This window comes from Tamandua tetradactyla, chromosome 4 (assembly GCF_023851605.1).
Source record: "Tamandua tetradactyla isolate mTamTet1 chromosome 4, mTamTet1.pri, whole genome shotgun sequence".
Taxonomy (NCBI): Eukaryota; Metazoa; Chordata; class Mammalia; order Pilosa; family Myrmecophagidae; genus Tamandua; species Tamandua tetradactyla.
The window spans coordinates 115,389,881-115,923,392 of record NC_135330.1 but is presented as its reverse complement, the minus strand read 5'-3'; the positions used below and the strand labels follow the sequence as shown (position 1 = coordinate 115,923,392).

The following is a 533,512-nucleotide window of genomic DNA, read 5'->3' as shown; positions in this document are numbered from 1 at the left end:
AAATAGAATTCAGATACAGCATACCTGTATCACTTCCAATTATAAATCCTGGGTTCATTCCAGTAAAACTGACCCATTGCATTTCATCTAAAAATACATCTTTAAATATTCTTGATGTGTCTTTCAACTTACAGCATCCTGCAGTTCAGGTGTTCTCCACCGTGACACTGTTGACATGTTGGCCTGAGTCATTCTCTGTGGGGGCCACACTGTGCACTGAAGGATGATGAGCATCATCCTGGCCAGTATCACCTCTGTGATAGCTAAACATATTCCCAGACATTGACAGATGGCCGCATAATCACCTCCATTCGAGAACCACTACTATAAAGGTTTAATGTTTTTTCTTTTGACACATAAAAATAATGGTCTTACTTAAAAGTGATCCAATCTTAAAGTCAATCAAATGCAGTTCTCACTTTAAAGTCTTCATGCATGTCCCCATTTTCTCCTACTTCAATGTTTTTCATTTTTCTACTCACAATTATCCCTCTCCCTAGACTATTCTCCTAGTCCCCATATCTAAGCATAGTTCAAGCCAAGCCAAAATGTGCTGCTCCTTTTCTGGTGGTTCCAGCAAAAGAAATATTAATAAGTGGTCAGCAGCGACCAAATATGTCTTATTCACTTCTCTGTGGTCATCCAATGAAATATTTATTAAATGAATGAAGAAGCTCTCCTAGCACTTTATTCCTTGTACAACTTATTACCTGGTTCCTTGGGAAACAGCTCTTTGCACATTCTCATTCTCCCACCAAAAGTTAAGAACCTTTAGGGCGAGGATCCTGTCACTGATTGTAACCTCCTTAGCATGGAGCAGTTGCGCTTAGTAGGCATCATAAAAAGTACTACGAAGATGTCCCAATTTTCTAAATACTGTGCTTCAAGAAATGTTATCACTAATTTGGAAAGTTTGTTAAGCAATATGACAGACTCTCAGAACACAACTTTTAATTGATAGCATATTTTCCTAATCCGTATCATTTTAGTATTTTGAGACACCCCAGCCTTAGCTTGGTATTTCTTTATTAGATAAAGCGTTCATTTCCAATTTCCTGTTAAGAATGCGCCTGAGACTTAGATCTGCCTTTTTCTTTACTATTTTTTATTTTGAAATCTATATACAGAAAAGCAATAAATTTCCAAGTGCATTTTAACAGGTAGTCATGGAACAGATTTTAAAATTTTGTATGGGTTACAGTTCCATGATTTTTCGTCTTTTCTTCTAGCTCCTCCAAGACACTGGATACCAAAAGAAATATCATTATAATGATTCAGCATTCATATTCATTTCTCAAATCCTACCTTCTCTGTTATATTTCACCTTTGTTTCTGTGACTGATATATAGCATATACAAAAAAAAGTAAATTTCAAAGAGCATCACAACAATTAGTTGTAGAACATATTTCAGAGTTTGGTATGGGTCACAATTCCCTTAGCTGCTTGGAGGTACTGAAGACTAAAAGAAATAACAATATAATGCACTCATTTGTTAAACCCTACCTTCTCTGTATAACTCCACCATCACCTTTGATCTTTCTCCCACTCTTTAAGGGGAATTTCGGCTATACCCATTCTAACGTTTTCATGGTTGAAGGGTATGTTAATAATATGGCATAAGGGGATGGAACTAGTTGAGGTTCTGGAGAGGCTGGCTCCTCTGCATTTCAGGACTTATCTGGTCCAGTGACCCATCTGGAGGTTGTAGGTTTCTGGAAAGTTGCCCTAGTGCATGAAACATTTGTAGAATCTTATGCCCTAGGTGTTCTTTAGGATTGGCAGGAATGGTCCTGGTTGGGTTTGGGCGAGTTATGATGGATAGCAATGTCCAACTGAAGCTTGTGTAAGCGTGAATTCCAGTGTAGTCCCTCACCTGTATTTGAAATTCTTACCCACTGATACCTTATCTGTTACACTTCTTTTCCCCCTTTTGGTCAGGATGGCATTACTGATCCCCTCATACCAGGACCAGACTGATTCTGGGCCCCATTCTGGAGGCGTTCACCCCTGGATATCACGACCCACATAGAGGGGAGGGTAGTGATTTCACTTGCAGAGGTGGTTTAGAGAGAGGGAGGCCACATGTGAGCAACAAAAGAGGTCCTTCAGAGGTGACTCTTTGGTACACCTATAGGCAAGCTAAGCTCCTCTGCTACACACATAAGCTTTACAAGAGCAAGCCTCAAGATCAAGAGCTTGGCCTGTTGATTTGGGTGCCCCTAATGTTTGGCACAGCATCTGGGGTTTCCCAGGTGGTAACATCATAATAGTTCCATACTTTGCCAATACTTTTTGATTGTCTACTTAATATACTCTGGGATGTATTGAGGCATTACATTAAGCCTGAATAAATTCAGGATTAAAGGCTTTCATTCTTATTCTGGACTTCCCGTGTTTGGGTTGTTTAAATAACCTGGTCAGACAGTTTGAGATAGATTATGTGCTACAGAAAATTTAGGTTCTAGACAAAATAAGCCTTTCTTCCTTTGGTCTCAAAGAGTAGGTAAAGTTGTAAACAGATAATGTCTTCCTTATTCCTGTATTCTAAATTACCTTAATCCCGAACCGATTGGCTTCATTCTTATCGCTGAGGACCAGGTTATAAATATATAAAACAGCCTCTCAAAATAAATAACAATTACCCCTCTGGACTAAATGTGACTTCTATAAGAGCTTACAATCTAGGCCCCAGTTTTCTTATCAGTATTTTCTAAATGAGATCTACAATATTTGCTCCTTCGTTTCTGGTTTCTTTTGCCTCACCAAATGTTCCACAGGTTCATTCACATCATTGCATGCCTCACTACTCATTCCTTTTTGTAGCAGCACAATCTTCAACCATATGTATACACCATCATTCATCAATCTACTCAGGGTATCCTTCAGCTACCTCCATCATTAGGCATCATGTATAATGTCTAAAGTCAACAGTCCATCAACACTCTTGATTTTAGATAATTTTATTGTTCCCAAGAGAAAGATAACTAATAAACACTCACCAAATAGGAAATCTAAACCTCCCCTTAACTCTCGTCCTTTCCCCTACTATTTACCCTTGTGTTGCTGTGGTACTGTTGATGTTTTTCTGTTAAACATAGTACAAAGCATGCAATAGCAGTTTCCCCCACACCCCGAACTTAAACACTCTTTGTACAAGATTCATACCTTTGCAGTAGTTCATGCAAGAACTTATTTATATTTGTAATGTTAATCGGTGAGACACATAAGTCTATACAACCCTTTCAATTGTGTTCACCTTCAATATGGCAATATTATGGACCCACCAGTGAATCGCCTTCACTTCTCTCGATTCCCTTACAATTAAATTCAACCTCCTTAGCTAACCATTCACCCATCCCAAGCTTCCATGTATCTCTAGGTCCCCTATATTCTGTATTATAAGCCTCTGATTTTACCTTTACCATGGTCACAGAAGTGGAATTATAAAGTATCTATCCTTTTGTTGTCTGGCTGATTTCACTCAGCATTATGTTCTCAAGGCTCATACATCTCATCATGTGCTTCAGGATGTCATTTCATCTTACTGCTGCATAATATTCCATCATATGAATAGACCACATTTTGTTAATCCACTCATCTATCGATGGGTACTTGGTTTGTTTCCATCTTTTGGTGATTGTGGATAATGCTGCTTTGAATAACAGTATGCAAATCTCTGTTTGTGTCACTGCTTTCCACTCTTCTGTGTATATACTGAGTAGTGATATTGCTGGGTCATAGGTTAAAATGATATTTAGTCTTCTGAGGAACCATCAGACAGTCTTCCATAGCAGCTGCCCCATTATAGATTCCCACCAGCACTGCACAAGTGTCCCAATTTCTCCACATCCTCTCCAACATTTTTAGCACCCTGTTTGTTTAATAACAGCCATTTTCATACATGTGAGGTGGTATCTCATTGTAGTCTTGATCTGTACTTCCCTTATAAGTAATAACAATAAGTCTCTCTTCATGTGCTTTTTAGCCGTCCGTATTTGCTCTTCAGAAAAATGTCTATTCATATCTTTAGCCCATTTTATAATTGGTGTTTGTTCTTTTGTTGTTGAGTTGGATGATTTCTTTATGTATGCAAGATATCAAACCTATTTCCAATGTTTGATTTCCAAATATTTTCTCCCATTGAGTTGGTTGCGTCTTCACCTTTTTGGCAGTCTTTTTTGACAAAGTCTTGAGGCACAAAAGCGTTTGATTTTGAGGAGTTTCTATTCATCTATTTTTTCTTTTGTTGTTTGTGCACTGGGTATAAAGTTTAGGACTCTACTTCCTATTACTGTGTCTAGAAGAGGTTTCCCTACATTTTCTTCCAGGGGCTTTATGGTACTGGTTCTTATATTTAGGTGTTTGATCCACTTTGAGTTAATTTTTGTATAGAGCCCCCTACTGATATCCAATTCTCCTATGTCCATTTATTGAAAAAGGCTGTTTTGTCCCAGTTCAGCGGATTTGGGGGACTTGTCAAAGATCAGTTTACCATAGATTTGGTGGTCTATTTCTGCACTCTTGATCGACTCCATTGGTCAACACTCTACCTTTGTGCCAGTACCATGCTATTTGACCACTGTGGCTTTATAATAAGTTTAAAAATCTGGGAATGTTAATCCTCCCATGTCATTCCTCCCGTAGATGCTTTTAGCTATTCAGGATCTCTTTCCCTTCCAGATGAATTTGGTAACTAGCTTTTCCAAGTTTTCAAAGTAGGTTATTGGATCCTTGATTGGTACTGCCTTAAATCTGTAGATCAATTTGGGTAGAATTGACTTCTTAACTACATTTAACCTTCTGTATTAGTTAGGGTTCTCTAGAGAAACAGAACCAACAGGGAACACTTGCAAATATAAAATTTATGAAAGTGTCTCACGTGACCGTAGGAACGCAGAGTCCAAAATCCACAGGGCAGGCTGCGAAGCCGATGACTCCAATGGATGGCCTGGACGAACTCCACAGGAGAGGCTCACCAGCCAAAGCAGGAATGCAACCTGTCTCCTCTGAGTCCTCCTTAAAAGGCTTCCCATGATTGGATTTAGCATCACTAATTGCAGAAGACACTCCCCTTTGGCTGATTACAAATGGAATCAGCTGTGGATGTAGCTGATGTGATCATGACCTAATCCTATGAAATGTCCTCATTGCAACAGACAGGCCAGTGCTTGCCCAATCAGATGAACAGGTACCACAACTTGGCCAAGTTGACACCTGTCCCTAACCATGACACCTTCCTATCCATGAGCATGGAATGTCTTTCCACTTATTTAGATCTTCTTTGATTTGTTTTAGCAATGTTATGTAGTTTTCTGTGTACAAGTTCTTTATATACCTAGTTAAGTTCATTCCTAGATACTTGACTATTTTCATTGCTATCTTGAATGGAATTTTCTCCTTAACAACTCCTCAGTTAGGTCACTACTTGTGTATGGAAACATTACTGAATTTTGCACATTAATATTATAACCTGCCACCTTGCTGAACTTGCTTATTAGCTGTAGTAACTCAGGATTTTCCAAGTATAGTATCATGTCATCTGCATATAATGAAAGTTTTACATGTTCCTTTCCAATTTGGATGCCTTCTATTTCTTTGCCCTGCCTGATTGCTCTAGCTAGAATTTCTAGTGCAATGTTCAATAATAGTAGTGACAGCAGGCATCCTTGTCTTGTTACTGATCTTAGAGGGAAAGCTTTCAGTTTCTCACAATTGAGTATGATGCTGGCTATTGGTTTTTCATATATGCCCTTTATCATATTGAGGAAGTTATCTTTGATTCCTACCTTTTAAAGTGTTTTTATCAGAAAAGGATGCTGAATTTTGCCAAATGCTTTTCAGCATCAACTGAAATGCTCATATGATTTTTCACTCTCGATCTGTTAATGTGCTATATTACATTAACTGATTTTCTTGTGTTGAATCATCCTTGCATTCCTACTGTAAACCCCACTTGATTGTGGTGTATAATTTTTATAATGTCCTGTTGGTTTCAGTTTGCTAATATTTTGTTAAGAATTTTTGCATCAATGTTCATTAGGGAGATTGATTTGTAGTTTTCCTTTCTTGTAGCATTTTTTACTCAATTTTGGAATTAAAGTGATGTTAGCTTCATAAAATGATTAGGTAGTGTTCCTTTTATCTCAATGTTTTGGAGAAGTTTGAGCAGGATTGCTGTTGGTTCTTTTTGGAATGTTTGATAACATTCCCCTGTGAAGCCATTTGGCACTGGGCTTTTTTTTGTAGAAAGATTTTTGATGACTGATTGAATTTCTCTACTAGTGATAGGTTTGTTGAGATCTTTTCTTTCTTTATGAATCAGTGTAGCTTGTTTGTGTGTTTCCAAGAATTTGTCCGTTTCATCTAAGTTGTCTAGTTTGTTGGCACAGAGTTGTTCATAGTATCCTCTTATGATTTTTTAAAAAATTTCTTCAGGGTCTGTGGTAATGTTCCCCCCCCCCCCCATTTTGGATTTTATGTATTTGCATCCTCTCTCTTTTTTTCTTTGTCAGCCTTACTAGCGGCCCATTGATTTTATTGATTTTCTCAAAGAACCAAATTTTGGTTTTATTGATGCTTTCTGTTCTTTTGTTCTCCCATTAATTTAACTCTGCTTTAATCTTTGTTGTTTCTCTTCTTCTATTTGATTTGCTATTGGTTTGCTGTTCTTTCTCAAGTTCCTCCAGGTGGGCAGTTACGCCCTCAGTTTTTGCTCTTTCTTCTTTTTTAATACAGGCATTTAGGGCAATTGCCTCTCAGTACAGTCTTTGCTGCATCCCACAAGTTCTGATATGTGTATTCTCATTTTCATTTGTCTCCAGATAGCTACTGATTTCTCTAGCAATTTCTTCTTTAACCCACTCATTGTTTAAGAGTGTGTTATTTAATCTCCATATATTCATGAAAGTTCTCGTTCTTTGGCGGTTCTTGATTTCCAGCTTCATTCCATTGTGATCAGAGCAATGCTTTGAATAATCTCAATGTTTTTATATTTATAAACACCAGTTTTGTGCCCCAGCGTATGATCTATCCTGGAGAATGTTACATGAGCTAGAAAAGAATATATATCTGGTATTTTGTGGTGTAACGACCTATATATGTCTGTTAGGCCTAATTAATTAATCAAGTTGTTTAAACTCTCTATTTCCTTATTAATCCTCTCTCAGGTTGTTTTGTCTATAGAGGAGAGTGATGTTGTTCTAGTTTGCTAGAGACAGAATGCAACATACCAGAGATGGATTGGCTTTTAATTAAAGGGGGGTTATTTCATTAGTTCTTCAGAGGAAAGGCAGCTAACTTTCACTGAGGTTCTTTCTTACGTGGGAAGGCACAGGGTGATCTCTACTGGCCTTCTTTCCAGGCCTCTGGGTTCCAACAACTTTCCCTGGGGTGATTTCTTTCTGCATCTCCAAAGGCCTAGGCTGAGCTGTAAGTGCTGAGATGAGGTATGCTGAGCTGCTTGGGCTGTGTTACATTGAGCTCTCTCATTTAAGTACCAGCCGATTAAATCAAACATCATTCATTGCAGCAGGCATGCCTCCTAGCTGACTGCAGAGGTAATGAGCAACAGATGAGGTTCATGTACTATTGGCTCATGTCTACAGCAATAGAACTAAGCAACTTCACCTGACCAAGTTGACAACTGAATCTAACTACTACAGGTATATTGAAGTCTCCTACTATTATTGTTGAAACACCTATCATTCCCTTCAGTTTTGCCACGTCTGTCTCATGTACTTTGGAGCTCCTTGTTTGGAAGCATAGACATTTATGATTGTTATTTCTTCTTGGTTAAATGTATCTTTTACTACTATATAGTGTCCTTCTTTGTCTATTATGATGTCATTACATTTAAAGTCTATTTTGTCTGATATTAGCATAGTTATTCCTGCTTCTTTTGGTTATAGCTTGTGCCAAACATCTTTTTCCATCCTTTCTCTTTCAATCTATTTGTATCCATGTGTCTAAGATGAGTCTCTTATGAGCATCATATAGCTTGATTATATTTCTTAATCCATTCTGCCAATCTGTATCTTTATTTGGTAAGTTTCGTCCATTAACATTTAAAGTTATTACTGTAAAGGCATTTCTTGAATCCACCATCTTATCCATTGGATTTTATTTGTCACATCTATATATTCTGTACCTCTTTCTCTTTTTATCCTCTAAGTTACCCTTCCTGGTACTCTTAAATTCCATGCCCTCCTCCAGACCTCCCTCTCTTCCCTTTTTTTTCTTTTAATCTGACAGAACTCCCTTTAGTGTTTCTTGTACTGCAAGTCTTTTGTTGACAGATTCTCTTATCCTTTGTTTGTGAAATTTTTAATTTCTCCATCATTTTGAAGGACAATTTGACTGGGTACAGAATTCTTGACCAGAAGTCTTTCTCTTTCAGGATCTGAAATATGCCATACCACTGCCTTCTCACTTCCATAGTGCTAATTGAGTAGTCTGAACTCAGTCTTATGTGGTTTCCCATGAATTTAGCAGATTGTTTTTCTCTTCTGCTTTCAGGATTTTCTGCTTCTCTTCAACATTTGACAGACTGATTAGTACATATCTTGGGGAAGGCCTTTCTGGATTTATTCTGTTTGGAGGTCATTGGGCTTTTTTGATTTGCATATTTGCATCTTTTATAAAGGTTGGTAAGTCATTCCCATTGTATCCTCCACTAATCTTCCTAGCCCTTTATTCCTTTCTTCTTCTGGGACAACAATAATTCTTATGTTTGTGTGCTTTGTTTTGTCCATCATTTCCCCAAGATCAAGATCCAGTTCAAATTTTTCCAGCTTTTTTGTCATTTGCACTTTTGTGTGTTTGAAATATGTTTCCTGTCCTTTACTTAGCTTATTCTTTCTTCCACCTCTTCAAATCTGCTGTTGTGTGTCTCTAGTATATTCTTGATTTGGTCTATAGCATTTTTAATCTCTGTGATAGCTGCTATTTTTTTATTTATTCTTTCAAATTCCTCTTTATGCTCTTATAATGTCTTCTTGGTCTCCTTTAGGTCATTAGCCATCCCACTGATTTTATTTCATAGAGTTATTTAATCTCCTTATATTTGTGAGCATTCTAGTTCTTTGATTAGTTGTTCCAAAGTCTGTGTCACCTCCAGTGTTTTAATTTGGTCAATAGATTGGGCTATATCTGTCTGCATTTGCATATAGTTAGTGATTTTCTATTGTCTTTATGGCATGTAAATATCTTGATAGGGTTATTTTGAAAGTTGGTTTACTTCAGTAATCAAATGCTTTGTATTTTCACGATGGCTTTGGAGCAGGATGTGGGGCACAATAGTGTGGTGACAGGTTGCAGCACAGGCATATGCACAGATCGGAGATGCTTTGCTGGTACCTCTGAGCCTGGGGTGCAGGTCACATGGTTGTGGAGGTGTTGTGCAGGGAAGATGGGAGTGAGGTGCAGCTCAGTCAGGCCTTGGAGTGCAGGAGCAGGGTGCATTATGGGTGACTCAGAGGTAGAGCATGGTGGGAGGTGGATGGGGATGCTGTGCAGTTGTGCTGGGGCCGGTACTAGGCAGCATGATGGTAGGCATTTGAACCATAGGGGTCATGGATGCCAGGGTGTGGGATACAGGGCACAGAAGCTGGGGTATAGGAAGGGCAGGGCATGGGTGTCTCCTTGTACAGGAGGAGGGGTCCAGGGTGGCCGGGATGCAGATGTGCCAGTGTGTAGGGGCAGGGCACAGGGCATGAAGGTTGCAGAATGTGGGTCTAGAGTGGGTGATGCCAGGTGGGCAGGGTCTTGGCACAGGTATGGGGCAGGGGTGCATGCCTATGTAGGGCAGAGGTTATGTGGAACGGATGCTCATGAGAGCACCTGCCAGGTGTGGGAGAACGACACTTGGGCCAGGGAGTGGGACAATGTGTGCACGTGTGCGGGGCAGGGGAGGTGGGGCACAGGGGTCAAGAGGTTCATGCACAGATATATGGTACCCAGTGGGGAGGATGTGGCCGTACATGTGCATGGGTCTAAGGGGGCAGGACCCTGGTGTGCTTGGGTGCAGTGCTCAGGGGCAGCAGGACAGGGTTGCATCTGCAGGAGCTGGGGGAAGGTGAGCACCTGCAGCCCAGGGGCAGGGAGTGGGAGGTGGGTGTCAAGGAACCGCATCCAGATGGTCAGGGCAGGACTGTGCTTGTGTGGTAGAGGTCAGTTGGGCTGGACAGGCTTGCACACATTCACGGGGTGGGAGTGTGGAGTGGGGATGCGTGGGAAAGCGGGTGAAGCAGGGGTGCTTGGAGTGCGGTGGGGTGGGCGGGTGAAGGGGTTCGGGTGCGTGGGGTGGGGGTGGGGGTGGAGAGATGGGTCTCAGGGTGAGGAGGACGCGCATGAGGGTAGCACTTTCAAGGAACGTGGCTTGGCTTACTTTCTTGTCCTTGTCCTCATTTCCCTGTCCGTGAGCTCCTGAGGGCTCTGGACCTTTGTTTTGGAAAGGGCACATTAGGTTGTTTGCACTAGCTGGACGGCCTCTGATTCTCTGCATCTCAATTCTTCTCCTTTTTCAACCAGGGCTTCCCTATGTGGTGTAGAAGACACCCCCAGGTAACTGTTCCAGTCATTTTTCTGTCCCTTCTCCAGCTGTTCCTTGGAGCAGGGGTGAACTCAACCTATCCTATTCAGCCATCTTACCCTAGATCCGGTTTTGCGTACTACCTTCCTAGTTACATGATCTATGACAATTCATCTGCAAGTCTATAATCACCTCATCTATAAAATAAGGGAAATAATAATCCTATCTGATACAGTTACTGCAATGAATAAAGTTATATGAAACATTTAGTCAATAGCAAATGCTCAAAAATACTTATTACTTCTTTCATTGCTCTACTTAATTTTAAATCTTTTAAGGTACACTGAGTTGATGTTTGAGGTATGTTCCAGTAATTTATTTTGCTCTTGAATCTGCAATTTTGGCTGGACATGGCAGAAATAGCTCATCTCCATTCCATGCAGTATCTGCCAGGGCCGCTCGGCTGGGGCTGGAGGATCTACTTCATGGGACAGGCAAGTTAGTGTTGGAGGCCAAGAGCCTCCATTCCTTTCTACCTGGCTTCTCCGTGCAGTTGCTAGAGCTTCCTTACACCATGGCAGCTATGTTCCAAGACATAATCATCTAAGCAACAGAAAGTGGAAGCTGCCAGCCCCAACCTGGGCCTGAAAACTGGCACAGCAGCACTTCTGCCATCTTCAGTTGATTTAGCAGTTACAGAGCCTGCCACCGTGCAAAAGGAAGAGATACTCAGGATTGGGAAAGAATCAGTGGGCAGCGTCAATATGTATAGCAGGGCGGGATTGGGAATTTTTTTTCCATTAAATCAATTAAAGCATCCCTCAAAATAAACATTCCAGAATTTGGAATTTAAGCATTGTTTGTTGGAGTACGAGCTCAAGAAATTTTAGAGCACACAACTGCCATCTTAGGTAGATACAAATTCAGCAGCCATTCTGCAAACGGTAGTGTACTTGAAGACTGGGTTTTAACCAGCTACCTACCATCAACTCATTTGTGAAAAGTTTGTTTACCTGTATGTAGTAAAGATTGCTTTTATATACTTCCTGTCATTGCATGATTTGCTTAATTACGTTCTTTGTTGATATTGCAGTTTTTTTTTATTCTTATATCTTTTAAATGCAATCTGGGGGAACAGCAAAGACCTTTTTTTTTTTTTGTATGCTGTGTGGCGGGGTCACATTCCATGATTTTTCTATGTGAGGATACTGTTATTGCAGCACCATTTATTGGATTTTGTTTGTTTGTTTTTTGCTTGTTTGTTTGTTGGAAAGTACATAGACCAGGAATCGAACCCAGACTCCCGCATGGCAGGTGACAATTCTACCACTGAATTATCCTTGCACCCCATGCAAAGAACTTTTAAAAGCAAAACAATTACTTCCCAGATTCCAGGGAAAGTGTGAGTCATGTGGACAGTTAATTAAAGGGGACGAAGGAACGTCATGTTGATTATAGCAATGATGCCTGTCCCTAGCATAAAGTCAAAAGTAGAAGTTTAGGGAGGGAAAAAGAATGGTGATTGTGGAAAACATTTTTCATTGTGTCTTCAAAGCATTTCCTTTATTTAGTTTGAAGCACTTTTTATTCATTCATTCAGCAAATATTGAACAGTTAATATGCCAGGCAATAAAGATACAAATAAGTATATTCTTAAAATATCCAATAGATTCAAATTAAATAGGAAAAAAATTCTTAAATACAGATACGTTTTTATTTTTGCTGTTTGTATTTTTGGGGCCTGGCTGTTTTGCGTTAAGAAATACTGAGTTGTATCATTGGGCATATTCATGATTACCCAGCAAAGTCAATTGAAATAGCATATTTTATCCCTGTGCTGAACATTTTTGGTTGTCATACAGAATCTTGCATACAGAAAAGAGCTTTTAATGACTTCCTTTCAACACATTTGGCAATTACATAAGGTAGTTTAATGACATTCGTGGGAGAAGATGAATCAACTGGGCCCTTAATGTCAAAAATGCAAAGTTTCTCTGACACTTCCAAATTAGCATGTGCAATAAAAGCTTTGCTGGGAAGCAAAATGCCCATTCCACACTGTGCGAACCAGGCTGTCCACAGGCTGTCCATTTCACCCAGCAGTTATCTCATAGCCTTTGGCTTCCAGGAGGGTTTGCTGTGTCCATGTGTCAGCACCATTCCTCCCTTCTAGTGGAAAACCAGCCCAGAGTGCATATTCTGTTCACACCAGATGAGCATCATCTACTTGTCAAAAGCATTCCATAAATTACGAGCCAAAATCTTAGTTATGGTAGTGATCATATCTATCTATCTATCTATCTATCTATCTATCTATCTATCTATCTATCTAGATACATAGCTGGAAAAGTTGAGAAGGTTCTCTGGACTCATTTTTATAGGTGAAGTCTAAATGACAGGATCATTGCCCACCAGCAAAATTTCTCGGCGTGGCAGACAAGGTAAATGTTCCTTCTAATGATTTTTTTTTAAGCTGAGTAGCTACTGTTCCCAGCTGAGTGCTCTGTTCCTTTTTTTGTGGCTGAGCAAAAGAATTTATGAAAGTGCACTTTTTAATTTAAAAACCCTGCTTAATTGAAATGCAAGTTTTAATTTGTCTTCCTGCCATATAACCCTTTCCCCTATGTTCATTGCTCTATTCAGCAATGCCTAGCAGCAGCCCTGCTCAACATTTAATTCTGAACAGGCTATTGTATAGATATTGATATGTAGGCATGCAATCTCCAATATTGAGAGGCAGTTTGATTTCAATTGAGCAGAATATGATCATTCAGGCTACATTTTGGTCAGAACTTTGAAATTAGTTACTCACCTTGAGGAAAGAATCTCCTGGAAAAATTAAATCAACAGTGGCAAACTACTTAGATTTTAATGAGATGAAAATCATGTTAAGACACTGGTTCAATATTGACATCTATTAAGTTATAGTAAAAGACCAAATACACTACCAAGTAATTGAAGTCAGCTTATTTTCATAAATCCAATAGTATTTTAATAACAGTTAATATTTGTAAAGCACCATGTACCAAACATCTACTTATATTATTTCATTTCTCATAACAACCTTAAGAGATAGGTATTAGCTTTGTTTTGCACAGGAAAAAACTGTGACTCAGAGGAGTTTAGGAATTTTTCCAAAGTTGCACAGCTATTAAGTAGGAGGATCAGGATCTAAATCCAAGTTTGGTTTGACTCTGAAGCACATGCTCTTTACCTCTCCATCACATTGAACTAGTTCTAAACATGTGGGAATCATATTTAGTAAAATAAAGAGGGTCTGCATGACTCGACTCATTCCTTGGTGGCTGTAAAGAGGTTTATAATAGGATTCAGTATCTTTGTGCATTATAAGCAAGCAGTACCTAATGTCTATAATTCTGCCTGGGAAACTGTGCCTCACAAAGGTCCAGTTGTAAACATTAGCACGTATGGATAAAAAGCATGTTTCTCTGACTCAGAGTTGGGTTGGAGGAATTTATGTGGTCAAGAGCATTCAAGGAGAGCCTCCAGGGTGAGGTTCAGGAGACAACTCATGCATGTGAAGGAGCAGACCTTGGGAAAGCAACGATGAGAGAGCTCAGGACATTGAAGATGAAAACAAGAAGGCTGAATTTATTGGAAGGGGCAGACGGGCAATGGAAAAAATAAACCCTGAAGATTAAACATGTGAGATGACCAAAGTAAGAATAACTTACAGCATTTGAAAGGGAATTGCAGTGCCTTAAATTTTTGAAGATTGTTTTCCATTGTTTATTCCCACTTGTGGACTGGGTTATTCGTCCCTGACATGCTTTCACTCTGAATTCCAAAATTTTATTTTACACAGTATAGTGTGGTCTAGGAGAAGCAATAAACTTTAGTCATGAATCCAAGATTGTGTCTTTGAGATTATTACTTAACTCTCTATCCTTTAAGCTGCTCTAATCAAATAGTAATGACAGGCTACCATATGTGACAGGGCAATTTGCTTACTGAAGTTGCAGATTCTTTTTTCTTTCATTTTTATTTTATTAGAGCAGTTGTAGGTTTATGGAAAAATCATGGAGAAAGTACAGAATTCCCTTATACCCCTCTGTCACACACACACTTTTCCCTATTGTAAACATTTTGCATTAGGGTTATGTACAAGTATATTGAAAGAGTATTATAATTAAGCTATTAACTTCAGCCCACAGTTTACATTAAGGTTCACTGTCGGTGTTATACAGGTTTTTGTTTTCTGTGTGTGTGTGCGTGTGTGTGGTGCTTACATATGACCTAAAACTTCCCTGTTTATTTCTTTTATCAAATATGCATATTCTTTTTAAGAATGTGCTACGCGGGTTCAGGGAATTAATTTTGAGGACTCCTGGCATATTAAGGTTTATCTGGGCAAATTTTGCCCTCATACCTGTTGAAATTGTCTGCTCTGTTGGCCTAACATCTCCTCCTTATCTATTTTGTTTTCCCACTCCTGACAATCAATGCCAAGCAGCAAGTGTAAAGAGAGGCCAGGTCCGTGTAACCTGACAACTGATTTTAGGAGGAGCTCATGTGAGGAGACCAACTGGAGTTTTCTAACTCCTCATTAGAATGACCTTCACAATAAAACTTGGGAGTTCTTTGAACGTTAGCTGGACCTGCATTCTGAGAGAAGAGCATCCTAAAGCCAACTCGATGACCTTTCCATTTACTGACTGTTTTAGATTATCAATGCTTTCTGTGCTCTTACCTTCTATGAGTGTGGATAACTGAGAGGCATCTTTAACCTTTTGGCTTCTGTGCCTCTGGAGTAGCCCTGAAATTATGTAATATTATTTTCCCTCTGGTGGTGAAGTGCAAGACTATATTTGCACCATCTGCATCTCCCAGGCTGTTGTGGAATGCTGTCCAGCTCAGTGTCACAGAAAATGCAGCATGTCCAGGCACAAATGCAACCTTCCCTAATTAACCCTACTGGGGTCTGATTTATATTTTGTCTCTCTGCTTCTCGGTACCCAGGTATTTTATCACCACCATATAGTTTTTTGCACTTTTTGCAAAAACCTTGTTAACAGATAGATTATAGAAAAAAGAAATCCAACATGTGAAAATTTGTAGATAATAAAAGAAACAAAAGCTGTTTTGTTTGTTCTGCTTTAAAATCATCCAGGATGAACTGTAAGATACTTTTATCTATCTAGTTTTCCCAATACAGTTCAAATAAAATCTGATTAGCCAAAATCGAACCTCTACCCAATTTTTCAGTTGTACAGCTCTTGAAGAAAAGATGCTACCTTTCTGTGCTCTGTCACTTCATGTGCTGGTTTGAAAGTATTATGTACCCCAGAAAAGCCAAGTTTTAATCCTGATGCAATCTTGTGGAGGCAGCCATTTCTTTTAATCCTAATTCAATACCACGGGGTGGGAAGTTTCGATTAGATTATCTCCATATCCAATTGTGGGTGTAATCTTTTGATTAGATGGAGATGTGACTTCACCCATTCCAGGTGGGTCTTGATTAGTCCATAGGAATCCTTTACAAGAGGAAACATTTGAGAGAGAGCCAGAGACAAGAGAAACTACAGAAGCCTCAGAGCCGACAGAAACTTCACAGCAGAGCTGACACAGATGCAGACACACAGAGAACCGAGACACAGATGTTTGGAGATGCTTGGAGCCCAACAGACGTCACCATGAGATGTTAAGCAAGCTGGAACCTGGAGAGAGCCAAGGGAAGCCAAGGGATGAAAGCCAGCTCCAGAGAAGCAAAGTGAGGAACCCTCATAGGAACAGAAGCTAGAAGCAATGGAGCCCAGGAGCAAGGGACCAGCAGATGCCAGCCATGTGACTACCCAGCTGACAAAGGGGTTCCTGACCCATCGGCCTTTCTTGAGTGAAGGTAACCTGTTCTTGGTGCCTTAATTTGGACTTTCACTTCCTTAGAACTGTAACCTTGTGACTTATTAAATTCCCCTTTTCAAAAGCTGTTCCAGTTCTGGTATATCTCATCCTGGCAGCTTGCAAACAAATACACCCCATCTGCATTGGACAGAGCTCTTGTACAGGCACGGATTTTATTTATTTCATGCCCCTCTCCCTCCGGTTCTTTGGGATGCTCGGGATACTGCATTGATTCATTCACATCCAAAGGTAGCCATCAGAAGCCAAAACCGTAGACCTGTAGATTTTCTCAGACAGAAGCCACTAATAAAACTTAGATTTTAACTTCTCTTATCCTAAAATCAGCACAGGGGGGAAAAACCAGAAATCAGCCCAACAATACTTTGAAATTGATTTTTGTATTTATCTTGTAATGCAAATACCAGAGAAAAGTGCCTGGCTCCTCTGTCTGCTAACTTATTTCTTGCCGCAAGCATCATCATATCAGTTTTGGCCCACGGCACTTTTAACTGTGTGAAGAGCTCTAAACACAGGCACTGGTAATAGAAATGCTGACACGACTGAGCTGTCACCGTCAGAACGGATTATTGAATATGTCTGGCCAGATGCCTGCATCCCGTATAGTGTGAGTGAAGGATAGGGCCACTCACTGCTCAGCTTTCAGTTTCATGCAGTAAAAGTACAAAGATACGTGACGTCTCCTTCTCCTCTCTCATCCTTTCATCGTCCTCCCCCATTTCGCACGCACACACACCACCCCGTGCAATAGTCCCATTTTAATAATCTCATCTGCCAAGGTGGGTTAGACAGTTCGTGGCGACCATGCATGTGACAGTCCCTTCGGTGGCTTTGAAGAGTCTCATGTCATTAGACACCATTCTGTGATGTGTTTGCAAATCAGCAGTGGAAGGAGGCCAGGGGGCTTCAGGCTCACATAAAAGGTCTGCCTACTGTCAAACGGGAGCTTGAATTTTGTCCTAAGGGGCAGGGGTGGGTGCTGGGAGAGGCGCGTTTTTCCTGGCAGGCTGGTGAATTAAGAACAATATACAGCACCACATAGTAAGCACCTTATATTTCGACTCTTGATGGGATTTATGTATGCCACATCAGTTTTCTGTACAGACGTAATTGAGTGCACATTTAGCATGATATGAAAACTGCAAGGCTGCCTTTGGTGTATGGGATGCTGGACGTGGAGAAAGTTAATGAGGGAGAAAATCAGAGAAAACCTGAAAACAGATGCAACTGATGAAATTAATAATTTGAATTGGTTTTTACTCAGAATATGTTCAGAGCAGCTATTCCCTACAAACACTCTAAATCGAAATGCAAAGGCAAATATTTGGATTTGATTGTGCTACCATCTTCCTTTTAGGATGGAAGTCTGCCTAAAGGGCAGGTCCTAGGGCCTAGGGTAAGGCTGACAGTTGTTCCTGGAAAGAAGAACAATCTGGCTGACAAATGTGTCAGTGGTCGAACCTGGCCAGAAATATCTGAAGCCCGGGACAGCTAGTTAGTGGAGGTGAACAGTAGGGCAGGGGGTAATTATAGTGGTACAAATTGGCTTGAGGGGACAAATTGATCAACCAAAAGAGGTTTACAGATTTTTAGTGTTCAGGTTACCGACAAGGGTTCTGACTTTCTGGATTAACTGAAGAAATTCACGACTTTCTTCAAGTTTTGTGCTCCCCTCTCTAACCCCCAAACAGCAATCGTTGCTGGTTCTCAAGGCTCCTCGGTGGAAGACAGGGCTTTTGATCTTTGCTGCTGTCAGTTCCAAATCCACAATGGCAGTGGAGACTTTTCTTCCTCTTGATATGACCCCTGCCTTTCTCCTCTCCTACTCTTGCCCTGATTTCTCACTTTTACCCCAGTTTGATCTGCAGCAGCCTTCTAGACACCACAGCCCGGGAACCCTGGGGGGGACTCCTGCTGTGTCCTCAATGAGCTTCCAGCCTGCCTTGCCTTGTTCTCTCCCACTGGAATACCACCCGCCTACATACCCGTGGAGCGAGATGCTGAGACTAATGAGAAGGAAACTGGAAGTGAGGAGGAGAAATCACTTGAAGAGATGTGTTTGTTCAAGGCGCTATTAATATTTTTGCAAGGCAGAGTAGCATCGATTTTTCACCCGAGAACTGTCCTGCATTTGCATGGCATCATTAGAGGACTGAACCTTTCTCTTTTGCAAATGGGTTGGGTCTCACCCACTGCCCTGAAACACAGATTAGAAGCTGGTACTTTTTATTTCCAGCTCCAGGCATGAATCTTTGCTTCCTTTTGCAGGTAGTTGAGAAATCTCCTGTTTGTTAAGATCTATCTGGGGTGAGACTGCGCCATTTTTTAAGTTTTCATCTGAGTCTCAGTGTAGGAGCTAGCCAACCGAGCACACAGTCCATTGTGCATAGTGTACCCTGTGTGTAGGAGCTAGCCAACCGAGCACACAGTCCATTGTGCATAGTGTACCCCGTGTAGACTCCATGCTGCAAACCTACCACGCCCCATTTATGGATTTAAATCTCTCTCTTACAAACCGGGCCAATCAATCAGTTGTCCGCCTCTGCCTTGAAGCCAATTAACATTTTTTGCAGACCTAGGTACAAGGCTGCCAGGTAACATTTGCATGTGACTTGCCCTAATGGAATCTGTGTCTGTTCCGCTCTAGGTGAAGGTGTGTTTCACTTGACAGCAAGTCATTCCTGGTCTTGTTGTCTACCTACTCCATTAAGCATATACCCGCCTACATGTGTTGCCAATTTGATTTGCTTTCATAGGAGGAGGGAACCTAGCACTTCTCTTCATGGTGATAATATTCATTTGTGGTAGTGTTTATGCTGATGCCCCTGGGAAGTGTTTGTTTAGGGGGAGAGGGGGCAACAAGTCTTTATATACATATTTTTTAAGTCTTTTTATTTTTATCAAGGTATTTTCTGATAATACTGCATTTCTAACCCAAATCAGCCAATAAAGATTTATTTGGGGATTTCGTGTTTTCTTTTGTAAAAATATATTTGAAGACTGAACTTCTTCCCCAAAAAAGAACACACCTGAGTTCCCTGATCCTGAGGACTGAAGGCTTGGGTTCAAATCTCCTAGCTCGGCAGCTAATTAGCTCTGTGATTGTGGACAGGACACAGCCCTCTCACTCTCTTTGGGACAGGACACTCCCTGATGGCAAAACAATTTATAGAGGGGACTTAGGTCTCAGAGGCCCACACACCTAAGTTTAAATCCTTGGTCACTTTCTATCAGCAGAGTGATCCTGTAAAGTTCTGAAACTTCTCTTTTGGTTTCCTGATCCACAAAAATGGATATTACAATACCTACCCCAGAGGATTATTTGAGGAGATGTGAAGGTGCTTGGACATAGCAGCTTTTCCAAACATGTTCATTTTTGCTGCTTATCTCTTTGGTTCTACTGTTGTCGTTTTGTTTTGTTTTGTTTTTAATTTTCAACTACTGTGCAAATATTATAACAATATAGGGATTTTTTTTTTAAAGAATGAATAATAAATTACCAATAATTCCTACATCTTATCATCAACCATTTCCTTTCTTCTGGGACCCCTTCCAGTACATATGCATCTAGACCCTAGGGAACCTGTCTTAGAGAAATGTAGAAATTATTTCTAGAATTGCAGAAAACGCAACTGGACAAATATACATTATCTGTTGAGTAGGAACTTGACTATGGATATCAGATAATCACATTGCAAAGAAATTCAAACCCTTTTTTCTAAAATAAATAATCGGCTATCAATACTTGCAACCAAGTAAGAATTCAGTTTAACACCTAAAAAGTTCATCCCAGGGCAATTAGAGAAAAAAAAACATGGTCATCCGGTCAGATCTATGGCAAAGCTGTCAATTACTGAATGCCTGATTTTTGTGTCAAACACTACGTACATTATCTAATTAATCCTTACAACCCACTTAGCTGGTTATTTTTTACCCCCATTGTATCCATAAAGAGGGGGCTCCTTTTCTCCGGGCTCCCAGCATCACACCATCAGGACCCGAGAGTCAGACCCCCTGGTGCCTACCCTCTGACACTGTTGCCTCCCCGGGACGATCCCTGGGGCCAAGTAAGAAACTTGGGCTCTTAAGATTCTTCGTCTCATTTCCTGAAAATGACGCTCCTGACTCAAAGAGGATGCCAGGTGACTGAGGATGTCTCCCAGGAGTCCTTCATTCCTACAGGGACGCAGTCCAAGGACCTTCCTCTCTTGAGGGGCATCCCTCACGTGTCCCGTGAAAGAATAGGAGGCGCTTTTTAAACACATTGTCTCAGAAGCTGGAGCCGGAACTGGAAAAGACTTTAGGCGAGGCCTGATGGATTTCCAGACCTGTGACATTTTTTCAATGCTGGATCGCAGTGAAGATGATGAACACTGAGCTAAAAAGGGACAGCAATCGGGTCTGGAGGGTAAGAGAGAATGTTACCAATTTACATCTCGTTGGGAAACAACAGGATTTTAAGAACTAAGGCTTTGGAGAGAAACCAATGTGGATTTATATTCTGGCTCATATACTGACTTGCTGGGTGACTTTAAAGAACTTACTTCTGTGAACCCCAGTTCCCTTAGCTGTAAAATGGGTACAGTGTCACTAATTTCACAGGATATTGCGTGCAAAGCATGGGACATTATGCCTGGCTCTTTAGTCCGCACTCCAGGATTCTGTGCATATGGATTTCCTTTCACGAAACCAGTGGTTCTCTACATTGGCTCTTCCTTAGGATCACTGGAGGAGATTTATAAATCCTGATGCTTGCGCAGCACCCCAGGTCATTTATTTTTTTAAAGTTGCTCCAGTAATACCAATATTCAGCCAAGGTTGAGCTTCATGGGGCTAGATACGGGCTGGGTCTCATGGCACGTGCATGGAGCAGTGTAGGCAGCATGGCTCTGTGGGAGCACTTTCTAGAAGGCAGTGGGGATTGGGAGCCCTGGGGTAGAGAGGGAAGGACCTCTCAGCTCTCCTGGAATATGAGCAGGTCCATCCCCAGATCTCTGACTAGCTGAGGCCAATCATCTGGGGGTCTTTCCTTCCCTCCTGCCTGGCAGTATTTGAATGCAAGTGAAACAAGCTTAAAATAGTATTAGAGGGCAGCTTGAAGAGAGTGTAGCAAAGGGAGGTGATTAGAGAAGCTTAGACTTGTAAGCTTCAACTTCAAGGGCACTCTGTCTTTTTGGGAAAAGATGCCCAGATGTATTTTCCCTTCTTCCTCTAAGAGTCAAGGGCAAACTCATTACTCTGAGTGGGGTCTCCCCACATCATTATTAGGAAGCACAATGCAGCCAAGGACCGGCAGTGTCAACGTCTCTAGGGAGCTTCCTAGAAATGCCAGTTCCCAGACCCCACCCCAGACCTAACTGAATCCACATCTCCAGGGTTAGAGCCTGGGAATACACATTTTAACAAGATTCCCAAGTGATGTGTGTGTTCATTAAAGACAAAAGAGCATTGATATGGTGCAAGTAGAACAAGCTTTAGAGGCACACATTGCCTCTGAATTTGAACCCTGGCTCTGTCACATACTGTGTGATCTTCAGAAGATGACTTAACTTTTCTGAAATTCTGTTTGCTCATCTGTAAATTGGGGATGAAAACATTTCCCTTAATAATTACCTCCAAGGGAATTGTAGATGGAATTCAGGGGGTATAGGGATCTGGAGAAGGGAAAAAATGTACAATTTTATTTTCATGAATCTCTACCTAAATTTGGAATTTTCTTCAGTTCTTAATGTAGGCAAAAAAGAAAAAAAAGAGTTGTATTAGCAACCTATAGAAATCACAGATAGTTTCCAGTCATGTTACAGGCATTGCATGGATCTCTAAATATCATTTGTATTCATCACTTCAAAATTATGGTAGTTTTTAGGCTTGCTACCAGATCATGGTATTTGATGCATTAATAATGAGGCACATAAAATTACTACATCACAAATGACTTTTAATTTTATGAAAACTGAGTTTTAATCTGATTGGTTTCCCTTGTAATTCTACTTCCTTATCATATACCTTTGAAAACATTATTCTGAGAAAAGGCCCTATGGCTTCGTGGTACAAACACATTTAAGAAACTCTTCCTTACCTTACAGATTGTTGTATTGATTAAATGATGAATCAAATGCAGCCAACACTTAGCATGCTCTTACAACGGCGACCTGATAGTTCTCCTCAACACCTCCACATCATCATGCCTTACCTTGTTCTAAACCTGAGCCAAAGGAACCCCTTAGGGTTTTCTGGGGGTGCATGAGGATGCATATTGCCTTGCCAACTTTCCCTGCAGGTATCTTTCTGGCTAAACTCAACTGTATCCAATGAGAGTCATCATTTATTGAGTGTCTGCTCTGAGCCCAGAGACAAAGTTAGTGGTCTGGGGTCACACAGCCTGCATGTAGATGGGAAGGCTGCTGTCCAAGCTCCCAGCCATGCTTCGTCCCCAGCAGGCTGTGCCTGCTCCTGGGCAGGGCAAAGAAATCTCCAGACAGGGTCCAGATTAAGGACTCCTGGAGCCTGCTGGCTTGAGAAGGCCCCAGAGGGCATGGGAGAAGAAGCACCATGCTCCTACAGTCTCCTTTGTAGAGTAAAACCAGCATTTTATTAAGCACCTACTATGGCCCTGACCCTGTGCCAGTCACTGAGGACTCCCCTCTGGGTAAGTCATGAGCCCTAGCCCAGGGATACAGAAGGGAAACCCCTAACCCTGCCGGGGCAGAAGCTAGAGACGGTCCCCAGCACTTTGTGCAGTATGAAGTCAGCTAGCTCTATTTGGGATTTTGCTCCTGTGTGCTTTACTTTGTGTTTGACCACATCCTATATTACCCGGCCTCCTGGCTTGGTGCTCTGGGCCCCCAAGGGATATGTGTTTCTTATGGACCCCTTGCCAGGGTGACATGTCTAGGCTAATGTAACCAGCACAGGTTCACTGGGCACGGCCCATTTGGGGAGCACTGGGGAGCCTGGGGTTAGGAGGAAAGGAAATAATGTGTATTGCATGCCTACTGAGTGTATTCCACATTCATTTTCACATCTGAATCTTAGTGCACACCAGCGTACATAGAACTATACCCATTTCACAGACAAGGAAAAAGAGGTTGTGGAAAATCAGGGCTCAGGCTGTCCCTTAATACTGAGAGTAAGTTGCTGCACATAGCTGCCTATGGGACCAGGGCAGAAGTTAAAGGTAAACTGACCTCCTCAGGGACCAAAGAATGTACAGATGGTATCATAAACCACTTACTTTGTAATGCATTAAACTTTCTTTCCACTGATCACTGTTGATAAATCTCCAAACCCCTGCGTCATGAGACCCAGCTGAAATTCTGGTCTCACACCCTATAGAATGTCTTTGTCCTAAACCCATATAAGCTGCCCCTTCCACTTCCACCTTCATTTTCTGGACAGCCACCACTGGAGACCCTGTCCTGTTTGAAACTCATGTCTGACTCTGTGCTTAGCATGTTCTTTGGTCCTGGGGCTGCATCAACCCAAGCCCTGCAAGAGTTGGGGTGGAACAGAGGTGTGAGATCACCCAATCAGTAAGAAGGACTGGAGTTGGCATCCGAACCTAGGTCTGTGTGCCTGACAGCCGAGGCTGTGCCACCTCCCAAAGAAGGCTCTAGGCCCAGGAAGAAGACCAGGGCTCTCCAGAGCCAACGCCCCCTCACTCAGGAGCGCTTCCCACCTTCACTGGGCCCCACAGTCCCACTGCCTCTCATGTGCAAGGTTTCTTTGCTCGAATCGTGCGGTCCTTCAGGAAGGTTCCAAATCATCACATAAAGGAGCCGTCCAGCCTCAAGAAGCGCTTCAGAACATGCCACCTCCATCCTTGGCTCCAATGCCTGGGTTTCACCCACAGCTCTTAGGCCACTTCACCCCCTCTGTCCTACACTTCACTCTGACACTGCCATTTCACTCAGCTGATGAGAACATCACGTGGCGCAAAATCAAAAGCTTTCCTGCAACCCCAAGAGATTGCATCTATTGCTTTTTTCTTTATCGGCAAGGTGTTTCATTCTATCAGACAAGGAAATTAAATTGGTCTGGCACCATTTGCTCTCCAGAAAGCTACTTTGGCTGCTAAACCCACCAAAAAGGGTGGATTTATTTGGGTATTTCTTTCCAAATTGAGTGAACAGTCCTTTTCAGAACCACCCACGGTTAACGGAAAGACCTGGACGGCAGAGCCAGGTCCACCTGTCCAGGAATGGGAGCCAAATGTGCAGATGGGAAATAGCGGAACGAACAGATAGCCTCTTAATTTAGCCCCAGAGTCCTCTCCCACTCTGCTCCAGGGCTCTCTGGAAACAGGAAAATATGAAAGGCAAAAACATGAGTTGGAGAAAACCATCCAGGAGGCTTGTGCATTAAAAACTTACCTCCAGACTGCAGAAGGCAAGGTTTTGAAAACAAGCTGAAAACCAAAATCAAATATCAGTTTTGCTCCTGCTGCTTGGAAGGTTCTTCCTTGCCTTGTCCTTTGTGTAAATGAACATCTTCCTCTTCATTCATAAGTGACCCCTCTGCTTAGGAGCTTACCCCACCCCCAGCTCATCACCTTCCCGGGGCAGAGGCCAATGGCCTGTCTTTGTGCCCCTCAGTTGTTTGAAAATATCTCTTGGCACAGTTACAGGCTGATGGTTGTATGCATTTTCATGTTGCTTTGCTCTAAAGAAAGGAGTTAAGGTGGAAGGCAAATATGCACCTATAATGCAAAATAAACCATTTTAAAGATGGTGACAAAATCAGGGCAAAGGGAAATAAGGACTAGAAAGGCAAGGAAAAAAAGAGAAAAGGTTTATACATAAAATAATACTATGGAGTTTTTCACTAGGTCTCAGATTGGTCACTGAACTGTCGGGTTGCCAGCCCTAAGACACAGGCTTTTGGTTCCATGATTTGCACTATTCCAACTGGCCTGGAGAGGTGCAGCTTTTTCAGTTCCTGAGGCCAATGATGCATTTTTCTCATGGTTTCTCATAAAAAGGACGCTTTGAGGGGTCATGAGCAAGGTCTTCAACAATGTCCCATGTATCATGGGTCTGCGCCATGTGACATCCTCTATTGCCAATGGCATCAAACCAAGGTACAGTAGCTCAGGGGAAGTAGTTTTTCTCGGGGCAGCCAATACAATGGGATTTGGCTGGTCAATTTTCTCCCGGTAGAAATTCAAGAATAGGTTTTACTGAATCTAGAGGAAATCGAGAGGGAAAGCACAGCTCCCTTGCTGCAGTGCAGATTTGGTAAGTGTTGCACGGTAGTCATGAATGAATATCCCTTCTTTTCATCAGCCGGCATCCTAACCCATGCCTAGATTTGTGAGATTCCCATTGTAGAAGCCTCTTTTGCAGCTAGCAGATGACCTTGCCACCCCAAGTCAGATAGATTGGTCTGGATTTATGACGACGACAAGAGTCAGTGGCTGCAGAGGGAGGGCGTTTCTAGGACTACCCTAAAGCCTACACCAAGCTGACAGGTGGTGTCCAGTGACCCGTGTTAGGAATGGAGTCTGTGACATCCCAACTTGACCCAAGCCTCTATTCTCAGTGCCGGAGCCCTGAACCTCGTTCTTCTGCTCTCCTGGACGTCTGTGTGCCTCTCAACATCTTTGTAATGAATTCCTTTTCTGCTTAAGTCTGCCCGAGCTGGATTCAATTGCTTGCAAGAAAAAAACCTGCCTGCTGCATGTAGCTCTTCCACTCTGCTTCCTGCCCACCCACATGCAGACCTTAAGGAAAATCAAGCTGATGTGAAAGTCAGGGATGCGTAAACAGGAGCCAGGTCTGCCCACAGAGAGTCCCTGAGGGGGGCAGGAAGAGAAAACCCAGGGCTTGCTCAACTAGAATCCCAAAGCCTAAAATTGTGCCATCCAGAGGTGGCCAGTGGCCCACATATGGCTGTTTAAATTTGAATTTAAATTAACTAAAATTAAATAGAGGGTGGGCCATGGTGGTTTAGCAGGCAGAATTCTCACCTGCCATGCCGGAGAACCCCAGTTCAATTCCTGTTGCCTGCCAATGCAAAAAAAAAAAAAAATTAAATACAATTGAAAATGCATTTCTTCAGTTGCACAGCCACATTTAAAGCTCCAAAAGCCACATGGGCCCGGTAGCTACCATTTTGAACAGCGCAGTCACAAAATGTTGCTATCAACCAGAAAGTTCCACTTGACAGCGCTAAGCCGAGTAGGATTACCCCTTTTGTATGGTGGTGTCCTTTGTTTCTGGTGGCTGACAAGGCCAGGCTTAAAAGGACAGGGAGGTAGCAATTCAATGCTTCTCCATCCTGGTGAACATCAAATGCCCACCAGCTCTCAGGATCCCTAGACCGTGGGTGGCACCCGTGGGACCCAGTGGAGGCGGGGGGGGGGGAGCCCCAGGTACCTTCCTACATCTCAGTCTTGTTTATGTCCTTCGCACTGTGTGCCATCGACTGCTTTAGGGGCAACAAAAGTAGAGGCAGCCATGAGTCAAGTCCTTGCCATCATGCTCAACATCCTTGGAGCTGGACCAGCCTCTGCAGCCCAGCCTAAGGCAGAGCTGTTTCAGGAGCCTCGCGAGTGTGTAAAGCTCTCAGCCTCTCGCTCCAAGAACAGCAGAAGCACTAAGCAATTATTTATGGGGCTGACCTGTGACTAACACTGACCCTGAGGGACAGTCAGTCAAGCATCTTCCTTATGGTCCAAAGGAAAGAGGGAGATGGTAAATAATAATGATAATGAGGATAATAGTTATCCTCATCCTCGGTGGAAAATGGGGCTGTGCTCATCAGAATTGGAATGATGCAAGAAAATAGGTGAACATGTATGAATATGTGTGGCGTGATATGGATATTTTTTCTTTAGAAATTCTTTAAAGAGTGTTGTTATCAGAGTGGTTAAGTATATATTCAGACTGCTATGGTAGTTTGAAGTTGTATGTACCCCAGAAAAGGCCATGTTCTTTTAATCCATTCTGTAGGTAGGACCTTTTGACTAGCCTCTTTGAATTGAGATATGATCCACCCACTTCAAGGTGTGTCTTAATTTTCTTACTGGAGTCCTTTCCAAGAGGATAAAAGAGAGAGAGAGTGACCCCCCCAGGAGAAGCTGAGAGAACCAGAGAAGCTGAGAGACAAGGACATACACAGAGGCTCAAAGAAGAAACTACTGAAGCCAGAAGCTGAAGGCAACAAAACCCAAGAGAGAAGGACCAGCATACATCACCCTTTGTCTGCCATGTGACAGGCCAGGCCATCTGAGGCTCTCTGGTCGCTGGTCTTCAGGCAGAAGATATCTTCCTATGGATATCTTAATTTGGACATTTTTCACAGCCTCAAAACTGTAAATTGCAAGTTAATGAGTCCCCATTGTAAAAGCCTAACCATTTCTGGTGTATTGCATTCAGCAGCTTTGCCAAACCAAAACACCCAGTGTAGCCCCTGTTTATAAAACAGGAATGATGACAGTGCCTATGTCACTGATTGTGTGAAGGTGAAATGAGATAACACATGAAAACCTTAGCCATGTTCCTTCCATGGTACATAATAAATGCTAAGTATGCATGGCAATTCTTATTACTTTCGCAATAAAAATTGGAGTGATTAAAGAGCAAGAACTCTGTACACCTGTCATGTTGTGGGTTTTGGACCCATGGGGGCTTGGTTATAAGGTTCTGGGTCCTGGTGGGTAGTTTCCGGTACCTGACTGCTGCAGCCCCTCTGCCCACAGGCCCTGTGCTCAGGCCCCACTGCCCACTCTCACCCCCTTCTCATACTTTTTTAACCTTCTTGGTTTAGACCATGGGGGCTGGAGGGATTTTTTTTAATTCCAGATCTGCTATCTTTGCAAATTATTTTGGGCTTTTGCTGAAAATCCACACAAAACAGTGACACTCTCCAATTTTCTTTTTGTTGCCCTTGTTTCTCCCTTCTCTTCAAGTCTTTCAGCTACTAATGAGGTGCGTTCCCAGGGGGATTGGAGTAACTGACTCTTCTCCCCTCTCCCACAAGCTCCGAGACCCATGGGGTCTATTCTTCTCATCAGTCCTGCTTCACCTTCTTTCCCCCTTCCCAGTGCCTTCTACCTGGCTATTTTCCCACCTTATCCTCTGTGTTGGTTTGAAACTGTCATGTACCCCAGAAAAGTCATGTTCTTTAATCTTAATTCAATATTGAGGGTGGGATCTTTTTTATTGTGTCCATGGAGATGTGACCCACCCAATGGTGGATGGTAACTTTTGATTAGATGATTTCCATGCAGATGTATCTCCGCCTATTCAAGGAGGGTCTGAATCCATCTACTGGAGTCCTTTAAGAGGAACCATTTTTGAAAAAGGTTCAGAGCCAACAGAGCCAACATGAGATTCAGGCTTTTGGAGATACAGAAAGAAAATGCCCCCAGGAAACTGTCTGAAACAAGAAGCCAAAGGACCAGCAGATGCCATCCATGTACCTTCCCAGCTGAGATGTGTTCCAGACCCATCAATCGGCCTTTCTTGAGTCAAGGCATTTTCTCTAGATGTCTTAGGTTGGACATTTTTATGATCTTAGAACTGTAAACTTGTAACTTAATAAATCCCCTTTATAAAAGCCGTTCCATTATTGGTATATTGTATTCTGGCAGCTTTAGCAAACCAAAACAGCCTCAATTTCTCTCTGTAATCCTCTTCTCTGAATCTCACCATCTCAAGGTTCCTCTTTCACATCAGAAGTGCTACATATGCATTTACTATTATGATGATGTCTCTCTTTCTCTCACATCCCACTCCATACCCACTTCTCTCTTTCTTTCTGAGTCTCATTCTCTGTGGTCTTACCGTTTCCCTTGCTAACTATTTCTCATTCTCTCTCTCTGAATTTTTGCTCCAAAGTCCTCTTTTTTTATAGTGTTTCTTGCTTGCCCCCCTCTGGCTGTTTGCTTCTCCTATGCCTTCTCAGCACTGGGGCTGTGGTTTGGAGGGTGGTAAGTATTATCAGGACCACTCCATGCCTAACTTCTGCCACACTCTCGAGAGACATGTGTTAGTGGAGCCGGGAAGGAGCTGCATGTTTAAAATTGGATCCTCCTTCCCTAGGCCCGATGGAAAAAAATGAATTTCCCTTTTTATTCAGGCATTTTTCCTAAAAGAGAAAAATACTATCATGAGGTCCTGTCTGGAGAAACTTCTTGAAAGCCCAATTCTTGCAAACCAAATGTTCAAAAACCAAATGTCTCGAAATAAACTCTCTGTGGTTGTTTAATTAATTTATTATACTTATCGACATGAGTAAGAAAACCATGAATAAGACATCTGTAATTAAAGTACTGCTCTCTATCTTAACCCTTTCACAATCTACTTAATTTTTGTTTTTTACCCCATTCTTTTCATTTCTCAGGAGAACTCTTTCAGAGTAAGGGAACCAGCATTGTTACTATTCTATTTTTTAAAATGGGAACTTGAAAACACGAAATGGCTTGTCCACTGTCACAGAGCTCCTTGAGTTACTCCAGGGCCCACCATACTCATCTGCTCTGGACACAAAACCTCCCACAGCCCCCTCCACGCCCCATCAGCTCTAGGAGGACATGATTCCCACAGACCAAACTCAAACCATACTTGCCCAAGAGAATCTGCATGGCTTTGATACAGGCCGTGTCCTTTATAAATCACCCTACACAGCCCCATGCTGTCTGCAGGCTTCAACAGCCATTCAGAGATCTAATCACGTTCTCAGTTCTTAGTCCAAACCAGTGAATCTTACGGCAGAAGAAGCAACGTGCTAAAACAGAAACCCTGGCGACAGAGTGCCGGCGGAATCAATTACTCAAGCGCTTGGATTTCTTTCTACACAAGCAGCAAAACTTAATTCCTGGTATGATACTGGGATAAACAAAATGTAATCTACAGCATTGTTCCAGCTCATCCAAATTTTATCTGCTTTTTCCATGTAAGTAATTGAAAAAAGAGCTGCAGAGACCTTCTGGAGCGTGATCTTATTTGGATCCGATTTTAACCAGAACGCAGAATATTTCACGCTGAAAGCAAGAGCGGAGTTGCTGTAAGTGTGGGCGAACCGCAAGGTGAAGTTGTCCCCCTGTACAATCGCAAATGCAAATGTTGGAAGCGACTCGACAATTTTCCCCACGCAGCTGCCCATTTTATCTCTTGCAAAACTAGTAATGATACAAGCAGTTGATTATGGTTTACAATAGCAATAAACCTCTCAGAATTGGTTGTTTCCCAAATAAATAGCCATTCTGTTAAATGTTAAATAACAAGTCATAAACCGCTGAAAACAACCAATTTCTTACAGATTATTGCCTGAATAAATTTCAGCGGAAGCTGCAGATCATTAAGCTGTGAACGCCACGGATCAAGACCATTGAAATTAAAAAGGAAAAATCAATCAATCAACTAATCCATCACAAGGAATTCTCACTTGACAAACCAAGTCACATAGTATATTTTAACGTAGTCTTTGGGGCTTTCCCGTTGCTGGTCGTGCTTAGCTCTGTTCTTGCCAAACTCCCACCTTCCTTTTTCCGAGATGAAAAGAAAACCTAGCCTTGTGATTAAATGACCCCATTCTGAGGTGGTTGCAGTTTCGTTGAGTTGCCTTATATAAGCACCACATTTAAAGCCTCCAATATTTCAGTTGATGAAACACAGACCTGCCCACCAACCTACACAGTTGAGTCAAAGCTCAGTGGCAAGTTTATTCAAACTGCAGCTCTAGTGGAGGATCATCTTGCAGAAGGAGCCAACTTCATCAGAAGGACTGACAGACGATTCCTCGCCAGAGCAACCAGGGAGATCTCTCTGGAATAACATTAACCTCCTTTGTGACCAGTTTTTCATCCTTAAGTATAAAAGGCAGTTGCATACCTCTTGTCTGAACCCCTGTTTTTATTTTTAAATGAACATTTAGTACTTGTATGAGAATCAGGCAAGAGACAGGAAAACCAAATTACTTTTGTATTCCTCCTGAACAAAGAATCTCACAGTGGATCTTGTAGTCAGAACAGTTAAAGGGCAGGAAGGGTCTCTGTCTCTTAAGTGCATGGAATGATGGAAGAGAGATTTCTGTGCACCTGCTGCCTTTGAAATGCCCTCCTGCATTGATTTGCTCTGTGCTGCCAGGACAAAGCATGATGCTCAAGCTACAGCACTGAAGTCCATGGCGGGAAGGGCAGCCTTTCTAGGCTGGATGGATCACTGCCAAGTCAGGTTCTCCCCATCCCTTAGCCAATCTCAGGTCTGTTCCCCATTGGAGCCAGTGTAATTGCAACTGCCACCTTGAAAAGTGGAGCAACCTTTCTTGAGGTTCCTGTGTTATCAAGGTCATAACCTGGGGACCAAAGGCTCCAGCTGTAACCTCAGAGAACTCCAGTGTCCTGCTGAGCAAGGAGGCAGAGAGGAAAAGGAAAAATGTGCCACTCTGTGGCCTAGTACAAAGAATCTGGGGAAATGGTCTTAACGAGACCGAATCAGCATGTGGCCCTGGAGGGGAAGGCAGTCATTCAGCAGAGCCGCTCCAGATGCATCTCTGACCTGATTTCGGTTTAAGCAAACAAACCAAAACAAAGTCATGACCAATGGCTGTCAAAAGATGGTCTGTGAAGCAAGTCAACACTAAGCCAGGAAGCGCTCTTGGAGATCTGCAGTACATCGGATACAGTCTTTGCATGATTCTTTAAACTCTGAAGGTTTCCACCTTTTTTTCTGAAGGTGCTTGCCACTCCTTCCCCTCCCCTGACGGCACTGCCACCTTTCCCATGTGGATCCACGTGGAGGCTGTGAGCTTGCGTGAGCCACGGCCCCATCTGCCAAACATATTCATTCCATGATGCCCCTCCATCCCAAGATTTGGTTAAAATGTCACTACCAGCAAAATATGCTCTGTATCTGCCTTCCAGAGCAGCAGGGACCAGTGAGCCCAAAAGGGCTGGGTGCTGCTTCCTTGGGGAGTGAACCCAGCCTCAGGTGGCTGGAGATGAACAGGCCCTTCTCACTTCACTCAGAGGCATGGATCCCCCTTGCACAGCTTCTGGAGGAGTCGCATGTAGTAGTTTGAAGCTGTTATGTACCACAGAAAAGGCCATGCCCCTTTAATCCATTCCCAGGGATGCAGACCTATTGTGGGTGGGAACTTTTGATGAGGTTATTTCAATTAAGATGGGACCTACCCCATTTAAGGTGGGGCATAATCCTCTCAATGGCATCCTTTATAAGAAGACAGAAGATACGCACACAAAACCCAGAGAAGCTCACAGAAAGAAACCTCAGAGAAGTTTAGAGACAAGGATGCACCCACAGAAGCTGAGAGAGGAAGCCACTGGAGCCAGAATCTGGAAGCAACACAACCTGGGAGAGAAGAACCAGCAGTGCAGGCTATGTGCTTGGCTATGTGACGGAGGAACCCAAGCTCGCTGGTAACCCATCTTCAGAGAAGGTTGATGCCTTAATTTGGACATTTTCATGGCCTTAGAATTGTAAACTTGTAAGTTAGTACCCCCCTTTAAAAAGTCAATCTGTTTCTGGTATACTGCATTCTGTCGGCTTTAGCAAACCGAAACATCTCACGTGCCAAGTGCATGGCATGGAGCGGCAGCCTCTGTCTCCCGACTGCTCCCCCGGAAGCAGCACACCTCGTACATCATGTCACTTCTCCTTCTTCCTCGCCTTTCTTCCCCTTTTTTCCTGTCTAGAGTTTCATGTATCAAATAAAGTACTTTAATCTTTGCTTCAGGCTCTAGAAAGAAAGTTGGACCTGTGGAAATTACCTAGATGAGCCACACTTAGGGCTTCCCCTGTTACTATCTGTGACAGTATTTTCTCATCAGCTTTTTAAAGCAAAGGAGTGGGTGGTGAAAAGCATGGCCTCTCTGCAAAGATTCTCCCCTTGGTTTGTTAAACATTCCTTGACTTTGCAGCCACATCTGGAAGCTGCAAATTTCCTGATGACTGAGGTACGAGGAAGGGCTGGTAGATTGCTTTTAAGATGTGATACAACGGGCTGTTTTTCCTTCTCCAAGAAGGGCTTGGGCTGGTAAAAAATTAGGCCTTCTAATGTCCACGATGTTAGCAATTAATTTCCTTTAAAACAAAGAAAAGAAACTACTTTTCATAGTTTAAAAAAAAAAAAAACACTACCATAAAACTATGCTGTATAATTCTGTGTTGGTGGATGGATGAAAATACGCATTTGTCAAAACCCATTGATCTTTACAGCACAAAGAGTGACCCCAATAGTAAACTATGGATCTTGTTTAATAATAATGTATCAGTGTTGGTTCATCAGCTGTATCAAATGTACCAGGCTAATATAAGAGACTAATAGAGACTGTGTGTATGTTGGGGTGGAGGAGGTATGGGAAGGCTCTATACTTCCTGCACAATTATTCCACAAACTAAAACTACTCAAATAAAGCTGATTAAGAAGCACACAGAGCAATCCCAACCACAGGCCAACCCCAGGTCATAGGTTACCCATGCTCTCAGATTGAGGGCACCCAGTACCTGCCTTCCAAACACATAAGAGAGTCGGCATTCTCTTTCCTGGCTGAGAGGACGGCAGGCGGGTGCTTCTCCTTGCCCATTAATGCCCTCCTCACGAAGTCTTGCTACACCCTCTATCTCATGTCAATATTCCATTATTTATGGGCGCTTTGGTTTATTCATGGGCTCTGTTCCCAGCCGTCCCATCATCCCGGTGTTCCTGAGGAGTCCGGGTGTGGCTGGCTGGCTGCAGCCAGTGCTAATGAGGCTGAAGTCTGGGTTCAGTCCCCAAGGGGGCCAGTTAATTCACTCTGCTCCATGGCCAGGGGCTGCCCCCAGCCTGCTTGGGCTGTGACTGTGTGTGTGACTCGGGGTGGAGGGCAGGGAAGAGAGAGAAGATGGCAAACGATGCAACACAAAGCACAAAGTGCTGCCCGGGACTAGAGAAATTGCAGCTCCCGTTAGCAGCTTCTTCCTCTGCAAAGATTGTCATTTTTTTTTTCCCCATGATTATCTATGGTGTATGTGGGTATGTGTGTTCAGATTGTTCGGTTTCATTCAATCACCAACATTGGCCAAGCGCCTGCTATGTGTTGAGGACTATGACCTACTTTTTGTCCTCCCAGTCCCCTTATGTATTCATTCTTTCACTAGAACACACTGTCTCCTGGGAAGGCAGATAGGTGAATATCAGAATGTCAACTATGTGGAATTATAGACTTTGCATAATGTTTTGTGGACATATATGAGCAGCAGTCATTTAGTTAACCACTCAACAAATATTTATGGCATGCCAATTATGTCTTAGGAACTGGGGCGACCTAACAATGAAGCATTTACTGCCCTCATGGAGCTCATATTCCACTAGGGGAGGGGATAGATAATAAATAAGAAAAGTTAGTATAAACAAAACATGGTATGTGTGCTGGCTAGAAGTTGTTATGTGCCCCAGAAAAGGCCATGTTCTTTTCATCCATTCCCGTGGGGGCAGACCTACTTGGGTGGGATCTTCGGTTAGGCTATTTCATTTGACATGTGACCCAGGTCATTCAAGATGGGTCTTCATCCTTTACTGGAGTCCTTTATGAAGAAGATAAAAGACAGTGAAAGTCCAGAGAGCTTAGAGAGACATGACCTGGGAGAAACAACTCACAGGAGTTGAGAGAGGAAGCTGTTGAAACCAGACCCCAGGAGAGAAAAGTCAGCAGAAGTCACCATGTGCCTTTCCATGTGACAGAGGAACCCCAGATGCCAGCAGTCTTTCCTTAATTTTGACTTTCTCATGGTGTTAGAACAGTAAATTTGTAAAGTAATACATCCCAATCAGAAAATCCAACCCATTTTGGGTATAATGCATTCCAGCAGCTTTAGCAAACCAAAACAGTACGTTACAGTGGTGTAACCAGTTTGAAAATATTATGGACCCCAGAAAAGCCATGTTTTAATCCTGATTCAATATTGTAGGTGGTAACTTTTGATTTTGATTAGATGGAGATGTGACTTCACCCATTCCAGGTGGGTCTTGGTTAGCTTTCTGGAACCCACTAAAAGAGTAAACATCTTGAAGAGAAACTTCAGAGCTGACGGAAATGACAGAAGCCTCAGAGCCAACAGAGAGCAGATGAAGATGCCTAGAGAGCAGTTGCCTCAGAGAAGAAAGACATGGATGTTTGAAGATGCTTGGAGTCCAACAGACATCACCATGAGATGTTAAGCAAGCCAGAACCTGGAGAGAGCCAAAGGCAGCCAAGAGATGAAAGCCAGCTCCAGAGAAGCAAAGTAAGGAACCCCCACAGGAACAGAGGCTGAACGCCACAGAGCCCAGGAGCAAAGGACCAGCAGATGTCAGCCACATGACTACCCAACCGACAGAGGGGTTCCTGACCCATTGGCCTTCCTTGAATTAAGGCGTCTTTCCCTGGATGCCTTAGTTTGGACATTTTTATGGGCTTAGAACTTTAAACTTGTAACTTATTAAATTCCCCTTTTTAAACACCATTCCTATTCTGGTGTATTACATTCTGGCAGCTTGAAAACTAGCACACATGGTGATAAGTGCTAAGGAGAAAAAATAAAGCAGGAAAAAGACTGAGTTTGCTGGGAAGGACCCTCCAACTATAAATTGGGTGATTTGGGGAGACCTCACCCACAAGTGACATGATGGCAAGGACATAAATGGGAGAGATGTTGAGCTGTGTGGAGAGCAGAAGGACGAACTTTCCAGACATAGGTCAGAGCAAGGATAAAATGCACCTGGTATGTTTGAGGGACATCATGGAGACCAGTGTGACTGGGACACAGTGAGTGAAGGTGAAGCCTGGAAGATTCAGCATAGAAAAAAGAGAGGACAGCATATCAGGAAGGGCCTGCCAGCCGTGGGAAAGGACTTGGCTTCTCTGAAGGAATCAGAAAAGACTTCATAAAAGACGTATTGATCTTAAAGGCTGAGAAGCATTAATATATTCATCTGCCTTCCCACTGACCCAGGCATAGCCATGCTCACCAGGCAATTTGGGAAATGAAATGTACATGTGCCAGGGAGAGTTTTGGGGCCCACTTACTGCCCGCACCCCTCGCCCCACCCCAACCCCTGCCATGCTCCAAGCCTGGAGTCATGTAGGGGCCTATGGTGGGTGGTGGGAGAATCCACATAAACAAGAGGGATTACTTTGCCCACTGGCCAGGCAGCTGGGGCTGAGAATGGACACAGAAAAATAAAGAACTGTGTTATTTCTTGCACCGTAGAAATGTAGACATCAGTTGGAAGCTGCCAAAGGATCACATGGAAATTACTTCGCAAAACAGCCCAAAGCCAAATGAGTGATGGAGAAAGCGGGCACTCCCCAGTTCCAAGCAGGAAGAGATTGCTTTGGGGTGGTAAGGGGCATGCAGAAGGGGTGCTTAGGGAATACTTTGAGGAGGAGGTGAGATTTGAGCTGGTCTTGCAGCATCGCTGGGATTTGTGTCTGTGGTTAAGGAGGAGAAGGAGGGCTCTGGGGACAGTAGAAATTTCTAGACATGCTCAGGAGTCAAGAAAGTGGACTGTCCAGACTCGAATGGACTGGTTGTGTTGGCAAAGATGAGGAAAAGGACAGATTGTGGAAGTCTTGGAATGCCAGACAGAGAAGTTTGGACTTCTCCTGAGGACAATTTTCTGCTTTTGCTGGCAGAGTTGTAGTATGCAAAACAATGTCTGTTTCCTCATACTTCTATGTGATAGGGTTGCCAGGTAAGATACAGGAGACCCAATTAAATTTGAATTTCAGCTAAACGATGGATAGTTCTTTTAGTGTCAGTGCATCCTAAGAAATATTTGGGACATAAATTCAGGTCTACCAGTTAAATTTTAATTTCAGGTAAATAATTGATAACTTTTTTAGTGTAAATATGTCCCGTGCAATATTTGGGATATACCTACACATACAAAAATTACTGTTTAACTGAAATTAAATTTAACTGGGCATCTTATGTTTTATCTGCTAAATCTGGCATCCCTCCTATGGGATCTTCAATAATTGCTATCTGTCAATGCTGCTGAGTCCAAGGTAGGCACGCACTCTGGACAGATCTGCCATCAGGAAAGTAATTTTGTGGCCACTGGTGGGTGCTGACCCAATTCTTTTATGGTTCCAGTATATGGATTACTTGTGAGATCTGCCCCGGCTCTGAGCGATGTCCCTAAGAATCAGCTCCCAGCTCTCCAAATCTTCAGAGCATTACAAGGGAATACTAACATGCTTGCAGAGCAGTGGCAGAGTAAAGAATTGCTATCCAGTGCTGATGTACCGGGTGGGCTGGGATGCAACCTGCTACTAGAGTCCGTATCGATTGCGTGAGTGGACTGTCCGTGAACCAAGCAGCCATGCTGAGATAGATGGGCATTCAGGGAAAACCAACAAGTTCTTTCTCTTTACTTAGGTAATGCCTTAGGAAGTTGCATACTATATAATTTCCCCCCTTTTTTTAGCTTTTTATTTTGAAATATTGTAAACTGTATGAAAGAGTTACAAAAATAATACAAATCCCATACAGAGAACACCAACATGCTCCTATCCCCCCAGATATTGAGAATCACTCATTTTAACATTTTGCCACATCTACTTGTATCATGCTATCGACTCATCAGTCTATCAATCCATCTAGCCACCTATCTGTCTATTTATCAATCCATTTTCTGAACACTTGACTGTAGGTTGTATGCTTCATACTTCTTGATACTGCCATGTTCATTCCTAAGACAAGGATATTCACTTACGGATTCACCTAAAGTGTGGTCATCAAGTTTAAGAAATTTAACATTCTCACATTGACATAAAGCTTACAGTCTCTATTTCGACTTTGTCAGGTGTCTCCAAAATGTCCTTTTGGGCATTTTCTCCCATACTATTAGATGCTATCGAGAGGCACGTATTGCACTTAATTATCACTACCTCTTTAGTTGCTCGTTCTTTTTCCTTTAAATTGTGGAACCATATGTACAATATAGATTTACCCATCTCAACCACTCCCAAGCATACCATTCGGTGGGATTAATCATATTCACAATATTGTGGCACCTTCACCACCTTCCATTACTAAAACTTTCCCCTCTCCTTAACAGAAACCCTACACCCATAGGAATTAGCAACTCATTCTCTCTGACCCCTGATCCCTGGCAACCTGTACTTTAATTTCTGTCTCCATGAGCTTTCATATTCTCTGATATTTTCTTTGTCATTACCATGGGGTTTAAATTTAGCAGACTAAGTTTACTAACCTTTGCATGTGCTTAGGTAACAACTTAACTTCAGTGGTACACACAAGCTATGTTCCTCTACTCCTACCCCCCCCCCACCCCCAGCTTTATGCAGGCCTTGCTCAGATTGTATGCTTATCCATTATAAGTCCCACAGTGATTTAACAATACGTTTTTTTCCATTTGCCTTTCAGATCTGTAGGAAGTAAAAAGTGGAGTTACTAACCCAAAATACAATTGTACTGGTATTTATATTACCCCTCATCATTACCCTTAATGGACAGCTTTATTTCTTCATGTGCCTTCAATCGTATCACCTAGTGTTCTTTCCTTTCAACCTGGAGAACCACTTTAGAATTTCTTGGAGGGCCTGTCTAATGGTGATGAACTCCCTCAGTTTTGTTTACCTAAGAATGTCTTAATTGTTCCCTCATTTTTTTTGGGGGGGGGAGCGGGGTGCATGGTCTGGGAATCGAACATTCCCTCACTTTTGAAAGACAGCTTTACCAGATATAGAATTTTTTTAAAATTATTATTATGTTTTTTAATTGACAAACCAAAACAACATACAAACACAAACATTCTTAACATACAAACATTCCATATATAGTACATGGTGTACAATCAATGGCTCATAATATCATCACATAGTAGTACATTCATCGCCATGATCATTTTTACAACATTTGCACCACTCCAGAAAAAGAAATAAAAAGAAAAAAGGAAAAACTCATATGTACCATACCCCTTACCCCTCCCTCTCACTGACTACTAGCATTTCCATTTACTCAATATATTTTAACCTTTGTCCCCCCTATTTTTTCCTATATCCCTTACCACTCCTTTTCGTTGATCACTAGTATTTCAATCTACTCAATTTGTTTTAACATTTGTTCTCCCTATTATTTATTTATTTTTAATCCATATTTTTTACTCATCTGTCCATACCACCGATAAAAGGAGCATCAGACATAAGGTTTTCACAATCACACAGTCACATTGTGAAAGCCCTATCATTATACACATATACAAAATTCTTGATTGCCACTTTTATTTTTGCTTTCAGATCTTTAAATATGTCATCCCACTGCCTTCTTGCTTTCATAGTTTCCAATGAGAAATCAACATTTAATCTTACTGAAATTCCCTGGTATGTGACTCACTGCTTCTCTCCTGTGGCTTTCAGAATTATCTTTATCTTTGTAATTCAACAGTTTGATTATGTCATGGTGTCAGTCTATTTGTGTTTATCCTCCTTGAGTTTGTTGAGCATCTTGGATGTGTATGTTCATGTCTTTTGTTAAATTTGGGAGTTTTCAGTCATTATTCCTTTGAATATTCCCTCTACTCCTTTTTCCTTTTCTTTTCCTTCTGAGGTTATCAGACTGTGTATATTGCCACATTGATAACTATCCCACAGTTTCCTCAGGTTCTGCTCACTTCTCTTCATTCTTTCTACTTTCTTCTCAGAGTGGATGATTTCAATTGTTTAATCTTCAAGTTCACTGATTCCTTCTTCTTCAAATTCACAGATTCCCCAATATGCTGTTGAAGCCCTCTAAGGAATTTAAAATTTCTGTTACTGTGGACATCAGCTCTGTTTGTTTTCTTTCCATAATTTCCATCTCTATATTGATGTTCTCTTTGTGTTCATTTATCATTTTCCTGGCTTCTTTTAGTTTTTTTGTTTATGTTTTCCTTTAATTTTTCTAAGCAGATTTATGACCATTTTTCAAAGAAGTCTTTGCATGATATGTCCTAGCTCTGATCCTTCTGATTGATTGTTTCTAATGCTTTAATTTTCTTCTTTGCTTAAGCTATCACTGTCTGTCTCTTTGAATGCTCTATAATATTATGTTGAAATCTGAATATTTTGATATTTAATGTGCTATCACTGGAATTTGGACTCTGAGGCATCGGTTTCTTAACTGTTATACAGATAGTGTTATGGCAGAGTTTTCCTTGTTAGCTCCTGGCAAGAAGGAAAGATAACACCTTTCCCAGTCTTTGCAGATTGATATAAGTATGTGCTGTCTTTCAGAGAGTATCCGTACAATGAGTTTAGAGAATAGCTCAAGGCCAAAGCCATCCTGATCCTTTCTGCATATGCCTCTTGTCTTGGGCATAAGCATGTGGTCCTGGGAATTCCCCCATTTAAATGAAATGACTTTCTCCTCTTCCCTAGAAAACGATTTTCTCATGGTCCTGGGCACTGCACCCTCTATCCTACAGCCAGCAATCCCTTGCCCCAGGTAGCCACTTGACTATTCCCCCACCACCAGATGATTGGGTCTGACATACTTGCCCCAGTATGTGCACAAGGGCTACTCTGCTCCCTCTGTAACTGGGAATAAGGGTTTGCACTGGGATTTTGGGTCAGCTCCATGCTGAGCTAGTGAGGAGTAGGGTAGGGGCCAGCCAGAAAACCTTGAGATACTACTTTCTCTTGATTCAATGCTTGCCCCATTACTGTGATCTATTAACTGTTTTCTGGAGCTTTGAGAAAGATGTTTCTGCCAGTTTTTGCTGATTGTTTAAAATTTCTGTGCGGGAACAGAGCCCTAAAGTGTCTCATTTCCCATACATATGTTTTGTTTTGTTTTGTTTTGTTTTTTTACATGGGCAGGCATTGGGAACTGAACCTGGGTCTCCAGCATGGCAGGTGAGAACTCTGCCACTGAGCCACCAGTGCCCACAGCCTGTTTCAATGTGAAGTCTGAAGAAAAAAAAAAACACCAGTCTTCTTTCCTGTGGGCTTCTGTCTTAAATGTGGCCCATCATTTTGTTTAAAAACCAAGTCACAAAATATAAAAAAAAATAATAGGCATTGCTTTGTATTGAAATTCTAAAATGTTCTGGGCATTGTAGAGAGCATTTTGTATGTGTTTTATCTTTATAACAATTCTATTAGATAGATGCTTATGTTAGTTAGAAGCTGTTATGTGCCCCAGAAAAAGTTATATTCTTTTAATCCATTCCTGTGGGTGCAGACCTGTTATAAGTGGGACCTTTTGGTTACATTATTTCAATTGAGATGTGGCCCAGCCCTTTCAATGTAGGCCTTAATCCTTTTGCTGGAGTCCTTTATGAGAGAATAAAATATATACAGAAGTATACAAAAAAGCCCCAGAGAATCTAAGAGAGGACCCACAGAAGCTGAGAGAGGAAGCCACTGGACCTAGAAGTTGAAAGCAATGAAATTTGGCAGACACAAGGCATGTGCCTTTTCATAGTGTCCTGGAATCCAGCAATCTGTCTTCAGAGTCCAGATATCATCCTGTTGATGCCTTGAGTTGGACATTTTCACAAACTTTGAACTGTAAATTTGTAAGCTAATAAATCCCCATTGTAAAAACCAACCCATTTCTGGTATATTGTATTCTGCCAGGTTTAGCAAACCAAAATGATATTTATGTCCCCACTTTACAGAGTCAGAAATGAAGGCTCACAGAAGCAAAGCAATTTACTCAGAATCATGCATCCTGCTACTGGGTCAGAACCTTGGTTTAAACTCAGGTCAGTTTGACTTTTAACACTTGACTGCCTGCTCATTGAACCAAATATATTATATACAGTGCACAGTGCTTGGCTGTCATCCTAGCTTTACCTTCTAAATTCCCAGGTGGTAAGCATCCTCTGAGAAATTGTCCCTAGTGGTGCTGGGAAAATTGGGCACCCGTCTGTGCTGTCAGATTATTTCCTTTCTTCTTGTCTGTGTTGTGGCACCTCCCACACTGTGCTGCAAAACAGGTTCACCTTTCTGGGTCCCCATTAGTCTGCAGAGCCTCTAGAGAAGGGCAACGCCTTTTTCTAGCAAGTGTGTCCCTCTCTACCTGCAGGGTCTAGAATATTGATTGGCACATAACAGAGTCTCAATAATTATCTGCCATCGAATACTATTGTTTCTAATTCTCTTTTTCCATTTGTTTAGGAATTTCCCAAGATGTTTGCATATTAGCATCTTTCATTATCACTGCTGGACTTCTAAATTCTTATCTATTTTTTACACTGAGTTGTATATTTGTTTCTTCACTGGGGACTCATTGGGCCAGTCAATATTGTCAGTTAATATTGATACAAGATTCTTCCATAGTTGAATGACAGGACAAGCATGATCATTACCACGGCTGTACTTGGAGAAATCCAGGCTGGTTTTCTCAACTGTTCTTCCCTGGGATTTAGTGGAAGGGTCTTGAGGGAACCCAATGGGAGACCTAACTTCCTGGACTTGACATCATAAAGTCAATGTCATTTACAGCCATGGTGATATAGGGCTGGATTCTCTAGAGTAAGAGAAAGAAGAAGGCAACCAAGGAAAGTGAGAGGTGACAGATTGCTGTGGTCCTACCTTCTCCTCATAGCTTCTTAGAACAGTGAACCTATTTTTTGAAAAGAGCACATATTCCCACAAATCTGCTCCAAGAAATACATAAGTAAATGTTCCCAGAATTTTGCTTCCAGGAGGAAATGTGGTTATGGAGGGAATATGTGGTCCCCATGTATAATCTGGCTTTTCAGAGATGAATGGACAGTGAAGCTGATTGCCGATGCTCAGGAATGGGCTTTGGCCAAGATGACTAAATGACTTTGAGCCCACCCACCTGTACTTATTGCCTAGGGATGCCAGAACAAATTACCACAAGACAGGAGGCTTAAAACAACAGAAATTGATTCCCTCACAGTCAAGAGTATAGCAGGACCATGCTCCTTCTGAAGGCTTGAGGGAAGAATCCTTCTTTGCCTCTTCCATCTTCTGCTGGCTCCTGGTGATCCTTTGCATTCCTACAAGCTGCATCACTCCAATTTATGCCTCAGCTATCACATGGCCTCCTTCCCTCTGTGTGTGTGTGTCTGTGTGTCTTTCCAAACTTCTCCCACCTTGTAAGAGCTCCAGTAATTCGATTTCTTACCCACCCTAATCCAGTATGACTTCATTTTAATTCACTCCATCTGCAAAGACTGTATTTCCATATTAGATCACATTCCCAGGTACCAGAACTTAGGGTCTGGACATACATCTCGGGAGGACATAATTCAAACCACAACAGCATCCAAAGCACAAGCACTAAGGAAGTCTAGTGAAGATCACAGCATTTAAGCAGTTTTGGTTCTTGGGTTCTTTGGCAAATTTGAGCCCATCTAAGGGGTTTTACAGCTAACGTGTTTACCCTGTCACTTTAATTCCTCTCCCTTGAACTGTTTTCCTTATCGGCCTTATCTGGAATTGTGGCAGAAACTTGGGCTTGTTCTTGTTGGACAGAGTTAAATTTGGTCTGTGTATTCTCTGCACAAGAAGGAAACCTGAACTCACTGTACAACTGTCTGGAGGGCATATCCAGAGCAGAGTTTGTCTCTCTGATGTTCATTCTTTTGTTGCTTTTGATACTGTACATATTTCAGTGATGTCAAGATTGTTTTAAGACTCCACCTTAGGGGAAGCTTCAGAAATGGTCTGTGTTAACTCTGGTGAGGCCATGACAGTTTTATGCACATGAGGCAGGCTCTTTATTGATCCCTTGGAATGAGAAAGCAACTGGAAGATACTGGCTGGAAGAAATACAACCCTTGACCATCTGAAGCCATTTGTCTGCTTTCCCTGTCTAAAGCAGCACACTTACATTTTCTCACCTGGGAGTAATTTCTAGGAAAGAATATTTCATGCAAACTAATATACTTTTTGGATTTGAGTTGCAATTCGAGTTAGAAAAAATGAGCTCATTACCTCTGGGCATATATTTTGTTAGAACCCATTTTGAGAATGAGGGTTATTCAAGAGATTCTTGAATAGCTTGGGTGTGATCTAAATCCTGGAGTAGATTTTGGACATATTTTGCTCCACATCCTGCATGAGGGATTTGAGGCTTGAACTGCTGATACTGTTGATTTAATGCGTTATGTTGCTAAGAAGCAGGCCCCAGCAAAGATCAGAATTTTAAAATAAAGTGTTAAGATATGCTGGGAAGAAATACAGAACAGTTCACATTTCCCATCCTGAGAGCCTTAAGGTTAGTGACTGAGGAAGAAAATAACTACCAAAAATTAAAGTCAGAGCTTTCAATTTTGTACCCATTTTGAATTTGGGGAGAGTGTTAAATTTTCCTCCAGGGGTCTGTTTTTTTTTTTTTTTTTACTGACCAGGTTCTTTGAAATACATTGCCTAAGACATGATGAAGAGGCTCCCCAAGCAAACTTTCAGTTTCTACCGTTAGTGTCACCCAACTGTGTCTAGAACTTTCTCTCTTACAAGCACCGACTTGTGGAAGGACCGGGGGTGGAAGGCAGCTGACCGAGTGCCTCGCTGGAGAATGGATTCCAGGACTTCCGTTTGAGGAAATAAAGCCTGTGGGTGCTGCCAGGAACTTGGTATGTATCTGTCTCAGACACTTTGCCAAAGATGGATGCTGAAGGATCATGACCCCAGAAACCTGAGTTGTTTTTTTTTTTTCTAATGGTCATCAAATAGAGTTTGAGAAATTGCCATTCAGAGAATGACCAAGAGAGAGACTATTTTAATCCAGGGGCTCACACTCAGCCTACGGGCCATAGGAAGCTGTGGCTGGCCTGGTGCTGCCTTCTGACGTCATCAATACCAACAAAGGAGGTGCTAAACCCAGATGTCAGCCAGCCCCTGATTTCTACCTAGTGAGTTAGTGCAGCGGTGCTCAAATGCGGATGTGCGTGCGAATAACCCAAGCGCCCTGTGGCAGGTGCTGGCTTAGTAGGTATGGAGTGGGGCCTGCGAATCTTCTTCTCTAACAAGCTCCCAAGAGATGTCCACGTGGCAGGTCTGGGATCCCCCTTCTCCCTCTTTCTGGAGTCGGTAAGGACGGAGCTGAAGGTCACTGTGAGGGACTGGGGACACCTGTCCTCCCAGGTGTGCCACACAAGGAAGGCGTGGGGGCGTGGAGCCACCCTCGGGGAGGGGAGGGTTTCTCTAAGGCTAGGGAACAATTCTAGGATCAAAACAGGGTCTTGGCAAGAAAGAAGGAGGAAGGCAGGAGGGAGTGTCTCTGAGGAAGCCCCCTTTACACTACCACCTTTCAAAGATTCGAGTCTGTAAGTCCTTCCTTCTGTGATACAATTCAATGGCTAAATGAGATAGACTGAGGGCTTCTCTTTCTCCCTTGTGGTATTGCTCTTTTGTAAAACTCCAACACTTCCATAAAGAACTTTTTGCTCCTCCATCCGCAGCCTCTGTCTGGTCTAAGATGGGCAGGTATAAGCAGCTCAGTAAACAAGCTGGACACACAGGTACCAATAGAGAGCCACTTTATTTTCCTTTACCATTGGCTTTCAATTCCAGTCTTCCCTGCCCCTGGGCAAAATCTAGGGCAGAGTGCACAGCTTTTCTGCTTACTTCCAGGTAACCATGTGCCTTATCGCTTTCAGATGTTGCAAACTCCAAAGCAGTCTAATCATCTTATTTTGAGCTCTCTCCTCCCACTAACTCAGGCCAGACTCAAGTTCAGACACCAGCAGGGAAAGAAGATGCGCACAGTTCCTTCCCTCTGCTCTTCACCACCCCCCTCCCCCATTGGCTCTGGGTGGAGATGGGATAGGAATGGGGAGGGTGCCGTGGTCAGCTGGCGCCTGGCATGAGGGCCCTCTGGGTGGGGGCAGAGTCCTAACTTAGCTGTCTGCTACTTCCCTGAGGGTGAGCTTAACTGGGGCATTTCCTAAGCAATGCTTCTAGCACTGTTCTAGAGACTACTAGAAACGGAAATAATGAAAATGCTCCCCGCCCCCTTAGCTCTTCAGTTTGCAAAGTGCTTTTCTCTTTCTCCATCCCATCGACTGCCCTTCCTCAGGGAAAGCTCCGTGCTCTTCTAAAAGTGGGTCTTTCACGCAAGACCAGTGTGTGGACTGGAGGCGTTTTCCCTGGAAGCCGCCTTCCCGACAGCCCTTTAGTTCACCCAGGGACCTCTTTGTCCTGCAGTCCCCAGTCCAAGCTCTCTGCTCAGGAACTGTTTCCCGCACTCTTTTGCTCAAAAGTTAGAGGCAAGTGGGCAGCTGCTGGGACTGAAACTGCTGAGATGACCAAGCTACAGAAACCACTAAAAATGCTAAGACCTCTTGGTAAGAATTGACTGGATAATGTCTAACAAGTGCATTCCCAGCTTCAGAATAATGGGGCGAAGAAAGAAGGAAAAGAGGGGAGAGGGGTCCACGGTCCCCACTTGTTACTCCCCAGATGCCCTCTGTGGTTCTGGTAAGGCCAGACCTGAATACGTAGGATGAACAAATTTAAGGGCTTTCCACTTCAATGGTGCATTAAATACCAACAAAATACAAGAATTAGCAATTCTTGTATTGCTAATGCCTGCCCAGAAGGGTATGTGTATTTTATTTATAACGACATTACATAATCTCACTTATAATTTGTGGAAATGACTATTATGCCATAAATTGGCACCCAAATCAGCGGCTCCCCTCTCCAACGTGAATGAAACAAAACACAAGTTCTCCTCTCCTCTCCTCTCTGGATGCTCGAGGAGTGTTAAGTGATGCACTCGGGCCTTCACCGCCTCATAACTTCTCCGCGGCTTTTCTGGTTTCTCACTGGAGCAGGAATGGCTGCTGTGGGACTCTTCCTGCCTGTGAAATTTACATTATTTGAGATTTAAAGCAAACATCATTTTTCAAAACTAGCAGTTACTTCAATAATTGACTGAAGTTAATGCCCCACGGTGGAATCTCAGGTCGTCAATTTAACCTACCTGGTTCTGAATTGCTGGGAAAGATCTGGAATGTTGCTGCTGTCAGACATCCGAGGCCACGTTGGGAGGTCTGGGTGAAGATTTTTGACGTTAGTCTCATTGGGTCTTGGCTTCTTCAAGGATTCCTTTTTGAATCACAACCTAGCAGATACTCAGTTGAGAGGAATAACTGCCCATGTTGTGTGTGTGTGTATGTGTGTGTGTGCGCATGCTTTGTGTTTATGTGTGACCCAGGACAAGCAGAAGTAAAGAATTAGGGAGGCCCCCAAAGGATGTGTGTAAGGCAATATAAGGAATTTAAGAGAAAGAAAACCCTGCTTCCCTAGAGAGCCTGCTGACGCCTTCAGTCATTTTGTCTCACTTTCCATAATCCTTTATTCTCTGTGTTTAATGATTCTGCTTCAATTTAGTGGTCTCACTTTCTTCTTATTCAAGTGAGATGAACATTGGCATTTGGGGGACTTCCTTTTGACCCTGACTGAGCCCATACCCTCTGACTTCATCTTTTGATCCATGAGAGTGCCTTTAATTCAATGCAGCTTTAACTCAGTCCGATAAATAGGGGATAATTTCCTACGTTTTGCCTGACCCAGTGCTTGATAGTTGAGTACAAAGGTGAGTATAGCCAACTCCAAACAATGAGGAATTAAAAGTCTGACAGGTGGATGGATTAGATGTATTACTCATGTGTGGCAGGCTCCTCCATCTTCTGTTCTTAAGGACAGATCTTGGCCAGCCCTTGGAGGGCATGCAGGAGGTTAAGTTACATTTGCCTTCCAAACCTGGAGTCTTCTCTGGCATCTCCTGGGCCATGAATCTCTCATCTGCAGTTGATTTTATAGGTGATCTCGGAAATAACACGTGCAAAGAGTTGGACCAGACCCATTCAGCCCCTGCCAAATCCAATACTTTGGACTACGATGCAGACACGTGAACTCCTTTACTGAATGGTTATTGGTTTGGAGGGTCCATTTGTGTTCCAAGCAATCCAGATAAAGACCTGTCTATCACCCTGGGGAAGAAGGGTGAGATTCACTTTACTGCGAGCCCAGCAACTGCTCAGTGACATTGAGTGTACAGGGCTCCTGGGAAATTCTGACCTGGAGCATTGTGGGGCACCCGGAGCCAAATCATGCCTTCTTACTCCCTCTCCCAGAATTGAAGTTGTGCAGACCCCAGCAAAGGGCCAGCTTGGCCTGCCCATGGTGTCACAGATGGGGAATCAGGAACCAAGAGCAGAGACCTGGCTGGGCCTTCCCAAAGCAGGCTGTTTGGATTGGTCTAGCACAGAGCCTGGCAACACAAAGGACCCAGCGTGCCTGAACATGGGTGGTCCCAAAGAGCAAGAGAGAGAGAGGCTGAGCCTCCTCTCCACTTTTATGGCCAAGCGGCCCCCAACCCACTGGTATGTTGGAAATGATCCCCCCAATTCCTGCCTCTCTCTAGGCAATTAGACCAATTATCCCTCTTCTTTTGGGAGGAGGGAGGAGAGGGTGAGAAACAGAACCAAAGTGGGCTGCAATCCAACATTTCTTTCTGACTTTTGGGGTGGAAATCCCCTCTCCTTCAAGAAAATGCATGTGTGCATCGTGTAGGCAAAGTGGGGGCGGGGGGGTGTTCCTGACATGGAGACAAGACAAACAACCATTAGACAAAATCTTCAAAGGGAATTCCCGGGTACATAGGGAAGCTCAGAACTGAAATTCCTTTGCCTCCACCCTTGTGCAGACTTGGTCCTGCCCAAGGAGGTCTGTTCCCTGAGATTTAACTCCCCACTTCTGAACTGGATTTCGTCCCTCTGCTTGTCTACCCTGCAGCTACCACCTCCTGTCTCTCACTGCAGGGACCCCCTTGGGAAAATGCCATGCATTTCTAAGGGTTTTATTAAGAATCCTGTAACCTGGACCTTAAGCTATATGGACAGTGATGTTCTCTGCTCTATCATCAGAACTACCAAACAGGGATGGGACAAGTGTACCTGAACGTGGCCCAGAGAAAGCTCTGGGCAACCCAGTGGCCTCACTTGATCATCTATGAAATTGCACACCAAGCACCACCCTTCCCCAGAGACAGCACAGTCTAGTCCTACATGGATAAGAGGCATTATTCCAGCTTGCCTGGGGAAACAGTTAGGATTGGGGGAGCTCTCATTGCAAAGCTGAGAATCAGTGGATTCTTTCCTACCACTCCTAGGCTGGGCTGCCTCGGGAGGCCCCTAGGAGGTGTCCTCCTGTCACAGACACAGAAACGACGCCAGAGCTGCTACTGCCTTTGATTAAATTGTTTTGATCCAGGTCTCCATCTGATAAAAGCAGGCAGGAAGGAGGCCCTCAAGTTCATCCTGCCACAGATGGCATAGATAAAAATAAGCTTATTCAGGAGAGAGAAGGGTAAGTGCCCTCGTGGAAGTGCAGAGAGACTTCTGAAGGGTTTCTAAGACTTGTGGAAAAGCTCAAATCTAACCAGGCAGGAGAAGATTGCCCGGGAGGTGGGACACGGAGGAAACTGCATAGCAGAGGCTGGAGGCAAAGCAGCAAACCCAGCACATGCTCCGGAAAACTCGGGGTCATAGATTGGTTGTGATTAGGAATTAAGTAGGGAAATGGGGCAGGAGGAGGAGGATAGGACTGGAAATGCAAGAGAGGCTGAATGCCAGGGTGGGAACAGATATTTAATTCGTGAGGCCTCATTTGGTATTGAAGGCATCTTAGCATGCTGGAGCTAGTCTGACAAATACGTGGCAATGTGTTGGTTTAAACAGCAAGAATTTATTGCCTCGCAGGTTTACAGGTCAAAAGTCCCAAATCAAGGTGTTGGCAAGGTCGCACTTTCTCTCGGAGGCTGGAGCGTTCTGGGGGTTTGCTGCAGTCCCTGAGGTTCACCGACTCCTTGCTCTGCTTTTGTCACGTGGTCTCTTCCTGTGCCTTTCTCTGATTTCTGGTTCCTAGGCAATTTTTGGCTTCTATGTCTGCATTCAAATTTCCTCTCTTTATAAGGCCTCCGGTAATACCAGTTAAGATGCTCCTGATTCCGGGCGGGCCGCGGTGGCTCAGCGGGCAAAGTGCTTGCCTGCTATGCCGGAGGACCTCGGTTCGATTCCCGGCCCCAGCCCATGTAACAAAAAAAAACGGAGAAACAGAATACAATAAAACAAGAAAATGTTTAAAAATGTTTCCCTTTCTTTCTTCCTTCTATCCTTCCTTCCTTCTCTCTGTCTTTAAAAAAAAAAAAAAAAAAGATGCTCCTGATTCCATTTGGCCACCCTTATTACAGTAACGTCTTCCAAAGGTCCTATGTACAAATGGGTTCACACACACAGAAATGCGAATTCAGATTAAGAATATGTCTTTTGGGTGTACATGATTCAATCCCCAAAAGAAGGTGTCTGGCAAGAGCCATGTGGTTAAAGCAGCACTTTAGGATTAATCCCCTAATGGGTGTAGAAGGGATTAAAGGAGAGGGAGTGGAAGAAGGGGGTCCTGTTATGATGAGGAAGAGGAAGGAGAGGATGGCAGCTAATATTTACTGTTTGTTAACAATAAATTCATGTTCTAACCAGTGTGCCTCTAGCATCTCTATATAAGCCCCACAACTCTACTTGTCTGTTTCCCCAATGTCACAGATAAAGGAAGCTGAGGAACAGAGAAGTTAATTAACTTGCCCAGAGTCACCCAGCTAATAAGTGGGAGTGCTGAAGTACATGACAGCTATTGTATCCTATTCTAATCTATTACTCCAGGCAAAATGCACTGGGGCTGAGCAGAATGGGGCAACAGTAACACAAAGGAGCGATGGGTTGTGATATGGCATCGGAAGCCACAGGACTGTGACAGGTGGTCTGAAATGGGAGACAGGAAAGTCAAAAAGGTCACCAAAGCTATTGGTATAGGTCACAAGGGAAATGGCGTGATTATCAATTAAAATAGGTGGTGCTGGTTTCAGAAACAAGGTGGCAAGTTGGAGTCAGAAGCCAGCATCTTTCCTCGGTGCTGCTGCCACCTGGCAACGGCTCCTCACAGCTTTCCCTGCTTTCCCCTTGTCCCTTACAATCCATTCTTTACACAGCACCCTCAGTGACGTCGAAGTCATCTAAAGCAGTTCGTATTACTCTCGGACAAAATCCTTCAATGTCTTTGCAGCTGACAAATATAAAATCAGCTTCCTTACCCAGGCTCACACAAACCCTACTATACAAGTCGGCACTTCACCCAGGTCTGCCTCGCTCCCGTCTCCCTGGCTTTCTGTTGATTTCCCACGCCCCTTGAGCCCTTCCCGCCTGCCAGCTATCCTCTCTCTGCGTTGCTCCTGCTGCCCGCTCCAGGCTCGTGGGCCTGGCTGAGATACCTGTCTTCCGAGAGACCTGCCGGAGTGAGCCCTGAAGTGGCCCCTCCACCCCCGGTACCTCACGTCACCCCGTCTTGTCAGTCGCCACCGATGTCATGCTGTGTAAGTCTGTATCTGTTTGCTGGGGCTGCTGTAACCAAAAACTCAGTGGCTTCAAACAACAGAAATTTAATCTCTCACTGTTCTGGATGTCAGACATCTGAAATCAGTATCAAGGTATTGGAATTGAAATCAAGGCACTGGCTTCCTCTGGAGGCTCTAGAGGAACATCCTTTCTTTGCTTCTTCTGGCTTCTGAGGGTGGTCAGCATTTCTTGGCTTGTGGCTGCATCAGTGCAATCTCTAAGGCCAGGAGCTTAAAATCTCTCTCTGCTCCATCTTTATATTGCCTTCTCCTGTGTGTATGCGTGTGTGTGTGTGTGTGTGTGTGTGTGTGTGTGTGTGTGTGTGTGGTGTGTGTGAGAAACCTCCCTCTTATAAGGACACTTATGGTTACATTTAGGATGATTCAAGCCCATTTCCCCATTCAAGAACCTTAATTTATTCTCATCTGCAAAATCCCACTGCAGAGCCACTCAATTTGTGGTCTTTTGTGACAGCTGCTGTAGGACTCTAAGACAGTGACATACACAGGTTCTAGGTACTAAGGTCTGATATATTTTGGGGACAATTATCCAACTACTACAATGTCCGTCTCTCTCTATTTGCTGTGTGGAGGAAATCTTCTTGCTCTCGTGCCTAGAACAGAGCCTGGCACACAGCAGATGCTCAGTTGTACTTTATTAAAAGAATAAATAAATTAACATAGCCAAGTGTTTTTTATCCTAGAAAGTATTTCTCATGAAATGTTCGTAATTTAGTGACAATGAACCATACTGTTCTAACTTTTATAACCATAAAATAGCTTTGATATGACAGTCGTCTTACATAAATGAAAACATAATTTAGTGAAATGATATTTTATGAGCTTTAGGAAAAGCAAACGTTTGAATTATCTTGTTTAAATTAAATGGCTCTTTTGTGTTCAGGGGTAAGCATCACTGTGCGTCTATCTTGCTAATACAGAGGCATCATTATATTCTAAATTATGCAATTTAATTACACATAACTTGAAATTTCAGCTGAAATATTGTTGAGGTACAAGCATGACCTTCATATCCACTCATTTTTTTTTCAAATAATGTGATACACAGACGTTTTAACCAAATATTAAGTTTTCAATTGGCAACCTTGAGAAATGGACTCCCCTGTAATAATCCTTGCTTTGCCACTTATGGGCTGTGTGACCCTGGGAAAGCTATTTGGGTGCTCTAAGAGTCACTGTCCCCACTCTATAAAATGGGGTTCCTGAGAAGAGTGAGTCAAACAAGCATGTAAAATGTGCCTCTAGGCTGTCAGCCAGCAATAGCACCCCAGCCTGTTTTCCTTCTCACAAACACGTCAGGAAAAAATTCATATTTTAGATCTGATAAATAAGCTCTCAAACAAATACATACCATATATAACATATTGACCTCAAATATACAGGTAGAAGAGCACCAAGTACTGACCTTCCCAGCATGAGGTGGTTTGCTTTCTTACCCACTGCAGTGTGCACTGAGAAATCGCACTCAGACGTGTTCTGGGTTTTGCGTATCTGCCAAAGGGATTAGGGTAGAGGACAGAGAAGGAGTTGAGTGGAGCCCCTCCTCAAAGAGACATTTCCCTTTGGGCACCTGGTGGTTAAGAAGGGGCTTTGCTTCACGTCTAGGTATATATTTGCAAAAGAATTGAAAGCAGGGCCTCCAAAAGGTATTTGCACACTGATGTTCATAGCGGCATGATTCACCATAGCCAAAAGGTCACAGCAAACCAACTGCCCATCAACAGATGAAGGGACAAACAAAATGTGGTATATACAAACGATGGAATATTATTAAGCCGTAAGAAGGAATGAAGTTCTGATATATACGACAACATGGATGAAACTTGAAGACATCATGTTGAGTGAATCAGCGAGACCCAAAAGATAGGTATTGTCTGATTCATTTATATGATCATTAGAATAATGATTTCTACAATTTATAGAGATGATAAGTAGAGCATAGCTTACCAGGGCTCAACGGATGCGAAAGGGAGTTATTTCCAAATAAGTACAGGGTTTCTGTTTGGGGTGATGAAAAAGTTTGGGTAACAGATGGTGGTGGTGGCAGCACAATATTGCAAATATAATTCACACCACTCAGGCGTATGCTTAAATTTGGCTAAAGTGGGATATTCAGTGTTATATGTATGCTACCACAATTATAAAAAAAAGACGGAGGTTTGCATGACTACACAGCCTGTGTGACTGTCAGTGGCAAAGGAAAGACTATCATCAGAACTTCCACACAGAGAAGGTGGCTGAAGAACGGTGACAAGGAGGAATGGGCCAAGTATGGGGTGAGCCTTTTAGAACATGACAAAAGGGCCAGTTTTCCCATGGGGCCCTGGGCGGGCAGTGGTGTCGGGAGTTGAAGAACATGTGTCTGTGCAGAGTGGAGAGTTTCCTCATTTTTTCTTTATTATGGCTCACTATTTCCTAGACTCTGAGATTTGGAGGAGTATAAAGAGATAACTTAGCTGGACCACCTTCCCCACACAATATCTCCTTTACCGCATTCACAACAGATAGCCGTCCTGTGAGGTGTGACCTTCTGTGTGATTTATTTGCTTTGGTAATCTGTTTTTATAGAGCAGCCCTGAGCTCAAGAGTCTATGTTTTAAGTCCCCATGGGTCTGTCAGTGGGTACGTCCATGGTCCATGTCAGATCAGATCTCACAATTTCTGCCAATTGTGATGGGGCAGAGGAGAGGAAAATTGTCTTTTGTCAACGCTCCTGAGCAGAAGCCACTGCCAGGGATTGAGGAGAGAAGTGTGGGAATAATTAAAAATAAATCTACTAGCTGAGAAAGGTCTTTCTGACCTTTAGTAATTAAAAAAAAATAAAACTAATCAAGGAGAGTGTGAGGGTAGTTCAGTGGTAGAATTCTCACCTGCCTTGCGGGAGACCCACATTTGATTCCCAGTCCGTGCACTTCCCCAAACACAAACAAACAAACAAAACCAACCAACAAACAAAAATTCAAGAAATGGAGCTGCAATAACAGGAGACTTGCGTGGAAAAATAATTAAATATGACCCAACAGACAGCAAAAACAAACAAGCAAACAAACAAACAAAAAATATATATATATACTATTTGAGATTCTTTGTTAATAAAAGTAACCCAGTTCAAAGAAAAAATTTAGAAATACAAAAATACCCACAAAAAATTATCCACAATTCTATTAGAGATGAACATATTGCATATATATTTGGGGGTCCTGGAATTATACTGTTTATTCAGTTGTATAGTCTGCTGTTTTCACTTTATTTTGGGAGCGTGTTTCCACGTCATTATACATTCTTCCACAATATGATTCTCGAGTATGCATCACATTCGATTGCATAGATGTGAAAGTATTTACTTAACTGGTCCCATCTCGTTTCCTCTCACCTCTTGCTTCCTCATGCTGGTCAGGAAAGCTGCCTCTGGCATAAGCTCTTCTTAATCTGCCTTGACTTTCATCCAGACACATAAATGCTGGTCCCAGTGCATTTGGATGGGATGATACAATTACACTGTGTTTCCTGGGAGTAATCACGGTGATGCTGCCGAGTCTGTCTTTGGGCTTTGTGTGGATGATGTGTTAATTACACTTGTCAAGCCACAAACTTCTATTCCCCGAGCATCTCTCGGTCAGCACATTCATTTGCGTGCGGCACTGCCAGTGAGGATAAATCTAAATAGTGCCTTTAAATCAGCCCTGGCTGCCAACTGTCTCCATTGACTCGTTGATGCATTCTCAGCCTGTCTGGGACCTGGAAGGGCTGCACAGAATCACCAGCTTGTGAGCCGTGACAACTGACCCAGGCCCTCTGGGGTACAAGGGATCCCTTTCCAGAAGCAGGTAATGCTACTCATACACCTCCACTTCTGTCCCCATCTGGATCTCTGCTGTCTCAGATCCAAATGGAACATATTGTGCTGCCCTGGGCTGCCCATGAGAAAGGGCAGCTGGGAGTTTGGCTGCCAGGACCTAGAAGCAGAAGGCAAGCACTTGCAATGGGATTCCAAGGGAAGCTCCATGACTTGATACTTTGGGGAGCACAAAAAGAGTCAGGTATTCTAAAGTTATAGAATCTTGAAGTTGTCCAAAGCTGACTGGCTTATTGGCTTGGGTCACGCATTAGTTGGGGTTCGCCAGAAAAACAGAACCAACAGGATGTATGTTTGTATATAAAGAGATTTATTGTTAAGAACTGGCTTCTATGACTGTGGAGGCTGGCAAGATGTTGAAGTCCTTAGTCCAAATACCCCCCAGAGAAGTTGGCTGGCTGGAAATTCCACCAAGGACCAATGTTGAAGTTGAGGCAGAAATCCTTCTGACCTCTGAAACCACAGTTTTGGCTTTTAAGATCTCCTACTAATGGGATGAGGTGACTCCCCAATTGTTGGGGGCAATCTCATTTGTTGATTGTAGATGCAATCAACTGATCATAGATACAAATCCCCTCCATGAAATACTTCACAGTAACAATCATGCCAGTGCTTGACCAAGACTATCACATGTTGTTTGGCCTTGTAAGTGTGCATACCCCACATCAACTTTTTCTACGAAGTTCTGGGACAATAAGTTTCCACCTGCTGGTTTGGTCTTTGATTCTCATCTCTCTATCTCATTTGGTCTGTGAGGCTGTCCTTGACCTTCTTGATTCAAATAAACTTAACCGCTTTTTAACCTAGATCCATACCTTGGAATTTGTCATTCTCTTAGCTCCTCTTGCTTGTTTCTCAATCCTCTGCTAGATAGAACTGCTAATTTCAGTGGGAGTTCATGGGTATTGGACTATGAGTTTTCACATGTGTCCCTTTTCTCTTCTCTAAGGTGCACCTTGTCACTTGGGCCTTATCATGCTGCTGTGTCCTGGGTCTCATGATGGCAGGGGTAGTGGCGAGGCTGTACCATGTGCCTTTGGAGACAGTGGACATGGACAAGCAGGAACCAGAGCAGGGAAGGAGGAAAGAGGAGGAACCATGGTAGGTGGACTGGGGTGGCTCTTGATTTTGGCTGTCCACTCTGTTTCTCCTAGTAATAGATTTTTTGTCCTAGCTGTAGCGATGCATGCCTGATCCAGGCCTGGCTAATCACAATGTTCCTTTCCCTGAACACAAGGATGAGCCCAGAAATGGGCAGGGGACCCCTACAGTGGTCATTAGAGTCTTTCTAAGGGATTGATTCACAGATGTTGGGGGAAAGAAATCTTTCTTCCCATTGGGTTTTCTGAGCAAGGACTTTTAAAAGTCAGGTTCTCCGTCAAATGGATGAAGAGAGAAAAATACATAAAGAAGAGCAGAAACCAGCAGAAGAGGGTGTGGGGGGGAAAAAAGCAGCATTGTGGAGGAACAAAACATTTGTTCTGATCCTTGAGGTCCTGGTCCCCTCCCCTGGGACTTCAATTATGTGAAAATCCTCTGTGGTTTTCTCAGCGACATGAGCTAGATTTCCCCTGTCTTGCTTAAGCAAGTTTGTGTTGGGCTGTGACATGTGTGGCTGGAAGTACTTTCTGACGGATGTACTTTCTGATGCCAGCAAGTGCCAGAGCAATTTGCGAATACAGATGAGATGTCCCTCTGGGAACTGCTGGAAATAACTTGAGGACACTTTGAGGAAGACCAGTTTCCTGCAGCAAGCAGAATGAGATCACCTGCCAGAATAATTTGGGATCATAACAAGGAAATATGATCTTGTTTTGTAATCATAGGCTAATGAAGCCAGGAATATATAGGTTATAGCCTCACAGACATCAGGCAAATATCTTCCCCAAATTGACTCCTGGCTGGACCTCTGCCCCAAGTTCCAGTCCACCTGACATGTTCAAGGATGAGCCTGAAATCCAGTGGTGGGGGTCAGCTGGGGTCCTGCTAACACGCGGATTTCTGTACGGACACTCTACAGAGAGAAGTTTCTGAGAGGGAGTTGTGAGGCTGTGGCAGCCACATGAACGTAGGGGTTGAGAGAGAAGAAAGAAATCAAGGGTACTGTCAAGACATAAGGTTGGGAAAGTGAGTGTTTGGTGATGCCATCAACCTACATAAACACTTTTGAAGGGGAGAGCAGGTGTGTGCAGGAGATAAATTCAGAGTTGGATACATTACATAGACAGTTCAGCAGATCTTGGCTACAGCTGTAGAATACAGGAGAGAACTACAGGCCAGTACTTAAGATTTGGATGTCATAGGCTTGTCCATGGACTTGAAAGCAGTGGGGGATGGGGGTGGTAAATAAAATCACTTTACAAGGTGGCCAAGAGGCAAAATACAAGGCCAAGGACAGACTCATATGAAACATCAGCATTCTAGTGATGAGATGGTAAGTGTCAGCAGAGAAGTAAAAAGAGAGATGGAAGAAGAAAAAACTAGAGAGGGGGTGGCAGGCAAAGATGTCAAGGCAGTGGGAGGTCTGAAAGAAGTGCAGGGGTGACCCCCATCCCTAGCTTCTAAGAATTCAAGTGGAAAGATGGTATCTGTCCATGGAGGACACTGGAATCTCAGCAGGGTGACCAACTCTCTCGGTCAGCTGGGACTCAGGGGCTCCCCAGGGTGCAGGGCTTTCAGGATAGTATCAGGAAAACCAGAAGGGCTGGTCACTCTACCTCAGCCCCAGAAGCTACATTTGAAGACTCACGGGCAGGTCTGCTGGTTCAAAACTTTTGTGTACCCCAGAAAAGCATGTTCTTTAATCCTCATTCAATATTATTGGGTGGGATCTTTTTTACTAAGCTGTTCCATGGGAGATGTGGTCCACCCAATTGCGGGTGGGACCTTTTGATTAGGTGGTTTCCATGGAAATGTGTCTCCACCCATTCAAGGTAGGTCACTTACTAGAGTACTTTAAGAGGGAACCAATTTGGAAAAAGCTTCAGAGCCCACACAGCCAGAGACCTCTGGAGATGCAAAAAGAAAACGCCCCCAGGGAAGCCATTTTGAAATGAGAAGCCAAAGACCCCAGCAGACACCAGCCATGTGCCTTACCAGCCGACAGGTGTCCCAGGCCCATCTGCCTTTTTTGATTCAAGGTATCTTTCCCTGGAGGCCTTCGTTTAGACATTCCTATAACTCTACAACTGTAAACTGCAATGTAATAAATTCCTCTTTTAAGAGCTGCTCCATTTCTGCTATATTGCATTCCAGCAGCTTTAACAAACCAAACAACAGGGGTAAGGATCAAGGAATAGGGGAGTGAGTGGGAGTTCTGAAATATACCTTCCCCTGGTGTGATTATACTCCTGACTGCAACTGTGGTGTGTCTTTCTGACAGGTCCACTAGAGCCTGGTTAGGGTGGATGCTTGGGTTTTTGCCCACAGTAAAGCCCTCAGGTGAGGTCAGCTCAACTGACGTCATGGAACAACAGAGTTGCTGAAGAGTAACGTGTCCCCCAGATGCACCGAAGGCCACTCTGACCTTCCTTGTCTGGCTGGACACTCCAGGGCGTGCTATTTAAATGAACCTTTCTCTACGTAGCATCAGAGCTCTCTTGCTCTGCCTTCAGAGTACCTATTTTTGAAGCATTCTGCACTGGGCAAAAGCCTTGATTTTTTTTTTTTCTTAAAAAGAAGTCATCAGGATATCTGGCTCCATGCAGACCCTTTGATGTGTGATTTCATTATTCATGATTGAAGCTTTTGATCTGTAATTTACAGAATAAGTGAATAAGGAGGCTCTCCTTTCCATAAACTGATCTCTTTACCCTTTCAGCCCAGAATAACTTTCCATTTATCCCTATGATAAAGTGTCAATGTTGTGAGCTAGCATATGTAATCTCTCATTATGCAAACACAGCACTAGACTCGCAGCCAGCCAAGAAAACCACTGGAGCTCCTTACATGTGTCTGAAGATGAATACCAAAGGGGACTTGTGGCATTTCCACCACCATCAAACCTGGAGAGGGAATCTCTACGTTCATGAAGCCTATCGGCAGTCTCCCGGCTCCATTACTAGCCTGACACGTAGATAAATAATCTCAGCCTTAACTCACTCATAAGCACTTTTTAAAAAGAACCCCCAAAGCCCCACTTGATTAAAAGTTTTCAATGGCTCGCCACTCTCCATGGTCAAAGGCCAAAGTCATAAATACGGCTTCTAAGGACCCCTGCCTGCCCAGCTTTGCCTTGTCCCAAACTCCCTTTCTCCTTCTGCTTCTCAATCCTGCTGGTTGTCTTGTTCCTTTTAAATTAATGCAATTTTATTGAGATATAGTCATATACAATATCATCGTCCAAAGTATACCATCAATGGCTCACAGCAGCATCATATAGTTGTACATGCATCGCCACAATCAATTTTAGAACATTTTCATTACTCCAAAAAATAAATGAGTAAAAATACAAGAAACAAAGAACACCCATAGCCCTTATCTCCCTCTATTATTTATTTATCTTTTGTCTTTATTTTCTTACTTATCTGCCCATACACTGGATAAAGGGAGTGTCAGTCACAAGTTTTTCGCAATCACATGGTTACACCATAAAAGCTATAAAGCTATACAATCATCTTCAAAAATCAAGTCTACTGGACTATAGTACAACAGTTTCAGGTACTTCCTTCTAGTTATTCTAATACACTGGAAATTAAAATAGAGTATCTATATAATGCATAAGAATAACCTCCAGAATGACCTCTTGACTCTTTTTGAAATCTCTCAGCCACTGAAACTTTATTTTGTTTCATTTTTCTTCCACCATTTGGTCAAGAAGTTTTTCTCAATCCTATGATACCAGGGTCAGGCTCATCCCTAGGAATTATGTCCCACGTTGATGCTAGCTGTCTTTGAATTCCTTAAATGGGATGCCCTCCCTTCTGCAACTTCCTCTGCTTCTTCATTCCCTCTTCACCTGGTTATCTCCAAGGCATCCTTCTCTTTTCATCTCGGTTATTATTCTCTCAGGGAGGCTTTTCCCGAGCCATCCCATGGCTTGGTCAGGATCCTTTATTTGCTTTCACAAGACCTCTACCAAATCAAGATAGGCTAGACATGGGATCACTGCAAGCAACTCCAGTATCTCAAGGATAGACGAATGAGGATCCCTGGAGCTTGTGATACCCTACAAGGTTCAGTTCAGGAACTGTGAATTTGCCCTCCCCTTAGATCTCACAGGTGCAAATATGCATCTCTTTTATGGTTCCTTACACTGCTTGTGATATAGTTATCTGCATCCTTGTCTTATCCTTATTTTTAGACTCTAAGCACCTTGTAGGAAGGCAGATTTATGTCTATTTCACCTTTGAGTTAATCAGGTACTCAAATAATAAATAAATAAATACATTTTAAAAGTTAATCATGTCTATTTATAGATAATAGATGCTCAATGGTTTAGTGAATTAACTAGTTAAAATAAAAATGGTTATTGAAAGCATTTTCTTTTTTAATGAATTTGTGGAAAAGCAAGAATCATTATCCCATTATAATGTTTTATGAAATTTCATTTGCAATGGCTCTGTTGACACAGTAAATGAAAAGCAAAGAAGGGTAATAAAATATGTATGTCTCTGATAACTTTTGATCCCATAAAGAGTCCATTCCATTCAGTTCAACTAAATTCAGCAAGTGTTAAATTGAGTGCCTAGGATGGGTAAAGGCTTTACTGTGGCAATGGAATGCCTGGTTTTGATGGGACAGTTTGGGATGGAAACTCCCTAATCCAGTTTGACTTTCCAAGTCAGACCTCAGCAGTCACAAAGCCATTCTCCCATGCTTGTACCATAGCCATTCATTCATTCACTTATTCTCCATTCAATGGAACTTTATTGGATACCCATCGGAAAAGGTCAAGACAGCTCTGGTGTAGTTACTTTGGAAGGAATGATACAAAAGAAGAGATTGTAATTGTCCTTGCCCATTTAGAGAGAAAGTTTCAGTAGCTCAGGCCCTTCAGAGAGAGCGACAGACCTGGTTCAATTTCCTACCACTGCTCCATCGTTATGCAGAGTGAGCCTAACAAGTCACCCCGCTCCTCTGACCTACGTTACTTAGTTGAAAATGAGATTATCAGACTGGATGAACCTAAAGAATACTAGGGATTGGAAGTCATTATTCTGGGAGGCTCTTAAAGCCACTAGAGCTGCTTGTAGGAGATGTGATCCTACTTTGCACCCATAGAGCCCTGCCCCCCTTTCCTTAGACAAATGATAGAGGAATCCATCAGCAAAATTAGGTTAAGCAGGAGGTAGTTTCCCAATACCAGGGGCCTAGCTCTGCTGTGGTGTTTTGGTGATGCCCATCCCCTACATGGCTAGAAAAACATGAGTCCCGGCAGATTCTTGACTCTAGTGCAGAGGTCTGGATATTTTATTAACATTTTCAGCTGAACCAATGATTTGGAGTTTGATGACTGAGTGCATATCTGATATGCTTTCTGACTAGTCATTATTCAACTGATGATATGGTATAGATTACAGAACCGAAGAAATGAAACTCATAGTGTTATCACTTTAATTTCCTTTCTAATATTTTATGCAATATATATGAAGGTATATTTTTATTTTCCATTTTATTTTTATTTATTTAATTAATTTTTTTTTCATGGAATAAATAGGTAACTGAAATAACTGGAGACAATGTGGCTGTTTTCAGAGAAGTCTGAAATCAGACCAGTTAGCGCACACACAGTTTCAGATAACAAGAAAACCCAGCTATCATGACTGAAATCATAAGAACAATTGTTTTTGACTTAACAAGATGTCTAGAGATGGGTGGCTCCAGGTGTCAGGATCTGGGCTGGTGTCTCTGCCATTTTCTTATTTTCTCATAGTCACAAGATGGCTGCTAGTGCTCCAGCTATCAAATCCTCACATGGATGCAACTATTGAAAGGAAGCAGGGGATTCACTAGGGGAACAGAATAGACTTCTCCTTGTGTAACTCTTCTTTTACTAGAAAGATAAATCCTCAGGTGCCTCTCCAATAGACTTCCCCTTTGTCTCATGTGCAAAGGACATTGACAAAACAAATATCTGCCGTCATTGGGTCCTTTATTTTTTTCTGCAACCTCTACTGTGGAAGCAGTATAATGGCTGGAAAGGTTGAGTATGTCTAGGGTGCCTGACAAAGTGTTTTCCAAAGTCCATCCCTTTGACTATGTACTCTGTATGCATTGCTCCTCCCAAATAGCCATTGCAAGTGGGACACTTTCACCCACTGCCCAGCTTAGAACAAATCCACACCATTATGCAGTTACTGCATCTAGCATCAAATCTTGGATCTCTGGGTGATGCATCATCTTTTCCATCATGTCTCAATGTAGATTCTTATGGCCCATCAGCCTGTAACTAATAGAAAGCTTATCTGATTCAAAACACAGTGATAAAGAATGAAGAGAATACCATGAATTAAAAACTTACATTTGGAAAACAGGATAAGGGGAAATGCTCAGTGGTCACTGGTTTTTAGTCCTGTTGTGTCCTACTGGTCTTGCATGATAAGAGTGTCCTGATCTGATGTAAAACTAAATTCCACGCTCAGTCCATGGCAGCTTCTGGTCATATTCTTTGAGAAAATCTTCCTTATTCATTGTGCTCTGTGGCCCACATGAGACATTATGGAAGTGCACTACTTCGAAATTGCATAGCCTTTCTGGTCACTTCACTGTGGATTAAGTTTTGAGATCCTGACACTATCTTAGGAATTAAATAGAGTTAAACAGTCATTGCCTATTGCTGCTTAGCCTCAGGATTTACCTGACAATACAGTTCCCTCAAAATCTTAGTGGATTTTCTGATCTCTTTACTTAAATGCAATGCCACAGAATTAGTGTGTCAACAAGTCCTTTGGGCAGCAGATACTGAGACAGAATTGGAGGTACAAGAGATTTGAGAAAAATAAAAGGGCGAGGAGTTAGCATGGGCAGGAAAAAGCTTTCAGACAGTGATGCAGATGTGGTGAAGCCTTTACTAACTCATCAGGGAGATTTAGAGCAAAGATTGCTCATTAGAAGGTGTAAGAGTAGAATAGTGTCCCCCAAATTCGTGTGCACCTAGAACCTTGGCATGTGACCTTATTTGGAAATAGGGTCTTTGCAGATGGAATTAAGGTAAGGATCAAGATGAGATCATTCTGGATTAGGGTGGGCTTAAATCCAATGCTAGTGTCCTCTTATAAGAGAAAGAAAAGGACACACAGAGACACAGAGAAGAAGGTGAAGATGTGAAGAGGCGGCAGAGAATGGAGCGATGCATCTATATGCCAAGGAACACCAAGGATTGCTGGCAAACACCAGAAGCCAGGAAGGAGTCATGGGATGGTGTTTTTCTCCAAGCATCCAGAAGGAATCAACTCTGCTGACACCTTGATTTTGGGCCTCTGGTCTCCTGAATTGGGAGAAAATAAAGTTCTTTCATTTTATGTTACCTAGTTTGTGGTCAACGGTCATGACAGTCTCAGGACAATAATGCACTAGGCATGTTCTTTGAATCTCAAGGCACAACAGGTTAGAATCTGAAATGAATGTTTTGCCACCACCTGACAAGCATTACCAACATCCAGCCTGTAATAATTAGGTCCTCTCTGCCTTCCCAGTTCTTCTTAACAATTCTGTATTTTCAGATACAATCTTTGTGTTGCTCTATTTACTATAGATTTAAAAAGGATGTATTTAGCTTCAAGGAATGGAAAACCTACATAACAGGGGCTAAAACAATAAAGATGTTTTTACTTGCTTAACAAGAAGTCTAGAGGCAGGTGGTTCTAGGATACATTTAGCATTTCTATGATGTCAAGGCTCCTCATGTCACAAGAGGGCTGCCACAGCACCAGGTACTATATACTTATCTAACCATGGCCAAAGGCAGAAAGGGTGCTCACATAAGAATGTTGGTCCTTGTGTGCCCTCTTCCTCCCACAGGCTGTGCAACAGAGTTCTGCTCATACTCCTATCCATTGCAAAGGAAGCCAGGAAAGTGAGTCTCTATCATTTTCAATCTTTATAGTGGGAGAAGGGAGCGAGAGAAAAGGATTTTGAGCACAGCCAAACAGCAGTGTTTGCCCAAGGATCATGCCTATTGATCTTAGTCCTTCAACCTCCAGCTTGTCAATAGATCAACCATCTGTTTTTCCTTCCTGGGGAGTAGCTGTTTATGAATAAATTATGCTCTCAGAGTCCAGAGAGTCCTTAAAACAAAGTACTGTCAATCCAAGGCCTCCTTTTCATTAAATCCACTTTAGTGTCTATTGCTCATTTGATGTTGTCTGATTGTTCCCTATGATGGGAAGTATTGACAGGATAGGAAAAAGGGAGAAAAATACTTCAAATCTACCCTAACTTCCCTTGTTTCCCCAGAGCTGAATAATCAGGCTCTTTTGGGTAACCAGTGAGTTGGCACAAATCTAGGCCAGAGTTCCAGAGAAGCTCCACGAACCTCCTGGGAGATGGGATATGGTCTGGTTAGAAGCCCCCAGAATCAGGGAGGTTATCTACTCTTCAGAAACGTTAATTCCCTTTTTTTCCTTCACAGTGGGTGTTTTAGTTTCTTAAGGCTGGGATAAAAAAAATTGCACAAACCAAGTGGCTTAAAATGACAGAAATTTATTCTCTCACAGTTCTGGAGGCCAGAAGTTCAAAGTCAAGGTGTGGGCGGGGCCAGCCTCCCACTGAAGCCCCTAGGGAAGAAAGCTTCCTTGGCTCTTTCAACTTCTGGTGGCCCCACGCGTTCCTTGGCTCACACTGACCCCCTCCCATAGTTGTCTTTTCCCTGAGTCTCTCTGTCCAAATTTCCTTTTTCCACGTTGGATTTAGGGCTCAGTCTACAGCAGTATGACCTCATCTTAATGTAACTAATTAATACGGGCAAAGACCCTATCTCCAAATAAGGTCACTTTCCGAGGTTCTGGGTGGAGGAACGTCGGGGAGAAACTGTTCAATGCAGCACAGGGGGTTTTGGAATATTCCCCAAATTTGCTGTCCAGCATCTGTTCCCATTAAAGCCAGCATGAGCACTACCGGCTCCATCCCTGTGGACTGGCCAACCAGCTGGAATTTATGGCCAAGTCACGGTGAAGTGGAGACAATCTGTTTTCAGTCTGTCTCCCTTCTATTAATAAGAAGTAGTATTTACCAGTTATGCCAAGTTTTATGTTATGTGTTTTACATACATTATTTCATTTAGTACTCACACCCAAATGAAGAAGGCATTATTAGCTTTATTTATCCAGATAGGAGAAAGCGTCTCAGACACATTAAGGAACAAGCCCCTAGTCACAGGCCTTGGAAGTTGCAAAGCTGAGATGCAAACCTGAGCTTCAAAGTCTGTTTTTAACAGCTCTGTGGGTCACCCTTTTCCCTGCTTTTAGGTCCCAGTGCCCTTGCCCGTCTCTCTGCTCTCCTCTCCACCAAAATGTGACTCAACCCTCATCCAAGACTGGTTCTGAGATCAGCTGTGATTACACACACTGCCTCTTACAGGAGTGCTTTAGCTACAGCTATTATTGATGGACTGAACTTAGCCACGAGCTAGGAAGTTGGCCAAGTATTTAGGAGCACCCTGAAACCACACCTTCGTAAAGGTGTTAATCCACCTTTCTGCCTGTAGCACCATTCTCATTTCACTGTCATTTCATCTTCCCAGTCTTCTTACCTTCAGGATTCTTGGAAGGGTTTTAAGATTTCCTTTCATTTCTAGAAGACACTTCCTTTGAAAATAGTCCTGGCTGGTGGTTGATTGTGGGTCCAGAGGTGCAAACCAGAAAATGTGAACACACAAGAAGCCGGGCAAGGCAGGGTTCCTTGAAGAATCAAATGCAGCCTTGTAACAGTTATTGCTCTTTCTGGCCTGAGCCCTTTAAATTGGCCCATCCTTCCAATGCCAGAGGGCTCAGGAGACAAGCACAGAGGACAGTCTGTATCTCTGTATCCTGCTGAAATATTTTTTCTCATACATCCTTCCCACAGTTCTTGTTTTCTTCCTCTCTGTCCTGATCTCATTACTTTGCTGACTTGGTTCCACCAGGTCTCTCTGACGGCTTGGTGCTTGATCTTGGGGGCACACACAGGGGACTCCATGGAGCACCCCAGTCCCTTAGGGAGTCACCCTCTCCTGGTTGGCCTGCTTGGGGTTCCCCAGAGGCCCATCATTCCAAGCCAAGAGAAGGAGTCTTAATTGGGGATATTTCCTGGATCTTAGTTTACTCGAAACTTGAACTGGCTTCCATGGGAATTTACTGGGTCTGGCTTATCATCATCATAACTCCTGTACCTTTCCTGGATTATGGCCATCTGCTGTTTCTGCCCTCGTACTCCCAGGGTCTGACCAGTGCTGTACTGGCTCCCAGAGACGGTAATGATGGACGCACTTTACTCTAGGATCATCATCATGAGCTTTCGCCTCCACAGGCTGACGTAACCTGACATCTGGTTTTCGAGCTTGCCAACAGAGTCGCAATGTCATCAAAACTTGGCTTGCCCCTGAAGCTATCTTTTTGAAAACTGTTCGTTGCGAAGGATTTGTAATCTAGGTGTCAGCCAGATCCTTTTGACTTGTGAGACGCAAATGAAATGAGCTTAGAGTTCAGTGACCAAAAACACAGGCCCTAGAATCCAGCTGTCCAGAACCCACATCTGGATATGCTTCTTACTCACTGTGTGATGTTGTACAGGTTGCCTAACATCTCTGTTTCTTTGTCTGTAAAATGGGCATAAGCATATCTTATAAATCTGGGGTGATGAGTCAATGAACTGCTTATTGCAAGTAAAGCTTTAAGGACAGTACGCAGTGTTCCCATTAGCTCTTCCCATGAGGAGGAAAGAATTTACATTTCTTCTTGTAAAGACTGACTCTGAATTTCTACTGCAGCTAAAAGCAGCCAGTTCCAGGGACTTTGTTGCCATCTCATGCTCTCCAGTTCTTTTTGCCATGCCAACCTATGCTCTGTGCCACCCTGAGACCTCTACTCCCCCAAATTCCTCTGACCTATAAGGTTGGGTGTGCAGAAGACTTCCCAAAGCTTTAGGGTAATGGGGTGGGGGGTGAGGGTTATAATGAATGCATCACTGCCTGACTTAAATTGAAAGACACCCAGTTCTTAAAAGGCCTTTGGTCTCCATGGTCCCCAGTGTCCAGCCCTCTCTTCATTTCTTTTTTCCCTACCTTTGTTTATTACTCCGACTCCTTCAATTAAAATTCTCCAGGCTTTACTTTCCCACCAAAAATTCAGAGTAAGGTAGTTCCTTGAAGGTAGTTCTCGATTTTCCCAAACAGAGATGGTCCTCCTCCAAAGAGGAACTCCAGTGGCAGCTTTATAAATAACAAAAACCTTGCTTCCCTCCTAGTTGATGATGATAACTAATTGAGGCAGGTGAGATATGGGCCATTTAAATGGGCGCTAATACTAAAATGGTAACTGAGGGCAACCATAAGCATGTGCTATATAATTTACAGAGCACTTTCAAATCCCTCATTGTCTCATTTGAACGTACTTCTTTTTCTTTGGGCCTGGAGGGGTTGCACATAAGGGCTCTGCACCAGAAGGGACGCCTACTTCCTGCTTTGGAAGGCTCTTCCATGCTCATGTAAAGCTCGCTGAGGAATAAGTTCCCAGATGAGTTCATAGACAAAGCCACTGGTGCAGTGCCCCGTGACTCCGAACCCTGAGCTGCAAAACCCTGCCACAAAGAGCCATCCATGAAAAGATACTCCAGCTTTGCTGTCTTAGTGGATACACATATGGGGTTTGGGAAAATTCAGAGGACAGATGAGCTCATCTTCCTTGGGGGAATTATTGGGTCATTTCTCAGCATGTCTGAAGCCTGAATGAGAGTGACACCCTGATGAATCACACACGGCAGCCACAGTTCAAGCAGGAAACTGAAATTTGAACAAAGATTTAAGTGCTTCCTAGCCCACAGCCTTTCATCTTTAAGGACTAATTCACAGCATGCATTTTATGCATCTTTATAGGGTCGTGTTGCCATTTCTGGACCCTTATTTCTTAGCAAATGGGGGCTGGAATGACACTGCTAAGTGGCTGTCTTCAGTGGGAGAGCTTGCCCTGACATATATCTTACTGGGAGGGGTCATAAATATTTTCTGCCCTCTTGTCGGAAGATCTGCATGATGCTTCATTTTGGAAAGCAACATAATAACTGCATCATTAAGCAAAAGAGAGGCTAATGTATCTGCCGGCCTGGTGGGGAAGACAAACAGGGATTATTTTATCAAGCCATAAAATAGATTCTGTTTTTGGCACCAGTTGCCTGCTTGCTTCTGGTGCCCACACATTCCAACCTGTGGCTGTAACTTGTGGCATCTACCACCTTGGTCAATTCACCAGCATCCCTCTGCCCTCTCAGTCCCCTGCCACAACCGTAACAGGCAGTTATGTCCCTGTTGGAAGCTCATAGCTTGGAACAGTCATTGCATAGACTTTTCAAAGTGACTCTGAAAGAGCTGCTGAGATGGCCCAGTTGGGTTTGTCCCCCATATGCTTTGCCACTCATGCTGGTTTTTAATATACTGCCTGATAATTGCCCAACCACTTCTTGGTCTCCATTATTAGATCAAAACCTCTGTGAACTAGGTTTAACATTCCAGAAACCTACAACCTTCAGACGGGTCCCTGAAACAGATAAGTCTAACGCAAAGAGGCCAGCCTCTGCAGAACATCAATTAGTTTCATCCCCTTGTCCCATATTAGTGACAACCCTTTCCAACATGAAATAGTTAGAATGGGCATAGCTCAAATACTGTTAAAGAGTCGGGGAAAGATCAAAGGTGATGGTGGACTTATACAGAGAAGGTAGGATTTAACAAATGATTATGAGTGCTGAATCATTATATTGATATTTCTTTTAGTCTCCAGTATCTTAGAGCAGCTTAGAAGTAAAAACCTAAAACGGTGGAATTGTAACCCATACCAACTCTGAAATCTGTTCTACAACTAATTGTTGTGATGTGCTTTGTAATCTATCGCCTTTTTGAAATTTATTTTTCACAAAAAAGAAAACAATATATATTTCTTCTAGCCTCCCGTGTTTGGGAGCAGTTATAAGGAAAAATCTGAATAGTGAAATGGTAATCCACAAGAAACTCTGAAATCTGTTCTGTATCTACTTGTTGACATATACTTTGAAAATTATTGCTCTTTCTTTCCTTTCTTTATATATATATATATATATATATATATATATATATATATATTTAACAATTAAAAAAATGTTTAAAAAAAGAAAAAACCTCTGCGAAGATGTGAAGACGGGACAGTGCTCTATTTAGCACGATGCTGGCATGAAGCCGTTCAATAGGTTTGTTGGTTGAAGAAATGAATGGCCTGTCCCAACAAGACAAAGGAATTAGCTTTTTGGGTAGAATGATCCTGCCAAGCCTCTCTACCCTTCGTTTCCTTTGGATTATGTCATGTCTCTTGCACTGCATGTAGGTGATGAATATTGAGAACATTTTCACTTTATTTACTTGGTCTCTCCCTCAGAAGATATGGTGATGAATAATTATATCATAAACTCAAATAAAAGGCCAAAGGGAAATATAAGGGATTGAAGGCATGGGAACAGGAATGTCTGAGCTTGACCTGAGGCCACACTGGTGGGCTGAGAGCCTTCAGCCAACATGGGTCTCACATGGGTCTCACCCACCTCCTAGGGGGAGACTGAAATATAGGTGGTAGTGTTTGTCATGACGAAGGACAATGGTCAGGGAGGTTAAGCATCCTGTGACACAGGGCTTGGTCCTCTCTGATGAGCAATTTTCTCCCTCAAATGTCGTTGATTTCCAGGATGGGAGTTACCTTTTATATTCTGTCAGTTTAGTGTCATATTTCTTTCCTCCCTCCACCTTCCTCCTTCTACCCTTCCTTCCTTCATCTTTCCTTCCATCCTTCTATCATCCTGCTGTTGTTCTTCCATCTTTCTGTCCATCTTTCCATCCTCTCTCGCTGTTTCCTTCCCTTCCCCTCCTTCCTTCCAGTACATACTGACCGGCTCCCACTGGAAGTGCATGGTGAGAGTTAGGAAGATACATGCGACCTAGGCTTGGCCTCAGGGATCCCAGGCCTGCTGAGGGTGGGGTGTGGGTGGGGTGGAGGGATGGAAAGGTGAGGAAGGTGGGATATGTGCTTAGCAACAATAGAACTGGCAGGAAGTAGTTAATGGCATGGAAGTAAAGGTCAAGTATCGTAGGAGGCCAGGGAATGGAGAGATGCACCTGATGTTTTCAATGAAATGTATCTTATAAATCAGCACTTGATCACATTTTATTGAGCTCTGCATTTTGTATGGGCCATTCATATTTATAAATCCTCCGAATAGCACTATCAAGGTATTTTGTTTGCCCTCAAATTTATGCTTCACTGTTTCCATGCTCCCCTCTGTATTGCTAGAAGTACTGCAGAGCCCTGCAGTCTATTCTCCTCCCTCGCTGGCTGGCTTCAGGCTGGGTTTGGCTGGTGGGAGAAGGCAGTTTCTCCATGAAGCAGCAAGTGTCAGTATCTTCTCTGGGGCTCCATCTCCCACTCTGAAACTCTGCCTTCCTCCCCTTTTCTCTTCTGCAGAGGGATGGCAGGGGCTTGACTTCCGCTGTAGCTCCTCTCTGGCTTATCTCACCACCTTCTTTTTTTTCTGCACCCTCTATCACTGGCAGTAAGTAATCCCTTGCATTGAATTCCCTTGGCTGTAAAGATTTGAAGGGGATTTTGCTTTCCTAATTAGACCCTAATTAGAAGGAAAGCACCATTCTTAACATTTTAGAAATAAGGAGGGAGTTAAATGACTTGCTCGAGGTCAACCAGGGATATCAGGCAGAGCTCAGGTTTATCCTGGCCTCCTTTATCCTGACCTCTTCCTGCCTGCCAGAGAGAGCAAGGCAATGAAAAGAGCTGTAGAAAGACTTTCCAAGAAAGTAGGAAAGCCACATAGAGTTGTTTTATTTTATTTTTTCCTGCTTGCTTTTAAATTTGAAAGCATTTAAATTTGAAATTTAAATTTGAAAACATTTGTGGCATGGCTTTTGTTTTGATTTTTTCTTGGAAAGCTAATGTGTTAGCTAGATTAAGGAAATGCCACAGAAGTGCATATGGATATCAGGCTGACATTTGACAAAGTCACTCATGACAGTCTGGTGAGACAATCTATGCTGGTACATCACATGGGTTGGTAAATGATTGATGTAGGGTTAAAAAAAAAAACCTAAGTCCTCATAGTACTTTATACTGTAATATTTTATAATATTGTTACGATCAATTCATTTTGGAAAGAGAAAAGGAAAAGTCATGTTTGAAAATGATTTGGGCTTAGAAAGCTTTCTTTAAGCATAGCTTTCTTTAAGAATTGGAGATAAATTTGTTCTGGTAACCACACCCTGGTTTGCAAGAGTGTCTTAACTCTTGAACGTTAGGAAATCATTTACTAAATGTTCTTAATCATTAAATGGATTTATTTCATTATGTTGAAGATCTATTGTCTGAAAAGACCTGAAGAGAATGAGCCAGTTTCTAAAGTCAGTGAGGAGATGGGGCAGTGGGCGCTCTATAAGAAGGCTCATTTTGGGGGACTGTTTGTTCAGATGCAGCCATGACTTGACTTCTTTTATTTCTTCTCTAGAACAAGTAATTGAAAATAGGAGTCAGAAGCATCAAGCCATCGCCCCACAGCAGTCCCTTCAGCCATATTCGTTACCAACCAAATCTATTCTGCCATGAAAACAGAGGGGGTTGGGGAGAGGGGAATATGGATGGTAGGGTGGGGGATAGAGATGAAAGGCAGTTGGTGCTATTTCTTCCCTAATAGGTGATGCCCAATAAATAGCCTCATTTCCTGTTGCAAGTGTGTGGTCTTGAATGGTAAAGTATCCAAATCTCTGAAGGGGTACGGTTGGATGAGTTTATATATAATTCCCAGTGATTCCTTAACTGTGGATCATCCCGCATTTGGGGACATTTGGGAAAATGTGAGGGTATTTCTGTGAAGATACAAGGAGTAGGGATTATTTGGGGCATGTTAACTTTTGGGACATTTTCATACAAAAAAGACTCATCCTCGTCAAGAACCCCTGCCCTTATGCGGAACATGCAGTGCTCTGTTGGGATTGTCCCTCTAGACCACACAGGGGCCTGGTGCTGAGGGCTGCACTGAAAGAGAAGGGTTTTCCTATATTCTGGAGCAGCCAGAAGGAAAAATCTGAGCAGGTCATGTGGTGGCCCATGACAAACTCTGGGATCTGTCCTGTAATTTCTCATTGAGGTATGCTTTGAAAACTATTGCTTTTTTATTGCTTTGCTTTGTTTATATGTTATACCATACAATAAGAAAAGTTTTGGGAAAAAAAAAAGAGGAAAGGGCTTTCCAGGTGTCAATTATCTGTAGAAGAGGTGATTCAGTAGACAAAAACTCCGAGTTCCTTGCAATAAAACATCCATGGGTGCTTCTGTTGGAACAGAAGTAGGACCACCCACAACAGAGTGAGGCATGGGGATTGTGTTAGGTTTTGTTGCCCAGACAGATCACCAGTCCTCAACTGAGAGAAGCTGAAGCTATCAGTAGATTCCTCTGGCTGTGGAAGGGTCAAGCTAACTTATGCCATCCAACTACACGGATGAGTAGCATCTTCTCCACACTGTTCAATTGGTAAAAGCTGTGAGTCTGCCTTTGGTGGGTGCACTTAAGGGCTGCGGGAACTCCTGGGGTCTGGATGGTGATGGCAGTGATGTAAGTGAAAAAGCTCCAACAGAAGGTGAATTCTGAAGGGAAAAGAGCAGTGCTGCAAGGTCCATCTAGCCCTTCCCCGGTCAGGGGAGTGTCCCATCATGCCACTCATGGAAGACCACAGTGTCCTTGTGTTAAGGAAGTTCTAGCTAGATGTTCTTCAAGACTGTTGTTCTTCTCTTATGGGGCCCAAAGAAGGGCTACATTTCCCAGCAGCTAGTTTGGGGCCATGTCACTGACTATGGCCAATGGGATGTCGTAGAAGTAATCTGAGCCACCCTCAGTACTAAAATCTCCTATGCAGTACTTAGCTCTCTGTTCTCCCATCCAGGTGACCAGTGGAGCTACCTTATGGGAGCTGCCCAGTTCCTAAGTACTGTTTAGAGGAAAACTGCCCAGGAGAGGCACTTGACCTATAATGAGTGAGACATGAATGAGCATTAATCTTCTGTTGTGTTAAGCTGCTGAGAATTGAAGGTATATATATGCTACCACAGTCCAGCATAGTTGCGTAAAAAACTTCGAAAGGGCACTAATCAATGAAGTGCCAGAGTAACCTGAGGAAAGGTTTACAGTGGTGACACAGCTTTGCTTTTCTGTCTGCCTCTGATGTGGATGAAAACATGGAAGGTATACTGATCAAATCGGCAACTAATAAGAATCAGTAAGGCAGACCTCATGCATCTGATGATAAAAGGAATCCTAAAATATGGATATTTGGAAAAATTGGCCAGCTCAAAGATAAAATTCTATAGGGCTAAATGGAAACTCGTACACTTATATCCAAAAAGTCTATCTTGCAAGTATAGAATGGCTGATAAGTGAAAAATGCCTTCAAGGTTTAGCTTAAATTTTAGGAATATATTCATAGGAAAAATAGCCACTAAAAGGCAAAGGGCTAAATTATAGTATGAGGAAATATTGAAGGGCTTAGATGTGGGCACTGGAGAAAACTTACAAGGGCCTCGATAACCATCTTCAAATATATTTTTTTAATTGAAATGTAATTCACATACCATAAAATTCACCCTTTTAAATTGCACAGGTCAGTGTCTTTTAGTATAGTCGCAAGATTTTGCTACAATCAGCACTAACTGATTGTAGAATATTTGTATCTGTATCCTGATATCCTTTGAACTCTTAGAGTACATATTTGTTTAATATGAATTTTCACCTATAAAACTGGAACTTTTAAGGAAAGCTTTTGATTGACATATAATATACATGAAGAAAAATGCAAGAATCATAAGTGCATTGCCTGGGTGCATTATTTAAAAATGAACCCACCTGTGGAAATTTAACCCAGGTCAAGAAAAATCTAACCATTACCTGATTTCTAATATGATGGGCTAGTTTTGCCTCTTTGTAAATTTTTTGTAAACAGAACCATATGATATGTACCCTTTTGTATCTGGCTTCTTTAGTTGACATTATATATGTAGGGGTCATCCAAATTATGTATAGCAATAATTTGTTCTTTTTCATTATTATATGGAGTTCTACTGTATGGATATGCCACAATTTATTTAGCTCTTCCACTGCTGATGGGCATTTGAATTGTTTCCAGTTTGGAGCTATTACAAATGGAGCGGCTAAGAACCTGTAATACTAAATCCACCAGGGCATGCTGCCCGATGCACAAGAAGGAGCTAATTCTGTGACACTGGGGTTTCAAAGAGAGGAAGAGTCTTTAATACAAACCTCAAGGTAGGAGAACAGGAGGCTTGTGAGCCTCAGATCTGCCTTCCTGAACTGGAGTAGAGTGACTCTGAAAGTTTTATAGTATTCTAACAAAGGCAGGCAGGCTTAGGATAATGAGTATAATGGTGCCAGATGATGAAGTTAGAGTCTAATTATTGAGCATGTGTGGATTGATTACATGCGTAGCCACAGGACCAACTAAGAAAATGGCAGCCTTAACATGATGATGGGTGTGATTTTTGGTTCTCTAATAAGGTAGAAGTCCTCTGTAGCTTAAGGTTTAAGCTACTGTGCATCTCAGGCAGGCCTATACTGGATAGAACTGGTTTTATCTAGCAAAAGAACTTAGGAATTGGGGTGAGTTAGCTCTGGACCAACTCAAATCCCTTCATTAATAAACATTAAGGACTGCCCATGATATCACAAGACTTTAAAGTTAAAAAGCAAGATAAGGGGATACAAGGGGAGCCAGTCATGAGTTATCACTATATAGTTACAAAGCAAAGATGATATAGTTACACCATAAAGCATCATCATCAAAGCATCAAGGCATCTGAGTTATAGTCCAATGATTTAAAGAAGTTATAGATACTTGCTTCTGGCTACAGCATAAGGTTAGCATACATCAAGGTATATTGAGTTCAGTGAATTCCAGTAGTTACAAGTATTCACTTTGGGCTATCTTACAATATATTAGAAAGTTAGAAAGCATCAAGATAATGATACAGTAATTATAATTATTTGTTAACTCTTAACTCTCAGTTATACTTGTAGATGTATTTTTATAAAACATATGCATAGTTTTCTGTCGAGTATATTCCTAGGAGTAGAAAGGCTGAGTCATAAGCTATCTATATATATATGACTTTAGTAGATACTGCCAAACAGTTTTCCAAAGTGATTGTCCTAAGTTATATTCCCGCCAACATGTATAATGAGTATAATGGTGCCAGATGATGAAGTTAGAGTCTAATTATTGAGCATGCGTGGATTGATTACATGCATAGCCACAAGACCAACTAAGAAAACGGCAGCCTTAATGAGATGATGGGTATGATTTTTGGTTCTCTAATAAGGTAAAAGTCCTCTGTAGCTTAAGGTTTAAGCTACTGCACATCTCAGGCAGAAGCAAGTATCTATAACTTTTTAAAATCATTGGACTATAACTCAGATACCTTGATGCTTTGATGATGATGCTTTATGGTGTAACTACATAATCTTTGCTTTGTAACTATATAGTGATAACTCATGACTGGCTCCCCTTGTATCCCTTTATCTTGCTTTTTAACTTTGAAGTCTTGTGATATCATGGGCAGTCCTTAATGTTTATTAATGAAGATTACTGAGCATCTCCAGCTGCTTTATATCTTCACCAACTCTTGCTAGTTTTAGTTCTCTTTATTTTAGCTATTCTGGCATATGTGCAGTCATGTTCTCTGTGGATTTAAATTGCTTCTGTCTGACAGCTAATGAGGATGAGCATCTTTCCATAGGTTTACTGCCAGTTGGCTATTCTGTGTTGTGAAGTTCCTGCTCAACTTCTTTGGCCATTTAACTGATTGTTGTTTTTTCTTCTCATTGATTTGTTAAATTCACTTTTACAATCTGGTAATGAGCCTTTTGTTGGTTATGTGTGTTGCAAATCAATTTTTATATACGTAGTACTTTTGAGTACTGTTTAAGGATATGTGTCTACCCCAAGATTTTGTAGATATTCTCCAATGTTCTAGAAACTTTATCTTATTATCTTTAGCATTTAGATCTAATATACGCAGTGAATTGATTTTTTGTGAGTGGTCAGTGAGTAGCTATCAAGTGTTATTATTTTCTATATGTATATACTATTGGTGCAATGACTTTTAACGGAAAGACCATTCTTTCTCCATGTTCTACAGTTTCACCTTTGTACAAAATCAAAAGTCTCTAGAAATGTGGGTCTTATATATTTTTTGCTAATATTTTCCACAGTGTTTTGATGCTCTTGGGTATTATTTTAAGAGAAATTTCTTTAAAAATTTTATTTTCTAACTGTTTTTGCTGATATAAATAAATATGATTGGTGTTTCTTCACCATGAATCCAGTGACCTTATAAAAACACTGATCCATTTTAATAGTTTCTAGATCACTTTGGAGTTTCCACATACATAATCATGCCTGCTTCAGAGAAAAAAAGAAAGGAAAAAAATGAAAGAAAGAGGAATAAGGTTGTTTTATTTCTTCCTCTCCGATCTTTATGCATTTATTTATTGTTTTCTGGACTTATTGTATAGACCAAAACCTCTAATACAATATGAACAAAGTGGTGACAGCAAGGATTTCAATTCATTCCAAATCTCAGAATAAAAGCTTTTTACATTTATTTTACCATTAACTGTGATGAATGCCGCAGATTTTTTTTTCTTCTCGAAGCTTTGGTTTTTTTCTTTTTAACTTTTTTTATTGTAGAGTATAAATATATACAAAGCAAAGAAATTAAAAAACAATAGTTTCAAAGCACTTTTCAACAAGTTGTTACAGGACAGATCCCAGAGCTTGTCATGGGCTACCATTTGATCCTCCTTCTAACTGCTCCAGAATATAGGAGGCTAGAGGGCTTAAATATTTTTTTGTCATCACAATTGATATTTTCCTTCTTTTTTTTTTGTGAAAATACTGCTGATTTTGATAGGTGCTTTTTATTTGATAAAATATTTGCCAACTCTGTGTTAGCAGAGAGTTTTATTTTCATGAAGGGATGTTGACTTTCTGTGTGTGATGAGATTAAATTTTTTCTTTTATTCTATTAATATGGTGAAATACATTGATTTTTAAATGTTACACCAAACTCATTTTTATATTAAACTCAAATCAATCGTGATATCCTATCACTTTAAATATTACTGAATTTGGTTTGTAAAATTTTTGAAAGATTTATGCATCTATGTAAATGAAATAGATGTACCTCTAGTTTTTCTTTCTTGTAATATACTTGCAAGTTTAGTTTTCAGCGTTCTGCTATCTTCACAAAATAAGCTGGGCACCATTTCCTCTTCTAATACTCTAAAAAAATTGTCAGTTTGATGCAATTTATGTCTTAAATATTTGATGAAAGTCACTGTTGAACTCATCTGGAGCTGGGGTTTTCATTGAGGGAAGGCTTTTGATTATGGATTCAATTCTTAACTACATAGAGAATTATTTAGAGTTTCCATTTCGTTTTGGTAAATTGAGCCTTCTTGGGTCCAAAAGATTTAAGATTTTTAATTCATTTGCTTAAAGTGGTTCAGAATTTTTTTTTATAAACTTTTAAATGTCTGTAGGACTGGTAGTAATGTTCTCTTTTCATTCCCAATTTTAATTGTTTATGTCCTGTTTTGCTCTCTCCTTATCCCTCTCTCAGGGATGGAGATCCCACTCCATCTCTCATCTTGCCAGTGATTAGCTAATCAGGGGTTGGCAAACTATGAAGGACCAAATCTAGCCATTTACCTGTTTTTGTGAATAGAGGTTTATTGTAGTACAGACACACCCATTCATTCACTGTCTATGGCTGCTTTCACACTATCATGGCAGAAATAAGAAGTTGTAGCAGAGACCACGTTGTCCACAAAGCCTTTCTGACCCTGCTCTGTCCTTAGTTTCCTAAAAGGAACAATCTTTGTCTTCATTTCTCTTCTCTGTATATATATTTCAAAAATTTCTTATTGCTTTTTTATTTTCTCCTTTCCTATTTAAATTTAACGTGCTATTCTTTTTTTTCAGATTCTGAAATGGTTGATCTGATACCTGATTTTCTATCTTTCTCCCATACTAACAAATTTATTAAGCTATAAATTTCCTCTAAACAGGCTTTAGCTGCAATCTAGAACTCTGTTACATTTTCATTATTATTTGGTTCAAAATAGTTTCTAATTCCTCTTATAATTTCTTATTTGATCCTTGAATTATTTAGAATTGAGTTTCTTGATCTCCAAATGCTATTTAAAAATTTTTTTTATTAATTTCTAGATTAATTTGACAGTGGTCTGGGAATATAGTCTGTATGATTTTATTTCTTTGAAACATTTTGAGACCTGCTTGATGGCCCAGTATAGAGTCAATTCTGTAACTATTGCATTTGTACTTGGAATAAATGTACTTTCCTTGAGATTATTATGTACAGTGTTCCAAATATGTTGATTAGGCTGAGTTTTGTAATCCTGTTGCTCAAATCTGTATCTTTAGTGATTTGTTGTTTACTTGTTTTGTCAGTCACATAGAGTGGTATGTTATAATCTCCTATTATGATATGAATTTTTATATATCCTTTTCCTTCTTTTGTTTTTGCTTTATATATTTGCATACAAATCTAGAATATTATGTGATCCCTGTAGCTCAGTCATTTTATCATTAGGAAATTCTGGTAATGCCTCTTGCCTTGATGCATATTTGTCTAATATTCAAAAAGCTATATAGCAATCTCCTTTTGGGTACCATTCACATGGTAAATATTTTTTCTTTCTTTCTTTCAATATATGAATGGTCTTTTAGTTAATAAATGTTTCTTGCAAGCAGCATATAGGTGATTTTTGTTTTTTATTCAGTCTACAAGTCTGTATATTTCAACTGGAGTTTTTAGTATAGATGTCATGTATTTACTGAAATATTTGGAAAAAATCTATTTCCCCTGCCCTTTATGTTTTCTTTCTATTCTTTATTGATTCCTGTGAATAATTATTTCCTTGTTAATAATTACATATATTTTCCTATTGCTTTGGAATACTTTAAATTCTTAAAAATGTATAATAAACTAATGCCTTTCACCCTCCCAATTAACCTTAACATACTTTAACTCCATTTACCCTCCTCACCAGCATATATGCCAATGCTTCCCTAAAAGTTATTAATATTTTTGCTTTATTGAATCAACATTATTTTATGTTTATTCTTACATTCACCAGTTCTCTTGATTGTTGTTATTTTCTGCATCTCTTTGCTTTAATCAGGGATACTCATCTTTCAATCTGAAGAATGGTATGTAGAATTTCCTCTCGTGTGAATATGCTGGTGATGAATTCTCTTAATCTTTTCTAATATTCTTTCTTTATAAGGAAAATCTCTCTTCCTGCCTTTAAAATTCTCCCTTTGGTTTTGTTTTCCAAGTACAAGTGTAGTATTTCCAGGAGTGGTTTTCTTATCTACAGCTTTCCTTGGGCTAATGGAGTTTCTTGAATCTGTGGCATAATATCCTTTGTGCGTTTTATAATACTCACAGTCAGTGTTCTTTCAACTATGGCTTTTGCTCTATTTTCTCTCCCTGGAAGTCCAGTTAGAGTTCTGTTGGGTTTTCTCTGGGTCCCATATAATTCTTAAATTTTTTCTGTATTTTTCCATCTTTTTGTCCATTGTGCTATTTTGAACTGTATCTAATCTGCTCTTAAACCTATCTTCTGAGTTTTATAAAACAGCTTTATAAATATATATATTTCAGCTACCATGGAATTCATCCACTTAAAGTTAGGAGAGTCACATAGTGGTGCATCCATCATCACAATTAATTTTAGAATTTTTCATTGCCCCAAAAAGAATCACGTGGGCAGGCCATGGTGGCTCAGCAGGCAGAGTTCTCGCCTGCCATGCCGGAGACCCGGGTTCAATTCCCGGTGCCTGTCCATGCAAAAAAAAAAAAAAATAGAATCACACACCTCTTATCCGTCATTCCCAATTCTCCCATATACCAGCCCCTGCCAATCACTAATCTACCTCTAAACCCTCTAGGGGTTTGCCTGCTATGGACATTTCATATAATTGGAATCATATAGTATGTGCCCTTTTGTGTCCAGTTTCTTTCATTTAGTGTAATGTTTTCAAGATTCATCCATGTTGCAGCATATACAAGTACTTCATTTCTCTTCATGGTCAAATACTATTACATTGGAGTATTATACCACATTTTATTTATCCATTCATCAGTTGATGCTCCTTTGGATTGTTTCCATCTGTTTTTTTTTTTCAATCTCGCTTCTATATTTTTCAGTTGTAGAGTGTTAATTTCATTCCTTTTTATATTTTCTGGTTTTAACTTGTCATGTTTAATTCCTTGAACATATCCATCTGACATCTACAATATCTACATCTGTTTTTGTTGCTCTGTTTCTTTCCTATTTTTTTCTCTTGAATCTTCATGTATACCTAAATACTTTTTGATTGTACAAAAAGTGGTAGAGAAAATTTATGGCTCTGGATTATGCTATCTTCCTCTGGAGATGATTTATTTTGCTGTTGGGAGGCAATTAGGCTAGGGAGCGGATCACCTATTCCAATCAGCGTGGAGTAAGAGCGTCAAGTCTTCCTGAAACGTGGTCTATTTCTGATTTATCTTTAAACCATGGGTCCTTTAGGCTCCTAACCTTGAAATCTCAGGGTGCTAAGCAGGGCCCCTCTTCAGTGGTAAGTGCTGATCTTCAAGTTTTGACCCCTCAGCCTGAGCCCAGTGAAAGCTGGGTTCCTCTTCTTAGTCTCATCACTGCTACTCTCACTTTCAACATCGGTGTGGTGGTTTGAAGCTGTATGAACCCCCGTACAACATGTTCTTAAGTCTAATCCATTCCTGTGGGTGTAAATTCATTATAAGAAGGTTCTTTTGATGAGGTTACTTCAGTTAAGGTATGAGCTACCTCATTCAGGATGGAACTTAATTCTATTACTGGAATCCTTTATAAATGGAATGGAGAGAGAGAGAAAGAGAGAGAGAAAAGAAATAAGAAGCTGAAAGCAATGAAACTCAGAAGAGAAAGGAGAGGCCACCAGATGCTGCCACGTGCCTTGCCTTGTGGCCGAGGAGCTAATGACCAATGGCAGCTGGTCTTTATGAAGAAAACATCACCTTGATGATGCCTTGATTTGGACATTTTCTCAGCCTCAACATGTAAGCTAATGCATTCCCATTGTTTAACCCATCCATTTGATGGTTTCTGCTTCAAGCAGCCTGGTAAACTAAAACGATTGATAATCACCTCAAGTTTAAAAGTAGCCCTAAATACTAGGTTCACAAAGGTGAACTTTGCCTCACAATATCTCATTCTCTGGGGGGAACTTGCGTCTTCAAAAACATGTTTTTTATCCTTTCTGATTTTTTTCAGTTGGAAGGTTTTTTTGAAATCATCTGGTCGGTCATTGCTAGAAACAGAAGTTAACACACAAATCTGTTAAGATTCAATTCTTTCAAGTATTTGTAAAGCAAGCCATCTTACACATGGCTGATTGGAGTGTAATTTAGTACACATCTCTTAGAAGTAGAGTGTCAATTAGGCCATAACCTTCAGCCAATTATATCCTTTGACCCAGCAATTCCAATTCTGTGAGCAAATCAGAAAGAAATTACTAGAGATGCGGAAAGTAGATTTACATATAAGGACACACTTTAATAGAGAAAATTGGTTGCAAATGAAACATTCAATGACTGGGGAAATAATTAAGTCATTGTGCATTTATAAGATAAAATAATATGTGGTGGTTCAAAATCATGTTTTGAAGAACTTTTACTGATACAGGAAAATAGAAAATATAAATCAGGGGGAAAACAGAACCTAACACTTTTCATATAGCATAATTCCAATTTTTTTTTTAAAGTTGATCCACTGAGAGATAAAATACTAGAATGTTACAAAGGAAATTTTCACGTATTTTAATTCTGGATAGTGAGATTAAGGGTTTTTAAATTTTTTTTCTTTATGGATTTTTGTGAAGATTTACAATAATGATTTTTTTATAGATTTTTATATTTTCAAAATTTGTAATATTGAAAATGTACTAATTTTGTAATCAAGGAAAAGGTTGCAAAAAAGGTAATCCTGGAGTACCCCTGGAAACCAATGGATTATTTAAGGAATTTCTTTAACATATGAAAAGAAATAAAACAAAATAGAATTTCTATGGCTGAGAGATTTAAAATGGAGTCAGAAGGTCATTCTGGGGCTTAATCTTAGGCACATTTTAGCCGGATATCACCAACTGAGAAAAAATGCAAAATTCAAGCAACAATATTCCTCAACACCCTAAGGACATCTGGATACCAGAAACAAACCACAAAATAAGCAACTCAGTAAACGATCTCACCTATTTGAAGTATCACAAAGACCCACCAATCACAAACAACTTATGTAATCTTTTCCTTTTCCTTTAGGAATGCTTGTCCAGAAGCGCCAACACGGGACAGGATTTGGGTTGCTACCTCTATCTGTGCTCCCTGAATCTGCAATTCTAAGACCCCAAATAAACACCTTTGTTGCCCTGCAGCCTAATTTCTATTAGTTTATTGCTGACAAATACAAAGTCTTTAGCAAATCAGAGATTCTTTACATTTTCAAAGATTTATCTCCCGTATTTCAGACTAGGAAGTTGACAAAGACACTTGCAGGAGACAGTAAACAGGTTTCTATGGAGTCATGACACCTAGCGTCTTCATGATGTCTCAGGGCATAGACTTGCTCTGTAACTGTCTTTTCAATAGTTGGCTAAGGTTTCAGCTCTTAACCTTTGCAGGAGCGATAATCTTCAAAGTTTCACTGATTGAATCAATACTTCTTTATCTATAGAAGTAGATTTAAAAGGTCCTTTTTCATGGTGAGGGGAATGTATCCAACCAGATTTTATTAACTCCAAATTTGGGATGGGGAGAAAATGGAACATTTTGTTTTAATAGTGTCCAGGTCATAGTAGTGGAAATTTTTACATGAAATTTCAAACTGGCTTTCAGAAGAACCTATTTATTTCCTTGCTGGCTAGAGAGCAGGTCATTTAAAGTGTGGGGGTGGGGTGGGGGTGGGGGTACAAAAAGAGATAATTCAATCAGTTGAATGATTTCATAAGAACTCCCTTTGGGATGTTTCATTGCTTGTTCTGATAGGTTTCTCGACTGGGAGGGGTGAGAAGAGACCAAAACTCGACCAAAGTAGCTTTACTGAGAAGCCATGAGCAGGCAGGCTGAAGCTTAAGATGGTAACAGTCCTGAGCGGGAAAAGGGGCACAGCTTACATGGGATGGTTGCAGGGGTAGGAAAAGAGAAGTGTTGGATTTTCATTGTCCAGCTTGGGAGTGAGAAATTGGCAGGCTAAGTGGGGAATTACTGCAAGCTGGTAGCTGCCAGGGCTGCAACTACCTGGAGACCAATGTTGGAAAAGAAGAACGATTGCAGGAATGCAGCTGCTGGAGGGCGGATGCAAGGACGATCACAGCGCCGCCATGTGAGCTGGGGCAGGTTCGGTTTTGCAAGGAGCCTCCTGGAAGTTAGAGGTGGGGGGGAGTTTCTTGGAATGTTTGCTAAAGGCTGGTTACTTCCTGGTTGGCGAGGGCAGAGAGTAGCCTAACACGTTCTTGAATTAATCTTTAGCCAGTTACTTTTATCTGACTTCTGTTTTCTTTGAAAGGTTTGATTAACTAATCTTCCCCCAGCCCCTACTCCACTTCCTCCCCCAGCTTGCTTGTAGAAAATCCCAACCTTCTTTTGTTTATTGTTTCAAGACGGATGGTTGGGTTCTTCTTTGCTCATTTTGGCTAACAGTTTTCTTGATGTCCCAAGGACCCTGAATTCTGCCCCCTATTCCGTGAAGTGGTCTGTTTTCTATTTAAACTCTGGCTTGCAAGAGTAAGGCCTCCTTGATACAGCTCGGGGGTCCGCTATCCTGAATCGTTACTCAAAAGCATATTTCAATTTTACTTGAAAGCTTTTTTTATGTGAAGTCCCCCAAAGCACCTTAGCTGAAAATCAAATCTCATTCTAGGACTTTATCCAGACCAATGTCTCTTTCTTGCTTCCTGTATGCCAATAAAATCGTGTATTTCATTTTAACCTCAATCTGCCTGCATTTAAAATATAAAGCTCTGGTTAAGGGCTTTCGCCACCAGCAACCCCACCTGGACATCTCAACTTCTCCATAAAACCTTTTACCGAGGACATTTTATTGGCCCTATGGCACAGCTATGCCATATATGGCAGCTTATCCAATTAATCCTTAGCTGCCTAAATAGCAAAATCCTTTACGAGCTAAAGTTCTTTGCAGTTTTTTAATCTGCAGAGCTATTGCAGTGTTGGCTTGGTCCTTGGCTGCCAGGCTACCACTGGTCCTGTCTGAGGGGACAGAAGGTGTTTCCTCAGACACCAGGAGGGGGACGCCAGGGCCAAGAGACTTAGGGTTTGGTCACTGCCAAAGCCTGTTCTCTCTCTGCAGAAAAGGTGAGTGTCAGGTCTGTGGGGAAGGAGAGTGTCTCTTCTGGCTGCTTATTTCTGGCATTGCTCCTGTTTGAACCCCGGAAGGTGGTATGGACTCCCCAGTGTAGTTGGAGGGGCTCCTGTCTTGTTGGGGGAGGAAGGCACCTACTGGGTGACCTTCCTGGGAAACATCGGTTCTGACGCCCACCACTGTGTGCTCCTGGGGTCCTGGGGTCCCAAACTACCTGCCTTCTTACCACCTTCGGTTCTCCTTTGGTGTCCACTGTGTCACTGCCAGGACTTACAGTGGTGCCGAGCAGGGAGGACCGGGGAGACCTGGGTCTATGCCATCTTGCCTGGACTGGCTGTGCTGACCATATGAAAGGCTTTTACAATTCAGACTTCTGTCCTTTTATTTAAAGGCACCCGACATCCAGAGAGCATATGTAATTTTCATACTGGGAGAATTCCAGGACTTCTCTGTCAGAGTCAAAATCAATGATTGGATTGAGATGCTGCAGTATCTATGAAATTCTGTCTGCACCAATTCTCCAACTGGGACCCAGTATCTCTTAGGACTGGTTCCAGGCTTAAACCTCGTATTCAGATGAGCGGGGCGCAAACTCCTGTGTCCTTCTGGAATTACGGGGCTGGAGGCAATGTCATGATTATTTCTGTCCTTTCTGGGAAACAAGTGAGTCAGGGATCTTTATTAGTTGGAAGATTTTGCCTCACCTGGGTCTTTGCCTTCCAGGAACTTCCCTTGCCTGGGATTTTATTATTCATTGCCTGGAATTTTTTTTTAATGTAAAATGAAGTTTAATAACAATCTGGAACTAAAACTCTAGAGGACTTTAACCAAATGTAGAAAAGGGTCAGGAAAGAGAAACAAAATCATGTTTAAAGGACTGGTCTTTTGTTTGTGTGGCTATAATTATTGATTCTTTCACTTTGTTGATGGAAAAATATGATTGAATATAAATGTTAGAAATGAAAGACTAACAAATAGAAATTTAATGAAAATTTCCAAACTACTAGAGAAGAAAAAGAAAATGTGAAAAGTTGATCAATTCAACAAAAGTCAGTAATGGAGATACAATCACATGCAAAAAAGAGCATTAGAAATAAAAAACATAAAATAAGATAGCAGGAACATAGCTAGACATAATAACAACCATTATACTTGTGAATGGGCTAAACATCTCTATTAAAAGACAGAGACTCTCGTATTGGGTAAAGAGAGACAATCAAAATAATAAGAGGTTTGTACAAAACCTACTTAAATCACATGAAATTTGGTGCATGGGTAGTTCAGTGGTAGAAGTTTTGCCTGCATGAGGGAGACCCAGGTTCGATTATGGACCCATACAGTAATCCCACTGGAAAAAAAAATTACTCACATGACATAAAGGATTAAATAAAGATAAATTAGGCAAATATACAATGAAGACCAGAGTAGCAAATTAATATGAGATAGAAGAGAAGTCGAGGTTAAAAGGTTAAGTGGGACAGAGGAATATTTTACGTTGGTAGACTAGTTGACTAAGAAGACATAAAAACCACTTTGTGTCTGAACAAGATACAGAGCAAAATCTATGAAAATATCTAGTGGCATTGGCCACCATTAATTTTATTTTTGTTTTCCTTTTTTTGTGAAAAATGACATATATACAAAAAAGCAATAAATTTCAAAGCTCAGTACAATAGTGGTAGAACAGATTTCAGTGTTTGGTATGGGTTACAATTCTACCATTTTAGGTTTTTACTTCTAGCTGCTTTAAAGTACTGGAGGCTAAAAAAACATATCAATATGATTCAGCACCCATACTCATTTGCTCAACCTGATCTTCTCTGTATAACTCCACGGTCACCTTTGATCTTTCTCCCACTCTTTAGGGGTGTTTGGGCTATGCCCATTCTAACTTCTTCATGTTGGAAAGAGCTTTCAATAATATGAGATGAGGGGATGGAACTAGCTGATGTTCTGAAGAGGCTGGCCCCTCTGCATTTCGGGACTTATCTGGTTCAGGAACCCATCTGAAGGTTATAGATTTCTGGAAAGTTATCCTAGTGCATGAAACCTTTGTAGTATCTTATATAATGCCCTAGGTGTACTTTAGGATTGGCAGGAGTGATTTTGGTTGGGGTTCGGCAAGTTATGGTAGGTAGCAATGTCTAACTGAAGCTTGCGTCAGAGTGACCTCCAGAGTAGCTTCTCAACTCCATTTGAACTCTCTCAGCCACTGATATCTTATTTGTCAGGATGGCATTGTTGATCCCACAGTGTCAAGGCCAGACTCACCCCAGTGAGTCATCTCCATCCAGGGAGACTTTCACCCCTGGATATCATGTCCCACATAGGGGAGAGGGCAATGATTTCACTTGCAGAGTTGGGCTTAGAGAGAGAGGCCACATTTGAGGAACGAAAGAGTCTTCTGGAAATAACTCTTAGGCATACCTATAGGTAGGCTAAGTTTCTATGCTACCTACATAAACTTCACAAGAGTAAGCCTCAAGATTAAGGGCTTGGCCTATTGACTTGGGTGTCCCTAACATTTGACACAGTATCAGGGGTTTCCCTGGTCATTGCCTGGAATTTTATTTACCAAAGCCAGGATCTCAGGTTAAGCCTTAGGATTTCCACCATTGCACTTCAGGGGTGTCTGCTGGCCCCTGGAGAGCTGGTGGAACAGAATAGGCAGCCTAAGGTGTCTCCTGGGAAAGAACTTAAGGCATGTCCACTGCAGGTTCAGATGTAGGTATGTGCTATCCTTGAATCATCTCTTTCTTTTATGTTATACATAGAACTCATTCCAAAGCCGTTTCAGCATCACCTTCTAATGTCTCCAGAATCTAACAGCTTCTCCCCATCTCTGTGCCCAGGCAAAATCCTCTCAGTGGATGATTACACTGTGCCATTAACTCTTCTCACTCCACTACCAGCAAAATGCAAGTCTGACTATGAAACCTCTCTGATTAAAATACTCCAATATTTTCCTTCTTCTTCAGAGTAAAGTTCAGAGTTCTTCAGTGATCACAGGAGCCTAAAGGATCTAGCTGTAGTGCATGACCAACCTGATTTCCTTCCACTCTCTTCCTTGCTTGCTCCTCTCCAGTGATTTCAGTCCTCAAACACACCAAGCCTTCTCCCACCTTGGCACTCTCTGCCTGAATTGCTGTCCCCACTCCCCTCTGCTAGGCTCATCTTGAACTGCTCCCATGGCTCCTTAATGGCAAGGTCGTGTCTAGTTGTTCTCTACCACATGGACTTCTCCACTCCTGGATGCTCTATTCTCCTACTCTGCTTGATTTTTCTTCATAGCATTGAGCATCACCTAACAAAGTTATGTATTTATTTGTCTATTCTCCGATCATAAAAATGTAAGCTCTTTGAAAGATAGGACTTTGATGCATTTACTTCTGTGTGGTCAGAACTTAGAACAGAGCTTGGCACTTGACAGGCATTCACTGTTGAATGAATGCATTTATGAATGAATGAGCCAGTGGATGCATAGAGAACCTCACACATTTCTTAGAGGTAGAATTGTGAAACCTCCTTAAAGAATTCATCATAAGGAAATAAGACCAGCAAAGCATTGTCACGAAATAGATGAGAAGAGTAATTCTGAAGACCAAGAATTGACTGTTTTTTAGGTCCAGTGCCCATTGGACTTGTGTCTGATCTTTGGAAAGCAGTGAGGTTGTAAATAAATCCAGAAAGATCTTTTGGGTGCAGGAACACCACCACCCTGGGACCACTGAACATAGGAGAGAGCATCCCACCCATTCCACACACACCCCCATATTAGCTTCCTGTTTCTGTTACCAAATTACCACAAACTTAGTGACTTAAATGACACCCAGTTATTATTTCATGGTTTGTGGTTCAGAAGTGGAGGCTGGCTTGGCTGGGTTCTCCCAAAGAACCCTGGAGTTTGTTTGGGCTGGGCTTGATCAGGAAGGTCTGGGGAAGAATCAATTCCAAGATTTTTCTGGTTGTTGGTAGAATTCAGTTCCTTGTGGCTGTAGGACTGAGGTCTCTGCTTTCTTTCTGGCTGTCAGGCAGGGGCCATACTCAGTTTCCAGAGACCACCTGCCTTTCACCTCATACAATCACACCATCTTCAAGTGAACAGGGGCATGTCAGATCCTTCTTGTGCTTTAAGTCTCTCTGAGAAAATTCTCTGCTTTTAAAGTGCTCACTAGGTATAGGCTAAGCCCACCCAGATAATCACCCTTTTGCCCGAAGGCAACATAATCATGGGAGTAGTCACTTATTATTGCCACACATGTCAGCCACATGCAAAAGGGATGGGATTTCACAAAGGCTAGGGTCATGGCAGATAGTTTGTAGAATTCTGCTTAACACCCTCCCTTTACTGCATGTCTCAGGGCAGCTTGGCACTGCGAGTGTCAGGAGCACTACCTGGTGGATTGGCTGTGGTACCAACTGCACCTGGGAGACCAGCAGAGGGACTGGTGAGAACTCTTCTGCCCTGGGCAGGACCCTTTTAGCTTGGCAGGCCTACACCTCTAGCAGAAACATAGCTACCCTGTAGAGACCTATAGAAAGATTGGGAAGAAATGAGGAATTTCCAGTGGGCAGGTGATCTTGCAGCAGTAGATGGGACCCTCCAATTAATTAAGTCTGCAGGAGGCTGTGAAAACTTTCCCCTGGTCAGAGGAGATGTTAGTAACCAAATCTGATGAGGTCTGAAGATCCAATGTATGACCCAGCTAGGGCTGTCCAAGTTCAATTTCAAGATCAGAAACCTGGTGAACATCTAAGTGAGAAGTCAAGGGCAGGCTGTCAAGCTCAAAAGCCCTGTGGATTCTCTTCAGGATTCTGCTAGGGATGGGGAAGCATGGCACACTTGCTTGGGTGCCCCCCCCCCCCACCCTACCACCGGCTGAGGACATACCTCCTCCCCACTGAACCTGAACTCAGAGTTATTAATACTCTGCTTCCGAACTAGGGCAGAACTCACTTCCCATCCCAGGACTATGTAGTGCCTCAAATGCCTGCAATTCCAGAAACAGAAAGATTTCTGCCTATTTCTTATTCTGGCTGCAAAATTGCACACAGTGGCCAGTGGAAGAATGCCTCAGCTCCCCCAGTTTTGTACCTTTAGTTGCATCTAACAAAGGGGAGGGAAGTGGAGAGAATCGAATTATTTTATACATTATTTTAGGGCTATTACTCATACTTATGTGGATTCTGGGATTCTCCTATCCTAGCATTCCCTTTTTCTAAGTGTTTCACTGCTTGGAATGAATGGTAAAGGCATTAACATGATTAAATGGCAGAGATATAGGCCAGAAAGAATATACTGAAGCCATCTGTGCTATTTAACCTTCCTAGAGGAAGAGTTTGTGCTCTGTTCCCAAGGAAAGGCAGGGCAGGCTTAGGTGAGTGCTCAGCAAACTCAAGCTGATGGAAGATACCAGAAGCTCTGTAATACATTGCCAACAGGGGCAGATGGTTCTTTTGAACAATCCTGCAGCTCTGTTTGGAGCTGGGAAGGTAGACAAGGGGCTACTGGAAACTTGTTCAGTCCTGTGGTTTGAAACTTGCAGGTTACCTTTTGTATACTGGTGTCCCTATAATGGATGCAGATGTCACAGCCGGCTCACATCACTAGAGGTTGGTTCTTTCTTTCCAGGTGTTTCTAGGAGAGCAATCTGTGACATAGAGAAAAAAAATGCCAATCTACAGAAGTCAATGGCGGTAACCTTTAACTTGACCTTCAAGAGTCCTGCAGTCTAACCCCACTCACTCTGCCCTTGCTTCTCTGGATCTGAGTGGAAGCTACACTGGCCTCAGGCTTTCTGTGTGGCTGTTTTCCTTTCCTGACCTGCTCTTTGGGGTCTTTGGTTGACTAACACCTTCATTTATTAGGTCTCAATTTAAATGCCCTGCCCCACAGACCTGATCGCATGGTCCTGTTTGTATCTGCCTCGAATGCTGTCCTTCAGCTCAGTAATGCTTGTTGTTACTACCTAATAATGATTAGTAGGTAATGGATTAATTGTGCAGTTATTCGTTTAATGGGATGGTAAATTCCTTGAGGACAGGGACTAAATCTTGCTTCTCTACTGCTCTATCTGCAAAACCTGCCTCAGTATTTAACACACTGGCAGGGGCTCAGAAAATAAGCAGTGAACAAAGGATTGAATGAAACAAAAAAACAGGACATGACCTTGGAGCAGTGGCTACGATAGAAGCATGAAGAGGGCGGGTTTTATTTTTAGTATGCCTCCTTCCTCTTTTAGCAATTCTCTCCTTGCAAACAGCCATGCTTTCCTGACTCACATGTGTAGGATTTAGCTCTCAGTTGGCTGTTAGGTATTTCCCAGACTAAAGAAATGAGCTGACAATGACCAGGGTTCCTTTCAGCTATTTTCGGAGGCTATTAAAAATAACAAGATGTTGCTGAAGTCCAGCTGTGTGGCAGATTTGAAATGGTAAGTAGGGTGCTGACCACGGATGTGTCATGTGCTCTAAGGCAGCTCATCCAGTACTGCTAAAGGCACCTCCCCAATCGGGCCACCTGGCCAGTGGTGAACCAGAACTGTTGTTTTTGTTTTTAACCAGAAACTGTGATGGTTAAAAATGCCATACAAGACACTGGGCATTTTTATTAAGCCTGCAGCAAACTAGACACCTCTATATTGTGCGTCTTACAGGAAAGGGTTCTGCTCCTTTATTAGTTGCTCCCTTGCTTTGTTCTGGCTCATGCTTGAATTTCTAATTGCTTAACAAAGTCATAAGCCCTCCAGGACCTTGCCTGAAATAGGCCTTTCTGCTCAGAGTGACTATTTCATTCTCTGCTCTCCCCAAGGGACAGCAGGCCACTGAGGACAGAAGCCCATCACCAGGCTCTGTGTTGACAGCTTCAGCAACAGAAAATGGCAAAAGTCACTCCTCAAGACAGGTGCATTGAGTTAAATCTAATCCAATGTATTAAAGCTTCTACCTGGCCTGGCCTCTCCATCACTAGCAGGCCCGGATTGGCAATGGAGAAGCGAGTCTTAAGCATCTGACCCCCTCTTCTTTTATTGTGAGTTTCCTTCCCTCCCCTTCCCATAGCTTCCTCCTCACTTTCCTTCTCTTCCCTTCTTTCTTCCTCCTTCCCTCTCTGTCTCATTCTCTGTCCCTATCTCAGTTTCTATTTCCATCAGAACGATTCTTTTTCTTCTTCTTTCTTTGTTTCTCTCTTCTCTTTCTCCCCTGTGTGTGCCACATAAGGGTTTGCAGGTTACTAACTGCGCAAGGGCACCTTGGAAGAGGGTGGAAATGAAACCTACGCTCACTGCTGCCAGAGGCATCAGCCTGGGGTTTTGTCTGCTCATCTTTTTCTGATTTATGCAGAAGTGTGTTTTGGCCTAACGTCAACCTTTCCTCCTTCCCTGGCTCCCTCATTCCCACCTTCTCTTCCCTGGGATATTCCCAGGGGAAGCAGTCATCTGCATTTGACTCTTGACATGGGCTTTCTCTGAACCTTAAGAATCTGCCTGCATCAATCTCTTCCTCGCACCTGCTGTTCAAACCTGGGCAGGGTGGAATTGCATTTGCGTCAGAAACATACCATTAAAAAAGATGTTTTGTTTTGTTTTTTGTAACATCCTAGTGCTTTCATCTTTTTTCCTTCCGATCCTTTATTCTTGTTGGGGTCATTTTGAGTAGACTAGCTAACCTTTCAATGATTTGCTTTAGGCATTTAAATCTCATTTTCTCTTCTGAGCCGTCTCTCTATATAAACCCTGCAAAGCACTTGTTGACCCTTGGCAGAGAAGAGGGTGTCTATTTAACAGGGGTGGCTGCTCCAGAACCTCTGACCAGCAAGGTTGAAGATGGAATGCCTTTGCTTCTGCAAACTGCCAGGGAACCCGAGGGCTGCGGGCTGGGAAGTTCCCATTACAGACTGCTCTGGAGATGAAGGTCCATTTCTAGTTGTCCTTTGAACCTGGAGGGCCTAGCATGTGGCTGTTGAATGCCTGGGGGAGTCGAGGTCAGAGGGAAATCTGTCGCTAACCGCAGGCTCTCCAGGAGGCTCCTGTGCCCCGTTGCTAAAAGCAGCCACTTCAGCTCAAGCCGGGCACTCTCCGTCACCTTCAGCCATCCTGTCCAACAGCTGTGTCATGCCTGGGCCAGGATCTTATGAGATGCAGGAAACAGGATGGTGCAAAAGTTAACCTGGTTCAAAAGCAGAAGGTCCGTGGGGGAAGTAGGGAGACTGGAAACCAGTGGCGCGGCCATTTAGTAAGATCTCCCGCAGGCACAGGACAGGGTGAGGCAGGACAGACAGCTTCTCTGCCTCCTGCTCCACTGGTGTGCCTCGGGCTTCTTGCTCTCCTTTCACCTCACAGCTTCTACTTGCCTCTTGGGCTGGGAGTGGCTCTGGGCTTCTGGGTGCCTCTCCTTTCTGATGGCTCTCCCCCGTAGGTGCCGCGGCCCGGCTTTGGAGGGAGCTCTGACACAGTGGCCAGCCGCGTCCAGCAAAGGCCTTGCTGTGGCCTGCAGGTGGCTCAGGGGATGGCGGCTGGAATATGGGGAGCCTCTCAGACTGGGGGGGACTGTGGAGAGCAGGTGCTGAGGTTTCCCAGAAGTGGCTGGATTTCCTGGCCTGCGTGTCTCAGGGTGGCTGCTGAGTAAAAGTGGCTTAAACCAAAGAACGCCTCTGCCTGGGAGAGCCCCTTGGCTGAGCACCTTGGAGCTGCTCCCTCTACTGGCCAGTGTCCGTTCAATACCCCAACGGATTTCTATGTGTGTCACAAAAATATTCCCAGACAAGGCACTCAATGGGTCCCGGCCTCATTAGGTACGACTGTAACCTTCAAAATGATTCCAATTTGGCTCTGAGGAGACCCAGCACCAGCCCTCGTGAGAATATGTTTTTCTGGGGTACGCAAAGCTTCAAACAACCACAGAGGACATCAGGAAACCTACTGCAGCTGCGGCAAGGGACCGATGCGAGTATGAACTTGGAAGAAATGATGGTCGGAGCTTGTCAAACTTCAGGGGCTTTGAATAGCACAATCGCCATCTTAAGGAGTGTGTACCCATGACCGTGTGTACCCCCAGGGGAGTGGGTGCTCTTATTCTGGGGAAGGCCTTCTCCCCACCCCCAAGGCCATCTCAGGAAATGCGCAAAAGCCAGCAACCAGGAGGAAAACCCGATCTCTCCCCAGTCCTCACACAACTGGCCCTCACTGCTATTTTCTCTGCCCGCTCGGGGAATAAATGGACTGAATCATCCTCTTCCTCCAGTGAGAGTCTCAATGGGTCCACGTACCGTTTCCCTTTCGGGGACTTGGCAGCCAGCCTGAGACTCCCGCCTGGTTAGGATCTGCTCTCAGCCAGGCCGAGTGATGATGCCCTGTTGTGTGATCAGGTAAGCACTGGCCTGCCTGTTGCTGCAAGGATATTTCCTGGCTGGTGGATAAGCCGGAAGGCTGGTGTATTAAATCATCAGTCAGTTGATTGCATCTGTGGGTGATCACATGTGTGATCCGCTAAGGCGCGTCTCCCACAGCAAGATAATGCAGCGAGTTGGAGACTTACTTTAAGGAAGAAGAGAGACTCTTTCGCTGCTTCTTTAGTTCGTCCAGACCCTTCATCGGAGCCACCAGCCTCACAGCCTGCTCTACAGATTTTGGACTTTTCCATTTCCACAGCTGCATGAGACACCTTTATAAATCTCCTATTTATGATCTCTCCTGTTGGTTCTGTTTCTCTAAAGAACCCTGGCTAGCACAAGTGGGTAGTGGGGGATGGAAGAGAGGCCACCTGGGTCACTGTCCTTCCCCTTGATTCCTCCCTTGAAGCAGGAGGCTCAGTCACTGGCGCCATCAATCTAGCACATTCCATAAACAGTAAATTCATTTTAAAAACCCGCTGCTGAGCAGCCATCTGTCTCCATTTTTGTCAATCTGCTATTACAACAATGTTACAGTAATGTGAGGTAGTCTTTCGCTGACAACTCCTTGATCTGAAGACGAACGTGCTAAATGTGGCGACAAGAGCCAGCTGACAGCCTTTCCACCCACTAGCCTTTCATCACCGAAGCCTGGAATTTAAATCTTATTTTTGACCCAAGGTGATGATATTGATTGTTTCTATGTTTTGCTCTGCTTGATTTATATCTTTTAAGATTACGGAGTGTTCCAACATGCTGATTTATTATTCGTTAGGTAGGAAGAAGGCAGACAGTTGTTAATACCATTTAAGTATTGCCAGTGGGTAAACTGAGGCACAGAGTAGCTAAGTGCCCAAGGTCAGATAGCAAAGGGCAAGGACTGGGAATATGTGCTTGAGCTATGGTCTCTCCTAAACTACTGAATCATATCCCTTTATCTATTCTCTGTACCACTTAAGTATTTCATGAAAACGCTGCACATGGATATCTTGTTCTCCATGGGCCCATCTGAGCATAGCAAAGAGTACTGGAGTCAGCACTGAGCTGAGTTATAAAAAACAGCTGACACCTGGATCCCACGCTAGTTTTTAATACATAACACCCTACGATGTGTTCTTCCAGCACGGAAGACCTTTCTCCGCTAATCATTTTTATTAAGAGAGAAACATATTAGACCAAACCCAAAAACCTCAACAATGTAACACCCATGAAAGTAAGCCAAGGATGTATCAGAAGCAATTGCAGGCAGTGAAAAGGGCCTTTTGCACAGGAAGCCTCAGGAGCTTCTGCTCAATCCCAACATACTTGCGTCTAGATGGAATGATCTGCGAGGGTTCAGAGCACATTTTGCAGTGCTTAGCACCAATGAACATCCTTAAGAACAATTTTGGATGGAAGAGGAGACTGGGTGGGGAGCTCTTCAAAATTCCATCATGTCCCTGTCTGGGACACATTTATCTGCTAGTCCAAAGGCTTATCTATCAAAAAAGGTCAGGTCTAATCCATCAGCATGGATTTCAAGGAAAGCAGCCACCCTGATGTGTTCAGTCCTGCAGTGGTCCCCCTCCAGCTTCCTTTACGAGCGTAAATTTGGACACGTTTCCTCTAGTCTCTGGACTAATCCTTTTTGTGACTTTTCCACTGTTGTGCTCCCCGCTAGAACTGAAGGGGCCAATCTCTCTTTGAGCAGTGAGTGGATGCCACAAATATTATTTCTGCCTTATTCTTGTTCCTTGTTAACACCAAATTCTTGCTATCCCTATTAACACCAAACTTCCTCGTTCCCTTCTCTCCAAAGGACCCGCAGGTAATTAAAGCCTGCTAGTCCTGTCCCAGCTCTGCCTCTTACTAACTGTGGAAATGTGGGCAAGTTACAGACATTTCTATGCCCCTGTCTCCTCAATCGTGAAACAGGAATGAAAAGAGTTTACTCCTAGGTTGTTAAGAGGATTAAATGAAGATACACCTGCCCCACAGTAAACACTATGTGTTTATTAGATGAAATCGATATCACAGAATATTGATTAGGTATTGTAGGCATATAAAGATGTTCCTGTGCATTACTGCTGTGTGAAGGGGGTTGGGAGGAATTGTGGGATGTATTTCCTGGTGTCCTCAAATCATTGTTCCGAGTTTATCTGAAGGAATGTGGTTGGCGTGGTGGAAAAGGGAAGAGAGCTGGTATTAGAGCTACCTAAACCACCTTCAAATTCTAGTTCTCTGAGATATCTGCTAACTTTGCAATTTAAAGCACATGATGTTAATTTTTTTGAGCCTGATAACTTTTTAAGACCCTCAGTTTGACCCGAGCCCAATGAGGGAGACGTGGAGGTCTTGAGATGTGTGCTTTACGTGGCTCTACCTAGAATTCACCTTGAGGAGGGAAGGAACTTGTTTTGGCTTGCTAAAGCTGCCAGAATGCAATATTCCAGAAATGGAATGGCTTATACAATGGGGATTTATCAGTTGTAAGTTTACAGTTCTAAGGCTATAAAAAAATGTGCCAACTAAGGCATCCAGAGAAAGATATCTCAACACAAGAAAGGCCAATGCATCTGGAACACCTCTGTCAGCCAGGAGGGCACATGGCTAGCATCTGCTGGTCTTTTGACTTCTCATTTCAAACACCTTCCCCGGGGAGGGGACGGGGAAAAGTTTCCGTCTGCATCTCCAAACGTATCTCTCTGTGTGGGCTCTGAAGCTTTTTCCAAAAATGGTTCCCTCTTAAAGCACTGCAGTGAGCAACATACCTTAAATGGGTGGAGGCACATCTCCATGGAAACCGCCTAATCAAAACATCCCATCGACAATTAGGTGGCTCACATCTCCGTGGGAACAACTTAGTCAAAAAGATCCTACCTAACAATATTGAATGAAGATTGCAGAACATGGCTTTGCTGGGGTACAGGGCAGTTTCAAACCAGCACAGAACGGAAGCCGTTTGGCACAACCCTGGGTGATCACCCTTGGGAAGCCAGGCTTCCAAATGCGACACCATGTCATGCCACTGGCAATATTGTCATTAAATTTGTCCCAAATTGCACAAGAGTGATGGAGAAGCACTCCCTATGGGAAACTTAATAAAGAGCATCAAAGGGTGGTACGCAGAGCAGCAAACCTGTGTGTGTGTGTGTGTGTGTGTGTGTGTGGCAGGGGTAGGTGGTGGAGCGCAAATGGAATAGAAAACACAAAGAGCTGCTCAACAAGAGTTTCAAATGCTGTTGAGAAATCCCAACTGCACCCAAGGGTGGGGGCATGGGGGGAAATTTGGCATCCCAGGGATGTCACTTGGTGATGGGGGACCAATTTTTAAGGAAAAAAAAAACAGGATTTTTTTTCCTCATGTTTTAGAGCAGTGGTTCTTAGCCAAGGGTGAATTTGACCCCATCCCCACCCTCTGTCCAGCATTGTCTGCAGATGTTCTTGATTGTCACAACTGGGATGAGGAGAGGGAAATGGGGGTGCTCCTGTCATCTGGAATCATGGGCATCTAGTGCTACTAAACATCCCACAAGGCACAGGACAGCTCCCCACAACAGAGAACTGTCCTGCCCCAAATGTCAGTAATGCCCTGGTTGGGACACCCTGTTTTAAAGTCCCTTCGAAAGGCCAGTGTCCCCAGGAGGCGATTCTAGTATGCGCCATTGTACAGGTGGCAATTAAAACACAGGAGTTACATTGACTCTTCTTTTTCATTATTTAGAGAAGACTTAATTAGTTTCTGTAATCACACATATTTAATACAGTGTGTTACCCCTGTACAAATGGAAAAAAATTGTCTCATATTTCTAGACCAATATGGCTATTAATTTCTGTACAATGCTAACTCAACACGGTACAACTTGGATGCTTTTTTCCCAAAGTTTGGCAGTACAGCTAAAGTTTCCAAAAATTCAAATTTTATAACTATATATATATATATAGTTATATAAAAAGACCAATAACAACATGCTTTGCATCAAAAGCAGCAACAGCTTTTCCAGGTTCTGCAGTCATCTGGACAAAATTATAGAGACATCCAGCACACTCCATTAAAAGAAGGGTAAGAAACAATCCCAGAAAACAGCAAGTTCTATTACTGTGATGGTAGCTGGCATCAGTTTTTATTACCTTCTCAATCATCATCTGGAAAGAAAAAGTTCTAGAATAACATCATTAAAAACGAGTCTGATACAGCACAGTCACTACTATGTATCATAAAGCAGTTACAAGATATTTTACATCCACACATTTCTTCTTGTAGGAGACCTAGAGACTCAAATGCCTTTTGGATGCTTCCTCCAGCACAATTCCTCGTATTAAACACTGTCACAACATTGTGTCACCGGCACCACCATCCATATAGCAACTGACGTAGCCCCTATTGTTTCATGTTTTGTTTTCCCAGTTAGAGTGCAAACTCCGAGAGCCCAAGGGTGAGGAGTCTCCCTTTCCTGGACCTCTCACCATTCCCCACAAAGGGCAAGCTCTCAAAAAAGAAATATTTAATAAAGGCAGGTCACCACTGAGCTTAATGTAGTTCAACAGGCTGACAGCCTAAAAAAAAAAAAAAAAGACCCGAAGAAGAAAACCATTCTCGTTGATGAGTGCTCTAAAATTAGAGTCCACAGCACAAGCTCTGCATTTCCTCAGAATATTAACACACTCTCGCTGGGATGCAGCATTGAGATTTCACCGGAAAATTAGAAAGGGCCAGGGAACCGTTTTAGGCTGGAAGGGTATGTTGAATATCTTAACTGATTGAAATAAACACATTTAAAATAAATGTGTTGTGTTCAGGACGAGCTTTATGACTAGGTCGTTTGAAGTCATTTTTTATTGTGGCAGGTTGGGGACACCTCAGAGGGTTTCCATGACCCAAAGAGTCTTTCACCAAAATATTTCCCTTGAGCTGCAAGGGGGCAGAGAGTGATGTTTCCAGTCTGCTATGTTTTTTTCTTTCAATGTGATTTTATTGAGATATAGTCACACACTACAGTCCATCCAAAGTATTCGATCAATGGTTCACAGTATCAACACATCGTTGTGCATCCATCAACGTGAACATTTTTAGAACATTTCCTTTACTCCAGAAAAAGACATGAGAAAAAAGAAAACCCCAAATATCCCATACCTCTTACCCTTTCCCTATCCTCTTATCAACTACTAGAATTGGACTCTACCCAATTTTAAGACTTACGACAGAGGTAGGTTAACTAAGACAGTGTAGTATTATCAGTATTGCATATATATGACATACGTATATGGAACAGAACAATACATCCAGAAGTAACAACAGACTTGTTTTTTTTGCTATATAATTTTACAGTCATTATCAAAGTGCTACTGTGCCACCAGTGCTACTGGATTACAGTCCAACACTTCAGGCATTTCCTTCTGGCAAAAACATTAGACACTAAAAAGAAATATCTATATAACAAGTCAGAGGTCATAGTCATTTGTTACATCCTAATTTCTCAGTTATGCCTCCTCCCTCTCATTTGATCTTTTAATCTTCAGGAAAAAATAAACTTACTATGAAACCATTTTTTGTAGACTTAGCGCTTAGAACACTCTCTAGGATTTTCAGCAATACTTCTAGTTGGGGCTTGACATATTGTGGTAGTTTGCAATATCTGGCTGAAGCTTCCATAAGAGTAACCTGAAGAATGACCTCTCAACTCTATTCAAAATGTCTTAGCCACTGTAATTTTATTTTATTTTTAAAATTTCTTTTATTTATTAAACATACCAACATACAACCACAAACATTCTTACTGTATGATCATTCCATTCTACATATATAATCAATAACTCACAATATCATCACATAGTTGTATATTCATCATCATGATCATTTCGTAGAACATTTGCATCAATTCAGGAAGAGAAATAAAAAGACAAGAGAAAAAATTCATACATACCATACCCCTTACCCCTCCCTTTCATTGATCACTAGCATTTCAATCTACTAAATTTATTTTAACATCTGTTCCCCCATTATTTATTTATTTTTAATCCATATGCTTTACTCATCTGTTGATAAGGTAGATAAAAGGAGTATCAGACACAAGGCTTTCACAATCACACAGTCACATTGTGATACAATCATCTTCAAGAAACATGGCTAGTGGAACACAGCTATACATTTTCAGGCAGTTCCCTCCAGCCTCTTCATTACATCTTAACTAAAAAGGTGATATCTATATTATGCATAAGAGTAACCTTCCAGATAATCTCTTGAATCTGTTTGGAATCTCTCAGCCATTGACACTTTATTTTGTCCCATTTCTCTCTTCCCCCTTTTGGTCAAGAAGGTTTTCTCAATCCCTCGATGCTAAGTCCTAGCTCATTCTGGGATTTCTGTCCCATGTTCCCAGGAAGGTCCACACCCCTGGGAGTCATGTCCCATGTAGAGAGGGGGAGGGCAGTGAGTTTGCTTGTCATATTGGCTGAGAGAGAGAGGCCACATCTGAGCAACAAAAGAGGTTCTCTTGGGGTGACTCTTAAGCCTAATTTTAAGTAGGCTTAGCCTATCCTTTGCGGGGTTAAGTTTCATATAACCCCAAGACTGGGGGCTCCGCCTATTGCTTTGGTTGTCCCTATTACTTGTGAGAATATCAATAATTCTCCACTTGGGGAAGTTGAATTTTCCCCCTTTCTCACTATTCCCCCAAGGGGACTTTGCAAACACCTTTATTCACTGTTCAAATCACTCTACAATTTTATTTTGATCCATTTCTTTTTCCCCTTTTGGTCAAGAAGGCATTCTCCATCCCATGGTGCCAGGGCCAGGCTCATGTCTGGGAGTCATGTCCCACGTAGGGGGAAGAGCAGTGAGTTCACCTGCCAAGTTAGCTTAGAGAGAAAGGCTGCACCTGAGCAAGAAAAGAGGTTCTCTGTGGGTGCCACTCTCCTATGTTTAAGAGAGTTTGTGACCTGTTCAGGAGCTTGGTCAGTAGCAAAGCCAGGACTAGAACTGTTTTCTCAACCACCAGTCCATCTCCCTGTACTGCTTCACCTGCCATTTCTCATGGTGTCTGACCTCCCACCAGGGACAGATAGCAAGAAAAAGAGATTATGGTTGCTTGAAGTCTGGCAGATCTGGGTATGCATCACAGATTGACTACTCCCTTTTTTGAGGCTTGCTTAATTTTTCTGACTTAATTTTCTCATCTTAGAGGACAGTTTATTTGTGCCATGAAAGCCTCTAGGTCTCCTAAAGCTCTTTATTGTAATTCAACTATCATGAGGCATTTTCATTACTAAGACTAGTATCTCTCAGTGTGCTTCAGGGAACACTTGTTCTGCAAGATGTGTTAATATGTTTTTTTGTGATTAATATGTTTCATGTTGACAATACATGTGGAAGAAAACAACTAAGCCAAAATAAACTGGCACAGACTTCTCAGAGTCTTTAACAGGTTAATGTGTATTGGGACTCCCCAAGAGGATGTAATCAGCAGCATATTTTCACAAATTTGTATGATGCCAGAACCCGTTTTTGGTGAACAGATGATAACATCTTATAGGATGCTCGTTTCCTTGTAACACAATTTGGGGAGTCTGGTAGGTTGATTGTATTGTTGGTCCCAGACTTTGCTTCTGGGCTCAGTCATGTGACTTATTTTGGTCAAGCAGTTGTTAGCAAGTGGATGCAGGCAGAGGCTTGGAAAGCCCTGGAACATTGAGGCTTGCTCTCTTGCTACTCTTGTGCCTTCATCATGATCATGAGAAAACGCTGCTAGTAGCCTGCTGGAAGGATGGGAGGGGCATGTGGAAGAGAGTAGAGTTGTCACAGCTGGGGTCATTCAAGCCCACTAGCACCCACCAGCCAATCACCCCTAGAGTCACGAGCCCCAGCACACAGCCAGCTGATACCAAACCAAGATCAGGAGCAACTCCTAGTTTAAATTACAAGCCTGCAGATCTGGGAGTTCGAGAAATGCTTGTCATTTTAAGCTGGTGGTTTTGGGGTAGTTATTATGCAAAAGCCATATGTGTAATTGGAATAGAAACTGATGCACACATTGGAATAGAAACTGATTCAGATATGGCATGTCTACACTTTGATTCCATTTATTCACTTATTTCTCACAAGCAAAATATATTCACTCCCTGTGTAAGTCAGGGTTCTCTAGGGACACAGAACCAACAGGAGAGATCTGTAAATATTATGAGATTTTATAGAATTGTCTCCTGCAACTATGGAGATGCATGAGTCCAAATTCCACAGGGTAGGCTGCAAGCTGGGGACTCCGATGAAGTTTTTCAACGAATTCCCCAGGAGAAGTTGGCTGGCTAAAGCAGAGATGGAAATTTTTCTTCCAACTGCTGAAATCATCATGTCTCCTTTTAAAAGCTTCAACTGATTGGATGAAATGTCTTTCATTGCTGAAGGCCATCTCTTCAGTTGATTATAGATGTAATCAGCCACAGATGCAATCAAATTACTGATGGTTTAAATTCATAAAATGATCCTCACAATAGCAATCAGGCCAACGTTTGCTTAGCCAAACAACTGGACACCATTACTTGGCCAAGTTGACACGCTAACCTAACCATCACATTTCCCTTTCTAGTGCCTGAAAGCCCCCTAAAGTTCTCTTCTAAGCACAGCATCAGGTTCAAGGTCCAGCACTTGAACTCAAAAGTTGTATCAGGTCCAGATGTGGCACCTTGGATGCAGTTCCTTTGAATTGAAGACTAATGAATGAGAAAGACAAACTATTGGGCCCCTAATGTCCAATGTACTGGGGTAAGAAAAAACAGTATAATCATAGTAGGCAACCCCACTCAAAAGGAGAAGAACGGAAGGCACATAAAAGTCACTGATTCATAGCAGTTCTGAAATCTAGCTCTGCCAATGTTCCCTGACTTCCTACTCCAGAGAGGGGAAGACTTCCTGTTTAGATGGCAGTCCTGCTTGCTGGGCACAGCTCCTCAGCACGTCCTTCTCCATGACTCTTGTTCCACCCTCCATGATGTCTTTGCTTTTCTACTCTTCTTGACCGCTTCCGTGTCCTTTGGTCAACACTCTCAAAGTCCTTTGGGCTTCCTGTGGTTGAAATTGGTGACCGAGAGATCTTCTCACATTTCAAGCAATCTCTAATTCTTTTAGTATAAGATGATGGATCTTTTGCCAACATTGGACCCTCAAAATTTTTGTGAGTTTCTTATAAATCTGGCCTACCTAAAGCAGCACCCATAATTCTTTTAGAGTTCTATCTCCTTCTAGACTTAATAACTGTTATGGGGCAATTCAGGCTGCCGTGGGATAATGCTCTTAAGAGTCCTAGTAGCCTGATTGTCTAGAGGGATTTTTAGGTTCTGCTTTACTTTTTTCAGATGACTTAAAGTTCTAAAAGACAAATTTTTTATTGGATCCTTGCCCCACCCTGTATGTTACTTTGAGAACTTTTTGCTGGCTGGAGAGAGTGGACATGAGAAATAACTTTATTTTCCCACCAAGAAATCCTAGTCCCTCTATAATCCCTCTAGCTTTGCTTACAACTGCCAGTTATTTCTTTAATCCTTCTCTTCCTTGTATAACTTTATCAATATGCAGATACTATCTCAGAACCCTAAAAGATCTTCTGAATTACCACAGCTGATAGTTTTATCTCTCTTTTTTTGCCACTACAGAATCCACAGTGCCATTTTTTCAACTTCTATAGAAGTTTCCTGACCTACTTTCCAGCCCCTGCCCACTGCCTGGTCTCAAAGTCAATGCCACATTTTCAAAGTTTTTTTTTCTTACAGCAGCACCCTTGTGCTGGTTTGGAAGGATTTATGTACCCTAGAAAAGCCATGTTTTAATCCTAATTAATCTTTTGGGAGCAACCATTTCTTCTAATCCCTGTTCAACACTATAGGTTGGAAACTTGATTAGGTTATCTCCACAGATATGTGACTTGATCAATTGTGGGCATTAAGCTTGATTAGTGGGGAGATGTGTCTCCATCCATTCTACACGGGTCTTTATTAGTTTACTGGAATCCTATAAAAGAGGAGATATTTTGGAAAAAGTTCCTTTTGAGAATAAAGAGAGAGACACAGAACCATGAAAGAATGACAAGAGAACCACAGAGTCCACCAGCCAGAGACCTTTGGAGATGAAGTAGGAGAATGCCACCCGGGAGCTTCATGAAGCAAGAGACCCGGAGAGGAAGCTAGTAGATGTCACTTTGTTTATCACATGACTTTTCAGCAGAGAGAGAAACCCTGAAACTCATTGGCCTTCTTGAACCGAGGTATCTTTCCCTGGATGCCTTAGATTGGACATTTCTATGTTCTTGCTTTACTTTGGACATTTTCTCAGCCTTAGAACTGTAAACTAGCAACTTATTAAATTTCTATGTTTCAAAGCCATTCCTTGTCTGGTTTAGTGCTTTCTGGAGCTAACAAACTAGAATAACACCATAATAGCTTTTGCATCAGTTGTCTATTGCCACAAATAATGCTGTGTAGCAAGCTACCCCAAAACTCAGTGCTTTAAAGCAGCTATTTATTTAGCTTACAAGTTTGCAGACCAACAATTGATGCTGAGTTGTTCTTGACTCTGACGTGTTCTCTTGAGGGTCAACTGGCTGTTGGCTGATCTACAATGGCCTCCCCAGAGGAGTTAGTGCAATGTGTTCTCATAGGTGTCAGAGTGCAAGAGTTATGCAAGAGGGCAAGCAGTAAGATGTGTGTTTCAAGCTTCTGCCTTGAGGCCAACATCTTAGCAGGGAGAGAATTACCAAGCTAAAACGCAAGGGGTATGGATATAGATAGGCCATCAGATGCAGCTGTTAATAACATCCTTTTACCATGGGAACTGTTACCAAGGAAATATAAGGATTACTGAGTAAGAATCTTGCTCTGATGGCTCCCTGGAGCAGGACTCACTGATGCCCTCATGGGGTGGCTGTCTACATTTCATTGCCCTTTCTAACTCTTTCATAAATTTGCTTTGAATATTTACACAGCCACCTGCATTTCCTGCCATTATCCTTTCTTCAAGTAAGTCCTATCTGTTGATTACCCTTAAGGTTGAACAGTATCATCTCTATTTGCCATAGGCTTTTTATCTTACTGGAAAGAGTAATGGCTGTTCCAGATAGAGGGAGGAGAGGGAATTACCAGAGGGAGCAAAGAAGATTACAGTAAACAGAATAGTTTGTATGTCAATGAAATGGTGAATGTGGTTACGTGTGTGTACCTTTTTTGCATGTCATATGTGCATGAGTGTGTAAACATGCATTTTTATTAGCATTGGTAAGTGTGAATGAGTGTTAGTATAGGTGTGTATTTGTATATGTTTCATTTGCTAAAGCTGCTGGAATGCAATATATCAGAAATAGATTGGCTTTTACAAAGGGGATTTATTAAGTTACAAGTTATGATTCTAAGGTCATGGGAATGCCCAAATTAAGGCATCATCAGGAGATTACTCAAGAAAGGCTTATGGTGTCTGGGCTCCTCTGTCACATGGGAAGGCATGTGTGATATCTGCTGGCCTTTCTCTCCTGGGTTGGTTTTACATGGCTCTCTCAGCTCCTGTGGGTCCTTCTGGCTTCTGCTGGAGAGTTTTCTTTCTTCAAGTATCTGTGCTTTCTTCAAAAGGTCTCCCTCTTAAACAACCCCAGTAAGTGGATTAAGACCCACCTTGAATGGATGAGGTAATATCTCCATGGAAACAACCTCATCAAAAGGTCCCACCCAACAATAGGTCTGCCCCCACAAGATTGGATTAAAAGAACATGGCTTTTCTGGGTACATAAAAGTTTCAGACCACCATATGTATGTATTTATGAATGGTGATGGATGTTTCTTCCTCATTTGATAAAAAATAACACTACAATTGATCTGATCAATCAATGAGCCAGTTAGATGCATATTCATAGGGCAAAGCAAAGCCCTACGGAAACAGAAGGAAATAAGAAAGAGAACACTTGAAAGGGTTATAAAAACAATGCAGGAGTTGGGGTCTCTCATCACTCTCCTGCACCCCATCCTACATGTCCAAGTTTGAGAAAATCCAAACAGCATTTCCTATTCCTTTTCCTCCCACCCCCTGTCTCAGAACTGGATGTTGGGAAACATGGGGCAAAATATTCATTTTGCTTTTCCATAAACTGATAAGAACCAAAGAAGACACAGGACAGTTTTTATCCCTTTGATTCTCACGTGCCAATGTCCCATCCCTACTGGCAAGAGAGGACCGGGGGAAGAGATCTAACCTTTTCTCTGTCCCAAGAGTGGGACGTGGTTTTATTTCCTCTCAAATAGTTTATGTTTGAGAAAACATACCCAGTTTTGTTTTTGCCAAGACTGTTTTCCAAGAGGCCTGGTTTGAGTTAGGAACTTGACAGGTTATTAATTGACTTCATGAGACTGGAGGAATCTGGGGTTCTTATGAAGTCCTCTAGTTTCCCACTCTCCACAATGCTCTTGGGACTGGTGAGGGTAGGAAATTTCCTGTTAATATTGCATAGAAGCATTTGTTGTTCCAGCAAGGAATCAGGCAGCTGATTTCATTTGATAGGTTATGGTGACCTCTGAGGGGAAATACTTGGCCACTGTCAAGGACCTGTGAATTCTTTCACTTAAGGAGTTTCATAACTTTAGACAACCTCATAGGACCCAATCACTGGATAAAGTTACAACATGGCTCTCTGAGATAGATGTGAATGTTAACTCCATTTCAGAGTTTAATCTCAGAGATCAAATAACTTGTAAGGAGATATACCTGGAACTATTAAGTTGTAAAGGAGCATGATGTCTGCAATCTACTCTCTAATGTTTAGAAAATAGATAGATAGATAGAATGAGATAACAAACATGGCTAAATGTCAAAAGTTAGTAAATCCAGGTATCTGGGTGGGAGTAGATTGGAGTTCTCTGTATTGTTTTGCATTATTTTTGCAATTTTCCTGTAAATTTTAAATTATTTCAAAAGAAAAAGTTTAAAAAAAAACTTGCCTACTATCACTCATTTGGGATGATTCCAGAGCTATGCTCCTACATACCCTACTAAATTGCCTCTATGACCAGGTGATCTACTGTTGGGGATTGAATCATGTCCCGCACATACTCAGGTTCCAAAACCTGGTCCTATGGGTGAAGAGTCATTGTAAATAGGATCTCTGGCACATGTTTCAGTCAAGGTGTGGCCTAACCGAATCAGATTGTGTTTTAATCTGGTTTACTGGAGTCCTTTATAAGGAGAATGAAATTCAGATACAGAGAGAAGTAGCCGAAAGCAGTCAGAGACTGGGAGTCAGCAGAATATGGAAGAGAAAGGAAAGGATGTCGCCATATGTATTGTCATATGATGGAAAAGGCAAGGAACCCCAAAGATGGTGGGCCAGCCAGAAGATATTGACCCTGGGAGGAATTAAGGCTTCTAGCCTCTGAAACCAATGTGTACCAATAAATTCCTGTTGTTTAAGCCAACCCATCACATGGTATTTGTTTTAGTAGCCAGGAAACTAAAACATCCGCCACCGTCTAGGACCAAAAGACTGGAAATATCACTTACTGGTCCCCAGAAGTAGTACAGCAGCAATATTGAGGACTTGACTGTGGGTTGACCCTGTCTAGATATTTTTTTTTTCTGTCTGCTGTATGGTGGGGGTCACATTTCATTCTTTTTCCATGTGATTAGCCTGTTGAAACTGGGGGGGTGGAGGGGAAAGTGCATGGGCCCAGAATCAAACCCAGGTCTCCCACATGGCAGATGAGAATTCTACCACTGAACTACCCTTGTACCCTCCTGGCCCTGTCCAGATTTTAATGCCCATTCTCTACTCACCAGGTTTGATTGCACACAGGCCCAGTTCCACAAAACAGAGCCTTTCCTTCAGTATGAATCAAACTAGTGTGCTCAAGGAACAGATAATGAGGCACGTGCAAAATCCTACTGAGTTGTTGCTCAGCCTAGGAAGTGACAATTATCCTTACTAAGAATTCATAGCACTTAATGTTTCCAACTTGATTTACTGTGATTTTAAGACATAAAAATGATGTAAGAGATGCTGGTTTGATGTAACAATCAATGTCTGTTTAATAAATGCTTTTCAGCTTTTTTGTACACTATCTCCCACTTGATGACAATGTTTGACTTTCTAGCCCATACTTCACATCCTGTCTCAAAAAATACTAGAGAAACAAATCTTTACTTGTAGATAAACATATTCAAAAGCAAAAGAGTTATTTATTGATGAGGGCCTCAAATTGACCATTTTTTACCTCTTTCTTTTGAAAAGAAAAATGCTTTCCAAAATGAGATTGCTACCAGATGTAGTGGGTTGCATAGCATTTGCTCAGTTACGAAAAGCAGATGAAATGGAATATTCTGGTTTCTGATTCAGTCCTATTCTTATCTACACACAGCTCTTCTTAAGTGAACTTGACAATATTGTGGGCTGATATTAAGATAGACTATTTTGGTAAACAAGAAAAGAGGTTTCACTCCCCACAAGAGCAAATGAGCTTTATAATAGAAAATTCTTTGTGCAGGGGAAGATATTACAATTTTCAACACACAATAAATATATTTCCTAGACAAAAATATGCATTTCATTACATGCAATGCATTTTCTATTGTACGTTAACCAGTTTTTTGCTTTGTGTAGAGAAGTACCATTTTCTACTGTAAAATGTCTGCAATTTATTTTTATGAGTCTCTATTTCCCATGAAGCAAGAATATTCCATTATGTAGTCCTGTACCGATAAATGTACATTATGTAAGAGGTGAAATGTGCAGTGCAAACATCTGAGCTTTATTGCTTGGGTATCTGTTTCATTTGGAGAGCAGGCCAACAGAGTTAGAGTTAAAATTTTGGACCAGAATATCTAATTTTATTAACACATCCAGTCTGTAATTACTAGATTTACTGTATCCTTTACTCTGGTACTCTCAGCAGCTACAATAGATGTGTATGTTCTCAAAATAATAGTATCACATGCTCTGACTGCAACTATAATTTTCTCCAGCAATGTCTCCACTGGGTTAAAAAACAACATAATTAATACTTGGTTTAATCCTGGCGTACTTTATCCCTAGTTGACCATCATTCAATATGGCAGTTGTCTGAACCATATAGTTTCTTCACAGTTGACTGTATTTGACCCTAATTACTATTTATTGGAACTGTAACAAACAAGTGAAAAGGAGCCGTGAGAAAGAATTCAGGTTCAACATTTTCTGAGGATGATCGTGACAGTCATTGCTCATTTGCCCACTGGAGTTGCACAGGGATTGGCAGGTTATGTCAGTCTTACACAAGACCATGTTTAATTGACTATTAGTGGGTTGATGCTGGTCTTATATTTATTTTATTCTTATATTTAGAAATATAGTATTGACACGTTTATCCCTAAAGACAGGGAAAGGGTTTATTAAAGTGTTTAGATCGATGACTCTTCTTTGCTGTGGTAAAAGCTAAGCCAGCAAGAATTAAGAGTTCTGCCAAGATCTTACAACCGAGGGTCTAGAAGTTCTGGCTTGTATGACTGGACCTGATACCTCAAGCATGTTCTGATTCAACAATTTTAGAAAGTCCCTGTGTAGGTCCTTTTATTCATTCATTTATTTAAAAGTCATGATCTATCATGTCAGGCCTTAAGGAACTAAAAAAAAGAGCAAGAGATGTCACCTGCCTCCAGGCCTGGAAGACAGAGCCGCATACACAAATGATCAAACCAGGAGAAAAGCTATAGTAGAAAAATAATGGGCAGCAGTGGGAACCCAAGAGAAGGGATCTCCTAAAGGAATCAGGGGTCCACAGAAGAGCTGACATTTGAGTTGGGTTTGAAGTTTGAATAGGCATTGCCTTGTTTATTAGATATTTCAATAATATGCCATACACTATCACTTACATTTTCTGCATTGGAATCCTGGATCTAACATATTTGTGGTCTTTTAAAAAATTTTGTAATTTTTTTCCCTGTTATTAAAGCAAACCAGATGCTGGAAGCAAAACAATATCTTGCTTCATTCTGTCTTGCTTTCTAAACATTTAGAAGTGCAAGCACTGGAGAATATTTCAAAGTAATGGAGACATGTTCAGTCCCTTTATTTGATGTAATGAGGGAAATAAGTCCAGGATAGCTGAGTAGGAAGTACCTTAAGAAGCTGGCAAGGTGGGATGGCTGTGCAGAGGTGGGAGAACAGACTTCCGCTGGAGAATAGACCGAGTATTTCAGCTTTCCTCCTAAGGCTGTGCACAATTGTGATAACTAGACCTAGGTAAGGCACTGTATTTGGCTATCAAGATTGAGCAAAGTCAGCAAAGCAAAAAAAAAAAAAACTAGTCTTGTTCCAGGAGGCAGTGAAAATGCAAACTAGAGAAGCCGATTGGGGCCAGGTTGCAAGGTTCTCCAATACTTCAATGTTCAGCTTCTTCATATTCAGGATCCGAGAAACAGGAAGATTTGGTACTGGGTAGATTTGGGAGAGAAAAACCTCAGGAATATTCTCACCTCTTACCATGTACATAAAAAGGATGTTGGGGAATGTGGTAGTTAGATTCATTTGTCAACTTGGCCAGGTGAAGGCACCTAGTTCTGTTGCTGTGGACATGAGCCAATGGTACGTGAAGCTCATCTGCGGCTGATTACATCTGCAATCGGCTAGGAGGAGTGCCTGCTGCAATGAATGACGTTTGACTTAATTGTCTGGTGCTTAAATGAGAGAGAGCAACGTAGTACAGCCCAAGCAGCTCAGTGTACCTCATCTCAGCACTCGCAGCTCAGCCCAGGCCTTTGGAGATACAGAAAGGAACCACTCCGGGGAAAGTTGTTGGAACCCAGAGGCCTGGAGAGATCACTCTGTGCCTTCCTATGTAAGAAAGAACCTCAGTTGAAAGTTAGCTGCCTCTCCTCTGAAGAACTAACAAAAGAAATCCCCTTTTATTAAAAGCCAATCCATCTCTGGTGTGTCACATTCTGGCAGTTAGCAAACGAGAACAGGGAATAAAGGAGAATAAAAACAGAAACCCAAATGCCCTGGATGACACTGTGAGCTCAGTAGATTGAACTAGAAGCGTGACACAGAGAAAAGAAGTACATCACGTTTTGCAGTCAGCCAAACTGGGGTTCAAGTCCTGGATTGAAAATTTATCAACTGTGCAAATTTGGCCAAATTATTTAAATCATTTTCCTTGTGTGACAAATGAGAATGATAACTGTATCTTTGTATAATGTGATGGTTTGGTTCTGGGGTCAGTTTGGCCCAGTGATGATGCCCAGGTGTCTGGTCAGGCAAGCACCAGTGTGACCACTGCTGCAAGGATGCTTTGTGGCTCATTGATGAACCAGAAGGCTGGTGTATTAAATCATCAGCCAGTTGATTGCATCTGTGGCTGATTGCATCTGCAATCAACTAAGGAGTGCCTCCTATAAAGTGATTATCCAATCAGTTAAAGGCTTTTAAAGAAGAAGAGAGATTCTTTCACCACTTCTTCATCCAGTGAGTCTCTCCTATGGAGTTCATCAGACTCTTCATCGAAGTTGCCAGCTTCACAGCCTGCCCTGTGAATTTTGAACTCGTCCATTCCATTGCATGAGACAGCTTTACAAATCTTATGTTTACAGATCTCTCTCTTTGGTTCTGTTTCTCTAGAGAATCCAGATTATTAACAAATATAGGGTGTTCACTAAAGAGAATGGTGAAGTAGATGCACATAGATTCCAGATGACTCTATGGCCACTAGTGTTGGTTCTGGAACCTTCCCTGGGTGAGTGTTTAAGTCCCAACTGCACCTGAGAGTCTGTGGATTAATTTAGGAATATTTTTGTCCAAAAATTAGGTATTCACCTAACTAAAGAAGACATGAGCATAATTATTATTTAATTAGCTAGACAATTCATTTTAGATATAAGTAAAAATATCATTGCCAAATAGGCTCTCCTACTGTAGAAGCTTATCTCTGGAAATTACTGAAATCTTTCTGGAAACAGCATTAACCATTTCAGTCTCCAAGTTGCCATTTAGGGCCCAGAATCATGTGTTTAGGAAATGATAGCTTCCTGTCCTATCTAATATGAGGTCCCTCCAAGTTCTCTTCCTAACCAGAGAATGGCATTGTGTGTGTGTAGAGCTCCAAGTTAGGGTTCTAGCCTGGCTAGTGTATCTTTGGGCTAAAGTGATTACCAGGCAATATTTGCAAGTATGAATGCACATTTCAAAACAGGAACCATGTTTTCAGTGAGAAATATTCTAAGTCTGAGCACCTTCCCTTGCCTCCCTGTTAGCTTTCACCTATCTATGACTAGCAACTTGATTGTATTTCTTTTTTTTCTGAATTTTTTCAGGTGATCATCTTAGGTTCTCTATATTATAAGGACACTATCTGCAAATGGTGCCTTCTTTCCAACTGTTGAATCTCTTATTTGTGTCTCCCGACTTGGAGACAAGCCCTTTGGATGGTTGTGGTGGGCAACTATGGATGAGCATGGAAAGATCCCTAGTGTGTCTCCATTTAATACAGTTTAGTTTGAATGCCAGGACATTTTTGCCGTATCTTTCTTGAAGCCCAGCTCACGGCATACAGAAACTTTTGGAAAAACGTCTCTTTCTCACTGAACTCGGAACTCATTAGGGAAGTGTCTTTTCTTACTCATTTCCATACCCTTACCATCAGACCTAAACAGAACATGTGGGTGGGTACTTAGGGAAGGCATGAGTAAGTATACCTTAATATATCAGCGGTCAATAAAAATAACCTAAGGACAAAAATCCCTAGTAGGAAATGGTGATATCTTTGTGGAATTTCAAAGAACACTTACTGCTCAGCTGTTTTCCTGAAAAAATGACTCATTTAAAATTCACAGATACCTTGAAGAGTAGTTCTTTTTCAATTCTCAAGTAGGAAAGTAGAAGGAGACACGATTTTAAGCTGCATTTTACTTGTCATCAAAAGAAAGAGGGGAAACCCAAATTCTTTTTAAACTCTTGGTCCAAGTGTGAATTCTTTAATTCCTTTTCTAACTTGTGTGTTTGCCAAGAAACACACAAATAAATAAATCCGGGACTTAATAGAATTAACTAATTGGCTACACTGTAACTTCCTTTGAGGATACAAAATGAAAGTAAAATGTATGCTAATTATATTTGGATTTCATGTCTTGGTATTTTAAAACAATATCTACTCTAATGCTGTATAAACTCCTTTCTTGGTACTTTCTACTAAAAAATTCTTATATATTCCCGTCTGAGATAATGGTTTATCTCTTAATGTTAATCTCATGCATTTAATCATTGCTAAGTGATAGGATATGGGCGGGACTAAAGAATGAGAATTCTCAAGAAAGGAATAAAAGTAAGGAACAATTTGCAAAATCAGTATGGTAGAAGTCATATTTATTGAAAAAAATTAACATCTTTGCTATAAAATTTGTAACAGGGGTATTTGCTGAATGTTTATTTTTATGCATGAACCTGAACGTGACATATTGAGTACAAGCCAGTAGCACTAGTTTTTCCTTTATTTACATTTTATGAAAACTGTTATGCAGTTTATGTTAAAAGAACTTATGATGGAGAATTGTTACATTAGAAAAATAATATTCTTGATAAAGCATTCTCAAGGAGTCCAATCACATTTCCTGCCTCTTCAATAAGGCAAAAGTCCCTGGAACAGCATATTATAACTTAATTTACAAAATACCATAACTCCAGACACATATTCAAGTTTTCTTTTGGTATGATTTTTTTCCTTACTGTAAAATCACTTTTTTTCTGTTTTGCTTTGTTACTAGAACAAGAAGATAGACTTTCAGGAAAATGCCATTTAATGATTTCAGCTATACGTTACATACACAACTCTGTAGCCTAGTGAGAACCCTTGCTACACCAAACTTGAAATATTTCGCTTGGTGAGCTATTCTCAAATGTAGCGTAGTTTAAGATTTTGCCACCATTATGACTGTGCAATCAATCGTTCGGTGTTCATAGGAAACGGATCTGTCACAGTATGAACGTTTTTTGTTTGTTTGTTCAAAGAACTGGTACACAATTACATTTCCACTCACAAGAGAACGCCACAGATGTAACTAAAGTCAGGTTTGGGTGGCTCTGCACAGGTGCTGCCGCTGGACCAGCCCCAGACCTCCTGCGAGAGCCTTCCTGCAAGACGGCGCGGCCCCCGCCGGCCTTGGACGGTTTCATTTCCAGAGGTTCTTGGCTCTTCACAGTTAGGTAGTTTTAATTCCTTCAAAGGCACACAGCTTCCACCTTTTTTCCAGTGTTGCCCCTACGCCGGTGAATTCCTGCTTAAACATGCGTGGCAGCCTCATCAGAAGCATTTCGATTTCATTTGCAGATATCTGTTAGAGAGAAGGAAAGTGACTTTTGGAAAAGAAACTCGTCTTGCCCACAGAAGGGAGGGGAGGCACTGGGTGAGGACAAACCACACTGAGTTTACTACTTGACTGTTATGTACTGTGCATTTCAAAAGGGTTAATAGCTGAGAGGAATTGTCAGGGGGCAATGCCTGTGAGCAGCTGGCGGGGTGGGGCATGAGAGGGACTTGGGGAAAGGAAAGTAGGAGGTTCATTCCACGTCCAGCTGGCTGGCTAGTTTGCCGGCAGTGTAGTGTGTCCCCTCATCTCACAATGGGGGATGGGAGGGGGGCTAAAGAGGGCTCACAGCAAATTTATCACCACCCCTGGAAAGCTCCCTGCACCTCCATCTTATCCCGGAGGGGCAGAGGTTTTACTCTAACTCAGCCAAGAGTAGAGGGCATATGGGTGGGTTTCCTGTCACCCTGACTTACTCTTTAACTTTCACAGGTACTAGAAGACCTCTGAGGTCTAGAAATGGAAACTAAACCCCAAAGACCTACAATAATAGAAGGCTGGACTTGCAGTCATAAAATCACAGTAGATTTTTTTTTAAACGCAACTATTTTCTTCTTCCAATGTTTCCTTCTTACGTGGTTTGGATACTAATATTTCATTTTAGTTTAAATGAAGAACCAGACAACCACAATCCCTCTCTAACACAGTCACTGCTCTTGTTTTCCTGTGTTTCCCTCCAAATCCAGGTGCATGCATGGGGAATGCGTGAAACAAAGTGGCTAAGATTCTGAAATTTGGGGACTGACATTTCCATTTGAATCCTGGATCTACTATTATTATAAGTGAAATGGCTCCTAGCAGTAAGTTGATCATTCTCTCTAAGCCCCAGCAAATGGCAATAACGTTTCCTAAGGATGTTGTGAAGGCTTCTGGTTTAGCGCAGAGCTGGGCACATAGAAATGTTCAGTGATTCAGAGCTATAAACATTTTCCAGGGTATCCTCACTCTATAGATGCCATTTTAGAGTTTAGAATTTCCATTTAACACCATTAAGATGGATTTTAAAAAGAGGCCAGATAGAATAAATCGTCAAATCAACTGTTCATTTAATGGTCACATGCAAAAAAAAATTCATGTGAGACATTCAATAGTCCATGATATAAAACTTTTAATTTAAACAGAGGCAATCCTGAAAGTTGAAATAAACGATGTCTTAAATTTTTCAGGTGAATTATTTTGAAATCTGAATGCAATTTTCCAATAGGCCAGGTTAGAAGGATTATTAGCTTCCCAGGTCAACCCCCAAAAGCCTATTTAACAGCTTATTAAAAGGCACATAGCGATTTTGAAAAGTAGGTTTTGTTCATTTCCCAGACTATGCACCAAAAAAAAGAGAATGCTGGAAAAGCTCCTTTCACCAGCATTCTCATTTCACTCTCTCAGTACTCCATGGGCCACACAGGACAGATGCCATGCTCTGGCTTCATTTTGCAGCCAAGAAAATTTGTGGGAGCTTCAGGAGGGCTCAGTGTTTTGCCATTTCCAGAGAAACAGAAATGCCCTACTACATCCGGGGAGGGGACTGGCACGGATGTGTTGCTAGGTGCTCTGGTGTCCCTCACCTGCTGTGGCGGGGGGACCACAGGTGTGGTACTTGCTTTCTAAATGCCACCATGAGGGCACTGGCTTAAAAAACTGATTTCCCAGCCTCCTCTCTGGAGACTCTGATCCCAAGGTACTGAAGCATGGTCCAGATAATACATTTTTGCCAGCTGCCCCAGGTTGTTATTATGATCAGGCAGCTTTGGGTTGAGAATGGGAATTTAAATCACACAGGCTTGGATTTTAATCTGGGTGAGGTCTCTTACTCTTACTTACCATGGTATGCTTTCTGTCTGCCTGCCTGCCTGTCTGTCTGTCTATCTATCTATTCATCCATCCATCCATCTATCTAATCCATCAATCATCTATATTAGGCAACACTGAAAGAACATGACAATCTAGTGTCAACTCCTTGTGGTCCCTTAGGAAGCTCTGTACTCAGAAGTGACGGGAGAAAAGCCCTGAGAGGAATGTGGCCAAACCAGGCTTTTCCTTGGCCTAGGGGGCAGTTTTCCTGAAACTTTATGAGGCCAAGTTAACATGCTTCCATCTCTCCTTAAGAGGAAGCAGAGCTGCATGGGTGGTCCAGGGAGAGCTCTGGGCCCAGCCTACTTCAAGCAGCTCTCCCAGGAAGCGCTGCCTTCCCGGGGTCAAGCAGAGGCCACGGAGAAGCAGGGAGGTCCTGGGGACAACCAGCCCACCACCTACTTGCTTCCACTGTCACCTCCGCTGGAAACATGGGGAAGAATCTCGTGCTACCAGTTAGGTCCTAGAGCAGAAGCTGAATTCTTGAGGGTAAAATAAATAGCAGATGTAAGGATAACAGCGATGTGGGAGTCTGGCTGGGGCCACTCAGGCCACGGCGTCCAGCAGCCCTGTAGCTGCAGGTAAGAGTTCTGGCAGCTCTCAACTCCCAGCACCTTTTCCTTGCCAGATCCTTTGAAAACGCTTTTGTTTAATTCTCACAACCATCTCATAAATATGGAGTAGTTTACACATGAAGAAAGGGAGGCCCTGAGGGAACTTGCATGGGGTATCTGAGATTGAGACCCAGGCCCTGGCATCAGCCCCTATGCCACTGGCACTGCCGGCCCTGTCCAGAGGCGACGCGCGACTGTGGAGTGAGAGCTGGACATGTCTTGGTGCTGCCTCTCTGCTCACAGGTGGGTGTTGCTGGGGAGAGGTCCCAAGCAAGGGACCAGGGCTTTTTGGTGATGAATAATTTTTTAGAGGGATAACACCATCAGTGTTTTAAAACTGAACACTCCTAGCTCGACTGGGAGTCAGTACATACGCTGTGTATCAGTATATATGCTGACGCTAGAGCACCCCAAGACCCATTTGCAGAGAAGGCCTGCAAATCACGGTGAATCCTGGCTGGCACGTACTGAGGACTAAAAACACCTTCTTTTCCATGGAGTCTTTTGTCCTGAGCTTTGACTTCAACCACAAAGCAAGCAGAAGGAGGCCCACAGGGGGAGGAGGTGGGTTGCCTCATGCACCAGGGAGTGTAAGTCCTCCCCTACATTGAAAAGCATTGAAGAAGCAAACAGATCCCATACTAGCTGGAAGAGAGAAAGGTAGATGCCAAAGATTTGGATCCTAGTCATGGAATGAGCACTAGCCAGCACTGCCATCTTGTCTAAGTCTCTTAACCTCCTGAAACCTGCTGTAGGCTTCTCGGACTTGGGCTGACTGTGGATCTGTGGGCAAACCATTTTCAGTTCTTTGTCTGTCCTTGGGGCAAAGATCTCAAAACTAGAGAGTGGGATGGGGCTTCTGTGCACTCTAAAGCATGAAACAAATGGCAACCAACACGTAGTAGCACTTGCTGTAAGTTACATACCGTTCTTATGGTTTTTCATTTAATTAACTCATTTAATTCCTATGATAACCCACTATACAGATGGGGAATTGGAGGCACGGAGAAGTTGCCCAAGGTCACACAGCTCTGAAGGAGTAAAACTGGGATTTGAAAGTCCTGATGATTAGGTTGTTTGAATGGCCAGTTAGCCTCAGCTCTTCACAGAGCCAGAAATTAGGATAATGGGAAATAATCTCCTCCAGTTAACTCAGGATTGTTGCTGGTGGTGAAAGGTAACTGCCTGATTTGCCATACAGATGCAGATATCATGGACAGATGTGTCATAATTATGGAACAACTGACTTCAAGAGAAAGTTGGTTGTTGAGCTTTTGAGCCTTTTCCCCTTCCTTGACAAAACAGCTCTTATAGCATACCACATTTTGGTATCTCTGGGCAGAGCACAGTGCCAGCTCATAGATGCCTTGAGAGAGAAATACAGAATGTAGGTGGGGAGGTAGGGAGAGAAGGGAATGGAGGGAGTACAAAAGGAAGCAAAGGAGGAAAAGGCAAAAGAGAAGGAAGGACGGAGGTAAATGGAAGTAAGGCATTAGAAAGAGACAGGGAAAGAGGTAGAAGGAGGAAGAAGGAGAGAGAGTGGGAGAGAGGAGGACAAGAAAAGAGGAGGACGATAAATAGAAGGAAAGAACTGGAAGAAGGAAAGGACAGAACTGGAAGGAAAATGAGGGGTAGAAAGGAAAGCAAAAAGAAAGGAGTTGGAGAAAGAAAAGAAAAGGAAGGAACCTGGCAGTGCTGGCTAAAGCATCCCAGAGGGCAGCCACCACAACATGCATGGACTCGACTCTCTCACAGACCTCACTCTCTTTCTCCAACTCCTACTTCACTAAACATCTGCACGGCCCAACTTTGACTTTATCTGACTTTCTAGTTATTTCCTAAATATTGTACCCTTTCCCCAACCAGGCTACAGGCATTTTGGGGGCAGGGTTGTTTCTCAGATGGCCTTCATGCCCTGACCATCCTCTGTGCTTCCCTGAGGCCATGGAGAGCGTTGGGCATAAAAGGCCTGAAGCAGAGCATCTGTTGGTCTGTGCTAATTTTGTAAACTATTACACTGGATGAGCAACTTCCTTTTTATTGGTTATGTAGCCGAATGGAGAGTACCATTACCTCCACCATCATCATACCCGCCATCGAGAGGTGCTGAGATATCTAAAAAATGCATAGCCATTTTAGCCTGTCTAAACCCTGGTGAACTCACCCACACTGTCGGGGTGGCTCTTCAAGAGAGCTGCACAATATACGGAACATGAAAGATTATTCAGGTAGGCAGTTTCATAAATACTCCTCAGGGCATTTCACCCTTCTTCACCACCCAGCTATAATCTGGGAAAGAGTTAGAGGGTGCTACCCCGTGAAGGTGGGGATTGACTCTCCTTGGAATGCACAGGATGTTTCAATGTTGTGTTTCCAAAGGCATGCATTTAGCACAGAAAGGCAAATGCTTTGGCCATCTTCTGGGAAATTTACTCATGCCCATGAGCACCTAAGCCGGTCACCAAACCTGGTGGCCTGCCAAAGTGGGTCTTTCTAGACCCTCCAGTCTCAGGGGCCACAGCACATGGAGTCTAGTTTTCAGAGCAAACCTTCTACTCTACAGGCTTTAGGAAGAGGCTGTAATTATATAGAGGGGGGAAGCTAAACATACTTGGAGAACTTGGGCCTCAGTTGCTTAAAGAAGACAGAAATTGGGGGGAAGAGCAGGGAACCCCACCTCTTGACTAAATGTACTATAGGAAATGCTCATCTGCTAGTTCTCAACTCAAATGTGGCCTCTGTGCTGCTTAGGTCAGCAGACAGGTGGGTTCTGGGCTGACACAGGCAGTTTTACATATTGATCAGAAACCATTTTCAAGATAATATTGCTTATCTTGAAGAGCTTCACTGCCTGAGCCCAGAGTATGATTTTTGGTTCAGCAGAGGCTTCAGAAAGCCATCTTCCCCACCTCCCCCTTGCCCTGTCTTCCTCTGAATCAATTGCATTGACTTTATACGCTTCTAATACAAAAGAGCTGGACAAATGAGAGTGGGCAGTTTAGAAGAGGCTGATTAGAGAAAAATATGCAAATGATCATTCTCCAGAGCTGGAATAATATTTAACTAGAAAATGGCCCTTTATTGGGCTACATGATTTTACAGAGCCATGTACAATTTATACGCACAGAGTATATTAATTCCTGGGTCTCCTTCCTATCCTAATAATTGTTTTAGCCATACATGGCCTCTGAGGAAATCCAAATAAAACAGCTATAGCACAGGGTGGAGCCTGCTTTCCTTGCTTTCCTCAGCACTGAGGTGGGCAAAGTCTAAGTAGTATTTTACAGCAACATGGTAAGGGTGATGTTGTCTAGTCTCAAAGAAATTGTGCTGTTCTAAATGGAATTTTACAAAATCCATCCTACTAGCGACAGAAAGACCCCAATGTTATGGAAGCAGTGCAGGATCCAGGCCTCCATGTTAAACTGGCCACAACTCTGGGGGGACCCACACATCACAGCTCACCTGATTAGACAGCTGTACCCGAGACCCTCAGTCTCGATGGGCTGCCTGCAGCCCGAGGATTAGGGCCTTTTGGCAGCTGGTGCAGGGACAAGGCCCTGGTGGATACTTAAGAGGGCAGACCCTCTCATTATTTTGTTTTCTGCTTAAAGCCCCGAGGATCTGGAATTCTAGTATAATGCCATAATTTTCTCTCAAGATTAAAAAGTCAAAATATCCTCATAGTCTGACTGGGGTAGAATAAACGATAACAGTACATGGTCCAGTCCCCGGCACTCACGTGTTTGAGTGAGAACACTTTTCAGATTTATTTTTGCCCCAGGCACAAGGAAAATTTGACAGCTCTCGAGGGCATCGCATTCCGGAGAGAGGACTTTTGGGGGCGTGTGTAGGTGGGGAGACCTTGTGCATTTCCTCTACAAGGGCAATGCTTTCTTCATCCTCTAAAATAAAAGTATCAATATGAGATGGGATGGAGTCCTTCCTTATGGAATCCCTTTAAGAGAGGCACAGCCCCTCATGGGCAGAGACCAGGTGTGCGGCTTCTCTATTCCCACAAATCTCTTCTGAGCACATGGTGAGGTACGCTCCATCCTGAGGATAAGGATAGGACAAGAGCGTCCACCCACCAGCACAGAGCAATCCCTTCTTTAGTCAACCACCCCCAGCCTCGCCCTGGGGCGGTGGAGGGCATCAGTGAAGGTGATTTCTCTCTTTCTCTCTCTCTCTCATACACATACACACATCCCTCAGACATCCACGAACCCACATTTCACATTTACAACCCGCACAGATGGAGCCGAGGAGACACAGTCCTGAAATTCTTAGATAAATAACACATGAATTCTTTGGGCATTTCAGCTCACCAGCTGCTTCTCAACAAAGGCTTTGCACTTGGGATTTCCAGAGAGGGGAGGAGAGAAATGTCAGCTACACAAGACAAGGATAATAGCAACAATAGGGACCATTTCTCGAGGGCTTCCTCTATGCCGAACACATTGGGGCAAGCAAGCAGTATTTCATTTAATCCTCCGGCAAAGGTAGCCGGGATGCTAAGGGAAAAAAAAAAAAAAAAACTAAAGAAACCCTTCAAAGCTTTAGTACGACAAAGTGACATCGAATAGCACACCCTTCTCCTTTGATTTGGGTAACCGTGAGCATTTTCTGTGACCTCCCTCTGCACTGAGAGAAGGCAATAATATGATCAGAACTCTTACAGTCTTACTCCTTTCCCCGTGCCTTGCTATTTCCTATCAGTGGCTGGAAGGGAATCAAAGGGCATAAATCTTTATGATGGAAAAATACTTTTTGTTCCAGATGATTTGCCTCAAAGGGGGGCATCAGACCCATTTAAAAAGGTCAGGCAGTGCTGGGATCCTGCACTGGTAAGACGGCTTGAATTGAAATAAGAACATGGCATGGTAATGGTGTCAATACGAAACCATATGACGTTTTAGAATGACTTATATGTGCATTCCGGGTCATAGAACTGCTGGCTGAGGGCTGGTCCCCGCCAACTCCATGCACTTTGTTGTGCCCTATGCGGGAGGGTCTTTCTTATTTCCGTTTCCCTGCCTGGCGGGGAATGTGCCAAGCTGCCCGGAAATAGTGTGGGCTATCCAGTTTTGCTTTCATCCTGGGTGTCCTCGGGAAGCCCCAGTTAATGCCCTCACTTTACCTTGTTCACTCACATCTGATGCACACATTGAGCTCTTTCTGTCCCTTCTCTCTTTTTTTTTTTGTTCTGTTTTTCTCGGTGTGAAGCCAGAACGTTTACTACGGGTGACTAAAAAGCCATCTAAACAGTGTAAGAAAAGAAAGAAGTGACTGAATATGTGCGTTTCTAACAACAAATTTGTCAGATTTTAGTGATGTTATTTTATCCACACCTGTAGTAAATGCAAAAGTTGTAAATTTTCCTACAGCAAAGGCAGCTGGGGTAAAGCGTTGCACGGACTAGGTTGCTATCTGATTTGTTCCTTCTCTTTTGACACCCAGATACTGTGAGGGGCTGGGAGCACAGCTCATTTGCAGATGAGAAAAACCAAAAATCGAGGAGCTGCATCCTTCTAGCAGGTGCACCCCCGGAGAGGCACAGCTGAGACTAACTTTGCAGCTCTTATTTTTCGCATTTAGAGAAGAATACTGAACCACCATCACTGACACAGTTTCCTTGAGAGCCATGTCAGATCCTTAAGTTATTTGATGTGACTTTTCCTCTCTCATGTGAAGTCCCTAACACAGACCCCTGCAAGAATCTGGCTTGGTCACCCTGAGCTGATTTCTCCCTTGTTTCAGGAACTTTCTGACCAACCCGCCATTTTAAATCCCTTGTAAGCTTTTTTCATGCTTAAACTAGCATGGACTGAAAGACACTGCCACTTTAGAAGACTACTCTTCTTTCTACAAAGAAAAAGCCAGCGGAAAAAGGACGATGATCTTTCAAAACCTGAGGAGCTTGTGAAGGAGAGGTGCCCATAAACCTCCTTTCCCTTCTATCTCCCCGACACAGTTCGCAGGGAGCCCTCCTGCAGCCAGCCAAAACAGCATGCTAAATTGCAGTGACAAAAGCCCGCTAGAGAAAAAGAATTTACCTTGGAGTCCAGCTGCTGCATGTACGACCAAAGGTACTCTATGTTGGCTCCAAACGGATGGACGTGGAGAAACGTGGATATGATGCCTGAATTAAAAAGACAATCGTAAATTACTTGGAGGCAATGAGCCTCAGTCACGTGATGTCATCTCAGCCCAGTGACACTGTTTGCCAGGGTGAGTTAGTTTCCGCTACTTCCAACAGCACTCAGCAAACATCAGAGAAGCGCACATTCGGTGGCCGTGATGGTAACACGGCAAACAGAACACTTTATCTCCTGGAATGATAGCAGTTAGCAAAGCCAGACTCCAATATGAGCTATAGATGAATAAAGGTATTTCCACACAGAGACTCTGGGAAGCATTTCAACCACCAATTTTATGCTTGATTTACCAATACAAAATTGCAGTTATCGGAGGGATAAAATTATGTCGTTTCTTTCCCTCGGTGGACTTTGCAGCGTGAAAACAGCTCACACTGCTGTGTCAGAAATCATACCACGTCAGAGTTTCCTGATAATTACAGTTGCTGCTTATGAAAAATGTCTAATCCATATTTCCCTAACTGCCAATGAAGGAAGCCCAAATCCATCCGGAAATGTTTGCTGTGTGCCCCCCAGTTGTGGCTGACATTTAAGAGGAGCCAGCACGCGCGCTCCTTTTGCTTGTTGTAATGTCGAAAGGTCTGGGAGCGGATGGTTTGGCTGAAGTCTGATCATAAATCAGGCTTTTCCACGGTGCAAATCCACTGTCAAAGTGTCCTGGCACGTGAGCAGCTGGGGGTGGGTATCAGGACGGAAATAAAATGCATCGCCTTCCTAGCGTCCCTGCTCCTCTTTACCCACAAAGTAGTGAAAAAGAGGAAACTGACTCTGTGAACTGTGTGTTATTGGTTGAAATGTGCTGGATTCTCTTTTAAACTGGTTCTGAAATGAATTAGAGCTGAGGGCAGACCTCCATGCTCCCTTTATTGTGAACTGGCTCCTGAGAGCTGAGAGACGGAGGGGAAGCCCTGGGCTTGGGATGGTGTGTCATCAGGACGGGGCCCGCCACCCAGGGAAGCACGGGGAGATGTGGGGGTCCACTCGGGAGAGGGATCCAAGGCTCCCCGCTCCCTGGCCCCATGGTCGGGACATGCCAGGCCTGGTGGCGGTTTAAAGAAAATGTCCCCATTTATCCTCGGGCCAAGACAGTAGCTCTCAGAGGCCTGTCCTCAGACAATTGCTTTTACCAGGGTTTTTATTGGTTCACAGTGAAATGAGGAAGAGAGAAGCAATTTATGGCATTTTCCCATAAAGCTAAAACCTCAGTTTTTAGAGACTGATCTATATATTTTTTCCTGAGATATAAAGGACTACCATTTTATTCTGCGATTATGCCCTTCTTATCCTTTTGATATTGCTAGAATGTCCTTTCTTTTATGAAATAATGGTGGTGGTGGGAGGTAACTTTAATATCTTTAAGTGGCTAAACAGACACTTTTAATCTACTTAAGTGGCACTGTGATGTTCCCCGCACCCTTTCTACTTTATTTTTAAGTTTTATAGGTCAGACGGCTATTGCCCTGTGTCTGCACAGGCGTGTTTAAAATTTCTGTTTTTCTATTACTGATGAATGGGGATTAATAAGAACCTTAGTAATTCCTTCCAGTACTAACTGATGGCGTGATAATACTCAACCAAAAGTTAACTCTGTGGGCATTGTTTCCTGGTGATGCCTGCCCCTTCCCCAACCTGTTGTGGATTCAGAAAGGAGAGTACCTTGGATGCTTGGAGTGTGTGGGAAACTTTTATTGAAACCATTTTGCTTATAAAACTATGGGAAAATACTGCCAAGCACCCAGAGTGATTTCTGTGTACCTTTCTAAAATCAGATTAGAAATCCTCATGCAGACTTGAGCATTTTTCCCTTATGAGGGTGTTCAGAACCCCACAGTAGAAAGCTGAAATTAGTAGGCCATGAACTCTTCCTTATAAAAGTTTGGCAACTTGTCCCTACATAAATGTGGGTCCAGGCTAGACAGTTAAATCAAAGCTTCCCAAGATTTTCCTATAGACGACAGCCAAATTATTCAGTATGGCTGGAGACACTGTAGACATGGGAAGCGTGGTCACTGGGCTGACAGGTGCCTTGCCTTCCTTTTCTCCCTGTCTCGTACCTGCCCCTGCCCATCCTGGTGGCACCTCAGAAGCATCAGTCATGCCACCTGAGGAAATGGAGTTTCAAGGCCCGGGTCTTGGATCAGATTCCTTTTGGGAGAACTTCCTAAATAAATAAGTAGAGCCTCTTTGTGGCTCCTTTCAAGGAATTGGGATATTCCCTGGGAATGGTAAAAGGACAGCTGCAACTCAAAATCTAAAAGTGTTACAAACCCCAGAAAATGGAGACTCCTTGAGGTCCTCGGGAGGGAACTAAAGACTCAGTAAAAGGCAAGTTAGGAATTAATTGATGGGAGAGGATTTAGCCATCACTGAATGGATGGATCCTTAGAAGGGATGGGCTCAGTGATTGGTCTTGGCCATTTCCATGGTGAAGTAGGTTGGCATATTTAAGAATGTGTTTCGCCTCGCTGGAAATTATGACTGGAAGATGGCAAACTTAAGAAAATTAAAAAAAGGAGTGAAGGAGATCATCAGTACCATTATGCATTTTTTCCCCCACATTTCAGAGCCTTAAAATCTACCATAGAAAGATTTAAAAAAAAACAGCTTCATGGGGCGGGCCGCGGTGGCTCAGCGGGCAAAGTGCTTGCCTGCTATGCCGGAGGACCTCGGTTCGATTCCCGGCCCCAGCCCATGTAACAAAAACGGAGAAACAGAATACAATAAAACAAGAAAATGTTTAAAAATGTTTCCCTTTCTTCCTTCCTTCCTTCCTTCTATCCTTCCTTCCTTCTCTCTGTCTTTCCTTTAAAAAAAAAAAAAAAAAAAAAAAAAAAAAAACAGCTTCATACAACCTGTGGCAAATCCCCTATTAGGGAGACCCATTTAAACAGGCTAAATAAAGGCAATCTGAACTTTTCCCATCCAAATTATATAATTTGTTCTCATTGTTGGGCAGGATTAAATTAGCCAAATCATACTAGATTTTTACTGCTTTAGTCAGTCTTGTCTACCAGATAAGGAATCAGCCACAGAAAGCGCATGGGAAGACGGTTTCAGATTCAGGCAATGGGTAGTGCAAAGGCCCTGAGGTAGAAATGAGCTTGGCAGGAACAAACTCGGCTAGAGAGTGGCACAAAACGAGTTTAGAGGTGGGGAGTGGAGATCAAGTAGGGCATTGTACGCCTGAGTAAGGGGCTTGCATTAAATTCTAATTGCATATCATGCCTCACTCATATGCATTAACTATAATATACAAATGTAGTGAACTGAAGTCGAGAGCATGGGTTATCAGGTTGGGGCCTATTGTAAAGGGTCATAGATTGTAAGCTCTTATAGTAGTCACATATATCCAGGAGTTATAACTGTTAATTCTAAATTCTGAGATACTGAGCTGTTTGTATATAACCTGGTTGGTCCTAGAAACTCAGGTATTTATGTGGCATCTGAGACTCAAGTTAGAACACTGAAGCTGTGAAAGTCAGCAGTACCCCATACAGAAGCTGTTTAAAAAGTTGAAAAAGGGATTAGACTTTGACTAGAGAATGAATGGAGCTGATCTGGATAGGACTAAGGTAAATCAGAATACAGGGTAAAGGATGATATAGCTCATATTTTAAAACTTTAACTTCTGTGTGAGACCAGAGGGAGAGATGCATATCTGGTGCAAAATCTATATTCTGGGCAGCACATTATCTAATTTAACTTGTACAGTCAGTTTAGTTGAATATCATAAGTACATGGAATCAATGAATAGGGCATGAGATTTTGTTGGTTTGTCCAGGTTAGTGTGATGCCCTAATATATCCCAGAGTAATCTGGGCAGTGAATAAGAAAGCATTTGCAAAGTCCCCTTGGGAGACTGGGGAGATAGGGGGGAAATATTCAACCTCCTCATTTATAAATTCTTGATATTCTCACAAGCTGTGTGGACAACCAAATCAATAGGCTGAGCCCTTGATCTCGGTGTTTACCCCTATGAAACTAATTCCTACAAAGGACAGATGAAGTCTACTCATAATTATGCCTAAAAGTCACCCCCAGAGAACCTCTTTTGTGGATCATATGTGGCCTCTCTCTCTAAACCAACTTGGCAGGTGAACTCACTGTCCATCCCCCTACATGGGACATGATTCCCAGGGGTGTAAATCTCCCTGGCATGTGGGACAGAACTCCTGGGATGAGCTGGAATCTGGCATCATGGGATTGAAAAAGCCTTCTTGACCAAAAGGGGAAAGAGAAATGAGACAAAATAAAGTCTCAGTGGCTGAAAGATTTCAAACAGAGTTGAGAGGTTATCCTGGAGGTTATGCTTATGCATTGAATAGATTATCCCTTTTTAGTTTATGGTGCATTGGAGTGGCTGGAGGGAAACTGCTAAGCTGTGTTCCCGTGGCTTTGATTCTTGAAGATGATTGTATAACGATATGGCTTTTACAATGTGACTGTGTGATTATGAAAACCTTGTGGCTGATGCTCCTTATATCCAGGGAATGGACAGATGAGTAAAAAAATAAGGGAAAAAATAAATAAGTAATAGGGGGGATAAGGGGTAAAATAAATTGGGTTGATTGAAATACTAGTGGTCAACGAGAGGGAGGGGTAAGGGGTATGGGATATATGAGTTTTTTTCTTTTTTCTTTTTATTTCTTTTTCTGGAGTGATGCAATATTCTAAAAATGATCATGGTGACAAATATACAATTATGTGATGATATTGTGAGCCACTGATTGTACACCATGTATGGACTGTATGTGTGTGAAAGTTTCTCAATAAAAATATTAAAACAAACAAACAATGCTGTGGACACCATGTGACCCTGTGCAGGGCTTTACATGGTGATCTGTACTCTAGTATTCAAACAAAATTTCTAAAGGTAGTGGGATTCCAAAAAAAGGGTTCTAAGCAGGGGCATGATTTGATCTGAATTATGACTTAAAAATCTCACTCAAGCTGCTGTGTGAATAGACTGAAACAGGGAGAAATGGAATCCTACCAGAATATATACTCCCCTACCTCAGGCTGCCTGAAGTTTTCATCCCAAACTCTCGGCAGCAATTTGCAGAGGCCCTACTGAGATGAGCTTTCCCTGAGTCTACAGGGGTTGACAACCTCCTGGGAAATTTCATAAAAACCCCTGGGGCCTGTCATTTCATTGCAGCATTCCAGCAATCTCCAGGAACCTCAACTCTGCAAACAAACAGCTGTCCCCCTGGACAGTCATATCTTTCTGGGGACCGGCAGAGCCTGATCCCAAACCAGCCTGAAATAGCCTTGCTTCATTCGCAGCCCACACAAAGTTTCCTTAGGTACTGAACTGCAGAGCCAGCAGGGAGAATGCTATGGGAATTCTGGATCTTACACCAAACCACAAGGGGATGGTTGCTTGCAGGCAGTTATAGAATGAGGAAGCATTCATGCGAAGTGGAGAAAGGCAAGACTGAGTGGTGGGTAGAAGACTGATCAAATATTTGTAACTTGGGCTGACGCTTCTGCACACCTTAGGATTTTAAAGAGCTCTGACTTTCTCAAGAGCAGTATGCTCCATTTATTTGGTGAGTATAATATCTGACAGTGTACGGTTTGGATTTTCTTTTTGTTTTAAAATCTGACTCTCTACATGTTTAGGACTTTCAATGAATTGTTCCTTGTAACTGAAATGCCCTTGATAACTCCCTTATTTATCCAGAAAACCCTATTCATCCTTTAGGCCCAACTCAACTGTGTTTCCTTTTGCTAAGGCACCTTTAGCATAAGAAGAGATCAAAATGACAATCAGCTAACACAGGTCTTGGCACATGGCAGGCTGGTATTTCTCAAAACGTGCTTCCTGAAAAGCTGCTCCAGGATCGCCTGGGATGTTAGTTTTAAAATGAAGAATAATTGTTCTGCCTTTTAAACAGGCTTTCCAGATGATTTTTTTTTTTGCAAACTGAAGGATGGTAATTCTTATAGTGGGCTCCTGATAAATGTTTGTTGGTTTATTGACATGGACATTTGTGCCTTGGAAACAAGATTTAGGTCAATGATTCATTCTTCATGTTCCTTAGTTTTCAGAGAGGAACACACTTCTCACATCACTCTTCTCAGGTACCACCTAAATAGAGCCTCAATTCTATTCACTGAAAACACCACTCAACTTTCTTTAAATGCTTTTCTTTACATTCCATTGAGCTTCTTCCTAATATTCATGCATTTGAGGGAAGAATTAAATTCTGATATAGATTGGTCATGTGCCTGCATGGGAGAAGGTGACAGTGATGGAAATGATGGGGGTGGAGGGAGGGTTGGAAGTAAACAAGCATCTCGGTGGCCTGTAATACATATGTCCTGATTTGCAGAGATGTCAGGATGATAGGTCAGAAGTTCGCTTGGTCATTAAGAATTTGAAAACACTTCTCAGGGAACCAGGGAGGTTTTGAAGTAGAGCTACTTAAAACAGTTCTAATTGTTGTGGCAGCTGTCTGTATCTCCAGGGGATTTACACCATGACAGGCATTGCCAGGATGCCAATCACAGATGCTGAGATGGAAAGCCATTGTGTTAGTATTAAAAAGCAAGAGAAGATGGAGGGATATGAACCCAGAATTATATTGTCAAACATCTTCTCAGAGCTATTAACCTAGCAACAAAATTTTTTTAGCCATTTCCTTTCATAATAACATCCAGTGGTTTCTGGCCAAACCCCGCTCTGAGGCTTTGGTCCTAAATCAAAAGTCTTGAGTCTATATATCCTACACAACTTTAATGTATGCCAAAACAACATGAAGGACCATATGTAAAATGACACAGGAATTCTGGCATCGACCCTGGGCGATGTCAAGCTGACCTGATATGTGAATATCATAGAGCTGTGAGAAAAAATGGTACCCTGCAATTCCCCATAAAAACCTAATTCTTTTAGTCCAATTACACGTCAACCTGTCTTCACAAGGATTGATAGCAAAATAAATAATCACCAAATCACACTAATAAAATCCTTTCTAAGGCTTTATCTTCTTGACTTGTTCTAAGGCTTTATCTTCTTGAGTTGGAAGACAGCACTCACTTCCCATTGATTACCAAGAAGAAATTCAGCCAAATTGTTGAACTCTCAAAGGATTCCAAGTATATAAGTCTCAAATAATGTTATCAACGAAATCACTCTGACCTTGTATAACAGATACCTAACTTAAATGCCTTGAAGCAAGGTCGAGTGGGGCTTTGATAAAATGGTCATGAAAATATCTGGAAGAATACATAGTTTCCCCAGATAAATTGATAGCACAAAAACCACGATTGTTTAGGAAGGTGTAGCATCAATTTTATGTTCCCTGTAGTTGGAATCCATTTGAATAGCTTATTTCTCTTTCTCCCCTCTTCTCTTCCAGGCAATCAAAATTTGTGCCAATGTGAATTTCTTATATAGCATTTATGTGTCCCAAGATGGTGTTGGGTCATCTGAATGGATTGGCATATGGCATATATCATGAGCACTGAGATGTGATGAAGATTTTGCCAATGAGTATTTTTAAGTAGAGGGAGATGTGTTGCTGTATTCCTGGCCTTTTAGGCTGGATTTGAGCCTACTTTTGTCCTCTGCATAGGTTTAATTTTTCCAAGGGAACATTTCAGGGAAATTGCCAAGTATATTTCTGACCCTTTCAAATGTATCCGAAGCCCAGAGAACTCTCTGCATCATTCTACAGAATGATACAGAACAGAAGTAGCCCTGCTTCCAGGAACCCTTTACTCTTTCTAGTCTGGTCCAGAGCAGTTTCAGACCGATAATCCATGCCATCTCAGTTCTTATCTAGATTCCAGAAATTATAGTCCCAACATTCATGTATTGACAAAGTATGAATAATTCCATCTACTCTTATTAACCTATAGTATGTAAAGCATATCATTCATTAAATTACGAGGGAGTTGACTGAAAAAATAAATAAATACACCATATATATATATATAAATGTATATAACTGAATAACTATTTAGAAGATGTTGTTGATGAACTGTGTTCTCCAAGTCGAACACAAAAGGGGATTCAATCTGTACTGAAAGGTAGGAAAAAATATACAGAATCTCCTTTTCCTACTTTTGTAACCTTTAAGTGGTCTGTATTGTTTAGACTAAAACAAAGAGGGAAAGTTTACTGCAGACCATCATGTGCTTTGTTCATACCCTGAAAGCATTAATGGCTGAAATCACACCTTTGTCATACTGAGTGGAAATAAAAGAGTTGTTGGTGCTTGACACGTTTTCCAATAGAAGAATAATCCAGTTACCAACTTCTTATGGGTTCATTTTGGGTTCCTGGAACTGATAGCAGATCAGCATGTCTTATGAGACTTGTGGACTTGTGCCTGGCATGTTATTACAGCTGTATATCATCAGAGAGGAAAAAAAAATAATTGGTTTTCCTTGGAGTATCTCTAAGTTGATGTCGTATTCAATAATTCTGTTGTTGAAAAATCTATATATGATGGAAGCAGTTTGCACTATCTTTTGAATTTAATTTCTTCTGTGCCAGCTTCAAAAGGCCCTGGTGGACCTGTCATTTTGAGGTGTGCATATGCAGTATTTAGAATGTGCATCCAGGTACTATTCCTGCCAGATAACTAACTATGGAAAAACATTTTGTCTTACATGTACAGTGGACTCATTCTCACTCAGCCATGCCATGGAGGAACTAGTCCAAACTTAGAACCCCACACTGGGGTCCATGCCAAAGCATAGCTGGGAGCAAGGCTGTGCATCACAGGGTGAGGAGAGGGGCTTCCCTTTCTCTGGATTTGGGGGCTTCGGAGAAAGCCCTAAATAAACATGCTTCTAAGGTGGGGGTCCAAGGCCTGTTACTAGTATATCCTCAACAAGAACTCTTCCTTGTGAGAACAAGTCCTACTTCTGGATCTTCTGATGACCGCCAAAAAAGAGAACATTTAGAGCTTTGTCTTTGATCCAGACAAAGAAAAGGGCAACCACGAGGTATTTTGGTAAGGAGCTGGAGGTTTTTAGGTGAATAGCAATTGCTCCCCTCATCTCTCCCCTTCCTTGGTGGCCAGTATGTTTTATTTATCTGGGATAAATGGATGTGAATGTGGGAGTGGTGGCCTGGAGTAGACTAGACCCAGTAACCTGGATGCCCTTTGAAATCAGCCTTGCAGGTCTGGCCTTGGGGTGCACTTCAGTGTTTGGTCTTTTAGAAGTTAATCTTTGGGTTCAAAGCTGCTCTTAGCTTGGTTTGGATCTACTGGGCTGTACCCTACCTGGCCTCAGGCTGGAAGTGTGCACCCAGGCTTTAAAATTTTAGATTTGTAACATGAGATAAAATTAATCGGTCTTCTTGAACTCAGTTTTATGTCAGACAACCAGCTAGTACATAGTTAAAGAAGAACAAAACCCCCGGTAGTTTGCACTCCACTGATTTGTAATGTACATAATATAATCTTAAAACCAATCACACCTCTGATTTGCTTTCAAATTAACAAGTTGGAATTGAATTACTTAAATATCTTTTTAGTGCATTGCCTAAGAATTATTTAAGAGAACAGATGAGGAAAACAGAATTTACTTACCTATTAGCAGAGCTTCTTTCTCTGATTTTAAGCCTTGGCTTCTTTTCTCACTATTGTTCTCTCGGTCTTGGTTGACTAATGCAACTGTCAACACATTGATTTCCTACAAGATTAAAAAAAAATTAAAACTACATACGTGCCTATGTATATTCTGTGCATTTCATTGAAACCCACCAGGTCTCTTAAACTCTGTAAAAGAAGCCATCACTTCCATTTATAACCCAGGACCAACACTTTTAAGTAATTGATGTATTTGCCCAACAGTAGAAAAGTAATTCTAAAACTTGGATTCCTAGCTACTCATCCCAGCAAACCAAATAACTCTCTGCATAAGTGGCAAATTTGGCACAAATTATCTTATATTTTTGCCCATGTTTTGACTAAACTCTGTTAGCAAAACTATATTTAACTGTAGTTGGTGCTACTTTAACATGTTTTATTTCAACTATAAATGGTGAATTTTCCAGAAAAGCACACAGCAGACTGACATAACCCTATGCTAGTAACTTCTGTGAGTGTGTGGGGGAAACAGCCCTATTGGGCAGGTGAGATAGAATTGCTGTCAGGAGTGTTTAAGTTAAGTGAATATGGATTCTTAGGCACAATTGCAAAAGGTAGATATAGCAAAGGTTGGGAAATTCTTTTCTTCAGAAACTAAAAATGAAGACTTGTACAACAAGCCAATAACACTTGGCATGTTAAAGCTGGATTATTTTTTAGTTCTTTCTATGATCTTTTTAATTTAAAAGCAGAGACAAAGACTTAACTCATAGCCTCCCAGACTTGATATTGGGACTAAAATTGGAGAGTGATTTTAGTAGAAAGTCAAATTTAATGATCAGAGAACTGTATACATAAGATAGCAGGATCATTAGAGTAGTTGGGTCTTGTTGGAAGCAAGTTGCTCATTGAAAGACAGATTTGAAAGAAAAACTAATATAGTGAGCAAAGAGTTAAGGATACTATTTCCTTTAGATGGAAGTGGGCAGTGGTATCTGTGGGAGAACAGAGGGTAAGTGGTGAAGGCCTAATGCAAAGGAGAATTTAGAAGGCCTGGGCAAATGGTTTGGCAGGTGTTATCAGTGCTGAATCTGGTTATAGGATAGATACTTGGTTAGTCAATGTGAATTAGCAAAACTGACCAGACATAAGAATATAGGAAATTGTTAGGGCCATGTTGAGCACATAAAGAGCACGAACCCCATCTGAAGGCATTCAAATAAAAATAAACTCAGCACATGCCAATCAAAATTGATCTATGGGCTAAAGTTGATCTATGTAAATCACATATAATTAGAAATTGCTAGGGAAAATGACTCATGATAAATTGTAGTTAGTAATATTTGGTGAGCATTTTCAAAGCTACTCTAAAGGTCAGATTTATCATCTGAAGAAGAGTGATCAGGATGGAGTGAGAGGTGAAGTCAGATAAGGTAAAGAATGACAGTGATGGTTGATGAGTTATCAACTGCAGCCTGAGGTTGATGACAGGAATGTACTCAGGGAACAAGGATCAGAATGCATTGAGGGGATGGTCTGTGGCAAGTTGGGAGCTGACTGGATGTAAAGGTCAGTAGAGATAAAGATGGTGTTATACTTCACAAAAAGGATCTTAGGAAGCAGCCCCAATGGAAACACAATGAAGAACTACAGAAGAGAACAAACTCAAAGGTTGGTGTAGAGAAGATTAGGATATTTTACAGAGAGAAATTACAGGGAAGGGAACATGGTGTTTTCTGACCAGGTTGTTTCAGTTAGAGGAGAGAAGTGCTGTGTGTACAACTCTTCTGTACAAGTGGGGTCAAGCAGCCTGCTAAATTCCAGTAGGTCCTGCAGGGACATGGTGCGGGACTTCCATGCCTGGGAGGGTAGAAGTACTGAGCAGAATGCAGGTGGAAGCTCTGTAAAGTTCTCCCAAAAGAGGTTTAGAATGAAAGAGGATGGAAGAACAGTAACTAGGAGGGTGACTGCATCATTTAAGAAAAGTAGGAACAATGAACCCAAGGGCCAAGTGGAAAAAGTATCTTCAAGACAGGGTGATCCCTGTTCACAGCTGGATGATACCTGGGACCAAACGAAATTACTCAGAAGAGTTTAGCTGAGAACAGGCCCAAATAAATTACCAAGACCGAGTAGTGTCTTGCAGCCATAGAACAGTTGAGGGTGACAGGGTTAGTAAGGGAGACGGACCTGAAAGGGCACATAGCACTGCAGGGAATGGCAATAGCAAAAATATACCAAGACTGCCCAAGAGTGCTGCCAGGCATCTGTCCCCACGTCCATAGCTGGAGTTGTAAAAAAAAAGGGGAACTCTGAGCAGAACCCTAACAGATGCTATGGAATCAACATTATCTATGAGAACCAGATCTGGTCTGCCTACATCTGTTGTTTTGAAGATGTTTTAGGATTGGGCAAACAAATATAAGAAAGAGTCCTAAGGGGCGGGCCATGGTGGCTCAGCAGGCAAGAATGCTTGCCTGTGATGCCAGAGGATCTGAGTTTGATTCCCAGTGCCTGCCCATGTGAAAAAAGAAGAGTCCTAAAACCACCTTTCTGTTGAAACACTTCTTGGGATTGACTATCATGGCCTGTGCCCCACTAATCATAAATGTTGTGTACTTATATAGTCATCACAGTGACCCTCAAGTGGGAGTCACCTCTCTGCAAGACTCCTGCAACAATCCAGTAGTCCCAGGCCTGACAGACACCCAAGGCTTGGAGAGATTTCTGCTTCTGGTTATTTCTGTGAGTTCTGTCCAGGGTGGAAATAGACATGATTTTCTGACTCTTCCAGGAGAGAGAAGGGGAACTAACCTGGGAAGTGTCATAGAACCTAATGTAGTTGATTGGGCAAGCTCTAAGGAGTGCTTGCATACTGCCATTAAATAACCTCAAGAATCTCCCAAAGGAGGGAGTGCATGAATTCACACCTGCCATGCATGAGACCTGGGTTCAATTTCTGGCCCATGCCCTCCAAAAATTTTTTTTAAAAAATTCAACAAATAGAGCTGCTATAATGGGATATTCATATGGAAAAGAATGAAATGTGACCCCTGCCACAGCAAACAAACAAACAAACAAAAATCTCCCAAAGGTGAACTACTATTTCCATAATAGTCCAAGGAGTGTCCCCAGATATTAAATAGAGGCTGAGTCTATAATTTCATTAAGTGGAGTGGACCAATTTGTGACTACTCTAAATAGTTACTTCTAAGATCCCATGAGCCAAAACTTACCTGCCTTGGGCATGATGTGAGCTCAGTCTCTTGTTAACAGTGTCAGAGAGTTAATGAGATGGGTGAACCCTCATATAATACAGTTGCTTCCAAAGACAAATAAAATTTAAAGTTAATATGGAAGTGTTTTAAGGGTTAGAAGACAGGATGGTGATTTTAGAGGCCACTTTATATGCTGTGCTTTTATCTTTTCCTGCTATCAAAATGAGTGAAGTGTTTGAATGACCCATGAATCATGTGTTCCTTAGAAAAACAAGGTTAATTTGTTTTGGCTGTATCTGTTGTTCAACCAAACAAGAGAATTACAACTGTTGGTAGTCTGCAAGTTTTGGGTAGTCTAGAAATAACAAACTAGATATAAAAAACACCCATTCCTCTTTCCATATTTTTCCTTAGTACCTACAAATCTAAATTATTACCCAATGTTTGTCAAAAGAGCTCCATCATCATTTCTAGGTAGATGAAAGAAATACACATATGGAACTCAATAATTCCCCAAACCAAGCCCTTGTTGCATTTAAGCTAAATTTGTTTTTACTTTCATCCACTTAATAAATGTTTGCGCCACATACATATATCATGTGCCTACTATATGCCAAGGAATTATAAGTTTTTACACAGAATTCAAAGTGTGTGTGCCTTTATCCAGAGGCAGAAAACAATTCATATAAAAGGTCTGCAAGAAAGCTTAAAGGAAATGTCAGATGATAAGGATGGATAAGTAAGTAGACCATGAAAAGAGTTTGAATTTTATCTGGAAATCTTAATTAGGGAAGAGCATTCAGCAGAGGGATTACGTGAACAAATCTGCATTGTAGGAAACTGATTTGGAGGCAAGTAAAACTGGAGGCAGGTATAACAGTAGAGCCTACTGCAGCAGTCTTCGTTTATAATCTTTGGATGATGAGGATCAAACCAAGGTAATCGTAGAGAGAAGGCAAGCTTAAGAGATATTTAAGAGGTGGAACTGAGAAAAAATTTGGTGACCTGGTATAAGAGGAAAATGTTGAAGATGAGTAAGTGCTTTGGAAAACAGGAAAAAAGGGAAAGAAGCAAGTATGGGAGAAGATGATGTGTTCAGTCTTGGAAATGTTGAACTTAAAGTTTCTATGACATAAACTCATCACAATATGTGGGAGGAAATAGGATGTACAGGGTTTAGCCTTAAAAGCAAGGCCCTATCAACTCTTGATATGGGCCATTTCACAGGATTGTGTTTGCAGCAGACAACCTTGAAATCTTCTTAAGGAAAAAGAGAGGGTTGGATTACTGCTTGCTATAAAAGAGGTGGAATCTCCCATGTAAGGTAACTGTGATGGTTGGGTTCTGGTGTCAACTTGACTAAGTGATGATGCTCAGTTGTCTGGTCAGGCAAGCACCAGCCTGACCACTGCAAGGATATTTCATGGCTGCTTGATAAGCCAGAAGGCTGGTGTATTAAATCATCAGCCAGTTGATAACATCTGTGGCTGATTGCATCTGCAATCAACCAAGGCATGCCTCCCACAAACAAGATAATCCAATCTGTTGAAGACTTTTAAGGAAGAAGAGAGACTTTTCACTGCTTCTTCAGCTAGAGAGCCTCTCCTGTGGAGTTCATCCAGACCCTTCACTGGAATTGTCAGCTTCACAGCCTGCCCAGTGGATTTTGGAATCTTCCATTCATACGGTTGCAGAAGACACCTTTATAAATTTCATATTTACAGATGTCTCCTGTTGGTTCTGTTTCTCTAGAGACCCCTGACTAATATAGTAACCCACTGCATATGTGAGTTTCCATCAAGACCCCTCATTGTGGTCCCCTGTGGGAACCAACACAGATACTGTACTCCTGTTGTTTCTTGTGGGTCCTTTGTCTCTGACCGTGAAGTCTTATGACTCCTGTCAGCATCATAAAAGAGTGACAGGTTAATTTATTAGCTTGCAAGTAGAATAAAAACATATTCCAGATTCTTACAACTTCTAACTTTCATGAGTCCTGAAAACCTGATACAACATCAGCATTCTCCTTCCTCTCCTCCACTCAGAGAAACTTTCCCTGATCTACTGCCAGTTCTCACCATAGGAAGGAAGCAATAAAAATTCACCTTTGTGTTCTTTATTTCAGGTATTGAATGAATATACTTTGACAATTATGGGATTTCACCAATGTTGTCTTGGGGACCCTTCTTTGGCAGCATTTCCATAAATTCTCAGAGTAACAGATACATTTATTGGACCCCTTTTCCTACATTCAGTTTGTCCTGATTTGCTGCCATTTATGCCAGCCTCAAAAGCAATTCAGTTTCTGGCTATTTTTATTAAACTCTTGTTGCTGAACTTATTTTGTTTTCTTAGAATTTGTAATCAAATATATGTTTTGAGAGAGTTATTATGGTAATTAGATCCTGCGATTTCTAGGCATAACATTTGGCAAATATTTTTGCTATTAATAAGCTTATTCTCCTGCTGCTTGTTTTGATTTTGCTTTTTATTAGCATATAGAAAAATTCTTATCTCATGCATTTTTTTTTTTTTTTTTTGCATGTGCAGGTACCAGGAATTGAACCTATTATCTCCAGCATGGCAGGTGAGAACTCTGCCACTGAGCCACCGTGGCCTGCCCTATCTCATGCATTTTACTTCTCTCCTGGATTGTATTGTTTCTAATGAAACACTGAGTGCTCCACAGAGAATAAATGGGGGCATAGCCCTTTTAAGCCTCTAACCCAATTAGAGCTGGGGATGACTAATGGTTAGGTTTGATAGACTGGTGACTGATTCCTATGAAGGTAAAATTGCTAAACTCTGCCCTGGGTTCCCATCAAAACCTCCATGAAGTTAAGCCCTGTGTTGTTAATTTCTGAAAGGTCATTTTATTTGGTCCGAATTTCAGGGTCAATCATTGTTGAATCATTGATCACACATGGCCTCTGATTAGCCTCTGTCTGCTTGGGGAACTCAAGTGACTATATGTGAGCCCACATTTTTGACCAGTCATGGGAGCACCTTTGTTTATTTTTATGGGTTTGTTTAGGTCAAAGTTGAAAATTTCTCCTGACAAAAATCTGATCCTTCTATAATGTTGTACTATAATCCTTAACTCTTGCACTTAGTTTGGTAAATGATAAAAAAAAAAACAAAAACAAAACTTAGAAATAACCTTGGCCATTTGGGGGAAATTTTTGGAATAGCAAGTTTAATTAAATTAACACATTTCAGAGGAACTCTAGAAAGACAGGAGAGAACTATCAAAATAATCAGACTTTGTAATTGGTATGTCAAGGCTTCAAAACAAATTTCAAACCAAAATCAGTCTCTCTTAAAGCCTCTCTAATCTTCTGAAACCTACCTCTCTTGTAATTCTATCTCTCCTCAGCTTTATCTGCATAACCCACTTTAAACTCCTTCTAGTCTTTCTCATGACTTACTAAATGAGTTGCAGTTTGAGGCTTTTCCTTTTTCAGGAAAAGAACTAAGTCGCATTTAAAATTGCTAGACCAGAAGTCATTTAAATCCTGATCTGAAGGTGAGACCTATAATTAAGGATTTCCCTAAACCTCAGGAAGCTAGGCAGAAAATTTCTGCCGAATTCCTGATTTTCTTAGACATACACAATCTCAGTTACCAGATACCCACTAATTTATTTATTTGTTAGCCCTCCCCTCCCATTAAAAATGTGGTTAAAAACATCAAGGTAGCAAAGAGGGAATTGAAGTAATTTAACCCAGCTGTGTAAGAATTTTAAAAATTGCCCTGAAAAAGGCATGAAAATGAGGAAATGTACTACATAAGCTGCTTTAGAAGACTTTCCCTTAAAGGTAACACTAGACAAAGATTCAAAATTGAAACCAATGTAAAAGGAAAAGACAGACTTTAGGAAACTTTTAAACGTTATTCTTGGGGAGACCCAACAGTTAACGTAAAGGGAGTCTGTTTCTTTTTATAAATGGGTTTAGACCTGAATAAAGAGACTCAGTTAGAAAAAATAAATAGAAATAATAAGCCGTCAATTTAGAGAATAGCCAATATGTGGCTGGCCATTTCCAGAGAGCCTTAAAAAGTAAACAAGCCAGAATCAAAACAAACATGTGGTTCTTTAAATAAAGCAATCTGTCTCTGAGATAAAAATGAGACCAAATGTCTTTTGTTCTCTTTAATTGAGAGCCCATGTGTAAGAACACCTATAGATGCTGTAAGCAGAGGGCACTGGAGAATTAGTGCCATGTACTGACTAAGAAAAGAAGGAAGTGGTCCTTCTTTGAGAAGGAGTGCCTCAAAATCTATCCAATGATGCAACTCTGAGAGAGACACATATTAGTCCCCACAAATTCCTTGCTTCTCAAGTTCCAAGGGGAATTATAAACAAACAGCTCTCATGGTGATATGGTGTGGTAGTTTGAAGCTTAATGCACCCCAGAAAAGCCATGTTCTTTGAATCCCATTTTGAACCTACTGTTGGGTGGGACCTCTCCATTAAGTTGTATCCATGGAAACGTGGTTGGGACCCTTTCGATTAGGTTGTTTCCATGGAGATGTGAACCCACCCATTCAAGGGTCACAATCCTTTCCTGGAGCTATTTATGAGAAAGAGCTCAGAGCCAACACAGAGAGCAGAAAGATAAAACCAAGACACAGATATTTGGAGATGCTAAGCTAAGAGATGAAATCCAGAGTTTGCCCCAGAGAAGCTAAGTGAGGACCCAGAGATGCTTAGAGAAAAAGCCACTGGAATCAGAAGCTGAAAGCAATGAACCAGGGGCAAGGACTAGCAGATTGCAGCCATGTGCCTTCCCAGCTCACAGAGGTGTTCCAGATGCTGGCGACCTTTCTTTGAGTCAAGGTATCTTCCTCTTAATGCCTTACTTTGGACATTTTCATGGCCTTAGAACTATAAATTTGTGACTTAATAAATTCCCTTAGTAAAAGCCAATTCACTTCTGGTATACTTCATTCTGGCAGCTTTAGCAAACCAAAACATATGGGGATTATTATATCTGCCATTATTACCAGTAATATTGAACATCAAATCCTTCTAAGAAAATTTTTTTAAAAATTGACAAAATAAAAAGGAAGGTAACTTGACTGGTTTGAAATACAAAAGAGATAAATGAAAAAGCAATTCTCTTCCAAAGTAAAAAAAAAAGTCTATTTCCCAAAATAGTAGAAAAAAGACAAACTTGAGAATATTCAATAGACTGTAGAAAGTCAAAGGAGAAAGGAATTTTATTTGCCTTGGTTTACTAGAATCATTCAAATAGTGTTGAGGAGGTCGGATCTTAACTATCTTAAGTCTCTTTCCCAGTTTCAGCATGTAACTTATTTTAAGACTATTATCAGAAGAGTTCTCCTTTCTTTTCTGTGACACAACTATAATTTAACAGGTCAGAACTATTTGCAAATAAAACTTCCACATAAAGTGTACAGTAAAAGGACTAGTTTCAGAATCCTTTAAAATTCTCTTGCACCTGGTTAGATTACAGCTGATTTGGATATTGTCTATAGCTGTTGTTGATTAAGAAAATAACCCCCCAAACTAGTTAATTGCCTTAGAATATCCAAGGGCAAAACACTTCATACATTTAGGCAAAATTAATGGAGCACAGCACATACAAGTGTAGATTGGTTCTTTTTAAATTATCATAACCCTACTGAAAAATATAGCACACCCCACAGGCCTTTATAGCCTATTCCTGGATCCAATAGCCAAGGCTTATCCTTCTTGCCTAAGAGCAATGGCAACCTCAAGTAAATTAAGATAATCAGATCTCTTACTAGAATGATCTTTAACGTTACTACATACATTACAGTCCACATTGCTAAGAGATCATCTAACACTTTTCTGCTATCAGTAATTAATATCAGTAAAGTAAAATTGTACTTTCTCTTTATATTCCCTTCTATTGATGAAATTCTCTCAATCCAGAAACTCTGTTTACCCTTACCCAGTCAAAGAGAACCTCATAATTGTGTTTCTGTAGTTCAGGAGTACTTGATGCTCAGAAGAGACACACCAAATTCTGACTTAATACTATTGTTCTACTTAGTGGATTTTACCTTGAAAGATGAAAAGAAATAAGAGCAGACTAGATGTACAATAGCTTCTTTAAAAATCCGATCCTTCACCCAGAAGCCAAATTGACTCAAGTGGCCAAACTTGTAGACTTGCTAAAAATCAAAGAGTAAATATATACAGCAATAGCTGATGTGCTTTTCAAATAATTGGTACTTATGTCCTCATAACTGCCCAAATAAATTGCTATCTTAAAGGCAGAGGCCTATAGACAAGAAGTTACTAGAGAAATTAGAGAAAACACTTTAGCAGATCATCATATTTAAAAGTCTACATAGTCTGATGTTCTTATGCAAGATGTGCCTACAGAAGAGAAAGACAAATCCACAAAGAAAGTTCAAGGATTCCATGATAGACACACAGAATTTTGATCCAATTCCTAAAAACTGAGGGGTATGGGAGGAGATGCTCAGGCTGTAAGAGCCACAGGATAAGTCTGGCAAAGCCAGGAGGGCTGTCTGGGAGCACATGATCAAACCTCAAATGGATACCTGCTAAAACCCTTGAGGAGAATAGCATATCATAGAAGGGATAAACTGACCATGCTATAAATACTTAGGGAGAACATTTTCAAGGCTATCAGAGGACATACTGAGTTTATGTTTCATCTCTAACTCTCAAAAAAAATATTAAGGTAGGATATAGACTGGAATCATGCCATAAAGGGCTCATGGTTTATTTTCTGGATGGGTTAAATAATTTCTTTGTTAAAAAGCTTCAGTACTCACAGAGGCTAAAAATCAATTAGATCTCATATCCTTTACCTAGGATGTTTCAACTTATCTACTTAGCAATTAGGGATTATGTTTTGCTGGGATATTGAATCATAACTTATGTATGGCTTTGTCCCTTGCTTAAGAACTTTCCTGTCATTTTTACTTCCTCTCTCCCAAATCTCTGGAAAATGGAAGGGATCTGATGAGGATAGGAAAGTTCTACCATTAGAAACATGAAAATGAGGTTCTACAGAGAACGTCCAGAAGTATATTGATTGCCCATGACGTTGTCTGCTGACCCAAATCCTTGGAATACGCTCTCTCTGAAGACCACCAGAGCAGTTTCCCCTAAGTGCCCAAATTTACTGATTGTACTTCTCTTCTTTGTATATTTTGACCGTATCTTTCATATTTAGAGTTTAAATCTATACATACTTCTGATTTAGCCATTGTTTTCTCATACTAAAAAATAATAAGTTGTTTAATGTCAACTTATACTAGGGATTCCCCTACCCCATTTCTTAGTTCAGCATCCCCAGTCATTGTTTGTATAACCAATTCTAAAGACTTACCGAATTTATTAAATGGGGATATTAGTTAGAAACTAATACACACAGCTGAATTCCAAACACCCCCCAGTGGACTATATCCAAAGGGATAAAATGTTTCTTGGGAAAATAAAAAATAATAACCAGTAGAACCAATGCCTGAGTATGGTAATCCATCTACAGTAACAGGGCAAGTGGCAGAAGTCATACCAAATGTGTCCAAAAAGGGGGTAATTGCCTAAAACAAAGACTCAACGGATGGGTAAAGATGTGGCAGCAACCACAGTTTACATAACAACGGATATGAGGTGGGAGAGACTTGGGCTCTGGTTTTTGTTTTATATTCTTTGTGAAGGTGGCCAGGTTGAGTAGGAAAAAGCATCATTTGGTAGGCAGGGTACTCCTTTTTTGTAAGGAGGAGAGGAGGTAAATGAATGTTGGATATGGATCAATATAAAATGCATCTGACCAAGGGACATGGAGTTAAAAATGTTTCTGCTGGGTAATTTTAGTTTGTGAGGCAGAATGCAAAGTCATTCATTGAGACTAAAGAGGCTTGTAGAAACAAGGGAAGCCTTAGAATTTCTGAAGAAATAAGTGGTAAGTAACTGAGGAAAAACTCAGTTCTTTCATTTTCACGGGTTCAACCACTAACAGATTTAACTAGTTACATCTTCTGTTCCTTATCATCAACTGACTACTAGGCTTGCCTGCTTGAATTTGATTGTCCCAATGCAAATTCAAAGTGACAGGTTCCTATGAGGTGGTTGAAGAGATACTACATGTTTGGGTTTTCTCCCGCCAACAACTGGTTGACGTTGGTCAAGTTATTCAGTATTTTCAAGCCTCAGATTATTGGCCTAAAATTGAAGGTGCTGAGGGTAAACTGTGATGTGTACATGATGGCATATTGAGTGGCTGCAGGAAGGAATGAAGTTGTGTGGCATGAAACTAGGTAAATGAATTTTGAGGACATTATGTTGAGTAAAATAAACCAGAAACAAAAGGACAAATAATGTATGGTCTCACTTATATGAACTAACTACACTGAGTAAATCTGAGAATTGAATGAAAGCACATAGGCTATCAGGGGATAGAAAGTGGGTAGAGATTGGACAATTGATTAAGGACTACAGAATGTTCAAATAAGGCTCACTGTAAAGCTTCCTAAAAAGGTCCAAGGGGTCAAATCTATTCCTGAGTTTTAACTGTTATTTCTAAATTCTGAGATGCTATGCTCCTTGAATATAACCTGGTAGTTCCCTGGAACATTGGGTATCTGTGTGACACTTGAGGCTCAGAGTTAGAGTTCTACAGTTCTGAAAGTCAGTGTTACTTCACACAGCAACTGTTAACGAAGCTGAAAAAGATCAGGCTTTAATTAGAGATATGAATAAAATGGTCCTGGTTAGACTAAGAGAAAGCAGAATGCAGGGTAAAGGATAATATTGTCTGTATTTTAAAACTTCAACTTCTGTGTAAGACCAAAGGAAGACATGTTTATTTGGCCTGAAATTTAATTTTTCTGCAGCATCCTATAAAATTTAACCTACCTAGTCAGTTTATTTAAACAACCTAACTGCACAGAACCTAAACTATGGAATGAGATATTATTCTTTACAGGCTAATGTAATACCCAGATACATTCCAGAGTATCTGTGGGCAGAAAAAAACGTATTTGCAAAGTCCTCTTGAGGGACTGGGGAAAAATGTGAAACTATTAAAATTTTCCACCTGGGGAATTCCTGATATTTTTTTTAAGCATTAGAGACTCCTAATTTAACAAGCTAAGCCCTCAATCTTGAGGCTTATCCTTATGAAACTTATTTCTGCAATGGCAAAGATAGGCCTGCTAGTAGTTATGCCTAAGAGGCTCCCCAGAGAACCTCTTCTGTTGCTCAGATGTGGCCTCTCTTTTTAAGTCAACTCTACAAATAAACTCACTGCCTTCCCCACTTTGTGGGACATGACTCCCAGGTGTATAAGTCTCCCTGACAACATGGGGCATGACTCCCAGGGATAAGCCTGGCCCTAGCATCATGGGATTTAGAATGACCAAAGTTGGGTGGTGGTGGTGGTAAAGAAATGAAACAAAATAAAGTTTCAATGTCTAAGAGATTTCAAATAGAGTTGAGAGGTCATTCTGGAGGTTACTCTCATACACGCCATAGCCAGATATTGCAAACTACACAGTAAGCCATGTCCCAACCAACAGTATTCCTGAAAACCCTAGGGAGTCTCCTGGCCTCTAACTAGGTCCTATAAAACTTTTTCTTATTAAGTTTATTTTATCGAAATCTAAAGCCTCCAGATGGTTCCTATGCCAGATAAGCCCTGAAATCCAGAGGTACCAGTCTCTCCCAGAACATCAACCAGTTTCATTCCTGTACCCCATAAGAACCACACTCCTTTCCAGCATGAAGAAGTTAAAATGTTCATTGCTCACATATCCCTGAATATTGAGAGAAACATCAAATGACAGGAAGGAGGTATGACAGAAGAATTTGAATTTCACAAATGTTTGTGACTACTGACTCACTATATAGATACTTCTTTTTAGTATCTGGTGTTTTAGAATAGGCAGAAGGAAATACCTGAACTTGTTAAAATGTAATCCAGTAGCTTTGATCTTTGATAATGACTGTATAACTAAATAGCAAAAAAAAAGTTGGTTGCCTGTGTTTATATGGCTCTATTTTGGGATGTTTTGTCCTGTTCCACTCATATATATCTGTCTCTGACAATACTACACTGTCTTAGTTAATCTACCTCTACTGTAAGTCTTAAAATTGGGTACAGCAATAAGAGGTCGGGGCGGGGGCGGGGGTGGTAAGGGGTATGGGATGTGGTTTTTTCTTCTTTTTATTGCCTTTTCTGGAGTAATGCAAATGTTCTAAAAAATGATCATGATGATGAATGTACAAATATGTGATGACACTGAAACCATGATTGTATATTTTGGATGGATTTTATGTTGTATGAATATGTCCCAATAAAATTACATAAAAATTAATTGAAGGTGCTGGTAGGGTCACACACCTCTGAATAATGCTCCACGGAGCCCCACCAACTCTAAAGAAGTGACGTGGGAGTTCTAAGGGGTTCTCTGAAATTCCCGCACATTCATTTTTATCTGTTTTATAATACTGAGCTTCCATCTTCATTTAAAGAATTCATTTTACATGTATTGTTTTATTGTACACAAAACCAAGAATACAATAATTATAACAGCAAATAACATGCTGAATATTTTCAGGCCATTTTGTAGGGAACCCTGTACATGCACAAAAATAAATGCTCTTTCCTTACCTTGAAATAGAGTATTTCTAAGAGTACAAATAAACAGCTGAATCCAGGCCTTTCTGATATGGTTTGTCCTAAGATTCTATAAGTCTATGTCTGAAACCCAATCCATCTCATCTGTCAAACCATATCCTCTTCTAACTCCTCTCTTTTATTAGCGGCATCATCATTCTTCCACTCGTAGGGGCATGAAACCTCCACCTTATCTTTGATTCATTCTGTCCTATCCCTTAAGTGCCTTTAAGACCTCTATAAAATCCGAATTTTATCGAGTCTCTGTGAAATGTCACTTATGTCCCTTCCTATCTGTACATTTCCACTGCCAGGGCTTTAGCATCAGTTCTCCTGGTTTCATACTTGGACTACTGAGAGAACCTCCTACTTTGTCTCTGCCTCTTCCAACACAATAGCACCAGCTCAATTTTCTAAAATGCCACTCTCCCTTTGTTAATCTGATTTAAAATTTCAGATGCTTTCTTACAACCCAAAGGAAAAAGTCAGATGCTGCTGCCTGACATTTCATGTCCAAAACTACCAAAACAGCTTCTCCCCTTTGCAGGCTAAGTTCAGATAAGTTCTTAGAAAGTCTTCTCTGCCCTTTCCTTGCCATATCTTACTTGCATTTTTATGCATTGCACAAGTCCCATGCCACCACAGAGGCCTTTATTCCAGGCCATTTGCATGTCTTCCTTATCTGGTAAAACCAATTTTCATCTGTGCTTGTTTCCTTGACAAAACCATCAACTCCCTTAGGACAGTCACCATATCCAAGAAAGAGAGGCATGTGGCTGAGTGGAACCTGGGTCCTAAATCTGTCACCATTATTTATGGACTGGAGAACTTTAGGTAAGGCATCTCTTTAAGCCTTAACTTGCTCTTCTGAAAACCATGGATAATGCCCTTTGTCTATCTTCCAGGGTTGTTGTATTAACACATGTGAGAAGGTGTTTTAGGAAACTAAATTTCTAGGAATATATTGTGGTATTATTATCATCATCGATATTTATTTTTATTATTCATAGGAATGAATGGGTGCAGAACAGGTGCTTAATACATATTTGGGGAATTGAATCCATAAAACATGTATGCAAACATGTTAACTGTGGCTGTATTTGAATAGCTTTTATTACCTACCTTTTCTGTGGCAATGTTGTTATACTGTTATCATTATAATTGAAAAAGGATGTAAAGAAATCAGTGGCATATGGGAGTCATTTTTAAAACACATTTATTTAGGAGTCATTTTACAGAGCGACTTGTAAGCACAGCCAGCAGCAGGATACTTCATTGAATGATGTATTGAGTACGCTATCCCCATCATGTGATCTCCCCTATGGCCTTCTGTGATGTTCATATGTCAACTTAGCCAGGTGATGGTGCCCAGTTGTCTGGTCAGGCAAGCACTGGCCAAACTGTTACTGGGAGGACATTTTGTGGACTTAAATCATCAGTCAGTTGATTACATCTATGACTGGTTACATCCACTCAATCAAATAAGGAGAGTGGCTTCCATAATGAGAGACTTTTAATCCAATCAGTTGAAGTCTTTTAAAGGAGAAGTAATGACTTCAGCAGTCAGAAAAGAGAACTTTCATCTCTATGTTCATTGAAAACTTTCATCAGATTTTCAGTCTACCCTATGGAATCTGTATTCATGCATCCCCATGGTTGTGTGACACTTTCATAAAATCTCATTCTAATTACAGATAACTCCTGTTGTTTCTGTTTCCCTAGAGAACCCTGATTAACACACCCTCCATGGGCTGGCACCTCTACACTACTAGTTCAAGGTGAGGGGGACAAGTGACAAGATCTACATTGTAAAGAATGACATGTGCCCAGCCACTCTGCCAGCACCCAACCACAAGACTGTCACTCCTCTGCTCTCCTTGTGCCATGGTCTGGTTTTCCTGTTTGCTCCTAAGCCCTAATCTTTTTTTTTTAAATATTTTTATTGACAAATCTTCACACACATACAATCCATACATGGTGTATAATCAATGGCTCACAATAACATCACATAGCTATGTGTTTATCACCATGATTGTTTTTAGAACATCTGCATTGCTCGAAAAAAAGTAACAAATAGAAAAAAGAAGAAACTCATTCATCTGTTACCCCTTACTCCTCCCTGTCATTGATCACTAGTCTTTCAATCTACCTATTTTTTCCCCTTATTCCCCCTATTGTTTATTTATTATTATTCTTTTTTTTCCCTCATCTGTCCATTCCCTGGATAAAAGGAGCATCAGACACAATCACACAGTCACACAGTAAAGGCTATATAATCATACAGTTATCTTCAAGAATCAAGGCTACTGGAACACAGATCAACGGTCTCAGGAACTTCCCTCCAGCCACTTCAATACACCATAAACTAAAAAGGGAAATCTATGTAATGCATAAGAATAAGTTGCAGGATAACCCCTCAACTCTGTTTGAAATCTCTCAGCCACTGACACTTTATTTTGTCTCATTTCTCTCTCCCACCTTTTGATCAAGAAGGCTTTCTCAGCTCCATGCTGCCCAGGGCTAATCTTAAACATCCTTCTTCATGAATTCAAGGGCCCCGCAGACCACAGGCGTGATGCCAATCAGCTACTTTCTTATCCTGCACTCACGGTCTTTCAAAGCACCAAAACAAACTGTCAAACAATGTCTCAGTTTCAGATTAGGAGATTCCTCATAAGATTAGAACTTTGGATGGGGGGAGGAGGAGGAGCAAACACTTTTCAAGCTTTCCTTTAGGACCCAGTGTCTAGCACAGAGCAGGTGCCCAATGGCCAGTAAAGCAAGGAATGCCCCACAAGCAATGGCTGGGGCAGTGGGACAAGGCTGGATTAGGACACAGAAGATTTTGATGCTAATGGACACTGACTTCTGTGTGCCCTTGTTTCATTGTTTTCTATTGGTAAGAGGATGGATTTGAAGCAGATCTCAATGATGTCTTCCTGCTGCAAAATTCTGTTTTCTCTGTGCCCTTTGCCCTGACTTGGAGATTTTCAGCAGATAAAAATAGTCCACTTAGTACAGACAACATGCCCTTATCCTGGATTTCTGGTGCCAACAAGAATCAGAGAGAAAGAGGAAGCGGAGGGAGAAAAACAGTAAAAAAGCAAACGGATGAGAGAGGGACTAATGAGAACAAATGGCTGAGTAAGCTTCAGAATTTCTAGTGGTTCAAGTGAAAGCAAGCAAGTGGCAGTCCCCCTCAGGATTTCTGGCTAATCTAATCAGTTGCTGAAGCTGGGTGCTGCTGGTGCTGAAGGTCGAGGGCTGCCACCCACCTGTACCCTTTTTCTGGCAGCCCTAGATGTTCAGGGTCTATGTGAGGAAGCTGTCCAGGGCTCACTAGGCTGCAGCTGCAGAGAAACAGCTTGAAAGCAGACATGTGGGGCTCCTGCCCTTGGCTAAGATGCAGAGATTCATCACAATGTGCCCACGTTGTACATGCTGAGGTGTTCCACCTCATTGGTGTTCAATTGCTGGACACAGAGCACATGCATTATGTCCTTCGCCATCACTTAAGAACTGAGTTTTGTAAGATTTCAAATAGCAAAGATTTAAATGGGTAAGAACTGGTTATAAGTCACATAGGGATGCTTAAAGAAATATAGGCAAAAACTCAGTGTGGTTTAGGCGCTTGAGATATAGAGATACAGCAATTCACCTACTAGCCTTCTTCTAAGGCCATCTTTGGTTATCATATGGATTTTACAAACACGTATATGGTGCTTACTATTGGAGGTAATGTTATTAGTCTTCTACAAATATGAACTCATTTAATCCTCCTAACAGCCTGTGAGGTCAGGCCTATGACATTCCCATTTTACAGATGAGGAAAATGAGGCATAGAGAGGCAAATGACCTCTCTATTTTAGAGAGGTCATATAACTAGTTATATGACCTTAACAAGGTCATATAACTAGGAAGAAGCAGATGCTGGATTTGAACCAATGTTGTCTTGCTCCAGTCTCACCCGCTATGCAAGATTGTCTCTCTCAAAGGCTTTCTGGCATCTGTTACCATCCTTGTTGACCGAAAAATGCCTGTGGAACGAAGGTGGAGTGACTGTGGACGCTGGGACTGAATCCCGCTCTCGGGGCTGCCTGGAACCCTAGCTCATTCGGGAGCCAGCAGGGTCTCCAGGCAGGCCTGATGGTCAGTGGTTCTTGCGTAGTCATGAAAGACAGGGAGAGCGAGGCAGAGGCAGCCCCTTGGGGGCAGCGCTAGCAGGGTGGCACCTGGCTGTCTGCTGTGGTTAGGCAGCGACGGACCTCCCTCAGACCAGCAGGACTGGTAACCGTGTGGAACAGGGAGGGGTTTCAGAGCTGGGCAGGACTAGAAAGACACTGTGGCACACCTACTCTCCTGGTTTGGAAGAAGAGGTCACATAGACAGAGGAAAGCAGAGGCCAATGCAGTGCTCCAGAATGACCAAGTGTGGGTCATGTGCAGGATGGGCTGGGTGGGCAGAGAGGCTCAGGCAACGAGATCCACGTGGGATCTTCAGTCCCCACCAAGGAGGTGATATTAAAGAATAACTGCCGTGTTGACAGGGAAAAGATGGGTGTGATGGTTGAGTTCGATTGTCATCTTGGCTAGGTGATGGTGCCCAGTTGTCTGGCCAGGCAAACACTGGCCTGATTGTTACTGCAAGGACATTTCACGGACTTAAATCATCAGCAAGCTGATTGTATCCATGGCTGATTACCTCTACAATCAACTAGGGGGATTGCCTTCTACAATGAGAGATGTTTAATCCAATTAGTTGAAGGCTTTTAAGGGAGAGATGATGACTTCAGCAGCGAGAAGAGAGAACCTCTGTCTGTACTTCAGCCAGCCAGCCTCTCCTGGGGAATTAATCTCAGATCTTCATCGGCATTGCTAGCCCACAGCCTGCCCTATGGAATTTGGACTTGCGCATCCCCACAGTTACATGAGATGCTCTTATAAAATCTCTAAAATTTATAGATATTACCTGTTGGTTCTGTTTCCCTAGAGAACCTGTGCTGGTTTGAAAGGATGTATGTACCCTAGAAAAGCCATGATTTAATCTAAATCCCATTTCATAAAGGCAGAATAATCCCTATTCAATACTATATGTTTGAAACTGTAATCAGATCATCTCCCTGGAGATGTGATTTAATCAAGAGTTGTTATTTAATTGGATTAGGTGACGACATGTCTCCACCCATTTGGGTGGGTCTTGATAAGTTTCTGAAGTCCTATGAAAGAGGAAACATTTTGGAGAATGATGGAGATGCGGAGAGAGCAGAGAATGCTGCAGCACCATGAAGCGGAGTTCATAAGCCAGTGACCTTTGGAGATGAAGAAGGAAAATGCCTCCCAGGGAGCTGCATGAAACTGGAAGCCAGGAGAAGAAGCTAGCAGATGAGCTGTGTCCACCATGTGCCCTTCCAGATGAGAGAGGAACCTGTGTTCAACATGTGCCTTTCCAGATGAGAGAGAAACACTGACTGAATTCACTACGTGCCTTCTCACTTGAGAGAGAAACCTTGTACTTCATCAGCCTTCTTGAACCAAGGTATCTTTCCCTGGATGCCTCTGATTGGACATTTCTATAGACTTGTTGTAATTGGGACATTTTCTCGGCCTTAGAACTGTAAACTAGCAATTTATTAAATTCCCGTTTTTAAAAGCCATTCTGTTTCTGGTATATTGCGTTCCAGTAGCTAGCAAACTAGAACAAACCCTGACTAAAACAAGGGGAAAGGGGGGATGGGAAACCACTATGGAGGAAGAATGGCCAGATTCCATGTGTGAATCAGAGGAAAGAGAAGCGAGTTGAAAGAATGTAAACAAGTCAAGTCTGGATGACTAGCAGAACGATGATACTAGAATCAGAGATGGCAAAAACCTGGAAGCACTGGCCTGTGAGGAAGTCTCCTGTTTCAGAAAGACTGGCTCTGAGGTCTTGAGAAGGCAGTCAGAATATGGGACACAGGCTCAGGAGAGTGTTGGGGTTGGGAGTGCCCCTTGCCCAGCCCTCCTCTCACTTCTCCCTCTTTCTGCATGGCCCAGGTGTACACCTGTTGTTCCAGAAGAAGTAGCAACAGTGCTCCTCAAAAGTGTCCCCGCTTCTGAAATTTATTGCTTTTCTGTATATATGTTACTTTCCACAAAAAAGAAAAAAAACAGTCGATTGTGATAAAAAAATAATTGTAATAAAAGAGAGAAGATAGGATTTAACAAATGAGCATGTCAAGTAATCATCAAATTGATATTTCTTTTGAGTCTCCAGTGTCTTAGAGCAGCTAGAAGGAAATACTTAAAATTGTGGAACCGTAACCCTACAATATATGTTGAGATTTATTCTATAACTACTTTTTAAAATACACTTTGAAATTTATTGTTCTTTTGTATATATGTTATATTTCACAATAAAAATGTTTAAAAAGTGTCCCCATTTTAGACTTTAAATTATGCAATTGCTCAACCATCATTTCATCATTTCTCTACCAGCAATAGTGCCCTTGGTACAGGGGATGGGGAACTGCTCTTTTTTTGAAAGAATGAATAGGAGACCCCAGGTTATGTTTTCTGCGTTGAGTGGATCTGTTCCTGTGGATAGGTGGATATGTTTCATGGGTGAAACTGACTGGCAATTGTAAGATTTTGCCAGTTCCCAGAGGCTGGAGTGATTTATAAGAAGTCTGTGAGAAACAGTAGAGTATATAGGGGAAAAAATCAATTCGGTAGCTTCAGGTATTTGAAACACTTTTTTCCCTAAGTGCATTTGTGGTGGACTCATTTTGAAGTAAGTTTATTTCTTAACTGTCTTAGATTGAAGAAAGTAAAAAGCTAATTTCAGTTTGTATCCTTATTAGTATTTTATATTTTCAATATGTGTATGATTTAAACACTAACTAATTTTCTTCTGGAGACCAAAATATGAGCCTTTCCCCTTTTATAGAATACAGATATTTCTCTACTTCACTTTAATTCTTAATAATATCCTTTATTGGTTTTCTCATTAAAAAAACTATATATATGTATTATTTCACTATAGGAAATTTACAAAGCACACACAAGCCAAAAGAAAGTAAAAATTATCTGAATAACACTACCTATATATAAGCTCTTTAACATTTGTATGTTTCCTTTACATGCTTTATATAACCCTCTTCCCAAATTTATATACCTAATATACATAATAGTATATGTGAATATATATGCGTGTATGTATATGATTGCTCTTTAGTGCTTCTTTGAACAATAGGGTTATGTCATGTACACTTTTAATAAAAAAGCAAAGACTTTGGTGGCAAAGGGAAATGTCAATTTCTTAAATGTTTCCCATTAAGTGCTGAAAACATCGCTGGTGCCTGTGTCACAATTTAATTATAACCATCATCACTCATGCCATGCTTACACTGTGGTCTCAAGCTGGCAGTTCAATGACTTTCTTTTGGCATATTTCTATGATAGCGTTTATATAAAATAATAATGATCTGAAAATGGGAAAAAATTCCTTTGTATTCCCAAAGGAATGATTTAGTTCATTATTTAAACTCTAAGTTGTAGTGTTTTTCTTTCAGTTTCATCACGTGCCATTGCAGACTTTACCAGGTGAAAAAATGCTCTTGGTCTCAAAAATAGCTGTGTGCATCTTTTCAATATGTAAAAAAAATCGCAACCCATATTTACACAGGCCCATACCCGTTTGTGCCTAAATAAGTACTGACATGAAAAATCTTGACTGATAAAAAATAAAAAAGGAGCAGTGAACAGAAGAAACTGAAGTGAAATATTTTTAAATGTATCTGTGTGTATCCAAAATTAATCTGTTTGATTTATCTTGTATGATACTGACTCTATTGCTGGTAAAGATTAATTGTATTATGGTGTTCTTGGCATGTTATTTTCCCAGTCCATTTCTCAGTATGACATCTCTTATTTTTCTCGACTACACAGCACCCACTATCGTAATTTTCACCTGCTGAGTTTGCGTCACTAATGACAATATAAAAATTTAGTTTCTTTGACCTTCATAGTGGTAAATTAGGTCATGAAAATAGGATACAAATTGATAAATGGGAAAGAGGGACATCTGATTATTATTCAAGTAAAATCAAATTTCACAAGATTTGCCTGGCATAATTAGACAACATTAAATAGGCTCTCCCCACCGTCCCCAACAAAATCCAATTCTTGCTCTGCAATATCTTCCAGCGCCATCCTTAGAAGACAGTGCTCTGGGCTCTGATGCATGCACATGGCAGGTGCAGAGTCTGAAGTCCTCTGAATAAAAAGTAAGTAACGTGAAGGATGCTGATGATGGGAATGGTGATAATAACTAACAGTATTTACTGAATGCTTACTAGGACCCGGACACCGAGGTTATTATCATTCCCATTTTACAGATGCAAAAACTGAGGCACAAATAGGTAAGTTAGCTTCCTTAAGTTCACATATGGGGAAAGGGAAAGTAGAGGAGCCAAGCCTGGAACCACGTGGTTGGGCCCCAGAGCCTGTGCCCAGCCACCACTTTTACTGCCATCTTCCGCCCGAGTCACCTACTGGGGAATCCCAGCTCTTCCACTCTATTCTAGCCCCTAATCCCATCCAAATCCCTCTTCCTGTCTGAGAAGTCTGAAGCTAGTCTTCCATGATTTACCTTTTCAGGTACAGGCTGTCTCCTCACCAGGCAGCGTCCGCCTTGAAGGCAGTGGCGGCGCTGTAGTCCATGTCGGACCCTGCAGAGACCACTATGCCCGCCATGCTGCCTAGCCCCCCATGTGGATTGAATGGAGATGGGGAGGGATGGCTCCTTTTGGGTCCACTCATCTTTGGTGTGGTCTCCAAATCCATGTGATTTCTTATGGTAATTCTCAGACTCTGAGAACTATTAAGTGAAGATGCTCTCTTTTTAGGGGGAAGAAAACTCAACATTTAGACTAAATAAAGTATCTGAACACCTCAGTTCAGTTTAATTTGACTGGAGTTTATTGACCTGCATTACTCTTCCATTCATCAAATATTTATTGATGATAACAGACTTTGTGCTAGACAATAGGATTCAGAGAGGCATCCTAATGGTTTCTGTTCTCAAAGAACTTACAGACCTAGAGGAAGGACAACCATGTAAAATATATTAGGTCCCAGCATTTTAGACACTGTGACAGGGAAGGCTGTGGCTGCCATGGAAGCCAGAGCAGCTCCCAATGTGGCCTGGGGTGAGGAGTGGGTTGTGTTACTCAAGGTAGAGTCCACAGACCCTCAGCTCCAGCATCATCTGGGAACTTAAGAAAAATTCAAATTCCCTATAGAATTTATACTGAATCAAAAACTCTAGGGTGGGGCCCAGTAGTCTGTTTTAATAAGCTCTCCATGTTGTCCACTGTTGGTCACTAGAGTTTGAGAAGAATTACCTTCAAGAACGATGACAGGCATATGATCATTAGAAAAGAAAGCATGCTTAATTGAAACTCTGTAAAATAAGAAAGTTGGATAAGGGGATCCCTAACACCTCAATTTCCCTTAGCTTCAATAGTCTACAAGTCTTCTGCACACATCTTGCAGTTACCTGGAATGAAATGTGTTTACCTTCAAGATCATCTGCAGATAACATGCAGAAGGAAGCCTTTTCCTCTCTCATCTAACCAGGCTGAACAGATTCACAGAGTTCTCTGAGGCTGTTGGAATGTCTATATAAATACCAGTCATCAGTCAATAAGTATTATAAATGTACTTCAGATATACCTCACATGCATAGGCTTATTGGTGTGGTAGGCCCTATAAGGGACACATAAAAATTCCTTGACCTTAGGGAACTTAGGCTTGAATTGGGGAGATAAGTCCATCATAATTGGGCTGTTCCAAAGGTTTGGAAGGATAATAAATACTGTAGGAACTGGGGGAAGATGGTATTGGTTTTGAGCAGAGTAAGGCCCCAAGAAATAGGAATTGAGCTGCACTTGAGATTTGTACTGAAGGCAAGAAAGGATGCCATGACAGATGGAGGAAAGCTGAATTATCAATAAAACTAATTATTTAGAATTTTGATGAACAGTGTACCTCACTGAATGAGACCTGTTAATGAATGCCACATACTCAGGATACCAGGCTGTATTAGTTTTTTAAACTGCTGCAATGCAATATACCAGAAATGGAGCAGCTTTTAAAAAGGGAATGTATTATATTACTAGTTTACAGTCCTAAGGCCACAAATACATTCTAACTAAGGCATCTAGAGAAAGATCCCTTGGCTCAAGGAAGGGTGATCTGGGAGGGCACATGGTTGGCATCTGCTGTACCTTGTTCCCAATTCTGTTGCCAGCTTCTGATGCCAGTGGTTTCCTCTCTAAGCATCTGTGGGCTTCACTTAGCTGCTCTGGGACAAAACTATGGATTGCATCTCGGCTTAGCATCTGCCAGGGCCGGAGATTTCCTCTCTTCTGGTTCTGGCTATTTTTGTGTGTCCTTGCTTAGAATCCAGGCTATTTCTGTCTCGATCTTCAAACATCTACATCAGCTATCTCTGTCAGCTCTCAACTTTCTCCAAAATATTTCCTCTTTTAAAGGATTCCAGAAACTAATAAAGACCCATGTTGAATGGGTAGAGTTACATCTCATCGAATTAAAAGGCCACACCCACAACTGGGCATGTCACATCTCTGTGGGGATAATCTAATCAAAAGTTTCTGTCCTACAATGTTGAATCAGGATTAGAAGAAATGTTTATCCCCAAAAGACTGGATCATGATTAAAACATGGCTTTTCTGGGGTACATAATAGATTCAAGTGGGCAGAAAACCAACTCTGTTCTTACCAGAGGGACTTGAATATTTTTCTATAAAGTGTCCAGCAGCAATACATAAGCTTAAAGTTGTATTGGCACACGTGGTGTGTGCATGTGTGTGCATGGGTAATAAGTGGGACAGAGAATTACACCTCTGTGGGTACTTGGATTTTATATAGTTTGTACTTGCAGAACTTTCTCACACTTTCAAGTCATCTTTCTCAAAGTAGGCAAGGAAAACATTGCCTGTGCAAATTAGATTCTGAACATCTCATAAACATAAGCAGCTCATCAGCATACACTGAACAGTCTGGAAACTGTCCAGAGAAAGTCACTCTGAAATCTAATGTGCAAGCTAACATCATAAAAAAGACGGTGAAACTACGTATCACAGCCACAAAGCTCCCCTACATGGGCAATTTTTTTCTGGAAAAAATGAAATGAAAAAATGATTGTGTTCTAAGGCTGTTGGAGATTTTTCTGGGAAAACTGCAGGGTTTGTGGAGAATGGCGACGGGCTGCTTGCAAGTCTCCATGTGACTTCTCACATGGTTACAAGCAGGCTGGTCCATTGAAGGGGACAGGTCAAGCCTTCCTTTCTCTGATATCTGCACAGCCAAGATCTGCAGCCTCATTTTTTTTTTTTCCAGGAAAGTTGTTCTATTTTTAAAAAAGCAATAAAAAATAGAACAAAACATGTGAATACCTTCTCCTTTAGGCAACTGTTTTCACTTCAAGTTCAACTTTTACCCTGCCTGAATTAGGACGTCTTGGAGGGTTTCAAATTGAGGTGCAATTTGCTGAAATTTTGCAATACCCTAAGTTAGATTTAAAGCCACAAGTGTGAGGTTTGTGACCTTCTTGGAGGTTTGAGTGTCATGCCCAGTGACAGGAGGTTTCCGACCAGATGCAGGACACCTGGGCAAGCAGCTTGGCTGGGGGTCACTCTGCACACAGGAGAGGGGGGCAGGTCAGGAAGAAAGGTGGGTGCAGCTGCAGACGATGAATTCGCAGCCAAGGATGATCCCCAAATATTAGGTCCCAAAGAGGGAAGAGAGGAAGTGAGAGAGAGAAGTCTCCAGCAGAGTGGGGAAGAGTTTGAGGCTGTCAGGATCAGTGTACACTTTGTCTGGTTGGGGGTAGTTTCAACATATTTATTTCCAAGTCCAGTCTTTGTAACTTTCCCAGGGAGCCCACCCATATTTTGACACCTGAGATTCCAGCTTCAACTGAAAGTGCCTTATTTGGGGGTAAACTTTTCCATAAGTGAGTATATTCATGTTGATCACAAACATACCTTTTGTGGAGGCAAATTTCATTACTAGAGGGTGAGAGGCAACGTGGGCTGTGTGATCATGGAAGCCAGTGCCCCACCACCTGCCAGGGTTGACTTAGAAGTGTGGACTGGTGGCAGAGAGGGATGAACAGAAAAATTCTTTTTGTCTCTGTTGTTCGAGCTTTTCTCCCCCTTTCTTCTTTTTTCCTCCTTTGGACCTACTTTTTCTTCTTGTTGTCTGTGCTGGTTTGAAACTGTCATTACCCTGGAAAAGCAATGTTCTTTAATCCTGTTTCAATATTGTTGGGTGGGATCCTTTTGATTAAGTTGTTTCCATGGAGATGTGATCCACCCAATTGTGGGTGGGACATTTTGATTAGATGGTTTCCATGGAAATGTGTCTCCACTCAAGGTGGGGTTGCTTAGTGGACTCCTTTAAGAGGGAACCATTTTTGAAAAAGTGTCAGCTGACAGTGAAACCCTGAACATCATGGGCCCTTTCTTGAGTCAAGATTTCTTTCTCTGGATGCCATAGTTTGCACGTTTTTTACAGCCTTAGAATTATAAACTTGTAACAATTCTTTTTTTAAAAGATTCCTTTTTAAAAAGCTGTTCCATTTCTGATATGTTGCATTCCAGCAGCTTTAGCAAACCAAAATAGTGATCTTCTTACATATTTCCTCAAAGAAATGCAACAGTCCAGTATTATTGGAGTATTAAATGGAATGTGGTCCAGAAATGAACAGTGGGTGTAGAAGTAGAGAATGGCTGCCCTTTGTAGCACGTCAGAACTAGGGAAAGCTGGGGAGAACAGAACAGGGAATCTGCGGGGAAGACCGTGTCACTAGCTCCTGATCTGACTGATGCAGCCACACCTTTCCTTTCTGGCCTCTGCTATGGTTAGCAGACACTAAGATGCATGCAAATCACTGAGGACATTTCATATTCTTTATCATAAAAGACAAAAGTATAGGAAGTACATAAAACAAAGGGAGGAATTTCACCTGCTGGTGATTCCTTGTCCTCAAGACAGCTAATCCTGGTGCTGTCTGGGCAAATGCTGGAGGGGCCTGGGTCAAAGAGGCACCTGACTCTCCCCTACTGCCTTTTGTGAGGCAGGAGTGCAAACTTCTGCTTCTGTCTGCCTTTTGGGCTGCTGGACCCTCCCCTTTAACATGTGTGAGCATTCAATACAGGGGAGAGGAAATGGTCATCTCATGAGAAGTCCAACTTCTGCTGAGCATTCTTCCTGTTCGCTTGTGCTCAGAATACCAGGTAGTGCTGAGCTTTATCGCACATGAGGCAGGGATACCAGGGCTAAGCAGGCTACATCTGACTCAGAGATTTAGCTTTCATGTCTCTCTTTGATTATGCATCTCTCTCTGATGAAATCATAAGATAGTTTTGAGCCTACATGCATCTTCTTGACCATGATTAAAAATAAAAGCTAAACTTTCTATTTTGGGCTGGAATGCATTTTGTTCTTTTAATTGCTCATTCTTCTCCATAACCTGACATTCTCTGGGAGGATGGACAAGCCTCACTGGGATAGCAGCTACCTGATTCCATTAACCTTGGTCTGGGAACCACACAGACGGCAGGCTCTACAGTCCCCTGGGCCACAGAGATGACTCTGGCTTGTTGTTCACAGCTGAAGACCCCAAATAACTTCTCTAAAGTCTGTTATGCTAATTTATTTTATGAAATAGATACAATTTTGTTTTTGTCTTCAGGATGCAAATATGGTTGGGGTTATTTTCCTCTCCTGGTGAGGAACTCAGAATCCTCCACCAGATATTATCATTGGCTGTTTATTTTGCGACTTGCCATGTGTCAACCAGGTTTTAATCTTTTTAAAGAATCAGCAGATCCCCCTCTATCTCCCAATCCTGATCAAGCCCAAAGTCTCCCATTTTAAAAGTGCTTAAATGGTGAATGAATTAACCAATATGTGGTTAAAGAACACTCATTGCTTACTCCCCATAATAGGAAAAACAGATAATATTTTAAAGTCTCACAGTAGGGACCGATTAGAGCTACACCAGCAGCATGAAATAATAGGCAGCCATTAAAAATCACACTAAAAATACCCTATTTAATGACATGGGAAAATGTTCATGCTTTATAAAGAAAAATTGTAGGCTGTAACACTGCTGATATGATATACTGCAAGTTGGATAAACAAGCATATATGATCACATAGAAAAGATGAAGGAAATACAAAGAAATGAGAATGTTGCTTTTCCAGTAATGAGATTGCATACGGTTATTTTTTCCTTTGTTTTTCTGCATTTTCCAAAATTTCTACAATAAGAAAATGGCATTTTTATCATGAGTGTTTATGTATATTTATATGCATGTATATTGAATCTACCACCGCTATCAATCTTCCTTTCTAAACAGTTGCATTTGCTGTTATACTGGGTAGGATTATCATACTTAGCTTTTGTGGGGAAGCGCATTCACTTAGTCTCCAAAATTGATACATTTTGTTTGAGATCTTGATTTTAGTTACACAGATATCTGCACCCATGTAAGACCATTTTCACACAGGGCTGAAAGTTATGTTTCCTCTGTCCGTTTTTCTCTATTCTGACCTGGGGGAAGAAAGTATTTCCCTTGTTTAAATCCAACCGTTTAGTTTTATTAAATGTGTACTAATCCTGCTACATGCAGCAAACTCCACTAATGGCCAACTCCTGTCCTTACAAAGCCAGACAAACTCCGGCTACAAGCTCCAGCTGTGAAACATGTGGTTACTTAGCATTGAGACACTTACTAAGGAAATGACCCTTGAGAGTTGACTGAAAACAAGGTGTAACAGCACTAAACATGGAGCCAGCTCCTGCCTCTTTTTGACAGCAGTCCCCAAATCCTACCTTAGAGCTCTGCATGTGCTGGACTTGGGGTGTATGGAACTGAGTCTCTTTCAGCCATCGATCCTTTCCAAGGGTGCTGGGATGGGATGCGTGGGGTTATTTTAGATGGAAGTATAGATTTCACAGCAAAATGTAAGGGATGTGGTTAATTCACAGGGGGGAAATTGGTAAACCAGTTGGAAGAAAGTAGTGCATGGGGGAGAGGGTCAGAGGGCAGGGAATGAATGACCACAGGAGAAGAGCAAGAATTGACAGGAGCTGTAGACTGAGGACAAGGCTAAGTTCTGGGTGGGAGCGTTTAACATGTGTGGGCATTTAATACAAGGGAGAGGAAATGGTGGTCTCATGAGAAGTCCATCTTCTTCAAGATGCACCTCAGGCAGCTCCAGATGTCAGTGGATCTTCTTTAAAAGGATACTTAAGTGGCAACTCATTTCCTGGTTGAACTTTTCAGGATCTTAAAGTCTTATCTGTGCCCACACATGGTACCTACTCCCACTAGACTCTCCTTCTCATGGGGTCAGTTCTTCCAGGAAAGGTCATGTCTCTGCTGGAAACATGCAGCTAAAACACCTGATGCCCATTATTCCCCACTGTAATATTGACCTGAAGGTAGAGCGTGCTTCCTGATGGAATGTAGCACAGGACAAGCAAGTTTTGATAAGAGCAGGGCACGACAGGGAGCTAGTGCTGCGTGGGATGGAACCAGGTCTATATTCTCGCTGATGAATCTCCAGAACCTGACACAGTGCCCAGCACAGAGAAGGCTGGACTAATAATACTACCTAACCTGCGCTGATCATGCAGTGGCACTGAGTAATGCTCACAAAAACCTTCTGTGGCAGTTATTACCCTCATCTTACAGGTGAAGAAAACGAAAGCACAGAGCTTTAGTATATTGCTCAGGGTTGCCTGGTCAGAAAGTGCAGGGCTGGGGTTGGAAACAGGCCATCTGGCTCTGGGCTCTTTTTAACCACTACACCCTGCTGCTTCCCTCAATGAGTATTTGTTGATTTACTGCATTAAAATAGGGAGGGCAGGCTGGGCAAGATGGTGAGACCCGAAAAGAAAGGCTATCAGAGAACGTTCCAGTGAGAGCTGAACGAGCTGTGATGTCTTTGGCACAACACTAGGCCCCATGAGGCTCAGCCCTCACTGGGTGCTGCTAATTTTCCCTATGATTGAGTTGCTGGGATGGGGTGGGGAGATGGAATTCTCATCGTCCTGCCTATCCCTCTCCCAGCTCTGGACTGAGGGTCCTAAGACCAGGCAGCAAGCTGTCATGGGAGGCAAGGAAAGAGCCTGAGTTTTGTTTTCCTTTTCAGATGATGGTACCATTTTCCTGTGGGATTTTTCTTTTTCTTTCTTACTTTCTTCAGTATGGTGGTATGTACACTTATCTCTAATGCTTACCTTCTGAAAGATGGGAAGCCACATTCTGAAACTGGGCAGGGGATTTGGCACTTGCCAAAGTGACCTCATATACATCATGAAAACACGTGGTTAACAACCGCTTTCTGCAGGGGTGTATTCAACTTGAAGAATGTTCCCAGAGTATCTCTTCCATGCACTCCTAACATCTCTGCTCTGACAGATTTAAAGACAACTCTGAAGATTTATTTTCTGTCAGAGGCAACATGAAAAACCGAAAGTCTTTCCTTTTTTGTTTTGTTTTATTGTTGGGTGGGAAAGGTGTTCTATTGGACAGCGGTAACCTTCGGTATCATAAATTAAACCCCATTATAGATTGTAAATGATTTTTTTTTTAACCACGCTGTGTGAGCCTTAATTGTGCAAACAGAGGAAATGGGGTGGCAGCTTTGCTATAGCAGAAACAAGGATGAGACGAGAGAAAAATTCATGGAAAACTCTGAGACAAATTTGTTCTTCAATACACTGCAGGCTTAAGCAGTCACTTCATTTGATTCCTCTTGCTTGTTCACCCAGCCTCTCCCTTTCCCTCCACCTTCTCACCAAGTATACACACACTGGTGATCCTTCTGGGAGAACGGACATTAAGAAACATGGAAGATGAGGAAAGGTAATCTTTTTTTTAATTTAAGATTTAATATCTGTTACACATAATTACCAGGAATTGGGCTAGTGGTTCAACAGGTCTAGGGATTAGAAGACAGTTCAGTGACAGAGAACAAACAGAAATTCATAGCTCTGCTTTTTTTGAAACAAAATTGGGTTTGGAATAACTGAAATCTCTAAAGGATCTGGGATAAAGGCTAGTTTCAAACTTGAGTACACTTAAAAGCTTGGACTGCTGAACTGTCTTTAATATAGGCACTTCCAAGGACAAATTAAAATCTATTTTAAAAATCAATCTGTGTGGTCCTCTCAGGGAGCAGACCCTTGCAGTTGGCCTCAGTTTCTGGTCAGAATGAATTTAAATTCACTTTCAGTAAACCTCTTTCCTGGTTTACTGGGTTTACTCAAGCTACTGGGTATGAGCTTGCAGAAGACCTTGTGGCCTAGGCACAAGAGTGGGGCTTTTTACAGGTACATCTGTTTGGGGATCCCAGGAATATTGGACAAAGCATTAGTCAGATATTGCTGTTGCTCAATAAAATGTAAAACACAGTGAAAAAGTCATAGTAACAGACCAAACTGAGGTGTGGCCAGCATCCGCTAAGTTAGGAGACTCTTGAGACCAAGGCAAGAGGGCTAATGAACGACATGACTTGACATATCTAAAATTGTACGTCTGTAGGTTGACTAATGGATACCACATGCACATCTGCACTAACATTCTAGATGTCAAGCAATTCCAGAAGTCTAAGCTCCATGCCAGTCTTCTTGACACAACTGTTAATACACTGAATCCCCCAGAAACAAATATGAGAGGGCAGACCAAGATTTGTGGGTATTGTAATTACGGTATTATTTATAACAGTAAAAAAAGGGGGGGGGGAGTTAAATGCCTAACACACAGGTGCATGGTTCAATTATTTCATATCTACATTATGCAGCCCTTAGGAATCTTGTCTTTGGGTACTATTTGGTGACAAGAAAAATACTTGTGATAGAGTGAGAAATCAAAAAGGTATAAAACTGAAACATTTATACACTTATTATGGGGCTTTCCCTCTGGTCACACGAGTGTACATGACTGGGGAAAGAACTCAATGCAAGATTCATAGAGGTTTTCTCTGAGTAATGGGTTATGTTAAACATAAATTAGGTTATGTTTCTCAACCTCTGTATTCTTTTCTGTATTTTTTTTTAAGTTTCAAATGAACTTTTTCTTTTCACTTTTATAATCAGACATTTGGCCTTTAAAAAGCCATTGTCAACCCAGCTGAGCCAATACCTGCTCACAGTTTAATTGCTATTAATAAGTGATAATACACAAAATTCCTACTGCCACCTAAAAAGCATCGTGAAAATAAATCTATATGTCTCAGTCGGTAACTTCTAGGCCGGAGGCTTTACACCTGGTGCTCTTGCATTAAAATTCATCCTGCCAGAGCGCTGAGGACTATATTAAATACTACTGATGCAGAAAGAGGGAATCAGTTCTTGTTGCGCATGTACCCTGGGCCAGGAGCATATGGTTTCGCTCAACAGACTTACAGATGCGGAGAGGGAAGGTGACGGGGTCAGAGAACGCACCCTGGACGCAGAGCTAAGCAGTGATGGAAATGGGCGCAGGCCCTTTCAGTCTGGTTGAAATGCCTCGCCTCTTTCGATCACCACGGGGCTGTGTGGAAGTTTCAGATGATGCTCAGACTCCACTGTAGAGATTTAAAAATGTCTTTGTGAAATTTTTGGCTAGAGCTCCTAACATGTGGCCCAGAACGTTGATTTCTCTTTTCTCTCACGTGGCCTTAGTGGAGGTCCTACAGAAACTGCCAAAGGGGCCACATTACAGACAGAAAAGGGAAGGGTGAGTGAATGATCTATCTATTAGGAAGACCCTGAAAAAAACAGGCAGCAATGAGAATAACTGGTCTAGCCCCCTGCCCAGCGAGGGAGGGGGTCACCCATGTGCCTAGCTGGGACTGTCTGGCTCCAGCCTTCTGCAAACATCTCACCCACCTTTAGTCAGAGTGCTGCCACTTCTCCTACTTGGACTGAACCTCATCTCTTAACAGTCATTTCTATAAGTTTAGTCAATGCCCACATCATGGCCTCTGGAGAGGTTCCTTCAAAAAAGTTAGACTCTACTCCAGAAGGGACAAAGACCTCCAAGATTGGTCCTTCGCTTTTTCCATTTAGTAGTAAATACTTTTCAATATTTACCAAACAAGGGTTTTAAGCTTTCTAGTGTGTCAGACCTTTCTCTCTATGCGCTATCCAAATTTAATTCAATCAGCAGATGAATTTGGAATCCTAATAACTTTTTACTCAAACAGAACCTCACAATTTTACAGTCAGTCCACACCTGTGATCTCATTTGCCTCTCACCACAAGCCTTAAGGAAGGAAGGCATCCCCCCAGACCAGGAAACAAAAGCACACCGGTGCTCTGCCCGAATCACTGGATTAGACAACAGCCTCTGTGGAAGGTACAGAGGGACTGAGAGTGAGTACAGTCAAAGGACTTGCCTGAGAAAATGGCAGCAATGTATTCCTCCAAGAAAGGACACAGTGAAGGGAGCTAGGGTAAGGACAGAACAATGAAATACTGGAGTGGGAAGACCAATGACTTATGTTCTAGTATTGCCACTGGAGAGCTGTGGGTGAATGGCTTCTTCCTCAAGTCTTCTACTTTCTGTATCCCACCCATCCTTCAAAGCCAAAGCCAAAGCCAAACCCCACAGACCCAAGAAACCTTTCTTGATTATCCAAGGTACAGAAACCATAATAAAAACACCTCAGGGTTTTCACATGCCTTATCTCATAACAATACTATGGTAAGTTCTTATGGTGTCCATCTTACAAACAAGGAAAATGAAGCTCAGAGAAATTTCACAAGCTGACAGCCAATAAAGAGTGAAGTCCGAATTTCAAACTACATCACATCGCAGCTGCCTACTGATCCCATCAGCTTGTATGGTGCCCACGTGTTCCTTAATTCCTCAACTCTGTCATAAGTTCCTTGAGGGTACACAGTATGTCCCCTCTCCACCAGGTACACAGTAGAGTTTCAATAAATAGCATCTGTTAAAGACCTATGTGATAGGAACAGTAATTATTAGGAGGGATTTTTTTCTTCTTTTTGCAGGTATGCACTCTGAATGTCAGGCTCTTTACTGTTTATAATTAAAACAAGAGTAAACATGAAATGTATTATTTCTCCTCACTCTAGTGTAATGAGGCATCCATTACCATGTGTGTTCTGTGTTATGTGAGAAGAGCTGCTTAGTAAGTATTTTCAGTGATGAGGATAATTAAATGTGTATACATCTCAGAGAGATTAAAAAAACCTCAAACGTATGGAAAGACAATGATCTTTAGGATATATAATATTCCATCTGAGATCAAAGAACATCCAAGGTTAAAAGAAAACTTGGCCAAGTCCTGGCAGTTGGATCTTCAAGGAACACTAAGAGGGTAAGGCAGGTTGCTAGCTAGGACCTATCGAGAAGCTGGAAGAGTCACGCTTCTGGGTTTGAAGCAGAAGAGATATGGGTTGTCAAGGGCTATCCTGGGAGGTAGTTGCTCTGAGAACCCCTTCAACATGACAACCATTTCCTCACCATCTTTACCGGCAGGAAAACAATATATACACGTGAAATATACAACCAGTTACCCTGTCAGCCTTGTTCCATTTATCCTCCCAACACACGGTTAGTTTACAGCTTTTGAAGAGCTCGACCAAATTCACTGAGATCAGAAGTTTTGACAGTAGGGATTGCTCAAGTACTTCTAAATTGTCACTGGCCACATAAGCTAACAATAGCAGTGTCTATCCACCATATTTTATTGCCAAACCATGCATAGTAAACATAATAAGCCACCGAGAGGCAGGGCTTCTGATTATCTTTATGTTACAAATAAAATCCTGACCCCCGATGGACATTCTACCAACACCAAGTAAGACGACAAATACCTGGCTTGTGTACCTACATTTGAATCCTCGTGGCTATGGCCATTGGTCTCGACCAATTCCTTGGTGCCTTTTAACTGCAAATTTTAAGGAAAAACAACAGAAAAACACACAGATGAATAACCAAGGAAATCTGTTACATGTACATCATCTTGTTAACACAGATTTATCTGAGGTTGCACTTTTTTTTATATAAAACTTCCAATGAGGAAGAACAGATGGAGCACATAATTCTAATGAGTCTTACTGAAACCAGTTTGGGACCCATATTTTATGAAGCTTGATGGCTGGCAAAAAATAAATGGGTCTTGGTCATTATTTTTTAAATAATAAGATTAGAAAGCAGTTCCATAGGCATAAAATGTATAAAATTGGTTCTTAAGAATAATAAATGATTCAATTTCCTAGTCGTATTGCTATTAATTTAAACTCTGCAGTGTTTGCAAGTTGCCACTAGCTAAATGATGTTATAGTAACCATTATTCATGAACGATGTATTTTGGGCTGTTTAATATGCTGCAGTGCTACTGTACATGTCCTCCGTGAGAATGAATTTGAATGACTGACATCATTTGGGGAGGCCCTAAAAGGAGATTATTTTCTTCTTTTCTTGAGGGCAGAATTGGGAAGACATCTCTTTGGCCACTGAAGCATAAGAAGAAAAGCTACTTCTCAAATGAGATTTCTAACAGTGAACATTTGGAAAGATAACCCTCTCTCAAAGGGCTTAGAAGTAATCAGTTATTGGGAAATTTCAGGAAATCTTTAATTGGCGTTTTAGCCTAGTACAACTCAAAGCAGACATTCGAGGCAGAGAGCAAGGGAAAAGCGGGAACAGGCCTTCCAGCTGTTTGCCAGTATTTCTTTCTGGCTTTTGATGCTTAAGGAAGCAGCATCTCCTCCATCGTCCTCTTAAATGTCAAATAAAAAGTATTTACAGTGGAAAATTGATACTTAAACTATGAAAGAAAATAAATGCATTATAGATCACCAATGTCTTTGATTCAGGACACTGGTTCTTTCTGCTTATTTGTACATATTAAGATGAAAACTTCTTTAGTTTTTTTAAAGCAACCTCAAACTCACAGCAAGAAAGCCAGCCCCTCTCTGTGCCAAGAGAGGGACTTTGCCAAAGAAATGGTGACGTGATGAAACTGAGCAGGGGACCGAAGACTCTGGCTCATTTCCATATCACCATTGCTGAAGAAAAGCAAATTGCCCACTGTTCTTTGGGGCTCCACCACTGAGTTCCACATGTAACACATACAGGGGGACAAGGCCACATGTGATATATATGAAAATTAAAAAGCCCACCACAGGGCAATGGTGGTTCGGTGGCTCAGTGACAGAATTCTCACCTGCCATTTTGGAGAATCGGGTTCAATTCCCGTAGCCTGTCCATGCCAAAAAAAGGCCACCACCGTGATAGGAATGCAAAAGGACTTAACTAAAGCCTTTTAAGGTTTAGAAAACCTATCTTAAGGGTTTCTTTTCTATAGGCATTCTCATCTTCTTCCCTTAGGTGCATAGCCTGAAATAGCATGTTTTTCTCTGTGTTGGACTGAGGTTGGTTCAGAAGGAGGTTTTGTTACCATTCAGCAGTAAAGAACTATTGTGTGAAAACCTGATCCCCCTTGACCAGCATTAAAGACCTGACTGTTGCTTTCCCTCGTTCTAAATAAGCGCCATTCTTTCAGCCCACACATCATCCTCTCCCTCTACCCTCTCTTCCCAGGCTGCTCATCTGCTCTCACCCTGCTCCCAGCTACAGGCACTGCTACTCCTCTCTCTCCTGCCAGAAGGGCCACGGGCAACTGTCTTCCAGCAGAAGCTTCTTCTTCCCTTCTCCAGCTCACCCCTCTCCTCACAGTGGAAGCTTCAAGCCAGCCCCTGCTTTGCCCCTAGCCCACTTGCTCCCCATTTCCCTCTCGTCTCATTGTTCTGTGGAGCCCGGGGGACTGCATCTCTCTCACAGATAGAAGAGGTGGGCATCTCAGCTGATGAAAGCCGAGCCTGTGAATAAGCTCTGGATATAGGAAGCTAACACTATTGTGAAGGAGATGGAAGTCAGGAGCTCGTGGGGCCTGGGGGTACCTAGAGAAGCTGCATCGTGGCCAACTGTGCTGGCTGGGAACCTGGCAGAAAGTGGAGGAGTAAGCCTGCCCTCCCTGGAGGCGAGGGGCCAATGCTGTCATGGGTCTGTCCTCACCATCTGTCACATCCAATCAGGGCTCCCACCAAGGGCAGTTGCTTTGAATAGCGAAATTCCAAGTCTTCAAGTGAAGGGCATCTTTTCCTGAGTGTGCGTGTGTCTGTGTGTGTATGTGTGTGTAACACCAAGACTCTCAGCCCATACAGTGATCATTTAAGTCAGTGCTTCCCATGTCTGGTCAAATCAGAATTTCCAGGGCTGAAGCCATTTGTTTAGGCCATATCTATGCAGACACTGAAAAGTGTTTACACATATGTCTCTTAGAAATCCAAAGAAAGCCTCATGAAGCGATGTTCTTGGAGGTGAGAGGTGTGATTTTAATTCTGTATGTAGGTGGGTGGCTGCAGGGAGGAGGAAAGAACATGCACCATACCTGGTCCCAGGACAAAGCACTGCCAGGGGCATGGGCAAGGGGCTCCAGCCAACTGAGCCTGGTGGTGGCAAGAACACCCACTTGCATTTGCCTGCCGCCTATCACTGATCCTCTTAGGCTTATGTATTCTCAGTGTCTTTGCTTGCATAGAGCCAGTTTTAAAATTGCTTCCTTCTCAGTTGTATTCCCCAGTCTTTAATGATTTTAGCTTGGTTTGAATCCTGTTCACGTTCTCCTATTTTTTTTTTTATGTGGAGTGTGATGTTTTATCAATGTCTGTGCGTGCTTTGCTCTTTAAGAATGCATGCCATAACAAGAATATAGCAATATTTTCTGCAAAACTCAGGATCTGTTTTGATGACTGGGGTTTGGTGTTCAAATCAAAATAAAATATTTGGTTCATTTATAGAGAAAAAAAGAAATCTAGCCCATCCCCACCCCAATTAAAGTTATCTAAGTGAAGAAAATCATACAGAAAGAGGACATAAAACAGTAAGAACTCAGAACTATGTCTGTTTGATCATGAATGAGCAAACCAGTTTGCTGAGCCAACCAGTTCCACCTTCCTGGGAGCCTTTTATTGAGGTAGAGGAGGAGGGACAGTAATTTCACGTCTTCTAGACAGTGGGTTGCTGTGAATTGAGTCAATTATACTTTTCAGTTCAATTTTTCAAAAATCATACAGACTCAGCCTCAGTTTAAGTTAATGAGTCTACATTAGTCACATGAGGATAGTGATTAGTTTCATACAGCATTTTCTTCCAAAGCTCTAACTTATTTATAAACTAACATCCTCAGTTTTCCTTCACAAATTGTATGCACTTATAATTTGTTTTTCACATGGGCAGGTACCGGGAATGGAACCCACGTCTCCAGCATAGCAGGTGAGAACTCAGCCACTGAGCCATGGTGGTCCACCCTATGCACTTTTAATTTAAGGAGAAAGTAACTAAAAATATATTTTCTTTATCCCAAACCCTTAAAAGATAAAAATCATTTGTGCCATGACTGCTTCACAGTGACCTCTTGGGTTACCTCTCTCTACTTCAGATATACTTTTTAAAAATGTCTCCATTATATTCGCATAAATAACGTTTACATGAACCATTGTGTGTGACTTAAAAAATTTTTAAACGACTGCAATTTGAATACTGTCAAAGGGCTGGGGTTACTGTGTGACTTTTTTCTTTTCCAAAGTACCATTCATTCCATCATGGTAGTGAGGGAGGACCTGAGCTAGGAAGGCATTTCCAGAGCCTTCCCAGGTCCTTGCTGTGCAATGCAAGGCTTAGATTGAACCCTGCTGCTGAACCATTCATCTTACCCTGCTGTAAGACAATACTTTCAGACCCACTTATCAATGTCAGCTGCACTTTAGTATCAAAGAAAGCCAGAACGAAGCGATCAGATTTACAAACTTCACATAAAAGGCTTGTGGTTCACCCTGGTTAGATAAGCGCCCTGATGCATGGGGAAGATACTTTTTTTAATGTTGCTATGAAGCAGTCCTTCTTATGCGTGTGTCTGCAGGATGCCATGGGTTATGCTAAACTCATTTTCCTTACTATTAGACTGAAGAGGAAACGAGCAGCTTACTTCGAAATGTATCTGCATTGCCAATATTTTTAAATTTTATTAAAATTCATTTCTCTTCTGGAAGAAATTCTCGCATGAGGCAGAGAGGCTTGTCTTGTCTAAATAGGTGCAGGCAGGGGTGAGGACAGAGATGCTAGGGAACGAGATGGCAAATTCCACCTGACAAAGCCGCTAGGAGGTTTGACAGGGCACAGGCTAATTATCCTGTAGATGAACTTCACAGCGTTTGCATATATGAAGTGTGAGGGAGGTGCATGCCGGGGTGTTTAAATTGACTCACCAACCAAAGGTGTTTGGTTCACTTACTTGTTCTTGTAGAACTTTAACTAATGCCTGTGTGTGGGACTGCTCTTCTTTCGCTTGTTCCAATTCAGATTTTTTGTTGTTTAGCTCCTCCTGGATGGTCAGCAATTGCTGTAGAAATAAAGGATATTTAGAGTAGTAGGATAGAGGCCAGGTGACCACAAAATATTCAAAACATCTCCTCACAGTTAAGAGGAGAAGATTTTTACATGCCTTAAAGCTTAGTCCAGATTTCAGTTGGAAAATACTTCCATGTGTCTAACCCCCCACTTAACAGTGCAAAGTACTGCAGTTTATGATGTGTTATGTTATTTGTGATACTGATGTGGGTGCTTGCTGAAAGTGTCATTAGAAAAGCCATGTTCTTCTAATCTAATCTTGTGGGGTCAGACCTATTGCTAGGTGGGACATTTTGAATAGGTTATTTCCATGGAGCTGTGACCCACTCACTCAAGATGGGTCTTAATCTGCTTACTGGAGTCCTTTAAGAGAGCTGAGTTTAGAAAAGCTAAGAAAAAAAATGCCCCCAAGGAAACAAAGAGAGGACACACAGACCCTTGGAGACAGAAACACTCCAGGAGAGGTTAAGCTAAGAGATGAAATCCAGTTTACCCTTGAGAAGCTACCAGAGCACCCACAGTCACTTGAAGAAAGAAAATGCCCCCAACAGAAGCCAGAAGGACCAATAGGAGCTGAGAGAGTCATTTTGGAAACCGACCCAAGAGAGAACGGCCAGCAGATGTCACCATGTGCCTTTCCATGTGACAGAGAATTCCCAGATGGAATGGGCCTTTCTTGAGTGAAGGTATCCTCTTGTTGATGCCTTAATTTGGACATTTTCATAGCCTTAGAACTTACATTGTAACCTAATAAATCCCCTTTGTAAAAGCCAATCCATTTCTGGTACATTGCATTCTGGCAGCTTTAGCAAACTCAAACAATGCACAAAACCTGTTACAGTATTTGTGAAGGCATCATTCTGGTCCTTTGAACAAGTGTGTAGTTGTAAAAAACACGCAGGGTAGTGTTAATAAACTACAGATTGACTGATGAAGAAATTACATAATAAAAAAATAAATGCTTAATTAACTTGCCCAAGGTTAATCCATTTTATGACAGTAAAGTTGGCTTTACAGAAGCTCGGTAAAACTACTTCACCAAGTGGCTGGGACCACAAAAAGATTCTTGAACTCTCTCTGTTATGACAGTGATGTTTTATTATATTAGATCAGCAAGACAGAAGTCCAAACTGCAATCAATGTATCAGTAGTGAAAACTGCTGATATAAGCTGTCAAAACACTAAACTATGGCCTGCCCTGCTATTTTTAAGCAGGGACACTAAATGGATGTGGGTAAGCCTTGAGCTTTCCTTGCCCTGTCAACTATAACTCACGTGGAGGCCAAAAGCACAGAGCTGCCCAGCACTAATTCATTTGGAACCGGGCTATATGTTAATATATACATAGGCTATGGAACATACTCATGAGTTCTGCGCGACAGCCCTGGAAACAGCTTTGTTATTCTTGACAACAAAGGGCTATTTTGAAAAGGCAGAAGTGCATTTCTTCTACTGCTCACTAATGATATGAAAATGCTAGTGCCTTCCTGCTCTCTCTCCAGATGCGAGGATACCGCTCCAGGACTTCGACAATTTTGCCTGCAGAGCTGCCCAGCAAGTTCTGAACCAGAAAGACTTACACAAACACAGCCACCGGATTTTGGATGCTTAAACCCACCAACTGGAAAGATTAAATTAAATCTCCAAAACCGCCCATTTGGAGTAGGCATGGGGGTAAGGAGTAGTCAGACAACCGCACCGTCCTTTCCCGTGGGCTTGCTTACTCTGGTCCTTGGTCTGGCACTGGGGATAAATTTAAGAACCTATTTCATCTCCCTAGCATAAATAGTGATTTTCTTGCAATTTCCTAAAAACTCAGTGCCTCCTATTTCACCACCTGCCACATCATAATCACATGTGAGGTAATACACGCCTCCCACGCTGGCTCCTGTGATAGTTTATGTGATATAATCGTACATCAATTGATTAAAAGGCTGAAACCAGGGAGCTGATATTGTATTTTGGCCCAATGACAAGTACCTAAAACAGTGTGCAAACAATGCACAATGGCCCTGCTCCTTCATTCTCATTCATGACTGGCCCCAGAAGAGTTCCGGGGGGGGATCTGGTGCTGTGCCTTAGATGAAGGAGGATGAATTTTTAATTCATTAGACAATTTCAAATCCAATCTTTAAATCTCTTTTTGAAATGAGTCACATGAAGGACAGAAAATCGTCTTCAAAAGTAGGTATTGTATGTTTGTTCACTGCAGTGTGAGAGGCAGCAGAATTTAGAAACAACTCATGTCCAACAGAAGAGGGCTGGTTAGATCAGTGACAGTGCATGTATATAATGGAAAACTATGCAGCCATTAAAAAATGGGGAAAAAAATCCAGGTTGCTGAATAACACAGTGAACCTTAAGTTAAACCATGGATTATCATTAATAGTGCAATTATAAAAATACAGTTGCTTCCATTAACTGTAACAAATGTACCCCACCAATGTGACGTGTTTACAATGGGGGGCCAGTAATATAGTACTTCCTGTATGTTTTTTTTTTCTTTTTTTTGGCATGGGCAGGCATGGGCAGGCACTGGGAATCGAATATGGGTCTCTGGCATGGCAGGCGAGAACTCTGCCACTGAGCTACTGTCACACCACCCTCAATGCATGGTTTATGCATGATTTTTCTATAAATCCACAACTTCTCTCATTAATATATATTATTAATATATGCATACATATACAAAAAGAATGCTTCTGAATTAATAACAGAAACACCAAAGAGGGAAAAAATGAGCAAAGTAGTAAAAACAAGTACAGTTGATTCTCATTGTTAACAGTAGTTATAATCTACCAAGTGTACAAACACTGAATTAGCAAATATGGAACCACCGCTTCCAGGGGAAATGCAAGTAAGGGTCCTGGGTGCCTCTAGTCACACTGTCACCAACTGATCAATACATAACTCTATTTTGTGTGTGCTTCTGTTCAAAGACATTTATTTAATACATCTTGTTGATTCATTAACATTCAGCTCATGGCCCACTGAACTGTAACTCATCTCTGAATGAAGTTTATCTAACATATTTTTTCTGTAAGGCATATCACAGCCTTCTTGTGCTTTTGTAAGCATTTCAGCTTTACACTTGTGGGTCATTTTAAGGAGTGAAATTGTCAACAGAAAGTACAAAAATGTGAAAACTGTAGTACAAAAAACATGAAATGGCAGAACTGTCTTTGGACATAAATGTTTACAATATACTGTTCAGTGGGTGAAAAAGTTCAGGTTTCAAAGAGGCATCATTTAATTTTGTAACACATTCATAGAGAAAAATATGAATTCTGAATCTGGGTGGGTGGGTTTATGGATGCTGTGCTGGCTTGAAGCTGTTATGTACCCCAGAAAAGGCAATGTTCTTTTAATGCATTCCTGTGGGTGCAGACCTATTGTGGATGGGGTCTTTTGATTAAGTTGGTTCAACTGAGATGTGACCCCATCTCATTCAAATTGGGTCTTAATCCTCATTTTACTCGAGTCCTTTTTGAGAGGATAAAGGACAGAAAAAGCCTACAGAGCTTACAGAGAGAAAAGCCCCGGAGATGCTAAGTGATGACCCACAGAAGCTCAGAGAGGAGGAAATTGAACCAGAAGTGGAAAGCAATGAAACTCAGAAGTGAAGGACCAACATACACCAGCCACGTGCCTTGCTATCTGACAGAGGAACCCCAGATGCCAGCAGCCTGTCTTCAGGGAAGGTATCATCCTGTTGATGCTTTAATTGGGACATTTTCATGGTCTTAGAATTGTATATTTGTAAACTAATAAATCCCCATTGTAAAAGCCAACTCATATCCAGCAGCTTTGGTAAACTGTAACAGATGCCTTTCCGTTAATTTTGCATATCAATTTTCTGGTCTATATGTAAGGCGCTTGTATCACTTTAGTAATGAGAAAAAATGAATTTAAGTTTGAGGAAAGGACAAAGAAAGGAACACTACTTGGACATAGCTCTCAGCTGTTATTACCAACATTGAATAAAGAAGTGGAAAAATGAGACCTTAATTGGAGTCTTCCATTTCATCTACACATGTACTTGTGTTCTTCATTCTATTAAAAACATACAACACCTTCTCTTGACCCTACTTACAACTTAAACTTCCATCCTATCTCATTCTTCCTTGGAGTCACACTTTGTAAATAAAATGCCTTCTCCTTCCTCACCATATTCCACTCCCTTCTCTTTTTATGCACTGGCAATCATTTTAATGGTTTAGGACACATCCTTTTTATTTGAATATGTGTTTGATAAATATATATTGTATTTATATATTTTTCCATATTATATTTTCATGTTGTTTTCCTCATTTGTACTAAGCACTATATTCTTAAGGTCCATCTATGTTAGATGTATATAACTGACCTATTGCTTCTGATGGCTGTCTGATATCCTATGAGGTATATAACCCAATTTTACCTAATACACTCTCCAAGTGAAAGCCTCCCTCGTTATCTCCAATTCTCCTGATATTCTAGGAGGCCGCAATGGAATATGCTAGTGCATCTTCCCTTATGGCCCTATGGGACTATTTCTCAGGGATGCATAACCAGTGGGGGGGGTGGGGGGCATCTGAGTCATAATGTATGTCTAAGGAATTAATTTGCTAAAATTTCTCAACAACATGCTCTACCAGGTTACCCACCCACACATGGTATATGAGTTTCTATGTTCTACATCGATACTAACACTTGGCATTATCCAGTTTTCTAATTTCTCCAGTCTTATAGTAATATTAGGTTTCTCACCTTTAAACATTTTTCTAGTTCTCTGATTCCCTATGATTTTAAACATTGCATCATATGCTTGCTAGCTACTGAGGTTTATTAACACTTCTTGAAAGAACAGACAGGAGCTGTATTTCTAAATTCTGGCTACTCATTAATATTATTTGAGGAACTTTTCAGAAATACTGATTCCTGGGCCCCACATGAGATTAATTGTCATGGTTTGGAGTCATATACCTCAGAAAGACATGTTCTTAAACTTAATTCATCCTGTGGGTATGAATCCATTGGAAGTAAGTAGGTCCTTTTGATAAGGTTGCCTCAGATAAATTGCAGCCCAACTCAATCAGCATGGATCTTAATCCTACTACTGGAATCCATTATATGTGGAATGAAATTCAGACAGAAAGAAAGCCACAGGAAGCAAGAAGCTGAAGGTCAATGGAACCCATAAGAGAAGGGAGAGGCCAGGAGAGGCCGCCATGTGCATTGCCATGTGACAGAGAATCCAAGCATCAAGGATAACCAGCAGCCAGCCCCAGAGGCTAGTCTTTGCATTACCTTGACGAGGCCTTGATGTAGACTTCTCTTATCCTTAAAGATATAAACTAAATAAACTCCCATTGTTTAAGTCAACCCATTACAGGGCATTTGATTGAGCAGTCCAGGATACTAAAATACCAGTTAGTACACAATATCTAGATATGGGACCCAGGCATTGACAATTAAAAAACAAAAACAACAACAACAAAACAAACAGAAGCCACCGTCACAAGTAATTTTAATGTGCATCTGGGAATGAAAACTATCTTCTTTAATGCTTATTTAATCCTCACTCTACTACAAGTGACTTCTATCCCCAGTATTCTACCCAAACTAATCTTCCTAAAGTCTCCAATACTTTTCTAGTTGCTAACCAGCGTGCCAATTTGGTTCTCTTTTTCCTTCCTACATGCTCTGTTTAGTTGATCATACCTCCACCATGGCTTCACCTATATAACTCATGAGTTTATGCTTTACAAAGCTGATTTAACCTCTGCCTAGCTTCTAATATCCACCAGATCCTTAACTTATCACGTTTCAAACTGTGCTTTTTATCATCTCCCTGCCCCATAGACAAAATGATGTTCCTTCCTCTGTGGTTGCTGGTTGTGATATTCACCTGGTATCCAAAGTTAAAACTTGATACCAGTTCTCTCACCCTATCATCACCCTCACACCTCCCTGCCTATGCCTCCACCTTCTCTGCACCCCATCCTCACTGTCATAATTGACAGCACCATCTCCTCTCCTCTAGGGTTTGCCAATTCTTCTTGCCATTCATCCTACACTCCTGACAGAGCTGACCACCTAGAACTAAAGTGCTCCATGCTTAAAAAATTCCATTAGTTCTCCAACTCCAAATGAATAAAATTCAAACCACTGAACTTCCTATCTTTTCCAGGAAATACCAGGTTCTTCCCTGACTGCATGCCAAGCTCACCACCAAGAATTCTGCCAGGCAGACTCCTGCTCATTATTTAAGTCCCAACTCAATATAGGCTTTGGGAGCCAAGAGCAAACCTATGGTATCTTCATTCAAATAGAAAAGATCCCCATCCTCTAGGCAGACACAACCCTGTGCCGGAGCACATGGCTGGAGAATACAGTATGTGCTTGATTTCAATCCCACTTCCCACTTTGGACCAATGCCCTTGTCTAGGGCAGAACCAGCACAATTTGATACAGTAGCCTTCGGTACTTTCTAATGAAGACAGCCTTCAGTCACACAGCAAAGTGGGTTCTTAAACTTACTATGCTCCCAAAGCACTTAATATGGCATATTACATGTCATATCTATCTCCCCAACTAGACTACATCAGCCAATGGTGGGTAGGGCTGATGATTAACTTCTCTGTAGTTCAGCATACAGTAGGTACTCTACAAAAGAACTGATGAATGAATGTCTGTTCTGGTCTCCCCAGTTTTATGGGATTAAAACATGATCTAGCAAAACAAACAAACAAAAAACACATCATAACCCAACCCTACTTGAAGATCTTATCTCTAGGTAATTTATTGTTCTGGATATATGGATATACAAAAACTTCAAAGGAAACAGCAGCTCCATTTAGGACATTTTGATTCATTACCCTGGCAGTTTGGCTCTGGCAATCTCATCAATGAATTTATAATTATGTAATTTTTTCCCCCAATTATGAGGTCAAAAAAGAATAAAATCTACCAAGATTTTATTTTGTAGAATAAAATCTATAAAACTAATGTCTCCTTCTGTTCATAAAGTATAAACGAAGGAATCTGAAGTCCATGTGTTCCAAATAATGATAATTCAAAATTTCTATTCTTTATGTGACTAGATGCCTTACAAAAACAATGAGATAGTCTGCAGTTACATAATTTAAGTCAATCTTTCTGGTCTTTTTTACTTGAAATTTATGAGAATGTATAATATTCTTTCTAGTTTGAATTTTTAAGTACCAAAGTGCTTCAATTACAGAGGTTTACAGGCAGCTAGTACTTAATCAGAAGAGTCTTTTGGTTGAATTGGCTGACTTTAGCACAGTTTTAATTTAATATTTGAGAGCATGGCATTAAAGAGATGTGCTCATTTTTTGGTGGTTACAATTAGGTGTGTTCTGATTAAAATTAGCCATAGGCCAATCAAGTGGGAACACTTGGGTGGATAATAAGCAGATAAATAAATGCCATACCTGGCATATCTTGATATTTCCGGGCCACTGATTTAATAGGAACATTTGTAATGCTCTTTAGGGATGTAGACTTCAGTGTGTAATGGGTCTTTCTTTCCGACAAATTCAAAGAAGATTACAAATGTTATTTGGAGTCCCAGAAGAAGTGAGGTCACATTTCTGTTTTCACGGATGGGAAAATCACAGGTGCACAGAGGTGAGGTCATGTATCCAAGGTCACGTTGTCTGGGAGAGCCCCATCACTTGCACATGTCAATTTTCCTGCCTCCAATGGTGGTTTCGACCCTGACAAAGACACTGCACTGTTGATTTGGAATGGAAATCAGGACATGCCAAAGTTAAAATCCTCATAGCCACAACTTCTATCGAGGCTCTCGCCATCCCCACTTATGAGCCCGACTATTGGAAGCATGCTTTTGAGGATATGTTAGTGAATGGCATGATGGATTTAAAATTCCTATAAAAACTATAATCCCTTCCTTGTCTTTTTTCTTCTTAAGCTTTATGATTTTGTTACCAAGGTGAAGTTTTTATTTAGCTAGCAGGTTATATAAGGTAAGATTTCATGTAAGTCACAGATCACAGTGCAACCTTGAACGAAGTGTGCCGACAACATCTCATTATAAGCTGAGGCGCAGGGATTGTGGTAACGCAGGCCGATGGGAGGCTGGGGGGTGGGGTAGAGGCAGTGGTTATGTCTCACACACACACACACACACTGATGTACTCTCACACACACACACACTCTACACATGCACTCATATAGGTTCTTTCTTTACTCCTCTCTGTCTTTTCAGAACTTCTCCTAGAGCTTGGCTCCATGTTAAGTTCTTTAAGACAATTTACTAGTTTTCACTCATTCATTCCTTCAATCAATGATTCATTCATCCCTTCAATCAACAGTGGGCTCTGACTGCATGCACACTGCTGGCCTAGATCAGTATGAAGGAGACGGAGGAACAGGATACTAACCAAGATGCTGGGTCACTGTGACACCACTATATATATCACAATTAATTCAGGGCAGCACAAAATACTCTAAAACCAATACAGTTTCTGTAGGAAGCCAGGAATTAGGGATCCTTTTAGCAGTTAGAATGGGCTCAGGGAATCCTCTTGAATCAGAACTTGTTTCACTAATTGGAAATCAAATGCAGCACACTAATGCATAAAAGACTGGAAATATTTGACGGAGTGTCATGAATTGAAATTTAAAGTGTATTTGCTCTTTTGATTTAGTTTTCATAAATATTATTCAATCTCCATAACTTTGCTATAAACTAGATGTTCTCCTCAGTGGTCTTGAAGGCCAGTTAGACTCTCACCTGAGAGGTGGAGCTGGGGCCCAGGGACTTCCAAAGAGAACTTTCCTTCAAAAGTGATGGCAGATGTGGCCGATCTGGGTGGCCCAATCCCAGCAGTCGCTTTCATAATCGGATCTCCATGGTAACACTGACCAGAAACCAGCCTCACTTTGTCCAACCTGATTTTTGAATATTTCAACCCCACCTGTGACGAATTCTGACAGATCCTTGTCACTCTGGTCCTGCGCGCAGAGGATGATCCTGCTAAGCAAACACCCCATTTACTGCTTCTTTCTCCTCTGTCCCCTACGTCCTGTTCTGCTTCTCACGGACTGCAGAATGTCAGCCTCAGGTCCTGCTGGGAAAGTCTCCAGTCTTGAGCCCATCCCCAGTCATTAGGGAAAGCTGGAGATACGGCAAACCAAGCACATATCATCACCACCCGAGGGCAAGGTTTTGCCTGAAGGCAAACACATCTAACCTCAGTCCTGACCACAGTGAGGAAGCAGGTTCCGGGGAAGGACAATCACTTATCACCTGGTACCTACAACTTCCACTTTTCTCCTTGGGAAAAGGAGGACCGAATCGAACTGGTTTGAATTTTCTTGCCGCCCGGGGTGGTAAGACTTCTCCAGATCTTAACGACATTTAAAATGTCATCTGCTCCCACCTGGGGGTGAAACTGCACTTCAATTTACACCGAGCTACGAGGGTCACCAAGCACGTGGGTGCAGTCTGCCCCCTCTGCTTCCTCCCCGGGGAGGGCCCTGGGGAGAAACCTCTCTCCGGGAGAACTTCACCATTCACATGACTAATAACAGGAATGCCGGATCACAGAAATGAAATTGTGTTCAGAGCCTAATATCCTATTACACCAGGCTATACATATTTAATTCTTTGGGTCTTTCCTCATAAATCAGTTCCTCCAGGCCCTTAATCTCGTCAATAGCTTTTCTGATATTGAATTTTAAATGCCATTCTCATTGCTAGGCAGAAAGGCAATTTCTTGTCCGTGATGGGATCAGCCTTCGTTTATAGCCTTATTCATGGACTCCCTGTGAAGGTCCTAATGTCAGTCAGAAACCGCCCCACCCAAGTGTGGGCCTGACCCCTAGGAGAGGTCAAGCCCGTGAACCCTGGGGTCATGCTTCTCGGTGCCCCCGGAGCCTGGGACAGCTTGGGAGGCTGGCTGTGATAGCAGAAATGAGTGTTTCTGATCAAGGACCCGAGACATGGTGTACCCACCCACCCCTGAGGTCGGTGTGCCCTGGCCAGGATCTTTTTTCTGCAGGTGTGATGAAGGGCCTGGACCAAACTTGAGCAAGATTTCCGAGGGCGTGAAGTGCAATGCAAGAACATTTCCATCTGCATTTCTTTCCGGGCCACTAGCATTATTTGCTTCATCCAGTGATTACTACTGAAAATAAATTTGTCACTGACAGCAGGGGGATGCTAAAATGAGGATGCATTCCCAGTGCCACATTATGCAAGGTGGCAAGCTGTCCAGCCCTGAGAGGGAGAAAAAACCCCACACCATTAGCCCCCCACCATTGGGAGGGAGTGGTGGGGGGGACTTGTTTCATCAGACATGGTTTTAGAGACCCATTTCCTTACACTTGAATATGCTCCTGGTAGGGACTCGTGTGAAAGGCAAAAATTTTTTTTGGCATTATACTCCATTTGAGTTACTAATGATGATCCACTATGTCCTGATAAGGCAACACTATTATGAAAAGAAATAAAGCCAAGTACTGGCCAAAAGGCAGAAAATAAGCCACAGGCCAGCATTTCGAAGGTTAACATGGTCAGCTCTGCTGTGGACTTGCTGTGCAACCTTGAACAAGCCACTTTGTTGCCCTGGTCTCTTCTTTTCCCCAAACTTTCTACCCTTACAACTATGTCATGAGGAATAATCCAGAATGTGTAAAGCAACACACTGATTAATTTCTTAAATACTGAACAACAGGAAAGCAACTGCAAAAGTGGTTTCAAAGACTCCAAAACCTATTTTCTTCTTCAGATAGTTTTATATCCTGTGATTTATAGGGTCATCTCGACTTCCTGGTTTTCATTCTCTTTGCATGTTAAACAAAAGAACAATACCTACCAGTGGGATATTGTGAGGCTAAAGAACATCCCTTAAGTGTATGAGGCACCTTGACTAGCAAGGGGTACCAAGCTAGATGAAAGTGCTATCATTATCCTCTTTGCAGAAAATGGAGAAAATAAGACTCAGCAAGGTCAAGTGACTTTCAACTTACATGAGCTGCCAGTGCTGGAGATTAATATTCAGAGGGAAAAGTCTGTTTTTCAGCCCCATTCTAGCCATGCTGGGCTGTCCTCCATCAGCCAGTGTCCAAAATACAGAGCCAGCTAGTCTGAATTAACACCATTCATGCAATTCACAAGAGAAGGTGGCAAATGCATTGTGGAAGTACAAATATATATCACTGACATGCTCTCTATTGCCTTCGCTGGCAATTCTGCTACAAATGATAATCCAATTTGTTGAGATTTATTTATCCTTATCAATTTTTGTTTACAATTATATGAGGTAGTCATCACCCCAGCCTCTGGGCACATGTACAGCTGTTAATGTAGAAATTTAAAATATTAACATGTTTTGCAGTCAGGCTGGCCCATTCACTTCAATCAAATAGGAGTCTGATTGAACAGATGGGTCTTGCACTGGGCCCTGAAGGCCATCAGAGATTTGTTCTTTCTTTGCAGTTTATAACCCGACCATGATCAGAGCTTATCGCTACAAAATGCTTTATGAATGACTTTTGACAAAACTCCAGTGACCATCTTTAGAGGAGGCTGTAGCAAAGCGACCTGGGCCTCATTCTATTTAGCCACAGAAGAGCCAACCTACAATTTGTCCTAGTAGCATTAACAACAGAAATTATCACCATCACTGACCTCCTTGGTTGCTACTTCAGGAAAGCAGCTTTTGACTTAATGGTTATGGAAAGAGAACACGTGCTGGGATCTTGAGAACTTTTAGTTGCATCCTGTGACGGGTAGGTTCTGGTGTCAACTTTGCCAAGTGATGAGGCCCAGTTTGTCTGGTCAGGCAAACACTGGTCTGACTGTCGCTCCAAGGATATTTCATGGCTGGTTGAAAAACTGGAAGGCTGCTGTATTAAATCACCAGTCAGACGACTGTATCTGTGGCTGATCATATCCGTGATCAACTAAAGTATTTTAATGCAATCAGTCAAAGGCTTCTAAGGAAGAAGAGAGACTTTTTCACTATTTCTTCAGCCAGTGAGTCTCTCCTGCGGAGTTCATCCAGACCCTTCATCAGAGCTGCCAGCTTCACAGCCGGCCCTACAGATTTTGAACTCTTCCATTCCCACGGTTGCATGAGACACCTTGATAAATCTCATATCTCCAAATCTCTATCGTGGTGAGAAAGTTGTAATAATCTTACATAATTTGCAGATACATGAAGAACAACAGCTGAAGATTTCATCTGTACATCAGTTGGATATCTAAGGATGGAAAACTTTGTCTGTCTGTTCCAGGCTACTTAACTCCTGATAGGCTACGATGCTAATTCAATAATTACAATGTTCTCGATTTTTCTTTTAACTCAAATCAGCATTCTTGAGATTGGGAGAATTAGGCATCTAGCCCCTGAACTCAGCACTTTTAACTTTTAAGAACAGTCTTTGGAGATGAATTCTCTCTCACAGGTAAAGTGTTAGGCAAAGAAAGTCCACGTATTTCCCTAAAGTTTCCAAATTACTGTAATACATTTCAGCTGGCCTGGAACCCCACATTTTGAAGGGTCTCAGAGTAATTAGTACCTCCTGTAGAGCTCCCACTTCCACCTGTTCCCTGAGCCAGGGCCAAGACCTGGGTGGATAAGCAAGACCCACAGCACACAAGAACGGTGTCCCCAAGGGGCTTTCAGCTGTCTGCAGGTGGCCTGGGTGGCAGCTGCCTGGTCTCTGGACTAGCTCAAGTCTTCCCTGTCTTTGCCTTGCAGACTGTCTTTAAGGAACCCTAATGGCAGCAGAAGCAATGGCAGCAAACCTCAGCAAATACTGCCATTGTGAAAGAACACCTTGCACAGTCTTCCTATTTGGGGCCAAGTATCCAGTAAAGTAAAGCACAGCACCACCCATCATGCATAGATCTCCAAAGTGCAGACAGTAACCCACCATGTTAAACCAATCCTCTCTGCTTCAGACACAGTAAAAACCGGGAGCATTAAAGGAGTGAGCTGAATTACTCAGGTCCTTTACGATAAATGGTATTGGCACCACCAAGAAGGCTAACAGCAGAAAAAGGCTCCCAAGGTATAAAAATTAAGAGCAATGAGAGCTGTAGCATCACACTTAACATCAGTGTGATAACTTGGCCAGCCCTCCCCTCGTGAGCACTGACCGCATGCATTTTAATATTACATGTGTGAAGTCTACCCATGTCCTTTTAAGGAAAATTTCCATTGTCAATTTGCTGAAATCAGCTGAAAGTCCAGCTCCTAGCAAAGATGATCCAGATAGCACCATCGTTATGAAGTATGCCTACTTGTTGGCATTCTAGAAATTGGTGATAAACCAAGGTTAGTACTGATGACTTTCAATTTTTCAAAAGTAAAGACTAAGAGAAACCACACATTTCTGGTCTCCTGGTAGACTTTGTACAGCAATCTTCTTTTTTTTTTTTTGGCTTTTAGATGGTAATTTGAAAATGTAAATCATGAAACAAAGCACTTACATTCTAGTTCAGGAGGATTCTCTTGGGATTAATCTGGGGGATTCTTTTTTTTAAACCACATTATTTTTCCAGTGAGAAACTTTATCAGGTTAAAAAGTTTTCTTCTGCTCAGGTTTTAAAAGTTGTATTTTTAATTTGGTTGCTTTTAGTTTTAAAACATGAATGGATGCTCTGTACCTATTAAAATGATTGTATTAATCTGGTTTATCCTGCTGTTAATGGAGTATATTACATTAGCAGACTTTTCTAATTGAACTAACCTTACATTTCTGGAATAAATCCAACTTGGTGGTTTATCAAAAGCTGGATTAAGCTTCTTTTTTTTTTTAAGTTGTTTTATAAGTGAGACTGGCCATGAACGTCTCCCTTTTTTGATACTGTTCTTTTCTTGTTTCGGTATCAAGTATACTAGACTATTGAAAGAGTTGGGAAGTGTTTTCTCCTTTCCTACTCTCTGAATGAATATGTAAAACACTGCCATAATTTTCCTTGAATGTTTGGTAGAACTTGCTGATAAAACCATGTTCGGGTCTGTTTGCTTTGATGTACGATATTTAAAAACTCATTTTTAAAATGACATCATTAAATTTTTCAGTTTCTTCCTGATTCAGTTTTTGGGGGCACTGCTTTTTAAAGCAGTTTTATTCACACACCATACAATCCATCCAAAGCGTACAATCGACGGCTCTCACTATAAATACAGAGTCGTGCATTCATCACCACAATCAATTTTAGAACATTGTCACTGCTTCAGAAAGAAAAACCTCATACTCCTTATACCTCCCCATTACTGACACTTAGCATTGGTGTGGTACCATTGTGACAACCAATGAAGGGATATTCCAATATTATTGTTAACTATAGTTCATAGTTTGCAGCAGGTGTATTTTCTCCCAGACACCACCCTATTATTAGCTCCTTGTAGTGCTGATGTACATTTGTTTTAGTTTATGGAAGAACAGTTTTATATTTCTACTATTAACCCCAGTCATCTTCCACAAGAGGGTTCACCATGTTATAAAGTCCCATGTTTTATCCTCTAACTTTCCTTCTAGTGACATACACGAGCCTAAACTTCCCCTTTCAACCACAATCACTTACATGATTCAGCACTTGTACACTCACAGAAATATGCCATGACCTCTATCCATTTCCAAACATTTACAATTGATCTTATTAAAAATTTTGTATAAATTAACCTATTCAGTTTTGATATGGTATAGTTTTTCTTTTTGATGAGGAATTTGTCTACACCAACTAAGTTAAAAAATGTCATAAAGTTACTCCTGATATTCTTTTGTTCTCTCTTCTGCCTCTGTTGCCTCTACACCTGGTTCTCATAATTTTTTTTTAACTTTTTTATTGTATAGTATAGCATATATACAAAGCAAAGAAAGAAAAAAGCAATAGTTTTCAAAGCACTCTTCAACAAGTAGTTTCAGGAGAGAAACCAGAGTTTGTTATGGGCTATGATGTGATTCTCTCAGATTTTTCCTTCTAGCTGCTCCAGAATATAGGAGACCAGAAGGTTTAAATATTTTTTTATCACCACAATCGACTTTTTTTCTTTCTTTTTTGTGAAGATAACATATATACAAAAAAAGTAATAAATTTCAAAGCACAACACCACAGTTGTAGAATATATTTCAGAGTTTGGTATAGGTTATGATTCCACAATTTTAGGTTTTTCTTCTGGCTGCTCTAAGATACTGGAGACTAAAAGAGATACTTGTTTTCATTTTGAATACTATTTATTAAGGTCCCTATCTTTTTTCTTTGCTCAATAGTGCCGAAAGCTTTCTATTACATTAATCTTATCCAAGACAAAATATTTGGCATTATTGATTCTCTCTATTGTGTCTGGTTCTTTGCTATTTTAGTCATTTCTATCCTTTATGTATTCTTCCTTCTTTTTGCTTATTCTTTTTTTTAAAGGCATAGATGCTTAGCTCATTGTTTCTAGTTTTCTTTTTTCATAAGTATTTAAAATATTTAATTTTTCCTCTAATGCATCCCATAAGTTTAGATATATTGCATTTTAATTATCAATCAGTTTGATGTATTTAAAATTATAATTCTGATTTCTTTTTGGACATGTGGGTTTAGACATTTTTTTCCTTCAATTTCCAAATACATGGATTTGTTTTCGCTCCTTCGGCACTGATTTCTAACAATTGTGTTGTGATCAGAAAATATGACACCACTCTTTTGAAACTGGTTGAGACTTGCTTTTGAGGTCTAGTATAGAATTAATTTTTGCAGTAGTTCACGTATATTTGAAAAGTACAGTTTTTTCAATATATGTCCTAAGATCGAGTTGTGGTAGCTAAGTTCTATGGAAAAGCTTTGCTGCCTGCAAGCACAGGACTAGCAGAGGAACTTGGAACCGCACAGATGCTTCGACAAACGTCCTGACCCCCTGACACTTTTTAGGGTCTTCCACCAAAAGGGTGAGGTTGGCGTGTCGTTTCAGCCTCAATTTGGGATATAACCTCGCTTTCAATCCTAGGAAGAACAATTTGGAAGAAATGGGACTCGTCTGGGGGCTCCTCAGCTCCCCTTCCTAAACCTTGGTTCCTACTGGGTGTAGGACACATGAAAATTTCACCTGCCAGGACTCATTAAGGCTCATGAAGCATTTGGATAGTAGGAAGTTATAGCCTGAATGGAAACATCAGTGAATACACATATACACTCAGCATAAATGAAAATACTATGGCCTACTTTCTGGGGTGCAGTCATTGTGCAGGGCAGGAGAACCCCCAGGAAAACAGGTTGCACTGGATGCGGTCAGTGGCTAATAGGTCCCTGCAGATCTGTAACATCAGCAGTGTGCCTTCATTGTCCTCTAACGACAGAATGACTCTGTCAATCTTCACACATTCGCAAAGACTTCTCAGAATGCCAGTGTGCTGGTTTGAAACTGTCCTGTACACCAGGAAAGCCACGTTCTTTGATCCTGATTCAATATTGTTGGTGGGATATTTTTCTTTCTTTTTGGGGGGTGGGTGGGTGGGATAGTTTTTTTTTAACATGGGCAGGCACTGGGAATCGAACCTTGGTCCTCGGGCATGGCAGGCAAGCACTCTTACCTGCTGAGCCACCGTGGCCCGCCCGGGTGGGATAGTTTTGATTAAGTTGTTTCCATGGAGATGTGGCCTACCCAGTTGTGGGTGGGACCTTCTGATTTGGTGGTTTCCATGGAGATGGATCTCCACCCATTCAAGGTGGGGTTGCTTACTGGAGTCCTTTAAAAGGGAACCATTTTGGTAAAAATGTCAGAGCTGACACAGACAGAGATGTTTGGAGATGCAGAAAGAAAATACCCTGGGGAAGCTGTTTGAAACCAGAAGCCAAAGGACCACCAGACACCATTCAGATGCCTTCCCAGCTGACACGGGTGTTCTGGACCTATTGGCCTTTCTTGAGTCAAGGTATCTTTCCCTGGATGCCTTAGTTTGGACATTTCTATGGCCTTAGAATGTAATAAATTCCCTTTATAAAAGTCAACCCATTTCTGGTATACCGCATTCTGGCAGCATTAACAAACCAAGATGGCCAGTTTCATCAATGAGATGAAATTATTATTTATTTGGGCATGACTGGGTAAAGCAGCAGAGATTAAGAGTACGGAAAATTTGTTTGGAGTTTCAGCCACTGACAGCAAAATGTGTGGCTGTGACTCGATTTCTTTCCTTTATTCATTTATTCAATATGCATTATAAATGAATTACTAAATTAGTTATAAAAGACTGGCATTAGGTAGCAAAATTAATTTCAATTCTATTCAATATTAGAAGAAAAAAGAAACCAACACTATCCACCGTGTGGGAAAAGTCATGGTTTCTCTCTGTGCTGTTTAAAAGGATTATGTATCCCAGAAAAGCCATGCTTTAATCCTGATCCATTTTGTGGAGGTAGCCATTTCTTTTAATCCGCATTCAGAGCTGTGGGTCAGAAACTTGATTAGATTATCTCTATGGAGATGTGACATACCCAATTGTGGATATTAACCTTCGATTAGAGGGAGATGTGACTCCATCCATTCCAGGTGGGCCTTAATTAGTTTACTGGAATCCTTTAAAAGAGGAAACATTTTGGAAAGAGCCACAGAGTTCATGCAGCCAGACACCTTTGGAAATGAAGAAGGAAAATGGCCCCAGGGGAGATTTATGAAACAAGAAGCTTGGAGAAAAAGCTAGCAGATATCACCATGTTCATCATGTGCTTTTCCAGTTGAGAGAGAAAACCTTCATCTGCCTTTCTTGAGTGAAGGTAACCTCTTGTTGGAGCTTTAATTTAGACATTTTTATAGGCTTGCTTTAATTTGGACATTTTCATGGCCTTAGAATTGTAACTTGCAATTTAATAAATTTCCCCTTACAAAAGCCATTCTGTTTCTGGTATATCACATTTCAGCAGCTTGCAAACTAGAACACTGTCTCAAGTCATTTTTTTTCATAGGCTAGAAAACAGATATAAATAAATGTAAATGGGAACAAGAATTACTGATTGCATATGTAGAATGGAATGATTTCTAAATGTTGTGTTAGTTAATTTTTTTTTAATTAATAAAAAAAAAAATCAACATGTTCTGCCCCTTCCCTCAGCCAGTTCTCCCTAATTTCACTGGCTATTATTTAGAATAAGTGGCCAGTCCTGATATTCTCAGAAGATTCAGAATAAACCTCTATTAGTGCATTTATATAAAAAAAAATGTAAATGGGAAAAATTCTCAGGGTGCAAACAAGTGTGAGGAGGCAGAATATGGAACTGAGGACTAGGAATCAGAAGCTCCAGGTTGTGAGAGTTGGGACTCAGGGTGGGGGAGAAGCGCTGGGCTTAGTTCAGTGACTCAACCTCCCTATTTAATTACAACTATGAAATTAAGTGAGCTGAATTAGGGATCCCCCTAGTTTTAACTTGGTATACTTTGTAGTATAGAAATTTATAGATTCATATCCAGCCCAAGTTTTATATCTAAAGCAAAATCTCCATTATGTCCATATTATACCTAGTTTTTAAACTGTGGATGGACCATGTAGCCAAAGGGTAGCATGGGTTTCACATCAGAAGCGGCCAGTAAATTGTGGGCTTACAAATCAAGCAAGGCAAGCACCTACTGGGCAGGAAAGAAAGCTGAAAGAAACCAGCCTAATCAACCAAGACCCAAGGAGCCAGGAGGGAAAGATGAGACCTGGGAGTTCTTCTTAAATGATCTGGAGTTCTCTGAAATCAATCTGAGCTCCTCTTAACAAGATGTAGAATGACAAAACTACTTCTTGGCATGACAGCTTACTTATGGACTTTATAGTTAGGCCTTTACTAAAACCTTCCTAAAATAAATTGTAAGCAGCACTGAATATATACAAATCACCAGGAAAGAAATAAAAACCCAGAAGAAAAGAAGACAGAGAATTAGTGAAGAACAAAATGGTGGTTTCCCTCTCTTTGTTTAAATGATTGGAAAAAAGTGAAATGCAATGACTTATTCAAGATAAAATGTAAACCATGGGTGAAAATATACATCACCAACACTGCGTACCAAGGAAACCCAGATCCATGGCGGGGCAGCAGAATAAATTTAGAGAACTAAAGGAAGAAGAAAAAACATTAAAGCTTTGAAAAGCCATTGTGTTGGTCATTCATTTATGAGGACTATTTATAACTCCCCTTCCTTAGAAACCTACAGTCAAAGTTCAAATATGCTTTCTTCTTTTCTATCTTCCCCAGCACTTCTAGAAGGTATGGTGGGTGTGGCTAGTGTGTATGTGTGTGTGTGCGCGTGCGCGTGCACATGTGAGAGAGACAGAGAGAGAAGGAGGAGGAGAAGGAGAAGAAAACACAAAAACTGGAGAGGTAATTAACAAATGAGGAAGTTGCACCCAGAGTGGAACCTCATGATTCAGGGCCTTTTCACTGATGATCGAATGAGATGGGTGGTCTCTAAAGTGAGCACCAGAATGGGCACTAACTCTGTTTAAGTTTCCCTCGATGACTATCAGGGCACTTTGTTAAACAGAGGAGAAAACACAGTCTTTAAGCAACCATTTAACATCTCGGAACTGAATTCCCAATTCCGCACTTTGGTTACAATTCCAGAACTTTAACTAGGTTTGGCCATTCAATTGGTCAATATTTAGAAAACACACCACGTGTGTGTGTACATAGGAACAAACAAACAAAAAAGACTGGAAGAATATTTTAAAATGTTAACAAGTGACAATGTGAATGATTTTTTGCTTCCTTTTTTAAGCTCCTTTCACGTTTCCAAGTCTGAGCATATATTCTTTTGTAAAATGGAAAAAATAAAACAAAACTTAAAATGACAAACCCAGATCCTGGGAAAATGCAACTTCAACCCGTGTTTCTATTTACATCCTTAATCAGATTAAGAGGCTCTTCCTTGCTCTTATCCATTCTTCTCCTTCTTTCTTTGTTCCTATGTTGTATTCCTTTGCCCCCACTGCATGTTTTCCTGCTCTCTCTTCACAGCCTGCATTTCTAATAAGAAGGAAATTGGCTGGTCTTCCTTACGCTCATGTTTCCTCTCCTAACTAGCTGCATGGAGAAAGCTCTGAAGCATGATTGCCTCCCAACTGCAGCCCAATTTGAGAGATGGGTAATTACACCAGTCTGGCTGGGAGCGTGACACCTGCTCTACACAGGCAGGGGTATGTGTGCAGCCAGGGTGCAGAGCTGCAGCGAGGATGAGGCTGCCTCTTTGCTTTGCCAGACTATAAAGAAGTGAAGTCAAGACCATGCAACAAGGATTCATTTCAGCATCCATGGCTGGAGGGAGAGGCAGAAGTGCTCAGAGTAGGTGGCCAGTAAATGTCTGCAGCAAAAAGTCTGTTTTGATTTACAACATTTAAGAAAAGATCCCTTTCATTTTAAATCTGTTACTCATGATGTGATATGGCCCATAAGTCAGGAGGCAATTTCCAAAACAGCTGATAAAGGGGAAGGTCATTCAAAGGTCATTCAATGACTGCCCCTGACCAAGTGTTGCGGAAAGCAGAATTCCTGTTTTCCCTGGGAATGGTTGCAAGTCTACTGGAGATTCTGTATTTCCCATTTTAGCCACTGGGGAAAGAAGTAAAAGGAAGAAGCCAAATGACTCCAGTGACCTGCAGGGCTATGTCATTATTTCTATCCCTGTCTCCTATGTTGATTCATTTGCTAGCCTCCTTATTTTAGAAGGAATGATTACTAATGAGGGTGCATTTGATGATCAAATTAATTAATGGCAGAGCAGGATAACTAATGATGGGATGAAGCCTTCCCTAGTTAAATTTTCTCACAGCTTTTCTTTCCCTTCCCAGAAGTGTAGAGAATTATTTTCACAATTTGAGTTCAATAATTAAGAGCCATGTGTGTGCTATTTTCTTTTTGTGAGATCTTTCTCTTTTAATGCAAAGACTCAAGGAAGATCTATGGCACAGAGAGTCAGCAAAAAGGTAATAAGATTTTTAGCAATCAGAAAGCACCCCAAGGGTAGAGAGTCCCAGGCTTGTGCTTTCAGATCACTGCAGTTCTGAAACACCACTTCAGGTGCTCAGAACTCAGGTAGTACACGTGAGAAAGTGATGGGATGTCAGAGAGAACCCCAGGGCTGCGGACGGACAGACCAGAATTGGAGTTCTGATGCTACCAGGGACAGGCTGGGCCTTGGGAAAGTCACTGGACATCTCGAGGACTCAATTTCTTATTTGAGGAGCTGGAGTAGAAGAGTGATCTGGAGTTGTCATGAGGGCAAAGTGAGATGAACAAAGTGAAGAAGCTTTTGTGAGTTAACGGTAGAGACAGGGCCCTCCTGTTTCAGGGGTGTGGGGGCCCACAGGTCACACCAGGAACAGAAATCTGAATCTGGATTTGCCAGACTTACTCTGCAAACCCAGAGGCTTTTGTTAAAAATCTACATTCCTTTCTATCTTCATCTGTAATACTGTCATCACAGACATTTACTATATAGGAATCACATTAATGATAGTTGGCATTTGCATGATAGCTTTCAAAATGTGCTCACATACATGATCGCTTTTTTTTTCTTCTTTGTATGCTGTATGGTGGGGGTCACATTTCATTCTTTTTCCATGTGAGGATCCTGTTATTGCAGCACCACTGCTGAATTTTTATTTGGTTTTTCGTTTGTTTGTTTGTTTACTTGGGAATGCATGGGCCAGGAATTGAACCGAGGTTTCCTGCAAGGCAGGTGATACTTCTACCATTGAACTACGCTTGCAGCCCCCACAATCACATTTTATTATAACAAACCCTTACTGAGGGTGGCAGGCAAGCCTCATTCTCCAGATAAAGAACCTGAGGTTCAGAAAGACTGACTTCCACAAAGTTGTACAGTAAACAGACAGTCAAGCTGGAGTCACGTCTTCCTTCTACTAGTTCAGTGTTTCCATTTTATTGTGCAAAAGCTTGGCATCCCTTGGGTCTAGGAAAAGAGCAAGATACCCAGCAGACCACTGTCTTTTGAAACTGCTCAAAAACCAAGGGAGGTTTCCTTGCCATAATCTTTACTTTTGGTCTTTGTATCCTAAGTCTAGGGTCAAACGGGAAACTTCTTTGAAAAGGCCCAAACTCTTTAACGGGTGTCAGTGTGATCATTTCAAACACAGAGGGCTTTGCAATATAGAAGTCTGGGTCAGGAACTGGAGAATTGGCTTCTAGTTCTGGTTCCAAGCATGCCCAACAATTCATTCAAGAGTTTCACACTTAAGTGGTATACGTACTTTCTTCAGATGTGCCAGGGAATACAACCTGCAAATGTTAGAAGATGCACATGCTGCCAGCAGGAACTCCACAAATGACTTAAGGCAATCACTGAAGGATGACCTTGAATTATCAGTGAGCTGCTACTATAATGCGCCATCCCAGGGCTGGTGACTGGAGAATGGGTTGATAAAATTACAAACTCTGGGGTAGTTAAATGAAAAGAAAAGAGGGCCCCAAACTAAGCAGCTCTTGTGAACTTTGATGTTCAGTCAATGAACCTTTGTAAAGTATCTGAGAGATGCATGTGTTTTTAAATTTTTTTCTGATTTTATTAAAATGTCAGTGCCTTTAGTATGAATGTGGGAATTGTGCTCACTGTTTCCTACTGAGAAAGAAAACTTCATCTGGGTAGATGAAATAGAATCAAATAAGCATGATGTTTATCTCTGCAGCCATTCCTAGCACAGACTACAGATTTTTATGTGCATGCACAGTTTTGAACTTTCTAAAACTAAAGGTTTTACTACTTGTACATTAAAGTTTAAAAAGTCCCTTTCTTTCACTGTAATAATGTCATTTTCTTGCTCTATCTAGTAATGCTGAACTATTTTTTGCACTTATGTATAATGATTTTATACACTAAAGATATACCATTAAAAGCTTCTTCCTGAGATGAGTCTACAGATTATCACTTATATGCTATTTCTTCCTTCCAACTGAACATTTTTGAGGTTCATGCACCCTACTTGGAAGGAAGATCCTCTTATTAAGTTATATTGCAACTTAAATTTCAAGCAAATCATTATTGATTCTTTCAAATTTCACATCTGGTCCATTTATCAAAATATTTCATAAGAGCTCTTAGAATATAATTCATTGTTATGAAAGTGAATTTCTTTTTCTAGAGAGATTTCAATTTTCTCTTTTTCTTATTCTTCTATGCTTGTATCATTTTCTCTTTTATCTTACTTTTTGCACATGATAGAGTGAGAACTGTTTGTTCTCCCCACTGCACCTTCTATTATCTCTGCATATCCTTCTCCATCTGGAACAGTTTCTACTTTTCCTCGCTGCATATCCATTTGAGCTTAGGCAAACTCTCCTCCACATCATCAGTCTTTTCTCCTTTCCCTGCCTCATTCTCTCTTCTAGAAAAGGAAATGGAAATACAGTAGAGAACAAGTTAACTATTTCTCTACCTATAATACACATTTCAATCATGTGCTGGTTTGAATCTACTATGTACCCCAGAAAAGCCATGTTTTAATCCTGATCCAACCTTGTAGGAGCAGTCATTTCTATTAATCCTGATTCAATACTGTCGGTTGGAATCCTTTGATTAGATTTTCTCCAGGGAGATCTGATACACCCAATTGTGGGTATTAGCTTTCATTAGATGGAGATGTGACTCCACCCATTCCAAGTGGGTCTTGATTAGCTTATTGGAATCCTTTAAAAGAGGAAACATTTTGGAGAGAGACAGAAATGACAGAGCCTAGAGAAATGACAGAAAGGACAGAGTCTAGAGAAATGACAGATGCCTCAGAGCTGACAGAAACTTCACAGGAGAGCTGACAAACATGCAGACATGTGGAGAACAGAGACCCGGACATTTGGAGACGCTTGGAGACCAGCAGACATTGCCATGAGATGTTAAGCAAGCCAGAACCTGGAGGGGGCCAAGGGATGCCAAGAGATGAAAGCCAGCCCTGGAAAAGCAAAGCGAGGAACCCCCACAGGAACAGAGGCTGAAAGCAACGGAGCCCAGGAGCAAGGGACCAGCATGCCTTCCCAGCTGACAGAGGTGCTGCAGATGCATCAGCCTTCCTTGAATTAAGGTATATGTTCCTGGATCTCTTACTTTGGACACTTTCACCTCCTTAGAACTGTAAACTTGTAACTTATTAAATTCCCCCTTTAAATGCAGTTCCAGCTCTGGTATATATCACATTCCAGTAGCTTCCAAACTAACACAAGTCCCTTTCTGTCATCTTTTCCTGGCTATTTGTCTGCCATCCCTCTCTAAAACTGTTGTGATTTGTGCATTTGCCTCCTCATCCTGAAGTAGCCAAAATAGGCTGCTTTAAGTCCCACATTCCTTCCTCTTAGACATTCATAAAATTGGTTGGCTATTCTTTCTATTCCCATATGATTCTGGACAGCCGAAATAATTTGCAATACCCTTTCTTTCTTTGATTCTTGCAGCAACATGCTCACCAAGAACACGAGGGCTGAACAGAGTTAAAACTTCCTAAAACGGGTTTCTGTTGAATATGTCTTACACCGTACATATGTTTTTCTTTCCTTTCTCTAGAGACTCAATTAAAATGTCTGTCGATGAATAAACCTACAAGAGCAAAGAGAATGGCAAGGGAGTTTTTTAGTGTATATCAGATTCCGGAATTTGTGGGATCCCCAATTCTCCTTGAAATGGAGCCTGATAGTCAATGAGACCAGCCCTGATGCTCCTAACTCTTAGTCGAACACGGCATGGAAGAAAGACTCAGCAAGTCGGGGAGATCAAGACACCCAGCAGTAAGGAAACAACACATCTCTCTAGAAAAGTAAACCAGACCCTTTTCTCCTAAACATAAACAGACTACCAAGCATCACCATACACATGAAGAAACCTACAGCATAAAACAGACAGAAGGAAATAGTTAAGCCAAACAACCAATCCTGGCATAAATGGCAATGATACAAGAAACAAAAGAAAACTAAAAAATTCTAACTGGTATATTCAAAAGAGACTTGAGAAGCTTAGCAACTGTAAAATAAGAATAACATTGCATGAAGACATGATAATGAGAGAACAAAATAAACATTTGAAAATAAAATAATTATCAAATAGAAATATCAAGGGAAAGACTAAAAGATAGTTAAAAGAGAAAATATGAGAAAAGGATAAGGGGCATAGGTCTATTATTTGATGGATGGGTATTTCAGAAAGAAATAAAGGAGAAAATGGAAGTGAAAAATTATCAAGAAGAAACCTGTTGTAAACTCCTGCTACATTGTTTGCGTTTTGTCTGCCATACAGGTCTCCAGTTCTCTCTTACCCTTCCTTTAAAGTCTGCATAGACCATTGGTCCTACCAAGTTGTCTAAAATTTCACAAATTTCAGGGACAAGTTTTGTTTTTTTAAAGCAGTTTTATTGAGATATATTCACATACCATACAATCCATCCAAAGTCTACAATCCATGGCTCACAGTATATTCACAGAGTTGTATATTCATCACCACAATTTTAGAACATTTTCATGTTTTAAAACTGAAAGAGAAAAACTCCCTACCCCTTGATACCCCTTATTAATTGACACCTAGTATTTGTGTGGTACCTTTGTTGCAACCAATGGAAGATATGAAAATATTATTGTTAACTACAGTCCACAGTTTGCATTAAATGAAGGTTTTCCCATATTCCACCTTATTGTTAACACCTTGTAATAGTGATACACATTTATTCTAGTTCATAAAAGAATATTTCTATATTTACACAATTAATCACAGGCAACATTCATGACAGGGTTCGCTGTGTTATATAGTTCCATGTTTTGTTCTCTAGCTTTCCTTCTAGTGACATACAAGACCCTAAACTTCCCTTTCAATCACATTCACACGCATAATTCAGTGACGTTAATTACACTCACAATAATGTACTACCATCACCTTTATCCATTTCCAGACATTCATAATAAACAATTAAAATGAAGCATCAGCTCTCCATTCTCTACCCTTGTTCTAACTCCTGATTACCTATATTCTAGACTTTTAACTTAGTGAGTTTTCTTTTTATAATTAGACCATTTTAATGAGAACATACAATATTTGTCCTTTTGTGTCTGGCTTATTACACTTAACATAATGTCCTCAAGGTTTATCCATGTTGTCACATACATCAGGACTTTATTCCTCCTTATAGCTGAATAATAGTCTATCATATGTATATATGACATTTGGTTCATCTATTCATCAGTTGATGGGTGCTTGGTTTGCTTGCATCTGTTGGGAAGTGTGAATAATGCTGCCATGAACATCATGTGCAAATATCTGTTTGCATTCCTGCTTTCAGTTCTTCTGAGTAGTAGCGGATTGCTGAATCATATGGCAATTTGATAGCTAACTTCCCGAGGAACCGCCAAACTGCCAGCCGTGAATGAGTGCTCCTATTTCTCCACATCCTCTTCCACACTTGTAGTTTTCTGTTTTTTTTTTTTAAATAGTGGCCATTTTAGTAGGTATGAAATGATATCTTGTGGGCTTGATTTGCGTTTTTCTAGTAGCTAGTGATGTTGAGCATCTTTTCACGTGCTCTTTAGCCATTTGTATTTCTTCTTTGGAAAAAGTTTATTCAAGAATTTGACCCATTTTTTGATTGGGTTGTCTTTTCATTGTTGCACTGTAGGATTTCTTTATATATTCTGGATATTAACCCCTGTGGTAGTTAAGTTCAGGGGTCGACTTTGCCAGGTGATGATGACCTGTTGTTCTGTTTCTGTTGCCTTAAATCACCAGTATGTGAAATTCATCTGTGGCTAATCTGCGTTCAGAAAAGGGGAGTGCCTTACACAATGACTGCTGTTTAATTTAATTTGCTAGAGGCTTAAAAGAGAGCTGGGAAGAGAACTCAGCAACTCAGCAGCTCAGCACACCTCATCTCAGCACTTGCAGCTGAGCTCAGACATTTGGAGATGTGGAAAGAAATTGCCCGGGAAAAGCCGTTGGAACCCAGAAGCCAGGAAAGAAGGCCAGCAGGTATCACTGAGTGCCTTCCTATGTAACAGAGAACCTCAGATGAAAGTTACAACCTTTCCTCTGAGGAACTACAATTTTTTAACTAAGTAAATCCACTTATTAAAAGCCAATCTGGGCAGGCGATGGTGACACAGTGGCAGAGTTCTTGCCTGCCATGCTGCCATGCTGGAGACTCAGGTCCAATTCCCAGTGCCTGCCCATGCAAAAAAAAAAAAAAAAAAGCCAAACCATCTCTGGTGTGTTGAATTCTGGCAGCTTCCACAGACGAAAACAACCCCTTTTGGTTATGTGGTTTCCAAATGTTTTCTCCCATTAAGAAGGCTGCCTTTTCATTTTCTTAACAAAGTCCTTGAAGCACAAAAGTATCTAATTTTGAGGAGGTCCCATTTTTTCTTTATTCCTCATGCTTTTGGTGTAAAGTCTAAGAAACCAAAAGATCTTAAAGATGCTTCCTGATACTTTCTTCTAGGAGTTTTATGTACCTGGTGCTACTGTTCAAGTCTTTGATCCATTTTTAATTAATTTTTTTTATAAGGTTGTGAGATAGGGGTCATCTTTCATTCTTTTGGATAAGGATATTCAGTTTTTCCAGGTCATTTGTTAAAGAGACTGTTCTGTCCCAGTTGAGTGGACTTATTCTTGTAAAAATTCAGTTGAACATAGATGTGAGGGTCAATCTCTGAACTCTCAGTTCAATTCCATTGGTCAATGTCTATCTTTATGCCAGTATCATGCTGTTTGACCACTACTGATTTTTGCATATTGATCATGTATCCTGCCACTTTGCTGAACTCATTTATTGTCTCTAGTAGCTTTGTTGTAGAAACATGTCATCGGCAAATAGGAAGAGTTTTACTTTTTCCTTTCTGATTTGTACGCCTTTTCTTTTTCTTGCCTAACTGCTCAAGCTAGAACTTCTAGCACAATGCTGAATAACAGTAGTGACAATGGGCATCCTTGTCTTCTTTCAAATCTTAGAGGGAAAGTTATCAGTCTGTCACCATTTAGTAAGAGGTTAGCTGTGGTTTTTTCATATATACTGTATTAGTTAAGGTTCTCTAGAAAAACAGAACCAACGGGAGATATCTGTAAATATGAAGTTTATAAAATTGTCTCATGCAACTGTGGGGATGCATGAGTCTAAAATCCGTAGGGTAGTGGCAATTCTGTTGAACTCTACAGGAGAGGCTGGTGAGCTGAAGAAGTGAAAATTCTCTCCTCCCCCTTGGAAGTCTTCAACTGATTGTATTAAACCCAACTGACTTGATTCTCTCATTGCTGAAGACACAACCTTAGTTGATTGTAGATGTAATCAGTCCCAGATGCAATCAATTGACTGATGACTTAATAAACCAGCCATCCGGTTTATTAACCAGCCACAAAATATCCTTGCAGTAACAGTTAGCCCAGTGCTTACCTGACAAGACAGCTGGGCACCATCACTTGGCCAAGTTGACACCTCAGACTAACCATTAAATATGCCCTTTAATATACTGAGAAAGTTTCTTTCTATTCCTCTCTTTCAAAGTATTTTATCAGAAAGAATGGTAGATTTTGTCAGATGCTTTTCTGTGTCAATTGAGATGGTCATATGGTTTTTAATTTTCAATTTGTTAACGTGATGCATTACATTAATTGATTTTCTTGTATTGAGCCATATTTGCATACCTGGGATAAACCTACTCGATCATGGTGTATAATTTTTTTTAATGTCCTGTTGAATTCAATTTACAAGTGGTTTCTTGAGGATTCTGGCATCAACATTCATTAGAGAAATGGGTCTGTAATTTTGCTTTCTTGTAGTATACCATCTGGTTGGTATTAGGGTGATGTCGGCTTCATAGAATGAATTAGGTTGTGTTCCCTCTTCTTTTGGAAGAGTTTGCACAGGATTGGTATTAATTCTTCTTGGAATAATTGGTGGAATTCACCTGCGATGTCTTTTGGTCCTGGGCTTTCCTCCGTAAGAGGTTCTTCATGACTGACTTAATACTTTTCATTGGTCTGTTGAGGTCTTCTATTTCTACTAGAGTCAGTGTAGGTTGTTAGTATGTTTCTTGGAATTTGTCTTTTTCATGTAAGTTGTTTAATTTGTTGGCATCTGTTGTTCATAGTATCCTTTTATGTTCCATTTTAGTTCTGTGGGGTCAGTAGTAATGTCCCCCCTTCTCATTTGTGATTTTATTTATTTGTATCTTCTCTTTTTTTTTTTCTTTTCAGTCTGGCTAAGTGCTTGTCAATTTTATTGATCTCAAGGAACAGCTTTTGGTTTTGTCAATTCTTTATTGTTTTTATCCTTCTTAATTTCATTTATTTCAGCCCTCATCTTTATTATTTATTTCCTTACTGCTCTGGGATTAGTTTGCCATTCTTTTCCTAGTTCCTCCAGGCGTTCAATTAGGTCTTTGATTTTAGCCTCTTTTATTTTTTTCTTTTTTGCATTTCTGGTCCAGGAAACTTCTTCTATTTTAATGTAGGCATTCAGGGCTATACGTTTCCCTTTCAGCAATGCTTTCACTTTATCCCATAAATTTTGATATGTTGTGTCCTACTTTTCATTCGTCTCCAGATATTTACTGATTTCTTTTGTCATTTCTTCTTTGACCTACTCATTGTTCAAGATTGTGAGTTTGGCCTGTATGTATTAGTGTATTTTCCATTTCTCCACATATTATTGATTTCCAGCTTCATTACATTATGGTCAGGGATAGTGCTTTATATAATTTCAATCTTTTAAAATTTATTTAGACTTGTTTTATGAACCAACATGTGGTCTACCCTGGAGAATGATCCAAGAGTCCTTGAGAAGAATGTATATTCTTCTTTTTGATGTGCAATGGTCTGTATATGTCTGTTAGGTCCAGTTAACTCATCATATTATTCAAGTTCTCTGTTTCCTTATTGATCTTCTGCCTAAATGTTCCATCTACTGATGAGAGTGACACACTGAAATCTCCAAACTATTATTATAGAGAAATGTATTTCTTCCTTCAGCTTTGCCATTGCTTGTCTCATATATTTTTGAGGCATCCTGGTTGGGGTGCATAAATATTTATGATTGCTATTTCTTCTTGGTGGGTTGCCCCTTTTATTAATGTATTGTGTCCTTTTTTATTTCTTATAAAGGTTTTACACTTTAAAGTCTACTGTCTGATTTTATTATAGTTACCTCTGTTTTTCTATGATTACTGTTTGCATGTAATATCTTTTTCCAACCTTTTACTTTCAACTTATTTGTGTCCTTGGGTTTAAGATGCATCTTTTGTAGGCAGCATATAGACAGATCATATATTTTAGTCTATTCTGCCAGTCTGTGTCTCTTAATTGGATCATTTAATCCATTAACATCCAGTGATATTACTGCATAGGCAGTATTTACTTTAACAATTTTATTCTTTCATGTCATATTTTATTTTTCTTTCTCTTTTTGACTTTTTAGTTACCCTTACTGATAATCTTCAGTATCTCTCCTCCAAACCTCTCTCTTTCTTTTCCTTTCAGCCTGTAGAACTCCCTTTCGTATTTCTTGTAGGGAAGGTCAATCTTTGTTGCTGAACTCTGTTTCTATTTATCTGTGACTATTTTAAACTCTCTCTCATATTTGAGGGACAGTTTTGCAAAATAAAGTGTTCTTGACTGGCAGTTTTTCTCATGCAGTACCTTAAATATATCATACAACTGCCTTCTTGCCCCCACGGTTTCTGATGAGAAATTGGCACTTAGCCTTAATGTGTTTCCCTTGTAGTGATGAATTGCTTTTATCTTGCTGCTTTCAGGATTCTTTTCTTATCTTTGGCATTGACATTCTGATTTGTATGTGGCTCTAAGTTGGTCTATCAGGATTTATTGTTTGTAATACATTGCATTCTTAAACATGTATATTTATAACTTCATAAGAGTTGGGAAATTTCCAACCATTATTTCTTCAAATATTCTTTCTGCCCCTTTTCCCTTTGCTTCTCCTTCACGGACAACCATGATGAGTATGTTTACACACTTTGTGCTGTCATTCAAGTCCCTGAGATTCTGCTCACTTTTTCCCATTCTTTTCTCTGTCTGATATTCTGTTGTAAGATTTGGCCCGTCCTGTCTTCTAGCTTGGTGGTTCTTTCTTCTGCCTATTCAAATCTGCTGTTATATACCTCTAGCGTATTTTAAATATCTTTTATTGTTTCTTTCATGCCCATCATTTCTGCTATGTTTCTTTTTATGTTTTCAAATTCTTCTTTTTGTGGTCACACAGTGTCTTCTTAATATCCTTTATTTCTTTAGCCACATTTTCCTTCATCTCCTTCAGTTGATTTAGGAGATTTGTTTGAAAATCTTCTATTAGTTTTTCCAAATTCTGTGTCTTCTCTGAAGTTTTAATTTGTTCCTCTGACTTGGCCATAATTCTTGTTTCTTTGTATGACATGTAATTTTCTAAGCATTTTATTATCTTGATGGGTTTACTCTGGAGGTCAGGTTTTCTCTCTTGCCAAGGGTTTTCTTACTGATTTGCCTTGTGCTAAGCCAATTCTTTGACACTTCGTTCAATATAGACCTTTAGAATACTTTGAGTTTAACTGATCAAATATTCTCAGCTCTTATTCATCTGATTCTTGCCCTGGATATATGGTACAATTTTTGAGATTGTACTCTTTGTGCTATTTTTTCATCCCCAGGAGAAAGCTTCCCTTCACCTATTTGTCTATTTGTCTTCCAGAAATGCTGATCTGATTTATTTGCTTTCAATTTGCTTCTATAACTTTTTTAAATACTTCTTTCATTATTTCTAGGTGCTTTTGCCTGGAGGTTAAATTCTGGGAGGAGGGTTACCCCAGAGAGGACTAAGTCAGTATTTCCCAGTCAAAACAGGGACAGGGACCCACGAAGGGAGTATTGACTGGTCCCAAAGTGTCCTGGGTAGGAGTACTGGGAAGATGCCAAACGTATCTTTAATAGCTCCGGGAATCTGTGCTTTCTTGGCCTGCCCAGCAGAGAGCACCCTTCAACCAACTGCTCCACACAGTCCTAAGGTGATACCAACTCCACCCCTGTCAGTATATGGTTGAAACAGCAGTCGCCAGCCATTTCTGTATTGGGAGGGTTGAAACCCTAGCACACAGCTGGGACACAGCGATCTGAATTCACTAATTAAAAGCCACATTGGTGTGGGGCTCCCCACTCCCAGTCTTTACTTGGGGAAGAGCTGCCATTCAGCAAACTATGCCCTGGAGCCCCAAGAAGGGACTGTGTTTCTAAACTCCCCCCTGCTTCTGCCCCAATGAGAACAGGGTTGAAGCAGAGGTTGCCGGCTGCTTTTTGTCCCAGGATGGCTGAAACTGTAGCTGCTTCAGAGTCAGAACCCAGCATTCCAAATTCTCTGATCCAAAACTGCGACCACTGCTCAGCCACGATTCTCCACCACCACTACCCGCCGGCCCCACATACCCTTTTTGGAGAAGAGGCTTTTATTTCCGGTGAGGGACAGGATCCTGGGCAGCCTGCCACAAAAGTGGGGGATGGGCACCAGTCTCTGACATAACCATCGTTAGTGAAACACAGTTTTATGATCAGCAGCTTATTATGGTGGCCTATAGTTTTCTCAATTTTCGTCAGGTCTGTTCGAATTTACACAAGAGTCTGCAAAAATTTCTGATGTTTAAATTAGTTATTTAAAAATAAGACACACTGACCTAGTCTTACAAATGAGAATTTAAAAATTGCTTAAATTTCATTGCGGTTAAAACATAATGAGATACCACTGCATACCTATTAGAGTAGAAAACAAAACAAAATACAACAAACTGCTGACCGGTAAGGGCGCAGAGCAAGTGGAAATCTCAGAGTGCTGACGGAGGGCGAAATACAAGGACGCTTCAAGAAACAGTTTGGCCGTTTCTTAAAAAGTTAATACTACTTACTCCATGACCTAGAAAACCTACCTCTAGGTATTTGTCCAAGAAAAATGAAAAAAAATGTCCAAATAGAAACCTGTAAGTCAATGTTTGTAGTAGATTTATTCATAATCACCCCAAACTGGAAACCACTCAAATATCCACTAACTGGTGACTAGATTAATGAACTGTGGTAATTCCCTACATCACAACACTACCCAGCCTAAAAAGGAACGAACTATTGATGCATACAATGTGGATGAATCTCAAATCCATTATGCCAAGTGAAAGAAGCCAAACCCAATAGGTCATATACTGTTTGACAGAATAGTCTGGAAAAAGGCAAAATTACATCTGGTTGCTGAGGGTGGGGAAGCAGGTGAGGCTGACTAAACGAGGATGATGGAATTTTTCAACACACTGATTGTGGTAGTGGTGTTCACAAGATTGTATAGATTTGGTAAAGCTCATAAGACTGTAAACCTACAGAATATATTTTACTGTATGTGAATTTTACCTCAGTCAACCTAACAAAAAAATTTTCAGTGTGGTAACCTGAAGATACATAAAAGGCCAAAAATATATATGTTCTTTACTTGTATTAAAGATACGAATGAAAGCTAAGGACCTCATTACCTGCTGTGGTACAGAGAGGTCAGCTTCATTGCCGGCTGAAGGTCAGGTAAAAGGTACCAGGTTACCATGGCTACAAGTCATTATTTCCCTTTGTGTGAAGTGCCAATATTAAATAGTGACTCGTGTAATGCAGGAGCAAACTCAGAAACATCTAGACAAAGTCACCCAAGGGTTTTTTCAGTTTGGGGAACACTGCCCATCATGTTTTTTTCATGAATACCTGTAGAAACTGTGGGATGTCAGTGAAGATTCCTTAAGGGAATCAAATAAGGAGTAGACCCTTTGGCTCACTTGAACACAAATTATAAAAATTATTGTAAAAATTATCGGCTAGCTCCAAGGCCATGAAGCCCCTTTCTTTTCTTTATTAAGGAAATAACCTCCTAAACATAGACCAATTGCTAAAGTGATGATATATGGGAGGCTAAGCCCGTCTCTAGCCATTGACATTCACACGAGACAGTGATTTTCCAAGTTACAAAATGTACAGATGAAAATAGATTTTAAAATCAGGAGAATTCTTTGTGATGGGACTCAAATTAGGAAGTTGTGTAACTTTAAGGTAGAAATCTGACTCTGAAAGCACACCTACTGTAAACCATAGAAAGTCAATTTCCTACTGACAAGGAAATTCTTTAATGGCACGAGAAGCTCAAAGACCCCACCACTTCCTTCAGGTATCCCTGGGGGTGGTTTGCACACTCTGCTCCTTCGTGGGCCAGCTGCAAGCTTCCTTGGCACACCTGGGGTGACATCCCCTGTCCCCACCCCACCCTCATAGACTTCTTCATTGCTCAGGATCTTACTCTCATGTCCTCCGACTTAGATTTGAATCTTCAATGATTGTTGAAGGCTTTATCTACTTTTTAAAAATATATATATTTTCAGAAATCATCACACAATCAGCCCATCCACAGTGTACAGTTAGTGGCTCACAATGCCATCACATAGTTGTGTATTCATCACCATGATCATTTTTAGAACATTTGCATCACACCAGAAAAAGAAGGAAAAAGAAAAAAGAAAAAAACTCACACAGACCCCTTACTCTCCCTCTCATTGACCACTAGTATTTCAATCTACCGAACTTTTTCTTGTCCCTTATCTGTGCCACCCCATTATTTATTTATTTATTTTTCCTCATTTTTAAACTCATCTGTCCATTCCCTGGATAAAAGGAGCATCAGACATAAGGTTTTCACAATCACATGGTAACATTGTAAACACTATATTGTTACATGATCAGCTTCAAGAATCAAGGCTACTGGAACACAGCTCAACAGTTTCAGCTACTTTCCTTCAGACACGCCAATACACCATAAACTAAAAAGGGATATCTATATAATGCCTAAGAATAATCTCATGATAACCTCTCGACTTGGTTTGAAATCTCTCAGCCACTGAAACCATTATTTTGTCTCATTTCTCTTTTCCCTCTTTTGGTCAAGAAGGTTTTCTCAATCCCATGATGCTGGATCCTGGCTCATCCCAGGAGTTCTGTTCCACATTGCCAAGGAAATTTACGCATGGGGGTAGGGCAGTGAGTTCACCTGCTGAGTTGGCTTAGAGAGAGAGGCCACATCTGAGGAACAAAAGAGGTTCTCTGGGGGTGACTGTTAGGCATAATTATCAGTAGACTTAGCTTCTCCTTTGCAGGAATACGTTTCATGGGGTCGAACTCCATGATCAAGGGCTCAGTCTATTGCATTGTTGTCTCCAGTGCTTGAAAGAATATCAGGAATTCCCCAGATGGGGAAGTTCAATATTTCCTCCTTTCTTCCCAGGCCCCCAAGGGGACTATGAAAATACTTTATTCTCTGCCCAAATTATTTGTCTTTTAAAGCAAGTGAGATGATGTTTTGGGGAAGAAAAGGGGGGCTGCTGCATGGGTGGACACTGGTCTGGTGTCACAATCTTTGGGGAAATGGACAGCCTCTCCTCTTGGCAGGGTCTTCACAGACACCCACTGCTGGCCATACGGACAACTCCAGGGTCCCCACACCACAGCAGCTGCTACATTGATTTCTAAGTGCAGGGACTGGGCAATGACTAAAATGACATTTTCCTGGCTGGCTCTGACCCCTGAATCTCGCTGATTTTTCTAACACACACTGTGAATATCAACCAGTTGGGACTCAAAGCCAAGACTTAAAAATGGCTTTAAAATGACAGGAGATGTTTAAGACATAATTTCTGTTGCATCGGTCATTAACTTGTTCACATTCCAATCTGTGATTCCTTTTATTTCCCTTCCTCTCAAGTGCTTTTCCCTGCTTGGCAAATGTTTCTGTAACAGTAACTTTTAATCATTAAGACATTTTTGTAGGCAATTCAGGCTTAGAGAGCAGTCAATATGGAAGGGGAAGTTTACCAAAAAATCCTATTCACTATTTATTTTAATTTCCTACAGCCCTACCTATAATTTCCCTTTTTTTAAGTACAAACAGTCCTTTTGCAGAAAATATTGGTGGGATTTATATTTTCAGGGGGATAACAAAAAAATAGACTAATGAGTGATAATACTTTAGAGAAAATATTTTTCTAAGAAAATTCAAAGACCCAAACGTCTTAAGAATTCATGTTTTATCTGATTGTCTTCAGATTCAAATCCAGCTTATGACTCTCTGATTCTACTCCCCTATCACCAGCCTTTCCCCTCCCCTCAACCTCTCATTTCCCTATAGTCCATGTTCCTTTCCCCTTCTCCAAAGCCCATCGTGTCTGTCTCGTTTCTAACAATTGCCATAAAATCTTTAAGTTCAGGGTGCCAGAATGGTCTGGCATGCTTCCACAAAAGCACAATTACTGCCCTGTTTCTCTAAGTTGCCTCTCACCAAAAACTCTGAGGTTTTGTTCATTCCATCAACAGTGCATTTCTTACATATGCAGTGTGTTTATAGAACTTGACTAGATCTTAAGTTTAATTCAGAAGAAGTGGAACCAATATAGTTTACATCTACCCTGACCTTGAAAACAAACAAATTCACCAGGCTTTCATAAAATCAGTTGGCATACCTTCCACTTAAAAGTTCTACGTTATGAAAATACTTGCCTCATGGTTGGCAAAGAGTTTCTGACCATTTGCCCTAAGTCTCAAACTTTTATCCAACCTTTCAATCACTGCCCTTTTCTGTCCTTTATTTCCTACTTTTAGGGTATATTCCTTCAATATTTCTTTGGTATGGCTCATCTCAGGTTTATAGCCTTCTGCAAAGCCATTAACATTTTTCTTTCCTATCAGCTTTTCTGTTGTTATTTCTTCTCTTTCACCCTTTCCAGCAAATGGCTGCAATCCCACTTCTATTTCATGCACACATCCCTTTCTCCTGGAAACAGACAACAGCAACATAAAAAACAAAGACAAAAAACACCAACAAAGCGTGGGCCTGGATACCTGTTGCATGCCTTGCATGGTCTGCTGCAGGAACTGCAGTTGCTGGTCCTTGGTGAGGTTTTCTTCCGTTCGGAAGAGCTGCTCTTTTTCTTGTTTCAGCAGTTCCACCTCATTCCTGTAGGCATCCAGCTGCCAGCGGAGGCTGTCATTCTCCTCTTTAAGAGCATACGCCTGGGCGGCCAGGGCTGAGGGACCAACAGAAGGAGGTGAGTGAGTTACCTGCGTCCACAAATGGGACGTAGGTTGAGAGGGCCTTCGGTGGCAAAGGGAGTCTCTCACTTAAGTTCTCAACATTAGTACCACCTCAAGTATAAAACCCAAAGTCTCATCCCTGGGCTCTTCATTTTGCCGTTTGTGTGCATGGCTTCTTTTGGAATTTTTATCGATTTGTCTTGTGCCAGCTGGGAATGTTTCTTGTGGGCACAAGAATGGATGCCTTTCAAATGCTCCTCTCTAAACCTCTCCCCCCAGGCCTAGGGACCAGCTCAGAAGTTAGGATCTTGCTAGGTGGTGATGACATTCAGAATTTCAGGCAACAATCCTATCTCGCCATGCTAAGATTCTCTCACCTTCTTCAGGATAGCTTAGTTCTTTGAAGTACTGCTTCACTCAGCAGCCCCACAGGCTGAGGCCGGCAGTAGCATCCCAGGGGGGTGAGGGATTTATATACACATCATCCTTTCCTGCTCTAGTGCAGGGACAAATTCTTTTTTCTAACTCCTCATCAGAAGGGGAACCTAGTTCCAACAGTTTTAGCAAAGATTAAAACTCTTTTTCTGTACAAAGCTGAGTGGTTACTCTAACAATGCTTCCCGAAAACTAAAATGCTCTAATGGCAGCTTTAGCCTTCGTCTCTCCATCTTGGAGAGAAACCAAGACAGTTAACTCAGGGCCTTACAATTCTTCAAGGTATCAGGATCAGCTGAAATCAAATAAAATAGGAAAGCGAATGGAATGAGACAGAGTGAGGATGGTCAAATCTTTTCCCCTAGTTTTAGTTTATTGCTCAGTGAGTGCTCACCACCTCACAGGCACTATACCAAGAGCTTTGGGCAACCAGCCTACTAATGCCTTCTTTTAGGCTTAGGACCTGGGTGCTATTACTGTCCCATCTTTACGGATGAGATAAATGAGGCACAGAGAGGTTAGACGCCTTGTCCAATCCCCCCAAGTCTGTCACCGAACCACCAGTCTCCAAGCCCAGGCCACCAGCTCCACTCTTTGTCCTTGGACACTCTGCTCTTGGCTGCTCCAGATGTGTTAGGTTCTTGCTAGACTGTTCAAAACCAACCTTTCATCCTCCCCCTCTACTCTCCCATCAGTTTCCCATCCTTTCTTTCCCCTCCCACCAGAAAATCCATTCTCCACTTTTGTAAGCAAGAGAACAATGAAAGAAAAAATAAGGAAGCTTGTTATCAGAAACATCTTCAGCGACGTAACTCTGGCATGGAAGGGTTGGGTGTGGGCCTGACTGCACAGCAGCTCTCGACATGTGTGTGCTTATATGTGCATCTCCTGCCCTTCCCAGCCCCTGGGTCAGAGGCCAGATTGGTGTCAGGCTCCTGGATGTAACACCTGCACATTCCAGTACAACAATGACACATTTCTCACCGAGGTACGCTGAAACCTCTGTGAATTCTCTTCTCAAACATCAAACATCAAATTATGTGAAGAGTAATTCTTTAATAGTTGAGTGTTTTATGGTATCCCTCTTCACAAAACAATAATCTAGGTACAGTACACATTGAAATACTCATCAAACAAATCACGTGAGTGGCTAAACAGAAACTCCCTATCTTAAACCATGAGGGATCAACTAGTCAGCAAGCATATGCGGCATGTTTACAACTTGAGTCACAAAAAGAAGAGAAAGTATATGTCTCTTCTCAAGGAGCTGAAAATCTAACCAGGACAGGCACATCTGAAAGGAGATTAACATGTTCAAAGGAATAAAGAACAGCAGGGGTGCATGGCATATGTAGAGTAGGCACTCAATATCTGTTGGCTAAATAAGTGAATGAATGAATGACTTGGCATCAAGGTATATGACAAGGGACTACATCCTATTGGATTTCAGAGAAGAGAAGGAAAATTGCAGACTGGGATATTCAAAGAGGGCTTTGAAAGATGAATGACCCAAGAACTGGGGGGTGGGAGGTCACATCTCAGTCAAGGGCAAGGGTATAAATAAGCAAAGGCCCAGAGATGAGAACTGAAGATAGGATATTCTGGGGCAGGAAAGACAGAAGCTTGACCAAAAAGCTAAGTGTCTGCCTGGAAGCAGTGAGAGAAAGGTGAAGCGTGGTTGTGATGAGAAGGTACGGAAGCTGTGAAGTATTGCTGGAGTGCTAAGCTCAGTGAGGCGGCGGGCTGAGAACCATAGATGGTTCTCGGGGAGCAGTGGGACAGGCTGAAATTGGTGATTTAGGAAGATTAGTTTGGCAATGGTGCATGGAATGAACCAGAGGCTGAAGACAACGAATAAAGGAAATTTTATTTGGTGTATATGTGTGTGCAAAACCAAAAAGCAGCCAATTTTATAGCTTTCAGGGACTTACTCATAAAACCAGAAATGACATAGAAGCAAGAACTAGTAGTTTTAACATTTTGCAGCCCAACTTCAAATCTTGTCCACAACTTGGGGTACTGACTTCTGACACTTTCATTTATTGATCCATAAGGAAATGGTTATGAGGCATCATTTAGAGAGGGGTGCCGTAATAGGGCAAAATTACAGAAAATGCAAATGAGGAAAAAAGTGTTGGCACTACACGAGCACATTACTACATTTAGTCGCATTCAAAGATACTTAAGTCATTTCCTTAGGAAGCTCTATTTGGCCCTTTTTCAATTCAGAGTGGCATTTTTATTATCATAACTGATAGCAGGTGTTTGGGAAAGAAATCGATTAGTATGCAGGGATGGAAATTACATTTTCCAAATGAATGGCACAGTCTGCAAGATACGCTGAAATCTGCGTAGCAAAATGCAAGTAGCTATAAAGCATGTACCAGCAACATTATTTAAATAAATTATTGGAACCTACATACATACAGGAAAGTGTACCATCCATTATTTTAGGGGTTTTCTTACAAGGCTACGGAATTGTACTGTGGGCAGTTCTTATTCTTGGCTGAGCCAAGCAATCACGTGTCTGCCAAGCAGGATACAGCGCTGTTTATGTTCCTGGAATAGGAATCTGTACCAAAAAAAAAAATCCTCAAATAAAAACACAACAGCTGTAACCAACCCCCCTTCAAAATCAATACCATAGGCAATCCTATCCACATTTTTATAATCGGGGCATATAACTGATTTACATTCCTGATTAAGTGATTTCAAGCTTGATACTTACAAAAATCTTTTTGGTTACTCATGTGGCAGCACAGTGGTGATCTTCTAAAGGGTGAGAAATTGTATCTTGACTTCACTGAATTTTAGGCTGCTTGCTGACAAACACTCTTCAGCTTCATGTTAAACACCGGAATCTACCTGGCAGACAAAGCTTCCTGGACCAGAGTTCTGAAAGCAACACAATCCTAACAGTTTCTGACTTCATCTGATTTTTTTGGCATGTTAAAACTTCTTTCAGAAACTTGGAAGATCAACTATTTTATTTCTCCCTCTCTTTTTCTCTTTAATTCTTTTGGGGACATTGTATTAAACGGTTTTGAAAAATACATAATTTTTCAGGATAAAATTTAGCCTGGAGAGACTGCCCAACAAATCTATTATTCAAATAAACTACAGCATATATCTGTTTGTAAGATCCTGGAGGAGTGTACTGTGTTCCAATAAAAGGAATAATTAGCTAAGAGTCACCACATATGGATTACCAATTAAAAACAGAAAAGAATACAAGGCACTTTAGACATTAACTATAGCAAACACAATAACACCTTTCTTTGGTAATTTTAAAGGGAATTCTGAATCTAGTGGTGCCTCTGGATTATCAATCACCAATCAACTGTTTACTGAGAAATAATGTGCAAGGAATACACAAGAAAACCATTGTAATGTCACTGATTTATATTTGGTCACTATCTTAGAAAAATTTTAGTTACTTGAATTTTCTGATTGCATCAAAAATGAAACACTAACCTTTGAAACATTTTGTTAAATTAGACCAAATTACATTAGAAAAAATTAACAATAGGCTAGTAATACTACCACAGTCACAGCACTGTCTGAAAATTGAACCCAAGATTAAATTGCACTGCTGAAGAAAAGGTTTAGAAGTATTAGAGCACCTCATTATATCCTTTACCAGATTCTATATAAACCATTATTCTTTACCTTAATTATGGTCAAAGAGACCTCCTCCTGTCTCCTGTGTTACTGTGTTTCCATGGGAACCGATAATGACGTGCTTAACTTCTTTAAGTAAATAATCTGGTGAAAGCCTTGAAAGCTCTCTCTTGCCATCTTGAGCCAGCCTCAGAAAAATAATTAGTACTATATGAAAAAATGTTAGTTATTTTGGGTTATGTCCTGGTAAGATGACAATATGTTATTGTCTTTTTCATTCTCGGGCAAGAAGCGACTAAATAATAAAGCATTTTAACGTATTGTTTCTAACTATATCTGAATTTCTCAAGAGCTGTTAGTCTTTGCGTCTTACGGGAACACTGTGTCTCTAACATACTGCCTTCACTCCCTCAGCTGCCCTCCTGGAATGTGGGGGATGCCGGGGGCTGTACTGTACCCTTCCCTCCCATACTCAAAGAAAGACATTTTCTAGCATTTCATCTGCTGCAGCCCAAACAGGCAGGTAGGTGGGCAGAGAGCTCTGGGAACAGGACGGGCATGGGCTTGAGCCCTGAGAAATATCTGTTTTCGTTTGCCTTAATAGTTGCCTTGCCACCATGCTCTTGGCTTCCAGTCCCCTGTGAAAGGGGGAAATACGTGGCAGGGGCCTCGAAGGCTCTCTCCATCTCTGTCTCCCACCTGCCTCCTCCCTCAACGCTTTTTGAGCCTTCTTGCTGGGTACCTGGTCTCTCCAGGGTCTATTCTGTGCCCAGTGGGGAGAGAGGGGCTGTGATTTGCACTCTCCGTACCACAAGATGGAACAGACTTGGGTCTCAGGAAAGCTGCCCACATATCGGGAATATCTGCCTCATATTGTTCTGTGCCCAAGCAATAAACTGTGGTTGTTGTTTAGCCACTGAAAATTGGGGGGGGGGGGGGGTTATTTGCAGAGCAGCCGGTGTTAATCTAAACTCAGGTGTCACAGACTTGGCCTCCACCAGAATCCCTGGCAGATATGTGAAAACACATTTCCAGGCCAAATCCCTAGTTTCCCCACTAGCGTTTCTGGGTGGGGCCCGGGAATTTGCAATCTCACAAGTTTCCAGGTGGTGTCTGTGCTGTTGCTGTGGACCCCATTTTGAGGACCTCTGCCCTAATCAGTGCACATTCCATCATCCTGAATTGAGGCCCATTGATTCACTTGTTTGGAGAATTCCTTCTAGAGGAACCACATGCTTGGCTTCTCATTGTGATTTTCCTCCCCCACCTTCTTTGGTATGATGCTCAGCAAGATGGGCTGCACTGTGATGGCAGTATGGTTCCATCCCCAGGCCCTGTGACCCCAGCCCTGCCTGCCCCTATGCCCTCAGCACCCTCTCAGTAGTACCAATGCAAACAGCTAACAATGGTTGAGACTTCTTAGGCATCAAGCACTTGCTAAGCATATTATATGCACAATCTCCTTCAATCCTTGTCAAACTGATCCAGTAAACATGCCCGCTGTTTCTTTTTTTGAGGTGCTGGAACTGAGTTGCAGAGAGCTCACTAGAGGGAAACCAGGGACTCTCCTGCAGTGGCTAGTTTGCTGCTGGCAGAGGTAAGACATTCCATTTCTGGCTGTTTGGGGAGGCTGCACTGCTGGAGAGAGGCTCTGCTATGCAGCAGAGAGGATGGCCCCATCTTAACATAAGCAAGTATCCATCTTCTACAGGAGAAATTTGGGGAGAATCCATACGGGAAGTAAACTCAGTCTTCTGGAAGTCTGGAGGCCTGAGCCTAGGACCCTTTAAAACCACGGAGTGACCCTCTATGTGTCCTGGGTCTTTCTTCTCTGAAATGGGCCCACTGATGCCCACTGACCACTGAGCTCACGAGGCATGGCCATCAGGCTCCACCCAGAGCTCCCTTCCCAAAGACTGAGGCTGATGTTGGGGGCTCTTGAAGGACACCGGGTAGAGTGCCCACCCAGCCATCAGAACTCACCTGCATTTTGCTCTTAGAAGGGTCCTGTCCTTCAGGGTGAGTAAAGGTGACAAATGCTCTGGTGATTCAGAACTCTGCACCAACCCCCAACCCCACCCCTGCCACCCAGTCTACACTGAAGGGGCTTGTGAAGACCTGAGACAGGGGGGACCCCACCCCGAGAAGAACAAATGAAGGACCTTGTGCTGCTCGGCCACCTCCCTAGGAGCTGGGGAGCATCAGGGGATGTCTGCTGCCAGACGGCCTCTCACGGCACCATCGAAGGACAATCAGTCTGTTTTTCAGTAACACCTATGTCACTGCTGAAAGCGTGCTCTTCGTCTAATTGCTCCACGAAATTTCCTCTACTAGCTTTGTAGGGTTATTATTATTGCCACTCACCACTGACATAATATTCCATATTTGCAAGTGTACTACAGCCTGCACATTAGCTATTACTAGTGAGAGCTCAGCAGAAGGACAGTGCAGTGTCTGCTTCCATCTTTGTGTGAGGCCAATGGGATAAAGGTAATCAATCTGGAGATGCAGGTAAGCCAGAACTTAAAGGTGAGTCACAGCTAGCAGCAGGTGACTCAGGGAAAACACTCATCTGTCCTTCCCTGCATACAGTGCCTCCTAAGGAATTGGTCTGTACCAGCGTCGGTGACCGAATGTGCTGCAGGCTCCTGACACTTGTGAGAATGCACATCGTGCCTCACTGCTGCCCATGCACCCGACTCTCCTCGGATACCACCCCTGACCACCTCCACTTTCCTCAGAAGAAAATAAGCAAAGGAAAGAGGGATGCATCTTTCTTTCAGTAGTAGGGCAAGCCTGCCATGTGGTGAGGGATACTTCCAGAGTCCGCAGGGAAACACATAAGTGGATTTTGCAAGCATTAGCTGAGGGTCTATTCTTGGCCAAGCCTGGGTGGGGAGGGGAGGGTTGGCTCATCCCTGGTCCCCGACTATCCTTGGAAGCCCCCAGCCCAGCAGCCCAGCAGCCCAGCAGTCACAGGGAACTGTAGCTGTGGAAGGGGGTGGAAGAAGATCTGAAATGTGCTGAGATAGTTACAGGAAAGGAAGGTTACTGGCTGGGAAATCAGAGCCGGAAAAGGCTCTCTCTAGAAAAAGTGGTGAATGGGTTGGTCTTGAAGCAAGGCTCACACTAAGCCACAGGAAGCGGGAGTGGGACTGCCACAGAGAGGAAGCTTTAACAAGGGTCAAAGCATCTCCAGAATAAGAAAGTGCCAAGGCTGGTAGGGCAGGCTCAGTGGGAGGGTGAGAAAGGAGGCTGGATTTTCACACTGCCCCATATCCAGATGGGAGGCTTTAAATTGAGAGGAAGATTTTTTTTTTTTATTTCCCACACGCTACTTTCTTTTGATTACAATTCAGCTTTCTTTTCCACTTTCAATCTCTGTTTCTATTTCTATTCAGAACTACCTTTTTCCTATCCTCCGATGGTTTTGAAGACTCCTTTTTAGGCCAATTGGGCTTGGAGAGACCAAAATAGGTCACAGAAGGAAACTGTTTTTCAGGAATAGTAACCACACACTCGGCTATAGGGCTCAATCCTCGCGGGCAGCACATGGCTTTTAAATGCCCCACGACTGGATCTTGTTTAGTGTGACTTCACCCTAGCTAGTAGTTGGTCCTGGCCAAAGAGCGAAGCTTTCAACAGTAACTCCCAGTCCGCCTTGTAACAAATTACTGTTCTCTCGCCCTCACCTGCCTGCGATCTTTCTCCTTCCAATTCGCAAATTACCTTTCCTTTTATCAAATGGTCACTTCTTCCTAACCTTCTTTAAGAAACCCTCCTCACAAGAAGTGATGTTTTTCTTCTTCTACTATCCCTCTCTAATACAACACACCCACATATACACACGAACAGGTGGTTTCTACCGCAGAAGACAGATATACACCATGGTATGGGAAATGAAGTTCAGCCCAAACCCAAAGGGTGTTCTCAGTTCTAGGCACGGCCCTTTGCAAGGAACAGCGACCAACTTTTTCACAAAGCTCACATCTTATAACACGGATGCAAGGATGAGCTGATCAGAAAAGCCTTTCTCTTCTTTCAATTGCATGCACCTCACGTAAAGCCCCACTATTCACACAACAAAGTGGGAACCAGGACTTCTCTCCCAGGTTTGGTGGAAAATTGCAGGCAGCGATGATTCTGGGGCAGCTGGTGAAGCCTCCACCCCACCATCCGTGCCACCAATGGTAACATTGGTTTATGAGCACTTATTTGTGTCTGACATTGGGACAAACAGAGTTCCTGTGCTCTCTAAATATGTAATTACAGTAGGGTGACACTGGTGTGAACAACTGCTGGGATCTCCAGGGCTGTTTTCCTCAAAGTTCATTGCATAGACAGCCTGTACTAATTTGGTTATCTATTAAAGGAGAATTCCTGGACCTAACCCAAACACAATTTCTGGGCAAGGGACTGGGGATGTCACATTGTAAAAAGTTTCCATGGTGATGCTAATGCATAGCAAAGTTTTAGAACCACTTCCATGGCCATTGGGAACCAGATTCCTATGTCCTAAGACTTCCCTCATAAGTTTCTTTCAGTCTTGAATTTTTCTTTTTTTTTTTTTTGACACAAGCTTTCTTTTCAGCCTTTCCTAACAGCTTTTCTGTCAGTAAAAGAACCTTCTTCTCTGCAGCTCTTGCCATGCAGCATAGCCTTCTTGGCTTCTCTGTTTTCTGCCTTGACTTTTCATGTCCCATTACTCTGTCTACTTGTTCCTCTCTGAATGCTTACTGCCGCTCCTGTGATGGCACTGTGACCGAATGCTAGATGTCATGTTCTTTGCAGTCACGCATTTCTGGAGGTTTCTGCAGCAGCAGCTTTGTGGCTAACCCCCAGGGGAGGTTGGCTGAATGTTTGTGCTCTCTGGGAGTGAGGCACCTTGGCCAAGGACCAGCATCTTTACTGTAGGAAAGGAGGCTCCTCCTGAATCCACACCTTCCCCAGACCAGCCTCCGCATTCTCAGAGCTTCTTTCCTTGGCCGATGCCCAGGTGTCTATTTCTCCTCCTCACCAGGGATGGATGAGTAAACAGTCCCTGGCTATTCTCCCAAAGTAGAGAAAAGTAGGGACACCTCCATCCCTGGTTCTCATCCCATTTTTCTGCATCAAAATACCCTCTTCTTTTTCTCCCCAGTTACCCTTTCTTCCAGTTTAACAAAGGATACTCCCAATGCACCTGTATAGACAGTCCTGATGAGGCATATTATCCACCTGTGCCTCCAATGCTACCCTGAAGCTGATACACGACCACCCTCTCATTTCTTCTTTCTTTGGATCATTACTACTGCATATGCCAGTCACCTACTTTCCACTTTCTTCTCAGTCTCACATTTTATTGCCTTACCTCAGCCTATTTATATTCTTTCCCATCTATTATTGAAAGTCAACCCTCAATTCTCATGCTACCTCTGGGTGGTTTTCAGTCCCTGTGCATCAGAATCACCGGGGTGTATTTCAATAGCCCAGATGCCTGAGACTTAGCTCCCAGCCACTGATTTTTGAAATGCTGTGCATTTCATGTGCAGCCAGATCCAAGAACGACTCACCTCAACCTTCTGATATTGCTCACCAGCATTGACTCCACATTTTCCTAGTATCTGATATTTTCAAAATGCCCCAGAGTTCATCAGTTGGTCATTTCTCATAACCTCATCAAGGAGACGCTTAGGATGAGCCTCACATTATAGCTGAGAAAACAAGGCTGGATAATGGACTGCATTTGCCAAGCTATACTGGAAACATGGCTAAGATACCTCAAGGTCTTACTTGGTTCAAAGTTATTTCTTTACTCTTTCCAATGACCTGAAACTCTACCGAGATGGTGATTCTCACCCTACTAGGCCATTTTCCTGGATTCGCTTGTGACTTGACCACCAGATGACACTTACTTCAAAAGAAAGCATCAAAATGAGGTCAGCAGTCTTCAGGTAGGCACAGAAGCTGGGAAGTAAAATGTGGAGGGAAGCCACCCAAACCTTATTTTCAGAACTGGATTTTTCATCCCTTCAGATGACTCCAATCCACATTCTTCAACTGGACACATCTTCTCATGACTTCTTTTCACCCCCAGAGTTTGAGTGCTACAAAATCCTGCACTGACAAACACAGCATTTTTCTGAGTCCTTGGGTAGGGAAAAGTGCATGTATTTTAAAAGTTATCTGATGGCTAAATTATAGCAATTTTTTTTCTCCAAGGAGAAAGTCATTCAGATATTTAAACCCTCTACATTAAGCAGGATAACTTTTCCCACATCTACACAAAAAGCAGTTTTTGTTCTGATCATTAAAATGGACTGTTTTGAGCTCCTGATGAGTATACTTTTTAAGGTAGTAATGTTTTATTCTTACTAGCAACTGCTTAAAAAGCATCTGCAAGGGCTGAAACACTAGTTAAGCACTATTAATCAAACACTAAATGCTTTTGAGCAGCTTTACCTCTTTTTCTAATTGAGAAATAGAGCTGTTTGAGCAAGTTTATGAGGTGACCTTGATTGAATTAAAAAGGTTAGGGATGAAACAAACTTCAAACACATATTCAATGATTTTTTTAAAAAATGACTTCACTCCAATTAAGCAGGAATTAGCATGAAATATTTCGTTTCCGAAAGGTTAAAGAATTCCTCTGAGAAAGCAGCTCTTCTGTTACTAGGTGTTTACTGAACGCAGAGAGAAGGCACTATGGATACTTTCATATGAAGTTCTTGGTTTACATGGTGCTGAAGATGTGGCATCAATGGTAATGTTTCTTAGGAGCTTAAAGTTTATATAGAGGGAAAAATCCAATTTAAATTTTAATTTCCACATTGAAAGCCCAAGGATCTAATAACTTTCACTAAATTACTAAATAATTCAAGATCTATTCTCCATATGCAATCATTTCCCCCAAATTCTAGGAGGAAAAGTTTCAAATGTTACCATCCTTATTTCTTTACTCTCTTCTTCGTTTTAGCTTCACTCTTCACCTTAGCATAGTCTCTTGGTTTTTTCTTTTATGACCTGAAAGAACATCACACATTTCCTGCCCTAAAGAGTAGCATATAGTCTCTCAGCTAAGAAAGTATGAAAGCTGGATACTTTCATAGTAGAGGAGGGAGGTCTGGAAACTTGTGGTAGTTTGGGAATTATTAGGTATTTTTGTGCTGAGGAGGAGCAGAAGTCCTGAGAGGAGCACCAGACGTGCTGCTTTGCATCCTGTATTCTTTCTCCTATCAACCTCAGAGAGTCGTGTAGACATAAATTATACATAGAAGGGGGACTATGGCATATTAGAGAAAGACAAGGGGCTTTGAGGCCATACAGCCATGGTTGATGCTTGCTTGGCCACTTACCAGCTATGGGACCTTGAGCAAGTTATTAAATTCCCTTGAGACTTCATGGTTCTCATCTGGAAATCACTGTTAATAAATATTATGAGGATTAAATAGGTAACTTTTTGACTAAAGTGAAACCCAAAAATATCTCTGAATAGATAAAAATGAGTTCTTCCTGGTTCTACTTTTCTACTCATTCCTCTAACATATTTTCAACCACCTATAATGCACAGCAGAATGTGCTGGGCACAGTGGGGACATTCCAAGAGGAAAAGATCCAGAGACATCTTTGAGGAGCACATGGGGTGGAAGGTCCTCCCCTCTCAGAGTGTGTTTCATCCCTGTTTGCTCAAAAGGCCAAACAAACAGAAAGACTTTCGCCAGTGCTCAGATCACCAGGTTTATATAACCTCACAGGTACTCTCAGCTCCTGTAGTTACTTATGTTAGAGTTCATCTGCTCATTTTTAGTTGTGACTCCTTAGGGCATAGAGAGTGGAGGCTGTGTGGCACCATGATTCAATGCCGTCCCTGGAAAAGCAGAACTCTGAGGATAGGCTACTGATTTTTCAGAATAGATAAGCCACAAACTCAGGTCAAAGACTGAGTCTCCATTAGTCTCATAGGACTTAATTTGCTATTTTTTCCCCCTTAGTCTGGCACCACGTGATCCCATTCTTACATTGTAAGAACTCACTGAATATGTGGTTTTAATTTTATCATTGCTTCATATTATGATATTGCTTAAGACAACTCATGGAGGCAAAATGCTAAGGATAGAGAAATAGATGGCTTTAGAATATCTGGGTTATATAACTATATTAGGAAAGTCTAGGGTGGCAGGTGGAGACATTTCATAAACAACTGACTAGTAAATTATAAATAGAAGAATGAAATCTCTGATTCTACCTCCAAAAGATTTTGCCAAAACGAAGCTGTAGCTTCACTTGTGCCTGAAAATTTGTAATCATCAAAAAAAAAAAAAAATACCCAATATAAGTTCAAAATATTTACTCTATCTCTCATCTGATTATTATTGGGGGGGGAGGGTAACAAAATTATTTTTTCTCATTTAATTTTGAAAATTGGGGTTGGAGAGGCAGAAGATATATTCCCTCCAAGATCTCTTCCAGAGCAAAGCTTTTCTGAGTCTGTGAATCTCAACAAGGTTGATATTAGTGCAGATATTTTCCCTCAGACTTCTATTTTTAAAATATATTGGGAAGCATAAAGAAAAGCCTCAAAAACACGGAAATGGAGAGAGACACCTCAATAAGTCTTGCAATTAGTTGGAGAGTCAATAAATCGGTGAACTTCAGGTAGGCTCTTCCAACTCTCGAGGTGTAGACGAAATGTGGGATGAGATGGGAAATCAAAGTGCTGGCCATGTAGTTCAGATCACTCCAAATCAACCATCAGGTGTGCATCTGTGTTTTGATAAATACCTTTGTTTTTCTCTTTACCTTTTTGGAGAGATAAGAACCGAAACACAAGGGCTATGACAGCGTTTGATTTATCAGAAGAAACACATGCCATGGCACTGCGCATTCCCTGTGCACTTCACCTCTTCAAACATTTCTTCTCCTTTGACTAAAGTCTTAGGATAGACTCTATTTTGAGGAAATAAATATCACTCATCCAGAAAATGGACTGTGCCAGTTTCCTAAACATTTTTTTTTAAAGCTGGTGGGAAGAGCTCAAAAATAATATGCAGGGTGCACTGCTTTTGTGGAAGGAAATCTTGTAGTTAGTAGAAAACACAGGGGAAATGATGGAATGACTATCTACGCAGCAAGTCCCAGCCAGACCTGTCTGGATTGATGCTTTATGGGAATAAACATCTCCAGTCTACCTTTCCCTCCAAATGGCCTCATACTGCCCATCCACAAGGCAAGCATTCAGAATCAGTGGTTGACTGGATTTGCTGACTGCTTCTTATGATGCCACTTAAAGCATTTCAACAGAGGCTGGAGTTTTTTGTTTTTGTTTTTGTTTTTTTCCATAAAAATCAGTGATGCCAGAGCCTGGAAAGAAGGAAGCCAATATAGAGTTTTAGCCTTTCCACTTCCTATCTATGCCAAATTGGGCAAATAACATGGCTTCTCAACTTGAAAGTGTATTTCCCTGTTGTGAAAAAAGGTGGAGTTGTACAAGATGATCTCTAAGGTCTGTTTTATATCTAGAAAGACTCATGATTGCAATGTACCTGTGGGTGTGAACTCAACATTTCTGCCTGGTTCAGAACTTGAATTATTTCTTGGATCCTTTATTCATTAGACATGCAAATATTATCAATCTGTGGAGGAGGAAATTGTAACGCAACGTGTTCTGGAAAAGTAATCATAGAATGTTAAATTAAATGTGGAATTTTCCCTGACTCAAAGCAAAAGAAGGATATTAGTTACTATTCATAGCTATTTTTGGCTTTTCCCGAATGATTGTAAATGGGCAGGTAGTATTTCCCAACCAATCTGAATTCTACCACAGATTCTCCTAGGTAATTTTAAAATTATTTTGCATTATAGTTTTAATTAAAATAAATACACACGCTGTAGACATTTTTGAAATAAGAAAAGTTGAAAATTTAAAATTACCTATAATCTTACCCTCTAGAGATAATCACTAAGAATATTTTGACCCATATCCTCACAGGTTTTCCCCCAATACATAAATTGTGAATATAATATATGCATACGCAAACAATTGGAATTATCTGTACATGCTGATCTGTACCTGCTTTTATCACTTAGTGATATATTGTGAACCTTCTCTCCTACCATTATAAAGTCTTTTAAAACAAGATCATTTAAAGGCTGCTCATGGATATACCATTAATTAATCAATACCTTAGTGCTAGATATTTGTTTTTAAACTAATTATGACAGCTGGGATTTTAGGTAACTTCTTTAAGCAGCAACAATCCAACATGTCCCAAGTGAAAAGCAAGGGCCTCTGGGGCATGGCCACTCTAGAACCGTGGTGGACCCATGAAAGAACCTGCCACAACTCTGTCTGAAGCCCACTCTGATTACGAGATTCTGCTTTGCAACTTTTGCCCCAGAAATTGTTTTCCCTATTTCTCTGCTAGTGATGGGGAATCTAAAATAAAACTTTCCTTCTGTAACCACTTCCTAGCAGGTTTCCCACATTGTGCCCTGAGGCTGGGGAGAAGCAGTGCTGACTGTTTAGTCTCTCTCCTATACCAAGGGCATTCGACCAAGTAAAAGAGAACAGTCTCTAAGCCATTTAAGTATGGAAGTGCTTATCATAATAAAATTTTTTTACTGCTATAAATGTCAATTCCTGGGGCTTCCAAGTATAAGTATCATATCACAGCAAGTGGAATTTCCTAAAAAAGGGAAAAAAGTAATGACTCCTTTCAACTTTTTTTTTCTTCATTAGTTACGTGGCTTTAACTGTCTGTGTGGCTGGAATTATATGCCTTTAGCGCTCACTTTCTATTATTAATACAGTAGACCTCATATCTTTGGTCTTTGATTCATGAAGTTTCTGGGCAACAGAGCTGGGAGTCAGGATACAAAAGTTTTATGTCACCAACTTTGCTTTGATGAACAGTGCAGTGCAAAAGCAGAGGGGACTTAGGACAAAGAAGTTAATAAACAGCACATCAGAGTGCTAAGAAGTTGGTAACAGACTATGTTTTAATATGGTCTGGTATTGATTTTGGGGGGACAGTGTCCCACTTTAACAGTGTTATAGTTACACTTCAAGATTTCAGATGGAGAGATATAGAAGAAAATCAATAGAAACTATCTTTCCACTACCAAAAGCCTACATATCTATAGCTCCTCTGCAATACTCACATTTAAGGGACCTAAAAGATGCATTTGAAAGGGCTGGTTCAGTTGTCACACTTAATACTCTCAGGTGACCACTATGACCACCTCAAAGATTAACACTTCAAATCTCAAAGGTTCACTCCAAAGAGACTCATTTGCTCTCTATTTTTTATTTCCTTAATGTATTTTTAAAAATGAAGCCTTTACACAAAGTTTAATTGTTACACAAGGAGGACTATCTGAAAACAAAAATCATGCATGTAAAATAACAGTTACTAAGCTTTAAAAAATATGTAGAAAAATGCTTATATAGTTAAGCTGTGCAGAAGAAGAAAAAAGAAACCCAAACATTCTTTTGTAGTATTGTTGCTAACACATTTGTACTTTCTTCTTTTTTCATTATGCTTGTTCATCACATTTTCTAATATGACCAGGCATTATTTTTACATGAGAAACAACTTTTAGTTTTAAAATGTTATGTGCTGCTGGAGGGCAATCAGCTCATCTGCCAAAAATATTTTCTATGAGCATCTACTAGAATCACTGATGACTTGACTTAAAGACTTCAGTGTTGAAAAGGACAATCAGTCTTTTATAATCAGAAATTCCTACTTATTTCTTAAAAACTAAAGGGAAATTTAGGAATAAATGTTACTAAAGAATTATTTCCTTTGTTTAGGAAGGAAAAAAAAATAAAAGCTTACAAACTTACCCAGATTCTGTCATCTAAACTCCCTGAAAAACATTCTCATTTCTTCCCAGAAATTGTGCAAACCACAGTTAAATCCCAACAACACTCTGTTAATTTTGCTCAAAGGCAAGCCGAAGACATATTTTAACATCCTGTCAGGATGAAATACTCAGAGTGTCGATAAAACGACACTAAAATAAATATAAATTTAGATTGCTGTTACAAGTGGCTGCTTGGATCTGGGAAGATGTTAGGTTGCTATAGTATTTTCCATAGCAACTTTGCATCTTATTACATAAATAATCCCTCAGTGTCCTTACAGCCTGCTAAGAAAACAGGATTAAATCTATTCCTCAACGTAATGATCCTGCATCAAACCTTATCAGAATGAAATTCCCAGAAAACACCATAAACTGTAACCTAGATGAAAGGGTCCCTGGCAGTTGAGAGGCACTGGGGGTACGGCAGACACATGCTGCCCACTGGCCACTATCTCAGTCCTTCCAGGACGATGTCTCTCCTATTCCAAAGACTATTGTTAATATCCTTACTTTTTTCCTCTGCCTGCCAATTGTCCATTAGCCAAAGCTGTCCAGTTTTAGGCTCAAGAGGCTCATGTTACTAGGCGAAAAGCCAGGGCTTAATACAGAGTGAATCTGCCCTGCACATGCTGCTGGGAAAACGTACTGGGCTATCACAGGCACCCATTCAGAGAACCCATCCAGCTTCCACGCCAGTATCGACCAGATCCAAACTGCTGAGGAACCTCAGATGGGGCTCAACTGGGTTTTATGGAGGTGCAGCAGAGTTGAATAGAGCATCTGGGAAAATCCCTGATCTCCTACGCACCATGCCTTCTCAGCAGCACAGATTCATTTTTCATGAAACATGTGATTATGGAAAGTTTGAGAATATATGATAGAAGCCAGGAATCGTAGCATAAAAACAGGATTATAAGGGGGCTAAGCTTAGGCAATTTGGGCCAGAAATGTGAATTTACAAAACAGATCAACACAGACTGGGGAGAAGGAGTGTTTCTATCAAAAAGTAATCCTTCGCTACAGGATTGGTTGAAAAAGTAGAGCAATTTACACAAATAAATGATTCCCATGCTTTCTGGAAACATGTCCACTATAAAAGGGAAGCTTAAATTGTATATGAAATCAGAAACTGAAAAATCGACCCCAAATAAACTTCTATTTGGATTCCTTTGGCAAGATTAGCAAGATTAAAAAAAAAAGGAAAGAAACAGAAAAGAACTTGGACCCTTGCAAATGAAAGTCTATACCTAGGAATGAAGCTAAGCTGGTTACTCAGTTCACCTAGGAGACTTCTTCTGTCTTTAAGACACATTAGTTTTAATTGATTCCACTGTCTTGTTGGCACTTGGGATCCCAAAAGACATTCCATTGTAGTTGGAAAAAAAATGCTCACTTTTAACTCAGCTGTCATTGATGGACGTACACACTGCTTTCCTTCTCTTGCAGGAGATACCTTCCTGGGTTGCCATTATTCTCCCCGCACTTGGTGTTGGACTGGGCCGTCTCACTTTCCATGACTGAATGTGCTTGTTCCTCTGCCAAGCTCTGAGCAGCTCCAGACCAAGCCTGCCTCTGAACATGTTCCGTGTTTCCTAAAGGGAAGCTCCTGCCCGTTGTGAGGGACTCAGCCCCTGCAGCCTGGCTCGCCTGGGCCCCTCTTTCTCCTGTGCCCAGGCCGGCGTGCACTGGGGGAAGCAGCGAGCTCTCCTCAGGCTTGTGCCTGATGTGGTCTCCCTGCTGGGTTTCCTTTTAGGTCTTTCAAAAGCACCACCATGCAGGAACAAACTAAATCAGAAAAACAAAGGCAGCCATGGTGCTCAGAGGATAGCCAGATAGCCTTAGTATTATTACTTTTTTCTTTCTTTAGCTTAAAGTATCCAGTTACATACAAAACTATTCAGACAGACTGAATGCTGCTAACTCCAACTGCATTTAATTGTGAGTCCCTAATTTGACTCAGTTGGCTGAAAGATATGGAATAATCTTTGACTTCTTAGTGGAATTTAAAAAAATCTTATTTATGTTGTGGTGCATATCCAATGAAAATTAGAAATAAAAAAAAAAACACTTCACAGTTGAGAGAGTATTTGCTTCTATAAAGAGCTCAGAGTTTAAAGGAGGTGTAGCCAAAATAAAAGAAAATATATATATATATATTTGCTTATTTATTATGGAATGTGTTAAGGGTTGACTCTTAAGAGCAGGTTTTTGGTTTCATGCTACTAAAATTTGTGTTCAGTACTACACTCACCAAATACTGGATGAATTCCATAAACTATGTAGTGATATTCATTTTGGTTCACGCTAAATTTAAGTTTCTAGCTTTAGAACATACTTGTCAATAGGCATTGAATTTTATTCACTTAACATGTTTATTTTTTCTCCTCAAAAAAGATGCTCACACACTCGAGGGCAGGCTGCGGCTGTGTCTAAGCCTTCCATTATCCCCTGGCACCCGAGTGCCTTGTCTCTAAAGAAGGTGCTAGATTAAAATTTGTTGATCATTTGAATGGAGCTGGGTCATGGTATCTGAGCTATGGTCTATTTGGCACATAGCATATTTTGTATATGTAAAGTTCTGAACATTTTGGGAGAAATGAATCATCTTTAAGTATGCTTCTTAAAAGTTAAAATTAACTTTAATTAGAAGAAATGTTCTCAGGGTTGCCATCTTCCTATCAACTTACAGGACAAAGGCATCAAAAACAAAATGACTAGAAGGGGAATGGGAAATTCAAGTCCACAAACACTTATTGAGCACTCATTTGGTGAAAGGTCCTGGGGTCAGGTGCTGGATGATGGCTAAGATAATAAGCAGAGTCAACATCTATAGGGTGCTTAGCATGTGCTCAACAATGAGTCAAGTCCTAAGTGCTTCACTTGGATTGATGCATTTAACTCGCCCAGTAACAAAGCCAGTAGGGTTCTGTCATGTGAGACCTTACAAACTAGAGCAGCTTCCTCTTTTATTTTCTTTCCTTCTTTCCTGTGTGCTCTTGCCCCACTCCAACTGTCAACCTAGAAGGGGAGCAGGGAGGGTGGGGGATGAGGAGAAGGAAACAGATTGAAAAAGAGAGGGTGAGGGGGCTCAAGCGAAGGAAATAGCTTAAGAATAGAACTGGCTTTTAGAGTTTGGCTTCTTTACAGCAGGAGGCAGACTAGGCAACAAATAAATTTGAATTTTTATAAAAAAATTATCTTCACAGGCTTCAGAGTTGGATGCCAATCTTCTTGAATGAATGCTTCAGTAAATCCGTCCTGATTTTCAAATTTATTAACAAAATTCATTTCCAATTTTATCAGCATCTTAGTTGTGCTCCAGCAAACTTCTTTTTCCCTTTAAGATCCAAAGGGCTAAGAAGAGTGAACTATCTGCCCAGAGTTATATTGAAGTTATGATAGTTTTGGGGAGCTCTAGACAAAGATGCATTGGGAAATAGTATGCATGTGAAAGCAAAAGTACAATTAGATATTCTTTATAACCAGAAAGTAGAGATTTATTGAAAATTTTTTATTTTTTTGAGAAATAAATCCAAAGTATCATTAAAGGTACCTATTAAATTTTGCCTTTTCTAGAAACTAAACCTTTCTGGAAACCAAATACAATATTCTCCATCTTTCCCAAGAATTAATATGTATGCAGGTTGGATAAGATTCTAAACACAGGTTTTTGTTCTAACTGAGAAATGAAACACAAAACCAACATGGTAGGCCAAAGCTCAAGCTATCTGCAGGAAGTGACAGACTCACCACAGCCGACCCTCTTCCATGAAGGATATTCTCCCTGGGATTTCCAAGAATAGGTCAGCTTCTACCTAGGTCTGAGGCAAAATCTCACCATTTAAGCAGAAAGGAAAAGGACAAGTGATTTTTGAAAGGACAGAGAACGTAACTTCTATTTCAGCACTTGGCAATTCCCCTGTCAGTAGAGTGCTATGTTTGAGAAGGCTGCTAGCAGATAACTGACAGAGGCAAATTTGTACCTAAAATGAGTGATGTGTCACTTAACCAGATACCACTGAAAGGGGTGTTTCCGACAGGCTGTGCGTCTCCATCCCTCCCTTCAAAGAGCAGTTAGCAGGGATTTGTCTGTGGCTCCATCAAAAGACCACATGGCAATTCTTGCCCTCAGAATACGCAGGTCTGAAAGGAAACTGCTTGCATTTTGGCAGGATCTTCAAGACCCAAGAGAATTAAAAAAAAAAAAAAAAAAAAAGGCTAGTAGTGTCTTTCCCCTCTCTCTCATGCTGGGCTGTCTTTAAACACCCCATGGCACGTTCGCTGGCCCATCTCATTTGAAAAGGCATGAAAACAACTTTGAAGTGCCGGGTACCTGGCATTTTCACTCCTTCTTTCATCTCTACCCTCAGTGCCTGGAATAGAGCGTGCACTGAGTTTAGTTCATTAATACGACGACCAAGTAGCAAGCCTGGGAGAAGACTCCCACAAGTTCATTGTCTATATTCTACTTCCAGCTTTCATCAGCTGCCCGGGGGAATAAACTGAGAGAGGCGTGGGAAGAGGAGGTTGGGTTAACTACAGAGAGGACGTTCTGGTCCCCGCCGAGGGGAGTGCTTCTTTGACACCCCTGGGAATGCTGGTGGGACAGAGGTCACGTGCCTGTCCTCCATGTGTGGGGTTGCTGTCCCAGTTTATAAGAACTCCACACCGAGAATGCTGCTTGGAATAATCATTATTCTGATCCTATCCTAAGCAGGCTATGAAATTACACACATTTCTCACTCGGGAAATTGACAGGTGGTTTCAAAAGAAATGTCGCCCCCCCCCACCCCCACCCCTGCAAAAGAGCCACCAGGCTCACACCAGAATTTTTGATTGACTCCGTTCTTTTCTCCTACACCTACCTTATAAAGATGCTAAAAATTCAAGTTTCCTGTAAACTTGCCCCTCATCTAGGAACTTCAAAACAATGAAAGCGTTTTTGAGAGAAAAATAATTTGATTTATTTATCGGAAGATCTCATTGAATTTAAGTAGATTGCACTATTACATGCTCTTTTTTTTCTTTTACTATCTGAGGGTTGATAGAATAGAGATGTTAGAAAGGTGGTCTCCTCTATCAAGAAACCCAAACCTAATCATAAAGCAAACCTGAGAAATCTGGTGTCAGCTTAGTAAGAGACATACTTTGACATATAAATGTGAGGTTCATTTTTCAGAAAAAAGAATATATGGCTTCAGAACATAGTGGCATGTGTCTACTTTTATGCTAAGCTTCTGAAATGTTAAATGAATGGAACTGAAGGATGAAAGGGAAATTTTCTAAGGCACTGGTTTCAAACTTTAGCATGCATCAGCATCCACTGGAAGTCTTAAAATACAGATTGCTTGATCCCTGCAGAATTTCTGATATAGTAGGTTATAGGTTGTGAATGAGGCTTGAGAATTTACATTTCTGATAAGCTTCCAGGTGATGCTGATGTTGCTAGACTGGGGAACACACTTTGAGAACCACTACTCTAAGGAAATTAAAACCTGTTCTGGATATGCCTGGATGCTGAAGACTTTTCTTCAGATCATAATTTATGCCTTCTGGCATTCTCTTCTAAACTCATGGAAAAATGGAGCATCCTGACCACTTTGGAATCTTGATTTTGGCTTCTACAACCTATTAGCAGAGATCCTCTATATCTGGTCATATGCAGTCTCTCTGTTGCAAAGCCTGAGACTGGTGTGTGTTTTCTCCTGGTACAAATGGGAAGACAGATGGAATCTATGCCCTCCCTTTAATTTTCTTTTTTGCAATGGAGGCAATGATGGTACTTTCCCCACCCCTTTAGACAACATCCTTCTTTCAGAGAAACACATTCCCTAAGCCTTCTTGGATACTCCCTCCCTCCACTTTTTAAAATCAACTTTATATTTTGAAATAATTTCTAACTTAAAGAACAGTTGCTAAAAATAACATAACTCCGACGCAGATACCTGGGTCTACTAGCTTTTAACATTTTGCCACATATGCCACGTGTCCTTTCTTTCTCTCTCTCTTTTCCCCTCCCCTTCTTTTCTCCCTCCTTCCTTCCCTCCTATTCTCTTTCTCTGCATCCATCCATCCATGCATCTATCCATCCATTCATCCATCCATCAATCCTTCATATTCCAGAGTGAGCATTTATTTCTCTTGCTTGTTTTCACATTATCAAGGGACTGATACAAGGAAAAAGTTTTAAAACAGCTTCTCAGAATGGGCAGGATAAGATTTTCTCTAAGCTTTTGTTGCTCTTTGCAACTCAAAGAGTGGTGCCCCTCTCTTGGTAAACATGGGGCCACCCCTTTGATTACAGATTAGGTAGACTAAAGTTTATTTGAACAAGGTCTGATTATCTAGCCTATCAGCTCAGAAGCTGAATAGCTTCTTTAGGGATTAAACAATTCCTGTGTAAGAAGTACACTGACTGAAACTAAATTTCATCTATATTTCCGCATCTGCTGTGGTTGCCATACTCTGGAAAAGGATTTTTATGGGAACAGGCGAATATACCTGAAGAAAATATAATGGTTCTACATCTACCTAAGGATGCAAAAAAAAAAAGAAAGGAAAGAAAGAAACAACCGGAGTAGTTTAAATCAACATTTTCCTAAGAAGGAGTTTAAAGTTCCATTAATAAAAGGCAGAGTCACTCAGATATGAAAGTTTAGTATAAGTCAAATGAAAGTGAGTTATACGTTCCCTTCCCAATTCTTATTCCCCGCCTAAGATTAGGAAGATCATCATGATACCTCATGGGTGTGTGGCAGTTATCAGTATTACCTGATTCATCAACTCTCATTTTTTTAGTGGGACTGTCACAATTCTCATCATCCGACATTTCCATTTCTTCTTCGCGACGGATGCCCATGAGTTGTTCACTCTGAGCGTTCCGGAGCTCCTGAAATTAGAGGGCACACAAATGTCAGAGTCACAGTTGCATGCCAACAGGCCTGTTCCCAATGGGCGTATTATGAATGACACATCAACGTGTAGAATCTGAAGCTGTTACCTCTCAGGCATTGCCAGACCTAATCTAGAAAGATGTTCTTTCTAGTGGTATGTGTGTGGTATGGGGCAGTGGAAAGACTGAGGGCTTTGGCATGAATCGCTGCACAACCAATGAATGGTCGAGGGCTGGTCAGCAAATGTCTCATCTCTCTAGGGTCTCAACATCCTCATTTGTAAACAGGTGATGATAATGTCCAAGAGCAGGGCTGTTGCAAGGACTGCCATGATTGGACATAGCAGGGGCTCATAATGCAGTGGTTTAAGAACATGAGTGATGAAATTCAAAAGGGTGTAGGCTGCCACTGACCTGCTGTGTTACTTTAGGAAAGGGTCTACAGATCTCTGAGCCTCAATTTGCTCACTTTGAGCACTGTGATGGGGTAATGATTTTGAAGAGTAAATGAGTTAATGCATGGAAAAGATTTAGTATCATGCCAGATACTTGGTTTGCTGAGTTGATGATGCTGGCTATTGTCATTCTTCATCGAACGTTGTGCCGTGTGTGTGTGTGTGTGTGTGTGTGTGTGTGGTGTCACTTAGTACATGAACTCACATACAAACCATTCAGATATCAAACTTAAAATTTGTAAAATGTTGGGTAACAAAATAAAAACAGACAGCTGTGGTGGTAACTGTTTTAGCATCATCACTTTTGGGGCTGGAGATCTTAGGATCATCCCTTACTTTCTCCATTTAGTAGGGGAGTGACCACAGTTACTTAATTATTTTTTGAGCCTTGGATTAATCACCCATAAATGGGGATAATATTGCTGCTTGAAGGCAATAGTGCATGAAAATCATTGTGAAAAGTAAAGAAACACAAAAGAAATATTTTTACTACTGCTACTAAAATCAGGACAATGTAATATTCTATATTAAATAGTAGTATTATTATTTCATATCTGCTGTATATTACTTTCTGAATGCTTTTTCACTGTTCTCCTACATGTACTTTTCCCAAAACAACCTAAAACAGGGAAAGGGCTGCAGTAGTCTTTCTTTTCCTTCTTTCAAATTGTCTCCAAATAAAAGGCAAATAGTTAAAATAATTTCATTCTGAAATAAGCAAAACTAGGAGTAACAATAAAATGAAACACAGTGCCTCATTTATTAGTAGTGTGACTTTAAACACAGTTAGAGTGCCCATTTGCTGGGTGTGTATATATTGCTTTGTAGTATATGTTCTCTCTGTTTTCTACTCTCCCCAGATCACAGATTTTAAACTGCAGCAGGATGGAAAGGAAACTGTTTTTGCTAACTGTATTTGCATGGTCACCTCTGCACCCAGAACTGAGTTTGGAGAGGGCGGGGAAGGAGGGATACAGGGAGGCCAGGGCCTGATGACAGAGCACGTGCCACAGGGCAGTCCAGGGAGAGCACGGGCATGTTGCCTTCTCCTTTGACCATGTCACCCAGCAGAAAGAGGCGCCAATTCCGTCTTAAGTAACACCACCAGGCCAGGGAGACGAATGCTACTCGTGATTAGCATGGACAGTTTTAGGCTGTGGACAGCTAATTTTTCTACTGTCAGAAAGCCCAATTCCCAAAGTACTGAAAATAGTGGAAACAAGGAAAAGTCAGGTGGAAAGAATAAATGAGGCCGAAAGGGCCTGATGCTGAAGTCCCTACAATTAATGACAAACTGTCATACGCTGGCTGCTGTTGTGGAGAAGAGTGACAGAAAGGAAAAAGTTGGGACAGAAAAAAAATGCTGAGGGTGTTTCCACGGGGTGCCTCGGGTTCAGCAGTAAATCACTGGTACACTCTAATAAATCCGTAAAGGTGTTGCAGATAATTAACAGATGCCGTACACAGGAATGCAGAAAAATCAAGCCAATTATCAAGCTTATATGCAACTGAGAAATCATCCACAATGTTAAATTACCAACCAGTATTTAATCAATTAAGTGACACGGAGGAAAGAAAATCAAAGGTAATTCAGAATTCTATTTCCTAGGGTTTATCAAAAGAGGTAGCGGGAGTGGCAGGGAGGCACAGAGACCCTTAATGGAGCACATTTCCAGGCTGTGCACCATCCTTCCTACCTCCTGTGCTAAGCAAAGTCGGCAGGCTTCCTGGAGCGAGGCCAGCAGCCTTAGCACGTCCTGCCCCGCAGTGGAGAGGACGGCCCCGGGAGGTGGGTCTCCAGGAGAGCAGGTGGACAGGACAGGAGCCGACTTAGGTTAGAACCTGATAGCTGCTGACACCCACGTGCGAGTGGCAGCATTTTTAGGCTCATGGTTATTGAGCATTTTGCCATCTCCCTCTTTCTCTTAACATTTCTTTTAATCATGAAAAGAAATGCCTTGTACGTGCAGGTAAAAAAAAGGAAAAAAAAATCAACAATGCACAGATGATTCCCAAATCTGAATCACAGTTTATTGATTCTGATTTGTGTTTTTATAATGCTCAATTTGTACACTGCACCATAAATGAGGAATCTTTTTTTTTTTCTCCTCCTGAAATAGAAACCTTGGCTTGGGTCTTTACTCAATGGGTGATGGGTGCGGGCGCATCAGGTAAGCACCCTTTGTTTTTTTCTGGCCCCTGAAATATGAGAGAGAAATCTCACCTCCTCTTTCTCATAATCCTGAACAGGAACAGAACTGTGTCAGTCCCCGACCACCTTCTTAGGCATTTGTGAACAAAATTAAAAAAAAAAAATGTCCTTCTTAACAATAAATTACACTAGCATTTTAAGTGTCCCATTATTGTGAAGTCATTCGGTATTCACCATAATAACAGTGATAATAAAGAGTTCATTTGTATTCATATGGATGTTACACTGAGTGCCATTGGTATTCAACTGTAATTTAGCATTAGTTAATAGGCACTTAAAATGCTACCCAAATGATTGATATCACAGGACTCCGTAGGTTCTCAAACTCCATATAAAGCAGTTATTTTACAAGTGTATGCCAAAATCATTAAATAAAGAGACCTTACCTTCTACAAGTTTGGGATTTTGAAAGAGGGGAATATCATTCAGAGAACTTTAATAATAACATGCTAGAGATGGAGAGGCATCCAAATGAAAAGCATTCGCTTATTAAAAAAGAAGCAAAGACAGTATACTTACTTTGACATTACGGGTTCAAAGCGTACACTACACTGTGGGATTAAAAAATAGGAGCTGGATGACCAGTGACTAAGGAGATATTTTGGTCCCTCTGGATATCTAGAAAGGTCAAGTCTGCACTCTCTCATTGGAAGTGGACACTCACACTTCACACATGCATTGATGCCAATGCACTCAGCTAGCCTGAACCTTCACTCCCCTTGGGGAAAGTACTCTAGGGAGAGGTGTGATATACCCTAATGGGTAGCACAAGGGACTAAGGCAGGGCTTATGATGAAAAGACAGGGAAGGAACGGCATACCTGCCATGTGTGGTCCAAAGAGCAAACCATCATCATCACGAACACTGAAAAAAATCCAAATTTATTCCAAAACTAGCTTTCTATTTTGAGTTACACTTTTGTTCAAAATGACTTATTAAGCAGTGTCTCCATTTATTTCTCTAGTCTTTCCAATGAATGGGAAAGATCATTTTCTCCCTTTACGGGAGAGAAAAGCACTCTATCCTTTAAGAGTTAGATTGCCGCTTTTCTAGGTAAGGAGCAAATCTGAGCTAGATTTGGAGCTGAGAAGGAGACAACATAATGGCTGGAGGACTGCCCACTCCAACAAAAGCCCTAGTGGTGGCAGGCAAGCCACACTATTCTCTGCCAGTCCAGCTGTGTGATGGTGGTTAAAAAGTAATAATAAAATCACCAACCTCAGAATGCTTTCGCCAAATGTCTATGTTCTTGCGCTGAGCTTTCGAGAAATGGTCCCAAGCTTTTTGTCTGGTAGAAGCGTTGAAAACGGCCACAATCTGCTCAACTTTGGTGAACAAGGAAGTCAAACAAGACAAGTAATTTATGTTGTGATCACTCTAGGGAAGCAAAGCCAAGACACTAGGAGTCTATGGATGATGTCCCAATAGAAACAACATCATCAATATCCATCCAATCTGTGCCTTTTGTACTTACATTTTAGCAATCTTGGGGTTGTCTCCCTTCAAGTCTGCCTCCATAACTTAAGATTAAAACAAATTCTAAATAGGAGTGGGAAAGGTGCATGGGCAGCTGCTTCGAGCATTCTTTAGTACTCGTTCCAAATTGTGATTTCGTACATCTACATACCTCGATCTATAGATATACATGCACTAGTGTTAGCATTCAGGTACAGATACTTAGATAAATAATGCCTGGGTTGGGGGCTTAGAAGTGAAGCTGGGGTGGAGTGGCTGAATGCAAAGAGCCAAAGATATACCTTTTACCCTTTCGATCCCCATCTTGAGGACTCAATTGCAGTGCTCTGAAGATATTACCATGTCAAGTCTTAAGCTGAGGGAATGGGATGGTTTGTTACATCTCCCCTCAATCTCAAGGGCTGTATTTATCTCTGGCTGCTTTTTCTGTTCCTGTGGCACCTCTGAGGCCAGCCCACCAGCCCTCTGGCAGGAATGAGGGCCTCTGCCTCCACTTCAAGACAGACAGGGCTCACCCAACCAGCAGCACTGGTCTGCAGATCTTATTTCAATACCATATGGCCCCCTTCATAGTACATCACGACATTATTCCATTATCACTTTCATAAGGCTCCCCTCCCTCTGGCTCCCAAAGCAGGTAAAGTTCTAATTCAATCACCTTGACTTCATTTAGCACATCTGTGGCTTCTAGGCACAGTGTTCTTGCAATGATAAATGTTGAGGGGTTGTTAACAAAGCTACACAGAGAATGGGATGGGCTCTTAATAGTGGGTGTTAGAGGAGGACCAACTAACTGCTGACTCAATCTTGCTTAACAGTTATTGATCCAGTGAACGTGAGGTTAAGGAAATTGTAGCACTGTTTCAACTGTATCAGTGAACCAGAACTTCTAAATGTTTAGTCAGGAAGGCACAGTTAAAATGTTTTTTTTTTCATGGATGCTAACACCCTAATATAATTTTTTTAAGTGATCCCCAAGGCTCTATTATAAAAAAAGGACACAGAATATCTTCCAAATCTGCTGGTGTATAAAGAGTACCAAAGATTAATATAATAATTGCCATGGAAGAATGACACTTGTTGCCACAATTTTCAAAATTAGCACACAAATATGCATGTAAGCATATAATGAAGCAGAGAGAAAAAGCAGATTCCAGTCACTTACCACATTGTAGATACTTTATAACGCTAGCAACTACTTCTCAATCCATGGGCAATATTCATACAGCAATAGGGCAAAATTCATTCTATGTTTACTGTTATCCACTTCAAGAGAATTTCAACTCTAAATCTCCTAATTTATCAAACCACACCATGTCATATGATGAATTTGTTTCATTCCGTTTTAATGGTAGGATTAGGCTCTGGATGGGGTTTCCACCAGCTTCCTCCCGTGACGTCACCTGGAGGCAATAAAACCAGCAGCATAGTCTCCTTTTAGCTGCTCTAAGTGCTGACCTTCACCGACCATCACTGACCATGGTTTGGGAGAGCTCTGCTCAAGCCCACTGCAGCATTGCTAGTTGCAGTGTGTGCCAGTTTGAATCTGTGGTGGACCCCAGAAAAGCCATGTCCTTTAATCCTCATTCAATCCTGCTGGGTGAGAGCTTTTTTATTGTTTCCATGGAGATGTGAACCATCCAATTGTGGGTGGTAATTTTTGATGAGACAGTTTCCATGGTGATGTATCTCCACCCATTTAAGGAGGGGTTACTTACTGGAGTCCTTTAAGAGGGAACCATTTTGGAGAAATGTTTCAGAGCCACAAGAGCCACCAGAACCAACAGAGTCAATATTATGGACAGAGCCCTGGGGAAACTGTTGAAGAGAAAGTTAACAGATCTCGCCATGTGCCTTCCCAGCCGAGAGAGAAACCCTGAACATCACCTACCATCTTGAACCAAGGTATCTTTCCCTGGAAGCCTTAGATTGGACAGTTTTATAGCCTTGCTTTAATTTGGACATTTTCATGGACTTTGAACTGTGAATTTGCAACTTAATAAATTCCCCTTTTTAAAAGCTGTTCTGTTTCTGGTATATTGTATTCTGGCAGGTAGCAAACTAAAATGGGGAGGGGGAGGAAAGAATGGTTCAGCTATACTGCTTGGGTTTCCTGCTGGCTGTGTCTGCATGCTGGCTGGGATCTGGAGCCCCAGGCTTCCTCTGCAGTTAGCTGCCAAACGGGGGCCACAGTCAGATATAATTATTTGGCAGGGGTGGTGATCCTGTGGAATTAAAGAATGACAGGTCCCTCTTGGAAGAGGGTGACTCCATTGCCAGGACTGTGCTGCTATCCTGACATCAGCCCTCAGGGGGAGGGATGAGTGTTGAGGCTCAACATTTGGGTGGAGAGAGTCAAAATTCTGCTATTAATCAAGAAAGTCTATTAATAAACAAGGTACACTAAATATAAAATTATACATGTCCACATGGGAGTAGGGTGGAGGTAAGACAGACCAATAATGCATATGGAGAAGCTTAGAAGGGAAACAGCACTTACAGGAAAGGTCCAATGACCTAATACTGTAATGGTACAAGGGCAGTAAGAGATAACCTCATTTAAATCATGTACTATTTACAGATATTCCCTGTGTGGGGCTAGGTACCCCAGTTATTTAGACTATTTCAGGGCATACGTTTAATTTATTCATCCATCCATCCATTCATTCATACAAGTGTCTGGGGTTCTGCTAAGTGGAAAGCACTTGGCTGATTGCTGTAAATATATGATTAAGCCATAATCCCTGCCTTTGATGAGGTCATAGTCTCTAGGGAGAAAGAATGGCAAGCAGATCATAATCTTATGCAAGAAAGATATAGATGACAGCCTTGGGAATTAGAGGAGAGAGGGACTAAGTGGGTGGGTGGAATTAGAAAGTACCTGACAAAGAAGGCAGTGTTTCTGGCGGGTCTTAAATGGAGAGCTGTTCAGCATAGATGGCAGGTGTGGGCCCATTCTAAGGCCAGATGGAGTTGTGAAGGAACCACAAGAAACTGGTGGGGATGGGGGTAATGCTGGTTGAGAACAGATCAGGAAGGATGTGTTTGCTAAGCCAGAATTGTGAGCTTTATATTGTAGCCCAGAGAAGGCATATCTGGGTAGAGTTTGTTTTGGAGGAATGACCAAGGCTTGAATTCAGCAAACGGTCTGGAACGGAGGGGTGGACAAGGAGTCATTCGACAGCAAGAGTTGATAGAAAGTGGTGGCTGATTTGATGTGTGGGAGGAGGAAAGGAAGGAGATCAAGATGACTCAGCTCAGGAAGTCCATGTTAAACCAAGACAACAACTGCAGATGGAAGTTTGAGAAAGAAGACAAGGAAGGAATTTGCTTTTGAACATGCTGAGTTTGAGATGCCGAAAGGCCCTCCAGAGGAGCTTAAATGTGGATATATTTCATAGGGTACAGAAAAAAAAGTCAGAGTTCAAAGAGATATGGCTCAGATTTTCTGGGCCATTCCCAATTTCATATAAGTTTACTCTTTTCAATAGGGTAAAAGTATAACTGAATATGACTTAATTTGATACTTCTTTTCCTATGGACTTTTATTCTTTTCTCACAGTCACTCAACAACAACAACAAAAAAACAAACTGTGTAATTCAGCTTATGTTTGAAAAATACCTGTACAGTATTTATACAGTTCCATTTACTGTTCTCATGTCTGCACAGACTGCCCCTGAACCAGCCATTTGTCTTACAAATTAAAGTTCTTGGGCACACAAAAGGACTCTGGAAGACTGCTTGAATCAGCAGAAATTCATCATCATTAGGGAAAAACCACGTCAGACAGTATGCCCTAATGAATGCAAGCCAAAGACAGCATATTTTTAAGTCGTAAATCAGGATGACCACTAGTACCGGTGTCAGACCCATCCACTGTCTACACCAGGGACTGCCAAGAGCTGGTCTGTGAATGAGACTACCACTTATTACTGCTGGGGTACAATTCATATCACTCCTTCCAAGTACAATTAAACCACAATTACTTCGAACCCAACTAAACGGAATCTTCAAAACTCTACTTTGCCAGAGAAAGAGATAAATAGCAAACAAGATGGCATCGGCATTTGTCCAAACAAGATGCTCACAGAAGCTGCGCTGCCAGCAGACGGAATTCAGAGCCACTTCCCACTCAGTGTCTTCACCACTGCTTGTGGCCTGCAGAGGGATGGGCGGGAGGCCCCACAATCCTGTATCACTTGGAAAGGATAAATTCTGTCCTGTGGTTGCCACATTTTTATTCAAGAGAATATGCCTCAAAGTTTTGGAAGTTTTATTGAGAGAAAGAGCTCTCTATCTGAAAATTTCACTTCATCCCCCACAACTTATAAATCTTTCTCCCCAAATTCTATGTTTTAGGTGTTTTGTCTAAATAAAGTTGAGGTTCATGTAAAAAATGCAAAACCATTTAAATTCAAAAGCATGCTTGAATGTCCATCTGAGTCGCTATAATATCCAGCAGGTATAAAAGAGTCGCTAGTTTATCCAGCAGGTATAAATGAACATAACAGAAGGATAGTACAGTCCCGATGAAATTTCTAACCACTCTTTACAGCCACAAAACCCTACTAGGAAATGTTTATTAGCTTATATGTGTGTATGTGTGGAGAGCATTAACCCACATGCACAGCTACTTAACATATGCATACACACACACACTTACATATATATTCTTAAAAATTTCCCCAAACCTACAGAGTAAGGAATTTAACTAATTTTTTTTTGCACTTAAATCATCCCAGAATATTTGGACACCTGCTGAGTACAGTGTACATTTCTTCCTTGAGAGAAAAAGAGACCTTTATTAACTATTTTGAGTCTTCTCTGGGAAGTAAACCTTAGAGCAGGACATCCATTTACCCAGAAATAAACCACACGTAAACAAGCTGCTTTGGGAAGAGTGGGGCACTGAGGGCAAACCCTCAGATTTCTGGGCTGCCTAAGTCATCTGGATTATGAGGGCTGGGCAAAAAGGCACTGAAAGTATCAAAGGATAGATGTTAGGCTTCCTTGAAGATCACAAATGCTGCCCCTTTTGCCTCCACATCTGCCTGCTGCTTTCTCTCTCAGGTTTCCTGCATCTCCGGCATCCCTTGTTCCAGCTAAAAAGCTGTGAAAGAGCCTTAAATCCATTTTGTGACCCGAATATCTGGAGAAACCGATTAAGTCCTTGTAGGCAGCAGGCTTGCTGAAATAAAACACCTCAAACACATCTCCCAAGCTTAATTTTTGTTTTTAATGCCATCTGGGCTCATGATAAAGCCTTAACTCTGTAGGGTTCGGAGGAAATCGTCTCCCTTAAGGGATAACATTTCACTAAATCCTCTATGAATGGTTCATAAGAGATTTTCAAAGGCATATAACAAATGAAATAAATTGACCTCCTCCACCCAAGCTTGTTATTGTTGTTTTTAAATACTAAAAGCTGGGGTTGAATTCTTTTTTTTTTTCAGCGGTTAGAGACAAAAGAAACTATGAGCCTTTAGATGTAAGGCTGGAATTGATGAGCTGTGGCCCCAGATGGAAGAAGTATAGCAGTGAGATGCAATAGGTGATGCCGGCTCTATCAGGGGAGCTGGCACAGGTGAACAGGGGAGAAGCAGAGTGAGGGGGTATGTTTTCAGCAGCAGGTAACCTGGAGGCTGGAGGAAGATTCCTTGACAGAACACTGCACTTTTGGGTGGGGGCCCTAGCAAGAGGGTCACTTTTGGGTGGCAGGCTGTCTGGTGGCAAGCCCTGACACAGAGAATTAAAACAGTCAAACTCATACATTAAGGGGGCATGGCCTAGAATTTCAAGTTGGGGAGGGGAAAGGGCACTCTGGGACTTTTTCCTGAGATGGGTAAAAGGGCCATTGGGTCACACCGTGAAGCCATCACAGCCCTGTTAAACCTGAGGCCCAGACGCTAACATCTAATATATTTCTGAACTTCCTGGCTAGAGGAGGACAGGAGCTTGGGATGAGGGTAGGAAAAAAAGAGAAACATGCTGATCAAATTATGATAAAAGAAAAATTATGTTTTTTTTAAAGCAAATTTTGGGCAGGCAGAAAATGGTCAAATGGCTCAAATAAATGGGAAGATATGAGATAGACAGTAATTTTTACAAATCGGTATAAATTCCAAAACACTTTCACCGAACTGCCGCTCTCCATGTGATTCAGATGCACGCTAAACTTTCAGAACCTCTGACTGAAGTCATTACGTCACTGCATTTTCCCACCAACACTCCGATGCTGGTGCTATTCTTATACCCATTTTTTCTGATACAATGAACTGCACAGATGGTAACATTACCTGTTCAAGGTTATACATTCAGCAGGGGGTAAAGTTGGGAATAAAAATGACATCTGCACAGCTTCAAATCATGTTTTTTATACCCAGGCTACTTTGGGGGTGCAATGTCCCAGGCACTGCACTCCATGCTGGGGATGGAGAGCTCCAAAGGTGAGGCTGGCCCTTGAGCTGTTCCTGGTCCTGTGGGGGGTGGCCGTATACACCCCCTGAATTACAGCCTGAGAACTGCTGCAGCGGGAAGGAGAAGACTAATTGCTCAGGCGAGGCAGGAGACCCTTGCACGACTCCTGGTCTGAAACTGGAAGGCAGTTTTCCAGTGCAAACCAAGTGAGCCTGTGAGGTCGTGGTGGGGCAGGAGGCTGCATTTACCACTCTCCCAAAGTTTACTGAGGACTCTGAACCACAGTGAAGAATTAAGTGTCTGGAAAAAGAGCCCCTACTTCTTGTGTCCACGAGGCTGGAAGCAGCGCCTCTTGGCATATACTCTCAGCCTTCTCACTTTAATCTAAAATGCCTGGTCTTATTTTTGCTTGCTTCTCACTGTGAGTAATAAGCTTTGGCAGGCGAAACTTAATGAGGTGGAGCTGCTAGGGGGTGCTTTCGAGACTCAAATGCACATGTAAGTCTGGGGGCTGCAATTAAAAGGTGCAGGAGAGTCAGGAACCTGTGTTGGTAAAAACTTAGCTATGCTAGTAACCGGTTATGACACTTGGGGAAAGGCTTTGCCTGTTTTGGATCCCAAGGCAAAGGAGGGTTAAGTGGGTAATCTTGAATATCCTTTCTAGCGCTGTGAGCCGACAGAACAGGGGTCGGCAACATTTTTCTGTAAAGGGACGGATGGTAAAGACCCTTGACTTTGCAGGTCATACATCTACTCTGCTCTTACAGTGTGCCGGCAGCCAACGATGATACGCAAATGAGCGGCTGTGGCCATGTTCTAATAAAACTCCATTTATAGAACCGGGCAGTGGGTGGGCTGTGGCCCTAGGATAAGTGTTCGCTGACCTGGTTACAGAAAGGGACTATGTGCCTAAGCCATCTGATTCCTTAAATCGAAATCTTTCCAACTTTGCCTGTGGCTACTCTTTCCTGATTCTCTTTGGGTGCAGTTTTCTTTTGTTAGAGCATGAAGGATAATTTTTGCTACTTTTTCAGTTATGCAGAGTCAAGAATGCATCTTCTCTGCCTTATAATAACTTTTTATTGTATAATCTAACATATATATACAAAGCAAAGAAAGAAAAAAGCAATAGTTTTCAAAGCACTCTTCAATAAGGATAAGATCCCAGAGTTTGTCATGGGCTACCATACCATCATCTCAGATTTTTCCTTCTAGCTGCTCCAGAACATTGGAGGCTAGAAGGAATATTCTTTTTATCATCACAATCGACTTTTTTTGTGTGTGAAAAATAACATTATACAAAAAAATACATTTTAAAGCAAAGCACAATTCATTGTAGAACAGATTTCAGAATTTGGTAAGGGTTACAATTGCACAATTTTAGGTTTCTACTACTATCTGCTCTAAGATACTGGAGACTAAAAGAAATATCAACACAATGATTCAGCAATCATACTTGTTTGCTAAACCCTACCTTCTCTGTATAACTCCACCAAAACACCTTTGATTCAGATTCCTTTTCAAGTTGTCCTGAACTGAAAAAATTTTTGTGGAAAAAGCACACAGCCTTTGTGGATTCTTTCCACTGTGGCTCAGAGACTGTTTCCCTATAGAGGTTCCTCACCCCTTAGTGAACAGTGGCTTCTTTTCTAGTCTCTAGAACTAAGCTCATAACAAAGGAGCAGGGTTTTTCATCTTTAGCTCCCCAAATTTATATCTTCCTGAATTGCTACGCCACTCAACAGCTAAGAGGTTAAATCTTGAAATCTAGCCTTTTGCCGTTCTTCAATGTTTCAGAGTGTAAGACTCTTAATCTGTCTTTCACATTTTGCTATTATTAAAAAAAAATCTTTAAAATGCTACTATCATAGTGGTATTACTTGGCTCAATGTGCATATTTCTGGAGAGCCTGAAAGGAGATGGATGCCAAAAAATAAAAAATAAAGCTCTGCTCTGTCCTGGCAGACTTCCAACATCCTCTACTATTCGCCTTGGTAGCCTGTGAAAAATAAAATTCTGTGCTCATTCTTGATTTGGAAATTTTTATAAATATTATTTTTCTCTGAACATCTATTCCCTGAGACCAAAGAGCCAAAGAGGTATTTTGTGTGTGTGCATGAATATAATGTTTCTAGCATTTAAAACATTGGCATAGAGAATCATCCAGTATGATTTTGAGGAGAAATAGAAAATCTGCTGAATTGCTAAAGCAGATATGGAGACTTTTTTTTTCCCCACCCCTGCTGTGGCTCATCTATAGAAATGACTACCACAGACATGGGAAAACATTTTAACACTTCATAAAATTCTTTTTTGACAGCAGGGGACACAGGAGCCAAATTTCCCTGGGTGGAAATTTTTTAAAGAATGTTTCACTGAGAGGCTCTGAAGAAGTGAATGATTTCAGAAGGAGCTTTTCAGGCGGAAGAAATGTGGGCGAGGCTGCGAATGTGCCAACACGGGGTCTGATGGCTCACGGCAAGGTCGGGGACCCTTCACATTTCACTCCCACTCTCAGCACAGGGACTGGCCCTTCATAGGGACCCAATAAATATTTGGGGGGCTCTGAATTTAATCATTCACTCAAACACCTGAGCACTTTATGATTTTAGCCAAAAAAAAAAAAGATAGATGAGGCTGCGAGAGAGGAGGACCATTAGGGAGTCCCGTGGCCACTCCTGGCCTTCACTCTGACCAGGCTTTAGAGCCTGCAGGGTGCCAGGCCCACACTGGCCGGGGTGAAAGCCTCCTTAAAATTCTCAGTGTGGCAATGACCTCTGCAGCAAGGCAAATCCACTGCGTGTGCACAGAGGGAAGGCTGACCCCCTCCTCCATGTTTAGCTGTGGCATCGAGGCTGGGTGCTGGCAGATATCTGATGTGTTTATATATTCAGGAATGTGAAAGGGGCTATCTCTGACATAAGGACAGCAGAATTTTTCGAGCAGGAAGAGACCATAGAGGCTTATCTGGTCAAACACCTTCACTGTAGGGAGGAGAAAACTGAGACTCAGGGAGGTTAAATGTCTTTCCGCAAGTCACATGACCAGCGACTGGCCATGCTGCATTAAAACCAGGATTGCCTCATGCCTGGTCAAGGTCTCTCCACTGTTTGCTGAAGACGAGTTGATGCCATCGCCAACGGAGAAGGCAAGGTGCTTGGTGGCTCCAGCCTTTCTAATCTCCAGTTGAAAGAACACAAAAAAAACCTTCCAAGTAAAATTCTCAACAAGAGCATGTTCTATGTGCTCTATTTTAAGGTAAATGGCATATTAAAGCAAAGTTTAGTCAAAATGCAACATTCGGAATATGTTCTGCAGTTATTAAGTTTCAGCCCAATTTTCAACACCACCTTCATTCCCCTCTGCATTTGGTCAACAGCTAACGTTTGTGCTTCTCTGTGTCTACAAGAGCCATTCCACATCGGGGCGTAGGCGAAAAGAGAACAATAAATAGCTCCTTTCTCTGTTTAGCTCAAAGTATTGCTACCTAGCTCCAGCAAACCAAAACCAAACCAAATCAAACAAAAAACTGATGCATATACAGTAATTAGAGAATAATAAAATGTTCGAGTAGACAGTATTCACACGTGCTGTGGATGGTAAGAGTTTTCAGCTCTTACAGTTGGGAAAGATTTCATGGAGGAAGTGTGATTAAAGCTGGGCTTCAATTCTGGCACAAGCAAGAAGGGAAAATTTTCAGATACGGGAAGTAGCATAAAGCAATTGCATGGAAGAGAGAAAAAGAGCAGGGCTAGAGGCAAATATTTAGTTTTCTAACCACGTGCATGTGGTTAGAAGCATGTGCATTCAGATGGGATGCCAATACATCCCTTCAACTCATCCTTTAGTAAAATAGTTATAATATACTCCAACGATTATTTTTATTTCTTATAAAACACATGCACACACATGACCACAGAAAGCAAACTGTACTGGGAACCAAGAGTCTTAGATTCTAATCTACCCATACACTACCGAATGACCTTGGCCCCAAACATCTGCTCTCTGAGTCTGTTTCCTCCCCTGTACAACAAGAGGGATTGACCCCAATGGGTCTCTGAGGCCTCTTCTAGCACTGACATCCCACAGCTTCTACTTTTCATTCCTGTTCATTATATCTATGACACACACTCATAAATTAATATTAATAAACTCTTCTCTATTGCCTTCTGCTTTCCCATGTGCATTTTTCTCCATTTAACCCCCTTCCCCCTCTTTTCTCTTACCAGGAAGCATGTTAGGAGATTACCAATGTGGGAATATCATGGAGTGTTTAAATTTTCATTAGATCTGTGTGTGTTGTAACAAAGCATGCACAATTGATCATCTTGACATACATATTAATAATTAAATGCTACGGCACATGCTTTCTGAATTTTATAAACAGCTCCTGTCTGAGCTTTGAAATGACAAGCCTTGCCTATAACTGAGCAGGCCTGTGGGGAATTCCTGTAAAGCAGAAATGTTTAAGAAGCAAAGAAGACCAAAACCCCAAAGCCTCTGAGATAGAAAACTTGGAGAAGTTTCTGCCAAATAGTAAGTCACGAAGGCACATAAAGATGAGACAAGGATGATACAAGGATAAGATGGTATAAAAATGAGATAAGTCACTCATGCTGAAAAATTCTTCTATTATCTAGCAAATGAGGACTCTCCAGCTGGCACAGCAAAGAAAGTCCCAGGTGCTATAAGAGGCTAACTGATGTCCTCCTCTAACATCTTTGATGGTGGCACATCCATGGTCAAAAGTAAAAGATTATTCCCAACAGAAATGAATGGATGGTCTACTCCCCAAACCCTTGGCTGGGTTTAGTTGCTTCTCTTCGGCAACTTTAAGCTGAGGCTCAGATGAAAACAATGCTTATTTGATTATATTTAATAGCTGGTCCTGGGATGAAGACCAGAGTTATGAAATGTGAGGACTTCAACAACTGTTGGCAGAACAAACACCACCATCGTTAGACTTTGATGTAGACTTTCCAAAAAGTCACTACTTTTCCTTCATATTATTAATGGCCTGTGATTTTTTTTTTCTCTGGGCAACTGCTATTTGCTCAAATATGAAAGCAAGGACAACTCTGGCAAGCAAGGCAAAGAGACAAGTGCATCTAATTCAGCTGAATGATCTCACACCTGAAGTTTCCCTTGTCCAGTTTAACTAGCTGGCTATTTGCAGCAATAGGCATACACGAACCCATACTTAAACCATGACTTGAGCTTTGCAAATTGTTCCTCAGCTTTCCTGGAAATTGTTAGGAGCCCATTTTTCAGGATTGCAGACCTGCCACACATGCTTTAATAACGTATATTGTCAATACCCCTGCTTCTGAGCTGTCTCAGCACAATTCCCAGACATGCTCAGGTTTCTAATGGATGGGCTGCATTGGGGCATTGTGGAGAATTGCACTGACAACATGGGGTTGTTCCTGGTGGGAGGGGGCACTCGGGGCCAGTGCTGATTAACAAGGAGATTTCCAGTTATCCTAGAAAAAGAAAACTGAGATGACATTCCTGAGAAAACCAAGATATTCCCAGGAATATTAGTGCAGGTAAATGGGTGCATGACTGATGATGTTCCCAGAAAATGCAGCAGGTATACCTATCCTGTGGACTTCAGCAGTTATTATTTAAGAAGCAGTTCTGAATTCCTGATACAAAAATTACCCCACTACCCCAAACTGAGCTGGGAAAGTAGAAAATGTGACTGAGTCAAGGAACCAACTCTGCCAGAAAGAAGGAAACTCGCAACTGGCAATAACATATATTTCAAATTCAAAGGATGATGAAATGTGCACATACCTACCCATGGCCAGTTACCACTAATATTTTCATGATGAATCTTAGAATCTGAGCCCCTGCACACCTGGGGAATAGTCATCATTTAAAAATACATGGACGGGCCATGGTGGCTCAGTGGCAGAGTTCTTGCCTGCCATGCCAGAGACCAGGGTTTGATTTCTGGTACCTGCTTATACCAAAAAAAAAAAAAAAAAAAAAAAAAACCCACATGGAAGAGAATGGAAAATTCCAAGGGTGCTCAGTGAGCTATGCAATCTTCTGGTTCTACCTCAAAGGCTCAATTCCAACTCAGACTCACATTTAAGTCAGTGTGAAGGATCTAGGCAAGAAAGACACAAGTGCTCGAGTCTCCTTGGACACTCACAGCTGGTATGTGTGTCCCTTCATAGCACAGTCCCTGCTGATATCTGCAGGCTGCTGATATCCTTCCTGGAATCAAACTGCAGGGCAAAGGGGGATCCCTTAAGCAGTAATAGATAGACGAGGTTGTCTTGACAGTTGCTATTGGGGATAAGTCAACATGAATTCTTCTGTTGGTTCTCTGACTTCGACTCAGCAAATATCCTCCAGGCTGCTACCAAGGGTCTGGTAAAGTGTAGTGATTTCCAGTGAAAGCATAGCAAGTGAGCTCTTTGATTTGCTTGATTACACACACAAGTTGAAACCTATCACCAGCAGACAGTTCTAACCCCGATGTCAAATTACTCTATGAAGTTGCTGGAAATTTCTGAACTCACTATTTCAGGCTTCCTTTTTGCCTTCTTTTCTATTTAATTTCATTCACTTACCCAACAAATATTTATTACATATTCCAATGTTCAAGAAATTTGATATGTATCAATGACTAATAAACATCCTCTGTGACATTTATTGAAATAATCAAGTAATGCAATTTCTTAAAAATGACACATTTTGACAAGTGCTATGAAGAACCTGATGTGGCACAATGACAGCAAACCTGCTAGGAGAAGGTGGATCAAAAATGCTCCTAGGGGCAGGGGGAAAGGTAGGTGTGGCTTTGGAGCCAAGATCTAAGGGACAAAAGAGTTCAAGCATGCCAAGAGAAGGGCAGAGAGAATTCCAGGCAGAGGGAACAGAATGTGCAAAGGCTCTGAGGTCAGAGGACACATTGATGGAGTCAGCAGGAAGGGGACCAGTGGGGATGACACAATGGGCAAAGGGAGAACTGGGGTAGAAGAGGCAGGGGAGATTTATAGGCTGGGGCAAGGGAAGTGGAGTGGGAAGCTAATCAAGGGATTTAAGTTGGGGTTGGGGGGTTGATCTCATTTACATTTGGATAAGATTACTCTGGACATTGTGTGAAAATAGGTTGAATTGGAATAAAAGTGGCAAGGGAGTGACCATGAATGGCAGAAACTGCAAAATGCCATCCAGCCTCCATTCTCTCCTTCTCCTTTTCTAGGTGAATTGTGGTGCTTTGAAGATGTATGTACCCCAGAAAAACATGTTCTTAAATTTAATCCATTCCTGTGGATGTGAACTCTTTTGTAAGTAAGACTTCTGATGAGGTTACTTCAGTTAAGAGCTATGAGCCACCTCAATCAGGATGGGTCTTGATTCTATTACTGTAGTCCTTTAGAAGGGGCAATGAAAGACAAACAGAGAGAAAGCCACAGGAAGTAAGCAAGAAGCTGAAATCACTGAAACCCAGAAGAGAACACAGGCCTGGAGAGGCCACCATGTATATTGCCATGTGATAAGATAAGGACCAAGAATCACTAGCAGCCAGTCCCAGAATGCCAAGTTTTTGGAAAGAAAGAATCACCCTGATGACTTGATTTGAACTTTCCTTTAGCCTCAAAACTGTAAGCTAATAAATACATGTGTTTAACCTGACCCATTTTAATGTAATTGCTTGAGCAGCCTAGGAAACTAAAACACAAACTTATTTTATTCTGGATATAAATGGACCCAGGCAAAAAATTATATTTCCCAGCTTCCCTGTAGCTAGGCATGGCTACATGCAATACTTCACTCCAGCAAGGCATAAATGGAAATCTATTGGGGAGTTTTGTGCAAATTTTGCTTTCTTGCTATAAAGGTACATCTCGTTCCTCCTCGTTTCTTTCTGTCCTTTTTGTATTATTCCAGCCTGGGAGAAAAAAAAGACATGATGGCAGGAGCAGCAGCAGCCATCCTAACCAAGAAAAACAAATAGCATCATAGAAACTTCTGCCTTGATCGCCTCGAATCACTGAATCATTGCCAACAAACATCTATATTTTGATTTGACTGTGAATGAAGAGAAAAAAAATTCCATTTGTTTAAGATACAGTTGGTAGTGTTTTCTGTTATTTACAGGTTAACACAGTACCTAACTGATACACCAGACTATTCAGTAGCTTAGGTGGCCTGGACTTGAGTGGTGACAGATACATGAAGAAAAGTGGGCCAAAGGGGGATATATTTTTGAAGGTAGAAACAATGAGACTTCCTGATGGCCTTGATGTGGGGGCTTTGGTTGTGGGGAAAGGAGTGTGTGAAAATCATTCACAGGATTTTGGCCTGAGAATATTAAATTGGTAAGGAAAAACCAGAAAAGGAACAGGTTTGAAAGTTAATAGTATTGATATTGAACGGCTTTTTTTGTTGTTGTTAACTGGTTTTTGTGTGGGCAGGCTCTGGGAATTGAACCCGGGTTTCCAGCATGGCAGGCGAGAAAATTCCGCCACTGAGCCACCATTGCACTGCCCAATAGTATTGATACTGATATTTTAAATTTGAGGTGCCAAGGTGGAATCTATGGTGATAATCTCCATTCCTTTGTTTTGTATAAGATGGGGATTTCCCCACAAAAGCTCCTGGTCCTGCATCATCCCTCCATCTATTCTTTCTCAGGGAAGTGATTCTCCTTTTCCCAGGAGCCAGCCTGCTGGAGAGAGCACACATCCCCCTGCTCCTCCCTGTGCTAACTGGTGCAGGGGCAGGACCTGCGGGAAGGGACTTCTGGTTGTCACTGCTGCCTGCAGCCAGATTTTCAATTCCAACCTCGAGGTTCAGCATCAGGCAGCCAATTATTGCTGCACATCTAAACCTCATTTTCCTATTTGGCTTTTATTGGGAGTAAAAAGCTGATATTTTGATGCCCACCTGCTATGCCTCTTAATCTCTCTCTCCGTGGTTTCAACCTGCACTCACTCACACCTGTGTGTAACGTCAGGTGGGCACACTGCATTCTTCCAGCCACATCATAAGGACCTGTTTTAATTGGTAGTTCTCTCAATAGATAATGCCAAAGAAAACTAAAATTTCCCTATTCTAAACCCATGGCTGCTACCAATCTTTACTATTAGAGCCAGGGCTGGAGTCTTCTCTGCTAGGGGGATCTTCTTTGCATGCATTGAGAATGCATTTAAAGGCATTTGACTATTTTCTTTGTGGGAGCTGTGCTTTTACAATTGTGTCCTCTTGCCCTCTCTTCACCTACCAATTCACCTTTCCTTTCCATCTACCCACTAAACCATTCTTTCAAAGGTGGTGTCAGTATTAGCCTTCTTTGTCCTATCCCTAGTAACCCTAACTTGAAAGCTGTTAGACATATACAGTTGAATAAAAAGGCTGGTCCTCAAAACTGGAGCATCTGGGGCGGGCCGCGGTGGCTCAGCGGGCAAGGTGCTTGCCTGCTATGCCGGAGGACCTCGGTTCGATTCCCGGCCCCAGCCCATGTAACAAAAACGGAGAAACAGAATACAATAAAACAAGAAAATGTTTAAAAATGTTTCCCTTTCTTCCTTCCTTCTATCCTTCCTTCCTTCTCTCTGTCTTTCCTTTAAAAAAAAAAAAAAAAAAAAAAAAACTGGAGCATCTAGGTAAGGTGGTCTGACATCAGTTTTGAGCCACAACAGCTCTGTTTTCCCAGTTTCTGGACCATTTCCATAGAGTAGGCATCTTGCATTGGTCTCACACTGGGTATTTGGTCACTTATCAGTATGAATCGGAAATTTCTTAAATGAAACCCTAAGTTACTATGAAACTGTCTTTCGACAACAAAGCCAGACAAAACATCTTTTTACATTTAAGATCCTGGTTTTTCCATGCGTCTCTTTCATCCCCTCCGAGCAGTTACATTCTCCCTTGCATTTTACACTGATGAAAGGGGTGACAGGCATTTTGGCACATTGCATCACTGAAAATAATACTCATTCTCAGAATGAATATGTATATTGCCTGTGTCACCATCCCGCCTGGGCCCCTGCACCTGGCAGGGAGCGGAGCATGTCACTGCTACAGTGTCATTCAGGGGTTTTTACAAAACCAGAGGAAGTTGGCAACAGTGATGCATTATACTGCTGTGGCGTTAACTGCAGACACAGATACAGTGCCCATAAAAAATATATATGTATGCCCTTTTTTTTGAATAGAGCCCTGGGTAATTACCCTGACTATTGTTCTGTGAGAGAGAACCATTTACACCCCTTCATCAATTTAAGATCTGGACATGAAAAATCACTGGCGTGAAGTCGTTAAGGCAATTTGCTTTCCAAATGAGCAAAGGACAGAGTAACAGCAGAAAACTCTCTCCTCCTAATTTTCCATGTTGGTAGCCGAGGCTCACCTCAGATAAAGGATCCTTAAGGGGAAGAGTTTTTCTGGTGGCAGCTTCTCCTTAAACAGAGCCCAAGGACAGTGTGTTCCGTGTCTGCTGCCTGTTCTCATCAGCCCTGGGAGGACATGCGTGTCTCAGGTGTGCTGTGAGCTGCGGGGTCCGGCAGGTACAGCGCTACCTGGCTGCCCTGCCCCGGTGGCCAGGGCTGGGTATTCTGAGGAAAAGCTACAGAAATGTTGCTCACCTGGGGAAGCAAGCTCTCAGGGCAGGGTCCGTGTTCCGCCAAGTTGCCACAGAACGTGAAATAGGTTATGAGGTTTGCCATTCAATGTGGAGTAAAATGGGAAATCATGGATCTACTTACCCCCAAATGGAAATAAAATAAAATAAAATGAATTTAAAAAGAAAAGGCCAAAACCACAGCAAGAGATGGCCCCCAAATTTCTACTTACATTGAGTGAGGATCCCGGTTAAGGCGTTTTTAAAGTTCTCCTTGGCTTCCTCCATCTGCTGCTCGTGGGTAGCCTTTTCGTTCATCAGCCGGCGGACGTGGCTGTTGGCCGACTGCACCATGGAATAGAACTGGTTTGCGGAACGCCGGTTCACTTCCCCTCGTTCAATCCAGGACAGGAGCACCGTGATGGCCTCTGAAAACTTGCTGTCGTCTGGAAACGTAAAACCATAAGGCACTGATCACCTCGCAGCCAGCAGGTGCACTTCACTCGGTTTCCCTTCGAAAGGCAGGGCGAGGTCCGTACGAGGGCACACGCTTTCACAACTTGACACACGAGCTTTCCTGAGACTAACTATTCTGTGGTTTCATTTCTCCAGTCTTAAGTCCACGGTAGACTGGGTCCACCCAAGAAACGAAGGGTGGCTCCCCTTTCATCTACCAAAGTGCTACAACAGCTTCCTCCTTCCCCTAAACCCTGATGCCGCTTCCTTAAGGTTGCCTTGAAAAACTTACTAAGCTATTTGGCCTCCACTTTGTGGCTTCATTCACTTATCAGAAATATTATACAGTGATACTATTATTTTCTGACTTGCAGAATCAGCTGAGTTAGTGTCCAAGTGCGGACCACAGATTAAATTAGTTTAAAGCCAGTTGTAAGGCAAGATATTGTTCCCAAGGCAGACAGTAGGAATAAGTCAATGCTTGCTCTACTGAGATTCAAAACTAATTTCATTTTAGGTTGGAAACGACCTATTTGATTAGGCTGAAAAACAGGATATTTGTTTTCAACCAAAGAAGGCATGCTTTCTCGTGTGGTCAGTGTTTGCTTTGCAGGCTATTAGAAAACCTGTTTGAACCAGATATGAGGTTTGTTTGGGGGGGGGGGGGGCAGTGTGCAGTGGGGTGGGGGATGAGGTACTACCTGTAAAAAACGAATAAAGTTTATTTCCAAGAAAGCAAATAGACTTGCCTGTCTGGGAATGGCTACTGGAGCAGACCTAGTTACTTACATGTCTTGGAGGTGGAGAAAAAGCAAGTTTGAAGGTTAATTAGAATTGGAAGTTGTATGTCAGTTAATACAACGTTCATCGATCCTACTGCCGAAGGCTCACTGTGTATTTTCCAGGCAAACTTGAGGGGAGAAGCCTTCATTGGTATTTTTTTTCTACCCCTAGAATAAGGGATTTTTTAAAAATCCTACATTTTTTCAAGTTAAGTAGGTAGACTCTGAATTCTAAAACTCAGGAGCAAAATTAGACTGGAAGAGGCAGATTTTTCATTCGACAAATACTGTGTGCCTACTGGATGCCAGGAAATGTCCTACCAAAGAAGGTAAATAAGAGACGACTTGATGCCTTTATGCATTGATTGTTTTTGGGGTTTTTTTTGCATGGGCAGGCACCGGGAATCGAACTCAGGTCTCCGGCATGGCAGGGGAGAACTCTACCTGCTGACCACCGTGGCCCACCCTGCACTGTTTTTTAAATGTGTATGTATATTTACATATATGCACCCTAGATGAACAGACAAGATCATATTTGGTGAAGAAATTTTGCTTTATTTTACTTACTGGATGCGTTCTAATCGACCACGGTTACTGGTATTTTACACATTATACAAGAACTTCCAAGTGTGGAGTGCACCGTGAATTTTGTAAAGTGCTGGGTGAATATCCTTAGTGCCTTTTCTCCCAAAAGCCTCCTCCCAGCCGTGCTGCGGCACCCGTGGTCTGCCTGCTGCTTGCTCAGGAGGTGTGGACATCGGATGAAGGCAGCCCTTCACCTCACCGAATGCCACATGGAGCGTGTGCCGCCTGCCCAACAGCAGCAGCAGCTATGGGCCGTGCGCTATGCATCAGCCACGGTTTCAGGTCCTCTCCAGCCGCCACAGTAGCTGTCTGGGCTTGGGGATCAAAGCTGCTTTCTGTGCAAACTTGCCCTCTCCCCCTCACAATTTAACCAGATCAAGATAGTTAGCCGGCTGGGAAATGCCTGCAGGGCACCTTGTGGACCAAAGACTCAAGCTTCCTTAAAAACCCCAAACCACAGGCACAGAACACAGGTGCCGGCTCAGACGATTTTGTTTACTCTGGAATTTCAGTCTGAGTTCAACCCTCGGTGAACTCTTGCTGTAGTGGTTTCTTATCTCGTTTCATGGACCAGAGCGGCTTGTGTGAGATAAAAATCCATCATGTAACTTAACACTACATTCAGCCACGGAGAGGCTCATAATTTAGCATTATGTTTGTGAGAAGCCCACCGCGACTGTTAGAGCCAGAATAAATTCTGCCTCCCTCACAAGCACTACCTCTCTCCTTGCCAATATGTGTTAGGGGAATGGACCTCGGAACAGACAGCAGGAATAAACTTAACGCTTATAAAAAATCTTTTTTTTTTCCTCTAAAATGAATAACAACAACAAGAAAGGGAATGCTGACTTCATGTACCATTTTTTCCCTCTGCTGTGATGTTCATCTCTACATACCATAGAGAAAGAAAAATCTCAACAATAGTGTTACTGGGCTTACAAGGAGAAAGAACAGCACTGTTCGTCTTGCCTTACCTTTGCAATCTGCTAGCTTTTCCTTCTCTTACTTGTGGTCATGCAGTTCATAAATATACTAACATACTTTCAGGAAGAAGGGGCTTAAATTTTTAAAATGTGTGTTTGCTCAAATGATCTGAAAATCAGATCTTCTTGTTCTTCACTCCTAGACCTGAAACATAAGTTCACGGGCAGATTACTGTTAACCAACAGCTTTCAGGAGCAGGAAATCACATTCCTTAAGAGGAAACAACTAAAAACGCACTACTTAAAAAGTAATTTAGACAAGAGATTTTCAAACATTTTAACATGTACGAGTAGGCCGAATTCCATTAGCTTAAAAGATGCATCTGGTTTTGAAAACTCCCAATTTCATCTTCATTTCTGAACTTTCTGAAACTGGCAGGCCCATTCATGATGGATGCACCGACGTTCAAATTAAATTAAAAAAACATTAGTTAGGGCTATGATTAGTAACTCTAGTCAATATCTGTTGCCTGTGAGCAGTGGCTTCAATTTATATTAATTAAGACTAAGCCAGTAACTCTCTCTCTCTGCATGGCTACGTGAGTGTATTAGGGTGGTCATTTTCCATACCCAACTCTGTAAATTCAATTTTGTATTCAGTGGAAAGATCGCTGAGAAAACCATATCCACTAATTTAAACTGGGTTTAGATTGCTGCAATATTAAAGCTATTCATGTGGAAAGAAATGCACACTGCTCATAAAGAACCACATCAAAGAACCACTTAGATAAATTTGAAATACTTCCCATGAACATGCTCAGGCGTTAACACCAAACCCAGGTACCACTGAGAAACTCTAACAGGCAGATGTGCTTTCTGCATCTTAAGGATTGGAGTAGGAAGATGCACCATTTATTTGCTCACTGAGAACTGTCCAGTGTTTTCTAATCAGGGTCCTTGCACCATCCTGCCTGGGTTACTTCAAACCTTGGTGAGTTGGCACCCCTGCCCGGTTTGCATTTTCCCCTTCAGAGACCCCTCCCTCCATTCCTCTGTCATCTCCCTTTGTCTGGCACCTTGGCTGCACCAACCTGCTCTTCATATGCTGTGCCTTCTTACTAGATGCTCTCACACGTCCAGTCCACCTGGCTAACTGCTATTCTTCATTCAAGATCCAGGGGAAGTGCCCTTTCCTTAAGGAAGCATTTCTGCAACTCTGGGTATCCCTTCGCTGTGTGCATCCACAATTCTCCACATATGTTGCCACTAAAGCATTAATCACGCTGCACAGTAATTGTTGGTTTACAGATTTGTCTCCAGTTGTTGAAGAGCCCATTGTGAAAATAAAATTTCCAAAACACATTTCAACCCGCTGCTCACTCTTTCAGCTTTTCCCTTTGTAGTTTATCTATATTTTATTATACTCTGTTTCTAATAGATTGGCAGTGATGTGTTCTAGAAGGAAACAACTTCTAAGGTTAAAAGTTGGGAAACATCATGGTTGATAACGAATGTTTTAGTTTCATGGTGAACAGTATTTTCACTTATACTATGGTCTATCAGAGATAAATGTTCTCATGGCACCTTCAGACCCTGGAGTTCCATTCTCATTGGTGATGAAAGTTTAATGTGATGGAAGGTCACCACCCAAAAGCAGAGACTTCTGCACTGAGCCTCCAACCACTTTATCAAATAACTCAAACAATATTTTTGAAAGCACTTTTAATTCTAGAAAGGTGACACAATTTACTTGGGTGTGTGAGGAGTAAATAATATTGTAATGATGCTCTATCAACCTTCGATGCCACCACATAAATTCATGCCCTTCTCATTTCATTTCTGATTACGTCAGACTTTCCCAACCTCCCTCCTCTCACTCTTGCAAGTTTATTAATACTTGGGACTTAGTAGGCATTTTGAAAAAACCTTCATATAGAATAAAACTTTACTGCTCAAAGACTACAAGTACGAGCAAGAGTAAGCGTCACTTGAAGGCTTTTTAAAAATGCAAGCTCAATTTTACTAAGACCTTCTGCCTTTGAATCTGCATTTTGATCCCAAGTAATTTATGCCCATACTAGAGTTTGAGAAGCACTGGGGTCAGTGACTCCTGGAATTAGATTAACCCCTAAATTGGTTAGGGGTTAATCTAAGTTGAGGTCATGCAAGCCTGAAATGAAAGTAGCAGCTAAGATAGTGGAGACACACGATTTTGATGTGATTCTCACGAGCTTTATAAGTTCCTGATCCCAACCTCCCCATCCCTAATAAAAGAAGAGCTTCTCAAATGTCTGTCATAAAAAATGCCAAAAACCTGTAAAAAGGCATGGAGACCCCTTCAATGACATACTGGTCATCGACTGGTGGAGCCCCTGCCCCAACCATCTCTGGGAATTTTCTGATTCTATAGGGGTGTGCATCTTTGCTTGTCTTTGACTAGGCTATTTTGAAAGTCTGTAGGGATAGAACAGAAATTATGAAAAACTGATAACGGTGCAAATAATTCCTCCTCCTAAAATCGCAAATTAATTTTGTCCAGTAGAGAATACAGATCTCTATAAGGCAAATTCTCCTTTGAACCAGTTTTAATGTCGTGCTGGTTCCCTCATTGATTACTGAGTTAAATAAAATCTCTGGCACATGTTCATACATTCCTAGGACAGTTGTGATCTCACTGGCATGGTGTTCTTTAATAGCAGCTGGACTGAAAGCTCCTCAGAGGCAAGGCCATGTCACAGTCTATTTGAGACCCCAGAGTGGGGCACACAGACTAGGGCTCAGCAGGGGTGCACTTGAGGAGCTGGAATCAAACTGGCATCTAGCTACTGAGGAGAAGGAACCAAACTGGCAGATTTGTGTTTCTCCCCTTTGGCTACAGAGGGATATCTGCCCCTGACTTTCAGGACAATAGGAGGGATAACAGCCAGGCCAAGAGATGGCATTTGAGCAGTTAGGTGGCTGTGCCCTTATTAAAGCTGGTCTGTAAAGAAACAACAGGTGGAGAGACCCCACGTTTGAAGCAAATGTCCCTAGAATGAGAAAAATTAAGAAAGGCACTTAATACACTTTTCTTTCCAAAGCAATGGGACACAGACACACAATTTAGTTCCTGTAAAGAGGAGAAAATTAAGGATGCACTATGCAAATGTGCTGGTTATACCTGCTTCACGGTCAAGCAAAATGTATCTAGATAAAATGGCCTCTCCCGCCTCTGTGAAGGACAAAAGCGCCTGAGGACTTGATTCTCAGACAAGCTTGCTCTGCTCACGTTTCTCTCGCCCCCCCGAGAAGGAAGCCTGGCTATTAGCTAATGGAACTTCCCCTTGGCTCAAAGCACTATTGATTTTTACTTCCATGGAACTATAGTTATTGACAGCCATGTCAGCAAAAAGCCGTCGCCCCTTCTAAACCTCCTTCTCCTGGCAGGCAAACACTGGGACGTTCTGTATGCAAATCGGTCCAGTGCTCTGGCAAGTGAGAACACAGGTCCTAGGACCACATTCTTGGTAACACACCAGGAAATCCCAAGGGTAGTTAGTGCCCCAAGAGCTTTGTTGGCGTTTCACCATGTAGAGAGGAACTCTTCATTTCAGCAAATCATGAAAGATTACGTGAAGCTTTCCAAAGGCAGAAAGAGAGTACAAAAAACTTTTAAATGCTCTTGCCAAGAGAAATCCCCAATGATTTAGGATATAATCCTTCTTCGCTGTCTAATCAATCTCTTCCTTCCACAGTCCAAACAGAGGGCTCCTCCAGGGGTGGATGGTCTGTATTAGACACACTGAAATTCATTATCTCTTCTGCCTGGCGCCACTGTTTCCAATAAAGTGTAATTATGCTGCTATTGAGTGCCTTCTCTCTTTCTCAAAGCTGTGCTATAAACTTTTGGTCCACCAGCAGTTACTTCCCAGTCAGTCTTCATTAAGGTGAATTGTCTCAGAATGATGTCTATTTAATCAGCAGGGAGCCTGCTAATTTTCTTTTTGAGAATCTGTATTAACATATCAGACTCGGTCCCTGTGACTCTAGGGCTCAGATGCTACACAGTTAAACACTCAGTGGTTCCTCTGGTTTCGGAGGCTAAGCGGCCACTGAGTGGGGTTGCCTGGTCCCTGGAGACCCCCTCCTCTTGCCCCACTACTGCCGACATGGACTGGGTGTCTGTCTGTGACATCACCTTAAACTTCCCAGTATTATAACATCTATATGATATATTAGTTATATGTCAGTTATAATAGCTGGGAGTGCTTTGTAATTGCCTCTATTATTTGAGATACATAAACTCTGTGAGGTAGGGGCTTGTATGCTGTTTTCTTTCCCTCCAGTGGCCAGCATGTGCTAGGCACATGGTAAAGAGCTCAACTAACACTTGCTGAGTGATGGAAATGATGGGTGACTGCACCTCAATTTCCCCACAAGCGTGGTCAGGGTCATTGTTCCTAGATCCTAACAGGTGAGGAAGATAGAAAAGGAATTTACTGAGCACCTACTATTTGCACCATCTTCACAGGGAAAGACACAGAAGGCTTTGAAGATCGTACAGTAGACTTCACAGATTTTACTGGATAAAGCTAGCTTTCAAAAAAAAAAGTGAGAATAAACAAGCACGATGTAAAATGGTACAAAAATGTCTGTAATAAATCCAAGATAGCAAAGTTTCTCTGGAGAGGAAAAAAAGATCAAATCCAATTAGGCATTTTCAGATTGCATTTCCATTTCCTTCGTGACACAGGCTTCTGTACCTTAGCCCTTGACTACATTTTAAATCCCCACATCAATGAAATCATCTTCAGGGAAACAGTTTTCCTGGCTCCTCCTGTCTGGCTTTGCAGCGTTATAAGGAGCATGGAGTGGATTTCCTCTTCGAGACAGCCAATTTCCTAAGCAATTAAATGCTGTTTATATTCCAAACTCTGTGCTGGGGTTGAAATTGTCAAGCTTGATATTACCTGACTCTTGCCTGAGATGTGTCTCCAGCTAGTTCATTCTACTGTAACTGCCATCTATTAAAATTTCCAATCTGTTCTCTCCTCGAGGGATCACGTAGTACTTGGCAAAGGTGCAGCTTCTGAATTCTGCAAATTATACTCATCTATATAAATATATATGTTTGAAATGGCAAGGCTTGCGGATTGCTTTGCTAAATTGACATCCCAATCTGCTGTCCTCTAAAAGGAGAGGTAAATGCTGTGTACCTCTTACACACACAGACATTTCAGTGCCAGTTTCTTAAAAATAACATAATATAGATGCCAAACTCTCTTGAGAGTCCTCCATGAGGCTGCAGAACCAAAGTGCTAGACTTTGTCACTTCTAGATGCAGGCATGACCGAAGACAGTGGGATCTGTACAGATCATGAGCTGAGACCACCCAACACACTATGTGATATTAAAGAAAAGATAATTTGTCCCAATTAGCATTCCTGGTTGAGAATTTTGCTCTTTTTCACCCAAACCCACTCTTTATGCTTTCTCAGCTGCATGGGAAGGTAAGAAAATGTCTGTATTTATAGTGCACATATTTTTTATCAAAGGGATCACTGCACCTGTATGTATTTGCATCTGTAAGATGCCCTTTCTCAAGCAGCAGGGACTTCATCAGGAGCATCAGCAGGTGGTAGTCCCTGGTGTAATGGGCCATTTGCGTTGTCAACTGCAGATGAGGAGGGAGCTTCCAAAACCGGACAGGGGATGAGGGTGGGAAGGGCAGATTTTTTCTTTTTTCTTTTTTAAAGGCATAGAGTAATGCCAACTTCCTATCGTCCCAAAAGAGGTTTGGGGCAGCTTTTCACAAATTTTCTGTAATAAAATCAACTGATCCTTTCCACCACTGCTAGCAGTGTACTAGGTAAACCCTAAAACATTCAAAAGATGAGTTACATCTCTCCCCTCATCAGAAATCTTTAATGATTTCTCCCAAGCTTATGGAATAAATCCCAAATCCAGCGGCAGCCTTTGGGGCTGCATCTCATGCCCCCTACCCCAACCCCCCTCCGACTGCCTTTTCAGCTTCAGCTTCACCTGGATCTATAAACTTTCAAACACTTCTCAGGTTCCCTGGAACAGAGGACTTACCTTTCTCTGCCTGTGCCCAGCCCCTCCCTGCTTCTTTTTCTTTATTCCTAGGGCTCTAGCCTCTGCTTAGAATGTTTTTATTCCCCTTCTCCTGGAAAAAAAGTCCTGTTTATCCTGCAAAGTTCAAATTCCACCTCCTCTATGAAGATGCTCACCAACATTATTCCCAATTGCCCCAATTGCTCCTGAGTTCTGAAGCACATTGCTCGTATCTCAGTTGGCAAACCCGCCACCCGGTTTTGGATTACAGTTCATTGTTTCCTTTTAGACACTTGCAAGTGGCCAGCTATGCTAACAGAGGTTTTTACCTGTGTTTTCTCACATAATTCTCCCGGAGTCTATGACTGGGAGAGTCTAACCATCATTTGCCTGCAAAACGTGCAGATATGGCTCAAGCCATACAACTTTGGTTAATAACAGAACTGGAATCAGATATTTTTCTACCTTCAAACTTTGGGTCCTCCTTATTCATCACTGTCACTCCCTGGGGGCTGGCACCAACCTCTACAGGTATCTTTATCTCCCATAGCATCTAGCCCAGACAAGGGGCTCAGCAAATGTTTGGGGGGTGGGGGAGATGACAAGCACTCTCTTCTATTGCTAATTATCCTACTGGGGTTAGGAATGTCCTGGAAATTCAATCTCTGAGGACAGAGACTCCAGCTGGTGTCTCTCCTCCATGCTCTGTGGACCTAGCACAGTATCTGAAATTTGTTAAATAAAACTGTTTGGTGGATGTGCAAACTCTTTATAGAGCTTCAAGACATTTGTCTAGCTCATTAAACACTGGGCTAGAAGATAATAACCTGCTTTTGGGCTAGTGCTTCTGCCCCTCTGTCCCCTCACCCAATAAGTTATGGTCACAGGTTCATGAAGGACACAGGTGAGGGCAATGGAAAGGGGCAGGGCTCGTCCCAGGCAGGATGGCAAGTGCTAAGCTCTCCTGCTTCCAGGCGACCCCGGCTCACATGCTATTGGCTGGAGGGATGAGCAAGGCGTGCAGGGCTGTGGCATTTGGGGATCACCACGTCTCTACTTAAGCAGGGAATGGCTGATGCTAGGCAAGCCAAGTCAGCACGGCTCACCACATACCTTTCAGCTTCTCGGCCAGCAAAGAGGCTTCATGCTCCGAGTAGTGCATTATGGCCGGCGGGGAGGGGGGCCGAAGCCGGTCCTCCTCCAACTTGCGCCGGTGCCGCTCCTCCCGGGCGCGCATCCTCTGCTTGCACTCCCACTCATAGAAGTCATCCCTGGCCTGGGCAAAGTCCACATGAAGGCGACCTGAATCCTTTTTGTCTGTGCTAGAACCTAAGCGCATCCGGTAACCTGAAAACAATGGAAAGGCTCGTCACAACTCACCAGAAACTGAAAGCATATTTTGGCCCTGTAGCACATTAGACTTGCTCTCACATTACTTGCCCTTACAAAAGAAGCCTTTCCCTTAGGAGGTGGGAAACAGGTATCCTTCTAATTAGCAATCCTGAAGCACTGCTAAGGTAAGCCTATTACAGATTTGGGGATAGAACACACCTTAGGGAGAATGTTTCAGAGGGTCACCTACCCGTCTTCCAAACCACGCTGACAACAGAGGATGATCCCAAGAACCGGGCCCCTGATCATGAGTCCTTCTTCCCTCTGGCTTCCAGGAAACTCTGAAACAAATCTGGCATGCAGCATTTCCCCACCACCACCTTTTAATGGCCTTGATTTTATATTTTCAATTTGCTGTAACTCTTTCACATTAGCTCCCTTAAGTTCTATTTAGAAACAGCAGGAGTAAGTGAAGCCTAATTATGATTTTAAATAGCTCCGCCAGTGACTTCCACATCACCCAGCTCGCAAGATAAAGCTTCATTCTCCTCAATTCTTGCTTGGTAGCTGCAAGAGCCAAAACTACAAAAGCGGTTTTGCACTGCTGTTTTATTTCCACTTCCCCTTTGCAGGCACGCAGGAGAATATTTTACCTTCAATCGAGAGGTCTCACCGCTGCCTCCCTGCGGCCCATCATCTGGCATGCAGCACCACACACACACACGGTCCATGCAATCTTTTGAAAACCACAGGAGCTCCGTGCAAGAGCCCGGAGCCAGACAGAAAAAAAATGGGCCTGGAACTCTTTGGGGAATTTACTGCGAGCTATCCAACTTACAAAGATTATCAGCAGAAACTTGATCTCAGAGATCAACACAAACAGAACTGAAACCAGCCAGCCAGCCTAACTTCAAATGCAGAAGAGCTAGCTTTGAGGTTGTTCGTCAGTTTGGGGTCCTCAGATTTTACAAACATAAATTCAGGTCCCAGCAGAGGCAGAGCTGTCAGGGTCTGCCAGCAGAGACAGCAAAATGAGCACTTTGCTGTGGAGGGGCTCTGCAAATGAGGCACAACTGCAAGATTCGAGGCTGCCCAGTGCCGGTGCCAATGTTCAAGGCATCATGACAGATGTCAAGGGATTATCTCAGCACTGGGGTTGAAACTCAGCTGAAAATCCCCCGGAGAGGCTGGGTTTCTCCTCAGTAGAGCACTTCACACCTTTGAAAAGTTACAAATGAGGCACCGATCTCACATCTGATTCCTTCTATGCACCTGAACCTTTCTTGCTGCTAGGTTTCAACTTTATGAGCTAAAAATGGAAAGATGTAACAATACCTGTCAAAATCACACACATCCAGAGATGAGCAGAAGGAACACTAAAGCAAAATGTATCATGGAAACTTCACAAGTCAGCAGGGCACGGTGATATATACATAACAGCTGGGCAGGCAGGATGTCCCACACTTGCCAGCTCTCCGGACAGGTCAAGCAACTCCCCCCAGCCCCTGCCTATCACGTCCAGAGGGTCATTTTTCAAACATCCTGGTTCCAAAAGCAACCTTCTCTTTCTCCAAAACATCATCATTAGGGACTGCAAAAGAGACCTGGATGAGGCTGAGTCTAAATTCAGCTTGGCCTTCAAATGCAAAAGCTGCCCTAAGATTAGATAGGCCTTCTAGCTGGGCCTGGACTTGCAGGCACTCACACGCAGGAGGGGTGGCCTTCCACCCTGCCTGCCTCCACAATGAACTGGCCTTTCTGATCTGCCCTGGGGGCTTGGCAGGGCAGGGCAGCCCAGGCAGGGCTGGGAGACCACCCCACTGCACCCAGGCAGGGAGGCCTGAGGCACCTGTTGTGGACTCCTTCAGCTGCAAAGTGGGGACCACATTAAGAGAAGCCCAACCTGGGTCAGGGCAGGGGCAAGCACAGATAGCATCAGGGTAGAAATAAATGAATAGCTTTCTCATGCCTAAATTTGAGACATTCCCCTTTGGAAATGTCTTATGGGGTTTTCTGATTGGGCCTAAATATTGTGGTATGTTAGTGCTGAAAAGGACTTTTGATCTACACTGATGTTCTTATTTAATTAGGTGGCATAAAGTAACAGCTTGACTGGCAGATCCCTGATTAGAACCCAGGTCCCCAGTGCAGGGTTCCTGAGAAACAGAGTCAGTGCTTCTTTATCACTGGCAGATTGGGGTTAAAAACAACCACTTCCTGAACAGTTTCTATGTTGCAGGAGTCTGCTGAGCACTGAATATGCACCATTTCATTTATTCCTCTCAACAGTCCTATGAGGTAGTTCTGTAACTAGCTCCATTTTGCAGATGAGATAACAGAGGCTCCCAGGGAGGTTAACATCTTGGCCAAGGCACGTGAAACGTGAGGCTTATGCCAGCATCATGGAGACTCATGTCTGATGGAGGCTACAGCTCAGGAAGAAACAAAAGTTAAAACCTGGCTGCTTGTGTGCTGTAAAATGTTTTCATTCTATGTTTTGTTTCCATCACCATTCTGGAATGCCTTCAGATTTTATTTTTTCCACTTGGTAAAATTTTATTGGAATAAGAGTTTTGAAGTTCCCCATATCATTCTCTAGCTCAGGAAAGTCTCTGCGGTGTTGGCATAACTTCAAGAGCTCTGGGGTTTGCAACAGAATTTCACAATAGAGGCTGGCTACAGAAATTAAGTGAAACCTGGCAGTAGTGTTCAGATGTGCTGCTTTTTATTTTCCTATTGTTTTCCCACCATCCCCTATTTGCTTTGCCTCAGGAACAGGGAGTGGTGAGCAGACTGTAACAGATTGAAAAATGCACACAGAGGGAGTGAGCGACTGGCAAGGAGTCAAATCGGAAAATATGTCCTTCTAAAGCCACATTAACAGCACAAGCCCCGTAATTCTTCAATTTGGCAAAGGCCTTGTTGCTAGACCCTAGGCATTTGCTCCAACCCCACCCCAGAAGGGAAGGCAGCATTAGGTATAATTTCAACATCTGTAAAAATCCCCAGTAATAATTGGCACCAAAGAAGCAGGAATCATGGGGCTCGATGCACTATCAAATGGACAAGGACATCAGCTCTCACCCCACGGCCTACGGACTCCCTTCTGCAAGGAGCGGGTCTTGCTTTGGCACCCCGACGTCTAGAAAGTGAATCCACTTCTGAGAAACTGAAATTATCCTGAGAGAGTACTTCACTCCCCCAGAGGATTACATCCAGTAATAATAATGGTCCTCAGTACTCATAATATTGCTTTTCATCTAATAAGCACTTGAGAACATTAATTAGAAATTAGATGGAATTCCTAAAGACCGGATGGTGGGAAATTGTTCCTGCAGCGAGGTAAATTCACAGACTTAACACAGAGCTTCTGGCAGCCAAGGAAGAAGGCAGGGTTCTTCCTTTCCCAGCCTCTAACTACGAGCACTTCATTGTGAATTAAGGCAGAAGGGGATAAGCTCATATTAACATCACAAAATATAACAAAATGCCTACAACAAACAAACAAACAAACAAACAAAAACCCTTATGCAATGCAAAGTACCAGAAAGGTAAATGGCTTTATCAACCATGAATTCCTCTGCAAAGCGAATGTGACAAAAATTCTTCTTGCTTTTCCGAATCGCCGTGATATCGCCACACTGCTCAAAGACTTCTTGAATAATTTCCTCGGTTGCATTTTCTGGTAATCCTCCGACAAACACAGTCTTACACCCAGGAGGTCGTTCTCTTGTGGAAGGAGGTGGAAGATCTGGTAATCACAACAAAACAGAGAGTTTCTGTCTTTTATTTACTTGCTCTCTCTTTCTGGTTCATGTGGCAAAAGTAAAGCTTGCAGAGGAACTTTTTCCAGACGAAGCAATGATAAATTTCTGCAACAACTTACATTTATCTTTGGCTGTCTTGTTTTTAAGCTCCTCTCCCTTCCTCCTCCCAACCTTTACTTTCTGTGTTCATTTCTACCCAGAGTGGCTATGCTTGTTCGTGAACCAAAGATAAAGCAAAGGTTTGCATAATTTCATTTCTCCTTCATAATAGAGAAGCCCAGCAAATGGAGGGGAAAACTTCACAAAGTACAAAACACGATGAAATGACAACATGATGAAAAACCTCGGCTTGTTATCTGCTTTGTCTTCTTGCTAGATAATGGAGCGGCAAGGCAGAACACAGGAAGCATAACCTAATAAGAGGCACGGTACTTACTTGGCTTTGAAACACCGGGCTTGGGAAAAAACACTTTTTTATCATTCACATTTAAATGAGCAAACTATTAAGTTTTGGGGCAGCTGCATAAAAAAGATAAAATGTCTATGGTCACAACATTTTACCTAGTTTATATGTAGATGACTTAAGCAATGTCCTGCAAAGACTACTTAACACAGGCAGCACTGACTAATATGGATTAAAACAACAACTAGTTATTAAAGCCCATAAGCTTAGTATCTGAAGTTAATTTTTGAAAAAAAAAAAAAACCCAACAATTTTGATTCATTTATGCCATCAAATGTTTCCTTCACACAAATGCAGTTTGGTCCAGACACTCTGAGATGCAGGCTCCCTCCCAAACTGCTAACTGCTAAATTAATTCCATTTTCCATCTAGCAAAAGACATGTTGGAGTTTTTCTCGCACAGTTGTAAAGATGGATGAATAGTTCACACTATGTTTGGCAGTAAATGCTAGACTTTGATGCGGGTGACTAATGGTGGATATGCATCCCTGCTCACACGTACTGGCCGCATTTGTGTTGATTCAGCTGCTGGACAGACCCATGGACACGTCCTCCAGCATCTATTCTATCTAGGGACAAAGGGCCCTATAGGAAGGATGCCCATTCTGTAAAACCATGTAGGAGAATCTGAAAGTCACGTGGGAACATGAATGCAATGCTACTTGAGACATTTTTTTTTTTAATGATGAACAAATATTTCTCACAGGTGTCACTTACTTGGATTTTGAGGGAAAAGAGTACAGCTTTTGCAGTGGATTATTTCTTTGACGACAGCCACTTCTGTTGGCGGTGGAGGTGGGACCAGCCCCAGGCCTGGGATCATGGGGTTAATGGGGGTGACTCCAGTCATCATGTTGAGGCTGGGGTCAAAGCCTGGGACGCAGATTGAATCTGCAAAATATACAAAATAACAGCTTGGCTGGAGGATCCTAAATCAGCATTTGTTGCTGCTTGTGCTATTTTCCTGCAAAGATTATTAGACTTTATGCTTTCTATTCTTCAGGAATTTCTCTTGGCAGGAGATGCAGCATTATAGAAAGCCATTCCAGAGGGGGTAAAGGGGAAATAAAAGGTGAACCTAAAACTACACGTAAAGGAAATTATATTACTTAAAATATTAATATGGCAGAACAGAACACAGCATATTAAAGTGTAAAACCATGCACCATGAAGCTTTGCTGTTGTTGTGAATGCAATTTTCTGTTTCTCGACATCAGTGTACTGTTTACACTGCCTTATAACCAAGGATGTGTGAAGAACATCATTTAACACGGAAGTGCCCTGTGAATCTCACTGGCAAGCTAGTTTTATCAAAAAAAGCTTTCTTACCCAATTGACCTAGATTTAAGAGAGTTCAATTTATATGTGCATATATGATACTGATGCGTCCAGGTGCCACCTTGCCTGTCACGCCCAGGAAGAAAGCAAAACAAAGTGAGTAGAATTGCTCTGGTTGGGTATAGGAACATATAGGCATAAAACCAGCTATATATGCTAGTTTCTGAGTTCTGTTGGAGAATCACATTTTCTTCCTATAATTCAATCAACACATAACTGAGCCACCCTTCTGAAATCTTTATCTCTTCTATAAAAACACAACTCAAAAACAGAAGGAAGCAAAAAAGCGTAGGTTTTTCAGTATAAACGCTGATTTTTGTTAGCATGATGATGAAGTAAATGAATTCAAAGGTGATATACAGATCACTTTTACTATAAGTGAGACCTTTCTAAAAGTAGGGACTGTTAAAATAGTGCACTGAGATCCTAAAAGTTTGCCGGGCTCATAATGTTCCCAAGTGGACAACAGTTGGGAGAGAGCTAGCAGGAGGAGTCACAGTGACCCTGCCCTGCTCTCTCTTTTCTCTATCTTGTTGATCTTTTTTTCCCTCCTTCTCCTAGATCTTGCCCATCTGTCACCCCTCTGCCCCACCTCCATACCCTCTCCTATTTCCATTCCTATCTACCTCCTGCGCCTGACACTTGCGTGTGGCCCCTGCTCACTGTTTGCCTGCAGGTAAAGGGCAGCTAAGCCCAGAGGTAGGTGCAATGAGAACCATGCCCTCAGTTTATTAGGAAACTTCAGAGGATGTAGAATGTCTGGCATAAAGCATCCCTTTCTGGGAAGAGCTTTATAGCATCCCTCCAGCTACTTTGGCCATTTAGACTCTTCTGGGTTAAACAGAATAAGCAGGGTTGATCTGTCACCTCTGTAGGACTGCTGTTCCATTTATTAGAAAATTCATTAAATTTGACAGTGTATCAGAGGTTTTTACTGCCTTCAGGAAAATGACTAAATGCAAATGCAAAATAAGCACCATTTTTCAAAGTAGTCACCTCAGCAGTCTAGGCACTTCTAAATTATGGTTCTCTGTTTCTTCATCTGTAACATCAGATCATTTGATATTGGATGATTTTGGGGTACTAGCATTCCAGGACTCCTAGATTTGGTGTTGATATTGCTCAAAGCAAAGTAATATATAAAAGACATAAATCTGTACTTCTGGAGGACCTCTTTTGTTGTTCGTATGTGGTCTCTCTCTCTCTAAGCCCAACTGTGCAAGTGAAATCATTGCCCTCCCCCATCGTGGGACATGACATATGGGGGTAAACATTTACCTGGCCACATGGGAAATGACTCCCAGGGATGAGCCTCGCCCTGGCACCATGGGATCTACAGTGCCATCCTGACCAAAAGGGGGAAAAGAAGTGTAACAAATAAAGTATCAGTGGCTGAGAGAGCTCAAATAGAGTCGAGAGGCGACTCTGGAGGTTACTCTTATACAAGCTTTAGTTAGACATTGCTACCTACCACAACTTGCCAAATCCCAATCAAAACCATTCCTGCCAATCCTAAAGAACACCTATGGTGTTATAGAGGATTCTACAAAGGTTCCAGGCACTAGGAGAACTTTCCAGAAACCTACGAGCTCCAGATAAGTCTCTAGAACAGATAAATCCTGAAATGCAGAGGGTCCAGCCATTCCAGAACATCTACTAGTTCCATTCCCCTATCTCATATTATTGACAGCCCTTCCAACATGAAAATGTTAGAATGGGCACAGCCCAAACACCCCTAAAGAATGGGAGAAATATCAGAGGGGTAGGTGGAATTATACAGAGAAGGTTGGGATTAACAAATGAATATGATTGCTGAATTGTTATATTGATACCTCTTTTAGTCTCCAGTATCTCAGAGCAGCTAGAAGTAAAAAAATTGTGGAATTGTAACCCATACCAAACTCTGAAATCTGTTCTACAACTAATTGTCATGATGTGCTGTGGAATTACGGCTTTTTTGAATACATTTTTATTTTTCATAAAGAAGAAGAAAAAAGTAAAAAATAAAAATAAATTAGTCTGGAAGCAACAGAGACAAAGACTCAAACTCAGGTTATTGATTTAATCCTCATAAAATTTCCTAAGTCTTACTCCCATTTTATAGAAGAAGAGATTGGAGCTTAAAGCATTGAGGGAAAATTTCCAGAACACAACGCGAACAAATGGCAGGATCAGAACTAGAACCCGGGTCTCTGACTCCATATTTTGACATGTCTCTTCTAGCTATTCCAAAGTTTTCACCTAGAATGATGCAATTTGATTATTCATCTTAATACATGGAACTGTTGGTGACTTCCTATGCAACAACTTCTGAATTTTTTTTTTTTAAATCAAGATTGGTGCTACTAACCAGATGCCAATTCTAATGGAGAAGTTCCAGAACAGAGTGGTTTCAACATTGGCTCCCAAGGTCAATATATTAGAAACAGAAATATTGGCAGTGGGAATATTGGCATGCTTGTGCTTTTTTATTTAATCTCATTCTGTACATAGAATTCATCTGTTTCTTTTCTGGCTTGGTCTGCAGTATTGTTTGCCAACCCAAGATGATTTAGGGCTGAAATAGCTCAGGACTGCAAACCCTGAAATGAGAGCCCTGAGAATTATAATAAGCAGATGTTTCCCACAAATGAGATGAGAAGCACAGTGCCTTGCATTCTCTTTTAGTTGCAGCAGACTTTTGTTTTCTTTCCGAAGGCCAATAAATACATCTCCAGAAATGGGGGCAAAAGACACCATTCTTGAGCAAAATATTTTAATATACAGTAAAAGTTACTTTGCTTTTTTCTGAGACATCAATATAAGGAGACTATGGAATTTAATGAAATTTGCATGGTGAGTGCAGTAGCTTGAAAAGAGCTTACAAAGGAATTAACACTTAAATTATATTGGACTTCAAAGGTTCTGAGATTCAGTATTCGAAATGAGGAAGTAGGGAAGGATTAGGCTTTTAAAAAATATAAGAGCCCATTCCCTTTTAACAATATATGGGCAGAGAGAAATTGTTTTCACAACCAGTATAGGAACCTATTAAGTGCTAACTCATTAAAGCAAATGCACAAACTCTGAACGTCTGAGAAAGACACATGCACAAGAAGACAAAGGTGAGGAGAGAATGTAAACTCTGTCTAGCTTAGAAGAGTGCCCCAGTGAATTTCAGAGTTAATGAGTTACAATTCCACTGAGGGAAAAGAGGAAGCAAGTTTAACTCACAGCATGAAAGAGTCCTATTAGGTTTATAGTAAAATTTCTTTTAGAAACTGTACTTATACAAGGGAAAATGTTATTTATTTCAAAGACTATAGCCACATCAAACTCCTATGTGTATCGCCAGCTCTGAGTAAGCTGCTGACAGGGCCACGGCTCAGTAAATGTTTCTTTTTGGTTGACTTTACCTAAGTGGACAAGACAAAAATGAAAGCAAAAACCCTGTTTCCCGACTTCCAGTACAGTGTTTATCAATTAGATGAGCATTTCTCTGAGGGAGTTTTGTGGTTAGGAATTCAGAGGCAAAGCAGTTGAGTTCATTCATTCACTTATTCATTCATCTGTTCAGCATGTTCTGTACACATAGATTGCCTGAATCTGGGGTTAGAGAGATAACTGTAATAAGTTCTCAACTTGGGAAAACCACAGGGTCTGACAAGCTCATAGAGGAAGGGCACTGATCTCAGCAGAAGAGTTGGGAACTTTGACATTGAAGTCTCAAAGGCCAAAAAGAGCAATCCAGGAAGGGGTCCCAGGAGAGAGCCTGAGAGGTCCTGGGAATCCCAAATAATTTTCCCTTGATACAGCATGGTGTGCATGTGATAACGTGGCCATAGATGTTCCCAGAGGCTGGGGAAGTTAGGCTCTTGGCCTTCAAGGCAGTGAGTTCGACTTTGTTCTGATTGGAAGGTGGGCACTGAAGTTCAGACACACGCCTTCCACCAGGCCAGAGATGGCTGTGTGGCCTGTCCTGTCCATGTCCCTTCTTTCCTCTCTGTGGCTTGCTCCTTTCTGCCCTTTTCGGTTCACCAGTATCTCAGGATACAGTCTCATATTTAAGGTGAGAACTCCACTCCATTTGACAGAAAGACAAGAAAGGCCTATTTCCAGTCCAAGCTGGGCTGGGATTGAGGGAACAGAGAGGGAGATAAACGGTTAGTGCCAAGAACAAGCCCAGCTCAAGGCTATACACAGCATTCCAAGGGAATAAATAATAAATAAAGGGAGAAAAGCGGTAGGGATAAGGCCAAATGATAACACTGCAGGTTTAATCCTAGATCAGGGAGTCCTCATAAATTGGTCTAACCTAGAGACTTTTGGCAGGCCAGGCTCAGATTCCAGTCCATGGGGGGAACCTCACTAAATGGGTTTTGCAGCGAGATGAGGTCTAGTGAATACCCAGAGGTATTTATCATAGGTCTAGATAAATACCTGGAGTTGAGCAGGTTGCCTAATCTGGACCTCAGGCTGGAGAAGCCAGACAGGGATGCGGACAGCAGAACTAAAGCGTACTCCCAGTTATCAGACCTGGGCTCAGGTCACACCCCAACCAGCAGCAGGCACAGCCGGGCCCCAAGTCCCAGAAGGCTGGCCTCAAGGCCCCAGTCCTCTGCCCGAAGCCCAGATGGGACCACAAGGCCAGCAGAACGCTGAGGTGTAGGGGGTGGATCCCAAGACTTCTGTGGGGTAGAGAGATGGGCTGGAGGCACTCTGATAAACATGTCCCAGCAACCCGTCTTTTCCCAGAGGAACTACTGACTTAAAATATGATGTATCTGTAGTCTACAGAGAAGCCACATGATACATGAGGACAATCTATTTTCTGGAAGTTTAGTATGGAGACACTTGCTGTTTCTTAGACTAGTCTCCACCTACAGTTGACAGGCCCTGCTCTTTCATAATGTCAGCTAAGTTCGTGAACTATTACAGTAATGCTTTTTTTATTCCATGTCCTCCTTCTCAAAAAATTCTTTAAAATCCTTTTGTGATCAGCAAAGGAAAAGTAGTTTTTAAAAGGTGGGTAAGTTTAAAGCCAATTGGCCCTTAACCTCTCTGGGCTTCAATGTCTTCTCTGACTGAAAGTGAATACCAGATATACCCTCAAAAAATGGGAGCATCAAATAAGACAGTCTGTGTGAAAGTGGAATACAAAAGTATAAAGAGCCCAAGTCTGCAACCAAATATACCTGATGTCAGGTCCTGGGTTTTCCACTATCAACTGTGTGACTTCAGGGAGCTTAACCTCTCTAAGCTTCATTTTACCATATCTGTAAAATGGGGATAAGAATATCTACTTTTTAAAATGTTCTTGTGAGGATTAAATGGGATAAAAAAGTGTTTATCATGGTATCCAGTGGATCGACACCATAAATGTTAGCAATTACACACAGCATTAAAAATACATATTTATATGTATATTACATATACATTCAATGAAGTGTTTCATCTGACAAAATTTAAGTCTATGGAAAGACATAAGACATGAGTCCTTCTTTCAAGGAGGTGACAATCTAGTGGCAGAAAAAATGAAAACCAAAATGACAACACTGTTTGACAACTGTGGTGAGACACTGAGATATGCAGTACTTTCTAAACAGAAAAGGGGTGCATTTTAACCCACCTGGGAGAGTGGGATAGTGACAGAGAAGGCATCCTGAAATGGATGGCATCTGACCTGGGTCTTAAAAAGGATGGCATCCATACATGCATTGGACTTGTTAAAAGGTATCCTCAAATCATATTTACATGAGATCATAAACACAAAGATATTTCTAAATGTTCTCTTAGAAGAAATATTCAAAACCAAAAACCTTGGAGGCAAAACTGCTCTTAGGTTTTCTCTTTATCAAAACAAACAAACAAATAAAATCTCTGAAGATTGCTATATACTTGATGACAGCAAATCAACCTCATAGTAGATAAGTTAACATAATAGTGTACTTTATAAGAAAAGTGAATGCCTACAAGAAGGCTCTTCGAGAAAACAAAATTGAAAATGCTTTCGTGATCTTTCCAAAGAGATCCAAAGGCACAGAGGCATGTTTTCCATTTAAACCCAAGACGTATATCCAAAGTGAGTCCCTGAAGCCCTGCTGTGCAGATTTCATAAACAAAGACCTCATCCCATCCTCATGCAGTCTCCTCTGACTGGGGATGTAACACTGGCAGGACAGAGGAATGGAAATCAACAGCTATGTTAAGCACGATTGACTTGGATGAGGAGATTTCTGTCTATGTTTGAAAATATGACACAACACAAAATGAAGAGAATTCCAAAACTTCTGACCAAAACAGAGAACTGAGGACTAAAGGAAGCCTGTCAGATCCTTCCAGAAAACTACTCAGGGATCATGTCCTCAAAAACCACGTGTTTTTAGTAAGAAGGAGGCAAAAGTCTATCAAAGATTTTGTGAAATTCCCTCACAAAGGGTCAGGTGATGTGAATTTGATGCCAGAGCAGTTTCTTTACAGAGGCCTGAACTTCCAGTAAGCTTTTAGGTGTTTCCTGAACTTCCTAGAACCGTGGGTCTCACACTTGAGGCTTAAAACCAAGCTGGCACATGTCAGTCAGGCTTGGAGAGGTTTGCTTTGATCAGGATGCGAAGGAGGCAGGACCTTATAAAAGGTTATAATATGTCAAAGCTGGAAGACAATTGGGCTTACCTAGTCCTACTCTTATGATTCATAGATGGTAAAACTGAGACCTAGAGAGGTTAAGTGATTTGCCCAAAGAATAGATTTGGAATTAATCAAGAGACTTGCTGCTTCATCATTGTGCATTTGAATTTTCCAAGATTTCCCCATCCTGCCTTCATGGGGCTACCTTTAAAGACAACACAATCATACCTCCTGTGGGTATGAACCCACAGGTCCTCCACCAAGACATGCAAGTCCGAACCCTTAGTTCTGTGGGAGTGGACCCATCTGTAAATAGGACCTTTGAAGATGATGCTAGTTAAGTAGTGAGGCCAAACTGAATGACAGTGGGCCTTACTCCAATTGCACTGCAGTCCTTACAAGTAGAGGAAATGTGGACATGGATTCAGAAACCTAACGAGAAGCCAGAGAAGGAGGGCAAGAGCAACATGTGCTAGAGAGAGACATGCATTTGCCGGCCTGGATTCCTGGGCAGCGATCACCAGAATGTTACAGACCCTGGGAGAAAGCACCGCCTGCTAATTCCTTGATGTTGGACTTCTAGCTGTCTAAACTGTGAGACACTAAATTCCCGTTGTTCTAAAGCCAAGCAGTGTGTGGTATTTGTCACAGCAGCCAGGAAATTAAGTCACCTCCCAAGACAGTCCAGTTCATTCCATTGTCTAACAATTTCGATAATGGGTATTTCCCATCTTCAGATATTGACTCAGGACCCAATATTCTGTAGTAAAATCCACAGTCTTCATTCTGTACTCCTGGGTGACAAACAGGTCTAATTTTCTTCCTATCATTGCTGGTCAAATTAATGAAGAAGACTTATGGGTATAGTTATACAGATTCAGAGGCCTGCTTTCTTTAGTTCTTCTACATATGACTGGCTGTCCTCTGTAAAAATCCATCTTTCCTGAGGTCCTCTTAAAGTATACCCCCAGAACTAGAACAGGTAGATGACCAACTGATAAGCAGCCTCTCTGCCTTTCTTAATTCTGAACTCTTAATTCTGAACTCACTAACTTGGTATGTCATGATTGAAAAAACAGAGGTCACTCTTTTGAAGCCTGGCTTTGGGCTGGGCCTGTGCTGAATGCTTCACATCATCTCATCGCATGAGTCTTCTTGGCTGTTACATCACACAGTTGACACACGTTGAATGACCTCATTCAACTAAAACCCATATGTCTCATCTCTGCAAGATGCCATTATTTAACATTACTGTTGACATTTTGAAACTAAACAAAAGATTTTGCATTTTCTGTGGCATTTTTCAAAAACCTGTCTTCCTAGGTTCTTCTCTGGTCTCAAATTTTCAGTCCCTGGCTCTCAACGTTTATAAAATGTCCAGACAACCTTAAGTTTGAGACTCCACGGCCCACAGAGCGGAGATGGAACTCTCAGCTGCCCAGAGGTGAAGGAGGCTTTCCAGTAGATGCTTGCTGGATGTTTGCAGCTTAGAGTTGGTGGGTGGAGCATGGCCTCAAGCATTTCTTCCATCTGGCCAGGTGGTTAACCCTTTGCTTCCCCAAAGATTTTATTTCTGTTCTCCCTCCACACTGACCCCACCCCCCACCTTTACACAGATGTTCTCCAGGTCCCTGCACCCTCAGGTATGTGAATTTTAGCATGAGTTCATATCATAGAAATATCTTCTTAGGCAAATCCACTTGGACTCTCTACTTGCAACAGATTTATTTTTCCTTTGTTATTGATTTCCAGTTTTGAGGGCCATTGCCAAGGCTCAGAGATACACATGGGTTTACGCTCAATTCTTTTTGTTAAAAGCTCATATGCTGAGTCTTTTTCCTACTCCAAGGACTGCTGGCACCCTCACTTTTTCTGCACTGTATCTGAATGTGCTTCACAGCAAACTGCTTGTGGTATTCTGGGCATACCTCAGACCCCACTTCTGTTAAACACTCTGGATCAGATTAAGTGCCTTCAGTGTCTGCCTATTTCTTTCAGTGGTTTCCACCCTTTCTCTCAGTTCCCAGTTTAAAACCTCCAAGTTACCCTCTTCCCTAGATGACTATCCAGTCACGTATGCCATTCACGTACCAAGTCCTTGAGGGGGGACCTTGGAAAGGTTTTCTACATCATCTTCTTTTTTTGTTCCCATTGCTAATTTGGGTTCTCATTAGCTCTCATCTAATTACTGCAAAAGCTTCCCTGTGTCCTGAGAAGCTGTAGCTTCTATATCTTTCTCCTGCTCCTTATTTACTTCCTCCTCCCTCAGCTCCCTCCCCTCATGACCTTCTCCTACCCCTGGATGTAGCATTAACCAGTGCGCCTCACAGGACACCCAAAAGGAAAGATCCTAATTGGGGCCTCTGAATTACCCTTTCCTAACTTCTTTTCACATCCCTATCTCACCAGCTGATGGGTAATTTCCCCTCTGTCTGATGTTACACGACTTCCTACGGAAGGACTGTTATATGATGTGGTGGACTGAATTCTGTACCCCAGTTTGGACCTGTTCTTGGTCTTGGTCAGCATTCTGGTGGGTGAGGCCCTATTATAAAAATGATTGCTTCTAGATGTGACTTCAGTTAAGGTGTCACCGAATCAGGTTATGCTTTAATCCAGATTATTGGAGGCCTTTATAAGCGAAGTAGAAGTCAGATGGAGAGACAAACCACAGAGAGCCAGATATCAAAGGAATATGGAGGGGAAAGGAAAAGACCCCGTCATGTGCATTGCCATGTGATGGAAAAGTCAAGGGACCCCAAAGATTGCCAGCTGGCCAGAAGATACCAACCCCAAGAGGAAGGACACCTTCTAGCCTCCAAAACCATAAGGCAATAATTTCCTATACTTGAGCCAAACTATTATATGGTATTTGTTTTAAGAGCCAAGAAACTAAAACACATAGTGATAGAAAAAAGGGGATGAACAGGTTCTTGGTGTTCTCTGCTTCGTCCTAACTGACAAGCTTGTAGAGGCAGGAGCAGAGAGTAGAAGTGAAAAGCCACTGAATCTTGAGAAATGTTCTTAAATATCTAGTCAAGCACATAAAAGCACTCCTTAATTTTTACATATCTATTTACCCACTTATCTCTCTATCTTTCTAAGGAGTGGGACACTCCAAGTAAATGCCAAAAGACTAAATAATTTATTTCAACACTTTCTGGCATTCAGTTCCCCCTCACTCTATAGAATTGTTCCTTTTCTTTGAAATCAGGGTAATAACTTGGCGTCATATTTATACATATAAGCAAGCTTTAGTCAGGGACCATGCCAGCAGAGAGGGTATTTTACAGCATGCAAATGTCTTTAGAAATATCTTTCATTTGATACCTGCCTCCATCTGAGGCAATATACAAAGGCTAATCTTTTGATTTTATTTATCAACCTTGGTTTCAGTTTACAAAACCATCTGAGAGAGGTAACAGCTCATAAATTTAAAATAAGAACAAAGGAAAACTTATTCAATATTTAGTTTCAAAGAAAACATTCAAATCATATTATTTTAAACAATTTATGTAGGTTTCAATTTAAACTCAACTGTTTGAAGGAGTTGAAGGAATACCAAATTGGTCTCTTTAAATAAGATCAGCATAGAGTTTAGAAGTTAGAGAGAAAATAGAGCCTGTTTTAAAAGTAAACAGATTATGCGTGCTCCTATAGGAAATTTTGAGCCATATTTTGCTTTTAAATCTATCCTAATCTAATATTAATTTAATTTTTCTACAAAACTGTGCGGGCAAGTACAAAGGATTGACTTAACTGCTGCCTTATCTTCAGAGTCCCACACAGCCCTTGGCTCCTAGTATCACCCTCAGTAAGTACCTGTTAAATGAGTGAATGAAATTGCAAAATGGATATTAGAGTTCATACTAAAGGGACAAGACTACGTCCCTTTAATTCAGTCCACAGTGTCCCTGAATAAATTCATATGATAGTCTGTGTAAATGATATTTAGCATTCTTTATATTTACATTATTAACAGAACAATGAGAGCTGTGAGGGTTTTATTTATTGATTTCTGGTTATTCCTTTTAATATCATTTACAAATGATAACTGTTACATTTTACAGATAATTAGGCTAAGAGGCACAAGGAGTGGAGGGGGGAGGCGGTGCTCAAGATTACCGAAAAAACTGACAGAACTGGTCTATTTTTCTAAATCAAAGAACTGGTCTTTGCATACTGGCTAATAAAGCATCTCTAAACCAGAATCCTTATTCTGTCTTAGTGCCAGCTTGTGGGTACAGGAATGCAGAATTCACTTTAAAGGAACGAAGGAGAGAGGAAGGAGAGTACGTTTCATCTCGCTGGAACCCAGACGAGGTCATCACAGCTCAGTCAGCTAAGGCAAAAGGAATGCTTGGAAATTCCAAGACAGGAAATGGGAACTTTTACTACAATTTTATTTCATGTAGCAGGGGTATATATATAATATAAAGCAACATAAATAAATCAACTTAAAACAAGTTTTCAAAAGAGGTAAAAAAAAACCCTATAATAATTTTATTAAATAGGAAGCATAAACTATATTTTAAAAAGAATCTTGAATTCCATATTACGGTCAATTAAGGGAAATCTAAAAGATGGAGAAAATAAGGGATCATGGATAGAATTGAGGAAACAGGGCAAGCAAAAGAGGTGAAGATGGGAAGAAAGTAAAATCAGGGGGAAAGACAGCAAAAGGCAGATTGAGTGAGTGACCCTCAGTTCAAATGCAGAACCTCCCCACTGCCGGACTAGCCTATCTATGTCTCTGTTTGTTGTGAGGGATAAATGAGTTAAAATATGCAAACTGCTTAGAAGAGGGCCTAGTACATGGTCAACACTCAATACATTTAAGCTATCATTTTGATGATGAATATTACATTTTTGTGTGAATATTATATTTTGTATTTGTAGACATGTGTGCATCACATAGTATACATGATTTGATACTACCTTAGTGCCCTTCCTGAAAAAATAAAGGCATATCCCAATTGTTTGTTGGTTTTTCAGTTAATGCTTATTATCAATCCTAACTTTAAGAAGTAATTCTTTGAGCAGAAGTCTGGAGGGTCTACTAGGAAAACTACTTAAGTTAGAGGCCATGCCATGTAGTTACCCCATTGGAGAAATTTCTTCAAGAATTTAGTAGTAGAAAATAGGCCTTTTCCCCCTGAGAACCCAGGACGTCTTTCTGAGCCTGGAAATGAGAATTGTAGAATTCAGAGCCATTTCTTCTTTGCTTTTTCTTCCAGGAAGATTAGGTTTTCTAACCTATCACACCATAGTGCTCAGTCATATTTTTGGCATACCTACTTTCTCCCTAAACTCATGATTTCCCCTTTGTAATCCCATTTTATTAATCTAAATGAACATGTCTTTTTTTGAACCCTCTTTACACATACTCATAAATACTCACACATCTTTTTAGTAAATTAAAATTGAGCAGCACTGGATTTTAAAAATACTTTGTATATCTGAGGCCAGGCCAGGTTTAATTATTTACTACTGATGTGCATTTTAATTTAGGAAACTCCAATGCCAACTGGCATTCTCTGATCACCTGTCATTTCTGGCAACATCCTGAGCCATTCCAGTGGCCAAGTTTTCAGAGAAGCAAACTAAGATGGGATAATTTCACTAGCAGATTGCCATTTAAAAGTAATTTAGCATTTTGGGCTGAGTGCAGAGTACTTTGAGGAGCTTTTTCAATGGCTTCTTTTGATAGTGCTTTCCTCCACCATGCCACAATCCCTTGGCATTAAAAACTCAGAGAACTAATATCCTGCATGAATATTATACCCCAAACATTTTTTTTTTGGTGAGTTCACTGTTCAAAGCAAATACTACCACCCACAATTCCTTTGAAATTGATCCTCCCCTGCCCAGTTGTACATTTTAAAGAATACTTTTGTGCTTCACCTGGGATTCTGCATCTCATTCCTGTTCTCAGGAGCATCGTGGTTTTGACCTGCTACTCAGCCTTTATGCAATACTTTATTTTCAAAACCCCTTTTCAGTCATTTATTAAGCCAGACCTCCTTACATCTCTCTAGGATTTGTTTTTCCACCTTCACAGATGAATGAGTAAGTTGAGGTCTGGAAGGTGAAAGACATTTCCCCACAGCTCCACTGGTGGGGGATGGCCTGAGGCCCAGGGAGCCTCGTGGTGAGGGCGAGGACCTGGAGCCACGACATTTGGGGTTCAGCCACATGTCCACTCTGGACTCATCTCAGATGTAAGAACAAACCCTGCCCCATCTCCTTCACATTGTTTCTGCAAATGCCAAATTATACGATGGGCGTGTATGTGCCAGCAGTCTACAACTGAGAAATCAATACACAGACCTAAATAATGGCCAGGGCTTTTTTCTATTTCAATGGCCTCTGGAGCTCCACCCGAGGCTAAGTGCTCATCTTGTGCAGAAGGAGAATTCAGTACATGATGATGCCTCTTCTCCCTGGTACCTGAGCTGCTCAGCAGAGCCTAGCTGCTCTCCAGGTTAAGGTCCTTCCCCTAAGATTTGGAGCTGGGAAAGTTGAGGAGACATGGAGTGCCACATTGCCCTACATCCTGCTATTTATTCACTCAACATTGACTGGCCATCCCCAAGATGCAAGGCACTGCACCAGAGCTGGGGACACCAGACAGGTAAGTCAGGGTCCCTGGCAGGGGCTTATGGTCCATGGTGATGCCCACCCCTCAGCACGTGCTAGCTCCATTAGAAAGTGCAGCGTCATTAGGGAGGCATCTGACCCACCTGTGTACAACCCTAAGCGCATCCAGCCACGCCTGAGCTAAAGAGGGCTTCTACCTTAGCAGTATCCATCTGGCTGAGCCACAAATGCAGGCACACAGCACTTCATAAGTACAGACGCGCGCTCAGGTCAGGGTGGCTGCCATCCCGCTGAGCCCCACTTTGAAGGGCAGTCATTTCACTGCCTTTGCCGAATGACTCTATTGGAGGCAGAGTAGCATTGGGTGCTTTATTGTTTTCTGTCTTCTCTTCCTAACTGGGAGGCTTGCTAGGTCAGCTGGCTTTCTTCAGGCAGGGTGGAGGACTGAGGTTACAAGTGCAGACTTGGCTCCGAGACAGGGCACAAGGGCTGGCCAATTGGTATCTGCTTATTCCAAAATGAACAAGGAGTTTGCATTCACCAGAAAAGCCAGCATAGAAACTTTAGCTTGGATATTCCTGCTTTTATTTATTCATGTTTTTTGATGGTGACAAAAACAGATCTTTTTTTTTTTTTGCCAAATACATTTGGTCAGTCAATCAAAAGAATTCGAAAATCAAATTCTAGGTATTTAGCTTCCTTCCATCACAGAGTGACAGGCTATGGAAATGTGAGGGAAATGAATTCTTTCAATATAAAGGGTTTGTTAAACAAAACCTTCTCTGCTGCCCTCTGGGTCCCTCTCTGCTGCCATCCGTTGAGGGACTGTGCCGGGCCTGCTCTGAATTGGGAATACCTCAAGAAGCAGAGAGGTATGGGTCAGCGGTCCAGGTCGGCCACTCCCACCACACTCCTCTCCTGACTGAATTCCAGGTACTTCTCCCTTGCTTCATCCCTCCATGCCTGGCTGGTGCTGGTCTCCCCTGGACTTCTCCTGCAGCTGTGGGCACCAGCTGCCTCCTGGACACACCTAATAAGACTGGGAGGTTTTCTGAGCTTCAATAGCCACTGCCCAATTTCCCCCTCCCTCCCCATCTCCTGGTTCTGACTCTTTCAGTATTCCTTTTCCCACAGACAGAGCTCCTCGGTAGGGTGCCTTATTTCTTTTGGGTGAGCTGACCTCTGTGTAAAAATCTGTGGCCAGCAGAACACTGAGGCTGGCCTGGAGGAAGGTATGGGAAGAGGATGCTTCCTAATTTTACTGAGGAGTCTAGGGATGCAATGCACATCTAATATGTGTGTGTATAGTGGTGAACAATTCCACATACTTTATCCCATTTAATCTTCATTATAACAGTGCAGAGAAAATTGAAGTCAAGTGGTCGACTAGAAATGACAGAGATAAAATTCAGACCCAGGTGAGCACTATTGCAAAGCTCTATTTGTTTCACCAGGACTGTCAAGGACAAAACCCTGGACTGTATGGATGATGGGTTTTGACCAGCACACAGGCCTGAACTTTAGCTAGTAAACAGCAGTGTGGCCAGATCACTGTTTTAGGCCAGCATCTGCTCTGTTTGGTCACTTTCCAACTGTTCAAAAATGTTGAGTATCATTGTTGCCCTTATCAAAATGAAATATGTGTCAAATAACAAATGTTTGATTTCTACTTCTGGCAAAGAGCGAGTAAGAGGGATCGGATTTACCCTCCTGCCTGAAACCACTGAAAGGTCAGAGGAAATATATGAAATGTGGCTTCCAGATATTGGACAGCAGGTTCTACAAGATAATGATTCCTGGGTAGAGGGAAACAAATGTATGAGCCATGTGACTGCTCAACTTACTAACTCGAGAGATTTTTCAGGCTGCAGCAGAGGAAGCAGGAGGCCTGGCAATGAAGGTACAGTTGACATTTGAAAGGCCCAGGCAGCTGGAGTTTGCAAGGCAGAGTCACAGAGAGGAGAGAGGAGCAGAGAGAGAGAGGGAGGGAGGGAGGTTGGACAGATGAATGTGAGTGAGTACATATATAAGTGCTAGCTCAGTGATCTACAGAGACTCCACCCTGAGTCTTCAACTGAGACTTGACCAGTGTTTTGTATGTGAGGAAACCACCCAAGGCTGGGAAAAGAACCACCCAAAAGGATTAAAAAGAAGATTTCTGAGAACTCACCAAGGGCTGGGAACAGATTTGTGTACTCAGCAGCTAGAGTAGAAAAAATACTCATAATTCCTGAGGTAACAGGTAGAATACTCAGGAGGGTATTACCTCAAAACAGTACAGCAAAATTAGCCTAGACTAAAGACATCTCTCATTTCTCATAATCAAAACAAGCCTTAAAAGGTTCAGACTATTTCCAAGCAACTTAACTGTGTCCTAGAACAAACCTCAATAATAGTTATAGGATTCCAAAAATATCTAGCATCCACAAGGTAAAATTCACAATGTGTGACAGAGAATAAAAAATTATCAGGTGGGTCAGGAATTAATATTGCTAGATAGATTAATTCAAGATAGAGAGATAATCCTGGATTATTTGAGTGAGTCAAATGAAATCCTTAAAAGTGGAAGACAGAGGGAGGCAGAAGAGAAGGTTGGAGCAATTCAGAATGAGGATTCAACAAAACATTGTTGGCCAAGGAATATGGATAGTCTCAGGAACTTGGAAAAGGCAAGGAAATGGATTCTCCCTAGAGCTTCCAGTATGGAATGCTGTCCTTTCAACACATTGATTTTTAGCTCAGTGAGACCTGGGCCAGACTTATAACCTGGAGAACTGTAAGATAATAAATCCATGTTGCTTCAAGCTACTAAGTTTGTGGTAATGTGTTACAGAAGTAATAGAGAACAATACACCATGCAAGAAAGTATGATACATAAGGAGGAGGAAAAAAAATCAATATAAAAAGAAAGAAAAATGACAAAGATGATAGAAGTAGTTGACAAAGATATAAAAACAGTTATAACTGTATTCCATATATTCAAGAGGGTGGAATAAAGATTGAGCATGTTAAGAAGAGTCGTGGATTATTAAGAAAATATTCAAATTGAACTTCTAGGAAGAAAACTATAATATTTGAGATGATGAAACACACTGCTTGAAGCTAACAGCAGGTTAGACACTGTAGAAGGAAAAATTAGTGAACTTGAAGACAATAATAGAAATCATCAAAAATGAAACCTATAGAGGACAAAGACTGAACAAAACAAAAAGATGAATAGGGCACAAAAAGAGCTGTGGGACAAATCAAGCCACTAATATATATGTAATTACAGTCCCTGAATGAGGGGGTAGGGTCATAAAAATATTTAAAGAAATAATGGCTAAGTATAATTCAGATTCAATGAAAATCATAAACTCAGAAACCCAGTAAGATCAACAAACACAGTGCACAAGAAATCCAAAGAAAAGTACACCAAGGCATGTCATAGCTGAATTACTTAAAACCAATGATAAAGAGAAACTCTCAAAAGCAGCCAAAGCAAAAAGACATATTATATACAGAGGAATAAATAATGGGAGCAGATTTCTTGTCAGAAACAATGCAAAAGAGAAGATGTTGGAGTAACAACTTTAAAACACTGAAAGAAAAAAAAATCTGTCAATCCAAAATTCTTTTAATATTAAAATACCTTTCAAAAGTGAAAGTGACCTGAGGACTTTTTCAGACATAATAGACTGAAGGAATCTATCATTAGCACACCTACACTACAAGAAATGTTAAAGGAAGTCTTCTAGCAGAAGAAAAGGATATGAGAGGTAAATTTTGATATACACAAAAGGATTGAAAAACTTTATAAATGATAAATATTTTGTTAAATATAAAATACATATTTTTCTTATTTTTAAACTCTTTGAAAGAAAATTATTAACAATTTATTTGGGGTTTATAATATATTAGAAGTAAAAAGTATAAAGCAATAGCACATTGGGTAAGATAGGAAAATAAAAGGATACTTTTGTATGATTGCTATACTATACATATACTGTAAGCCAAAAGGGGGAAAAAATTGGAATTAAAAAAGATACTCAATTCCAAATGAAGGCAGAAAAATAGGAGAAGAGGATAAGGAACAGAAGAGACAAATAAAAATCAAAGATCTAAAACCAACCATACTGATAATCACATTTAATGGAAATGGTCCAACCGTCCCAATTAAAAAGCAGTTATTGTCAGATTGGATAAAAATGTAAGACCTAATTATATGATCCCTACAGGACACACATTTAAATATGAAGTCATAAATAGGTTAAAAGTAAAAGCATAGAAAAATATATACCATGCTAACACTAATTTAAAAAAATTAGCTGGGGGTCCTTATTAATATCAGAAAAAGTAGATTTCAGAGTGAAAAAGATTACCAGGGGTAAAATGGGTCATTTCATTATGATGAAGGGTGCAATTCTTCAAGAGGACATAGTGACCCCAAATATTTATACACTGAGTAGTAGGACTTTAAAACACATGAAGTAAAACTGTCAAAATTGAAAAATGAAGTAGACAAATCCACAATTTGGGAGGGATTTCCACAATCCTCCCACAATAATTGCTAGAACAACTCAGACAGAAAATCTGTAAGGCCACAGACTTGTATAACACTACCAACCAACTGGATCTAATTGACATTTATAGAACACTTTACTCAACAATAGCAGAAAACATTCTTTTCAAGTAAATGTGGAACATTTACCAATATAGACCATATTCTGGGCATAAAGAAAAACTCAACAAAGTTACAAAGATACATATCATACAAAGTACATTTTCTGACCAACAAAGAATTAAATTAGATATTAATGACAGAAAGATTTCTGGAAAATCACCAAGTATTTAAAACTTAAATAACACGATTTCTAAAAAAACTCATGGGTCAAAGAAGAAATCTATAGGGAAATTGAAAAGTATTTTGAACCAAGTGAAAATGTAAATTCAAAATTTCTTAATTAATAGGATGCAGCTAAAGCAGCACCTAGAGGAAAATTTATAGCACTAAAATATACCTACATTAGAAAAGAAGAAAGGTCTCAAATAGCTGACCCGGCCTTCCACCTTAAAAAAAAAATCTGAAAAAAGAAGAGCAAATTTCACTTAATATACCAGAAAAGGGAAATAATAAAGGTAAGAGCAGAAATTAATGAAATAGAAATGAGAAAATAAATGAAACCAAATAGTAATTCTTTGTGAAGATCAATAAAATTGATAAATCTCTCATCCTCAGGAAGGAAAAGAGAAAAGAAACAAATTACTAGTATTAGGCATGAAAGGTAACATAACTACAGATTTACAGATATTATAAACATAAAGGGATATTAGGAACAAATTTATGCAATAAATTTGACAACTTAGATGATACGGATTCCTTTAAAACAGAAATTACCAAACCTCACTAAAGAAGAAATAAGTGACCTTTATAGCCCTATATCCATTAAAGGAATTGAATTTGTTGTTTAAAGTCATCCCCACAAGGAAACTCCAGGTCCAGGTGACTTCACTGGGGAATTCTACCCTTGCATAAATTAAATATTGAAGAAATAATACTAATTCTTTCAGAAAACTGAACAGGAGGAAATAATTTCCAATTTATTCCAGGAAGGCAGTATTTTATTGTAACAGACAAAAGACTTTAAAAGAAAAGAAAATTATAGAACCATGTTCCTTGTGAACTTTGATGCAAAGTTCTTCTCAGGATTTTAGTAAATTGAATTCAAAGATCTGTTCAAAAGGTAATATATCATGACCAACTAGGGCTTATTCCAGTTATATGAGATATTCTCACCATAATTTACCAAGTTAACAGACAAAAAGGAAAAAATAAATACATATACGATCTTCTCTACAGGTGCAGTGAAAACACTTGGCAAAATCCAACATCTATCCCTGATAAAAACCCTTAGCAAACTAACAGTAGAAGATAACTCACTCAAACTAATAATAAAGGGAAGTTAGTTAAGACTGCAGCTGTCATTATGTCATAATAACGGTGCTTTTCTCATAAGATCAAAAGAACATGGTAAGGATGTCTACTCTTGCTACTTCTATTCAGCCAGTGAAGGGACAAATGGATGCATTTCATAATAACTATATCGAGTTAAAGAAGCAAGGAGCTGAGTACATTCTATTTGATTCCATTTATACAAAATTCTAGAAAATGCAAAATAATCTATAGAGACAGATGGTGTATCAATGGTTGCCTTGGGATGGGAGGGTATAGTGTGTGGATAGGAGAGATTACAGAGAGGAAGAAGAAACTTTTGAGGGTGGTGCACGTGTCACTGTTTTGACTGTGGCCATTGTTTCACAAGCATGTGCATCTGCTGAACTTATCAAATTGTGCAACTTAAATATGTCATGTAAAAAATGCTTTAGGTCATCTATAAAAACGTAAGCATTGTCACAGCAGACCAAGGTAAATTCGAACAAAGGCTTGGTCTCAACTAGGTAAGTATATTTTAAGAGAGCATGGTTGTCTTCTCTGAAGGCAACTTAAAAACATCAGGTGTGAATAGGGAAAGCTTTATAATAAAGTTTCTCAACAAGAGATGCTAGATCCAGATTTAAGCAAACAAAGTGTGCTATTATGCTGATTCTACAGCCTCAGAAGTCAAGTACAAATATATTAAGGATTACAGACGAAGTAAACAAAGTTTGGCCTGGGAACATTGCCTCAGTCTTCAAAATGTTTTGAAAATTGTAGATGACTTGGAAAAGTTAGAGTAATTCTCACTCTTGACTCAATTAAAGAGAAAAAATTCTCTGAAGTTACATGTAAACTTGTAGGGTTTGAGATGTACCTGTATATCTGAATTTACTCTGCAGAAATTCTTCTCCCAACTTGTTAAATTTCAAGCCTTCTCCTAAGAGCCCTGAGCAGAATAAGAAAAACACTGATGACTCAATCTCACTGTAATAATCATTCAAAGCAAGCAGACCTTAAGCTGTTTGTATTTCAGATTTAAACAGAATTGAGGAGAGAAGCATGATCATCCTGGTGCCAAAATGAATATTAAGACAAATTGAGTTGAGATATCGTTAATATTGCACAACTATTATTTGAGGTTTGCAATCCATGGGAATTTCCTACAACTTTCTATTGCTTCTCTTGCAATGTGGTATTTTAAATGAATTCTATGCTCAATAAATAAGGCCTATTTGTTTACTCGAAGGCAAAAGACCTCATGGTATACTCAACAAAGGCTTCCCCTGTGGGCTCCCGCTGCTGATGTTTATAGGACTGCAATTACAGAAAAGTGTTCTTGGCAAAACAAGAAATGACACCATTACCATCAACTGGAGTTCTTCTGACACCATGGAGAGTCTTTGCTGAAATAAATACAAAGCCAGTTTGCTGTTAGCAGAATGCATGCACTTACTTGGCAACGGCTTTCTCCTTCTGGACCCCACACTACAGGTTCATGACACTTAGCTCTGAGTGTCCTCTCCTTTCCAGCTGACTGCACACCTTTCTTAGCTATGTGGCCCAGAAGGAGAAGGCTGCCACTCCAGGAAGGCAGCAGAGCACCACATGTGGGACTGGTGGGCTCTGGCACCCTGCCTGTGTCCTGGCTGTGGCTCGGGACAGATTGCTTCATGTCTGTGCCTTGATGTTCTCATTTACAAAATGAGGCGATGATCACACTTCGTGGGGGAGGATTAGATGAGATAATGTCTATCAAGTGCTTAGAACAATGCCCAGCACATTGTACAATAAATGTAAGCCATTGTCATCATGACGGCAGCTTTACTGGCAATAGCATGTGGAGAAGGGATGATGGTGGCACCTCTAAGCCATCTCCCCGTGATAAGCCAGCGGGAATACAAAGGAGAAGTACTTCCACTAATGATGCAGCAAAACCTTCTGGGAAACAGTACAAGATGAGACTAGCCTATTAAATAATAACAGTTATAATAACCATCATCAATTACTGAGTACCTTCTGCATACACTACAGCCTAGAAAGGGCATCATATGTATTCCCACAATAACCCCACAAAGTAGATGATGTAAGCCCCTTTTCCCAGACAAGGAAACTGAGAACCAGTGAAGGTAGATAATTTGCCTGAGCTCGTGTGGCTGGTAACAGCATTACAGGACAGACTTGTCTGGTTTCAGTCCATGGCTTTCCACTATGCCATGTGGTTTTCCAGTCCAAAAGGTAGCGGTGTTTTCTGAGTAAAAGCATTCAGGAGGAAAACAAATCTGTCAGGGGGCAGGATTTCAAACAATGTGCAGAGTCTTTGAAACCATTAACAGAAGGGCAGTCCTAAGTACTGGATGAGACATAGTTTTCTTGTCAAAACCTGCACTGAGGACAACAATCATTGTTGTTGGGTCTTCCCTGTGTAGCAGGATAATATACTTGAGATAATAATCAATTTTTTCTGATTTTTCCTTGGCCCCAATCCCATACTGTGATTCAAACTAGGCCGCTCAGTGCTCTGCCTGAAGGAAGATATTCTGCAGAAAGCACACAGAAAAGAAATGTGTGGCACTGACACTGTGGCATCCTGGGGACTATGACCTGTGGCAAGAGTTCGAATAAGTTCCCTGGTTTCCCAGGAGAGAGGGAAAGACTCTCTGGCACTTAAATGAGTGCATTTTTCTGTATGTTTTAAATATTTCATGTTTAAGAATTTAATGGTATAAGTACTTGGAATCTCAGGTAGCACATGAGAGTTTGTTGGTTTGTCCAGAGTGATCCCCCGATGAATCCCAGAATGATTTGATCAGTGAACTGGAAAAGTATTTGCAAGCCCCCTTCGGGGAATGGTGAGAGTGGGGAGAAATTCAACTTCCCCAAGTTGAATTCTTGATATTCTCACAAGCAGTGTGGACAACCAAAGCTATAGGCTGAGCCCCCAGTCTTGGGGTTTGTTCACATGAAACTTAACCCCACAAAGGATAGGTCAAGTCTACTTAAAATTTAGGCCTAAGAGTCACCCCCAAGAGATCCTCTTTTGCTGCTCAGATGTGGCCTCTCTCTCCAGCCAATATGACAAGCAGTATCACCACCCTCCCCCTCTCTGCGTGGGACATGACTCCCAGGGGTGTGGACCTTCCTGGCAACGTGGGACAAAGATCCTGGAATGAGCTGAGACTCAGCATCAAAGGACTGAGAAAAACCCTAGAATGAGCTGAGAATTAACATCAAGGGATTGAGAGAACCTTCTCGACCAAAAGGGGGAAGAGTAAAATGAGACAAAGTGTCAATGGCTAAGAGATTCCAAACAGAGTCGGGAGGTTATCCTGGAGGTTATTCTTATGCATTAAGTAGATATCACCTTGTTGTTCAAGATGTAGTGGAGAGGCTGGAGGGAACTGCCTGAAAATGTAGAGCTGTGTTCCAGTAGCCATGTTTCTTGATGATGATTGAACAATGATATAGCTTTCACAATGTGACTCTGTGAATGTGAAAACCTTATGTCTGATGCTCCTTTTAGCTACTATATCAACAGAAGAGTAGAACATATGGAATAAAAATAAATAATAGGGGGAACAAATGTTAAAATAAATTCAGTTTGCAATAGTGGTAAATGAAAGCGAGGGGTAAGGGGTATGGTATGTATAGTTTTTTTTTCTCTATTATCATTTTATTTCTTTTTCTGTTGTCTTTTTATTTCTTTTTCTAAATCGATGCAAATGTACTAAGAAATGATGAATATGCAACTATGTGATGATATTAAGAATTACTGATTGTATATGTAGAATGGAATGATATTTAAATGTTTTGCTTGTTAATTTTTTTTAATTAATAAAAAAGTTAAAAAAAAGAATTTAATGGTAATTATTTATAAGCAGAAGGTAAAGATCTTATATTTTCAATAAGCCCAACTACCAGGAAAATATCAAGAGTAATTTCGAAAGGAAATTTATCATGATTAACTTTTATATTAAGTAACATTCCTGTAGGAACACAATAACCCAAATTAAATTCAAATCTCAAACTACTAAAAATATTTACAACAGACATGACATAAAAGGGTCAAAATTATCAGTTTGCAAAATCCCCAATAACTTAACAAGGAAAAAAGGAGAATGCGTCAATAGAAAACGAGTCAAAAAAAAAAAGTCAACCAGGAACATCGCAAAAGAAGAACTAGATATGGCCAGTTAAGATTTGAAAAGGCTCAAATAAAAGCAAAACACTTTTCACTGTCTCAGCAAAGATTTAAAATATAGCAATAGAGGTTGTAGAAAGGATTTTGGGAATGCACTAATAATATGTGTTGTGGTATCAATTATTATGCATTCAAGGAATATTAACTGACATGAGAAAATTGTGCTTATATATTAGAAATGACTCCTATTTTTTAGAATTAAAAGCAGTTATTAATTTTAAATGTCTAGAAGGAAATGCATTAAGGTACAAATATTGGAAAACAACCCAATTTAAAAACGGGCAAAGGACTTGAACAGAGATTTCCCCAAAGAAGACATACAAATGGCCAATAAGCACATGAAAAAAATTTTCAACATCATTAGTCATTACAGAGATCAAATTAAAACCACAATGAAATGCCATTTCACACCTACCAAAATGGCTATCATTAAAAACAGAAAATAACATATGTTGCAAGGCTTTGGAGAATTGGAATCCTCGTGCAGTGCTGGTGGTAATGTAAAATGATCCAGCTGCTGTGGAAAACAGTTTGGTGATTCCTCCAAAAGTTCAAAATAGAATTACTGTATGACCCAGCAATTTTACTCCTAGTCTATAACCAAAAAAACTGAAAACCAGGACTCAAACAGATACTTGTACACCAATGTTCATAAAAGCATTATTCACAATTGCTAAAAAGGTAGAAACAACTCAAATGCCTATCTACAGCTGAATGGATAAACAAAATTTGCTATACACCTACAATAGAATATTGTTTGTCCCTAAAAAGGAATGAAGCTCTGACACATGCTATCACACGGATAAACCCTGAAAACATCATGCTGCATGAACTACACAGGTGCAAAAGGACAGAAAATGTACAATTCTGCTTATAAGAAGAACTAGAATATGCAGATTTATAGATACAGAAGTTAGATAAGAGGCTACTAGGATCCACAGTGGGATTTCCCTCTGATGAAAGGGAACGGTAATGGAGGTGGTGACGGCAGCACAACTTTGTAAATGTAATTAATACCACTGAATTGTATGCTTAAAAACAGCTGCAACAAAAAATTTTGTGTTATATATATGTTACCACAATAGGATAAACTAATAAAAATAAAGATATACAACTGTTGGTTATTTCTGAGTCCTCAAATTCAACATTTTTTATGTATTTAAAATTTTTATAATAAAAATGGAAACTTTCCTCTGTACATTTTAAGACCTCTGCCCCCCCCCCCATTTTAAAAAATTTATCTATGATGGGAAATGAATGAGACAGGATTGGGGTTCCATATCCCTCCGTATCATTATTGAGGCATGTTTGCAATTGTATAACAACGTGGTGGCAGTTATTTTCCTAAGATTACTTAAATTTGGATGGGTAGGCCCACTGGAAAATTTAACTTTCTATAAAATAATTTTTAGAACTAGAAGTTCCGTTCAGCATAGGCAGCTTCCATGATAAAGGAATGGAGAGAACGTATTTAGATTCTCATGTTAATGTTATTTTTCCCAAGCGAAGGATGTGCCTAATAGTTGCTTCCCCTTCAATATATCTACAAGGGGGGGGGGGGAAGTTTGCTGAAACTAATATTCGCCAAAGAATAATATCAGTAAATATTTTTACCACTTACTATGGATTTGAACATAAACATTTTAGCTTTTTATTTGGACAATTAAAAAATCAGAAACAAACTTATTTTTAGGCATTAGGCATTCGAATTGAAACGATACAAGTAGAGGGTGTCTTGGTTAATTCTTCTTGAGAAATTAACTTTGACAACTTACTCCCTTTAGTAAACAGAGATTCTTTCTAGCAGTTCTTTAAAAAATGTTATAAGTAATTTCAAGGTGGTAGTTTATTGTTTGCAGTGGCCCTTGACCAAAAGCTGTCAAATTCCTGTAAGGATTAGCGTTCACATTTTAAAACTTGACTTAATAGCATAAATTGTAAAAAAGGCTGGAGAAAACTCTTTTAAAAAACAGAATGTTAAAAAAACCAACCCCAATGATTTAGAAAAAGGAGAAGAACATCACACAACCGTGACGGAGCCCCTTGCAGCTAATGCTTCAGTGCCTTCTGTCTGCCCTGCAGGGTCTAGGAACCCAGGCTCACCTCTGAACAAAAACACTCGCTTCCTACTCCCCTAGAGATCATCTCCTAGTGGGGATTAACAGAGAACAAACGACAAATAAAGATGTTACTTTCAGAGTGTGAGAGGTGGCAGAATCGGCTGGGGGACAAATAGGAGAAGGAAGCTAAGAGGCAGGAACTGATGGGCCTTTCTGGAAAGGGGGACTTCTGAGATGAGAGCAGCGTAACAAGGAGTCCTGGGAAGTGAGAGGAGCCAGGTGAAGAGATTCTAGACAGAAGGAATGGCTGCAGAAAAAGGCCCTGAGGCAAGAGCTGAGGCCATCGTGGAGGACCCTTGTGGTTGGGGACAGGCAAGGAGAGGCGAAGCTCAGAGCACAGCCGATTTGGTGCTCCCGAGCCCCCCACCATTCACCAGGCAGGTATCATCTTTTAGGCTATTGACCTTCTGCTTGAGAAGTTCTCCAAGTGTTCTAAGGCTAAAGAGAAAGATGGTAAAACCGGTGTAAGTGGTTTGAATTCTATGCTGAGTGGTAGTAGAAATGTGAACACACAAGAATACATACACGTACACATAAAAAATATGCACATATAAACACACATGTGCAGTATGCACAGACATATGGGTGGCTTTTTAAGCATTTGATGAGGATTCATACCAGAGATGCAAGGGAATTAGAATTCATAGGAAGTAAAACTGAACATCAATGACTTGCAGGTAATTAAGGCTGGGGAGGCAGCGTTAGCTAGGGTAGGTGGAAACTTTTCCCCAACTGGAGGAGATTGGTAGGGCAATGAAACCAGAGATTACTAATAAAAGATGCATGAATGGCATGAACAGGTATATTCTGAAAATAGCAGAGGTGGAAAACAGCAACATTAGAGAGAGTCAATATTAAGAAGGAAGGCTGCCAGGATTAAATCAATCGGTGTCATTTAAGAGACATGATCTAAATAGAGAAGAAATTCAACCTGCTGTGGAGGAAGGTTAAAGATATTTTGTTTGAAGAGAAGCTAATCTTGCTTACTGGAATAAGCCCATTGACCAAATAGGAAAAGGCCATTAGGGAAAGGCACCCAAGTAGCAAATCAGACTGATATGAACATGTTAATGTCTGAAAGCAAAGAATAAGAATAAATGTGGTCTGTTTGTTCAGAGTTCCAGAAATGACATGAGAGTGAAGAGTACAGTGTTTCTGGAACTCCTTTTCTCTTAAGTGTTTCTGGAGCTCCTTTTCTCTTTGGAATAAAAAGTGCACAGCAAGGGATTCGGTTCAGTGTGACCAACATTTTTAATTATGCACCACAGGTGGTTGGCACTGTGCTGGGTGCTGGGAGAGGAGAGGGCTCAGTGGTGAAGAGCAGACTCCCAGAAGAGAAAAAGGCACAGTACTAACAGCACCTGGCATGTGGAATGTGTCTGTTTTACAAAATCCTATCAGAAAGTAAATAATGGAAACAAACTGCTTTCAGTCCAGGGTCAATTTCCAGGGTAAGAGCAATTGCTGCTTCAGGCAGGATAGGAAAGGGTGTCCCGGCATGGACCAGAGCTGCCAGGGAAGGCTATTGCAACAAAGTGGGACTTGAAGCTACAGGGAGCAGCAGGTGGGTTTTAGAAAGGAGGGGCAGGAGGTGGTCTTTCTGAATCGTAAACGGCTGAGCCATTCAGTTGGATCCAACCCTGAGTTTGGAAATACTGCCAAATTATTAACTAGCAGGTGAACCAAGAGCCAGCAAGCTGCTGGTGTCAGTACCAGGCTTCTTATAAATTACAGTTCCTGCACAAATAAAAAGAAGGCAGCAGACCCCAACCAAAATCATTCCTGCCAACCCTAAAGAACACCTAGGGCTTTATCTGAGATTCTATAAAGGTTCCACACAGTATGATTACTTTCCAGAAACCTACAGCCTCCAGATGGGTTCCTAGGCCATATAAGTTCTGAAATCCAGAGGGGCCAACCTCTCCAGAACATCAGCTACTTCCACCCCCCATTCCATATTATTGACAGCTTTTTTTAACATGAAGAACTTAGAATGGGCACAGCCCAACTATCCCTAAAGACTGAGAAAGATCAAAGGAGAAGGTGGAGTTACAGCAAAGAAGATAGGATTTAACAAGTAAGTATGACTGCTGAATCATATTGATTTTTTTTTTTAAGTCTCCAGTGTCTTGGAGCAGCCTAAAGGTCAAATCTGAAATTGTGAAACTGTAACCCTTACCAAATTCTGAAATCTGTTCTACAAGTATTTGTTGCAGTGTGCTTTGAAATTTATTGATTTTTTCAATGTTATTTTTCACAATAAATATATACATAATAAAAAAGGCAGCATCTTTTACTTGCTAAATTAGCAAAACTCATTTAAATAACACACAGTAAGGATGTTAAAAGGAAATTCAGCTATCTCTGATCTGATGAAAGCATAAACGGTAAAACCCTTTGAAAGCAATTTTGTGACATCTCAAGAGCAACTGAACTGATCATATCGTCTTTTGACCTGGAAATTGATCTTAAGGAGATATTCCAAATGCAAAATAAAAGGTCAAGGATATTAATTGCAGAGTTATTTATACTATTTGAAAATTGGAAACCACTCAAAGACTACCAATGTAGTCAAAGAAATGGAAACAGATGTGAGAGATCATTTTTCACTCAAGTTACTAAAGGTTAAAATGATTTTAAGTATCCACTATCGCTGTGAGTGTAAAATGGGTTACACTTTTGTAGAGGACATATCAAAATTTAAAGTCTGCATTCTCTCTGAATCAATTCTAGAAATCTAGAGTAGGGAAGTGGTTGGATAGTTAAAATACCTGAAGTGTGTAAAGCACTTTCCTGACTCCAACACATCTCCTATTTTTCAGAAAATTACATTCAGAACATTACATTTCATCCTGGGAAGAAAGGACAGTGAGATAGATATTATTGATAGGCCCATTTTCTAATGAGGATTGTGAAGGTCAAAGAGGCTAAGGGATATATTCTTATCAGCAATAAGTGCATAAGCCTAACAAGTATAAATAATATATTTTACTAGTTTTCCATGATCCCACTGCTTGAATTTCACAAGGCTAAATACAGTCATCTTGTTGATGTGAAAATCTCTCCATGTTTGAGCATGGAATCCCATTTCGTGGACACAGGCCCCTGGGAGCCAGGAAAACAACGGCTGGTCTGTTTTCTCCAGGGATGACAATGCTGTTCCCACTGTAACTTGTCAGAGAGAGAAAGAAAGAAATGATTTGTGGGTCCTCTGACCTACCATGTGTAAAAGGACAAATAAAAATAACTTATATGCAAATACTATAAGGTGCCATGAGAATGATTACAAGGGTATGAGGGCTGTGAGAAATCCATTTTCATAAATATTGCATATACTTGGAGAGCAGGGTACAAAAGGGGGTGAGGCATTATTATTTCATCAATATTGCATATACTTGGAGAGGTTACAAAAGGGAGGTGAGGCATTATTATTTCACAGCAGAAGTAATAATTCCCATGATTTCAAAAAGCAATGTAGACCTTCAACGGGTTTCACGATAATCAATTAATAACCAGAGTAAATACTTAGAATGAGTTCTAGCACAAAGATGAAATTGAGGTGTATAAATGAGCTGCAGATATGCAGATGTACTCTTCAGAAGGAGAGATTTCTCAGAAGGAAGAAGTGGTATTGTATCAGATTAATAATATCAGCAGACACATATAATTGTTCTATTATATATCAAGGAAAACATCTGCAAAAATTCAGTAATTACAAACAAATCCTGGTAAGTACAAGAGTGTATCAGCCACTCGTACTTCTCATACAAGTATTTTATTTTCAGTTTTAAAATTTCATCTTCACTTTTAAAATTCTCCTTCTTGGCAGCTCATTATTTCATCCTTGGCCAATTATTCATTATTTCTGTATGCCTCAGTTTCACAGCCTGTATCCTGGACTGACAATCTTTGCTCAAATCAATGCATTTGTGATACCATCTCTTCTTAAGGACCTCACCTCTTACACTGCCTCCTTTACCCTGTGTCAAATACATTTCCAAAAATGTACCATCATTATTTACTTTGTCTTAATTTTCTCTTGTTCCCATGTCTCTCTTAAGATACCTCCCAATTTACCTGCCCCTCTGCCAGTCACACATCTCCAAAGAGTTGTCTATTCGATTTGCTTTTAGTTTTCATCGCTCATTTTTCTTTTTTGTGTGGTTGTTACTGTTTATTCTCTGAAGGGGGGTTAATAGTTGGTTCGAATTTAAATATAAAACAAAAGTGAAAAATAATGAATCCTTAATCTCACTTGATCCTGATAATTATATTATTCAACCTTTAACCTACCCACCTGGCCTCCTTCCCCTGCCCACAACTCCACAGAAACAGTTCTTGCTAGGGTCACTGATGACCCTATCTTGCAGTCTTTCTACGTGATATACCCTTTTGGCTGCTACAGGACTGAGATACATTTTGCCTTGGCTCTTGTAACATCACATATTCCTGTTTTCTTCTAATTTTCTGGCTGCTTGCTCCTTCTCAATGCTCTTTGTTGGAGAACCCCTCCTTTTCCTAAACATGCAGTGCTAGGATTTTTCAAAGCCTCCTGTTCCCCTGCTCTCTGTCATTCCCCATAGCTTGTCGTTCCCCATAGCTTATCCACACTTATCAGCGCATAGGCGACAACTGGCAGTTGTCTCCTGCTGCCAGTTGTCTCCTATACGCTGATAAGTGTGGATACCTCGATCTGTGTGTGTCTCTGGCCCTTGTGTCTCTCTTACATCAGATCCATATGTCCATCTACCGATATTTCATGGCCTCCTTATTGATTCTCTCGCTTCCATTCTCACCTGCAACCCTCTAATTCCATTCTCTTTAACATTTAAATTGGATTATGGAATTCCTTTGTTAAATGCATACATACAGAAACACACACATACATACATAAATGAAACAGTTACTTTCAGAACTAAGTCTAAACACTTCCTCAGGACCTATGGGGCCCCGAGCCATCTCTCTCAAAATCTTTTCATAGCAGTCTACACTTCACCCACCCAACTCGCCCTCCGGTCATTCTTCAAGCAAGTCACGTTCCTTCTGCCTTTAGGGCCCTCTTCGCACTCTTCCTCCACCATTTCCAGGGTTGGCTCCTTCTCATCCCTCAGGACCTCGGGTTAAATCTCCCCTCCACAGAGAGGCCTTTCCAGACTATGTGAACACGGGTGGTGGCTTCCCCCTTTATGCGCTGTCACTGCAGAATCTTATTATTTCCATCAGAGTAGTTATTAACAGTTTCTAATGATATGCATATTAATTTGTTTACTTGTTTACTGTTGCTGTTATCAAAGCATGAGCACCATGACAGCAGAAATAAATTTCACTAAGTAGATGAATGGGAATATATGTGGAAGGAAGGAACAAGGGAGGGAGGAAAGGAGAGAGGGATAGATATCTCAAAGCTAAGAAAATGAGAAATAGTATGGAATCTAGATAATATCAGTTCACTTTTCTTGAGAATCAAACTTAAAGGTATTTGCTACATATTTTTGGCTGTATTTATTCGCTTAAATATTTTAAAAACCACAATGTGTTTCCTTCTAAGAATTTTATAATTCTGGTTCTTACATTTACATCTTTAATCCATTTTGAGTTCATTTTTGTATACGGTGTGAGGTATAGGTCCACCTTCATTCTTATGCATATGGCTCTCCAGTTTTCCCAGCATTATTTATTGATGAGATCATTCTTTCCACATTGAATGGACTTGGCATCCTTGCCTGAGCAAAGATTGAGGGTCTATTTCTGACCTCTCAATTTGATTCCATTGGTCTCTACGTCTCTCCTTGTTCTAGTACCATGCTGTTTTGATTACCTTAGTTTTATAATAACTTTTAAAATCAGCAAGTTTATAAATCCTTCAACTTCATGTTTGTTTTTTCCCCAAGATGGCTTTGGCTATTCAGGACCCCTTACTCTTCCCTATATACAAAGTTGATGATTGACTTTTCCATGTATGCAAAGAAGACTGTGGGTACTTTCATTGGTACTGTGTTGATCTGTAAATCATTTTGGGTAGGATTGACATCGTAACAATATTTAGTCTTCCAGTCCACGAACATAGATTGTCTTTCCATTTATTTAGGCCTTCTATGATTTCTTTCAGCAACACTTTGTAGTTTTCCATATACACATACTTTAGATCCTTAATTAAATTTATTCCTAGATATTTGAGTCTTTTAATTACTACTGTAAATTAATTTTTTTTCTTGATTTCCCTTTCAGATTGGTCACTACGAGTGTACAGAAACACCACTGATTTGGAGTGTTGCTCTTGTACCCCAATTTGCTAAATGTGTTCATAAGCTCTAGGATGTCTGTGGTAGATTTTTCAGGATTTTCTCTATATAGGACCATGTTATCTGTGAACTGGGAAAGTTTCACTTCTTCCTTTCCAATTTATATGTCTTTTATTTCTTTTCTGGCATATTTCTTCTGGTTAGTTCAATGTTGACTAATAGCAGAGACGGTGGGCATTCTTGTCTTGTTTCTGATCTTAGGGGGGAAAGCTTTCAGTCTTTCTCATTGAGATTGATGCTAGATGTGACCTATGTTATGTTGAGGAATTTTCTTTTTATTTCTAATTTTCTGAATGTTTCTTTCAAGAAGGGGTGCTGAATTTTGCCAATTTTTTTTTCATATCAACTGAGATGATTATATCAGTTTTTCCCTTCATCTTACTAATGTGGTATATTAGATTGTTTATAATGTTGAACCACCCTTGCATACCTGGGGTAAATCTCACTTGATTATGGTAAATAATTCTGTTATGTGCTATTGGATTCAGTTCGCCAGTATTTCGTTCAGGATTAATGGGTTCTTAAACTTTACACAAAAAGCATGAGCCACAAAACAAAAAAATAGGCAAATGGGATAAACAAAATTTAAAATTATTGTGCATCAAAGGACTTCATTATGAAAGTAAAAAGACAACCTATACAATGGGAGAAAGTATTTTCAAATCACATATCAGATAAGCATTATATCCAGAATATATAAAGAAATTCTATAATACCACAACAAAAAGACAAAATGATCCAATTTGAAACTGGGCAAAAAAGTTTGAACAGGTACTTCTCCAAAGAAGATATATAAATGGCCAATAAAAACATGAACATAAACTTAATATCATTAGCCATTAGGGAAATGCAAATCAAAAGCCCTATGAGATACCCTTTCATGCTCACTAGAAGAGCTACTATTTAAAAAGCAATGGATATGCAGTATGATTACTTTCCAGAAACCTACAACAGGCCAGGTAAGTCCTAAAATCTAGAGGCCCAGCCTCTCCAGAACATCAAATAGTTCCATCCCCCTATTCCATATTATCAACAGCCCTTTCAACATGAAAAAGTTAGAATGGGCATAGCCCAAATACCCCCAAAGAGAAAGATCAAAGGAGAAGGTGGAGTTATAACAGAGAAGACAGGATTTACAAATGAGTATGACTGTGGAATCATTATATTGATATTTGTTTCAATCTCCAGTGTCTTGGAGTAGCTAGAAGGAAAAACCTAAAACTGCGGAATTCTAACCTATACCAAACTCTGAAATCTGTTCTACACCTAATTTTTGAGGTGTATTTTGAATTTTATTGATTATTTGTATATATGTCACTTTTCACAATGAAAAAATAAACAATTTTCTTAAAAAGCAATGGATAATAACAAGTGTTGGAGAGGTTGTGGAGAATTAGGGACACTCATGCATTTTTGGAGGTAATGTAAAATAGTCCAGCTGCTGTAGAAAATATTTTGGCAATTCCTCAGAAAGTTAAGTATAGACTTATCACATGACCCAGCAATTCCACTTCTAAGTATATACCCCAAAGAATTGAAAACAGGGATTCACATGGATATTTGCACACCAATGTTCATAATAGCATTATTCACAATTGCCAAAAGATGGAAGCATCCTAATGTTTATCGACAGACAATTGAATAGAATAAAATGTGGTTTATATACAGTGGAATATCATTTGGCTATAAAAAGGAATGAGATACTGGTAACATGTGACAATATGGCTGAACCTTGAAGACCTCATGTTGAATGAAACAAGCCAGACACAAAAAGACAAATATTAGACAATCTCACACGTATGAAATAATTAGAATATGCAAATTCATAGAATCAGAAGACAACATCAAGGTTAGCAGAGGCTGGTGTGGGGACGGGGAACAGGGAGTTAATGTTTAATTGGTACAGACTTTCTGTGTAGGACAATGGAAATGTTTTGGTAATGGATGGTAACACAATAGTGTGAATGTAATTCACACCGCTGATTTGTATGTTTGAAAGTTATTAAAATTAAAATGGGAAATTTCAGTTTGTACATATGTTGCCAGAATAAACATTAAAAAAAAAACACACACAACTACACAACACAAAGGGTGAACCCTAACATAAACTGTGGACTATGGCTGAGTGTAATTATAATAATATTGTTTCATCAAGTGTACAAAAGGTGCCACACTAGTGCAAAATGTTAATAATCGGGAAAACTCAGTGTATGAGGCAGGGTCATATGGGAACTCTGTACCTTATGCATGATTTTTCAGGACATCTATAACTTCTCTAATAAAAAAAATAAAAAGGAAAAATCATAATGTTTTTATTAAAAGCTACTAATTTCTTTACAAATTTGCTTTTCATTCAAAATGTGAAATGAATGACTCTCTTCATAAGTATTTCAGAGAAACCCCTTCTCTGTGCTCTTTTCTCTATCCTTTCCCCAAATAAACTTGAGTGAGTCTTCTGGAGTGGGATGGATTCCCTGTCCTGACCGCAATCAGTAGATGCCAAGGAATTTGAGGCAGAACCAAATACAACTCTGCAGGTATTTCTGATATTTTCTATTTCAGTCATTACAAGTAGTTCATATAAAAAAGGTGAGTTACAAATATAAAGAGAATCTGAAGTACTATGTGTTTTTGAATTGCTGCTGAAAGGAAATTCATTTCCAGCAAAACACAATAGTATTTCACTCCTTTAACACATGCAGCTGGCTGGAAGTACAGGTCACTGGTTCCAAGATACTTATTTATTCCTGGAGCTACCTGCTGTGGGTACTCAGGCCTTAAACCTGAGAAAAGATCATCACAAACCTGTAAAGAAGGTACTTTTTAATTTCTTCTTTTCAAGTTAGAGAATTAGGATGTATGTGGTTTGTACCATTCTAATAAAAAGAGAGTGGGTCAGAGGGGCAAGAAGGCACAGGAAGAAGGTTCTGTTATGTGACACACATTTACTGAATATCAATACATGACAAGCACTGTACTGGGCAGCACAGGGGACACAAAGATGAGTAAATATTTTTCTTTCCCTTAAGTGGCTTATCATTAAGCAGAAGATACTCATTAGATGGGTAGGTGGGTAGATGGATGGATGGACAGATAAACAGAGCATAAGAAGAGGATAAATGACTAAGGATGGTTTCCAGCAAAAAAGAAAGTGACAGACATATCTTTTAGTCTCTAGTATTCTAGAGCAGCTAGAAGTAAAAACCTAAAATTGTGAAGTTGTAACCCATGTCAAAGTCTGAAATATGTTCTACAACTAAATGTGGTGCTGTGCTCTGAAATTTATAGCTTTTTTTGTGTATATGTTATTGTTCACAAAAAAAGAAGGGAAAATAAAAGTTGATTGTGATGCTAAAAAAGTATTTAAGCCCTCTAGTCTTCTATATTCTGGAGCAGCTAGAAGGAAAAATATGAGAGGATCATATGGTAGCCCATGACAAACTCTGGGATCTGTCCTGTAACCATTTTCAGCATGGCAGGTGAGAACTCTGCCTGCCGAGCCCCCGTGGTCCACCCTATAACTACTTTTTGAAGACTGCTTTGAAAATTATTGTTTTATTTCTTCACTTTGTATATATATTATACTATACAATAAAAAAAGTTTTAAAAAAAGTGACAAGAATTAAAAATGACACACGGAAGAGTTAAGGAGACTCTGATTAAGAATTTGAAGAAATCAACTTGGTGCATTAATTTTATCCATATCTTAGCTGCCCTGTGAAATATCAATAGCTTTGCCTTTTTTTGGTGGGAGCCGGGCATGGGCAGGCATCGGGAATTGAACCTGGGTCTCCTGCATGACAGGTGTGAATTCTGCCACTGAGTCACCATTGCACCACCTGCCTTTTATTTTAATGTACAAAAAATTCTGCAAGTGAATGAATGGAAGATGTGGTCTCCTCTCAGTTAGGTCTTGGGCTTATGTAGCCAAGGCTAGGGTTTAGTTGTTCTTTTATGAAACACCAATTTTGGTCAGTGAAAAACACAATGGCACTCCCAAACCTTGCTTGCTGATCATCAGGCATGAAAGGGAATGGGTGAGAGTGCCTGCGGTTTTCCTCTCAAACCCCCTCAAAATGAAGAAAACAGTCAAGGCAAGTGCTCTGTAGAAACTAACTAGACCCTGTCCAGTTCACTGTCTCTTTGCCCATAAAATAAAAGAGCTGGACCGAATGAGGATTAGCAGACAGATTTCTCCAAGTGCAGTCTGGTACTGGCTGCTTGCAGGGCTCTGTGGAGATGTGAGGACACATCCTAGCTCGTAGGACAGGGAACACTGATTGAGAAGCAATGTCTCCATGAGCATGGGGACAGCATCAGGCTCATTTGCCATCTGTAGGGCAGATCACTAAAGTTTAAATAAAATATTCTATCTGAAAACTGTAAAGCACTAAATACCACTATATGATATGAGTTAAAGGATAAAAATCCCTTTAACTCCCACATCATATGGTTTCTATTAACACTGAGTTAGTACTATCATCTTCTCATAGTATGGATACCATATTCATTAAATTCTTAATTATGCATTTCTCAGATATATTTGCCCCAAATCTTGCCTTCACGTTCTCAGCAGCATGATCAGAACAAGCACAGAGTTCTTTACTTCTCCCCCCTAAGCATGGAGGTCTGTAGGTAGCCATTTAAAACAGAACACTTGGTGACTCATTCAAACAGGAGACCACACAGTCGGGGACTGCAGAGGCTGTGCTGCCTCTTTACTTTGGTTTGAGCAGGCGCTGGGGACCAGTAAGAGCTTTAGGAAGGGAAGTACGTGAGGAAATGCATATTTCTGGTTCCTTCCTACACAGATTTTAACAGAGCTTTTGCTTGTCTTTAAATAACTGTAAGTTCAAACACCAGATATAGTGATGATCAAAAGCAATCATAATTGCATTTGTTTCATTTAAAAAAATGAAACAAGCCCCCTTATTTCTATTTTTTTCAAACAAGCCCATTTATTTGGATTTTAGGTAGTTTGTGCCCTAGCTACCTTACACCAGAATGGAACATCGAGATGCAAAAAGCTGTACTCAGGCTTCTCCTAGGATGGCTTGAACCGTGGCCATCTGATTTCTAACGTCTAAACAACTATTGAGCTTCGCGTTCATCCTTGGTTACTGGTTACTCAGTGAATGCCACTGCTCTGTCAAAAACTGGAAAGGAACATGCTCTCTTGCAACCTGTTTCTGCAAAGCCTGAAAAGGATTAAAGTTCCTCGAGATGATTCTCCTACCTGTGTACCAACCTCCACAGGAAATTCTCAGGGTCCATTAAAGGAAAATACATAAAAATACAAACAAAAATACCATCACCACCAAAAAGATTACCTTAACTCTAGAGCCATCTTTCCCATGACTCCTGTGAAAGGGTCTGTTAAGATTTACCATCTCCCTTTCTTTCCTCACTTATCGTGATCAAGGTGTTAACTGGATGCTCGTTGTTTTAGCATTGCGCATATTAACTTAAATCTTACGTTCTCAATTTTGAGGGCTTCTCCTCCAAATCGTAGGTTTTCAAAGCTTTGAGGCAGCCGGGACACCCTCCTCTAAGAGGTGGGCAGGGAAAGTTCCTCAAAGTCTGTGTGGCCTTTCCACGGTCCTTTAGTTGTCAGATGCCAGAGCCGCGAAGGAGGGACTGATGATCAGTCCCCAGGGCTCAGGCTTCCACCCATTCTGTACTGATTTTTCTGTACTCACCTGTGTCCCCAGTCCTCTCTGCATAGTCAGGAGTGGGGAAGCACTGGGCTCCTGCCCCTGTCCCTTCTGAACCTCTGGGCTGCCCCTTCCTGGCCAAGTCCTAGCAAGGCTGGCATTAAAAAAATTCCAGACAAGGATGAAATCATCATTTCCCTCTATTATTTCTCAAAATTGCCTTTTTCCTACCCATGACTAGGCGGTATTTTCTCGCAGCTGGGGATGAACAAATTCAAAGAGATGTTCTCAAATATGTGATTTCCAAAAGAGAGGCCACAAAGTCTTGAAAGTATAAAATGAGCATTTGTGACTGATTGCGTAGCTTACAAAAATGTCTCTGGCTAGAACCTCATGAGCAGTGAGTTGCTCCGTGCGAGGTCCCTGTGGGGGCTTTAGCTGCCTCCCCTCAGGGAGGGAGGCTGAGTTTCCCTGCCAAAATGGGATAAATGGCTAGGATGCATCAACTGTCGGGGGTCATAGGTGAGGTGAAGATTTCTTTAAAGATGCCCTCATGCTTGGAAAGACTTAGCGGGACTTGAGGACGACAGGCTGTCTCATCCCCTGTGAGAACCGACTGTCCCTTTGCCCTGCAGGCAAAAACTTTCAGAGGTAAAGGCTTAACACCAAATTCTGTCTTCTAGGAGAGCAAGCAAAAATACCCCTAATGAGGAGGAAAATGGAGTTTATTACGGTTTGTGGATCTGGGTCTCGATGTCAAAGACATCTTTTCTTCCATGCTAAAAACTGATTGAGATTATATACAGAGCTGGAATGTAGCAGACATGCAGTATGCGTTTCTTGAATCTGCATCTGCAGTTACTTTCCAGGTACTTTTTGATTCAGCTACTTAAAAAGAAAAATTCCACTATAGAATTCCATGGGGAGGCACGTGTGTTGCCTCCTCATGTTACAGGCACATGACAGGAGAATGGCTGTCGCTGCTCCTGGAATGGAAGAAAAGTCAGGACAAGGGAATGATTTTTTTCACAGAAACCAAGTGTTCCTTTTCCATTCTCTCATTATGTGAAATTATCCGCGGGGGACTCTTTGCCTTTTCCTTCATCCTTTCCAAGATGCTCTCGAATAAGAGTAAAGGAAACTAACAAATCTGGACCTTACAGTAAGTTCCAATTTTTATATTATTGATTCTGAAAACAGCAGCAATTCTCTGATTTTGATATTATCCCCTCTGTCTTCATACTCAAGCACACAGAGAAGGTGAATAACTTGTCCAGGGTTACACAGCTAAAGGAAAGATCCTAGATTCAAACCCAAAACCGTTAGGCTCTACCTTTTACAGGAGCAGTCCATAATTTCTAAGGAAAAAAAGATCTTCTGCAAATATCACAGGAAGGGCCTCATCTGCAGAGGTTATCAGTCAAGGCCCTTCTCTTCTTCACAACTCTCTACCCTTCTACCTTCCAGTTTGCACTTATTGCTTCCTTCCATCCAGTGATTTCCCACTTTCTTCCCACTTAGCAGGCCTTCCCTGTTTTCACTGCCCTCACTCCCAATCTTGGAGGACTGTGTGTCTGGATTTGCAATCAATCTCCTGCAAAAGCTCATGTCTTCTTTGGGGCCCTGTGCTTCCCCAGCCACCTGGTGAAACCCAAGCCTGGATTCACACCACCCTGCCACTGCATGCCTTCCCTCTGAGAAGCGCCAACACTGCTGGAGAACTGCTGGAGACAATTCCGCAGGGTTTCTAGCTGTGTTAAGCAGTATTTCTACAGGCAGTTCCCTCTCACCCACCCTCCTGACTGCCTCTGACAGTTCTCCCTTCTCAAAGTTTTAGTTTCTCACCAGCTACCTGTCCTCCACTGAAGACCATGCCTCTTACTTTTTCTGGGAAAATATAAGCCATCACCCAGGAATTCCCTCTAGGTGTGTTACCAAATTGACAAGGGTTCTGCACTAGGTTCTATATTTCTTGAGGATTTGTTATTGAAGTTGACCTGGGCTCGGCTTATCTCTGTTAATCACTAAAATATTCAAAGTTTGTTTATTCCTTTGGGAGAATTTTCTTTATTTACCTTAAGGCTGAAATGTGCTGATTTTCCCAATATTTATTACAATTTTGGCTGCAGTCTTCAGTCTGAGGGCATGTCAGTCATGGTCTTACGCATAGCAATCTACCTTATATTAATAATCTATTCCTTAAACTGTAACACAAATTCTAGATCACCAGATTCCAAGTCCTACACCTGGGAAACTTCATTAAGATCTCCAGATTTCATGCATAATAAAAATGGCATGCATAAAAATTAAATAATTGAGAAATAATTAATTTCAATATAATTTTAAAAATCTCTACAGTTACTGCTCTCTCCTCAAGTGATATATTTCCACATAAGATATTAATGTTAGAAAAATAAAAATATAGAACAGGGCCATCTGAGGCAAAAATATAAAGTGGGGAGATTTTACATTAGTCATTTCCCCCCAAATCTTGATGCAGTGGAAATATCTAAGGCAGACAGGCCTGGATTTCAATTCCACAGCTAGCTCCCACTTGGGTCATTTTGGATAAACTAATTAATGTCACCTGAGTTTGGTTTCCTCATCTATCAACTGGGGTTAGTAATAGCTAATTAGTGGAGGATTAAGTGCAGCAAGATATTTGGAGCTTGGGGCACATGTTAGGTGCTCAATAATTGACAGATTTTATTATTGTCCTTTTCAGCACTCTAATAAGATCATCATATCATAGCCTTATATTCATATCATAAATTTAAACTGATCATGTCCCTAGGGAATTATATTAGTTTGTTAAATGCTGCCTAAATGCAACATACCAGATATGGAATGGCTTTTTTAAAGGGAATTTATTAAGTTACAAGTTTATAGCTCTAAGGCCATAAAACTGTCCAAACTAAGGTGCCCAGAGATTGATACCTTGACTCAAGAAAGGCCAATGTCTGTCATATGAGAAGGCACATGGTTGGCATCTGCTGGTCCTTGTTCCTGGTTCTGTTGCTTCCAGCTTCTGCTGCCAGTGGTTTCCTCTCTAAGCATCTGTGGGCCTTCACTTAGCTCCTCTGGGACACAACTCTGGGTTCTGACTTGCTTAGCATCTCATGGAAAGGCACATGGCAATGTCTGGTGGGCACTACATCTTCAAACGTCCCTGTCTAGGCATCTGCTCTCTGTCAGCAATCCAAACATCTCCAAATGTCTGCATCTCTGTCAGCTCTGAAGCAACTGTGTTTTCTCTAAATGTCTCGAACTCCAGTAAACTAATGAACACCCACTTTGAATGAGCAGAATCACATCTCCATCTAATCAAAAGGCCATACCTACATTTGGGTATGTTACATCTCCATGGAAAAATACAATCAAAAGGTTCCACCTGCAACTGGGTATGTCACATCTCAAAGGAAACAATCCAAAGTTTCCACCCCACAATACTGAATCAGGATGAAAGGAAACAAGATTGGATCAGGAAAAAGGACATGGCTTTTCTGGGGTACACAGGAAGATACACATGTAAAAAGAGATTATCTGGAAATGTCCACCTCCAGCTGTGGATATCTGAAGCATCATGGATGGAATGTATCCTCCTGCCTCAAATAAGTGAAAAACAGACAAAATATATGAAACCACACTCAGACATTGGACAACAGGCAGCCAGGACAGTGATCATTGAGAGAAAGGAAACAGATGTAGTGAACCCCAACATTGCCTTGACTTACTGCCTAGAAAGTTTCCAGGTCTTAAATCAAGGAAAAGAACCCCAAACAGAGCATGGAGATCCACCTGAGTTGAAGAAAAAGTTTGGTTCTCATGAGGCCACGGTGGCGGGACACTGCAGGGTGGAGCACTGGAGAGGGAGGGACTAACCGAAGGAATAGCTCTGGAGCTCTTCTGAGTACTGTCTGAGTATTGATCAGCAAGGTATGTGAGGAAAGTACCAAGGCTGGGGTCAAAACCATGGGAAAGGAGCTGGAGGAACAATTTCTGCAGCTCAGACAGGGCTGGGAGTAGATCAAACTCCCAAGAGCCAGAGAGGAGAAACCTCATAATATACTGGGGTATAGAGCCCAATAGTGTCTTGTCTCAGGAGTGAGACAAAAAATTATCTGTAGTCTAAAAGCTGCTCTGGATCCACTTCCATAAGATTAAAAGCCTTGAAAAAATCAAACTGTTTCCAAGCAACTTAATTGCATCTCAGAACAAACCTCAAAAATATTTAAAGGAATGAAAAAGATCCAGCACCTAATAATATAAAATTCACAGTTTGACATCCAATTAAAAATTACCAGGAATTCAAAGAAGCAGAAAAATACAACCAGTAATGAAGAAAAAAAATCAATCAATAGAAACAGACTTAGAAAAGTCACAGATAATAGAATTAGTTGACAAAAACATGAAAACAAATATTATAAATATACCCCATAGGTACAAGAAGGTATACAGAAACATAAATAGATAAAAAGACATGGGAGATACATTTAGCAATAAGAAGAAAAAAAGGAATGATCTGGAAAGATAATGCTTAAATATGAGGAAAAAATCACAGATGCCAAAAAAGGGGCTGATGGGTATAGTCCTTTTATATCTATCCATGACTGAAGACATAAAGCTGTGCTTTATAATAGTCTAAGGACCAGGTACAAAGGTGCCTTTTCCAAATATTATACATCTCTATATGATTATCTATATAAATATATCCAAGAATGCATTCACAGCTGAATGGTTATTCAACACCCAGATCTGGGCTTGATTGTAGAGGAATTACAAAGACGAATTAGATATGGTTCCTGCTCACAGAAGTTTACAGGCCAGCACAGACTATTAGGTAAATGATAGGCAAATTACAAAAGTGCATAATGTGATGTCTCTACAACTCAAGAACGTAGTGCTACTGTAAATGACAGGGCTGCAGAAATGAAAAAAAGCAAGTAAAGGATATAAAAGAGAAGTCACTCTGCAATTATTTCATACTAACAAATCAAAGGCTTTGACATTTACCCAGATCAAAAAATCCAATATACAGTAATGTGTGTGGATGCATGCATGCACACACACGCACACACTACACATATCAGGATAGGAATATTCGAACTGATTTTAATGTGGGGATTTAACTATTTGGTGTTTCTGCCTCTTCCCTGCTGCACTGGAATGATTCAGTACACTCTGAGGGGAGGATGCCATTTTCAAGTATGCAAATATACCCCTGCAGCTCATAGAGCTGTTAAAGATACTGAAACTTCTCTCCCCAAGAGGAAAAAAAAAAGGGACCAAGAAAATTAGAGAATGTGTGTGTTTGTGATTCATATGCATATACAAACATACATTTGTATGCAGTAGGTATATATTTAATTTATCTGCAATTCTTTAAAAATATTTTCTTAGTTTTAGTGTAGTAAGAGAGTGACTAGCCTAGTTCAAAAGGCCAGTGACTAGTACATATACTGTGTCATGACAAGAGAAAATAGACTAAGCTAATCAAGAGGTAGAAGCTAGTATAAACTTTAAAAATCAATTTTTGAGGCATATACAGGAAGAAAAAAATTACACATTAATAATTCAGAAGTCCAGCTAATAAAAAACATTCTGTAGAAGAGAAAATTTCCAAATGACTATATTATGTAAGTATAATATAACTCCTATACACAGAGTTTCATTTTATATTATCGCTAGTCAAGAAGAATACACACTGTTGTCATTTGTGGATAATTATTTGAGGACAAGCCTTGATTTGTTTAAAGACATGTCAATTCCTTTGTAGAGTACAAAGAATAGGCAGAGCAAATATTTTTGGAAACAATTTTACATATAGTCTCTTGTCTCTGGAAATACAGCAGAAACTCGCATCCTGAGAGCAGCAGTGGAATGGAAGCTCTGAGACAATGTGTGTGCCCTCGCACCTACAGCAATGCTGGCTCATTACTGCCATCCTGGACAAATCCAGCCTACCCGGCACCACCTTCACTACTGCAGGTGCACTTCCAGCCTCCCCGTCTCTTTTTGGACATGCAGCCAAGCTCCACTCACGTCAGCCTTTGCATAGGGCATTTTCTGTTCTTGGGATTCTCTCATCTTCCAAAATTCTCCTTTCCTTCCTGCTCGTCCCAACTGTCTAGTAACTACCTTATCCTTCAGGTCTTAACCTAAAATTTACTTCATGGGAGGAGCTCTTTCCCACAACCAATACCTCCTGATAAAGTAAGGCTCCCCACCCCACTCATGAAACACCCTGCAGTTGCAATTAAGTAATCAACTGTGCGATTACTTGAACAAACTCTACATCTTTAGAAATATAGATGTGCTGGTTTGAAAGGATTTATGTACCCTAGAAAAGCCATGATTTAATCCTAAGAAATCTTGTGGAAGCAACCGTTTTTCTTAATCCCTATCCAGTAGTATAGGTTGGAAACTTGGTTGGGTTAACTCCATGGAGACGTGACTCATCAATGTGGGTATTAAACTAGATTAGGTAGAGATGTGACTCCACCTATTCGGGTGGGTCTTGATTAGTTTACTGGAATCCTATAAAAGAGGAAACATTTTGGAGAATGGGAAGATTCGGAGCGAGCAGAGAATAATAATAAAGCCATGAGAAAGCTACAGCAGTGAACATCTCAGAACCATGAAGCAGAGTTCAACAGCCAGCAACTTTTGGAGATGAAGAAAGAAAACACCTTCTGGGGAGCTGAGGAGGCAGCTAGCAGATGACTCCATGTTTGCCCTGTGCCCTTCCAGCTGAGAAAGGAACACTGACTGTGTTCACCATGTGCCTTTCCACTTGAGAGAGAAACCCTGAACTTCACTGGCCTTCTTGAATCAAGGTGCCTTTGTGCCTTTCCCTGGATGCCTTAGATTGGACATTTCTATAGACTTGCTTTAACTGGGACATTTTTTTGGCTTTAGAACTGTAAATTTGCAACTTATTAAATTCTCCTTTTTAAAAGCCATTTCATTTCTGCTATATTGCATTCCAGCAGTTAGCAAATTAGAACAATGGATGTTCCATAAGAGTATCACCTCTCAGTCATGTGAATGGCTGTTTCTCTTGTGCCTTGCAAGGTGCAGTGTGCAGTTTAAATCTTCAGTAGTATTGTGGTGAATGAATAAATATAAGAATGTATGGTCATAATGACCTGAGGGAAAAAGGGTAAATAAAAGTGGAAAGTGCCACAGAACTGTCAGAAATACATGAAATCAGGTACATAAATTGTGTAAACATAAACCTGGGATGTACTTGTCTTCTTGCACTTGATAATGAGAACTCTTTCAACAAGATGGAAAATAAAAGCAAGGCAAGACTAGGAGCACCATCTTTTAGAGGGACCCACCACTATACACCAAGCTTTCTGTACTGCGTTTACCATATCTGTGTCAGGCAGTGTCACTGTTAATACTGGAAGTGACTAAATAAAGGAAGTTTGCCAGTATGAGTATTATTTTTATTTTAAAAACAATTTTGTGGGATAGTTTATCAGCAAGCCGTCCTTCTGAGTGTCTCTGTAAACTGATGGGTTGGCTTCAGGCATAAATTCATGTACTTTATATTTTATCACCCATGACTTCTCTCACTTCCAACCTTGAAGCCCTGCAGTAGACAAAAGAGAGGACACAGATGGAGGGGTCTGGAGTCACAACGGGAGGCTAGGCTGATGCCTGGGGGAGACTGACCTCACAGCACAAGCCTGGCTTGGGTGAAGAGGTCCCCAGGACGTCAGTGACCATCTGTGCGCCCAGGACTGCCAAAGCCCCTCCCCACATCCAGGCTTCTCTCCTGAGCTCTACATTATAGATCCAACTGTTCACGTCATGTTTCCTTTCAACAGGTTCTTCAAACTCAACACATTCAAAAGGAAACTCACCATTTGCCTGAACCGCTACTCTTTTCTCATCCAGCCTTCCCCATCTCAGTAAATTACCCTATTGTTTACCCACCTCCCAAGGCTAGAACCCCTGGGGACATTGCTGATGCTTCCCTCTCTTTATGTTCTGTGTGGAATCAGTCATCAACTCCTGCTGTTTCTACAGCTAGGAGCCTCTTCACGTCTCCCCATCTCCATTGCTAAGATTTCAGTTATTGCTGTTCTTCTCTCATGGGGTCAGGGCTACAGAGTCGTGTCTCATTTCCTTGCCACCAATCTTTACACATTACCATTAGTTCTCTGTGGAATTTACAAAAGTGCTCTGTAGAAACACAACTATAATCATATCACTCCCCTGCTTAACATGTTTCAGTGACATACCAAAAGATCCTTAACCTAACCACTTCCCACACTGATTTGCATTTGCTTTTTTTATACTTCTCCATTCTCCTGCTAAACTAATATGTGAGAGTAAGCTCTGGGTCTTGTATTCTCAGTATTTAGCATATCTGACTCAATATAAATATCTTATAAAAGAGTGATGCTTGAGGAGATGAAAACATTTTGACAAATGCTTCTTCATATTTGGGATTATTAAAGAAGATAAAGATGTTCTTGGGAGGATTAAAGAACTCAAGAAGGAAACTGGAAAAAGCATTCTGAAGAAGCTGAAAATCAAAATGACTGGAGTCAACAATGAATGGGAAAAGGTAATGAAGTGGACAGAGAGGAGACTGAATGCTCTCTAGGTCCTAGCCTCTATGGGACTTAGTTATAAACCCAAGCTCTCCTCTGCATGGCAGGAAACAAAGGTGGTGACGGTAGAGAATTCGGAGATTTTGAAGAAGAAACAGGAAAGTGTGAGCCAAGGTTCAATTTGGGTTAACATATATGCATTAAGGGAGGAAGACTTTCACTGGTTCCAAGTCAATTACTGATGAGTATTTGGTCCCTCCATAGCTAATAGAAGGTGCAGTGATCTTTTGGGAACATGTAGTTGAAAGGTGACAAATGACATGCTAAGGAACCTGGGGAATAAGTTATGCATCAACTTAAAGTCAATAAGAGCTAAGGAAAGGATTCCTGGCACTTGGAATAGAGATTTCACAAACTTCAGAGAAGAGCAAGGTATAACCTCATGGCCAAAGTAGATCCATAAAGTATTACCAGTCCCCACACAGGCTTGGGCAAGAAACTAAAAATCTGTGGGGGACTCAGCTGCTGCCTTTCAATTCTCTTCCAGTTGATGATTATAACTTTGGAAAAGAAACCAGGGATACAGGAAGGTAGCAGCTGGCCACACAGATGGTGTCAAGGCTCAGGAGTTGATATTCTGAATTTTGGCTTAACACACCAGCAGTGGGGGCTCCTAGATATGGATGGTATGTATCACAGAAAACTGCAAAGAAGGTTTCAGGCAACATATGACCACAAAAGAACTAATTTGAAACTTGAGATAAGGGAATGACACTTTCCAGCAAAACCACAAACAAACAAAAGTGTAAAACTAGACAAATAATTTGGAGGATGTGGCACAGAAAGACAAGTGACAGTGGAGAAGGATCTCCACAATTGACAGGAAAAATCTAGTTTAGATGGATATAGACTGGTGTTTCATGAGTTGCCAAAAAGTATATATTTAATGCTAAATTAAGTTTGGGAAATCCTACATACTAGATCCTGCTCTTCACAACTGAACATTGCACATTAGCATCGCAAAGGCTACAAAGTGAGCAGCTTAGTTTTGTTCTTTCCTAACTTACGACAACTGTGAAACACTAATGTACCAATGGATCAGTTTGGAAAGCATGGATCTATACTATGCACAAAGTATTGATAATAAAAATAAATTAACAACAATAAAAATATACACCAAGAAAACTAAACTAAAATGAAGTTTGGGGAATAAAATAAACATGAAAAATAATGTATGGAGGTCAATATCATCTCGTGGATAAACCAGGAGCTTGAAGGATGGGATTTAGAACTGGGGTAACACAATATAATGGCATATTTTAGATGAAAGAAATAAATTCAATGTAATGATCTTGCACAGCATTTTGTACGAAGAAGGTAAACATGGAAGTTCATGACCGGGGAATGGAATCATGGTGGAGAGACCATCTGCATGAAGATAAAAGGGGAGAAAAATGGAAGCAGTATTCTTGTGCGGCTCTACAATAACGCACCAGATAGACATGATGTGACAGTAGTAAGTGATTTGATTTCCTGGGAAATTCTTTTGATAAAATCAGAGGACATGAAAAAATGTGCATCTTGCTTTTTGATAATTTTAATGTCTCAATAAACTGAAGAAGCAGTAAGGAATGAGATTTAGCGTCACTTTAATTTTAACAAATATGGGAAGTCTGGGTGGTCATTTAGAAATATCAGAAACTTTGGGAGAAAGCCAAGTGCTCACAAATCCAGTCTCTCCATAATCCTGTCAAAGATGTTTTAGGGAGGATTTCTTGGAAGGAAGATTATGCTAATAATCTTTAAATCCCTTCTGAAACTTTAAAGAATGCCTCTAACATTCTAGAGTCAGTGAAGAACTAAGCATGTGCTTGGCTCTGAGTGAGTAAGACATAGCATCCTGTGGTACCACAGCTTGTGGAAAAGGAACAAATAGTACTACACATCAAGTACAGGAAGTGTGGCACAAGACTGCATATAAATATGCTGTAAATCTGTAAGAATTGAAACATGAGGTGCTGGAATAAAAAGAGATAAACCATTGTACAAATAGATACTCCAGATATAGAGAAAAAGATACATAAGAATTTCGTTTCTGATGAAAGATGGAAGTAAATCAATGGGGGCATGGAAAATTGGGAAGATAGATCAAACTTCCTTATGTATTTAAAAGCATAATAAAGAACTCATAAAATAAAAATTACCGGCCCTGACAAGAAGGGACAGAGGGCAGAGGGAAAGTAAATTTCAATGTGTGTGTGTGTGTGTGTGTGTGTGTGTGTGTGTGTGTGTGTGTGTAGGGGAGGGCATGAAAAAGTGGAAATGAAAGTGCAATGGTACTTCCAGTTCCCCAAACAGTACAACTTTATTGATGATAATGACACTGATAATATAGAGGAGAGAGGAAGGAGAAGAGAAAGAAGTGAAATTAAAGAGGAAAATAATAGTGATAAAAATGACATCTGACTGGATAAACACCTACAACAGAACCAAGCAATGGGGAAAATTGTATACCTGGGACTATCTGTTTCTGATAAATACCTTCTCCCACTCCCACACTTTTCTTCTGCTGTATTGGTTTCATTCCAGAGATTTCTTCAAGAGAGACTCTGACAGGGATTTTTTTTTTAACATTTTTTTATTTTAATTTTTATTTTAGTAAGATATATATGTCCTAAACCTTCCCCTCATTACCATATCCTGAGGGGGTTTTCATCATAACATAACAGCCTTACTTAAGGCTCAGCCTTAATATGCTGAGCCATATTACTCACCAAGGATGGCAGATCATGGAACAACCATCGTCATTTGGTTTGTGGATCTCTTGGCCTTTCTTGATAGCGGATTATTAGCTTGAGTCTGCCAGCTTTTTCTAGCAAACTAAACTGAGGATTCAAGAATGTCACCAAGGAATGGCCCCAGAAATGTGATTTGGGTGGAGGAAAAGCTAGTTGAGACTGTGAGATAGGCAAAGAAAGCATCTAAGGCCCTCGTTTGGGGACAGGACTGAATTAAAGAGCTTAACAAATGAGGACTCAAATGAAAACTGACAAGAAAATCACCACATATCTGATAAAAGGATACAGTATGCAAGAGAAGAAAATGAAGGGGGAAAGAAAAGGCAAAAAAAAAAAATTAAACAAGGCTAGTTATAAAAGGATTTAAGGTAAACTAATAAGAAGCCATTTTTGCACATCAAATTGGTAAATTTTAAATCCATTCCATATTCTGGAAATTTTATTGCCCAGTTTTTAACAAGAAATTCTAAAGTGTCCTTTTTTTGTATGGGCAGGCACCGGATATCAAACCCAGGTCTTGGGCATGGCAGGCAAGAACTCTGCCTGCTGAGCCACCATGGCCAACTCTAAAATGCCTTTTTTTTTTGACCAACTAATTCTATACTTAGGATTCTAACCAAGGGAAATAATTCTAAATATTGAAAAGCTCCACACATAACAACATTTAATGTAATATTATTTGGAAATTTTTAAAAATATACAGAAGGGGTATAAGGAAGGAATAACAGCTAATATTTGATGAACGCTTACTATGTGCAGGCACTATGCAATTATTTCACAAAGTCTTATTTAAATCTCACAACAATACTATGTAATCGATTTTATCACCATTATACAGAAAAGGGAACCTGCTCAAATTCTCCAAAGAAACCTAGCCAGTTAGCATGAAAAAATGGAAACAGCTTAAATGTAAGTAGGAGAGTGGGTAAGTAAACTGGGTGACATTCATTAGATAGATTATCCAATTTTTAAAATATAAAACTATAAAAGAAAATGGAAAATAATTTAGGATAAGATATTAACAAAAATGCATTATAGAAAACTTCATATTTAATATGGTTAAAAATATTTGCTAGAAAAAAGACTGGAAAAAAATACACCAACACAAACAAAACAAACAGAACTCTGACCTTGGGAAAGGATCAACAAATGCCATTGGCTGGTGCCCCTGAGAACAAAAGTACAGTTAATTGGCAGATTGGGGAAGTGATAAAGAAAAGCCTAGCAAGACCCTGAAAAGTTCAAAAACAGTTTAAATAGTTTGGCTATTACAAAAGATGAAGAATGTAATTCAGGGCAGATATAGTAAATCTTCTATAATGAGTAGGGCTGCAATTCTTTTCATGGTAAGTTGCAGGGAAAATCATAAATTGGTCATGGTTAAAATGACAGAAGACTCAAAATCATAAGAAAAAATAATGAATGACTGAAATTGTGGCTTACTCTTGAAGTTAAACATTTTCTGAGAAAAGCGGGAGGTGGAGACAAGGAGTAAAGTAATTTCTGTGCTATGAATATTTCAATTGGGCAGCTGGGAAAATATGGGTGGAAAAATAAAATCTTTATTCTCAAGTTATTAGAAGGAAATATCTATCTAGATTAGCTGTAGGAAAAAGGGAACTGGATAAACAATGTTCTAACCACAGAAAACATGTACACACATATATACCCTGTAGCACACTAATCTTCAACTGCTTAAATTTTATAGCATTTTGGAGACTTTTACAAATATCCTGAGTTTGATTTTTTGGAAATCAATCTTTCTGCCTTGCCTTTTTCTTTGTCTGCCACTTTGCTCTCGTCCTGTCTTCTTATGTTATATTAAAAAACAGACTACATGTGATGTATATATACATACACATAAGTATATAAACATGTACAATTTACTACAAGTAACTTTATAATTTTCATCTATAGCCACTATTAATAATAAAAGGAAAGCAAATGGTTGGTTAACTCAGCACAAAGTTTGCAAGTCTGCACATGTGGAACTCAGTAACTCTCCAGAGGCAATGGGTTTCTGCTTAGTACATACTAGCTGCCCTCAGCTAACATGGTGGCTAGCAGTGAACTGTTCTTCTCCCAGTATATAAATGATCACAGTATAATAACTGACAGTGCATCTCTCCAGATACACCGTAGACTTTGAAGGGCGGGGACCATGTCTGGTGGTTACCTCTGGAGCCCATATGCCAGGACAATGTCCTTGTCAATGAATATTCGATGAATGAATGAACGAATGGATGCATTTGCAAATCTAATTATTTATCCCTCCAGACATAGCTCAAGTCCACCTCCCCAAAAACATCCTCATTCAGAACCCCAGTGACTGAACCTTCTGGAAGTTACTACATTACTAATCTGTTCCACTAATTATACACCGATTCTTCACATTGTTTTCTGTTGCTATGTTTTTCAATTGAGGACAATTTATACATATTTTTTATTTCCCAAAGCACTTGTCATAGGGCACGTGAAAAAGAAAAAAACCCTCAAAAACACATGTTAAATTATGTAAAACATTAAATGATCTTTTACTTTATGATATTTCTAAACATTTTCTCTATCAGTGCAGTGTATTATGATTCCAGAGTGAAGTGGAAAGGAAACATGGGATTTCATGACAGCTGAGCTTCTAGTTCTGCCACTTGGATGCTGGAAAAGTCAACTAAACCCTGGTTCTCTGATAGTCCATTTGTGCCGGGCGACAATAAGGAGAAGAACAGCAGCAATAAATATCTACCTGTCTCAATGGGAGGACTGGGAAATCAAATGGGATAATGTACAAGAAAGGATTTTGCAGACTGGAAGCAAATGTTAGCCATTCTGTTCACCAGTTTTTAAAAAAAATGTAATGGGATGTTGCAATCTACAGAAGATAAGAAACCACACATGGCAATAAAGGGGTTTTTTTCTCCTGAGAACAGTGAATTGGCTGGGGACCAAGGTACCACGGAAAAGAAACTCCAGGAGAACCTGCCAAACATGCCCCAGTCATAAATCACCAGTGGCTGTGAGGAGAGATTACCGGGCACCTGTACCCTACGCCCTCTGGCACTGCTGCCAGCATCTCCAAATGCAGGCGAGAGCTTACCAGACACGAGCTGCTGTCCGGGCAACCCTACGGGAACCATGCCCAGGTTATTCATGGCTGTAGCCCACGCTGTGGGGTCTGTCACCGACATGGCGAGCTGGGTCGTGTCTATTGCTATGCTCCCCAAACCATCGGCCGCTGTGGGGACAAACAAATTAGGGCTGAGCGTCAACAGACGAGACTGTTTGTTTTCAAGGAAATTACATTTCTGGAGATGGGAGGCTTCATTTAGCACATTTCCCAAATCACAGAAAAATAAAGCACTATAATCTACAGCAATGCTTCCTCCTGACATAAACATAAAGAGTTTCCGAATACATTCTGGGAAGAAACTTAATGACATGCCGTTTATATTGTTCACAGCACGCCACAGGGGAGGCGTCCCTGGAAGAAAACTGAAGAATTGCTTCCTTCTCCCAGTGAAACATTAGGTTGAGAGGCAAAGCTGGGATAGTCTCTTGATCAAACAAGTCAACTGGCTTGGTAGACCAGAAGTAAATAATTCCATTTGTTTCCAAGTAGAACTGTGGAGCAGGCACACCTTCTATCTAATAGAGTCTCAAAAAATAAAGTTGTCAAGTGGTGAAACTGGTTCTGACTGCATTTATTAAGTGCTACTGTGTAACGCAAACCCTTCTTTGCAAACTTTTTACACTGTGACATTAAGGAAACACAAGTTTCCCTAATGGAAAAGTGACTTTTCCAGAATATTTCTAAACATAGACTTTCATCAAAACAAAATAAAGCCATAATTTTTGTTTTTAAAGCACAGAGCTAGAAGCTGCACAATGTATCACATTTGACTTAATGCTCTTTGATTTTCCCCAGCACAATGGCCCGATTTCTTTAAGGGCCCCTCCTGGTTCTCGGTTTGACCTCATTTTCATAGCTGGGCAAGCTTTTCCATGAGGAACTTCAGAATGCCTTGTTCATGTCCTGAACTGACCAGTGATATTTACCTGCAGCCATCATCTGAGAAAGCTCTTGGGGACACCGGGCGATGATTTCAACTCCACCCGCATCGACTACGGAATTAGGAGGATCCCGAGGGCCAGGGGCGCTTCGATGGCTGAGTGCTGCGGCCCCCTGGAGGTCATCGGATTCTGCAGAAGGGGAAAGGAGCGTGATTTAAAATAATAATAATAATAATAATAATAGTAATAGTTAACGGAGGGAGTCTTCAAGGCTCAAACCCTTGTCTGCTCAATGAGAAACAACACAAGGAAACAGAACCGCCACGAAGACCAGCGTCCAGTCGCGGGCAGAGTGAAGCGGCTTCACTGCCTCCCACGCGGCTGCACTGGTCTCACTGCTCGGTTTGGGGAGCCCTGCGAGGCGGCCGCCCCCCCCCCCCCCCGCCCCCACGTGGGACCGGGCGCGCGCTGCCCGCTGGTCCCCGGTTTCACAAATGGGGTCTTATCAGGCCCTGCACAGCCTCTTCCAAGGAAGACACATCAATGGAGTGGGCAGGCCCGGGATAGAGATGATTTTTTTTAAGTTAAAAATTAATTGTTGTTGTTATTTTGGGAGACGGTCACCTGTGAAATGTATTTAGAGGGAAAAGAAGTAGGGAGAAGGAAGAAGAACGAAGCAAGAAGCGTTCGCCCTGAGGCTGGTAAAGGAGTACGCCCCCCCCCCCCCCCCCCCATACAATAGTCAGGAAAGGCAAAAGGAAAAGAATGGTGCGCTGCCCATAAAAGAAGAACTAGAGGGTTTTAAGGCAACAAAGGAAAAGCATTTGTTTTTATCAGCTCTGTGGAGAGATGTTGTTTAGCCACTGTTTCGATTTGATGGAATTTTCTCCAGTATTGTACAGCATGTCTGTGCGTGTATATATGTATTATAAAATATATTTTTAATAGCCTTTTAAAAGCACTTTTCTAATAAAAATAATCAACAATACAAAATTAAAGTTACAAAGGTCCCCTCTATATGACACTATTTATAAAATGTTCTGCCTCCCCTCCATTCTTAAAAATGTAAAAACAGATACCATTCATACGTACATATTTTTTCATACATACATATTTTCAAGGTATTTTTAACAGTTCAAAACTGGGAGACAAAATCTACCATTTTGTGGCCAAATCTACCAATGGGTGGCCAAATATGTTTGAATTTGAAGTATACTGATAGGACAACGGAATGAAACTTCATTTTTATTTAGGTGTAATTTTAGAAATTTTTCTAAACCATATTTCTGTTAACTTGTCATGGTTATTTTAGAATTAGATGTTATGCTATGGTCTGTTAGCATGTCTAAGGTTAGGCTGCTCCTTTTATGGTATGCTATTTTTATATTTTTTTATTTCAGGTGCAGGGATCAATAATACCTTTGAGCACTGTACTAAGGAAGAGAACCTATTGCCCGTAGAGAAGTTAAATTCAAATGGAAGCTCAGCCTTCAATATCTCAGGTTTAGATAGATAACCAGCAAATTGTTTCTATGATCTCAACAAATTCCTAACCCTTAACTGCAGAGACATTTGAGACAGTGGGGAATTTTTTTCCCATAGCCTGTCAGGAACTTGAGCCATCAACATTCAGCAGTGAATGATTCCGAATTTGGGAGCAAACCCTGCTTAGAACACATATTAATGTTGCAATTAAACCCTATGACCGAAATTCAGAATTCAGAACTTGCTTATATATTGTGCATCAATCATCTTAGGTAATGAATGCTGTCAGACAAAGAGATTCTCACTAAATGAAATATATTCAGTGACAGAGGAAATGCATTGCTAAATTAAATGTCTGCCCTTTAGCTATCCGGGCAATATTTCTAGGATAAAAATTTCAGTGCACTTTTTGCTCGTCACCTCCAAACTATCCCAGAGCACCAAGACAACGAGTCAGGCTATGATTTGTTCATTCCTTTGTGCAAATGGCCTCGTAGTAGAGCCCCTTCAGGTCATTGCAAGATCATTACTTGTCTTACTCATTTTGCCAAATGAAGCTCGGTTGGCTAGCTTCCTTCTAGCTTAAGATCTCCCCAAATAGGCATTAATCACAACCTTTTTTCTGTCCAGCGAGTCTGAAGGTCTGGAACACTAGGATTCGTTTACTTTGTAGGTTTTATGTTTTGAGTCTGGCCAGCTGCTATCATGTTTCACCTCGCCCTTTGTTACAGGGTTTTAGGGATGCAGTTGGCTTTCCTTGACTCATGAGATCAGTTCCAATGGTAGGTTTCACCTTAGTGATTGGAGTCATAAAAAGAGACATCAGGTGTCCTGGAGGCCTATACCTTCTACCTCTGTTTTCCCGTCCATCTTAACACACTTCTGCTGTGTTATTGAACAAACACAGGGGAGATGTGGTTGTAAACCTGAATTTATCCCCTCACAGCACTCAATGATGTTCAGTTTATTACATCTCTTCAATTTCCCTATCCAGTGGTTTAATGACATAGAACTTCATATGGTTACCATGTTTCTAGGATGATAACTCTAAAGTAAGTTCTGTCACCTCCTGGGCATTTCCAGTAATCTCTAGGATGCTATGACATTCTTTGCAAAATTTAAATTAATTTGCCACTTGGCTTGGAAAAGCAGTTATTAATTACTACCTAATAATTTATGAAAAGTTGCAAGGGCTATTTTTATACTCTACAAATATCTATTTTCCCTGTTGAATACCTGCCTCTTTAAATGTTTCAAGACCATAATGCCTAATTTATTGCTCAAATCATTTTCTCTTAGTTTTCTTATTTCTAAACTATAGCAAAGATTAATATTCTTAACAATATTTACACACAGAGAGGTGGAGAGTTTAAAAATTACAGTTAATAAAGCACTTTGACTATAGTAGGTGCTAATTATTATTATTTTATTTGGAAGTGTTGTATTTCCATTAAGGTACCCTGGGATCTTTGTGTACTGGTAGATAATTATGTAATTAATTCTAAAACAGTGAATAACACTTGATATTTCTAAAATAAGTGTTGCTCTAGTTTTCTACACCACACCTAAATTTTAGAAGAGAATTTCTTCACTTTTTACAATCCTTCTATAAAATAATATAAGAGATGTATGAATTTTTCTATTTTTTTTCAGCCTGTTCAACCACAAATGCTTTCAAGACATTCATGATGAACTGTGAAATTAGCAGTTTCTACTTACAGCTTTTTAGTGAGGCATGTGATCTTTACCAAACAATCAGATATATAAAATGCCAAGAATAACAGTCCAACTTTCTCCAGGTTCTAACTGAATTCTAATCCTGTTCTTTGTTATGCTATATTCAAGTACAAAACCTCATACCTTATACCCAATATCATAACTGTTCAGCAAGATACATTTATGCTCAGTTTTTCATTGAGCCATATCTGTGGGGCAAATAGAAACTCATCAAGCCTACGAAAATACTATTTGATTTAAAAATAATGGCACGCCCAATGAATGCAGGTGTCTGAAGGATGCACTGACGGATACATAGATTGGCGAACGATGGTATATACTTATGAACGAAGGCTGTGCTGCTACAAAAAGGAACAATGTCGTGAGGCATGCAACGATGTGAATGAACATGTGGGACATTTGGTGAGACAAAATAAGCCAGAAACAAAAGAACAACAATGGTATGGTTACCTTTAGAAAATGCTTATGAGAAAACAGGGGCCTAGATTGTAAGCTTTTAGAGCAGACACATTAAGTCTAGAGTGGTGATTACTATTTCTGGATTTTGAGAGGCTGTGTTATATATATATATATATATTATATATAATATATATATATATAATATATATATATAACCTGATATGTAAAGATAAGAATGAAGCTGAACAGGTTGGGGTTAAAGTAATTCAGAACATAAGGGTAAGGAAGACAGTGTCTATATTTTAGAACCACACATACTCTTTGAGACCAATGGAAGAAAGGTTTATTTGATCTGGAACTGAAATTTTCTGTAGTACATAATCTAATTCAACCTATCTGTATAGTTCATTTGAACAATTGAAACACAGGGAGCACAGAATAAGAAAGAGGTCCTTTAATCCTATATAGATTATTGGAATATCTGGAAACATCCTAGAGTACATTAAGCAGATCATCAAAACATACTGGTTAAGTTCCCTGAGGGAGTGGAGAAAGAATATGGAACTATTAAAACTACTATCAGGGAATCCCCTGATACTGCGTCAAATGTTAGGGATACCAAAATCAATAGACCATGCCCTCGATCATAAAGCTTACTCTTGCGAATACAGGTAGCGGAGAAGCTTAGACTACCTATAGGCATGCGTAAGACTTACTTCTGGAGGACCTCTGTTGTTGCTCAGATGTGGCCTTAGTCTCTCTAAGCCCAACTCTGCAAGTGAAATCATTGCTCTCGCCCCTACATGGACATGAATCCAGAGGTGAAATTCTCCCTGGTGACATGGGAGATGACTCAGAGATGAATGGATGAATCCAGACCTGGCACTGTGGGATCAACCATTCCATCCTGACCAAAAGGGGGAAAAGAAGTATAATTAATAAAGTATCAGTGGCAGAGAGAGTTCAAATAGAGTCGACAGACTACTCTGGAGGTTGTTCTTACACAAGCTTCAGGTAGACCTTGTTACCTATCATAACCTGCCAACCCCCAACCAGGACCTTTCCAGCCAATCCTAAAGAACACCTAGGGCAATACATAAGATTCCACAAAGGTTCAATGCATTAGAGTAACTTTCCAGAAACCTACAACTTTCAGATGGGTCCCTGGTCCAAATAAGTCCTGAAACCTAGCCCAACCTCTCCAGAACATCAGATAATTCTATCTCCCTACCCCATATTAGAGACAGACCCTTCCAATACAAAAAAATTAAAATTGCCATAGCCCAAACAACCCTAAAGAGGGTATGGAAAGATCAAAGATGATGGTGGAGTTATACACAGAAGATAGGATTTGACAAATGAATATGAATGCTGAATCATTAAATTGATATCTCTTTTAGTTTCCAGTATTTTAGAGCAGCTAGAAGTAAAAACTAAAATTGTAAAATTGTAACTCATATGAAGTCTGAAATATGTTTTACAAATAATCGTGGTGCTGTGCTTTGAAATTTAGAGCTTTCTTGTATGTATGTTATTTTTCACAAAAAAAAGAAGGAAAAAAAGTCAATTGTGATGATAAAAAAATATTTAAGCCCTCTAGCCTCCTATATTCTGGAGTAGCTAGAAGGAAAAATATGAGCGGATCATACGGTAGCCCATGACAAACTCTGGAATCTGTCCTTTAACTACTTGTTGAAGAGTGCTTTGAAAACTATTGCTTTTTTATGTCTTTGCTTTGTACATATGTTATAGTATACAATAAAAAAAGTAAAAAAAAAATAATGGCACAGACTCTTCTCATACTCAATGGCACAATCCCTTCTGATCTTGTCCAACTTTACAGGTCCCAAGGATACACACAGTGAACAATAAAACTTTCCTATAACTATCCCCCAAACAAAGATTCTTATTAAAAGGGGTGTGAAGGCAGGCAATGATGGCTCAGTGGCAAGAGCTCTCACTTGCCATGCCAGAGACCGTGGTTCAATTCCCGGTAAGTGCCCATGTAAATAAAAATTTTAAAAAAAACAAAAGAACAAAACTAAAAGGGGTTTTAGTTTTGAGTTAGGTATTGAAAGGAAGGATTTTGTTTGATGTAAGTCCCTAGTTTCATGCCTACTTCAATAACAAAATGACTACAGAAAGAACATCAGATTGCTAATATTTAGTAAATACTTGATATAAAAACATTATTTCCTGTAACTACTTGTTGAAGAGTGCTCTGAAAATTATTGCTTTTTTCTTTCTTTGCTTTATATATATGTTATATTATACAATCTTAAAAGTTAAAAAATTATTTCATAAGGCATGAGATTAGATATTTAAAATTTTTAGATTTAGCATTCAGAACCCCCCCTAAATTTATAGGAAATATTCATTTCTAGTATCATGGTTTATATTTACAGTAAAAAGTGGAAAACATTCCCATGTCCCATGTAAAGTTTCATTCCTCTTCAATTATTAAGAAACCATCTTAATAGAAGGTTACTAAACAGGCTTCTAAGCTGATCCTATCAAACCATATTAGCTATTGGGTCATTCATTTTGCAAAGACGAGTGGAGCCTGCAGATTTGGGGACAGAGTGGAACTGCTCTGTACCATGTGGTAAGAGGGCCTGATGAACTGAGGGGAAGAAAAAAGGGCTCCCTAGTGGCCACCTACGGAAAAGAGCACTGCAGAGAAGAGAAATGACTACAGCAGGTTTTCAGGTAGTTCTTTAGGGAGTGTACAATGCAATTAGTTCTTCTATCCCTGCTACAGTAATGAGGGTAAAGTCTACATTGCACCTTAATTCTTAGATAGGAATGAATTTTGGGGGGAGGTGGAAGATTGGGCAGGAAAAGAGAGAGCTTCAGGAGGATGAAGAGGAGGCAGCTGATAGCAGAGATGATCTAAGACCCTACATGAGGATGTATAATAAAGCTGTCAAAAGCTGGTTAAATATACAAGGTGCTGATTATATGAATGGGTAATATTGCTTATGAATGGAAACTGATAGGATTAAGCTTGCAAGAAGAGATATAGACCAGGCATTTTAAAGGGAAGTCCTGAAGAGAGGAATATGATATCAAATAAGGTTAAAAAGCTCCTTCTCGGTGATGGAAAGAAAAGTCCCCTCTTGGAAATGGTGTGTACAGAAGACGAAATTGGGTAAAGCTCATTCAGCTAGACGTGAATCCCAGAGCACTTTATATCAAAGATAGAAATTAAAAGGTCCTCAGTATCCAATCTATTACCCTTATATTTATAAAATCATCAAACTCTTTTCAAAGGGATGTGCATATCCCAGTGGCACATGAGGAGAGATATCTTTCCTATTGTAAGTATTTCTTTAGTTTGCCCTTTAGAGCAAGAAGGCAAAGGAGATACATACTTCCTTTATGTTCCTATAGCACTCTGTACCCTTCTCCATACAAGGACCTGTCATTGCATACTGCAATTATTTGTTAGTAGCCATCCTCCTGCTAAACTACAAACTTAGGAAGATGATAGCAACTAGTCATCTTTGCATACCCTGCAGCTAGCACAATACCTGGAAAATGTCATAAGCTCAATATATTTCTCAAAAGAAATTCATTCATGGAAGGAAGGAAGGAATGAAAGGGTGGAGGAAGGAAGAAGAATAAAAAGAAGAAAGGAAGAAAAGAAAGGAACGGAGGAAGAAATAAAGGAGCAAAGGAACTAACTCCAACTCCAAGATTCAGTGCCAAAATTTAGAGTTTGAAAACTAAAGAACAAAAGAATAGAAAATTGCTCTTGGAAATTAGAGTACAGATGAATTTGAAGTGTCAAAGGAAGACAATTAAAAAACAAAAAAAGTGTCGGCTCTTTCAAGATAAGCTTTTGGTGAACTTAACAAGCCATTCCCTAAGATTTAAGATCCCATACTTTCCTGGCAAACAATGTAAGGTCATACACAGGTTACAGTGATGTTCTCCTTTTGTGAGACGTCTTGCATATGCTCCTTTTATGAGCTGGAATCTATAAATAACTACCTCTCCAAACCCATTAAGCAGTGCATCAGTATAACAAAGACATATATGTACAGTGCTAAAGAAGTGAAATCATCGGAAGAAAGGAAACCTTTCAAACTGGCATGTACCGCAGAGGATAAAAAGCAGATTTGGCCATTTCTCAAATACAAAATGCCATTATGGGTCTGGGATTATATCTTCCATTTTTCCACTTTGTCTAGCAGTCAGTTTTAAACTGCAAATCATTTTCCTCCGTCTTAGGCAGGGAATGGCTATTGAATGGATGATAAGGTTTTATCCAATGACATATCAGTCTTCAAAGAATTCAGCATTAAAAGGAGAGAGAGGGAGAGAGAAAGAGAGAAACATGGCTGGAAGGTGCTCTCTGAAATAAATGTAATCAAACAAAATGGTAAAATTTATCAAAGAGATAATTCAACCAGCCTGGGCAGGATAGCAGATAAAGCCAATTATCTTCTGACATAAAGATAAATACTATTCAGCATTATATATATATAAGTATTGAGAAATGACAGAGTTGATTTTTTTTTCCAGGAAACCTTTACTTTTGAAAAAAAACTTAATTTAGGTTTCTAAATTGAAAAAAGTAAGAAAAGAGCAAGTTTGAGACCTTCAGGATACAGTATCTTACTTTCCATTAAAAGAAAAACAGAAAAGAAAAACAGTTCTGGATGCTACTATGATAATATGTATTTTCAAAGTCTTTGTATAGAAAGGTTTTAAAAGACCTTTCTCACTTAGACAATTACAGATTTTTAGAGAAAGGTAATATTACACTGGAATACTGATGATGAAATATGGAATGGCTCGACAAATTTCCCTTGTTAATGGGAATCAGTCAACTACACACAGATATACAACATATTACAATACATTGTTGCTTTCTATCTTCCGAAATACATCTACCATAGAAAAAGTTGTCATTGTTTGATTCTGCTGGTGAGTGGATTATTAAAGGAAGCAATCTCATCAATAAACAAAAGCCTGGATCCATTAAAACGACAGAGTATCACTTTAAGCAAAGCTTTTCTAAGGGCCCTGGGATTCAGCACAAATCAGCCAGGTTTGCTTAGCATCAGGGTTAGAAGAATTGAATGAAACCTGAGAACTCATCAGTTACAACTTCTTTCAATACAGAAATCCTTCAACTATTGCTGACAGGCAACTGTCTAGTCCCTGCTACCGACGGGCATGACAGCTCACTGTTTTAGATAGCTTTAATTCTTTACAAGTCCTCCCTTTGGCCGAGCCTTTTCCTGGAGAAGAAGAGACATGTATTCTCTCCTCTCTGCAATGATGTGTGGCCTTCGGAAAGTGACTCTTCTATCCCTAGCTGCAGATAAATTTACAAAAGTGAGTAAGATCATATCAGGTAATTCTTGCCTTCCCTCAACCGACAAGGTTTCTCTGTGTTTGCACTCTCTGTTATCATTCACACTGGAAAAGCTTGGCAGAGTAAACAAAACGCTCTAACTAAATAAAAGCTTCACCTTACATGGCAAAGCTATGGACTACTGAGAAGCAGTCACAGAGACCAGAGGAAGCAGTCCTTTTGGGAAAGGAGGGGGCGCCTCTGAAACAAAGATTGTGCTGATTTCAGGCTGCAAAGACACAGCACCAAGAGAGGTGAATTCTAAAACCATGGCCCCAGCTGTAAATCAAGGGACAATTGTTGATGCATGCACCATGTAGAAAGGCCCATTGGTCCATAGTGACCTTTTGGCCACACATACACAAAAAGCAATTTCCTGTAAATATTATGATCTTCTTATATAAAGGAGAGCAGATAATAGATGATCCAATAATTTGTGCTGTTTTGCACTTAGCTTTTTCATTTTGCACTCACTTTACACCTTGGCCCAATCACAGAAAACATTTTAAGCTACATAATGGAACATTTTAACTGTAGGGGGGAAATAACTGACCCTTAAATGGTTGCAAACCCTGGTTAATGAGTTACCAATATTCTAAAAAGTTCTGGTTAGAGCACTTAAATCTATGGAAATCCGCCTGCCATAAAACCAAGATCAGACCTCGACCAGCCTGAGCTAGATGCACATTCTGCTTAACATTTCTCCTAGTAGGGTTACAAAGAACATGGTAGTGACTTTTTAAACTAATATGCTGTTAATGAAGCCATTTCAACACGATGAATAAAGCATTCGCCCTGCATTCATGACCACCCCTAGGCCAGGCCCTATGCTTTTTCTTTCTCCAAATGACCCCCCACAATGAGTCCTCATAGGACTGACCCAGAAAACTCGGTGGAGTGGCTGGGGTGGGTGAGTGCGGTAAAGGGTCTAATGAAAATGCCTGTGTGGCACGGCATCCAATTAGAAAGTTCGAGGCTGGCAGGGAGCAATGCTGAGGAAAATGGGTCAAATCTTTGGTGCTCTTGGTTGCATGCAGCACCATGCAAATGGAGGAGCCTGGTGGCAAAGCACTCAGATGGGGGAAGGCCTGTGTGGCCCAGAGGCTCCTGAGTCTGGGGACAGAGAAGGGCACAGCCAGGGAGGTCACGGGCAATTCAGAGGTGAATAGAAAGGAAGATTGTCCTGGTTCTTTCTTGGGGAAGGTCTTTATGTTGTAGCTGCTTTACGAGGTCTGGTGTCATCAGAAGTGAGGACTGGCTGCACACAGTCACCTCAGGGAAGGCCAGATAACTCAGAGAACCTCCTTGGAGCTTCCTGTCCCCCAAAGCTGTGGGGTAGGGCTACATGCTTCTAAGAAGTCGCCAGCACTTTGAAGATAAGGTTGAAGTTCACTGCAAAACATTTGCAGCCGCTACAGCTCCAGCTCCTTCTCTACTGTCTTGGTTATAGATTTCTACAAGAAGCTGTAAATGCTCTGCTCTCCAACCTACCTCCCACAACAAATGCTTATTCTCCTGGTCAATAGGAGATGTTTGCCTCCTAAGAGTGCCGCACAAAAACACTTTCATATGAGATGATGGAATTTGGAGAACTAGCCTCCTCAAATCAAATCTCTTTCTTTAGTAACATCTTCTGGATCCAAGGTCTCTTTGGCCTCTGGGAAAGCAGCTTATTTTCAAAAAGTAAGACTGCGTTATCAATGAGACACTAGAGGTATGGAGATCTACAGAAATTTTTGAGACCCCAAAATGTTTCATGTCAACGGAAATTGAAAGAAAGTGCATTCTCAACAACAAATGAGTAGTTCATTAAATATCTATAAATTTTAAATTCTGAAAACTTCAATAATTACAAAATTTAATATTCATATAAACGTCATCGTAGTTGAAAATCATTTCAGTGGGCTTTCTTAATCTGCACAATTGGAGACAGCATAGGCAGTTTTAAATTAAAAGAGTAACAAGGAGGCATACAATTTCTAAAGCAATAGCATAAAATTCCTTTCCCAAGTTCTTGTAAAAAATATATTTAATGTCATATATGAATGCATTTCATGTGTTTGATCGGATGTGGAGTGTGACCTCCAAAAGTGAAGTTGCCAGGAGCCTACAAAGGTTTTAAATGACTGTGTTTTGAGACTGGCTTTTCCTTTCTGCCTACTTACTATGTGTGAGTTACATAAAGATATATTTCCTCCTCAAATTTGCCAAACTCAGTTCAGGATCAAATGTCATCGCCACTTATTCACTCAGAGATTACTTTAAATATAGCAGGAAAAGGTGGGAGAACGAGCAGAAATGGACACTACAGAACACAGATATGAGAGGAAAACATCTGGCCCACGGTACTCAATGTAATTTTATGTAGGCTTAGAGTAATCGCATTTATTTATGATTTTGTTATTTATAAAAAAGAAATTATGCTGAATGAGCTTTGTGGGAATTACAGCGTATTGCTACTGCTACCATGGTTTATTATTTTCACAGCTAGATAGCTTAAACTCAATCTAAGAATATATTTCAAAAGAATTCCCACAAGCATTATCATACTTTTTTTTCTTTTCTAGCCTTAATGAAAAAGACCTTCTGCTCCTCAAGTCCTCTGATATTCTGATTTTTGAGCAATTCTAAATTTTATGGTTTATTATGAGATAATATTCATCATAAAAAAATGACACAGAAAATAACCACTAACTAGTGATGGTGAAATGGTGCAGTGCATGAAGCAACGGTGTTCGATTACTGCGGTGGCTGTCAACTCCACGTATATGCCAGGCAAAGGTGATTATGGCTTTCAGAATAATGATTTTATTTCTTGAACGATGAAGTAGACATGAGTTTTACTTATCCAACTTATAACTTGACACAGTCTCTATAACAAAAATAATTTTATTATTATGGTAAAAATAAGGTAGAAGCAACAGTAAGACACAATCGCCATAAAGCAGAAGAGCATAATTTCCAGATTTTCCACACTGCAATTTCTAACCCCAAACCCTTACTTTAATAGGGGTCCTGTCTTCATTCAAATGCACTCTCCAAATTCCCACCACCATTTCTAGCCACCAGATATTCAACTGGTGAATCTTTTCTCTAGTGAAAGTTGCACGGAAATGCAATGGCACAGTTCTCTTCAAACTGGAGACAAATATCAATACATGTTAGGGAAAAGGGAACTAATACTTTCGTAAGAAAATATTTATTTAAAAAGTGTTGTGGGAAAATGGCAGAATAGGGAGCGCCAGGAATCAGCCCCTCCACCAGAACAACTATTAAATAGGCAGAAATGGTCTAAATCAACTATTCAAAACTCCAGAATCCAGCAGAACACTGTGCAGCAACCAGGGAAGAGCAGGAGGAAGAGGCTGGTAAATTATGGTCAAGGCCAGCATTGCTCTCTTGGTGCAGCAGTCAGCAATGAGGTCTGGGCTCTGGCATAGGTTGCTGGTGCCAGAGAGGGACATGAAAATGGACTTTCCAAGGTCTGGGGTGGGCATGGGCCAATCACTGCTCATTGCTTTTGATGAGCCACTTTGGATCATGAGGGGCCAGCTCTGAGAGTAGCCATTGTTTCAATCGGCTCCAGATGGCAGGGGAGACCTAAAGATGACGCACTTCCTCAGAGCTGTGGAAGACAGCTGAAGGGCTGCACCAAGTCAAAAAAGTGCAGCTCTGGGGAGCCCTGGAAGAAGCTCCTAGGAGCTTGTTGGCCCCTCCATCATCTCTTCTCAAGGACAGTTTGGACACACTCTGGGATCCCTCTGTGGGTCTCTGGCCTTTTTCCACCTGGGAAAAAATGATTTGGGAAACTTCTCTCCATGTGCTCCCCCACCCCTTATCCCCTTCTGCAGAATGTGCCCTCCAGCTTGAGACAACAGAACAAGTGTAAGAATCAGTTGAGGAGGACTCGGCTTGGGGCAAAGGCTTACCACCTGCTTTTTGTATTCAGAGGAATAGCAGGAAAGGGAAAAGGTTGGTCTCCTGGGAAGTAGAGAGGGAATTCAAACAGGGGATCCCTTAGGGGGATGAGCAAGCACAAGCCTAGGAAAAGACACAGGCTCAGAAAAGACAGGGAGAACCCTGCCCTTTGCATTCATCTTGGGCTGACCTTTCTGATGGAAGGGCTATAACACTGAGGGAGAGCACCAGCCAATGCAAACCCAATGTGCAAAGATGGAACACTCATTCATTGCTGGTGGGAATGTAAACTGACACAGCCACTGTGGAAGACAGTTTGGCAGTTCCTCAGAGAGTTAAGTATAGAATTAACATGTGACCTGGAAATCCTACTTCTAAGTATATACCCAAAAGATATGAAAGGAGGGACTTAAACAGGTATTTGCACACTGATGTTCACAGCAGCATTATTCACAATTGTCAAAAGATGGAATATACAATGGAATATTATTTGGTGGTAAAAAGGAATACAGTTCTGACGTACGTGACAACATGAATGAATCTTGAACATATTATGCTGAGTGAAATATGTCAGACCCCAAAGGACAAATATTGTATGATCTTATTGATATGAAATAATGACAATAAGCAAACTCACAGAGTTACAATCTATAGAGTATTGGTTACCGGGGGATAGATTTAGGGTAGAAAATAGGCAGTTGAAGCTTAAAATGCATAGTTTTGGTAATGGATGGTGACAGTGGTAGCACCACATTATGAACCAAATTAACAGCACTGAATTTTTAACTTGAATGGTGTTGAAAGGAGAAATTTCAGTTTGTATATATGTTACAAGAATAAATTAAAAAAAAATACATGGAAATATTCAATAAAAATAATGAATCCTAAGTTAAACCATGGACTATGGCGAATGGTACAATTATACAAATATGCTTACATCAATTGTAACAAATGTATAACACCATGCAAGGTGTTAATAACAGGGTGATGTACGGGAACCCTGTATTTTATGTATGAAGTTTCCATAAACCCACAACTTCTCTAATAAAAATTAAAAAGTACTTTCACTAAAATAATACACAGTAGTGAGTTCAAAGCTAAAATATATAAAGTAAAAGGAGAATGTCATTCTCTCATTCCTGTCTTCAGCCAACCGCACTCTCCGAGGTACCCACTGGGAAGACAGTCCCTTGGAAAACCACGCCTGCGTACACAGTTAACATCCTTGATCTCATGAAAAACCACAACAACCTATGGGATACATGTTACTAGAAACCTTTTAGAAAAGAAAATGGACTAAAGTTCAGAAGTTAAGACTTTGGATATTTATTCATGGTCACAAAGCGAAGGAATGGCAGACCCAGGATTGAATGGGTCTTATCCTAAACCTCTGTTTTTATAGATTTGGGAAACTAGGTTTTTCTTTTTCTCCAACAAAGATCCAGACTACGTGTTCCCTCTGGGTTTCATTGGCTCCCGAAACAGAGAAATCTGGTATAAAGGTATAGCTCCTTCCTCGGCAAATGCATTCACTCAACAAATCTTTGTTAAATGCTTCCAGTATGCAATCACTGTGCTCAATATCGGGAAAATAAGGGCGAGCAGGACAGACTCTGCCTACAAAGAGTTTTCAATACAGTAGGGGAAAATAAGCAAATTAAAAAGCATTAACAGACTTAAGCTTGCTGTAGTATGACAAACTCGTAGGAGTCTGTCATTAAACGCACATACACACACACACAACAACACACACACACACACCAACAATTAGATTTGGATAATGCTACTTATTAATGTATTAGAAGACTTGCAGGAAGAAAGGAAACTTTCTGGTACACCCCCCCTTCAGCACCTGCCACCCCACAAAAGAAGAAATCATGTACACTGAAACCAGAAGGAGGAGCCATGAGCAGAAAGTAAACATGAAGACAAAATTGCTCAGAGGGAAAATGTCAGCCTCCGGAGGTGCTGCTTGATGAGGAGACAAAGCTTGCTCTAGCAAGGTAAAGCTTCGACCTCAGGCTCCCCAGTTCATCAGGATCTGGAAGCTTTGTTGTATCTCTGCTTGGCCCTTACCCAGTCAGCCTTCGTGAATCCACTATTTCAGTCATAAAAGGCAGCCAAGAAAAGAATCAGAGCAAATCAGCAGAAATCACTGCTGGGAAACAACTCAATGCCCATGCTTTACAGAGAAGATGATATTTCTTAAATAAAAGTAACAATAGTAATTGTGTACGTGTACATGGAGAAAATGAGAGAGAGGGAACGTGTACAGGTCTTGACCTAGAGTTGATCTCTAGCCTGAGGGTATTAATGAGTAAGGTTTTATCAGAAAGTTTCACAGAAGCCTTAGCCCCAGTTGGGCCTAGATTTATCCAAATACATATATTGAGGGTAAATCTGAGGTTTGAGCTCAAGCTTGGTACGAAGAAGTTATAAACATCGCCACCATCAAAGACAGCCTAGAAGAAAATGTTACCACTATGTAGCTAGCTCCTGTTTGCCATCCACGATTCGGCAGTACCTCCCCATGCTTCTGCTACCTGATGAAATATAAGAGTGAGAGAGAGGAATGGCAAGATTGAAGGGAAGTGAGGGCTCTGTGGATAAGAAGGCTGGCAGCTAAAGTTGGGTTACTATTTATGGTGGTTTGGAGCTGTATGTAACCCAGAAAAAGATGTTCTTAAACTGAATCCATTCCTGTGGGTGTGAACCCATTATAGGTAGGACCTTCTGATGTGGTTACTTCAGTTAAGGTGGTGTGTGGCCAAGGATTGGTCTTAATCCTATTACTGGTGTCCTTTATGAGAGGAATGAAATTCAGACAAAGAGAGAAAAAGCCACAGGAAGCAGCCAGAAGCTGAACGTAAACAGAACCTGGAAGAATACGGAGAGGCCAGAAGATGCCACCATGTGACAAGCTCAGGACCAAGATAGTCAGCAACCAGCCTGAATGCTGCAGTCTTCAGGAAAAAAGCACTGTTTTGATGATGCCTTGATTTGGACTTTCTTTTAGCCTTAAAACAGTGAGCTTTTAAAATTCCCATGGTTTATACTAACTCATTGTATGGTATTTGCTTGAGCAGACTAGGAAACTAAAATATTTTTTTCCTTCCCTCACCCCCTTTCTGAAGAGCCCTTTCCAGTTTTACATGTCCTACCCAATAAGTTGTCTCGAACACAAACTATCTCATTATGTTGGCAGCTAGCTAGTGGGCAGGTGCCCAGAGTTCAGTTCTCCTTTCAGCCTGCCACCATGAACAAGAGCTGCAGAAACTAGGACGAGGAGGTGTTACAGAGTTGGGTAAAGCCAGGAACTGAATAAATTAGACACTGAAACTTTCATTCCTAATTCCAAGGGATCACTGACATTTGGGAAGGATGAGGGTCTACTTTATTTACTTTGTAAAGCATAATGAAATAAAAATATCACTGCATGCTTATCACAATCATGACCCACTGTGGCACATACTTCTTCATTCCCAGGAAAGATAAACCCTGAGAAAATGATCTGGTGACTCCCTCTTTGCCTCCCTTAGGAAAATATGCAAAGCAGTTTTGCGGCACAATTTGCTTATCATAGGAGAGCTTCTGTTACAAGCTCCCTGTGGGCCAGTTTGCTGAGCTTTTCTACTTTATGCTGTCAATCTTCAGTTCACAAGTCTGTTGAGGGGCTGTACTGGTTTGAAGCTGTTATATACCCCAGAAAAGCCGTGTTCTTTTCATCCTAATCCAATTTTGTGGGGGGCAGACTTATTGTTTAGGGTGTAACTTTTGACTAGATTATTTCCACAGAGGTGTGGTCCAGTCCATATAAGGTGGGTCTTGATTACTTTATTGAAGTCCTTGAAAAGGGAAAACATTTTGGAGAAAGCTCAAGTGCAGACATTTGGAGATGCTTAGAGGACCAATACAGACATAAACATTTGGAGATCAAGACAGAAGTGGCCTGAATGCTAAGCAAGGACTCACGAAAATAGCCAGAACTTGGAGAGAAGAAATTACCCCTAGCAGATGCTAAACTAAGAGATGAAACCCAGAGTTTTGCCCCAGAGCAGCTAAGCGAGACCCACAGTCGCTCAGTATGGGAGACACTGGAATCAGAAGCTGGAAGCAACAGAACTGGAAATGAGGATGAGCAGATGCCAGCCACGTGCTTTCCCATATGACAGACAGGCCTTTCTTCGGGTCAAGGTATCTTTCTCTAGAAACCTTAATTTGGACAATTTTAAGGTCTTAGAACTGTAAATATGTAAACCTATAACTTAATAAATCCACTTTATAAAAGCTGATCCATTTTTGGTATTTTGCATTCCAGCAGCATTAGCAAACTAAGAGTGCCTTTTGGAAGAGTTGATAGAAATGAAACAATACTGGAAAAACCAACAGATATTTTGATAGTTAAAATCCAATCCCCTTGGATAGGCTCTCATAAAGAAATCCTTTCAATTAAGTCAGCACAGCAAAATCTCCACCAAGGACAACTTCATGCATGTATCTTCACAGGAACCATTCCTCCCTTAACATGACATATTATGGCCTTGCTGGGGTTTTTTTGCCACCAGCACCTGACATTGTTGGTATGTATGAGAGCAGAATAATAAATTAGGTGGTTGGAACCAGTGGGAGTGACCATAATTCAGCATCAGTGATTTGCCTGTAAGCACCAAAGGCTTGTGGTGGAATCTTGATGTCTTAATCAGGCACACCAAATTCAGTGTGATGGCCAGCAACAGCAGAGACCTTTGGGATATAATCTGGCATTAGATCACAAACTTGGGAATCAATGAATTAAGTAAGCCATGCTAGGAAGGTCAACAAATGAAAGAGAAAATGTGAGTTGATGCCAAAAATGTGATACAGAATAGAATTGAGGTTATACTTGGTATCCTCCCAATCAGGGTGGTATTGAGCTCAAATTGTTTCTGAATTTGCAAACTCCTTGCTGAGCCAAAATGCAAAAATAAATTAATACAAAGAAAAAATGGTGATTTCTGAAATAAATTAAATGGAATGTAGTGGTTTCAAATTTATGCATAAAATTTGGAAAAGTCTAAGATATTTCTTCCATTCCATGGGACCACAATTGTTATATGATGTTACATATTTTCATTTTATGCTAATAGCTTTCTCGTATTTGTATATTCTTGACCTAAAACGACAGACGCAATAGAAAGTGTAAGCAACAGGGGTTCACTGTGGAGCATTTGACTGCACAGCATTGCTTGTCCTGCCCACTGGGAAAAAAGGTGCAAAATACTGTGATATTCTAGTTAAGGTTGGTTAATGTGGGTGGAGAAGCATTAGAACTAGGTCAGAGAAGAAGATAAATCCAACCGCCTACTCTGCAGTTCTCTTCCCATCACCCAAAACAAAACAAAACAAAAAAAACAAGCATCTATCAGTAATAACACATTCAAATCTCACAGAGAAGAAGTTAATAGCAATAACAAGCTGGAGCGACTAAAAATGCTTGCCTCTGTCCATTTACCTACGAATCCTAGAGCTCAATCAGGGAACTGCGGCACATTTACATTCTTAATTTCTTTTTTCTTTTCTTTTTGGTTCTTCAGAGAATACCTCCTTAGATATAGGTGTTTTAAAATTCTGATCAGAATTGGCAGTGGGAAAAGAGCTGGGGAAATAATGGAGACTCCAGTACTAAAGTGACACATTCACAAACCCCATGAATGTTTAATGAAGGAACAATGCCCACAATTAGATTTGAAATGAGGTTTTTTTTTGTGGGCGCTCTTATAGCAAGTGGAGTATGAGTGGTTTTTACTTTATATTCAGTAAATGATACCAAGTACAAAATATGCCACAATTTAATAGAATATAAAAGCAAATTGTTGATCATTCCCTAGCTCTTTTTTCTTCCCCTAGTTTTCAGAACTATGGCAGTTTTTTTCAATTGCATTTCATTTTATTTAGACTCCAAATATATGCCGAGAACTCAAAATGGTACAGAAAGTCATTTTCAAACAGTCATGACCTAAAGCTGTCATTTCGGGTTGCATGGAAAAGTATTGTTTGAATTGTTTTAAACTGTATAACAGTTCCAAATGTAGAACTTTACAGAAAAGATAGTTAAGCTGCCCATTTTCAAGCTAAGCAATCTCAAATGAATATAAAAAAAATTAACAGTGTAAAAAACAGTGTGTGGTGATGCTATTTAATTTGCATTTTGAGGCTAAAGCTTAACTCGTGTCTTTGACTTCACATGGCTTAAATTTCCAGCATCATAGGAACTCATGCAAATGGCTTCCCAACAGTCTTAGATGACTCCCTCCCTCACCTTAGCCCCTTCTCTGCTGAATGCCACCTCTGCAGACAGGCCCTCCCTGAACTCTACATAAACAGCAGCTTCTGTTACCATCTGTCCTCTCCCAAGTCTTTGTTTTCTCCATAGGATTTCCCAGTATCTGTTGCCATATTACATAATTACTTCTTTGATAAGTTGGTTCTTCATGAGCACAGGTTTTTTTCTTCTTCTTATGTTTTTGCTGCTAAATTTGCCAGCAGCCAAAACTGCCTCGTGCATCATAGAAAGTCCCCTTCCCCATAAACAATTGCAGAAATAAATACTGTGCACCAGTGTGTATGTATATGTGTGAGTATATAGACACACACATGCAAATTTGTTGAACAAATGAAGTACATTGTTATCTTCATGTATTAAAAATGAAATATAATTATTTCCAGAGTTATAGTTTCCCTGAGGTCCCCCCAAATAAAATCACTGTGATGTTTTAAAGATATACATGTTATTCAGCCCCACATCTTGGCCCTGTGATTAAATCACGGATTGCTTTTGTGATTATTACCACTGGTTTCTACTTTGATCTCAAGCCTTTTTTGGGTCTAGACACTAGGAACTCCAGGGATCAGTCCTGCCTTGTCCTTTTTACCAGACACCAGTAATTAATCCTATCCATCCAAAACCAACAAATTGTCTAAAAACACATATGAAGAAATCTGTTTACTAAGCTCTTTAAGTATAAGGAAATAATACACCTTACCCGTAATTCCCTAAATTATAGCCATCTCTAAAGTATTAAGGACACAACTCAGCCCTCAGTTTTTTAACACACTAGAACACAGTTGTTCTCTTTTCCTGCCAGGGAAATGCAGCCATCCATGCTGTTCCGTGACCCACTGGTCAAACGCGTCAGTGTTCTCGGCTGGAACACACCTCAGGCACACCCAGGCCTCAGCCTGATGGAAGGTGGATGGCTTAGAAACTGATCCTGGGAAACCCACATTTCGTTACCTCTGGCGGTAAGCCCAGAGGAATGTGCTGGGTGGAGGCCTGTTACTCGCACCTGGTAAGGAGGATGGCCTGAGGCTGGAGGCTCCAATGCCACGGGGACTGGCCAGAAAGATACACTGATATCCACATGAATGGCCAAGGGAGCTTCTAGAAGAAACTGGAGGGAGCCTCAGGGCAGTCATTTGCTATCTCTGGCAATAAGGCCTTTGCTAGCCGGGGAAGCTTGCCTGCCCTTGCAAGGGAGCAACTGTTCTTGGGCCTCCCATTCAATGCTGCGGTCTCTGCTATGCCAGCTGTCTTTGCAGTTAAGGTCATGCCTCGTTTTACCTCACTGCCCTGCTGAGGAACACAAACTCTCTAGCAGAAGTATCTGACTCTGCTTAAGGTAGGAGTAATGAGAAAGGTGTTTTCAGAACCCTTCAGAAAGGTCTTATCTCTGCGCTCACATACAGTGAAAACAAGGTTTTTCAAATAAATGCAAGGATTTGTATCAGAGAAGAGAGGAGTTGCTCTCTCTAGCCCAGTGAGTCCTCTCTGAGTGCTGGTGTACAATGCCTCTTCTACAGTGCTCACGACTTTCCCCTGAGGGTGCAGAGTTTCCATTTCTTCCCCATATATCTTCCATTTTAGGTGCACATCAAGGCTCACCTTCTCCAAGAAACCTTATGAAGATCAGTTCTTCATGACTGCTTCCTCCCCGAAAGTCCAGGCTTCTCCAACAAAGGTATATCAGAAGATTTAACGCCGTACATAAAACCGTTATCTTAATTTTTAAACACTTTAATACATTTCTATAAATTATGAATTTTATAAATGTTTATAAATGTTATAACTGTACCATTTATGTTGTATCATGTGGAATTGATGCTTTTATTGATAAAAATGCTTAAATATTAGCAGTTTCCAATAACTCAACCTAATATATGTGTCAGGAAAAAAATGAGTTAGAAGTAAACAGCATGATTTTGCCGATATTATTGCTTAGGGTGAAGCTAAAATGGACACTTTATTTAGTCATCTATAAATAAATAAGTAAATAAATGTTCTGCTAGTGCAGATACAGCAAAAATGCTTAAGCTGGTATCCATCATCTAACGGCAGAACAGCTGCATTTTGAAAGCCAATGGGTTTCCATGCCCCTTTTGCTAGTGACAGCTCATTGTCCTGTGGTTCACTTCTTTGTGTATCTATGTATTTGTGTTTTCTTTCCAACTAGTTCTTCCAGACAGTAAGAGGCAAGGGCCAATTTGAAAAGACCAGCATCTTAGCAAGGTACCATGCACATGGTAGACAGGACCAAGATATGGATTTGTTCTGGTTACTTATGATGATTATCTCTTACCAGCAAATACAATTTATTTCTCTTTTTGTTCATTTTAAAACTGGAAACTGATGGGCCTTCCAAGAGAGTATATTGTTCTGATCAGGGAAACCTAATGGCTAGAGCAACTACAACTCAGGACTCCAATGCAGCATTGCACATCAAATGCTGGAAACTGACCTCATCACAAGACAGTACTGAGAGGTAGCATGATCTGTCAGACAGAACATGAGCGGACCACAGTGGATTCATTATATTTAGCAGAACAGTGTGCACAAGCTTCCTCCACTTCCTAACTCCAAATAACAACGCCACCAGCAGATGCAAGAGAAGAATCCATCTCTTTCCGTGATGCTGCATTGGCACTTGTGCTGCCCGCCCACTACCGACCATGACAACTGCATCCGGTTAATACCATCCTTTAAAAAATGATGCTGGGATCTTCTGGAATGCATGTGGGTAAAGATGACTCACATGCTTTGGAAAATAAACTAATGTTACTCATACCTACCTATTTCCATCTTCTTTTAAAAACGCAAACTGGAAGCACTTAGTATTTTGAAAGCTTTTGCAACTTACACTTTTTTTACCCAGTGGTTAAGAAACAAAGATTCTGCCTACTAATTAGTCTTCATTTCCATTCTTAGAATGAAATGTCTCCACAGTAGCTGGAGGCCAGTCACTAGATTCTGAAGCCAGTGTGATTAAAGAAAGAAATTATTGCTACCATGTGGTTAGGGGAAAGTAAAGATGTTATTTTCATCGGGGACATCAGGGAAACACCACAGAGCAGAATATGGGCTGAGTCTTGAAGGATTAGAAGACCTCCATGGGAAGAGAAAGAGGGAAAGTAGGCAGTTTAAATAGGGAATGGAGTGCTGGGGGCTGCTGGATGGACAGAGCTGCTTCTCACTTCACTACTATACCCTTAAGTGAATTTATTGAGATTCGATTGGTTTCTGAATCTATATAATGAAAATGATAGTATTACTCTCAAAAATACTGCTCTGTGAAAAATGTCAAGGATTTAAACTGATGTTTCCCAAGTAAAATTTTTTTCTACATAAGATGCTAGCTTATCAACCTGAAAACTAGGAAGCGTATGCATCAGCGTCTTTATAAAAGATAGACTAAAAAGATTAGAGACTTTTGGCAATGTAAATGTGCATTTACTCACCAAATCATAAAATACGAAACCTACGAAAACAGGTCATTTAAGTAGAAAGAAAATGAAGCATAGAGGATAGTCTCAGAATTCATTCACCGAAGAGACGAAAAAATACGCAAAGTGTCACATATTTTAAGAGTGTTTTACATAAAGTCATGGAGATCGAATTTAGCATGGTTTAATTGAACCAGGTTAGGGATGGCAGGGGTCTCAGGGGTCTGTCTGTTCACAGCCTTTGATGACAGAGAAGAATGATATAATAGCTTTAATATTGACCAGCTGCAAAAACGTCAATAGCAACATGAAAATGTCAGAACTCTTGGAAGAAGGTTACTATACCATCCTGGAGTTGATAACAGTGAGGCTAGAGAACATTAATTCTAATCAGAGCCACAGCACTGACTAAGGAAAAACATTTTTAAAGTTCAGAGGGAAGTATGGTACAAACACATAGATACCAACTCCAAAACTAGTGTGAGTCAAGGGAGACTCCAAAGAAGAAAACTTTGATTAAATATCTGTATACTCACAGTCATAGTGAAAGGAAAAGTGGGAGGCAGCTATAGAAATCACTACTCCCTTCAAGAACTTTTCTGATGAATTCTGATTCTAAAATGACAAGAGTAATAAAGGGAAAACAGGGACACAAGTGTAAAGACAATCACAAAAATGCAGGAAGAAATCATAGAAGAATACTAGAGAGGCTTAAATCCAGCAGGACTAGGATAAACAATTTTGAAAAAGTGCCAATGGCAGTACATGGAATGTATTTTTTTTTAAATATCTGAAGAGGAGAAACAAGGAAAAATACTACTGGGGAAGGCCAGTAACAAACCACTAAGATAACAAAATTGTTTAACTCCCATTTTGTGAGTCTCCTTTGCAAGCAAAATAGTCTATAAAATTGGGAATGTAGAATAAACAAGGCCAGTCTGGAATTTCAGTTCAAGGTGTGGTGGCCAGGGCTGGGGGAAAGGGCATTAGAGCTAGGCACTGATATTCTCAGCACAGTCAGGTGGAAGACCCGGGTCTAGCACCAATGTGATATGATGCTAGGTTTAATGCTTCCCATTTCCTTTTCTCAGAAGTCTCCGTTCATGGACAGTTTGTTGGAATTATGCCATTGGACCTTGAGAATCAAGTGTAACTTTGGAAACTGCCCATAAGGATTACAGAATTCCAAAGAGTTGGCACCAGTTTTGGAATGACAACTTCTTAGCTTTGTGACCAAGGAATAGGAAGATAAAAGCACGAGGGTAATTGTCACATATCAAAAGGAAAACAAATATAGATTAAATAATTAGTTAATAAGAGGTTAGGATGAAAGGGTAGGGGTATACCAAACAGAATTCAGGTTCATTCATTCCTTTTTCTTTCCTTCAGTGAATATTTAGTTAATTCCTTTGTATACCCCAACAGTTTAAGTTCTAGGCACACAAAGATCAATGTAACACATGGGCGGGCAATGGTGGCTCAGTGGCAGAGTTCTTGCCTGCCGTGCCAGAGACCTGGGTTCAGTTCCTGGTGCCTGTCCATGTACCAAAAAAAAAAGATCAATGCAATACAGTCCTTTCTCTTAAGAAACTCACAGCAAAGGAGGAAGGTCCAGGCAGAATGGGCAGTATGTAGGTAGTTATGCAGATGCATAAGTATACAAATGAAAGCACAGTTATTATAAAGAACACAAAGGAAGGGCCAACTGACTCTACGAGTGAAAACTGCTTTTAGGTTTGCTTAAAAAATGAATGAAATTGAAAGTGAGGGAGGGGATTAAAAAGTGAGAAAAAGGTGTTTTGGGCCTTGCACAAAGCAGAGGTAATAGTTGTGAAAAGTGAATGCATGGTATAGAAAGCAAGTACTTTTTTTTGGCTGGAGATTCAGGGGCAAATAGTGTGGATAGTGGTGGTTAGTGGTGCTGAAAATATAGGTAGGGATATGGGAAGGGGTTTAATCTCACAGAAAATGGGGATCCAATAAAAATTTTAATTTAATTTTTTTCTTTTTTTATTGTGAAAAAGAATACATGCACAAAAACGCAATAAATTTCAAAGCATACCGAAACAATTAGTTATAGAACAGATTTCAGAGTTTAGTATTAGTTACAGTTCCACAATTTAAGGTTTTTCCTTCCAGCTGCTCGAAGACACTAGAGACTAAAAGAAATATCAACATAATGATTCAGCAGTCATACTCACTTGTTAAATTCTATCTTCCACCTTCTCCTTTGGTCTTTCTCCCAATCTTTAGGTATATTGGGGCTATGCCCATTCTAACTTCTTCATGTTGGAAAGAGTTTTCAATAATATGGGATAGGGAGATGGAAGTAGTTGATGATCTGGAAAGGCTGGCCCCTGTGGATTTCAGGACTTTTCTGGCCTAGGAACCCATCTGGAGGTTGTAGATTTCTAGAAAATAACCATAGTGCAAGGAATCTTTGTAGAATCTCAGATAGAGCCGTAGATGTTCTTTAGGGTCAGCAGAAATGGTTTTGGTTGTGGGTTGGCAAATCATGATAAATAGCGATATCTAGCTGAAGCCTGCACAAGAGTAGTCTCCAGAATAGACTCTGGACTCTATTTGAACTCTTGTAGCCACTGAAACCTTATATGTTACAATTCTTTTCTCTCTTTTGGTCAGGAAGTAATTGTTGATCTGACAGTGCCAGGACCAGGCTCATCCCTGGGAGTCATATCCCATGTTGCTAGGGAGACTTTCACTCCTGGACATCATGTCCCATGTAGGGAAGAGAGTAATGATTTTACTTGCAGAGTTGGGCTGAGAGAGAGAGACAGGCCACATCTGAGCAACAAAAGAAGTTCTATGGAAGTAACTCTTAGGCATAACTATAGATAGGCTTAGCTTCTCCACTGCATAAATAAGCTTCACCAGAGTAAGCCTCAAGATCAAAGGTTTGGCCTGTTGACTTGGGAGTCCCCAATGTCTGAGACAGTATCAGGGGCTTCCCTAGTGGCAAAGTTCAACACCTCCATATTTTCCCTCCCGTCCCTCAAGGGACATCGCCAATACTTTTTAATTATCTACCCAACATACCCTGGGATGTGTCTGGGTATTCGATTAAGATATACAGAATTATAAGTGTTCACTCCCCTTTATGTTTGGGTTGTTTAAATGAACTCAACCAGACAGGTTGAGTTAGATGTGTGCTACAGAAAAGTTAGGTTTTTTGACAAAATAAAACTCTCTTCTTTTGGTCTCATACAGTGGGTGAAGTTCTAAAACACAATGTTCTCACACCTGTACTCTGATTTACCTTAGTTCCAAACCAATCGGCTTTGTTTTTATCATTGAAGTCTGATTTCTTTTTCAATTTCTTTAACAGTTGTTGTATGTGGGAGTCTTTTAAATTGGGGGTGAAAGGGTCAACTTTGCAATTTAGAATGATAATTTCTTCAGCAAAGTGGAGGATGAGCTCCACAGGGAAAGAAGCTCAAGAAGGGTAACCTATCTGGAAGCAAGACATGAACGAGGACCCCAAATGATGCAGCAGTAGTTGAGACAGAGAGGGAAGAGATTTGAGAGAGAGTTCTGAAAACAGAATGGATAGGACTCAGTGAGTGTGTTAGTTTACAAGCTGCCAGAATGCAATATATCAGAACTGGAATGGCTTTTAAAAAGAGAATTTAATAATTTACAAGTTTATAAGGAAATGAAAGTATCCAAATTAAGACACCAACATGAGTTACCTTCACTGAAGAAAGGCCGATGGGTCAGGCATACCTCCCTCAGCTGGGTAGTCACTAAGCTGACATCTGCCAGTCCCTTGCTCCTGGGTTCTGTTGCTTTCAGCCTCTGTTCCTGTGGGGGTTCCTCACTTTGCTCCTCTGAGGCTGGCTCTCATCTCTTGCTTCCCTTGGCTCTCTCCATGTTCTGGCTTGCTTAACCTCTCATGGTGATGTCTGCTGGGCTCCAGGTATCTCCTAACATCCGTGTCTCTGTTCTCTGAAACACCTGTTCTCCAAGCGTCTATGTCTATTCCCTCTGTCTGCTCTGAGGCTTCTGTCATTTCTGACTCTCTCCAAAATGTTTCTCCTTTTAAAGGATTCCATCCCAACTAATTAAGACCCTCCTGGAATGGATGGAGTCACATCTCCATCCAATAACATGTCACATCCACAACTGGGCATGTCACATTTCCATGGAGATGATCTAATCAAACTTCCAACCTACAGTACTGAATCAGGATTAAAAGAAACAGATGTCTCCACAGGATGGATCAGGATTAAAACATGGCTTTTCTGGTTTATATAATACTTTCAAATTGGCACAGTGAGGGGGAGGCAGGGGGCGACAAGTATGATGGTAAAAGAAGGTAATATTCAAAAACTATTCCAAGGTTCTTGATTCAGGGGACATGGTCGATGGAAATAGGGGATCCCCATGTTAGAAGAACAGTTAAAGGACTAGTCTAGTTCAGAAGGAGGAAAATGTGAGCTTTCTACAGAGAGATCAGATGCTGCTTCTGCTGAACTTACAGACCATACAAGGGCATGTCTGAACCCAGAAAGATAGCTACTTCTCTCCTGGGCCTGGCCCATGTGCTTCCCCACAACTGCAGTATCAGAATGTCCTGAGGAGGTTTTTACACACACATATGCAGTGGCCCCACCCTGGAGATTTCGATTCAGTGGATCCTGATGTGAAGATACGAGATCTGGTGCTCATCAAAATTTGACAGCTTCGGGAGGATACAGTAAAAAATACTAATTTGCTTGGTTACTTAATTTAAGGAAGGAAAGAAGGCTTCCTGAAGCTTTTGAGAAAGGAGCTGGTTGGCCATCCATACTCAATAGTGTAGTACTGGCGGGGGGAGTTTGCATAGACCACGTTTCAGGTCTTCCGATCTTTGGGGCCCTTGAGTGTGACATGATGGCAATCCTGGCTCCCGCTCCTGCAGGGATGGACTGGCCAGGAGATCACTGGTCCGACGCAATGCATCTTTCCTTACACTATTGATGACTATCTTCTCTTACAGCCTCCTGGTTTTTAACTTCATAATTTTTTATGTATTTGTAAATATATATATATATTTTTTCCCCCATTTATTTTTTTCCCCAATGTCTGTCTCTCCTACTAGACTCAAGTTCCATGCAAGCAGTCATTCTGTTTCTTTGGTTCACTATCATGTACCCAGCACCCAGCAAAACACAGACATTGAATAATTTAATGAGCAATGAGCCAGATTATTTTTATGAAAACTTTTAGGCCACACTGCATCAGTTTCAATATGCCTACAGAGCCGTGAATATATTACAGTCCCAGAAGAGGGTTTCAGAAATAATCAAAAGCATACAGTAAACAGATAAGATATTTTTGGAGATTTTGCTTTGTTTTGTTTATACCTCAAGAAAACACTTGGCTTTAAGAACTCAGATATTATTTAAGGCAGTTCCCTACCTGAAATAAATCAAACTAAAAATAGAGAATAAATAACTAAAAGGATGGGACAGGTACAGGTGTATAACCTGAGAAAGTTAATAGAAACGCGGTTTCTGTTCCTTATCTAGATCTGAGCAGCCTTTAGCCTCAAAGCCAAAGGAAACTGAAGCTTTCATACCATTTACATCTTAATGATCAAATCTAATAATTGGGTACAAAACAAACAAATGAATGAAAGGATGAACTAATGAGGAACCAAAAGTGCACATTAGCAGGGAAATTAAAGAAGTAGAAACAGCTGGCCAACTTGAAAAATCATAAATGCCAAAATTCTCCATACTTAGGGGCTACCCATGTACTCTTATGTGTTTAACAGTTAAAGATTTAAATACTTACTATAATACTGAACTAACTCAGGATATTTTTTATGTTTTATTACCATGCGAACAAATGTGAGTTTTTTTACACAAAAAATTATCAAAATCAGGATTCTAATTTACCTGAAAATTTGCAAACCAACTACTACTATGGGTTGCTCCTTTCATAAAAATTATCTAATCTAAGTCTTACAATGACCAGGTTTTACACTTCAGGAAAATGAAAATTGGAGTAATATTAGATGTATTCTTCAAACTAGGATACCATAAGAAGTGTTAATTATATATAAAAATCATTGAAGGCAGTTTATATAGTATCATTTTAATCTGAGTGAAGCTGTTTATTATGGCTATAAAATATATTTTATTAGAATATCAAATATAAACCTCAATCATCAGAAGCATGGGAGACCATTGTATCCCGATTAATGATATAATTTGATTGTTAACTAAGGATAAAATAATAAAGTTTCAACTGATGGTATCAAAGACATGTTGAAATTGGTAACAAGACATATCATGTGTCCCCTGACATCATATCTGAGAAAGGCACATCACTTTTACAAATTTGCACAACTTCAATTTAATCATGAGAGAATGTTAGATAAACTTAAATCAAAGGCACCCTACAAAATAACTAGCCAGTACTCTAAAAATGTCAAGGTCATAGAAGACAAAGAAAGACTAAAGAATTGCTGGTATTTCTGCTGTTTTCAGGTCATCGTTCTGAATATCAGGAGTCATTACATAATTCTGGGCATACAAATGTAGGTTTAACAAACTGGAATAATCCCATATTGAATCCAGGGCATTAGCTAACAGATATTCCCTGATGCAAACCTGTTTTTACATTATTATTACATTATTATTTACATTAATTTCCCCCTAAAAGTTATATCAGAAGAGGATTCTCTATTAGCTAGAGATTCCAGTTTACTGATTGAGAATTACTTTATACTAAGCTAAATTTATATATGTAATTTCTTGCAAGGGTTGCATGTCTTTCTAAAGCACTGTCTCAACTCAGATGATTAGAATTATAATAGTTACTTAGATTGTCCAAACAGGAAAGTGGATAGACAGTAGAAATGCAACAAAGGGAAATCAGAAAATTTAAGCAAGAAGGAAAGGAATGCAATTCCCTTGAAATACACAGATTAACCTGCAGACACTACCAGATGCTTCAGGCTAGAAGGAGCAGCTTGTTTCTAAACAGATTTTAATTTTTAATCCAATGCCTTGGATGCAGCTCTGCCACCTGGAGGCTCTGTCCCAGGACCTACCTGTCCTAAGGCAACACTGCATGTCTGGAAGGAATCCTCACCTTTGAGTAAATGCAATCTCCAGTCAGCCACCGGTGCTGCAGGTTATGAGCTGAAGGGCCAGTAATAAAAGTTGAAGGAGATTTTACAATGAGGCTGGGATTTTCCCCTCAGAGATTTTTTTAGTAGTGAGAAAAGACACAGCCAATAGGTATTAAGTAGGGATAGGAGTGGGGAAGGGGATATTTGTCTTTGAAATAAGCTTCTAATAAATAAAGATCAGCTTTATGACTTAAAATTGGAGTAGGTATAAATGTTGGCCCAAATGCCCATGATACAAATGCTCCAACACGCAAAAGAGCCCCTGGGAAATTAAAGCACCTATATGTAGGGAGAATTGAACAGCACAGGGTCCCAGAGCTTCCTTCCACTCATAGAGCTAAAACAAGTAAAGAGGAACAGAGTCTGACTGACTGAGAAGCTCTTTGAGATCTCAGATTAGCTGTGTGTTAGTGCAGGAAGGTCTCAGCTGTCCAGGAAAATGAGAACACATTTTAAAAGCTGCATTTGAATTTTAAAGGTACTCAACATTTCTAGTATTGTTTACTGAAAAAGGTCAACACTCAAGTGTCTTTATTTACGCACTGCAGGTTTTCCACATGACCTATGCTGGAAATGTGTTAAATACAGAGTTCCAGAGCCAAGAATATTATTTTTCAACTCAGTGGATCCATTATTAAAGGGCCTCTGCTGTGCCCACCACTGGGAGGTGGAAGAGGCTGCTGTGACCCTGCATGGGGAATGTAAAGGCCAAGTCAACTGACAGTCATCATCATAAACTAACAATAACCCCAAATCCACAGTAAGCCCCATTCCCCTTCCTGGTTCCCTTTTGGCCAAGCTAGAAAAAGGGAAAGTGGAAACCTCTCAACAAAACTCATATCAAGCTTCAATTCCAAGCACAGTATCTTAGGCTCTTTGCTCAGATTTATGCCTGGTTCCTTTTCCATATTTCGGCTCAGCATAAGCATTCACACTGGTCCTCGTTCTTCCTGCAAATCAAGGGTATAACATACTGATGCTTTCGAAGAAGATTTATGTTAAAATCATTAAATGCCCATGCAAGCAATTTTTTATTAACTGAACCAGAAATAATACATAATACCAATTTTATGAGAGTGAAAAGACTTATTCACTTTAGTAGACCAAGAATATCTTTTGTATAAATTAGAAATCTTCTTAGGAGTAAATACAGTGTCTTAAATAAACTATGGAGATGCACAAAATTACTGCCAGGAGAAATATGACTGGAGTACAAGGAGTGCTCAATCAGTTAAGGAAAAATATTACTTTAGAGTAGGCAAATTCCCTGTAACTTAAGAGCTTATTCATTTTATATAAATACTTTTCACTTGGGAAAATGCTCTCTTTAAAGTGTTCCCTTAGTGCATTTAAACACATAATTTGATTTACAGAAGTTAGCCTTACATGTAACTTTTCCAGTAAGCATCTTTTGGGTAAAGCTGAGTGACTCTACGACCAAACATTCTGCCCTCTATAGATGTGGGGAAACAAGTAAAAAACCAGCATTCCCTATGCATGGTAACACATGCTAAGTTTTAGATAACACTTTCAGCTTAAAAACAAATATACATGGGTCCTCAGGAACTTTCTTTAGGACATTTTAGAAGCTGTGCCTTTTAAATTACATTTTCACTTGATACGCCTTCTAAAAGCTTAGAACACATATTAAGGGAACTGCCATTGACACAATTTGATTCAACACATCATCATGTGTAAGAATTCCTGGTGCACACTGTTCACAAGGCTCTGTGCATGGGAGGCGAGACCACTCAGGCATGGTCCAGGGTCCCTGCTTTCCAGGAGCCCACAGGTGGGCTCGCAGGGCAGGCCCATACATAACTGGCTCTAATACTGGCGAGAAGTGCAAGGTTCTAGTGGTATGAGCAAAACACTCTGGCCACCCAGGATGAGGAGGGGGGAGTCTGGAAGGAGACAGGGGAGCAGGGAGAGAAAAGGCTCAGCAGGGCAGATGACATTTAAGCTGGGTCTTAAAAGATGAGCAGGATTACATCAGCCAGACTGGAGGCATTCCAAAAAAGGGGAAAATGAAAGAGCCCAGACATGCCACATTTAAAAAATTACATTTGTAGAAATGTTTTACTGCGAAGAGATTTTAAGTTTGCAATGTTTAATGTGAAGGAAAAATTACAAACCAGATGGTGTCTTTCTGACCAGTCCACCCTTCTTCAAGCACCTTAGATGATTAGTGAATTCCTGAATCCATGTAGTAATAAGAAAGAGGTGAGTTGGAGTGCCTTGGTAGTCTGACAGAAAGTGAAATGCTTCAATAGCTGAAGTAAAAAATTGGAGTTGCCCCTACAGGTCTGTGAGTGAGGAGTGCTACCATTTGGCATAGAAATGAGAAAAAGTACACAGCAGTCCTAATCCTTTTTCAGCCTGCTTCAAACATCAATTATATTAATCTTTTGAAGAAAGAGGGTCTGTTAAGGAAAAAAATAAAGTCTACAAAGGGCTATTAACTACAGGGTCTGTAGGATTTTGCTCTGGCAGCAGGGCTAGGAGAGACGATGATTTTCTTTGGGTAAGGGAATCACTCTGTTGTCCTAAGTGGAGATGAAGTCTGGGCTGGAGATGCCTTTCCCTGTGAACTGCACGCCTTGCCTGACAATCCTCTCCTGCCAGAGTGAAAAGGAAGAGGAGGGCAAAGCAAAGTCCCTTGGGCAGAGGTCTGGGAACACCCTCCTCTTAAGATGGGATCTGGGCAAAGGCCAGGGGCAGTGATGCCCCTAAACCCTGGAGGATTCTAACGCAAATCCTAGATGGCAGGGAAGAGGCTGGGGAGACCTGGAACTTGGATTCATTTCACAGTGCCTGGAAGCTAAGTGAACTCAAGTGAAAAGCCTAAGGGAGAGTTAAGTTAGCTAGCACCTAGATGTGATAAGATTACACTGCATTTATCAATCTGCATTTTATAAAGTGAAGTTCATTCATTCCTATCAGTAGTTTTTAAAGATGTGTGTGTGGGGGTGGGGGGTGGGAAGGAGGGAGAACAAGAGGTCAGGAAAAAAGTAAGCAAACTACTTGCCTGGATTCTGTCCATCAGTTGTTGACTTTTCTTTGAGTCATCTACACAGTCAAGTTGTAAGAGGCATGCATCTAGGAAGCAGATTTAGCTCTTTGATTACTCTCGCTATAAAAGCAGGCAGTTTCTAGAGGTGAGTGTTGGACTCTAGGGCTCTGTGTCACCCGCTCCTTCTCGGCAGGGGGCATGGGGCAATGAGGCCCACTTGGGTTCTGGGGTCCTTCCAGTTCTGGGTCTGCCACTGAGGCACCACGTGCACTTGGGTTGGTCACAACTTTCTCAGATAAAACCAAAAGAGCAAGGGTTTGTATTAGACATTTTTCACAGCAGTTTCCTGCGCCAACACCCAGTGATTCCGTAGAACAATATTATGTTCTAAATGAAATGTCATCATCTTTGTGCACTGGATATGCTGACTTCAGTCGGGACACTGCAATGACAGCAGTGCCCCATCGGTGCCAAGTCAGGGAACGCGGTCAGGAGGGCCGAGGGCCAGGGTGTTCTACCGCCTGGCCCTATGGGGTCTGTAATAGCCTCCCACTGACCCAACTGGTTACACTCAACATTTTTTTAAGACTGTTTTACACCTTTTCTGTGTGATGCACAAAAACTGGCACAATAGGACTTTTAGACCTGGTACACGGAATAATCTTTCCTGTTATTTTTAGTGGCAGCTATCTGCACAAATATAAGAGAGCCTCCTGGCTGGCCATCTGGGAAATGCTGTCCAGAGAGGAGGTTTAGGAGAGCTTCAGGGGAGTACCCCTGAAGGGGAGTGAATAATGCTGCAAAATTCTAGTCTCTCCCTGAGATTTTTCCCAGACTTAAAACCTAGTGGTTCAGCAGAGGTTGAATCCCTTCACCTTCCCTTTTCATTTCTTTCTTTACTTCAGATATTATTTACCCCAAGTCCACACCACCCATGAGGAAAACATCTGTTATCCAGGGAACAGCTAACCACATGCTCAGAACTTCCAGGGTCCCATCCCACTCTGTCCTTGTCACTTAATGTCATCCCACTAGGAAAGAGACCAAGAGAGACAAACATAAATATTGGGACAATGCAGATATCATAAATAATTTATCCTTCTCCTCCTCAAATGTTTAACTGTCCTTGTGCTATTTTTTTTCTCATTTTTCCTTAAGTGCCAGGGAAATTTAATTGAAATTTTATATCGCCCAACAAAAAATCTCCTCATTTCGGAGCTTGCCTCTCTCTAAGAGTCCAGTGGGTCTGATGAATATTTGTTGGGTACCCACTACATGTCAGACATTGACTCACTGATGTCTGGGCTGAGAACAAAATGAGCCCCAATTCAAGAGATGCTCAGTCTTGCAGCTCCTGGTCTGCTCAGAGCCTTGTTATCTCAACCCAGAAGCACATTTACTTCTTGTGACCCAAGTTCTCAGTGCAGAGATTTTTCTCTGTGTGTTTTTTTTTTAATCCTTAAACCTAAGTCTGCTTCAGATTCTTGACTGTCCACTTGCTGATTGAGCTGCCAGGCAGCTTGCACAATTCACCTGCTCATTCACCTGCTTTGATCTCTTCTAATCAGCTACACCTCGGTGACCTCCATCATTAGTCTACCTTCTGTCCTTATCTTCTCATAAATCACTTGAAATTCTACCATTTTCCAGTCCTTGGCAGCTTCAGGACCCCACGCCAAGCCCTGATCTTGGCGCACCAGTCAAATCTACACCTACTGCTATCCACATTGCAGATTCAGCCTGTTTTTCACCTATGTCCCATTTGTTCTTTATCTCCTCCTCCCATGGTTTCCTACTCCTGCTCCAACTCCTTGCACATCTATCCAGGTGTATAAAAATGGCACTGGCTCAGTTCCATGGGTCTAACCCCAATCTCAGTCCAGAGCTGGTGGCTTGTGATAGTCTTGGGTAGAAATATTAACTGGTAACTAGTAACTGAGGTAGCGCAAAGAGAAAACCAGAAAGTGAGATTTGCCTTAGAGGGTTACCAAATATCTAGGTCTCTCGAGAATATCCATGAAAGAAAGTATCTAGCACTTTGTTGAATGTCTAGAATAGCGCATGGTTCATGATGGACTCAAAAACATTTTTGTTGAATGATGGAAAGAAAACTTTTAGATGACCAATTGCAAAGGACAGAAATATGAACAGCTATTGTAATAAATTCCTTCAAGACAGAGAGAACTTATGTGTCTCATATATGCATGCCCAAGGCCCAAGACAGTGTCTGACAAATTGTAGAGTGGCTAAACATTCACAGAATCGAAGTGACTGTTTTTGAGAAAAGTAGGTGAAAAGGTTCTCTGTGGAGGGTATCTGATCCCCAGTAGTGTGGGTGAGGCAGGCCATCTTAAATTGTCCAGGCAAAACTGTCAGACTGGTTGGATCCCTAAATCTGCATACTCTGGTGGTCTCTGAGACACTAGAGGGTGTGGGTCTATCCTGGGTTATAAGAGACCACCACAGAAAAGGAGCAGGAACCCTGCAGGATAGTCTAAACTCCCATCCACCCAAGCCCCTTCATTCATTTTCTGCTGAGACCCTCAGGACCTTCAGGCTTGGTCCAGGATGGAGGAGGTCCTTTTGGATAACTGGTAATTCATAAGTAAAAGCAGAGTCAGGGTTTGCCCAAGCATCTCAGACATCTGAAGCATTTTGGAACATGAAATAGCCAGCTATAGACCCTCTCATGGAGCCCACCATAAGTGCCAAAAACAGTGGGCTGGCAATAGGCTAAGAATGTAATGGATGAAGTAAGGCTAGGTGTCTAAGAATGCTACTTTTTTCTTTTTTTAATTGATACTATAAAAAATGTAGGGAGCACTATACTTAGGGCATTTAAGGGTGAGATATTTTCAAGGTATATTAAAATGGGTAAATGCTCCTTTACTACAAAATAAAAAACATCTGTCTTTAAAATGCTCCCAACAATCAATGCTTTTAACTGAGCAGAAGAGCTTACACGGATATAGAAATGTTTAGTCCTGGCTGTGGTTCCTGACAGTACTCTTCATAGATAAACGTCTACCATGGATGTATCAATTAAGTCAGTAATATTTATTGAAAGGTAATCCCTAAATGTATATCTACTTGAAACATTATTGAACAAAATAATTTATACAGCAGCTGGTTTACTACATTTTAGCACTGCTTTGATTTTATCAGCATTTGTCAATTAATCAACATGAACCTTGTAAAACATGTTCTCTTATTAGTGTGAACAGGGAATTGCTTGGCAGACTTTGAAGGAAAGGTCGCTTAATAATTCGCTAATTGTGTAAAAGATAGATTTAAATACAAAATGGTAAATTCTCATTCCTGTTGGGCCTAAACAGGAATTTTTTTTAAGCTTAACCTTCCTAACTTAAACATGGTCAATAGATTCGCTTTTAAAAAAAATACTAACAGCAGTGAAAGATTAAGGACAGAAAGAAATTAATCTAGCTTTGGGTCTTTAAAATTTATTTTGAGAACCTCTGTTTTCACCTTTACCCTTTCAAAAAGCTACTAGCCTTGAAGCAATGGTTATAAGCAATTCACTATATTTTCTTGCAGAAAAAATGAGGAAAAAGAAAAAGAAACAGAAAATGAGTAGCAACAAAATATTCAAGCAATGGCAAAGTTCCATTTTTGTATTTGCCTCAACTCATCCTGCATTCAGCTAGGTGAGACACAGGCTACCTACTTTTGACTGCCAGTTCATTTTAAGTTCAGTAACGGGGAAAGAAGCTGAGTCAAGCTTTGTGTTCAGGCAATTTCAGCATCAGCACACATTCACCATCTCCCCTGGTCACCAAGAAAACACTCTGGCATAAGAGCAGCCTCACCACCCCCAAGCACTCTGCAGTCATCCAAAGGACTCAACTCTAAACTAAGTTGAAAATGGGTAACATACCTCTGACAGCAATTTCTACCCTGGGGTCTGCAGGGCTGAATCGAGAAATCCGCACCATCTTAGAAGTGTTACGTTAGACTTAAGATGAGCTAGGCAGTTATAAGAGTAAGAATTTTGCCCTACGTTTATGTTCACTGAGACAGTGTTTGGTGATTGGAGATGGGTTTTGCCAGATCCAGCCCAGGCAAACTGCTCTGCGGCATTGCCCCTTTTATAAGGGTTATGAGTCCCAGGTTGCTTTCTGCCTGCTCAAACTGGCTTATCAATCCATTCCATTCCATTCTATTCTCAGTTCTAAACAAGTCATTATTTCAGGCACATTTCCCTAAACAGATGCAAACATTCTTTTTCTTCCCAAGACTCCCTTGGGCAAATTAGGCTTCTTGGAAAAGGGTCAAGGAACAATCAAACAAAATACCTACTGAAAAACAAGCATGTGGTTTCAGGGGATGTTGTTATTAGGCAGGCTACAAGTCCAATTTTAGAGAGTGCTTGGGCAGTAACACTGAATCTGATAGGGCCAGTTTTGGGTAACAAAATCCTGATATTTGCAGCCAAAGTCTTTTTTTAAGGTCATAACAAATTGACTTATTTTTTTATGGGAACAAACTGATAGCCGATAAAGTAATTAATTGGCAATTTCTTTTTTTAATACTATAATCAAAAGTTGCTGATAACATTGTAATGTCTTAATAAAATTGTAGCAAAAGCACTTTTATAGGGGAAAAGTTGCTATAAGATTGATATCTGTGATTCTCTCCATCTTATCTAATAAACATTAGATATTACTAATATATTAATATATTACTAAAAAGGATACTCTGCAATGTATATTTTTTCCTTTGAGTCATGGTGAGAAAAAGCCCTTTTATGTACTTTTAATATTTGCTTTTATTGACCGCAGCTTCGGTTAGCTCACATCCATATAATAATATTTTTCTCAAAGCAGGAGAGACAAGAGGTAAATGCAAATGTGGGAACAGAAACTGCTTGGTAACCTAAAAGCTGTACCTGGCAGGGGCTGTGTCTACCTAAAACATATATACCATATTAGGAAGCCATGGGGAAAAAGAAATGGATGTGGATGGCAGGTTTTCATTTGTTTTCTTGTCATCTGGGGATACCACAGATAAGTTTGTTTCAATTCAGACGGTTCCCTTATCTTGGAGGTCTTAATCATTTGTAATAGCAGTTCTTGAAGTGTTCAAAGCTTGTGCTTAAGGAACATTATTGACTTTCAACGCAGTCAGACTACATTAAGCAGATTTACACCCTTGTACATGCTTATCCCTGATCATCTTCAGTGTGGAAGAAAGTTGAGGCTGATGAGTAGCTCGGCACCTTCCCAGGTCCCGGCAGGTCAGTGATGGCCCACGGGAACATCCGGCTCTGCTGGTGCCCTCACACATCTCAAATAAGTCTGAAGTTGGCAAGCCTCTCAAAAAAGCAGGAGAAGGGGTACTGGTAGCAGGGGGAGTGCAACTAAGGAAAAAGGAAAGTTTCAAAGGGCAGCTTGTCTAAAACACAACGGTAAGAAGCATCAAACGGAGCTCCTCAAATAACTGCACACAGGGTTTAACGGGCATTCGGTTAAATTACAGATTCTGATTCATTAGAGCTGAAGTGCGGCCTGGGAATTTGCTTTTCTAATAAACTCCCTGGTGATGCTGGGACCACGCCTGGAGCACGTCAGGTTTAAACCACCACTGAGCATCTTCCCTTGGGGCCACCTTCTGCAGGGGAAAGGGAAGAGCCCAATGCATACTGGGCCCACCCTGAACTGGGCACTGCTAAGCCTGCAATAACATACTACATGTGCCTTTGTTTGCATGATACCTTATGTGCCCAGGAATAATCACCCCAAATTATAGGTCCTGGAAAGTGAGACTCAGGACGGTTAAGTTACCTGCCCCAGGTCACTCAGCTGAAAGTCAGAGTATATATGTACGGCCCAAAGCCCATTTCTTCCTCACTCCAACAGAGGTAAAGATAGTACTGCTCTCTGATAAAAAATGAAAAGCCTCTGTTGGTACAGGCTTCATAAAATATACACTCCATGGATTGACCAGTGGTCCACCTTCAACCTGACTTCTAGAAAGAAGAGAAATTCAGAATAGCATTTGTTACCTCAGTACCAGAGATAAATGGTGCTGATTACGTAACTGATATTTTATTGTAGCCATTCATGAAACACTGTCATTGGGATTCCTTATTAATGTTTTTGCATTTTTAAAAAGTGATACAGGGCGGGTCGTGGTGGCTCAGTAGGCAGAGTTCTCGCCTGCCATGCCAGAGACCCAGGTTTGATTCCCAGTGCCTGCCCATGACAAAAAAAAAAAAAGTGATACAAGCACATGGTAAGTTACCTACAATAAAAAGCTAGTCACATGCCCCTAGGAGGCTGCTTCTACCATGCCAAGATAACTACCCTTTGGTTTGTATAGCCTTCCAGAATTGTTCTCCACAAAATAACAAACTTAATTCAAATTCATTCATTCAGTCAGTTATTTTAAAGCATTGGAGAAGAAGCAGTAAACAAAACATACAAAATCCCTGCCCTCATGTATCCTACATTCCAGAAGGGGAAACAGATATTAAACAAGTAAAATATATATTATGTCAGCCAGGTGCTAATGGGGGGGGGGTTGCCATTATAAATAGAGTCTTACGGAAGGCCTCCTTGAAGAGATGGTCTTTGAGTAGAGATTTAAGACAGTCAGTATTAGGTACTTACTTTTTTTTGTAGCAATTTATGTTAAAGTGTTCACCATATCAGAACTAACAGACCTCTCTTATTCTTTTTAATAGCCGCATCGTATACTCCACTGTTTGCATGTTCCATATCATTTTGGTGGTATCATGGTGATAACAGCATGGAAATTTTGCTATTTCCATACATGGACTATTTTACATTAATAGTGTTAGACTTTTTTTAGATGATCATTTGAGTGACTATAAAGACACCTGGGGATTACAGTCTAAATCCTGATTAATTAGAAAGAAGTTTAGATTAGGGGTATTAAGTTCTGGGCCCATGTTCTAGCTCTGTGTTTCCTCCCAAGGTGACCTGGGCAAATCACTGAGTATGGATGGGCTTCCTCTTTCATACCAGTGGTCTGGCCTTATGAGAGGTTTTCCCTTTTCCTGCCACATGTTAGGCTGAGCTCTGAGATTCATGTACTAGTTTACTTGGTCCAGGGTGATAGGCAGGGGTTTCTCTTACTGGAGGCCATTCTGCTTGTAATACACTCCTCAGTCCCAGGTGACCTGCAACCGGTGCAGAGTTCAGTAAAAAACATTAACTCTCACGCTGACTAGTCTTTCATGTTCCCCATGAAGAGAGCATAAGCAAGAATTTTAAGGAAAAGTCTACCCTTTGGGCTCTTTGTATGATCTTCCTCCTTCAAAGGAAAACACATGAGCTTCCTTAAAACAAGAACAAACAAACAAAAATATCATCATTTTTCAGTAATATTTATTCATTTTGGATGTAACTGTTTAGCAATGGGCCATAAGACTGAACGGATTTCACAGTTAATGAAAGGTTATTTTATTCATTCAATTAAAATGTTAGGCAATACCTGGAATATGTCAGCACTCTGCCAGGTGTTATAGGAGGAATAAATATCTATGCCACACAGTTTCTGCCTTTGACCTTCTGACTCTTAAGTCAATTGAAAAACAAAACAAAACAAAATGAAAAATGAGTATGTACCGGTTTGAAAGTATTATTAGCTCAGAAAAGCCATGTTTAATCCTGATTCAATATTATAAGGTGGAAACTTTTGATTAGAATATCTCCAAGGAGATGTGGCATGCTCAGTTGTGGGTCTGACCTTCTGATTAGATGGAGATGTGACACCATCCATTCCAGGTCAGTCTCGATTAGTTTATCGGAATCCTTTGAAACAGGAAATATTTTGGGGAGAGCTCAGAGCTGATCCAGATGCCGACACTTGGAGAACAGAGACACAGATGTGGGAGATGCTTGGAGCCCAGATGTAGCAGATGCCACCATAAGATGTTAAGCGAGCCAGAACCTGGAGTGAGCCAAGGGAAGGCAAGAGATGAAGACCGGCCCTGGAGAAGCAAAGTGAGGAATCCCCATAGGAACAGAGGCTGAAAGCAACAGAATCCAGGAACAAGGGACTAGCAGATGCCAGCTACGTGACACCCCAGCTGACAGAGGTGTTCCTGACCCATCGTCCTTCCTTGAATTAGGGTGTCTTTCCCCAGATGCCTTCGTTTGGACATTTTTGTGGGTTTGGAACTATAAACTTGTAATGTATTCAGTTCCCTTTATAAAAGCCTTTCCAATTCTGGTATATTGCATTCTGGCAGCTTGCAAACTAATACAATGTGTGATTCAAGGTTGTATGTGTGGTCTGTGGTGATAAGTGGTACCAAGGGCAATAGGAATTAAAAGGAAAGGGAGGAGAGCCTTTCACTGAGAAGCTGGAATCTGAGCAGAGAGATAAACAAGTAGGGAATTTCAAGGCATGAGGTATACTCAGGCGTGGTTGGGGAAGTTTGTGTGTGTGTGTGTGTGTGTGTGTGTGTGCTTGCACATGCACATATGTATTAGGAACATGGGTAAATGAGGGTGAGTGATAACTGTACTATAAGCAAAGGAGGCCCAGATGAGGTTAAATATAGGTGTTATAAAAGGAACATTAAGTAGCTCAGTATAAGTTAAGCACAGAAGATGGAAAGTGGATGTAAATGGCAGGAAATGGTGGTTGGAGCCAGAGAGGCAAAGGGGCTTTTATTAATAGGCATGAGAAAAATAAAAATATTATTTTTAATTAGAAAGATTTTGTTTTTTGAAAAGTACTATCAACTTCTATTTTTTGTTTTTGTTTTGTGATATCATGCACTTTGACTTTATAACCTCTATCTGCAATGCTTTTCTATTCAACTAATATTAAACTAATTTAATATTTATAAAGTAATATATATGACCATAGTTTAAAAAGGAAATAAATAGTACTATAAGGCCTATATCTAAAAGTAGCCATCTCCTACCCCTCCTCTTCTCACCACTCCTTCCTGCTCCTCAGAAGAAACTACTTTTAACTTTGATATTTGCTTCCATATGTTTAAATAATGTATTTATACAGATGCTTCTTAATTTATGACTACTCTGCAAAATAAGATACATTTAACATTTTTCCTCTCTCACCACCTCCCAAAAAACTTCCTTCCTCTTATCTTTCCATAGGTTAAATCCCAATTTGTGGGCTAAATCAACACTCTGTGTTTACAGTATTATGTCCATGTAATAGGGTATCCTGTTGAACCTACTAGAATTAAGAAATACACTTCCTATCTTGTTCAGTGTTTTATTTTTCCTAGTGTATTTTTATTTTGGGAGATACTTTTTAAAAAAACCTATTACTAATTGTTCCTCAATTACCCAATGGAACTATAAAACCCCTATTAAAATATTTTTTTTACATGATTAACGCTATCAGTTAACCCATAAAGTCTATATTTCTCTCCTGGAAGCTCCCACCTGATCTGTCTGGTCTGGTGGTTTTCCAGGCCAGTAGCCCACCTGTGGTCTTGGAGCTTCTTTTTAATACCATTTTTGGAAATCCTTACACCTATCTCCTGTGTTGCATTTCCCATTTCCTGGATCCCATGGTTGCTTCTTTCTCGCTTTACATCCTCATTTTTGCAGAGCACATTTTTCAGTAGCTTCCTGAGAAAAGGTACATGGGAGGTAAATTTGTTGAGACCTTGCATGTTTGAAAATGTCAATTCTACCCTCAAATTTGTTTGCTAATGAAGTTTGTGAAGGTCTTACTTCATTGTCTTCTTGCTTCCAGTATTGCAATTGAGAAGTCCGCTGCCACTGGTATACCTCATCTTTTATATGTTTTATTCCTCAGGAAGTTTTGGAATCTTTTTATTCCCTGGTGTTCTTATATTTCATAACAAATTACTTTAATGAGGCTCTTTTTATATCCATGTTCTGGGCACTTTCTGGTTCCATGAAATGAAGAAACAGCTGTCATTCAGTTTTGAAAATTTCCACCTTTTATTTTGTTTTCCCTTTCTGGAACTCCCATGATAAATGCTGACCATCATGGATTTATCCACTAAATTTTTACTCTGCTCCATGCTTTCCTGCATCTTCTATCTGTTCATCTACTTTCTGGAAAGTTTCCTTGAGCATCTTTTATACCTTAGAATTTTTTTTTAAGTTTAACTCACAAATCTCTTTTTTAATTTTCTGTTTGTTAGAGTTTTATAGCCACTTTTTAAATTTCATGGATTTAATACTTTGTCTTATCTTTCTGAAAAAATTATAGCTTTTTAAAAAAACTTTCCTTCAGCCTCCTGAATTTTATTTTCTCTGAGCATCTCCCCCTCCCAGATTTTATTTCTATATTATATAGTGGAGGCTATCTACAAATATCTGGCGACCTCTGAATAGTCACTTATACTCAAGAGTGAGTCCCTAAAAGAATGATTGGAAATGCTGAGTGGGGGCAGGCTGTGCTTATTGCCTTATAGGCATCCCTGGAAGGTAACTGGGTGGGGAATTGAGTCCAAAGATCAGTATCTAGATAGAGGTCATTTCTTTGGAAATTCAGTTTCTCCAGAAAGATAAGAATCTTTCAAATTCCTGCCTAAGGAGTTTGTCCGTAGGAGCTAAGTGGGGGTAGTCCAGGAGGTCGTACCTGTTCACTTTGTGGAGATTTACCTAATTCCTCTGGCCTCATCTATCTCCCCTAGGCCTAGTTTTGCTGGGTCTAGAGCAACCCTGAGTAATTCAGCCCTTTCAGAGAAGACTGTTTCTTGATCCCAGGCAGTGAGGTAGGGTGGGCAACAAGGCCTAACTATCCCAAATGTGACATTATAACAAGTACTACTAACTACTCTGTAACCTACTTCCAATCAATGCCCCTTTTCCTATTCTCACCCCTAAACCTCATAAACCTCCCCAGGGTCCTGGAGAATGAATCTGCAGGTTCTGTTTAGAACACCTCAGCCATGCTTCCTCCCTCCATGAATGCACCATCTTCCAAAAATTTGCTGATGTCTCTTGTTTAATAGCATCTCTTGCACTGTTTGTTCAATCTTTCCCTCTCTCTTGCTCACTCCCACTCTTTCTCTGCTTTATAGATTCTCTTTTATTTTTTGTTGTAACTTTGGTGAGATTTTTGGAATAAGAAGCTACAAATGTGTGTGTTTTATCTGACATAACAAGAAATTCCAAGTCTTATAAATTTTACTTTGGAGTTACATGTATTTATTATGTACTTCATTCTAGTCTAATTTATTTATCCAGAGAATTTTGCATGTTACCTAAACTCTACCTAATAACCATTTTCAGGGAAGGTATTGCCAACCCATTTTAATTCTGTCATTTTCTAGGAAGAATCAGGCAATGGGAAGCTGACTTCCAATCTACATATTTGTCTTTATAGCATCTCACTGGTATTGAGGTCCATTCGAATGAAAAATCGGTTAGCAGCAGATGTCACATCTGTTTCACAGCAGAAAGAGAGAAAGAGATCAAGAGGGAATGAGAGAGGAAGAAAGAAAGGAATGAGGAAGGGAAGGAGAGAGCAAAGAGAGGAAGGAAGGAAGAAGAAAAGGGAAGAGAGAAGGAGGATCAAAGGAAAAAAAGAAACAATTCAAGAAAAGGACCTAAAAATGTAAAAATTATTTGGTCCAAATAATCATACTAAGAAAAGCTATGTAAGTTTATTAAATAAGGAAAGAAATTGCGGAAAAACATCTGACTTTAAGATGATTCTAAACACTGATCACTCAAGTGAAAGGCAGCTGAACAATTTGTATCATTGAATGGTAACTGTGAAACACCATTTAGTTCAACACATACCCAAAATGCATATAAAAAGCACCATAAGCAACAGAAACCTATAAGGAATTCTCACAATTACATGCCCAGATTACTTCTAATTATGTACTCATTCTTTTACTGTCTTGAAAGTATCTATTTTGGGATGATGAATTCATGGATATTTGAATGTATTTCTCATCCTGTCCCTCAAAGAAATTTAAGTCAGCCTGCTGATTATGCTTTTATGCGTTAATTGAATATATTTATATTTTCCTGAATATATTTCTTACAAATTTGTCTACCTGAAATTATCTAACTCTCTTTATACTGTACTATACTCAATTACGGGCCAATAAATATTGAAAATGAATTACACTGTGAACAAAATACTTCCACTGTAACTGTGATCAAATTTTGGGGTGTAAAAAGATGGCAAATTTTGTAGTCAGATTGACATTGCTTTAAATTCCAACATTTCCACTTACTAAACATATGACCTTAAGGAAACTAATATCTCCAAAATGGACACAATACCATCTTTCTGGCTGGCTGTTAGGAGGACTAAGTAATATAATGCCTATAAAGAGCCTGGCATATTGTAGAGGTACAATAAATAAAACTTATTAAAATCAGAATAGGAGAAGATGCTGAAACATTTATATTCTATAAAAGGACAACTCTTTAAGTGACTAGTTTTCCACTTCCATTTTTCAGGCATCACCTTCTTGGCAAGATGGTCAATTAGAAGCAATTACCAGCCACCAAAAAGTGACCTGGAAAACTCTTGCAAGGCAATTAGGGAGAGCGATATTAAGTGGGGGGAAAAAAGGGTCCCAGAAAAAAATAAAAGAAAGTATTTGACTCTGAGTTACTTTCCTAACCTCTTTGGGACCTATTTTGTTGATCTGCAATTGGGTTGGATTAAGTCCCTCCAGCTGTTCATGATAAAGAGTTCTGTGGTCAGGTAACTTTGAAAGTTCATCCCCGATCTCATATTCTCCTCTACCCCCATTCTTGAAGAATCACAGTACATGCGAGCATATTCACAGAACCTCTTCGATTTTGTTTTCCCTGGCATTTTACAAATTTATTTGACTCCAATCCTATATCCCTATTTTATCCCCAGGAAATGCTTATCGACATACTTTGGGAATGACCAGATGAACTGATCTGGAATGCTGCATTTTAACAAACATTTCTCTGAGTTTTACTGCTTCAACTAAATGTTTTGATAAAGAAAAAAATGGGGGAAATATCAAAATTCTTATTTATTGACGCTTTCTTCTATGGCCACATATGACTTCTGGAGTGGGAGAAAAATCCATCACGATTTCAATGAAACTAGTTCCTTCTAAGTATAAGTCACAGCTCTTCTTCATGTTCTACCATCAAGACCTTGGCCAGCCAATCACCAAACCACTGGGTGAAGGGCTGCAGTGCTGACTTGATTTGATTATGAGGACACTTTGAGACACATCAGGTGATTTCAGCAATTGATGAAATGAATCCACCGGTAATGATCAGACTGTTCTGACCTGAACAGAAAATAACCATGGGCGAATCAAATCCTTTAGGCTTCAGAACTGTACTACAATAACAGGGTAAAACTCAGAAGTGCATTCATAATGAAGATTTTTTTTTACATTTTTTAAAAACTTTTTTATTGTATAGTATAACATATATTCAAAGCAAAGAAATAAAAAAGCAATAGTTTTCAAAGTACTCTTCAACAAGTAGTTACAGGACAGATCACAGATTTCGTCATGGGCTACCGTGCAATCCTCTTAGATTTTTTTCCTTCTGGTTGCTCTAGAATATAGGAGGCTAGAAGGTTTAAATATTTTTTTATCATCACAATCGACTTTTTTGTCTTTCTTTTTTTTGTGAAAAATAACACATATACAAAAAGTAATACTTTCAAAGCACAGTACCTCACTTAGGTGTAGAACATATTTCAGAGTTTGACATGAGTGATAATTCCACAATTTTAGGTTTTTACTTCTAGTTGCTCTAAGATATTGGAGACTAAAAGAGATAATTTAATAATTCTGCATTCATATTCAGGTGTTAAATCCTATCTTCTCTGTATAACTCCAACATCATGTTTGATCTTTCCATCTCTCTCTTTAGGGGTGTTTGGGCTATGGCCATTCTAACTTTTGCATATTGGAAGGGTCTGTCACTAATATGGGGTAGGGAGATGGAACTATCTGATGTTCTGGAGAGGCTGGGCCTTTAGGTTTCAGGACTTATCTGAACTAATGATGAAGAATTTTTAATGCTATGAGTATAAACTAAACTGTTAGAATTATTTCCCAGTTAGTAAAATATTTTCCCTTTTTTTTAATCAATTTACCGATATCTATTTTAATCTTCAAAGAAGGAGCTGTGCTAAAGGTTGTGGGGAATATAAGGATACGTGGTAGCAAAGAGGACAAGGGTCCCACCTAGAAAAGATCTAGGAGCCAGATGTCAGCTCCACCAGTAACTTGCCCTGTACCCATCAATAAGTTTTTTTCTCTCACTTGTAAAATATAACTATCCTCAAGGAGTTTATGGTTTAGTGGGTTATACTTACAAATTTGGGATTTTTACTTAATACCTCTTTTACATTACTAAATAATTCTTAGTGTATCTACATAGCAGAGATAAAAGTGAATGAATATACTGAGGTTCTTTAATTAGAGAAAATAAAGCCTCCTCCTATATCTTAACTGCAGGAATTCTATGACAACCTCTTGCAAGGTTCTCCCCTTTTTTCTTGATATGTCTCTTTTACCTCAAGGCTGCTAAGGTGTCAATGGTTCTAACTATCTGTATCTTTTAATTAAAACCTCTATTCCCCAAAACCACATTATTCCTTTTTCTCAAGAAAAAATCTGTGCTATCAAAAAATAAGTGTATCAATTGTAGGGTGGGCAGCCATCCTGATTTTCCCAGTAGTAAGGAGTTTTTCAGTGTTCGGGACTTTCACTTTAAAATCTGGACAGTTTGAGGCAAACCAAGGCACCCTCATAGCTAATTTGAGAGACAACTGACCTGGCCACAGATACCTGATCAGATTTAAATTTTAAGCTTCCTATTAGAAGCATTCTTCTTACATTGCTAAACAGCTGTAGAGAGCAATGAAACACCAAGCTGGTGAGCGAATCCATTGACCTTTAAATTTCCTTTGCACTAGTCATTCTCAATTCTAGCTTCTTAAGAGAATCACTGGTGTAGCTTTTTAAAAATGATACTATTCCCTGATTTAATTGCTGTAAAGGCAAGTTCCAGTAATTGGAATATATGTTTTAAGTTCCCAAGCTGATTCTAAGATGAAGCCAGGGTTGAGAGGCATTCTACATTCCTTGAGATGCAAACTACAAGTTCAGCAAGAGCCAATCAAAGCAAGGAGAAATTCCACTTTGTTATTTCTGACCTTTGATATTACATACAAGTTTTCCCTTCACATTTAAAACAATTGAGAACCCACAAACTGATTTTATCCACATAGGGTTTGTCAGGTTCATGTGTCAACTTGGCCAGATGGTGGTGCCTGTTTGTCTGGTTGGGCAAGTGCTGGCCTGTCTGTTGCTATGAGGACATTTCATAAAATTAAATCATGATCACATCAGCTGCATTCCCAGCTGATTGCACTTGTAATCAGCCAAGGGGAGTGTCTTCTGCAATGAATGATGTTTAAATCATTGGAAAGCATTTAAGGAGGACTCAGAAGAGACAGTCTCTTTTCCTGCTTCAGCCAGTGAGCCTCTCCTGAGGAGTTCATCCAGACCCTCGAATAGAGGCGTCAGCTTCACAGCCCGCCCTACAGATTTTGGACTCTACATTTCCACGGTTACGTGAGACACTTTTATAAATTTTATATCTACAGATATTTCCTGCTGATTCTGTTTCTCTAGAGAACCCTAGCTAATACAGCTTGGTACTGGGAGTGGTTCTTAAGAAACAGAATCTTAAAAATGGGTTTTTACAATTGGTTTTCTACACTGATAGGACTCAAAGGCACTGAGGACTCTGATTCCTGTAATCAGAATGATACTGCCAATCCATGGGGTGAGTTGGCAAAAGAGGTAGTCAAAATATCATCATTGGATTATTCTAATGCTTTGCTTATACAAGGCCAGGCTTGGGGAATAATGTTTCTGAAACCTTTATGGAGTTTTGTGGAAATAGGCGGTATAGAGATGTTGGCTGGTTGTTGTTAGATACACTATATACATTAATGAGTGACAGGGATGGGCTTTAAGCTTCAAATGAGAAGCTTAAACGCTGTCTGACAGATGTAGAAGTTTCTATGAGTATCCTGAAAGAAAATCTTATTTCCTGTAGCCATAGACTTGAGATTTCTGAATATCAGACTCAGAATTTTATTGTTAAGTAGCAACTTTACAACATAAACTGAAATTTCAATCTGCATGATGTCTGCCATTAAAGTGAGGGCATTGATTGGAACAGAGTGGGACCCTGAAAAATGGAATGGTGACATATGGATTGATAATGATACCGGAGGCAAGAATGAAACACTGGGTCATGCTGAGTCTTCTCTAGATAACCCTGTAATAGTCTGCTCTGAGGACATAACTGCCCTACCTCCAGCCTGCCTTGAGGAGTTGGCCACCCAACCTCAAACTGAAAGGATCAACCCTAGAGTGATTAATCCTGTTTCACCAAATGAAACAGCAAATAAATGTCCTGAAGCAAATAGCTTAGAAGATATTTCTAATTCTTTTCATGATCCACTCCCCACCCCCATTTCTTCCAGACCTATAACTGAACTAATGTCCCAACAGGCTCCTAAAGGTGAGGTACAAAGTATCACACATGAGGAGGTACATTATACTTCAAAAGAATTGGGTGAGTTTTCCAATTTATATAGACAGAAATCAGGGGAATCTGTGTGGCAATGGATTTTAAGGGTGTGGGATAATGGTGGGAGAAATATAAACCTGGATCAGGCTGAATTTATTGATATGGGCCCACTAAGCAAAGATTCTACATTCAGTGTTTTAGCTTGAGGGGTTAGAAAAGACAGTAAGAGTTTGTTTGGGTAGGTGGCTAAACTATGGATCAAAAGGTGGCCAACATAACCTGAGGTTGAAATGCCAGAACAGCCCTGGTATAATGTAGACGAGGGGATCTAGAGGCTTAGAGAGATTGGAAATGTTAGAGTGGATTTATCATAGAAAGCCTGCTCTTACACCCCAGGAATGTCTGGAGGATGAACCTTTTACCAGAAATGTGAGAAATAAATTTGTGAGACTAGTGCCATCATCCCTGAAGAGCTCTGTAGTTGGACTTCTCTGTAGGTCAGATACTACTGTGGAAATAGCTGTCACTAAACTGGAATCCTTAAACACAGTGGGGTTGACTAGATCCTGAGCTGGCAGAAGCCAGGTGGCAGCACTTAATCGCCAGAGACAAGATGGACATGGCTATCATAACAGACAGCATACTCAAAGTAGGAGTCAAAATAATCTGACTCACAGAGACTTGTGGCATTGGCTAGTAGATCATGGGGTACCTAGAAATACAACAGATGGGCAGTCTACAAAATTCTTATTTGAGCTGTATAAACAAAAGAGGTCTAGGTCAAGTGAACAGATGTCTAACTTGAATTACAAAAACTGAGTCATGGCCCCTTAATTTCTAGACTTGAGACAGTTTACAGACCCAGAGCCCCTTGAATGAGGGGGAGGCCAGGTCCCGTTGGGTGAGGACCCTGTTACACTAACCATAAATTTAATTCTGTTAGTCTTCCTCCAAGCCTTCCCCAAGGAGACCGACGGCCTTTTACCAGGGTAACTGTACACTGGGGAAAAGGAAATGATCAGATATTTGGGAGATTATTAAACACTGGTTCAGAAGTGACATTAATTCCAGAGACCCAAAACATCACTCTGGTCTACCAGTCAGACTGGGGGCTTATGGAGGTCAGGTGACCAATGGAGTTTTAGCTCAGGTCCATTTCACAGTGGGTCCAGTGGACCCTATACCCATTCTGTTCTTATTTCCCCAGTTTCAGAATGCATAATTGGAATAGACATACTGAGCAACTGGCAGAATCCCCACATTGGCTCTCTAACTCATGGGGTAAGGGCTATTATGGTAGATAAGGCCAAGTGGAAGTCACTAGAACTGCTCCTACCCAGCAAAACAGTAAATCAGAAGCAATACTGGATTCCTGGAGGGATTGCAGAGATTATTGCCACACTTAAGGACTTGAAGTATGCAGGGCTGGTGATTCCCACCACATCCCCATTCAACTCTCCTATTTGGCCTGTGCAGAAAACAGATGGGTCTTGGAGAATGACAGTGGATTATCATAAGCTCAACCAGGTGGTAACTCCAATTACACAGTTGTTCCAGATATGGTATCATTGCTTGAGCAAATCAATATATCCCCTGGTACCTGGTATGCAGCTATTGATCTGGCAAATGCTCTTTTCTCAATAGCTATTAGTAAGGACCACTAGAAACAGTTTGCTTTCAGCTGGTAAGGTCAGCAATATACTGTCACTGTCCTACCTCAGGGGTATACCAGCTCACCAGTCCTATGTCATAATCATGTCTGCAGGGACCTGGATCATTTCTCTCTCCCACAAGACATCACACTGGTCCATTATATTGATGATATCATGTTGATTGGACCTAGTGAGCAAGAAATAGCAACTAATCTAGACTTACTGGTGAGGTAGTTGTGTACATGTTTAATGTTGGCAATCCAATTGCTTTCTTCCCACACCCAAAATGCTTTTCTCCCTGTTTCAGACCCTGGTTGCAATTCTCCCCAACCCTACCTTCCTTCTGCAGGCTTCCTAGTCCTCTTGGGCCCTACTCCCTCCTTTCTGAGCTCCTTTTGAGGTCACCAGATTTTAGTCATTTAGTTACTTCTCATATTTCTGTTGTGAGCTCCCCAAAGACAGGGATCCTGAGCTTTAAAATGTCTTTATGGACCTGCAGTACCTAATACAATATTTTGCACCATCAATGATATCATTTGATGGTAGTGACTGATAGTCAGAATGCAAATGTAACCAGTGAAAAATTTACATATCATGAACCCTGTACTAGCTAGAGTTCTCTAGAGAAACAATCAGCAGGAAGTATCCGTAGGTATAAAATTTATAAAAGTGTCACACATAACCATGGGAACGTAGAATCCAAAATCTGTAGGGCAGGGTGTGAGGCTGACGACTCTGATGAAGGCTCTGGACGAACTCCACAGGAGAGGCTCGCCGATTGAAGCAGGAAGAGAGACTGTCTCTTTTGAAACTTCCTTAAAAGTCTCCCGGTGATTAAATTAAATGTCACTCATTGCAGAAGACACTCCCCTTGGCTGATTACAAATGCAATCAGCTATGGATGTAGCGGGTTTGATCATGATTTAATTCTATGAAATGTCCTCATAGCAACTGTGCTGGTTTGAAGGGATGTATGTCCCCTAGAAAAGCCATGTTTTAATCAAAATCCCATTTTGTAAAGGCAGAATAATCCCTATTCAATACTGTATGTTTGCAGCTATAGTCAGATCATCTCCCTGGAGATGTAATTTCATCAAGTGTGGTTGTTAAACTGGATTAGGTGACGACATGTCTCCACCCATTTGGGTGGGTCTTGATGAGTTTCTGGAGTCCTATAAAAGAGGAAACATTTTGGAGAGTGGGGGAGATTCAGAGACAGGAAAGCAGAACAACATAATCATGAGAAGCAGAGTCCACCAGCCAGTGACCTTTGGAGATGAAGAAGGAAAATGCCTCATTTCGAATGCTTTCCTTCATTCATGAAACGAAGCCAGGAGAAGAAGCTAGCAGATGACACTGTGTTTGCCACGTGCCCTTCCAGACGAGAGGGGAACCCTGACTGTGTTAGTCATGTACCTTCTCACTTGAGAGAGAGAAACCCTGAACCTCATCGACCTTCTTGAACCAAGGTATATTTCCCTGGATGGATGCCTTTGATTGGCCATTTCTATAGACTTGTTGTAACTGGAACATTTTCTCAGCCTTAGAACTGTAAACTAGCAACTTATTAAATTCCCCTTTTTAAAAAGCCACTCCATTTCTGGTATATTGCATTCTGGCATCTAGCAAACTAGAACAGCAACAGAGAGGCCAGCACTTGCCCAACCAGACAAATGGGCACAACCACCTGGCCAAGTTGACACATGAACCTGACCATGACAGTCCACCCCTTGTAAAATTGGCAACTATACACATCACCTTAAACCATACTTAATCTCAAAATAAAACCCAATAAAAGCCACATTTTTTCCTCACTAAACAATACTGAACTGTCCTACATACAACCAGAAATGCATTCAATCTCCCCAAAATAGGGTGTAAATCCTTGGGTAATATTCATTCTTAAACTTGATATCTTACAACCTAAATACTATAACATGAACAAAATAGCATTTCAGTACTGGTTTCTGTAACTGATCACATGGCTGTAGTTCATATTTATCACTACCTTCTTCCACTACCCATTCTATGATCCCTCTACCCTCAGCAAGCACTTCAGCTGTTCATGGTTCTTTGCCTGGTGGGATGACCCAAACCTTCATTCTTGAAGTTTCAGAGCCATTGAAACTTCATTGGTAACCCTGCCTGGATTGGGTTGTTGCAGTTTTCCATTGATTTTAATCACAGGGCATGTCTTTTAATAAAAGACACCCGAGGGAATCTCCTATATTTCAGTAAAACTCTTCTTTACCTCCATTGTGTAGCTGCAGTTCTCTTTCCCCCTGTTAGTCAGGGTCAATCACCCCAGCAAGTAAAGTAATCCCTTCTTGGCTTGTTGATCCAAGGGCATGAGTAGCCCAAAGTGATCAAGTTCAATGGAATCATTGTTTTTTCCTCCTTGTAGAAGCACTCCACCTTCTGGAACTAAAACCTGTAGACCAGCAGAGCTCAAGGTCGCAGGGACAGGGAGCAAAAGTTTTCCTAGTGAATCACTGTGGTAATAGTGAGTGGTGCCACTCCCATTCCACCCCTTGGTTCCTGGACCCATGGATCCTGGCTATGGGAGAAACAGCACCACACAATGGATGCTGATTGAGAGCATATACAGCTTCCTGAAGAGCATTACCCAAGCCCTGCAAGGTATTGCCACTTAGTCGGCACCATAATAGAGTTTTCAAAAGGCCATTCCACTGTTTTATCAATCCGGCTGCTTCTGGATGATGGGGAACATGGAAAGACCAAAGAATTCCATGAGCATGTGCCCATTCTCATGCTTCATTTGCTATGAAGTGTGTTCCTTGATAAGAAGCAATCCCACGTGAAATAACATCACGATGCATAAGGTATTCTGTAAGTCCAAAGATGATAGTTTTGGCAGAAGCACTGCATGCAGGGAAAGCAAACCCATATCCTGAGTATGTGTCTATTCCAGTTAGAACAAATTGCTGCCACCTTCCATGATGGGAGTAGTCCAATGTGGTCCATGATGGCCACCATATAGCCAGCTGGTCATCTCAGGGAATGGTGCTATATCAGGGGCTGAGTGTGGGTCTCTGCTGCTGGCAGATTGGGCATTCAGCAGTGGCTGTAGCCAAGTCAGCCTTGGTGAGGGGAAGTCCATGTTGCTGAGCCCATGCATAACCTCCATTCTTACCACCATGTTCATGAGCCCATTGAGCAATGACAGGAGTTGCTGGGGAGAGAAGCTGACTGGTATCCACAGAATGGGTCATCTTATCCACTTAATTATTAAAACCTTCCTCTGCAGAATTCACCCTCTGGTATGCATTCACAAAGGACATAAATATCTTTATGTTTCTAGCCCACTCAGAAAGGCCTATCTACATACCTCTTCCTCAGACCTCTTTGTCACCAATTTTCCAATATATTCTTTCCAAGTCCCTGACCATCCAGCCAAACCATTAGCAACAGCCCATGAGTCAGTATACAAACGCACCTCTGGCCAGTTCTTCAAGCAAAATGAACAACTAGGTACACTGCTTGAAGTTCTGCCTACTGGGAGGATTTCCCCTCACCATTGTCCTTCAGGGACATCATGGAAAAGGGTTATAGTGCTGCAGCTGTTCACTTTCAGGTGGTACCTGCATATCATGCAGAACCATCTGTAAACCAGGCCTGAGTTTTTTCTTCCTCAGTCAATTCACTATAAGGAACTCCCCAGGAGGCCGCAGCTCTGGTCTGGGAAAGAAAAGGTAATGTGGTAGGAGTGGAGACCACAGGCATTTTGGCCACTTCCTCAAGTGCCTTCAGGACTTACCCTGGCCCTATCTCATATATACCATTTCCATTTTAGGATGGAGTGCTGCTGTGCACACTGAACCTTCTGGATTGGTGAGTCAGACAACACCCAACTCATGATAGGCAATTCAGGTCTCAGGGTAACTTGGTGGTCTATGGTTAAGCATTCAGTCTCTACTAAGGCCCAGTAGCAGGCCTAAAACTTTCTCAAAAGGAGAATATTAATCTGCTGCAATTTGCTCCAAAATCCTACAAGTCTGGGTCGTGATTCTCCTATAAGGGACTGCCAAGGGCTCCAGACAGCATCTCTATTTGCCACTGACACTTCCAAACCATTGGATCTGCTGGATCATATGGCCCAAGTGGCAGAGCAGCTTATATAGCAGCCTGGACCTGTCTCAGAGCCTCCACTTGTGCAGGTCCCCACTCAAAATTAGCAGATTTCCTGATCACTTGTTAAATGGGCCAGAGTAGCACACCCAAATGAGGAATATGTTGTGGCCAAAATCCAAAGAGACCAACTAGGTCTTTGCCTCTTTTTCGGTCATAGGAGGGACCAGATGCAGCAATTTATCCTTTACTTTAGGAGGGATATCGTGACATCCCCACACCATTGGACACCTAGAAATTTCATTGAGGTGGAAAGCTCCTGTATTTTTGTTGGATTTATGTCCCATTCTCTGACACACACACACTTCAAACTCTGAACAACACAAACTATATCTGGGACACACGGATAAAACTATTTAAGACCAATTGCTAAGCAAGGACCATAATTAGCCCAATCCATTTTTTAGGGCTAAGCACTCATGGCACTAAAAAGGAAAACTAGACTGGCAGACCAAAACAGTGGGTGCGGTATAAGCACTGATATAAGCTTCTCTGCAATGTTGAGAACAAGTTATTGAAAAGAAAAATACAAGTCTCTGCCCTTTTGTGCTGGGCCCGCAGAAGACATCCAGATATCCAGGCAAATACTGCAGAGATCACAGTAAAACTCTTGAGTTTCCCACTCTATCTGATATTACAATTATTTAATGTTGAGGAGACAGGCTTAAAAAAAAAAAATCATATAAAAGGCATATGCTATGGTATATGAAATGTTATGTGATTGTCAATCATTGATTTATCAATTACATTTTGAATGTAATGGCTTTTTTAAAAACTGGATTTTGGAATTAAACTATCTCCATTTGTCTTTTCCTCCTAAAATGGTTAATTTTCATTTTTATCCCAATATCTGGCATACATGCAAGATATTAACTAAATACCAATGAATGATCTGGGTATGCATGAAACTCAGGAAGTCAGCTGGCAAAATTAACATTTAGAAGTAGGCACCACTGGCTATTTCACACATTATTAACTTATATTACAATTCGAATAAGCTTACAGCTGGAAAAAAAATCTCTTCTGTAAAGTGATCTCAAACATAATAGGCTTAATCAAAGATAAATTAAATTAGGCAGCCATGCATACTACAACATATTAATTCTGAGTAGTTATTAAATACATTTTCTGTTATCAGTGGTGTGAACAACATTATACACAAACATGTTCTTAGGGAGCATAGCAAATGAAGTTTATGTTTGAGATGCTATTTACCCAACATTTTCCCATGCCTCCTTAAAATGTTAAATAAACTTTTCTGCTAATAATGGCACTAGAGTTAAGTCCCCATATATGAGTCAACTTCACTCCCAAGCAATTAGTCAAAAAGTAAAAAAAAAAAAAACAATTAGGAGACAAATCTGCCACTGTTTTCGGATTTTTCCAAAAGGAACTTTTCTACTTTTCTATGGCAATTTGTAAATGAATGCATTACTGAGTCATAGCTGGAGCAAAATTGTCTAAAGTGTAAGGTGGTGAATATTTGTTATGCTATAAATTGATAAATTTCACCCTGTGTTTCCTGTGCTGCCTTAGATTAAAGAAGGAAATTATTGAGGATGAGTGCTACCTTGTAAACAATGTCTTACCATTCTCTTTCTTTCCTTAGATGGTGGTAATCTAAACCAGCAAGCTAGCACTCTGATTCTACATGTCAGCAAAGAGTGGTTACCAAATGGTGCTTTTGTGAAAGAAAAATTTAAAGATCCATCTAAGACTTAAAATACATACATACATACATACATAATACATACATATAACTTCAAAGATCCTATTCACAATTGAGTCTGCATCTTAACTAATAATAGCATCTTCAGAGGTCCTATTTAAAAATGGATTCACACCCACAGGAACATGGATTTAGACTTCAACTCGTCTTTACGGGGGGCCTGATTAATGACCAACACTGTCTAAGATAAAGGGTAGGTTTACCATTCCATATCTTCTAGGGCATTTTAAAATTTTCCTCATGAACATTTTGCACCTTTCTTATCAACTTTTTCCCTAAGTATTTTAACTGTCTTATTGCCATTGTACATGGGATTTTCTCTACCATTATATCTTAAGGTTGGTTATTGTTTGCTTATATTAAATCTATTTCAGTATGTTAATTTTATGTTCATTGCCTAGACTTTTTTTTAATTGCTTGAGTTAGTTTTATTATTAATTTTTTAGGGTTTTTCAAGTATAATGTCTGCAAATCAAAATAATTTTATTTTTTTCCCAGCTCTTATGGCTCTAAATTAATTTTACTTGTCTAACTGCAATGGGTTATATCTCAAATGCAATGTTAAGAACAGTTAGATAGTAAGCATTCTTGTCTCATTCTAATCTTAGTGGAAATACCTCTAGCGTTTCCCTAATATGTAATATTCTGGCTTTTGGACTAAGCATATACATATCAATTATTTTAACATATTAAAAATATCAAATAAATACTATCATTTTGCAAAAATACTATAAAATCTCATAATTTTGAAAGTTTTAGGAATGAGTGTTAAATTTTGCAGAAGGTTTTTTTGGCATTTATGGAAACAGTCAAGATCGTTCTTATTCTATTTATTTATATGATATTTGATATTAACATATTTCTTAATATCAAATCAATTTATTATACCTGGAATAAATTTCATTCAGCAAGATCACAATAGATCATAACATGTTGCAATTTTCTATTTTTTAATTTTTAATATGAAGTTTGGGCATTCTCTGTCTTTTGGTTATGTTGCTGGTGTGTTTTAGGTAGTTGTAGTTGTTATTTTCATGTGTGTATACATATATATATGGATTTAGGGTATGGTTTAAGTTGCCACCATTATCCTTGGTAACCAAATATGTATATTTATTTTGTAAAGAGCTCAAACAGGGTTCAAGTAGAACAATTGTATTTATTACTCTATCTGGGGCAGCAATAGGGTAAAAGCTGGCAGGTCCTGGTAGTGTATAGAAACAGTAGGCTTCTTGTCAGAAAACTTGGTTTCATGGGAAAGGCTCTGCAACAATGACAATGAATATGGTGAGGAATCAGGTAGTTACTGCCTATGTTACCAGGGTCTTAAATTCTTAATATTTCCCTTAGGGCACAGAGATTTGCCCCAACCTTTACATAAGATAATGACTATATTGAACTTTCCCCAAACTTTGACCCAAATATAGTATCCTTGCAATGAAGTTTAGCTTCCTTCTTCGCTTTCCATATTATTCATTCTCACCTCTTTCTTTTCCCTCTAAACATCAGAATACACATCAGAATACATACTATATAAGTCTGTAAAACATATACCACTGTCTAGATCTAACTAAATAAAAAGTATCTTTAGGATTAGTTCTTTTTGTATTGATAACACTGATTTTTAACTATAGATGAGAAATAAACTACTCATTCAATTTCTTTTTTATTATTATTAATTTCAAGCCTTTTTCTCTAAATATCACTTGTTACTTCTTTGCCAAATAGGACACAGATCTAGAAACTGTATAGTAAGTAGGTTAGTAGAACAGGATTGAAGAAAAAAGTATCTCTGAATTAAAATTGCAGCTTTAGAGGTTCTACTTCTAGTATGGCCCAATAGCACCTGACAGACAAACTTGTTTGCAGATCACAATGAAAACTCTGAATGAAATATATTAAACAGCTCTGTAAAGGCAGTGAAGAATGCATAAAATAAGGCAGAAATTGAAGGAGGTTGAACTTCAATTCAGTAGAGGACAACAATGCATGAATTTCTCATTTTTCTGGCTTTTATTCTGACAGCAGTCTCCATTAAGCCCCATGAAGGACACTTAGAACTCTGATGGAAATCCTTCTATCTGTTCTGCTTGAAGAACCACAGGACAAAGGACAGGGCAACCAGAACTGCTGGAAAGTGAGGGGGAAGTGCTGGAAGGAACAGACTCATGCCGGAACGTCACACATTTGTATATAAACTCTACTCAGATTTAGCTGACTGCTGACCATGCATATGTGGGGTAAACTACCAACAGTTCACTTAACCCTAAAAGAGCTTAAATTAGTGACTGATGCCCACTGCAAGGGATGCAGAGTTTGTATTATAATACAAACAAATACAAAACCTCTGCAAAGGAACACAGACAAAGTCAGAGTTTCTACACATTGTTATTTACAATGCCCATTTCACAATGTAAAACTAGTTGACATAAAAAGAAACAGGAAATTGTGATCCTTTCTCAACAAGAAAGATAATCAATGGAGGCCAACTACTAGATGTCACAGACAGATGTTGGAATTAGCAGGATAAGATTTTTTAAAACTTTTTTTATTGTATAATATAACATATATACAAAGAAAGAAAGAAAAAAGCACTAATTTTCAAAGCACTCTTCAACAAGTAGTTACAGAACAGATCCCAGAGTTTGTCATGAGCTACCATTCCATAGGATAAGAGTTTAAAACAACTATTATAATTATGCTCAAAGAAAAGAAATAATATATGCTCATGATTACTGAAAATACATTTCAACAGAGAAACAGAAATATAAAAGAGAATTAAATGTAAATTGTAGAAATAAAAATTATAATATCAGAAATAAAAATTTCACTGGATGACTGTAACAAGCAAGAAGAAAGGGTGTGTGAATGTGGAGGTAGACTGTTACAGGGTATCAAATGTAGAGAAAGGAGAGTAAAAAAAGACTGGTTACATTCTTATAGCTGTATGGAAATGAAACCAAGGAGAAACTTGGAACCTCAAAAGCAATAAAGAACATTGGAAATAGTAAATATGTAGGTAAATCTAAAATAGTATTTTTATTCATTTCTTCAAAATATCTATGATTAAGTAAAAAATTCTATGTGGGATTTGTAAGCATATAAAATTAATATTCAGGGAATGGGTCAAAAAAGGTCGAGACAGAAAGTAAATGAACCCTATATGGTTGAAATACTTCTTTATTTTACATGAATTGGTACAATTTAAAATCTGAGTGGATTGAAAATATTATAATCTCTAGCAACCCCTTAAAATAATGCAATAAATAGAATTCTAAAAAAATAATTCAAAAAAAGGCAGAAAAACAAAGACATATGAACAAAAAGCAGAAGGCCAAATAGAAAACTAGTAAACTGAAAGACCTAAAATATGCATTTATTAACATATATGGCCAAAATGTGCCAATTGAAGCTCAGAGACTTTCCAGAATGAATAAGAATACAAGATAAAATTAAACACTATATTTATGCAACACATACATAGGTAATTTGAAGATAAGTAGATGATAAAAGATATACCCTGACAGCATAGTAAAAGAAACACAATAAGGCTGGAGTGGTTATCCCAATATGAGATAAACAGATTCCAAGACAAAGAATATACCAGAGATAAAGAAGTAGATTTTATAATGATAAAAGGATGGATACATTATCAGCAACACATAACAATTATAAACATGTAGACACCTAATTCAGAATAATGAAGCAGATTTTAACAAAATTAAAGGGAGAAATACAAACTTCCCCAATCACAGGTGGAGATTTTAGTACCCTCTCTCTTAACCACCAATAAAACTACAGAAAAAAAAAGACTTCTGAACAACAAACAACACTGTCAAAATTCTTTTCACATAATGGGCTCCAAAGTAAGTGTAAACAAATTTATAAAGTTTTGAAATTATATAGTGTATATTATCTGACCACAAAATTAAAACAGAAATCAAAAACAATGAGATATCATGGATGAAAACCAAAATATTTGGAAACTAAGCAATAATACAAATAATCTATGAGTCAAAGAAGAAGTCATGGTGGATACTGAAAATATTTTAAACTGAATAATGATGAAAAACAGTACACCAACCTTTGGAGGATATAGCTTATGCTGGTTTGAAAGGAAGTATGCCCTCTAGAAAAGCCATGCTTTAATCAAAATCCTATTTCATAAAGGTAGAATAATTGCTATTCAATACTGTATGTTTGAAACTGTAATCAGATCATCTCCCTGGAGAACGTGATTTAGTCAAGAGTGGTTGTTAAACTGGATTAGGGGATGCATGTCCCCACCCACTTGGGTGGGTCTTGATTGGTTTATTGAAGTCCTATAAAAGAGGAAACATTCAGATTCAGAAAGAGCAGCACCACAAAGTAGAGAGTCCACGAGCCAGTGACCTTTGGAGATGAAGAAAGAAAACGCCTCCCGGGGAGCTTCATGAAACTAGAAGCCAGGAGAGAAGAAGCTAGCAGATGACACTGCGTTCACCATGTGTCCTTCCAGATGAGAGAGGAGCCCTGACCGTGTTCACCGTGTACCTTTCCAGATGAGAGAGAAACTCTGACTGTGCTCACCATGTGCCCTTCCACTTAAGAGAGAAGCCCTGAACTTCATCAACCTTTTTGAACCAAGGTATCTTTCCCTGGATGCCTTTGATTGGACATTTCTACAGACCTGTTGTAATTGGGATATTTTCTCAGCCTTAGAACTGTAAACTAGCAACTCATTAAATTCCCCTTTTTAAAAGCCATTCTGTTTCTGGTATATTGCATTCCGATAGCTAGCAAACTAGAACATAGCTAAAGCAATTACTAGAAAGAAATTTATAGCTATAAATATGTATATTTTAAAAGAGTAAAGGCCTAAAATCAATGATTTTAGATTCTTTAAGAATCTAAAGAAAGGCAAAGGAAACTAATAGAAGGAAAATAATAAAGATCAAAAGCAGAAACCCTGAAATGTAAAACAAACAATGGAGAAAATTACAAATCCAAACAATGGTTCTCGGTAAATATCAACAACATTCATATATCCTTAGTTAGATTTAGAAAGGAAGGGTGAAGAGCAGAGGAAGAGGAGAAGTTGGGGAGAAGGTGAGTGGTCACTAAGATCTGTACCTATATTTTATTCTTTTACAGTTTTAGCATTTAAATTTAGGTCTTTGATCAAGTTTGAGTTCATTTTTGTATATAATTTGTGATAGGGATCCAATTTTGTTCATTTGCATTTGTATATCCAGTTGTCACAGAACCATTTGTTGAAAAGTCCTTTCTTTCCCCCAATGAGTTGTTTTGACACCCTTGTCAAAAATCCATTGACCATAAATGTGTTTGTTTGTTTATTCCTGGCCTCTCAATTTTATTCATTGATTTATATGTTTATCCTTATGCAACCACAACTCTGTGTTGATCATTGCAGCTTTACAGTAAATCTTGAAATCAAGAGGTGTCAACCTTCCATCCTGTTTTTTGTCAACATTATTTTGGCTATTCTAGGTCTCTTATATTTCCATATGAATTTTAGGGTCAGCTTTTCAATTTCTGTGAAAAAAACCCAGCTGGGATTTTTATAGGCATGGCAATAAATCTGTAGATCAATTTGGGGAGCATTGCTATCTTAACCACATTGTCTTCCAATCCATGATCAGCAGTCATTGCCCCACTTACTCAGGTCTTTAATTTTTTTCAATGATATTTTGCAGTTTTCAGTGCATGTTCTTGACTTCTTTGTTAAATTTATTCCTAACAAGTTTATTCTTTTAGATGCTAATGTAATCAGAATTGTTTCCTTAATTTCATTTTTGGATTACTCATTGCTATTGTAAAGAATTATAACTGGTTTTGTGACTTTATCCTGCATCCTTTAACTGTGTTGAATTCGCTTATTAGCTTTACTAGTTTCTGAGTGTTTGTGTATTCCTTAGAATTTTCTGTATACGAGATCATGCCATCTGCTAATAGTTAGATTTATTCTTCCTTTACAATCTAGATGCCTTTTATTTCTTGTTCTTATATAATTGCCTTGGCTAGAATCACCAGTATAATGTTGATTATAAGTGGCAAGAATGAGCATCCTGGTCTTGTTCCTGATCCTAGGGGTAAGATTTTAATCTTTCACCATTAATTAACACGTTAGCTGAGAGTTTTTCATAGATACCTTTTATGAGGTTGGGAAAGTTCCCTTATATTCCTGTTTTGTTGAGTGCTTTCATCATGAAAGGGATCAGATTTCATCAAACACATTTTTTGCTTCTATTTAGATAACAATATGCTTTTTGTCCTTTATTCTATTAATGCATGTTTTGTACTATTAAGTTCCAGATGTTGAACCAACCTTGCATTCCTGAGATAGATCCCACTTGAACATGGTATATAATCCTTTTTACATGTAACTGTATTTGAATTGCTAGTATTTTGTTGAAAATTTTGCAAGTGTGCATAAAGGATATTGGTTTGTAGGATTTGTTTTTACTTGAGATGCCTTTGTCTGATTCAGGGTATCAGGTTAATACTACAAAAGTGTATTCAAATATTATAAGAAAACAGATGTAAAATAAACAAATTAAATCCTACCTAAAACATACCAAAAAACCCCATAAAATTCTTGGTAATAAATGTAACAAGAGGTACTCAAGACCTTTATACTGAAAGCTATAAAATATTGCTGAAAGATATTAAAGATGAACTACATAAATGGAGAGATCATTCATATTCATGAGTTGGAAGGCATAATATTAGAAAGATGTCAATTTTCCCAAATTGAATCACAGACTCTACAAATTCCTGGACATAATTCCACCATGCTAATTTTTTAGAAACTGGCAAGCTTCTAACATCTACATATAAATTCAGAGAATCTAAAATATACAAAACCAATCTTGAAAAATAAGAATAAAGATAGCGGGGCTTACACCACCTAATGTAAAGACATACTATTTATTCAATATAGTGTGGTACTGGCATAAAGATGAATAAAATCAATGGAGCAGAATAAAGAGCTCATAAATTTATGCATCCTTATACAGTCATCAGATTTTTAAAGAAAGCACCAATGCAATCCAGTAAGAAAAGGAAAGTCTTTTCAACAAGAGTGCTGGAAGAATTAAATATCCACATAGAAAATAATGAACCCTACCTAGATCTCACATAACACACAGAAAGTAATACAATATGCTTCGAAGATATAAACATAAAAGATAAAACTATAAACATTTTCAAATAAAAACACAGAATACCTTCTCGGCTTGGGGATAAAGTTTTCTTAGGATACAGAAAACAATAACTATGAAAAATACTTGATAAACTAGACTTCCAAATTTAAATATTCTGTTTATGAAAAGATTTAATTAAGAGTATAAATAGGTGAGCCATAAGTTGGAAGGAAATAGTTGAAAAACAGGTATCTGACAAAATACTGGTTCCTATATGCAATCTCTGAATAAGAAAATAACAATTCCACATAAAAATGGGCACAAAATTTTAACAGATACTTTGCAAAGGAAGATATATGAATGGCCAGTAAGCACATGAAAAAGAGCTTCCAAACTAGTCCTCAAAGAAAATGAATTTTAGATTGCAAGGAACTATGAACTATCACTACAACCCATTAGAATTGCTAAAGTTAAAAACATTGACAATACTGAAAGGTGGAAGGATGTAGACCAGCTAAAATTATCATACACTGTTAATGTGTGTGCTGGTTTGAAAGGAAGTATGCCCCCTAGAAAAGCCATGTTTTAATCAAAATCCCATTTCATAAAGGTAGAATAATTACTATTCAATACTGTATGTTTGAAACTGTAATCATATCATCTCCCTGGATGATGTGATTTAGTTAAGAGTGATTGTTAAGCTGGATTAGGTGATGACATGTCTCCACCCATTTGGGTGGTCTTGATTGGTTTATTGGAGTCCTATAAAAGAGGAAACATTTTGGAGAATAGGAGATTCAGAGAGAGCAGAGAATGCTGCAGCACCGTGAAGCAGAGAGTCCATGAGCCAGCAACCTTTGGAGATGAAGAAGGAAAACGCCTTCATGAAACAGGAAGCCAGGAGAGAAAGCTAGCAGATGATGCCTTGTTCACCACGTGCCCTTGTTTACCATGTGCCCTTCCAGCCGACAGAGAAACCCTGAACTTCATTGGCCTTCTTGAACCAAGGTATCTTTCCCTGGATGCCTTGATGGGACATTTCTATAGCCTTGCTTTAATTGGGACATTTTCTCAGCCTTAGAACTGTAAACTAGCAATTTGTTAAATTCCCCTTTTCAAAGCTGTTCTGTTTCTGGTGTATTGCATTCTGGCAGCTAGCAAACTAGAACACTGTGAATCGAAAATAGTGTGACTACTTAGGAAAAAGATCTGGCATATGTCCATAAAGAGATTTGTGCAAGAATGTTCATAACAGCATCATTCATGAGACCCAAAACCTGGAGAAAGCCTAGGTGTTCATAAATAGAAGAATGGATAAACATATGTGGTATATTCATACAACAGACTACCACTCAGCAACAAATAAAAATGAACTACCAATAAACTCAGGAACAGTAATCTCCTAAGAAACCTGACCAAAAGAATGTGTAGGGTATGTTCCATGCATATGAAGTTCTAGAACTAATCCACGGGAGAAAAAATTCAGAGTGTTGCTTTCTGGGGGTAAAGGGGAGGATTTACTGGGAAGGGGCCTGAAGGAATTTTCTGGGTCACACTGGTGTACATGTTTTCCAGAACTTACTAAGAATTATATATTTTATCAAATGCAAATTTTACCTCAAGAGAAAAGGAAAGAATCATAAACACATTTTGAATTCTAGCAATAATATGCATGACAAATTATTTAGGGGGAAAGATGGGGATGACTACAACTTATTAGAAATACATCCAATAAGACGGATTCATGGAAGAGAAGAGGAATGGAATGTTGCAGAGTGGTGGGGACATGAGAGTCCACTGTGAAATTCTTCCCATTTTTCTGTATGGCTAACATTTTTCGTAATAAAAACTTGGGAAAAATTCTTAAAATCTGAGTCTTCCACAATTAAAATAAGTAAAGAAATAAAAATAGATAAAGCAATCTCAGCTTTATAGCCAGCTGTGTGAACTTGGCAAAGCTCTAAAATATTGTAAGTCTAAATTTCTTCATTCATAAAATGGAAATGATAAATAATACCCACTTACAGGATAGTTTTAAGGACTCAATTTGCTAATATACATTCTGGTATAGATCAGCACTGGATAAATGTTTTAGCTACTATTTTTTTAGTGAGCATGGAGACCTGGGACCATAAACCCCAAAACAAAATTTCTCAGAAACAATCAGGACAGGAGGAAAATGTTTGACACTGTGTTGACACAAGTATTGTTTGCTGCATAGGTTAAACAAGATTCCCTGTGATTTTTCTCTCTTTATGAATGCCATTTATTAGGACCCCTAAGTGAATGAGCTAGTAGAAAATAAATATATAAAAAAAATAAAATATAGTATTAAAAATGATATTTCTTTAACTTTCATTCCAGAAAAATGCTAGCATGCTATATGGAGTGTGCTGGGTCCAGAAAAGCAAGCCTGCCAGATGCCACAGGAATAAATAGAGGGAACCTTGGAGACAAAACATAAAATGAGAACATGGAGAGTTATATCTTGGATACCCTTCCCGCCTGGCAGTCAGCCCACTGAAGGTATGGGGTTTGGCAATTCACCTTTGCAGGCCACCTTTAATTAATTTTATTTATTTATTCAGAAAACATTTAAATCAAAGCCCAGCATATGCAAAGTTCTATGCAGGTCCTACGGGGCTTTTAATATTCAGAGTTAGAAAAATGAAGCTAGGTAAGGTGATTTTAGGCAAAAAACATGTTCTAAGTACAGTATAATGAGAAGTTAATACTAGAGCCTGGCACCTCCTTTTGCAACATTCATTTGAAAAACACAACTTCAATGCTTTTGATCAATAGAGCAAGCAAGAATTTGCTTTCAAAAATGACAGGACTTCTCAGACGGGAAAAAAGGTAGCAGAGTTCCTTATGTGAGTTATGCCTTATTTTGCACAGAAGTGCATAAGTGAAAGTATTTTGCTATAAAATCTAACTTCTACAGTGCTTATCAGTATCACTGATATTTTCAATGCAAGTGAAATTTCTTAATATGATATCTTTTATTTTCAATTTAGTAATGTTTCCGATAAGAAAACCAAGCTCCAAAATGCTGAAAATTTATTGTTTCATCCAATTACGACTGCTATCCTTTGGGATCTCAAATATATATACTTGTGATAATTCTAAGAAATTGTGATTAATTGGATTTCTAAGCAACAAAACAAGTTATTTTAAATTAAAAGAAAAGTACATTCCATTCCCATAGCTCATCTTTATTTCAGGATTATACATTCCCTGCTAAAATTTAGGATGGAATTTCTAACAGTGGTAGTATTGTTCAGTAAATAGTCGTCTTTGTGTGCGTAAAGAATATCAAATGAATGGAAATGGTCTCAGAAATCTTATCTGGAAAACTTTGGCCTATAGTATTTATTCAAGTGTTGTCCATATTTGCAGAAAAGAATTTAGAAAACATGTTTTCCTCATAAGAATATGGAGCTCCTTTGTGTCTATTTAAAAAGGAAATCCTCCCCTACTTCCAACAGTCGCACAAAACCCTTCCTACCAATAGAAGCTAAAGATAAAATTAAAGAAACCCTGGATGCATGCCAAATCCTGGGAGCATGGGGAAGAGAAAGCTCACCAGAAGTCACCTCTCCTCACCCTTATCTTTTCCGCCTGCTTATCCCTCCTGGGCTAGGGGTGCTGGGATGTTGCTATTCTGTGTCCTCTTTGTCTAGAGACAGCAGCTGTGAGTCAGGTGCCTGTACTTCAATGTTTTATTATTCTTATCCTTGAAGAAAACCTTACTGTTAAGGGAAAATAAATGTAATAGGCAAATTAGAATACCCAGCCGCTCAGAAAACCTCTTTCTAGGTCTTACCACCACATATAATGTTAAAACTTCCTTTCAATCTAAGTAGCAATGAATTTGTCAGAGAAGTCTATTAGGAGAAATTTAATCTTACCACTGTCTTTGGGTGAACCCATTGCTTCCTCAATTAATGCAGGATGCTTAGGATGGTAAAAGGCTAAAATGTTAAAAATTCCTTCCAGGGTGGATCATCTTAGGTAAAAATATTAGGGAAAAGTTAGGGATTCACGAAGCAGGACAGAGTTTTGTTGCTGTAATAGATGAAATGTTTACTAACCACTAGGAAATGTTACTGAATATACTTGAGAGCGTACAAATGTCTTTGAAATTAAACATCACGTAAATTCCGACACGTGTTCTCTCTACTTCATCCAAATTAGGAAGGTTTCCCTATATTAATTTTGTATCTTTCACAAGCATCCTTGAGATTCTCTGTCCTTAATTACTTATGTCTATGTCTCAAGTATTAAGAGCATACTTGAAATTTAAGATTTTTCTAAGTTCTTAACACTTATGAGCTTTGTTGTCTTCCTAGACCTGTTGACCTAATTTTATCCTCCTCAATATATTTAGGAATAATGCATTGCTTATCTTTGAAGTTTGCATCACAGTCTCTGTATTAAAGAATCCAAGTCCAAATTTTGATTTATTCAACACAAAGCTGCTGATTCTCTAATCTCATTCATGAATACTTTTTTTCACCCTTCTCTGTTCCATTTCAAATTTTAAATGATATTTTCTAAAATTTTGTTTGAAAACCTTATAATCCAATATCATATCTAATCACCCTTCTGCCAAGCCACTAATGACATAATTCTTTCTATTTTTCTTAAAAAAATTCCTATGGACCCTGCTATAAAAGCAAAGGGATAAATGTAAAAGTATGAAGAAAGCCTGTTACTAGACAGATTGCCTCATGATTCTTCACAGCTTAATTTGGGGGGGCTGGTATCTGAACCCAGCTCCACTCAAGCTCCTATGAGAATGGACCTACAGAGGAAGGGAGAGGAAGGCAAGGAAGCCTGCAGATCTGGTGATAATCTGAGCTGAGCTCTGATGGAACAACCTGGAGGCAGAAAGTTAAAGCTGCTATTTGCTGCCTGTTTCTAAAGTGAAATCCACCAGGAGCAAAGAGGGCTCGGTTTGTTGGAATTCCACCACACTGATTAACAACCATGCCAAATGAGATCCCAAGCACATCACCAGACATATTATATTATGTGATAAATATCACAAATTCACTGCTAAGAACATAACACTAAAAATCTCATATTGGGACTATCTCCCCCCCAAAAAATTCTACTTAAAAACACACGTGAGCTAAGATGGAATACCATTTCCCTACTGACTCCATGAGTACACAGAAGTGTAAGAGTGTGGTGATGCCCAGTGGAACAACTGTAGAGGATGTGAGTCAGGACTTCTGGCAGAAACTCTATTTTCTGAGGACTTATACTCAGGTATAGAAATCCGCTGCAAACTAAAGTTGGCACCAATCTTAGCTTGGTAGAACTCCATCAAGTACAAGAGAAATAAAAATTAAGGGTGGGGGAAGGGGAACACTATAAACTTGACTTTCAGAAAAGACCCAAACATTACCTGTAAGGGGGACCAAAGGAAATTCTCAAAACTTATTCATCTTTTTACATTGAAAATTTCATCTTGGCAAGTGGTAAGACCATTTATGGTCTAATAATTTCTAAGATCTTGGAGCAAATATATAATTTGAAAGAGCAGACACTGAGCCCAGGAAAGGCTCTGTCAGTTCTAGAAATAAGTGCTTTTACTCTAGAATTTTTCCAAGTTGCACTTTTTTAGTGGTGCCAAATGATTCAGCCCATAACCACAAGCAAAATTACAATCAGCTGAAGAAAAAGCCCATGTCTCTTGTAACAGCAAAACAGGAACAGAATTTGAGAACAATCTAAACACTTAGATAGACAGCTAATAAAATCTCAACACCTTTTGTAGAACCCTAACTAAACAGAGCCTTGATTTTAATAACTCGTGGGGATTTATGCTCTCAGTCAACCCTGCTTTTTCATTTAAGAACTTAGTTTTCAGTCAGAGGAGTTCTAAGCATTGAAGTTTAACACACTAGTAGATGAATGGTGATTACTAGAAACTCCGAAATGCTTCCAAGTCAAATGCCTGTGTAACTTCTAAAAATAGTTATCACTGTTTACTCATTCAAAAATTCAATAAAGATTTATTTATCACATTATAAGCAAAAAACTCCATTCAACTGACCTAAAATCTACCAAAAATATAAAATGTATGTTCATTTGAGGATTTTTGATAGCTCCTGTTTCCTTCAAGGTATCAGACACTTAATAGCTAGCTTAAGAAACATCTTGAAATCTTTAACATTAAATCAAATTTTTCAAAAAATCATGCACATGTTTCTCAAGTTAATATGAAGCACAGAGACAAAAGAAAATTTTGCTTGGTCTAATGTAAGAGAAAAGACCTCTAAAACCAGCTGCATTTTGAGACAACAGAGTATAAAGGAATGGACAGATGAACTTCAAAAAAGTATTCCTCATGGGTACCAATTGAACCTCAGCAACTAAAAACTGGAAGGAACCCTGTCTTCCTTCTGTCATCCTCCCTGGTTATTCCTCTATTCTTTTCTTACTCTCTAGACACAATCATACTCATTTGAAATGGAGCAGGCAAAGCTGCATCAGAAACTGTTCACAGGAAAAATAAGCAGAATAGGACAGAGCTACAGCTAACAGTAAACTCAACAAAACAGAAAAAGAAAACATCTATATTAAAAAAGGAAGTAAAAGGCTTCATAGCTGAATTTGAAGAACCAGTATTTGCCAAATGCGTATTCTATAGCAGACAGGATACAGCAACATCACATAATAAACCTGCAATTCCACTGCGAAAGATGAGATGGGTGCAGGTTGATGTTTCTCCAGAAAAAGCAATGTTCTGTGATGAGAAAGCAGGCATTATTTGCAAAAGACACAATTAACTAAAATGAATGAACTACAGCTCCAGATATTAAGAGAAATAATTCTAAAAAAAAGTTAAGGCAAAACAAGTGGCAAAGGCATGCATTTAGTATGATGCATATAAACTAAAAATATTACTATATTTGCACACACATATTAATTATGAATATATAAAATATGAGCAGAATAATTTAACAGCCTTATTATACTGCTATTACCTGTTGGGAATAGGGAACAGGAAGGATAGTGAGTTTTTTTCAACTTAAAAAATAGAGATCTGAAGCAAATAAGATACAGTAACAACATTTTAAAATCTGCAGGTGGATATATAGGCTTTGCTTTTTTCTATAGATTTAAACTATTCGATAATAAAAATTAATATGTACTTAACATTTGTTGCTAAAAGGAAGAAAGCTATAAAATTTAGGAAATTAGAAGGAGCTATTCCTGGAAGTCCAATTTTCTTACTTCTGAGCTAGAAATATACGAGATTGATTATTTTACATCTTCAGCAAAAGGAATAGTAGAAACTTGATGTAGAAGAAAGACTGCCCTTGATACAAGTCTGTAGAATTTCTGGCAAATGGGATGGTCATTTCCAGATGGAAGTGAATTATCTGAACATTATTCTATCAAATGCTCTCACTTTAAAAGAGTGTTTCAATTCATACGCTATGAATGTGGGTTGCTCTTTTTCTTCTTTATAGGGTGTGAACGTGAGGTTTAAGGGATATCGTTAATTGGTGCTGAATTTTCATTGCTTCTAAAAATGTATAACTAGACTCTGATTTTGAAATAGCAATTTGCACACTTAAAGTGTTGATTAGCTTTGCAACGACCACACTTCACCACCCCCCCCTACAAAGATTTTTTCCCCCCAAATTAGCCAATAAACATTTTCTAATGCAATTCCCAAGGAGCTTGCTCATTGGGCGCTGGCAGAATCAAGCAGGAAGGGAGCCCAGAAACATTTTTATTTAATTTGGATCATATGTAACTCACAGAATTGATGGCAGGGATCCAGAGAGTTTTTAACAAAACATAGTGGAAAATAAGTCAGAAACATTTCCTGGTGATGCAAGAGTCACTCAGATATATTGTTAACTATGATGAGTGGAGATATATCAAAGACACAAGTGGTGCTACACAGCACAGCATGCATTTTTTGGATAAAGCAGTCTCCATGCATGGGGAAGATATATGACACAATAAGAGGGCATATTGGTCTATAATTTTCTATATTATATCCTTGTATTTTTTATTATATGCTATTTTTCAACTTATATAGGAATGTGGTCTCATAGAGCTAATATTTATCCTTCCATGTTTATAGAGCTAGCAGTGCATTTCAGGAAATGAGAAACTCTGAGAAGTCAAATATAACTTTGTGCCTGTGCATAAAAGGAGAAAAGACAGGAAAATCATCATGTAAAAATCTGGTTCAAGAACTCTGCCACAAAGCTTTGAATGATTAAGCAACACAAGATAATGGAAAATGTTGAGGTTATTTCTTCTCTCTCCATAAATTTGGCTTTTATAGATGAAAATATTGCCATATAGTATTCCTGTTTTACTAGAAAACAAAGAAATGGGTCCTTTAGTCTAGTTCTCACTTTTCAAGTGCCCTACTTATTGCATGTATTTTGTGGGAGCCAAGGCAGATGTTAAGTGTACCCCACTATAACAACTGAGACATCCCTATTTGGAACTGTATCTTTAAGTCAGGAATGCTTCATATTTTGGTATTAAGTTGCCTTCCTACTAGGGAACTAAGTGATTTCTTATGTTAAGTATAATACTAACAAATGAGAATTTGTTTTCTGTGCTGGACCAGCACTGAGGTGTTTCAAGAGAACAGAGCCTTTACAAAGCTTCTGTGGTAAAAATGTACCAAAGTATGTTCGTTTTTAATTTCCCTCGTTTTCATCTGTAACTTTGAGACTTGAAGCGGTTTCCATACTCTTCACTGATGAAGAAAGAAGCAAGTAAGTGAAGGAGAAGACAGAAAGTTGAGGGAGAATTGGGAATGGAAGTCAAGGGTCAAGGGAGAAAGAAGTTCAGATCAAATCAAGGGCCCCTTGAGTCATCCAAAAACTGATCCTGAGAATTTCTAAGGAAGCCTGTGGCCTACGGTAGAAAGCTGAAACTTGAGAACCCAGTGAAAAGAGAGTCAAAACATATTCCCTCATTACTTTTCTTTCCCCAGTCTTCCCTCAGAATTTCTATTCCTTCCTCACTAGTCTCTGACCTGTGACTTTTGAGACATCAGCCCCCTCATTTTCCCTGGGGTCCAAGCCCTGTGGCTTCCCTGAGTCCTCAGAGCCACTCCTCTCTCTGCCCTTCTCCTGCCATACTCACTGCACTGTGTTCTGATATTATCTTTCTATTATCCATGTCTCTGTATTGAACAACCACGATCTGCTTTAAACGGCAAAAGAAAAATTCTGGTTCTTCAACAGAGTGCCTATCTCTATCTAAGCCAGTGTGTTTCTAGACAGCTGAAAGTTAAATGTAAGCCAGAGTAGAAACAGGATACAGAGGAAAGGGAATGCCACCTAGGGTAAAAGACACGGGTCTGGACCTAGCTCTGTCCTTCATCGACTCTACCAATTCCAGAGTTCTCAACTCTCAAGTGAATGGCTTGTGGTTTTCCATCTGGCAGTCCCATTCCTCCCCTGTTTCTCTGAGGAAATGTGAAGCAAAGTTTGAAGCTCATCTTCACAACGATGGGGGTAGGGGTGTTACTGGCCTTTGGTTCCTGGGAACCAGGGCTATTAACTATTCCAAAATGGGTGGGAGAGTCTCATTTCACAAAGAACTGTCTCCCTCAAGATGCCAATTGTGTTCCCTCTGGAGAATACCTATAGATGGTTTTCAATTCCACCTTCAGCCAGTCTGAGCTCTTAAACTTAAGAAGAATGCAGAGCACTTCAGAAGCTCTGGAAAGAACTGTGAAGATAGTAAATTTGGGGAGTTTCAGAGGAGATGTTTAAAAAAATGGATTTATCTCCTTTGAAAAGAAATGGGGTGATTTGTGAACTGAAGTCTGTGATGATACAACTGATTCTCTCTATCTACCAAAGAAGAAATAATACCATAACATGAAGTTACAAATTGCATAGGAATGCTTGGCAACTAGGGTGCTAAGAAAGGAGAATATTAAATTTCAAAAGGAAACTAGATGTTGGGTATGAGTATGAAGGATTGAAAACGAATGGACTCTTCCTGGTTCCAGGTGAGGGAGGAGCATGTAGGTAACTTCTTAAGTCCTTTCCAAACTTATGTTTCTATGGATATACTTTCTAGGCTCCAACTCAAAATGACATCCTACCAAACAGATGGACTAGAGAATTTCAGATGGAAGCTCTTCCATCTTCCCATCTAGGACCTCATCCAAGGCTTCACACCTCAAAGTGAGTTCACCCTTAGCCCAACAACAAAGGGTGCAGTGGGAAACTGGAATCTAGCCCAGCTCCACAGTAAAATCTACTTGATTTTTCAGTGGAAATAAAAAAAAAGAAAAGAAAAACAAGTATAGAGTTAGTAAGTGAGAAAACATTTGTAATGTGGACAGAATAAAAGTCCCACCAAATGAAATAAATGCCTGTGGAAAAAGGATGTGTCATTCCAAGGAAATTACTGTGCTCCTCTCATTTAGTTTTCTTCTACCCAGTCTACCATGCTTTATCCTATAATCTGTTTCTTTTTTTCTTCTATGAAAGATGCATGGACTGAATTTAGCCTTTGGTTTGGTCTTTATTGGAAAGCACCTTCAAAATAAAAGTGCCTTACTTCATATTATCTCAAGAATAAAACATGTACTTCCAAAATAAAATGCTTGCATTTCTAGCAATCTTTTTCCTTGCATAAGCAACAGTATTTTTAGTGATTTTTTTAAGCTAGTTACACATACCCATTATAAAAACAACAAGAACAACAAAACATCTTCTGTCTTATGTAATAGGGTGCATACTTCCTAGTAGAACAAGAGGGAAACATTCTGGCCACTGACATAAAAAAATGTCAAAATGATTATATTAGTTGATATTAACAAATGCAGTTCTTATTTTCAATGTTTCAAACATAATTGAAGACCACAAGGTCTTAATTAATTGAAAGTAACAAAATCTGATATACATAGATACAATAAAAATGTATTGAACCTTTGAGTTAGAATTTATGAACAGAGAAATGAAATTTATTGTAAGCCATGCAGGGGATATTATATTTCTAAAAATCTTTGTAATATCCCACAGAGTATACAGTGCTAAGTATGAGAAGCAGCAATCAAATTTCTTTTCACTTAATCTTTCTCCCAACAATATCAAAGGATTACAGCCTGTGCACAACCTACTTCCAAGTTCTTATTACAACACGGTATGACTACTATCCATTTAAAAATAACCCTCAAAATTAGTAACTTCAGCAAGAGTAATGGAAACATTAACACGAACCTTAAAACCACGTGTTCTCCAAGGACTTGAGTGAAGCCATGCATTCACAAAGGTCTTTCCAATGGAAGCTCTTCAGAAAGGAAATCCTGTAGGAGGACAGTGCGGCTCTAACAGACCAGAGGTTTCTGGAAGCAGAAGGAAAACACAGCATTAGGAAATGTCTGAGGCACCATCACTGCAGTCCCAGCCCTTGTTGCCAGAAAGTGTTATACTGGCATCCACTGTTATTATTACTGGCACGCTAATCATCATCAGTAAAAGCTTCAAACTCCTAAAGGGCATGATGGGACACTCACCTTTCAGCACCGTATTTAGAAATGGCTAAAGGTCAAGAGTATTTTATAGCCAAACAAACTTCTGCTTTTCTTCTGATCTGACCAGGCTAGGACTGAAGACCTGTTGACAGGGTATGAGTGCAGAGGTAATGCTATGTACTGGGTGCCTGCTGGGAGCTAGGTCCTGGGCTGGAGGCTTCGTATACAGGACCCTTTAATCTTAACAACAACCCTGAAACTGTATGGTCCTGGCACCTGTCTTACAGTTGAGACAACTAAAGCATACCTATCTGAGGGCAAACCCAGAATCCAGGCCTACTAGAGCCCAAAGACCCCAGAGCTCAAGCTCTTTCCCTCATTTTACAATGCAGCCTTTGTGATGTAAATATATATATTTCACAAGCAGAATTGACCAGAGAATAAATAATGCCACAATGAAACTAAGTCAATTTAAATATTTCTAAATTAAACACAATTTCTTCCCTAATTTGCTTTCACTTTATATCAAATATTGTCCTATGCAGCCAGGCTCCACAGAGATACAGGCACCTCCTTTAAGCAATGAGTTTCCTCCTACCTTTCTTTCTTCTGCAAAAAAGGAAGCAGCCACCTGTGTTTGGTGCAGGTTCATGGGCTGTGCTATGTCAAGAGTGGCAGAGCAAGTGTCTCATCTTCCTCTGATCCTTCTATATGACCCAGGATTTCTTCACTGCTATGATGGAAGTAAGCACCCAGTTTTCCTGATGCAATGAGGAACAGATTCCACATGCCCTGTACATACCACTGAGGGTGGTATCTTCTCATGGCTATGTCCATCTTCATGGTTGAGGGTGACCAAGTAGGGCTCAGTAAGTATCCATCTGGATTTCTCTTTTCATCTTTAGTCAAATATCTCCATCTTTCTAACCCAGAGAACCACACAGTGTTTCCTCCACCAAATGTCCCAACTCCTACTCTTAGCCAGTACATTTTGGGGTCATTGCTTTAACACTCCAAAATTTCACTCAAATTGCCAGTTTTTTTTTTTTAATATTTTTATTGACAAATCTCACACATACAGTTCATACATGGTATACAATCAATGGCTCACAATATCATCACATAGTTGTGTTTTCATCACTGTGATCATTATTAGAACATTTGTATCACTCTAGAAAAACAAATTAAAAGAAAAAAGAGAAAACTCAAACATCCCATACCCTTTACCCCTCCCTCTCATTGACCACCAGTATTTCTACATACCCAATATTTTACCCTTTATCCCCTGCCCCATCTATTTCTTATCCTTGTTTTTTTACTCCTCTGTCCATACCCTGGATAAAAGGAGCATCAGAAACAATGTTTTTACAATCACAAGTCACGCTGTAAAAGCTAGATCGTACACAATCATCTTCAAGAAACAAGGCTACTGGAACATAGCTCAACAAGTTTCAGATACTTCCCTCTTCCAGTCACTCCAATACATCATAAACTTCCAGGATAACCTCTTGACTCTGTTTGAAATAAATTGCCAGTTTTTACTGCTACAGACTTTTGTCTGAGTCGTGGAACTTTTAGCTTATTCCCATACTACACATGGGAAGCTCATCAGAAAGGCTAGAGAACGACTGGAAGCAGGACGGTCACTCACAACTTTTAAAAACTTCATTCTATTTTGTTTTGGGCAACAGAACTTTAAGTCATGAATAAAGAAACAGGGTAAAAACGATTGATGGCATTTTCAGAATTCTGCAAAACTGGAGCCTGGAATTATGACATACAAAAAAAACACAGAAAACAGATCCAATTTATCATTGCATGAAATAAGAAAGAAGAACTTGACAAACAAGTGGAGGAGGAAGAAGTTTTTGGATTGTAGGGTCTAATCCAAATGACAGAAACAGAAGATAAATAGAAATTCTTCTTAAAGCCTTATATACTACCATTCCATTTTCTTCACACCCTCGAAAGCAACGTTTCAGGTTATATGCCTAAACTAACAAACCCTAATTCCCCATAAAAGTCCAGTGACAATTTGAAGCACTCACTCAGCCACGGTTTCCTGGATACTTATGAGTCCATCAAGGAGACAGGAAATTTTAGGAATACTAAAATAAACAAGATTGTCTCCCGCCCCCCTCCAGTATCTTACCTTCCTATAGGGGGTACAGCTAGGTGTGGAAAATAATAGTGAGGTGGTACCAATTAGTGGAACCAGGCTGCCTGGAGTGCTCCTGCTTCAGCACTTACCACCTGTATAATCATGGGCAAGGTTCTTAAACTCTCTAGCCCCAGCTTCCTTATCTGCAAGATGAAGACATGATACAGGCTGCTGAGGATTAAGTAAGATAACACATATAAGGTGCTTGGCACACAGAATGAATCCAGCACATGTTGGGAAGTAGTAGTAGTAGTAGACAAAGCATGAACGGCATAAGTAAAAACATGTGCATTGACTACTTTAGGGGAATTGGAGATCCCAGCTGTTGGGAATGAGGAGAATCAAGAAGACTTCAATGAGGAAAGTTTTATTTAAGATGGAACTAAAAGAAAAAAATGCAAATGGTTAGACTTTTATGGGAATCCACTGATGAGAACTGATGAGCAGAAAATGAGCTGCTTTAGGGAAAAAAAAAAGGTCCGTGAAGTTAGATATTATTTTCCTGGATTTGGTGGGAAAGTGGATATCTGCCATAACAACTCACCCAGAAAATCATACAAAGAAGAAAATCTAAGTATTGCTACTAAGACAAGTACAATATCCCACTGGATCTGTCCTATTCAACTAGACTCCAAAATGACACCAGGGCTTTTATTGGAACTTGGCAAGCTTTAGACATACCATTTTTAAACTTAGCCTCAAATTTAAATCACAGGGCTTATGACTCAAATCTCCAATGTGACCTTTTCAGGGTATTGTTCAAGAAAATACGTCTGTCATTGTAGAGAAAAACCATAAGCCCCTTTCTTCTGGAGGCTATAATGAAAAGATATACTGTATTGTTACAAGCACAGGGCCACAAAATTATTGTGGCTGTGATTCTCTGGAAGCAATGAAAACAAAAGCTCGATTTGATTTTGTATCATTCATTTAGAAATGTTGTCACCGCATTAATGAACAATCTGATCTTCCTTATATTCTGGAGGAATATCTTTACAGTAATTTGAAAGATGTTTGGCAGGAATCTCATCATTTATGGATTTAAAATATAGTCCCTCTGAATAAATTTCTTTTTCAAGGGCTTACTCAGCTCAGCTACTCTGTCCTTGCCAGACCCTACAATATTGTACTGAGCAGAAGAGCTAAAAACATGCAGGGAATTGAATTCTCCCACACGCTCCTTCTTCCTAAATCTGGGAGCTCTGATCAGGGAGCGTGAACTTGGAAAAGACCTGGTGGCATCACTCATGTCCTATCCTTCTTTATCCCTTCCACTGAATCATGAAATCCTATCAGCTCCTCACCCATTCGCTACAACTCATCACTTCGTATTTTCAATACTACCATGAGCTTCTTGCTGCTTTCCCTTCTTGTGGTTCATGTTGAAAACATTCAAAAGTTCTGTTATCCCCTTATTCTGGCCCATAGTGGTGATAAATAAATAGCTGATTAAAAGTGAATTTCATTCTACCACTAATCATTGTGACATGCTTTGAAATTCATTCTTTTTTTGTATATATGTTTTTTCACACAAAAAAAGAAAAAAGCTGATTGTGATGATAAATTCATAGCTATATGCTGAAAAAAAATTAATGTAATCATGCACTGCATTAAAGAATAAAGAACTTAAAATCTTAAAAAAAAATGGCTAGCTACAGGAAAGAAGGTCTGGAAAAGAATGTTTTATTTTTTCTAGTCCTAGAAGCCCTACCATTTAGGAAGCCTGCCCTGGAGGCTACAGCCAGTAACATCTGCAACTCATCCCCCAACTGCCCCAAACTTCTAGTCTGCACACATGTTGGCCTGCAACTGTATTTAATCTGCTTTTGGGATGGTCTGTCATGGTTTCCCTTGGTCAGTTCTGGCTCCTTCACTACATTAGAAATGAAGGTACGTTAATTCATTCACTCATTCATCAAATATTTATTAAGCACTTCCTATGTGCCAAGCACTTTCTAGGCCTTGGGATATAGCAGTGATTATGTGCCTCCACATTTGCTACTCTGAGAAGGATTCAACATCTCCTGAATCTAATCACGTGGAAATATCAACCAATCCATACTGAGAAACTGTCATGAAAGGCAAAAAAAAAAAAAAAGCTGAGCAACTGCTCCATATTGAAAGGGACTAAGGACATTTGACAACTAAAGTGATTATATGATTTGATATTGGATCTTTGCTACCAGAGGGAGGAAATACTGTAAATGATTTATTGTAAAAACCAACAATATTTGAATATGGACAACAGATAAGATAAAAGTATCACCTACATTTAATAACTGTGTGGTGGTTAGGTAAAGGGATCTTTTTCCTTAGGAGATACACACTGAAATATGAAGATGTAAACTGGCATGATGTAGAAAACCTAACTCTAAAATAGTTCAGAATAAATAAATCAAAATATCTAAAGAGAGAGAAAGGAGGATAAAGCAAAGCAGCAAAATGCTAATAATTGGTGAATTTGAATAAAATATATTCGGGGAAAAATAAGTGACAACCTGATGAATATAATTAATATCACTGAATTATATAATTGAACGTGTTTAAAAAGGAAATTTTAGGTTGTATATATATATTATTAAAACAACACAACTTTTAAAAAATACAATGAACATAGGACTGTACAACACAAACGGTTAGCCCTATGGTAAATGATGAACTATAGCTAATAATACAATTATAAAAATGTCCTTTCATTAACTGTAACAAATGTACCACACTAATGCAAGGTATTAATGATAGGGTGGTATATGGAAACTATTTTATACATGATTTTTTCTGTAAACCTATAACTTCTCTAATAAAAAAAGAATGAATATATTCATAAATAAAATATTTAATATTTTTAAAGTATCATAAATTCCCTACTCAAGAACCAAGAATGGGTCTCTATTTTCTCACAGACCAGATAACGAGTTCCTCACAGGGCCCATCTGTTCCTACTATTCCATCCAATCCTAAAACCCTTGGATCAGACTGAAACAGTCCCTTCATAGTAGTTTAGTGCATCGTGACTAGAGTGCAGCAGAAATCAGCCAGGTTTATTGAACTGGAATCTCCCCCGGGGAAAAACAATGGTGCAATTCCTAAACCAAATGCTTATTGTCCACAATTACAGGTACTTTAACAAAAGGTACAAATGAATATGAAAATTGTATGTTGACATACACAGTCCTTCATAACAGAGAGCAAAGAAGTAAAGATGAGGCAAGTCACGACTCATCTGGGGGCTAGAGTGCAGATTTTATGTTGGAGAAGAGTAGAGTGTGAATACCAAGATAAATGTGAAATTGTATAAATGGCTTAGAGCTATTAGAAGTGTTTTTGTATCAAATGGGTCTTGATTAGGAGTGTTTTTGCAAGATCAGTGTTTTAAAAGTGTTTTTGTAAGAGTTTTTGTAGCATCAGTGGATAGAATAAGAAAATGTAAAAGGGGACTATTGCTAAGAGGGTACTTTGGACAGCAACAGAAATACAAAAGGCTGGATAGAAGAATTAACTTAGTGCTTCACTAGACAGAATTGATGATGAGAGAAATGAAGTCAAAGATTACAAGAATTTTTTAGCCAGGTCCTGGGAAAATTGTAAGAACATTATTAAGAAAGGGTGTGGAAATTCAAAAAGAGGAACTGGTATGTGCCTGCCTGCTAGAAGCTATGGTGAGTTTGCTTTGAGATGTGCTGAGTTTTAGAAATGTGACATTTCTTCTTATGTTTATGGATACTGAAAATCCAAGATTTGATAAGTCTTTTTTCCAAAGACCAGTGGAGAGTATCAAAGATTATCTCTTTAGGTTTTGTAATCAGGGCATAATAAAGTGCACAAATCTTAAGTATACGATTTGACGAGTTTTGTCAAATGTACGCCCCCATGGAACTTCACACCAGTCAAGACAAAGAACATTTCCATCACTCGATAATGTCCCTTTTCCAGTCAATCACTCCCAATAGGGGAGGTCTGATTTCTATCACCATGGATGGTTTTGTCTATACTAGATTTTCGGTTTATATTCTTTTATGTCTGGCTTCTTTGCTTCAACATTATGATTATGATTCATTCAAATGGTTAAATATATCAGTAGTTCATTCACGTAGAATATTTCGGTGAATAAATGGGTACTATTCCATTGTATGAATATCATAATTCATTATCCATTCTCTTGTTGATGGGTATTTGGGATGATTTAGTATTTGGCTATTATGAAGAAAGCTGTTATAAACATTCTTTATGAGGCTTTTTGTGCTTTCATTTTTCTTGAGTAAATAATTAGGTGTGAGATTGCTGGGTCATAGGGCAGATGCATGCTTAACTTTATAAGGAATTACAAACAGGATTAGAAACATGGTTATATTATTTTACATCTTTAACAGCATTATATGAGCATTCTAATATTTCCACATCCTCACCAGTCTTTGGAGTTGTTAGTCCCTTTCATTTTAGTCATTCTAGTAGGGACAAAATAGTAATTTAATTTGTATTTCCCTGATGACTAAGGATGCCATTATTTTATTTTCAAATACTTATTGGTCATTCATACAACTTCTTTGTGAAGGTTTTGTTTAAGTAACTCACTTATTGGGGAAGGGATATATTTGTCTTTTATATTCGGTTGTGGAGGAGTTTTATATATTATGGATTTAATTTCTATGTCACATATATGTATTACAGATTGTTTTCCAAGTCTGTGGCTTGCCTATTTTCTTGACAATGAATTCTCATGAGGAGAAGTTTTCACTTTGGTGAAATCCAATAAATCAATAATGTTACTACTTTTGGTATTCTAAGAAATAGTTGCCTTCTTTCTAAGATATTTTCCTATATTTTCTTCTATAAACTTCAAAGTTTACTTTTATGATAAGATGTACAATACATCTTGAATAATTTTTGAGTATGGTGTGAGACAGGTATTGATGTTCATTTTGTTACAATACGGTTAAGGATTTATTCCACATTTACTATTTCCATCACCACCAGATGATGAGACTTGACTTTATCCCAGTGAACTGCTTTGATGCTTTGATGGTGGAATTATACACAGAAGATAGAAGTTAACAAATGATTATGAATGCTGAATCCTTAAATTGATAACTCTTTTAGTCTCCAGTATTTTAGAGCAGCTAGAAGTAAAAACCTAAAATTGTGAAATTGTAACCCATGTCAAAGTCTGAAATATGTTCTACAACTAATTGTGATGCTGTGCTTTGAAATTTATAGTTTTTGGATATATGTTATTTTTCACAAAAAAAGAAGGGAAAAAAGTCAATTGTCATGATAAAAAATTATTTAAGCCCTCTAGCCTCCTATATTCTAGAGCAGCTAGAAGGAAAAATATGAGAGAATCATATGGTAGCACATGACAAACTCTGGGATCTACCCTGTAACCACTTATTAAAGAATGCTTTGAAAACTATTGCTTTTTTATTTCTTTGCTTTGTATATATGTCACACTATACAATAAAAAAAAGTTTAAAAAAATCAATTGAGTGGGGGTGCAAGGTTAGTTCAGTGGTAGAATTCTCGTTTGCCATGAGGATACCCAGATTTGATTCCTGGCCCATGCACTTTCCAAAAACAAAACAAACGACAAAAATTCAACAAATCGTGTTGCAATAACAGGATATGCACATGAAAAAAGAATGCAATGTGACCCCCACTATACAGCACACACACAAAAAATCAACTGATTGTGTAAGTGTGTCTATTCTCTGAAAATATTTTTGGTTCCATTGATCTATTTCTCTATGTTTATACAATATCATATTTTCTTAATAATTCATGCTTTTACAGGAAGTCTTGGAATCAGGGAGTGTGAGTCCCCATATTGTAATTCTCTTTAATTTTTTTCAAAATCTGATTTTTCTAGGCCCTTGTATATTCACAAAAATTTCAGAAGCAACTTATTCATTTTCTATCAAAGATACTTTTGGTAAGAAATGTCATTTTTCCATTACTGAGTCTTCTATTCTATGAACATGGTATATCTCTCTATTCAGGTCTTCAAAAATTTTTTTCAAAAATGTTTTATAATTTTCACTGGACAAGATTTTTTTGCATGGGCAGGCACCACGTAAGTGTTGTTTTTATTTCATTTTCCAATTCTATCTTGGTGTGTAGAAATATAATTGTTTTATATTGGCCTTGTACCCTGCAAATTTCCTAAATGAAGTAGATTTTTACTAAGCTCAAATAGATCTTTATAGATTCTTTTATGATTTTATATGCCTGCAATCATGCCATTTTTTTAAAGAAACAATTTTATTACCTATCCCTTTCTAATATATATGCCTTTTAGCTCTTTATCTTTTCTTTTATCTCCCCTCTGTTGCACTGGATAGGACCTCCAGTACAATTCCAGTACAATGTTGAATAGAACTGGTGGGGAGTACATACCATGCCTCATGTACTAGATTTAGCAGGATATGGTTATAATTTCAGCATTGTTACCTGTAGGTTTTCATAGATGCATTTTATAAGATTGAGGAAAATTCCTTTATTCCTACTTTTTTGTGTGTGGGTTTTATCATGATTAAATGATAAACTTTGTCTAATATTGTTTGTTTCTTCATCTACTGAGATAATTATATGGTTTTTATCTTTTACCTATTCATGTGGATTGATTTTTGAATGCTAGGGCATACTTGTATTCCTGGGATAAACTCAATTTGGTCATGATGCATTATTCTTTTTCATACATCACTAAATTCTGTTTCTCAATTGTTTGTTAAATTTTGGGGTTCTATGATCATGAGGAATATTGATGTGTAATTTTTTATAGGTTCTTATTTATGTCCTTTCATAGTCTCAGGGATTTGGAAGCCTCACAAAATGAGTTGGGAAGTACTCCCACATCCTCAATTTCCTGTGTTTGCTTCTCCCTTAAATGCTGAAAGAACTCATTTAGTGAAACCACATGGGTCTAGAGTGTCCTTTGTGAGAATGCTTTTAATTATGAATTCAATTTACTTAATAAATATGGAGCCTACTTACATTTTGTTTCTCTGTGTATCATTTTTTAGTAAATTGTGTCTTCCTAAACAAAAAATGTGTCCATTTTTGTAAGATGATTTTCTGTCTTACTCCTTCCCATACTCTACGAAGACAATAATCCCTGTACTAACGTCTTTTCCTTTCTACTTCACTTGATAAAACCATAGCATTTCTCTGGGACTCCCCTCCTGATGTAGTCAATCAATGTTATTTTCTTTTTTCTACTATGAGTATCTCCAGCCCTTACTGATTTAATCTTGTACTGCCTTGTATTTTTCATTATCATTCATTAGTTTATCTCTGAGAATAGATTATAAGACCCTTGAGGACACAGAGTATCTTATACTTCATTGTTCTCTATAGCATCTCACCTAGTCCTTTTAAACCCACTACATATTTATGGAACTACTGATGTGTTCACTCTGGGTTACTCAGTGCATCTACTGTAGATGAGCAGGGAATTGTTAAAAATAATGATACTAATAAAAACAAAGAAATGCATGTCAAAAGGATGCAGGAGCCAAACTGAATGAGTTCACAGTGGCCAAAGCTGGCATAGCTTGAGAAATAACATTATAGTATTGGACTATAAAACCCAAAGGATAAAATAAATATTCATGAGCTCATAATAATATAATTTATAATTGAATAAACAAATAAGTAAATGAATGTGACAGAAGGGAAAAGTCTTTCTGCAATATTCCAAATAAATGTAGAAGGAATGAGGGAAACAGAAAATAATTAGAACAGAGTAGTAACTGATGCAGGCAAATCTGAATACTGAATGAATACTGAAATCAGTGGGCAAAGATGTAAGGTGAAACAGGATTATCCAACAGCTTCAGTTTATTCCTCCTAAAATACCTATTAAATACTGTGGTGGTTCAAACATATGTATAAAATTCCTTAATAATCCTCCCTCTAGGAAATGGAGCTTAATTCCTTTTCCCTTAACTGGGTGCTAGAATTTTGGCTTGCTTAAAACAAATAAAATATGGAAAGTGTAAAGAGTCATTGTGGAAATGCCTGCAATCACCACTTTAAACAAGTGATTAAGATTAACGTCATCAGTAAAAGTCACATTGATATCATGTGCCTGTGATGTGATATGATGTGAAGGATTACTTCATGCCTCAAGAAGTCATAACCCTAGTCTAATGATGACAAACATTAGGAATAAAAAGAATTTTCTACAAAATATCTGACCAGTACCTTCAAAACTGTCAAGGTCATGAAAGATAAGGGGAATCTGTGAGACATGCATAGATTGGCGGAATCTCAGGACAAATGAGGACTAATGTAATATGGTATCCTGGGTTAGATCTTGGGACAGAAGAAGTGTGGAAAAGCTGCTGAAACCCAAATAAAGTATGGAGTTGAGTTAATGGTACTGTACTGATGTCAATTTCTTAGTTTTGATAAGTGGTCACTTAACCATGGTGCCAAAGGTACCATTGGAGGAAACTAGGCAAGCAGTATATGGGAACAGTCTGTATGATCTCTTTTGTAAACCTAAAATTATTTCTAAATGAAATGTTTTTTCCACTTATAAAAGCTTCCAAGTTTTATAAATAGGCCCAACCCTTGATTTTGAGGCTTGCTCTCATGAAACTTACTTCTGTAGCAGCGAAATTAAGCCCACCTATAATTATGCTTAACAGTAACTAAATTCCAGTAAGTCTCTTTTATTCCTCAAATATGGCCTCTCTCTCTACCAACTCTGCAAAGAAGACCATTACTCTCTCTGCTACATGAGACATGACATCCAGGGGTGAAAGTCTCCCTGGCAACGAGGGACATGACTCCCAGGGATGAGTCTGGCCCTGGCATCATGGGATTGACAACGCCTTCCTGACCAAAAGGGGCAAAAGAAATGTAACAAAATAAGGTAATAGTGGCTAAGAGAGTTCAAATTCAGTCTAGAGTCTATTCTGAAGGCTACTTTTATGCAAATTTCAGTTAGATATTGCTAACTATCATAGTTTACCAACCCCCAACCAATACCATTCCTGTTAACCCTAAAGAACACCTAGGGCTATCTGACATTCTACAAAAGTTTCATATGTAAGTTTACTTTCCCAAAACTTATAGCTTCCAGATGGTTCCTAGGCCAAATAAGCCCTGAAACCCAGAAGGGACAGCCTCTCTAAGAAAATCAACTAGTTCTATTCCTTAGCCCCTTACCTCATTTCAACATGAAAAAGTTTGAATGGGCATAGCCCAAATATTCTCAAAGATTGGGAGAAGGATTCCTCAATATTTACCCGTGGATTCACTGGAAATCCATGTTCCTTGTCTTTATATTAATAATAGGAACTATGCACCTGTTTGTGAAATATAAAGTAATTGTGACATAATTACAAGTAAACAAATTTTATGAAATGGGCTGAACAAGCACAATCTGATAGTAAGATCATCAGTAATAGCTATAACAACCACTTCCATGATGTGGAAACCTTTTCTATGTTCCCATTAATAATAATGCCAAGGAGACAAGGTGCCATAAATCCATAAAACCTAACAAAATAGAAATGGGTAAAACATTCCACCAAAACTCTAGATAGTGGGAAAAAAGACTGATAAAGTTACAAACTAGATACGTATGAGGAGGGAATGTGTTCAAAAGAGCACAGAAGCTCTGGGAATCCTGAGTAATAATTAGATTCCCAACAAAAACCCTATCCAGCAGGATGCCAGGCTATCATCGCTGACTACACACAGAGTTCCTAATCAAATTCTCATTCTTATTATTGGATAACAACCATTGACAGACATTTGAAGTACAGTGGAAAGATGAAGGGAAAAGTTTACAATAAATAAACAAACAAAACTTACCCTAAAGGAAAACATGAGTAATTCAGGGAATAGAAGGGAACTTTTAAAACTGTAAACCAAAAACAGGGTTCCTCAAAAAAAAAAAGGAACAATGAGAGAATAAGGAAGAGTTTTAATAAGTTGAAGATATAATAGTCAATTCGTAAAAAAAATCAGCAGAAAGCAAGAAAATAGTCTCTATAAAGTCTAAAAAAAAAAAAAAAAAAAAACTTGAGAGAAATGGAAACCAGAAGGCTAAACTACTAATAATTCCAAGGAAAACAGAGAGAAGGTAATAATCAAAGAACTAATTGAAAATAAATTGCTACAGCAAAAGTTCACACATTTTCAGAATGAAATGGCCCATCAAGAAATGAACCCAATCAACAGTAGAAAGAACCATAGCCAGGTATGTTTTAATAAAAGATCCTAAAGATAAGTTTCTAAAAACTGAGGGGGGAGGAGAACCTACAAAGGATGAAGAATCAATTTCTTATTAGCTAATAATAACCAAACATGTCTCCCAGATTTTAAGAGAAAATTATTTTTAACCTATAATTCTTGATCCAGCAAAGACATCAATCAAGTCATTTTCAGATAAGCATGTCTCCAGAATATTACCACTTACATGCCCTTGTGAAAATGCCTGAGGATATACTTCACCGATACATGAGATAAAGTAGAAAGGGGAAGACATGGATCCAGGGAATAGCAGGGCAAAAGGCCTACATAGCAGTTGCATTAGCCTGAGACAGAAGAACGTATCCAGGAAATCAGGGAATTCCACAAATTCCATTCTACATTCTGATACCTTGAACATCCTTAAAATCATGAAGGCAGATTAGCAAAGAAAAAAAAAAAAAAGGAATAAGAAACTTTTGGAAAAACAATAAGTTATACAAAATAAGAATGCAATCATAGTATACTACCTAGCTCAGCATTACATATTTATAATAAATTTCATTCATTTTTAAGCTTTAGAATCAACTAACTAACAGGCAAAGCACTAAAGTCTTAATAGGTTTTTGGAAGAAGATCATAAATGATATCAATCTTAATAATGTAAAATTAAAAGTATGAATGTGATAAACTGGAAGGTTTAAAGGGAGAGGTTATGGAAATGATAACGTTTTCATTTCACAAATTAAGAAGTCAGTAGTTGCTGTCTATAGTTGAAGGAATGAAAATAAAGGAATAAGCATATTATTTAAAGTACATAGGTAATGAATAGAAAAACTAAAAATGGAGTTATATTTGGATTGGGGAGCTAGTAGTAAAAATAAACTAGATTTTTACCTATTATAATGGTAATTCAACAGATAAGTATCTAAAGTTGATAAATCATCAAAAGGTGATTATTTATATATATGACATATATATTATATATACATTTCTACAACATCCATCCAATATTATAATACAACTAGTATCATAAATATATTTAGAGCTATAAAGACACTAATAAAGTATAAACACAGAAATGTTTAAAAATGAATTAAAAGTTTTTCTTTAGTGGTAACACTGAGGGTGAGATCTAGAACTATAGCTTTTAATTTTTTCATTATAAGCCTCCTGTATCTTTGGTCAGTTTTTAAAACTACATACATTGCATTCCACTGATTTTTAAAATGTGCAGTATTTATTAACAAGAAAAAAACCTTCTGGAGGGTGCGAGGGTGGTTCAGTGGTAGAATTCTCACCTGCCATGCGGGAGACCCAGGTTTGACTCCAGGCCCACGCACGTCCCAAAAAACAAAGAAACAAAAGAAAAGACAAGAACAAGCAATACAAAAAATAATTCAATAAATGGTGCTGCAAGAATGAGATACTCACATGGAAAAATAATGAAATGTGACCCCGTCATACAGCATACAAATAAATAAATAAATAAAACCCTCCGGACATTACTCAACTAGAATAATGCTTCATCATAGTGTTCCCCCTCAGCATATAAAGAAGATTCTGTTGGTACTTTAGAACTTAAAACACTACAGTGGTAAGTCTCAAATAGAAATGTCTTCTACAGATTCTACCCAGTGGCAGACAGTATCTTAGAAATGCTTGAGAATACATGGCAATTCAACCTATTGGGTTATTAGTTGTTAAACCAGTAACTGCAGGCAAAATATTTGTGAAAAATACATTAGGTGAGTAAATGTCTGTCCTCAAAAAGTCTCCATGATGGCATCTAACACATTTCAGAGAAAGAAGCACACTGCTGTCTTTAGCTCACTAAAACATCAATGGAAGATAGCTGAGACTGGAGCCACCCTGAAATATCTCGCATCTGTCATTTATTCACTCTGTGACTTCCAACGAGCAGGATGACAAACTGCCCATCAGAATCAGGTCTGTGAGCTACACCCCGAAGTTTCGTTTCTAAGACACAATATTTCTACCCTCAAATGACATACCTTGGATAAATGCACGTTAGGCATAGTAGGACATCACAGAATCTGTATCACTTAAAATTTGGGATGTACCTGATGTGGACATGAACTTGAATTTCTCAGGTATAATGACTACTCTGTGATATATGGTCGGAAAAAAGTAAAGATGAAGTGGAAAACCTTAAAAAGAGACCCACATCAAAATAAGAAAGGCTGTGGAGTCTGTGGAGGGTATTCTCAGTCATCTTCAAATGTTCTTTTGCTCCTGGTTAAAACACTTCAAATGAAGAGTTTTTCCAATGCCATTTGACATAGCAACTTGATTCATAACAGTCAAAAATGGAAATAGCTTAGGTGTCCACCAACTGGAGAATGGTTAAACGGATATATTCATAAAATGGAAATACTTAGCAATCAAAATAAATAAACTACTGATATATGTAAAAACATGGAGGAATATAAAAAATACTTCAGTTAAAACAAACGAACAAACAAAAAACCAAACCAAAAAGGAAAAAATTTAAAAAACCAGAACATTATGCTAAGTGAAAGAAGACTTAATCACAAAAGTATATACTGTATGATGCTATTTACATAAAATTCTAAAATCAATGGCAAATCTATAGTGGAAAAAAATTAGAACAGGTTTTCTCTAAGAGTAGAGTTGGGGTTAAGGGAACAAAATAAAAAGATTCTATATTCTGATAAAAAAAAAATGAATGCTGGCTTCCTTTTCTAAAGAAACAAAAAAATCTGAGCTCTTTTTTTATTTTCCCCTTCCTGAATGAGAATTTTCCAGTAGCTGGTAAATTTCTAGACATACGTTCTCAGGGTTGGACAGTCTAACTCCAATTACTCCTTCTTAGCAAAACTCGGGGCTCAAAAAATTTCACAAGTAGTAATAGACTTCAGACCTCTGTTGGAAATAACTCTGAAAAGGATTTTCTCTCTCTCTCTCTCTCTCTCTCTCTCTCTCTCACTGTGTATGTGTGTGTGTGTGTGTCTGTGTGTGTGCATTGATCTCACTAGAAGAGAAAAAAGTTAGCAAAATGCTTTTGCCTTAGAAGAACACCAAAAAAAAAAAAAAAAGAGTAAACAATCTTCAAATATTATAGGATTGTCTTATTGTGGGTAAAACTGGAGCTTGAAGAATCTGCAGTTCATGCCATGTGAGCTTTCATAGGATTTCAAGAATTGCCAAAGGGCAAGATTTTGCTGACCCATCAGGCTGCACTCCTGTTTCTGATTCATTTTCATGGTACATTTAATGATGTTGCTACTAACATTATATAACATTATAATTACCATGCGATCCTCTTCAGCACCCAAGTGTACTGAGAAGAGGGATGTTGTCGTATTCACTACTGCATCTCCTCCTCTAGAAGGGTGTCTGACATATAATGGGGATTCTGTGATTTTTTTTTTAAATGAATAACCTCCTAATTTTACTGTAAAGTACCCTGCATATTCTAAAACATTCTTAGATGCTCATCATCATTGCTGCTAATCCACTGAATCCATGTCTTTTGGGCCCAGCCCCTGGGGCCTCTGTCAAAGCAATTCCCCGCACTTTGAATCTTAACATTGTACAGTCATTTGAATCACCATAGCCGAGGGGCAGAGTAGCACAGCTGTTTGGGGGGCAGACTGGAACCAGACTGCCTGAGTTCAAATGCTGCTGCTACCACTGCTGTACTGACTGCAGTGACCTTGAGCAAGTTATTGTACCTCTCTATGCTCAGTTTCCTCATATGGGGACTGGCAAAGAATAACAGAGCCTAACTTGTTGGGGTGTTGTGTGGCTCAGATGGATTGCTACCTGTAACACACTGAAAATGGGGCCTGGCAGACAGTAAGTGCTGCTAGTACAGCTGCTATCCACTGCTCCTCTCCTGTTAATATAGGGGTGCAGACGAAAGACAAGGAGAAGTAGCAATGTCCACACCGTGATGTTTTTACTAACATCATGCCAATAAGGTTATATTTTATATTAATAAATTCCACTGAAGTTTCCAACTTGATGCACCATTCTTCTATACACGTAGTTCCATGAAGAGCCCAGTGGAAGTAAAGTTCAATGAGTGATGCGTTTTGGATAAAATAAAGATATGAGCCGAGCAGTTTCATCACAGGGGTGGCCTCATAGTCTCTGCCCATTCTTTGTCCATTTTTCAACGCACATGACTAAAAGTATTATTTCTCTTGTGCAGCTCTTTGAAAGTTACTTTGACATGAAAAGTTTCTTTAAATATAAAACATGTTTAATTTTTATTGTGATTCACTCTAGGAACATGATGTGGGAATATATCAATTTAAACATATTTTCAGACAGTAATTTCACTCAGAACAGCTCAGTTTATGGATTATTGCATGCATCATAATTTGTGTAGTTATATTCATATTGATTCTTTGCTGCAGTAGAGTTGAAATCCAAATGTCAGTTTATTTCAATGTAAACATATCAGACTGACATGAATTTCTCTGGAAACCTTAAGAGAAAAACCTCAAAAGAAAGTAACACACGACCTCTGAACTACTTGTGCTGTAAGCAAGATCTATCAGTTAGAACTTACTAAATTAGGTCAAGAGGTTCTCTTGGGAAATAGTAGTTTGCCAACGAAATTTTAAAACTCCCAAAATAAAGCAAAAAGCAATATGCTATCTCACTGATTCTTATTCATCCCTTTAAAGTGCTTTGGGAAATGTTAAACCATTGGTCTGCATCATTCTACCTCCTAATAAAGGAAAAACTGTTACCAGCAGCATTTACTTCAAACTGCAGTAATCTTACAGATTCATTTTAGGGGATTCAAGAAGAGAGCACCAGAAATTTTCTTTCCATAGGTGATCACAAAAATACCCCAGCTGAAGTCTCAGATGTGTGTGTGTGTGTGTGTGTGTGTGTGTGTGTGTGTGTGTGTACATTTATACAATTTCAAAAGATCAGGCTGAGCTCTTCTATTACTAAAGAAAGTCTACAAATGGCTGTCAGTTTTATGCAGTTACACAAAAATCCTTCCAGAATCACAGAGCTCAGGAAGCTAATTCTAACCTGCTTTTCTTCTGTTTTATATACTCCTAATTAAACAAGACTGTTTGGAGTCTATTGTACCATTTTGCATACTTTGATCCAAAAATTCAAACCTATTCCACCCTGAGAACAAACGCTGGCAAGAAGCACACAAGGGATGAGTTTACAAAATGCAATAAGAAAGTAACATACTGACACGGAAATGTCATGTGAGCTGTCGAATGGCACACAGCTCCAAAGCTTACCCTAATATTTTGAAACATTCTGCCAATGAGCACATAATTTGCTGAAAGACTGGCCAGCATGATTCTAGACATGGCTAAAAATCTATATAATAAAACCATTTACAAAAAAATAAATGTAATAAATACATATTTTAGAGAACTTCCCAAACCAATTTCTATTCATTTCAAGTCAAGGAAATCACTGACATTATTAAGTTTATTTGACCTTCATATTTTACTTGTCATCACTTGCATTTTTGCATGGCAATCAAGTAAACCAGTTGATGAAATTGTATTTATTGAGAACCTAAGTCGTATGAATCTCCTAGCTCAAACTGCCATAGGAACCTGCCTCATGAGGTATCTTTCCTTCTTTAGGAGGGTTATATTTTTCCATTCACCCATCCATCTACTCATCCTTCCATCCACTGACTCTGTAATCCATCCATCTATCCATTTTTCCAACAAATATTAGTTAAGTACCTGAGATGCCTTAAGTGTTTTGCCTAATGCCAGAAAAATATTTGTGTATGAAAGAGTCATTGCCATCAAGGAGTGTATGACTTAGCTTGGAAGACTCACAGTTAAAGAAGGAGAAATAACCACATTGTGTGCTAAGTGCTAGGATATAGAAAGAGTGAAGTGCTGAAAGGGAGAGTAGAGAGAAAAGGTCATAAAGGTTCTGAAAGTAAAAAAGCATTTATCCTGAGGCCTTAAGAACAAATAATATTTGGTCAGAAAAAAGCAAACACAAAAAAACACAAAAAAAGCAAAAACAAAGGGAGTTGAGGGCCAAAGGGAACAGAATAATTATGTGCCCAGAAGGGAGGTTATGAAACATTCAAAAACCACAAAGAAGAAATGAGTGTGTATAGAGAACAAGGAGAGGAGTGGCAAAAAATAATAATAAGACTGGAGAGATAGGGAAAGACTAAGACTATTCCTGTTTTTTCTAAGATTCATCCTTTGCCCTTGATCCCTCTGGCATGATAGTTTATAGTTTTAATAAATACCAAACAGGATAATGCTAACAATACACCCTGAAGGAGTAATAAATAATGTAAGTATCATACCATTATTCTCAGTGCAGATTCCTCCTTGGAAGCCAGTTTATCGTCTGTAACTAAACTCGAGCAACTATTCATCTTCTCTACCAGTAAATTTTGGATAGCTTCTTAAATTAAAGGACAGATCACGCGTTATGATCATATCTGCACGTGTGATTTACATTTCTTTTATGAGATTTATAGTAATAAGGAAGAACAACACAAATGTAATGAATATCTTTAAAATCAACAAATAGAAATAGGAGAAAATGACAAGTACTCCTTTACATTCAAATAAAAAATACTCTCTTAGCTACTGATCACAGAGCTTGAAAGATGGTAATATAGTTTTCAAAGGAAAATAAGGATTTCAACTGCATTTTCGCATTAATTTAACAATGAAATGTTTCCATAGAAAACATCAAAATCTTTAACTATGAAATGCATATATTAATGCAATGCTTGTCTATATTCAGACATATGCATATGTCTCTTAAATGGCAGGTGTAGGAAAAAAGCAGTCATAACTAGCTTTGTCCCTGTGGGTTAAGTAGAGTGACAAGACCTACTTCATGTTCACATCTAGAAACAAAAGGTGAGTTTGGGATTTTAGCTCTTTTTTCATTTTCAATAAAAATGAAAATAGAATAAAATTAAATTCAAACCAGTTTCTTATATTTTATGTCTAATCACATTGTTTTTTCAGTTTTGGTCTTAAATATTTTGTTTCATTACAGTAAATTCCTAAGAGTAGCTGCTCAATTCCAAAACCAGAGGCAACTATATTTCAGAAAAGAACCATTTAAATGTTTATGCCTAGCACAAAATTAATTTTTTTTATCCTAATAAATTGCAAACGACTTCTCTTAGCCATTCTGTCTGTCTCAGTGTAGTCCTCTCTTCGTTCACTTTGGCATGTGAACTTGCAGCTGCTCTCGCTGGCCTGGGTTGAGGCAGGAGAGTGGAACAGAATCAAAGAACAGCTGCTCAGCAGGCCCGCCCGCTGGCCATGCCAGCCTCCCCTGTTCCCTCCCCACCTGAGTTCTGGACTAGGCACTTTCATTCAGAAGCCTGTTCTAAGCAACCCTTGCCCACTCAGCTATCTAACATGCTAGCCAAACCTACTGGCAAGACTGATTGTGCTTAATCTGTAGAAGTTCCTTACACTCAGATCTGTTTGATAATGGGACTCTTTGCCTTATAAAGTACTGAACTCCCAATGCCTGTGTCTGCCAAACACATGGACATCAGCTGGATAATCAACAGGCCTTACAAGAGACAGGTGGCGTCTATGGAGAAATGCTGCCGGAGGTCTAGAGTCAGTCCCCGACCCTCCACCAGTCTAAAATGACTGAGGCATCCTGTCCCCAGACCGTGGGTTGAGGTTCCCTCAGTTTCACAAATAGCAGTCGGTTCACTGGTGCTTTCGGTTGCACATCTCACCTGATCTTCATAGCAGAGCAATGATATTATTTCCAGACAAAGAAAGGGATGCAAAAGCATTAACCGATATGCTCAAGGTTACCAGCCAGTAAGACGCAGAGCTGGAACCAGCACATGGGTCTTCCAGAGCCCAGGGGGTCACAAGCTCAAAGGGCAAAGGCTTGAGCAGAGTCTCAAAAATATCCTGAAGATGGGTTTTAAATGCATATTCCTAGGTACCAGTCAAGAGTCACAAATTAGATTCTCTGAGAGTGGAGCCGAGCATCTTCAAGTTAGTCAGCTCCCTAGGAAATTCTTATTCATATTTGAGTTTAAGAACTGCTACCCTAAGTCTTTTCTTCTAGGACTAAACTTTGAGAGGCGAGCTTTCTTTTTTTTTCTTTTTCTTTTTATATTCGTGATTTTAAGTATATGCAAAGAAATAAATATTTGCAACATAGAAATGAGTACTATCTGGATGGATTTAAGAGTCAAAGAGTTCTGGATATGAATATTTGCTGTTTGTACCACTTGCACGGCATCATAATATGTATTATGTATTGCCACTGTTTCAGGAATTGGCTTTTCATTAGAAACAATTCTAGGATTTCTAAATTTGCTGTCTGAATGCCTTTTATGAAAAAAAGTCAATGCCTGGGCTCCCTCTTGGTCTCAGATTTGTTATTTAACAAATACATAATATTCAGTATATGCAAGGTCCTGCTAACCGATAAAAATTTTCATGGCAGCCTTATGCAGTAGATAATGTGATTATAATACTCATCCTATAGATGAGGAAAATTATGCACAGAGAGGGGTCAAGGGCCTTGCCCACGTGATGTGAACCGGGGGCACACGGCTCCAGGATACAATTGTTAACCACTGCACTATGCAGAGCGCGCAGCTTCAAACAAATCATCACACTCGCCAGGAGACGGGCGGGGAAAGTCCTGCTCGCCCCACCTTCCGCGGGGCTTGACAGATGCGCGCACTGTTGTAGTTTCTCCCCAACGTCCTCCTGCTCCATGCCCTGTGACTGCACAGGCTCGGTTCTCTCCCCGCGCCCCTGTGTGCCCCCACACCCCGTCCCTCGCATGAAAACTCCTCATCTGTAGGAGTAGGAGCTGGGCGCCCCTCCTCTTTGCTCCGGGGGCCCCATGCACACTGGCCCGAGGCAGTGATTACCCTGAGCTGCGCCCCCAGAGTTACTCTTCCACAGAGACTGTAACCCCCCTACGGGCCAGACATCAAGTCGTATTTATTTTCTCGGGAGTTAAGCAGGAGCCCGGGAGATATTTGTGGAATAAATGGACGGTTGAATATCAAGTAAGGAATGGTTATTAGCTTCACAGAAGAATTTACCAAGGGTTTCTAAACCCCTGCATCATTTACATATCATTAATTTCTTGACGGGAAGCCTGAAGGGCAGAAAGTTAAAGCCACAGCCAATTGGAGAGCAATCCGAATTTCAGATAACAGGTCTCTGAAAGTATAATGTAAGTCAGCGGGAAACCTACGAAAATGTGAACTACACACAGGCTTTCAGGGATACTCTTGTTGCATCACAGGGGATGCATGTATTAAGTGCACGTTGGCTTTGGTGCTATAGATGTGTAAGCAGATGTGGGAAGTGAAGCTTGGCTTGTGAATTCAGTCCTTTCCTCTCCAGCTGGCAGAAGCAAGAAATTTTGAGAGCTCTGCTCGCCTGGCTACTGGGGGATCAAGTTTCTGTACTCTGCAGTGACCACTGAAGCCATCTGGGAAAAGTAAAATTATTTTGCACAAGAAGAACCCAAGGAACAATGAGGGAAAAAAAGAAGCTGCAGTTCTTAGGCTTCTCTGTCTAAAAAGGCAGAGCTCACGTTTTCATTTAGCTTGTTTTTTCAGTGGCCCACTCACTCAAATAGTATAGTTTCAAAACATTCTGCAGTCTTAAGAATTCCTTATATGCCAAGAAAGCTACCTGAGTTGTAATTAAATTCCTCAAATAAACAAAGCAGCCCCAAACAGAGAGAATATCAGCTTCCCCATCTTGTGCAGCTTCCTAAATTCTTGAGACTGTGTACGTGTTAAACAGACTCACTAACATTTTTCTTTCTTTCAACAGAGATTTAGAGTTCCTCACATCAAAGAAACTGTATCAAAGAAATACAAAATGGAATTGTGATTAGTAGAAAAAGTCCTCATTAATTTTTCCTTCTAAAAAATAACCTAAGATGAAAACAAGCTAAAGCCATTATGCTATTCCAGTGATGGAGAGCTCAGATTACCATACAAATAAGCAATGTGTTTCAGATAATTCAGACTGCAAGGTGCCTCACAATTTTATTTTACAGGGGAAAATATGCTATAAAGCCTTTGTCCTGGACATTTAAGGAAAATGCCCTTAGGTTTAAGTCCCTACAAGTTTATAAAGTTTCACTGTGTAACATCAGTTAAGACCATATTTTATTAAATAAAGCCCAGTCCGTGTGTTTGGCCAAGAGCTTGGGGATGGCTGCCTTCTGCCTAAGTAATGATGGCCATAGGCTTGATCTCTGGTAGTGTGGACCAATTTTATCTTTGCTCTGCCCAAAAGTCACAGAGAGCCCTGTTACTTCTTTTCAAAATGGGGCCTATGGGACAATGAGTCAGGGAGCATAGCAGTATGGTTAAAGAAAAAGCAGCCCCCAAACAAAACCAATCTACAGAATACATTCTTCATCACAGAAAACTCATGAACCAGTCAGTGCATTTTCCTATTTTTAAAAAACTCCTCTCTCTTTTTTGTTTTCTTTCTTTCGTTCAGTTCATTCTCAAGTCATGCATTGTGAAAAATGATCTACGACAATTTGATCATTCATCAATACTAGGTTCCTTCTGCTAACTGAGACCTACAGGTCATCTGTCCCACTACCTCGCTACCAAAGCTGCTACACATACACACATCGTGTCAGCAACTAGGCAGAAAAACAGTTCTACAGTCAGGTCTGAGAAACCAGTGAAGATGCTCCCTCTGTTTTGTTTGCTGTTCCAAAAGCATTTAGCATCAAAAATTCACTGGAAACAGATATGGTGATATTCTAATGCAGCACTGAACTAAATTTTTAGTTAGTATAGGTCAGTCTCGCAGGCAGGACTGTCCAGAACTATAAAGTTAGAGTGATATGCCAAAGGCAATTGGTTTTATCATATTTGGTTCACTAAATTCTTTTATTCTTTTTATTTGATGGTATGGAACCCAGAAACCTTGAATGCCATTTCTCATGAAAAAATAATTTCTAAATTCTCCTTGCTGACCAGATATAAAGCTAATGGAAGCATCCCACGAATCTTTCAAGTACTAGATACACTCCTCTGGATTGACTATTCTCAATTAGGTACTTCAGATATTAATTTACTAATCTACTTCTTTGAGATGTAGATTATTTAATCCTCAAACACATACCCTACAATGTTTACAATGAAGAATTTAAAAGTAAATTATAGACAACATAATTAGGTGGAATCTCCACTCATTTTAACATTCTTTCATTAAATTTAGGATTGAAATTGGTGATTCTAGGTGGCATATATCAGAAACACTCCCTTACCCAAATCAGGAATCCTTGGCAAGACTTATTTCCTTTAAGGTATAAAGAGAACATATTAGTAGAGAACATGGAAAAGCTATATGCCCATTCCAACAATGCAGGTTACAATGTGATTCCTTTCAGGAATCTTCATGCTACAGGTTCCCAAAGAGGTATTATCAGAGAAACTGAGATGCATATTAGCTCATACCCAGACAAGTGCAACAGGTTAGATTCAATTCAATTCAGTAACATTACTGTCCACGCTGGTGCATTTCTCCCAATTTCACTATCCACCTTTGTGATGGTTTGAAACTGTATGGACCCCAGAAAAATATGTTCTTAAAGTTTATCCATTCCTGTGGCAGTGAACCCATTGTAAGTAGGATCTTTTGGTGACTAGGATTAGAAGTCAACACATGACCCACTTCATCTAGGGTGGGTCTTAATCCTTTTATTGGGGTAAGAAACTCAAAGAGAAAGAGAGAACCACGGACGCAGGAGGCTGAAGACAAGGAAATCTGGAAGAAAAGGGAGGCACCAGCAAAGGCTGTCATGTTCCTTGCCATGTGACAGAGGAGTCTAGGATAGCTGGCAGCCATTCTTTGGGAAGAGAGCTCCACCTAATGATGCTTTGATTTGACATTTTTACAGCCACAGGACTGTAGCCTTGTAAGCTAATAAATCCTTATTGTAAAAGCCAGCCCATTTCTGGTAAATTGCACTTTGGCAGACTAGAACAACCCTATATATTACCTCTGAGCTATCAGCCTACAGCACTGCATCAATTATGCATCGGTTTGTCTGTTTTTTAAATATCCGCCATTTCTGTAGCTTGACTGGTTACTGACTTTGCCTCTGCACTTTAGCACAAGCTGCACCTGAAATGCCTTTCCACATGCTCTCCAGGTTCCATCTCTTACTACCTTTGAGACTGTAATAAGTTCATTGCCAGTTTACCCCATAGCATTTGTGACGGTTTGAAGTTGTATGCATCCCAGACAAGATCATGTCCTTAAAGCTACTCCATTCCAGTGGGTGTGGACCCATTGTAAGTTGGATCTTTCGGCAAGTAGGACCTTAGGTTGAGATGTGACCCACGTCATTCAGGGTGGTTCTAAATCCTCTTACTGGAGTCCTTTGTAAGAGAATAAAAGACAGAGAGAGGACATAAAAAAAAGCCCCAGAAAAATTCAGAGAGAAAAGGCAGAGCAGCGAAGAGAGGACACACAGAAAATTGAGGGGGAGCCACTGAAGCCAGAAACTGAAAACAGTGAAACCCGGGAGAGGAGGGAGAGATAAGCAGACATCCCTGTGTACCTGTCCATGAGACAGAGGAGTTGGCAATCTTCTGCCTTTTGGGAGAAGGTATCATCTTGACGATGCCTTGAGTTGGACATTTTCACCACCTCGGAATTCTAAGCTTGTAAGTTAATAAATTCCCATTGTAAAAGCCAACCCATTTCTGGTATAATACATTTAGTGAACTAAAGAAGCACCTGGACACTTGTCTGGCAGCCAGGCAACCTCTGCTTCAGAAAGCAAACACCAAGAGACAACAGAGCAGATTCCAGGAACGGGCCTTAGGCAGAGAAAGAAGTCAGTATCAAGAGGAGGCCAAACCAAGAACAGAAAGCCTAAGGAATGCTTTATAATATAAAATCTCCTTTGATGTTTCCTTTCCTGACCTATGAGCCATAATCTTATAGTTTTGGGCCATAATCAGCCCTGCTTACAACCCCAGATTCATGCTTAATGTCCTTGCCATCTCTACAAGGTGCCTCCCCTCTATATTCCTGACTTAGACTGAGAAACTGGATGCAGATTCCAATGAATTCAGAGTCTCTCCTTGGCCCCCCATGATATGTATGAGTCTTCATCCTTGAGTGTTCACATTGCTTTTTAAGTGTCCACAAATGTATCTGCCTCTCCACTGGGCTATATGAGTTTCCCACACACCAGCCTGGGCCTCATTCAGCTTAGTGTTCCCAGAACCCAGCAGAGTATTTAGCCCATAGTAAATGATTTTTAAAATGCTCACCAAATAGTAGAATAAACACATGAACTCTAGATTAGAATTGTGACAACGTTACTGATTGGCTTCCCCACTGTCTTAGTGATCTAGACTCATTACCCTCATCCTTGTTAGTACTCATCTTTTTACTAAGCCTTCTCTAGGGTGTCAGAAGTGAGCCTTAGAGTCCCTTTCCTAGCAACCTTTGCAAGAACGAACTCTACTGGCATTTCCCCTGGTTGTCTATTGCATTCCCGTAAGTATAAGAGTCACCTTGCATGCATCCAAGTTATCCCAAAGCTCTTATTACCTTATTACTAAATTCCCTGAAGCAAGAAGGCAAGTTTGTTTTTATACTTTCCTGACTGTTTTATTTAAATTCTTTTAAAAATTCCCCAATATAATTAGCAAGTACTGACTTATCTCCTCCTATGTGCAGGCAGCTAGGATAGCTGGAGGGATCAAAAAAAAGACATCTGCTTTCTCTTCAGTCTTTTATCTCGGTGTGGAGGGAGGACAGGGACCCATGAGCATCAGTACCACCAAAGGCACTGCACAGACATAGGACCAGGGCAGCTTTGCCATGGTAGCCATCAGCGAGGCAGAGAAGAAGGCATCTGAGGAGAAAGTGGCACTGAAAGGGTAGGCATGATGTAAGCACAGAGTTGGGGAAGAGAAAGGAAGCAGGTCCAGGGCCCAGAACGCCTTTTGATGAACCCAGCAGTAAGCAGGAAGAGAGGCTAATGTTGGGGACACAGGGAAGGCAGGGGCAGGACAGGCTCCATGTCAGAAACCACAAGGATAAAGGTAGCCCAACACCATGCACTGCCCATCACACCGTGAAATCAATCCTTCCATCAACAATCTCCTCTGTAGCCCACGGGGGGGGGGAGGGGGGACACAATTAACTAAATAAAGATAGCTGATAAATCATTTAAACTTCTGATATCTTTTCAGTGTGGCATATTTGTACCACATAAGGAAAAAAAAAAGTGAGCTGGCAAAATCAGGGTTGCTAAGATCACCACAGATGAGCCCCAAAAGGCTGGCTGCTTTCGCAATACCTCAGAAGATGAGCAATTAAAATTCTTCCAGTATAACCATTTTAGAGGTGAAGGGCACCTATATGACAGCAGAGATTCATGCTTCTGCAAAGTTAATCTCCAGCTACACTTAACTGCATATACCAAGAGCCCTATCTTGTAGAGAAGTAGTTTTAAGGACCTAGTATAAGAATTTTAGACTACCTTCCTTTTCATAGACACAATACAGAACAGTTCAGTACTATGAATGCTAATCAAACTTAAGCTAAAGAGACTTTTCTTCCAACACAGAAATCTATACTTTTTTCCTTCATTATCTGCAGAGGGTTTTAGCATCATCTATGCCAATTCAATAGGAAATAATCTGCAATTTCACAAAAACTGTGATATTACTTCATGGAGTACAACTACAAAGACTGCACCTACTAATCACACACAAAAGATCACACAGATGTTCCCTTATCCTCTCTCCCGTAATAATTTCAGGGAAGAGAAAAGGGGAAAAAAATCAACATTTATTGCTTACCTTATTTAATTTTCAGAACAACTCTGTGAGGTAGGTTTCATTATCTTCATTTCAATAGATGACAGAAGTGAGGCTAAGCCATTTTTCCAAGACCATAAAGCTAGTAAGGGATAGAACTGGCATTCAAGCTCTGTCTTGAGTCTAAAAGCTCATGTCTCCTAGCTCCCTGAGAACAGGAGCCAAACACCTTGGCTGGGTCCAGTGGATGATGTGGGAGGGTAGGCAGGTTGTGGGGGAGGATGCAGTATCATAAAGAGGCTGACATCGTTTGGCTGCCCCTTCAACCTACCGCCAGGCAGAGTGAATTGTGATGCAGGCACTCACGTCACCTGGGTGGGGCAGGCAGAGGCAGAATGGGGCTTGACTGAACTGGGGGGGAAAGAGATGTTTGTACATCCACCTGGAGTCCAAGAGAGAGTGATTAGTCATAGGCTATAATTATGCCTATCAGCTGCTATGCTTTTAAAAATAGGATTTGATGCCAAATATGTGTAAAGAAAGATAACTATCTATCTAGAAGATGTGGCTGTCTGGAATTATCATGGGTTACCGGATGCAGAGAAGGTAGGTCTCCACTGATTGACTCTTCATTCCACTCTCTTATACCCAACTACACAAACAGTATTATCCTGACTCGGGTGGAAGATGTTCTCATATAAGATATAATTCCTGTCTGTAAGGAGCCAGAATACTGTGGGGGAAGTCAAACAACAAAAAAACATTTCAGGGCACAGTCAAGTAGAAAACATACACAGTCAATAATAATTTGAGGGGTCTAGAGGAGGGGGGGCACCTACCCTCCCATGAACTCAAAGTCTTTCCTTTCCACCCCTCACCCCTACTACCCACACTTAAGACAGAAGCAGAAAGAAACAAACTAATAGGGCCTTGTTCTAACCCTTGTAATTCACCAAATCCAAACAATACGATTTCTTCTGATTTAGATATAAGCCAGGGAAGGAGGAGAGAAGGGAGGGAGGGAGACTCTTTCATAGTAACTTCTAGGAATCTGTAAATGTATATATACGTTCCCTGAAACATAGTGTTTCCTTAGTACAGGGATACAAGAGGACATGCCACTATTTTCCAAACAAATCCTGGAGGAACATGCTCTAGCCCATTCTCTCAGTGATGGCTGCTGGAAAAATAAACATAATTTGACTTTTGTCCAGACCCTCTGTATGAGGTACACTGAACCCTCCTGTCTGGAAACAGGCTTTTGCCTATAATAAGAGAATGACTTGATTCTACATTTTGGGTGTGTATTATGGAAAACACAAATCAATAAACTTCATTGTTTTGCTGATATTATAGAGTTGGGGAAGAGAAAGGAAGCTGATTAATAAAACACTTAGCATCAAAGAGACATGTTCGACTTTAGAACAATGAGATGGCCACCCTGACAAGACATATTTGGGTACAATCTGGTGTGATGATATAGGATATTATAGGCCTGTAAAGAGAAGCAGTCAGGACTGTCCAGTGACTGATGCTAAAGGCTCATCCCAGGTTTCTTAACTATGACTGATCTGGATCCCACATTCCTGCTTCTCTTCAAGAGGGGCTGTGCCCAAATTCTCTTTACCATGGCACCAGTGACTATCCTTACACCCAAGAGGAGAGCTGTGGAGTCACCTCTATATAAGGGACTGAGGGCACCACTGAATCTTCTGCCCTGAAGTTCCAGCTTGCACCAAAGAGGCATCCTGTCCTAGAAGGCCATTGCTGGGAGTGAGCAGGAATAGAAGTGTGAGTGTAAAGAAGGACTGAGAATGGAAATCTTCTAGCAGCGCTTACATGCTATTATGATGATATATTTGCAAGCCTACCCCTTTTCCTGGACCAGGAGTTCCCTGAAGTCTGGAGTTCTGTCCATGAAACCTAGCAATATTCAGCAGATAGCATGGGCTCAGTATGAGATTACTGAAAACATGAAAAAATAAATGCTGCAAGTCAGAAGAGTTGCCCTCGATGAAAATTAGTGTTTTAAAGCTGCTGTGGCATTCAAGTATTTATAAGATGCCATGGAGACTGATTTAAATAGAAGCATGAATTGAATCAAATCCTACATATCTGATAATTTATCTGTGGACAAGAGCATTTGAGGAAGACTGTGGATATAAAGGTGAATCCATTTTTTCTGATCAGTTACAGGCTGATGTTCTTTGATATCTACCTCAGTCACATCCAATTCTTGAAGTATAAGGAAAAATCCATTTAAAAATAGGGTAATTGGGGAAAAAAAGAGTCTTCCATTAACTAGATTCAGATAATTCAATATTTTTACTACTAAACCCCAGAGATCTAGATTGCTAAGGAATAGCATTTGCTTTGAATAAAATACTATTTTGGGAAAGCCAGTATTGGCTTAATGAGATTTTTGTGTACTGGGCTTAATAAAAAAATTGTATTAGTCATTTTGTACAAATATGGTAGAGTTGATGAATTACTCATAATGAAGGAAAATAACCTCCAATCCATTTTAATAATTCTCTTACTTCAAAATACAGAAATTATCTGTAAGCACACAGAAACCTAGATGATGATACAGGTCCAGATAAAGGAAGTGATTAGCCAAAGTCACATAGCTAATTCACAGTAGAGATGAGATTAGAATCTAGGTTTCCTAACATCTTGTCTAAAACACTTCCTACCACATGCGTGGCTGGAGAACACACCTAGGCACCTAGGACAGGTGTGGCAGGCAGATCTCCACTGTTTGTATCATGTTGACTTTTCATGGAGACCCAAAGAGTCAATGCATTAAGCTTTAGTTTCCAGATTTGGAAATGGATTTCAGGCCATTAAAAAAACACAGCTACTATATATAGTAATTAATCATCATTTCATAAAGAAGGGATTTTAATATTAAAAATAGGATCTCTGAATGAACAGAGTTTTTATTTAAAACACTCACAATGCTCACCCACATTTTCCCCATTTTGTTATGGATCATGGAAAAACTTCAACATGCAAAGTCACTGTTAGTAGACCTACATTGGAGAACCAGTGGTTTTGTGGAAAGAACACAGAATTTGGGTCTCAACCACATCACAGTTACAACGCATCCTCGGGTGAGTCATTTTGACCTCTGGGTCTGTTTCCTATTCAGAAAGGTCAATAATAATTCCTGACCTACCTGCTGTAAGGGCTGTTTCTTTAAGCAAATCTAGTATGGTTAGTCTCAAAATGTAGCCTCAAGACCGCCTGACCCCATGCCAGAAAATCTGGAACCAGGATGTAGTTCTAAGAGGTCCAGATTAGAAGGCAAGAAACCTGAGTTCATATTTTTTAAATGGTGGTTTATAGTATCTGCTCTAATGACCACAGAGGCAGGTGTGTAAGATTACAAGTGTAAAATAATCCTTCAAAATTGAGGAAGTCAAATCAGTTAGACTCTTTTCTCAACTGACAAATAAGGATAGTGAACTAGATCAATGACTCCCTTTCAATAGCTAAACTTTTCTTCAGGCAAAATCTTTTGAAGAAGCAAAGGCTTTCAGCCAATGTGGAGCTGGTGTGGTACAAGTGATAAGGATCCCTGTCCTTTCCCCTTCCCTCTCACTCCCCTCCCTTCAGGTAGCCTCTGAGATACCCCCATGTTAGAACATAATTGAACTACTTGGTATCTGAGGTATATTTCTGGCTTCAGAGAAAGTAAGTCTAACCATTCGTCATCAATCAATGCCATAGAATGGAAAAAGCATGGAATATGTAGTCCCTCAATCATCGGACCTTCCTTCCCAATCAAGTAATTCATGTGTAGGATATCTCAGATTACATGGTGTTCAACAAACATAATCAACGAGGAAATCATTTTTTAAAAATCAAATTCATTACTATTCTTCAGTTAACACTGAGGTTCTAACCAAGTTTATTTTTTTCCTCCCTTTCTATTTTCATTGTGCCTATGGAATCTATCCCTTCCTTTCTACCCCCTACAGCCACACCCTCAGCATAAGTTTCAGGAAAGTACGAGGGCCACCCACCTGCCTTCTTTATATTATTATCTCGCTCTTCAGACCCCTTTAGTTAACCTCAAGCTTTCTTACTAAATTCACTGTTTTGATAGTGTCACCTGAAAAATCTGTGACTATGTACAAGTTCTCACTCCATAGTCTAGAAAGAGACACTACAAACTGATTAACTTCCAACTGCCCACACTCCCTAGCTCCTTTCAGTGTCAAGCATATTTATGTAGCAGGATTCTTGGATCTTTAGGCTCCAGCCTCAGATTCCTTGTCCTGGACATGCATGACTCTCTGGGTCTCATCTTGATAGAGAGCAGATTCCACCAGTCACCTCAGAGCTGAAGCCAACTCTTTGGAGTCATCCTTGACACACTGATTTCTCTCACATTCCCTTCCAGTGGCTGAGTCCAGGAAAACATGTTTGCAATGTGACCGTTCCGCATCAGCTCCACCACCATCCCTTCCTGGTTCTCCGACCATGTTCCCCTATGCTCAGCTCACTCTGAAACAGCTATCTGGTCTGCTTGCTGTCCTCAAATGCATCAAGCACACTCTAGCCTCTGGGCCTTCACACATGCTGGTTTCCTCTGCCTGAAAGGCTCTTCTCCCAGATATATGCTTGGATATATAATCCCTCCATTCACTCACGTTTCCCCTTAAATGTGGCCTCCTCAGAGAGGTCTTCCCTGACCACCCTATTTAAAGTAACACTTCCATTACCCTATCTTAAGGCTACTTTATCTTTTTTTTATAACATCAATTGAAATTCAATTCTATATTCATTAGTTTGTATGTTTTTTAACTGGTTCACCCCTCATTAGCTGTTCAGCTCTGTGAAGTCTGAACTGCAATTTTGTTTTCTGACCTAGTATACCTAGTGTCTAGAATAATATAGAACACTTACAAAGTGTTCAATAAATATTTTTAATCAGTCAAATAAGTAGCTCCCCAAATTGGACTTTGTCTTTAAGCACCTCATGTCATACCCATGTACATATAATGCTGAACAATGTGTATATTGTTACATTATAGCAATGAATAAATATGTATATATTTATTATAAATAAATATAAATAAATATTTCATGGGCAGGCACTGGGAATATATATTTTTGATATTTCAAAATTAGTTTTTTACTTTTTTGAAACTAAACATAGAGGTATTGCAAACCATGAAAAGTAGAAACAAGAAAAATGTCTACAAAAAATATCATTACCATAATAGAAAACAATTATCATGCTTGTGTATCCCTTTCCAGCCTTTTATAATTAATATTTTTGTTAGAGAAACTGTAGGTTTATAGAAATATCATGCATAAAATACACAAAATGCAAAGTTATAACAACCTATTATTATTGCCTTGCATAGCGTGGTACATTTGTTATAATTCGTGAAAGAACTTTTTTATAATCATCTATACAGGGTTCACTGTGTTGTACAGTTCCATGATTGTTCTTTAAATTTTTATTCTAATAAGGTAATATTACCTCAAATTCACTCCCCAACTGTATTTACATATATAATTTAGTACTGTTAATTACACTCAGTGTTATGCTACCATTATCACTATCCATTTCCAAAACTTTACAATTGACCCCAATAGAAACTGTACAATTTAAGCATTAATTCCCCATTCCCTACCACCAACCCAGTCCCTAGTTACCTACACCTTAGTTTCTGAATCTATGATAACATATGTTTTTATTCCTCAAATTGAGTGGTGCCTTCTTGATCTGTCTTTAATAATTTTTAATTATTATGGATGACGTAGGTCCAGGATGATGTACGTCTAGAGAAGAGGGGTCGTGCTGGCTGATTTGATCTGTGCAATGCTCCACACAGGTTTCAGTCCTAAGGTTTTTTGAGGATGATCATGAAACAACACAGGGTACAACTGGGTATCACTTCTCTTTTAACAGTGGTCGACAAATGGTACAACTGTTAATTAAAAGCACATAATGTTGCCTGATTATGAATAAAATGTCACAGCTCACTGGAGCATAATTCCTGCAGTATTAGTAGAGAATTAGCAACTTTATTAAAGATTTGGAGGACTAGTCACTTTTTCATCATCCTTTAATTAAAACCTTCACATCTTGCACTTGAGAGCCTTTGTTTCTTACCCATTATTTTCATTCTTTATTCTGGGCTTGAAAAATGAGGATGAAAAATGGTAAAAGCACAAAAGTTTCTAAATGAGCTTTTCATGCTATAATAATAGAAAGGCAGAGTTTTCTAAAATATTGAGCAAAATAAGATTTCAATGTTCTTTGAAGTAGAAGACCAAGAAAAAGAAAAGAAAAGCAGTGTTTAGCAGAACATACTGGATTTAAGGGTTCTTTTATATTCTAAAATGAATTTATATTAAATATACAATTTCACTCCATCTTCTTACCCACACTAACTGAAATATACAATATAGTTCAAGGGCACCAGTTCAAGATCCTAAAGTGGAAAGTTATCCTGTTACAGTGCAGCCTACTTACTTTCCTCTTATTTTTGGAATAGTTATCTGCTCTAATGTCTAGTAGCATGACAAGACACAACCTCCCTCTATCTTAGTCCCTTCCCCTCCCACAGACCCACTCAGAAGGGTATCTAGTGCAATCCCTAAGTAAGTAAGTAAAGTATCTAAATAATATTAGCTAGGATTTTTTGGGGTTTATGTACTAGGCAATGTGCTATGTACTTCCCACACACGATGTCCCAACTCCCATTCAGCAGAGGAAGATGCTAAATCTTAGTCAGATTAAGTACCTGGTTCACGATGACAAGCTAGAAAGAAGCAGAGGCAGCATTAAGCCCAGGTTTACTTCATGATCCCTACACGAGACTGCCTTAGATCCCCAAGTTGTGGGCCTCTTCTCTAAAATTCTACTAGATGCAGGCAAGGAAAGAGTGCTTGATTTTTTAAAACTTTTTTTTACTGTATAATATATACACAAAGCAAAGAAAGGAAAAAGCAATAGTTTTCAAAGCACTCTTCAAGTAGTTATAGGACAGAGTTTGTCATGGGCTACCATTCCATCATCTCAAATTTTTCCTTCAAGCTGCTTCCCAACAGTGGAGCCCAGAAGGAATAAATATTTTTTTGTCATCACAATTGACTTTTTTTTCTGAATTTATACTAAAAAAGCAATAAATTTCAAAGCACAATGCAATCATTAGTTGTAGAACAGATTTCAGAGTTTGGTATGGGTTTCAATTCTACAATTTTAGGTTTTCACTTCTAGTTGCTCTAGAACATTGGAGACCAAAAGAAGTATCAATTTATTTATTTATTTATTTATTTTTCTTTAAATGGAATGCTTCACGAATTTGCATGTCATCCTTGCACAGGGACCATGCTAATCTTCTCTGCATTGTTTCAATTTTAGTATATGTGCTGCCAAAGCAAGCACAGAAATATCAATTTAATGATTCAGCATTCATATTCATTTGTTAAACCCTACCCTCTCTGTATAACTCCACCATCACCTTTGATCTACCCCTCTCTTTAGGAGTATTTGGGCTATAGCCATTCTAAATTTTTTTGTGTTGGAAGGGGCTGTCAATAATCTGAGGTATGGAGATGGAACTAGCTGATGTTCTGGAGAGGCTGGGCCCTCTAGGTTTTAGGATTTATCTGGTCCAGGGATCCATTTGGAGGTTGTAAGTTTCTGGAAAGTTACCCTAGTGCATGGAACCTTTGTAGAATCTTACATATTGCCCTAGGCATTCTTTGGGATTGGCAGGAATGGTTTTGGTTGGGGGTTGGCAATTTATGATAGGTAGCAATGTCTAACTGAAGCTTACATAAGAGTGACCTCCAGAGTAGTCTCTTGACTATATTTGAACTCTCTCAGCCACTGATACCTTATTTGTTATACTTCTTTTCCCCTTTTTGGTCAGGATGGAATTGTTGATCCCATGGGCCCAGGGCCGGACTCACCACTGTGGTTGATGTTTTATGTTGGAACCCTCATTTCTAAGTCCTTTCATACAAATTAGTTCATTATGCAGCTAATTTCAGCCCAAATGAGAAGAAATCTAGATATAATACATACCATTCCCTGACACTGAACTTAGCCTGATGCATTTTACAATAAAAATAAACTGATATTATGGATGTGATAAAGAACCTGAATGATGGAACGCAATAAAAGAGCCAGCTTACTTTCTATATAAGAATTATTATTTGTTTGGTTAAAATACAGACACCTGAGTTTATCTGTTCCATTTACGCTGCTTGAGTCTCATTAAGACTACATTTCTGCTTTCTTTTAAATATTGTTTTCCATATTTCAAACATCTAACTAAGTAAACACAATGCAAAGTGAGATGATGTACTGTTTGGAAAATCATAAAATTATAGAGTAGAGTAGACTTCCATTATAATCCAATTTTCACTCAGTCATAATTTTCCCAAAGGGTTTCCTTCGGGTTGAAACTTTCTAAGCTTGATTTCAGCATAAAACTGACTGTTTTAATTCCCTTGAATTTGGCAAAGATTCAATTTAATCTTTTTTTCTCTTGATCATAGGAGTGTGTTTCACATAAAAGTACATCAGGCTTAATCTCCTTTTTATGGATGTAGCCTCTGACAGACTTCAGAACCCACCTTCTTCTGAATTCTTGGGCACTTAAAGCAATGACTTAAGTGGTGGAAATGATACAGAAGACTACAGAGATGATGCTTCTTTGTTGGCAAAGAAGTCTTACCTTTTGCACAATGTACTTCCTGGTACCCAGTCTTTGTACATATTGGGTGATTATCTTGGTCTAGATACCTAGAAATAGAACTGTTGGATCAAATGGAATGTGTTTTAAATCTTAATATATACTACCAAACTGTCTTCCAAAAATGTTTGAACTAAATAATTATCATCTCACCAAGAGTACGTATTCCTCATATTCACCAATACTGAATATTACCAATCTTTGAAATTTTCTGTCAATTGGATAAAAATATCTTCATCGTCATTTTAATATAAAATCCCTTAATTATTATTAAGTTAGGGAGTTAGAGTATATTATTATTCATTTTTATTCTTTCTTGCATCTTGACCTTTCTTGAATATTTATTTTTCATTTTGCTATGGTAGATTTGTAAGTTATGTTTTGTAGAAGGTTTTGCATCTCTAAAACTATCTTTATTTTACTCTCATGCCTGTGAATTCTAGGTTCAAAATAAATTTCCAGGAGCCTTTTGCTTCAATGTATTCTAGGATTCAGGGTGGCCAAAAATGTTTGCTAACATAATATTCTTTCTTTCTTAAGTAGCTTTTTTTTCCTTCCTCCTTGGAAGCAGTTGTGATTTTCTCTTTATTCCAGGAATTATGAAATTTCATCAAAATGCACCTAGGTATCAGCTGTTTTTCATGTACTGTGAGAGAAATTAGTTGACCCATCTAATCTGAAGATATAAAAAGTCTGTCTTCACTTTAGAAAAATTAACTTCTGATGATTTCTTTGATAATTTCTTTTATATCTACTATCTCTGTTCCCTTTATCCAGAATTTTTCCTGGACAATAAGTATTTGACCTCTTAGATGGATTTTCCATACCTCAATTTTTCCTCATTTTTCTTTCTTGTCTCACTGTTCTGCATTTTGGGAGAGTTCCTTAACTTCCCAAATCACCAACTTGGCATTCAGTCTTATGCATTCTGTTATTCAGCCATTCCATTTAGCTTTTTTTTAAAATTTTAGAAATTACATGTTTACTTTCCAGTATCTCTTTCTTGTTCATTGACTCTAAAATGTCAATTTTCTTATTTTTAAATCTGAGCAGTAAAATGTTCTCTTACACTTGAAATACATTTTGATGAGGCTGAATTGTTCCAATTTTAGTATATGTGCTGCCAAATAGGCACACAATACCTGACTTTGAATCTATGTGAACCCTGGGTTGCTTGAGGTCAAGGTGCTTAATGCACGAATTTGTGGCATTGCCTAACATTATTGTGCTTATCTAAATAAATAATTATAGCAATAATAACAGTGGTCAACATATGTTGAACATTTCCTATGTGTTCTAAATATTTTACCTGCTTTAGCTCATTTAATTCTTAAAGAAATCCTATGATTGAAGTTAGGATGACTCTCCTTTGTTTATGCAATGTTTTAAATTTTTTATGTTGGGGGGAAGTGCATGGTCTGGGATCTGGGATCTGACCCAGATCTGAATCTGGGTCTCCTGTACGGCAGGTGGACATTTTTACCACTGAACCACCACTTGTGCACCCCTGTATATGCAATGTTTCAATAGTCATCTAATATCTCATTTTCATGTGAGCCAAGGCTATCCTAGACCATACAAGGAGTACCACACAAAGCTCCTGTGCTCACAGTATTTAAAACAACACCTATCAGTTCTCATAAATCATCTGATTCTATCAAGGTAATAAACTTGACACAGATATGGTTAAGAACTGAAGTGTATATAATCAGAGAAGAAATGAGGATTTAAAGATGTATTTAATGTAGACAGTAAGTGTAAAATTTCCTCCAAAGAACCAAAACTGTACAAAAGAAAGGTGCTGCTAGTCAATTATTTCCTAATTATCACTTCTGATAGGAATCTACCTGGGAGTAGTCCTGTAGAGCATACCAATGATATAATGCCCTGACCTAGAACTCTTCACACAAATGATGACAAGGAGCGACAGCTACATAGCTTAGGGGATGGGTGCAGCAGAAGGCTAATGAGCAAAAATCTCTTCGATGCAGACATTAATGGAAGACCAGGATTTGAAAATAGTTACCTTCACACTGAGCTGTGTGGAATGACCCAGGTTGAGAATGATTAAAGCTTTAGGAGAATGTAGTTGTAGTGGCAGTAGCATTAAGTAAGGCTATGCCTAAACGGAAAGTACCTCTAGCTATTTTTATGTCTTTAAGAACAAATGGGAATTTGCTTAAAAATCAAATTAGCATAATTAAAGATGTAAAATTTTTAGCCTGTTGGTGAGATGATTGCATTTCTTTAAATTCAGTCAATGAAAAATCTCTGCTACTCCCTTTTAGGAAAATATTACATTAATTAATATCACTGAAACCAGTTACATTAACCAGTTCAACTCAATACGAGCCAGAATTTGCATCAGTAATCGAATGCTAATATTTCATATATAATTAGAATGAAAGCTTCTTGGTTATATACAATCTGGGAAAGTTCTTAGGAAATAATAAGTGAAAAAACAAATCATACTACTCTATGAAAAATACAATGTAAAATATAAATACAGAAGATTAAACATTAAAAGGAACAAGGAGAAGTAAAAACAGAATTATTAGAGTAATTGAAGTATAGGGAACTTTTTATTTTCCTTACATTTTGATGTTTAATTACTAACATGCTAAAGATAGAATAAATCATAACTTTGTTCCATCTTCTGTAGGAAGAACAAAGAAAAAAGAAAATAATCCATAATTCTATCCAGATGTATCATTGTTTGATATTTTGGTATATATTTTTTCAGTTTTTCTATGTTTATTATACACACATTTATTTTTAAATGGGATCATTTTGTTCCTTCATCACTTTAACAATACATTGTGAATTTTTTCCTCCACGTTTTAGCAGTGGTTTGCGAAGTATCATCCACAGGCCTCTGACCCTGGTGTCCCTCAGATCCTTTCTTAGGGTCTGTAAGGTTAAATCTATTTTCATAATATACTAAAACTTTATTGGCCTTTCGATGGGGCAAAAGTAATTGTGGGTAAAACTGCCATGGCACCAAACAGTACCAGCAGCCACTGCAGACTTCAACAGCACACACTCACAGTAAAAACACACACCCGTTTCATTTCAAAATGTCCTTTGAGAAGCAGTAAAATTACTAATTTTTATTAAATCTCAATCCACTAACTGCATTTGTTTTTTTATTTGGTATGACAAAATAAGAAGTACACATAAAGATCTTCCAAAACCTATGAAAATATGATGGCTGGCTGGAAGAAAATCACTCTCTGACTGCAAGAATTGTGAGCTGAACTAGTCATGGAAATTTTTACTTGACAGAACAACCCACAGACAAACTATGATTATTCAGACCTGGGTATTTTACAGACAGTTTCTTGAAAATGAATAAGGGGAATAGCTGACAGTACCTATTGCTGATAATGAAGTCTGAAACTCTCCTTGTGAGATCAGTGGAGATATTAAGTTTCTTATAAATATTGTATAATGAAATGTGTTGATATTTAGATACATTTTCCAAACAACCATTGATGATGTTATAAAATCATGCAAGAGTAGGGATAATTCAAAGTTTCAGCTAGCCCAATGTTAAAATCCATTTAACGAAACATGGTTTATTGATGTGGTGTCAGAGTCCGAGGGCACTAACTTTTAAGACACTAGCACTTGCTGAGTTTTGGTGCAGTATCAAAGAACAATATCCACAATTATCTGAAAGGGATATTAAAATACTCCCTCACTTTACAGCTACATATCTATGAGATTTTCTTTATATCCTTCAATTGGAACTAGTGTCATTTAACAGATTGAATACTGAAGCAGGTACGAAAATCCCATATTCTGCTATTAAGCTAGTCAATTAAGACATTAAAGAGATTTGCAAAAATGTACACTACTTCACTTACTAATGCTTTTTAAATATAGTTACTTTTCAGAAATGTGCTATTTATTATATGGTAATGTATAATGTGTTTATTGCTATTTTAGGTGAATAAATAAATATATTAAAATATCTAATACTTTCTAATTTCTCATCCAGCAAATACTGATAGAGAGAAACCACATAAAGGAAAGTTCTTTGGATCCCTCGATAATTTTTAAGTGTGTAAAGATATCTTGAGACCAAAATGTTTAGAAATTGCATAGAAGTCTTTTTTTTTATTTTTTAATGGATATGCTTTATTTATTTAACCCAAGAAAAATAACCTGTATGTAAATCCAAAAGGACCCAGCAACAGGTTTTGCATACAGTGAATAATGGCCTGGTTCTGGAGCTGGAGCTACTGCTTGTGGTAATATATCCTTCCCGAAGGAGCAGGGCAATTTGAAGAGAAAGACTGCAGGCTAGGATTCCCTTAGCCACATACAACTCCATTCATTCTCCTGCTTCATTTTTCTCTCTCTTCTCAGTATTTTGTTTGATTTGTCTATAAGATTTCCACAGAAATATGTTAACAGAAGTTGAATTATAAATTAGGTTCAGTAAGTCAAATAAAATTTTCCTTTAGGTCACGTTAGGTTTCTGTTATTTTTCTTCATTTCTCGTTGATACTTGATGGAGTCCTAAGCACGTTAGCTCTGTCACTTCTGACCCTCACCACATTTCAGTCAAATCAATGCACTTAATGAATTAGAGAAAGACTTATTTAAAGCAGACTTTTCTAAACAAGGGTGGGAATATATTTGGAACACTAAGAACTCAAGATCCAGTTTATCTGTTTTGTAAATCTGGATTTTCATAAATCAGGATTTATCTATACCAATTAATCATTTTTTCTGGATTAATCTCAAATAAAAGAACTAAAGTCTGCCCAGAATCCTAAGTATATACGTTCCATAAAATGTGGTTCTCTCATGCATTAATATTACTTTTTAACGAATTCAATATATACAGAGTTAGCCTCATTAAACCCAAATGGTCTCTGGAGGCATTACCCAAGTAACTTTAAACCAGACTCTACTCCTTAAAATGTATTCTGAAGTACTTAGGCATTTTCATTGTTATAGAGGCACTTCAGCACCCATTTTAAGCAAGCCAGGCAGCCACAGCAGAAGGCTAGAGAGAGTAGACCTAAGTGACATTTTGGCCATGTATGACTCTAAAGATACAAACACCTGGAACTATAAAACCTATGTTTTACTGTGAAATAAGCATAGGAATCCTTTCAATGATTTTTCAAACACAAAAATTGAATTTGCTCTCCCAAAATCTATATTGGGTCAGACCAAACACCCTTCTGATTCAACACATCTTTCCTTGCTTTCCATTTTATGAGTCAACCATGAACAGACTTTGGGTCCTAAACAAACAGAGTCTCAAGTAATGGTAAAAGCAGAATATGTACCAGTTTCCCTGGGTCCCCTTCCCAACTTCTTCTGGGCCTAGGATGACTGCATGCAGGTTAGGGGCTACATGTGTTCTCAGAACCAGGCCCAGCATTGCTGGCATCCATGAAAATGAAACTCTTTACTACATTGAGATAATACTTCACCCATACTAGTATGGTCAGAATCAAAAAGTTAGATAATAACAAGTGTTGACAAGCATGTGGAAAAATTGGAACCCTTATATGTAGCTGGTGGGAATGTAAAATGGTACAGCTGCTTCACCAGTCAAGCAATTCTGCAAACGATTAAACACAGAATTACCATGTGGCCCAGCAATTTTGTTCCTAAGTACAGACCCAACAGAAACTAAAACAAACATCTACTGAAAAACCTGTACAAGAATGTTCATAGGAGGATTATTCATAATAGGCAAAAGGTGGAAACAAGTCAAATGTTAATCAACAGACTATTTATGGTTAAATAAATGTGGTATATCCATGCAATAGAATGTTATTTGTCAACAAAAACTACAGATGCATGTTAAACCTTGATGAACATTTAAAACATTACACTGAATGGAAGAAGGTCCACATATGTGTCCATTCATATGAAAATCCAGAATAGGAAAATCTATATGGATGGAGAGTAGATGAGCGGTTGCCTAGAGCTTCTAGCGGTTGCCTAGAAGTAGGAGCCTGGAGGGATGGTGGGGTGATAGCTAAAGGGTATAGGGTTTCTTTTGGTGTGATAAAAATATTCTAAAATGGACTGTGGTGGGGACAACCAATTCAAGAGACTGAGACCTTGATCTTGGCATGCACCCCTTTGAAAATTATTCCTGCAAAGGAGAAGCTAAGCCGACTTATACTTAGGCCTAAAAGTCACCCCTAGATAACCTCTTTTGTTGCTCAGATGTGGCCTCTCTCTCCAAGCCAACTTGTCAGGTGAACTTAATGCTGTCCCCTCCACCCCCACCCCACCCCGCCATGTGGGACAATAAAAGTCCCCGGAAATGTGGAACAGAATTCCTGGGGATAAGCTGGGACCTGGCACCACAGAATGAGAAAACCTTCTTGAGCAAAAGTGGAGAGAAAGAAATGAGACAAAATAAAGTCTCGGTGGCTGAGAGATTTCAAACAGAATCAGGAGGTTATTTTGGAGGTTATTTTTATGCATTGTATAGATATCCCTTTTTATTTTATGGTGTATGGGAGTGGCTAAAAAGAAGTACCTGAAACTGCTGAATTGTGTTCCAGTAGTCTTGATTCTTGAAGATGATTGTACAATTATATAGTTTTTATAATATGACTCTGTGATTGTGGAAACCTCGTATCTGATGCTCCCTTTATCCAGCATACAGACAGATGAGTAAAAAAAAAATAATAAGGACAAAAATAAATAAATAAAATATTAGCAAATAGAATCCAACTTCTCAACTTCTTTTGGGCCTAGGATGATTGCATGCAGGCCATGGGCTACATTTGTTCTCAGAATAAATGCATTTATTCTGATACATTTAGATATTATCAAATTGAACCCAACAATACATTAAAAGAATTATACACCACGACTAAAAAGGGTTTATACCAGGAATGCAAGGATGGTTCAACACAAGAAAATCAATTAATGTAATACAGCACATTAACAAATCAAAAGGGAAAAATGACATGATCATCTCATTTGATGTTAAAAAAGCATTTGACAAAATTCAACATCCTTTTCCAATAAAAACATTTCAAAAGATAGCAATCAAAAGTAACCTCCTCAATATGATAAAGGGAATATTTTAAAAACTGATAACCAGCATCATACTCAATGGAGAGAGATTGAAAGCTTTCCCCCGAAGATCAGGAATGAGACAAGGATGCCCACTGTCACCACTATTATTCAACTTTGTACTAGAAGTTCTAGCTACAGCAATCAGGCAGGACAAAGAAATAAAGGCATCCAAATTGAAGAGGAAGAAGTAAAACTTTCATTATTTGCAGATACTATACTTGGAAAATCCTGAGAAATCTACAGTAAAGCTACTTGAGCTAATAAACACATTCAGCAAGGTAGCGGGATATAAAATTAATGTGCAAAAATCACTACTGTTTCTATACACAAGCAATGACCTAAGTGGAGCATCAGTTAAGGAAAAAATTCCATTCAAAATAGCAACTAAAAGAATCAAGTACTTAGGAATGAACTTAACCAGGAATGTAAAGGATTTGTACACAGAAAACTATACAACATTGGTAAAAGAAATCAAAGAAGATCTAAATTGGTGGAAAGACATTCCCTGCTAATGGATAGGAGGGTTAAACATAGCTAAGATGTCAATTCTACCCAGACTGATCTACAGATTCAATGCAGTACCAATAAAAATTCCAACAACCTACTTCGAAGACTTGGAAAAGCTAGTTACCAAATTCATTTGGCAGGGAAAGAAACCCCAAATAGTGAAAAGCATCCTAAAAAAGAAGAATGAAGGGGGAAGAATAACACTCCCTGACTTTAAAACCTGTTACAAAGCCACAGTGGTGAAAACAACATGGTAGTGGCACAAAGGTAGAAGTTTTGACCAATGCAATCTAATCAAGAGTGCAGAAATAGACCACAAAATCTATGGTCAACTGATTTTTGACAAGGCCCCCAAATCCACTGAACTGGGACAAAATAGTCTTTTCAATAACTGGGCATGGGAGAACTGGATATCAATAGCCAAAAGAATGAAAGAGGACCCTTACCTTACACCCTATACAAAAATTAACTCAAAGTGGATCAAACACCTAAATATACGAACTAGCACCACAAAGCTTCTAGAAGAAAACACAGGGAAGCATCTTCAAGATCTAGTAATAGAAGGTAGCTTTCTAAACTTTATACCCAAAGCATAAGCAACAAAACAAAAAATAGATAAATGGGAACTCCTCAAAACCAAATGCTTCTGCACCTCAAAAGACTCTGTCAAAAAGGTGAAGAGGTTGCCATGATGGAGACCCAGGTTTGATTCCTGGAGCCTACCCATGTAAAAAAAAAAGGTGAAAAGGCAGCCAACTTAATGGAGGAAAATATTTGGAAATCACATAATGGTAAAAGGTTTGATATCTATACATAAAGAAATCATATAATGAAACAACAAAAAAACAAACAAACCAAATTATAAAATATAGATGGCTCATAAGCAAATGAAGAGATGTTCATTTTCATTGACTATAAGGGAAATGCAGATCAAGATTACAATGAGATACCACCTCATACCACCTATAAGAATGGCTTCTATTAAACAAACAGGAAACTATAAATGTTGGAGAGGATGTGGGAAATTGGGTCACTTCTGCACTGCTGGTGGGGATGTACAATGGTGAGCCACGATGGAAGAAAGTTTGACGGTTCCTTAGGAAACTAACTATCAAGTTGCCCTATGACTCAGCAATAGCAGAACTTGATACATACCCAGAAAAGCAGAAAGCAATGACCCAAACTGACATTTGCACACCCATATTCATAGCAGCATTATTCACAATCACCAAAAGATGAGTGGATTAACAAAATTTGGTATACGTATACAATGGAATATTATGCAACAGTAACACAAAATGACATCCTGAAGCACAGAACAAGATGGATGAACCTTGAGGACATAATGCTGAGTGAAATAAGCCAGACACAAAAGGACAGATACTGCCTGATTCCATTTTTATGACCATGGTAAAGGTCAAATTAGAGGCTTATAATACAGAATATAGGGGATTTAGAGATACATGGACACTAGAGATGGGTGAATGGTTAGCTAATGAGGTTGAACTCCAATATAAGGGAATAGATAGAAGTGAAGGCAGTTCTCTGGTAGGTCTATAAGTAATATTACCATACTGAAGATGAACAAGATTGAAAGGGGTTGTATATACCTATGTGTCCCACTGACTAACACTAGAAATATAAATAAATTCTTGCAAGAACTACTTCAAAAGTATGATTCATGTACAAAGAGTGTTTGAGTCCAGGGTACGGGGGAAACTGCCATAGCATGCTATGGGCTATGTTTAAAAGGAAACCATCACAACTACAACAGCAACAGCAGAGGTAAATAATGGGGGGAGGGACAAGAGTTAAGAGGAGGCTTAGATTTTCTATTTTGCGAGAGTGTGTTTATTGATTATGTTTCTCTTGGGAACAATGAGATTATCTAAAATTGAGAGTGTTGATGGATTGTGGACTCTGGGCATTATACATGATGCCTGGTGAATGAAGGTTGCTGAAGGTTGACGAAGAAGGTGATTGGTGAATGATGGCATATACATATAATTGAATGTTGTGCTGCTACAAAAGGAATGAAGTCATGAGGCATGCAACAATGTGAATGAATGTGTCGAACATTTGGTGAGACAAAATAAGCCAGAAATGAAAGAACAGTTATGGTATGGTTTCCTTTAGAGAATGCCTGTAAGAAAACAGGGGCCTAGAGTGTAAGATCTTAGAGCAGACACATTTAGTCCAGAGTGGTAATTATTATTTTTGGATTTTGAAAAGCTGTTTTCAAATATATATATATATATATATATAGCTTGTTATTCAGAGATAAGAACAAAACTGATCATTTGGGATTAAAGTAATTCAGAACACAGGGGTACAGAAGACATTGTCTATATTTTAGAAGCAAACATACTCTTTGAGAACAAAGGAAGAAAGGTTTACTTGGTCTGGAACCTAAATTTTCTGTAGCACATAATCTAACTCAACTTATCTGTATAGCTCATTTGAACAAGTGAAACACAGGGAGCCCAGAATAAGAAAGAAGTCCTTTAATCCTGTATAACTTAATGTAATGCCTGGATACATCCTAGAAAAAATATGGAACTACTAAGCCTTACCATCAGGGAATCCCCTGATACTGTGTCAAACATTAGGGACACCAAAATCAATAGGCCAAGCCCTTGATCTGGAGGCTTACTCTTGTGAAGCTTATGTAGGTAGCAGAGAAGCTTAGCCTCCTATAGGTATGCCTAAGAGTTACCTCTAGAGGACTTCTTTTGTTGCTCAGATGTGGCCTCAATCTCTCTAAACCCAACTCTGTAAGTGAAATCATTGCACTCCCCCATACACGGGATATGACATCCAGGGGTGAAAGTCCTCCTGGCAGGATGGGAGATGACTCCCAGGGATGAGCCCGGCCCTGGCACCTTGGGATCAGCAATGTCTTCCTGACCAAAAGGGAGAAAAAGTGTAATGAATAACGTATCGATGGCAGAAAGAATTCAAATAGAGTCGAGAGGCTACTCTGGAGGTTGCTCTTATGCAAGCTTCAGTTAGACCTTATTACTTATCATAACCTGCTAAACCCCTACCAGGACCATTCTACCCAATCTTAAAGGACACTTAGGCCAATATATAAGATTTCACAAGGGTTCCATGCACTAGAGTAACTTTCCAGAAGCCTACAACCTCCAGATGGGTCCCTGGAGCAGATAAGTCCTGAAACCTAGAGGGCCCAGCCTCTCCAGAATATCAGCTAGTTTCATCTCCCTATCCCATATTATTGGCAGCCCCTTCCAAAATGAAAAAGTTAGAATGACCATATTCCAAACACCCCTAAAGAGAGGGACAGAAAGATCAAAGTTGATGGTGGAGTTAGGCAGAGAAGATAGGATTTAACAAAGAACTATGATTGCTTCATCATTAAATTGAAATCTCCTTTAGTCTCCAGTATCTTAGAGCAGCTAGAATTAAAACATAAAACTGTGGAATTATAACCCATGCCAAACTTTGAAATATGTTCTACAACTAATTGTGATGCTGTGCTTTGAAATTTATTGCTTTTTTGTATATATGTTATTTTTCACAAAAAAGAAAAAAAGTCAGTTATGATGATAAAAAATATTTATTCCTTCTTATATTCTGGAGCAGCTAGAAAAAAAAAATCTGAGAGGATTCTATGGTAGCCCATGACAAACTCTGGGATCTGTCCTGTAACTACTTATTGAAGAGTGCTTTGAAAACTATTGCTTTTGTCTTTCTTTGCTTTGTATGTGTTATATTTTACAATTAAAAAGTTAAAATAAATGAATGAATAAATAAATAAATAAATAATGGGGAATAAGGGGTAAAAGAAATTGAGTAGATTGAAATACTTGTGGTCAATGAGAAGGAGGGGTAAGGAGTATGGGATCTGTGAGTTTTTTTCTTTTTTCTTTTTTTCTCTTTTTTTGGAGTGATGCAGATATCCTAAAAATTATGATGGTGATGAATACACAACTACTTGATGTTAAAAAATACAATAAAATAAAACAGGACTGTGGTGATGGTTACACCTATCTGTTTCTAATACTAAAAACCACTGAATCACCCACTTTAAAAGGATGAGTTGTATGGTATGTGAATAACCCCTCAAGGAACTTGTTTACAAAACAACAAAATCCTCCCTCTCCCCACCACTGCAATACCCCTCACCTACGGTACCACTCCTCCTAAAGGGCTACCCTTTTCCTCTCCCAGAATAGGAAAGTGATTTTCTGGACCCTAAAGGTTCTGGTCAATTTTGGAGGGTAATCTTTCTGCCCCTTCTCACTTTTATAACATAAGGAAACCACTCCCCACCAGCAAACAAGAGCCTGTTTCCCCCCACTCCACCCCCTCACCCTAGAGGAAAGTAAATGCTCCTAAACCGGTTCTCCTGGAGATTGTGAAAATGATGCTCTGAGTCTTTCCTCAATTTATAATATCCCCAGGTGATGACAGGTGAAATTGGTGCTCCCGAACCAAAGAAGCCTGAGGGGGGTCTTTTCCCACTCTAGTATTCCTCAGACACTGGACAATTTCTAGACAATAACTTTGGTTGTCACAACCGGGGGGAGGGCTTTTCCCTGGCATCTAGTGGGTAGAGGCCAGAGATGCTACTTAATGTCCTATAATGCACAGGACAGCCCACCCCACTCCACCCCGACACACACACAACAAAGTATTATCTGGCTAAAAACATCAATACTGCAGAAGCTGAGAAACCCTGTTCAAGACAGATGCAAAACACACAGCTCCTCGGTTCATGGGTACACAACAGAGATGCTGCTTGCATTATTTGATAGTTTATTCAACAATCTAGATGTTTCCCACATCAAGAGGTTTGAGCTCTGCCTCCGACACTTATCAGTTGAGTGACATTGGGCAAACAGGTTAAGTTCTCCATGCCTCATCCATGAGTGGAGAAAACAATGCCTCTACACAACTGTCGTGGAAAATTATGTCAGATAATACATGCAAAATGCTTAGTGAATACTCAACAAATGTTAGCTCCTGCTATCATCATCACCATCATCACTAAAAAACTTAATAACTACTGGTGCCTGGCACTGTGTTGGCACCTGAAAATACAAGAATGAATAAAGACTTGGGACCTATTATTCAGGAGATCATAGACATACTAAGATAGGCAAAGACACAATCAGAATACCGATCCCAAAAGTTCTGAAGAATGACCTCAGAGTAAGCAGTGAGTCTTCAGGCTCATATTCCTAAGAGGCACCTCCTGTTTCCCTTGGCTCCTCACTGAAGCACATCTTTTGCTCTCTTTTAGCATCGTGGGAAGTGATGCTTGTCTTCTTTGTGTCCTCTCATAGCCTGCCTCCCTGCAACCTCTCCCCTCTCTTCATACCCCTGGACTGTCCACTTTGTGAAGACTTACTCTCACAGCAATGAGACTGGCAGTGAAGTGACTTCCATCAGCCTCAGAAAGAGGACAGAGCAGAAAATGTCACCACATTTTCAAGCAATGAGGGTGTATTCAGCACGTACCATCAGGTCATTTGCTTCCCATGGCATTTTTGGAATGCATCAGCTAGAAGAATCTCTTAATTTAGTAGAACTAAGCATTTTCAAGGAAAATAACTCCCCCAGTTAAAAAATTCATCACAAGTTATTTTCTTTATTGTATGAAGTGACTTTTAGTTATCTTCTTATATCATCGCATGCAGCTCTGCTCCTTGCTCTATGCTAGAAAGTTATAATTTGCACGTACACATTACAATTTGTAACTGTAAGAATGACTATGGTGTCACATGCACTAGAATAATGATCTGCAGCATAAATAAATAGGGTTTGTAAGGAAGGTATGTGTCTAACAAGAATATCCTTGAAGGTCTGCAGTTCAGAAATGAGGTTCTGTCTTGCACCATTCCTACAGCGTTGGAAAAATTACTTAAAAGGTAAAAGCTCCATTTAGATGCTATATATTTTTTTTCGTTGGTTTAGATTAAACCCAAATTATTATTTTAAAGTTAATATAGAAACACTGTGGAAAGATGAGTCTTTTTTTAACTGCAGTGATGCTGCATCATTTGCTCAAATTAGAAACAATTGGTGAGTCTGGTTTGGTGGTAGGCCCTAAACAAGCCAATTAGCACGCAGATTAACCTCTGTAATCACTCTCTAGCCAATTGCTTCCAGCAATTTTTTCATAAAATTTGTTTGCATTCATGTTTCTTAATGGAGTAGAAACCAGCCTTGCATTTCAGGAATTTGGTCTTCTTGCATAGTAAAGTTTACATATGCTTTAGAGAAATTTACTGCTGATTTGAGTGTATTGCAAAAACCTCATCTTTCGCTGAAAGGCTCCCAACCATAGGAGGATACAGAATAATTTGTTTTGGACTATTAGGAAGCAGAGAATTTCACTTAGAAAGAGGCATCACAGTTTCTCAACTCTACAAATCATTCTTCAAGAAAAACACATTCAGAATCAGAATGATAAAGGAGGCAGAGGAGTGTCTATACGACAGCCTTCCTCTTTCAAAACATATTACCAGCTTCTATTTTAGTTTCCCAGCTGCTAAAACAAATACCACACACTGGGTTGGCTTAAACATGGGAATTTATTGGCTCACATTTTTGAGACTAGGGTAAGTCCAAAATCAAGGCTTTATCAAGGGTAGCTTTTGCCTGTCTGGCTGCTGACAACCCTTGGATTCTGGCTTTTCTGTTACACGGTAGTGTCTTCTACTTCTTCCTCTCCTTTCTTTTACAGGTTCCACTGACATCCAGATTCTGGCTGCTTCCTGTGGCTTCCTTCCTTCCATGTCCAATTCCTTTAAGTTATAAGGACCTCAGTCATATTTGATTAAGACCCACCCTCATTTAATTTGGCTACACCTTAAACAATAACATCTTGTGGGGAACATGATTCAATCCTCATCATCTTCCATGACATTTGCTCTATTACTCTGGTCACACCCAACCTTTTAGTTCATATTTGTACTTTTAAGATCTAACTGTAAAAAAATGCCAAGCTGTTCACTCTTTTATTGGAGCATTCCTGGTCACATACTTATTTGTACCCCATATCTGAATGCAATCTCTATTTGCCCTCAGAGGCAGGCATAGCTGGCATGTCTGGAAGACCATGGGTGGTTTCTCTTTGGACAAATTCACAAGTAGAACCGAGGAGCCTGTTAGGATAGGAACAAGTGGAAAAAGACTGACAAGGAAACTATAGTTTCCAGGACAAGGACAATGATGTCAGAAAGAAGTGAGGCTGAGAAGAACACAACACTTACTCTTTGAATATTAAGAGATCAAGCCCCAGTGGGCTCTTGGGAGGCCTATGCAGAGAAATCACTGTAAAAGGGAAGCTACAATTGATTTATCTGAAATCTCAGGGGGCCACCAAAATACAAGATATTTGTGAAATTTGTCTAGTAGCTTCAAAATATAGGAGAAACCCCTCTGGAGCTGCCCCTAAGTGTTCTGGATGTGAGGCTCCATCACCCTGGAGTTGTGACAACATCCAGGGTTACCAATGACATGGAGGGGGTCACAGCAGCCAAACTCCTCCCCAGGAGAGCCAGCTATTAGGAGGAACCAGAGGACCAGTTCACAGAAGTCTATCCTGTTGAGATTCCAGAGTCATCTGGGAGGGACACAAGAGGGCTGGTGGAAGCCCCCCAAAGTGCTGTGTTGTAACTGACATTGTGATTTGTGTTTTTATTCCCAGGATGAAGTGGCTTGGGAAAGACAGGAAAGGTGCAGAAGTAAAAGTGATGGCTGTGATCACAGCTGCTTTATTCTCTGTGTAGTTTCCAGCATTGTTTCTGTGAAGTCAGGCAACTATATAAAAACATTTCACTGGAAATTAATAAGCCCTCAAGTGAAATTATAAAAGACCCTGTGGTGTGAAGTGCAATATCTAAAAGTATTGAACTAGGAGAAGGAAACTGCTAAAAATCAATGCTTCCTGTACTTCTCATGATGATAAACTACAGACATGGGTGTAAGGAAAATTTCTTGGCTTATGACTTACTGGAATGAAGGAGAAGAAATATCATCTGATTCACCTAGAGACTAAGGGGTACATGGAGCTCTCAGCTCCCTGGACCTACAGCAGCTGCCCATTCCTCAGGTCTAGCTGAATGCCCTCAGCTTAGCCTGTCTAATCTTCTTGCCTTCTGAGCTTGGTCCTCCCCACCATGTTGGCATTTCTGTCTGTACTGGTGTGCTCTCAGGAAATGTGTGGCTTCAAATCACAATGATTCATTTCATGTGTGCCAGTATGAAAGGGTTATGTCCCCTAGAAAAGCCATGTTTTAATCCTGAGCCTTCTTGTGGAGGCAGCTGTTTCTTTTAATCCCTATTTAGTACTGCATGTTGATTAGATTATCTCCACAGAGATGTGACTCACCCGATTATGGGTATTAACCTTGGATTAGAGGGAGACATGACTCCACCCATTCCACATGGATCTTGATTAGTTTACTGGAATCCTTTAAAATAGGGAACCATTTTGGAGAAAGCTTCAGAACCACGAGAACCACTCATGCAGCCAGAGACCTTTGGAGATGAAGAAGGAAAAAATCCCTGGGGGGGCTTCCTGAAACAAGAAGCCTAGGAAAGCTAGCAGACATTGCCATGTTTGCCACTGGCCTTTCCATTTGAGAAAGAAACCCTGAACTTTATCGGCCTTTCTTGAGTAAAGGTAACCTCTTGTTGTTGCCTTAATTTGGACATATTTATAGACTCGCTTTAATTGGGATATTTTTATGGCCTTAGAACTGTAAACTAACAGCTTAATAAATTCCCTCTTTAAGACCTGTTCGGTTTCGGGTACATCACATTCTAGAAGTCACCAAACTAGAACATGATCTAATCCATAGCACCTTTAAAGACACTCCTGATGGTTTCAAAAATAAAAAGTTTATAGTTCCTTCATTTTTCTATTTATTCCATCGCAATTTTTGAAAGTGTGTTGAAGGTGAGCAACTAAAAGTTGAGCAGTGGGCAGGGGTCTGAATGAGGCCAGAAAGTAGGCTGTTGGTAGATACACCTGTCAAATTAAGGAAACTTCTCTTTATTCCTGGTATATGAAGAATGATTATCATGAATAAATATTCTATTTTAATTAACACTTTATCTGCATTTTATGAGATTATCGTATGATTTTTGCCCTATACAAAATTAATGTGGAAAATTCCATTAAACCAATCTTGCCTCCCTGGTTTAAACCAAATTTGTGCATGTACAAACTTTTTAATATACTGCTGGATTTAAGTTTCTAAAATTTATTTTTAGAAAGTTTGCACTTATTTGACATCAAGTTGTTGATAATATCTCCGATATCTGCTATGTGTGCATGGCATAAAAATGATCTCTTTTTCATTATCAACACATGGCTGTTTTTTCATCTCTTTTCCCTTGTCTAAGCTTGCCAATTTTCATAGATTTTTCAAAGAAGAAACTTTGGGCTTCGATGATAGTCTCTATTTAATATTTGTGGGATTTAAAATTTTTCATTATTTTCTACTCATTTATTTTTTCCTTCCTCTACTTTCTTTCAATTTGTTTTTCTCTTCTATTTTTTAACATTTTGAGATGGATACTCGGTTTATTAATTTTTAGCTGCCTTGTCTAACATACGCATTTAAGGCTACAAATTTCCCTCAAAATGGCTTAAGTTACATTTTATACATTTTGATATGTCAAATTTTCTTTATCATTCAGGTCAAAATATTTCCTAATATCTATTGTGATATTTTTCTTTAACCCATGTCTTATTTTGATATATATTTCTTCAGTTCTTACTAATGTAATAGTCACGATTCTGCTATTCCTTTCAAGAGTATCATTACATTTGTAGCTTAAATGAATGATGATCAATAGTTTAATAATTTTTTGAAATGTTTCCAGATTTGTTTTTTTGGCCCAGTATCTTGTCAATTTTTTTTAAAAGTTTCATGTATTCTGGGGGAAAGATAGTTTTCTGCAACTGTTGGGTGCAATGTTCTTTATGTGTCTTTGAGTAAAGTTTATCATAGTGTTCAATTCTTAAAAATGCTACCAACTTTTTATCTTTTCTATCATTTACTGAGAGGGAGTTATCATAATCACTAATTATCTTTGTGGATTTTTTCTATTTTTCCTCTGAGTTCTATTGATGTTTGCTTTAATTAGGTCATACTATTGAGTAACAAACGTTTTGAGATATTGCAACTTCCAGATGAATTAAAGCTTCTATTATTAAAAAATATCTTCTTTATATCACATAATGTTATTTTGATTTAAAGCCTTCTTAGTGATGGGGTAGTAAGGGGCATTGGTATTTTTGCATTTGTATAAATTTACCATCATTTACTTCTAATTCTTATATATTTTAGACAATTCTGGAAAGTTACATTATGTTGGGCCTTATTCAGTCTCACAATGTTTGCTCTTTCATTGGAGCATTTATGTCTTTTTTTTTTTTTTTTGCACGAGCAGGCACTGGGAATCGAACCTGGGTCTCCAGCATGGCAGGTGAGAACTCTGCCTGCTGAGCCACTATGGCCTGCCCATTTATGTCTACTTACGACTAATAAACAGCTAACGTATTTGGGATTTAAATGTACCATCTTACAATCCACTTTTCAGTTGTCCCACCTACTCTGTTTCCTTCTTTTGGATTATGGCACGTTATTTCCTCTACTAGTTTGGAATTCATTCATTCTTTTACTATTCTTTTAGGGAATACATCCTTAATTTACCCAACATACATCCTTGATTTACCCAAGTGTAACATCAAGTGACACTCTTACTTTCTTCTAGACTTTCTTCAAGACCAGCAAAACTTTAAAATATTGTAATGCTATTTAGCAAGAAAGATTAAATTTTTAATTTTATGCATCTTTGTACACTATAAGGCCTTATTCATATTGTTTCATACACTGAATATTCATTTAGGTTTGCCTAATATATTTATTATCTTCTGAAATTATTCAGCTTTGCTTCCTGCATGTCTAACCTTCCATCTGGGATCATTTTTCTTCAGCCTGAAAGAAAATGTGTTTCCATTACCATGCACACACTGTGCTGAATTCTCTATTTCAGATTTGGTGAATAATTTTTGTTTACTGTAACAATTGAAGAATATTTTTATCTGAGTATAGAATTCTAGGTTGATAATTATTTCCTTTTTCAGGTGTCCTTTCTATTCTATCTTCCATTGTTTCTGTTGAGAAGTTAGAGGTCAGTCCATTTGAGGCTCTTTGGACAGTATTCTACCTTTTCCCACTGGCTGCTTTTGAAATTTTCTCTTTGTTTTTGATTTCAACAATTTTACCATGCGGCACCTAAGTTAAGCATTCTTTTTATTTATTTTTTTTTGCTTGGGACATACATCTCCACTGTTGTGTACTTCTGTGCCTGGCTATCTTTGATTTTATACCATTTATTGTATCCTAAATTTTATTTAGAGAAATAATTTGAGTCATTGGAAGTTATCTTCCTCCAGAAAATATGTCCATTCATTCTGCAGGCACCTGAGAGCACCAGCCATCAAGGATCTTTTTAATTAGATTCCAAGGATGGAGTTTTTCTGGGCCACCTAGTCGGCCTGAAGCTGGCCCTCTGCTGTACAAGAATCGTTTTAACTTATTCCTAGATGTAGTCCTTCTGTGTGTCATAGACTTCAATTTTTTCTTTCTTTTAGCTCTGTGAAACTTTCAAAAGAGATACCAAGCCTTTCTCCTACTACTTCTGCATCAGTAAATACCACAAAGCAAAAGGGGCCCCGAATGTTGGACTCATCTCTCTAAATTTCCACATTCTCCTAAAACTTGGCTTACTAATTCTATGGGAAAGAAGAATAGATTGAAGTCATATTTGAATCCAAGCTCCATATTTTTTTGCCATTCTATTTTGCAAAGTTTACTTAGCTTTTCTGAACATCAGTATCAACTTCAAGTATAGGTCTTATGAAGGTCATAAAAAATGTAAATGAGAAGATTTATACAAGTGCTTTGAAAATTACAATGTCAAAATTAAAACTTTGCATTAATAAATATGCTTCCACTTAAGATTTCCCCAAAACACAACCACATTGCAGGCCTTTGAATGTAGTCTCAGAGAAGTTGAAAAAAAAAAAATCAAGTAATAGCAGCATCATAGGAATATTTGCATAGTCTCCTGAGGAGACAATTTTGAAAGAAACAAAGCTCATGATATCTGGTAAAGGAACAGATCTTTAATAAACAATTAAGAATGAATAAACATAGTGGGATGAGATTGATTTCTAAGGTAAATATTAAGTATTTGTTGGGTACCTCCTAAATACCTGATTAGATATTAACCAGGACAAAAGATTGAAGGTAGTGGCAAGCTTTTTGAGTAGAGCACAAGGTAGTAAGAAGTCTCTGAGAAGGAACAGGCATCAGTGAGTTTAAGGAAAGGAAAGGAAGCCAGACTGGCCAGAAAGTGAGATGGGCCATGAGCTAGATCATGCAGGGCTTTTGGAATTATTGATTTTATCAGAAATGCATTTGGATTTTTAAGTAGGACTGTGACTTGAGCTGATTTATGATTTTCATAGTCTATTCAGGTAACTCCAGAGAACGTTTATCGGAGGAAGAAGGATGGAAGAAAGGAGGATGTTAAGGCACTGCTCTTCTCTAAAGTTCCCCTCCAAAAACAGCTGGTGCCTTGACCTGGAGAAACAGAAGCAGATGGATCAAGGTGTATGTGAGAGTAGAAGCGACAGCATGTAATCATGGATCATATGTGGGGAGGGTGCGAGAGGGTGGTGTCAAGGATGACGGCTGCGATTCTGGTATAAGCCACCACTGATGGGAAGTGCTTTTAGTGATTGTCTATCTGCAACAAAGTCAAATGCTTATAGGCTGTTTTCCAAATCTACCACTAATTTTTAAAAGGACAAGTGTTAAAACAGGTAACTTTGTAAGAGCAAAATATTACAAATCAATGCATACATATTCAATTATACCCATATAAAACATATACATATATATATATATATGAAGCAAAAGTTTTCACTGGAAGCTTTATCTTTTAATTTTAGAGTGAAATCATTGACTATGCAAGTCTCAAGTTCAATATTTCTTATTCCATCATTTAATACTTTTTTTGTAAACAAGATAAGCTTATGAAAATGTCTCATAGTTCTACAAACTCCAATCTTCATTTTTTTTCTCTGCTATTTCAGAGCTAAAATGTTTTCAAATAAAACTGAGTAATGCCTCATTTACTATACTATGTTATTCTTCTCACAAAAGACACTACAAGGTTGAGTCAGAAACCTTCGGTGTTTCATACAAGGTTGATACTACCTCAAACAAAATTAAAATGCAGAAGTATGTTCTATTGCATTTTCACAAGGAATTAAAAGTGAAATAGAAAATTCTGGTGAAAGACAATTTGCTTTTTCCTTCACACAGTGCCACTATTTTCAAAAGAAGCATTTCTACTATAAAAACTATCATGCTTATAATTGAAACAACATTCAAATCATTTATTGAATCTGCATTTCATTTAGGTTTTCAAGTTTTATGCTCTCTCTAAAATGAAAAGATAAAGTTTCTAATGGAGTTATGAGACTGTTGAGTAACTGAAAGTTTTTCTTCTTTTTCTAGGTATAAAAATTATATCAGCATGGGCCACGATGGCTCAGCAGGCAGAGTTCTCACTTGCCATGTGGGAGACCCGGGTTTATTTCCCGGTGCTGCCCATGCAAAAAAAAAAAAAAAAAGAAGAAAAAAATCAGAAAGCATCCAAAAGAAATAATGTTTTCTCAGCTCTGGAGAAGCTTTATTTCTGGGGGAAGAGGGAATTCTTTTAGAAATTCAAATCTCCAGAGTGCATGCATGTGTACATGCACGCATGCACGCACGTGCACACACACACACACGGATATTCTTTTTTTCATTGGCAAAAATGAAGTGGTATAGATGCCAGAGGCCCTGGATTTCTACACAGACAAGTGTAGAAAGTGAGGGAATAGGTATGTGTGTTATCCAAGGAAATATGGAATAGGGAAGGAGGGGAGGGAATAAGGTTTGGGAAAGAGGAGGAGGATGTTAGTGTCTCTATTGTTTGTTGTAATGATACTTCTTCTGGAGTTAAGGGAGCAAAGAAGGAAAGGGAAAAAGAGTCCAATTCTTCAAATATTACATGTGGGCCACTGGTGAGTGAAGCACAACCAGAATTTTTAAATAATTGACTAGACTAATAGAAGATATCAGAATATATCAAATGTACAGAGAGAATGTTTCATGAAACTTTTGCTTCATATATATGTATATGTTTTATATGGGTATGAATGAATATGCGTGCATTGATTTGTAATATTTTTCTTACTGAGGGTTTTAGTGAAAAATGAAAGTCACTGAATTATAGTATTATTGGTTCCCTTCTCCCAATAGGAAAGGATTGTTGGGTTTGAGACTTGATGTTTAGTTCTTACTTGTATTTTTACTGTCGGAACAAAACACTGAGTTTTCTCTTCATTCCTGTTTCCATTAATGGGGCTGTGAATGGAACTTGCTTCTAACTTTTCAAAAACTCTGTCTTAATCCAGCTCAATCTGTGTTATATGTTGAGTCTTCGTTAATTAGTTCTCAAATTCCTCAGCCATAATAGAGCACTGCCCTTTAAATATTAAGAAGATCGTAGCTCTCCTTTGTTTATTCCTTTTTGTAGATGTTCTTTAAAAGTGGCATATGACATGGCTTTAAGAATGCACTCCTATCTAAATTATTACACAACTGAAAAAAAGTGCCCAATGAATTGGAATCATGAATTTGCTTTGCTGCATGGACTAGGAAACGTATTCATTCTCTGTGAGTCTCAGTTTCCTCGGATGTAAATTACAGATGATAATAATTAACCAGATTATTGTAAGGAATGGGGATGATTCACACAAAGTGACTGACAAACATGAGGCATTTAATAAATGACTGTTTTGAATTAAAATCAAATGAGAATCAACCACACAACTGTTTACTACCCTCTGGGCACCTTACCTCCTACAGTCAAGAAGAGCACATTTCATCTCTTTTCATTCCCTGAATCCCAACACACAGCCTGGAATGCAGTAGGTGATTGATGAAAGATGACAGAATAGAATTAAAGAAAGATACCTTTATATTTTCTTGATAAGAGACTATATTTACTGCCAAAATAATTATAAAAACCAACTTTATGCCAAATATACTGGTTTGGAGTTGTTATGTACTCCAGAAAAGGCTATGTTATTTTAATCCATCCCTGTGGAGACAGATTTATTGTGGGTGGAACCCTTTTGTTCAATTGAGATGTGACCCCTTTTGTCCAATTGAGATATGACCCAGCCCATTCAAGGTGGGGCTTAATCCTTTACTGGAGCCCTTTATGAGAGCACAGAGAGTGAAATGCCCTGGGAGAAATAAGCAAGGACCTACAGGAGCTGAGAGAGAAAGCCATTGAAATTAGAACCCAGGAGAGAAGGATCAGCAGATGTTGCCACGTGCCTTTCCATGTGACAGAGGAACACCAGATACCAGCAGCCTTCCTCAGAGAATGTATCTTCCTCTTGATGCCTTAATTTGAACATTTTCATGGCCTTGGAACCATAAATTTGTAAATAAATCCCCATTGAAAAAGCCAACCTATTTCTGGTATATTGAATTCTGACACCAATATTAGCATATTAATGTTTTGGTTTGTTGTATAATCTCAGTGGGAAACACCCACCTCCCAGATGACCCAACTACAAAGGTAACAAAAATCAGGATTCATCAACCTGAGCTTCACCCTACCAAGCAGGAATCTAACTCATCTCTCTGCTCTGGGAAGAAGCCAATAACTGAAAGTGCCTCCATCGAGATAAGCAGTACAAACACTTGGGCAGAGGAGGTAGTGGTATTTTTGCTTACCTTCTAATGGGTTGCTAAGAGAGGAGTTGTTTCACTCTGAAACAAGTCAAGGACAGACCATACTGAACAGAGGCCAGCATTTTATTTTCCTTTGAAGATTTCTTTTCTTCTGTGACCATCTATGAATAAATGCCTTAAACTCCCAAACTGTCGTCCTCTGCTTGTCCTTTAAATCTGTAACCTCTTTAGGGGGTGGTGGTACATCTCTGAGCATCTCTTGTGCTTGCCAGCAACCCCTCTCCCTCCTGACTACACAGCCGTATCCAAGGGAGGAGGACGACACCACTTTCAGTGGAGCTTCTTTGCCAACTCAAAGGAATTCCAGATATTATTAAAGCAAAATATTTCTGCCTCCACATAAAAAAGGGCATGTGTGTTTCAGTAAATGGATAGTCATCTTTAAAGGACCCCTAGGTGTTTGATGCTACTGAGTTCCCCTATCCTATTGTCTTCAAAGTAATAATGAAAATGCAATTCTTATACAACTCGCCTCTCCAGCTGACCCCAGGGTGGCATTTGCTGTCTATTCTGCCATTAAACGACCTCACAGAAATAATCTTTTTGTCAAGTTTCTTTCTGCTTCCTCTCTTATACACAGAAGAGGCCTCAGGGGTGGAGGGAAAGTTAGGGTGGGAGGGAAGAAATGGAATTCTATGAAAAGCCTCAGTGAGGGAGCTACTGGGGGCCCAGAGGCATAGGCCCAGGACGGTGTGGCAGCCTGGGACCTGGGGTCCTGGGGAGCTCACCTGGAGATGCTGAGTTTTCCCCGAGGCTACTTCTCCACCTGCTTTTATGCCAGGCAACAAAACACCCATTTTATAAAGCAAAATCAAAGGTCACAGGTGGAGAAATGGAAAAACTTTCAGGGATTTGTTGCTGATTTTTGAAATGTAATGTCCATGCTGTGCAAAAGTATGCCTGCTCCCTGGGAGTGAGGAAAGAGTGACTGCTTTTTGACATCAGAAACATTTTTCAGAGGAAGATGTTTCCTCTAAGCAGGTAATATATGCCTAATTGCTAGCCTCCACTGTCCTCTCTTGTTGGAGGACAGGGACCTGTGATGGAGATTGGGGGTGGAGGGGCTATATCAACTGGTTGAAATTTACTCCATAATAGCAAGGGACCATAGAACTGTTCCGTCATGTTTGGTATCTATGTAATAATGCATCTGCATTTGAACAGGGCTAGTAAGTTCAAATGTTCGATACTGAGGCCCTACTTTGTGCCAGGTCATATTCCAGTGCTGAAGACACAGGGATGGGTAAGGTTCTCTGTTCTCATGGAAAACATACCTTAGTAGGAAGAGACAGAAAATAGACAGCTAAAAAAATCATTTTAAATAATGATAAGTGTGATGAAGACAAAACACAGTAGTTGGATAGAACGCCACTGGAAACAGTGGAGGCAGTTTCGGCAGTGTTTAGAGAAGGCCTCTGGGAGGATTCGGCAGTCAAGCTGAAAGTCGAAGAATCGGAAGAAGCCACCAGGCTCTGGTCCTGGTTAAAGGCAACTCAGGTAGAGAAGCAAATGCCTCGGGGTGGGTTGGAAGATAAACTCTGTAGGCCTGGAGCCTGGCAAACTATGGGTAAGAAAGGGTCCCAGAGGCAGTAGAGCCAGATCTTACCTTTGTTTGGTAGTGGGAAAGAGTTCCTAGGACTTTGCAGTTGCAAAGGGAAACCACTGGAAGAGACCTAGATCAAAACAAAGGTGGTGTCCCTGGCTTACCACCTACTAGTAGAAGATATACATAGAGAGATTTATTATAGAAATTGGCCCCTACTGTAGGGGCTAACAAGCCAGAATTCTGTAGGACTGGCTGCAAGCTGGAAACTCTGATAAACATAACACTCAATTCCCCAGGGGAAGCTGGTGGCTGAAGTAGAGGTGGAAATTTTTTTTAACTTCTGAAATCTTCAATTCTGTTTTTTAAGACCTCCAAATGATTTGGATAAGGAGACTCCCTATTGCTGAGGGCAATCTCCTTTCTTGCTTGTAGATGTAATCAGCTATAGATATAATCAACTGACTACAGATGCACATCCATCTATGAAATACCCTCCCAGTAACAATCAATCCTCGCAGTAACAATCAGGCCAGTGCTTGCTTGCCCAAACCAACAGGACACCAAACCCAATCTGACACAAGAAACTGGTCATCACAGGATCCATGCCTTGTAGGCATCTGCAGATTTCGACAGCCCAGTGACATGTTCTCCCAAACCCCAATTTCTGCTTTTTCATTATTTTTTCTTCAGTCAAGATTAAAGTTTTATGACAAATTGTTTATGCCTAGATAAAGATATCATTAAAAAAACAACACCCACCCCTACTACCAGGCTTCTCGTTTACCATTCTTATATTTTACGATGACCTGAACAGCAAGAAATAGGAACCAGAAATGGTCAAAACAATACAAATTAATCTCAATTATCCTTTCCATACCATCCCTAGGATGGACTTGCCATATCACACTGTCAGATTGGATTCCTTAGATGTGAGTGCCTTTTGCACAGTTGGGAGAAATCATGGGTAATGCATGCAAGACTAAACTGCTTTTCTCAGTACAGGAATTGCCAACACCTCCCTTTGGACAAATCGAAGATTACTGTTCCAAAATGCATGCAAGCTCATTGTTTGTAAGCTGGCCCAGCCAACCACCAAATCACAAGAGAGCCAGCCTGGCTCAGTCTCTAGCCTCTGAACTGGATCACAGTTCACATTTCTGAAGCTCTACCCTGGCTCCAGGCACCAACTGGGGAATACGAGTCTTTAGCAAAGTTTGAATTTTCTATCCATGAGGAACCACATCACCCAACACAATCAACTACTTTTTGTGAAGTTACTGTTCTTAAGCCTGTACCTGCTTTGGTTTCCTCAAGTGAAATTGTTTCAAATAGCCAGAGAGCCTTGCAAAAGAATGAATTAATTTAATAAGTACTGTCAGATAAATGACAAGATCCATGTATAAGGGAAGCAAATTTTAAAAAATTTCATTAATGATGTGTGAAGATAAAAGTTATTTTTTAATTCATTAATGATGTGTGAAGATAAAAGCCATCTTTGATTGAAAAAGGTAACTGATAAAGACATCAAAGGGAAGGCTTCTGAAAGCTCACTCCCTAGTAATCACTAGACAAGAAATACATATATATGCAATCCTGGTTTGTTTTATTCTCATAGGTCCTAAGGGAAGGCTTTCATTTCAAAAAATAGGTGAGCAAACAGCTCAGGAAGACCTACTATTTTAAATTACTAGTTTGAGGTAAAATAGATGTTACAAAACCATGGTATTGGGTGGGCCGTCGTGGCTCAGCAGGCAGAGTTCTCGCCTGCTATGCAGGAAACCCGGGTTCGATGCCCACTCATGTTAAAAAAAAAACCATGATATTACAAAACCATGTTGTGTGTCTCTTCAGAGGGCTCACAAAGTCTTTAGCAAGACTAAACAAGAGATGATCTCCTCAGAGGCTCATCAGGAAAGCTGGAATTTGTGATCTTAAAGGGAGAAACCCCAATGCTGCAAACAAGGCAGGTGCAGACCTAAATTGGTTCACTTCCCCATTACCAGGGGCATTCAGGACCAAAAAGCTAAGTATTCCCCAATGGGTATCTAGACAGCATATCAACACAAAATGAAGATTTTATGTAAAATTAACGACTTTCTATGTCTAGAATTCAGCTAAAGGTTTGCTCTTTTCCTCTAAGCATAATTCATACAAAACATTGCTCTGAAATAGGACAATAGTTTAAAAACTGAGCTTGAGTTTCTGATTATTTGAATGATTAGAAAAAAGGAAAGAAGTTTCCCTTTAGGAAGAAACATACTTATTTGGAAACTGCTAGTTTCTTTTTAGGTCAAAATGACAAAAATTCTTAAAAGCGAAACAACTCCAAAACAAGATCCTTCATTAGAACTAATGAAGATCGCAAATGACAGAATGCTAATTCAAAGTGGGTGAAACAAAAAGGGGAACTTATTGGTGCACTTAACGGAAAAGACCAAAGGATAAAGGTTTCTTCAGGCATGGGTAGATCTAGGTGCTCTAATGATAAAATTAGGGTCTTTCTCTAGCTCTCATTTCTGTTCCCTTCTACATCGGCTCCACTTTTAAGTAGGTTACCCCCAACTGGAAGCAACATGGCAATCACAAGTTCCACATTTATGTTCTATCATATGGCAAAATGACAGAACTTTTCTGTTCCACTTTGAACAAAGATATTCAGTTTAAAAAGTAAACAAACAAAAAATGTCTTCCCATAGTTCAACAGATGTCTTAGGATTGGATCTCATTTCTCTAGCTTTGTTCACCTGCCATCCTTGCAGTCTGGAGGGAGCGGAGGCAATATTCTGGTTGGCCACTCCTGGGAGTCAATCCCAGCAGCTGGGGGGTGATGTCAACACCTCTTGAAATCCATGGGCTAAGAGACATGGTTCCCAAAGGAAAAAGTGGGGTCCTGTTACCAAAAAAGAAATGCAGACTGCTATGCAAGACAGAGGTTTACTATATAATCTCCATGCCATTCCCTCCATTAGCCTATTTCCTGCTCTTTTCATCAAAGCCCATGAAAACCGAGTTTAGATATTGCCTCTGTAGATGCTCATCCTTAGGTTTAAGGGCCCTTTCTGGTCCTCCCAGACTCCTGTGCTCCCATCTATTATTGAATGTACTTCACTGTTTAAACTCTCTGTTTTGTTTGTCTTAAATATTGTAAACTCCTCAAAGGCATTTTTACCTTGCCATCTAGAACGATTATGGCTGCAAAATAACCAGTCAATATGCACAGAATTAGACTGTTGTCAACTGAGACAGTTGTTCTCTTTCTTGATGTATTAATAAGTCCACTCTATTATCAGCTACACTGTAGTTATTCCAAAATCACAATGAAACATTCTGTAGCAACACATATATATATATATACACATTTTTTTTTGCATGGTCAGGCACCGGGAATTGAACCCAGGTCTCCAGCATAGCAGGCCAGAACTCTGCCTGCTGAGCCACGTGGCCTGCCCAACACTTCTATTTCTAATGTCTCCATCTTGTAAATAGAAATTTGGAAATTTGGTAGCTGAGAAATACATGCTAACCTAATCACTAAGGCCCAAATTCAGATGAGAATAGTAAGACAATAACTGCTAAAATATTTGAAACAATATATTAGGAAATGCTAATCTAACCCAAAACCCTAATAAAATAACTTTTATTCATCTCTAAGTTCATTTAAATTTCCAGTTCATATTCTGACAACAAAAATAGAACTTTTCTGTTCCACTTTGACCAAGATACTGCATGTAAAAATAGTCTATAGAACAGCAGTGCATGACTTCCTAAATGATGTTATTTTTAACATCATTAAAATTTACCATTACCTAAAATATACTGTCTAAGTCAATTCTAGGGAATACTCCTCTAGATTTTGCAAATGCATATATGCTCTGAGCCTTATTCCCATATGGCTCCTTCTCAGTATTGGATGAAACAAAGACTTTTCTACAATAACCCAGTTACAACATCTCAGATTTCAGAACAACGCACTCGTGTTGGACTCTCATGATCAAGACCTTAATGCTGTACCAAATCCTACACTTGGGTCCTATAGGCCCAGGACCAAAAGGAAAGGAAATTGATGCTACTGTGTGAGGCATGATGTTGGGTATTTCATACACAAGTGGAGTCCCACCATCTGTAAGTTTTCATTCAACATGGTGTCTTCCTCCACACTGCATTAGTCAGGATTTCATAGGGAAATAGAACCAACAGAAAATCCCTGTGAATATGAGATTTATAAAGGTATCTCGTACAACCACGGAGATGAAAGATTTCAAAATCTGTAGGACAGGCTGTGAAGTGGCAACTCTGATGAAGAGTCTTGACCAACTCTACAAGAGAGGCTCGATGGCTGAAGAAAAAATCTTCAACTGACTGGATCAAATAAAACCGACTGGATTATGCCATTTATGAGAAGCATGCCCTCCGTTGATCGTAGATGCAATTAGCCATAGCTGCAATCAACTGACAGACAATTTAATAAATTAGCCATGATAGATCCTGGCAGCAAAGGTTAGGTCATTGCTTGCCTAACAGACAACTGGGCACATCACCTGGTCAAGCTGACACCAGAACCTAACCATCCCACTCACCATCAGCAATTTGCGCTTGTACTGGAGGAAAATGGGAACCTCCCAAGAGATGGCACAGTAGGCAGAGAATCATGTTTGCTCTTTATGTGGGAAAGTCAGGGACATTTCAAGAGTAATTTTCCATTCTTCTTGTACCTGACTACAGATAAAATGCATCTACTAATCCATGCTGGAGATAAGATGTGACTCTACAGCTCAGGGCCTCAGTCAACCACCACAAAAATTCTGAGAGTTAAAAATTACTGGCCCTGTTTATGGGTGAAAAAACTGAATCTTGAAGAGGTTAAGTAAACTCCAATGGAAATGTGGGTAAAAGAGTACAATCATTCTCTTTCTCTTTACAAAGATTCCAAGTGATACCTTCAGGATACTTACACATAGCAATGGAATTGCACTCTATACTGTGTTAGAAAGAGTCAGTCCTTTCAATTCAATGAAGCTTTTGGGATGGTACAACAGTAATTTAAATCACCAGTTTATGCTATTAAGGCAAGGGATTCATATCACAGAGTATGTCTATTTATCATTTGAGTTTAGATTATGAACAACCCTTGTTTCGAAGGTGATTGTATTTTATCCCAGTAACATCCTTCAAATACCCTAATTACCCAAGAGTTGTTCTTTTGTTTTAAAGAAACTTCAGATAATTCTTTTAAAGACATCAAACCCTAAATTTGGCCTTTCAAAATAAAATAAAAATTGCAGATGCTATTTCCTCAAGAAACACTTTCACAAATCCTCCTCCAAGCATAATACACATGAAACAGAACATAGCTGACATTTGTCCACAGTGAGGCCTCAAAATAGAGCAATTAAATCAAGTTTGGTGGATTATTTATCTTTTAAAATTTACATGGCATATTTGTGCTTCAGGGAACTGCTGACCTTTTAAAGCGACAAGGCGTATACATATATTTTATCTTAAAAGATACATTGCAATTTAGTCAAATTTGATAGTTATGGGCTTAATAAGCTGCAACAGTTGATGACTGTATTTGATAATACAATGACTGCAAAGCAAAAGACCATTTGGTATTTTAACAACAATTTAAATTGCACCTAGTATTAGGACGGCACAATTGCCCCTAAAGAGGCTCCAGCCTCCAGCAGGCTTCCTTATGGCCCTCCCCTGAAGTGGTGCCATGTTTGCTCAGCCAGGGAAGGCAGGATGGGTCCAACACAACTGTGGCCTCAGCAGCAACTCAGACAAGCTGAGGCTATTTGGATGAAGCGTCTATAGTATGCTTAGTGTGTCCAAGTCTTCTTCACAAATATTTTAATTCTTTCCCGCTGGCTTTGCAGTTTAGAAACATTCGCTTTATAAAGAGCTGGATTTTGTTCTCTGTATTTTAATGTCCTGCTGGGCTGCCCCAGTCTGTACCTGATGCCTGGCTGCCTAAACCGTCTCCAGCCTCTGCCAGGAAGAAGCAGGGACATTTAGCCCTTGCCACGCTAAAAGATTCCTGATCCCTTATTAATGGGATTCTGACTTTAAAAGGCAAATGCTTCAAAATAAAATGCTGAGGTATTCATTGACAGTTTCGACCTCACTGCAGATGTTCTCTAATGTCCTGAAAGGGCCATGCCTGGGGGGCCACATGCCAGGTGAGTTTTGAAATTCCTAGAAGCCACAATGAAGGTCTAACTTCTGTTCTGGAAGTAAACAGCAGCTCATATTATATTTATTATCCTTGGCACTTTTAGTTTAAACTGAATATTCCCAGGACCCTCCTAGCCCCTTTCATTTCGGATCCCATTGCTTCCCTTTGTCTCTCATTTATAAAGAACCTGAGGGTGAGAAGAGACCTGAAGGGTTAAATAATCCAACTCTTCTGCCTATATCTTCCCCTCTCTCCCTCTGTCTTTGTCTCATCTCCATACTCTGCCTTGTGTCCTTTCATCTCTTCACCTGTTATTCTTCTTCCTTTCGTTTATTCTGAAATTGTGCTGACTACAGTGGAAGCACAAGTGGGGTCTGCTACAAATAGTAGAACAAAGACAAGCCTGATATAAAGGATTTGGCGCTGTCATAACTTCAGCGGCAAGTCCAACTCACTCAAAAACACTGACCTGATCTCAAAGTCCTCTGTTTTAAGATGGGAGAGTTAAACTGAGCCCCATCCATTATGGCTATCTGGCTATGCATTAGTTTAATCATATTTCTCTTTCTTCATAGGGTTATGTTTAATGCCAAGAAGGTAATTTTGGAGGTTGTTTTATTTCAGGATGTATGTGAGCATTCCTGAAGCAAAATAGAGACTTTCAGCAGTGAGACGGAAGCTAAGGACATGTTGGGCATGTTAAAGAAAGTTGAAGAGGGCACCGGGGATGGGAGAGGCACACGAAAGCGAGACATGGCAACAAAATGGAACACATATATTACTATTTGGTTTAGATGGCTATATTTAGAGCATCTATGGGTTTCCCCAACGTAGGGGAAACCTACAGTGAGAAGTCTACGAAGAAGTCATGGCGAAAGTTAACAGTGAAGGGAAGACTACCACTATTCCCCAACTATTTTATTAAAAAACAAAACAAAACACAGAGCTAACCCATAAGCCAGACTGGATTTCACACTTGGTGTCCTGATGATGAATCCAGAAGAGTAAGTTCACAGCTCAATGGTTCCAAGTTACTCACCCCTTCCTTAAAACTGGCTCAAATAAATCTGCCTCCTCCCTTTTGCATGCCATTTATACGGTTTAATTTTCCCTTGTTTTTTTAAATCGTTAGTTCCTGCAGATAATGACGAATAGAAGGATTAAAGAAAGAGCAGGGTAGTGAACAAACAGGAAGAGAATGAAGTAAACTAGGTGCACAGTGATGTTCTCTTAAGGCAATATACTGAATATGAATACTGAATATATTGGAGCATTCTTTTTTCCCATTCTAGAACTAGAACACTATGAGAAGGCACAAAATATTTTTCCAAGGGCACTAATACTACTTGGGGAGAATATAAAGAATCATAAATAAGTTCTGAATAATGAGATATTCTTATTATTTCCAAAGAGAGTCTTTGTCAACCAGGGATAGAATATTTCCATCTCCTCCAAAATGTTTATAGGATGCAATCAGGAAGATGTACATGAGGATACAGCTATATACCTAAACAGAAGGAACAACACAGTCAAAAGTAGGGAACAATGTTACTAATTTAACAGCAGTTTGAATTACAATCTTATTTTGGCCATAAAGTCATCTTTAAAGAAACACTTTGCTTGTCCTTACATAGCGCGTAAAAGATAAAAAATGACTTATGTCTCTATAGTGCTATTCATTTTATGAAGTAATTTGGCAATCATTACCTCCTTTGAGTTTTATGATTTTCAGTATTTCTAGTTCCTAAATGAGGAAACTGGTACTCCAAGGATTTCTGTGGGTAGTACAAGGACCCAATGACAGTTACAAAGCCGGGACTCAAACCCAGTCTTCTAACTCCTGGTCGAATACATTTTCTGTTATACCTGCAATGTTTCTCTTAAATTCAAAATTGGGTTAATTGTACCTTGGGCGATGATTGAAACTTTTAAGACTTTTAAGATTTAAGACAATTTCAGAAATACAAAGTGCTTTCTATGCTATAAAATGATAATTGCATTTTAATCATGTCTTCATACAGGAGTCCAAGTGCCAAATAATACATTACTGTCCACAGGTATCATGATACTAAACTTGAAAAAACGATACTGAAATAAACTCAGAACCCATTAATATCTCCAAGCTTTCATGAGGAACAAAAAAAGTTAGGATGAAAGAGAAAAACTCCTGATTGACAGGAATTTACTGGCTCATGGTTTCAGAGGCTAAGGTTTGCTTCCTCCTGGGGTCGGTATCTTCTGGTTAGCTGGCAATCTTTTGGGGCTCCTTGGCTTTTCTGTTACATGGCAATGCACATGGTAGCATCTTTTCCTTTCTCTTCCAAATTCCACTGACTTCCAGCTTCCGGCTGCTCTCACTGGCTTCCTTCTCTGTAAAGCCTCTAATAGGATTCAGACCCTATTCAGACCCTGATTCCTGAGGCAACCTCATCAAAACGTCCTATTCATAGTGAGTTCACACCCACAGGAATGGATCAAGATTAAGAAAATGTTTTTCTGGGATATATAAATCCCAGAAAAATAAGCCACCACATATTTGTCCTAAACCATTTGTGTTCTTAGGCCTTACTTTTGTGCCTTGTACCAAATTTTGCTAATTTTGAACTACTGTATAACACTTCTTCGTACTATGTATTCTATTTAGACATGTTGATTTCACTAATTAGTCTATAAATACTTGACTTTTACCCACTGCTTTGGTCAATGAGATAATTGCTGCGGAAAGGCCAAAGCATTTATGGTCAATCAGATGATGAGAAAGGGAATGTGGTCTTTTAGCTGGGTAAAATGTAAAACATTAGACCGCAAGGCAGACACTATTAGCAAGATCAATATTTCTCCTACTACCTTAATAAATCATTAAATCAAAGTCTGACACAGGATGGAGAAAATCTCAATCTATCCACATGGAAGCTTCCAAACTGGAAAATAAAATGCCATTTGAATCACAAAGACCTAATTGGTGTACAAAGGACATGGAAAGCTACAAAACCAGTGTCTGAATTCTGGATGTGTTAAGAGTTTTGAATCATTAGTGAAGGAAGGAAAGCAGAAAGACAAAAAACATTGCTACTGTCTGGGCTGCACATTTATAATTTGCCGCTGGTAAATATGTATGAATCTGCTTCACCGCAGCTGGGGATGACAGACTGCTTTATAGAGATAGCGCAGAGCAGAGAAATCAAAGTAGAGAAAGGTTCAGCAGTCATAACCCTACACCTCCTGCATTTAACAGTTTTCAATCTTCCCAAATCTCCTCTTACTTAAAATATTCTCCTTTGGGGATGGTTTCTTAAAATGAAAAGTGCTGTGATGCAAATGGATGTTGAGCACATAGTAAAAAGTATCTCATGATGGCTCCAATTTGTATTGTGAGGTGTAAATAATAGTATTTTTCCCTAAACCTCTCTCATTCTCTCTAATGCTTCCAAAAAGACAAGCTAGCATGAAACAAAAAGCGACTATGCCTACTTGTTCAAAGTTTTTTTAACCCTAGAACTAATTATTTTTATTTTCCAATGTATAAGAAAAGACAGAAGAAACATTTTGCAGAGATCAATACCAGAGAATATTAGTCTTTTCATGAAGGACAGTCACTACATGTCCTTACTTACAGAGATGGTAGTGTCTTTGGACTATATTGACTTTACTACAACTTTTCTTTTGTACTTTAAACATTTGGTAAAAATGTCATATTCTTCTCAAGAGCTCAGACTACTTTACCATAGATCTCTCAAAGCTGACAGCAAGTTAAAGCTTATAACTAAGAGGTCAGATTAGCAAATTTGCTTAGGAAGTTCAGTACCAGCAAATCAGCAGCAAATGAAGGCCAGGCTCTCCAACATCTTGAAACATTCATTCATGATTAATTTATTACCTCTTTCTTCAAAAAACATTTAACGGGCACTTAAATGCTAAGTGTAGGCTGGATGCTATGTACATCAAAGAAAGTTTCCAGAAGATAAAAAAGAGTTTGACAATTTAAATGGGCATTTAGGACACAGACACTTAAAAGTTTAACAATGTTATAAGACTTAAGCTGTAATACCAGAGCCCAAACTGCCATAAGTACCATATATGATCACATGTCAAAGGCGGCCTTGGAAAAAAATTAAAGAAGAAATCCCTACTTGTGAATATTATCACAGAAGGCACCAGAATAAAAGGTAAAAGACCTGAGCTAGACAGGATTTGAGTAAGTGAAAGTAAAGGACAAATATTCCAGTCGGTAGGAAAAGCAGGAAAACCAGGTGAAGGCAAACATTCAATAGGAGAGAGTTCATGTCGCAGACTGGTAGAAGATAAGGGGAGAGAAGTTTAGGCCCAACATCCAGGAAAGACAGCTCTAGGACTGCATAAGCCCCATGGGGAAGGCTTTAGCTTAGTTTGCTAAAGCTGACGAAATGCAACACGATAGAAATGGGTTGGTTTATGAAGGGTATTTATTAACTTACAAGTTTATGGTTCCCAGGCCTTGAAAATGGCCAAATCAAGGTATCAACAGGATGATACCTTCTTCCTGAAGAAAGGTGGTTGCCATCCGGGACTTCTCTTTCACATGGGAAGGCACATGACAGTGTCTACCGGTCCTTCTCTCCTGCATTTCACTGCTTCAGCTTCTGGCTGCTCCATCTGTGGTTTTCCGTTTGCTTTCTGTGTGGCCTCCCTCAGTTTCTGTCTCTCTTAGCTTCTTCGGCTTTTCTGGGGCTTTTTTCTGTGTCTTCTCTTTGTTGTTTATCCTCTTATAAAGGACTCCAGTAAGAGGATTAAGACTCACCCTGAATGAGGTAAGTCACTTTTCCAGTTAAAATCCTACTCACCAAAAGATTCAACGCACAGTGGGTCCACACCCACAGGAAGGATAAGCTTTAAGAACATGATCTTGTCTGGGGTACATACAGCTTCAAACCATCACAGGGACAAAGTCTTTATTTAAAGTAGGAGGAGAAATGGGGAGTCGGAGAATGCTCGCCTCATCACCAAGTCCAAGATTACAAAGCAAGAGAGACCTTTTATAAGAGGCAAGTGTCCTGCATGACCAGGAGGTGGTAGGGCAGGGATTCTATGGGGGTGGCTGTAGCTATAAGGAAGATGCTTATTGTAGGACACGGTTTTCAGAGGACTCTGGAGTAAATCATCATTACAGGGATGGGTATTTGGGAGGAGAGTTCTGGTGGAAACTCGACAAGAACAGCACTGAGGGTATGGGGGAAGTGCTCTCATCTGGGAGCAGCAAGGATGGATGGCAGAGACGAGACACATAATGGTTTTGACTGATTTCCCGATTCTGAATGGAATCTGGTGGCATGCTGGTTCATGAGTCTCCCTAATGCTAGAAATGGCCCTCCCACCCTCACCCTACCCTGCACCGGCAAGGGTAAAACCCAAGATGTCTCACAGTCAAACTTGCTGGGTTCCAATAGCTGAAAGTAATCGATTCATCTTGTGACAGTAAGTAGACAGGAAAGGAGCGGTGAGAAAGAGATTCGTTGGTTAGGAGGCCATAGCTCATGTGGCCTATGTTACTTCCTGGAGCTGACACTTCCCCACCCTTACACCTACCTCCCACCACAGCATAGTCCCAGTGCCCCACTGTGGGAAATCACAACAATAGGAACTGTTAGAGGGGGCCCCATCCATGAGCATTCTGGCCTTAAGCCACTGTACTAGAAGGCTGCTTCTGTGGCACATTAAGATGGCTGGGAAACCAACATGGTGCTGAGTTGTCAAGAAAGCTGCATCCACTAACTGGGGTATCTCTGAAAGAGGCGATGGGTTTCTAGGCAGTCAATTTCTAGCTGGCAGCTGCCCTTTCTGCTCTCCAGACATACCTTTCTGACCACTGTGAGCTTTACCGCAGAGAGACCATCAACTTCTGTGTTGATGATGAAGTTCGATCAATTGGAAGAATTTTGTAGCCTCCTGTCTGAACCCACTTGTTCAAGCAGCAGTTACTTTGAAAAAAGTTAGCTAGTCACTCATTTCCTTGAGACATAGCAAGGCTGGATGGGATTCTGGGCTGGACAAAGATCTGAACTCTGAGGAATCAGAGTGTTTCCAGGATGGGACAGGGTTTGTGTTGGCGTCAGGGAAAAGTCCGGCGTCTCTAACACTGACCACAGTGAATTAGTCACCGATTCGCCTTAGTTGCTCTGGCAGACTTTCATTCATTTATTTATTTTTGCTTCTGTGGCAAGGAGCCCACTCTAACTTTCAACACTAAATAGGGCAATTCATTATTTTTCATTCTCTCTTTCAGGTAAAAGGCAAAATGTATCATCGTAGAGAATCATATATGGGAAATCAACAAAAGATACAGTAATTCAAGAGAAACAGATTTTTAAATAAGAAAACTATTAGGTCTGTTTTTAAATATTTGCATGAAATAGATTTTCTTTTACCAGCTGGCCAAGATGGTCTTTGGGACTGGGATACCTTTCTGATTACAGTATTTCTTTTCTGCCACTCAATCCTCTACTTACATCCTCTACTACACTGTCCCTGCTTAGAGAGGACAAAAACAACGTGAGAAAACTCTGTTCTGCATCCTCCCAATTTCTCACTCCTCTTCTCTGAAACCATGTGGCTTCAGTAACAGAAAGGTGCCACAGACAGGGTAAAAATCTGGTAGGAGAGACTTTCTCTTCATTGCACTGCTGGCTCAGCTCAATCTGGCAGCCTCAGGTGCATCTGGACTGTTGGCAAGTCTCAGTGGAATTCAGTTGTGCCTGTGCAGGAAGCAGGGACAAGGGCTTGGAGCCAGCCATGCCCTCAGGCCTGCTGATTCCCCAAATGTAGAAGGGACGCAGATCACAGCAGTCATTCCACACTCCAAGCACACACACCCTTACTTGATGTTTTTATACATATCCCACATCTTCAGGGGTTGATTCTCTTCCTAAATCAGAACTGACTGTGCTCTCTGGCTCTTTATAAACACTGAGCTGGAAGTATTCTGTGCACAACCTTATTTTCCCTATGAAATGGAGGAGAATGCAGGCCTCACGGGGGACTTAAAAAATAAGTCCACAGGCTCCCAAACCCACTGGAGACTCAGACCTTGCTATCACTTCCAGGAGGTTTAGATAACTTCTGAATAGGAGTACTTAGTTAAATACTCTACCTACTATTATTGAAGTTTAGAAGTTATCCAAAATCATCAACACCCAAAACTGTGAAAAAATGATCAAGGGTTATAATTGCAGAGAATAAGCAAGTTTTCTTTCCTTCACGCCAGCTGCATACAGAAGAGTGGCAGGGTAAGAGTCATGGAGGAGGTTATCAAAACATACAGTGTTTATACTCTACCGCAAAGAAAATTTTAGTTATCTACCAGGAATTTACAGCATGCCAGAAGAATGGTCCACATGGAATAAGGAGATCTAAACTGTCTGGTGATGTAACTTTTTAAAAATACTAAAACATTCCCCTTTGGTAAACAAAGTATTTTAAATACACTCTAGGTTTCCCTTTGTTTTAACTAATACATAAGTAAAGGTTTCACGTAGTTAAAAAGACTAAGCCATGGAATGCAGGCTTCTCTCCCTCTGCTTTCCAGAGATACCAACCACAAACCATTTCTTGCCTAGCTCATGCATATACAAGCATATATACCTGCATGCTGACTCAGTACACTGCTGCTTGTATGTGCTATAGGAAAGCACTTGATTTTATTCAACATGCTCAGGTTATCGGCAGCTCTTGCAGGCTCCTTCCACGTCATTAGCATAAAGTAGCTCTTTGCACTTTAGGGCCATCAGCAATCCCATTTAATAGGTACAACATAATACCTAGACACCTACTGGTGTCCTTTAAGGTTACTTCTAACTTTTCACTAAAAAAAAAATAGTAATAATAATAAAAGCAACATACTTGCCTACAGTTACAGCTGTAAACCTTGTGTAGCTAGAACCAAAACTCTCAAAACTGTTTTGCAGAGCTACACAATTTAAAGAATGTGACAACTCCGCCCCATCAATGGATAGCATTAACTGGTTAGCATATGAGTGTATACTCTTATTTTTTACTTTTTCTTTCATCATCAGTGACACCATATTTGTTGGCCATTGTATTTTTCTTTGAACTGCTCATTCATATTCCTTTCCTACTTTCTTCAATTGGGCTTTTAATTTTTAATAATTGCTTCAAAGGGAAATTAGCCCATCATCTGTCATATGCATTGCAATGCTTTCTTTAAAATTTTGCGCTTTTCCATTGACTTGGGCTTTTTTTGGGGGGGGGGCATTCTATAAAAGGCATTTTAAACAAATACACCAGTAACTTCAAAATGTAGAGAGTAGGGGGTGCAAGGGTAGTTCAGTGGTAGAATTGTTGCTTGCCATGCAGGAGACCCAGGTTCAATTTCCGGTCCAAGCACTCCCCAAAAAACTAACAAACAAGCAAAACAAACAAACAAAATGAAAATTCAACAAATGGCACTGCAATAACAGGATACTCATATGGAAAAATAATGAAATGTGCCCCAGCCATACAGCACACACACACAAAAATGTAGAGCGTGTGGTGCTAACTGTAATCAGCTCTGTTTGGATATTATGCTCATCTTAGGTAACAGGGCTGCTGGGGCTGGCTGGTGAGAACTTCTCAGGTTTCACACAATCATAAAGGCCCTCTATAAAAGTCTTCACTCTTCCCTGGAAGCCCCCCTTCTGGTTCTCAGTGGGGGTCCCTACCTGGTAGAGCTCCTTGTATCCAGAAGTCACTCAAAAGGTAGTAAACTAAATCTCTTCACCCTTTGATCTGTTCTTCTCCTTCCCTACCCATCATCCTGGGAGAACTGGGGGAGAGGAACGTGTGTAACCAAAATATCTGGAGAATTACTATACAACTGACAAAAAAATTCGGTGAATCCCTAGGATTGCTTTTGCACCTTCTCAGTGAAGACCCCGGATCTTATATTTGAGGGGATTGCCACCCACCCCTTGTGGTCATCATCAACATGCCTTTGTGGAGGGCAGGCTCTGCACCAGGCACTGATTGCAATTGTCACTGGAATGCAAAGAATGACAGGTCCTGGGTCTGGCCCTCAGTGAGCTCACCTGCACCTGTGCAGATGGGGAACCAAGCTGCATGGTGCAAGTGGCAAACTCTGTCTCAGAAACTATTACCAAGAGCCAGGCAACTTCGCAGTGCCTCGGTTTCACTATTCACAAGATGAAAAGAGGAATGGTGTGTTAGGATAATGAGGGCAGCTACATACCAGGACTGTTGTTGGGAGACAGGAGTTATCAGATAGAGCAGGGCCTGGGACATGACAAGTTTTTAATAAATGAGACCCACGAATATAATAATAATCACTATGGAGAGCAAAGTAGGACAGAGCATACCGGAGCCCACTAAGTTTCGTGGTGGTCAAGCAGCAAAAGATGACCACAGAGAAGGGAGCCCAGGGAGCAGTCGACATACATAGTGAGTATGTGGGACTTGAGTAGGTGGCCAAAAATAAGCAAAGACAAGTGCTGTGTGAATTCCAAAACTGGGGAAGAGCCTTGAAAAACAACACTAAGTTTTGCCTCAGCAAAAGGCAGTTTTTGGATGGAAGTAGGAAATAACTTGAGAGGTGCAGATTGCCAGGGAGTTAACCTCTAAACACCTCAAATTTCGCTTATTTAAATAAGAAAACATCTACTTCTTTGCTCCCAATTAGCCCACTGACTCAGCTGTTATCAGAGAAGCTGAGACAATCTTTGACTTAATAATGCCAAGTTGTGTTTCAAAAGTTTATCTTCTGAAGCAGATAGTTGAAAAGAGAAACACCTATTCCCTCAGAACCTGGCCTGTGTAGGAGGAGGCCTTTCCTGGCAGGTCCTATAAATGCGAAGGCAGAATCAGGGTACTATGATCAATCTCATTCATTCATTAATCCATTCATTAATTCATTCCATGCCCAAATGATGAGTGCCGATCACCAGTCCATCACTTCCTACCAGAGGGGTGACAGAGGTGAACAAAGAGAGACAAGACCTCTAATCTCATGAGATTTATTTTTTAGTAAAGGTAAGAAGAAGGGAATGGCGGTGGACACAGACCATAAAAATGAAGAAATAACTGAGATTCGTTCAGACAGTGCAATGTGTCATGAATAAAGTAAAGGTAGTTGGGGTCATGGAGTGGAAGGCCAGGCTGAAGCATTGATGTCCGGTTGACAGCTGAGGGATGAGGCAGGAGATAAGGGGCAGGACATTCCTGGCAGAGGGAACAAGAACAAAAAGGCTTAGGCTGGGAAGAGCTTGGTGTGTCCAAGGCACAGAGAGGCCAGCTACGCTGGAGCAGTGGGAGTGGGGGTGTGCAAGCGGGTGGTGCCAGGAAAAAGCTTTTGAGGCAAAAAGCACTTTTGAATTCCACCTCATCTCTGCATTTTCCCCTGGCAACTGCAGTTTGGGTTGGCAGCGTCTGCCTGAGGGTTAACAGCACCTGGCTACTGGCACACAGTGTGCTGAAGCAGGGGCCTGCCCTCAGGGATCCAGGGTGGGGTTTTGGCATCCCAGAGTCTAATGGCTGCGAATGAGAGGCCTGGGTAGGTCCAGGGCAGCCAGGGGTTAAGTCGCAGCTCTGGCATTAGGAAGACACACACTGGTCGGAGGCTTTCTATCCATCCCCAGTAGAATTTAAGAATAACCTGCTTAGTTAACAGATATATTCCTGCCTTTTGTTTCCTTATTGTGTCTGGGAGCTTCCAAATTAGCATTTCCGATCACAATTGGGTACAGCAGAAAATCTAAGGGTGGGCTACATGCAAACCAGGATCAGAGGAACTAGGACCTGCAGCTAGGTGCAAAACTAACCTTTTACAATTTCCATGAGAAAAATAACCAAGCCTGCTAGCAAATATCCCCTTGGCTCACTGTGAAAATTAAAACAAAATAATTGATGGAGAGAGAATGAATCTCACCTATTATGGCAAGTCTAAAAGAGATTTCTTTTCCATTTTATCTCTTGGTCTCATTTTTAACTGCTTGGTCTTTATAATCACCATGACTTTTAAAGTAGCAAAATAACTCGTGACTGATGATGATGAAGAACAGGGAATTTAAGAAATCCCTGTTTTCCTGAGCCAAGGTTTAACAAAATGTTTTGCTACTAAAATTATACTTTCTTATACAGATGTTGAATATAATAAGTTGCCCTGGGGATGGTAATGTTTTCATTTTTCCTGTTTGCTTTTTATTAGTATGAATTAATACACCAGTTTATATTTGATGCTCGATTTCTTTATTCTTAAAATTATAATACCAAACATCTCCATGAAATTGTATTGCCTTCTTGAAAAGGATAAGTACTCCCCAGTCATGCTGAGTAAAGCTCAATGAACTTGGCCACAAATTCTAGGTATTTTGAACATTTTCAGTACAGTAATTTTAGGGTGAGCCATCAAATGCACAGGTCAAAGAATTTTAGACTTCTTATAGCACAGGGATTCTGTTCTACCAATTTTTCTAAGGAAGATGATCTCTCAGAGCGAATGAGTATATTTTATATCTGAGCTCAAAACATGCAAACTGTCATTCTCAATGTCATGAGCATACCTATCTTCTGCCAGAGCAGAATGTGGCTTCTGTTTAAATGCTACCTGCAGCAACACAGAAGGTACACTGGTTATTGTGGGGAATCAAGAATTATTTCTAAAAGGGTGAGGGACTAACACTAGAAGCTTGGACCTTTAGAGTTATCCAGACTAGCATCATTTGTAAGAAGAATGATTGTAAGACATTTGTGTCCTTCCTCAGAAGAAAAGGCAGAGATGCATGAAAGGTTAGTAACTTATGGAACTATTATTATATTCTAAATGAGATGAGTTTAATGTTTATGTGTGCAAATACTTTGTAAATTATAAAGGACTACAAAATGTAAGGTCGCACCGTTATTGCTATTGGAGTTGACTTATTATGGCAATTCTTATGGCTTAAATATTCCGTCTGATATTTTTTTCTATGACCAGGCCCCAACCATCTAAATTAAGAATGAACGGAACAATCTGCCCTCCCAGAGGTAAAGAGACAGCCAACGGAAAATGTTACTCCGTCCAAGAAATCAATTTGTTTACTCATAATAACAAAGTACCTCCATGCCAATTCCTGAATAGTTGCTCCAAGAACTTTTTTTAAACTCACTAGGACAGATGGAAGGAAAAAAAAATACAACTAAAACCTGATAGCACAATGAGTGGCCTGGGAGCCTGAAGTGAAAACCAGATAACCAACTACTCAACCAGAGGATGGATAACAGGGAGTATTCTATTACACTTACCACTGAATGGTTATCAAGGTCATACACTTTAATATAACCTTGGCATCAAGGGATTTTTCTCCCCGTCAGCATTCATCCATAATCCCATTTTACCTCTAGTTTATTTATTCTTTAAAATGTAATGTGATCATCAACCAGCAAGTTTCATCACAGCCTTTTATTATTTAAACTTTCTATAGAAGTTTTAAATGCCTAATATGCTTTAAATGGACACCATCTTATCCAATAAATAAACTGCTTGACAATGCACTTTATGTTTAAGAAAAGGCTAGAGCTGCCTGAAATGATTAACATCACTACTAAAGCTAATTTCGTCCCTGTTGAGATGTGGCTTGATAATTTATTAATTAATCTTCATATATTTATGGAAAGTAGGAGACTGAGGCTCATAAATGGCCATAATTCACAGGAAAGAAGCTGAGGTACAGAGAGACCAGTTCCTTATAGAGACAGGATTAGGACTTAATCTGAACGTGGTGTCTGCTCCCTTCCCAGGGCCAGAGGTGCCAGGGAGAGACACGTTCACACAGCAGGTCATCAACTGTGCTAGCATGAGTCAGAGTCAGATGGTGTTACTTCAAGCATCTTTAAGTTTAACAAGCTAGAAATCTAGAGCTTGATATTTATTGAAGTGCATACACACATGTCATTCCCTGCTTTCTTGTTTACAATAAATTTTATGGTAGGATGTGTCAATTTGTGAATTCTAACCCATCTGTTCTCTAATGGGGGCTACAGTCAATTTGGGTTTTCAACTTTCCTGACGTTTAAAAATGTTTACTTTTGGTCTCAGAACAAACAGAAAACACTCCCTATTACAAAAATGCTGACATGGTATACTTTCAAAACGTACCATGAAAAATCCCTACATGATGGATCTTTCCTTGTTGTAGAATAATACTCTTTCTTTTCGATTCTTTAAGAAGTGGCACTATCATTTATTATTATTTATAAACTTGTGTTAAATCGGATAGTGTATAGTATATAATGACAGCCACAATATTTTGATGAAAGGTGTCAGGTAAATGCTTTGCCTCAAAAGGCAAATCCAGAAACCATTTTTTCCCGTTCCCTGACAGGGATGAAACCTTCCAGAGCCGCCAGCACATAGCACCATCCACAGAGAATGATATGATAAGAACACTCAAGATAAGATTTTTTTTTTAAGTTCAGGTTTTGCCAAAGAAAGAAGATCTCAGCAACCATGTCAGGGTGCTTTTGGAGGAAAGTCAGAGACTCATGTGGCAGCTCCTTCCACAAAGTGAGAGAAAGCTAAACTTTAATCAAAGCAGTGTTGACACGATAGTCTTCTCCCAGAAGCCTTTTGTTAGGCCTGACCATCATTCTTGAACTTCTAATGTTCAAGTCCCATCACAAGTTGAGAGAAGAGAGCAGCACAATAGGAAAGAACCCAAGCTCCTAAATTAATGCATCCCTGACACGGTTACCAATTCAAGCCTTTGCTACCCTTTCACCTAAAACAGGTCTGAAGTCATGTTTTTTCTGGGCTTATTAGAATTCAAGCTCCTACATGAATTTGTTGACTTAGGGCCACTGGCATAATTATTATTTTCAGTACCTGAATCAGTAAGTTTATAAAATTCATTCTAATGATGAAATGAGACCAAGTTAGACAAATGGACTTCATCTGAAAAGCCAGTTTGGGTTTATTGGTATTGGTTGCCAGGGGTCTAAGTTGAGAAGAATTCTGAGGCTGGGCCATGGTGGGAAAGCACAACCTAATGATTTCATGATGTCTGCTGTGGGTGCAGGTCTGTTTCATTCCCTGCCAAATCCCCAAGCTTGTGACACATGTAGGTAATCAGTAAATATTTGTTGAAGCAATGAACACTTTGCATTAGGTTTTATGCATTATGGCTAAGGTCTCTTTGGAAAAAGAGCTTTAAAAAACAGATAACAGACAATAAATAGCTCTATGACTGCACATATAAATGTGCATTATTCATCCATTCATCTTTCATCTGGAATACTTTAATAGCCTTTTAAGGGGTCTTCCTATTTATAACTTCCCCTCTTTCTAAGCCATGCTACTGTTAAAATGATTTTTCCAATACCATTGTATCATGTTTGCCTTTCCCATCCCTAGTGTAATCTCCTTGAATTTTCCTGTGCAGCATACCACACGACTATTTAAAAACCAGCCACGAGTAGACAGATGACTGGTAGATAGGTAGGTAGATAGAAAGATAATGGGTCTATATAGATGACAGACAGATTAGATAGAAAAATAGATTGATGCATGGATGGATGGATGGGAGGGAGGAAAGGAGGAAAGGAGGAAGGAAGGAATGTCCTACATATTTACTCAGGACATCTTCCTACTTAACCAATTTATCAGCTATTATCTGCTTTCTGCTCCCATGGATCCAAATCTCATTCTTTCCTTTGGCTCAAAGAGCATGATTCCCTTATTTTAATCCCGGATATCACACTAAAACATAGGTTTTGGTTAAAGACTCTCACAGTTAGAACCCTAAGTAGAGGATGAGTCTCCTGACTTTATTATTTGGAGAGGCAGATTGGGACAATGCTTCTTCCTTTATTAAAATCCTTTACTTGGAATATACAGAACAAGCTCCTTAGTAGTGCAAACATGCCCTTCTCCATCTTGCCCGTTGTCTCTCTTGACTTCAGCTACCACCAACCTCACTCCCCGAGAGTGAACTGCTTGTCTTTCCTCACTGCGCCATGGTGTTTCTAGTTCCAAGTCTTTTCAAGTGGTGTTTTGCTTTCTTGTCTGCTTTGCAAACTTCAACTTGATTTTGAAAGCCCAGTTCAGATTACATCCCAAACCACACCCCAGAAAAACACAGTCATTCCCTTCTCGATAGTCACCCATTGACATTTCTAAAGTCACACTAAACCCATGCTTTGATAATTAGTTTAAATCAATGTGAACTTGTTCAGAACAAGGAACAATTTTGTAATTTGTCTGTGTTTTCTTAGAACCCAGAACAGTTTAGGATATATTGGATATAGTTGGAGGTATCTTCTAGGTTTTCAACTCAGAGATAAAAGGAAGAGATTTGACATTAACCAAGAGGAGGGGATGGAAATAGGAACAGATGGTTTGGTGGGAGTATTGTGTGTAGTTTTGAGGTGTTTTGATTTCAAAGTACCAGTGAGCTGTGCTACAGAAGAAAGTAGAAAGATGCAAAATCTGGGTCTAGAGATGGAGAAAGGAGTTAGAGCTAAAGGTGTCATAGGTAGCAGTGGAAGGCAGGAATGGATAAAGAAGAGCTGATGCAAGAGAAAAGTCCTGAAAAGAACCCTGTAAATCACCAAAACTGAAGGGTTAGTGAAGAATGTCTAAAATGATGAATGACACTGGGGAAGAATGATAATATATGGAATAACCTAGAGAACCTCAGAACTTTAAACAAAAGAACGGTGTCAATCATGTTAGTGTCTTAATGTTTAGTCCAGACTAAATAGAAATGATGAATTTTAAAACCTGGGGTTGGGGTGGGAAATTGAACGAAGTGACAGATATCAGTGGAGGGAAAGGATCAGGAGAAAATAAACTGCAGTTGGTTAAAGAGTGGATATGAGTCTCATCCGCATGGCTTTCTCTCTGTCTGCCTGAGTTTCACTCCCCTTATAAAGGACTCTGGTCATAGATTAAGACCCATCTTTATTGGGTTGGGCCACACTTTAACTGAAGTAATCTCATCAAAAGGTCCTCCTTACAATGAGTTCATAGCCACAGGAAAGGATTAGATTTAAGAACATGTTTTGCCAGGGTATATATAGTTTCCAACCACCACAAGCTGATAGCATGTGTTCCATTTATGATTTCAGGGTTTGCTTCTCAATTACATCTGAACTTCTAAGGATAAAGGGGTGTGATTAATTATTACTACCATAAAACTTTAAAATTACCTTTCAAAGAGACTATTAATAAAATATAAGACCTTAGATTCTTCATCTGAGAGTTGGATGATGTGCCAGTTTAAAGCTATTATACACCCCAGAAAAGCCATGTTTTAATCCTGATCCAATCTTGTGGGGGAAGACATTTTTTTAATCCTGATTCAATACTGTATGATGGAAACTTTTGATTAGATTATCTCCACCCAATTGTGGGTGTGACATTTTGATTAGATGGAGATGTGATTCTACCCATTCCGGGTGGGTCTTGATTAGTTTACCACAGTCTTTAAAAGGGGAAACATTTTGGAGAAACCTCAGAGACAAAAGAAGACTCAGAGCCAACAGAAAAAGCAGAAGTTGATGCTTGGGAAACAGCTACTTCAAAGAACAAAGACACATGTTTGGAGATGCTTGGAGCCCAAAGACATCACCATGAGATGTTATGTAAGCCAGGATCTGGAGACAGTCATAGAAAGCCAAGAGATGAAAGCCAGCCCCAGAGAAGCAAAGAAAGGAACCCCCACAGGAACAGAGGCTGAAAACAACGGAGCCCAGGAGCAAGGGACCAGTAGATGACAGCCACCTCTTGTTGGTGCCTTAATTTGGCACTTGCACTTCCTTAGAATTGTTAACTTGTAGCTTATAAAATTCCCTTTTTAAAAGACATTCCATTTCTGGCATATTGCATTCCAGTGGCTTACAAACCAAAACAGAAGGGCTGAGGTAGGTAATCTCTTAAAATTCTTTCCAGCAATGTCTGGACATTTATTTGTTTTGGTATACATATGGTGGTCAGACAAGCAGGAATGGACAGGAGCCCGGGATGCCTCAGGAGTCAAAGGAAGTGAGTATTTAAAATAGAAGTGGGTGGTCAACAATATAGTGCAGCAGAAAGGTCTTCTAGGATGAAGAAAAATTAGAATTTATAGGGTACCATATCAAGAGCAATTCCTGAGAGAGAAAGGGATTAGTAGAATGAAGACTGCTATCTATAAACAAAAATCTATGGTATGAGTGCTGAATCATTATGTTGATGCTTCTTTTAGTCTCCAGTATCTTAGCGCAGCTATAAGTAAAAACCTAAAATTGTGGGATTGTAACCCATACCAAACTCTGAAATCTGTTCTATAACTATTTGTTGTGATGTGCTTTGAAGTTCATTACTTTTTTGTAGGTATGTTATTTTTCACAGAAAAAGAAAAAACAAAGTCAATTGTGATATATGCACAGCTATATGATGATATTGTGAACCACTGATTGTACACTTTGGATGATTACATGGTCTGTGAATATATAATATATATCAGTAAAAAAAAAACTATGCATGTCATATAAATATAGACACACAGACATAGATAAACCAAAAAAATAAAATAGAAAATCAGCCTGGGGAAAAAAATTACCCCTAAATCCACCAGTCCTTCTATGCTTAGATAAGCCTTTATCCCCACTAGAAACAAAACTGTACCTTTGCACTAAGTTTTCCCAGAGAAGAACAGGTGGCCACAAAATGCTTTTAAAAAGCAAATGCTAGGGATCACTTGGTTGAAGAACAAAATTGAGACTCTGACCCAAGCTGAGGACAGTAGAATATTATTTGCCTTGCTCATGGAAACTCTGAGACCTGTCCATTTCCAACATTTCATCCATGAAAGGGCTTAAATTCTCAGCTCAAGGAAAACAATGACAATCCAGGGATCTATCAGATTCGTCAGTCAATGCCTCTGGGACTAGAGTGGAGAAAGCAGCAGTTGTAAACAGAAGTCTCCCTCAGCCTTGCTTTGAATTCTTCTGCAGGAAGACTCTGCTCACCTGCCTTTGGAGAATCAACCTCTCCACGGGGTGCTCTCCAGAGGCCAAAGCAAGGTGTAATCAGTAGCTGTGTGTTCCACAGTGGCAACTGCAATCCACAGAGGCAGCGCTGACCCACCAGTTTTCAGCTATAATCCCACTGGAATCTCTCCCTGCTATTAGAGGGGTCATTATCCGGTTATCCTCGAGGTCAGTTCCTACAACTTTTACAAAAAAAAATCACCCCTTGCATAAAATAAGAAATTGAAAATCATTCCTTCATAGATATCAGTGAGTCACTCTATTATATCTGGAATTGAATAAATTATGCATCCTTTGATTCTCTTCAAAATTTTAGAGGCATATGGGGGCACAGAAGATCTCATTGGTAGTAAAAATATAGGGCATTCCCAGAAAGAAAGAATAACTTGCATGGTGGTAATGGCTACAAGTATGCCAAAGCCTCCCCTGCTTGGTCAAGGAAATCAGATAAAGCATGGAAAACAGTAGGTTCCCATGCTAATGACTGCTGGTGACAAGGACTCATTGAGTGCCACTGCTTCACATCCTCATGCTGTTTCAATTTTCTTATCTGAATGATATCTTCTTTCACGGGTCTGATGGACACCTGTGAATTAGTATCCTGGGTGTCTAAAACCAAGAAAGCATTCAAAAGTGTTTATATTAGAGCCCCATGCACCCTTACGCCTCTCTTCTCCCCAATTCCATTCAATATTGAGAGAGCTGTTTGTACTGTGGAGATAGTGTTTCAAGACCCTCTGGAGCTAGTTTGATTTTTACTTCTAAATGCATCTAAGACTTGCTATCATGCATGTGTTCATATTCTAGAGAGGGTGATGTCTTCATAATTAGCATGAATAAATTGCAGTGGCTGTCATGGCAAAAATAAAGAAATTTGTGCATTCTAATGCCCTGATGCCATGATGACCCAGTTCATACCAGCATCTGTACCGAGGAACTATTCCAGATGTAAGCTGGCATTGCAGCACTACAAGTATGTTACCCAGATACCCATGGTGGGCAGCCAGAAGTTTCATTCCATGGTCCATATTCAACATGAACCTGATTAACTTTTTCCATTAGTAGGCCAATAAAGGAACATTCCCTAAAGATTCAAACCCACAGTATATTGTTCACCTCAGATGCCTGATAACTTTAGGACAAATAAAAGAACAGCATTCAAACAAGTCAGTTAGCAACAGAAGTTAATTCAATTATGTGGTCTCTGCAGCTGCTGGTGAAAGTTTGAGGAGCTCCTGGCTTGTGGGAAAATTGTGACAGACTTCAGTATCCTGTGTTAAAGGCTTTCCTGGGGCAAAAGGAATTGTGCAATTTTAATTCTTCAAGTTATAAATAAGAGTTTTTTTCCAAAACTACTGTTCCTCAAAACAGGAAAGAAAATTACTGTTCAGATGCTAAAATGTGTACCACTGTCACCAAGACATATGCCAATTCCGCACAAAATGCCTTTAAGCCCTTGACCTAATGAGGTTAGTGACAGGGATATGGATGACTAGAACAGAAAACGAAGCTCAGAAGGAATTTTGTTCATGCACTGCCATATTTCTCCTGTCATTTAACCAATTTCCCCCCTCAAAATTACAACATGGGTCGCAAATCTTCAAGGCTAATGCTGCATGTGACAGACTAAGTGCTATTTAAAATATAATAGTATATTGTGTTGATCTGAGAGGGGAAAAACAACAAAAGGCCAGGAGACAAACTTTTCAGGTAAGCAGAGTGCTGTTTTGAAGCTGTATGTACCCTGGAAAAGGCCATGTTCTTTTAATCCATCCTTGTGGGTACAGCCCTGTTGTGGTTGGGACCTTTTGATTAGGTTGTTTCCATAGAGATGTGACCTAGTCCATTTAAGGTGGGTCTTAATCCCCTTGTTGGAGTCCTTTATGAGAGGATAAGAGACAGATGAAGCTCAGAGAGCTCAGAAAAGCTAAGACATAGAAACATCCGGACACATTTTGGAGACAGCCACTGCAACTAGAAACAGGAAAGAAGGACTAGGAGGTCTCGCCAAGTGCCTTCCCATGTGACAGAGGAAACCGGAGACCACCAACCTTCCTCAGAGAAGGTATCTGCCTTTTAATGCCTTAATTTGGACATTTTCTCAGCATTAGAACTACAAATTTGTAACCTAATAAACCCCCATAGAAAAAGCCAACACACCTCTGGTATATTGCATTATGGTGGCTTTAGTAAACCAAAACAGCAGGGGTCCTAAAAGGGTTTATAAAGGTGACAATTAGGAAAAAGAACCAAAAATTAGCCTTTCATATGCAATTAATTAAAGCACAATATTTTCAGAGAGTTCTACAAATAAAAGAATCCCTTCAACCTGAGCACTCTGTGGTCACAGCTTGACCTTCAATGTATAGTACATGAATTTCTACTGAAGTAATGCTTTGGGTTAGAAACAGTGAATGGAAGACATTAATGAAATCATTTAATATTTATGTCATGTGCGCTATTTCTAAAGTTTTTAATCTTTGTAATTCACTACAAACCAAAATCGTGAGAGGTCAAAGAATACTCAGAATTCTAAAACTTACACTGTAGACTAAAATATATACTTTTGTTTTCTACTTTTATTCCAGTCAAGGTAAGTACTATTGAAACACCTGTCACGCTTGAACTACCAGTAAAGGGAAACCACTGGCTTCCTACAAACACACTTTATCACTGTACAGGACTTTTTCTCCAGAGTCACTGCATGGATATTTACAAAGCTTCACTGCAGGGACACGGAGTGTGGAGAATTAAGGTTATGCAAGAATTTCCCACAGTGACCAGTAAACATGTTAAGAGATGCCAAATTGCACTCACTATGCCTGCAATTACTGAGGGTTCTAGAAATTATGCATCCTATGGAAATGTGACAGAAAGGGAATCGGGTTATTTCCCTTCATCAGAGGGAAAGCAGCATGCCTGGGGATGAAGCACAAGAAAGAGACCATAGGTATCTTTCTTAAAGGTTTACTGCTTTAAAAGTTTTTTGCTAAAGTTCATCTAAGACTAAATTTAAATTTCTTTTAAGCACCTCTAATTAAAGAACATTTTAGATTTTTTTTTAAAGAGGGAGCATATGCTTGTGCAAGTGTCAAGTGTGGACATTTTCACATTTAATAAAACATGTCACCATGAAGATCTCCTGAAAGGAGGCAAAAATCTGTAGGAGACTTTCTCAGCTGATGGTTCCATGAGAGCGTTTAGAAAGTGTGACTACACGTGACACCTTAGGTCTCTGAGTCCTCCACGGAAAAGGAAACATGCACTACCTAGGTATCAGGTAAGGGCTGATAGGAAATGTTTCCAAAGTTAGACTGTTTTCATAAACAAACAAACAAAAATGGGGAAATCTCAGGGAACTGCACTACTGTTGCTTTCTTTACCCTCCATGCCCTGCTCCTGACAAAGGAAAACTACACCAGCTACCTCTTCTGGACACGAAGTAAATAACATTAGGCCCTTAAACAATGAAACATATACAAATATGAAAAGACTATCCCATGATCACCAGTGAGTTTAAATCCAGACTTACTCCATCACATCTAATTATATGAGTGAAATATTACAAGATTTCACTAATCAGTGTCCGGGCAACATCTTTCAACCATCTGAAACCAGTTTTATAAAAAACTGTTTTGAGGAAGTACCTCTGCCTTCTTGCTGACCTATAAGTCCTTAAACTCTTGTCCACAGGATCACATTATAAGAGGTTTTAATACTGTGGTCCTTAACAAATTACCATTTGTCTCAGAGGCTCAAAACAGACTAGTACTTCACTTGAAGGATAAGACACAGATGCATCATAATTTAGCCAAGTCCTAGCTGTGGTTCTTCTCACCAATGCATGCTGAGCCACGTGCTGTTTTACTCCAGGTTCCTCTTCGGTAAAGTCAGCCAACATGGGTGGCTTGAGAATCTACCATGGTTAGAGGGATGAGGATGTTCACCTTGACTGCATCTGGGAGGTAAGTGCCAGGCCAGAGGAGGATTTAATAAAGTATATCCTAGAAATATATTCCAATGTGTAAGTTCCTCAAGACTGAAAAATGGAATAATACACATTCCACTGATTTATACTGACACTGTGATCTAATGAGAAACTTATAAGAGGAGATAACGGGAACAAAAATATTTTCTTCAATAAAAAGAAAATCAAGGCGAAATGTTAAAAATGAAGAAAATTGCATCTTAGAAGTCAGCCAGAGTAACTGTACATTAAGAAATGAAAATCTGATTCTATCACGCCCTGCTGAGATTGATCTAAAATTCTTCAGTGCACTTTTGCTATAGGACAATGGAAGCAATTTAAGGGAGGGAAGGGAAGCAGGTAATCTCTTCTGCTTCTAAGATCCACCTCACTTTGTCATTTTGCTTTGTGCTTTCTATAGGAATCTTTCCCACCCCACACCGTGGCTGGGTTCTCTATGGTATAATCTCGCAGAATCTCACTGTTTCTTGACAGACATCATATCTGTAATTACTTGTTTAATGTCTGTCTATTCCCAGTTGATTGTGCTGTCCAATATGGCTATTGAGCATTTGAAATGTAGCTAGTCCAAATTGGGATGTCCTTTATTGTAACACACATACCAGGTTTCAAAGACTTAGTAGGAAGAAAAGAATGCAAGATATATCACTAATATTTTTTCTATTGACTACATATAAAAATTTTTGGTATATTGGGTAAATTAAATGTTATCAAAATTAATTTCACCTGTTCATTTTACTTATTAATATGGTGTGCTAGGCCAAATAATGGGCCCAAAGATATACACAACCAATTCCCCAGAGCCTGGGAATATGTTATATTACACAAGAAGGGGAAATTAAGGTTGTAGGTGGATTGAAGGTCACTCATCAGCTGTCCTTGAGAAGAGGATGTCATTCTGAATTATCCAGGTAGGCTCAATGTAATCACAAAGTTCCTTAAATGTGGAAGAAGGAGCATCAGGAGTGATATAGCATGAAAAAGTCCGGAGCAGTTATTGCTGGATTTGAAATGGAATGGAGACACAAGCCAAGAAATGCAAATGGCCTCACTGGAAAAGGAAAATTATCTTCCCCTAGAGCCTCCAGAAGGAATGAAGCCCTGCTAGCACCCAGTGAACTATGTGCCATTTTCTGGCCTCCAGAACTGAAGAGAATAAATTTGCATTGTTTTAAGTCAAGAGTTTGTGGTCATGTGTTACAGCAGCCATAAGAAGCTAAAACACATGGCTATTCGAAAATATAAAATTACGAATGTGGATCACATTACATTAGTATTGGACAGCACTGGGTTGGATTGTAAACACCAGGAGGGCAGGGCATATCTATTACATAGCCCTCTGGACCTGGTGGGTAAGTCCAAAAGTGTGGGAATGAATAAAGCAAGGTAAACACAGTCCCTTCCCACCCCACCCCCACTCAGAAATATGCAATTCAGTCATGATTCCAAGAAATATTTATTAAGCACTTATTCTGAGCCAGATAATATGCAAGGCAGTACAGATACAAAAATAGGCAAGAACATAATCGCAAAGAGCACACTGTAGCCTAAAGAGGCATGTATGTAAAGAAATTACAAGACATAGAGCACTAGCGGCCTTGACGCTAGACAGCTGTACCCAGGCCACAGCCACTCACAAGGGAGGGCAGCTTCAAGGTGTGGGAAGTGTGTTGGTATAAAAATGAGTACCAGGAAAAGCTTCAAAAGATGAACTGACTTACTGTTTTAGCTAAATCTTCAAAGGTGAGTAGAATTTTTTTTTAACCATGCAAACTGTGGTAGAAGGAGAATTCAAGACAGAGGAAAACAAAAGTTCACAAATTTATAGCATCCAAGATGACTTTTCAAACTCTTGGCACTCTCTGTTAGTTGAAACTGTCTGTTTCCATGTTCCTACCCTAAATGATAATCTTAGTAAAGCCTGAATCCCTGAAGTCAACATCTGTAATTACCCACAATCACAGTTTAAATGAAAAATGATAGAGAAAGGGTAGAAAGGAACAGGAAACAAAGCCCTAATTGGTTCTATGGACATGCCAATAAAATGTGCGTGTAATACTTAATTACAAACTGGAAGGCCAAAAAAAAAAAAAAAAACACAACTAAGTTTACTCAGAGTTTATCTGCCTACAAAGGACTGTCATTTGAAAACATCCAGCTTTTGATACAACCAAGATATACAGACCTAAACACAATATGAGAAGAAGAACAAGAGGTCATCAAAATAACAGAAAAGACAGTGAAGCTAGATGAGACAATTTAACTTCTACTCTAGACAGGAGACTAAAACACAACCTATAAATAACAATAGAAGTTATCTCAACTGAGAGCTCACTCAAACTCAACTGTATAGCAGATAAAGTAGAAGAGGTGACTTTAGGGAAAAGCATATTATATTTAAGAAGGAGAGATATTGGGCTTTAGGAGGATTTAGTTTGTTTCCAAATTTCTTTAAACATTTGAAAACTTTCATTTCTAATTCTCAATAAAATTAATGAAATACCAAATATTGGGTTTCTCAGCTCAAATGTTACCTCCTTAGAAAGACCTTTCCATCAACAGTAGCATCATTCTGACACCATCCTGGAGGACTGTGAGAAGATGGTATAGAAAGTTCAAGGAATCAGTCCTTTATCAGAAATAGTAAATGAGAAGGAACTATCTGAATCAACTGTTTCAAAACTTCAGAAACCAGCAGACTCCAGTGTGTAGCATCTAGGGAAGAACAGGAGGAAGAGGCTGGTAAATTGCCATAAATACCACTGAGCTGTCGTCTCCCCATAGCAGCAACCATTTTCCATCCCCCAAATTTACAGCCAGCAGCAGTAAGGTACTGGATCATCTAGCTGGTGCCAGAATGGAACACAAAAACCCAGTTCCCAAAGATTGGGGGTATATGGTCCAAGCACTAATCACTGCTTTTGTTTAGCTACTTCAGTCATTGTGGGTCTGACTCTAAGGGCGGGCATTTTTCCAGGCTGCCTGGAGAAAGGCAGGGAGAAGAGTCTTAAAAAGGGTAAACTTCCTCAGAGCAGCGGAGGACAGCTCAGGGCTGCATTTGCTAGGCAGATGTCAAAACAAGAAAGCACACATTTGTGGAGCCTTGGGGTCAAGTTTCTGTCCCCTTCCAGACTTCTCTCATCCCCTCTCCAGGGTAAATGGGAGCCAGAAGGAGCTCCCTTTGTGGGTCTCTGGCATTGTTTTGACTGAAAAAAAAAACTGAAGGGAAACTCCTCTTGGCATAAGCTCTCTACCAGAATTTACCGTGCAGGCAAAAGCAGCTTGAGACAGAAAAAGCAGAGTAAAAAACAATTGATTTGGGTGTCCTGGGGTCAAGACTTATATGTTTTAAATCCTGCAGAGGAACACTTAGGAGCAGAAGATCTGTCTCCTGGGGAGCAGAGGGGCTATTCAAATTCCTGTAAAGAGGGGAGCTCCTAAGTCTATGGCAAGCACAAGTCCAGGACAAGAAGCAGCCTCAGAAAAGACAGGGAGGACCACACAACTTGTATTTGCCTTGGGCTGACTTTCTCGATAGGAGGGTTGAACTCCTATCCAGTGCACCAGCCCAACACAAAGCCAATCTGTAAAGACTGTGGAAGGTGTTTTTTTGCTTAGTTTTGCTTGGTTTTGTTAGCTTCTGACACTCAAGAAAAGTGGGTACAAACTCAAGATAGAAACATCCCAGAGAACAACTCCTTGAGGTAACATTTTAAAATCTTAACATACATAGTGTGCAACAAAAGAACACAAAGAAAGAAAGGGGTAATGATGGGCCATCCAAAGGAATATGATAAAAATCCAGAAAACATTCACAAAGAAGACTAAGACTTTAAAGAAATGATTTTACTATGTTCAAGGAAATGAAGAAAAATACAAAGAAAGAACAAAGGATATCAGGAAAACAATGAATGAACAATACGAGAGCCTCAATAAAGGGATAGAAATGTGATAGAGGAACTAAACAGAAGTACTGGGTTTGAAGACTATAACAGCTGCAATGAAAAACTCCAAGGCTGGTTTTGACAGTAGACTGCAGCAGGCAGAATAAAAAATCAGTGAACTTGAAGACAAGACAATTGAAATGAATCAGGATCAAGGGCAAAAAGAAAAAAAAAAGAATCATAAAAAAAGCATAAATTACCTAAAAGACCTTTGGGACACTGTGCTGGTTTGAAAGGATGAATGTCCCCTAGAAAAGTCATGTTTTAATCTAAATCTCATTTCGTAAAGGCAGAATAATCCCTATTCAATACTGCATGTAATTAGATCATCTCCCTGGAGATATAACCCAATCAAGAGTGGTTGTTCAACTGGATTAGTGGAGATGTGTCTCTACCCATTTGGGTGGGTCTTGATTAGTTTCTGAAGTCCTATAAAAGAAGAAACACTTTGGACAATGAAAGAGATTCAGAGAGAGCAGAGAATGCTGCAGCACCACGAAGCAGCCAGTGCTTTGGAGATGAAGAAGGAAAACACCTCCTGGGGAGCTTCATGAAACAGGAAGCCAGGAGAGAAAGCTAGCAGATGACACCGTGTTCACCACGTGCCTTTCCAGATGAGAGAGAAACCCTAACCATGTTTGCCATGTGCCTTTCCACTTGATAGAGAAACTCTGAACTTCACTGGCCTTCTTGAATCAAGGTATTTTTCCCTGGATACCTTAGATTGGACATGTCTATAGACTTGTTTTAATTGGGACATCTTCTCAGCCTTAGAACTGTGAATTTGCAACTTATTAAATCCCCCTTTTTAAAAGCCATTCTGTTTCCGGTATATTGCATTCCGGCAGCTAGCAGACTAGTACAGACATCATCAAGCATACCTATGCATGTATTATAGAAGTCCCAAAGGAGAAGAAAGAGAGAGGGGTGGGAGTAATATTCAAATTAATAATAACAGAAAACTTTCAAAACTTAGCAAAAGAAGTAAATATGCGCATTCAAGAAGCTAAGAGAACACTAAACAGGATACACTTACAGGGAAATGTTCCCTGGCACATTCTGGCTAAACTGTTGAATTCAAAAGAACAAGGAGAGAGTTCTGCAAGCTGCAAGCAAAAGCAATGTCTTATATACAAAGGCATCCCAGTTAGATTACATATCAATTTCTCATTAGAAACCATGAGGGCAAGAAGGCAGTGGAATGCAATACCAAAGTTCTGAAAGAAAACAATTGTCAACCAAGAATTTTATACTCAGGTAGACTTTCTTTCAAAATGGGAGAGAGATTAGGACATTCCCAGACAAATAAAAGCTGAGCGAATTTATCACCAATAGACCTGTCCTCGCATTTTAGCAATGCTAAAAGGAGTTCTTCAGACTAAAAGGGAAAGACACTAGACAACGGTTCAAAATGGCATGAAGAAATAAAGATCGCTGGTAAAAGTAATATACAGGTAATAATATATCACAGCAGTATTATAATTTTAATATGTGTAACTCCGCTTTTTACTTGTGACAGGTGCTAAAATGCAAATGCAATAAAATTAATGATAAATCTATTGTTCTGGACATATAATGAACAAAGACATAATTTGCAAAAAGTACAAAAAAGTGGGGAGATGAAAAAGTATAGAACAGGGGCTGTGTATGCTATAAGTCAAGTTGGTATCTAGTAAGGCTGTCATATATTTAGGATGTTAAATTTTAACCTCATGGTAACCACAGAGAAATATATGAAAAATTACATCCAGATAGAAATATGAAGGAACTCAGTATGGTACAATTAAAATATCAAATAAGTATTAAAATAGGCATTAATAAAAGAATTGAGAGACAAAAAAGGTATAAGGCTTACAAAGACTAAATAGCAAGTAATATACAGCAAGAAAGACCTGCATTATTAGTGGTTACTTTAAATGTAAATTGATTAAACTCTCTAGTCAAAAGGTAAAGATTTTCAGAATGAATGAAAAAGCATGACCCAACTATTTGCTGCTTACAAGAGACTCACCTGAAATTCAAAGATATAAAGAGGCTGAAAGTGAAACAATGGAAAAAAATATACCATGCAAGTAAAGAGAGCTGGGGTAGATACACTAATATCAGATAAAATAGACTTTAAGTAAAAAGCTACTGTGAGGGACAAGGTTGGACATTACATACTGATAAAGGGGCCAATTTAACAAGAAGATACCACTTACAATAATGGATAGAACATCTAGACAGAAGATTAACAGGAAATAAAACACTTGAATAACACTCTAAACCAACTAAACATAACGCACATATACAAACACCCAACAGACATGGAATACACATTCCTCTATAGTTCACAATGATCAGTCTCTGGACAGACGATATCTTAGGTCATAAAACAAGACTCAGTAAATTCAAACATTTTGAAATTTCCCCAATACAATGGAAAGAAATCAGAAATCAATAAAAGAGGGAAAAATTGAAAATTAACGAACAGGTGGACTAAATAATGTACTCTTAAACAACCAATGGGTTAAAGAAGAAACCACAAAGGAAATTAGGATATATCTTGAGGTGAATGAAAATGAAAACACAACACAACACAACAAACCATATAACGCAGCAGAGGCTGTAGTGAAAGGGAAATATGTAACTCTAAATACCTAAATTAAATATGAAGAAAGATTTCAAATAAGAGACCTAACCTCAAAACTCAAAAAGAAGAGCAAACTAAACACAAAGTAAGCAGAAGGAAGGAAATAACGAAGATTAAAGCAGAAACCAATGAAATAGAGAATTAAAAAAAAATAGAATCCAACAAAACCAAAAGTTAGTTATTTGAAGAGATTTGTAGAATTGAAATAAAAAAGACTATAAGAGGATACTACGAACAACTGTATACCAACAAATTGTGTAACTTATAGAAAACATACAAACTTCCTATACTGACTCAAGAAGTAATAGGAGAATTCAACTAACCAATAACTAGGGAAGAGACTGAAACAGTAATCAAAAGTCCCCAAACAAAGAAATGCCCAGGACCATGTGGCTTCACAAGGAAATTTTATCAAACATTCCAAGAAGAATTACACCAATCCTGCCAAAAATCTTGCAAAACACTGAAGAGGAGGGGACACTCCCTAATACACTCTATGATGCCAATATCACCAAAACCAGATGAAGATACCACAAGAAAAGAAGGAAATTACAGTCCTCTATCTCCTATGAACATGATGCAAAAATCCTCATCAAAATACTAGCATACCAAACCTAATAGCACATTAAAATAATTATATACTACAATCAAGTGGGATTTATCTCAAGTATGCAAGGGTGGTTCAACAAAAGAAAACCAATCAAGGTGATACACCACATTAATAGCATAAAGGAAAAAAAAATAACCATTTCAAATGATGCAGATAAAAAACATTCGACAAAATCCAGCACTCTTTCTAAATAAAACACTTATACAATAGTATAATGTGTACCACACCAATGCAAGATGTCGGTGTTAGGGTGGTGTATGGGAATCCTATATTTTATGCATGATTGTTCTATAAAACCACAACTTCTCTAATAAAAAAAAAACACTTAGAAAACTAGGAATAGAAGGAAGTTCCCTCAATATGATAAAAGGCATATAATAAAAACCCATAGCTAACATCATCCTGAATAGTAAAACACTAACATTTTTCATCTCTAAGATCAGAAACAAGACAGGGATGCCCACTGTCACGACTGTTATTCACTATTGTACTGGAAGTTCTAGCCACAGCAATTAGACAAGGAAAAAACCACAAAGCATCTGAATTAGAAAGAAATTCTTTGTTTGGGGGCTTTTGATTACTAATTCAGTCTCTTCCCTAGTTAATGGTTAGTTGAGGTCTCCTAGTACTTCTTGAGTCAGTACAGGCAGTTTGTGTGTTTCCAGGAATTTGTCCATTTGCAAATAAAATGATGATATGTTCAGAAAATCCTGAAAAATCCACAACAAAGCTACTAGAGCTAATAAATGAATTTAGCAAAGTGGTGGGGTACAAGATCAGCAACCCCAAACCAGTAGTGTTTCTATACATTAGTCATGGACAATGAAGAAAAAGAAATCAAGAAAAATTCCAGTTATAATAGCAATTAAAAGAATCAAATATGTACTAATAAATTTAACCAAGTATTTAAAGGCTATGTACACAGGTAACTATGAAACATTGCTAAATGAAATCAAAGATCTAAATAAATGGAAAGACATTCTATGTTCATGGATTAGAAGACTAAAGATAGTTAAGATGTCAATTCTACCCAAAGCAATTTACAGATGCAATGCAATCTCAATCAAATTTCAGTGCAGAAATGGAAAAGGCAATCATCAAATTTACATGGAAGGGTAAGGGCCCCTAATAGCCAAAGCCATCCTGAAAAGGAAGAACAAAATTGTTGGAGGACTCGTACTTTCCAATCTTAAAAATTATCATAAAGCCACAATAATCAAAATTGCATGATATTAGCACAAGAACAGATAAACAGACCAATGGAACTGAATTGATAGTTCAGAAATCAATCCTCAAATTATGGTCAACTGATTTTGATAAGGGTGCCAATCTCACTTAATGAGAAAAGAACAGTCTCTTCAACAAATAGTTCTGGGAAAATTGGACCTCCATATAGAAAAGAATGAAGGTGGGCCCCTGTCCCACTCCATATACAAAAACAAACTAAAAATAGATCAAAGATTTAATATAGGAGTCATATATAAAACCCTTAGAAGAAAATGTAGGGAAGAATCTTGAGGACCTTGTGTTAGGCAATGGTTTCTTAGACTTTACACCCAAAGTACAAACAACAAAGTAAAAAACAGATAAATGGGATCTTCTCAAAATTAAAAACTTTTGTGCATCAAAGGACTTTGTTAAAAAATGAAAAGACAAACTATTCAATAGGAGTTTGAATATCTACAATATATAAAGAAATCCTATATATAAAGAAATCAACAATAAAAGACACCCAACACAATAAAAAGATAGGCAAAAGACTTGAATAGATAAATTTCCAAAGAAGATATACAAATAGCTAAAAAGCACATGAAAAGATGCTCAATATCATTATTCATTAGGGAAATGAAAACCAAAATCACAACTGAAATACCATTTCACACTCATTAGAATGGTTATTAAAAAAAAAAGTAAAGTTACAAGTGTTGGTGAGTACGGGGAATAACAGGAACAGTAACTTATTGCTGCTGGGAATATAAAATGGTGCAGCTGCTGTGGAAGACAGTTCAGCAGTTCCACAGGAAGGTAACTATACAATTGCCATATGATCTGACAATCTCACTAGGTATATAACCAAAAGAACTGAAAGAAGGGACTCAAATGGATATTTGCACACCAAAGTTCATAGCAGCATTATTCACAACTTCCAAAAGACGGAAGCAACCAGAAGTCCATCAATTGAAGAACGGATAAACAAAGCGTGGTTTATACATGTCTTCTTTGGAGATTTATCTATTCAAGTCTTTTGTGGCTTTCTTGTCAAACTACAAGGAATCAGGGGTGGATGAACATGGAAACTGAACACAAGTGTCTTGGAGAGAGACAAATAACTATTCTTGCCAAGAAGGGTCATGGTGAGGAAAAAGAAGGGTAAATCTCAAGGGGGGAACTGTGAAGTCCTTTAGGTCTACAAATGAGCCTAGAAACACATACACACACACATTTTAATTCTTCATTGGAAAATAATGATTTAAATTTATCCAAATTCAAAGAAGCCCACATCCTATTGCAGATGCGGGGGAGGAGGCTAGGAGCCAACAGATTTCTTACAAAGAGAGCCCAGGGTAGGGAAAAGTAGCTTCAAGGGAATCTTAGGACACAATATGGCTAGCACTGAGGGTGGGGGTAGGGCAATGGGAGCTACATGGGCAGGGACTGTGTCCAGACACAAGCAGCTGGCAGTCTGGCTCTGTAGAAAGGAGGGGAGACCTGAAAAATCTAAATCTGGGTTCAGATGGGAAAGTGAGACAGGACCTTGAGGCATACAAAATCCTCAATCTCCTGCTATCGGAAAAGATCATTTAAATCTGCATTAATTTTATGGTAAGTGCATTCTATCATATACTAATTCTTTTAAAACTAGGGTTCTATGTGTGTGTTTAGTCAGCTGGCCTTCAGCCTTTTATTTTTTTCTCTGTAAGCAATAATGTATGCTTTAGAACCAACAGGTAATGTTATATAGTATTCATTGACATAGTATTACTTAATTCTCACAAACAGTAGATCTGGAGTAACTTCTCTGTGAGGTATTTTCAATTTCTGACCAGAATAGCAGTACAAAGAATGGTTCCTGTAGGCTTCGGTGAGTAACTAAAAATTCACTCTTGTTCTACTTTCTACAGCAGTGGAAGTCATTTTCAACCATCCTACAGAAGGCTTTGATGTCAATGTGTGTTAGCCTCAGCTAAGCTGTTCCAAGTCCCGTACGTGCATTTTAGGGGGATTCTTTCAAATCCTGATGAGCTAGTCAAAAGTTTACTTCAAAATCATTAATACTTCTTCTGCAGCACTACACCCAATTTTTAGTAAGTATACTTTCCATTCAAAGAATTTCAGTTTATTTTTATAGGTAAAGTCCCAACTTCTCTCAAGGGAATGCCAATGATTTTTATACTGTATACACAAAAGTGTTCTTGAATCTTTAGGAATTTATTTTACAACCTTGAGAAGTCTTAAATTTATATGTAGATGCATTGTTTAGTAAGAATATTTATTTTCAAGAACTTAATTGAATATAGATTGCCCTTCTGGAGATTAATTGTAGCAAATGGTAGTCAAAGTTAGGTCTCTATGTTGAAATACGATAAACGAACTTATTTTAGGGCTAATGGAAGTTAGTTTTTTTTTGTTTTTTTTTTTTTTTACATACTTTATAGCCTCTTGAAGCAAAACCCAGAACTAAATAACGGAGAAAAGGCATGACTGAAACAATCTGAATGCTCACTGGCTCCTAACAGCTCTTTCCGGCACCACAATTTCATTGCTCTCATACCACCCCCAAGGGTTGGGGGGGGGATGGGAAGCAGGGCTATTTATTTCCAACACAAAAACAATTTTTTTAAATCTTAAATTTTCTTATAAGACATGTAGAATTATCATATAAATGAGAAAAGAAAGTTTAAAAGACCAATTTTCTAACCATCAGTGGTTCTTATCACCGATGATACTGTCCATCACCCAGCAGGAGTTTTTGGTTTTGAAAATAAACTAAGGACTCTAATGTATAGGAGCCAGAGATGCCAAACATCTTACAATGCACATGACAGTCATATACAGTGAACAACTGTCCTGCCTAAAATGTGAATTAGGGAAATATCTTAGTTTCTTAGCTGCTAAAACAAACACCATATATTTGGTTGGCTTAATGACAGGAATTTGATGGCTCATGCTTTTAAGTCTAGGAGACACCCAAAATTCAGGCATCAACAAGGCAATACTTTCTCTGTGAACACTGTGGGGTTCTGGGGCTGGCTGTAGTCAATCCTTGGGTCTCTGACTTTTCTGTCATGTGGCAATGCACATGGTAGCATCTTCCCCTTGTTCTTAGGGATTCCATTAGCCTCCAACTTCTTTCCCCTGGCTTTCTCTCTGTGGCCTTCTCCATAAGGCTTCCAGGGATACGATTAAAAGACCCATCCTCATTCAATTGGCCACAGATTAACTAAAAATAACATCTTCAAAAGGTCTTAGTTACAAAAGGCTCACACCACAGCAATGGTTTAAGGTTAAGAACATGCTTTTTTTTTTTTTCTGGGATTCATTATTCAATCCCCAACAGGGATAAAAGAAACCCATTAAGAGCAGGCAATTATTTATCTCTTTCAGTCCATGATAAATCAAGTGGACAAAGAAATAAGTAATGATATTGGAGATCGGAATAGCAGAATTAACTAGGTAGAGCTAATTAGTAAATATCATGTTTGCAGATTTCTTTGCTCAAGTCTGTGCAAATAAACTTCAAAACTGAGATGAAAGAGAAAATTTTTTAGAAAATATGGTACACTTAACTGCTCTAGGAGAGACAATTTAATCAGACCAACTATCATACAAATAAAGGAGATTGTTAAAGAGTTACCCCCACAACGGACAGGCACACACATCCATACTAGGCCTTGGAGATTTCACGGTGCAACCTGCTAAACCTTTAAAATAATACAGATTTCTTGGACCATTTAAACTCTCCAGAGCATGGGAGATGGGGGATGGGAAGCCTGGGTACAAATAACAAGGAATGTTTCCAAATTATTTTTCCAAAGCAACAATAACATTTTGATATTATAAAAAGAGTTAAAAAATTTGTACAAATTCACTTAGGAATAACAATGTAAAAATCTTAAATATTAACATATAGAATCTAGCAGCAATAAAAGAATAACATACTATGATCAAATGGGATTTGTTTCAGAAATGCAAAAAAATTAAAAATGTAGGAACAGATCAACCCCTCTAAAACCTTTACTATGGCATCCAAAACCTTTTATCACATGACACAGTTTTCCTTTCCAGATTAACCCCACAATTCCAATAAAAATCAAACTTTGCCAGCCACTGTTCCACGCCCTTAGGCTGGTATTTCGTATCTTGTGACCTCTGCTAATTTTGGATCTGTGTTTGGAATGCCAACTCCCCAAACTTCCTTCCAGTTCTAAATATCCTATCGAGCCATCAAAACCTATCAACCCGTAAGAAAAGCTTCCTCAATTCCCTCCACAATCAGAAATGTCCCTCCTACTGAACAACCAAAACAATCTTTCATATCATGCCTCTCATCTAAATTTTACAGCAGTTCTTATATTTTGCCCTGTATTAGTTATTTGTGTAAAGGCACTTTCTCTCGTATTAGACTAGACACTTTTTTTTAGGTTAAGGGCCATGTCCTCCCTAAGCACAAATTTTTACAAACTTGCATGCTTTGGTACACAAAATCCCAGATTATAAAAAAGCAAAAGGAAACAAAGACTTGTGGGTTTTCCTTAAAATGTTATTACACGTGCAGAGAATGAAAATTAGCAGGATGGCAGCCATGCCAGCCTCACTATCATCCCGCAGTCGGATTCATAGCAGCATGAAGCAAGCTCAGGCTCCAGGCTGAGAAACTCTAATTAACTCCATCCAGCAAACAAGCGGACAGTAACAGCTCCTGCAGCCAGAACCTTCAGTTATGGGCCTGGAGGTGGGAATGGGTAAAGATGTCAGGACGGGAATGTGGGTTTCATTGGATCGTTATTTTGGAAGCAAGTGTGTTACACCACCCTACCCCACTCTCTACACACAATCTCTTCATCATTTCATTTTACTTTTCAAGAAGTCCAACACATTAATCTGCACTTCAAGATTTCATTGAAAATGAAAACTTGTGAGACAGTCATTATGTCTAGTTTCACAATGTATGTGTAATTTGTTACTCACAGCAGGGTCAGTAGTCCTCTCAGGAGTGCACCCAAAGCTGTGCTAAGAACAGAATATTAAACACAGCAGAGACTCTGGGCTTTAAACACGAGAAACTGACATTAGGTCATATCCCCGCCATCCTGGAAACGCTTCTTGAGAACTGGATTATAGACATAAATCTGTTATTCTGGATACAATTTCAGCAATCATGAAATCCAATGAAATGACAAATTTCTCGTTTATTCTGAATAGAAGAGTTACAGCTTAAAAAACACAAAACATGTAAACCAAATGAACTGGCATACCTAGCACCTTCCTAGTAGCTAAATCTAATAGTTATTTTTTTTATCCTTTACTCCTTTTGTTAATCAGTCCCTCTTAAAATGTGTCTTCCTTGGATGTTTGAGACGTTCCTTCTTGATTTTTCTCCTAGTTCTCTGAGGCTCCCTTTCTTTTCTCCATCTATCTTTTATATTTCAGTGGTCCTCCCGCCTCTGTAGGCAGTCCTCTGTTCACACCACACCACAACCTCTCCTTCTCAGAGCTCATCACTCTCTGTGGCTGCAACACCAAAATGAAATCAAAATCCTATATTACCAAAATTTCTATCTGCAGATAAGAATCATGTACTCAGTGTCTCCTGGTTTATCACCCTCACGTGCATCTCAACTGTGGTAAGCTGAATAAAGACCCTCACAAAGATGCCCATGTCCTAATCCCTGGAACCTTGGAATATACTACCTTATGTGGCAAAAGGAAATTTGCAGATGTGATTAAGGTGAAGATTTTGAGATGGGGAGATTCTCCTGGAATCTGGGTGGGCTTAAAGTAATCACAAGGCTTTTTATAAGACAGAATTAGCAGGGCCAGAGGGAAAGAGCTTTACAGATGATATGTTGCTGGCTTTGAAGATGGAGGAAAGGGCCCCAAGCCAAGGAATGCAGGTGGCCTGTTGAAGAGAAAAAGGCAAGAAATTGCATTTTCTACTAGAGCCTCCAAAGGATCTAGTCCTACTGACATCTTGACTTCAACCCAGTGAAACCCAACTTGGACTTTGGACCTCTAGAAGAGCAAGAAGACAAATTTGTGTTGTTTTAGGCCACTAAGTTTGTGGTAATTTGTTACAATAGCAATAGAAAACTAATACACCTACCAATTCTTTACTTGGCCTATGGTCTTGCCTCAAAGCATCCCTAGATTTATCAATTCCTCTCCATTACCATCCTGCCCCATTAATGTCTCACCAAGACCTACTGATTCTACCTCCAAAGTTCTTTGCATTTCCCCATCCACATCCCATCTGCTCTTTTCTCCATGGATACTCTTGAGACAGATATTCAGCCTGGGACCCCTTACTAATCAACCTGTACTTATTCAGGACACTCCCTCTGCCCACCCCAAATTGGGAAAGCTCATCCTCCACCCTGCACCAGAAGATTTTTTTTTTAACGTTTTAATTATATAGTATAACATATATACAAAGTAAAGAAATAAAAAAGCAGGAGTTTTCAAAGCACTCTTCAACAAGTAATTACAGGACAGATCCCAGAGTTTGCATGGGCTACCATACGATCCTCTCAGATTTTTTTCCTTCTAGCTGCTCCAGAATATAGGAGGCTAGAATGCTTAAATATTTTTTTATCATCACAGTTGACTTTTTTCCTTCTTTTTTTTTATGAAAAATAACATATATACAAAAAAGCAATAAATTTCAAAGCACAGCCTCACAATTAGTTGTAGAATATATTTCAGAGTTTGTGATGGGTTACAATTCCACAATTTTAGGCTTTTACTTTGAGCGGCTCTAAGATACTGGAGACTAAAAGAGATATCAATTTAATGATTCAGCATTCGTATTCATTTGTTTTTTTCCATCAACTGTAGTTTTTATTAATTTTTTTCTCTAAAAAATTTTATTATAATTTCAAACATTTAAATAGACATTTCAAACATATAAAAGTGGTTCAAATGAGAAATTTTATGTAGTATATACGCTACTACAATTATAAAAGTATAGAGAATAATAGACTGAACTCCATATATCATTATTAACCATTACTCAGCATTAACGATTACCAACTCATGACTAACCCTTTTTTTTAATCCATATCTGCACTTAACTTTCTTTATCCCACATCTTATTATTTCACCCACTGGTCAATCTTCTTTTTTTTTTTAATTTAATTTATTTTGTATTATCAAACCATAACAACATATAAACATGAACATTCTTAATATACAAACATTCCGTGTATGGTGTACAATCAGTGGCTCACAATATCATCACATAGTAGTATATTCATCACCATGGTCATTTTTTAGAACATTTGCATCACTCCAGGAAAAGAAACAGAAAAAAGAAAAAACTCACACATCTCATACCCCCCACCCCTCCCTCTCATTGACCACTAGTATTTCCATCCACTCAATAGATTTTAACCTTTGTTCCCCTTAATTTTTTTTCTACACCTCTCACCACTCCCTTTCATTGTTCACTAGTATTTGCACCAGAAGATCTTAATGAGACAGAATCTGACAATATCTCCAGCGTGCTGAAAATCAAATGCCTTACTAATAACAACACAATGACAAGTACGCTTCCTCATGTGATAAACAGGCTTTCATATTTTGACACCCACCCAGCTTTAATCTCTACCCTATGTTTAAACTCAGCACTCCAAGCCAGCACCACAGTCAGACTTGGTGCTTCATCACAACTCTGCCTTTGTTTGATGTGGTCTTCCCACTTGTCTAACTGGCAAACACTTCTATCTCTTTCACTGCCTCCTCAGCTGTGTCCTCTAATACCCTTCTGTGTGCTCCTTGAGGGCTAGAATGTCTCTCCATCACTTTCCCCATCGTGCCCAGCCCAGTCCCCACTCTGGATAAATGGGAAGGACAAAGTCTTCCCACTTCATGACTTCCGGCATTTACCCGGGCCACTGTCTTTCTCTTTTATCATGGCTCATACGTGCTTTGGGACTCATTTTGAGAACTGGAAGCTCATTCCTGCTCAGCAGGGCACCTCTATACTCCTGTATTTTCACTGCCAGGCGCTGGATTTGGTAAGTGGTACAAGTGGCATCATGGCCACTTCCACCAGTGCGAAGAAGACAGATTTAGGGTAAGAGGCTCCTGCTGGCCCAATTATGCTACAGACAGGGGCCCACTTAAAGCTACTTTTTATGCCACCCCTTAGTCTTCCCTTCTCAGTTATGAAGAACTCCACTTTATTTCAGTCTTCAACAGAGATACATTTCTGTACTTTCAAATAATCTTCATTCTTTTTCTCTGACCAACCTCTAATTTTCTAATACTTTGCTTAAAATATAGAGCTGAAAATTAGCTTCTAATATGGGCTTTATCAATGCTGAACACAGTGAGTGGATTATTTCATGATTCCTGTGTGTCACCTTCCAGTTAGTACAACCCCATATCACGCTCGTCTTTTTGTTAACAGCCCTATATTGCTGACTCATATCTCTGAGTGACAGAGTGAAAATGGCTTTTTACCTGTGGAATACTTATAACCAATCCCATTCTTTATGATGGCTGGAATACTCTAACCAGATTTTTCTCCTGGAATAATAAAGACCTCATTCTTTTGCAAAGAAATGTCTATTGCACTGGCAGTAGAGCTTACCTTAACTTGAATTTCCACTCTATACTTGGAACCATTAGGCTCAAATCAGAATCTCACAAAGTTCTCTAGCATTTTTCTTTATTCTGAAACATGTTATATATTTAAGAATAAATATATATTTAATCCAAAATAAAAGTAAACAACACACTTATTACTCTACTAACACTTGATACAACTTCATTTTAAAAGCCAAAAAAACTAGAAATAATAGTTTAGATAGACCATGTGGAAATAGTCTTAGGGATTATCCTCTGATTCCATTAACTTATGGATTTTTTAAAAAACCTTACAATGAGAAGGACCTAGTTTAAGACAGAGAGCACTTTTTAAGAGATTTGACTATCTGCCAAAAAAAAAAAAAAAAATATATATATATATATATATGTATATATAAATGGAGACCCAAATTATGCTTCTGAAATGAAACAGGGCAATCTAAACAAAAACTTTCTTCTCTAATTGGCTCCTGAAAAAAAACTCAATCAAGATTGTTTCTATTACCTCTATTTATCTTCACTTGGTAAAATCAAAGTATACAAGTAGGTTTATTAAAATTTTTGATATGTTTTAAAGAGATAATATTATCTCAGTAAAGTAAGATACGTAAATGAGTAGATTCAGACTAGAAGAATCTAGATCAGTGTCTTAGCTCATGCGCTCACCATCAGAATTTAGAAAAATCATGCTAGCCATGTAGCTCTCCATTTCTTTGATTGGATAATGGCAACACTAATAACCACAGAGATGCTTATACTTATCTTTTCTCTGTTGTGAGTATGGTTGAGAAATTCAGAAAACACTTGGAGTTTCTTAAAAGAATACGATCATAATACAAATCTGTCCCGTGGGCCATACCCATGGTAGAGGAGAGAGGGCCCAGCACTCCCTATGCAGGGAAAGGAATAAGGAGGTTGAAACTGGAGATGGAAAGTCCTATTGGAACCCACTTCTCAGGCCTCCTAGAGATGCAGCTTCTGAGCTGTAGTTTCCTCACTGGGGAAGGAGACAGATGGTACCAGTTTCAAGTTTCTGTTCTTACAACTGAAGTTCTGTTCAGAACATCAGTAAAGAAATGATGAAGTCAGGGCTACTCTGAGGGTGTGACGTTGGATGAAGGGTCCTCCTCACTCTAAACTTCTCCATTTCATGGCCCCAGTCCCAGTTTCACAGAATTAAAATTTAAAACCGATGGGTGAGATTTACATATTTCCCTATCTCTTGATATAATGCACTTGCCAGGGGTGGGATGAGGGGAAAAGTGGTATTTTCCGGTAAAAAGTGCTGGGCCAGATTTGTCCTTCTGACTATTGGTGCAGTAGTTATTCAGGAGAGCACTCCTGTCACAAAACCCCTACAGACTGGATAAGTTACAGCTAGCTTATATTTAAGTACATTGCTGGGCCCCTCAGAATACGAGGGAAACTAACAAAAGGTAAAACCTACAAAGTAAAACCAGAATGGTAAGTAACTCTGAAACTGGAGCTTCCCTGAGGAGAAATAACAAAACCAGCACCCAGAGCTTTGGACCTCAATGGGATAAAGAGCCAGGGGTCTGTGAGAACTGAGGGCTTTAACAGTGAGATACTAAATTCAACTCCACTTGAGGAGGTCTCTTCCTCAGGGCAAGTGAGCAACAGAATCTGACCGCCTGCTGCAGAGGAAAGAGAGAGGATGCCTTCCTGTCCCTGCCTACTCCCTGGATGAGAGAAATAATGAAAATAACAACATAGTAACAGTATCCCCTGCATTCAGGTAAAGGAGCTTGAATTACTTCACATGGCTGTCAGGAAAACCCTAGGCCAAATAATTAAATCAAAGCTATCCTAAATTGGCAGCACTGCTCGAGGCCCAGCTGAAATGCAGGCAAGCCTATCTAGATAAAAGTATCTTTACAGCAGGTTCTTTATAATTCCCGCAGATTAAGTTCAGCCAAGTATGAGCTCCTAATCAAACACAAGTAAATGCATCTGAAGAAGGAACTAAGCCACCATAGGTAAGAATTAAAAGCAACACCAAGCCAAACATTTAAAATCTGGGTGACCTCAAATATTAGCATTATCTGACATAGAATCTAACACAGCTATGCTCTATTATGGCTACATATATGATGTTAAAATGGCTAATGATATAGAAGAGGAAAATTTATTAAATAAACAAGGAATAGCATACAATCAAAAATATTCAAGCAAACTTACAAAAGAACAACACTGAAGTTTTTGCAAATGAAAAGTAAAAATTTTGATTTGAAAACTCCTTGATGAGTTACATCACAAATTAAAACACACTTAAAAAACAGAGTGACCATGAAAATGAAAAATATAAAAGAGGCTATGAGTCATGGGTGATAGAAAATGAAGATATATTAAATTTTAAAACTTCTTTATCAAAAGACACCATAAAGGAAGTGAAACGTTATGTCACAAAAATGGTAAAAATTTAACCCATAAAGGATTTTATGCAGGATCGCTAAAGAATGCATATATATCCAAAGATAATGACAGTCCAACAGAGAAAGGAAACAAATGTCAGAAATAAGTACTTTCAAAGAAAAGGAAACGCAAATGGATTTTTTAAAAAACTTACTAATAGATGCTCAGATAGTAATTTGGGAAAAACAAATTTTAAACCATGAGATTCTATTTGACCCCCAAGATTGAAGGGGAGATATAAAAACTTGTCATCTCCAAATGCTGACAGGAATGCAGAACACTAACGACTGGTGGGAAATTAAATTTGTACAACCACTTCAGAAAATAATTTAGCATTGTATGTGATGACATACATACCCACTGACTAAGCATTTCAATGAATATCTATATGCATCAGAGACATATAAAAACCGCTTTAACAGCATTATTCATAGTAGCCAAAAATAAAAAATTCTAAACCTCAACTATGAATCATTCAAATAACATATATTAACAAAACGAAAAATATCTGGGTTTAGTTATACAATAGAATATTATACAGAAGTGAAAATTAATGAAGTATCATTACACAAATCAAACTAGATGTTGAGTTAAAAAAAAGCAAAACAGTCCGAGTCCATATAGATAAACTTCAAAACCATAAAAAAGAACATATTGCTTACAGATGCATATATTTATGGTAAACCATTATGCATGCCAGGACAATGCTTACAGATGCATTATCACCACAGAAAGGTGGTTTGGAGGGGGAAAGAGGGGAAGAGAAAATAGCTGGAGGAGGGCCCAGAGGAGGCACTGGAGTTTTTCTGTGGCTTCAGCTGGGTGGCAGATACACAGGGATTTGTTTTACTATTCTTTAAAATGTAAATGTATGTTAATTTACTTTCTTTTACATGCATGGAATATTTCATTAAAACTCTAACAAGATCACTGGGGCTTGAGTGAACAATACATCATAAGCAAAACTGGGGACTCACCCAGCTTTGTCTTTGGCTCTTGGAGTCTTTGGGTCGCAAAGGCCCACCTTACAGGTCCCATCTACAAATGTTGCCAAAGGATTATACCGGGAACATGGTTCTGACGAATAAACGTTTGAAGCAACTCTTTCCAGTTGCAGATCTGAAACGAACAAATCTGCTTTGGCTTTGAAATTCTCAGAATCTGTGCAACTGTGGCTCTCACCTTCCCCTGCCCCCCTCCCTCCATCACCACCACCATACACCTCCACAGGGACAGGTGACAGAAGACCCACCTCAGACCACACCAAAGGCTTCTTGGAATCTCCTCAAGATAGCTAATTACTCCTCATTATCACAATACTCTGCACATATTTTTCACACTATAAGGCTGGCAAGTTTATAATCACTCATCTTAGTTGGAAAAAAAAAATCACTTGAACACCTTTTTGACCAAATATAAAACTGGAAAGGAACCCAAGAGAGTATAACAATAAAATTTCTTATAATTTTGTTACAATAAAATGTAAGTGACCTCTAGGTTTAAAAATTGTGTTACGGTACATCAGCTATTCAATATGTTTCCTGAGACATTTAGTCCTTATAAACATAACTCAGTACATTAGTATAAACGTAGTAATTTAAAATCTTGACCATCTAGGATAGGTAAAATGTGTGACTAAGTGACTATGGAAATGTTTATATGGCTTTACTCATAAATTACTTAAAATACCATTCCCTCATAATATTTTTTTAATAAATAACAAGCAAACATAGAGAAGAAAACAAAACTTCCCCAAACACATTAAGACCCACTAGGCTATATGAGGCTAACAGCTTGATTTAATTTTGTCAGTAAGAACATTATCAATATCAGTATGTGATTTAAGGTAATTCTTCAAAATTAGTTTGGTTGGACTGTCAATGTTTTTACATCAGTATACAAAATTTACACATTTTTAATGCTGAAAATACACTACTAATAAAATGTATTATGAGAGAAAGGAAGTGAAGAAGGAAGGGGAAAAAAGTTGAGACATTTCTAAGGACAGCCTAGTGATTTAAGCAGGCCAGCTTAACACGCCACACTGGTATTTGCCAGATTGCAAACCTTTTCTGCAGAGGAAAAGGCCTGAAAACACTGTTTAACCAAACTCTCCTGAAGTCAGATTTGAATCTGATAAAAGCCAGAAATGCTGCAACACGCTGAAAATCATCTCAAGTGGAAGATGTTTAATGATTATTTCTTTGCCTGGTACCCGTACCAAAAAATAAATAAATAAAAATTATGTTAAAGTTTTACTTAATGTTCTATCTTTGAAGATACCAGTAACTCAAAAATACCAGTAACTCTCATTATTAAATCCTCTAATTTTTCAGTCACAATGTTTGCTGAATATTTCTATACATTAACAGAATAAATATCGAATAATTCTCAGAACTGCTAGTACAATTGGATTTAAATTTTTGCTAATAATTATTTTAGAGGAGAACTGGTTCAGGAAAACCTTAAAGCAAAAAAGGCACTTCGCAGCTCATCTGGAGGGGGGAGGGGATCCATCAACCCTGAGCCCCATTTGGAATTTGTAGTCCATACCCCCACCCACACATATGCACCCTTTGAAACAATTTATTATTGAGCTTCCTGTCTGGGGTGTTGGAGTGTAGTACCATTCTCTCGGGGTCATCTGAGGATGCTCAGTAAACAACTGTTTTCTTAACACCCCTCCTTCTCCAATTGCCCTATTTATGACCTGGTGGCACAGAGAAAATGGAGCAATGGAGATAAGCAGGACGCTGAAACCAGAAGTTCAGCCATTCAGCCAGATGACTCCATTTGGGATTCTGGACTGGGGCCCAGTGCTCCTGTCCTCTAGGCCTAGTGGTGCCTCTGCAAAGTTGGCAAGTAGAGGTGGCACCACATGAGTGATTCCCTCTTGCTGAGCCCCAACAGTAATTCCCATTTGTACTTGGGTGAGAGAGAGGATGTCGATAGCTAGGAAAAAGAGCAGAAGAAATTCTTCCAAGGTGCACAGTTATGCCTCTTCAAACGTTTCTGTTCCCTTTGCAGTCTGGCATGCAGTGTCGAGGAGTATAGTGCAATTCTCTGTATAAAGGATTTGGGTTGCCAGCAAGAAATGGAAACAGCAGTGGCTTGGGTCTACAAACCAAGGTCAAGTACATCTAACTGCACTGCTAGCTAGTCCCAGGCCTGCCTGATGTAATTGTTAAGTAAAGATTAGTCTGTAGGGCCATGGTGGCTCAGTGGCAAGAACGCTTGCCTGCCATGCCAGGGGACCCGGGTTCGTTTCCCGGTGCCTGCCCATGTAAAAAATAAAATTAAAAAAAAATATATTAGTCTGTACACTTGTATGTGCATCACACACACACACAATATTTCTCAAAATAGAATATCCATTTAAGGAGAGTTATATTTGTATAAAATTTGTGTTTTAAAATTATAGGCAATGGAGCCACAATTCTTGAATAATCCTTTTGTTTATTTAGCACTTCAGTTCAAGATGTTTACGTGTACAAAGAGGAAGCTAAAGCCAACACAGGATCCACATTCTACAATCTTTGGTTTATATAGGAGATGGTAAGGATATGCCAGGCATGATGCCTCTTTCAATTTATTATCTCATTCGATTTTGCAAGTGAAGAAACAAAAGTTGATAGCATTAGAATAGCTGCCCATGGTCCCAGAGCTGTTAGCAGAGCCAATACTCAAACCCAGGCCTAACTCCAGTTCTCATTCTTGTAGCCACACCAATATTTATGGAGAGATGTTGAGGGTGGCGGCCATGGGTGTGCTCAGCTATCGACAGCTTCTAGCTATAGAACCTTCGGATCCACTGATCCACCGTGGTGTTCACCTGAGACCACAGTTCCCTGGGGCTTCTCTCAGCTAGTGCCTGAGCCAAACAGAGGACTAGAACTGACCCATTCTCCCCAGACTGGGATTCCTCTAAAGCTGACCTGTTTATTCAGTCACCATCAGCCCCAGGTAGCTACTGAGCCTCTGAAATGCAGTACGTGTGACAGAGGACCTGAATGTTTAAATTCTACATAATTTTAATTAATTTTAATATAAATAGCCACACATGGTGAGTAGTTAGCATCCTGGACACTACAGTATTGGCCTATATGGCAACTTTTGCTCAGAGAAATCATCATGCTGAATGCTGTGCAGATCCAATACAGAGAGAGGCACTGCCCTTTGAGACACAGATGCTAAGAAGGTTGTCAGCGGTCCCGAGCTCAGGTGGAACATCACAGAGGCAGGTGGAATGTGGGAAGGCCAGTGGGCAAGGACCTTGGATGACCTGACACACCAAGTTCCCTGGTCTTGAGCCACAGCTGGGAAAGGAAAGAAAGGGCAGTGCCACAGAAAGTAAAGGGTGGCAAGGCTAGGTCAGAATGAAGCTAGGATTATAAAGAGCTTGATGGACATGGTTTTATGCAGCTATTGAGTGAGAAGAGAAACTAGGCCCCAGCTAAGGTAAAAGTCTGAGAAGAAGAGAGCTTTATGGAGGAATGCCAGGCAGAAGGAGATATTTGCATTTTCTTCTTTGGTTTCTCCTATCCTCTTCTTTCTCCTGGACTATGTGATGCTCCAGTCTTCCTATGAGAAACCTTATTCTCCCTCTTCTTTCTTGCTCCATCACCAAAAATTAATGCAATAAATATTTTATTTATTAAGTTTTATGTTCTTTATTCTTCATATAGATTGCTGATGGAAAATTATTCTTCTCAGAAAGAGTGAACTACACTTTTATGCTTTTATGTGTATCATGGCTGTGTCAGTTTGAAATATTATGTACCCCAGAAAAGCCATGTTTTAATCCTGATCCAATCTTGTGGGGCCAAACCTATTGTTTAGGGTGGAAAACTTTTGGTTAGATTACTTACATGGAGATGTGACACACCCAAATGTGGGTTTAGCTTTTTGATTAGATGGAGATGTGACTCTACCCATTCAATGTAAGTCTTGATTAGTTTATTAGAGTCCTTTAAAAGGGGAAACATTTGGGGGAAAACTCAGATGCAGACACAGACACAAAAGTTTAGAAATGCAGAAGCACGAGGACACACAGTTGTTTCAGAGCTGACACAGAGGCAAACACTTGGAGAACAGTTGTTTCAGAGCTGACAGAGACACAGACATTTGAAGAAGTTTAGAGTGCCAACAGAGAGAGCAGACACCTAGATACGAATGTTGGAGATGCAGAGCCCAGCAGACATTACCATGTACCTTCCCGTGAGATGCTAAGCAAGCCAGAGCCCAGAGTTTTGCCCCAAAAGACCCAAGTAAATGTGCGCAGATGCTTAGAGAGGAAACCACTGGAATCAGAAAGTGGGAGCAACATGGAAACGGGGACAAGGACCAGCACATGCGAGCCATGTGCCTTCCTATGTGACAGACATTGGCCTGCCTTGAGTCAAAGGATCTTTCTCTGGATGCCTTAGTTGGAACATTTTTATGGCTTTAGAACTTTAAACTTGTAACTTAACAAATTCCCTTTTTAAAAGCTGATCCATTTCTGGTATATTGCATTTCTGACAGCATTTACCAAACTAATAAAATAGCCCTCAGTTAACATCTTCATAGATCATAGGGTCATAGGACCATCAGTCATAAGGTCAATGGCAAAGGGGGGGCTACAATATACTTTACCTTCAACAGAGATATTTTTCAGGAACATACTGGCTAACATTGGCTTTCTCAGATAAAATAAAACACTTGTGAATATCAAATACAGTTAAAAATGTGTATATTCATTTTCACTTCTTAAAGAGCTATAATCAAGGCAAAGATCTTTTCTTAAAACCAAAGGTCTTTTCTTAGTAACTTAGGAGCTACTTGCAAATTAATGCCTGTTCTTTTCTTCACCAGCTATTAGCTTGAATTGTACCCCAGCAGTGATATAAGAAAATGAAGGATTCATATCAACAGTTTAAAATTCTATAGTCTCAATTACCAGCTATGTTCTTATTACTGGCTCTGTGAATTCCTCTTAAAAATTTGTTGAGTTAATATATTCATCTAGAAAGGAACTTGAGTTTTCAGATACAGCTTTAACTCTAAACTTCAGAAACACAGATGAGCTCCCACATTCTCAGTTGCTTACTGCCAGTTAAATCCAACCTCTAGGCTTTAAAAAGATTTTCTAAACTGTTAAGGGAAAAAAAAATGACATTTTACATTCACATCTGCTCTCTCACCACTTAGGGCATGTTAATATCCACAAACATCTGGCCAGGGGCAAAGACTGATTTGGAAGCTTTCGGCTCCTATGACAACAGAATGCAATGCCTCTCAAACAGTTCAGTTTCTGCTTATTGACTTTTAACAAAACCAGGGTCCTCTCGTTTTTATTTTAGAAGTCTAGAGTAGGACATTTTAAAACAACAATCCTCATAATAACTAAAATAAGTTCAGGGACAGGCAATGGTGGCTCAGTGGCAGATTTCTTGCCTGCCATGCTGGAGACCCAGCTTCAATTCCCGGTGCCTACCCATGCAAAAAAATATATATATATAAGCTCTTAGGGATGTTTCTCTTGTGCTCAACTTGAATCCTATGGACTGGACAAATTTTTTCTATTTGCTGCAATGCAGTTATAACTAGTTTGGATTTTCTGGCTTTCAGACATGAAAGTTCTCTCCTTCTGAGTTACCTAAGAGATAGTTTTTAATCAGTATTTTTCCCTTGAAGCAGACCCCTTTCTGGAAGTTTAAAATGTTATTAACATTCTAAATAGCATAAAATATGGACAGTAATAATGATGGCTTTCCTGCATTAATACTTTCTATGTGTCACATATACAAGGCACTTCAGATACACTATTTCATTTATTCTTCAAACCCAGCTGTGAAGTTGGCATTATTCTCTAAATCTTACAGGGTGCACAGGTAGTTCAGTGGTAGAATGTTTGCCTTCCATGTGGGAGACCCAGGTTTGATTCCCGGACCACGTATCCAAAAAAAAAAAAGTTAAATCATCCAGTTAAGGAAACTGAGCTATGGGGAGAGTTATGACATCCACTCAGCGCATCTGAGTGCCCACCACAAGGCAGGCACTGGGCTAGTGTCAGGAATACACGATGAACAGCATGGCAGGTCCCTCTATCGTAGAGCTTACGAACCCTGGGCAAGACTAAGGGTCCTATCTAAAGACAAACCAGCGGCAAGTGTAGGACAGAGGCAGCAATGGAAACTAAGTCTGTTTGACCTTAAAAACAAACAAAAACACTCAGGAATGATGGGCTTCAAGATCTAAAGCCTTAGGATTACCCTTGACTTATCTCTTCCTGTCACGTATTGCACCATCCACCCACCAGCAAATCGCATCCACCCATCAGCTCTACCACAAGCCAAATCCAGAACCGCATCTGGTTTCAACTCACAACCAGCTCTCACCAGGTTATTGCATCATCTTCTAAATGACCTCCCGGCTCCAGTCCTTCCTCCTGTGTATCTTCTCTCTTTCAAGAAATTGCCCAGAGAGGTCCTGTTGAAGGGTGAGTCAGACCACACCACTCTTCTGCTCAAAGACCGCTCTGGCCAGGGGCAGAGATAAATTTGGAAGTTTTGATCTTTGGCTCACTCAGAGTCAAAGTTAAAGTGTTCACAACAGCTACCAGGGCCCAGCACAACATGGCTCCTGATTGCTTCATCTCCTTCCATTCTCCATCCAGTTCACACTTCTCTGACATGCTGGCTTCTGCTCTCCTTCAGCCATGCCTGGCACTGCCTCACCTCAAAACTTTGCTGCCCCTGGACCTCAGCCTGGTTTGCTCTCTCACCTTCTTTGGTCTACTCCATCTCCACAAGGCCTGACCTCTATACAATTGCAACCCTCTTCTGCTGCTTCTCTCTTCTCCCTTGTCTGCTTTATTCTTCTCCATAGGACAGATCACCACATAGACATTTGTCTTCTGCATATTTATGCTGTTTTTTTGGCTGCTTTTCTCAGCTCTTACCAACTCCACATTCCTCTTCAGTGACATCACTATGGCACAATCTGAAATCAGTTGTGGTTGACCAAATGACCCAAATTCATAGGTTTTTTATTCTCCTAGGAGCTGGATGACTGGCATAGCACTCTCCCACTAAGACTATATGACCCTATCCATAAGATAAGATACTTCAGGAAAGCGGAATTTTGGTGTATTTTGCTCATGACGTTTTCCACAGGAACTTGAGTGCTTGTTACACTGTAGGAGTTAGATAAATATTTGTGGAAGGAATTAATATTTTACTGCATCTCCTATGCTTGAGCATACTGGAAGAGCATGAGAAGGCAAAACCTCTATTTTCAGAACTGCTATAAACACATTCTTGTGGCTTAGAAAACCTGGCTATTTCCCTGGGCTCTCTCATCCATTCATAAAGTGGACTCCTTCTCCACCCTCATGATTCATGTGCCAAACATACAAGGATTGCCAGTGAGCCACTCTCTGGAAATACCTCTGACTGACAAAGGGCAAAACGGTGGAGTGGTTAAAAAAAATTAAAAAAACATAAAAATGTTTTTCATTTTTATTGAAACTTGTTAAAACAAATATTATACCAGAGATGACACGGTGTGCTATGTATAAAATTGTAGGAAGATGTTTGAGCCCCTATAAAACATACTGTTTAGAATATGAAACCATTTTTATTTTTGAGCATTCAAGAAGTAGTTTCACAGAGGCTCTGAAACAGCAATGTCAAGGACCTGTAAAGTAAAAACGTTATTCTTTCACGTACATTGAGGATAATCCTGTGGCAACAAAATGTTTCGATCACAGAGAGAGCATCACCGACCCATTTAAAAGTGTTAATAGGGCCTTGGGTAGATTTAAATGAAAATATGAGCATGTTAGTGAGCACAGGGAACATGAGGGAGATGCCAGAATTCTGTCAGGAAGGTGGAAGCATTTGTGATGGAGATAATGACGTCCAAGTGTGCGAATAATTGGGCCCAGAGAATATAGGCTGTGCTTATTTTACAAAGAGATTCCTTCTTTATAAATAAGGCTCTCTATTTTTCCTTTACCTTGTACTTATCAAGATACTCTAAGGAACTCATTTGTGAAAATATAGTTTACTGGTAAACTTTCCCTACACCTGTCCTTATTTCCAACCACTATCAGTGGTATTGAGTTAATACGTCCTCTGGGATCAACAGGTTGGCCTGGCCACAGACAACCTGACCTTGTGTGGAAGTAGTGCTCTGAAGCCCCTGACACATCAGACACATGGTTTCATATGAGCTGACCAAAACCTCTGTAGGACAGATATTATAATACTCGTTTTGTGGCTATGAAAACTGAAGCTCAAGGAGGTTGCCTCATTAGTTAGGGTGAATATGGGCACTGGAAGACCCCACTGCTCTGTCACCACATGACACTGATTCTCCTGGAGGAAAGTTTGTCCCCATCCAGCAATGTATTCAGCAAGGGTAGATACCAGGCGGCCCTGACCAAGCCCTATGGAAGGCCTGGGGTCCTCATTCTGAATACTGTCTGACTAGATGTCACCTCGAGCTTAGGCTCAAGTCTAGCAGTGACCCAAGTCACAAGCTGAAAATTATCTTTAAAAAGGCAGATCCTGGCACATCTGATGCAGGGTGGCAGGTAGTAATTCCATGCATTAATTTTGCCCTTATAACATCTTCCTCTGTTAAATGTTCTTGAAACCTGCCTTAGATACATATCCTTTTCCTAAACTTTAGTAAGAAGAACCTTAATTCAATATGGGAAAATATCAGATTATTTTGAGAGATGAGAATGAGGAGGAGAATGGGTAGGGTGATAGGTGCTTTCTAAGTTGAGTTTCCTAGTAATAACAAGGCTGGATTTTAAACACTAGGACCTTGTTTAAAACAACAACAACAACTTAACTTATTTCTATTCTAGTAAGTGTCACCAATATTTGTTGACTGCCTGCCTACTATGTAAAAAAACATGGTGCTAGGGGTTGAAGGATACAAAGATCAATAAGAAATGATTTCTTCCCTCAAGGAGTCACCAAGGCAAAAACAATCTAACTGAAGGATGGAAATTTTTCTAAAATGCGCTTTGTCTACCTTGTTAAAAAGACTGTAATAAATACTATGCAGCTTTGCCTTGATGACTCAGGGCCATCCTTATAAACATCAGCTGTTATCTTGGGTCACAACAAAAAGTACAGCTGCAGTTATAGATGCATGTGGCATAGTACCAAAAGGCTACGCCTCACAGGAGTTAACTGAGAACTTGCCTTCTTGAATTAGAGTGGCGGGTTAGGGGACAGATAGGTAGGCAGGAGACAGATGATACATAGACAACAGACAGACAGACTCCTGCTACCAGTTTGCTTTTGGAACTTTTCCCTTTCTTCCCATTCCATAGATAAAGAGCTTCTCTATGACAAATAAGTTTTGAACAAGCACAGACTGCCTTTCACCATCACTGAGGTAGACACAGCAGCAGCAGTGGCAGACTCCAAGACTCCTGGACTCCACAGACTACCCTGCCAAGACTCCATGGCGGTCTATATTTTACTCCTTATTGCTGAATCTTTCCTCTCACGTCAGGGTCAGCTACCCACCACCCTTTCATCCCTTGAATTTCCACATTGCCTGCACCAGTTCTTCTTTTTTTTTTTTTTTCAACATGCTCTCAGTATTTATTTTACTCTCTCTAAATTCTCCATGGAAAGACAGACATTTCACAGATACAGAGGCTCTGACTGCAGGGTCACAAGCCTAAGTACAGGCAGATGCAGTAACTGAACTGTACCAGGCACGGAAGAACCACTACCATTGAAAGCTTTGAGATTCAGAAGTCACATTCTATCTGTAATGAGGAACTCTTGGGCACAGCTGGACAGGAGAAAATAGCTTTGAAGTTCCTCTGACAGAGCTGGCGTGGGTGGGAGAGTGGTCATGTCTTTAGTTTTGCCACCAATACCGGTCATCTTCATCCAGAGCATACCAGTTTTCATCAATGATGAAGCTGGGCTTGGTCCTCTTCACCTCTTCCAGCAGACATTTTTGTTGGGTGGTAAATAGCACTTTCCACATCCCTACAGTTTTTAGATTAGACGTGGGGCTTCCAAAGGCCACGCACAGCTTGGTGGTTCCAGTAGTGCCGAAGTTGTTCTGATTCAGGTTTAAGCTGCTGAGGCTCCGGTTGCGGCAGAGGGCAGAGGACAGTGCCTCGCAGCTGTCAGAGGTCAGTCCACACGCCTCCAGCCCGAGTCTCCTCAGGGAGGTGCTCTCTTGTTTCAAGCCCTCGCACAGCCGGATGGCACCCTTGTCACCCAGCTCGTTGGATGCCAGATCCAGGCTCCTCAGGTAGTTGCTTCTCCTGATCACTGAGGACAGACTCTCGCAGCAAGTGGAGCTGAGGCAGCAGCTCACCAGCTCTAGGTCCTGGAGGCGACCGTATGGTTCCCTCATGACCTCACACAGAAGCTTTACCCCGTCGTCTTGCAGGGTGTTCTGGCTAAGGCTCAGGTGCATCAGACTCCTGTTGCTTATAAGTGCAAATGCAAGAAAACCACTGCTAGCTGCTTGCAGGTTGCACTGATTAAGTATCAGCCTCTGGAGATAACCGCTGGGATGTTTTAGAAATCGACACAAGGCGTTCACGCCGTCATTCCCCAGGTTGTTGCCGGCCAGGTAGAGGCGAGTCAGGTTCTGGTTGATGATGAATACAATGCCCAAATTCTGGCAGCTGGATTCTTTGAGACCACAGTGCCCCAACGCCAGCTTCTGCAGGTTGCAAGTTGGGTACTTCAGAGCCTCACAGAGAGGCCGTAGCCCCTTGTCTGTCACGTTATTTCCTGTCAGGCTGAGGGATTTTAGGCTGGTGCACATAATAAGGGCTTTGGCGATCATCAGACAACTGCTTTGTGTTATCCACAGGAATTCAACCTCAAAGCCTCCAGCAAGCAGTTGCGGTGTTTTAGGGCCGTGCACGCAGCCTCTATGTCTCTGTCTTTCAGGTGGGTGCTTTCCAGGTTGAGGTATTTTAGATTACGGTTGGTAATTAGGGTGGTCCAGAGATGTTGGAGGCCGAGGGTTATCTGTGCATCTTTAAGGATGAGGGTCTTTATTTTGCAGACTGGAAGCCTCAGCTTGGTGCAGAGGGTCTTTATGGCCCATTCATTCAGGATGCTGCAGCTCAGGTCCAGGAGTCTCAGGTTTACCAGGGTGCTGAGCACGAAGCAGAACTTCTGCCACCACTTGGTGATGAGGGTCTTCCCCTGTGACCCGTTGGGGTTCACGTGCTGGGTCTCAGTGATCTCATCCTTCGAGAAGATCTCTTTGACACTCAGTCGAATTTTCTGCAAATGCTGACAATACTGGAGACAGAAAGAAGACACGAGCAAGTCCATCTGCTGGTTGATTGGAAGCCACACTTCCTGGAAAGGTTCCAATGCCAAGCGAACAAACTCTTCATCTTGAGTCTCATAAAGGCAGTGGAAGGAGTCCAGGACATCTAGTGGCAAGGTGGCCTTGGCCTGTCTACCTAACAGAGAGACCCATTGCAGAAGCTCCTGCCTGATCACCAGGGGGACATGGCACCCGAGCAGCACCTCCAATTTCCTCATGGACTTCTTGTTCATGAGGCCGAACAAGAACCGCTTCATCTGAAGCAAGTGGGGATTAAAGCCAATTCTTTTAAGGTCCATCAGGCTCTTTGCATTCCCAATGGATAGGTGGTATGGATCACAGTCTTCTTCCATTCCCTCTGGGACATAGTACAAGGCAGCACAGAACTCCTGGAAGCTGAGGTGAAAGAAGGTGTAACCTCTCTTGTCAAGGATATCCTGGGAAGGATTTTCATGTGAAATAGGGAGGAGAGCTCGGACTCCTCCAGCCTGTAAAAACTCAGGTCGTCCCTGTAAAATACAAACTTCATATGCCACACTCCCTCCAAAGCCATATGACACAGGCCCTTCAAGATGGCTTTTTCTTTGGGGTTGAGACAGTACTGAACTTTGTCCCGGGGGGTGAGCTGTTGGAACATGAAAGTGGTGTATAAGCTTGTGAGCATTTGGCAAGTGGGGGAAAGATCGCTTTTTGCCACCTCCTGCAGAGCCATGCAGATCATCGAGCACACAGCAAAAACCTGGCCATTATCAAACAGCTGGTCATTATCCATCACCGACTTTAAGATTTGTAACTTCTGTTGCTCATCCTTAATCTGCTCGGAGATCATCTTAATCCTATGTTCCACCGAGATTCCCCCAACTAACAGGTACCGGGGTGACCTGATCACCCACTTGAGCTTTCCTAAGCCCACGTCTCTGATCGTAATCATTAAGGAACACTCTGGGAGGAGGGCCTTCTTCAGGAGGCTACTCATCAGGACGGACATTGGCTGCTTCTCAGCCCAGTCCCTACAGATCCTCTCGTCACTATCTTTGATGATGAAGCTCAGGTCATCGAAGCTGTCCAGGATGAACAAGAGCTTCTGTGGCTGGGACATGATCTCTGACACTGGAGCCTCGGAGTCTGGCCACTCCCTGGAAATCAGCTCAGCAAAACTTCCCTCCCCGATCCACTGCATCTCTCTGGCATGGAGAAAGAAGATGTAGAACATGTCCTTGTAAAGTTGATCTTGCGCCCAGTACAGCATGACCCTCCTGGCCAAAACTGACTTTCCAGTTCCGGATTTTCCATGCAGGACCACGGTGAGAGGCCGTGAGCTGCACCCATCTGGGTGAAAGGCGTCAACCAAAATTTTTGTCTGTGGCCAGTGGGTTACAGATTCTTCGAACATGAAGGTGATGTCCACGTCCGTGGAAAATTTAGTAATCACGTGTTGCTTGTAATTCCGTTGGCCTAGTTCTTCTATGGTATCTGCTGTTCCAGCACCATCTTGTTCTATAGCTGATAAACTTTCTGGCATCACTTCATTGCTTGGTTCTCGGTCAATCCCTATTGCTTCAGAATCCTCTAGTTTTTCATCCTGTGTGTATTTTTTCATCTCATCCTTTGCCTTCTCAGAGAGTTCTGATAGGTTCATCTTTTCAAAGACGTTAATAGTCACCTCCCAAGCAAGAGATACTATATAATATTCATGCAAGAGGCATGCCAGCTGTTCTGTGTTGGCATTCATCACCTCGAACCGTGGAAAGTGGCGTTTCACCAGTTCTGAAGTTTCTTCCATTAGTAATTCCTTGAATCTCTGAAACTCTTCTTTGTCTAGCTCCTTGAAACACCACTGCAGCCCATAGATGGAAAAGGAGGGTAATTTAATGTCTTCCATCTTGATGAAAGGTGGAGAGGTCAAGTTTTGGTAGAAAAGCAGAAACGTTGGTGATATGGAACAAGTAGGACCAAAGCTTTCACTTTGCCTCTTTCCTTCCTTCTTCTATACTTCCTATCTCTCCTGGTACATCTGTCTCCACAGGTGTCTTGAATGGTTCACAACTGGATTCCTCACCTCCAAGCTCAGATCCCACTTTTGCACCAGCTCTTCTAATCTCTGCCAGTAACTCTGCAGAGGACATCTATAGGTACTGCTCTTCATTTATGGTCAGCAAACCAACAAGTCACAATCCATTACTTTTTACAAATTCTCTAGTTTGGGCATTCCTATGATAGAAGTTTTCTTTTTTTTTTTTCTTTGAGCACTGCATAATACATTCGTTATGTCTTTCTCTACCTTAAATAACTCATTTATAGCTGTATAGTTTGATAACAAAATATTATTATTTTCATATATTTTCTCCACTTACTGGTCCTAATTTAATGAACTAGTCACTTTCACTTTGTTTACATTTTTATAAATAGTTCACATTTAGTTATGCTGAATAGTCCTGGGTCTGAGCTCTATTATCATGGATATTCAACTTGAACTTTCTTGAAGCAGCATCATCACCATATTCTGCTCTCCATCCTCTCATCAAATGACAACAAACCTATAAATGAGGAGATGAGGCACACCTCCATGGAAAATGAAGTTAAACCATGGACTACAGTTTCTAGTACAATTTTTAAAATGTGCTTTCATCAATTATAACAAAAGATCCTCCAAACCAAGGTGTTTATAATAGGGGGATATATGGGAATCCTGTATTTATACATGATTGCTCTATAAACCCACAACTTTCCTAATCAAGGGAACAAAGCCTAGGAATCAAATCTGACAGGCAAAAAAATTATAGAGTATGATACATAAAGTATCTGATTATTTTTTCCCATGTAACTTCCTCATGTCATAGATTTCTTGTTTTAATCCTCTTATAATAGGCTCTCAAAAAAAGCTTGTACACATATTCTAATTACATTGAAAAGTGATAACTATTATGTTGATTGTTACATTAGAATTAATGTAAGGTGCATCAAAACAAATATCACAAATGACCATTTCCTATATAATACAAATACTTAACCCACTACATTCAGTAGCTGATATAGAATTTTTTTTATACGAGAATTTTTTCCATGCCTTATTTATCAGAACAAGAGCTAAATAAATTAGTCTCTGATTCCAAATACATCTTTATTAATAGAGTTGCTTTGTCAGAACATAACTAAACATTAGCACCCCAGTTTTGAAATTCTGCACCTTCCTGCAAGAATATAAAAATCTCAGTGTTTTACTTTGACCCACTTCAAACTTACATAGCAGAGTTCCAAATACTGGGAATTGCAAAATGACCATCCTTAGCACCTGATATCAACCATCTGCTCTGGCCATCAGGACACGGCCCAGATAATTCTCCAATTTAAAGTCAAAGTGCTTTTGGCATTTATGTAATGCTTTTGTGACATTTTGCAGGTGATAAATGGATTCTAGCTTTTCCAAACTGAGACCCATCTAATCTCATGCACGTGAGCACCTTTCTTATGCTGTATATTCAACTATGCCTGCTTGTACTTGCACACTAGCCAGCTCACTCTCACTTGCTCATTCTCACTCTATGTCTCTCTCTCTCTCTTCACACACGCACACACACACACACACAAACACATAAATTGCTAGACTGAGATTGTACCACGTGGATGCCCCAGAAAGAGTAAATATTTGGTATAAAATTCAAACTGGTATTTTAAGGACATTGTTGTTCTAGTTTACTAGCTGCTGGAATGTGATATACCAGAAACAGGATGGCTTTTAAAAAGTAAAATTTATTAAATTACAAGCCTACAGTTCAAAGGCTGTGAAAATGTTCACATTAAAGCAAGGCTATGGAAATGTCCAATCTAAGGCATCCTTGGTTCAAGAAGGCCGATGATGTTCAGGGTTTCTCTCTCAACTGGAAAGAACATGGCAAATATGGCAAAAAAAATCTGCTAGCTTTCTCTTCTGGCTTCTGGTTTCATGAAGCTCCAAAGGTCTCTGGCTGCCCAGGCTCTGCAGCTCTTTCCAAAATGGTTCCCTTTTTTTTTAATTTAAAAAATTTATTTGTATTTATTTTTCATTTACCATGCCTATGTTCATTAGCTGGTCTGCGGTTTCAACATAGAAATGTCCTGTTTTTTAGACTTTTAATTTGAAATAACTTCAAGCTTACAGTTTGCCAAAATAATACAAAAACAATACAGAGAATTCCAAAATACCGCCATCCAGATACCCAGCTTTACCAACTTTTAAAATTTTGCCACATTTGCTATATCATTCTATCTCTCACTTTCTATTCTGTATCTGTTATCAAAACATTTACAGCAGATTGCATATATCATTCTCCTTTAACATGGAATATTTCCATGTTTATTTCCTAAGAACAAGGATAGTCACTTAGGTAACCCACATTAAGTACAGTTATAAAGTTAAAGAAATTTAACATTGATAGAACGCTTACAAGCTATATTCTAATTTTTTCAATTGCCCAATGTCTTTTGCGGCATCTTCTCCTTCCTTATAAGATCCAGTCCAGGATCATGCATTATACTTAACTGTCATTGTCTCTTTAGTCTTATGCTTAAAGGGCTCCAGTTAACCCCACCTTGAATGGGTGGAGACATACCACTATGGAAATCATCTAATCAAAAGTTACCCCACAATTGGGTGGGTCACATTTCCATGGATAAAAACTCCCACCCAGCAATACTGAATGAGGATTAAAGGACATGGCTTTTCTGGGGTCCACAAATTCAAACTAGCATAGTTGTTCAACATTTATTAACTTTATTAAGTGGAGCTGGGAAAAACTTACTTTTTATTAAGAAAAGTGCACAGCTCTTTCTGTTTAGTTAACAAGATTAGTTCATGTGCTAAACGAATACTTCATTTCCACTAACTCCAACCTCTTATACGTTACAATTTCGGGGTTTCTTTTTTGGAAAGCATTTATTACTCAAACTTATAAGGTTGGAGTTACCTGAAAAAGATATGAAATTGCATAAAATAGATTTTAAAGTCCTTTCTGTTTGTTTGCTTTCATGTTGGCAGAACATTTCTCATTTTTCCACTATTGTTTTTTCACTTGAGTTTTCTTTTACCAGTTACCAAACCAGGAAAATGCTTGGGAAGTACAGTAACAACTTTTCAATTTCGATATTAAAAGAATCACTAACTTCCAGTAAACGGTCCTGTATAAAATATTATTTATTATAAATTTGAACTGACTGTGAACTGCCACATTCAGGTGATTCTAAGCTAGGACAGTGGTGAGGTTTGCTGGTACAGTGTAGAAAATATTCAATAGAGGTTGTTAAGCAATGGGAAAATTTGTTGGTTTTGCTGTTAGCCCCACCCCCATCTGAGAGGGCTGTAATCAGTTGTGTTTTTTCAATTGCTTAAGTGCTGCACATGGCAACCTGTATTGATAGGTGTCACATTTCCCATTTCTACCACTGATATTCTTTAATACAGCTCTGTTGACCCAAACATGTACATGTTTTCATGGCTCCATCTGTTAGGCCTCAGAATTTTATCATTTAAAAGAGGAATCCCTCCATCTAAATGTTTAAATGTTAAATGCTAAATAGACACTGAAGAATTTGAAGCCAGGGACTTGCAAGCATGAATCAGTCACACATCTGGTTCAGCTCTGCCCAAATGTCAGAACGCATCAGTCATTTTGGATTTATTTATAACCAGAGAAATCAAGTCACAGCCCACGCAGTCTCAGCGGGCTACTTAAACAATGATGAAGACCTGTGATACTCCTTCAAGTACGGCTGACTCTCCCACCTTATTAAGGATACACGTTTCTGACATTTTAAACATCTGAAGTCAGTGTTTTTAGCCACCTGGGGAAAACAATGTCGTGGTGGGTAATTCAGGTTATTTCAATAGGGCCAGTCCCATCTTAAATGTTCATTTCTAATGCATTCTGGCAAAGCTTTTCTTGTAAAGCTACTTTGCACAACGGTGCCAACAACCATGGAATGTGAATGAACAGCCAATTACTTCTACAGTCTGCAAAACAAGTAAAGCCCTCGTCAGCTGGCAGCCTTACACAGGTCTGGGCTCACCCCTGGCATGGTACCTTTCTCTTCTTCACGCGGTCCATCAGCGTCGCATTGCTTTCCAGCCCGATAATGCACTGGCCTCATACACACAGATTCCCTAAATGCTCTCCAAGCTTCTGATATCAGATTTGGAGAGGATTCCGTTTTTACTTGGTCATTTATATCCACACAATGATTATCAGTTGTTATCTTTGCATGTGAATGCTAATGGGGTTTATAAAAGAGATCTTGGTTATTTGTTTGGAGGGGAGAATGGACAAAGGGTGAGCATAGGGAGGGAAGCCAAAGGAAAACCATTTCAACATATCCACCCTGAAAGCCAACCTCTGGGAAGCAAAGAGAAATGACTAATTTCCCCAGGCAGCCTTGTCTGGAATAAGGGGTTGTGTGCTGCAACCAGACAGGGCAAAGAAACTAGATCTCACAATGCCTGGTAGAAATTGCTAGTGGCAACCACAAATGTATCCCTGTGGATTGTACTCGCATTCCCGTGAATCACTAGCTCGGAAGCACTACGCTTGAGAGACGGAGCTTTCTTTGATGGTCTCTGTGATGGTTTGAAGCTGTTATGTACCCCAGAAAAGGCCATGTTCTTTTAATCCATTCCTGTGGGTGCAGACCCAGTGTGGGTGGGACCTTTTGATTAGGTTATTTCAGTTGAGCTGTGACCCACCTCATTCAAAGTGGGTCTTAATCCTCTTACTGGAATCCTTTGTAAGAGGATAAAACACAGAGAAGCTAAGAGATGAAATTCAGAGAAGCACCCAGAAGCTGAGAAAGAAATCCACAGATGGAGAAGCCAGAAGCTGAAGGCAACGAAATCCGGGAGGGAAAGACCAGTAGACGTCACCATGTGCCTGGCCTTGTGACAGGAGTCCAGATTGACAGCAGCTTTTCTTTGGGAATAAGGTATCAATCTGTTCATGCATTAACTTGGATATTTTTCATGGCCTAAGAACTGTAAGCTTGTAAGTTAATAAATGTCCATTGTAAAAGCCAACCCATTTCTGGTATAGTGCATTTTATCAGCTTTAGCAAACTAAAACCGTAACCTTAATTGAGAAATACCTGCAAGGGATTTGAATTTTCATTGACAAACAGTTCTGAAAGAATAGAAACATCTTTGCTGGGGTCCCACCTGTCATTAGTTATAAAAGGCAGATACTTTTGTTAAAAGGTTAGGAAAAAAAGTTTGGGTACTTTCCAAAAAGGTAATGAGGAATCCAGCTTTATGGTTCTTAGAAAGTTTTTACCCAAGAATTCCCTTAAATACAGATTTAAAAATTAATTCTTTTCCCCGCAGGTAAATATATCAATTTATGAGAAATATTAATTTCTCATAAATTACCCTTGGTAATTTCAGTGTATGATTCTCAAAATAAATCAGTAGCATTATGATCTGTGCTGTCCACTACAACCTATTACTTTGCCCCCCAAACAAAATAAATTTCATTTCCCATCATCTGTCTACTTTTTACTTACCTCATCAATATCATCCACAGCAAAGCTTATTTAATGCATACTTGCAAACAAATATTAAGTTTTACATTTCATAATAAATATTTCTGACTGATAGTAAATGTCCTTAATAAATATTTCTGAGTGATAATAAAGATGTATACTAGCTGTAGAATGTTCACTTTAATGAATTTTGTTTGCTAATCCAAATTGCCCAAAAGTTCGTCATATAAATTACAGTCAAAAGTGAGCTCTGAGAAGTGCATTGAATTTATTAGCCAAAAATGACTCAGCTTGCTAACTGGTATGAAGTTTTTCATTTTGGGGTGGTGAAAATGTTCTAAAATTACATTGTGATAATGGTTGAACAACTCTGTGCATATATCAAAAAACAGTGAATTGTACACCTTCAGTGGGTGAGCTTTGTGGTATGCAAATTCGTTCTCAATAAGGCTCTTTTAAAAATAGGTCAGCTCTCCCAGAGCTGCAGAACATCAAAGGTGGGGCAACAAGGTATCTGCTACTTTTCTTAATTTATTTTGATGATAAACCGTCCTCTCTCTGTTCTCTAGAATTGTGTGTACTGAAAAGCAGCCCCTCCAGAGTCCCATACTCTGACCTAGAATCTGAGCTAGGTTGATAGCATAAAGGGCTGATGTCAGAGTTACTGTGAGAAGACTCCAGGAACCCCTGACATGGGGGATGCAGATGGCTTCTGGTGATAATTCCCAGAAGGAAAGGTTACAAGTGGGGCAGGCTGTTGCTGGAAGGGCTGTTACAACACCCAGGAAGCATAAAACCCTGAATGGAAGCACCCATATCTGTGGGAACACAGCTTCCCAAGACTGAGGCTCTTTGTCTAAACTCGTCCATTTGTGGACCATGTGTGGTCCACAAGAACCACATGCTTACCCCCTCCCCAGTGCTTGCTTCTGACCTCAGGCTACAATGACCTCGGTCTGTCCCGCCTGATTTCCTCATAAACATTTCCCCAAAGTAGATGAAAAAGCTGTTTCTTTCTCAGTGCTCACTTGGTCTCTCAATTTCTCTCCTCTCTCTCCTCTCTCTCCTCTCTCTCTCTCCCCTCTCTCCCCTCTCTCCCCTCTCTCCCCTCTCTCCCCTCTCTCTCTCCTCTCTCTCCTCTCTCTCCTCTCTCTCCTCTCTCTCTCTCTCTCTCTCCTCTCTCCTCTCTCTCCTCTCTCTCTCTCTCTCTCTCTCTCTCTCTCCTCTCTCTCCTCTCTCTCTCTCTCTCTCCTCTCTCTCTCCTCTCTCTCCTCTCTCTCCTCTCTCTCTCTCTCTCTCTCTCCTCTCTCCTCTCTCTCCTCTCTCTCCTCTCTCTCTCTCTCTCTCTCCCCTCTCTCCCCTCTCTCCCCTCTCTCCCCTCTCTCTCCTCTCTCTCTCCTCTCTCTCTCTCTCTCTCTCTCTCTCTCTCTCTCTCTCTCTCTCTCTCTCTCTCTGCCCCCTACCCCCTCGCTGTCTTGCTCTCATCAGCACTGCCACTTATTTCATGTAATCCAGGTCCTCTGCTCACTTTCCTGATTCGTGCTCACCAGCTGCCCACAACAACCACTGGACTAAAGCATACAGTCCCTCTGCCAGTTCCCTGCATAGGGGACAGGAGGAGCCCCCCTCTTCTAATGAGGGTATGTCAGGTACAGCTGTGGAGCCTCACTACAAAAGTGTGGTCCACAGAAAGCCAGCAACCATATCCTGTGAGAGCCTGATAAAGATTCACAATCACAGATGCCTGTGATTTGAGATTTCCTGAATGACAACCTGTCTTTTAACAAGATCCTTAGGTGATCTGAATGTACATCAAACTTGAGAAGCCCTGGGGTAAAGTCTGAACATATTTTGGTGCCAGATTGTGGAATTTTGGTGGCCATGATGATAGCAGTGAGATTTTAAGTGTAAAGCTAATTACAGAGCAAATAGATAAATAATATTAAACACATGGAAATTTTTTTGAATGAATGAACTTTTGGCAAAAGAAGAGGAATAAATAAATACAACTGTTCTAAGATAGGGCCTGAAAGTATCAGCAAGCTTAAAAAATCTTCAGAAGTAAGACTTAAATAAACATATATTCTTCTTCTTGGCGTTTTAATGAATCTGTTCCCATAAGGCAGTTTTAAGTTGAATGAGCAACAAATAGGTGTTTTGTGTTGTCACAGTTTGGTGACACTGAGCAATAACAATCCCCTAAAAGGAGGAAGTAGGGGAATAAGTAAACAAGGCTTATTTACCACGATGTTAAAATAGACTCAGGTACCAGGGCCCTCACTGACACAGGCCCCTTCCAAGGACTAGAAATTACCTAGAAATTTGTTCTTCACAAATTTTGTTTTATTTTTTCTTAATGAGAGCCTCCAAAATTTTTAACTTAAAACTCCCCAAAACCTGGAACCATCCCTGGATCTAAGTGAGCATAAGAACTATCTTTAAGTCTAGAGTATACAATATTGTTGAAGTTCTTTCAGTACACTAGGAGGTACTTCGAATTATTTCACTAGCACTCAATCCACAAACAAAAAACAACTTAATTGAAGGATGACCTAGAAACAATTCTCATTCGTAAGAAACATAAACTCTTTGTGAAGATAAGGTTCATATCTTATTTTTCTGCCAATGTTCTTATATAGCACTGCTAACCTTAACAAATAATACATTGTCTTCACATTTCTCTCTTTTCCTCCCTCCTTCCTCCCATTTTAACTTAAAAACATGATTACTGTTATAATCAAAAAGTAACTTAAGGAAACATACTGAATTTAAGTTCTTTGGTTTGTTTCATTTTGTTTTATTAATTTCTTAAGCTTTTAAAGACATATCCACTTTTTTTTTTTAGAAATACCAAAGATATGAAAGAAGAAAGTAAGAAACCACATACACAAAAAGATAAATTCTGCTGACATTTTAAGGACTAGCCTTTCAAGTTATTTAGATAAAGACGGTTTTAAAATGTGATTGTGTGTGGTATGTGTGAATGTGTGCAAAATGGCGTGTGTCTGTATGAAAGAGGGACATTTAGGAACTGCCATTTTATTCACCAAACTACTCATACAACCTCCCACATAAATTAAAGTAGCTCTTCCTGGATATACCCAGTGGCAAGGCACTCCATACATACCATCATCAGTTTAACCAATCACCCAGTGTCGGACATTTCATTCTGTATTTTTGCTTTTATAATTAAAGCTATCGTGGTTATCCTTATACAAGATCCCTTGGGTACTTTTCCCATTTTATCCTTAGGATAAATTCTCTTATGGGAAATTGCTGAGTGAAATTTTGATTTCCTGTTTTCTCCAATGGTCACATCTTGCAAAACTACAGCATAGTACCACAACCAGGTTATCAACATTGATGCAGCTAAGACAGAATACTTCCAAGAGCCCAAAGATCTCTCACAGTATTCTTTTTCAGGGGTGTCCACTTATCACATCCCCCCTTCCTTTTTTTAACCCCTGGCAACACTAATATGTTCTACACCGTTTGTTTCATCATTCACCTGAAGGACATCTCCCTTGTTACCAGTTTGGGCTGTTATGAATAAATACTCTAGAAACATTCCTGTATAGGTTTTTAGGTGAACACATATCTTCATTTCTCTGGGATAAAGACTCAGAAAAGCAACTGCTGGAGCATACAGTACTTGTGTATTTAGCTTTTTAAGATCATTTTTGCATGGGGTTCTGAGATTCTGGGTCTTATTTAAACCTCTTATTTTAGCTGGCTTTCTCTGAGAGAACAATGGAGGATGCCTTCTCCTTACTGCCAGGTGGAGATAGAAATACAGGTTCACCATTTAGCTACCACCAAAACCCAGGTAGAGGGCACCTCATTATTCCTGGGTGGAGCTGGGGGCTCTGGTTCCCTACAGGGTTTCCACTGACACTGCTGTGGGGGTGGTCTCGATAACCCTGTGCAATGGTAAAAGTCCTGGGTCTCCTCTAGGCCTCCTCTAACCCCACCCACTTCTACAGGTACCTTTTGCAGCCTCTTGAAGGTGGACGTTTATGCTCGGTGGCCAGCTTGGCTGGCTTTGATGGTTTTTTCCCTGTGGTGTTTGGTGGAAGAGATGCTTACTGTATTGCTATGCTGCCCCTTTTCTAGCCCTCTGGTTAGATAGCAGCTTTGTTAGGGTTATTTTTTTTTGTCTGTATTCACTGGCAGGTCCAGGTTGCTGGTTTCACCAGCATCAAGTCTGGAATATATCAGGCAAGAAGAAAACCCAGGGAACTCACCACAGTGTTGTTCCTCTGGTCTTGAGGTCCTCAGCTGGTCTGCCTTTTTCACCTTGTAGTCTTCGTGTGTTTGATTTACGGAGAGCGCTCAGTGTGTTTACTTGCACTTAGCTGGAGGAACAGGGAAAAGACATTTACTCCATTTTACCAGAAGGGAAAGTCTGCATTTTTAATTTAGTTATTACCTAACTGCCTTCCATTTCGGTTGTACCAGTTACACTTCTGGAGAGCTGACCTTGTTCAATGATACTGGGTTTCACTGCAGAAATTGCTTTTTGCCATCTATTTTTGACTTTATATCTAATCTGTCTTGGTTTAATAAAAGATGTCATTTTCAAGTAAGCTTAAGAATTTCTTACATGGAATTTTAATGTAATAGGGCATAGAAGAAGTAATAAGCATTATACAGAAGTGAGCTTCTGTGGATGTCCCTTCTTTTATTTCACTGCCTCCTACCCAGTCCTTGTATATCTAATTTGAGGGCTACTAGTGGAATTTTCTAAATTTCCTCCACTTACAGAAATAAACAACAATGCACAGTTCTGAGAAGGTGAATTTATTCCTATTCCTGATGTCGTCCCAATTTATTCTAAAATCAGACTGTATTTGTCAAATGTTCCTTGAAGCTTGTGATACCATTCTGGAACTCTTCCAGAGCCTTACTGTTTTCCCATGTATACTTCACGTTCATCTGAGTCGGTATTTGAAGGGTATTTATGTACGTCTGTGTGTGTGTGAATGGGCTATTTTTCCGAGAAGCCTCAGAGACACATTTTATAAATAGCTTTTCAGAGGCAGAAATTAGACAACATATGTGAGAAAATTAAGAATGGGCAACTGCAATTTTTTTTAGATGAGTAACCACTCTCCCTTATTTAGTCCTCATACTTGATTATACCACATCTTTATTTTCCAGACACTTTTGCCTCACAGTTCTTAGATGCTATTTTCAACATTGGTGAGAACAGAGATTTTCATAGAACAAGGTGGCAATAAAATGACAAAATCCTATCATTAAACATAAACAATTAAAACACACTCTCAGTTACAGGTTATTAGTAGCAATACACAGCCCCCAAGCGAGTTTTGTTTTGTTTTTTGAATCAAAAGCTGGAGCTCCTGCTTTTTGCTACAAGGAAACACATACACATGAAGTAAAAGATTAGCTCCTTATGGACCCCAATGAGGCATACGAAAGTGTGTGTGCGTGTGTGTGTGTGTGTGTGTGTGTGTGTGTGTGTGTGTGGTATACTAACTGCTGATAAACTATATTCATAGCAGAATATTTGGGGGAAAAAATAAATGCTGAAAAATTTAAGCCCACATAATGCCACTCAGATATAAACTACTGTACTACAAATTTTGGGAAAGTTCACTTTAGTCTTTTCCTATGCACGTATTTTTTTTTCCTTTTTAGAAAATAGACTTATAATACAAATACCCATTTTGCACCCGTTATTCACTTTAATGTGTTTTCCCATTTTGTTAAATGGTCTTTAAAAACATGATTTGGTAATGGCTGTAGTAATATTCTATATCTTAGGAATGTGCCATAATTTATTTAAACATGCTTCCATCTTAGGATATTTAAGTTTCTACCTTGTAATAATCTTTAATAACGCTGCCATGCCTATCCTTTTACATGAATCTTGAGCTGAATTTTTCGCTTGGGGTAGACTGCTAGAATTTGGATTAGTGGATCACAACCACTGGCAGTATTAAGATCCCTTCCCAGAGCAAGAAACGTTGTTGTAGGGCCAAGTCCAGCCTTGGCCCCAGCACTAGAAGGAGACTGCAGATTCTGCATCTCTCTGCCAGGGTTCTCTTTAGAGGACTCATCTCTTATACGATGCTGTATGGCCTGAGCTCCTCCAGGCTGCACAAAGATGCATTTGCTTCACCTGTTCCTTCTAAGGACCACCGTAAAACCAGGAAAACTGAAGCAGGTGCACCCTGCCTCTCTCACCACTGGAGGACCAAGATAAGAATATAAATCAGTATAAAGCTCGGAGACTTTTCTTTTGTTTTTTTGCAGGAAGCCTTGCCTGCTAATTTATTTCAGGACAAATAAAACAATTTCCAGGCTATAAATTATCTAAGGAAAAAAGTACCTTAAATAAGGTACACAGTATCTCACCAGAAATATAGTATCTAAACATAAGTAAGCTTTGTTATTTTTTTCCTCTTTGTGGGGGTGGGGCAGATAAAATCTAGGCAACTATAAAAACAGTTTCATCAAATTATCCAATTCAAAAGATGCATCTCTGATATTTTGCTGTTGAGAAGGCACTTTTGAAGCTGTTTTCTTTTTTTTTTCCTTAATAGATCTTGTAAGTTATTAAATTGTAAAAGTGTACCTTCTAATATTATATTCTTTAAAACAAAACTATTTTCTATTGCAGCCAAGACAAACAGCACTATCTTTACACAAAAGTAGTGTTCATCTGTCAACTTACTTTGAAACACCCGATTTCCATCAGCTGTTTGCTCTTCCTGGGGCTGCCTTGGCTGGAAAGGATTTACATTTTATTTATTCATGCCCTTGGCTCACTTTTTCTATTGAAGTGCTAGTTTTTTTTCCTTAATGACTTAAGAAAACCCTTTAAGTATTGATGATTTTAACCCTATGACTGTCACATTTGTTGCAAATATTTTTTCCCAGTTTCATGGCCATCTGACTTAGGATATGATGGGTTTTTTTTAACCCTTCAGAAATATTTAAATCTAATATATTAAAATATCTTTGACTTAAACATTTACTTCTTTATCTCCTCAATTAGGAGACTTTCCTAATCCCAAATCATATATGTCATCAGTTATATTTGCTTTTTATAATTTTATTACAATATTAATATTTTAATTATGAAATGATTTAAATATTAAATTATCCTAAAATTTTAATATTATTTTATATTTAGTTTTATTGTGGTTTTACTACCTTATTATTTTAATCTAGTTTTCTAGATTTAAAATTAAAGATTTTTGAAAAATAATTTGATTCTTCACTGATTTTGATGTCACTGTCATAATAGCATACTGTTATTTCATATACTAGGTATTTTATAGCCCACCTGTTTGTATCATTATTTTGTTTGTTAACTGTTAAGCTGTCTACTAGAGGTTTATTATGTATTTAATATATTTTAGCACAAGTATTCTCTTCCACCATCATTTAGTTTTTCTTTCCCTCAAACTTTTAACTACCTCAGCCATTTATTCTTCTAAATGAACTTTAGAAACAATAATTCAAAGTTTCAAAGCAGGAGTTCTCCTTGATTTTAAACATAACACATAATATCTGATTTTTAGAGACACACCAATAAATATGTGAAAAGGCACTGCATCACTAACCATGGAATTATAAATGATCTGCAAGC

The 533,512-nt window shown here is 40.0% G+C and overlaps 1 protein-coding gene, 2 long non-coding RNA genes, 1 other non-coding gene and 1 pseudogene across 14 annotated transcripts; 2 read left to right on the top strand and 3 right to left on the bottom strand.

The window, feature by feature from the left end:
* Positions 1 to 114,030: 114,030 nt before the first annotated feature.
* ENOX1 (ecto-NOX disulfide-thiol exchanger 1) lies at positions 114,031 to 425,751 on the bottom strand. Of its 8 annotated transcripts, XR_013174569.1 has the most exons (18): positions 424,784 to 425,751; positions 397,321 to 397,445; positions 326,400 to 326,590; positions 322,108 to 322,251; positions 321,149 to 321,286; positions 268,669 to 268,842; positions 267,266 to 267,472; positions 263,503 to 263,736; positions 253,823 to 254,035; positions 236,329 to 236,435; positions 232,323 to 232,440; positions 209,457 to 209,641; positions 172,472 to 172,579; positions 168,005 to 168,061; positions 133,211 to 133,313; positions 123,555 to 123,640; positions 122,639 to 122,758; positions 114,896 to 115,003 (listed from the first exon to the last, which is right to left on the bottom strand). XR_013174569.1 is itself a non-coding variant. In XM_077158331.1 (17 exons), the coding sequence occupies exons 2-17, from the start codon at positions 397,362 to 397,364 to the stop codon at positions 114,872 to 114,874; spliced, it is 2,241 nt and encodes a 746-aa protein (XP_077014446.1). In that variant the 5' UTR covers positions 397,365 to 397,445; positions 424,784 to 425,751; the 3' UTR covers positions 114,031 to 114,871. The 8 variants fall into 8 exon arrangements, 6 of the variants coding, with proteins under 6 accessions (XP_077014446.1, XP_077014447.1, XP_077014448.1 ...); XM_077158331.1 differs by lacking the exon at positions 122,639 to 122,758 and having other exon boundaries at positions 114,031 to 115,003; XM_077158332.1 differs by lacking the exons at positions 122,639 to 122,758; positions 424,784 to 425,751 and adding an exon at positions 346,927 to 347,136 and having other exon boundaries at positions 114,031 to 115,003; positions 397,321 to 397,436.
* LOC143681360 (uncharacterized) lies at positions 140,969 to 227,892 on the top strand. 3 transcript variants are annotated; one of them, XR_013174575.1, is made up of 4 exons: positions 140,969 to 141,268; positions 147,819 to 147,911; positions 155,261 to 155,340; positions 155,714 to 155,997. It is a non-coding gene; the product is annotated as an uncharacterized LOC143681360 (long non-coding RNA). The 3 variants fall into 3 exon arrangements; XR_013174573.1 differs by lacking the exons at positions 147,819 to 147,911; positions 155,261 to 155,340; positions 155,714 to 155,997 and adding exons at positions 215,222 to 215,301; positions 226,998 to 227,892 and having other exon boundaries at positions 140,975 to 141,268; XR_013174574.1 differs by lacking the exon at positions 147,819 to 147,911 and having other exon boundaries at positions 140,977 to 141,268.
* On the top strand, positions 425,118 to 449,746 carry LOC143681359 (uncharacterized). Of its 2 annotated transcripts, XR_013174572.1 has the most exons (4): positions 425,118 to 425,347; positions 427,762 to 427,857; positions 446,321 to 446,544; positions 448,733 to 449,746. It is a non-coding gene; the product is annotated as an uncharacterized LOC143681359 (long non-coding RNA). The 2 variants fall into 2 exon arrangements; XR_013174571.1 differs by lacking the exons at positions 446,321 to 446,544; positions 448,733 to 449,746 and adding an exon at positions 430,526 to 430,836.
* LOC143681830 (U6 spliceosomal RNA) lies at positions 432,049 to 432,155 on the bottom strand. The gene has a single exon (XR_013174887.1). It is a non-coding gene; the product is annotated as a U6 spliceosomal RNA (small nuclear RNA).
* Positions 449,747 to 515,558: 65,812 nt separating the features above from the next.
* LOC143681356 (NACHT, LRR and PYD domains-containing protein 5 pseudogene) lies at positions 515,559 to 525,740 on the bottom strand (annotated as a pseudogene).
* Between the last annotated feature and the right edge of the window lie 7,772 nt (positions 525,741 to 533,512).

Excerpts from the sequence above, each read along its gene's own strand:
- ENOX1 (XM_077158331.1), bottom strand. The coding sequence starts at position 397,364 with ATGCATGGCTTCACTCAAGTCCTTGGAGAACACGTGGTTTTAAG. Across the intron at positions 268,843-321,148 it reads CGGACAGCAGCTCGTGTCTG|ATTCAATCTGCGTCCCAGGC; the intron begins GTAAGCTCTCGC and ends TATATTTTGCAG. Across the intron at positions 168,062-172,471 it reads TTAAAGTTCTACAAGAACAA|TTAAAAGGCACCAAGGAATT; the intron begins GTAAGTGAACCA and ends TAAAATTTGCAG.